This window comes from Symphalangus syndactylus, chromosome 1 (genome assembly GCF_028878055.3).
Source record: "Symphalangus syndactylus isolate Jambi chromosome 1, NHGRI_mSymSyn1-v2.1_pri, whole genome shotgun sequence".
Taxonomy (NCBI): domain Eukaryota; kingdom Metazoa; phylum Chordata; class Mammalia; order Primates; family Hylobatidae; genus Symphalangus; species Symphalangus syndactylus.
In genome coordinates this window covers 137329759-137906474 of record NC_072423.2, presented here as the reverse complement: position 1 = coordinate 137906474, position 576716 = coordinate 137329759, and the positions used below count along the sequence as shown (strand labels likewise).

The 576716-nt window shown below is 38.8% G+C and overlaps 1 protein-coding gene, 1 non-coding gene and 2 pseudogenes across 4 annotated transcripts; 2 read left to right on the top strand and 2 right to left on the bottom strand.

The window, feature by feature from the left end:
* Positions 1-15669: 15669 nt before the first annotated feature.
* On the top strand, positions 15670-32710 carry LOC129489239 (large ribosomal subunit protein eL24-like; annotated as a pseudogene).
* A 58902-nt stretch (positions 32711-91612) lies between these two features.
* On the top strand, positions 91613-492773 carry UBE2E2 (ubiquitin conjugating enzyme E2 E2). 3 transcript variants are annotated; one of them, XM_055285955.2, is made up of 6 exons: positions 91613-91869; positions 97265-97448; positions 105793-105843; positions 390220-390352; positions 430695-430842; positions 491932-492773. In XM_055285955.2, the coding sequence occupies exons 2-6, from the start codon at positions 97273-97275 to the stop codon at positions 492027-492029; spliced, it is 606 nt and encodes a 201-aa protein (XP_055141930.1). In that variant the 5' UTR covers positions 91613-91869; positions 97265-97272; the 3' UTR covers positions 492030-492773. The 3 variants fall into 3 exon arrangements, with proteins under 3 accessions (XP_055141930.1, XP_055141952.1, XP_055141940.1); XM_055285977.2 differs by lacking the exon at positions 491932-492773 and adding an exon at positions 432245-443601 and having other exon boundaries at positions 91619-91869; XM_055285965.2 differs by lacking the exon at positions 91613-91869 and adding an exon at positions 91933-92069.
* A 23013-nt stretch (positions 492774-515786) lies between these two features.
* Positions 515787-515885, bottom strand: LOC129461273 (uncharacterized; annotated as a pseudogene).
* A 28550-nt stretch (positions 515886-544435) lies between these two features.
* Positions 544436-544539, bottom strand: LOC129461335 (U6 spliceosomal RNA). Its single transcript, XR_008650491.2, has one exon. It is a non-coding gene; the product is annotated as a U6 spliceosomal RNA (small nuclear RNA).
* Between the last annotated feature and the right edge of the window lie 32177 nt (positions 544540-576716).

Below are 576716 nucleotides of genomic sequence, written 5' to 3'. Positions count from 1 at the left end.
ACATGTATCTTTGTTCCATTAGTCAATAGTCAACCATGACTATTTCCTCAGGTTATATTCTTAAAAGTAATATTGCTATATTTAACAATATGCAGATTTAAATCTTTTGCTATACATTGCCAAATTGCTTTCTAAAATGATTGTACCAGTTTATATTTACCCTCCCCACTTTTTTTTTTTTTTTTGCAGGTAATTCTTCAGATGACGTCCCTGTGTTACTCTTTTTTTTTGTTCTGTTTTGTTTTGTTTTTTTATTTTTAATTATACTTTAGGGTTTTAGGGTACATGTGCACAATGTGCAGGTTTGTTACATATGTATCCATGTGCCATGTTGATTTCCTGCACCCATTAACTCGTCATTTAGCATTAGGTGTATCTCCTAATGCTGTCCCTCCCCCCTCCCCCCACCCCACAACAGTCCCCAGAGCGTGATGTTCCCCTTCCTGTGTCCATGAGTTCTCATTGTTCAATTCCTACCTATGAGTGAGAACATGCGGTGTTTGGTTTTTTGTCCTTGTGATAGTTTACTGAGAATGATGTTTTCCAGTTTCATCCATGTCCCTACAAAGGACACGAACTCATCATTTTTTATGGCTGCATAGTATTCCATGGTGTATATGTGCCACATTTTCTTAATCCAGTCTATCGTTGTTGGACATTTGGGTTGGTTCCAACTCTTTGCTATTGTGAATAGTGCCGCAATAAACATACGTGTGCATGTGTCTTTATAGCAGCATGATTTATAGTCCTTTGGGTATATACCCAGTAATGGGATGGCTGGGTCAAATGGTATTTCTAGTTCTAGATCCCTGAGGAATCGCCACACTGACTTCCACAATGGTTGAACTAGTTTACAGTCCCACCAACAGTGTAAAATTGTTCCAAGAGAATGTTTACTTCTAGTATCGCTAATAACATTGGCTTCTAATTATCATCAGACTGATAAAGAAAATGGTATCCATTTGTGTTCGCATTTTCCAACTACCAGTCATGCTGTTTCTTTATGCTTATTAGCCGTGTAAATTTCTTGTTTTACAACAGTCTATTATATCCACTGTCCATTCTTCTACTGGGCTGCTCAATTTTTTCTTATCATGACAACATCCTAGATTATTAAGGCTTTTTAAGATAATATATTACAGATGTTTTATACAGTTTATCACATTTTAATCATCTTTCTGGTCCTTTTTACATACAGAAGATTTCTCTTTTCTAAATAGTTAAACCTATTTATTTTTCTTTTATACTATTTGTATGCTAGAAAGGCTTTTCCCACTCCCAAGATCATATAAATACTTACTTATATGCTCTTCTTTAAGTTCTTTAATGAGTTTCATTTTTTTACATTTAGTCTATAAACCATCTGGAATTTACACTAGCATTAGAAGAGTCTAAATTTACTCCTTTCCATATACCTAAACACTTGGTCATGTACCTTCTATTTCTGTGGTTTTTCAAATACCTTTTTAAAACACGGGCATGCTTTCTCCAAGCAAAATTATTTTACATGAGATGCCATTATATGTAATAAAAATATAAATGGAGCTGTGCTATGAACCAGAGGTAGGGAGAGGCGTACAGGATAGCGATTTTCTGCATTAGCCTGCAACACTTCACAGAGCACCATTTGCAAATTATTTATTCTTTCCCCACAGATTTGAAATATCATTGTCATATTGTAATACCTAACCTGGGTCTGCTCTGATCTTTCCGTTCTCTTCTGGTCATCTGGTCATCTATACTTTTAGCAGCAGCCTGTTGTTTCAAGCTATAACTTTAAAACACACTTTCAAATCTGGACTTATACACACACACACACACACATACACACTCACACTTACACCACATTATTTTTCAAATTTTCTTGATTAATTGTGTCCATTTGTTTTTCCAATATGAACTTTTTTTTTTTTTTTTGAGATGGAGTTTCACTCTTGCTGCCCAGGCTGGAGTGCAATGGCACAATCTCAGCTCGATCTCGGCTCACTGCAACATCCACCTCCCAGAGGTTCAAGCGATTCTCCAGCCTCAGCCTCCCAAGTAGCAGAGATTACAGGTTCTCCCCACCATGCTGGGCTAATTTTTCTATTTTAATAGAGATGAGGTTTCACCATGTTGGCCAGTCCATATGAACTTTTTAATTGCTCTTTTAGTCTTATTCACCCCCAAAGCTACCAATTATATTTCAAGAAGATTGCATCAAATTTACAAATTGTTGTGGGGTATGTAGACATCTTAAATTTGAGTCTTTTGATCTAAAACTGTAACACACTTTGCCATATTTCAACTCAGCTTTTCCTTTAAGAAAATTTACATGAATTTTACACATTTCTTATGATGATTCTAACTACATATTTTATATGTGTTGTATTATTGTTATTGGAATAATTATAATATATTTCACATCTGGTTATTATCAATTTATAAGGAAACTTTGTTTTTGTTATTCTCTTAATGATTTTTAAATTGTTTTTGTTGATTCTTTGAGGTCAGCAGTCAAATCACCATCAAAGAGTAATCTGTCTTAGGTTTCTGATTTCTTTTTCAAATCTAATTGCATAGGCTAAACATTCCAGAAGAATGTTAAATGATACAGATGCTAACGAGGACTCTTCTTTTGACCCTGATTTCGACATGGATGCTTATATCATATACAGTTTATATACTATTAAGTATCATATAAACCATTTAAAATAAACATTGCATAACATATTGATAAGGACTTACTTTTCTACCCTAAGTTTTGTAAAGATCTTTTTTTAAAATAGATGTTGATTTTTTCAAGTTCTTTTTCAGCATCTGGCTCTTTCTCTCCTTTCAATTATTAATATGATTAACTACATTCATATATTTTCTTATATCAAGTCATCTCTGAATTTCTGGAAGTTATTAGTTAATCACACATTGTTCTTTTAATATAATGCTGGATTTGATTTGATAGTATTTTATTTAAGAATTCTGCATCTGTGTTTGTAGGAGAAATTAGCTGACAGTATTAGAGTTTTGATACTTTGTTAGGTTTTGGTATTAATGTTACATTAGCTTCATAAAATGATTTAGGAAGCTAAATCTAATATCATGATTTTAATAAAGTATATGCTTCCAGGGTAAATTGCAAACATGGCTCATTATCAGTAAATGATGAACTATTTCATTTACATCAATAAATTCCATAAGACAAAATTTCCCCAGCAAGGTTATGCAATAAATTGTCATAGAGATGATGGTAAAGACTTTGAGTATAGCCAACATAGGGATTTACAGGTGGATTCTACCATTTAAAAATGAATACTGGGAGTGGAGCCAAGATGGTCAAATAGGAACAGCTCCAGTCTACAGCTCCCAGTGTGAGCGACACAGAAGACGGGTGATATCTGCATTTCCAACTGAGGTACTGGGTTCATCTCACTGGGGAGTAACGGACGGTGGGTGCAGGACAGTGGGTGCAGTGCACCTTGCCTGAGCTGGAGCAAGGCGAGGGATTGTCTCACCCGGGAAGCACAAGCGGTTAAGGAATTCCCTTTCCTAGTCAAAGAAAGGGGTGACAGACGGCACCTGGAAAATCGGGTCACTCCTACCCTAATACTGCGCTTTTCCAATGTGCTTAACAAACAGCCCACCAGGAGATTATATCCCACACCTGATTCAGAGAGTCCTATGCCCATGGAGCCCCGCTCATTCCTAGCACAGCAGCCTGAGGTCAAACCGCAAGGCAGCAGTGAGGCTGGGGGAGGGGCGCCTGCCATTGCTCAGGCTTGAGTAAGTAAACAAGGCAGCCAGGAAGTTCGAACTGGGTGGAATCCACCACAGCTCAAGGAGGCCTGCCTGTCCCTGTAGGCTCCACCTCTGGGAGCACGGCACAGACAAACAAAAGGCAGCAGTAACCTCTGCAGACTTAAATGTCCCTCTATGACAGCTTTGAAGAGACTAGTGGTTCTCCTAGCACACAGCTGGAGATCTCAGAACGGGCAGACTGCCTCCTCAAGTGGGTCCCTGACGCCTGAGTAGCCTAACTGGGAGGAATTACCCAGGAGGGGCAGACTGACACCTCACACGGCCGGGTACTCCTCTGAGACAAAACTTCCAGAGGAACAATCAGGCAGCAGCATTTGCGGTTCACAAATATCTGCTGTTCTGCAGCCACCGCTGCTGATACCCAGGAAAACAGGGTCTGGAGTGGACCTCCAGTGAACTCCAACAGACCTGCCACTGAGGATCCTGACTGTTAGAAGGAAAACTAACAAACAGAAAGGACATCCACACCAAAAACCCATCTGTACATCACCATTCATCAGAGACCAAAGGTAGATAAAACCACAAAGACGGGGAAAAAACAGAGCAGAAAAACTGGAAACTCTAAAAATCAGAGTGCCTCTCCTCCTCCAAAGGAACACAGCTCCTCACCAGCAATGGAACAAAGCTGGATGGAGAATGACTTTGACAAGTTTAGAGAGGAAGGCTTCAGAAGATCAAACTACTCTGAGCTAAAGGAGGAAGTTTGAACCAACGGCAAAGAAGCTAAAAGCCTTGAAAAAAAAATAGACAAACGGCTAACTACAATAACCAATGCAGAGAAGTGCTTAAAGGAGCCAATGGAACTGAAAACCATGGCACGAGAACTACGTGACGAATGCGCAAGCCTCAGTACCTGATTTGATCAACTGGAAGAAAGGGTATCAGTGATTGAAGATCAAATGAATGAAATGAAGCAAGAAGAGAAGTTTAGAGAAAAAAGAATAAAAAGAAATGAACAAACCCTCCAAGAAATATGGGACTATGTGACAAGACCAAATCTACATCTGATTGGTGTACCTGAAAAGGACGGGGAGAACAGAACCAAGTTGGAAAACACTCTGCAGGATATTATCCAGCAGAACTTCCCCAATCTAGCAAGGCAGGCCAACATTCAAACTCAGGAAATACAGAGAATGCCACAAAGATACTCTTCAAGAAGAGGAACTCCAAGACACATAATTGTCAGATTCAACAAAGTTGAAGTGAAGGAAAAAATGTTAAGGACAGCCAGAGAGAAAGGTCGGTTTACCTACAAAGGGAAGCCCATCAGATTAACAGCTGATCTCTCAGCATAAACTCTACAAGCCAAAAGAGAGTGGGGGCCAAAATTCAACATTCTTAAAGAAAAGAATTTTCAACCCAGAATTTCATATGCAGCCAAACTAAGCTTCATAAGAGAAGGAGAAATAAAATACTTTACAGACAAGCAAATGCTGAGAGATTTTGTCAACACCATGCCTGCCCTAAAAGAGTTCCTGAAGGAAGCACTAAACATGGAAAGGAACAACTGGTACCAGCCACTGCAAAAACATGCCAAATTGTAAAGACCATCGAGGCTAGGAAGAAACTGCATCAACTAATGAGCAAAACAACCAGCTAGCATCATAATGCAGGATCAAATTCACACATAACTATATTAACCTTAAATATAAATGGGCTACATGCTCCAATTAAAAGACACAGACTGGCAAATTGGATAAAGAGTCAAGACCCATCAGTATGCCATATTCAGGAAACCCATCTCACGTGCAGAGACACACATAGACTCAAAATAAAGGGATGGAGGAAGATCTACCAAGCAAATGGAAAACAAAAAAAGGCAGGGGTTGCAATCCTAATCTCTGATAAAACAGACTTTAAACCAACAAAGATCAAAAGAGACAAAGAAGGCCATTACATAATGGTAAAGGGATCAATTCAACAAGAAGAACTAACTATCCTAAATATATATACACCCAATGCAGGAGCACCCAGATTCATAAAGCAAGTCCTGAGTGACCTACAAAGAGACTTAGACTCCCATACAATGATAATGGGAGACTTTAACACCCCCCTGTCAACATTAGACAGATCAATGAGACAGAAAGTTAACAATGATATCCAGGAATTGAACTCAGCTCTGGACCAAGCAGACCTAATAGACATCTACAGAACTCTCCACCCCAAATCAACAGAATATACATTCTTTTCAGCACCACACCACACCTATTCCAAAATTGACCACATAGTTGGAAGTAAAGCACTCCTCAGCAAATGTAAAAGAACAGAAATTATAACAAACTGTCTCTCAGACCACAGTGCAATCAAACTAGAACTCAGGATCAGGAAACTCACTCAAAACTGCTCAACTACGTGGAAACTGAACAACCTGCTCCTGAATGACTACTGGGTACATAACGAAATGAAGGCAGAAATAAAGATGTTCTTTGAAACCAATGAGAACAAAGACACAACATACCAGAATCTCTGGGACACACTGAAAGCAGTGTGTAGAGGGAAATTTATAGCACTAAATGCCCACAAGAGAAAGCAGAAAAGATCTAAAATTGACACGCTAACATCACAATTAAAAGAACTAGAGAAGCAAGAGCAAACACATTCAAAAGCTAGCAGAAGGAAAGGAATAACTAAGATCAGAGAAGAACTAAAGGAGATAGAGACACAAAAAACCCTTCAAAAAATCAATGAATCCAGGAGCTGGTTTTTCGAAAAGATCAACAAAACTGATAGACCACTAGCAAGACTAATAAAGAAGAAAAGAGAGAAAAATCAAACAGATGCAATAAAAAATGACAAAGGGCATTATCACCACAGTCCCACAGAAATACAATCTACCATCAGAGAATACTACAAACACCTCTACGCAAATAAACTAGAAAATCTAGAAGAAATAAATTCCTGGACACATACACCCTCCCAAGACTAAACCAGGAAGAAGTTGAATCCCTGAATAGACCAATAACAGGCTCTGAAATTGAGGCAATAATTAATAGCTTACCAACCAAGAAAAGTCCAGGACCACATGGATTCACAGCCGAATTCTACCAGAGGTACAAGGAGGGGCTGGTACCATTCCTTCTGAAACTATTCCAATCAATAGAAAAAGAGAGAATCCTCCCTAATTCATTTGATGAGGCCAGCATCATCCTGATACCAAAGCCTGGCAGAGACACAACCAAAAAAGAGAATTTTAGACCAATATCCTTAATGAACATTGATGCAAAAATCCTCAATAAAATACTGGCAAACCGAATCCAGCAACACATCAAAAAGCTTATCCACCATGATCAAGTGGCCTTCACCCCTGGGATGCAAGGCTGGTTCAACATATGAAAATCAGTAAACATAATCCAGCATATAAACAGAACCAAAGACAAAAACCACATGATTATCTCAACAGATACAGAAAAGGCATTTGACAAAATTCAACAACACTTCATGCTAAAAACTCTCAATAAATTAGGTATCAGTGGGACACATCTCAAAATAATAAGAGCTATCTATGGTAAACCCACAGTCAATATCATACTGAATAGAGAAAAACTGGAAGCATTCCCTTTGAAAACTGGCACAAGACAGGGATGCCCTCTCTCACCACTCCTATTCAACATAGTGTTGGAAGTTCTGGCCAGGACAATCAGGCAGGAAAAGGAAATAAAGGGCATTCAATTAGGAAAAGAGGAAGTCAAATTGTCCCTGTTTGCAGATGACATGATTGTGTATCTAGAAAACCCCATCGTCTCAGCCCAAAATCTCCTTAAGCTGATAAGCAACTTCAGCAAAGTCTCAGGATACAAAATCATTATGCAAAAATCACAAGCATTCTTATACACCAATCACAGACAAACGGAGAGCCAAATCATGATTGAACTCCCATTCACAATTGCTTCAAAGAGAATAAAATACCTAGGAATCCAACTTACAAGGGATGTGAAGGACCTCTTCAAGGAGAACTACAAACCACTGCTCAGTGAATAAAAGAGGATACAAACAAATGGAAGAACATTCCATGCTCATGGGTAGGAAGAATAAATATCGTGAAAATGGCCACACTGCTTAAGGTAATCTACAGATTCAATGCCATCCCCATCAAGCTACCAATGACTTTCTTCACAGAATTGGAAAAAACTACTTTAAAGTTCATATAGAACCAAAAAAGAGCCCACATCACCAAGTCAATCCTAAGCCAAAAGAACAAAGCTGGAGGCATCACGCTACCCGACTTCAAACTATACTACAAGGCTATAGTAACCAAAACAGTATGGTACTGGTGCCAAAACAGAGATATAGACCACTGGAACAGAACAGAGCCCTCAGAAATAATGATACACATCTACAATTATCTGATCTTTGACAAACCTGACAAAAACAAGCAATAGGGAAAGGATTCCCTATTTAATAAATGGTGCTGGGAAAACTGGCTAGCCATATGTAGAAAGCTGAAACTGGATCCCTTCCTTACACCTTATACAAAAATTAATTCAAGATGGATTAAAGACTTACATATTAGACCTAAAACCAAAAAACCCGAGAAGAAAACCTAGGCAATACCATTCAGGGCATAGGCATGGGCAAGGACTTCATGTCTAAAATGCCAAAAGCAATGGCAACAAAAGCCAAAATTGACAAATGGGATCTAATTAAACTAAAGAGCTTCTGCACAGCAAAAGAAACTACCATCAGAGTGAACAGGCAAGTTATAGAATGGGAGAAAATTTTTGTAACCTACTCATCTGACAAAGGGCTAATATCCAGATCTACAATGAACTCAAACAAATTTACAAGAAAAAAACAAACAACCCCATCAAAAAGTGGGCAAAGGATATGAACAGACACTTCTCAAAAGAAGACATTTATGCAGCCAAAAAACACATGAAAAAATGCTCATCATCACTGGCCATCAGAGAAATGCAAATCAAAACCACAATGAGATACCATCTCACACCAGTTAGAATGGCAATCATTAAAAAGTCAGGAAACAACAGGTGCTGGAGAGGATGTAGAGAAATAGGAACACTTTTACACTGTTGGTGGGACTGTAAACTAGTTCAACCACTGTGGAAGTCAGTGCGGCGATTCCTCAGGGATCTAGAACTAGAAATACCATTTGACCCAGCCATCCCATTACTGGGTATATATCCAAAGGACTATAAATCATGTTGCTATAAAGACACATGCACACATATGTTTACTGTGGCACTATTCACAATAGCAAAGAGTTGGAACCAACCCAAGTGTCCAACAACAATAGACTGGATTAAGAAAATGTGGCACATATACACCATGGAATACTATGCAGCCATAAAAAATGATGAGTTCACGTCCTTTGTAGGGACATGGATGAAGCTGGAAACAATCATTCTCAGCAAACTATCGCAAGGACCAAAAACCAAACACCACATGTTCTCACTCATAGGTGGGAATTGAACAATGAGAACACATGGACACAGGAAGGGGAACATCACACACTGGGGACTGTTGTGGGGTGGAGGGAGGAGGGAGGGACAGCATGAGGAGATATACCTAATGCTAAATGATTAGTTAATGGGTGCAGCAAAACAACATGGCACATGTATACATATGTAACAAACCTGCACATTGTGCACATGTACCCTAATACTTAAAGTATAATAATAATAAAAAATATTTAAAAAATAAAAATGAATACTGAATTCTAATACTCAAGTTGATAGAATTTGCAGGGATAGCATGCTTAGAAGGGTCATAGTGGTATGACTATTTAAAACAGACAAGGTTCACTAAAAGTATCAAAGTGGAAGTCACTATGAAGCAAAGTAGTATAATGTACATAAGCAAATTAAATTCCATTCAGCAAATATTTATTGAGTACAGTTATTTTACCAAATATTTATATATCTGGTATACCAGATACCAGATATTGTCCTAAATGCTGTAAGACATTCCCAAAATCCCACTTGGGATACTTGTTAAAAGCAGGATTCCTGAGACCTGGCCCAGGTTTACTGAATTTGAATTACAGGAGAGGTATCAAGCTTGTTTGTTTTTAATAAGCATCTAGATCATCCTTACCATCAGGAAAGTTTGGGAAACCCTGGGTATAGAAGATTCAGAAATCAGTGGGATATCTCTAGTGGCCTCATCAATTGCTGCACTAAGAAGCACTGGTCCCTGGGACATGCACTGGACATCCAAGATCTAGACTTGAAACTCTCAGCCTCCGAATGAGACTGAGGGGACATCCCTAAGCCACAGAAAGGTTTGTAGAAGCCCCTGAATTTCTCCCTAGAGGTGCTTAAGGGTGCAATCTGCTTATAAGTAGGGGCAAAGGAACTTGTTTTACAAGTTTATTGCATAGCAAAATAACTCTTTGTATTTGATTGCATGTTTAAGTGGGGTGGCTTTGGGAGACTGATGGAAATTATAGAGAGACTAAAGCCATTCCAAGCCAACATTTGGCACCCTCACTGCTACAGGAGTTGGGCCTTTCTCTCAAAATAGATTTTGACCAAAAAAAGCCTGAGTCTTTGTCTTTATTAAAGAAAAGAAAAAGATAAGCCTTCCCCAAGGACAGAAGTCTGAATGGAAACATGAAGACGCAAGTGAGAGCAATAGCTTGAGAGGTTCATGGAATTTGATTATTTAGGATGGGGAGAATTTAACATGTGCATGGGTAGAGAGAAAAAGAAAAGTCGGGAGAGCAAAATTTTGAAGCTGTGAAAATGAGGGAAGGAATTTGGAGTAGAGCAGAGGAACCAGACTCACTGCTAGGAGCCAGGTAGGAGAGAGTGAGCAAGAGGAAGGAATGTGGGCATATGAGTGTTGTCAAGCTGCCCCTGGCTCTTCTCAGCGTTGGAGCCTTTGCTGACTAGTCTGTTTTCTGCTCATCATCTGAACCAATCCTGACTAAGAGAAGAAAATTATTAACCTGAGCCTCCAATCAGGACACCTGGAGCTATTCTCCTGGGCATAGATCTGTTCTGAAATGTGCCCAGGGTAAATACTGGATATCCAAATGACCACCAAGCTACCACCTTCCCTTAATCAGACTGACTAGCCAACCTCGTGTTCATCTCAGCAACTGCAAATGAGTAAGCAGTTGTTCACATTTTGTCTGCCTTTCCTAGGAAACAATAGATCTGGCCAGGCAAGGGGCTAGAGTTGCAGCTCCATCAGATCAGTATTGGCAATTGTTTTCATGTATTCTGCACCTTAGGGCCAATGAGCTTATGAAGGAAGCAATCAACCTCCTCTTGTAGAGATTTCAACTGCTCTGTCATAGGGCCACATCCTTGAGAACACCCCTAGAATGGAACAGCGCTTCTCATAGTGCTGTCCTGGGATTAGTAGCATCAGTATTACCTGGGAACTTGTTAAACATGCAAATACTTCAGCCCTATCCCAGACCCACTGAATCAATAATTCTGCAGGTGGGTATTAACAAAGCCTCCAGGTGATTCTGATGTGTGCTAAATTTTGCAAACCACCAACCTAATAAAAAGTCCAGTTACTGCCAGGTTCTCCTCTCTCTGGCCCTTCTCAGTAGCATCCTGAGGTAACGGCTCCTGTGTGTAAGCTGGCTCATTTTCTCCTGCTCACTCAGTTTATTCTCACTGGCTCTGTTTTCTCCTCCACTGGCCTCATCCCTTTATCAGCAGGGTCCGATGGAAGCCCCTGAACTCTGTTTCTGGCCACATTCTGCCTCCTTCTAGAAATTCACAGCCTCAAACTATTATCTTGATGGTGACTATCAACACCACTTTTCTCATGCCTTTATTTCTTCATCCAAGGACTCTAGTCCCCATACAGTTCTATGTAACCCTGCCTTCCTCCTTTCCCCAACTCCTGACAATACATCTACTGGGCCCTCTGGAATTTATGAACCATCATCAGCAAAATCCCTAAAACCTCAATCTCATCTCTTAATATTTGCTTCACTTTACTGTTGCAATTGAAGGCTCTAGTTCGGAGTCCCTTAAATGGTGAGCCTCATACCACTGGGCATGAAGTTGGAGTAGGTATCCCTCATGCTCCTCATTGCTATTTCCAGCCCATTCTCTCCTCTCTTCTTCTGAAAACTCCCAGCTTTGAATCTCATCACCTTCTAACATCCATTTATTCTTCTTATAATAGTCATTTACCCACCTCCAAATCACTCTTACCCACTCTTTGAAGATATTATCTCTGGTTCACAATACTACTGTCCTAATTCTTCAGGATTTCCATATTTACACTGATGATCTTTTCAATAACCTGGTTTCTCAGCTCCTTGATCTCCTTTTCCCCAGTGATCTTATCATCCCGCCTGCCTCAGCACTTACTTCCATGGTCACATTCTGGATCTTGTCATTACCAATAACTCATCCCCTCCATTATGGCAATTCCAAGCATCTCACTCTCACAGCCACTTTCCATCTTTCCAGCTCACTTTTAGTCCAATTCCAACAGTGCTTCAACTCCATCAGAACCTCATCTACCTCATGTTGTCTTTTTTCTTTCCCAACTAGACTCAGATTTTTAGCTTCTATCATTTAAATCACTCCCTTGCACACACGCTCAATTCTCTTGTTCCTCTCTCACTTCAGACTCCAGTTGGGGAAAACTGAAAAACCATTGAAATCCTCCAGAAAGTGAAGGGTAAAAGTATGTCTTCTGCTGAGATTCTTAAGGAACAATAATGCAGCTAACCTTGAGTATTTTCTTTGAGCTACACATAGTTAAGAGTGTCTTCCATATATTGACTCAATTAATACTCATAATTCTATGAAGTAGTATTCTGTAATTATTCTATTATTATATCTTACTTTACAGATGATATATCTCTCAGAGATAAAGCAACTTGCCCAAGGCCAGACAGGTAGCAAGTGACAAATCCAAAGCTTGAAGCCAGGCAATCTACTTCTAGCACTGAGCTCTTAACCACTCCATGATACCGTCTATGAGAGGATAGATACAGGTAGATGGCATGTCAACATGAAAACTGGGGTAAGCCATCAGGGAACTCACTCTGGATCATTCCAATTTTTTTACTTAAAGGAAGAAGTGAGAAGGTCTTCGAAAGTGCTGTTCGATAGAAATACAACATGAGCCACGAATGTGAGGCATATATATAATTTTAAATTTTCTAACAGCCACATTTAAATCACAAAAAGAAACAGGTAAAATTATAATTAAGCCCATCCTGTCAAAAATATAATTTCAATATTATATCACGTATCAATTTTGACAAACTTTTACATGCCCTTTTTGTCTTAGAAATTCGTCATATATTTTAAACTTAATAGTATATCTCTATTTAGACTACCCATATTTCAAGTGCTCAGTGTCTGCCATATTGGACAGTGCAGTCACTGGTAGGATGAGTGAGAGTGAACTGATAATACGTATGGAGATTAAGTATTTAAGGAGAAACATAAATTACCTGTTGTTTGGTTTATCTTAGGTAGTTTGAAGGAACAAATAACAGGACTGACAAGTGGAAGCCAGATCTATATTGAAATAAGACAATATAAATCTCCATGAGTGTGTATTTATATATGTAATGTATGTATACACTCTCACAAATATGTTGGGTGCATGCAGATTCAGCATTCATGATTGGTAAGCCAGAAACTGGCATAATTTGATATCAGTAGGATTTAACATCTTCCCCCACGAAGTACTTAAGCTACTCAGAATAGAATATAGTCTTTGTTTGGGAATTAATCCCTGGTTGTCTTCTGTCTGTCCATCCCTTGTCTAATTTTCAATATTGCAGTCCTCATATCCAGTCTTCTTTCCAGTCTAGTACCTCAGACCCCTTTCAGACCTTCCCCTTTCTCTTCATTCTGTTGAATCTCTCCTCAGATTCAGACATCCATGGGTTAACACAGTCATCACAGACTCACTTTGGCCCCGCCCTTGACCTTTCCACACCCACACCTTTCCCTTAGCCAGTTTTATTACTAATACGAAACCATGTCCTACGGAATGACACCAGAGATTTTCCCATTAAGTACCTACACGCAACATGGCATCCTTGTCTTCATTTAATTCCACCCCCTTCATTGAAATTTTGTCATCTCTTTAGTAGTGAATATTCAGTAAGATCCAGGATCCAGAGGATTGTTTAACTGCCATTTAGGTTAAGAATCACAAAGCAATTTACCCAGTGGCCAGACTGAAGACAGGAGTTAGAAAGGGAAAGTAAAATGGCTGAAAAAGTTGTATAACTATAAATATATTTTTAAACTATGTAGCAATATAATAGCTATGAAATTAAATCTTCTTCCCTAGAGTAAGTAAGTAACAGAGTATCATAGACCTTGGCAGGCAGAATAACCCCCTTTTCCAAGCTGGAAGATATCATCCTTTGATCAAAAACATAAGATCCTTTCATTTTCCCCACTACAGTCAGGGCTTCAATTTCAAAGGCCACTCGCTGTTTCTGATCTGTTATCAGTCAGGCAGACTCAACACACATAGAGAAAGCCACTTTGGTAGAAGCTGCTGCCTCCTCTATCACAAATGCAGACTTAAGGATCTTATCCTGCTAAAACTGTATGACACAATGAAAAAAGGCAGAAGTGGGGGCAGAGGAAAGCCAACTTCATGATGGGAAGTTCCAGTTTATTGAGAGGAGCAGAGACGTCAAACATAGCTGAAATATGGAAAGTTGCCTAATGTGGCTGATAAATCCCTTTGTTTCTGAGCCAATGTCACTTCTAATACTGGGATTTCCAAAACCAAAATACCAGGATGCTGCTGGGCAGGTAAAAATATGACATTGCAACCAGGAAGGAAGATACGTTAATATGTTCCATGACCCTAATACATGTCAGGCACGGTGAGGTCTTTTTAAATACAGCAAACCTCACAATCCCTGCAGCATGAAGAAAAGGGGGCTTAGAGAAGTTACAGAGAAGTTACACATGGTATACTCTTAAGTGAACTGTCATTCAAATCCCTGCTTCTCCCACCCTGAAGCCGAGGCTTTTTCTTTCATTTTCATTGTTTGTTTTCATCTTTTTCTCCTATAGCACCCTGCCTCCATAGAAACAGGAGGCAGCTTGGGTGTGTGTTGGTCTGTGGACTGGTTTAGCCAGAAGGACAAGCCCAACCACACAAACATTTGTTTCCACTTTGTCCTTTCTGTGTACATCATAATTGTGCACCCCTCAAAAAAATATTAGGTTAAATAAACACAGGACACATAAAAACATCTCTGCCTCATCCCCACAACGTAAATCATATTTGCCAAATGTTAAATTTGCTAAATTGGTGGCTCACCGCTCCTAAACTACTAATTTACTCACATGCTTAACTTCAATGGAACCACAGTGTAATGTTCTTCAGGTGATTTTTTTTCAGGGGCACTGATATCACTCATCCATATTATTCATTTAACAATTTTATTCAACAAAGGGCAATTAGATAAAGGACAAAAAGGCAAAGGATGGTCAGAATGGAAACACTGGAATCAAGGCAAACAAACTATATACTCCAATAATAAATGTAGTTTCCCCAACTAGTTTTATTTCAGACTTCTATTACTTCCCCATGTTTCCTTGTATGATATTATGAAATGCATATTTGGTCTTCTTCCTCATTTCCTGACTTAAGCATTCAAAATCCTTAGAATTCCCAAGAGATAAGAGTATCTTTTGTTAGCCAGGTGTGGTGGCTGCTCACCTGCAGTCCCAGCTACTCGGGAGGCTGAGGCAGGAGGATCGCTTGATCAGGAGGTCGAGGCTGCAGTGAGCCGTGGTCATGCCACTGTGCTCCAGCCTGGGCAACAGAGTATCCTGTCTTGTAAAAAAAAGAAAAATAGTATCTTTTGTGTTCTAATGAGATGACTGGTGGCTGGGAGCCCCTAGATTACCTCAGGATGGAGGCTGGTTGCCAAGGGAACCAACCATGAGATTAGAGGATTGGAACCTTCAGTCCTACTGCCCTCAGGGGGTTTCCACATTGGCAAGCAAGCACTCATCCACAAGTGAGGAGGGAGGTGCACCCCAACTCCATAAGGACAGAAGTTTCTGTACTTAATTTGTATTTTTTACATTCAGAATATATCATGTACACCCCTCCAGATCAATACATTTAGGTTGACTTATCTTCTAAGTAGTTTTATCATTTTCCACTATAACTATATCGAAATATATTTATTTCTCTAGAGATGAACATTTTGGATATTTTCAAGTTTTTGGTGGATGCTTTACTATAATACATACTATTAAAGCAACTTTCTTGTACACATATTCTTATGTACAGGTAATTGGGGCTATAGCTTATTGTGATATAGCCCTCAAAACAGAGCAATTAACTCAGAGACTATGCACATTTCTTATTAACAATGTTGTTGTTATTATTATTATTATTATTTAGAGATTGCCTTACTTCATCACCCAGGCTGGAGGGCAGTGGTGTGATCATAGCTCACTATAGCCCTGAACTCCTGGGCTCAAGTGATCCTCCCACCTCAGCCTCCCAAGTAGCTAGGACTACAGACATGCACCAACATGCCCAGCTAATATTTGTTTTCTTTTTAGCAGAGACAGGGTCTCGCTACATTGCCCAGGCTTAACAACATTATTGAGACACAGACCTTAAGTGTACAATTTCATCAGTTTTAACGTATACCCACACAACTGACTGATACCCATATCAAGATATGGAACATTTCCACCATCCAGAAAGTTCTCTCATGCCTCTTTCTAGTCAAACAAGTCCCCATACTGTAGATCAGCCACAGATCTAATTTTGTGTGCTTTATGATTTCCTACAAACAAATTATAAAGTTTGCATCCTTTGGTGTTTGGCTTCTTTTATTCAGTATAATAGCGGTAGTTTATCCATTGTATTGTACAGATATACTACAATATTCATTTCTTTTTAACTGTATGAATATTCCACAATATATTCAAATATGCTTCTAGTGATGAACATTCAAATTGTTTCTAGTATGTTTTATTACAATAAAACTGTTATGAGAAACTTCCTTGCACTTATGTTCTTAGGTACTAGTACTTGTTTCATCACAGGATATAGTCCCTTAAACAGGATTTTTTAATTTTTAAAATTTTTAATTTTTTAAGATACTGCCAGTTGCCTTCTCATTAAGTGACAGCAATTCATACTTCCATCAGCCCATTTCCCCACACTTTAATCTATCTGAAGAAACTCTTTGGATATCAGTGGTATTAACCCCTAAATGTTAAACACTCATTCATGGGAACAGTCACCTATCAAAATATTTAAAGTACATATATTGAGCTGAAACTTTATGTGGAGTACTTTGCTGGGCAATGGTGATAAAAAGTTAAATAAGGCCTGATCCTCATCCTCAAGTGGCTTACAAATCAGATAAGAAAAGCAGTATGATTAGCAATGATGAAGGTTTTCATGTGATGCAACAGCAAAGGAAATTTAAGAAAATCATATTGCAAGGTCTGGCAAAGCATGTCTGGGCAAGTGGTTATAAGCGCTACTTTTGAAAAAGTAAGAACTTGACGAAGAAAGAAGAAAGTATCCTAGGCAGACAAGTGACTGGGAGAAGCCATCGAGGTATTAAAAAAACCCAAATGTCCAGATTATGAGAGACCACAGGGGCATGACAGTTACATAGAAGGGGTGATCCCTGAGTGATGTGTGTGTGTGCACATACACACACACACACACACACAAATCATAAGGTCTATAAAGTAGGTAATACTGTTTTAGCAATGTTACATTTCTTGATTTTGATAACTTACCTGTGTTTGTATAATATAACTGAATGCTTTTGTTCTTGGGAAATACACACTGAAGAATTTAGAAATACAGAGACATAATGTCTACAACTTACTCTCAAATGGTTCAGAAAACAAATACTAGAGAGATGATGATCGATTGATTAAATAGATAGATAGAATGATAAAAAAGATGTGGTAAAATGTTAACAATGGGTGAATCTAGGTGAAAAATATATGAGGGTTTTTAATAGTAATCTTGCAATTTTTATGTAACTTTAAAATTATTTCAAAATAAAGGTGTTTTGTATTAATACTCAAAATGTAATAATGCCTTCAGTGACCTTAGGTGGTTCTATCTGACTAAAGCGAATCATGTAAAATGGAAAGTGGTGAGCTCTGCAGACAGAGGCAAGCAAAGGCAAATCCCTGTAGGGCCTTGTTCTAAGCTGAGAAATGTGAAATTCATCCTGAAAGCCAAGTGGAGTGAAGGAATGAAATCCAATTTGCACTTTTAGAAAGACCCCTTTAGTAGCTTTGTGGGACCAAATGAGAGGCAAGAAGCCGGGTAGGAGGCTGCCATCATAATTCAGACAAGTGGTTCTCTTTGCCATCTTTGCTCCTCCCGTGGAGTCGCCACTTTTAAGTTAGAGCAGTTGAAGGTCAAGCCGTGCAGTTTCAGCGAGTACAAGATCTACCCCGGACACGGGAGGCGCTACACCAGGACAGACGAGAAGGTTTTTCAGTTTCTTAATGCATTTATTTCCAAGAAGAATCCTCAGGAAATAAACTGGACTATCCTCTACAGAAAGAAGCACAAAAAGGGACAGTAGGAAGAAATTCAAAAGAAAAGAACCCGCCGAGCAGTCAAATTCCAGATAGCCATTACGGGTGCGTCTCTTGCTGACATCATGGCCAAGAGGAATCAGAAAACTGAAGTTAGAATGGCTCAACGAGAACAAGCTATCAGGGCTGCTAAGGAAGCACAAAAGGCTAAGCACGCATCTAAAAAGACTGCAATGGCTGCTGCTAAGGCACCTACAAAGGCAGCGTCTGAACAAAAGATTGTGAAGCTTGTGAGAATTTCAGCTACCCTGAGTTGGTGGAAAATATTAAGCTGGCACATCAGATTTCTAAATAAAGATTGCACTATAACTCTAAAAACAATAATAATAATTCAGACAAGTGAAAGCCTCACCGAGGCAATGGCTGTGAGGATGGAGACAAGGGGATAATGTCCAAATATACTGAGATTCTGCATAACCCAGAAGTGAAGGATGTGGGATGATTCTGAGTTGGGAACGGGTTAAATGGCTGTGCAAGTTACCAAAATGAAAAATTGAGACAAAGAAGGGAGCTCAGGAAGAAAGATGATGGGTTCTGGGTTTACCACGCTGAGTTTGAAGGACACATAGAAAATTCAAGGGGAGGCCTCTAGAGCTTAGCAATGGAATCTGAATAAGAGATACTAACTCTAATGTCATCTGCAGGTAGGTAATTTGGACTGTGATAAAGGACCAGTTCTTGGGGCTTTTGGCATATTTCACCACTACCAAAGTAGCATTTTCTGAGGACACCTGACTTTTAAAAGGAGGCTAAGAATAAAAAGTTGTTATCTGACTGTCTTAGTCCATTTGTGATTCCATAACACATACCACCACCTGCATAATTTATAAAGAACAGAAATTTATTTCTCACAGTTCAAGAGGCCAGGAAGTCCAAGATCAAGGCACTGACAGGTTGAATGTCTGGTGAGGGCTGCTGTCTGCTTCCAAGATGGCAATTTATTGCTGCATCCTATAGAGGGAAGAAACACTGAATCCTCGTATGTCAGAAAAACGGAAGATCAAGGGAGCTGAATGAGACTTTTTTTTTTTTTTTAACTGGAGTGCAGCAGCGCGATCTCAGCTCACTGCAACCTCCGCTTCCGGGATTCAAGCAATTTTCCTCTGCCTCAGGCTCCCGAGTAGCTGGTACTACAGGCGTGCGCCACCTCATCTAGCTAATTTTTGTATTTTTAGTAGAGATGGGGTTTCACCATGTTGGCCAAGATGGTCTCGATCTCTTGACCTCGTGATCTGCCCGCCTCGGCCTTCCAAAGTGCTAGGATTACAGGTGTAAGCCACCACGCCCAGACTGCATGATCCTCTTTTAAAGGGGCTTTAGTCCTATTCATGAGGGGAAGACTCCTTATGACCTAATAACCTCTTAGAGGCCCTGCTTCCTAATATTACCACATTGGCAACCCTTGAATTTGGGGGCACACATTCAAACCATAGCACCTACAATACCTGGAATGTCTTCTTCCAAGTACCTGCGGAAATACACCCACCCCCTACCAACAAACTCCACCCTCCACACACACACACAACTGCTCTAGCTTGAAAGATTATGTTTCATAATATAGAGATATTTCCACTAAATGAAGCAGTAGTAGGCTGGAGTGCAAAATGCAGCCACAGCTCACTGCACCAGCTAATCCAGAAGAGCATGCTAGCTCCGAAGAAAAGAAAATTTCTAATTCATCTTTACCATTCCCCATTAGCTCAGCCAGGGGCATCATAGACCTAAGAATTATCCAGCCACACCCCTAACACCCATCACTATCACCACCTAGCAAAACTATTTCCTGAAACTGCCTGTGTTATACCCTATCTTCTAATGACAACAAGGAGGAAAAGGAGTAAGGGAGACAAGAGAGATGAAGAAAATAATTACCAGTAACCGGAAGTCAAGGGAAGAAAGCTACCCAATTCTAGATATTTCTAGAATTCTAAACAGACAATTCTAAAATATTTGTAGTTTATGGAACCAACAATGGAGACGAGAATTGAATATATAAAAACTTACGGGATTTAATTATGATTGTGGTAAGAATTAAAGCCATCGTTCTATAAATAATTTGTTTTAAAAAAAGAAAAAGCATTCAAATCAAGAAAATAAGGGAAAAAAAACCTACAGGAAAAAGAATTCCTAAGGAAGGCAAGAGGAAAAGAATATTGAACATAAAAATACATATAAAATAACTAAGGAAAAAGACAGAAAGATAACAGAACTTGCAAGTAAATCTAAGAGTTTTAGTTTTAAATATAAAAATCAATAAGATAGTCCAAACTCTGACAAGATAATTAAGCAAACCAACACAAAAGACAGCAAAATCAGACATACCATTTACAAGTAATGTAGGGAACGTAAAAACTGTAAGTGTTTTGTTTAAATCTAAGCAAATTTTATCCAATCCAAAGCTAATACAATTGAAAAGCTTAAGAAAATACATAATTTTCCAGAAGTATATGTAGTTGACTCAAAAAGGAGAAAATCTGAATGAACCAAATAAATAGAATAAATTAAATAAATTATGACAGATGCCTCTTAAAAAAAAAAAAGTCTCTAGACCTATTCTATTTTCCAGAGAGGATTTTTTAGACTTCATGTTTCTTTCCTTATTTTATCTTATGTATTTTTTCTTTGCATTTTTGACAAATTTTTAATTTAACTGAACAAAATTTATATCCTCCTTTTTGATATAATATTCTATTAGCTGTATCTTTCTATGGTATTGCATTCCCTTTGAAAACTGGCGCAAGACAGGGATGCCCTCTCTCACCACTCATATTCAACATAGTGCTGGAAGTTCTGGCCAGGGCAATCAGGCAGGAGAAGGAAATAAAGGGTATTCAATTAGGAAAAGAGCAAGTCAAATTGTCCCTGTTTGCAGATGACATGATTGTATATCTAGAAAACCTCATCATCTCAGCCCAAAATCTCCTTAAGCTGATAAGCAACTTCAGCAAAGTCTCAGGATACAAAATCAATGTACAAAAATCACAAACATTCTTGTACACCAATCACAGACAAACAGAGAGCCAAATCATGAGTGAACTCCCATTCACAATTGCTTCAAAGAGAATAAAATACCTAGGAATCCAACTTACAAGGGATGTGAAGGACCTCTTCAAGGAGAACTACAAACCACTGCTCAGTGAAATAAAAGAAGATACAAACAAATGGAAGAACATTCCATGCTCATGGGTTGGAAGAATCAATATCGTGAAAATGGCCATACTGCCCAAGGTAATTTATAGATTCAATGCCATCCCCATCAAGCTGCCAATGACTTTCTTCACAGAATTGGAAAAACTACTTTAAAGTTCATATGGAACCAAAAAAGAGCCCGCATCGCCAAGTCAATCCTAAGCCAAAAGAACAAAGCTGGAGGCATCACGCTACCTGACTTCAAACTATACTACAAGGCTACAGTAACCAAAACAGCATGGTACTGCTACCACAACAGAGACGTAGATCAATGGAACAGAACAGAGCCCTCATAAATAATGCCACGTATCTACAACTATCTGATCTTTGACAAACCTGACAAAAACAAGAAATGGGGAAAGGATTCCCTATTTAACAAATGGTGCTGGGAAAACTGGCTAGCCATATGTAGAAAGCTGAAACTGGATCCCTTCCTTACAGCTTATACAAAAATTAATTCAAGATAGATTAATGGCTTAAATGTTAGACCTAAAACCATTAAAATCCTACAAGAAAACCTAGGCAATACCATTCAGGACATAGGCGTGGGCAAGGACTTCCTGTCTAAAACACCAAAAGCAATGGCAACAAAAGCCAAAATTGACAAATGGGATCTAATTAAACTAAAGAGCTTCTGCACAGTAAAAATGCTTTATAATATTAATAGCTGTAAAACATTGAATCTTATTAATGTGCTAACTCTGAACATATATATGTTTACCACATTTTGCTATTAAAATCACTACTCAGGTGAACTTCTTTGTCCCTAAATCATTTTATATTTTTTCAGCTTTTTTTCCTTATTTAGTCACAATGTATGAACATTTTAAGGCCCTTGACATAGTGCCATATTGCTTTCCAAAGAGCTTATACCACCTACACTTAAAGCAATAATATGTGAGTTTCCCTCTCAAACTGCACTCTCACCAACATTTGAGAAATATCCTTTTTTAAAATCTTGGGCGGATTTCTTAGATGAACATAACAACTCAACTTAATTTAAATGTCTATAATGCTGGTAACAACTTTCCAAATATGTATTAGTGCTTTCCATTTCTTTTGCTTTAGATTGTCTTTTCTGTTAATTAGCTTATTTATATACCAAGATGGTTTTGGACCTTTCCCATTTAAAGAGCTCCTACTGGGTAAGAATTGGTGTTTCTTGCTATTTTTGTTTGTTACATGCATATTTTCACAGTTTTTATTATATCTTAACACACAGTTTTTATATGTAATAAAATGCTTTAAGATTTTCTCCATGTTCTTCAATTTTATCAAATTTTTCCACGCTCAGATCAGATACTTAACACTATTTTTCTATAGCTTTATCATTTTTAAACATAAAATATAAATCATATGTTTCTTATTTAAATAATATATACTAACTACAAATATTTGATAAATACAAAAGGTATTTAAGATAACCAATATTCTCTTTCCTTTTATGTCACAATAATCTAGTAGAAATTCAGGAATACATTAATTAATATTAGGAAATCTATTAATAAATTTATACTAATAGACCAGTAAGATAAATCATAGGACCTACATAGATGCCCCCAAATAGTATTTAATAAAAATCAACACTAGTACCTAATTTTAGAAAACTTAATAAACGAGGTATAGAAAAGCAAAACAGAGGAAGTAAGAAAGATTAGAACAGACATAAATAAAATAGAGACTAGAGAAACAATACAAGAAATAAAACCAAAGTTACTTCCTTGATAAAAAAAACTGACAAGCTTTTACATAGATTGACCATGAATAACAGAGAGAAGACTCAAATTAATAAATTCCAGAATGAAAGAAAGTACATTACTACTGACTTTGCAGAAATAAAAAGAATTTTAAGGGAATTCTATGAGCAATTTTATGCCAACAAATTAGATAAGCTAGATAAAATGAATAAATTTCTAGGAAGACAGAAACAACAAAACCGACTCAAGAAGAAATAGAAAATGCAAATGAAACTATAACAACTAAAAAGATTAGATTAGTAATCAATAATGTTCCTACAAGGAAAACTCAGGACAAGACAGCTTCAGTAGTAAATTCTACCAGTTAAAGAAGAACTAACATGGGTGGACGAGGGAGCTCACGCCTGTAATCCCAGCACTTTGGGAGGCTGAAGCGGGCGGATTACAAGGTCAGGAGGTCAAGACTATCCTGGCTAACACAGTGAAACCCCATCTCTACTAAAAATACAAAAAATTAGCTGGGCGTGGTGGCCGGTGCCTGTAGTCCCAGCTACTCAGAAGGATGACGCAGGAGAATGGCCTGAACCCGGGAGGTGGAGCTTGCAGTGAGCCGAGATCACGCCACTGCACTCCAGCCTGGGCAACAGAGAGAGACTCTGTCTCAAAAAAAAAAAAAAAAAAAAAAAAAAAAACCATGAATTCTTCACAGACTTTTCTGAAAAATAAGAGTAGAAAGCAAGGCTGGGTGTGGTGGCTGACGCCTGTAATCCCAGCACTTTGGGAGGCCGAAGCGGGCAGATCACGAGGTCAGGAGATCCAGACCATCCTGGCTAACACGGTGAAACCTTGTCTTCACTAAAATACAAAAAAATTAGCCAGGCGTGGTGGCAGGTGCCTGTAGTCCCAGCTACTTGGGAGGCTGAGGCAGGAGAATGGCATGAACCCGAGAGGCAGTGCTTGCAGTAAGCCGACACTGCACTCCAGCCTGGGCAACAGTGAAACTCAGTCTCAAAAAAAAAAAAAAAAAAAAAAAAAAAAGATAGGGAACACTTCCAAACATATTCTATGAGGTCATTAATACGCTGATACCAAAACCAAAGACATCACACGAAAACTTTGGCCAGGTGCAGTGGCCCACACCTGTAATCCCAGTGCTTTGGGAGGCCAAGGTGGGCAGATCACAAGGTCAGGAGTTCGAGACCAGCCTGGCCAACAGGGTGAAACCCCATCTCTACTACAAATACAAAAAATTAGCCAGGCGTGGTGGCGAGTGCCTGTAATCCCAGCTACTCAGGAGGCTGAGGCAGGAGAACCACTTGAACCCAGGAGGCGGAGGCTGCAGTGAGCTGAGACCGTACCACTGCACTCCAGCCTGGCAACAGAGGGAGACTCCATCTCAAAAAAAAAAAAAAGAAAAAGGAAGAAAACTACAGTCAATGTACCTTATTAATACAGACACAAATATTCTCAATAAAATACTACCAAACTGAATCTAGCTACATACAAAAAGGATTATATGCCATGACCAAGTAAGATTTACCCCCAGGAATATAAGTATGTTTCAGGATAAAAAAATAGTCAATAAAATATATCATTTTAATGAAATAATTGATCAAAACTTGATGATCATCAATGCATAAAAAGTATTTGACACTCTAGGGGTGGACGTGAGCATCAGTATTTTCTAAAAGCTCCTCAGCCAGTTCTAATGTGGAACCAAGTTTAAAGTCCTGTCTTCTATGTCAGTTCTACTTTTCGGAAGGAGCTCTTCCCTAATGATAAACTTGTAAACTTAATTGGGAATGCTCAGAACTATTGCCATGAAAACATTTCAAATTATAATGTGAAATATTTAGGCTCTGAACCTGGTAGTTTTTGTGTTAGAAAAACATACTTTACCTACTTCTTTAGGCTAATCAAATTGTAGTTAATTGCACGGGAATCTCAGGTTTTTCAGTGTTTTGACTGGGTTTAAAGAAGTGTTCTGTTTGAAGGATTCAATACATGCACAATCTGTCAGTATAAGTTAGCAGTCCATAAAGAATTGCTTTCATGGAGAGATTAAGAAGATGGCTGCCCAGTTAGAATGGCAATCATTAAAAAGTTGGGAAACAATAGATGCTGGTGAGGATGTGGACAAACAGGAATGCTTTTACATTGTTGGTGGGAGTGTAAATTAGTTCAACCATTGTGGAAGACTGTGGCGATTCCTCAAGGATCTACAATTAGAAATACCATTTGACCCAGCAATCCCATTACTGGGTATATACACAAAAGATTATAAATCATGCTACTGTAAAGACACATGCACACGTATGTTTATTGCAGCACTGCTCACAATAGTGAAGTCTTGGAACCAACCCAAATGCCCATCAATGATAGACTGGATAAAGAAAATATGGCACATATACACCATAGAATACTATGCTGCCATAAAAAGGATGAGTTCATGTCCTTTGCAGGGACATGGATCAAACTGGAAACCATCATTCTCAGCAAAGTAACACAAGAAGAGGAAACAAAACACCTCATGTTCTCACTCATAAGTGGGAATTGAACAATGAGAACACATGGACACAGGGAGGGGAACATCATACACCAGGGCCTGTCAGGGAGGTGGGGGCTGGGGGGGGATAGCATTAGGAGATATACCTAATGTAAATGACGAGTTGATGAGTACAGCAAACCAACATGGCACATGTATACCTATGTAACAAATCCGCACGTTGTACACATGTACCCCAGAACTTAAAGTATAATAATTTAAAAAAGATGGCTGTCATATATTTTGTCATATTATGCAGACCACCCACAAGCATACCTAGGACTCATTTAAATCCAAGTGGGGACCAGAGATACATTTGGAGTATCTTGAATTGAACCTGATATTAAAAACTGTAAAATAATGTATCACAATTCAGGTTACCAACATAACAACAAGGACCCCATAGGAAGTAAGAGTATGGGATAGGCATGGTGGCTCACACCTGTAATCCCAGTACTTTGGGAGGCCAAAGGGGACAGATCACCTGAGGTCAGGAGTTTGAGACCACCTGGCCAACATGGTGCAACCCTGTCTCTACTAAAAATACAAAAATCAGCTGGGCGTGGTGACACGCACCTGTAATCCCAGCTAGTCAGGAAGCTGGGGCAAAAGAATCACTTTAACCCAGGAGGTGGAGGTTGCAGTGAGCTGAGATAGGGCCACTGCACTCCAGCCTGGGCAACAGAGATTCTGAGAAAGAAAATGAGAGTATGCTCATTCTAGCTTGCTGTTCTATCAGTCTATTCTGATTTTGCAGAATATTAATATTAATAAGAATTCTAGAGGACTATTATAGCAGAGGAACTTCTTATTCACAGGAACTTAAGGGGGCTCAAAGTACTCCCCATTTTCATTTCAAACTTTGGTACCTGCAGCCATAAAAAAAAGAAAAAAAATCGTGGCCTTTGCAGCAACATAGATGCAACTGGAGGCCATCATCCTAAGCAAATTATTGCAGGAACATAAAACCAAATACCAGCCAGCTATGGTGGCTCACGCTTGTAATCCCAGCACTTTGGGAGGCCAAGATGGGTGAATCACTTGAGGTCAAGAGTTCGAGACCAGCCTGGCCAACATAATGAAACCCCGTCTCTACTAAAAATACAAAAATTAGCCGGGCGTGGTGGCATACGCCTTTAACCCCAGCTACTTGGGAGGCTGAGGCAGGAGAATTGCTTGAACCCAGGAGGCAGAGGTTGCAGTGGGCCAAGATGGAGCCACTGCACTCCAGCTTGGTTGACAGAGAGAGACTCTGTCTTGGGGAGAAAAAAAAAGAAAACCAAGTACTGCATGTTGTCACTTATAAGTGATAGATAAACACTGAGTACTCGTGGACATAAAGATGGCAACGATAGACACTAGGGACTACTAGACAAGGATGGGAGGGAAGGGAGGCAAGGGGTGAAAAACTATTAGGTACCATGCTCACTACTTGGGTGACAGGATTAATTGTACCCCAAACCCCAGCACCACATAATATACCCATGTAACAAACCTGTACATGTACCCCAAATCTAAAATAAAAATTGAAATGATTTTTTTTTTTAAGGAGAGAAAAAGAAACACAGAAGAAGCAACATTAAATGTTTTTCAAGGGTTCTGGCTAATCTAAAACACGTGGATTTCATAATGACAGTGTTGAACCAAAGAAAATAACCTCAGAAGCGTGACATAGGTAAGCTCAGGGGTAGGTCAACTTTCCAAAGTAAAATAAATTCAGTGACACAGAGCTGAAAATATCCTGGCTATTAGGCCACTGTCTTTGACACATCAAAAAAGGCAATTTCAAGGAGTAACACAGCTTTTCTTTTCTATTAAAAAAAAAAAAAAAGTCCGTTACCTTGATTGTGGTGATAGTTTCCCAGGGGTATGCAAATGTCCAAAGTCATCAAATTGTATATATTATATACGTGCAGTTTTGTATATCAATTACGCCTTAATAAACCTGTTTTTTTAAAGGAAAAAAATGCTTTGGTGCAAAAATCATAGCTCTAAAATACAAGGATGCCAACATCGTTCCCAACAATAAATTGACCATAACACCAGCTAAAGAATTTGTGAAAAGATATAAAAAGAAAAAGAAACAAACAAAACTTTTTTAAAGAATTTGTGTCCATCTGTTCTCATTGTTCAATTCCCACCTATGAGTGAGAACATGCAGTGTTTGGTGTTTTGTCCTTGCGATAAAACTTAAAGTATAATAATAATAATAATAAAGAATTTGTGAAAAGAAAACTTATCCTGGCTGTCATTGCCCTGTTCAATCTTCAAACAAAGAATCTGGTTTAAAGGTTATGCCAGACGTGGTGGCTCGCACCTTTAATCCCAGCACTTTGGGAGGCCAAGGTGGGTAGACTGCTTGAGCTCAGGAGTTCGAGACCAGCCTGGGCAACGTGGTGAAACCCCATCTCTACAAAAAATAGAGAAATTAGCAAGGTGTGGTGGTGCACGCCTGTAGTCCCAGCTATTCAGGTGGCTGAAGTGGGAGATTCACATGAGTCTGGGATTTCGAGGCTGCAGTGAGCACAGTTCATGCCACTGTACTGCAGCCTGGGTGACAGAGAAATACTCTGTCTCAATTTTTTTAAAAAGTGTTACAAGATTCTGATTGTTGAAGGTGATTGCCCAAAAATATTTGTAAGGTCCTTATGACTCGTATGCTCTTCCATAACTCAAGTTCATCCTCTGGAATTACTAATGGATCACATATCAGTAATTGCTTTGACAGTTTATGCTTATTTAAAGAAAACTTATAGGACAAACAGAAATATCTGCAGAGGTTATTCAGCCCCTACTTGTATTTATTTTTACTACAGGAGTTAGTCACCATCAAAATCTGTAATAATGAATCAAGGTGGGTTGCAGCAAATATGCTTGAAGTCAGGGAAACTTTCATTTCCTAAAAGGCTTCAGGATAGTTCCCAGTTCATGGAATCCCAACCCATAAAAATTCCTGTGCTACATCTACAACCATCCGTTCTTTGACAAACCTGACAAAAACAAGAAATGGGGAAAAGATTCCCTATTTAATAAATGGTGCTGGGAAAACTGGTTGGCCATATGTAGAAAGCTGAAACTGGATCCCTTCCTTACACCTTATACAAAAATTTATTCGAGATGGATTAAAGACTTTCATGTTAGTCTTAAAACCATAAAAACCCTAGAAGAAAACCTAGGCAATACCATTCAGGACATAGGCATGGGCAAGGACTTCATGACTAAAACACCATAAGCAATGGCAAGAAAAGCCAAAATTGACAAAAGGGATCTAATTAAACTAAAGAGCTTCTGCACCACATCTGTTCATCAGAGTGAACAGGCAACATACAGAATGGGAGAAAATTTTTGCAATCTACCCATCTGACAAAGGGCTAATATCCACAATCCACAAAGAACTTAAACAAATTTACAAGAAAAAAACAAACCACATCAAAAAGTGGGCAAAGGATATGAACAGACACTTCTCAAAAGAAGACACTTATGCAGCCGACAGACACACGAAAAAATGCTTATCATCACTAGTCATCAGAGAAATGCAAATCAAAACCACAATGAGATACCATCTCACACCAGTTAGAATGGCGATCATTAAAAAGTCAGAAAACAACAGATGCTAGAGAGGATGTGGAGAAATAGGAACGCTTTTACACTGTTGGTGGGAGGGTAAGTTAGTTCAACCATTGTGGCAGACAGTGTGGCGATTCCTCAAGGATCTAGAACTGGAAATATAATTTGACCCAGTGATCCCATTACTGGGTTTATACCCAAAGGATTATAAATCATACTACTATAAAGACACATGTACATGTGTGTTTATTGCAGCACTATTCACAATAGCAAAGACTTGGAACCAACCCAAATGTCCATCAATGATAGACTGGATGAAGAAAATGTGGCACATATACACCATGGAATACTATGCAGCCATAAAAAGGATGAATTCATGTCCTTTGCAGGGACATGGATGAAACTGGAAACCATCACTGTCAGCAAACTATCACAAGGACAGAAAACCAAACACCGCATGTTCTCACTCATAGGTGGGAATTGAACAATGAGAACACTTGCACAAAGGGTGGGAATCATCACACGCCAGGGTGATGCGGGGAGGCTGGGGGAGGGATAGCATTAGGAGAAATACTTGATGTAAATGGCGAGTTGATGGGTGCAGCAAACCAATATGGCACATGTATATCTATATAATAAACCTGCTCATTGTGCACATGTACCCCAGAACTTAAAGTATAATTTAAAAAAAAAAAAATCCTGTACTACCTCCTTTCTCAGGTGTAGTGGTTCAAATATGACATTGAAGTGACTGGTGCCACTGTCAATACAATATTGTGTGATAAATTGTAACTCCAAAAGCATTCATATACTTATTCTTACATTTATTCATTCTTTTACTCATAAATATTCACATAATTAAATAAAAGAGGCAAAGTCCCTGACCTCATAGAACTTAAATTTTACTGGGGGAGACAGACTATAGGTGAATAACAAATACCTTTGTGATATAATATGAGGTATTGGTAAGGGCTGTGAAGAAAAATAAAGCAAGATAAGAGAGAGGGTGATGATGTTCTATTATGTCAAGCAATGGTCTCTCTGAAAAGGTCACATTTGAACAGAGACATAATGGAAAGGACGGGAAGAAAAATGAGTGAGAATGGGTTATGAACCTGCACTTTGATTTTTACCCTGAACCTCTCAAACAGCAGAGGTGGACATACCTAAACACGACCTCTTATCCCCCATTTGAATTATTCATTTGAATTTAGCACTGTTGTAATAAAATAGTTTTTAAATAGTTTTAATAAGGTGTCATTGACATACGATAAACTGTGTATACTTAAATCACACTGTTTCAGTGTTTTGACATATCTGTATACCCATAAAACCACCACAACAATCAAGATAATGAACACATTCATCACCGCTAAGTTTCCTTGTACCCTTTTTTTTATCATTCCCACCTGCCCTGCCCTGACCTCATCATCCCCACATAACCATTAATATAAATTGTCACTAACATTAGTTTATACTTTCTAGAATGTTTTTAATCAATTGAATCATATAGTATATACTCTTTTGTCAGGCCTCTATTATTTAGCACAGTTATTTTGAGACTCATTCATGCTGCACTATGTATCAGGTGTTCATTCCTTTTTATTGCAGAGAGGTATTCCTCTGGATTCATATGGATTCTATATTCATATGGATATGAGTGCTTATCTATTCTTCTGTATATGAGAATTTGGGTCATTTCCAGTTTAGGGCTGTTACAAATAGTCAATATAAACATTCAGGTGCAAGTCTTTATATGGACATATACTTCCTTTTCTCTTGAGAAAATACCTTGCAGTAGAATGGCTAGATTGCAAAGCAGATGTATGTGTCTATCTGTTTAAGAAACTGCCAATCTCTTTTCCAGAAGAGTTGTACTATTTATACTCTTATCAGCAGTGTATGACAATTACAATTGTTCCACATTTTAGGCAACGCTTGGTATGGTCAGTATATTTATTATAATTTTAGACATTCTAATTTCCATACAGTGATATCTTGTTGTAGTTTATGATGAGCCTGCACCTTTTGATGATGAATGATGTTCATCATCTTTTTATGTGCTTATTTTCCATCTGTATATCTTCTTTGGTGAAGGGTTTGTTCAAATATTTTGACCACTTTTTAATTGAGTTGTTTGTTTTCTTATCATTCAATTTTGAAAATTCTTCATGCATTCTGGATGCATGTCCTTTATCAGACACGTGCTCCACAAATATTTTTTCCCAGTCTGTGGCTTATCTTTTTAGCAAAGTCTCCTACCAATGACATTCAAGATCAAAAGGCTTTTTGTTGTCTTTTGAGACAGTCTCATTCTGTTGCCCAGGCTGGAGTGCAGTGCTACGATCTCAGCTGACTGTAACCTCCGCCTCCCAGGCTCAAGCGATCCTCACACCTCAGCCTCCCAAGTGGCCTGTACTACAGGCACATGTAACCACGCTCGTCTAATTTTTGTATTTTTTTGTAGAGGCGAGGTCTCACCATGTTGCCCAGGCTGGTCTCAAACTCCTGGGCTCAAGCAATCCTCCCGCCTTGGCCTCCCAAAATTCTAGGATTACAAGCATGAGCCACCGTGCCCAGCCTGAAGATTAAGTTTTTAATTTTGACAAAATCTAATCTATCATTTTTTCTTTTTATAGACTGTGCTCTTGGTAGCATATCTAAGAAATCTTTAAGATCACAAAGATTTTCTCCTATTATCTAGAAGTTTTAAGTTTTACAGTTAGGGTTATGATCCGTTTTCAGTTAATGATGCAAGGTACAAATCAAAGTGGTTTTTAAAATTTTTTTCCTTGCATATGAATCTAACTCTTCTAATACTGTCTGTTGATGGATCCTTTCTCCACTGAATTGCCTGTGCACCTTTGTCAAAATCAGTTGTCATTGTATGTGTGAATCTATTTCTGGATTCTCTATTCTGTTCTACTGATATGTTGTTTATCTTGATGTCAGTATTATACTGACTTGATTCTCTTCATTTTATAAGGAGTCTTAAAATCAAGTAGTTAGCCTTTAACTTTACTATTCTTTTTCAAAGTTATTATTTTGAACTAGTTTTCAGCTGATTCCTAATAAATCATCTCAAAAAACTCAGCTTCTCACAAAGCACAGCCATGTAAAGGACTGGTACTCTAGTATTTTTGTATATTTCTCAGCAACAAATCCAACCCACCACCCTTTGAGCTGAGGTGTTGCAAACCATATTTCTTTTTGGCCACCTGCTTCCATTCTTAGGTTCTGCAAAATACGGGGCAATAGAGGAAGCTGCACTGGTGAAGGAAGAAGGGATTTGCTCCTTCTTTTTGCTTTCTGCTCTTGTGATAATCACTCAAGCACTGCATCTCCACCCCAACAGCTGCAGTACCTCCCGTAGCAGCAGATAAATTCACTTTGCAGTTTTTCCAATACTTGCAGAACAAGCTTCATCACACTCCTACCCCAAGGGATACCAGAACAGCACTCTCTCCTCAGAGATCTCAGTTTCAGCTTCTCGAAGTTTCTGAAGTTTTAATAATCCAGGCATTTTCCTTTTTATTTTTCCTATCAGTGCTAGGAGGTGGTAGGTGTTTCCCACAACTGCTACCCTCATGGATATTTAAAGCTCATTTACTTTCAGGTTAATAACTTTATACCTAGTTTAAAATTCCTTGTACTATATTCTCTCTGTTCAAATAACTAATATGGCTTCTGTCTTCTGACTAAGAAAAATGGCTAGCATCCTAATAGATCTCTGGTTCTCAAGGCATGATCCAGGGACCAGCAGCGTAAGCATCACCTGGGAACTTGCCAGAAATACAAATTCTCAAGCCCTACATCAGACCTACTCAGTCAGAAATTGGAGGTGGGTCCAGCAATCTGAGCTTTATTTTTTTTTCTGTTAAGCCCATCATTTGGTAAAATCTGACTTTTAACAAGACCTCCAGGTGATTTGGATGCACACTAAAGTGTGAGAACCACTGTAATAGACTAAGTGAGGACAATGAGCCATCGTAGTACCCATCCAATGAAATGGTCCAATCCATTTCATTTGAAATTATGAGCTTCTCAAGGGTGCAAACCCTCTCTTTTCATTTAAGCCCCTGTAAACCCAAAGTCTAATGTATTAATTCAAGAAACATTTTGAGTACTAAATGAGCTTGGCTTTCAATGATGGAAGGAAAGGAAGAAAAAAAGGAAAGGAAAGAAGGAAAGGAAAGAAAGGAAAGGAAGGAAGGAAAGGAAAGAAAGGAAAGGAAAGGAAGGGAAGGGAAGGGAAGGGAAGGGAAGGGAAGGGAAGGGAAGGGAAGGGAAGGGAAGGGAAGGGAAGGGAAGGAAGGAGGGAGGAAGGAAGGAAGGAAGGAAAGAAGGGAGGGAGGGAGGGAAATAAGTAAGGGAGAGAGGGAATGAAGGAAGAGAGGGAGAGAGGGAAAAAGGGAGAGAAGGAAGGAAGGAAGGAAGGAAGGAAGGAAGGAAGGAAGGAAGGAAGGAAGGAAGGAAGGAAGGAGGGAGGGAGGGAGGGAGGGAGGGAGGGAGGGAGGGAGGGAGGGAAGGAAGGTAGGTAGGTTAGTTTAGTTACACCGGTCTGTGGTTTCAAAACTATCCCAGACTTTTGAAAGTCCATATTTTCCTCATTTCTTCCAACAGTGGCCAAGAAACAATATGCACATGGGAGTGCACAAAAACAAGCCAAGTTTCCATGGGTGGCAAAGGGAGGAAGAAAGTGGGAGAACAAAAAATGAATGTCTCTTTTGTTCTCGGTTACTTTTCTTTCTTCACTTTCTTAGTTCCTTGCAATTTCCCCTCTTGTGATCTTCTTTTTCCTGACACATAATCACACTTAAACAGGCACACACACAACTCCCAACACCCAAAGTGACTTCTCTTCCCACACTTTTCCCATCAGCCTTCTGACCCAAGAGAGCAGTGGGCCTCACGCTATAGTCAGCCATCCCTCTCTGCAGCTTCTTTTTCCTAGTGGATCCTTTCTATTGCTTACCACTTACAAAGTCAAGGTTCTGTTAAGACAATGCAGATTGGCTTCAGGTATATTACAGGTCAGATAAAATCCTATGTTTTACCCTCTGATTTGGAATTCACTCTCTTTCCTTCCAAAATCTACATACCAAGGAGAAAAAGGTGATTAGAAAGAAAATAGCTACCATTTATTGAGCAGTTACTATATGCAGGGCTATATATATATATATATATATTTTTTTTTTTTTTTTGAGACGGAGTCTCGCTCTGTCGCCCAGGCTGGAGTGCAGTGGCGCAAATGCAGGGCTATATATTAAAAGCTTTATAAGATTACCATATCTTTGGTTAAGTTTACTCTTAGGAATTTTTTTGTGAGTACTATAAATGAGATTGTATTCTTGATTTCTTTTTCAGATCGATTGTTGTTAGTGTATAGAAGTGCTACTGATTTTTGTATTTTTTTTAAGAGACAGAAGTCTTGCTGTGCTACCCAGGCTGCTATGAAACTCCTGGGTTCAAGCGATCCTCCCACCTCAGCTTCCCTAGTAGCTGGGACTACAGGCACATGCCACCATGCCCAGCTTTTATGTTGACTTTATATTCTTCAACTTTACTAACTTAATCTAGCAGTTATAAGAGTTTTCTGGTAGAGTCTTTAGGTTTTTCTTAATACAATCCAACAATAACACTCCTTGGAAATTACCTAAGCAAATTGAAAACTTATCTCTACACAAAAACCTGAACAAAGATACTTATAGCAGATTTATTCATAATTACCAAAGCTTGGAAGCAACCAAGACGTCCTTCAGAAGATGAAAGGATAAATAAACTGTGGTATATCCAAACAATGGAATATTATTCAGTTCTGAGAAAGAGATTGCCTTTTGAGCCTTGAAATGACATGGAAGAAACTTAAATGTATATTAAGTGAAAGAAGTCAATCTGAGAGGGCTACATATTGTTTGATTCCAACTATATGACATTCTGAAAAAGATGCAAGTATGGACACAGTAAAATGGTTGCCATACTTGGGAGTAAGACGGATGAATAGGCAGAGAGCAGAGAATGTTTAGGGTAGTGAAACTACTCTGTATGATACTATAATGTTGGACACATGACACTACACATTTGTCAAAACCCATAGAATGTACAATACCAAGAGTGAACTCTAATGTAAACTATGGACTTTGGGCAATGGTGATGTTTCAATGCAGGTTTATCAATTGTACCAAATGGTGCAGAACATCAATAGTGGGAGAGGCTGTGTGTGTGTGTGTGTGTGTGCAGTGGGACAGTGCATATATAGAAAGTATGTGCATTCCACTTGTCTTTGCTGTGAACCAAAAACCCTAAAAATAAAGATTTTTAATTTTAAAAAATTTAACTCTATGAAGTAAGCAAAATTGTATCAATTATCAAATATGAAGAAATAAAGAATGAAAGAGATTGAGTAATTTACCTAAGATACAACTGTTGTAAGGAAAAAGGATTAAAACTTCAGCAGTCATTTCCAGAATTTGCACTCTTAACTACTACAGAACAAGAAATCTCAGAATTATAGAGTATTGAAGGTATAATCATAGCATATTGAAGTGTAAGACACCTTCATAAGATTGACGGTATCTTAAACATTATCTAGACCAGTGGCTCTCAACCTTGGGTGCTCATTAGCATTGACGGTAGTATTTTTAAGATCTGGAAGACCAGGTCACAACATGGACCAATTAAATAATAATCTCGGGAGGTGTGACCCACATGTGTGTATTTGCTGAAGCTTCATGGTGATTCCGATGTAGAGGCAATGTTGAGATTCACAGATTCAAAGAACAACGAAAGGCTTCCACCCACCGTGGGGCAAAAGTGCAACGCATTTTGCTTCTACTTCAAATAATTAGTTTTTAAATCATACATGTCCAAGATTGATAGGAAGAGGTATAATTGTTTTCCTTTGACTTCTTTTTATTTTTTTTAGAGATGGGGCCTCACTATGTTGCCCAGGCTGGTCTTGAACTCCTGGGCTCAAGCAAAGCTCCTGCCTCAGTCTCCCAAAGTGCTAAGATTACACCACACACAACCTCCTTTGAATTTTTAAGGTTTGGTGTGGTACCCAGAAAAGAGCAGGGTTAGTGGTCATATAATCTACAGTCACCCCTGACACTTATTAACCATAATCTTGGAACACTTAACCTCTCTAGAGCCTCAATTTCCTTATCAGCAAAACTAGCCTACAAATAGTCCATGCACGCCTTATAGACTTCCCAGTAGTTCTAAAAATCACATAAGACAGTGTATACTTTCAAATTTTCTTTTTCACCAGAGGAATAACACTGTGTTGGTTTTTAGTAGGTAGTGAACTTAAAGGGCACAGGGTACAGAGTCTGAATCGCATTCTCGATATTCATTGACTGTTCTCAGAGAAGTTACAGAAACTTCGTGAAAGAGCACACCCATCGACAATACACACAAAGCAAAATCAATAACTTCTCGATTCTTTGGGAATTAAACACTTTGCACAGTAAATGGCACCTAAAAGTTATTCAAAAGTGCGTTGTTCCCTTCCCACAGCCACTTGAATTTCTTATTTATTCCATCAGATAGTTTAAATTAAAGCACACCAGGAAAAGTTAATTATTACCTAACATTATTATTCACTTTGATTAAGAGTAGGCTGTCCAAAAACTGTCTTGAACAAATAGAAAGGCATCCCTTGTTCTTGGTTAGGACATCAGTATGTCAGTTCTAAATGAACTTATCAATTTAATGAGAGGTCAATAAAATGCCGGGAAGGTATTTTATTGAGCTAAACAAATTGATCCTAAAATTCACATGAGGGTTAAAAAAAAAAATGTAAAAATAGGCAGAGGACATTGAAAAGAAAAAGCTATGAAGAGGCACTGCTTTACCTGCCATTAAAGCATTCTACAAAACCTAGATAATTAAAACAGTATAGTACTAGTATATAAGTAGATTGGCATACCAGTAAACAGTAAATCCAGACATATGCCCAAGTAAATGTACAAATCTAGCATATGATCAAAGTGTTATATGTGAGAAAAAATTAGTCTTTTTCATGAATTGTGTTGTGATAATTGGATGACCATTTAGGGAAAAAAATAAACAAAAATAGATTAATTCCTCACACCATAAACAAGCGTAAACTCTAAATGGATTTGAGATTTCAATGTAAAAATAAATATAAATACTAGAGAAATATTTAAGCAAATTCCTCTTTAACTCAGGCATAGGGAAAGGCTTTTACAATTAAAAACCTAGATGCAATATAAGAGGAATCTGATAAATTTGACTATATAAAAACAGAGAATGTTTGCATGGTGAAAACAAAAACCACACACCACCAAAAGACAAATGACAAACTGACAGAAAACATTTGCAACATATATCATAGACAAGGAGCTAAATAAACTAATATACAAAAAAATACTTTAAAATTGAGGCAGAAGGCCGGGCGCAGTGGCTCATGCCTGTAATCCCAGCACTTTGGGAGGCCGAGGCAGGCAGATCACGAGGTCAGGAGATCAAGATCATCCTGGCTAACATGGTGAAACCCCGTCTCTATTAAAAATACAAAAAATTATTGAGGAGTGGTAGCATACGCCTGTAATCCCAGCTACTTGGGAGGCACAAGAATGGCTTGAACCCATAAGGTGGAGGTTGCAGTGAGCCGAGATTGTGCCACTGCACTCCAGCCTGGGAAAGAGGGTGAGACTCTGTCTCAAAAAAAAAAAAAAATTTGAGGCAGAAAAGACCCAAAATCTTAAAAACAGAGAAAAATACAAACAGAAAAAATTTAGAATATAAAAATGGCCCTTATGCAATAGTATACTATTACTGTTCCAGTCTATTCAGGCTGCTATAACAAACTATATAGACTGAGTGCCTTATAAACAACAGAAACTTATTTCTCACAATTCTGGAGTGGGGAAGTCCAAGATCAAAGCACTAGCACTAGCAGATTGGATGTCTGGTGATGGCCTTCTTTTGGTTCATAGCTGTCTTCTTTGTGTCCTCACATGGTGGAAGGGATGAGGGAGCTCTCTCCAGCCTCTTTTATAAAAGTACTAATCCCAGTCATGAGAGCTCTACTCATTCATAACCGAACGACCTAATCACCTCTCAAAGGCCCCACCTTCTAACACTATCACATTGAGGGTTAGGATTTCAACAGATGAATGTTGAGAGTGGAAGGCAGGACACAAACATTCAGTCTCAGTCTATAGCAATTACTCACAATAAAAGATGCGCAAATTAAAACTATAGTGAGATATCATTTCTCATCAATTAGACAAGCAAACATTAGAGAGCTTACTGTTAGTGAAGCTGTGAAGAAACAGTCATTTCAAACATTGCTGGTGGGAATGCAAAATGAAGAATTCCCACAGGGAGGCAAATTTGGCAATGTTTAACAAAAATACATATTAAATCCCACTTCTAGAAATTTATCCTGAAGACACATCTCCAATACTATAAAAATACATATGCAGAAGGTTACTCATTGCAGCATTATTTGTAATTGCAAAATATTGGAAACTACATAAATGCCCAAGCATAGAAGATTGGTTGAATAAACTGTGACATATTATCACAATGGAGTACTATGAAGCTACTAAAAGAATGAGGACAACCTCTATGAACTGATGATATAAATTTATTCCCAGGAGATAGTTTGAAGCAAAAATAATGTTTACAATTAAAATGCAATACAGAATGCTCTAAGAAAAAACAAGGGAAAATAAGATAACATATATATGTTATATATATGATATATATAAAAGCAAAAATAAACAGGATTATAGCAAACTAAAAAGCTTCTGCACAACAGACAACCCCATATATGTTATATATGATATATATCATACGTATGTTATATATGATATATATCATGCGTGTATGATATATATGATATATATCATACGTATGTTATATACATGATATATGTGATATATAGCATACATACGTTATATATAGATATATATCATATGTATGTTATATATAGATATATATCATGTATGTTATATATAGATATATATCATGTATGTTATATATGATATATATCGTACATGTTACATATGTTATATATGATATGTATCATACATGTGTTATATATGGCATACATCATACATATGTTATATATGTTATATATGGTATATATCATACATATGTTATATATATGATATATATGACATATATGATATATACGACATATATATGATTATATATGATATATATATATGCCTCACAACCTAATCATCCTTTATGAGGCCCCACTTCCCAAAACTGCTGCATTGAAGATTACATATCCAACACATGAACTTTGGAGAACATATTCAAACAATACATCAGCTATATTTTCTTTCAATGAGCTGAGGTTGTTTTGACTCAATTGATTCCAATGATTGGTTTTCATAAAACAACTTCAGGCCTTGTTTTTCAGTATTTATATTGTTTCATTTTAAAGGAAATAAATTTGTTATCGATTTGAGATATTGCTACTTTAAAAGCTTCCTGGCCAGGTGCAGGGGTTCACACCTATAATCCCAGCACTTTGGCAGGCCACGGCAGGCAGGTCTCTTGAGCCCAGGAGTTTGAGACCAGCCTGGGCAACATGGTGAAATCCTGTCTCTACAAAGAGTACAAAAATTAGCCAGGCGTGGTGGTGCACATCTGTAGTCTCAGCTACTCAGGTTGAAGTGGAGGATTGCTTGAGCCCAGGAGGTGGAGACTGCAGTGAGCCATGACGATATTACTGCACTCCACCCTGGGGAACAGAGTGAGACTCTGTCTCCAAAAAAAAAAAATAAATAAAAAAGTAGCATTTCTATGCACAAAAAACAAACTATCTGAAAATGAAATCAAGACAGCAATTTCATTCTTAAGATACCTAGGAATACATTTAACCAAGGAGGTAAAAACCTCTACAAGGGAAACTACAAAATACTGATGAAAGAAACTGAAGAGTCTAAAAGTCAAATGGAAAGACATCAGATGCTCATGAATTGGAAGAATAAATATTGTCAAAATGACAATACTACACAAAGCAATTGAATGCAATTCCTATCAAAATACCAGTGACATCTTCACAGAAACAGAAAAAAATCCTAAAATTTATGTCAACCCACAAAAGACGCAGAATAGCCAAAGTAATCCAAAAAAATAAAGCCGGCAGTGTCACACTACCAGACTTCAAAGTATACTACAAAGCTGTAGTAACCAAAACAGCAAGGTACTGGCATAAAACAAGACACATAGAGTAACGGGACAGAATAGAGAACAAGGAAATTAATCCACATATCTACAGCCAACTGATTTTTTTACAAAGGTGAAATGGTGCTTGGAAAATTGGGTATCTGTATGCAGAAGAATGAAACTAGACCTGCCCTTCCCCTATACAAAAACCAACTCAAAATGGATCAACCACCTAAGGATAAGACCCAAAATGATAAAACTACTAGAAGAAAACATAGAAGAAATGTTTTAGGATCTTGGTCTGGGAAAAGATTTTATGAATAAGACCTCAAAAGCATAGACAACAAAAGCAAAAATAAACAAATAAGATTATAGCAAACTAAAATGCTTCTGCACAGCAAAGACAACCCAGAGAACTGGAGAAAATATTTGCAAACTACTCATCCTATAGGGAATTAATATCCAGAATATATAAGGAACTCAAACATCAACAGCAAAAACAAACAATCCAACTAAAAATAATGGGCAAAAGATCTGAACAAACACTTCTCAGAAGACATACAAATAGTCAACAAATACATGAAAAAATTATCAACATCATTAATCGTCAGGGAAATCAAAACCACAGTGAGGTATCATCTCATCCCAGTTAGGATGGCTATTTATCAAAAAGACAAAAAATAACTAGTGCTGGCAAGGATGCAAAGAAAAGGGAACTCTTACACACCGTTAGTAGGAATGTAAACTACCACAGCTGCTATGGAAAACAGTATGGAAGTTCCTCAAAAAACTACAAATAGAACTACTATATGATTCAGCAATCCCACTACTGGGAATTTATCCAAAGGAAAGGAAATAATTATACCAAAGAAACATTTGTACCCCCGTGTTTATTGCAGCACTATTCACAATAGCCAAGATATAGGATCAACCTAGGTGTCCAACAATAGACGAATGGATAAAGAAAATGTAGTATATATACACAGTGGCTATTCCACCATAACAAAGAAGGAAATTCTGTCATTCTCAGCAACTTGGATGGAACAGGAAGATATTACATTATGTGAAATAAACCAGGGACAGAAAGTTAAACCCTGCATGTTCTCATTCCCATGTGGATGCTAAAATAAGGTGATCTCGTAGAAGTAAAAGAGTAGAACAGGCTGGGCACAGTGGCTCACGCCTGTAATCCCAGTACTTTGGGAGGCCGAGGCGGGAGGATCACGAGGTCAGGAGATCGAGACCATCCTGGCTAACACGGTGAAACCCTGTCTCCACTAAAAAATACAAAAAAATTAGCTGGGCGAGGTGGCGGGCGCCTGTAGTCCCAGCTACGCGGGAGGCTGAGGCAGGAGAATGGCGTGAACCCCGGGGGACGGAGCCTGCAGTGAGCCGAGATCCCACCACTGCACTCCAGCCTGGGTGAAAGAGCGAGACTCCTTCTCAAAAAAAAAAAAAAGAGTAGAACATAAGATACCAAAGGTTGGGAAGGATGGGGGAAGGAGTGAATAGGGAGAGATTTGTTAAAGGTTATAAAATTACAGCTAGAGAGGAGAAATAAGTTCTAGTACTCTATACCATTGCAGGATGACTATGGTTAATGATATGCAGTTTCACACAGCTAGGAGGAACATACTGAATGTTCCCAAAACAAATAAACGATAAACATTGGAGATAATGGACATGCTAATTACCCTGGTCTGATCACTGTATATGTATCGAGACATCATTATGTACCCTTTGAATAATTATTGTCAATTAAAAATAAAATAATATAAAATCATCCTGTTAATATTCCACAGCAAGAAAGTATAATTTACTTATTCATGAATTATCTGCTACTTATACTTCAAACAAATAAGCTAATTGTTTGCTCGTTTACCTAATAGGCTGAGTCTAAAGAGCCATTAGTAGCTACTAGTAACTGAAATGAAATAGTTTTTTTTAATGTAATTGCGCTCTGCATTTTATATGTAGTGGTTTTATGTAAAAACACCTCTGATTAAGGATTGACTTCAAAGTTAACATTTAATTTCTTCTAATTGCCTGTATAAACAAAAGGAAAATTCATAATTTAAACATTTTCTGCTGTAGACATCAGGTCATGTCCTTGCAGTTGCAATTTATTTAGCTCTATGAGCATGTAATGATTTTGACATTGGCAGGGTGATAAAAGGGAGAACTGAGATTATGGAGGGAAGAAAATAAACGCAAGGAGGGAGAAAAAAGAGGAAATAACAAAGGAAGGAGAAATAGAACATCATGGGAAAGAAAATAGAATACATGGTAAGAAAGGAGAAATGAGAATGAAGGAGAAAAGGAGAAACAGGAGATTAAAAGTTCTCTCTCGCCTGGAGGGGTGTTGAAAAGACCCTGAGCTGGAACCCTTATTCACACTTTGGTAAAAGGGAGTACTAAGTTCTTAATCGGATATGGAATTTCTTATATTTCACATTGCTTCTGTTTGTTTAATGTCAAGTTATGTAAGATAATTTATGTAAGATAAAACTTGGCTTGCATGAAAGTATTTTTTTTTTTTAATACTTGTACAAGCTTTAAGCACTTGTTTTAGAGACGGATGTTAACTATAATCGATGGCTCGGTTGAGCAGAGTCTGTGCAACATGCCTGGAATTTGTAAAAATTGCCAACTATTAATAAAGCAGTTTCTTCCAGTTGTCACTGTGTGCCATTCTTTGAAGCATTCCCTAAGGAATATTTTTAAACAAGCTTGGATAGAGCTTGTCATGGTATCATATAACTGCTATTGAACTGTTCTGAGCTTTGAATCAGCCATGTATCCTTTGTGTGAAAGGATGAAAAACAATCTGTCATAAAAGTGCATGAAAGTTGACAAGACTTTCTTTAATAGCTATATTCTAGGAATACATATTTATGAGTGTTTTTAAACACTAGCTTGCTAAATACTTACCACATTTTCAGATTGTTTAAAATATGAACCATTGACCTTAACAATTACTACAACTTACTTTGCAGATAAACCTGTGGTTTTCTGACCATCAAGTAGCCTATAATGTTCTACATTAAAGAATGAACCAGTGTCTATATTTCCTTTCAGTATTTTATGATTCAGTGTAGACATAATTCAAAATAACTGTCTCAACTTTGTCTTAATGCTTATAATTTCCTTTCAGCATTTTATAGTTAGATACAGAAATTATTCAAAACAACTGTCTCAACTTGTGTTAATGTTCATATAATTGTCCAAACCATATCAATTATTTTCTAATATTGTATAATTATACAATGAAATCAGAAGAGTTATTTAATAAAGGCAACAATTGGGCAAGAAGAAAGTAAAGAGCTCATTTTCCTTCTCATCTAAAAGTTATTTTTCTCTTTCAAATCTTACAATTATCGATACAATTTTTTAAGTAGAAACTTGTCACAGTTTCGAAGTACTGACTGACTCGAGGGTTGAATGGCAATGATGCCATGGTGATGTATGAATATTGTTAGCACACATGAAGTTTCAAATAGGAATAAGTGATGACTATATTTGAGCTTGCAGAAGCCCCTAGAATAAATGCTATCCTCACTTTATGATGGAGTTGACTTCAGTATTGCCAGCATTAAACACACTCAAGACTTCTAGTAAAACTCACCACGACACTCTAACCTTAACAAGAGGCACTGCAATGCCAAGAGTATTTTTTATATAAGTCAGTCATAAATGTTGCCACTGTCCTTGCACTTACATGTATAGCATTCATAATTATATCCCCAGTATTCCTTCTTTGACCCCAAATCATCTGAAGCACAATGATATAAAGGTAACTTCTCTGCCAATTAATTCAAGGTTCATTGAGATTTATGAGCTTCTAATTTCTCTACTTAAGACACCAAGATGCCATTTCCTGCCCTCTCTGCTTGTGACATTTATCTCAAATGAAGGCTAAATAAAAGATTAGCTTAAGAATTAAGACCAGAGTCAAATACGTTAGAACACAGCAGCATAGATAAGGAACTATAGAATTTCAGAGCTGATAAAGATTTTAAAGATAAGGTACCCAACATTACAAAGTAAACTGAAGCCCAAGAATGTAAAAAGACCTTCCAAATCTTGCATAGCTAGTTAGAGACATGAAGCTGATGTGAGAATAAGTAGAAAGGAGGCTAAGCATGTTTGATAAGTACATAAGAAAGGGTAAGAAAACAAAGTCTTGGCAATATAGGTATCTATACAGTATTCCCATGAGGGCGGAATGGTTTATAGTAGCGGTCCCCAATCTTTTTGGCGCAGCAGTCTCATGGAAGACAATTTTTCCATGGATGGGGGGCTGGGGTGTGGGGCATAGTTTCAGGATGAAACTCTCCCATCTCAGATCATCAGAAATTAGTTCAATTCTCATAAGGAGCACATAACCTAGATCCCTCAAATGCACAGTTCACAATGCGGTTTGTGCTGCTATGAGAATCTAATGCCACTGCTGATCTGACAGGAGGCAAAGTTCAGGTGGTAATGCTTGCTTGCCTGCCACTCACCTCCTGCTGTGTGGCCCACTTCCTAACTGACCACGGACCAGTACTGGTACATGTTCCGGGGGTTGGGGACCCCTGGTTTATAAAACACTGCTCAGAACATACCCTCTAGGCTGGACGCCTTGGCTCAAGCCTGTAATCCCAGCACTTTGGAAAGCTGAGATGGGTAGATCACTTGAGGTCAGGAGTTTGAGACCAGCCTGGCCAACATGGTGAAATCCCATCTCTACTAAAAATACAAAAATTAGCCAGGCATGGTGGCAGGCACCTGTAATGCAAGCTCCTCAGCAGGCTGAGGCAAGAGAATTGCTTGAACCCAGAAGGTGGAGGTTGCAGTGAGCTGAGATCGACCCATTGCACTCCAGCCTGGGTAACAGAGAGACTGTCAAAAAGAAAAGAAAAGAGAAAATACACTCTAATATAGCTATAAGGTGTGAAGCTGTCATCTGCTGAGGTTGTTCTTCCACCACAATCAATAGCCAGCAGGGTTCTCACCATTCCTTTTAATATAAGGATCTGTCCCTAGATTTACCCCATAAGCAGTGTCTATGTTGGACTACTACAGTCCTAAATTATTTTATCAACAGAAAATATCAGCTTTTAATCAAATGCACAGAGAAAATGTTTTAGATAATGAGGATATTCCCTGGTGTGTTTTAAATCTAAGGAAGAGGAATGGGAGGGAAGAAATGATGTATCAGAGACAGCATAACCTCTATGACTAAGGATAAAGAGGGAAAACCTTCTTGCCCTCAAAGTGAAATCCCCTTCTATTTTAGGAAACACTCTTTTACTTTAAAGAATCCCTCAAATGAGTCACTAGAGTTACATCATATTCTTCTGGGACATTTACTTTCCAAAGGGTAAAGTTTTCATGCATCGGTAAGAAAGGAAAAAATATAATCTGGCAAATAAGAGGGAGAACAATCCCTTTCCAAATACTCTGTCTGTTCTGTTCTCTTAAGTCCACAGAGCACAAATAAATATGGCAGACAATAAAGATCTCAGTTTTGTGAAGATAAAAAGATTCAAACCTGGTCAGGTGCAGTGGCTCACGCCAGTAATCCCCACACTTTGGGAGGCCGAGGCAAGAGGATCACCTGAGGTCAGGGGTTTGAGACCAGCCTGGCCAACATGGTGAACCCCCGTCTCTACTAAAAATATAATAATTAGCCGGGTGTGGTGGCACGCACCTGTAATCCCAGCTACTCCAGCCTGCAAGCCCACTGCACTCCCACTGCAATCCCACCTGCAATCCCACTGCACTCCAGCCTGGGCAAAGAGCGAGACTCCATCTAAAAAAATAAATAAATAAATAAATAAAAGATTCAAACCCGAGTGTTTAGTCCCAGGGTTTCATGTAGCAGCTTTTTTGTAGCTACTGGTCCCACAAAGCCCCTACTTTGCCTGAGCATGATGTGTTTCAGGGTGGAGAAGTGGACTGTTATGGTGCTTTGAAGTCTTTTTCAGCTTTCTAGGTGAAATCATAAATGTGTACTTTAAGTCAAGCTAGATAGAGACATATGAATAGATGCTGTTTTATTGCTCACCCATTTAAAATGCAAATGATAGTACCAAAAATTACCAAAGTCTACACTCCAGATGTTCCTGTTATTCACAATGGCTTTTTATTTTTTTGGCTACACTTATCCTCTCCTACACATCTCTGAATTTATTCTACCACGTAACCCTCCTTATGAAAACACCTACTTATTTCTTAAATAATTTTGTTGTATATATTTAAAGAGTTGGAATCAAAAAATAAACTCATTTTCTCAAGTAATAAAAAAGCCAGATCTTCATTTCCACATCCCAAAAGTCAATTATGTAGAAATAAACAACATAAAGTGACAGACAACCTATTTATGAAGCTACATTGATTGCTCTGTGAAAACAAAAGTGGCTCAGTTTTCCTCAAGAGCATGTGAGGAGAGGTCTACAGAAGGACCTTAAAGAGAGGCACTAAAGTTCTTTGATAGGTATCCAACCCCCCATGTGAGATTGCTTAATTCAGTCTTGAACATAAAGGAAAACACACACACACACATGCACACACATACGCATGCACACACACAGGAAAACTCAGTCTCTTTCTGAATGAAGGCAAAGCCCTATTGCTGGCCATAAATGATAGGATGTGGTTTCAAGCATAGCAAAAATAGTCTCATTGCTCATTCATTCAATTACTCAGCAACTGTCTATTAGCAATTTCTACGTGCCAGCATCATGCTCAAATGAGAAAGACATTTTCCCTACCTTCAGAAGCTTCAAATCCAGTGGAGGGAGGAATACACTATTAACTCTTTTTATTGACTAGGATTCTTAGCATTACAAATGACAGAAGTTACTTAAGAACTTATGTGTGGGGAAGTTATTGGAGGTAACTGAATGTTCTAGTTGTAGATGTCAGGTATGACCGAGTCAAACAAAGTCAACAGGCAATCTGTCTCATTCCACATTGGGGCTTTCCTTTTCTCTGATTAATTTCACACTCAAGGCAGTTCTCACCTTATGGTGGTAAGAAGGTCACCAATAGTTCTAGGCATACACATCACCAGCTTAGGAACTAGTGTGGAAATAGAGTCCTTGCCCATTTTTTCCAACAAAAGTCCCAGAACTGACGCTAATTTAACCTAACTGGGGTCACATTCTCACCCCTGAATCATTCTCAATGACTACAGTGATAGAATATCTTACTTGGCCAGGCCAGTAGACTGAAAGTATGGGAGAGATGTTTTCACTAAGAAAAGAGGATGTCATTCAACAAGGGGAATGGGTCCATGTAAAAAACAGATGTCCACTGCAACAACATTACGAGGCTGAGCTTGAAACAAGGGTAACAGAGAGTGCTAAAGGAATATAGAAATAGAACATTTAATTGCAATGAAAGGAGGGGACTTAGGAGGCAGGCAGGTAGTTGTCAAATTCATAAAAAAGTGGCATTTTCAAAGCGGCAACTCTGGAAAAAGATCTGGGAATTCCCCACATATTTAAACATAGCTTTATCTTATGACTCAGCAATTCCACTCCTAGGTGTATACCCAAGAGAAATGAAAGCAAATGCGCATACAAACACCTGTACACAAAGGTTAAGCAGTGTTATTCACAATAGCCAAGAGGTATAAATAGTCCAAACCACCCAACGACTGACAAATTTAGATAAGCAAATGTGGTGTGGACATATAGCGAAATATTATCTGACCATAAAAAGGAGTGAAGTGCTGATACACACTACAACATGGATAGACCTTGAAAACATTACGGTAAATGAAAGAAGCCAGATCCAAAAGACCACTTACTATATGATTCTGATATGAAATGTCCAGAATGGGGAAACAGAGACAGAAAGATTTGTGGTTGCTTAGAGCAGAAGGGAAAGGGGGACCTACAGGGTATGGGTTTTGTTTTGAGGGGATGAAAATGTTCCAAAGTTTACTGTGGTGATGGTTGCACATATTTGTGAATATACTAAAAATCACTGAATTATACGCTGTAAATGGGTGAACTGTACAGTATGTAAACTGTATTTCAATAATGCCATTTTGACAAAATAATATTTAAAAGACCGGTTGGATTTCAACAAGTGTAATCTCAGGCTAGTACATATGAGGCTGGGGAGTTAATGCGATTATAGACATACTGAGTTGCCTCACTTGTTTTACAAGTACGGCAGAGTCATGTGAGTCTCTAGAGGATGCTGTGGTGTGCAGCCCAGATTTCCCTTTCAGAACTAAACAATCTAGTTCCACAGCTACTGGGAGCACACCTGACAACAGCCCTCCACAGGAATTGCCCTCAGCAGCACAGAGCTTCTCACCCAAGACCATGTCCCTCCCCAGCAAGAGCCTCCATCTGGTGACTGGTTGCTGTGAGTGTATATAGAGGCTCTGGACAGCTTTTTTTTTTTTTTTTTTTTTTTTTAAAGACAGAGTCTCGCTCTGTCACCCAGGCTGTAGTGCAGTGGTGCAATCACAGCCTCCAACTCCTAAGTTCAAGCTATCATCCTGTCTCAGCTTCCCATATAGCTGGACTACAGGTGAGTGCCACCACATCTAGCCAACTTTTTTGGACTTTTTTGTAGAGATGAGGTCTCATCCACTCCGGTCTCAAATTTCTGGCCTCCAGGGATCCTCCCACCTCAGTCTCCCAAAACTCCCACAGGTGTGAGCCATCCTGCCCAGGTTCAGAACAGCTATGAAAGGCCACTTATGCTTCAAAGCTCACTGTGGGTTGTCTGAGGACTTTGCTATGATCACACTTCAGGTTCACATCTCATCCTACCCCCTCCTGGTTCCTTCTCCCCCCTTCTTCCTAGAGTCTGCTTTCCGTAGAACCCAATCTGCAAAGTGGTGCATAGAAGATGGTGCATAAAAGGAACGTAACTTTTAAACAGACTAGAAAATTAGATTTGGATTAAACTCTAGAGTACCTTGAATGCCATGTTAACGAATGTGATCTTCAGTAGAATATAGGAAAGTAATCATTAGAATTATGTTTGGGTTAAGCAACCCAAGCAACCAGGTTAAAGAATTACCTAGAATGAGACATGATAAAGGACAGAAATACAAGTTAAAAAATCAATCCAAGAGTACAGGCAAAAGGACAAGTTAGTGGAGACCACAGATAGGACTGTGGCAATGAGAATGAAGAGGAAGAAATAAATTGGGAGACATCATAAGAGAATGAACTGGGTTTGATGAATGATGAGGTGAGAGATATTTTGATAGTAAGAAAGAAAATGAAAAAGACTACAAGTTTTCTAGTCTCAGAGTTGGTTAACAATAAGAAGAGTAGCACAGTGATAAGATGTATCAGTCAGGGGCCAGTAAGAAAACAAAAACCACACCAGTTATTTTAATTGCCAAAAAAGAATATAATATAACCATATTTAGAGAACCACAAGGCAAAAAGGGAACAATAAGGTACCATGGGCTGGGTACAATGGCTCACACCTGTAATCCCAGGACTTTGGGAAGCTGAGGTGGGAGGATCATTTGAGGACAGGAGTTTGAGACCAGCCTGGGCAACATAATGAGACTCTTTTCTAGAAAAAAAATTAAAAATCTAATAGGACATGATGGCATGCACCTGTAATCCTAGTTATTTGGAAGCCGAGGCAGCAGAATCACTTGAGCCCAGGAGGTCAAGGCCACAGTGAGCCATGATCACGACACTGTAAGACAAAGCAAGACGCTGTCTCTAATTAATACATAAATAAATAGAGTATCATGAAGTTAGCAATAGCAGGAGGCAGCTGCCATCCCTAGGACTGGGGGAACAAAAGGAAGAAACTATAATTATTAAAATATAGAAGTTTAGAGGGACCAAGTGTGGTAGCTCATGCCTGTAATCCCAGCACTTTGGGAGGCCAAGGCAGGAGAATTACTTGAGGCCAGGAGTATGTGAACAGCCTGGGCAACATAGTGAGACCTCCTGTCTCCAAAATTTTTAAAAATTAGCTGAGCTTGGTAGCATATGCCTATAGTCTAAGTTACTTGGGAGGTTGAGGCAGGAGCATCACTTGAGCCCAGGAGGTCGAGGCTTCAGTGAGCCGTGATCCCATGACTACACTCCAGCCTGGGTGACTAAATGAGAACCAGCCTCTCAAAAAAAAAAAAAAAAGAAGAAGAAGAAAAAGTAGTAGTAGTTTGGCGGAGGGACCCCATAGATCTGGGGACTAGACCTTGAGAAATAGGTATTTTCAACTGCTGTTACTGTTCCTGAGTTTGGTGGTGTCCCACGGGGCTGGAATCCAAGCCTTTGAGGAGGGCACATCAGCCAGTGATACTGGTATTTGAAGGATGGGGATGGGAAGTACAATAAAGATAGCTTTGCAAGTGTTGGAAAAATTGCAAAACAGGAATTTGCCTTTGCAACTAGAACAAAGTGCCTCTGCTGGAGTGAAGGAGCACTGCAAGGGTGATGCAGGCAACAAGGACGAAAAAGCAAGTCCCTTCTCTCTGCTCCAGCTTTATGGTCTCCCTCTGATGTCCCCATTGGCACAATCTCTGTTCCCTTGAGTTAGCTATTTAATGTACTTAATTCTCAATTTCCTCATCTAGTAAGTGGAAATTCACATTAGTCCTACCTTATATATCATTTCATTGATACATGTAATGTGGCACATAAAGTGACCTTTCAGTGAACACATTTTTCTAATTATTATTAAAATGGGAAGGAGAGAAGGAAGTCAGTTACCTTACAGTTCGTTTTTACTCTTTGAAGGGGATGGGGGGCAGGGAAGAGTGAGTTGTCGGGGTCATGTTGAGTTTGAGTATCTTCTAGAATAGCTTTATTTTATGTGGAAAGAGTTAAAGTGTAATTCTAGACTCAACCAAGAGGTTGATATAACTTTTTCTGAAAATAGTCAGCTATGCAGAAACATGAGAAGGGAAATAGGTATGCTCAGGGGTCAGGCGGAAGTTTATGAATCAGAAGACACTAAAGCTGCAGTCCTCAAATTCTAGTATGTATCAGAAGCACCTGGAGAGCTTGTTCAAATACAGATTTCAGGGTCCCACCCCTAGAATTTCTGATTCAGTAGGATGGTGTGGCTTGAAAAGTTGCGTTTCCAACAAGCTCCCAGGTGATGCTGATTGCTACTAGTTCAAGCACCACTGGTCTAGAAAGCTAAGGCCAGAGCTACAGTCACTGGTTAGTCTCTAGACTACATTTAAAAAGGAAGGGGAAGAAAATAATTGTTAAGAATCTACAATGCACCAACAGTTTTGCATTCTTTAATTTAATGAGCTCAACAACCCTAGGAAGTAGGTGTTGTCACCCAATTTTTCAGATAAGTAAATTGCAACTCAGCAAGGTAAGAAAGTTGCCCAGAGCCACGTGATTAGCAGGGTAGTAATACTGGGACTCGGATCCAGATCTGTCCAACTCAAAAGCCTCTATTTTCTCCACTGTGTCATGTTGTCACCTTCTCTCAGTAAAGTCAGGAGGGTAATAGGAGGCTTACTGGCTAAGAAAGACCTACAGTTTACAATCAGATTTTAACTACCATCTAGATGGCAACAACTCCGAAATTTATTTTTCCAGTCCAGACCTATCTCCTGAAACCTACTGCTCATCTGCCAGCTCAGCATTTCCAACTTCCTCATCAGCTTGTCCTAGGTTGAACTGTTAATATTCCTCTCAGAGGTGCTTTACCCTCAGTCTTCCCCCTTCTCGGGTGATGGCAGCTCTATCCTTACAAATGCTTCCCCCACACTCCACGTCTAATCTGTCAGCAAGTCCTCATGGCTGGGTCTTTAAAAGAGAGCCAGATTTCCAGCCACTTACCAATACCTGCACAGCCTCTACCCTGATCCAAGCCATCAGCGTCTCGGGCGTTGATTCCTGCAATACCCATACTGTCTGCTTCCACCTTCGCTCCTCTGGAGTTTATTTTCACTCTGCAGCCAGAGTGGTCCTTGGAAAATCTGAGTCAGATCATGTCCTTTTCTCCCTGAAACCTTCCAAAGATTCCCCATTTTACTCAGAAAAAAATCAAAGTCCTGCATGATACTGACCCCTATTACCTCTCCCGTACCACTCACCTCCTCCTCTGACCTCCTGCTAGTCCTGCTTTCCCTCTCTTCACCCCAGGCACACTGACCTCTTTGCTGTTCCATAAACACTGCCAGGTACAGTGTTGCATTAGGGACTGTGTATTGGCTGTTCCCTTTGCCTGAGACACTCTTCCCCCAGATTTCTAATGGTGAGTCCCTTCCTCCTTCCAGCCTTTGCTCATATTTCTCTTTCTCAATGCAGACTATTTAAAATTGCAACCACTTTTACTCCCAGGAATCCTGACCGCCTCCTCTTCTCTATTTTTTTTTTTTTCATTTTTTCATAGCCTTTCTAAGACACTACGTAATGTACTTGTTTGTTGTGTTTATTATATATTGTCTGACTCCCACAGCCCCCACTAGAATGTAAGCTCTATGAAATCAGGGATCTTTGAATTTTGTTCACTGATGTATCTGAAGTGCCTAAAACTGTGCTTGCCACATAGTAGTACCCAATAAATACTTGTGAAATGAATGAGGACAGAACTGAGTTCAACAGAAACAAGGAAGTAGAAGGGATGCAGAGGGTGAGTAGTGATATCAGAGAGAACTATTTCAGAACTGGAGCTTTTGGAGAAGGCTTGCCCCACAGTGATGTGGCAGCCAAGGCAGCACTGTGAGTGTGGCCTCTGGGAGGGGAGAAGGAAAGGGCAATGGGCTGGGAGGAAGGACAAACAGAGAAAACCCAAGATCCAAAGTAGAAGAGCATTTCTTACCTCTTTCCTCAGGAAAGAAATAGAGATTAAAGGAAAACTGAAAAATTATTTTCCCTTTTGAAAGTGTTCAAAGTTTCATAGTAACCTTAGAAAGATATGTCATCTCTCAAATCAATGTTAGTTTCTTTACTTTACATGTCTGTATATAAAGAAGGGTAAACAGAACCAGCTTCTTTCCTAAGAACCTCTGCCATTTTCCATAGTTTGGGCTCCTGTATCGTTTCTGCATGAACCGGAAGGGCATAAATAGGAAATACTTCCTAGATGGCCACAGAAACAGCGGCTCCATCCACCCCAGGCAGAGTCCCAGGGCCTAGGCTGTCAGTACTCTCTGAGGGGGCAGTAACAGGAAACCCAGCTAAGACTGCCTTAAACAAGCAGGGTAAGAGGGTGGGGAGGAGAAAAATTATTGGCTTTTGGAATGTAAAGGTCCAGAGTTTTGTCAGTTTCAGGGCTGGCTTGATCTAGGCACAGACACTGTGTCATCAGGAATCTGATTTTCTCCATCAGCAGGCTTTCCTTTCCTCTGACTTGGCATTATTTCCAGGAAGTCTTGCCCCAGATATGGCCTCCAGCATCTCTAGGCTTACATTTTCTCACAGTAGTCATCCCATCAGAAAAAAAAAAAAAAATCTTTGACAAGCATTCCAAGACAAGTTCTATGCCTGTCTCTCCTTGGCCTGACTGGTGTTCTCTCCCCTAAACAAATCACCATGGCCAGGGGATATACTTCTCTTATTGTCCAGTCCTGACCCTTACACTTGCCCACTCCTGGAGCCAAAAGATGATCGGACCCCAGATGGACTGAATGTGGAGAAGGATGAATTACCCAAAAGAAAAATTGGGACTCTTTTATCTGAAAAGAAGAAATGGCTGCCTAACTGGCTGCAAAAGTATACTGGTGTTTTTTCAAAGTTTTATAGGAGAGAATCTTACTGCTTATATAACCATGATCTTAGGAATATGCAAGAAGCAAGGGCCAGAATTATTTCTCTTAATTTAGAAAGTCCATACTTTTGCAAGAGTAAGATATTTTCAGTGACTCCCATTGAGGACAAATTTGGTTGTTTTTTTTTTTTAAATAATTCTAGCCACTGCCGAGTCCTGTGTCACTTTCCCCCTTAGCAGATGTCTAATATTTCCCAGAGTCAATGCTAGACATTAGGTAAATACAGACATAGGCAAAATGTGCCAACAGAGTCTTTCTCTATATGCCCCAGCCCTCTACTTTGGGGCCTCATCAAATGGCATCACCTTGAACATTCTGTTTCCAGGTCCTCCCTCCATCTTGGTCCTGGGTTCTCCTGGCTGCCCATCATGCTGGCTCAGTCCTACTCTCCAAAAACCTCATCCCTTCCTGTTGGTTGTGGTTGTGAAAAGTTTGCAAAAATACTCTGGAAAAACTAGGACCTTCAGACCCTACCTCAGGAATCTAGAAGCATCTCAAAAGTGCCCTTCTAGGACTACTCACAAGTCTGACCCTGACACCCACATGTCTGGAATCCAACAAGAAAGCCCACAAGAACCAGCTCAGGTTTTCTGTTTCTTGAATTGGGCAAGTCATCATCATCCTCTGGGGCAGGAATTGCAGTGCTAAAAGTAAATGTAGTGATTACCTACTCTGGCCCTGTCTTTTCTTAAGTAGGGGAAAAAAAAAAGATTTGCAGACAAATGGTGGGAGTACAGATGGCACTCCCGGTTGCTGTTGAGAAAGCCCACTTGGTGGTGATTCAGAAGAGCAGCAGCAATAACAGCAAGGAAAGGAAGAGAGGAATCAACACTCCCAGCCTGGTTTCTTGCCCTTTGTTATCTTGAAGTCTTATTTTATTCTTTATTAATTTATTCCTTTAGTAAATATTCATTTAGTGCCTTTTATGTGCCAGGCACGCGGCGGGTCTTAGAAGAAAAAGATCCTGTCCTTCCTCTTAGACACTCAGTCTAATGGGCAGAAGAACACATCGGTACTACAATGCGCACAGTAAACCCAGAAATGGAACAGGCAGTGACAGGGGAGACTAAGGAGCATGGAAGAGACACTCCTATCCAGCTCAGGGGCTGTGGGGGCACAGGCAGGGGTGGGGCTCGTGGAAAACCCCCTTGATGTGATGAAAGTAAGCTGAGTCTTAATGAATGAGTTGGCGGGGGATGGAGGCGGGTGAAGGAAGAACAGCATAGTGGGTGGAAAACATTTCCGACAGAAGGAGGACAGCAAAAATCAAAGCAGCCAAGATGTAGCTTGGCATGCACACGTGGTGACAAGAGAACTCAACAAGAACAAGATCATGTAGAAGTTTCTAGGGCAAGTTAAGAAACTTGGCAATGCCAACTGAGGAACTATCAACACATTTTATGCAGGGTAGTAATGTGATCCAATTTTCATTTTTGATAAATCATTCTGGCAGCCATGTCAAGGATAGATTTTAAGGGGACAAGATAAGTCAGGGAGGAAAATAGATGAAAGACTAAACCAACAAAATGGTGGCAAGGAAAGGAAGAAAGATATTTGAGAAATGCTTAGGAATTAAAAGCAGAATGATTTGGGGCTTGATTGGATGTGGGAATGAAAGAACAGTGAAACAGAGACTAGGGTCTGCTTACCAGCTGGTGACTACAAAAAGCAGGAGGTGGGCTGAAGTAATTTGCTACAGAAGGCAAGGAGAGCAGAAATCAGAACAATCTGTACTTTAGGGGTGGTAAGGATGCAAGAGTTTCCCATGAACTACATGGGTACAATGGAAAGTAAGGATGTTCAAGCCGTCTTGATGGGATCTACCCAAGAAAGCCACCCAGGGGCAGAGGGAAGCTTAGGAGTTAGAGGCTGTGGGATAGACTGCCAAATGCAAGAGCTGAGGTCACTGTAGAATGCATGACTCACATCACTCTGGAAATCCCCACAGGAGGAATTTCAAAGAACACACACATGTCCCATGAAAGAACCAGACAGTGTTAACCAGGATGGACAATAGCAGCAAAAGTGACAAAAGAAAAAAAAAACACTTGCTTCTTGCCTTAGTTCATTTGCATGCTGCTGATAAAGACATACCTGAGACTGGGTAATTTATAAAGAAAAAGAGGTTTAATGGGCAGTTACACATGGCTGGAGAGGCCTCACAATCATGGCAGAAGATGAATGGCACATCTTACATGGCAGCAGGCAAGAAAGAGTGAGAGCCAAGTGAAACGGGAAACCTTTTATAAAACCATCAGATCTTGTGAGACTTATTCACTACCACAAGAATAGTATAGGGAAAACTGCCCCCATGATTCAATTATCTCCCATCAGGTCCCTCCCTCTCAACACATGGGAATTATGGGAGCTACAATTCAAGGTGAGATAGGGGTGAAGACACAGCCAAACCATATCAATTGTCTTCATCTGACCGAGAAAGGCTGAGAAAGAAGGAAAGACTCTTCAGACTTGGATGTGACATTGATGTTTTCATATTAGACTGACCTGAACCTTCCAACACATGAAAATGAGTTAGAATTACCTAAATAAGAACCTTTATTTACATAGCTGAAAATGACTAGAGTAGAATGTACTCAAGATCTTGTTAAACAATGAAAGGAGACAGGTATGTCACTATTGAGAACACTGTTTGAGGAAAAATAACATCAATTCCTTACTGTCTTGTTTCTTCCAAAATTTGTTCCATCAAGTTCATTTCATTCTCTAAAATAGTTAACTAATATCTTGGCGCTCCCTCTTTACATAAGGTAAGGCCATTATTAATGAAACTAGAGATGTACATTTATTTCATATAGCTATCCTGATAATGAAAATTTATTTTAGCTGATCTTGTCAGATCATTATGTCATCACCATTTTTTACCTTGACTGATAACATAAAAGCATTATCAACTCTGTTGCTTCTTGTTGTTTGTGCTTGCCTTTAGTATAGTCTTCAAACACTTTCTTTGTACGAATCTGCTTAATCCACTTATTCTTTTTGTAATAGTTTAGTTAAAACTAGATGTAAGTTATAAATGCTCTTCAAGTGGTACAAATAAAAGCTGCAACACATCAATCACAATACTCTGAAAGCAAATGAGTGAGGTTGCCAAGGTCAACCCTTCACACACACACACACACACACACACACACACACACACAAAGTAGAGCTCTCATTGTTGCCTTGAAATGCCTCAAAGACTGTGTATAACATGTAACCATCTAATATACACTAAAGGCACCAGTGTCAATACATATTCATTATTAGTAAAGCTTAACTTTAGATGGAAAAAAAAATGAGAGCTCTCACATTTCTGCCCACCTCTTGGGGAAAGTGGAGGAGTCATTGCTCACACTGCCTTGGAAAGCGTGTCCTCCATCTGGAGATCACCAGTGAGGTTCACCTGTTCTGCAGACTCAGCTGGCTCAAGTGATCTGCCAACATTCTGGCTGGTTGCTCTTGGCTCTCTTCTGCCCTTTTGAGGTCATACTACCTCCCCTTAGGCTTTTAGAAACCCCTAGTCTCAGGGAGCCCACATTACATAGCAGCTTCTACTTTTTTGACCCCGAAATACAAAATTCTGATTACTTTACCTGAGCAATGGGAATAAGGAGTGAGGAGAGGGATTTGTCTGTGATTCACCTGTGAGTCATCTTTTCAAAGGGCACCAGGTGTCTCTCACTGAAAGAGACCAAAGAGCAAGCTTAACCTCTGGGCAGGCATTCTACCACATGTGGAAGGAAGCAGCAGTCCTAGAAGGATAGGTCTTGAAGGCCCAGGTGACAGAACCCAGTGGAGGGTCCCGTTTTGGAAACGAGTTGTTGATTTATTTATTGGTTTTTTGTTTGTATGGTTGGTTGAGACGCAGTCTTGCTCTGTTGCGCAGGCTGGAGTGCAGTGGCACGATCTTGGCTCACGGCAACCTCCACCTCACAGGTTCAAGCAATTCTCCTGCCTCAGCCTCTTGAGTAGCTGGGATTACAGGCGCAAATTGGCTTATTTTTGTATTTTTAGTAGAGACGGGGTTTCATTATGCTAGCCAGGCTGGTCTCAAATTCCTGACCTCAGGTGATCCACCCGCCTCAGCTCCCCAAAGTGCTGTGATTACAGGGGTGAGCCACCACACCCGGCCATTATTTATTTATTTTTATTAAGTGAACAACAAGGATTCTGGTTAGATTATAAACTGCAGGAGGTTGTGCAATGGCAGCAAAAACTTTGTCTTCAACTCTGTTCCCTTGAAAGTTTCTGAACTCTTTTCCACCTACAGTCACCTTAATGCTTTCAGCTTCCTTATTCCATACTGATACTCCCTTTTCATCCCAGCACTTTACTAATTCCCTGAGGCTACCTCACATCATTCTGCTTACCCTGAAAAACCAGTACCTTTCTGATCTTTTCTAAGGTACCTATATGCTTGGACTCTTGGTAATATTTTAGATACTCCAGTTTGTCTTCAAAGTCTCCTAACTCTCCTATTCTCCTGTCCTTGAGGATATTTTCGCAGTTTTCATACGGAAGTTTATATTTTATTCTGGGTCCAGATCTATGTCTATTTTTCTTTATCTTTTCATGAGTATACAGTGTTTGGGATTGTATCACACATAAGATTTTTTTTTGTTTATACGTATAGCTCTTTCATGCCTTTTTTGTGCATACATATTAAAGAGAATTCTGAAATAATAAAAATAGTTGGAATAAAAAGTAAAAAAAAACTCCTTTAAAAGTAGTACAAATTGGGTTATTTTTACAAATTAAAAAGAGGTAAGAAGGACAGAGATAATGTGTAATTTTGGCAGATTTCATCACATTATCACATGCAAAATGTTGTATGAATTCTATTTTTTCCTTAGCCCCATTTAAGTAACAAATGCTATTTCCATTTTAGTGCTAGCAGTGAAATGGATATGAAATAACACTGAATGAGGATGCATATGTGTGTGTATGTGTATATTCTATTTAGTTATAGAAAAACCTACCAATCTATTCCATCATTGTTGCAGTCCTTTCCCGTGCTCACCAAAACTTCTGCTAATATTAAAATAAACATCACCAACTGTATTCAAGCGGAAGTTTCATGTAACACTCAATCCACACAGGCTGGTAGAGTTTCCTAGTTAGACACATGAGATAGTATTTGTCATACTGATGTTGGTAAACATTTTCTCTATATTCATCTTGTGAGCTGCTGCTACTTAAATTTGAAAGTTTATAGGAATCTGCTTAATCCACTTGATTCATGTTGTAAACCTACAAATGCAAGTTGCCAGATCTATCTATGTCTTGCAAGTGTTATTAGTTCTACAGGTTCATTCCAGAGTAATAATTTGAGCAATAATTAGTGTAGTCAGTTCTCCCACATTCATCAATGATACAGAGTCTCCCTCTGTCTCCCAGGCTGGAGTGCAGTGGTACAATCTCGGCTCACTGCAACATCTGCCTCACAGGTTCAAGAGATTCTTGTGCTCAGCATCCCAAGTAGTTGGGATTCCAGGCACACACCACCAAGCCCAGCTAATTTTTGTATTTTTAGTAGAGACGGGGTTTCCCCATGTTGGCCAGGCTGATCTTGAACTCCTGGCCTCAAGTGATCCACCCGCCTGGCCCTCCCAAAGTGCTGGGATTACAGGCATGAGCCACCATGCCAGGCCATCAATTTCTTTCTTTAAAAAAAACTAAATAAAAGGCTAAAAATACTATTTTAGGTTACTTTAACCAAAGAAAATGCATGAAGAACAGAAATTGTATTTTCAAAGGCAAGAAATACTGTCTTACCTGAGCTTCCAGAATTCTTTTCTCTTTCACTTATTCAGTGTTTCATTCAAAAATGTTGGTCAAGTAAAATGACTACAAAATGCACTGAGCTTTCAAGATTCCTTTTACCAGGTAAAAGGAGCCATGTAGCTCTTGGTGCCTCTCGAAGAGCTTTAGCTGCTCCGGCTGTCCAGCTGCAGAGTGTTGGCCTCTAATGGCTCACAGCTGCTCTCTCCTTGAGACCACTACCCTCAGCCAAACTGGAACAACCTGACCCAGAAGGCTGGGCTGTATCTCCCCACTCCATTCCCTACAGGGACAGACCCCAGCCAATGACCAGCATTTGGAGATCAAAAGCCAGCCCCCTTGCCTCAAGAGGATCTAACATTGAGGTGTAATTTGTGTTTCAGATCTTCCCCCGTGGGATCAGGCAGAAGGTAGTCTCTGGCTGAGACCACATCCTTGCTTAGCTCCTTCCCTTATCTTATCCTGCTTCTGCGTTTCCCTTCTTCTAGGAACACTACCCCAATAAATCATTCAAAGAAGAATCCTCATCCCAGTATCTGCTTCTAAGGAACTTAAGATAACTCCTAAACAAAACATTTCTCAAAAAGAATAATTATTGCCTGATCATCTGAGTTAAATCTCTGAAACTGATGCCATTCTACTCACTATTTTATATATCATATAAATTAATAGCTATAACATTAAATAACTAATATTGATATCTATAATATCATTTACTATCTATAACAGTATTTAATATGTAAGATATCAGAGGATCCTAGTAAGCAATGACCTCTAGAGAAACCTCTTACCCTTATTTAAAAAAAAAGAAAAACAGTTGACTGGTGTATTTCAAAGCAGGCAAGGTGGAAAGAATGCGCCAATTAAAGATATTCTGTTTGAGTAGCAATTAGATTATACAAGAGCAGGAATTCTGTCTCCAAAACAGGATTTGCAAATTCAACTCTGCAAAATTTTTAGACAATAATAGTGGTTTCCTAGGCTTCTCTTCAGCCTGTCAGTACCTTCTAGCTGTACACAAGCTGTACAGAACGCTTAAAAGTGGTTAGGGGATCTGGCCAAGCCAGAGAAAATAGAATGATAATTAATCACCTCAAATCTAGACTGAATTCTCAATGTTGTTTTAGTGGCTCAGTCCTCCTCTGAGCTATCAAGTCCTTTTACAGAATAAACCTGTGTAGCCAACTCTCAATTGTTTGAGCTTTAATAGGAAGACGATTCATTCCACAAATATCTATTGAGTTTTTGCTATGTGCATATTGCTTTCTTAGGTGCTAGGTAGAACTCAGAGGAGTAAATATGCCATTTGGACACCAGAGATATGCACAAAACCAAGGCTTTGGAATATTATGCTATGGAGGACCCAAACTCATGTCAATCTGGAAGTATGTCTACCTTCTCAATCTTCCTCACTCCTCCTTTCTCAGTTCTACTTTCCATCATGCATTACTTTTTTGTTTTACTTTCCCTCAGATGTATGTAACTGTCTGAACTCCTACTTCTCCTTTTATTCTATGGTTCCTCTCCATGATATCCCATCCAAACCCCTTCCTTTTATGCTTCCTAGGGAGAGGAGAATAAACAGGAATTGAGCTATTTGATTTAAAAAAGACATTATGGATTGTCTAGCCAAGGATGAAGAAGGTGCTATAGCCTAGATTCAATGAAAATCACCCAATTGCAAGAAAGCCAAATAGTTCTTTTAACATTTCTGAATTTGGCAACTGTCAAAGATAGATTCAGTTCATTGGCAGAATGAATGAGCCTAGTTAATGATCCTTTATATTTACCACACATTATGGAGTTTACAAATTTTTTAGACATACATATTCCATATGATCTTCACAGTAATCTTGTGAGGTCAACCTGCCACATCAGAGGAAACTGAGGTTCAGGGAAGTTGAATGGCTTGTCTAAAGTCACCTTGTAATAAGAGGAAAGTCAGGGCTTGAATCCAAGTCTTTTTGCTCCAAGCCTTTCAACTACTCCAGGATTACCTCCACAGCCCTGGATTCCTTAGAGTGTTTTTCCTGTCATTTCTCTCCCATTTCAAACACTACCTAAATTAGCAATATAATTGTCCTTAAGAAAAACTAATCTTTGGGATATTACAATTTACCTTCTGTACCTCCCAACTCTTTAGAAGAGTAGATAGATAATGTATGGACCATCACTGTAGGGACAGTAATTACATTAACTACCTTCCTTTCTCTTTTCATTTAGCAGGTAATGGTGCTGCAAGACCAATATTTTACTGACCAAAATGGTCAGTAGGAACTACCAGAATTGAAATAAAGAAAATTGATGCAAAGCGTATCTTGCTAGATTTATATACTACTATTTTTTTAAAAAACACTCTAGTACAATATAAAAGGAAAAGCAAGAACATTCATAATGAAACAAGTTTAGGTCTTTGAGTAAGTGCCTTATTTTGGTATCTGTTGTATGACTTAACTGCTTATTTTCTCATGTGAATAATAGGGATAGAGAATAATGTTCTCAACATGGGCCCATCATCAGAGTCATCTGGGCATCTTTATTTTAGGACAGTAGCTTAAAGTATTCATTCATACACAGTCTTGTATGTTGCATCAATATTCTTATGTTTTATTCATTGATGATCAATGCCTAGATCTATTGCTATTACCTAGATCCATTGACTCATTAAGAGTTACAGAATGACTAGGCGTGGTGCCTCATGCCTGTAATCCCAGCGCTTTGGGAGGCCAAGGCGGGCAGATCATTTGAGGTCAGGAGTTTGAAACCAGCATGACCAACATGGTGAAACCCCATCTCTACTAAAATACAAAAATCAGCTGGGCATGGTGGAAGGAACCTATAATCTCAGCTACTAGGAAGGCTGAGGCAGGAGAATCTCTTGAACCCAGGAGGTGGAGGTTGCAGTGAGCCAAGATCACGCCACTGCACTCCAGCCCGAGCAACAGAGCAAGACTCTCTCTCTCAAAAAAAATAATAATAATTTAGGACCAGTCTTGTTTGATCCACATCTATCTTCTTGTCCACCTCTCTTCCTCGCAATTATTTTAAAACACATCCTTTTATTTTATTAATAAATATTCATATTCATTTCATCCATAAATATTTCAGTATCTCTGAAAACATACTCACAATGCAATTGTCACACCTAACAAAATTAACAATATTTTTAAAAATTTATGTGATTAAATCAACAGCCTAATAAGCTCCAGCTTCAGTTGATGGCTATGTCTCTTAAGTCTTTTTTACTTGATAGATTCCCCTTCTATCTTTTCCCCCCTTGCAATGTATTAGATGAAGAAACTAGATGACTTGACCTATAGACTTTCTCACAGTCTGGATTTTGATGACCGATTTCCCTGGTGTCATTTAGCATGTTCCTCTGTCCTCTGTATCTTCTGCAAATTGAAAGTGAGATACAGAGACTTGATGAGATCCTAGTTTAATTTTTTGTAGAGAACATTTTATATGTTGTATTGTGTACTTCCATCAGGAGAGCCATTTTGTGTTATTCACAGCTATTGATGATCACTGCCCAGATTCACTGATTCATTAGGAGCTACAGAAAGGTGGTATTCTAGCATTCTTTCTTTACTTACTAGCTGCAATGCTACAATAAAAAGAAACTGTCCCTAAACAGTTATATAATTTTCCTGATAGAGTTGGTAAATGAAAAGCAGGGTGAATACATGATTTTCCTCTTTATTTGCCACATTTTAAAATAATAAATTATTTATCATCCTCCAAATATGACTAATGAATTTCTTTTCTTTTCTTTTTTTTTTTTTTTTTTTTTTTTGAGACCAAGTCTCACTCTGTCACCCAGGCTGGAGTGCAGTGGCATGATCTCGTCTCCCCTGGGTTCAAGTGATTCTCCCACCTCAGCCGCCGAGTAGCTGGGACTACAGGCATGCACCACCTTGCCTGGCTAATTTTTATATTTTTAGTAGAGACGGGGATTTCACCATGTTGGCCAGGCTGGTCTCGAACTCCTGACCTCAAGTGATCCACCTGCCTGGGCCTCCCAAAGTGCTGGGATTACAGGTGTGAGCCACTGCACCTGGCTGAATTTCTTTTTAATGAGTATCTCCTTAAAGTACAGATGCCCAGGCCCAACCACAGACCTACTGAGTCAGAGTTATCAGAGATAGAACCCGGCCTCTGCATGTTTAAAAGTCTTCCTGAATGATTCTGAAGCATGATTTATAGCCCAGCTATTAAGAATGTCTGGGCCAGGTGACTGCTAAAGTCCATCCCAGCACTAGCTTTCTGCAAGTCCATAATGTGCAATTAATTATAGATTGCATATATCACTACCCCCGTTCTGCTGTATGTAACATGGCTGGAGAAATAGTGTCAATAAGATATTCAAGGCCAGGTGCATTGGCTCACACCTATAATCCCAGCACTTTGGGAGGCCAAGGCAGGCAGATCACTTGAGGTCAAGAGTTCGAGGCCAACATGGCCAACATGGTGAAACTCTGTCTCTACTAAAAATACAAAAATTAGCTGGGCGTGGTAGCACACACCCATAGTCCCAGCTACTCAGGAGACTGAGGCAGGAGAATCACTTGAATCTAGGAGGTGGAGGTTGCAGTGAGAAAATAAAAGAAGATGTTCAGACAACAACTAGAAATTTTCAATAGCTTAGCACCTAATTCCTTAAGAGTGCTGCACAGATAGCTAAGAATACTTTTATTTTCCACCCAAAGGGTGGAGGTTGGTACTTTCAGTTACGAATAGTTCCGGATGCCCCTATCTTCCAAATCCACACTCCTAGAAGTCATGGGCACATGGATTAATGTTTGAAATTCACCTGCAGAGTCAACTCCTTTTTTTTTTTTTTTTTTTTTTGAGGCAGAGTTTCACTCTTGGCGTAATCTTGGCTCACCACAGCCTCTGTCTCCCAGGTTCAAGCGATTCTCCTGCCTCAGCCTCCCAAGTAGCTGGGATTACAGGCATGCACCACCACACCCGGCTAATTTTGTATTTTTAGTAGAGATGGGGTTTCTCCATGTTGGTCAGGTTGGTCTCGAACTCCCAACCTCTGGTGATCCACCTACCTCGGCCTCCCAAAGTGCTGGAATTACAGGTGTGAGCCACCATGCCTGGCTGAGTCAGCTCTTTTTGCCATGAAGTATCCATGAAGGCAGCACACATGGGTGGGATTCAGGGTCCAAGCCAACAAGACATAAATCACTATGATTATCTGCCTTTTGAAACATAAGAAAGACATTGATTGGAGTCTAGGGACAAATTCATTCAAATCCTGCCTCTCCACTTACTGTGTGAATAGTGGCAAGTTACCTAATCTCTCTGTACCTTGGATTCATTGTCTCTAAAATGGGGATAGCATTATCTCTTTGAGTTAATCTGAGAACTAAATAGGTTTAATACATATAGAATGCTTAAAACAGTATTTTGCTCTTAGATTGCTAACCACTGTTATATTTAGAGCCAGGAATGTCACCTGTGTGGTAACTTAAAATCAATAACAGGAGGGCTAGGTATATACAGACCACAAATTGTGGCTTTCAAAAAGACCCAGTGTCCCTATTTTAAGGACTCTGAGATCAAGACTAGAGTAGAAAATAGTTCTCCATTTCATATTATAGGAGTGGTTACATGAATTTTGTCAGGTGGAGTGGAGAGGGTCAGAGTGTCCAGAAATTTTCGTAAAAAAAAATGGTTCAAACCACTACCACTCCTCTAATTAATTCCATAGTTTATGGTAGTTCAAAGCCCCCCTTACACCTCAATAATACTTTTGGCTGCTTTATGTGACTACTTCAGATTCCAGCCTCTTGCTTTTGAGAGACCCCATATACCAAGTCATATTCACCTACGCGAGAAGTGCAGCCTTTTCTTCAATTTACACTCACTCCTACAGAGATTCATGAACTTAACGGGCTTTGCCGGCAATTTGGGGGAAAGATGAAAAAGAGGTTTGACTTAAATCCGTGAAAACCACCTCTTGGGTTCATGCAGATACAGCCATCCTTGAACTATCATTCGACTCAGAGCTGTCTGATAGAACTCTCTATGATGATGGAGATGTTCTGCACTGCTTAGTACAGTTGCCACTAGCCACATGTGGCTTTTGAGCACTTTAAATGTGGCCAGTGTGATTGAGAAATTAAATGTTAACTTTACTTAATTTTAACATATTTAAGTCTAAATAGCCATTCGTGGCTCGTGGCTACCTTATTTATAGCACAGCTCTAGTCCCTTCCCTGTAGCCTCATGGGCTTTTTACCCCATAGAGACCCAGTTCTCTCCATCTTTCTCACTCTTATCATCTTTTCAGATGTTCCCTTATTTTATGCCAGGCAGTTTATCCTTCTACAAGCATGCCTTTAGCACCTGATGACAGCCACATCTTTGGATCTCTACTTACCATATGATTCTTAGGCATTACTTAAATTATTTGTGCCTCAGACTCATTGCCTCTTAACTGGGTATAATAGTAACTCTCAATAAGTTAATCTGAGAATTAAATAAGTTAATACATGTAAAGTAGAATACATATCCCAATGGGCTTAGCACAGGTCATGCCAAAACAAGACATTTTTGCACGTAGAGGGACTTTTAATGAAAGATGTTAACAAATAAAATTTGTTAACAATAATTTTAGGCTGCACTGTCCATTGCAGTAGCCACTGGCCACATGCGGATATTTAAATTTAAATTTTAATTAAAGTTGGTTCGTCAGTGGCACTAGTCTCATTTTAAGTGCTCAATAGCCACATGTGTCTAGTGACAATTATATTGCACATGGTAGTCATAGGAAAGTTCTACTTGGCAGTGGCAGAATATTACTACTATCTTCTTGAACTCAAGTACAAAGAATTGCCACAGTAGGCCAAAAAACAATTAAATTAGGGAATACCAATCAACAGCAGGTTTGGCCCCTTATCAATCTCACTTTCTCATTCTGCATTCTATATCCTTCCATTTTTCCCTTTTACTACTTCCTCTCCCATCTTCACAATACTAATGAAATGTATTAATAAATACCAATAAAACATTATGGACTTAATTTTAAATGATATGAAGAATATTTTCCTTGGAAGTTATTTTCTTCTAAGGCTTCATAGCAGAGGAGATTATGTCTTTCTTTTTATTAACACTACATCATATCTGGCAAAACAGGCATAATCCTATTCACTTTCTGCAGCCATAGAACAGCTAGGAACAAAAGATAACTTAATGAAGGTTTTTAATTGAGTCCTATTTGCTCGTAGGTTGATAGAGCTTGACGTGAGTTAGTGAAGGGAAGATAGTTCAGCTCCATTCAGCTCACATCTTTGTGTATTTTTTTTTTATCATTAACTGTGGTCAACACGAACTTGTCTGGGTAGTTAACGAAAGTTCTCCGATTGAGATGCTATTCTTTTCGGCATTTGCTCCAAAGAAAAATGTTATCATTAATATATGATGGAGACTTTCTTCCAATGCCTAGAATCTTACCCTGAGAGCACACAGCATTACTGTGGATATTTATCTGAGTATTGGCTGCCAGAATGCTATTTTTTTTTTTTCTTTTTTGAGACTGAGTCTTGCTCTGTTGCCCAGGCTGGAGTACAACGGCACAATCTCAGCTCTCCGCAACCTCCGTCTCCTGGGTTCAAGTGATTCCCCTGCCTCAGCCTCCGGAGTAGCTGGGACTACAGGCACCTGCCACTATGCCCGACTAATTTTTAGTAAAGACGAGGTTTAACTATTTGGCAAGAACTTCTGACCTCAAGTGATCTGCCCGCCTCGGCCTCCCAAAGTGCTGGGATTACAAGTGTGAGCCACCACACCTGGCCCAGAATACTCTTGTTTCAATCTTAGTGAGGGCACAAATAAAGAGAAGTGTGCTTGGTAGAGAAAAGGTTAAAATGGTCCTTCATTCTGAAGAGAGTTTAGTTAGCGCTTATTTTCAATAGGGGAAAATAAAAACAAGTAAGTCCAATATTTTAAAATGCTATTAATGATAACAAAGATTTACCCAGCCAGGTGCAGTGGCTTACACCTGTAATCCCAGAACTTTGGCAGGCCGAAGCGGGCAGATTGCCTGAGGTGGGGAGTTGGAGACCAACCTGACCAACATGGAGAAACCCCATCTCTACTAAAAATACAAAATTAGCCAGGCGTGGTGGTGCATGCCTGTAATCCCAGCTACTTGGGAGGCTGAGGCAGGAGAATCGCTTGAACCCAGGAGGCAGAGGTTGTGGTGAGCTGAGATGGCACCATTGCACTCCAGCCTGGGCAACAAGAGTGAAACTCTGTCTCACAAAAAAAAAAAAAAAAAAAAATTTACCCAACACTTTTTCAAAATACATAATTTTCACTTCAAGTAGGTTTCTGAAATACAGCACTTTAAGAATCCATGCATAAATAAAGTAAAAATAACTCACTATCTTTGAAAATATAATTTAGCCATGTATTTTGGGTGATTTATGTGCAAATGGAAAGGGGGAGTGGTCTAGATTCAAACTCAGGTGGTTTGAGTCAGACTCTGTCAATCCTTATAAGTTGTGTGACCTTGGGCAAGCCACTTCACTTCTTTGAGGCTTTGTTTCCTAGAACTCAGAGTTTAGGTCTCTGGGTTCTCTCTTCAGGTTGGAGAATATTATAGATCTGTTTCCCCAGAAAAGAGACTCTAAGAAATTTCCTAACACGAGTTTTATGGAAGAGTGCCTCTGAGAACAACACTTGTGGGGGTGTTAAAAAAGAAAAAAAAAGGCAAAATTGGGCAGAGAGAGAAAATGGGTTGCAATGAATTGCAACAGAGTTCTCAGCTGATACTACAGGGAGCTCTCGAGTTAGGATAGCTCTTCAAAGCCATTCTAAATAAAAACATAGAGGCCTGGACCTGAACTCCCACATTGGCCAGCCATGCCATGAGGGCTGTCTCTGGCTAATGGCAATTGATACAAAAGAGTGTGAGTTGCCAGGGCTCCCAGCAGCTGGGAGAATGAGTGCCTACATTCTGAATGAGTGATCTGAGCAGCATACGCTATAAAGAGGAAAGCCATCTCATTTCCTGCTCTGGAGGCGATATTCATTTTATTCAGATGTGTGGTCTAACTTCCACAACCCAGCAAGACAATTGTGAGGGTCCACAGTGAACCACCTGTTTTAGGAGGGGTTCCTAGAAGTAGACCCTGAGATGAGGATTCATACTAAAGCAGTTTATTAGGAAATGTCCCAAAACAAACCAACAGGGAAAGTGAGATCAGGAAAGGAAGAAGGCCAAGCAAGCAAAAAGCAAAGTCCTACAGCAGGTAACATAGGCTCAGTTCTACAGGAGACCTTTGGAGAGAGCATGTGTACTGCCTCAGAGTTGTCCCCACCAGGGAGCAAGGTATCCTGCCCATTTATTACCCCCTACCCTACTCTGCACTCATCAGTCATTGGTTAGGGACTGCCTCTGAGAAAACTTAACTTTCCAGGTAATTTCAACTCCCCAAGTGTAGACAAAGTAGATTCCAACCGCTTGGGGGCAACCCTTCAACAAAGACACAGATGCTACCTTTCCTGGGAGTGAAACCATACAGGGAACCCATGTGCCTTAAAATGGGGGACTGGGGAGGTTATGGGTGGAGAATTCAAAACACGGAGTAGAGGTTCATCAGTTTTTAATAAACCCATGTCTCTTATTGCCCAGGTGGGCACTGAGCCCAATTATTCCAGTTCCCTGTCCTGTCTATGCTCAAGTTGAGAAGAAAGAAATCAAATGTAGTAATCCTTCTTTTTTTTTTTTAGCATGATAACACATTCTCCTGTAACTAAATGCATACCAACAACACACACACATTTATACTTCTCTCGAGGATAAGCAATAATTTTTAGGTCAGGGCAATCCTAATCTAGATTAACAAAATATAACATCATCATAACTAGAACTAATCATAGATTCACTCAACATTTTTCAAAATACATAAACTTCAAGTAAGTTTTTGAAACACAGCACTTTTTAAATCGATGCATGAAGTTGTTACTAGAGAATATATCTTAAATCACATGTGCCTATTTGCAGAATGCTAGGAAAATTTCCTTTTAGTGCATCCTGGAAGAGTGTATTAGTGATCTCCTCAATGCAATAACTTTCTGAATTGCTTTTGAAAGTGATTTGAAAGAGCTTTTAACAATGTTCTTCAATACAAGTATTTGTGAGGTCATACCCCCACTAAAAATTACAACATCTGTGTTAAATTTCTTTACCTCCTTTAAAAATTAGTGATTTCATTAGATGACATCTATCAGCATTGAACACTCATATTAAGGAGGGTCATTTCAGCTAATATCTCATTCCCAAATAGTACTTCACTGTTCAAAATTAAAAACTCAAGAGAGAGCCCCGTAATAAGACAAAGACTGTAACGACTTAGTTATTTGGCAACTCCCTCTTTTATGGAAACAATTTTGGGGAACAACACTTGCTTTACAATGACAAACAAAATGAAAGGAAGCCAACATTAACCACACTTAAGTGATGGTGCTTATTTGCAGGTGGGAAAGGAAGGCTATGAGGTGGGTGCACAAGCTTTATTAGATTGCTGTAAATAGACTTTCTTTTGCCACCTTAGAGTCTCCTATCAAATCTAATACCAAATGCATTTCTATACAAAGGCTAAGAAAAGGGCTTTATTCTCTTTCACTAAATGACCATTTTGAAGGAATGACTTAGGTATGTTACTAAGCAGTGACTTTGATATCATACCTAAATTTTTACAATCTACATTGTAAGGTATGTAGGATTACCTGTAATTTGGGGAGAATCAGATTTTTTGTTCAATTGCCTTAATTTCTATTGTTGTAATATTGGCTTTGTCTCTAAATATCTTATGATTAAGTTTATAAATGACTATGAAGCTCACAAAAGTGTCTAGTAACTAAAAAATTGCAGTGGGCTCCGACAGTTTGGTCCCTTTATAATTCAAATTTCTTATCTGCTAAAAGGAGAGACACAATATCTTATCACCTATGTTTTATCTGATTTTGATTGGGAATTTGGGCTACGTTTCCTATTCTGTTGAAGACACACCGAAACCAGACAAAGGATCTTAACGTAAAGAACAGGAAACAGGTATTGATTTCCTTTATCCACCCCAATCCCTTTGTATCTCTTTGTATTATACTATGATGGATTAGGTAGACAGACCAGCAAATGTTTCGTGTTTGCTACTGATTTGATGGGCTTTGGAAAAGAGAATTTGAGGCATACACTACTAAAGGGAAGAATCCTTAAAACCAGGTCTGGGTCAGGGTGATAAGTTGCAAGCCACTACATCAGAAGACCCCAAACCTCCTACCTAATACCTTATTTAGGTCTCTTAGCTCTCTCTTACTAAACACACACACACGTGCACACACACACACACCAAACAAATATCTTACTGAAATAAATATTGATGTTTCTCTTAATCTAAGATTTCTTTTGGTCACTTCTGTATTTCTTTTCTTGGTGTGAATATGGTCATCAAAATTATGCTTTCTCTTTCTCACCTGTGGTCTTCTAGGACGGTATTTCTCTGGATGTAGTCCGTGGGGATGGAGTGTACAAACCATGGAGGATAAAATGCAGATCGTAAACCCACTGAATCAGAGTCTAAGGAAGGGAGTCCACGAGTCTGCATTTCAACACAAGAGTCTTGTGCAAATTTAAGTTTCAAAATCATTGCTATAGGTTGTTACATAAAATTTACATGCTAAATTAAGTAAACTAAGGTACAGCCCTTCTAAGAGCTGCTTGACACCCATAAATAAAAAAAATTTAAAAAAAAGAGGCTGGGCATAGTGGCTCACACCTGGAATCCCAGCACTATGGGAGGCCAAGGTGGGAAGATCACCTGAGGTCAGGAGTTCAAGACCAGCCTGGCCAATATGGTGAAACCCCGTCTCTACTAAAAATTCAAAAATTAGCCAGGTGTGGTAGCAGAAACCTGTAATCCCAGCTACTCAGGAGGCTGAGTCTGGAAAATTGCTTGAACTGGGGAGGCAGAGGTTGCAATGAACCAAAATCATGCCATTGCACTCCAGCCTGTGCGACAGAATGAGACTCCATCCTCGACCCCCCCACCCCCCACCCCTCACCCCCAAAAAAAGAAAAAAACAAGATTAAGCCATGGAGGTACATCAGCTTCCCTGGCTTCAGGACCAGCCCAGCCTGTCCTTTCTACTCCTTTAAGGGCTTTTCCGTTCTTCTCTTTCTCAGCAGTAAATTGGTTACAGCATAATTAAGCAATCACTGTGTGAATGTTTTTGGCCCCTCATCCTATCCCACTGCGTATTTTTATTTTCTCCTGACATTCTTTCTCACTCCTTTTAGAAGAGTTAAGTCCAACAAATTGAAAAACTGAAGACAAAGTAATTACAGTGGAAATGTAACAATAGAATGGACTGCTCTCAGCCAGATACCATCGGGGCAACTGTATAACCGGGGGCCTGTCTTCACCGCCCTCCTTTCCCACCTCTCTCTGTCTCACCCATTCTTCAGCATCTGTTCCTCTCCTTCCAGCCATCTAGTCACCCAAAGGATGTCCCCAGAATGTGAGGTCACCCAAAGTTCCTTCTGGAGCAATGCATCTCAGGAACCACACCTTTTGTTTTTTTCTTTCTTCCCATACAAACGTTTCTGTTCTGCCTTTTGGGTGAACAGAACAAATGACAAATAACAACACACAAAAGCAAACAACAAATCACCAGGAAAATCTTTTTTGTATTTCTCTTGTATATAGTTTTTCTTGTTTTGTTTTGTTTTTTTGTAGAGACTGAGTCATACTATGTTGCCCAGGCTGGTCTCGAACTCCTGGCCTCAAGTGATCCTTTCACCTTGGTCTCCCGAAGTATTGGGATTATAGGCATGAGCCACTGCACCCAGAACTTTTTCTTTTTAAATCTTTTTCAAAGAATAATTTATATACAGTAAAATTTACCCATATTAAGTGTACAGTGCAAAGGCTTTTGACAACATACATCTGTGCAAATACCTCTGCAATCAAGACATATACAATTCCTCATTACCCCAGAAAGTTTCCTCTTGGTTCGTTGCAGTGAAACTCACCCCACATCTGACCTCCTAACCCCAAACAACCACTGATCTGTTTATGGTCACTTTCAGACAGGGATGGCTTCACAGGTAAATTTTCCCATTTCTAGAATTTCACATAAATGAAATCATATCATGGGTACTTTTTGTGTCCAGCTTTTCCCCCCTTAATATAAGGCTTTTGAAGTTCATTCATGATGTTGCATGTATGGATATACCACAGTTTGGCTAATCATTCTCCTGTAGATGGACATTTAGTTTGTGTCCAGTTTGCAACTATTATAAACAGAGCTATCATTGCCATTGTGTACAATTTTTCTTTGGCATATATTGTCATTTCTCTTTGGTAAAAACCTTTGAGTAGAATTAACTGGGTCACATGGTAAACTTATGTTTAACTTTATAAAAAAACTAACAATTATCCAAATTGTTAGTTATATATTCATTTTATATTTTATAAAACGAATGAAATCATTTTATATTCCCACCAACGATGTATGAGCTCCAGTTTTTCAACATTCTCCCCTATGCTTAGTATTGTCAACCTTTTCGATTTTATCCGTTTGAATAAGTGTGTCATAGTATCTCATTATGATTTTACTTTGCATTTCTCTGATAACTAATGATAAGCATCTTTTCACTTACTTTTTACTGCCATTCGTATAGCTTCTTTTCTGAAGTACCTGTTCAAATCCTTTGCTCATTTTAAATGAATCGCTTGCTTTATTACATACACACATACATGTGTGGTACTTAAGATGCTGAACTCAAAGGACTGATTTTAAGGGTAGGCATCAGACACAGTAGTCAAGGGTGAAGTCTAATTTTGTATATGAAAGGTGGAATTTTTACCCCTATGTAAGCTGCAAAGCACTGGAACTGACTATTAATATTGCCCCTGCTCTGATACAACAGAATGATTGGGCACACAGATTATGGAGTCACTCTGTCTTGGCTCACACACTGGCTCCACCACTTCCCAGATGTGTGTCATTGGACAAAGTGCCCAATGAATCTGTGCCTCAGTTTCTTCTTCTTTAAAATGGGGCAATGATAATACCTCAAAAATTGTTGTGATATCTAAGTGATAATACTCACCTCAAAAATTTAACATCCTTTGAACAGTTCAAATACATAGTGAGCACTCAGTAAATATTTGAAGTTATCAGGACAAAGAATCTGAGTTTTGTTTATTAAAGTGCTCTCCTAACCACATTATTTCTAGAATCCTTATCAATACCACATTATCTCTCTCCTCCAGTTCTCAATTATATTTCTACCACTAATTTCTAGATCAGCAATATCTGGAGACTAATGTTTCGCTGGCTCCCAGGTGATTCGCAAAAACAATGGCAAAAAAGAGGTGGTGGCCAGGTGTGGCAGCTCACACCTATAATCCCAGCACTATGGGAGGCCGAGGCGGGTGGCTCACGAGGTCAGGAGTGAGACCAGCCTGGCTAACACGATGATACCCTGTCTCTGCTAAAAATACAAAAAATAGCTGGGCACAGTGGTGGGTGCCTGTAATCCCAGCTACTCGGGAAGCTGAGGCAGGAGAAGCGTTTGAACCCAGGAGGCGGAGGTTGCAGTGAGCAGAGATTGCACCACTGCACTCCAGCCTGGGTGGCAGGACGAGACACTGTCTCAAAAACAAAAGAAAGAAAGAAAAAGAAAAAGAAAGAAGTGGTGTGAAGGTAGGTTTTACCTGATTGCTTAAATTTTATATCAATTTATATCAACTTTTTCCTTGGAAATCTAATTCTTTTTAGACTATTGCGACAAAGTCTTGAGATAAGTTAAAGCTCAAGAGAGGGAGAGCAACTAGACTCATTCCAGCAGGAGACTGGGAGTAACATATGACAATCCAATTATTTTATTTCAGAGCAGAAAATTAGTTTCCTCTAGGACAGAGGAAGTGAAACTTTAACAACTTTTGGCTTTGAACTTCAGGAAGCCCTAAAAGTTCCTGAAAGTACGTATAAAAAAAAAAGAAAGAATTAAGATGTATTAGATTAATATAATAAAGAACAAAAACCACACGGTCATTTCAATACATACAGAAAAAGCATTTGAAAAAATTCAACACCCATTCATAATAAAAACTCTCAAACTAACAATAGAACTTCCTCAACCTGATAAAGAGCATCTATAAAAAGCCACAGCTAACATCATTCTTAATGCTGAAAGGCTGGATCCTTTCTTTCTAAGATCAGGAACAAGGCAAAGATATCTGCTTTCACCACTTTTATTCTATCTTGTGCTGAAGTTCCTATAGCTAATGCTATAAAAATTTTGTTTTTAAATTAAGGACATTAGATTGGAAAGAAAGAAGTAAAACTGCCTCTTTATATAATGTAGTCCTATATGAAAATTCAAAGGAATTTTACTAAAACTATTAATAAAAGACTTTAGCACAGCTATAAGTTCAATAGACAAAAATTAATTGTATTTCTATGTAATAATGAACAATCAGAAATGGAAATTAAAAAAACATTTCCTTCACAATGACAGTGAAGAGAATGAAATATAGAAGAAATACGAGAGTTTACAACTGACAATTATAAAACATCACTGAAAAAAATTGAAGAAGACCTAAATGAAAAGACATTTCATACTCATGGATTGAAAGACTCAATATTGTCAAGATAGCTATTCTTTTCACATTGATCTATAAATTCAATGCAATCAGTCTCTATCAAAATTCCACCAGAAAGACTGGAAAAGTGAATATCTCTGTTAGTTTGCCCCCTAACTATTTTGGGGCCCAGGGGCAAAGGTACAAATAGAAATCCCAGCCACAAACGACTCTCTTCTCTTCCTACCCCCAACCCTATCTTACACCAGTAGCCTCATGTGCTAGTATGTATGTGTGTGTGTATGTGTGTGTGTGTGTGTGTGCGTGTGTGTGTGTGTACATCCTGGCCCACAGGCACAAGTTCCCAACCCTTCCTACCCTAGCCCCATCACAAACAGCTTCCTCTTGGCCACCCCTTCAACACAGAGCTGTGCACACCAATAAAACTATCTCCTTTCAAGAGAATAGAGAGAAGTCCAAGCAGTTGCTAGGAAGATCTCTCTCAGAGCCATCTGGAAAATTCCATAGTCCTGTTGACCTGAAGCATGCTCTAGAAGCAGTGGCTTGGGCTCCAGATGGGCACATAATCTAGGCCCCCCACTCCTCAGAGGAGAGCCAAAAGCAACATTTCTCAAACTTTAATAAGCAAATGAATCACTGAGGATCTTGTTAAAATGTAGGTTTGTAGGTCTGAGGTGAGGCCTGAGAGTCTGCATTTCTAACATGCTTCCAGCTAGTAATCTGTTACTGGTGTGTGTCTAGTCCGCAGCAAAGATGTAAAGCATCAGTCCTAGATTAGGGGCCTTACTAAGTTGGCTCTAAGGGCAGAACTCAGCCATAGAATGGAAGTGATATCTATGGGAGTGGAAGGTGGCCTTAGGACTGCCAGGAGATCACCACCTAGGATGGAGCACATTGGTAATGGCTAATGGAGGGCCAGCAAACAGTACTTGCAGTGCTGGCACTTGAAGAGCTAAAGGCTAATGGGCAAGTTAGACATTAATAAGTAATTGCAAGACATTGTGTAGTAGGGAATAATAGAGGTATATATGAAGCACATAGGTGACAGAGCAGAGGTGGTGATTAACTCTTTGTTGGAAAAATGTTTCACAAGAACGTAGTGTCTGAGCAGAGCACTGAGGGATAAACTGAGTTTCTTAGAGAGCAAAGACAGAAAGGGGATTCAAAGCTAAGGGAATAACTTATCTGTGGCAGGCTATATTTTCCAAAAATGGCTGCAACAATATCTCTACTCCCACAAAACTTTCTAGAAACTTTCCACTTCCCTATTAAGAAGTGAATTCCAATTCCCTTTTCCTTGTTAGGATACTTCCATGAGTACAATGTGGAGAAGTGACACCGTGTGACTTACGTGGCTAGATGAGAAAAGGCTATCTATCTTCTGTCTGGTTTTCTTGGGATGCTTGTTTTTGGAACCCAACCATTATGCTGTGTGGAAGCCAAGCAGCCCATGGAAAGTCCTGGTGGGGAAGAATCGAGGACCTCACCCACAATTCCTATTGAGATCCTAGCTGACAGCCAACACCAACTTGCCAGCCATGTGAATGAACCATCTTCAAAAAGGTCTTCCAGCCTCTGTCACACTGTTCCAGGTGACACTATGTGGAGCAGAGATAAGCCACTTCTGCTAAGCCCTGACCAAATTGTGGATTCATGGGCAAAATCAATGATTGTTGTTTAAACTAGCAACTTTTGGAGTGGTTTGTTATGCAGAAGAGATTCCCATAACAATATCCAAAGACAAAAAGGTGTAAAGCAGCCTGGTGTTAAAAAATATGACACAAATAAGGGCATGTTTACGTCTAACTCAGCAAGTAGAAAAAAAACATAATAAGATGGGACCTGTTGAGAATGTTTAATATGAGATGTGGAGTGGAGGGAAAAACTTTAGTAAAGAAACCATTAGTAGTGAAAATGTAATGAAGTTGTACTATATATTCAACCATGCTTGGATTAATTATTATTCATGACTCTGACAGTTTCTAGATACAATGTTAAGGCATTTATATAACAAAGTTTTCTTGCTGTAAAAAACTAAATTCTTATCTAAAAGAAAATACTGGCCAAGCATGGTGGTTCATGCCTATAATCCCAGTCCCTCCCATGTCTGTTTTGGGATGCTAAGGCCAGAGAAATGCTTGAGCCCAGGAATTCAACCAGTCTGGGAGACATAGCAAGATCCTGTCTCTACGAAAAATTTCAAAATTAGCCAGGTGTGGTAGCACACACCTGTGGTCCCAGCTACTTTGGAGGCTGAGGCAGGAGGATTGCGTGAGCCCAGAAGGTTGAGGCTGCAGTGAGCCATGTTCACCCCACTCCACTCCAGTCTGGACAAGAGACTTAGATCTTGTCTCATTAAAAAAAAAAAAAAGACTAATAATCTGCTATTGTGTGTATGCTGTAGATAAAGCCCTGGTAGACAATTTCCAAAAGAAATCAATTTATTGTTTTTACTACCAAAGTGGAAACATGATATAATTTCAGAAACAAATAAAAAACCCACCTGAATTCTGTGGTGGGATAAGCTCCCACATTCTTGGGACATCAAAGAACATAATTCTGACCTATCATCAATACCCTTGTTTTTCTCCCTAAACACACATTTCTAAGAGAACCAACCAGGAGTTTGTGAAAGATAAAAATTTATGAGTATTCTTTAAAGCTGACAATGTTATTTCCTACAAGCCTTAGGAGTGGTGGGTGCATGCTAATTTGAAAGATAAGGATTTAGAATGCAGTGAATTGATAAGTCAAGATTGTTTCCTGAACTTGTGGGTCTCTTGTATTTCTTTTTTTTTTTTTTTTTTTTAATTTTTGCATACAAAAACAATAAACATTTTCTAAAAATACATACAAACAAAAAGATGCGTATCAAACATATTAGGAAGGTTGCACATGGGAAGTCGGGGAATAGAAATGGGGGTGGGAGTTAAAATAAATGAGAGAGGGACTTTATATGGATCAGTGATAATAACTCAATCCTCTATTTGACAAAGAAGAGGGAGAAGGAAGAGGAAGAAAAAGAAAGTGGGATAAAGGATCAGAAAGGGAGGAAAATAGAAAAAATTAGAGTATGACTCCAGGGTAGACCTGTTTTGTTGTCATTGAGTTGGTTGGTTGGTTTGTCTGTTGTATTCTTCATGTTTCGCCAAGTTGGCCAGACTGGTCCCGAGCTCCTAGTCCGAAGTGATCAACCCGCCTCGCCCCCTAGAGTGCCGGGACCACAGGCGTGAGCCACCACGTCCAGCCCCCACATTGCTTCTGGCCTCCGTGGTAGACCTCCCAGACGGAGCGGCCAGGCAGAGGAGCTCCTCACTTCTACCCAGACACGGGGCGGCCAGGCAGAGACGCTCCTCACTTCTTCCCAGACGATAGGTGGCCAGGCAGAGGCGCTCCTCACTTCCCAGACGATGGGTGGCCGGGCAGAGGCGCTCCTCACTTCCCAGACGATGGGTGTCCGGGCAGAGGCACTCCTCACTTCCCAGATGGGGCAGCCGGGCAGAGGCGCTCCTCACTTTCCAGATGATGGGTGGCCGGGCAGAGGCACTCCTCACCTCCCAGACGATGGGTGGCCTGGCAGAGTCGCTCCTCACCTCCCAGACGATGGGTGGCCGGGCAGAGGCGCTCCTCACCTCCCAGACGATGGGTGGCCGGGCAGAGGCGCTCCTCACCTCCCAGACGGGGCGGCCGGGCAGAGGCGCTCCTCACTTCTTCCCGGACGGGGCGGCCGGGCAGAGGCGCTCCTCACTTCTTCCCGGACGGGGCGGCCGGGCAGAGGCGCTCCTCACTTCCCAGACGGTGGGTGGCCGGGCAGAGGCGCTCCTCACTTCCCAGACGATGGGTGGCTGTGCAGAGGCACTCCTCACTTCTTCCCGGATGGGGCGCCCGGGCAGAGGCGCTCCTCATTTCTTCCCGGACGGGGCGGCCGGGCAGAGGCGCTCCTCACTTCCCAGACGGGGCGGCCGGGCAGAGGCGCTCCTCACTTCTTCCCGGACGGGGCGCCCGGGCAGAGGCGCTCCTCACTTCTTCCCGGACGGGGCGGCCGGGCAGAGGCGCTCCTCACTTCCCAGACGGTGGGTGGCCGGGCAGAGGCGCTCCTCACTTCCCAGACGATGGGTGGCTGTGCAGAGGCACTCCTCACTTCTTCCCGGATGGGGCGCCCGGGCAGAGGCGCTCCTCATTTCTTCCCGGACGGGGCAGCCGGGCAGAGGCGCTCCTCACTTCCCAGACGGGGCGGCCGGGCAGAGGCGCTCCTTACTTCTTCCCGGACGGGGCGGCCGGGCAGAGGCGCTCCTCACTTCTTCCCGGTCGGGGCGCCCGGGCAGAGGCGCTCTTCACTTCTTCCCGGACGGGGCGGCCGGGCAGAGGCGCTCCTCACTTCTTCCCGGACGGGGCGCCCGGGCAGAGGCGCTCCTCACTTCTTCCCGGACGGGGCGGCCGGGCAGAGGCGCTCCTCACTTCTTCCCGGACGGGGCGGCCGGGCAGAGGCGCTGCTCACTTCCCAGACGGGGCGGCCGGGTAGGGGCACTCCTCACTTCCCAGACGGGGCGGCCGGGCAGAGGCGCTCCTCATTTCTTCCCGGACGGGGCGGCCGGGCAGAGGCGCTCCTCACTTCCCAGACAGGGCGGCCGGGCAGAGGCACTCCTCACTTCTTCCCGGACGGGGGCGGCCGGGCAGAGGCGCTCCTCACTTCTTCCCGGGCGGGGCGGCCGGGCAGAGGCGCTCCTCACTTCTTCCCGGGCGGGGCGGCCGGGCAGAGGCGCTCCTCACTTCTTCCCGGACGGGGCGGCCGGGCGGAGGCGCTCCTCACTTCCCTGACGATGGGTGGCCGGGCAGAGGCGCTCCTCACTTCCCAGACGGTGGGTGGCCGGGCAGAGGCACTCCTCACTTCCCAGACGGGGCGGCCGGGCAGAGGCGCTCCTCACTTCTTCCCGGGCGGGGCGGCCGGGCAGAGGCGCTCCTCACTTCTTCCCGGACGGGGCGGCCGGGCGGAGGCGCTCCTCACTTCCCTGACGATGGGTGGCCGGGCAGAGGCGCTCCTCACTTCCCAGACGGTGGGTGGCCGGGCAGAGGCACTCCTCACTTCCCAGACGGGGCGGCCGGGCAGAGGCGCTCCTCACTTCCCAGACGGGGCGGCCGGGCAGAGGCGCTCCTCACTTCCCAGACGGTGGGTGGCCGGGCAGAGGCGCTCCTCACTTCCCGGACGATGGGTGGCCGGGCAGAGGCGCTCCTCACTTCTTCCCGGACGGGGCGGCCGGGCAGAGGCGCTCCTCACTTCTTCCCGGACGGGGCGGCCGGGCAGAGGCGCTCCTCACTTCTTCCCGGACGGGGCGGCCGGGCAGAGGCGCTCCTCACTTCTTCCCGGGCGGGGCGGCCGGGCAGAGGCGCTCCTCACTTCTTCCCGGACGGGGCGGCCGGGCAGAGGCGCTCCTCACTTCCCAGACGATGGGTGGCCGGGCAGAGGCGTTCCTCACTTCCCAGACGGTGGGTGGCCGGGCAGAGGCGCTCCTCACTTCCCAGACGGGGCGGCCGGGCAGAGGCGCTCCTCACTTCCCAGACAGTGGGTGGCCGGGCAGAGGTGCTCCTCACCTTCCAGATGGGGCGGCGGCCGGGCAGGGGCTGCAATCCCAGCACCCTGGCAGGCCAAGGCAGGCGGCCGGGGGGTAGAGGCTGCCGCGAGGCCAGACCACGCCACCGCCCTTCAGCCCGGGCAACACCGAGCACTGGGTGAGCGAGACTCCGTCTGCAGTTCCAGTACCTCGGGAGGCTGAGGCGGGCAGAGCACTCGGCGCCAGGAGCTGGCGACCAGCGTGGCCAAGATGGCGAACGCGTGCCTGCATCCAAAGGCGAAAAGGCAGGCAGCGGTGGCGGGCGCCGGCAGTCCCAGGCAGTCCCTGGCGCGGGCAGCAGCAAGCCGAGTAGACTGTAGCCTGGGCCAGAGAGGGAAAGAAGAAAGAAAGAAAGAAAGAAAGAAAGAAAGAAAGAGAGAGAGAGAGAGAGAGAGAGAGAGAGAGAGAAAGAAAGAAAGAAAGAGAAAGGAAGGAAGGAAGGAAGGGGGTCTCTTGTATTTCTTTTTATTCTTTGACACTAACCTAATGTGTGGTTGAAAAGCAATATCCCCATGCAGCATGGGAATTTATATTACATTTAGCAGCTGGGAATGGGAGATTCCTGGGATGGGGATAGCTAGTGACAAGTAGCTTCCTTCTGATCTCAGCTGATCTGATTCCTCCTGGAATACTGTGTTCAGTTCCTGACACCATATTTTAGGAGAAACATAGACAAATTAGAGTACATTTGGAAGAGAGTGCCTTAAATGGCGAGGAAACACAAACCCATGTCACATGAGGGACAAATGAAGAAAAAGGAGATATTAATTCAGGGAGGAACCAACTAATGGTGCATATTCAACATTTTTAAATAATAAAAGCTTTCCCGAAAAAGGCTGTTGGCATTGTTCTGTGACCTCAAAAACATATCAAGGGAAGAATTGGGAGGCAATTTTGGGGTGAAGAAAGTCAAAGCTACCCAAAGATGGAATCGGCTATTAGGAGAGGTAGACAGTCCCTGTCAGTGGAGGTATTCAAGCAGTTTTTTAAAGAAGAAATTCTAAATTTGATGATGGTTGGATTTGACATCCTGCAAGGTTCTTTCCATACTGTCAGAGCTATGACATCCTTCAGATACCCCATATCATCACCCCTGGGAGTCACCAGGTATACTCTCATATGAGCTTATAAAACAGCCCCTTTCCTTTTTTCCACTTCTTGCTCCCAGAAGTGGCAGCATTTTCTGAAGCCTCCAAAGCCTATGAAATCCCCAGAAGTAATCTGTTCTCTACCACTGGCTAAAAGGGGCCTGTCTCACCCCCGACTGATTGGCCCCAAATAGTTCTGCACCAATGCCTCCAAGCTGCACCACCAGCCAAGCCACTGATAGTGCTGGGGCTACTTCCCACTCTCTGTCAGTTCCCTCAACATGGCAATGCCTGGCTTCTTCCCTTTTTTGTGTTACACTGTGCAATTGTCAAACAGATTTTGTGGGCATACTGCTGTTAGTCCTTAGTCACAGACCTTCTTCCCCTTGGACCATAAAAGTCTACAGGGGTTGAATTGGAATAATCAGAAAGCAACAGATTTTATGACTTGCCTAAAATTGCCTTTATCCAGTGATATGCTCATCATCCTTAAGCAATCTTCTATGCCTCCAACCTCTTTTTCCTTAGGGTCCTTCTTCTCAGGACAATGTTTGGCTCCTCATTTAAATATGCCACTCCACCCTAAGAGCTTGCTCTACCACCCTTAGTACGTACCTGACATTCTGAATCCTAGATTGAGCCAAATTAGACTCAAGCTGTAGCCTTTCCTTTTTCTTTTTCCCCTATCTGCCCTCCCTGCAATATGATTCTGTGACTGAGGGTTAAGAGCAGAGAAAGAGGAAAATAAAAATAACAGATTAAAAAATGGTTTATGGAGGCCAAGTGCAGTGGCTTATGTCTGTAATCCCAGAATTTTGGGAGGCCAAGGTGAGCAGAACACTTGAAGTCAGGAGTTTGAGACCAGCCTGGCCAAATACAGGGAAACCCTGTCTTTACCGAAAAATACAAAAATTACCTGGGAGTAGTGGTGCACACCTGTAGTCCGAGCAGGCTGAGGCAGAAGAATCGCTTGAACTCAGGAAGCAGAAGTTGCAATGAGCCAAGATAGTGCCACTGCACACCAACCTGGGTGACAGACTGAGACCCTGTCTCAAAAAAAAAGGTTCACGGAAGGGGAAGGGAAAAGACTTATGCAATGTGGATGGCTTAATTAAAAATTTTGAATGGAGTTTAATAATAATTCAGTATGATGTTTATACTCTAAATAGTATAACTGAAATAAATGTTCTTGGAACTTAGCAGTGACAATGTAATTGGTCATTTGTCATAAGTTTTTGCTGATGAAAATCTCATTCATAAATCAGGAACAAAATATTCAATAGCTTGCTGATAGTATTTGGAAAACAATGTTTCTTACTCATTCAATGTTAATTATAAACTTTGAGAGTCAAATTAAAAATATATCGTATATACACTGAATAAAGATATTTACACATACACAATGTGGGTCAACAGATACTCTCCAACTTATGAGGTAGAAGTAGCTTGTTACCAGTGTCCCTGGCAAAGTTATGCTGAGGAATGATGGAAAGGACGGTATATGTTTTTCCTCCACTCTGAACAAGAAGAGAGATCAAGGGGATTTAGCTCTTTCATCTGAACTTTCCCTAGAGGTGCACAACTCCTCAGGGATGTAGTTTTGGAACAGGCTGGGGGAAAAGAGGTCAACAGTTTGACTTCTTATATATTCTTCACAGCATATTGCAGTGGGCCTCTTTCTCTTGCCTGTACAACAGAGAGAAATGACAGGAATTAATAAGAAAGCTAATACTCTACTCACTCTAAGCCTCTGAAGAAGAATTCAGGTATTTATCTTGGCTCTCTGAGGCCAGTCTAATGAAAGCTGAGCCTGGTACAGGATTGAACATATCAACTATTAAGCAAATGGAAGAATTAGAGGCAGGATATTAGCTATAATCAGAAGCTCAAAACTCAGAAGCTAGGTTAAAGCAGAGATGTGAGCAACGGCATGAGTGAAACTCATCCCAGTTAGCAAGTCCAAGACAGATAGAAGTAAAGTGTGAAACTATGTTTGTGAACGTGCAGTTCTGATGATACAGGCGCAAGAGGAATGGAAATGCATGGCTTGGATCACACTTTAAGAAAAAATTTGCCTATCCACTGTGAGGAGTCCAAGTTAGCTGCTGCCAACTGGCAGCTCTTAGTGCCCTCAGGACCCATTTTAGCTTTTGAACCAAGGACATGCTCTCCCTAGGCATCCCAGCAAATGACAGAACATGATGGGAGCAGTAGAAACTGGCAATTTCTGCCCAGTGCTTACGGGCAATCTTTGCACTGGAACTCTGTTAGGCTGCACGAGACTTTCTCAGCACTGCACTTCAGCATGAGGCTTCTCCTACACACTTCTTCCTCCTCCTTTCTCTCTTTTCACAGATATCAAACCTGTATTCACAGATATCAAATCCTGAAGGATTTCCCTGCCTACTCTTGCTCCCTTTCCCCTTTACCATTTGTATATAAATACATATGTTTCTTGCACATCTAACTGCATCTTGGTGTCTACCTCCTGGAGGACTCAGCCAATACAAGGAGGAATGCTAATGTTCGGGTTTGGATCATAATCCAGAAAGACACAATCCCAAATGCCATAATCCCAAATGTTGAAGCCCTCAAAGATCAACATCCTTAGAAACTAGATGGGAAAAATGTAGTAAGAAGTGTTCGTGTTGGTGTATATCAAATAACAGAAGAATTTCAAAAGAGCAGGGCCACATAGAAAATGATTGCAAATGTATTTTTGGAGGAGAGCTATGTCAAAAAAAAAAAAAGCAGCTATTTGTTGTGATGCAAGACTTCAAACTATACTTAATGATTGTGAAAGTCAGCCAGGTCTTCTGGGACTATATCTGTGTAATTACCTATAATCTATCCTTGTAATATACTGTTTCATATGTTGAATTTTCTTTGACTTCCTGGACTCAAGCAATCCTCCCACCTCAGCCCCCTGAGTAGCTGGTACGGGTGAGCCACTACCTCTTTCTTCTTTTTTTAAGTTTTTTCCCCCACTATTTTAAATTGTCAACTTTTTTTTTTTTTTTTTTTAACAATTTGCTATGCTATGTATTTCATCTTGGCATCATTTCCAATACTGGAGGTATAAATTATGTAGAGACTTTTAGAGAGTTCTAATTTGTTTTATGCGTTTTTTGCAAATTTCACTCCATGAGAGTGAATTACCACAAAAATGATTTGTATGTACGCATTGTTCATGTATGTAAAAACATTGAAACTTCCTTAATAAATGAAGAGATGCCTTTTTTCGTACATTTGATTTGCAAAAAGTAAAACTGCCCAAGATCTCAGCTCTTTGGGCAACTGCATATGTGGTGGTGACCCACTGAGGTTTTTGACTGATTTCTTCAAAAGATTTAGGTATTTGTCATGGTATTTCAGTATGACCACAATAATAAAGCTGGGTGCACTCACTTACCAACCATAGTGATATGTTTATACATTCCCTTCTTTGGCCTATTTATTTATGAATATGGCTTGTCTGCTCACAACTGTGATACTCATGTGACTGTCATTAGTATACCTGAGTGTTGCAAAAATACATATTATTGCCTGCTTTATTGTGTAAACTGGCCTATGAAGTGCTTTGTTATATTTTTATGTTTCTCAAATAAATCCCCTTTTAAAATGTAAATAAATATGTTTTTTCAGAATTATATTCTTGAGATTTTGATCTTTCTGGGTTGTGATTTTCAGGATTTTGGACTTTAGAGGTTTTGGTCTTTTAAGATGTTGGGGATTATGGCATTTGGAATTGTGTATTTTGAGATTATGATCAACTCTCCCGGAATCTGAGGATGCAGTCTGACTGGAACTAGGCTAGGAAGATAAATCATCAACTGGGGGCCTTGACACTTGGCTTCTGTGATGGTGCTGGTTTTTCATTTGACCCTGGTTTGCATATTCATCCCAGAGACTTTAAACCAATGGCTTACCTACAGAGTCCTCATAGTAAGTCCTGGTCAAAAGAAAAACAGAATAGAAAGCAAAAGAGAAAAGAGTCTTTATTCTTCTCCATTCATATAAGTTATGCCTTCCTCTTAATATGTAGGTGTACTAAAAATCATTGAATTATATACTTTAAATTGGTGAAGTGTATGGTCTGTGAATTATATCTCAATAAAGCTGTTATTTAAAAATTCTGCACTTCCTAGTATAGAAGGTAGTACTAAGATGCATGTGAAAGAAAATAAAAGCAATAAGATAATGACAGCCAAAAAAAAAAAAGTTTTTTCAGACCGGGCGTAGTAGCTCCCACCTGTAATCCCAGCACTTTGGGAGGCTGAGGTGGGAGGATTACTTGAGGTCAGGAGTTTGAACTGGTGAAACCTAACATGGTGAAACTCCATCTCTGCTAAAAATGCTAAAGTTAGTTGGGCATGGTGGTGGGCACCTGTAGTCCCAGCTACTCAGGAGACTGAGGCAGGAAAATCACATGAACCCAGGAGGCGGAGGTTGCAGTGAGCTGGGATTTCACCACTGGACTTCAGCCTGGGCAACAGAGCAAGAAGAGTCCGTCTAAAAAATGAAAAAGAAAAATGTTTTCTCATTTGGTCATATTTAAAAAGATTCCACATTTTTTCTTTATAGAGCCTGCAGAGAAAGCCAGAGGGTTCATGAAATACTGGAAAATATTCATTAGTATATTTTCCGAATTCATAAAAAATAGTAAAGAGCTTATGTATTCTTTGAAATGGTTGTTGATACGAATGATGTGAAACAGTTACACCCATCTCTACAATTCTATAGTCTGGGGAAATGGCAGCTGAAAAAGCAGGTATATTTATTAATTCAACCAACCCTTCAGGGATGCTTTCTCTTTTTACTAATGTGTAGATGTGGAGATAAATAAGGCATGGTGTATGCCCTTCAGAAGTTCACAGCAAAGTAAAGAGTGTAGGCTTTTAAACAGTGTAAGGTACAGGGAGACATGCCGTGTGGCTGACCTAGAAGACTATTTGCAAGAGAAAGTGGCAAACTCAAGTGAGAGAATTACACCTAGACTTGAGGGTGAGATGATCTCCCACTTATCAAAGCACCAGGAAGACTAGTAGCTCACACTTCTGTTGTACTTACTTTGCTTCAAGTCTATTCAAGTTGCATACATACATTAACTCATTTAATCTTCCCTCTGACCCTATAAAAGAATTGGCCATTCAAATAAGCCCCATTTGTAGGGGAGAACTCTGAGGCAGTAAGAAGTTAAGCCACTTGCTCACGGTCACATAAGCAGCAGCAGAGCCAGGATCCAGAAACAAGATAGCGCAGTTCCAAAGCATCTCTGCAATGCCCAGGAAAGGTGCCAACCAGGGCAAAGCTTTTCCGTCTGTTTCTTTCTGAGGTTTCTCCATATTTTTATTTATTGTACTAATAGCATTATAATAACTACAATAAAGAAAATCTCAACTACAATCTCATTGCTCAACAAATCTCTGATTCTTTCCTTTCTGTTTGGTTAGTCCTCTCCAGAGCCAGTTCTTCCTTTCTTACTCCTGTGGTATCTAAAGACAGCACCTCAGAACCACTTTTCTTTTTTTTCCTGGCCTGTGCTGTCTCTTGAGATCCTTTACTTATGTCTCAGTACCTCCTTAAGCCTCTATGTTTGTAGTTACCGGGAAGTTAGATGCAATAGTCCATTTCGGGAATTAGTGAGACTCCTCGCCCTGGAAGAACTACCATGACAGCAACCTCCTTGATACATGGAGGACTTTAGGGGGAACTTCATCATTAGTGAGCAGAAAGCATGATGTAGTAATCATCTATTGATGCATAACAAATTACCCTTAAAACTTAGTGGCTGAAAACAACAAACATTATATCCAGATTCCAGAGTGGCTTAGCTGGGTGTTTCTGGCTGAAGGTCTTTCAAGAGTTTGCAGTTAAATGTTGATCAGGGCTTCATTATCTGAAGGCTTAGCTAAGGCTGAAGGATCTGCTTTAAAGCTTACGCATGTGGATGTTAGCAGGTCTTACTTTTTAGTCACATGGGCCTCTCCACAGGGCTGCTCACAATATGGCAGCTAGCTTTCCCCAGTCAATGACAGCAAAGAGAGGCAGAGAGAGCATCAGCTTGTGCGCAACCAAGATGGAAGCCCTAAACTAATCTTGGAAGTGACATACCCTCACTTCTCACGGCATTACACCAACCCTAGCATGACATAGGAGGGGATTACACAAGGGTGTGAATACAAAGAGGCAGGGATCAGTGGGACATCTTAGAGACTGATTACCATACTCAGGCAACATCTAGGGGTGAGAGGAGCAGTCACACTTCTATGTTTGCATCTTAATTTACATGAATGGCACCCCCTGATGTTTTGCAGTGTACAAAATATACGATCATACATAGTGGTCCAGGTAGCAGTTCCTGAACAAGTGGGGAAGTCAGGGGAATTTGTCCTCAGTATACTTCTATTCCCTGCTAGAATTTCATTTATTTATTTATGAAACAAACATTTTTTTAAAGCACCTGGTTGTAACTTTGCATTGGTACTGAACTAGGTAGGTAATGGGGTTGCAGTTCTAATGGAGTTTCAATTTTCCTACACCACTGTTGCCCTTAAGTACCTAAAACATTCGGGGTGACTACAGCCTCCCTCATACCAGACAGTATGCAACAGATCATTGTTTTCTATCCCATTCTTTGGAAAACCTGAGCTAATATGATGTTTCTTTCAAAGGGTATAATATAAATACGTAATAACCCCTGATAATTGGGTGTCTAACAAGAACAGAAGTTGCCTAAACAAGTAGCAGGGCTCTACCAGCATAACGCTTCTGCTAAAATTCAGCCCAGTTCCCCTGAGAGAGGTCTTTTCTATCACCCATCCAATCAAACTGGAAAACTAACTGTGGCTCTACTTACTCACAAAGTTGGCAGTAACAACGTTTTAAGAAGGACCCTTCAAAAAACATTCCCATTTGTCAGTTGCAGGGGGAAGAAATGTAGGCTGTAAATTAATGATCAGAAATAAGAAATGTAAGAAAGGAGTGAGTTCATGATGACAGACTGATGGACCAGAGCAGAAAATATAAGCAAGGTGAGCTATTTGTCTTGGAGACCAAGTTTGCGCGGCAGAAGAAATAGAGAAAATCAAATAAATATTTATGTTTGTAACACCAGACTCATGGTAGTGTCCTTAAGTTCACAGACGCCAGAGCCAAACTGCTGATTTCAAGTCCCAGCTCTGCTCCTCAGTAGCTATATGACTGTAGGTGAGTGACTTAATCCCTCCATACCTCAGTATTCTCATCTGTACAGTGGGGCTGATCGGATAAAACCAACCTATGTGGTGGTTGTGACCTAGTGTAACTAGCATACTGCCTAGCACAAATTAAGAACACGGTGAGTACTAATTATTGAAGAAATTAGAACAATACCTATTGTGTCATCAACTGAAAGAGACCAATTTCATTCACTCGATCATTATTTATTGAATATATACAGCACTGAACCCCAGAAGACGAAATCCTTTTTCTCAAGGTGCTTTCATGTTGGAGGGCCAGGAGAGGCAGGAAAAAGAAAGCAGAAGGGGGAAACTAATAAATAAGTAAAAAAATGTATTATGTGAGGTGGTGATCATGGAGAAAAAGCACAGGATGTGGATAGTAAGTTCTGGGGGAGAAGTGGGAGGAAAGAATGTTCTAGAGATAGGAAATAGTAAGTACACAGGTCTTGAGGCTGCGGAATGCTTGGTGTGTCCATAACTGCAAGGCCGGTGTGGCCGGAAGGAGACGAGGATGGAGTGAAATCGTACAGCTTGAGGTGAGGGGAATCCTGGCTGGGAATGGTGGGCACATCATGCAGGCCATGTATCCATATTTCGCACTTTGGCTGTTGCTCTATGATGGGAAGCCACTGGAATTTTTGAGAAGAAGAGAGACATAATCTAATCTTTGTTTTAAAGGACAGTCGGCTGTGTGTAGGTGTGGGGGAGGGAGGAGGACGAGAGTGGGAGGTAGAAAGATCAGGTAGGAGATAATTATTGAGAGATGATGGCTTAGACCAGGACATTAGCAGTGGGGAGGGGAGTGGGATGGAGTGGACATTTTCACCATATATTTGTGAAAGCAGAGTCAACAAAATTTGCTGACGACTATGATGCTGAATGTACAACAGAGAAGTTGCAGAGATAGGGAAGTTCTGAGGACAAGGATTTTTTTCTTTTATTCAATGTCATATACCTACCACCTAGACAGTGCCTGGTATCAATAAATATTCCTTGAATAAATTAAAAGGGTAACTGATTTGTATTAAACCCATTGTGAACTTAGTAAATAGCAGTTAAAACATCTACAGTCAAATGAAGTACTGTAGCAACCATAATTTCAGCAGTTAAGCCGTGAAAGGTCTTCTAATCCTTTCCTCCACAAAGATCGAAGTTAACTTTGCTGCATCCCTGGACACCCCGTTGCCAACGACCCAGCACTCCGTGGGTAAGTGAGGCTGGAGGTGAGGGTGGGAGAAATTTCGTGGAAGCTGAGTTTGCAAAGCAGGTACGTATTTTTTTAAAAAAAAAAAACAGTTATTTGGGATGAGGAGTACAACGGAACCTAATGTTCCCTCAGGCCACCTACAGCACTGCTACTGTTCCCATATCCTTCAGCTGGGCATGAAGGCAGCTTCCTACTCACTCTGACAGCGGTGCACCCTGTACCCCCACCCCTCTCTTCAATACCCCAGGGCTAAACGGCCCGAAGCTCCTCTCTACCGGCTGGTGTGCATTCTGGGCCAGGGCGAGCCAAAAGGCAGAAGGGCCTTCGTGCTGCAGTGTCTGGTGAAGAGTCAGGCTTAGCCTGGACGAACTTTCCAGGCCAACGTGAAGTTTTCCTGTCTTGGGTACATGCGGGCCCCACGCGTCTGCGAGTTTGGGTTAGTGTGTCAACAGGGTCAGTCCCCGTAGCTACTTTGCGAAAGCTTCGAGGCGAGCGTGAAGTCAAGGGCTGCGGTGGGTGGGGGTAAAAGGCCTCCTCGCCCCACTGCCTGCACCGTCTTGGGGTAACCCCTAACTCTCAGCCGGCGTTTCCCTTTAATGCGCGTGCCCGTCAAGGTCCTCGCGTCCCCTCCCCTCAAGCCACCCCGTCAGCCTCGGTTTCCCCCACTTCTCCCCGTCCTTGTCGTTCCTTCCCCTTGGGACGCCCCTCGCCCACCTCCGTCAGAGCCCGGTCTGCACGCGGGACGCAGCTGTCACTTTACTTTTCCGCGCCGCCTCCCCACCCCCTCTCCCGACCGGCGGGGCAGCCCGCCCGGGCGCGCGCCCGCCCCCGCCCCCTCGCGGCCGCGCGCCGGAGGAGGAGGGGCGGGGGGAGGAGGGAGGCGCGCGGCGCCGCACGGCCGACGTGGGGCTCGCGCTCTCGCGGTCTCTCCTGGGCGGGCGCGCAGGCACGCGCACTCGCGAGTGCGCGCGCGGACGGCCGGGCGGCGGCGGCGGCTCCCGGAGGTGGTGGCTTCACTTTCCAGGACTCAGGGGCAGCCACAGCGACAGCCGCGGGCAGCAGCCTCAGGAGCCGGAGCTGGAACGGCCGGGGGCGGCGGCAGCGGCGGCGCTGAGGGTGAGTCCGGGCGGGCGCGAGCGCGGCGGGGACAGGCGTGGTCGGGTGCGTGGTGCGTGGGTCCGGCTTTCGGTGATTAGACGGTCCGCAGGGGACATCCCGTCCCTGGGGCCTCCCCAGTCTCCGTCCCCCTCGCGCCGCGGCTGCTCTCTTCCCGGGCTTCGGCTCGAGCCTGCGACCTGCACGGACACCCCCCTCAGGTATTCGCTCGGGCCGCGCCGGTGCCTCCCCTCCTCGGGCGTCCTCCCTCTCGCTGGCGTCCTCCTCACTCCTCCGACCTCCCCTCCGCGTCTGAGGTCTCTGCTTACACCGCTTGTGCCCTAGTTCCCTCCTTCCTCGCTCCCCGTGCGCGGTTCCCTGCGCCCCCTCCCGCGAGCCTCCTGCCCCCGTTTCTCGCCCTTTCTACCCCTCCCCCTTCTTCCCATCCCCCCCTTCTGCCTCTTCTCTCCCTGTCCTCCTTCTACCCCCTTCCGTTCTCAGTTCCCCATCCTTCTCCACCCTCCCAGCGCCTTGCTTCTCCTAGCCGCATCCTGGAACTAAGTCTTTGCAAAAGTACAGGATAAATGTCACGGTGGAAAGTGCCCGGCTTGATCTTTTGCTGTTTTCCCTAATTGCATAATTGCTGCACATGGTGTGTCTCCTGGCGAGTGCCGGGTCTGGCTCCTTCGCCGCCGCACCCCGGTGGCCCGCCCGGAGAAGACCCTATGGGGCATATTTGTGTGTGTCCTCGTGAGGGGTGTGTGTTGTATTGGTCTTTTGTGATGCCTGGCGCTTGTCACAGTTTGGACCCGAAGCCCATTTTTCTCTGGTCTCTTCTCGGCAGCCCCCACTGGCCTGGTTTGAAACTGGATTCCGTCTGTCCTCTCCCCCTTCCCCCCCCACCCCACTTCTCCCCCTCTTTTCTCCCCTCTCTCTCATAATGTTTTGATCTTTTTGCCCTTTACCATTTCTAATGAAGATAAAGCGTGGCTTCTTGTGGCTTTTTTTTCCCCACGACCAACCAGAAATGTCCAATCCATCTTCCCTTAAGGAAATTAAGGCCGCTTTAGAAAGACATCATCCTGTGCTCGGTGGCTGTTAGACCCATTTGCATGTTTTCAAGATTCATCGTTTTGTATTGTGTATTCTTGAGAGTCTACTAAAATATTTTCATTTAAAAGTACGAAAGGAAGTGCTAGGGTTTACCCTCAAAGTATCTCACGATTCTAAAAGATTTTACGCTCCTCTTAGTTTTTAATCCCTGATTTGTTTAAAAAGTATGTTTCTAGATATGTAATAATTCAGGCTGGACTTTGTGAATCTAAATATTTGCTTTTACTACAGCAATTTGGATGCTCCTTGGCTCTTCGGAGTTCCTTATGTGGGCTGATGCTGAAATAGGCTGTTTTCATATAATGCCATACCCCATTCTCTTTCCCCTGCAGCACCTTTTACCCCCAAATCAGGTGTTCCACTGTTATTTTCTGCATAAATGTCTTTGCAGTTAAATTTAAAGCTGGATATTGCTGTGTGCGTATACTGTATTTTACATTTTAGAAAAGTTTAGAAACATGAGAAGACAGCAAGACATATATGACAATTAAATGCTTTCCTGTTATAAAAGCTTAAATGAACACTTGGTTTTGCAGTTTTATACTAGTAGATACTGTTACAAGGCTTACTTGGATAGTAGGCTGGATTTATGGAATGACTATAGTTGCCTTTATGTAGTCAGTAATATTTCAAGCCAAATCATTTCATTTTTATGGAACATGTGAGTTTCATTCGCTGTATGTTGCTAATTTCCAGGACTGTAATTACAACATAGGGTACATAGCTAATACAAGCTTAGACAGTTTGTGTTGAAGAAGTAACAATATGTAAGCCTCTTAATATAGTTTTAGGAAAGACTACCTATTTTATGTTTAAAAATTAAGTTTTACTTTGAGTTATGAAGTAAGCATATATCCTCAATATCTTTGAAAGTATCATTGGAGAGTAGCTCTTTGTTTATAACCCTGGGATTTAAGTTTATCTTCCCTGTAGATGAGATAATCGGATCAGATTAGCTATTTAGGAATTAATTTTAAAATGCTGATTTAGAAGATAATGTTTAAAGAATTTTAATTCAGGAATTTTTGTTTTGTACTTCAGACAGACAAGACATCAAGTTTACACTTATGACTGATTAAATTGATTTATAGACTACTTTTTCTTTATGAAAATTTGTTGCACCTGAGTGGTACAATAATTTTTTTCTAAACTTTTTCTGTAATCAAGCATTCAAAAAACAAACCCAGGAGAAATTCCTTTTATTATCGATATTTGAAAAGAGATGTGAAAACTTTATTTCTAAAAGTTCCTGTAGTGGTTATCAGTGGCCTCAGATGGATTTATTATTTGTAGGTTAACATTTGGATGAAATATGTCTTAAGTCAAAAGTGGGAATAATTCTTTTCCTTAATGTGAAACTAGAAATTACACCTCTATTGGGGAATTTCTAATAGTATTTTTATTAGTTCTCTAGTGAGACTAAGTTTTACTTTAATGTTCCTCTGATATTCGGCAGTAGAAATTTGGGTTTCAGATTATGGCTCAGATCACATCATTGAGTAATCTTTTTAAGTAGTATGGCATTCGATAGTATGTAAATGCACATAAATAAGAATATTGAGAAGAATGTGTGGCTTTATAACTAATGTGATACACAACTGAAACTCTCAGCATAGTTTATTAAATCATAGTTTATAAAACTGAAGCTGCAGCCTCAGTATAGAGAATATTATTTCATTGAGGTTCCCATATATTTGTCATGGAATGGATTGCTCCTGTTTTAAAGTGTATAAAATGATTTCTCACTCATTTCACATTTCTTAAGGTATTGCTGGCAGCATTTTGCTATATCTGAGCACCTTTCCCTGAGGATTGTTCTCTTTTTCACTCTCATGCATGCCGCCCTATCTGATATGCCTTTATGTACATACTTACAAGGTTTTAAACTTCTGATATATTTTAACTGAAATAAGTAAGGTGAAAAAAATATTAAATCCAAGAATGAGAATTTAGAGTAAAATAAAAATGAAAAAAAGCAAAAAATATGTTACGACTTTTAGAGCTAGATGTGAAACATACTGATATAAAATTTCAGTATTCTATTGACTTTAGTGCTCATAAAAGATGTCACAGCTGTGGAGACTGGTGCTCTTCATTTACAGAGTAGGTAGAAAAGTAGTCAGCTTTTCCGTTAGTATGTTTCAGAGCTGTTGGGGCAGATCTGTTTTTGTTTTGCATGGGGAGCTGTTGGGGTTGAAGGGGTGCTGGTGGTGGTGTGTGTGGTGTGTCAGTGAAAGGATTCACTATTTTCTATTGACTCTTTGTGGCTCTGTGCTTCCTGATGCTTCCATTCTTTTGCAGTGCTTTTTGGTTTGTCTTAAAAAATTTCAGTCCATTAAAGGTCGGTGTTACAACATTACCTTGGCTTAGAGCAAGCTACAAGTTAAATCTTTAGTAATGGTGAATTTTCATCAGTGTCAAATAGCTATCCATTTGGACTAAATTATAGTAATTAAAAAATTTTGCTTTATTTGAGGTATCTTTACCTATTCTTATTCTTGATCATATCAGAAACAGTTTTATTTGAAGTTGTAATTTGATTAAGAGTAATCAAAAGGATCCATTTCAAAAGGAATTTGTTCAGTGTACCTATAATTTTTAAAGGTATTTTTTTTCTGTTAATGGTCCTTGTTAAGTACAGGTATTTTGTTTTTAAAGAGGTGTCTGAGAAGACAGCTATACAGTGCTGAAAGTGATTATTAGGTGACAAAACCATGGTGAGTACTAGGCCTTTTAGAGTCTGGGCATGGGTTTTGTTGGTTCAGTTCTGGATTTGTCAGAACACTGTAAGCTAGTCAGCTCATAAGGGATGTATTCATAGTCATCAAACTCAGAAATTGATTATGATAGAATGACAGTTGAGAAGAGATACTCCTTTTCACCTACTGCAATTGTTTGTGTCTGCTGTCTAGATTATAACAGCTACCTAAATATCAAGGTATTGAGGAAATTGAGTTGGTAATCGGAGCTGCTTGGGGAGCCTGAACTCAGAGCAAAAGGAATTTGAAAGCCTTGAGGGATATTTTAGCCAGACTGTGGGGAAAAAAAAAAAAAATCTTCAGTGTCTCCGTCTCTTATGAAATATGGTTGCTTTAGAATATAGCTGAATGCTGTCATATGGTTCAATTTTTATTTAGAATCATGCAGTCATGCAGGCCTCTGTGTTCTTCTCTTATCACAAAGGTTACTTACAACAACTTACTAGTTTGGAGAATTTTAACTTTAGCCCAGCCCTGAGGATGTATTGATTGAATAGGGATTTGAAAGTGTCTTCCCATTTTTCTGTTGCCACAACTATTTGTACTAACCTTCGTTTTTGTACTTAGCAAGTTGGCTAGCCCAGGTTTTTCACAGTTGTGGGATCAAAGGGCTTAGCACAGCACCTGGTAGAGAGTAGACGCTTAATCATTTTTTTCTTATTTTCTGTAACAGCATTATTGATATGTAATTCACATACTATAAAATTTACCCTTTAAAAATGTACAACTCTGTAGTTCTTAGAATATTTATTATTAGAATTGTGCAACATTGTCATTATCTAATTTAAGAACATTTTTATCACCCCACAGGGAAGCCTCATACCCATTAGCAGTCACTCTTCATTACTCTCCCCTCACTCCCTGGCAACCACTTACCCATTTTCTTTTTTTATTAATTTTTTTTTTTTGAGACAGGGTCTTGCTCTGTCACTCAGGCTGGAATGCAGTGGTGTCAATCATATTTTTATTTTTTGTAGAGATCGAGTCCTGCTACATTGCGCAGGCTGCTGCTGCCTGGGCTTCCCAGAACATTGGGGATTACAGGCGTGAGGTTCACTACTGAATTTTATGTTTATGGATTTGCCTATTCTGGACATTTCATATAAATAGTCAAATAGTTTGTGGTCCTTTGTAGCTGGCTTCTTTCACTTATCAGAATGTTTCAAGGTTCATCCATTTTGTAGCACATAGACACAGTACTTCATTCCTTTTTATGGCTAACAGTACATTATGTGAATATACTACTGTATTTTGTTCATCCATTCATTCGTTAGTGGATATTTGAGTTGTTTCCAGTTTTGGTTATTATGAATAATGTTGCTATGAACATTTCATGTGTGAATTTTGTATGTTTTCATTTTACAATACATTTTGAATGAAGGAAAAGTTTTAGCAACTTCCAAAGCTGCATTGTTTTGTAAATGACCAATTTAATCCATTTTATATTGAGATTTACTTGTTTTACTTTGAGGCTCATTCTCTGTGTTCTGGAGGTAGCTTACTGTAGTACAGCTAAATAAATGATTTTTGATTCTTTAATCCAGGATCTAAAATGTCCACTGAGGCACAAAGAGTTGATGACAGTCCAAGCACTAGTGGAGGAAGTTCCGATGGAGATCAACGTGAAAGTGTTCAGCAAGAACCAGAAAGAGAACAAGTTCAGCCCAAGAAAAAGGAGGGAAAAATATCCAGCAAAACCGCTGCTAAATTGTCAACTAGTGCTAAAAGGTACCTCAGTTATTATAACCTTTTTATTTTTGGTATCAATTTATCATCTTAAGTTCTATTTTTCTCTTGCATTTAATCATTTTTTCTGGGATGTCGGCCGTGAACTTGATGGATTTTTCTTTTCCCTTCAAGATGATCTCTTTTACATGGTTTTAACCATAGGGAACTTCAGTATTTAAAGTCAGTTAAATGACAAGGCAAATTCATAAAATACATTTCCATAGTGTGTTTGTGTGTTTATGTATTATTAGGGAAACATATACAGGGTGTGCATGTAAAATTGCAGTGGTTTCATTTATGGTTACTTGACCATAAATATTTTTTTTCTGCTCAGTAACACAGAATAGAGATTAGGAATCTTTTGAAGTAGTTATTGAGTGAGTGATAGTTTATTTTCCACCACTCCGGGTTGGTAATGTCAGAAATGCTGACATTAGCAACAAGTGCATCTTGGTTTCATTACGTTAGTCAGTGGATCCATCTTGATACAGATTTTCTCTTTCTCTAGAGAATAGATGGATCTGGAAAGTAGGTATTTGAATGATTTTCTGTTGGTACTCAATCTCTTAAAATGATTGGCATGTCACTGGACTTAAAGGGAATCTGTTTGATATTGTTACGTTATAGAATATCTCTTGGAAAATAATTTGAAAGATAAATTAAATGTAATGTATTTCCTGATCCTGTGATTTTATGTTCTTGCTTTGTTTTCATATATTTTACATTGACCAAGTAGAAAGTATACATAAAAGCGATCTGTAACTTGTAGGCATAGTGGAATGCCTGATTGTTGCATTACAGCTTTATATGTTATTTTATGGTATGGGTTAAGGGGAACTCCTTTCTCAAAGATAAAAAAACCATTATTTTGTTCTAGTAGACCTTGTTTTCCTTTGGCTTAGTCAGTCTACAGGGTTGGAAAAAACCTTCTCAGGACCCTTGGTGAGAGATGTTAGAGGGATTGTGAGTGGTTATTCTAAGGTACTAGAGTATTCAGTTTCCCTTTCATGGGAGTGTATTGCTGATCTCTGTTGAAGGAGCTGTTTGAAAGTCAGAGAGCCCTGAACTTTAAACTTTGAGACCTGTATACTAGAACATGCTAGAGTGGGGAAGAGGGTTCAGTTTGTTTTGCCATCACAGCACAATTACCGGGGACTCAGCTGGCTGACCACAACACAAAGTGGGGGTGGGGTTAGGATGGATGAGAAAGGTGGGGAATGAGAAAATACGACATTTAGGGGAAAGAAGGAAGTTGATGTAGGTGGGAAGATGTTCAGGTACGGACTGTCGTTCATGTAGATAAGGAAAATCTAATTCAGTCCTCAGTGTCTTATTGGTTTTTTACAGGGCCTCTTCAGTTTGTCAGAAAAGGGGAAGGATTGGTTGGCCAGGTCTGTGGGGAATAGGGTTCTGCTGGGCCTGTGCTTTATTCTAGGATTGCTAGTTAGCAAAGTCACTTGTTGTGGTAAGGCTCTGCCTTTTCCCCTAACTGGGAGCACCACTATAAAATACCTTAAAATCATATTTCTTGGGTGATATGTCAAAGACCAAATTCTGCTTATGAAAGATGTACTGCTTTATGTGTGAACGTGAGTTTTTCAAGTACGTGGGTCATCTTTATTTTACTACAGTATATGTAGAAAGTACAGATTATTCAAACCTATTGATAGATTTAATGAGGGAAAAATATAGAAGATATTTTTCTGCACTGTACGGAGGAGATAAAACCTAGTTTAGAGATAATGTATGTGCAGCACACAGGGCAGTGCCTGATTGGCAGTAAATAGAAAGTGGTTGTATTGCGTTGGTGAAGGTAGGAAGTCTCTTTTGAGTTGCTTCCTGGCTGAAAGAATCCGTCCATTGGGAAATTCTTGTGAATCTGTGTTTTTCAAATTGTGGTTCATGATCTTCCTCTAGAAAGGTCTTCAGTTGGTTTTCGGGTGACAGTGCATGAAATGATGTAATTATGTACTATTTATTTTAAATATAAAAATGCATCGTCACTACTAATTTTTTAATTAAAAAAAACTTATTTTCCCCTCTCTCTTCCTCCAGTTCAGCTGATAGTGAAGTTGTTGGTTCTTTGCCATTTCTGCTTAACTTAGGAAAAAAATTGGGAATTATGAGGACAGAGGACCCCACATTTTTTAAGTTCACTGTCATATCCACAGTGCCTAGCAGAGTACAGTCACAATATTATTTGCTGGTTGCCGTGGAACCCTGAGCTTCTTGTAGGGATCGGATTTCCCATGGATATTAGGATCTTAGTAGTAGTGTGTTCAGAAGATTAAAAGTTAGAGGTAGTTTCAAAATAAATTTTATTTCACCCTTTTTTGTTGGTGATCATTTCTATTCAGATGAGAAGTCCTTCCCAAATAGTGTCATTTTTATGAGATAAAGAGTAGCATTGAAGAGCTTGAACTGTAGAGACAGCATCTACGTTTGAATCTAGGTGCTAGCATTTAGTAGCTGTAGCTCTGTGGTTTTTTTTTTTTTTTTTTTTTTTTTTTTTGAGGCAGTCTTGCTCTGTCACCCAGTCTGGAGTGCAGTGGTATGATCTCCAACTCCTGGCTCATTCAATCCTCCAGCCTCAGCCTCCCAAGTAGCTGGGATTACAGGGTTGTGTCACCACACCAGGTTAAAATTTTTAATGTATTTTTTGTAGGGACGGGAGTCTCACTGTGTTGCTCAGGCTGGCCTTGAACTCGTGGTTGCAAGCGATCCTCCTGCCTTGGTCTCTCAAAGTGTTGGAATTATAGGCATGAGCCACTGTGCCTAGCCTCTGTGATCCTGATCTATCATATAACAGCTCAAAGCCTCAGTTTCTTCTTTTGTAGAAGGAAGATGATAATGGTACGCTGTACACAAGGTTCTTGTGAGGACTAAATGTGATAAAGCATTTATTTGGCACATAGTAAGCTCTCAAAACTGATGCTGTCACTAATAGACTTTATGTCAGTTAAAGTCTACAGTGATATTTTTCAAGTCTATTTGGTACAAACTTTGGAAAAATGAGGTATATGTTGACCTTGGAGGCCTTAATGCTATTGTTAAACTAGAAATACTCAGGTGCCGTACTTAAATACATTTTGTAGTGACTTAGGAAAAGTGCTTGCACGTAGGTGCTCAGTTATTATATGAAATGTACTATAATTGTAGAATTAATAATTGTAATGCAGTAATTATAGAATTAATAAGCTGGTATAGAAATATGATTTGAAACATCTCATTTGTGATATTATAGAATAGTGGTATATAATACAGAAAACATTTAAGTAGGTATTTAAACAGCAGTAGAAATTAATTTCTGTCTCAGAGTTAGGAGGAAAGATTACAGTTACATCTTAGATGCATTTTTGCTTTTCTTTGGCAAGCGTTTGTTTCTTAAAAAATTGTCATGCTCTTATCACAGCCTGTTCTCTTGATATGTCTATATCACTCTTGTTATATTTGCGAGTCTGTTGTTGGACTATATCTGCAGTGACAGATTTAGATTATTTTGATTAAATTGACTAGTCAGTTCAATAAAACATCTATTTTGAGATCTTCATTGAATTTATTCTGCTGCTTTTACGGGTTGATACATCTGTAAATGTGAATTTTAAATCATATTTATTCTAAATTAACCGTTTAGAGTAGACATGGTGATTTTATTTTTGGACATTCAATATGATACTGTTCGAGGTATAGTTTTTGGTTTCAGACTCTAAATTTTTGTTAGGTTGAATGATTGATTCCACTGTATTCCAGTTTGAACTTTTATCATATGGGCTCATCTAAGTTTGTTTTCCACATGAGAATGAAATGGTACTTTTATAGATAATCTTTTGTAATTACTGTATTTTCTTCATTCTAAATGTACATTTTAAAACTTTTTACTGTTTCTGAAATTGGGACACATCTTAAAATTTATGTGCACAATTATTGATGGTGTGTCTTAAAAATCAATGATCTTTCAGAATCATAGATAGATAGTATATACCACCATTCAGAGTGAAACTCTAGACTTCTTATTTGCAATGGCAATGTGTTTTCTAAAGATTGCTTCGACATTTAAAAAATTTTAATAATTAGTTGCATGATGCTTTCTTGAGAATAAGTTCATTTTGGAAGGTTTTTGCTAGGTGATTCAATTGATTAGAATAGGGGTTTTTAGGTTGACTGAGGAATGTAGTCTGTAAGGGAATATAGAAAGTTATCTAGATGAGATGAAGGGTTTTTAAAAAGAATTCCTGCTAAGAAATTACTTTGCGAATCTGCATATCCACACATTCATGTTCTACTTGGCTCTGAGTAAATTTTTGAATTTTCTTTAACTCAAGAAATGTATGTGTGTGTTTTAAACATGTTAGTACATATACACTGCTTCATTTTTCTGAACCCTTAGCCCAATATATTGATGTAAAAATGAGTGTTTCATATCTTCTCTGTTCTGTATAATTTTGGTACCATATTCTTCATTTAAGTCTGAATGAATCATGATTGTTATGATTCCCCTCCCCTGCTATTTTTTTTAAAGCAAATAACAGTCCCACACAATACTCTTATTGTAGTCTTATCATTCATTCCTGGAATAGTTAAGGTATAAGGTGGAGTAATATACATTGAAATTTAATTATGTATTGCTCCTGACTTGTCTCAGTAACAATGGGCAGTTGCTGACTTCTGTATCATACTAACCTAAGAGGTGGCACTGTCTATGAAAATTGGAAATTTAGGCAATTGTCCAGGTGATTTTTGTGTAAAATTATTTTGTCTTAAAAGTTCTGATGAGGGAAGTCTTTTTGTTTGACTTAGCAAGATAATAGTTCTCCATCTTTCACCTTACCAGTGTAAAATAATTAGCCTTAGTTTTGCTTGCCTTTTAAATGGGGACTGATAAAACAGATACTTAGAGAATTCCGTGAGATTTACCTAATCACTTTTAATGGTAAAAGATCATCATGGGAAAGGTATACTGTAAGTGTGAATTATTGATACTTTTCGTTTTTCCTAACCCTAAGAGACAGTGCCTGAAATAGGTACCTTCCTTATCCCACTTGTCAAGGCTGAGAAACTTAATACATACCATGATCACAACTTTTGAGATAGAATTGAATTGCTGTCATCGAAAACAGCAGGACGTCTTACAACCGTTTAAATAGCAATTCTTAGTATAATCTTTTCTGTCAAGAGAAATACAACCATTTTAGGTAACAGTGGCTCAAAATATATTATAATATTATTGACTCACTGCTCAGACTTGTTGAATTCATCAGTAAATTGCTTTTTGTATTGAATAATATATACCTAGAATTGTAGGGATCTAGAGTTCAAATTTTGTATAGAATTATATGACAGAAAATTATGGTTTATCAGTTTTTTTTTCCCTTAGAGATAGGGTCTTACTCTTGCACAGGCTGGAGTATGTGGTATGATAATAGATCACTGTGGCATCAAATTCCTGGGCTCAAGTGATCCTCCTGCCTTGGCCTCCTGAGTAACTGGGATTATAATCACACATCACTATTACCAACAGTTTCCTGAATTTTTTGTAGAGGAGTCTCACTGTGTTGTGCAGGTTGGTCTCGAATTTCTGGCCTCAAGTGATCCTCCTGCGTCTGCCTCCCAAAGCTCAGGGATTACAGGCATAGCCACCAATACTGAGCCTGGCCCAGGATTTATGGGTTTTTTTTTTTTTTTTTTTAAACCTAAAGGGCAGTATAAATATAAAGCAAGATGTGTTGTTTGAAAATTGCAAAGAAGTTTTTTTATGTTAAAAATAGTTTCCTTTGACAATTTAAGCATGCTTTTTAGAATGCCTATTCTTTTGGTTCTCTTAGTTTAAAAACAATTTTTAAAAGTTGTCATGTTTCTGATAACAAAGTAAATGGTACATAGATTTTTTTAAGTGGAAAGTAACAGTTTTTTTTATCCACCCCCTGCCCCTAGTTCTCCCAATTCCATTCCCTTAAAGCAGACTGTTTAGCTGTCTTTGGTCTTACTCCTTCTTTTTCTGTACAACTCTAAATAATACACTTATTTCTCATTGAATTGTTAATTGAAGTAATATCTTTTGATTCCCTGCTCTGAAATATGAGGATTTAGTTTCCTTACCTATTCTTCCTTTCTTTTCCTTCCTCCCAGTTAATGATAGTTAAAATCTTTTTAAAGAGATTATTGGTTGCCTTTATAGTCTAAAAATATATATTTAAACTTTATTTCTTATTTCTATGAATAACATGTTTTTTATTCTCTACTTTGTAAATTGGGGATAATATCTTCTCCATCCATTTTTAGCTGGTTTATATTAGCTACACTTAATTTTTACATCTTCAAGGTTAATAACATTTACTTTGTACAGTGCAACTAACAACCACTCTTCTATGCTTTGTCTTTAAGTAAAAGACCAATAAGTTGTACATTTATTATGACTGTAAATATTCAATGCCAGACCAAACAGCATATTACGATTAGATTAACTACACGGCCAGTGTCGTGATCTCTGGGCTTCTCAATGAGTCATAGCATTTAGGCACAATAGATCAAATCTTTCTCTCCCCACCTCACCCCCAATGTCTGATACTTAAAGTTATTTTACGTTTTAGTTTGCTTCATATTTCATCTGTGATTTTCTTATGCAGCTTTTTTTCCTTCTGAGATTTCTGATTGCTTCCCCCAAAGCCCCCTTTAGTAGTCTGTTTTATCAGTATACACTCTGCAGCCCCCTCTTGCCTTTGTCAACCTGTTTGATTTACACTCATTTGTTTTGTCTTGCGGAAATATATTGAAATTTCTCACTCATTGGTGACCACCACCCTTCTCTTTGCTGTTTATTCCTTTTTGCATTTTCTGTATGTCCCCTACCCACCCAGTGGGGTCCTGAGTGAGTGAGAAGTGAAAGTGTGTGTGCCTAGTTTGCCATCTTTAACGTGGACTTAGCCATTGAGTTTTGAAGTGTCTGTTGTATACTTCTGTGTGAAATCCATAAAATATGTTCTCCTATATCAAATCTTTGAGACTTCTGTTATTTAAATATGGGCAATATGTACTTTGTATACATATAAATACTTCACAGAATCCATATTAGAAGGAAGTTACAGTGTGTTAAAAGAGATCACGGAGTTTGTTCTAGTTAACCTCTATTTTACAGGACGGAAAACTGAGGCACAGGGAGAGAGAGCAAGCATGTGTGAGCAGTATTCTTGCCCAGGGACTCAATTTAATGGCCTAGCAGAATTACAGTGACATTTTTTTGACTTTGAATTTCTTTGCCGGCCTTGCCAACCTTGAATCACGTGGTTTAGAGAAGTGAAAATTATATTAGTAGCATGCAGTTCCTTTGGGAAGTTGATATCAATTCTATTGGAGGGATCCCATTTGTTCTAGTAGTTTGTTGTCTTGAAAAAGAAGTAGAATGAAATTGTTTGAGTTTAAATATTTTTGCTCAAATTCTTGTTTTTTAAAGATACTGTAATCAGTTATTATCCATATACTGTCACAGTAATTACCAGACAACAGGCATCCAGCTATTAATAACCCCATATTTAAGAACCAAGGCAAAGGAGAAGAAACGGTTTTGAGAATTTTTTGGTATTTGATTTAACAAAGCCTACATTTAATAAGGTATGAATGATAGTTAAGGGATTGCTAAGTATAGTCTTAGAAAACAGTGGCGCACTTTCAGCCTTTTTATAGGTACATAGGATGTTAGATGCCGTTAAAAGTAAAAGAATGTAACACATGAGGATAGAGCAGGCTTAAATTTTTTTTTTTTTTTTTGCATGAAGCTCATGCAATGAATGACATTAATTGCTCATGTAATATTAGGGTAGTTCTAGCAGATGAAATAGTGTTAAACTTCAAAGTCCCAACCTGCTCCAAATTAGAGGCTCCAGGAAGGAATACCATATGCATCTTGATGGCAGTTTCAGGTGTTGGAATGAGATCCTGAATCTTTTCTTCACCATTTGATTCTATCAGTCAGGATGCTTGGATTTAACTTAATATCAGCTTTCCATCCTTTATGGGAATGCTCTAATACAAAACAGAAGTTAGAATGACCCATGAATGGTGTGGCAGAAATTTCCAGCTTTAGAAATTTTAATTAGTGCTGTCAGTGGTTCAGTGAAGTCATAGTGTTCCTTCCACAGGTTGCATGTACTGGTAGTCTCATCCTTTAGATGCATCCTCAAAACCCCAGCAGAAATTGCTACTTTATTGTTGGATGTGATGCTTTATACAGTATTAGTATTTCAAACTAATATACCAAAGGGAAATATTATTAAAACGTAATGTTTTAATGAAATAAATTGTTAAGAATGAAGATATTTTTAACATAATGTTCTTTGTCTTTATTTTAAAGAATTCAGAAAGAGCTTGCTGAAATTACCTTGGACCCTCCTCCCAACTGTAGGTAAGTACTTATGGTTTTTTATTTACTTGTATCTTTTGCAGAAGGTGCATTTGAACTGTTGGTTTTATATGCAGCTGTTGTTGTAGTCTGATTAATTAGTAAAAACATTGTTGTTTGAACTTAAGTGACTGTGGAAGACAATGGTTTTTGTCGTCTCTGTGCAGAAATGGAATGTTCAGCAAGTATGTTTGTAGTGGTTGAACAGAGTTGCCAAAAGTAGTGAAATTATAGGGTAACAAATACAATTACCTTTTAGTGGAAGAGGTGTTAGGGCTTTAAGTGGTTTTTTTAATGATAGAATAATAGCATGGCTAAAATATTTGCTATTTTGTAATTGTTATCTTGTCGCAATTTGATTTTTTAAAATGCAGACACATTAAACGGTGTTTCTTCATGATTTACATTATTTCTTATGGTCATTGGTTGTGACTAGGTAAGAATGGGTTATTTGAGGCAATAATGTTAAATGTAAAACTCTCTCTCCCTTTATGATCATGACCTCGAATTTTCTGGTCAGTGTTAACTTTTAGGAAAGAAAAGTGCTTACCTGGAAATGGTTAATGTTATACAGATACATGGACAAAGAGGAGAAAAATAACCTCTTACCTTATGCTGCTGCTTTGGGTCTGGTGCAGTAGTTAGAAGATGGCTGTTTGGTTATTTTTAAGACACTTATTTCTGTTTTGAGATGAGGTCAGCATTGGAACCAGGCCAACCTGAAGTTTTTCTGGTTTAAAATGATAATCTTATGCATTGAAGGTGAGAGGGCCGATTAAATAAAAATTTTCCCAACATTGAATGCAGGTAGAATTTATTGCTTGGTGTGATTTCTGACTTTAGTGATCTTACTTTTATGTAAAAACAAAGATAACAATTTTTGTGTAGGAAAAATTCTAACAGGACTTACTTTGTGGTGAATCTAATATGGTTCTTTAAATGAATCATGTACAGTTTATAAACTTACAGTAATAATATTCAAAGAATGTTTCACTCAAATAGACCAAATATTTCTTTGTTAGGTAAAACTGTTTAACATAAGACTTTTTGTCACTTTTAGGACGGTATTACATCAAAGCTGTTTCAGATGGCAGATCATTGTTTAGCTTTTGGTGGTCAATGGTTATAAGTGGATGGATTTGTGGAAAAACTCCAGTTTGAATTAAACCTAACATCCTTTGTTGCTTAGGATAATATTGGTTTTAATGGTCTGAATCTTTAAAAAAAAACCCATATTATTAATACATTACATATATTATTTTTGTAACCTTTTTTATGAACAGTTGAACTGATAAATAAGTGAGCTTTATACACTTCTTTGCTTAAATTTTGACAACCCCAATCATTGGCAAAATAAACAACTTTGTTTTAATAAGTTTGTTTAAGGCTCATTTTTAATAGATGAAATCCACATACAGTATCATGTGATGTAGACTGCAATTTTGCTATTAGATAACTGAGGAAAGGAACTATATAAAGGTTATTGTTTAAATAAACTAAAATAATTGAACCATAGTTCTATTAAAAGTAAAAGAAACGTTTAACTATAGTGTCATCTGAAATTTGGAGGTTTACTTTGTCTTTGAGCCTTAATGATATCGTTACTAGTTCATATGTAAGCTCTTCATAAATAGAGCAAAATGTATATTACAGGTTTTAATTTTTAAATGTAGAAGTCACACATGATAAGCCCTTCAAACAGTTTCAGGGAAGATATCTACTTTAGTTAATTTTCTGACTTGGGAATTTGCAAGGAAATTCTCACTTGTGGGCTGAGGATTAGATAGCTGATAAGTTTGCTTTAGAAGCTAAGTCTGCAGTGCAGTGGCTTTGGCTCCTTTTATTGATTCTAAAACGGTTGCTTGGACTGGGTCAGGCAGAGAGAAAGGTTATTTACCTTCGTATGGCATTCCCTTTGGCAAGCAAAGGATCCTCTGTGCTGTAGCTGATTGATAAGTGTTGGTTAACTAGTTTTACATTTTCTGTGTGCTTGTGTTTCTTAATATGGATGTTTGGTGTGCTTATTAAGTGCATCACTGTGGTCTTTGGATTGTTTGGTGTCAGATATTTGGTTGTGGTTTGTAGTTAATCTGCCCATCTGTATTTCGGTGAAAATGTGGTTACCATCTTCAGAAAGAGGTTAGATCGTAGTGTTAGTTTGGCTTATTTTTGGTCAAAGTTAACAGTGCTTTTGTGGTTGATTTTTACAAGTTCTGCACTGCCTGCATTGGCCTAATGATTGTAATGGATTAATTTATCAAAATAGAGCAAATTAAAATTATCTGCCTAATAGAAGTCAGAGTCCTTTACTTAATCAGTTAAGTCATATCTCATTTCAGAAGAAAGCATCCCCTTACTCTACTCTCTTTGTGGATTACCTCTCCTATCACACATGCCTCTCAAAACCCTGCCTTTTGGTTCCTTGGGTAGTTGTTAGTCTGCTATCACGTGTAAAGATTATATATGAGGGAACATCTGTGGGTTTTACCTGTTTAGTCAGAGGGGAGAACGATTTTTTCTGTTGGTTGTCTGGGTAGGGGTGGGTGTGTGTCACATTCCATTTACAGTGTGGTTTATCCCATTTTCGGGAACCTTAACAGACTGGTACAACCCAATACTGTGTGTATGTCAGGTTAGATGGAACCTCTGAATTTTGGTGCATCTCTTATGTGGTATCTAGTTAAGCTTCTTTGGGAATCATATTGAAGGAACTGTATGTGTTTAAGCATTGTGCAAATCTGTTATTTAAAGAAGTTGAGACTATCAAGTCACCCTAAATCACAGCATTCAGTGTAGATAAAGTTTTATGTAAGGCATTTTTAGAGGAAGTTATTCTAATATAGTATTGGTTAATTTTTTTTCAGGTTTTGAATAAACAAATATTATTTTAAAGAACACCCACAAATTATTTAATAGATTGAATTATTTCATGTAGGAAATATTTGCCTCTACATATTTCAGTTTTTTCTCACTTTATTGTTGTCTTTGAAGTAAAAATGCAGTAAGATTTATTTTTGAAGTTGGGTTAAATATGTCATCCTTTTTAAAAACATTACTCACAGTTTAGTGGGTAAATATTTTAAAACAAAACTTTATAGCTAAGAAAAAATTTCTGCTCATAAAATCATAGTCTGTAGGGTCATAGGCATAAAAAATTACACTTCATTTGAGTGAAATTTGGTATATGCTTAGAGTATTTCCTATAAGTAGTGGAATATGTTTTTCTTGGCCTTGACTTTCGTGTTGGCTAACATAACTGACTCATGACATTTGCAAGGGTTCTGTCCTGAGGCCTTCACAGATCCACTGATCAATAAATGTTTTCATACTACTGCTGAGTTAGAGGTGCTGGGCAGTTGGTTAGAATTGCTTGTTACGTTGGTGCCTTGCACAGCAGGTTAGATGGATAGAGTGGGTCAAATTGATGCTCTATCCTTACAGACCTCTAACAGGTAGATTCACTGCCCCTTATAAATGACTACAGGTTGTAACTTTCACAGTTCTTCACAAATTGTTAAAAGCAAGATCTTAGATCTGTGCATGTCAGTGTGTTCATTTATACTTCCTCGGTGCTAGTGGAGAACTGGCAGCTAGTGGGCCAGAAAATCTCCAGATTAAAATTAAAATTAAAATTAAAATCGTCATCATCCAAAGGATAACTTGTTCCTCTGTATCACAGAGAAGCTAACTTGTTCAAATGCTACTATGATCTGCTACTGCTAAAGTTTGTATTAGGTTTACGAGCAGGGGAGTGACAGAGAATCCTTATTACTTTTTGGAAGAAAAGATTAAGGTAAAATGATTTATTTGGATTTTGATTTTTGGTCTAGTAATTGAACAAGTAAAAGGAGGAAGTAAACCAAAAAAGAGGATGTAGTTATACTAGCAGTTTACACTTCTATTTCTATGTGTTTCAAGGATCTGCTCATGGAACACTGGCGCTGCTTTTTAATTTTGTCTTTTATTTGATAACAGCTTTATAGAGACATAAAGTGTAAAATTCACTTATACTTTTAGGTTTTTAGTATACTCACAGAGTTTTGTAATCATCACAGTCTATTTTGCAATATTTTGATACCTCCCAAAAAATAATCTATGCCTTTTAGCAGTCACTCCTTCCCCATTTTCCCCCAGCTCTTTCACCACCAGCCCTCGGCAGCAATTAGTCTACTTTCTGTTTCTATAGATTTGCCTTATCTGGACATTTTGTATAAAGGAAATCTTGTGTGCTTTTTGTGTCTGGCTTTTTAAATTTTTTTTTACAAAGTGTAATATTTTCAAGGTTCATCCATGTTGCTGCATGCATTAGTACTTCTTTTTTTTTTCTGAGATGGAGTTTCGCTCTTGTCGCTCAAACTAGAGTGCAGTGGCATGATCTCGGCTCACTGCAACCTCCACCTCCTGGATTCAAGCGATTCTCCTGCCTCAGCTTCCCGAGCAGCTGGGATTACAGGCGTGCGCCACCACGCCTGGCTAATTTTTGTATTTTTAGTAGAGACGGGGTTTCACCATGTTGGCCAGGCTGGTCTCGAACTTGATTATCCAAGTATTTCTTTTTTTAAAATATTTTTAATTGAGGTAGAATATACATACATGATTTACCATCTTTACCATTTTTAGTGTAAAGTTCAGTGAATATACATTTATATATTTATATTCTTTTTTTCCTGTTGATCCCCCCACTTCCCTTCCTGGCCCCTGGTAACTGCCAGTCTACTCTCTGTTTTTGAGATCTACATTTTTAGCTCTCATGTAAGAGTGAGAACATGTGACATTTGTCATTCTCTGCTGGGCTTATTTCACTTAACCTTCTCCTGTGGTTCCATCCATGTTGCTGCACGTGACAGGATTTCATTCTTTTTTATGGTTCAATTAAATATTCCATTGTGTGTATATACCACATTTTCTCTATTCATTCATTTGTTAATGGGCACTTAGATTGGTTCCATATTTTGGCTATTGTGAATGGTACTTGGGTAAACATGGAGGTACAGATATCTCTTTGATACATTAATCTCCATTCTTTTTGATATATACTGATATGGTTTGGCAGTGTCCCCACCCAAATCTCATCTTGAATTGTAGTTCCCATAATTGCCACGTGTTGTGGGAGGGACTGGCGGGAGATAATTGAATCATGGGGGCGGTATCCCCCATACTGTTCTCGTGGTAATGAATAAGTCTCATGAGATCTGATGGTTTTATAAGGGGAAACCCCTTTTACTTGGCTCTCATTCTTCTCTTGTCTTCCACCATGTGATGCATACCTTTCACCTTCACCATAATTGTGAGGCCCCTCAAGCCAGGTGGAACTGTGAGTCCATTAAACATCTTTCTTTTGTAAATTGCCCAGTCTCAGGTATGTCTTTATCGGCAGCGTGAAAACGGACTAATATATATACCCAGTATGGGAATTGCTGGATCATGTGGAAGTTCTGTTTTTAGTTTCGTAAGTAACCTTTGTACTGTTCTCCATAGTGGCTGTACTAATTTACATCCCAACAACAGGGTACGAGCCTTCCCCTTTCTGCACATCCTTGCCAGCTTCCGCTATTGCTTGTCTGTTTGGTCTAAGCCTTTTTAACCACAGTGAGATAGTATTGCATTGTAGCAATGTTTAGCATTTTTTAGTGTACCCTTTGGCCATTTGCATGTCTTCTTTTGAGAAATGTCTGTTTACATCTTTTGCTCCCTTGTTTTTTTTTTTTTTTTTTTGAGTTGTCTCTCTCTGTTGCTTAGGCTGGAGTGCAGTGGCGTGATCTCAGCTCACCGTAACCTCTGCCTCCTGGGTTCAAGTGATTCTCCTGCTTCAGCCTCCTGAGTAGCTGGGACTACAGACATGTGCCACCATGCTCAGCTGATTTTTGTATTTTTTTTTTTTTTTTTTTTTTGAGATGGAATCTCAACTGCATCACCCAGGCTGGAGTGCAATGGCATGATATCTTGGCTCACTGCAACCACTGCCTCCCAGGTTCAAGTGATTCTCCTGCCTCAGCCTCCTGAGTAACTGGGATTACAGGCGCGCACCACCACACTTGGCTAATTTTTGTATTTTGAGTAGAGATTGGGTTTCACTGTGTTGGCCAGGCTGGTCTCGAACTCCTGACCTCAGGTGATCCTCCTGCCTTGGCCTCCCGAAGTGCTGGTATTACAGGTGTGAACTGCTCTTGGCCCTTTTGCCTGTTTTAAATTGGATTATATATATATATTTGCCGTCAAGTTGTTTCAACTGTTTACATATTCTGGTTACTAATCCCTTGTCCCTTGTCAGATAGATAGTTTGCAAATATTTTCTCCCATTCTGTGTGTTGTCTCTTCACTTTGTTGATTGTTTCCTTTACTGTGCAGAAGCTTTTTAGGTTGATGTAATCCTAATTGTATATTTTTGCTTTGGTTGCCTGTGCTTTTGAGATTTTACACAAGAAATCTTTGCCCAGACCATTGTGCTGTGGTGTTTCAGGTCTTAGATTCAAGTCTTTAATCCATTTTGGTTTGATTTTTTGTGTGTGTCGTGAGAGATAGGGGTTTAGTTTCATTCTTCATATATAGTTATGCAGTTTTCCCAGCACCATTTATTGAAAAGACTCTCCTTTTCCCATTGCGTGTTCTTGATGCCTTTGTCAAAGATAAGGTGGCTGTAAATGTGTGGATTTATACCTGGGTTCTCTCATCTGTTTCACTGATCCATGTGTCTGTTTTTATGCTGTACCATGCTGTTTTGATTACTATAGCTTTGTAATAAATTTTGAAATCAGGTAATGTGATGCCTCCACCTTCATTCTTTTTGCTCAGGATTGCTTTGGCTATTCATGGTCTGGTGGTTCCATGTAAATTTTAGGATTTTTTTTTTTTTTTTTTTACTATTTTTGTGAAGAATGTTATTGGTATTTTGATAAGGATTGTATTGAATCTGTAAATTGCTTTGGGTAGTCTTGTCATTTAAAAATATTATTATAGTTTTTCCAATCCATGAATGTGGAATACCTTTCAATTTTTTTGGTGTCCTATTTATTTCATCAGTTTTATAGTTTTCTTTGTATGAATCTTTCACTTCTTTTGTTAGATTGATTCCTAGGCATTTTATGATGTTTGTAGCTGTTGTAAATAGGATTGCTTTATTTTTTTTCAGGTTATTTGCTGTTGACATGTATAAATGCCACTGATTTTTGTGTGTTGATTTTGCATTCTACGACTTTGCTGAATTTCTTGACAGTTCTAACAGTTTTTTTTTGGTAGAGTGTTTAGGTTTTAACATCATGTAATCTGGAAACAAGGTGGATTTGACTTTTTCCTTTACAATTTGGATACCCTTTATTTCTTTTCTCTTGCCTAATTGCTCTGGCCTTTATTCCTACTTGTTACCAAATAAACTTCCATTTTTATGGATATACCACATTTTATTTTTTTCTCATCAATTGATGGATATTTATATTGTTTGCACTTTTTTGCTACTATGAATAATGCTGTTATGAACATTTATGTACAGGTTTTTGGGTAGACATTTGTTTTCATTTCTCTTAGGTATGTACTTAGCAGTGGAATTACTGGGTTATATAGTAAGTCTGTGTTTCCTGCCAGCAGTGTATGAGGGCCCAATTTTCCTCCACAACCTTGGCAGCACTTGTTGTTGTCCTTTTTTTTTTTTTTTTTTTTTTAATGATAGCTATCCTACTAGATATGAAGTGGTATTTTGTTGTGGTATTGATTTGCATTATTCTGATGGATGATGGATGAGCATCTTTTAATGTGCTTATTGTCCATTTGTGTATCTTCTTTGGAGAAATGTTAGTTCAAATCCTGCTCCATTTTTTAATGACTTGTCTTTTTATTGTCAAATTGTTAGAGTTTTTTAAAAATATATTTTGGATATAAGTCCTGTACATCAGATATATAATTTGCAACTGTCTTTCTCCATTCTGTGGATTTTTTTTTTTTTACTTTATTGATAGTGACCTTTGAAACATAGAAGTTTTTGCTTTTTGTGAAGTCTGAATATCTGTTTTTTCTTTCATTGTTTGTGCATTTGGTGTCATATCTTAGAAACCATTGCCTAATCCAAGGCCACGAAGATTTACATCTATATTTTTTCCTAAGAATTTTATAGTTTTAGCTTTTACATTTTGGTTTCTGATCCTTTTTCAGTTAATTTTTGTATGTGGTATGAGATTAGGGTCCAGTTTCATTCCTTTTGGGTTGTGTAGACCCAGTGTCCCAGCACCATTCGTTGAAAAGACTATTTTTTATGCTGAAATATCTTGATACCCTTGTTGGAAATCAGTGAATCATAAATGTGAAGATTTATTGCTGAATTCTCAATTTGGTTCCGTTGGTCTGTATGTCTGTTCTTATGCCAGTAACATACTGTCTTGATTACTATACCTTTACTGAGTTTTGAATCAGAAAGTATAAGTATTCTAACTGGTTTACTTTTTTCATTGTCTTAACTCATTAGGTAAGGCATTCCCAGTGGAAATGGGAAGAGGCTGTGACTGGACATAAACCTAACTACTGTGTCATTTTAGTAATCATGGGAGCCATTTTATAGAAGAAAGTGTTTTTTTTTGTTGTTTTTTTGAGACAGAGTCTTGCTCTTTTGCCCAGACTGCAGTGCAGTGGCACCATACCAGCCCACTGGAACCTCCGCCTCCCAGGTTCAAGCAGTTCTCCTGCCTGAGCGTCCTGAGTAGCTGGAACTACAGGTGCACACCACCGTGCATGGCTAATTTTTGTATTTTTAGTAGAGACGGGTTTCACCATGTTGGCCAGACTGGTCTCGAACTCCTGATCCCAAGTGATTCGCCCTCCTTGGCCTCATAAAGTGCTGGGTTTACAGGTGTGAGCCACTGTGCCCGGCCGAAAAGTGTATTTTCCATATCATAGTAACTAAAATGGTATGTAGGGAAAGTGTGTGGGGGGGTTATTTTTTGAAATTATAGAATAGGAAGGTATTGAGACAGAAATCGGGAACAATGTCTGTATGTGTGATCTCTACAAAGAACAACCAATGCAAAATCTAATTATTATCACTATTTTTCTTCTCTGCTTATTGTAATATTTGCACAGCAGTTTTTAACTTTTGAAGGATTTCTGTATATGATGTCATTTAGTCTTTTCAACCACTTTCTGAAACTCCTGACGTTAAGCAACTTGTTCAAGGTTGCCTCAGCCTCCCAAAGTGTTGGAATTACAGGTGTGAGCCGCTGCGCCCGGCCAGGAAAACATCTTTAAGGAGGGATGTGAACTTGGCTTTGAAGAATGGGTGGGATTTGGAAAGGTAAAAGGAAATAGGGATGGCTTTAGGTAAGAGAATGAATGGGAGCAGAAACATAAAAGGGGAGAATTTAGTGTAGTTACTCTTGGGACAGTGAGTTTTAACAGGTTGGCCCTCCTTCCCATGTGGGAGGTAAGATTCGTTAGGACTTTCTAGGAACGGTGTTAAAATTACCAGTCGCTGTAGTTTGAGGTTTAAATACTGAGTAAAAGAGAATGAAATTGAAGTTTTTATTTAAAAAAATTGTGTCATAGAAATTAATTTGTAATATGGAGTGGAGAAAGATATAAAGAGTTTGGGAATCCAGTAAGAAAAGCGTTGCATGAATACAGGTTCAAGGTATATAAGACTTGGTGATGTGATACTAGGAAGACCAAAAAAAAAAAAAAAAAAAAAAGGCAGTGGAAATGGGAGACGTTTTTGCACTGGCCCACCTTGTTGTTGGTGTGGTTTTGAGAGACAAAGTTAATGATGTCAAGGATGACTTCAAAGAATGTTATATTTGTAGACTAGAATGGTGATACTATTGGCAGAAATGGATTTGTCTCTATGGCCTCTACAGGTCTTAAAATTGATAATACATCCATCCCTCTTTATTTAGTTTGGCTGCCTGGAAACTCATAGCCTTATTTGCTCCTCAGTGTTAGTAATTAATTGCATTTTGTGTAGAAACCTCAACACTTTGGTTGTATTTTATTTTTCTACCCTTTTCCCTCTTTTATATCCATATTTTCATTTGTACTTTCATACTACGTACATTTTTGTAAGCCAGCTCAGAGTCTTTTGGAGGGAGGCATATTATTGGTAAACGTACAATATGAATAACTGAAAGCTTATGTGAATGTGTATTGGTTAGCAAAATGCTGGCATAGTTTTTAAGAGGAGTCATTAACATGATAAAATTTAAATATACATTGAGGACCTATGTTATTTATTTAGGGTACTGAATTATTTGTATCCATCTTTTTTTCCTTTATCTAAAACAGGTAATTGAGGAATATTTTTAATTCAATCCTGTGAGTTCTTGACTCAGTTGCTACAGTGTTGAGTGGTTTTGGATAGACTTTTTGAAGACAAAAAACTTTAAATAACATTGCAAATGCGTGTACTAAGTGACTAGAACAGTTAACAAGAATAGAGTAGCACCTGCAGATGGGATAGCTGCAGAGTTGGGGTATGTGTACTGTGTGAGAGAGAGTGAGAGAGCATGGTCTTGCCTTATGTTCCATTGGCAGTTCAAAATTTCAGGAGTTTCAAGCTTGTTTATATTCTCATTTCTGTACTTTCTTTTATAATTTTTAAGATGAGCTCCTTCATTACTGCCAAGAGTATGTTTTCTTTTTGCCTTTACCTTGAGGGTGACTTTTCACCTGAGGTACAACCAATATAGAGCTTTAAAAGGCTGGCTGCTTGTTATTTCAAATGGGGAACTTTATGTATAATAGTTTGCTGTCATGTACCTGTACTTCAAAACTGTATTAAGGGAAGACAGCTGTCTCAATAAAATCACCATCAGAAAAATTCTTTGCTTTGTTATTTCAAAATGTTATTGTTTTAAGTCTGCCTTTAATCATAGCTTTAAAAATATTTATTTGCTAATAAAATGTTGAATAGTAAAGTGAGTTTAGTGCCCATTATTTCTGGTCTTTTAATTTTTTTTTTAATTCTTTACTGCTTTAAGAACAATAAAATAATGTGTCTGAAAAATATGTATTAAATGGTCACACTGGGACTGTATTTTATGATAGCAACAGAACATTTTATTATTTAGTTTGCCCAGCTTTATAACTACTTATTATTTCAGATTTATTACCTAAGCACTTTAGAGATAGGAAGTGTCATGTTACTCTCCAACATGTAATATTTGAATTCCCATACCCCTTTTATCTTTTAAGATACCCTGAAACTGTATTCTTTCATGTATCCAAATTTCTTTATGGTAATTATTATGCTCATTGATTTAAAATTAATCAACTAAGCTTTATTGCAAACAAATAAAACTTTTTAGTATATTTTAAGACAGTGTAAAATTTGATTTCTGCATTTTTGTTGTCATTTTGCTTTTTGGGCTATGTTTCTAAATAAATGTTCATTTAGAACTGTCAAACAGAATGTCTACATACTTTAGGGACCTAATGAGATGCCTTTAAAGGTATATCTCAATCCATATCAGTGGTGATTTGTGAGATTTTGCTGCACCCATCTCCCGAACAGTATACACTGAACCTAGTTTGAAGCCTTTTATCCCTCACCCCCTTCCCACCCTTTACCCCTGAGTCCCCAAAATCTGTTGTGTCATTCTTATGCTTTTGCATTGAGGTGGATAGTAGTTTTGTACAGCATTTTATAGATGGGAAGACAGGCTTAGAAGGGTTAAGCAACTAACTTGCTGAAGGTCACATAGCAAGTAAATGGCAGAACTAGGATTTCAACCTTGTTTCTGACTTCAGAGCTCAGGTGTTTTGAGGTCTTGCTTTTCTGTTTCCATTTGCAAAACAGATTTAGGTGAACTGCTCTAGAACAGCACTGTCCCAGTAGGACTTTCTGTTATGATAGACCTGTTCCTTGTCTGCCCTGTCCAGTACATTAGCCACTAGCCATATGTGGACGTCGAGTATTTGAAAGGTGACTAGTGCAACTAAATAACTGATTTTTAATTTTAATTGAGATACCAATATGTGACTTGAGGCTACTGTATTGGGCATCATGGATCTAGAAAAATAGCTTCTTAAGCTTAAACTTATAAGTATATGCTTAAACTTATGCTTATATTGTGTAAGAGTAAACTACGAGGTCATTTTGATGGTGCTTGTAGTTAGGTATTTATGTTGTGTATTTGTATAAATACATACATACATAACTACATACTACATAACTACTTGTAGTATATATTTATCTCCCCTCTGCTATCCACCATGATATTCTAAGGACTCTTAAATATTGTGGGAGACAATTTAAGTAAAATACCTTTGTCGTTCTATTAATTGGTTAGATATTTATTTTAAATTTCTTATCAAAATGAAAGCAATATTGCAAATGACTGTTTTTTTTTTTTATTAGTTTTTTTTTTTTTTTAATTATACTTTAGGGTTTTAGGGTACATGTGAACAATGTGCAGGTTTGTTACATATGTATCCATGTGCCATGTTGATTTCCTGCACCCATTAACTCGTCATTTAGCATTAGGTGTATCTCCTAATGCTGTCCCTCCCCCCTCCCCCCACCCCACAACAGTCCCCGGAGCGTGATGTTCCCCTTCCTGTGTCCATGAGTTCTCATTGTTCAATTCCCACCTATGAGTGAGAACATGCGGTGTTTGGTTTTTTGTCCTTGCAATAGTTTACTGAGAATGATGTTTTCCAGTTTCATCCATGTCCCTACAAAGGACACGAACTCATCATTTTTTATGGCTGCATAGTATTCCATGGTGTATATGTGCCACATTTTCTTAATCCAGTCTATCGTTGTTGGACATTTGGGTTGGTTCCAACTCTTTGCTATTGTGAATAGTGCCGCAATAAACATACGTGTGCATGTGTCTTTATAGCAGCATGATTTATAGTCCTTTGGGTATATACCCAGTAATGGGATGGCTGGGTCAAATGGTATTTCTAGTTCGAGATCCCTGAGGAATCGCCACACTGACTTCCACAATGGTTGAACTAGTTTACCGTCCCACCAACAGTGTAAAAGTGTTCCTATTTCTCCACATCCTCTCCAGCACCTGTTGTTTCCTGATTTTTTAACGATGGCCATTCTAACTGGTGTGAGATGGTATCTCACTGTGGTTTTGATTTGCATTTCTCTGATGGCCAGAGATGAGGAGCATTTCTTCATGTGTTTTTTGGCTGCATAAATGTCTTCTTTTGAGAAGTGTCTGTTCATGACCTCTGCCCACTTTTTGATGGGGTTGTTTGTTTTTTTCTTGTAAATTTGTTTGAGTTCATTGTAGATTCTGGATATTAGCCCTTTGTCAGATGAGTAGGTTGCAAAAATTTTTTCCCATTGTGTAGGTTGCCTGTTCACTCTGATGATAGTTTCTTTTGCTGTGCAGAAGCTCTTTAGTTTAATGAGATCCCATTTGTCGATTTTGGCTTTTGTTGCCATTGCTTTTTGTGTTTTAGACATGAAGTCCTTGCCCACGCCTATGTCCTGAATGGTATTGCCTAGGTTTTCTTGTAGGATTTTAATGGTTTTAGGTCTAACATATAAGTCTTTAATCCATCTTGAATTAATTTTTGTATAAGGTGTAAGGAAGGGATCCAGTTGCAGCTTTCTCCATATGGCTAGCCAGTTTTCCCAGCACCATTTATTAAATAGGGAATCCTTTCCCCATTTCTTGTTTTTGTCAGGTTTGTCAAAGATCAGATAGTTGTAGCTATGCGGCATCATTTCTGAGGGCTCTGTTCTGTTCCATTGATCTATGTCTCTGTTATGGTACCAGTACCATGCTGTTTTGGTTACTGTAGCCTTGTAGTATAGTTTAAAGTCAGGTAGCGTGATGCCTCCAGCTTTGTTCTTTTGGCTTAGGATTGACTTGGCGATGCGGGCTCTTTTTTGGTTCCATATGAACTTTAAAGTAGTTCTTTCCAATTCTGTGAAGAAAGTCATTGGTAGCTTGATGGGGATGGCATTGAATCTATAAATTACCTTGGGCAGTATGGCCATTTTCACGATATTGATTCTTCCAGCCCATGAGCATGGAATGTTCTTCCATTTGTTTGTATCCTCTTTTATTTCATTGAGCAGTGGTTTGTAGTTCTCCTTGAAGAGGTCCTTCACATCCCTTGTAAGTTGGATTCCTAGGTATTTTATTCTCTTTGAAGCAATTGTGAATGGGAGTTCACTCATGATTTGGCTCTCTGTTTGTCTTTTATTGGTGTACAAGAATGCTTGTGATTTTTGTACATTAATTTTGTATCCTGACACTTTGCTGAAGTTGCTAATCAGCTTAAGGAGATTTTGGGCTGAGACAATGGGGTTTTCTAGATATACAATCATGTGCAAATGACTGTTTTTAATATAGACTTTGAGGCTACTGAAACTAGAAAGTTTATGGTTCAGCAGTGTCTGCAGCCCAGAGAGAGAAATAGGACTTCCCCAAGGTTGTGGAGTTTAAAGGCAAAACCAGGACTAGTATTCAGTCCTGATAGTTCAATGTGTTACTTATTTCACTGATAGAATGTGGATGCATTTTATAAACTTACAGAATTTAGAAAACTCATAAATAAGGAAAATTGGGAGTTCTTATCTATGATCATGAGGTACATTGGAAAAGAGTTGGCTGAGCGCAGGGGCTCATGCCTGTAATCCCAGCACTTTGGGAGGCCGAGGTGGGTGGATCATTTGAGGTCAGCAGTTTGAGACCAGCCTGATGAACATGGTGAAACGCCGTCTCTACTAAAAATACAAAAAATTAGCCCGGTGTAGTGGTGGGTGCCTGTAATCCCAGCTACCCGGGAGGCTGAGGCAGGAGAATCGCTTGAACCTGGGAGGCAGATGTTGCAGTGAGCTGAGATTGCACCATTGCACTCTAGCCTGGGCAACAAGAGCGAAACTCCCTCTCAAAAAAAAAATGAAAGAGTTGGATTTATTTTTCCTGGAGAGGTGAAGGATCATGACAGCAGTGATGAACTGTTTTCAGAGCCTTAACATTCTTTAGTTAGCTTATTCTGTGTGATTTTGGGGAGTAGAACTAGCGCTGCTGTATTAAAGTTAGAGGGAAACCGTTTTTTTTTGCTTGATAAAAGACTTCATCTTCAGCCAGGGCTTTCTAGAGAAATAATGGGAGACATCAGTACATAATGAGAGCTCTACCTTTAGAGGAACCGAAAATGAATTTATTTGCTCATTTCAGAGAGATTTTCAGTTATTAGACGGGTGGTGGTAGTACTAGAATTATATTTCCCAGATGCTGGACCCTAAACAAATGAAGCAGAGTTTTATCAGCTTTTGTCCTCTTCACCCATAGATTGTGACTCATTTTTCCTCTCCTTGCCCTCTTGAAACCAGTGGTAGGTAATTTATATACTTCATTGGCCTACTTAAAGCAGCTTGTATACTTGCTATCAGTTCCACATCTTAGCTGGTTAGTGAGGCTTTTATTTGTTTCTTTCCTCAAGACATAGATTTTTAGGAAGAGGAGGCTATAGGAAGAACATGAATAAATGAGTCTGGTTTGAGGATAGGGATTGTGTGGGGCGTAAAAAAAAACACAAACTCAGGACGCCTTTAAAATTTTTCTCATTAAACAACAGTCAACACAGAAGACTTCTGTAACCAAATGTTTGGCGGTTTCTCTTCACACACCAAGCAAGCAATCAGTTCTTGAAATCATCAAGCAATTGAATCAGTGTCCACAAATTCAATTCTGACACTCTCTACCTGGAGGTAGAGTCAGAAACTACAGATTGAGGGCTTAGTCCCAAAAGATTGTATCCTCCTTCCTACCAGTCACAAGTCCACGCCTCTTGGAACGTCTCACTGACTTGCTTCAAATTAGGGTTCCCGCAAACCTCGTCTTTGGGTTTGTTTGATTTGCTAGAGTGCCTCACAGAACTCAGGGAACCATGTTTACCAGTATATTACAAAGGATATTTGAAAAGGATACAAGTAAACAGCCAGATGAAAAGATATATAGGGTGAGGTCTGGAAGGATCCTGAGCACAGGAGCTTCTCTCCCCATAGAAGTGGAGTATGCTACCCTCCTGGCACCTGGATGAGTTCTTGTTCACCTTTACGTCAGCCTCCATGTGTTCAGCTGTCTGGAAGCCCTGCTAACCCTGCCCTTGTTGGACCTCTTATGGAGACCTTATTACTTAGGCATGATTGATTAAATCACTGGCCAGTGGCTATGAACTTAAGCTTCAGTCCCCTCTCCACCCTGGAAGTTGAAGGGTAGGGCTAAACCTTACTCTGATCATGCTTTGGTCTTTCTTCTGGCAACCAGCCTCTATCCTGAAGCTGCCTAAGGGCTGCCAGCCAGCCATCAGTCTTGGCATACAAAAAGACATCACTTTGTACATTCCAAGGATTTTAGAAGTTGTATGCCAGGAAAACAGGGTTGAAGAACAAATACTATTTCAAAATATCCATCACTTTGCTGGGTCTCAGATTATTGCATGTTGTTTCATAAATACCTTTTACCTGACATAGTCAAGAAATAAAAATATTACCGTTAATGAAATGTTAACATACATTGAGTTCATCATCTAATGGAAGTCTTTTGATTATTCATTTGGTTAGTATATACCCCTTCAGATTTCTCAAACTGTGTAACAAACTGTTTAGAATCCTCCTGATTTCCCCCTCTTCCTTTTGTCCTCAAAAATTGAATAAATGTTAGTGAAGAAAAGTTATGGTTTATTTGGGATGTGTTTTCCTTCCTACATATAAATTTTGCATGAGCCAAGAAATCTTAGGATTAAAAGAGAAGTAAAAGTTTTTAAAAGGTTTTAAATGATAGAATACACTGAAGAAATCATTTTTGCTCTTTGCACATACATTGTTTCATTTATAATCGATTTAGAGACATTTATTTAAAAACTTTGTCCAATCCTACGAAAAGATGACCATCATGTCTATAGGCAAAGGCACAATTCTGTGGCACAGTTTATTAGAGCAGAATGATTTGAGACCAACATGCAAGTGGTGAACTGGAAGAACGTGACAGATTCAGCTGCAAGTGCTGAAGGGAAATCTTTGCCTGAAGGTAGGGCAGTTTCCTAAGAGTGGCACAGCTCATTGTTCTAAGCATGAACATTTTGGTGTCAGGTTCAAGTTAGCAGGCAAATGGAGCCCTGCATTTGCAGTCTTTGGATTCTAGGTGGCTGGTTAGTTGGTGAGTAAAGGAGACTGTAGGGGGTGCAGTGGAATGAGGCAGTTGGCAATAGCCTGAGCCTGTAGGGGCAAAGTGAGATGGTTTAGAAAATGTGAGAAAGTAGGACCGTAAGAGCTTGAGAATCAGGCTCCCTTGACTAAGGTGGGGCAGGATTGGACAGGAATAGTATCAGTCTTTTTAGTTTAATGTAAAATATTTGCATTCTTATCAAAGCCATTGTACATCACTTCAGTTAGTGCTCTGTAATAGCACGGTTCATAAATGATATTAAACAGTGTTATGGTCCTACTTTGCAAACCCCTGAGATTTGAAGTGGGTGGAATAGAATAGATAAATTTGCATTTTAAGAGGGAGTGAACAAAGGAATTCAGTTTACTGTTTTGTTGCATTAATGTAAAACCCTTTGGAAATTTTTAGAGTTTATATAATAGATACTTTGTTTTTTGGATGATATCCTAAACATTGGAACAAAACCTTATGCATTTTACTCTAAATTTGGTTATAAGGCACTTCTGGGACTACCCACATGGCTTGGATGATCTCCAAGTGGCTTTAGTTATTAATATTATAATAACAAAAGAACCTCATTATAAGCTTTGCCTAAAAGGTAAAATGGACCCCAAAGAGAACATTAGAAGTGGCCTCCAATGTTTCAGTAGCAAACTTACTCAGTTCTTGATTATCTGCATTAATGGGAAATTAATAGTTTACTATGTAGTATAAGGTGAAAATATGTAGTATTTAAAAAACTACATATTCATGGGATATGAATCACAGATGGTATTCTGAATATATTATAATGGACAGAGTGTTTTAAATACTAAATTCAGGGTTTAAATAGCTTCTGTCAAATGTGTAAATATAAGTGTTATAAAACGTTTAGTAAATATTTATCAAAATTATCAAATGTCAGTTATCCTAAATTGATTTTTTTTTCCTTCTTCAAATTATGTATTGGCCAGATGTATCTTAACTTTGAGGTCAGGGGGAAAAGCTGTTAAACAGGTCTTATGATTTTTGAGCTTACTTGGGTGTGGGTTGGTGAATTGGTTGCTGACAAAATCTCTGTACAGAGAAAGAGTGTTGCACATGGTTTCTATGTCATCATTCTCTGTGCCTTTTTTTTTTTTTCTTTCTTTCCTTCTTTTTTTATTCTCCATTTTGCCATCATTTTGAGAAGTGAGGTGTTTGGAGTGGGACATGACCAAACTGAGTGCAGCTTTGTAATCAGCCAGCTGAGGACTCCTGACTGGACTTGAGAGATTTTGGTAAATTTTGGTTCAGCAGATCTTTAGTCTTCTGTGTGGAAGGTAGTCAGAGATTGATGTTCAGTTGGACACATACATTCAAATTCACTCATTGACCTTCAGTTCCTCCATGGTCAGCCCCATCAGCTGGGAGTCCAGCCGGGGAGTTTTGATTAATTTAGAAAATAGAGCCTGCATTTTAGTAAGCACACTTTTCTAGGTAAGAGATTAGGTAGGCTTAAATAGATATTTACGTGTTGACAGCATTGACTTTATAAGTTAGATACAGCGAGGGGTGGTTGGGATTGATGCTCCATAGTCTTTTGGAGGCTTGGGAAGGTGGTAGGGAGCAGTCTCTTGCTGTACTAATCTCTAATGGCTTAGAATAAATGTCTCTTTCTAAGTGTTTATTAGAGTTAGGCTTGAATTAGGGTTGGATACATTTTATCATGTTGTTAAGCAGTAAGAGTTTGTCACAGGGTTAAGGATAGTCTCCATGTTTGATAAAGCAGCTAGTCAGAAATTCATAGAGAAATCTATGGGTAGGTTCAAAATGGTATTGGGGGCCTGGGAAATAGCAGATAAAATATTCTTCAAAGAATGTGAGATGCTGATGTGTTCAGAAAATATCTCCTACTAGGTTAAGTGAAATGAGATAAGCTAAGATACATTTTGAGGTTAACATTCATTTAACATTAAATATTTTCTAAGGGCCAATATGTGATCAGCACTGTACTGTATACTGCGGATGCAATTATGAACAAGATGGAAGGCATCTCCAGCCTTTGGAGAGCTTATGTTTTAGCTATGAAGACAGACTGGAACTTGTTTAAAAACAAAACAGAAAAATTGCCTTTATGATGAGCTGGGGAAGTAAACAGACATAATAATTGCTATGAAGAAAACAAGGTATGAGTTTTAGTGTGGGGTTCTAGTTTTATTTTGGGTTGAGAAAGCTTTTCTAAGGAGCTGACATCTTAATTGGGAACAAAAAGGTGTTAGGTACATAAAGTGTGGGGGACCATTAGTGTTACAAACTGCATGTGCTGAAGCTCTAAAGCAGATAGCTCTGATGTTCAGGGAGCTAGCTGGAAGAAGTCTGGTGTGGCTGGATTGAGGGGGAGTGGGGAGTGGGCAGGGGAATGCTGTTGTACAAGATGAGGTGGCAGAATGAGGTTGTGGCCAAATCAAGCACAGTTTGGCTTTTAAGATCAGTCTGGTTCCTAGATTGGAGGTGGATAAAAGAGTAGATGCCGACAGTCATCTGGTGAGAGAGGATGGTGTTCTAGATGATGGTAGTAGCAGTGGAGATGGAAAGAGGGTCATTTGAAGTATGTTTTTTGAAGGCCGGCGGACAAGATTTGCTGATGGGTAAATGGCAGAGTTAGGGGGAATGTTAGAACAGAGAAAGAAATCATGGAGTTGGGTTTGAGTCTGTTGGGGAAGTGGTGGTGCCTGTTTTGAGATGGGGAAGATTTCTGAGAGTTAAGTGGTTTGATGGACAGGATCAAGAGTTCTGTTTTGGATATGTTAATTCTGAAATGTCTGTGAGACATCCAAATGGAGATGTCAAGTAGGCAGTTGAACATGAGTTTGGAGCTCAGTGGAGAGCTGGAAATATCAATTTGAATTGTCATCAGAGAAATATTTAAATCCGTAGGAAATCATGAATTTGTGTTTGGAAAGAATATAGACAGATAGTAATACTCAAAACCAAGCCTTCATAACATTCAGAAATGGGTGAACTAGCAGCTAGCGGAGGAGTGCTAAGGAGTTTGTCATCTATGGGATAGGAGGAAAACCAGGAGAGAGGTTTCCATGAAGCTGAGAGAAAAAAAGAGTCCCCTGTTCTTAGTGAGTACATCTAAAATTAATCATTAATGAAATTTTCAAGTGAATACAAAAGTAGAATAAAATTGTAATTACTTTCTTCACCGGGAAATTAATAAGTAAATAAAGACTATTTAGTGGCATTGAGATTTCAAGAGTAATTTCTTTAGTAATTTTGCAAGATTATTCATATTACCTATTCAACCAGACTCCATAATTGGGTCAGGAGGGAAGGCTTTCCCTTAGAGAAGCAGAGTTCTGTTCGTCTGAATGTTGCCCAGTCAGGCTTTGGGACTTAAGAATGCTTTTGAGGACTCTTAGGTCCTTTTTTGTTTTTTTGGTTTTTTTTTCTGGCTTGTGGACTGAACACAGCTGGTTCAGTGTGTATTATTATTTATTGTCTTACTATAGATTATTTCTCACAGGAGAAGAAGTTATTGCTGGTAGCATGTCAGTTTACATGTGTCTAGCTCCCATCTCTTGGAACACACAATTAAGTGTGGTCAACATATATTCTTCATTTTTGCCGTTGAGAAAGCTGTCAGGAATGTTACATCTGGAGAATGGGAAAGACTGCCCTCAAAGCCAGCGTTGGCCTAAGTGTGCTCTTAAACATTTCCTATGGATGTGTGCACCACCTATCTCTCGATCTCTTCATGACTTCTGCCTGTGTCGTGTGTGTGCAGAGGCCAAATAGTAGTAGCAGAGATGGAAAACCTTCTCCTACACACGTGCAGCAGCATGGTCCTTTGTCTCTCTCTTTCGTTTGTTCTTCAAGGCTTCGCTCAAATACTGCTTCCATTCTGTAATTTTCTCTTCCCAGCGCACCCATGGGACCTGTTACGTTGAGTTAGAGGCAGCATTACACAATGGTTTCTTTTGGAGAGACTGGCTAGACTACATATACATAGCCTGTTGGTTAGTTACATACCTTCTCAGTGCCTCAGTTCCTTTATCTGTAAAACCACATGGGGTTGTGTGAAGATTATATGAGTTAATACATGTAAAGCACTCAGAGTAGTGCCTGGCATATAAGGGCTCAAAAATTGTTAGTTGTTGATGCTGTTGTTGCTATTTATAAGGCTTGCATGCATTTCTTTTCTTCATTTGTTTTGGGAATGGTGAAGGCATATAATGTATTATTCATTATCTTCTTAATATGTTTCATGTAATAGACAAATATTTTTATGTAGTTACTAAGGCAGATAACTTCTGCATGTCTTATTTTTCTCTAAAAAGGTAAGCATACATGTAAGTATCTTGTTACTTGTGTGTGACCCTAGATTGCTTGGTTGTCAGTATCTCTAAATAAAGATTTTCCCTTTTATCTGTTTGTAGAAGCCTCATCAGCTGGGCTGGTATTAGTGAAAGGAAGATGATTAGAAAATTCACTTGGAGATCACATGGACTCTTTTATTATTAAATTAAATCATTCATTTTTCATGTATACTCATTAATTGGGGTTGTGTTTATTGGTGAAAACTTTTTTTTCTTAAAATGAAATCTTTAATTGTTTTATATTAATTATACTCAGTATGAGGCACTTTTGCTTCATTCTTACAGGTAGGCGAATTGTAGAGGTCTTATGTCTTTGCTGCTGTGCCTGCCACCATCAGTAGTTTAGGAGAATAATAGCTTTTGAAATGTATAAGGCCTTATTTAAACCAAAAAATATTCTTTACAATGCAATTACTAACAGGGTCTTAATTCATTTGTTAATATTTCTTCAGAATGTGGGCTTAAATTTTGTTTTGAAGTCTTATACAAACTCTTGAGAGGAAATTTTTTTTTAGTGTTTTCCAGTTTAGTTTGTCTTTTTTGATGATACAGCTCAACAACCATAAGTACATTCGGGACTCACAGATTGACATTTTAATCATTCCATCCACAAGTACTCAGAACTGTGGGGACATGGAATAAATATGAGATATGGCCTGTTGACTTTAGTTTATAATCTTTATTGTTGAAAAAAGCCCGATTCCGCTAAAATAATTAGAGAAAAATATGGGAAAGCATATAGAAGGAAGTGTGGTATAGTAGTAAGATAATTCATCTAGTAGTCTTGTTCATTTATTCACTAAAAGCCTGCTGAGCACTTTTCATCTCCTTAGTGTCAAAACCTCTGAGCTTTATCACAAGATCCACCACTGTGAAATTGAGCAAGTACCTTTCCTTTACCAGATTTACTCCACCTACCTCGTAGGATCGTACATAATCATGTATATGAAAGCTTCTAGAACACTAAAGCATTGTGCAAATGTAAAGAGTTATGTAATGTTACATTGTTTGGGAGAGGCCATGCCTGTGGTAGCACTTAAAAGGATCAAAACTTTGAGAGCTGAACTAGTTAGGGTGGGTGGGATTTTCCCCTTAAGAAACCATCATCAGTAAAGACTATTTTTTTAAAAGCTAGTATATAGGATTTAGTACAGGTTGAGTGTCTTTTACCTGAGATGCTTGGGACCAAAAGCCTTTTGGATTTCAGAATTTGAATTTTGGAATATTTGCATATTCATAATGAGCGATCTTCAGGATGTGGCCTAAATCTAAACATGAAATGTATTTATTGTTTCTTACACACCTTATACACATAGCCTGAAGGTAGTTTTATTTCTACCATGGGGATGCTGAATAAACCGTGTATTGTGTGCCTGCTATTTGACTGGGACCTGCCACATGGGGTTAGGTGTGGAATTTCCCACTTGTGGCATCATGTCAGTGCTGAAAGTTTTTGATTTTGGAGCATTTCAGATTTCAGCTTTTCAGATTAGGAATGTTCAGCCTCTAGCCAGAGAAAGAAGATAGTTTTCCATAAGACGGAAAATTTATCCAATCATGCCTTTTTGGAAGATGCATGAATTTGTTGAGTAACTGAAATGTATACCTTCAGGTTCCCAAATTTAATTTATCTGAGATAAAATTTGTTTCTAAATAGTTTTATATTTCCCTCTTCTTTGAAACAGTAGGAGTTTAACATTTTCTTATTAGTTTAGGACCTCATTCTCAACCTCAGTTATGATACCGTGATATAGTGATCAATTATGGAACTACTAAGTTATTGAGGTAATAGGGCTCTTGTCTCATGCCCTAAGAAGGACTTCAGGCTGCCCATTAAAAAAAATTGAGATATAACTTAAATACCATACAATTCACTCTTTTAAAGTATGCAATTCAGTAGTTTCTAGTGTCCTCACAACGTTGTACAACTGTCACTGTCATTACTTCCAGAACATTTTCATCATACCAGAAAGGAACCCCACATCCATTAGCATTCTCCATTCTCCCCTCCCCCCAGCCTCTGGCAACCACGAATCGACTTTCTGTCTCTATGGATTTGTCTCTTCTGGGCATTTCATATAAATGGAATCATACAAGGTGTGGGCTTTTATGTCTGGTGTCTTTCACTTAACATAATTAAAGCATTTAGTTTTATAATAAAAAATGCTAGGCAAATAATTGGGTGGAGGTTGGGAGGTTTAAGAGATTCCATTAAAGAAGAAAGGTGAAATAAGGGGGAGAGATGAGATCAGATGAAGTTCAGATTTAGCAAACATTGAGTATTACATAAGCCAGGCACTGTGCCAAGTCTGTTGGGTGATAAAGCAGAAGAGGTTCTAAAAGATATGCTGTTTTTCCATCCTTTGCTTGATGATTTGGACTTTGAGTAGAAAGGACAGTTTTATCCTCTTGATGTATAGAATTACAGAACTAATTCTTTGAAAAGGAGTAGGAAAGCAGATCAGTCAGCTTTTGCCTAGTATGATTTATTCCTCTTTTAAAGTGTAATTTCTGTTTCTACCTAGTTTCAAATAATTTTTGAGGCACATAGGGCTCTGCCACATGGTGCCAGCCTTGTCCTGGTGTATTACTGTTTTATGGATCATAAAGGAGCCTGGTTAAAGTTTGGAACTATTATAGACTGGGAGAATAGGCATCTCAATAATTTCCCTTTATACCTTACTGCTTAATATTTAAGGTTAGGATAATTGGGTAACCATTCACCATTCACATTTTATTAGCTGGTAACTACACTTTCTCATTTATTCCAGAGAATAAGGACAGTCCTTCCCTTCGCCCAATTTTACTTGTTTTTCTAAATTTTATTTCTTTAGCTTAACATTGCTTACAGGGCTTAATTAAGTTTTGTTTCATACTGTTCTGGAACTATGCTAGTGGATCACCCAACGAAATTTTTTTTCCTATATGGTAAATTGCTTAAACACTTACCAAATAAAAAGCTAACTTGGGTAATACTCTATGACAATGTGTAGCTAGCTGCATGGCAGTGTGCTTACATTTACTATCAATACTCAGTTCTGGTTTTATCATATTATTCTTAATAAATAGTAATGACCAAGTTATTTGGTTTAGGGAGAAAATCTGCCATGAAGTATCTTTGTGTCTGTGGCACACAGCCGCACTATTTATGCCATTGTGAACCTGCAAAGCTCACTGTGTCTGCAGCGAAAGCTGCAGATGAAATCTGATAGGATCTCTTGGCATTTTCACTTCTACAATTATACATTGAATATAGGGATGAATTAAGCCCTTTGTATTGTTGAGCTGTGATTAAGATTACTGGATAGCTGAAGTATTTTCCCTTTTTGTCACATTCACTTTTAACTTGGGTCAAAATTATTAATCCATTAGAGTGTATACAGTAACTTTTTTTCTTTAGTAGTGTTGTGACCTTTAGTGATGGAGCCCTTCATAGATGTGCTAAATGAAGGTTAATAACAGTGAAAATTTATTGTATTGATTAGCTACTTATATATTAACACGTAAGGTTTAATTTTATTATTTAAATTTTATTTTTCTTTAGCTGTCTGTAAAATCTTCTCATTTAAAATTTAGCTTCTATGGATAACTGTTTACTCATTGCCCCATATGAATATTTAATAGGCACTTCACCAAGTCCAAAACAACTTCTGCTTTCCCTCCCAAATCTGCTTCACCCACAGTCTTTTTCATTTCAGTTAATAGCAAATCTGTCTTTCCATTTAGGAGTCATTGATTCCTTTTTCTCTCTCACTCTACATTCATTCTGTCATCAAATCCTTTTTGTCCTACCTTCAAAATACATCTAGAGTCTAATCACTTCTCACTTTCTCCATTGTTACTATTAGGGTCCAAGCCGTCTTCATACCTTGCTTGAGTTATTGCCACACCCTTTCAACAGGTCTCCCTTCTTCCATCCTTCCTTCTATATAGTCTATTCTTAATATGACAGCCAGAATGATCTTTTAAACATGAAAGTGAGATCATATTACTCCTTGTGTTCCCATTACAATGGCCTTTGAAAGTGATCAGGGCCCCCTTTATCTCTCTGACCTTATTGCTTATTCTCTTGATCACTCTGCTGTCACACTTGCTTCTTCCCTGTCCCTCAAATGTGCCAGACATTCTTCCACCTTAGGGTCTCTGCACTGGCTATTTCCTCAAATGCCATCTCGGTGAGGCTAACCCTGATCACCCTACGTCAATACACCCAATTATTTTTACTCCACTTTTTCTTTCCATAGGAGTTAACACCTCCTAACATTTACTTCTATCAATTTCTTATGATTAACTGTGTTGTGTATTCTGTCCCATTAGGATGTGAATATCTGAAAGACACTGATAGTTTGAAAAGTGCCTGGAACATAGTAAATGTTCAATAAATTGCACTTCATTGATATTTATTGGCAACATAACATTATTACCACTCCTCAGAAGCCTGCTGCATCTTCCGTATCATTTATACCTCTCCCCAAGCCTGATGTTTTTGTTTTTTGTATTAATATAGAGACAAGGTCTTACTTTCACCCAGGCTGGAGCTCAGTGACATGATTATAGCTCACTGCAGCCTGTGTTTTATGGGCTCAAGCTATGCTGCTGCCTCAGCCTCTCAAGTAGCTGAGACTACAGGATTGGGCTAACACACCTAGCTAAATTTTTATTTTTATTTTTTTGTAGAGATGGAGTCTTGCTGTGTTGCCCAGGCTGGTCTTGAAACTCATGGCCTCCTGCGTTGACCTCCCAAATGATCCTCCTGCCTTGACCTCCCAAAGCACTGGGATTATAGGCATGAGCCATCAAGCCTGGCCAAGTCTGATGGTTTTTAAAGTTGTTTTTAGTATGATTGGATATGATTCTCATACAAAGAAAGGTCTGCTGTATAGTAGTAGTCTGTTGCATAGAACTTTGTTCTTCAGGTGAGGTGTGGGTCACATCCTTTTATCTTGCTTTTTTTTCCCTCACCCCCGGCCCCCCAGTATAGTCATGAGCAGTCCACAAAGCCAAAATATACATTGAAACAGAAAGACTATTTGTTAAATTTGTGGAAAAATGTTTTAAATTGTTTCTACAATCTTCTTTGCTTCTAAGAATACAAATGTCACAGGAATAAAAGCTTTCACCATTTTACCAGAAACTTTATGATTTAGATGATGATCGTTTTATTCTATTGACAGTATGGAGCACTTTGCAGATGGATATCAGGTTAATTATTATATTGAAAAGTGAAGCAGTACATTCTACTAACAGTCTTTCTGCTGAGAAAAATCTAATTATTGCCATTAAGGTGGCATTAAGTTAGTAAATTGGGTAAATAAACAGTTAAAATCCCCAAATTTCTTATAACATGCCATAATTGCTTTGCTTGAAAATAGTTATTGGCCAGGTGCAGTGGCTCACGCCTGTAATCCCTGCAATTTGGGAGGCTGAGGCGGGAGGATCACCTGAGTTCAGGAGTTCGAGACCAGCCTGGCCAACATGGTGAAACCCCATCTCTACTAAAAACACAAAAATTAGATGGGTATGGTGGCTTATGCCTGTGATCCCAGCTACTTGGGAGGCTGAGGCAGGAGAATTGCTTGAACCTGGGAGGCGGAGGTTGCAGTGAGCCGAGATCATGCCACTGCACTCCAGCCTGGGCGAAAGAGCGAGATGCTGTCTCAAAAAAAAGAAAAGAAAAGAAAATAGTTATCACCGAACAGAAATATAAGGTGATCAGATAACTATTGAAGTTAAAGGAAACTACAGAGAAAATCTCCAAAGGACGCCATCCTAGTTTGTTTTTTTGTTGAGCACTATTCTTCACCTGCTGCACTAGAGCCAGCAATATGGACAAACAATACTACTACTAATACCATTATTTGTTGAGCACTTATTAGGTATCAGGTCTCATGCTTCATCTTTTATGCTCCCAGCAGTTCTGTAATGGCAGATAATACCATTTTGTTTTTCTAAATACATTCAATCTCTGAGCCTCAGTGTTGCCCTCAGACCTCTCAGATCCTGGGCCCTTTACCCTACATTTTATGGCCCACTTCCCTTTCTGCTTCTTCTTCATCATTTTATTTTGTATTTAATGTTCTGAGTTTTCTCTAAAGAACAACATATATTCGTTTTAGATTAATGGCTTTAAGAAAATCATTTATTGTTAAGAATAGTACAGTTTTATGGCTCAGCAAAAAATAATTCTACTGTTCAGCCATAATCATTTTGGCAAGTTTACAGCCTTTTTCGCAAGCATTGGTTAGGTTAATTGAACTTCTGAATACCTTTGTGGTATCTTAAAAATCTGAAATCACTTGTCTACAAATAGTATTTCTTTTTTTTTTGGCCTTAAAGTTTTAATAATGCAATTTTTCTATGTAGTCCTCTTTAAAACACTTAAGTGTAGTAAGAAGCAGCAGAATTTGTTCCACCTAATGTCAATTTAGAGAACATTTTACATTTTATATTAAAATTATGATGCCTTAGGATCTTTCTTTTACCTGTGTATTTATTCATTTTCACACTCGGTGTTTTAGTTGCCACTGTGTATTAGTGGCACAGCCATGAAGATTTTTCCCTCGTCGAATCATGAAGGCTTGAAAAAAACCTGTACAGTTTTTAGTCTCTTATTATGATATCAATTAAGGTGATTTTATAGGAAGAGTATCAATTAAGGGTGATTTTATAGGAAGAAAAATGTACCCTCCGTTTCATTTGAAAAAAAAAAAAAAAGAATCAACTATTAAATGAGGAAATTAAAAAAAAATTTAGGTTTAAAAAGAAACATACATAGGAGAAACTTTTAAGCTGAATATGCCTTATGTGAGAATTTTAACCAAGAAAGACTAAATGATCTTTTATAATTATGTTGTCACCGTATGTTTGCAGATTCATATTTACATACATTATTTGTATATAAAGATGGATTAGTGTCTAGCTTTATGTGCATTCCATTCTGTAATACACATTCTTTTAGCAGGTTATGTATGTCTTCATGCAGTTGACTTTTCTGTATTTGTGTTCTTTAGCCTCCTTAATGAAGATTTTTACAGTCAAAGTGGAAGAGGGCCAACTTTTTATTGTTAGTACATCAACATAATTAACTATACAAGGTTTGTTTATTATAGCTGAGTACTAGAACAATGCTTCAAAGAGGAAAACCTACAGAGAAGATTAGTAAATAACATAGCAATGTGTGAGGCTGGCCAATTGTAATAATGCCTTTATTGGGTGGTTCTTGAATTTGTAAGCACATGCTTACATTTTTCAGATAATAGGAATGAAAATGTGTAATTTTAATTGCTATTTCTGTTGCATTGGTATAAGAAAATAATGGAAACTTTGCTTGGATGAATGATTGTATTGGAGAAATGTTTTGTATACTTTGGTTCTGAAATACTTTGAGCTCTTTTATACACATGAATAGTGTTAGGTAAGACTCAACTTCAAGGTACAAATTTTAATACTGCTGAATCAGATCTGAAGAACAATGATAAATTGCAATGTTTTTTTAGTTATAGAATAAAAATTTGCAATCGAGTTAATACCATTCAGCTGATTTAGAGCTTTGTTCATCCTACATTTTCTGGGAAGGTCTTGATTTCAGATACTCCTCATTTTCTTCTTATATAAATACATTTAGAAATGAGAATATCCTTTGGGCTTATTATGTCTAGTAAATGTCATTAACCAATATTTTAGGTACTGTGGAGATACAAAAAAGATGAGATAGTGGAAAGATGTTGAGATTGTAACCATTTACATAAAAATGGGAGGGTCATAGGGAAAAAACTCTATAGAGCACTAACCGTCTGATAAAAGAGGGTATATAATTGATAAGTTCTATAATGTTTGAAAGAAGATGCAAAGAAACTATTGAGTTCTCATATGTGGTAAACATTATGCTGAATATTGTCATATTCTCATTTATTTAAATTTCACGTCACCCTCATTTTATAGCTGGAGTGACCGAATCTCAGAGAGTTTACATTGTTGAAGCTCACACAAAACCAAAATTCAAATCCTAACTGTAAATCTTATTTTCTTTCTATTAAATCATTATAAATGAATGGAAACCCTTAAAGGATATAATTTTTTCACATTGACTGAATTGACAGGAAGTATTGGATATCTTTATTTAAATACTACAACTAAACTTAATAAAATATCACAGGCCTTATTTAATTCTTAAATTTATTCAGGTAGTAAGGGACCTTTGATATCCATAGTAATAGCATGAATAATTGAAGCCATCAGAGTAATAAGCCAATTTTGTTTAGTAATAATATATTAGAGTAGAATTTTACAGTTTTAAAGGGCACCTTCATATCTGTTATCTTAGCACCTTAAACCTTTTATGAGGTCTGCCAAATAATTGGTTTTGTTTCCTCTTCACCTTTGTAAAATGAAGAAAAACCATACCTCTTTGAGTTCATAAACTGTGTTTTGCATATTTACACACTTACATCTTTTATCCTCCCACCAATTACTTGACCTGAGGTTGAACACTTAATGGATAAGTAGGTGGATAAAATGATAAGTAAAATAACACATTTAAAAAGGAGAAGCAGGAGACTGCAGGTGAATAGCTACTCATAAGTTGTTGAAAATAATATTTATATTTATTGGCATCCAGCCAATAAATATATATGAGCTAGTCTTGTTCTGTCACCCAGGCTGGCGTGCAGTGGTGTGTTCATGGCTCACTGAGGCCTCCACATCCTGGGCTTAAGTGGGGCTCAAGTGATCCTTCCAATTCAGCCTCCCAAGTAGTTGGGACTATAGGTGTATGCCACCATGCCTGGCTTTTTTTTTTTTTTTTTTTGAGATGGAGTCTCGCTCTGTCACCCAGGCTGGAGTGCAGTGGCGCAGTCTCGGCTCACTGCAAGCTCCGCCTCCCAAGTTCACGCCATTCTCCTGCCTCAGCCTCCTGAGTAGCTGGGACTACAGGCGCCTGCCACCACGCCTGGCTAAATTTTTTTTTTTTTTTTTTGTATTTTTAGTAGAGACAGGGTTTCACTCTTTTGGCCAGGATGGTCTTGATCGCCTGACCTCATGATCCGCCCGCCTCGGCCTCCCAAAGTGCTGGGATTACAGGCATAAGCCACCGCGTCCGGCCATGCCTGGCTAATTTTTTAAAAATTTTTTGTAGAGATGAGGGCCTTTCCATGTCGACCAAGCTGTTGTTAAATTTCTGGGCTCAAACAGTCCTCCTGCCTCAGCCTCCGAGTGTGCTGGGCTTATAGCCACTGCACTTGACCAATAAATGTATTTTGAGCTTGGAGTACCACCTGGTTATTATCGGTTAAAAATGAAACATTTTATAAGTCTTTTGTTCTATTCAAAAACCACAGTGGCATATGTGTGTCTTCCCCAAGAATTATGACAAAGCATGTGGATCATTGCCTGGCATATAGTAGGTATTTGGTTATTTATTAAGTAAATTAAAAATCACAATGTAGACTTTCTGGACTTAAAAAAAAAAAATAGAGATGGAGTCATGCTGTGTGGCCAGGCTGGTCTCCTGAGCTCAAGGGTTCTTCTTGCCTCAGCCTCCCTAGTAGCTTGGGCTACACGTGTGTTAATATGCTCAGCTAATTTAAAAACCTTTTTTATTATAGAGACAGAGTCTTGTTATGTGGCCCACGCTGGTCTTGAACTCCTAGACCCAAGCAGTCCTCCTGCCTCAGCTCCCAAAGTGCCTTTCTGGGCTTTTTATTCTATTTTCATTTTTTTCAGAAAGCCAGTTCCTAAATAACAAAAAAAGTAAAATAATTTATTCTCTTTTTATTCTAATGTATTAATTAATAATCAAATACTAATATAAAACTAGGTTGGTTTCATATTGCTCTGGTACTATATTGTCTTATTTTTTATTATCTGATATCTGAATCAGAAAATAACCTAGTTACATATTATTTAGTCTCTGAGTGTATTTTTTTTGAGACAGAGTCTCGCTCTGTCACCAGGCTGGAGTGCAATGGCATGATCTTGGCTCACCACAACCTCTGCCTCCCACGTTCAAGGGATTCTCCTGCCTCAGCCTCCTGAATAGCTAGGATTACAGGTGCCTGCCACCACGCCTGGCTAATTTTTGTATTGTCAGTAGAGATGCGGTTTCTCCATATTGGTCAGGCGGGTCTCAAACTCCCAACCTCAGGTGATCTTTCCGCCTTGGCCTCCCAAAGTGCTGGGATTACAGGCTTGAGATATTATTTTTTAAGTAGGGGTATTTGGACCTAAACAGGCAGAATTCTTCAACAAAGTACAATAAAAGGCATTTCTTTGACAGTAGCCTGAATTTGGAGGCTCATTTGCAAAGGCACTTTCCACTGCCACTCTACCCTAGAAATTGCTTATAAAATAATTCTGGCATTTACTCCTTCTTCCTCCCCTTCCCCTTTTATTAAAGAGACTAGCTTGTACAAAGTCATTTGCAAATTCATTTGTGGTTTTCCATTTTGATTCAGATAGTAACTCTAAAGACTCTGAGTTATAAAAGTCTTTAGACTTTGCAGTTTAGAAGAACGATAATATTACCATGTAAAAATTCTGATTAGCATAAAGCTTTAGAAAGTCCATTGCGTATACCAAGCCAAGTGCATTTTTGTCTCCAATTCCTAATTCTAATAAATTTCGTCCTCATTTTTCACTATTGGAAAAGTATAGATCATGATGCCCATCTTTTTTGTAGTTGAGTACATTTTTTCTTCCATCAAAAAAAGCAGTTAGTGTCCTAATGTACTTCAGCTTCACACATTTCTGTAGATGATTTGATCAGGTGGTTGTCTTCACGACAGACACCTGATTGTTTTTGAATGTAGGAACACTCCTTAGACAACATGGCCAGAATTAACCCACATCCTCACTGGTGTTCCACTCCTTCTCATATGTAGGGAAGGAATTTCTCTGTCATTTCCCTGAGACTGCACCTTAATTCTCTACTATAATCCTTGACTGAAGGAAAAGTTAGGGGATCAGGTGAAATTTTAAAATTGCTCCACAAAAATCTGAGTTCTGCTACCTAAGTGTAATGCTGAGAATTTAGAACATTCAGCACAATAAAATATAAACATTAAATTTGTATGGCATTAGAACTACCTTTAGAATTTTTAGTGGAAACATTAGATCACATGCATTTCACTTTAGTTAATTTCTGTAAATTTAACTATGTATGGTCTTCTTTACAAAAAGGAGAGAACATACTTGAGAAATATAATTTAAGAGTGCAGGTGACAGTCATTCAGCCATTCCTTTTATTCTGATCAGTGAATGTGTGTCCCTGAGTGAGAGATGGAAGAAGTCCTTTTAGTTCTTGATTGCATTTCGTAGTGTGAATAGCTCCCCTCCCTGACAGTGACTTTTAGTCTTTCCTAAACTTAGTCAGCTACTTCATCTGCTATTCAGCCAAATGAACAGTGAGTGATCTGTTGCAGTGCTAGAGGAACACTGGTTGTTTTGGCCTTACTGAAGAATACTTGACCGACTGGTTTTAGAGCTATTCAAAGGTAATTTTGAGTATGCAATTTTTGCCTTTCCAGCTACCTTAGGACCTTATTCTGGCCGGGTGCAGTGGCTCATGCCTGTAGTTCTAGCACTCTGGGAGGCTGACATGGGAGGATTGCTTGAGCCCAGGAGTTTGAGACCAGCCTGGGCAACATGGCGAAACCTCGTCTCTCAAAAAAATACAAAAATTAGCTGGGCATGGTGGCACACACCTGTAGTCCCAGCTACTTGGGAGGTTGAGGTAGGAGGATTGCTTTGAGCCTGGGAGGTGGAAGTTTCAGTGAGCCGAGATTGTACCACCACACCCCAGCCTGGGCAACAGAGCAAAACCCTGTCTCAAAAAAAAAAAAAAAAAAAAAGAACTTAATTCTGGAGTAAGATATGACTTTACCATAGTAAGTGAATTAAAGATTAACAAGGTCAGCAGAGCTGAAGCCAAATGAAAGCATCTGAGAACAAATGACTGAAAAATACTGGATATATAGTAAGATATGTGTAGAAAAAGAACTCTTTAAGCAATTTTCATTAAAAGCTTCTTAGTATGTTTTCCAGATACTAAAAATTTTGGTCACTGGGAACAAGTGGGAAGCAAGAGATTGATTCAGGATAAACGTAGTTAAATTAGCCAAGATTAGGGATTCCAGTGACCTTGAAAATAAATGTGTAGATTAAAATTCAGGTTATTTTAATTTGATGGCTAAAATAAAATGTGTGTATTAACTCAGAATTTTTTTTTTTTTTTTTTTGAGACGGAGTCTTGCGCTGTCACTCAGACTGGAGTGCAGTGGCGTGATCTCGGCTCACTGCAAGCTCTGCCTCCTGGGTTCATGCCATTCTCCTGCCTCAGCCTCCCAAGTAGCTGGGACTACAGGCACCCGCCACCACGCCCGGCTAATTTTTTTGGATTTTTAGTAGAGATGGCGTTTCACCGTTTTAGCCAGGATGGTCTCGATCTCCTGACCTCATGATCCGTCCGCCTCGGCCTCCCAAAGTGCTGGGATTACAGGCGTGAGCCACCGTGCCCGGCCTAACTCAAAATTTTAGGAATACATATTCTTGAATGATTGCAGAGTAGCTGGTAAGTTATATGCCAGACGCTGATCTAAGTGGTTTGCCTGTCTTACCCCTTTAATCTAGGAGGGTAGATAGATGCTGTTCTGGGAGCTTTATAGATGCTAGTTCTCAGTAACTCTGAGTAAGGACTATTGTTACCACAACCTTGCAGGTGAGAAACTGCAATATAGTCACAATTAGAAACTTGCCAAAGTCACAGCCATTAAGTAGATAAGCCATGATTCAGATCAAACCACCTGGCTCCATTTCCTGTACTATTAACCTATCTTCTATGCTGGTCTTTAATTCTCTTTTACATTATTATTGTCTCATCTGTAAAGGTTCAAATGCCTACTCCAGTTCCTTGAAGTGGCTGCTTTGAGGATTCTGAGACCAGGTCTATACTCAGCAAAATTTTTCTGATTTTGTATTAGAGGTTGTTTTATGAACGTGAGATTGGAAAAATGGTGGCATGAACTCACTTCTAACTTCATATCAAACTAGATCACCAGAAAACGATTTAGTCCTATATTTTAGTATTGTTTCCTCATATTCTGTCAGTTTTTGTTAGATGCATTTGTATGAAGAATATTTCTGCATCTCCTATGAAACTATTGAATGCATTGTCTCTTATGATATTCTGTTCCCTTTATAAGAATTAATGTGATAAATTATTCAAGAATTTAGTTTCAGTGAAAAGTTTCTTTCCTTATGATATGGCATACTTTCTTCTATCGGTCATTGAGAATTATATATCCTGTTGAGTTTTTCTGTTTGCTTTGGCTGCAAGAAAGCTTGGAGTTATATGTCACTTCAGTTATAGTAACTTTATTAGCCTAAGCTTCTGATATGGGTAATTTCTTCTCAGTCCTCTGTGGCAGGAGTATTTATTTATTAGAGACAGAGTCGTACTCTGTCGACCAGGCTGGCATGCACTAGCACGATTATAGCTCACTGCAACCTTGAATTCCTGGGCTCAAGTGATCCTCCTGCCTCAGCCTCCCAGGTAGCTGGGACTACAGGTGCATGCCATCATGCTTCTAATTAAAAAAAGAGTATTTGTAAAGACAGGGTCTTGCTAAGTTGCCCAGGCTGGTCTCAAACTCCTGGGCTCAGTCCTCCCACCTCTGCCTCCCAAAGCACTGGGATTACTGTGCCTAGCCTGTAACAGGAGCTTTTAATTCATCATGTGTGTATCAGCTTCAGGGAGTTGATGAACCCTTCTGAAATGATAAGTAAACTTGCTTGTGTGCTAGCTTGTGTGAGAATCTGGGGGAGCATCCTTAGCTTCTCTCAGATTTTCAGTGACCTCCTCCCATCGCCTCCCTCAAAAAGATGAAGAACCGTTATTCTCTGGGTTGACTTTCATTTTATGTTACAATGGTCTAATTGTGTGTCTCTTATTGTAAGCCTCTGGTAGTCTCTTTGGTAATAGTTGGGCTATTAATCATACATTTACATTCGAATCATCATCCTATTTCTCAGTTGTCAGAAAGTTAAAGAGCAGCCTCTCTGTAATTTTAAAAACATGCAGTCTTGGAAACTTAAGAAAGTCGTGGACATATTCATGCAAACCATGTACCTACTATGTTTATTTTCTATGAAAGGAGCTTGTCTCTCTTAAATTACGTTAAATAAGTAATAGTAAATTATTTGTAAAGTGATTCATTTTTAATTTATATTTAGAATTAACATATTCAAACCATAAAGCATGTATGCAAACAATATTCCCATATCCTTTTTCTTTGTTTTTTAGGTAAGCAGAAAAAGTTATAAAATTTTGATAATCTCTCTGGACTGTTTATGTATTAGGAGATCCAACTCTTCCAAAAAACATGGCTAGGGTAAGGTTACCAGCAATGATTTGCTATACCCATACATTTATAGGCAAATGCTATACCATTAGAGGAAAATAAAGCCAGTGCTGTTAACCTCATCCCTCAGATTAATTTCCACAGCTGTCATTTTAACAGTGTTATTACAGGTCTTCAAATGAAAATTATATTAACAGGTACTCCACACAAATGTGCTGTAATCCACGGGGGCACATGTATTACATTTTTAATTGTAGTAAGCTTTTTGGCCTAATTGACTATTTCTCTGCAACAAAAAATTAGTTAAACTGGAAAAGCATAATAAAGCTATATGCTCTTTACTAGGTGATATCTTGGTGGTTTAAATTTACAAGTTGTATGTACATACATATTTTCCTGTTGAAGACCGGATGAGTGGCTGAAAATGTACCAGGGTATCATCACCATAAAAGTTGTTGCATCTATGAATTGTACAGCAGTGTATGTGATGGTGTGAGTTATAATGGTCATTAGTTTTTTGCTGCATAGTTTTAAGATGCTGTAACAGTGATCTTGAGGACTATGACTTAAAAAAATGAATAACATTATCATTCAGCCTGCTACACTGCAGACTATGTGTATGAAAAAGAATTTGTGTGATTTAACCTCAGACATTAAAATTGGTTTGCCAGTAAAACAAGATTTAAAAAAAATTTTTTTTTTTAAATTTTTTGAGACGGAGTCTAGCTCTGGCACCCAAGCTGGAGCGCTACAGTAGCACGATCTCGGCTCACTGCAACCTCTGCCTCCTCGGTTCAAGCGTTTCTCCTGCCTTAGCCTCTTCAGTACCTGGGATTACAGGCACGTGCCGCCGCATCCAGCTGATTTTTGTATTTTTAGTAGAGACGAAGTTTCATCATGTTGCCCAGTCTGGTCTTGAACTCCTGATCTCAGATGATCCACCCACCTTGGTCTCCCAGAGTGCTGGGATTACAGGCGTGAGCCACCACACCTGGCCACCGGATTTTCTTAAACCATATTATTTATATCCCCCCCAGTAGAAAGAACACATCAAATCTGCAGCATTGCCTTGTCATTCATTATGGAGTGTATTTTACTTTCATATCTAAATTGATTAATCAGCTTGTAAAGAGACTAGTAAGAATCCAATAATGGCTGCTGTTTTCTAAATTTTATCTTTTAATAAAGAATATGTAAGAAGCATTTATTGCATGCTTAGCATGTGAAAGGTACTGAAATAGGTTCGGTGGGGGCATGCAGAGATGACCTATTCCTTACCTGTGGTTTAAGGGTTAACTATAAAAGAAAATAAAACTAGGAGAAAACAGATTTGGAGGCTGACTTCTAGAAATGTTAGAAGAAATTATAAAGAAAATAATAATGGATTTGACTAGATAAAATTACAAACTAAAATGCTTTTAAAAAGTATGTGTTTGGTGAAGGGGGAGGAAAAGAAGATACTCCACAAAAAAATTTTTCCAGTGAGACAGGCAGAGAATGACAAACCAGTAAAAATACCCATGATGACTGTGATAGGTAAATGGGCATAGTACACAAACTGTTCACAAAGGAGGAAATATGGTTAGTAAACAGGCATGTGGGATATGTGTTCAGCCTTCTTGTAATGTAGGAAATGAGACTTAAAACAAGGAATTGTACATAGTGCTGCTGAAACTACTACCGTTGCTACTGGACTGTGAAATGTATAATTCTAAATTGAAAGCACGTTGGCACTGTGCTTCAATAGCAACAAAAATGTTAGCTCATAATCTTTAATTCAGTAATTTCGTATAAGGGGCTCTAACTTATGGAAAATGATAAAAAATATGGACTGTTACCTATAACAGTGAAAATGTGGAAGTGAACAATATTATGTGAAGAGAAATAGCTGAGTAAATTAGGGTTAGTCCATTCATTGGATGGTTATATCCAATAAAAATAAATGGGCAAAGTATATAGTAGTATGAAAAGATGCATATAAAAAGGACTAGATTATATGTAAATTGTGATTATAAGTTTATAAAGTATAAATATGAAAAATCCCTAGAAAAGAAGATAATTTGTAATCCCTGTGCTACAGTAATGAGTTACAGGTGATCTTTCTTCTGACCTCTCTCAAATAGGGTACATTAATTTTAAAATTTAAATTTAGATTTATGATTTTAAGAAAATTTAGTTCTAGCTCTCAAGGAACTACCAGTCTAGTAGGATAGAACTACACTAAAAAGAAATGTGCTATTGACACGAAAGAGACATAACCACATGTTCTGAGAATACCCTCAAATATAGTTTTGTATTATGGAGTGCTTATAAAGTCTCCAGGCACATATCTGGTGGTGGGAATGAATTAAGATGAATAACTGGGTCCTTGCTCCAAGAGACCTCTGCTTTAGTTGAAGAGACTCATTTTTGCGTCTAATTAGACCCTGATACCCGTCACACTTTATTAAATATGCCAACTGATGCTTACATCAAGAATGACTTGAAAGCATGGGGAAGAGGTAATTTTGACCAAGGGATGCTGGGTTAATCCTGGGTTTAGGGAACATCTGGTTGCCCAGTTTCTGGAAGTGTATGTAGGTATTTGTGGGGCAGTAATAGGAGAGTCCAGTAGCCAGTGTTTAAGAAGCTGGTCCAGGCTAGTTTGTGCAAGTCCCTAGGAATACAGAGATGAAAAAGCCTGTGTTCTCAAGGGACATGTTGACCAGTGTGGGAGCTAATAATTAACTAAAAATCTAGTATATTGGCTTAAATTTGTATGTTAAGGTATATCTGGCTTCTTTGAAATTCCTATTCACAAAATTCTCATTCAAGATATTGTGCTGTTCTAATGGAAATTACAGGATACTGTGGGATTATATGGAAAGGGATTGGGAGTGTTTGATCCTGGTTGGGGAGTAGTAGCCAAGAAGGACTTGCTGTAGGAGGCCACAGTGAGCTGGGTTTTCAAAGATAAGTAGAAATTAGAAGAGAGAATGGATGTGAGGGGAAGAGGAAGCTGGAAAGGCAGGGTGTGGCCAGATAATTCTTAAGGTCATTGTATAATCTTAAGGGGATTTAGGAACTCAGCTTCTTTAAGGCTTTTTTTTTCCCCTTATGTCTTATGATACATTAGTAAGCATATGGCCATGTTTAGAAGAAAGTAATGAAAAGGATAAGCCAGTGCTGCATAAATGGTTTCTGAAGGCATATAACCTGGCCATCTTGAGAACAGTTTGTTGAGAAATTGCTGAGATCAGTTTAAGGAGTAACTTTTTTTTTTTTTTTTTTTTTGAGACAGGGCCTCACTATGTTGCCCAGGCTGGAGTGCAGTGGTGTGATCACAGCTTACTGTAATCTCCTCCCATGCTCAAGCGACCCTCCCACATCAGCCTCCTAAGTGGATGAGACTACAGGCACACACCACTGTGCCCCGCTAATTTTTGTAGTTTTTTTTTTTTGGTAGAGATAGGGTTTTGCCATATTGCCCAGGCTGGTCTCGAACTCCTCAGCTCAAGCGATCCGTCTTCCTCAGCCTCCCAAAGTGCTGGGATTACAGGTATTAGCCACCATGCCAGGCCAAGGAGTAATATTTATTTGACTGTTTTATTAACATCAGGCACTTCAAATAACATAGTGTAGAAGAGAAGTAAAAGATACAGGTTTACTATTTATTAATGATTTGCTATGTCAACAGAGAGCAAACATTTAGGGATTCAGTGAGGCAGCTCAAAGGGGATTGAGAAGTAAAGTTGTAGAGTCAAAGTAGAGAGAAAAAGAGCATTTCCAGATAACTGACACTGATCTACGTGGGAAGTGATCAGTGTAAGCTCTTTTTTCTATTTTACAGAAGCATGAGCTTCTGAACATTTTACCTTTTATCACATATGGTACCTTGGTCTTGATTTGCAGCAGATTTAGCAAAAATCTATACTATTTTACTATTGGATACATATCACAGTGTCTGGGAATAATCATACTCTCCAGCAAAGCAGCTTCTAGCCATGCGCAGTGGTGCATACCTGTAGTTCCAGCTACCCTGGAGGCTGAGGCAGGAGGATTGCTTGAACCCAGGAGTTTGAGGCTGTGGTAAGCAGTGGTTTTGCCTGTGAATAGCCACTGCAGTTCAGCCTGGGCAACACAGCAAGACTCTGCCTCTAAAAATAAATAAAAGACAGCTTCTGAGAGTATTTATTAGTAAACTTGCTTTCCCAAATCAGCTTTTGAGGTTAGTTCTGGAGACAGCACTGTGCTGCCCATCATAGACCACTGTAAAGAGATCATTCTGTTTTCCTGCTCTTTAGAATAAAGCTAGCATATGAGTCACAACCACCTAATTTTTCTTTTGTTCTTAATTTCTGGTTACAGAGTTCTTTTTAGGATACACTGCTTTTTAGTGCATTATGGGAAAGACTTCACTGAAGTTAATAGGATTGTATTTATAGTCTCGTCATGATATTTCTAATTAAAATGATGATTGTTTATTTTAGCCATTTGTACATCTAAGTAAAATATTGTTACTGCCTTGTCATATTTGAATATTGGGAATTTATAGAACTGTTTTTATTAGCCTTTTAAAGGATAGTCCGTAACAAAGTATACGTGTGTGTATTTTCATTATATAAACTAAAACTTTTGCATTGTAATTTTTGACAAAAAAGCTATAGCTTCAAACAATATTCTTTGAGCAGTATGATTTTTAATTGAGAACGTTAAAGTTCTTATAAATTTTAAAAAGCAATGAAATCGTGATTTGTTGAGGTTATGGTTAATTTCTTTGAAAGCAATTAAAATCCCTTTGAAATTAGGATTTATATATTTTCATAATTCATAAGACTAAGGTCAGTAGCATGCTGTATTTTCTCTTCTGAATTCTTTCTACATTTGAACACAGTGCATTACATATTTGATTTTTAATCTTTCACATAGGAGCTTTGTCTACTCATCTGTAAGGCCTGCACGCGTCCTTGCTCTCACACACGCACATATAAAATCACTTTGTCCTTATTATTGTCCATTCCATTTTCTTCTCCCTGAGGTTGCCAGAAAGGGCTCTGGTCTAGCTTGAGTAATAGGCAGTCTGTTTCAGTTCTTCCTAACCTGCCTGCATGTTTTGATGGAACACTGGGCACTTACGTAAGAATAGAAACCTATTTATTTAGGTCGTGTCAACCACGAAGGAACTGGCACCAGCATATTCATTTCTCCCCTTTGCTACTTCAGGTCTTGGGAAGAGTGTGCTTTTATGGACCATGTATTCTTATCCTCTGGATGGATGTAGCTTGTGGGAGAAGCTATTGTAATAAGTTCTTCTCAACCACAGCTCTTCTGTGTGGGTCTTCATCTTTCAAGAGACTCCAAACCTGAACTGTAATGGTTTCATGTTATCATCTAAATGGAATGGATGTAATGACACCCAGAGCACATGGCTCAGGCCAAGATCTTTCTTGGTAATCTTTCCCTATCCAGCTCTTCATCAGAGCAGGACTAGCTCTTCACTGGTTCCTTGATTCCAGGACTGTGAAACCAGGAAATGAACTTTCCTTCTTACATTTCTGCTTCTGCCTAAGGGCCAGTTTCATAAGTGGAGGTCTGCAACAAAATAGATGTACTTAAGCAAGATAAAGCTCCATTGCTTTATCTTGCTTAAGAAAGACAGTTTTAATATATTAGGAATTTCTTCTGGCTGTTTCCCGCCGTCCCCCCCCCCCTTTTTTTTTTTTTGAAGACATTAGTGTCTCATTATGTGGCCCAGACTGGACTCTAATTCCTAGGCTCAAGTGGTCCTCCCACCTCAGCCTCCCTAGTAGCTGGGACTACAGGCGCAGGCTACCATGGCTGGTTTTACTTTTTTTTTTTGGTTCATGGTACATTTGAAACCAAAACATACCCGGTATCTAATCATATTAAAATTACTTTTATTTCTCTCTCAATTTGGAGAAAATAGTATTTTGTGTGAAAATTTATAGTATATAGGCTGGCATTTGCTTTACTCTCACAATCCTATAGGATTATAAAATCAGAATTTTATGGAATATCCTATACTTGATGTAATTCCTTATGTTCCGTATTTTTGCTTTTCTTTCATTTAGATTTCTTTCGTCTGTTCAACTACTGTCATTAAAAAATTATCTTCCTAAGAGAGGTGATTATTGGAAATGGATTAAAAAAAGGTTAATGAAAAGAGATGACAGTATATATGTAACTATGTGATTGACTCTGTAAAGCATAAATGAATTATACTAATAATGGCGGTTAAGCCTAGCATAGGAATGGGATTGGAATGCTAGCAGAATGGAATGGCAACTAAATATGCAAGATGAGACCATGTTATTGAGCACACCGAAGATAAGATCAAGAATTTACGTTGGATTAGAGAGGCAGAACAGTCGATTCCTCACAAGGGGAGCAAAGATGGTGACTAGTAGATATTTTCGGTAGGACAAAAAGGGAGAGAGATGTCACCAGAAGTTGAGAGTAGAATAAGAGAAAGGATGATTCATAGTATTGGAAATAGTTTTGATGGAAGTCATGTTAATAGTGATAGTAAAGAGAAGAAAACCAATTTAAACATATTCGTATCAACGGACTTTAGTATGGCCTGTTGAAAAAAGTAACCTAACCTACTGCTTTTGAATATATTGATTTTAAGTAGTTTGCCTTTGTATATCAGTTTTGTTAATAACAACAACGGTAAAATGAGCTGTCTACCCAAAATTTAGATTATTATGTTGATTATAACAAAAATCTTTCTTTTGGTAATGAGCTTATAAAAATGAATCTAGGCCGTGCACGGTGGCTCACACCTGTAATCCCACCACATTGGGAGGCCAAGGTGGGTGGATCACCAGGTCAGGAGATTGAGACCATCCTGGCTGACACGGTGAAACCTTGTCTCTACTAAAAATACAAAAAATTAGCCGGGCGTGGTGGCGGGCACCTGTAGTCCCAGCTACTCGGGAGGCTGAGGCAGGAGAATGGCGTGAACCCAGGAGGCGGAGCTTGCAGTGAGCCGAGATTGTGCCACTGCACTCCAGCCTGGGTGACAGAGCGAGACTCCGTCTCAAAAAAAAAAAAAAAAGAGAATCTAACCCCAGGAAAGGAGAAGGTATTTGTCATAATGTTTTGACTTGTACAAAATAAGACTTTTTCTGAAACACAGAAATCCTTGACAGTTTATTTCTTTAAGATAACCAATTTTATACAGGTGAAATCTTTTAAAAATGAACACTAGTGGAAAAGACATCACAAGTCACTTTAGGGTATGGAAAAGTGTGGAACAGGGGCATAAATATTACCAACGAGCACTTCTGTGGGCAGTCTTCCCACATCCAGTGAGGCCCCCTAAATCACTGTCTACTTCCTTGTGTATGTGTATGTGCGTTTGTGCACATACATGCATACATGTGTTCATGGCCATGAACTAGGAGTTATCCCAAGTGTAGCTGTGCTTGTTAAGTCTTATATTTAAGTTATCTTTTGGGCATGGTTTGGCAAGAGGTTAGGTTTTTTTCCCTTTTCTGTAAATATTTAGTGAAAGCACTGCATTGTTTGCTACTGAATTTTTTTCTTATTTTTAAAAAAGTATTGTTTGAAAACCTCACATGATGGCTTGCATATGTAATTCCATCTACTTAGGAGATTGAGGCAGGAGGATCACTATGGCACACATATACCTACGTAACAAACCTACATGCTCTGCACGTGTATCCTGGAACTTAAAAAAAAAAAAGTCTTGACTCAAATATTGTAATTTATCTTGGAGTAAAATTTAGGGGCCAAAGGCTGTATTACATGTGTGAATATAACATGTAGAAAAATTACCTTACATCATATATACCCTGCAGAAATTATTTGGATGATTCAGCATATTGGAAGAGGTTGATGGGGGCCCTAACCATGAAAAAGTTCAGTTTAAGATTTTAGGGTAAGAGGACCCTCGAGAGTTTTCCCAATTCTGAAACAAAAGTAAAATTCACCAGCTTTGCCTATTAACTTTTCTCTGCTTTATAGTGTCAATAAGTGGTGTGGATGGAAATACATGGAATTAGGTCAGTAGACTGCAAAATCCTGCTTAAGTTCATTAAATATACTTGTCTGGAATTCTCTTTTCTCACAAAAGTAAATTTTTAAAATTAAAATGTTATTCCTTTTATGTGATTTAAAATGGAGTTTAATCTGACATCCTTGGTTTGTCTTTTTGATCCATCATCCTATATGTGTATACAACATTGTTGGGTTAAAAATTACTGATTTATGTGTCTTTGAAAGCATCTGAAAAGGAAATTTCTAATAGTTCTTTTTTGTTTGATGACACATTATAAATAAGCCTAATGGATATATTATGCAATTTAAAAACAATATTGTCTAATTCATTTATTATATGTTTATAATGCTGTATATTTTTGAATTTAAAAACAGCTGTAAATTATCAGCCTGTGCCAAATTGTACTTGAATTATTTTCAGTCTGACAAGAATATTTCATTCTGTACTTTTAATTAAAAGACTGCATATGAAAACCCAGAAAATATAAAATGTAGGATATGGAAATGATACAGTTCTTTAAACCAATTATGTGTAAAAATTCACTTTTTTGAAAAAGCAAGATAGTATCTCATGTGATATTGTCCCTATAATCTAATTTCTATAATTTAATGGAACTTATGGCCTGTACATGGTTTACTCCTGTAATCCCACCACTTTGGGAGGTCGAGGTGGGAGGATTGCTTGAGTTCAGTAGTTCAAGACCAGCCTGGGCAACATAGTAAAACCCCATCTCTACAAAAAGAAAGAAGTTAGCAAGCATGGTGGTGCATGCTTGTGGTCCCAGCTACTTCGGAGACTGAGCCTGGGATGTCGAGGCTGTGGTAAACTGTGTTTGCACCTTGGCACTCCATTTGGGCAACAGAGTGAAACCCTGTCTCGGGTGGGGGTTGGAGGGAGACAGTAATGGGGCTGGGCGTGATGGTGGCTCATGTCTGTAATCCGAGCACTTGGAGAGGCTGAGGTGGGCGGATCACTTGCCAAGGAGTTTGAGATCAGCATGGGCAACACGGCAAAACCCTGTCTCTAAAAAAAATACAAAAATTAGCTGGGCATGGTGGCATGTGCCTGTAATCTCAGCTACCTGGGAAGCTGATGTGGGAGGATCTCTTGAGCCCAGGAGGCCAAGGTTGCAATGAGTAGAGATTGTGCCACTGCACTCCAGCCTGGGTGACAGAGCAAGAACCTGTCTCAAAAAAATTAAAAAGGAAAAAAAGAAAAAAGAAAAGTAATGGAATTCAGTATTTGGTAAGCAATGTAACAGTGTGGTAGAATTTTTTTTTTTTTTTAAAGCTTAGGAATTACATCTGAAAGCCTTTTAAAAAGTATAATATTCTACTTAGAAATTCAGGGTCATTTGGAATGCATTGGTACCAGGAAAAGTTTTTGTTTTCCTTTTCTCATTTCTCCCTCCAGCTTTATTGAGGTGTAATTGACAATAAAATTGTGTATATTTCAGGTGTATGACATGGTGATTTGATACATGTTTATATTGTGAAACTTACCATAACCAAGTTAGCTGACACGTGTTACCAATTTTTTTATGTTTGCGTGTGTGAGAGAGAACATTAGGATGTACTCTCTTAGCAAATTCCAGGTATACAGTATAGTATTACTAGCTATAGTTAATTATGCTGTACATTAGATTTCCAGAAATTATTCATCTTATACCTAAAGGTTGGTACCCTTTAACTGACATCCCTCCATTTCCCCCTACCTGTAGCTCTGGTAACCACCACTCTACTCTCTGCTTTTATGAGTTCAACTGTTTTAGATATCATTCATAAGTGAAATCATACAGCATTTTTCTCTTTCTCACTTCACTTAGCATAATGCCCTTCAGAATCATCCAATGTGTAGCAAACGGCAGGATTTCCTTCCTTTTTTAAATGGGTGAATAATATTCCATTTTATTTATATATACACACACTGAATTTTCTTTATTCATTTATAGGTCTATGGACCCTTAGGTTGTTTCTGTATCTTGGCTGTTGTGAATAATGCTGCAGTTAACATGGAGTGCAGTTATCTCTTTGATATTCTGATGTCCATTCCTTTGGATATAGACCCAGAAGTAGCATTGCTAAAACAATGTTCTAGTTTTAATTTTTTGAGGAGCCTCCATATTGGTTTCCTTAGTGGCTCTACCAGTTTACATTCCCCACAAGAATTACACAGGGCACCCTTTTCTCCACATCCTCACCAATACTCTTCTCTTTTCCTTTTCATAATAGCCATCCAGTATCTCGTTATGGTTTGGATTTGCAGTTCCCTGATGATAGTAATTTTGAACATCTTTTCATGTACCTGTTGGCCATTTGTATTTCTTTTTTTGAAAAACGTGTATTCAGGGCTCTTACCAATTTTTAAAATTTTAGAAACAGAGTCGTGGTCTTTTTTTCAGGCTGGAGTGAAGTAGCACGACCAGAGCCCATTGCAGCTAACTCCTGGGCTTAAGCAATCATCTCACCTCAGCCTCCCAAGTAGTTAGGACTACAGGTGCATGCCACCACACCCAGCTAATTTAAAAATGTTTTTTTGTGGAGATGCAGTCTCATTATGTTGCCCAGGCTGGTCTCAAACTTCTGGCTTCACGCAATCCTCTGCCTTGGTGTCCCAGAGCACTGAGATTGCAGGCATCAGCCACCATGTTCAGTGTAGGCCATTTTAAAATCAAATTATGTGGGGTTTTTTTGCTATTGAGTTATATAAGCTTCTTATATATTTTGGGTATGAACCCCTTATTAGATATATGGTTTGTAAATGTTTTCTCCCATTCCATAGATTGTCTTTTCATTTTGTTGATTGGTTCTTTTGTTATGCAGGTTTTTAGTTTTATGTAGTTTTATTTGTTTATTTTTGCTTTTGTTGCACATGCTTTTGGTGTCACATCCAAAAAATCATTGCCAAGAAAAATGTCAAGGAGATTTTTCCATATGTTTTCTTCTAGGAGTTTTATGGTTTCAGGGTACAATGTTTAAGCCTTACTGTGGTCTTGAATTTTTGTCTTTAGCTTCAGAAGGCAAAAAGCTCTTCTGGAATTTTGCCAGCTTGTTTTCTGAGTGTACAGAGGGAAATTGTTTCCTACTGATGAGGAAAAGCAGGCAGAAGTTGCTGTTAAAGAACAAGAGATGGAGAGAAGGAACTTTTAGGTGAGAGGTGGAAGAGGTGTGTTCTTAGCTGAGATGGAGAGCATGAGGTGATAAAGCAATGCATATTAACTCTGTACTTAATACACTGACTACTTGAGCCATTCTGACTGCTCAACGGAATTTGACACATACTTGAGTTAGGTAAGCAAAGAACCATAGGTTTCTTTTATTTATTTAAATCTTTTGTACAGATATTTGTAAAATCTGATGTTTATGTGTGAGAGCCATTTTTAAAGATACTGTATTTAACTTTACACAAAGATCTTTTGTGTGTTTGAGTTGAACTTTAAAAGTAATTAAATGAGTTAACTTGAATAGAATTTCTGAAGAGCATCTGCCTATAATACTGATTTTGGCTTTGACATCATTGATACTTACCTGTTCTGATGGTGATAGGCTAACAGATTCAGTCCCTTATTGCTTGAGTCACTTTTTGGAACATGATAACAGCATCTTGTCACCATAGTGGAAGATGCTCATCTTTTATTTATTTTTTTATAGTGGGTGAGGGCCTTTCATTTAAGAGCTACAATGATTTGATGTTTAAAAAAGAGAGTGGTTTGAACATAGCCCTGCTTCATTTTAAGGAGTGCATTTGCTTATCAAAAGATCATTTCAGTCATTTTGATTTTTATAGTATTTTGGCAAAGGCTTAAAAGGATCATTACAAGTCCTGACTTTATACTATTTTTATAGAGCTTGGTTCGTAGATGGTGTATATCTTAAAAAATCTTAGAATTCTTAGCCTGTTTATTATTTTAAAATTTTGGCGAAACTGCATAGGTCAGTTGTATCTTAGAATAGATAAAAGCCTCCCTATTTTTCTTACAAGTTCTAGATTAGACAACCCAGACTAAGGTTTTTGTACTTCATTTCATTCTACAGGGTATTCGTGGTGACTGATAATAATAACAGTTAACATTTATTGAGTGCTTACTATGAGTCGGGCACATGGTCTTACATAATTCTTACATTAATCATATGATGTAGATAGTACAGTTACCTATGTTTTGCTGTCGAGAAAATGATGGAAGAGTTAAGTAATTTACCAAAATTTAACATTCTGGGAGACGGAGGTAGACTGCAAACCTAGGAAGTCTTACCTTTGCTCCCTAATCTCTACGGAGGGAAATGCAAATTAGAATAAGTGTCCCAACCGGAAGAGAAAGAACATTTTTACTGTTCGTATCTTTAGGTTACACAGCTATTATAGCTGGACTGTGAGTTTGACCCTGAATTTTCTATAGCAAAAAAATTTAAAAAGGAAAAGAAAAAAAAGGGTGGGGAGGACAAAAGAGTTAGAATAGCACACATAAAACCTGTTTCTTAGGAATTCTCAAAATCCCTGTGCGAGCCGCAAAAGGAGTCTCTGGGAGATTTGGGATGATTTCTTCAACATCATTCCAATGTCATGTGACTTAGAGTTTTTAATAGGACTGCCTCTTTAGATCCCACAAAGAAATTTTAGAATATAATGCCAAAGCATCATTTGGTAAGAATTCTGTGAGAGATCATGATGATGTGGCCCAAGTGTGCATGGTTTGGTATGATTCATACATAAAATCCAGACAACTTAGGAGAATGAAATGGATGGCCTGTACATTTGCCAGTCAATCCTTGGTTTTGTATATACTTTAGAAATCAAATGAACAGATAATATATTTAAGATCTTTGCTTTTTAATTGAAAACAAGGAACATTGTAGTAATTGTATTTTTATTATTAAGCTTGCAAGTGAATGGGTAATTATTTCCAGGTTAAGGGATTGTCCTATAAGCCAGGAGAGTCAATTTTTCAGTTCTGTGAAATGCAGCATAGAGATGCCAGGTTAGATATAGACTGAAAAGTGTTCACTACATTTCCAGACAAGTCTTGTGTATTTTAATAGTGGTAGCATCAGTGGAGTATTGCAGAGTATTGCAGTGGAGTATTGCAGAGTATTGCAGTGGAGTATCGCAAGGTGAGAAAGCGGCAAACCTCTCTGTGTAGAAATGTCTTTGTAGAAGCAAACTGTAAAGGGAAGAAGGAAAGGACCAGAGGTGGGAGGAGGATTTTTGTTTAAGGAATTGAAGAGGCTTGAGACTGATTATATGCTATGAAGAAGGAACGAATGGGGAAGGAAGAATTGAAGATTAGAAAAGCAGTGATGATTGATGCTGCAAGGTGAGTATGGTTGGACTTGAAGGGGATGGAATTCCGATCATTGAGGGTGGCAAGTGGATCATCTCTACTGAAAAGTTAGGGTGTCTTTCTCACTTCAATTCCCTCACCCTCCCCACGTGGTAATGAGGTTTAGCTTAGAAAAGGTGACTGAAGTTAGGATGTGAATGAAGCATGCATAACCAGACTGGAGAGGTGACTGGGACCAGCAAGCAGCAGTTCTATCCTGAACTCTAAATAAGGCCTGCTGAAGGGGGACTAGGGGTAAAAGATGGAATAAGCTAAAGAACAACAGAAAAACCATGAATTTTAGTGAAAATAAAATGAATCCCCTTTTGCCATTTCTCTTCCAGTAGATAGGCTCACTGCCTCAGAGCTTCCTCATCTAAGAATGCATGTGGTTGAGGCCACAGGCAACCATTTGTAAGGATTTGTCTCTCTCACATAGGAAGCTTGTTTTAGGTGGGCAGTGCATTTAAACCCACTTGGAGTTGGCGTGTAGCGTTAAAAGCTAAAGTCCAAAGGCTTTTGGGGCTCTGTTGCTCTTGGGGACACATTGAAATAAAGAAATGTAGAGGGCACTCAGAGACTGGACTGTATTTGCTGGGAAGGATCACAGTCTGCCAGGAAATCAGTTCTCACTTTCCAAAGGGACAGGATTTGGGGGTGGGAGTTGGGGTAGGAGAAAGAGAGCAGAGAGGAAAAATTTGTAACTGTCATGCAAAAGGCCAGTTAAGAGAATCTCAACTTCTCTGGGCACCAAAGAGCAGCTTTTAGTAGATACTTGAGTTGGAGCCAGGAGCAGCAGCATCAGCAACAGCAACGCTGAAATAGCTTGTGCAGGACACTAGAGCTCTTCATGGGCAGAGTGCAGAAAGGCCATGACAATGGAAGCAGTAATAGAAATCATACAAGGAGGAAAATGATGTGCAGCTTAATACGGTGAGATGCCCAGTAGAAAAAGGGGAAAAATGTTTATTCTGTTTATAAGGGAGTAACATGTTTCTCAGCCGTAGCAGCCCCAGGGGCTAAGAATCAAGAAATAGGGATCAAAACAATACCAGGAACTTGAAATTCCTTGAAAATCTTGGTTTAGAGTCCCTTCTGTATAACTGTGCTGACCCCAGAAATGCCTTGTCCCGGTGCAGGCCCTGAGTAGCTCATGCATTTCCTGTCTGGCTACTACTCCAGCAGCAATGAGCTAGGCAGGTCCCTACCTCTAGGTCCTTGACTGCGGTCAAGACTCTTTCCCTTTTTTTTTTTTTTTTTTCCTCTCCAGTGGATGAATTTGCTCCTTTTGTATAGTGGGCTCTCCCTGTCACAAGGTGTTCCTCATCTAAGGTGAGGGTCAGGAATCCTTATTTCCTGATGCTACTCTTAGTCTACTGTTCTGTGGTAAATTGCCTTTGGGTGCCATGCATGTGCTGAGATGGTGTATTTTGTGCATAAAGGGCTTGGCTGATCGTCTTTTGCCGTTCTTGCACTCCTTTGTATGAGAGCCCCACGGGCCTGGGTTCTTCTATACCTCAAGGAAGGAACCTGGAACCAAGGCTTGGAGTTAGGAGAAACACTCATTCTGGCTCACAAATAAACCCTGGGACCCTGCAGGGCTGGTTCTGTTCTCCTTCTCCCCAAGTGGTTCTGGTATTCTGGCCCTGAGGAACTATAGAGTACATACAGAGACAGGGTAGGTTCTGATACAGGTACCAACTGAGTGTTTTGGTCTCTGAAGCTTTCTGTCTTTCAGCTTGCCAAAAAAGAAGGAAATGGTTTGACCGAATGGATTATTACTGGCATCTGATATTTCTAGCTTCCTGTGTGAGAAAGTGCTCTATCAGGTCTGATTTGTGTGGATTTTTGTTACTAGTTACAATGTTTGTTTCAGGAATTCATTTAACACACTCTCTTAGGTGTGCAATTGTTTCTCTCAGGCAAATCTAGTGTTTAATTACAAGTCTCAGATTAAGAACGATAATTGTCTAACATTTATGAAATCCTGCTGACAACTAAGTTTATACTCCATTTGTTAACAGGCTGTTCCTGATTGGATCTACTTGCATCTCTTCTAACTTGTGAGTGGCTTGGAAGGAACAGACTTCATCTTACTTCTATTCATTTCTCTATTTACCATGACTAACATACACTAGGCACCCAAAAAGTTAAGATGATAGCAGTAATGAAGAGAAATGGACCTTGAGTTTCAGAAACTTGTATTCTAATGGACCTTCAAAAGATGGCAAGTATTGTGTCCGGAATTGGTGGGTTCTTGGTCTTGCTGACTTCAAGAATGAAGCTGCGGACCCTTGCGGTGAGTGTTACAGTTCATAAAGATGGTGTGTCTGGAGTTTGTTCCTTCAGATGTTCAGATGTGTCCGGAGTTTCTTCCTTCTGGTGGGTTTGTGGTTTCGCTGGCTTCAGGAGTGAAACTGCAGACCTTCGCGGTGAGTGTTGCAGCTCATAAAGGTGACGCGGACCGAAACAGTGAGCAGCAGCAAGATTTATTGCAAAGAGCCAAAGAACAAAGCTTCCATAGTGTGGTAAGGGGACCCAAGCAGGTTGCCGCTGCTGGCTCAGGCAGCCTGCTCTTATTCCCTTATCTGACCCCACCCACATCCTGCTGATTGGCCCGTTTTACGGAGAGCTGATTGGTCCATTTTACAGAGAGCTGATTGGTCTGTTTTGACAGGGTGTTGATTGGTGCGTTTACAGTCCCTGAGCTAGACACAGAGTGCTGATTGGTGTATTTACAATCCACTAGCTAGACGTAAAAGTTCTCCAAGTCCCCACTAGATTAACTAGACACAGAGCACTGATTGGTGCATTTACAAACCTTGAGCTAGACACAGGGTGCTGATTGGTGTATTTACAATCTTTTAGCTAGACATAAAGGTTCTCCAAGTCCCCACTAGATTAGCTGGACACAGAGCACTGATTGGTGCGTTTACAAAGCTTGAGCTAGACACAGGGTGCTGATTGGTGTGTTTACAAACCTTGAGCTAGACATAAAGGTTCTCCAAGTCCCCACCAGATTAGCTAGATACAGAGTGCTGATTGGTGCATCCACGAACCCTGAGCTAGACACAGAGTGCTGATTGGTGCATATACAGTCCTCCAGATAGACATAAAAGTTATCCAAGTCGTCACCTGACTCAGGAGCCCAGCTGGCTTCGCCTAGTGGATCCCGCGCCAGGGCCATGGGTGGAGCTGCCCGCCAGTCCTGCGCGGTGCCTGCACTTCTCAGCCCTTGGGCGGTCGATGGGACCGGGTGCCCTGGAGCAGGGGGTGACACCCGTCTGGGAGGCTTGGGCCATGCTGGAGCCCGCCACGGGGGGGCTCGGGCATGGCGGGCTGCAGGTCCCGAGCCCTGCCCGGCGGGGAGGCAGCTGAGGCCTGGCGAGAGTTCAAGTGTGGCGCGGGCAGTCTGGCAGTGCTGGGGGACCTGGCGCCACCTCCACAGCTGCTGGCCCGGGTGCTAAGTCCCTCAGTGTCAGGGGCCGGTGGTGCCGGCCAGCCGCTCCCAGTGTGGAGCCCGCCGAGCCCACGCCCACCCAGAACTTGCGCTGGCCCAAGAGCGCTGCGCGGATTCCCAATTCCCACCCGTGCCTCTCCCTCCACACCTCCCTGCAAGCAGAGGGAGCTGGCTCCATCCTTGGCCAGCTCAGAGAGGGGCTCCCACAGTGCAGCGGCAGGCCGATGGGCTCCTCAAGGGTGGCCGGAGCAGATGCCGAGGCGGAGGAGGCGCTGAGAGTGAGCGAGGGCCGCCAGCACGTTGTGCCGCCAGCACGTTGTCACCTCTCAGTATGAGCGTGTTGTAGTGTGTATGTGTGAAAGGGAGTTTTGAAGTGGGAGTATGGGATGATGTATCAGTCATAGTTCTACAGAGAAACAGACTATCTATATCACAGAGAGAGAGAGAGAGAGAGAGATTGATTTTAAGGAATTGGCTCGTGCAATTATGGAGGCCAAGTCCCAAGATATGGAGACAGCAAGCTGGAGACTCAGGAGAGCTGTGGTGTAGTAGTTTCTGTCCAAGTCCAGAGGCCTGAGAACCAGGAGAGCCAGTAATATAAGTTCTAGTCTGAAAGTTGGCAGGCCCAAGACAAAGAAGAGCCCAAGTTTCAGTTTGAGTCCCAAAGCAGGAAAAGACTGATATTCCATCTCAAGCAGTCAGACAAGTCTTGTGGCAGGGTCAGCTTTTTAGTTCTCTTCAGGCCATCAACTGATTGGATAAGGGCCACTCACATTAGGGAGGGCAATTTGCTTTCAATTCAGCTGTTTATCTCATCAAAAAACACCCTCACAGACACACTTGGAATAATGTTTGACCAAATGTCCGGACACCTTGTGCCCCAGTCAAGTTGACACATAAAATTAATCATCACAGATGGTTTACACTTCTAAAACAATTTTATATAGTAAGAAGCAATATAGTAAATTCTCACATAAGTTGTTGATAGTTTCTTTGAAACTGCAACTTTAAGAGAAATGATGTACAACAGGTCCTTGAATGACATTGTTATAACACTGATGAGAAAAAAAAATTGGTTTCATTATATATGGTTTTGCTTAAAGTCACAGTTGCTAGGAACCTATCAATGACATTATTGTATAATACTTTTAAGGTCTCATGAAATAATTGAATAAGAACTTGCAAATTGCTGAATTATGAATCATTTTCCTGGTTTCCAGTATTATTTTTATTAGAAGTTGACATGGTACATGCTGTTTAACATATGACCCAGGCTGGTTCAAGTGCAATGTGGTGTTTACAACTAACTGATCACAGCCAGTTACAGATTTCTTTGTTCCTTCTCTAGTCCCACTGCTTCACTTGACTAGCCGTATATGTATGTATGTATGTATATATGTAATAAAGTATGATCCAAATGTTAACAAACTTGACTCTTCTTACTGACTGAATCATTATTGTGCAGAAACCCTTTGATACAATGGAAAAAAATGCTGTTGATATAAGAAGGGAGTCAAATATTATAGGACTGGACTGTTGATTAAAAAATTATTTTTAAAGCACAGTAGCTATGAATTACTGTGCTGTTGTATTTGTCTCTGTATGTGGTGCTGATTTCTGATCTTGGATCATGTTTAAAACCAGCGGCAGTCTATAAATACCAACAATTATTATCTTTTGATACCCTTTTAGGTTATGAAACTCATATTGTTGAAGAAATACCTGGATTCATTAAGAAAATGATTTTTTTCCCTCTTTCTTTCCCCTCTTCCTCTTCTCTTTTCCTTTCCCAACCCCCTTCCTTTCCTGAACAGTCTTTCTGTTATGTGAACAGAGTGACAAGTTCCTCTTTGTTGCCCACTGTGTTGCAGCAGACTGGAGTGCAGTGGCAAGGTCACGGTTCACTGCATCCTGGCTCAGTAGATCCTCCTAACTCCGTCTCCCAAGTACCTGGGACTATAGGCGCGCACCACCATGCCTGGCTAATTTTTTTTTTGTATTTTTTATAGAGATGGAGTTTCTCCATGTTTCCCAGGCTGGTCTTGAACTCCCGGGCTAAAGTGATCTTCCTGCCTCAGAGGCACCTCCCAAAGTGCTGGGATTACGGGTATAAGCCATCGTGCCCAGCCTAAGAAACTGATTTTCAGTGACTGTATTCCTTCATATGTGTGTTCCATAATTTAATCCTAGAATTCTTTGCGTTTTAAAGTAATGATACACTGGATATTATTTATAAATATTCTGGGTAGCTCTTATTATTTCTTTACAGCAAATGCTGTGTAGGTAATAAATTGAGCGATGTCAAATAGTATCCATTTTTTTGAAGAGTTTTGATAAATATTGCCTAATTGCCCTTATTTATTCACTCATATAAAATCAATAATAATTACAGCTAACTTGTTTTGAGTGCTGGTCAGGACCTGAGCTGTGTGTGGACTGTTCAATGTAATCCTCAAAATAAGTTTTTGAGGAAGTTGTTATTAATGTCCCTATCAGGAAATATCTGAGTGCCTACTGTGTGTAAAGCATTGTGTTAGGCGGGGGAACTGCAGTAATGAGCAACCAACCATTGTTGATGCCCACATTCTAGAGGATGTGCTTAACAATTACTGTCAATTAATTTAATTGCGTTGTGGGAAAGGCTATGAAAGAGAAATCTAGGCTGCTCTGAAAGTGTATCACACAGGGTGAGAGAAGCAGTGGTAGGAGAGAAATTACCTTTGTATAAACATCTCGGTAGCCTAGGTGGAGTAGCCAAGGTAAAAGGACGTGTTTTAGGCAGAGGCGGCAGCATGTTTGAAGGCACTGAGGTGGCTAAAAGGTGGGCATGTCCTGGAAGCTGAAATAGACCAATTGTGACTGGAATACTGAGGTGTTCCATTAGACTGACTCAAGATAAGGCTGGGCCTAGATCAAATCCTACATTGTGTTTCTGGCCACCTTAAGGATTTAGTTCTTCCTAAGAGCAATGGGAAGCCTTTGAAGTATTTTTAGGGAGGACCCGTAAGAGGATTTATATTTTAAAAAGAATGCCTTACCTGCTTTGTGGACAGTGGGTTTGTAAAGTATGAAATTTTCTATTGCTCTATAGTTTCAGCAGTCTTATTCTCAGTTTTATAGGTAGAGATGCTTAAAATTTTTAATTAAAAAGAAACAAAACTTAAAAAGAAATCCATAATCGTAGGCTGGGAGGGAGAGTTGAAGGAGATGGCTTTGGAGGAGAAGGAAAGAATGATTAAAACTTAGAAGTCAGAGAACACCTAACTTTTTTTTTTTTTTTTTGTCACAATGTTCGGAAAACTCAAGTTTATATTTGAAATAGAATATATGTTGCCCAGCAGATCCCGATTCATAAAAAATTTGAATTTGAGCTTCTCTCTGTTATGATAATGCTTGCCTCCATCTCATTTGATTTCCAGAGACTACGTATCTGAGAGGATGTCATTTAAGGGCTTTAACTGAATGATACCAGGGGCTTTGCAGATGGATAAGGCATGGTGTGGGGGAGAAAAGTAGAGATAAGCCTATTTAAAAAAAATTTCTGTGTCTTTTTATCTGGCTTGTGATGCCAGTGAAAGTAAGGTGGCTATCTGGCATGTACACAGGTTGGTTGTCAGAGAGCCTTCATGATTTTCCATTATCCATTTCCTTTAGGCAGCTCCTTTAGTAACTTAGGTACATCTACCTTCCCCCACCAAGACACAATCAGTAAACTACTTAGAATTATAGTTTAATGGAAAAAACGCACTTCATTTATTCTAATTTTTGATTTTAAATTTTAGTTTTAAGAAACAAACCTTTTAAAGTTGAATACTAGAAAACTAAAATTATGCTGCTCTTGATTAAGTTAAACATTTTTGACCGAAAAATTCTAATATATAAACTAAGGAGGGGTTAATTTACGTTAGCATAGAACTCTCTTTCATTTACCTTCTTTGAATCCTTCCATGTCTCCAGAAGGGAAAAAAGCTAGAAAGTTTCTAAAATGTTTATATGTTTTATAATGCTTTCTACCTGCTAAAATGTATGAATCTTAGAGTGAGATCCTGATGCAGACTTGTGTGTTCAAAGGATCATGCTATTTTTTCCTTTGTACTTAGAATTAAGCTTGAGTGCAGTAAATGTATAAAATCACAAGTAGAGTGTGGGTTGTGTTTTGAAGTCTTTAATAATTATTTTCTATTTTATAAAAAATAAAGTAGAAAATTACTCAAGATATCTCAGGATACTAGTTTACATTGTGAGCATTTGTACTTTTTGTGAGATTTTATTTTTTCTTCTAATGTTGATTGTGTTTTTGAGACTATTATATAAACAAGGATTGCAAAGACAAAGTTGCAATTTTTCGTAGTGTTAGTATTTTAACAGAACAATTTTTGTACTTAAGGAAGAGGAAAAACTTTATTTTTCTCTCATTCTTTAAAAACAAAAACAAAAAAATTTGAGCTAACGTAAGCAGTTTCAGTATTCTAGAAAAACAAAGGCTTTCGTGTACCTGCCTCTGATAGTAGACGGCGTGACCGTATCATGTATGCGTTCTTAATAATGTCTGATATTATCAGATTGATTAACTCAGCATGGGGCCTAATCAGATTTAACTATGGTTGGCAGCTGTACACTAGAAGAATAGTAATATAGTAGGAGAATAAAATCAGTTTTTTAAGAAGCTGCATTAAATACAAAACTAAAAAAAATCAAAAGTGTTCATTATTTCACAATGACATATAAAACTATTGTGTTCACACAGTGGCTTTCTTAAATCCATGCTGACTTATATTTTCAAAGATCGGCTACTGCCAGATGCTAGACATGCTGATAATAAGATTTTCATTTGATAATTTGATGGTGTAGGTTTCAGGCAGTTATGATTTCCTGCAGGCTTCAAGGGTCAACGTTTGTATCTCCATACTGTGTTTACTGTGTAAACCTCATAGAGTATCTAACTCTAAGAACTAGAGCCAAAACCATTGCTTACTTTTTCTGGGATCAACATAAGTGTTTCTCTAAGAAATAGATCATTGCAAAGTAATCATTTCTCCTTTGTTTTTTAGAAAACATAATCATGAAAGGTTAATAAATGATAAGAAAGAGTCCTAAATTAGGGGGCTATAAATTAATTTTAATTCTTCTATTAACTGTAACCTGGGCCTTCGGATTTAATTAGATTCAGTCACTAAATGTTTAGTGAATGCTTACTATGTGAAGGCTGTTCTGGGCTCTAAGGCTATGTTAGTGACCCAAACAGTGAAGATATTGGTGCCATTCAAAGCACTTTTTTGATGTGCTGAGAATCCCTATTGAGGATAACAGTCGATAATTAATTACATAAGCTTTGAGGACTAATTTCCAGACTAGTGAGAAATAGGCATGACAAAAACAGTCTCACTTGTGTTGTGTAAATTATTTGCACAATATTTTCTCTTCTTGGGTGTGATACCCATTTTAGTTAGTGTTGTAAAGCTATTAAACTAATAAAACTCAGGTGAATTGTCAAAAATACAGTGAGCTTTTATGATTTGGGATTAAAGTAACAAAAATAGCTGATAAATGAGTGGCAAAGGTATGCAAATAGTATGGATCAGTTGTCACCTTCTGAGAAAAGAATAACTGCTTTTCAGAGAGCAGTTTTCTAAATCAACACTCATCAAAGTATACTTAGATCCCTTGCATATTAACACATAATTAAGTTATGTATGTATGAAAAACAATATTTATTTTTTCCTGTTAAGATTTCTAATTTAATTAAGTACACCGTCATCTATGACTAGTTTACTTAATCCGGAAAATTAAGAAATATATTTAATTCAGGAAAATGGAACAATTGCTTCCATTTTGTGGTATATTAGCCCCTAACAGGTCTTCATTGTAAGACAATATAATTTCTAAAGGTTTGGTAAGTGCTTGAAGTTTTGAAATTAGATAACTTTCTTTAAACTCTAGTCTTGCATAAGAGTAAAAATATTACAGATTCCAGAAGAGTTACTTTGAGGAGTTTTAAATGCCAGCAAAGAGGCACTTATAATAAACATATCTATTTAACTATCATTGTAGCTTTATTTTAACGTATAATATATCTGGGATATGTTGTGGGTCCACAGAAGTATTTGTTGAATTGAATTAAATGTATGCTTCCTAAATGTAGCTTTCAAAAGGTATTGAGCAATCGTGTAACTACATTAAATTATAAAGTAATAAAATCATCAATATTAATGAAATTTGAAACCAATTTAGAATAATAAAAATAATTGATTTATGGTAGAATTCAGCAATACATTTTACATAAGCACATTATGAAAACCTAAATTGCCAAACCTCGGCAGTAAAAAACCAGTCATAGCAAATTATTAGATGTGATTTATGACTTATTGATAGTATTAGGATAGCAGTCACATGTTCATTTTCCAGTTTTTTTAATAATTTGATAATTTTAAAAGGATACTAAATTATCCCTTCTTTACTGTTCTTAGAATTTGTGTTCATTTTACTGATGAGATCTTGAGTCATCGTGTAAGGTTTTAAAGGTAAAAAGTTGGGTAGAATAATCTCACCATGTAACTTATTTTTTGTTGTTGTAATAAACATGGTTTTAAAACAGTTGTCACTGTTTATAATTGTACCATTCATTAATTTTCAGGTAATAAATGGACAGATTTGGCTTAGTAGTTGAGGTGTGATTTCAGGGAATGCTTACCCTGCGTTCTTCAGTATATTAAAAAATGAACGTGAGATCTACCGGAGGAAGGAGAAAGGAAAAAACCTTTATTTTCCAAGTTAACAGTCTGCAGTTTTGGGAAACTTAGCTTCTGGGGAAACTGAAAGCACACGCTTGGCTGAAGGGAGGGAAATAGCAGCATTTAAGCCTTCCAGGGTCTGTCTTACATATTCATCAGATTTGGGAAATGTCTGTGAATGTTTACAGGGAAAGTCAAGTGCATGTCCAGATACAACATTAATATAACATACATTCCATATTCACTTTGGGGTGGGGTTTTAACATTAAAATGAGGAGGAATTTGGCTGTTTACATCAAAAGGTGAACTATAAGGCGCAAAGATGTTTTATGTGCCATCTCTGTAAGCCAGCTGGAACCAGCTTAGGGTCTATAGCTGCTTGTCAGGAGAGAATATTTGTAAAGACACTGTCTTGTCTAATCAGTGCTGTTGGCTGGACCCCCAAGGTGGGGGTGTTACTGTTAGCTAGTGTCATGTGGTCTACCAGAGTCAGTTGGACAATGTTTTCCTAGAATGAGCTTCTTCTTAACTGCAGGAAGAAAACCTTATGGCAATGAACAAACCTTATAGTAGTTAGCAGTGTAGGTATACATGACCAAACTCTTTTCCCTGCTCTGGCCACTTAATTTTCTCTGAGGGTCTCTCTCATCTTAGCCACAGAGCCCATCTTGTCTGTCATCTGGGGGTACATTGTTGACAAGTACCTTTGTTACCATTCACCAATGCTTAAGATCAATTAATAGTAGACGTTGTCTCTCATTCACCTATTAGAAGGCCATAAATTCAAATAAGCATGGGAGAGAAAACACATTTGACTTATTACCACAGTAGGTTCAAATTACTGATACCACATTCTTTTTTGAGGAAGCTTTTATGGAGAAGAAACACTATGGGTTAGGATGGGACTTGTAGCAAAGATAGGCTGTGGGTACCAAAGATAAATAACCTATAATAACCTATTTTGGGGAAGTGTTTTTATTAACCCTTTTATTTGTGACTCTTTTTTGGTATTCAGAATTGCACCCCTTAGTGTAATTTTTAGTGGTGAGAGTTTTAAGAGTACTAATATTCTTTGGGAAATAAATGTTGTGCATATAGCATCATCTTTCTTCCTCCTACAGAGAAGAGTTGACATGGATCAGGATCACGCTGGTGCCACTTTAACTGGGAAGTTTTGAGGGATTGTGAATGGTACTAGAGGTGGCCACACAATCTTTTTGGTCCTTCTTTGTTCACATTTTGCCTTCTTTTTTCCCATCTGTGGCTGGCATTTGACAGTGTTGAGGTTGCCATTTACTTGGGAAGCCTGTTGACCCAACAGCAACCCTGATGACCCAGTTGTCTTATTCACTCAGAAATGGTGCCTTCTTTTGGTGGCATTTGCCATAATTGTCCTAATAACAGTGATTGTCACAAAACCCAATGCTTAGGCTCAGTAAATATTTATTGAATAAAGGAATGAGTACTGGAGACTAGCCTCTATGTTTCTTACTCACTTCTGTTTTTACTGATTCTGCTTTTTTCCATGAATGTTGCCTTCTCTCGTGTTTCACATTCAGAATTTTTTTAGAGAATATCTTAGTTTGGGCTGCTATAACAGAATAAGTCTGGGTGGCTTAAACAACATTTATTTCTCACAACTCTGGAGACTGGGAAGTCCAAGATCAAAGTGCTGGCAGACCTGGTGTCTGGTGAGGGCAGCTGTTCCTGGTTTGCAGACAGCGGTCTTCTCATTTTATCCTCACTTGCTGGAGAAAGAAAGACCTTGTGTCTCTTCTTCTTTTATAATGGCACTAATCCCATCATCTGGGACCCACCCTCATGACCTAATCTAACCTCAGTTACTTCCAAATGGCCTCACCTCCAAATTCTGTAACACTGGGGACTTGAGTTGCAATATATGAATTTTAGGGAGACAAATATTCAGTCAGTAGCAGAGGTTACACTTACGTTAGTGAGGAAGAATTTTTAAAGATTTCATGTTTGTTGTAGATGTAACTACTTAAAATACACGGGAATGTTTCTATAATATAAAAAAATTCAATTGTAGTTCCATATTCATAAAGCTAAACACTTTATAAAGAAATAACATGTCTGGGCACTGTGGCTTATGCCTGTAATACCAGCATTTTGAGAGGCTGAGAAGAAGGATTGCTTGAAGCCAGAAGTTCGAGACCAGCCTGGGCAGCAAAGCAAGAACTTGTCTCTACAAAAAATAAAATAAAATAAATTAGTTGGGCCCAGTGGCATGTGCCTGTAGTCCCAACTATTCTGGGAGGCTGAGGTGGGAGGATTGCCTGAGCCCAGGAGTTCTAGGCTGCAGTGAGCTATGATGGCGCCACTGCACTCCAGCATGGGTGACAGAGCAAGATCCTGTCTGTTTAAAAAGGAAGGAGAAGGAGGAGAGACATGTTTTTCTTAAACTTTCTTTAATTTGGTTTTATGTTAATGTTAAGAATAAATAACCAATAAATAATCTTGTAAATAGAAAATGCTATTTCTGAGAATTTCATTAGCAATAATATTAGAAATCTATTACATCTCTTAGAAATATGAAATACAAAATAGTTTGAATTATTGTTATTGAAGAGAAGGTATGCCAGATTTTCAAGAGTATGTTTATTGTTTTTTTATGAAATAAAACATCAACTGCCATTTATTAAATACTTTCTTTGTGCCACAAAGAGTTTTGAATGCAATTTCGGTCTACTCCTCAAAATCATCCTAAAAGATTGGAGGATTATGTAAATTTTGCCAATGAAACTTGGCTTTTGAAATTTGGTCACTTACTCTCAAAGCTTTATAACCAGCAAGGGGCAAGGGCTGAGACTTGAACTCATCTCCATCTTATTCCAAAGCCCAGCCCTTTCCTCTCTCCTATATTAAATTCCCATTCCTATATATGGATGGCCACATTGCAGTGAATACAATTGGAAAATAATATCAGTATTGGAGCCTCTGGGAAATTTTGTTTTGCTACATTGCATTTATGAGCTTTCATCCAGGTCCTTCTGTATTCCCTGTATAGTTGGCACTGGATGAATGTTTATTATTAATATAACGAATACATATAGCCATTCCTTTAATGACACAGTCTTACCCGCTAATAAAATTGTGTATCAGTTTCTTATTATGCATGATTTTCCTTGCTCTTTCTCAGCAGATTATGATTTTTAATAAAAGCAAAGCACACACGCAAAATTCTTGTGTTGGTAGCTGATAAATTTAATAGGACCTTTTAGGAGACGATACTCCAGCAAGTTTGTATTCACTTTATCTGAGTTGAAAATAAAATTGCTTTGTATGCTTTAGAGTAATATTACATTTGATTGTCCCGTGCCTTGTATTCTGCAGTTTGAAATTTAGAGCTTTTCGTCTTTCAGGATTCAAATTCTATTTTGATATGCCAACAAAATGATTTAAAAACTAAATCGAAGTTTAAAAAAATACTGTCAGTATATTGTCAAAACTGGAGAATATGAAGTAAACTTGGTTCAACTTTTTATACTAGATACATGTTACACAGAACATGTAACATTCTTTTATAGAATCCAGAGCAAAAATACCCAGAGTGAATTAATCTGGTAATGAACTAGGTTAATTTGTAGAGAAAAGGCATAGGTCAGGGTGAGATTTGGAGGTATAGGATATAATAGAAACATAAACCTATCAAAACATGCAGAACATGGAGAGCACTAAAATTCATTAAAAAAATCAGATTGAGTGATAATATAATGATAACTGTAGGAAATTGATAGAAACTAAACTTGAGCCCCAGTGACTCCAGAGATAGTCTTTAAACTGTTCAGGACAGCTAGAACAGGTTGGTTTTGTGATTAAAATTCTTATCAAAGGAGAAGTTGACAAATGCTACCTTCCTGCGCTTGCTCCTGTAAGTGCAGGTTAGTAGGTGATGTCCCAAAGTGCCCTGAAGGCAACCAGTAAAACACTTTTTTTTTTCCCTAGAAAATTTGGAACTTGGTGACTCTGCAGGTGAAATTCAGGCTCTGAAAAGTGCTCACTTGCTCTCAAAATTTATAACGAGCAAGGAAGGAAGACTTGAAGCGTGAACCCACTTACGTATTACTCTAAAACTCATGCTGTTTCCTCTGTATTGTGTGAGATCAAAACAAATGCCGTATCATACACGTATGCAAGCTTTTAGAAATTTAGCTCAGTGGTTCTCTGACCAAGCACAGTGGTTCACGCCTGTAATCCCAGCACTTTGGGAGGCCGAGGTGGGATCGCTTGAGCTCAGGAGTTCGAGCCTGGGCAACATAGTGAGGCCCTGTCTCTACAGAAAATTTAAAAATCAGCTGGGCATGGTGGCACATGCTTATAGTCTCAGCAGATGTGTGCCACCACACCCAGCTAATAATTTTTTATTAGCTGGTGGAGGATCGCTTGAGCCCGGGAAATCAAGGATGCAGTGAGCCATGATCACACCACTGCAATCCAGCCGGGGTGACAGAGCAAGACCCTGTCTCAAAACAAAACAAAACAAAACAAAACAAAAGCGTTCTCAAAAGTGTACTCTCCAGAGGTCACGTGGGAGTTTGTTACAAATGCAGATTACCAGGCTCCATTTCACACCCACTGACAAAGAGACTCTGGGGTGGGGCCAACAGTGTTTAAAAGGCCCTGTCCTTGATTCTGATACGTGCGTAAGTTTGAGAACCACTGCTTTAGATACTTTTGCAGTTTGAAAAAGAATATGGATAAGAGGGCCTCTGAACAATGTAGTTATTTTCCTACATAGAGCAATTTGGCCATGTTAGGAATAAACCCATTTTGTGAGTAATTGATTATAGCTTAGGTGCAGTGTAACTTAATATTTTTACTTCAATTCCAATCTCCGTTAGGGATTTTTTTTTATAACTACTAAATTTGGTCAGAATTTGACTTGTCTATACATTTTTAAAAAACCTGTAATCTATAATATTTCTATTCTAGATTAGCCATGTTGAGGGAAATAAAATTTGGGTAAATATTGCATAATATTTATATTATTAAAGAGATAATTTTTTACCTTAAAGAGAAGGCACGGTATTTAATTTTAATAAATTATATGTGATTTTTAAAAATGTAAACACTCTCTTTTTGGCCTTATTTGAGCTCATAAAATATTTGGACAGTTATCATGAGAGTTTGCTAAAATAATGTAAGGTGATCTTATTCTTGCCCAATGCTCCGAATAACTGTTGGTAAAGAATCTTTCTTTGGGGAGCACTCCCCAAGGCAACTTGGAAGTGTGTCCTGGGCTGCAGTTATCATTATTATTATGATTATTGTTATTTAAAAAAGAATCTTTGAACTGACTGGTTACTTGATGGTATTAAGGAATTAATATCACACATGTCTGTGTGAGAGGGAGGGGGGATGATAACTTTGGGGATGTTTAGTAGGGGGAGTATTTATTTGTCTTTTAAAGAAGATTCTCATTCATAAATTTTGTTTGTGTGGGTACATAGTAGGTGGTGATTATATATATATTTAGGCATACAACGTATAAGATATAGGTACACAAAGTATAATAATCACATCAGAGTAAATGTGGTATCCATCACTTGAAGCATTTAAATCCTTTGTGTTTCAAGTAATCCAGTTGTACTCCTTGATGTATTTTCTAAATTTACAATTATTACTGACTGTAGCCACCCTATTGTTCTATCAAATACTAGATCTTACTCATTTTTTTCATTTTTTTCATTTTTCTATAGCTTCTTGTTGGAAAAATCTTATTTTATCTATATTTATATTTATATGTTTATGTATTTACCTGTTAGCCATCTCCACTCCCCCCGCCCCATGCCTCCCACTACTCTTCCTAGTTTCTAGTAACCGTCTTTCTACACTCTGCCTCTATGAACTCAATTGTTTAATTTTTAGATCCTACAAATAAGTGAAAACAGACAAAAGTTTGTCTTTCTTTGCCTCATTTATTTCACTTAACATAATGACTTCTGAGTTCCATCCATGTTATTGCAAATGACTGGATCTCAATCTTTTTTTATGGCTGAATAGTATTCCATTGTGTATGTGTCCATTTTCTTTATCCACTTGTCTTTTGATGAACACTTAGGTTGCTTCCAAATCTTTGCTATTGTGAATAGTGCTGCAGTAAACATGGGAATGCAGGTATCTCTTTGATAAATTGATTCCTTTCTTTTGGGTGTATTTAGCAGTGGGATTGCTGGATCATATGGTAGCCCAATTTTTAATTTTTTGAGCAACCTCCAAACTGTTCTGCATAGTGGCTGTACTAATTTATGTTCCCACCAACAGTGTACGAACATTTTCTTTTCTCAGCATCCTCCTCAGCATTTGTTGTTGCCTGTCTTTGGATAAAAGTCATTTTAACTGGGGTGAGATGATACTTTATTGTCGTTTTGATTTGAATTTTGCTGATATTCAGTGATGTTGAGCACGCTTTCATATGGCTATTTGCCATTTGTGTGTCTTCTTTTGAGAGACATCTGTTCAGATCTTTTATCCCCCACCCTACTTTTCTTTTTGAGACATAGCTTTGTCATACAGGCAGGTGTGCAGTGGCTCTCACTGCAACCTCTGCCTTTTGGGTTCAAGCGATTCTGTTTCTCAGCCACTCGAATAGCTAGGAGGATTACAGGCACCCACCACCACATCTAGCTAATTTATGTATTTTTTAGTCAAGAGGGGTTTCACCGTGTAGGCCCAGCTGGTCTCAAATTCTTGACTTCAAGTGATCTGCCCACCTCGGCCCCCCATAGTGTTGGGATTACAGGAATGAGCCACTGTGCATGGCCCTTTTGCCCATTTTAAAATTAAATGATTAAGCTTTTTTTTATTTATAGAATTGTTTTAGTTCCTTATATGTTCTGATAATCCCTTGTAGAGTGGATAGTTTGCAGATATAATCTCCCATTCTGTGGGTTGTGTCTTCATTTGTTCACTGTTTCCTTTTTGGTGTAGAAACTTTATAATTTGATGTGATTCCATTTGCCCATTTTTGCTTTAGTTTCTTATGCTTTCTGGGTGTTACTCAGGAAATCTTTGCTCAGTCCAGTGTCCTGGATAATTTCCCCAGTGTTTTATTTTTCAGAGTATAATAGTTTCATTTTGATTTGAGTTTTATATATGATGAGAGATAGGGGTCTAGTTTCAGTCTTATGCATATGGATATCCAGTTTTCCTAGAAATGTTTATTGAAGAAACTGTCCTTTCTTCAGTGTATGTTCTTGGCACCTTTGTCAAAAATGAGTTCACTGTAGAAGTGCAATTTGTTTCTGGATTCTCTATTCTGTTTCATTGGTCTGTGTGTCTGTTTTTTATACCAGTTCCATGGTGTTTTGGTTACTAGAGCTCTGTACTATAATTTGAAGTCAGGTAATAGGATTTCTTCAGTTTTGTTGCTTTTGCTTCAGATCGCTTTGGCTATTCGGGGTCTTTTGTGGTTCCATACACGTTTTAGGATTACTTTTTCTATTTCTGTGGAGAATGTCATTGGTATTTTGATAGAGAATGCATTTAATCTGTAGATTGCCTTGGGTAGTATGGACATTTTAACAGTATTGATTCTTCCAATCCTTGAACATGGAGCATGTTTTTTTTTGTGTGTGTCCTTTTCAGTTTATTTCACTAGTGTTTTATAGTTTTTATTGTAGAGAGCTTTCACTTCTTAGATTAAGCTAATTCGTAGGTATTTAATTTTATCTGTTGCTATTGTAAATGGAATTATACTTTTAATTTCTTTTTCAGATTGTTTGCTGTTGGCATATGGAGATGCTTTTATAGTGGTGAAAGTGGGTATCCTTTTTGTGTTCCAGATCTTAGAGGAAAGTCTTTCAGTTTTTCCCCATTCAGTATGATACTGTGGGTCTGTCATATATAGCTTTTATTATGTTGAGGTGTATTCCTTCTATACCCAGTGTTTTGATGGTTTTTATCATGAAGGGATGTTGAATTTTATCAAATGCTTTTTCAGCAATGATCATATGGTTTTTGTCCTTCATTCTGTTGGTATTATGTATCACGCTGATTGATTTGCATATATGGAACCATCCTTGCATCCCTGGGATAAATTCCACTTGGCCATGATAAAATGATCTTTTAAAATGTGTTGTTGAATTTGGTTCACTAGTATTTTGTTGAAGATTTTTGTATTAGTGATCATTAAGGATACTGGCCTGTAGTTTGCATTTTTTGGTGTGCCTTTGTCTGGTTTTGACATCAGGGTGATAATGGCCTCATGGAATGAATTGGGAAGTATTCCCTTCTCTTTTTTGGAACAGTTTGAGTAGGATCGATAGTAATTCTTTAAATGTTTGATAAAATTCAGCATTGAAGCCATCAGGTTCTGAGGTTTTCTTTGGTAGGAGACTTTTTATTACGGATTTGATGTCATTACTTGTTACTGGTCTGTTCAGGTTTTGGATTTCTTCATGGTTCAATTTTGGTAGGTTGTATGTGTCTAGGAAATCATCTGTTTCTTCTAGGTTTTCAGATGGATTGGCATATCATTGCTCATAGTGCCTCTAGTGTCCTTTGGATTTCTGCGGTGTTGGTTGTAATGTCTCTCTCTCTTTTTTTTTTTTTTACATCTCTGATTTTATTTATTTGGGTGTTTTCTCTTTTTTTTCTTAGTTCACATGGCCAAAGACTTATCAGTTTTCTTTCTCTTTTCTAAAAATACACAGTTTTGTTACTCTCGTATTTTCTTTGTTTTGATTTCATTTATTTCTGCTCTGATCTGTATAATTTCTTTTCTTCTACTGACCTTGGGTTTGGTTTGCTCTTGCTTTTCTGGTTCTTTAAAATGCATCGTTAGGTTGTTTATTGGAAGTTTTTCTTTTTTGATGCAGGCACTTGGAAGTATAAGCATCTGTCTTAGTACTGCTTTTGCTATATCCTATAGGTTTTGCTATGTTGTTTTTCCATTATCATTTGTTCCAAGACATTTTTCAGTTTCCTTCTTAATTTCTTCATTGACCCACTGGTTATTCAAGAGCATATGTTTTAATGTGCATATATTTGTATAGTTTTGAAAATTCTTCTCGTTATTGAGCTGTAGTTTTATTCCATTCTGGCTAGAAAAGATACTTGACATTATTTCAGTTTTTTAAACTGTTTTAAGACTTGTTTTGTGGCCTAACATATAATCTGTCCTTGAGAATGATTCATGTGCTGAGGAGAAAAATGTGTATTCTGCAGCTGTGGGACAAAATGTTCTGTAAATATCTGTTAGGTCCATTTTGTCTACAGTGCAGATTAAGTCTGATTTTTCTTTGTTGACTTTCTGTCTAGATGATCTGTCCAGTGCTGAAACTGGGATGTTGAAGTCTCCAGCTATTATTGTATTGGGATCTATCTTTCTCTTTAGCTCAACAGTATTTGCTGTATATATCTGGGTGCTCCAGTTTTGGCTGCACATATATTTATGTTATATCCTCTTGCTGAATTGACCCTTTATCATTATATTATGACCTTCATTGTCTCTTTATAGGTTTTGTCTTGAAATCTATTTTGTCTGTATAGCTGCTCATGCTTTTTAGTTGGTATTCTTTGCACACATATCTTAGAATGTAAAAAAAACTTTTCTGAGCAAAAGCAATTTGACACTTCGTAACGTCTAGAAATATTTTTTTAAATGTGATATATGAATAGGAAGTAGCATACAAAAGCAAATTACTGTGCTATCCCTCCCCAAAGAATACATATTCTCTCTTCACACCACGTGGCCGCTGCTGGGGCATGGGGGAGGGGTGGCATTGGCAATTCAAGACTGTCCTACCCTCTTCAGTGTCTCTTTTAGCAATATGAAGTTAAAAACCAAGTACTGTTACCACTCACCTGATGTTTAATTCTCATGAAGATGCTTTTTTGTGTAGATAGTTGTCAAATGTGATGTTCCCGCAGGGAGGACAATTGGTGGAGCATTCTATTTGGCCAGGTTGCTCCTCCTCATTTGTAAATATTTCAGTGGGTACCTGTGATTTGCTTTGAAGTACAGTAATTGGAGAAAGAGTATTGAATTAACAGATAGGGCTAAAATGGAAACATGGTCAATCTTGAGTTGATTATTGTTGAAGCTGAATGAGGGATTTATAAAGGTCTGTTATGCTTTTCTTTCTAAGAGTATGCTTGAAATCTTTTATACCTTAAAGTTGAGGAAACCAACAATGATACCAGCTCAGTACAGTCCTCACACAGTGACGGTTTGTTACTTTAGCTGGCATTCTTTGCATACATACCTTATAATGTAAAAGGAAAACTTTTCTAGGCAAAAGCAATTTGACACTTTGCGACTTCTAGGTACAGTTTTTCAAATGTGATGGATGAATAGGAAGTAATAAACAAAAGCAAATGATGAGGAAATACCATTTAAGATGTCACTTTAAAATACTATACTGTGTTATCATAAGTAGAATGCATTTCTAGATCCTTACTACATTTAACACATCTTTTCTGATTATTTTTATGTTTCTTTTTATACTTTTAGGTATACACATTAGCTGAGTACTAGGAATTTTAAATGCATGCTACTTAATTTTAAACGTTCAAGTACTTAGTTGAACTTAAGTTATGAAATTGTGAAGGAATATCTACCAGTGACATTACATTAAAGCTTTTCATAATCGAGTTGTGGTAAGTTGTTTTATTTTAAATTTCTACTGTAGGAACAGAATGGTTCTGTAAAAGTTATTTTTCTTACTGTGATATAATTAAAAATATGACCATACTTTTGCATAAAGAATTGATAGACTATTTCTCTTACGGTGCATGTATGCATGCAAAATTGACTAAAGAGGACTCATTTAAAACATTTCGAAGGGGAAATTTGAGTTAACACAAGGGTGAATATATTTTAAGCCAGCTTATATTTTAAACCACTCAATAATGTGGTTTTGAAAAGTGACTTTTTAGAATATGTATGTATATGTCTACGCACACACGCACACATGCAAATTATGTGTTTACCCTGCTAAGCAGTTAGATTGGTGACTATGAGGTAGCAGCTGCTGTATCTTGTTACCTTGTTAGGTCAGTAAAGCAAGTGAGGGGGCACTTTGTTAGTTTGTGGGCCATTCTTGAAGCTAGTGACGCTTCAAAGGGTCCAAGGCTTGCCCTCTCTACTAGTCTAGATCACTGTTTCTGAGACTGTAATGTATGTATAAATCACCTGGAGGTCTTGTTGAAAGTGTAGACCTTGTTTTAGAGATCTGGGATGGGGCCTAAGATTCTAACAAGCTCCTAGGTGATGGCAATGTAGGTTTGAGGACCCCTCTTTTTTTTAATTTTTATTTTTTTGAACTAGGGGCTTGCTTTGTTTCCTAGGCTGGTCTCCAACTCTTGTGTTCAAGTGATCCTCCCACTTCAGCTTCCTGAGTAGCTGGGATTATAGGAGCACGTTCCCAGTTAAGGACCAGCTCTTTGAATAGCAAAGGACATGCTTATCATAGTTGTGATTTAGAATTTAAAACCTCAGATAAACTATGGTTATAGGTAATATATTATATTAACTTTAAAAAATATCAAATTTTATTATGATTTTTTTTTTTATTTAAAAAATATTTCTGGCCAGGTGTGGTGGCTCTCACCTATAATCCCAGCAGTTTTGGGGAGGCCAAGGTGGGAGGATTGCCTCAGTCCAGGAGTTCAAGATCAGCCTGGGCAACATAGCAGGACTGTGTGTCTAAAAAAAAAAAAAAAAAAATAGCCAGGCATGGTGGCATGTACCTGTAGTCTCAGCTACTTGGGAGGCTGAGGTGGGAAGGTTGCTTGAGCCTAGGAGTTCGAGGCTGCAGTCAGCTATGAACAATGCACTGCACTCCAGCCTGGGAGACAGAGCAAGACCCTGTCTTTAAAAAAAAAAAAAAAAAAAGTGAGCCTAGGGCTGCTTCTAGCCTATAGAATATCTTTTGCTGACTAGATGAAATGCAGAGACCATATACAAGCAACACACTGCTGACTATGTTAACTTAGAAAATAACCACCTTCACAGATTTAGCAGTCTAGGGCAGTGGTTCCCAAATTCATGGTATTGGGCAAAATGAGAAAAATAAAACAATGTAATCAGGTTTTTGTATTTATTAATTCATTATATTTAAGGGTTTTTTTTTTGTTGTTGTTGTTGTTGTTGTTGTTGTTTTTTTACAGGGTCACTCTGTTGCCCAGGCTGGAGTGCAGTGGCACGATCTTGGCTCACTGCAACCTCTGTCCCCTGGGTTCAAGCGATTCTCTCATCTCAGCCTTCTGAGTAGCTGGAATTACAGATGTGTGCCACCATGCCCAGCTAATTTTTTTTTTTTTTTTTTTTTTTTTGAGACGGAATCTCACTCTTTCGCCCAGGCCAGAGTGCAGTGGCGCGATCTCGGCTCACTGCAAGCTCCGCCTCCTGGGTTCACGCCATTCTCCTGCCTCAGCCTCCCGAGTAGCTGGGACTACAGACGCCCGCCACCGCGCCTGGCTAATTTTTTGTATTTTTAGTAGAGACGGGGTTTCACCATGTTAACCAGGATGGTGTCGATCTCCTGACCTCGTGATCCACCCGCCTTGGCCTCCCAAAGTGCTGGGTTTACAGGCCCAGCTAATTTTTGTATTTTTAGTAGGGATGGGGTTTTGCCATGTTGCCTAGGCTGCTCAAACTCCTTGGTTCAAGCAGTCTTCTTGTGTCAGTCTCCCAAAGTTCTGGGATTACAGGCGTGAGCCACCTTGTCCAGCTTAAGTGACAACTCTTTATTCATTATTTTTGGTGTTAAAATGTCGTCTTTAAAACAGTATTGATGGTATATGAGAGGTGTATTTGTTACGTACCTTTGTGCAGACATACATGCCCATGCTGCTTTTATTCCTGACCTTATTTTTTTTTTTTTTTTCAGAGGAAGAAGTTAAGAAATTAGTTTGTGGGCCATTCTTGAAGCCAGTGACACTAGTAGGGCCCAAGGCTTGCTCTCTCTACTAGCCTGGATCACTGTACCTCTCATAGCCCCACTCACTTGTCTCCTAGGTGCGTCATAAATAGTTATCAACAATTCTCAGTACTTCATTAAAATTCACCTCCTCCTGGGAGCCCTCCAGCCTTTGGAATAACCTCCTGCTAGCTAGAGTAGCCTAGTGGTGAAGAGCTTGAACTAGACAGCCTTGGCTCTGCCACAAATGCCTGTGTGGCCATTACATGTCTTTTACAAGGTTACATAATCTGTTTGTGCCTCTTTTTGTTCACAATTAAAGCCAAGATAATTGGCTGGGCACAGTGGCTCACTCCTGTAATCCCAGCACTTTGGGAGGCTGAGGTGGGTGGATCACCTGGGGTCAGGGGTTTGAGACCAGCCTGACCAACATGGTGAAACCCTGTCTCTACTAAAAATACAAAATTAGCCAGACATGGTGGCACATGCCTGTAATCCCAGCTACTTGAGAGGCTGAGGCAGGAGAATCGCTTGAACCTGGGAGGTGGAGATTGCAGTGAGCCAAGATTGCACCATTGCACTCCAGCCTGGGCAACAAGAGCGAAACTCAGTCTCAAAAAAAAAAAAAAAATCAGGATAATTATATATCCTTTTTGTGGTAGTTGTGATTATTAAATATTTGGCACAGTGCCAGTCACATAATAAGCACTCAGCTGCTTCATCAATATCATCCTAACTTTAGTCATTGTGTGGAAGGCAACAGATTAAACTAAGTAAAAAGTTATACCCCCACACCAGTTCTGTTTCAGTCTCTCTGTGTTTGGCAAACTTCCCAGGTGATTCTTACATTTAATACATTTAAAAACCGTTACCCTAAAGGTCCTTTCATAGTGAACTTCATCTAGGACTTGCCAAAGCCACTAACATGAAGGAGTTGAGATCGAATTCATTTTGTCCAACACTATATCTCAAATACCTAATATTGTGTCTGGCATATAGTAGGCATTCAGTAAATAGTTGTTTAGTGTGTGTAGCCCAACTTCATAGTTTTATGAGATAATATGGTCTTACCTTAAAAAAATGAGAGCAAACACTGGTTCTAGTTATGTTATGGAGACCTTAATGGGGAATTCCCTGAAGTATAAGAATTATCTATGATTATTCTCCGTACGGCTTATTAGAAAAAGACTGAGCTATTATTAAAAATCATAATATATATCTTTCCTCTAGAGTAAGACTAATAACTGTCATAGCAGGCTCTTCTCCATTTATTTTGGCTTTAGAACCATCTTTTTTTATTTTATTTAAAAGTAAGGTAGGAGATATACTTTCATTTTTCTTATTCTCTGGCATAAACTTTGTTTTTTAAATTCAGCTTTAGCCAGGTGCATTGGTGTGCACCAGTATTCCCAGCTTTTTGGGAGGCTGAGTCGAGAGGATTCCTTGAGCCCAGGAGTTTAAGTCCAACCTATGCAGCATAGCGAGCTCCTTGTCTCTTTAAAATAAATATAATACATTCAACTTTAAAAGTCATACAGTACTGTTTCTTTTGAATTCAGAAATAGTTCTTAGGCAATGAGGATGTTCCTAACTATAAAGAAGAAACATGTTTTGTTTACCTTGAATAATTTATTAGGACACTGAATAAAAATGCTAAGAAACTAATTCCACAAGAATAATTGTGTAATTATCTGATTTCTGAGTGAAGCATTTTCAACTAGATAATTCTAGAAGAAAATATTTAAATAACCTTGGCAGAACTTTAACATTATTCATAACAAAGATAGATAGCAGTTCTCACCTAGCCATAATAATAAATCAGTATCTGTGGTTAAACTAGGAAAAACACTAATATTTATTATATGCTTTTTCCTAATGTATCTTGTATATATGGTCAGTTAGTTTTATAAGAGGAGGTTATTTGACGTTAGTTTTTTTGCTGGGAAATCCTGATTTCCAATTGGTGTGATGTTTTACCTTCCTTGATTACAATCTTATTCTACCAGAAATGAAAAGATAATCAAGATGTGGCTCATCTATTTCCATTTATCTTGATCATCTGTGTAGTAAGTGCAGCGTTTAGATTATTTGTTGTATCTTTTTATTTTTTCATTATTTGCTCTAAAGATAGTCTGTTCAGATTTGTTATGACCAAAAATATAGTGAGGTAGGTAATTATTGTCTTCATCCATAAAACTACTTTCTAAAGCCAATCATTCTGCCTAATACAGGGTCTTCATTGATTTTTAGCTATCTGAAAGTGAGTCTAAAACCACTTCTGTCTACTTCCTCTTCTCTTTTTCATTTAAACATGTGTAAATTTTGCAGTTAAAAATCATAAACCTATTTACATTTAATGTTCTTCTCTTTTGTTGTTAATGCTATTTTCCATCTCTATGCTTTTCAAGAACACAGTGGAATGGATAGTATAGATCAGCTGAGACTGCTTTTTAAAAGGTTGGCAGTGACATCTTCATGCTAAATTCTAGTGTTCATTCTTGCCCTCTGAAACCATCTCCCTTGATTTTTGTAGCATTGCACTTTTCTCCACTGCTCTCTGATCCTTCCTTTTTTTATTTTTTTATTTTTGTTTTTGGCTGTCTTTGCTGGTTTCTTTTCATGCCTCGAAGTATTTCCAAAACTAAGGCCTTCATCCTATGTTTCTCTGTGTTTTAGGGTTGCAGATTCCTCTAAAGAGGGCTGCAAGTGACATAAGGGAATGAATGGTCCAGGTGGGTACACAATAAGAGAACAGATCTCTGTCCAACGGGGACAGCACCACTGTTTGAGTTCAACTTACTATCATGTGGGGAAGGAAATGTTTAATGTAATCAGATCTTCTTGTGAGCCAGGAGAAGTATGGGAAGTCCAGATTTTTATGTGAAATATCCCAGATTTCGAATATCAGTGGCTAGTGGAAGTTTGGGAATACCTACATGAGAGGGGGTTTGGAGCAGTATTCTGATTGGAACAGGGTTTATGTAGCTTGTACATTGCACAGCCTTTGGGTTTGTTGTCTACATTGTAGTATACACCACTTGCACTTCGATTAAGAGTCTAGGGATTGCCTTAAAGCTGGATTTTCATAGCAAGTGCACATTTGGTAATTTGTGTATATATTGTTGGGTAGTGCCCTGAAGGGGGAAAGGTTGATGGAGGAATTGGAGCAGATGCCCCCCAAGCCACTCTTTCCTGCCACAGTGGTTAGAAACTAGTTATTTTTTAAACATTGAAGTCTAAATAAACATGACTGTAGGCCTCTAATATGTGGCCTGTGCTCTGAATCTTGAAGAGCTTATAGCTCTCATAGCTTCAAACATTTCTAAATAGAAGATAGAGATCTAAATTCTGGTTCCCTTTCAGTAAGTTTTTAGCTGGTGACTTGGACAAAATCACAATTTTTTGACCCTTAGTAGGCTGATATTTGAATTGGAGACAGTTCTGTTTCCATTTCAGCTCGGGGAGCTTTCTAGCTCTAAAACTCATGATTTTATTGTTTTAAATCTCTGTTTCTTAACTGGCCTCACACTAGTTTGCATATTATATTTCCAGTCACAAAAAAATATTTCACTACTTTAGTGTTTCTTCGCTTAATTAATCCTTCTTCCCAGTGTAGTTCATTTCTTAGTTTCTTTGTCTTTAATAATTTTCCTGATAATTCAGACTTGTGAAAAATTGCTGACACATGTCCATTCATCCTCCTGGCCCTTTTATTTCTCCTTGTCAATGTAGCTCATATCTTTGTAATTTCCTCCATTCCAGGAGTTCTTGAGGCTTGGGCTCTCCATGACTACTTTAGGTTTCTCTGTCTCCCAGTCTGTGATGTCCCTTCCAGCCATATCCAGTCTATTTTAAACAAAATTCTGACCACTCTACTTCTATTTTCAAAAGCCCCAGTGGTTCTTATTTCCTGCCTGCAAAGTATGTTTCTTTTTCAGATTTTCAGAGACTATATAATATTTCCCTTACCCTATACAACCATATTTCCCACTATGAAATAGTTATTACTACAAGTTAGGAAGGTGTCTTATTACCGGTTATGCCTTTTGACTTTATTTATTGCAATTTCCCCACCACTAAAATAGCTTCATTTTTTTATTCCTTTGGCAAAAACACCATACATTCTTAACAGCTGAGTTCCATGCTTTCCAGGAATCTCCTCTGGTGACCTGAGCACACACCAGCCTCTCCTTTCTTTGAACTTCTGTTACATCTAATGAGTGCTGAATAGCTTATCATCTAAAATCCTAGATGCTTCTAGAGCTGGAAAGTAGTAGGCATCAGCTAATCATCTGTGCATTTTATTAATGATAGAACATTTGTGATTTGTCCTTGATCATATTAGTTAACAGCAGAGCCTGAATTAGATCTGTCAGTTAATTTCCTATGCACAGCTTGCCTGAGGTAGCATGAAAGCAGCCATAGAAAAATACTTAAACTAATGAATGTGGTTGTATTTTAATATAATGTTATCAAAAACAGACTGCAGTCCTGCTTTGGTTTGTGGGTTATAGACTGCTGATCCCTGTTCTGGAGTAGTAACTAACAACTGCCTCCGCTAATTTTTCTCCTTTGTGTTGGTTTTAAAACAATGAAACACATAAACCAGGGGTCCCCAGTCCCTATGACACATAACTGTGGAACCTGGTGGCACAGCAGGAGGTGAGTAGCAGGTGAGCCAGTGAAGCTTCATGTGTATTTACAGTTGCCCCCCATTGCTGGCATTACTGCCTGAGCTCTGCCTCCCGTCAGATCAGCGATGGCACTGGATTCTCATAGGAGAGCAAACTTTATTGTGAACTGTGCATATGAGGGATCTAGGTTGCTTGCTCCTTAGGAGAGTCTAATGCATGATGATCTGTCACTGTCTCCCATCACTCCCAGATGGGGACTATCTAGTTGCAGGAAAATGAACTCAGGGCTCCCACTGATTCTACATTATAGTGAGTTGTATAATTATTTCGTTATATTTTACAATGTAATAATAATAGAAATAAAGTGCACAATAAATATAATGAGCTTGAATTATCTGGAAACCACTCCCCACAACCCGGGTGTGTGGAAAAATTGTCTTCCACTAAACCAGTCCCTGGTGCCAAAAAGATTGGGGACCGCTGAAATAACAGAAATCCTCACTACTGCTTCTATTTAGAAGCATCGTCAGACAAGGAAGGAAGTATAATTTATTTTTTTTGTCAGGTATAAATTTTCCATGTTTAATTCAGCTTTAGAAGTCATATGATAATGTTTGAATTGAGAAACATTACTCTTAGGTAATAAGAATACGTTTAAATATAACCTATAAAATAGACACATGTTATGCATGAGTGACTGGTGCATTTTCAGTGACATAAGTATAACACTTGAAATCTGAAGAATTATTGTTCTTCCATACTCCGTACTTGGAATGAAACAAAGGTTTACAACAAGTTACTACAAGAGGTAGAAATAGAACTAGGGAACAGTTTGTTTCATCTACTCAAGTCTGTTGAAGTATAATAATTAACTTCTGACCATTCTTGGCCTTTCAAGTTCTCAGGGCTCTCCTCATAGGAATTATACTGTTAACCCTGCTCTCCTGGGCAAATTTCAACCAATGTAATTATATTCTTAGTCTTACCTGAATTCTCCCCATAGAGTGTAATTATCTGAGCTGGATTCTTCCCAGGGCACTGGGCTTTAGCACAGCTGCTACTCTCCCTATCTTTAGTCCAAGACTGTTAGATAATTTCATTTCTGCTCTTGAACAGTTAGCTACTATCCTGCCTGAAGAATTGGCATTTTATGTTGAGTAGTGTACATTTGATTTCACTGTTTACCTTGTATAAGATTAAAACTAACCTTGGCAGGCCACTTTTGACCGTGGGCAGGTCAAAGATATAAGTGTGGTGAAATTATAGCAGAAGGGGTAAATATTTTCAAATAAAGACATGGAATCAAAAACATAGAGACCTTTTAAGTTTTGATGTCAAAAACCATTGTTTTTTTCCACATTATTAAAATTAGCAGTTAAGTTTTTTTCATCTCCAGGCTTTATACTCTTAAAAATTACTGGATTATATCTGTGAATATTTGTTGTGTTAGAACTTAGAACAGATTTAGTATACTTTTAAAATTAATCTGTTTAAAATATTACTAAACTCATGTTAATGTAAATATATTATGAAAAATATATTTTGAAAAATCTTGAAAAGAGTGGCATTGTTTTACAGTTTTGACAATCTCTTTTAATGTCTGACTTAATAGACCACAGCTGTTTCTGGAATGTCTTGTGATACATTGTTTTACTTGAAGTATGTGAAGAATATCCTCACACATAATATGTAATTGGAAAAGGAATGTTTCAATAGCTTTTTTAGATAATTGTGGATATTTTTCTTTGATAATACACCAAAAGTTAACAAGTGGTAATTTCTGTAGATTAATTGCTATGTGGAATCTGAAATCATATCAGTGAACTTTTCGTTGTTTTCATTCTTTGTTACATTGAAATCTACCAGCCTGCCTTAATACCGGGTATGCATACATTTATTCACTTATTCATTGGAGTGTGTGTAAACTTCTATTTTTTTCCTTGCACTTTGAGTGAATCTTACCCATGCATGATTTTGTAATATCAAGTATTGGTCATTTGGAAATTATTGGCTCTCTGAAAGGTTATGCAGACTTTCCAGATGTTGATACATTTCATTATGTGATATCAAAAAGTATCATTTTTAAGTAACGACACTGATCTTAGAAAAATCTTCAAGTCTTTATTGGTGGCAGATACAAGTTTTCTAAAATTCTGGTTTTTGTTTGAAAGGTCAAATTTTATCATTGGTGACAAATGCTGTCATTTTTTCCCATGGGAAAGTCTTGTTCAGTCATTATTTTCAGAAAGTATCAGCCAAATAAGCATAGTTTGTCAATCATTGTTTCAATTAAAAATGGCATTCCATAACAGCTAATTCAGCTTGCAGCTTTAACAGGTATACAAATGCTTTCCTTCGAGACAGCCATCATATTTAGGTATGCAGTAGAAATGCTTTATGCATGCTCAAAGGATAGTATTTAATACAATTAATAATTTTTACTGCTTTATCAAGAACAAGTGAAGCTGAATTTTTATTTCTCTTTTAACTGCAGTTAGTACAGTTTAGATACATGGCGGTGATTCGAAATAAGGCACCAGGAGTTTCACCTGCTATTGTTTTTGCATCAGCAATATAAATGTCCACTCAGTGAAAATGGTGAATGAGGTCTTAGTTTTATTATGAAAATAGTTTTGACTTCGTTGACTCCCTGAAAAGGTCTCTGGGATGCTCAGAGGGAGGTCCGTGTGCCACATTTGAAAATTATGGTTATAAGCCTTGCAGAGGACAGTGTTTAATGTTCCCCTTTTGTTACAGTTATTAAAATGTAGTAACCATTCTTTTTATTTTTTATTTTTTACAGACAGGGTCTCACTCTGTCACCCAGGCTGGAGTATAGTGGTATAATCACAGCTTACCGCAGCCTGGAGCTCCTGGGCTCAAGCTCTCCTCTTGCCTTAGCTTCCCGAAGTGCTGAGATTACAGGCGTGAGCCACAGTGCCCAAACCCTAACAATTCTTTTATTTTATTTCATTTACTTTGGTATTCTCTGAGACTATTATTATGAAACTTTGCTCGTTTTTCTAGGCCTTTATTCTCAATTTTATTATTTTGTTCAAGGGCTGACATGACCATATTAATAATTATCCTTAGATGAACCTTTACAAGTTAAGTGGTAGATAAAAAAGGAAGAGACTGAAAAAGTGTTTAAGAAAACATATACTAGCAACCTATGTGGCCACTGAAATATTTAAAAGAAACTAATTGAAGTTGACTTTTCATTTTATAACAGTGCTTGAAAATCAACTGCTTTGTCTGCATTCTAAGTCTATTCTGTTATTTGAGGAAGTCATTTGACTGTCTATGTCTCAGTTCTCTGACTAGCTGACATTGCTGTAAATTTGGTTTGTGTGTCCAGAAATTGAAGTAGGCCTCCGTGGAAAGAAATACAATTCTTTACTTAAACTCTCTAACAGTAGTTTAGTTGTGGCTTGGATCTAAAGACAAATATTAGCCAATCCAGTCTATATCCCCTTCCCCATGCATTCATTGTGTTTGTAGAAATGGTATATGTCTAAGTATCAAACCAGTTGTATCTATCAAAGACAAAAATATTCTGGTTCAAATTATGGATAACAATAAGATTCCAATCAAAACAAAGAGGTAAATAAATACGTGGTCCTGATCCTTTTGTTTATACTGCAAATGTCGATATTGCTTAGTGGCACTGATTTATGATTTATGGTCACACATGTACCCATTGTCTCTACTTCACTGCTCCTGGTTGGCTTTCTTATAGTAACATTCTTCCATGAGGAATGGCAAGTAAATGAACCAGGTGATAACTACGGAGCAAGAACCACCATTGAACCATGGATGCTGATTTTAGAACCTTGCTCAACTGATGGGTACATGATGTGGAGAAGTTTTATTTGACTATTATTTCTAACAATCCATACAGACCTGTTACTCATTTTTAGATTTTCTTTAAACCAGATTCTATTATTAAACATTAATTCAGCAAGAGATTAAACAAATCTCAACTGATGACTTAAGGAAAATTGACACATTTTCTCAATATGTTCATAGGAATTCTCTTGTTTGATAATTTAAAGATGTTATAGACTTTATAATACAAAAAAGCAACAGACAAGCTGATATTTTTGGTACCATATTATTTATAATTCAAAGAAATGTAAAGAGTATGCTAACTTGGAGATGTTTTGGATGGAAATGGTGCCCACATTTGATGACTTTCTGCCTCCCTTTCCATTTTGTCTTTCCATGTGTCTTTTTAAAAAAATATACTGTTGCAGTTTCATAGCTGTGAATGTCTTCTCTTTCTGAGGATATTAATTAATAAACTTTTCCTCCCTCTGTATAGTCATTCTTCAAGTTGCTTTTTTCTGACTCTTTCAGGTCTAGTAATCTTTGGTTGGTTGAGTGTATTTAATTGTGGGCCAGGTTACTTGAATCTCCTAAGGCATTATTACTTATTTATATACTTTGCAGCTTCCAAAGTTTATTGCTTTTACCGCTTCTCCCTGTACCTCCATAATGATGTGTTTATGCCATTTTACAAATTTTGCTCTATCATTTAAATAGGACTTTGGAAGGTAGCAGATGTCAGTGTGTATTTTGTTCTCATCTTTACTTGAAATAATTTGCTTATTTAAATGAAAGCATCTAGATGGTAATTGAAACCATGAGTTGAGTTCAGCAAGTACTAAAGTCAATATGATAGCCTAAGAAAATGTTTTAGCAATTATATTTTTATATTGATATAGATCCCATTAGACAGTCATATGGGTTCAGGGGTATTAGTTATGAATTATCACATGTATATTTTAATTAAAATACTATAGGGTTTTAAAATTAAATTATGAATTATTTAAGAATAAGCCCATTTTTATTTACTTAATGAGTTAGGTAGTCGTAATTAGGTAAATGTAAATAGAAGTGACCATCTTAATACCCTACAATGTAAGCAGTAAGTCACAATTTGTAAAGATTTATAGTAGGACAAAATCAGTTTGATTTTTAATATGCTTAAATTTTGCACGCTTGTACATTTCTCCCAACTTACGAAGTGGCACCTTCTAGGGAAACAGGTTTCAAGAATCGTAGCCTTAAGTTTTTACCAACTCCCCCCAAATACTGTAGTAATAAGTGGCTTTGGCTTGAAGAGTGGGATTTCCACAAGTGTTAGAATCAGCTATACCTGGCTTTAGATCTTAGCTCCATTACCTTTTAACCATGTCTAAGAAGGACAAAATGCAAAATTTTACTAATACCCTTACTTTGGAATTATTGTCAGGATTAAGTGAGATGAAATATGTGTAGTAACTAGAGCAATGTCAGACATTCAGATATTAGTTTCCTTCTCTTATAAGCCCCTATGTAGTTTTTATTTCTTTAGGATGACAGACATGAGTTCTCCCATTATTTTCTCGTTGCCTGTGCTTTATTCATATTACCATCATTATCCTTCAGTGTGAAGAATCCGTTACATACTATAGTGAATTAACAATAAAATTCAAGATGAATTTACACAAAAAGGAGGATATTATTTTTACACAAATAAATATAAAGGTAATGAAAACAGTTTTACTATCATTGACAATCATTATAAAATTGTTTACCATGTCTTGTAATTTTAAAAGTTTAGTTTTTATCATTTAAAGACAGGTATTCTTATTAGACACTTGACATCTGTTAGTCTCAAAATTTGCTATGATTTGGATTGCTCACAAGATTAGCTGAGTGTATTAGTCAGGGTTCTCCAAAGGAACAGAACCAATAAGATATATATACAAAAGAGAATTTGTTAGGGAGAATTGGTTCATGCTATTACGTAGGTGAAGCCCCGCCATAGGCCATCTGCAAGCTGGAGAATGATAGAAGCCAGTAGCATGGCTCTGTCTAAGTCCAGAAGCCTCAAAACTGGGTAAGCTGATGGTGCAGCTCTCTCAGTCTAAGGCTAAAGACATGAAATCCCCCAAGAAGCTGCTGGTGCAAGTCCCACAGTCCAAAGGCTGAAGAACCTGGAGTCTGATGTCCAAGCACAGATGGAGGAAAAGATGTACTGTTCCAGAAGAGTGAGAGAGAAAGTAAAAAGAAGAGCGAGCAAACTGAATATCCTCCTTCTGTCTGCTTTGTTTTAGCTGTGCTCACAGCCAGTTGGCATGGGCAACTGTTCTAGTTCCTGGCCATTTTGTTCTAGACCCTGCCCACTTTGAGGGCAGATCTTCCTCTCTCAGCACACTGACTCACAGGGGTGCCTTGTTATATTTCCCAGGCAGGTCTCGAACTCCAGGCCTCAACTGGAGTTGTCATCTTCTCTGGAAACATCCTCACAGACACACCCAGAAACAATACTTCAGCAGCCATCTAAACATCCCTCAATCCAGTCAAGTTTACACCTAATATTAACCGTAACACTGAGGGTAGTGAACATAGTTCACATAACATAGTTATAATAGCTTAGGTGCTAGATATTTAAAATACCTCATTCATTCATTGGCAACTACATCATCAGCTGGTGCTGGGGCTATAATGGTGAAGAAATGTATCAGTTATTTATTGCAACATAACAAATTACTCCAAAGTATATTGACCTAAGCATTTATTATCTCATAGTTTTGTGGGGTAGGAATTGAGGCATCATGAGGTTGTTATCAAGATGTCTCCTGACGGCTTTCATATTGTATAGTGTATGTCAGAGCATCATGTGCATCTTGAGTATATATATATAATTTTTGTCAATATTACCTCAAAGCTGGGGGAAAAAGATGTCTGCTGAATAGCAGCCTTTGGTCATTTGAAGGCTTGACTGGGGCTGAAGGAACTACTTTCAAGTTAGCTCAGTCATGTTCCTGCCAGGTTGATGCTGATTGTTGGCAGGAGGTCTCATTTCTTCCCTGTATAGATCTCGCCACAGGTTACTTGGCTGCCTTCCTGACATGGTGGTTGGCTTCCGCCAGAGCAAACAGTCTAGAGGAAGGTGGAGGAAGATGGAGAGGAAGAGAAAAGGAAAGGAGAAGGGGGAGTCACAGAAGCTATCTAAAAAGAATACTCTCAAAAGTCACATAGTGTCAGTTCTGTCACATTCTTTTTATCAGAAGGAAATCACTAAGACAGGCCCACGTTCAACAGACCAAGATTAGACTCTGCTTTTTGAAGGGAGAGATATCAAAGAATTCATGGACGTATTTAAAAATCACCACAATATAACACCTTTCCTTTCCAGATACTAAGTTTCAGACGTAACTTGAGACTACAATTACGTTGGTAACTTTATTATTGTCTAACACTGAATTAGAGTTACCAATTAAGTACCAAAATGCAATGAGAAAGTGATGTAAAAGCATTATGTGCAAAAGACATGACTTTTTTTTTTTTTTACAAGAATTCTGCTAATTTGGGGTATTTTTGAGTTGGATATCTTACCGTCTTTTCAAATTCAGAAGATGTATAATCAGACTCACTAAACACATCCCTAAACCCTCTAATTTCTTGTTATTGTTACATGTTTAGACTGAAATAGAGAGGGAAAAGATATTACCAGGTTTACTGCAGTGTAGAAAAGCTGTTGGAGAAGAATGGGGAATGAAAAGGAAAGAGACAAGATTCTTTGGACGAGGCAGAAGGAAGAGGTTGAAGGATTCAAGTTAGAGGATAACCTTGAGCCGGGCATTATGGCTTATACCTGTAATCTCAAGGACTTAGGAGATTGAGGCAGGAGGATCAGTTGAGCCCTGGAGTTCAAGACCAGCCTGGGCAATATAACAAGGCACCCCTGTCTCTCTAAAAGTACATATATGCATGCATACTCATATACATAAAAGATAACGTCAGTTGATGGCATGAGTGTGAAAGCAGAGCTGTGTGAAATATCAGTAAGGATAAGATAATAAGGGTGTCATTATTCCTAGACTGTGTAGCATGACTCTCTTTTTTTTTTATACTTTAAGTTCTAGGATACATGTGTACAACGTGCAGGTTTGTTACATATGTATACATGTGCCATGTTGTTGTGCTGCACCCATTAACTTGTCATTTACATTAGGTGTATCTCCTAATGCTATCCCTCCCCCCTGCTCCCACCCCACAACGGGCCCTGGTGTGTGATGTTCCCCTTCCTGTGTCCAAGTGTTTTCATTGTTCAGTTCCCACCTATGAGTGAGAACATGGCGGTGTTTGGTTTTTTGTCCTTGCGATAGTTTGCTGAGAATGATGGTTTCCAGCTTCACCCATGTCCCTACAAAGGACATGAACTCATCATTTTTTATGGCTGCATGGTGTATATGTGCCACATTTTCTTAATCCAGTCTATCATTGATGGCCTTTTGGGTTGGTTCCAAGTCTTTGCTATTGTGAATAGTGCCGCAGTAAACATACGTGTGCATGTGTCTTTATAGCAGCATGATTTATAGTCCTTTGGGTATATACCCAGTAATGGGATGGCTGGGTCAAATGGTATTTCCAGTTCCAGATCCTTGAGGAACCGCCACACTGTCTTCCACAATGGTTGAATTAGGAGACAGTGTAGCGTTCTACTGTAGGTGGTTAATAAAATATGGAGAACCATTAGTGTAATCAGAGAGACTTGGGTTGCCAGTGGCTGCTTGTACAACCTTCTACATTTTCTGTACTTTAGTTTCTTAATCTGGAGAAAAAAAATGGATTGAACTAAATCATTTTCAGTGCTAACATGTTATACCTTTGGAAAGGAACTTAGATATAGTTGAAACAATTTGAATTTATCTAGTTTTTAGTTTTTATTTATTTAAATTTTTTTAAAATCATGGGTACATAGTAGGTATATATATTTATGGGATACAGGAGATATTTTGACACAGTCATACACTGTATAGTAATCGCATCAGGGTAAATGTGGTATCCATCCCCTCAAGCATTTATCCTTTGTGTTACAAACAATCCAGTTATACTCCTTGATATGGTTTGGTTCTGCGTCTCCACCAAATCTCATGTTGAATTGTGATCACCAGTGTTGGAGGTGGGGCCTGGTGGGAGGTGATTGGATCATGGGGAGTGGTTTCTCATGAGTGGTTTAATACCATCAACTTGGTACCATCTTCATGATAGTGAGTTGTTGCCAGATCTGGTTGTTTAAAAGTATGTAGCACCTCCCTCCTCTCTTGCTCCTGCTCCTACCATGTCAGATGCTTGCTCGCCCTTTGCCTTTTGCCATGATTGGAAGCTTCCTGAGGCCTCCCCAAAAGAAAAAACTGCTATGCTTCCTGTACAGCCTGCAGAACCGTGAGCTAATTAAACCTCTTTTCTTTATAAATTACCCAGACTCAGGTATTTCTTTATAGCAATGCGAGAATGGACTAATACATGAGATATTTTGATACAGGTATACAATGCATAATAATCATATCAGGTTAGATGTATTCCTTCGCACAAGCATTTAGATTTGTGTTACAAACAATCCAGTTATACTCCTTTGGTTATTTTTACATGTACAATTAAATTACTATTGACTATAACTCACCCTGATGTGCTATCAAATACTAGATTTTTTTTTTTAATCCATTAACCATCCCGCGTTTCCCCACTCATCCCCCTACCCTTCTCAGCCTCTGGTAACCATCCTTCTGCATTCCCTCTCCCTGAGTTCAGTTGTTTTGTTGATCTTTTGTATTATTTCTTTTGTTTTGATTTCATTTATTTCTGCTCTGACCTTTATAATTTCTTCTACTAAGTTTGGGTTTGGTTTGCTCTTGCTTTCCTAGTTAAGATGCATCCTTGGGTGGCTTATTTGAGTTTTTTGTTTTTTTCTTTTTTGATGTAGGCAAAAAAGTACTGCTCTTGCTGTATCCCATAGGTTTTGCTGTGTTCTGTTTTCATTATCATTTGTTTCAAGAAAGTTTTCAATTTTCTTCTTAATTTCTTCAGTGACCCACTGGTCATTCAGGAGCATATTGTTTAATTTCCATGTGTTTATATAGTTTTAAAAATTCCTCATTATTGATTTCCAGTTTTACTCCATTGTCATCGGAGAAGATACCTGATATTATTTCTTTTTTGGTGGAGAATGTTTTGAGAATTGTTTTGTGGCCTTACATATGTTCTATTCTTGAGAATGATTCATGTGCTGAGGAGTACACAGCGTATTCTGTAGCTGTTGGGTGAAATGTTCTGTAAATATCTGCTAGATCCATTTGGCCTACAGTGCAAATTAAGTCTGATACTTCTTTGTTGATTTTCTGTCTGGATGACCTGTTATATCATCTTGCTAATTGACCCTTTCATTGTTACATAGTGACCTTCTTTGTTTCTTCTTACAGTTTTTGTCTTGAAATCTATTTTGTCTGATTATAGCTACTCCTGCTGTTTTTTGGTTTCCATTTGCGTGGAATATTTTTTTCTGTCCTTTCATTTTCAGTCTCTGTGTGTCTTTATAGGTGAAGTGTGTTTCTTGTAGGCAACGGATCATTGGGTCTTGTTTTTTTTGTTGTTGTTGCTGTTTTTTTTTTTTTTGGAGGGCGTCTCACTCTGTCACCAGGCTGGAGTGCAGTGGCACAATCTCAGCTTACTGCAACCTCTGTCTCCCGGGTTCAAGTGATTCTCCTACCTCAGCCTCCTGAGTAGCTGGGATTACAGGCGCATACCACCACACCCGGCTAATTTTTGTATTTTTAGTAGAGTCGAGGTTCCACCATGTTGGCCAGGATGGTCTCCGTCTCTTGACCCTGTGATCCACCCACCTCGGCCTCCCAAAGTGCTGGGATTACAGGTGTGAGCCCCTGTGCCCAGCCTGTCTTGTTTTTTTAATCCTTGCATCCACTCTGTGTCTCTTGATTGGAGAGTTTAGTCCACTTACATTCAGTGTTGTTACTGATAAGTAAGGATTTGCTCCTGCCATTTTGTTACTTGTTTTCTGGTTGTTTTGTAGTCTTCTCTTCCTTCTTTCCTGCCTTCCTGCCTTCCTTTTAGTGAAGGTGATTTTCTCTGGTGGTATGTTTTAATTTCTGGCTTTTAATTTTTTGTGTATCTTTGGTATGTTTTTAGATTTGAGGTTACCATGAGGCTTGTAAATAATATAACCATTATTTTAAACTGATGACAGCATAACACTGATTGCATAAACAAGCAAAAAGAATACTAATAACTCTAACTTGGTCTCCCTGCTTTTTAACTTTTTGTTGTTTTTACTTATATCTTATTGTACTGTCTATGTCTTGAAAAGTTGCTGTAGTCACTCTTTTTTTTTTTTTTTTTTTTTGATACAGGGTATTATTTTGTCACCCAGGCTGGAGTGCAGTGGCACAATTACAGCTCACTGTGGCCTTGATTTCCCGGTTTCAAGTGATCCCCCCACCTCAGCCTCCTAAGTAGCTGGGACCAAAGGTACACACCACCATGCCTGGCTAATTTTTATATTTTTTGTAGATACGTGATTTCATCATGTTGTCCAGGCTGGTCTCATGCTTCTGGGCTCAAGTGATCCTCTTGCCTCTACCTCTTAAAGTGTTGGGATTACAGGTGTGAGCCACTGTGGCCAGCCATAGTTAACTATTTTTGTTGGGTTCATGTTTTTGTCTTTCTACTAAAGATATGAGTAGTTACATCACAGTTAGTGTTATAATATTGTTTTTCTGTGTACTTACTATTACCAGTGAGCTTTGTATCTTCAGATCATTTCTTCTTGCTCATTAATACCCTCTTCTTTCAGATTGAAGAATTCCTTTAGCATTTGTTGTAGGACAGGTCTGGTGTTGATGAAATCCCTCAGCTTTAGTTTGGGAAAGTCTTTATTTCTTCTTCATGTTTGAAGGATATTTTAACCAGACATGCTTTTCTGAGTAGAAGTTTTTTTCCTTCAGCACTTTAAATATTCATGCCACTTTATGCTCGTCTATGAAGTTTCCACTGAAAAGACTGCTGCCAGATGTATTGGAGCTCCACTGTATGTGACTTGTTTGTTTTCTCTCACTCTTTTTAGTATCCTTTCTTTATTCTTGACCTTTGGGAGTTTCATTATTACAAGCCTTGAGGTGGCCTTCTTTGGGTTAAATCTGGTTGGTTTTCTATAAACTTCTTGTACTTGAATATCGACAGTCTTTTTCTCTAGGCTTGGGAAGTTATTTGTTATTAGCCCTTTGAATAAACTTTCTACCTCTACCTCTCTCTCTTTTTACCTCCTCTTTAAGGGCAGTAACTCTTAGGTTTGCCCTTTTAAGGATATTTTCTAGATCTTGTGTTAGAAAATTTTGATGCAGCTGAGCTGGCATCAAAGCCACAAGACAGAGTTCTTCCCACTCTTTGCCTCCCCTTTCCTCAGGCAGAGGAGTTTGTCCCCATTCCATTACCAACACAGGCCCACGGGGAGTACTGCTAGGCTACCTTTGATGTTCATGCCGATTTTCTAGGTGTGCTTCATTTTTTTTTTTTTTTCATTTGTCTCCTCCGACTGAAAATTTTCAAATAGCCTGTCTTCAAGCTCACTAAATCTTGCTTTTGCTTGATGAATTCTATTATGAGACTGATACATTCTTCAGTATGTCAGTTGCATTTTTCAATTACAGAATTTCTGCTGGATGCTTTTTAATTATTTCAGTCTCTTTGATATATCTGATAGGATTCTGAATTCCTTCTGTATTATCTTGAGTTTATTCAAAACAGCAATTTTAAATTCTTTTGTATGAATCGTTCTGTAAACCTGCCTCTCCGAGATTGGTCTCTGGTGCCTTATTTAGTTCATTTGGTGAGGTCATGTTTTTGTGGATGGTCTTAGTGCTTGTGGATGCTCACTGGTTTCAGGGCATTGAAGAGTTAAGTATTTATTGTAGTCTTTGCAGTCTTTGGTTGTTTGTAACCATCATTTATGGGAAGGCTTTCCAGGTATTTGTTGGAACTTGAATGCTGTAATCTAAGTTTGTAGTCCCTGCAACTGTATTTCCATTAGAGGATACCCTAAGCTCAGTAATGGTGTGATTCTTGCAGACCTGTAGAGGTACCATCTTGGTGGTCTTTGTTAAGATCTGGAGGAATTCTCTGGATTACCTGGCAGAGACTCTTGTTTTCTTCCTTTACTTTATCTCAAAGAAATGGAGCACATTTTCTCTGTGCTGAGCTACCCTGGAGCTGGTGGAGAAGTGACACAAGCATCCCTGTGGCTGCCACCCCTGGAAATGCACTGGCTCAGACCTAAAGCCAGCGCAGCACTGAGTCTTATCCAGGGTCCCCTATAACCACTGACTGGCTACTTGCCTGTGTTTGCTCAAGGTCCTAGATCTTTACCGTCAGCAGTTGGCAAAACCAGCCAGGCTTCAGGGTGATGCCTTCCCTTAGGTCCTGTATGGGTCCAGAGATGCCATCCAAGAGCTAGGGCCTGGAGGTGGAAACCTTAGAAATTTACCTGGTTCTCTGTGCTACTGCACCTGAGCTGCCACCGAAACCACAAGACAAAGTCCTTCCCACTCTTCCCTCCCCTTAACCCCAGGCAGAGGAGTCTCTCCCCGGTCCACTGTCACCACAGACCCACAGGGAGTACTGCTAGGCTACCTCCAGTGCTCACCTAAGGCCAAGGGCTCTTCACTCAGCTTGTGGTGAATGCTGCCACACCTGCAATTCCCCCTGTAGGGCAGTGGTCTCCCCTCTGCCCCAGGACATGTCCAGAAATGCTGTCCAAGAGCCAAGGCCTAGAAGTGGGGACCTCAAAAGACCACTTGGTGCTCTTCCCCATTGTGGCCAGGCACAAGACAAAGTACCCTTACTCTGTCTTCTACCTTCCTCAATCAGAAGGAGTCTCTCCCATAGCCACCACAGCTGGGAATGTTCTGGGTCATACCTAATGCCGGCACGCCTCAGAGTCTCACTCAAGGCCTACGGCATGTACTACCTTGGCTCCTGATACTGATCATTTAGGGCCTAAGTGCTCTTAAGTCAGCAGGTGATGAATCCTGACAGGACTGGGTCCTTCTCTTCAAGGCAGTGGGTTCACTTCTGGCCCAGGATATGTCTAAAAATGTCGTCCAGGGAACTAGGGCCTGGAATGGGGACCTCAGGACTCTCTCTGGTGCCCTATCCTCCTGTGGCTGAGCTGGTATCCAAGTTATAAGTCAAAGTCCTCTTTACTGTTCCCTTTCCTCTCCTCAAGAAGAAGGAAAGGGCCACTTTTGTTGCTGTGAGCCGTGCTGCCTGGAGTTGGGTAAGCATGGTGCATACACTTCTTTAGCCTCCTCTGCTGGTGTGTCACTAGGTCATGTGTCCCCCCAAGTCTGCTGGCTCTGAGCCCAGCACGGCAATAGGACTTGCCTAGGAATTGTTGTCCTTGTGGCCTAGACAGCCTTTCAAGTTAATTTAGAACTGTGGGGGTGAAGCTTGTGAAAGTTCCAGGCTACTGGTATGGGCAGTTCCCCTGTGACTAGTGCTGGTCTCAATGCCTGCTTCAGGGGCATCACCTGAGTTCTGCCCAGCATTGCTTTCTGCTGTGACAGGGCATCAGTGAGTTCCAATGCAGAGCCCACAGTTGGTGTGCCGTCCGTCCCCCAAGTGCACAGATTGTCTCTCCGCACCATGCAGTCTCTGCTGGTGGATGGGGAGGTGTATTAGTCTGTTTTCACACTGCTGATAACAACATACCCGAGACCGGGTGATTTATACAGGATAAAGGGTTAATGGGACTTACAGTTCCACATGGCTGGGAAGCCTCACAATCAACGGTGGAAGGCAAGGAGGAGTAAGTCACATTTTAACATGGATGGCAGCAGACAGAGCTTGTGCAGGGAAACTCCTCATTGTAAAACCATCAGGTCTTATGAAACTTACTCACTATCATGCGAACAGCACAAGAAAGACCTGTCCCCATGACTCAATTACCTCCTACCAGGTCTCTCCCACGACATGTGGGAATTCAAGATGAGATTTGGGTGGGGACACAGCCAAACCGTATCAGGAGGGGTGATGACTGCAATTCAAGACCCTCTTTCCTACCCTTTTTAGTGCCTCTTTCAGCAATATGAAGTTAAAACCAGGTACTGTGATTGCTTACCTGATTTTTAGTTCTTATGAATGTGTTTTTTTCTGTAGATCGTTGTTAAATTTGGTGTTCCTGTAGGGAGGACAATTAGTGGAGGCTTCTGTTTGGCCATCTTGTTCTGACTCCCTCTCATCTAGATTTTAAAAAACAAGTTACCTCCCTACTTTTTGATTCTAATAGATAATTCCAAGCTTCTCTAGTGTGTTTAATGGTTTTTTTAAAGAGGTATTTATTTATGACAGGGTTTTAAAGAAATTTTATTTATTAATTAACGAATGACAGGGTCTTGCTCTGTCTCCCAGACTGGAGTGCAGTGGTGTGGTCACAGCTTACTGCAGCCTGAGCCTCCCAGGCTCAAGTGATTTTTCCACCTCAGCCTCCTGAGTAGCTGGGACTACCAGCAACACAGCTAACCTTTCATTAAATGGAAGCCAATAGCAAATCAGATTATACAATTAGCACTAAAGTTGCTATTTAATCAATATATATTTTAAGAAATATATTCATCAATAGGTTATAACTTGAAAGTGTGTGTTAGAGAAACAATGTATTGGTCCATTTTCATGCTGCTGATAAAGACATACCCGAGACCGGGTAATTTATAAAGAAAAAGAAATTTAATGGACTCACAGTTCCACGTGGCTGGGGAAGCCTCACAATCATGGCAGAAGGCAAAAGGCACGTCTTACATGGTGTCAGCAAGAGAGAAAATGAGAGCCAAGTGAAAGGGGAAACCCCTTATAAAAACATCAGATCTGGTGAGACTTATTCACTACCACGAGAGTAGTATGGGGGAAACTGCCCCCATGATTCAATTACCTCCCACCAGGTCCCTCCCACAACATGTGGGAATTATGGGAGTTAGCATTCAAGATGAAATTTGGGTGGGGACACAGCCAAACCATATCAAACACTTCCCAAAATTTACAAGCAAGAAAGAGTTAAAATTGGAAATATATCTGTGTAAATAACAATCTGCCTATACATTGTCTTATAAATTAATTTCTCTTTGCATAGCTTTGAGTATTATTTTAAGATTGTATCTTTTCCAATGTTCCTGTTAAAAAATGTTTTCATGAGAAAGGAGAATGTTTTGTGTTTAAGAAGCCAATGTACATTAAATTGAGAAAAATTGAGAGTCTTTTACCTTTACTTTATAGGCAGTAAAGTATTTACAAACCATGACTGCTTATTTAAAACCGTAAGCCAAATTTGTATTGTAATTAATCCAAATTGATCATGTTAAGTGAAACAGGAAGGAATTGTGTTTATTTATTAATTTATTCATTACTCTCTTGCTGATGATCTCTTTGGTCTGAAATGGACCTGGCTGTTCTTCTAAAACTTAAAATTCTTAGTGAGAACAGTTATAGGTGAACAAAATCTCCTTTAATGTTTTAACTTCTACCTCTGTGAAAATGTTGTGTGTGTTAGCTTCAGTAATACACTATGTTTTGTTTTCATTTTATAGTTTATATAGTGTTGATTGTGTGCCAGATACTATTCTGATTTATTTGTATTAACAAATTTAATTCTTACAACAATCCTGTGACCAAAAGCTATCCTTCTCAACCAGGCGTGGTGGCTCATGCCTGTAATCCCAGCACTTTGGGAGGCTGAGGCAGGCGGATCATTTGAGGTCAGGAGTTCGAGACCAGCTTGACCAACATTGTGAAATCCCGTCTCTACTAAAAATACAAAAAAATTAGCTGGATATGGTGGCGCGGGCCTATAGTCCTAGCTACTTGGGAGGCTGAGGCAGGAGAATTGCTTGAACCCGGGAGGCAGAGGTTGCAGTGAGTGGAGATTGCACCACTGCACTCCATCGTAGGCAACAGAGCAAGACTCTATGTCAAAAAAAAAAAAAAAAAAAAAAAAAAAAAAAGACAAAAAAACAACTGTCCTCTTGTTTACAGATTGTTCTTCTCTGGCATCAAGGCTGATAGCTGTGTCATGGAACATAGGTGAGGTCCCTAAGATCTGGCTAGCATTGGTAGTTTTTCCCCAGTGGTGGACTTAGAGAGTAGTTTTCTTTCAAGAAGGAGACTGGTCACACACCCACTGCAGCCACCATATGTGAAAGTCTCCTGCCCAGGGGAAAGCCAGGCTTTACTTGAGTGATTACAGTGCCTAGTGTAAAGGTACCCATGTAGAAAGCTGGGGGTTGTCATTGTCATCTTTCTCCTCTTAGTTTCTCACATTCAGTAGCAAGTACTACTGTTCTTTCAACAGTGTTTCACTTTATTAGTCCCTTCTTCCCTGTGTCCATTGAAGGAGTTCAAGTTATCTCCAAGTGAATGTGCTTAAACAGTAGCCCCTGTTCTTCTTTCCTCTTACATATTACTCCACTCTAATTCTTTGCAAGTTGTAGGCTTGAATAGCCGTTTTCTTTCTTAGTAATGACTTTATTAAGATACAATTCGTATGCCATACAATTCATTCAAATTGAACAATTCGGTTGGTACATGCACAGAGGTGTGTAACCATCATTCTAGAAAGAAATCCTGTATATTTTAATAGCAGTCACTCCCATTCCTCTATACTTCCAGCCCTAGGCATCTGCTAATCTACTTTGCCTCTATAGATTTGTCTGTTCTGGACATTTCATATAAAAATAGAATTGTCTTTTAGTTAACATAATGTTTTAAAGGTTCACTGTACAGAAAGGTTACGTATTCGGCCTGGGTTCAGCTAAGGGCTTGTAGCACAGAACATCCCTCTGGTTGTTCCTTGAAAGGTGCGACCTTGGACTTGTGTATAGTCTGGACTACTAGGGATTGTGGCTTTAGCTGGACTGTTTGATTAATCCACCCCCACATCCCCCATCTCCTGTTAAGCTTTTGACTAGTCTGTGTCTATTGGTATCATACTCAGCTGTTTGTCTGCACTAATTCCTGAAGTATTAGTTTCCTAGGGCTGCTGTAACAATTTACCATAATCTGGGTGGCTTAAAACAACAGAAGTTAGTGCCTCACAGTTCTGAGAACTGGAAGGCTAAAATCAAGTTGTCTGCAGGGCCATTCTCCTTCTGAAACCTTTAGGGAAGAATCTTACCTAACTGGTCTGGTGTTTGCCAGCAGCTGTTGGCCATTCCTTGGCTTGTATCTGCATCACTGCAATTTCTGCCTTTGTATTTACACAGCATTTTTTCTGATGTGTCTGTGTCTTTACATAGTGTTCGCCCTTATATGTGTGTGCCCAAATTTTCCTCCTCTTACAAGGATATCAGTCATACTGGATTAGGGTCCACTCTGATTAACTTACAGATTTGGGAAGGGGGTTAGGACTTCAACTTTTTTGGGAGGAACGGGCACAGTTCAGTCCATAAAGAGCTTGTTCTTTACCAGCTGTGCCACTTGGATCTACCCTGCAGAGCAGGACCTGCGTGTATACTTGTTTGTGAAGACGATAGAAACTAATGTTGCCATCAAACTCACTGGATCTAGTAGGGGGAGTCAGAAGTGGCAAAACAGGCATTGCCTGGCTGCCACTACTACCTGCTTGGTACAGGTCTTCTGTAGCATGGAGCTTTGGAAGCAGTATCTGCTGATGTTCACCAGCTGCTAAATCTGCCAGGAATAGCTCTTCTACTCCAGGGGTCTACAGGAGATGAGAGCTGCTACTCCACTGAGCCCGCTAGAATAGCTCTTCCATAACACAGAGTTGTGGGGGAATGGGGGTAGTCTTTTATCTCGAATGCCATGGCTTCCCACTATTATGACTGAATTTCAGTAGATTTTGTTGAATGAATGTTTTACAATTTGTTGTAAGCCCTCTGATCAGTCTCCAGAGACTGAATCATTGTCTTTGCTAATTTTTGCTAGTTTAATAAGTGTTGGAGAGGAGAAGAGATTTCTCCAAGCTCTTTATACTCCCATTCTAGAAGTCTAGCCCCTTGAATAGTTTTTTTTTTTTTTTTTTTTTTTTTGAGACGGAGTCTCGCTGTGTCGCCCAGGCTGGAGTGCAGTGGCGCAATCTCGGCTCACTGCAAGCTCCGCCTCCCGGGTTCACGCCATTCTCCTGCCTCAGCCTCTCCGAGTAGCTGAGACTACAGGCGCCCGCCACCACGCCCGGCTAATTTTTTTTTTTGTATTTTTAGTAGAGACGGGGTTTCACCGTGGTCTCGATCTCCTGACCTCGTGATCCGCCTGCCTCGGCCTCCCAAAGTGCTGGGATTACAAGCGTGAGCCACTGCTCTCGGCCTTGAATAGTTTTTAAAAGCACCACCTTCCAGTGTAGAGATTGGGATGACATATAATTCTTCAGGTAATTTATGCCATAAGAGAATGATTCACATTAGTGTCAGTGTTATTTTTCAACATATTCAATTGCTGTAAAGTTTTATAATCCTTTGTCATAAAGATAGAAATTATTTTAAAGTTTAATAGCCTGCTTTTTGTACCTATAAACAAAACATAGAAGAAAAACTTAAGTGGTTAGAGAAGAATGCTAATAACCTTTCATTCAATGAGTGACATTATTCTTGAAATATTTAGTAAGTTATATAACCAAAGTCTTCCTTTAGCTGGAAGCTGGAATTTTTCATAGTGAACTTAATAGTGCATCTCTTTCATGAGTATTTATTTGATGTAAATGTCACCATCTGGACTGCAGATTTTCTCTTATTCAGTTAGTTGAAAGGGTCAGTAGGATACCTTTAAAACTTTAAAAAACTCTAAATACATTTAGTGCCTGCACTTAATAATTTGTGTCTAAGCTGAGTTCAAGATGTCTAAAACTGGAAGCTATGAGAAATTTCTGTTTTTTCCTCCCAGTCTAACATACTGCTTTTTAGACAGAATCCCCATGTGACTTCATTAATGATGAGGAATAATCACAAAGTATTTTAAAAAGTGTTTCCTGTAAAGCTTCGTAGTCTGTATCTTAAGATGGTAACTATCTCTGCGTATATGTTCATTTATTTTAATAATGCTTTTATTATTTTAGAGATGGTTTGAACCTTGTATTTTGTTAGTCCAACCTTATCATTTTGATGAAGTAATTGAGTCCAGAGAGCATGTAACTTTGTAAGGTTTACAGTCTAAGGTTACATATATAACTCTAAAGGCAAGAACAAAAACCATAACACTTCCAAAAATCCCTGAAGCAGTGCGTAGTATTTTTTCAGAAAGCTTTCATAAATACAATGTATTTTCTTTATAATTTAATATTATCATTATTTTGTCTAGCATTAATTTGGTGTCTATAATAAATAATTGATTTTAGCCTTAACTTAGCTGTAGAGTCCTAAGGATTATATATTTATATTTATATTTTTTTCTATTAGACAGGCATTTTCTTCTCTCCTTTCACAATGTACGTGGTTCAGTAAAACATAAAATCACTTGTCAGTAGTTAGTATTAATATAAATATATAAAATCTTATATACATTTCACTTAATTTTTTGAATCCATGAATTAGGAATTATCTAGATTTATTAGGCTTAAACAAATAATTATTTGCTTTGTTTTGTGCTGTACTGTTGATAAAGAAGCTGTCTCTATGTTATTTTATTTGATCCTCACAACCACCTTATGAAGATAGGTTGGACAGCTTTTATTATTTGTTTTATTGATGAAGAATCAGATTTGGTGTTTAAGTAAATTGCTTACATTTTATGACTTTAATAATTTGCTCCTGTAGTTACCCATTTATTTTTATGTCACTGGTTAGTCATGGTAGTACTTACTGTCTTGTTTCTTTTAGGGAATACAAAAGTCTTGATTTTTATTCTAGACAATTTAAGAAGACCAATTTGGGTCATTTGGCATGACCCCAGGGCTAGCTCAGGTGTAAGTAATACAGAGTGAGCATCCCAAATTCGAAAATTCAAAACACTTTGTAATTCAAAACTTTTTCAGCACCAACGCTGAAAGGTAATGCTCATTCAGTTCTCAATTGGATTTTTGGATTTTGGATGCCCACTAGGTAGGTATAATGCACGTATTTCAAAATCTGAAAAAATAAAATATCCAAAACACTTCTGGGGTTAAGCATTTCAGATAAGGGCTATTCAACTTGTGTAAGTTAAACTTCTCTGAATGCCAGGATTCCTTTTTTTCCCTTTTAGCAAACTCCTGTCCTTATTTTAGTTTTAGTTCAATGTCACCTTCTCTGTGAAAGCTGCCGTTTTTCACAGGATGCAGAAATCTCTTATTCCCCTGTGCTTTCTCATAGCACTTTTGTACTTGCCTCCCTTGGTACAAGTATTATTTGTTCATGCCATGATTGATTATTGAGCTCCTTGAAGGCAAAAGTTGTGATATACCTCTTCACTTCTCTATGGCCTTGAATTAACCATAGTGGAGCTCAGTAAATGTTTTTAAAGTAAACGAATGAATAAATGGTACATGCTTGATATGTGTCTGTAAACTGTATAAGCCAAACACTGTGTACTCCCTGTTTCTGGAATAACTGTGCAATGCTAAAAATTTGTTTGACTACTTACTATATGATGTTTGCTGGTTTTTGCTGCATAAATATTCTGAAATCTTCAGTTGGTGCTTAGCCAGTTTATTCCTGTTCCACTGCATCACTTATGATTATTTGGGACCTGGATGAAGCAGTTTCATTGTAACGTTGTATTAGTTGAATCTGTGATTTTATAAAATACAAATTATTCAGGAAATTAAATTTCTTATAAAATGAAGTTTGTCACTTGAAGTCTGTCATATTTGTCTAAATTTGTTTAAAAATAGAAATCCTAGTTAAACTCTTGCCTATCCCAGAAATGAATTTAAGAATGACCATATTCCTTATGAATTATGAAGGGAATTTAAAAGGGAAGCATCCAGGAAGGTGTAATTAGTGTCTGGTAAACTGGCTCTTGTATTTTCTCTGCCTTTCTTCTCTTTCTTTTACCAGCTACCTGTAGACTATTTCCCTGTTTATTAGCTGCAGTACCAGAAGGTGGAATAGGAAACGAAGTTTACATCCTTCAGTTTTGTTATTTGTTAGCTGATTTCTTAAATTTTAGGTGTGAAGAACTATAAAAAAGTTAGGTTGTTTGTGCTGCATCCTTATTATTTTTTGTATCCTGTTATCACAGGCAGTGATGGCTTATGTATAATTGAGTAAAGCTGCAGGGAAGAAAAGCACTTAGGAAATGCCTCTTCAGATTTTCAAGATCTTTTCACACCTCTCTTGGAGAAAAGAATTTAAAAAAAAAAAAAAAAAACCTAAGTGGATTCTAATTATTTTCTTTATCTGTGGTATTTTGTTTTGTTAAATAGTGTGTTATATAATGAATAGTGGAATTGGGTTCAGTTGTGAATTACAGGAAGTGACACATATGATAAAGATTGTGGTTTTATGTCTGTTCAACAAACCACAGGGGAACTGAAATGAAACTATAAATATTTTAACTACACCAGTTGCTTTCTGCCGCCAAGCAGGACTAGTCCTAATGAAAACTAGATACGCTGATACAAAGTTATTGAGAAGCAGTACAGAATATAGGTCCTTATGTAGCATCAGGAAACTTTAGCAGTTTTGAATCTTCTAGGCATACATTAATTTTGATCAGTAAGAAACAATTATTAGGTTATTTTACTCTTTAAAGAATTGAAGTAGCCACAATAAAGCTATTGTGTGTTTTTTTTTTCCTGTGGGACAAGGATTTAGATTTAATATTAAAATGTGTTTTTTGTAGTAAATATTCATGAAACAATTGAAAAGCAAGTAAAAACGTTCAATTTGTGTACTCTTTTCACAATTTACTTACTAATCTGAGGCTGGGCTGGAGGAGAAATATATTCCCACATTATTCACTTACCAGGAGTATACCATACTTTCAGAAGCTTTTTCTTGACTAGTGATGACTCTTAAGATTTTACTGTTAGGATTTGAACACTTGTAGGTCCTTTAGTATACAGAAAACATTAGATATATTTAATGGGATAGCGTAAGTAATTTCCATTCTCATTCGTTTCTTGAGTTTTAAAGTCTAAACCCATAGACGTACACACCTAGTCTGTCCACTAGTCAGAATGTTTACACTTTGCTAAGTAGTTATGAAAGTCCTCTCCAGTGTATTTGTTTCATTTTTCACCATGTGAGGCTTGACTGCTTAGTTTGTGTAAGAGAATGTGCTGCCGTGAGAAATATAATAGTGAATATCTAACCCCTCCATATCACTGACCTTCAGTCTAGTAGAGGAGAGACCATTATAAAAATAACTAGGGAGGCCTTATATCCTAACCTCTCTTATCCTGTCATAATTATTAATATCACCCTTTTTCACTTTCGAGTGTTCTGGTTTGGATGATGAGTGATATAGTCACACTGTGAGTAATGAGGGGAAAGAACAAATATTTTAAACCTGATACTTTTTCTGAATTCATGTTTAGGTGGTAGAGGATACCTTTTGATTCTTGGAGACTCCCCCATATAATTTTCTGTCCCATTCTGACTTCTTGTAGATACATGCTTTGTAATCTTTTATTTTTATTTATTTATTTTTGAGATGGAGTCTCGCTTTCCCGCCGAGGCTGGAGTGCAGTGGCGCGATCTTGGCTCACTGCAACCTCCACCTCTGGAGTTCAAGTGATTCTCTTGCCCTCAGCCTCCTGAGTAGCTGGGATTACAGGCGCCCGCCACCAAGCCTGGCTAATTTTGTATTTTTAGTGGAAACGGTGTTTCACCATTTTGGCCAGGCTGTTCTTGAACTACTGACCTCAGGTGATCTGCCTGCCTCGACCTCCCAAAGTGCTGGGATTGTAGGCGTGAGCCTGGCCAACTGTAATCTTTTAAAAAGGAAGAGAAGGGTATCAATTATCTGGCTTTTCAAGATTTTTCAAAACATTTTTTGAAAAATTTCTGAGTTTCTGGATTAACCCTTTGAGCAGCTGCTGAGATTTTTATGTTCTTAAATTGGTTAGATTAAGAGAAACATTTAAGATGTGTCTGTCCCTTGCCTTTTTCTAAATAATTTATGATTAATGTCACATATCCTATACAAAAAAAAGTATGAGGTTGTATGTAGTTTTGACTTGAGATTTTCCAGAAGTCTTTTAATGGCACATAAAGGTTTTTTTTGTTTTTTGTTTGTTTGTTTTTGTTTTTGTTTTATACTTTGAAGTTCTTGGGTACATGTGCACAACGTGCAGGTTTGTTATATATGTGTACATGTCCCATGTTGGTGCGCTGCACCCATTAACTCGTCATTTACATTAGGTGTATCTCCTAATGCTATCCCTCCCCACTCCCGCCACCCCACCACAGGCCCCAGCGTGTGATGTTCCCCACCCTATGTCCAAGTGTTCTTATTGCTCAGTTCCCACCTATGAGTAAGAACATGAAGTGTTTGGTTTTCTGTCCTTGTGATAGTTTACTGAGAATGATGGTTTCCAGCTTCATCCATGTCCCTACAAAGGACATGAACTCATCATTTTTTATGGCTGCATAGTATTCCATGGTGTATATGTGCCACATTTTCTTAATCCAGTCTATCATTGTTGGACATTTGGGTTGGTTCCAAGTCTTTGCTATTGTGAATAGTGCCGCAGTAAACATACGTGTGCATGTGTCTTTATAGCAGCATGATTTATAGTCCTTTGGGTATATACCCAGTAATGGGATGGCTGGGTCAAATAGTATTTCTAGTTCTAGGTCCCTGAGGAATCGCCACACTGTGTTCCACAATGGTTGAACTAGTTTACAGTCCCACCAACAGTGTAAAAGTGTTCCTATTTCTCCACATCCTCTCCAGCACCTGTTGTTTCCTGACTTTTTAATGATGGCCATTCTAACTGGTGTGAGATGGTATCTCATTGTGGTTTTGATTTGCATTTCTCTGATGGTAATGGCACATAAAATTTAATCTGCAATACGGAATCTGATATACCACCCCTTTCCTCTCATCATCATCTACTCTATTTTACTAACGTGAAACTCCTTAAGCAGCCTTTTAACTAGGAGAAATACTTGTATAAGGCAATACAGAAAGATTATTTATTGTTCTTATAGGCAGGTTTGTTTGTGGCTGCAGTTAGTATTAGACTGTCGCTTGGGATGTTATTCTAGAATTGCTTTTTCTAATTCTTTCAGTGAAGGTATGTGTCTCGTTCTCTTTTTTCGTTTTGCAAAGCAAAGGCTCGACAAAATTTTATAGACTGGTGAAACTTTGCAGGTCTGAAAAAAGTGTTGTAAACCTGCTCATGAGGTTCAGACAAAACTTCTGTGCATAAATTAGGAATTGGTGCTCTCTAGAAGTTTGTGAATATTAAGTTTTTCAGGGTTCTGTTTCATGAAATGTCATTCTAGATTTCTGTCAATCTCAATTATAGGATGATAGAAGTATGCTGATTTCTCGCTTAATAATTATGTAGTATTGCAATAAGTAGTATACAATAAGAACTTATGTACTTATTGTACATATTATATGTAGTATACAATAAGTATACTTATGTTGTCTTATTACCATAAACATAGAGCAGTGGTCATGATATATAAATACTGAGGAAATTAAATGTTTTCTTTTTCTGTGGTCTAATATGAAAATCAATGCAACATTTCTGGATAATTTGAGACAATAAAAAAGAAAAGAAATATGAGGCATGCAGTAATCTTGGCAAGCAAATTTCCTAATTTGCAAAATAAAAAATTACATTAGATAATCTCTAAAAAGAACCTTTTATCTCCATGTCATCTTTGAATCTATAAAATACAGTTGGTCCCTGACTTACAATGGTTAGATTTAAATTTTTTTGACTTTATGATGGTGCAAAAGTGATAAACATTCAGTAGAAAATGTACTTCAATGTGGTATCCAGTGAGTTACAGGAAATGTTCAACATTTTATTTACAATAAGCTTTGTGTTAGATTATGCCATATTTTGCCCAACTGTAGGCTAATGTAAGTGTTCAAGCATGTTTAAGATAGGCTAGGGTAAAGCTATGATGTTTCAGTAGGTTAGGTATATAAATGCATTTTTGACTTTGGATATTTTCAGTTTATGATGGCTTTATTGGGATGTAACACCATTGTTAAGTTGAGTCGCATCTGTAGATTCATTTAGTTAAAATGCCATAATCTCTCTTTCTCTTTTTTTTTTCTTTTTGAGACGGAGTGTCGCTCTTTTGCCCACGCTAAGTGCAGTGGCGTGATATTGGCTCGTTGCAACCTCTGCCTCCTGGATTCAAGCGATTCTCCTGCCTCAGCCTCTTGAGTAGCTGGGATTACAGGTGCCCGCCACCATGCCCGGCTGATTTTTATATTTTTTGTAGAGATGGGGTTTCACCGTGTTGGCCAAGCTGGTCTCGAACGCCTGACCTCAAATGATCCGCCCGCTTCGTTCTCCCGAAGTGCTGGGATTACAGGCATGAGCCATCACGCCTGGCCTAAAATGCCTTAATCTCGATAGTCTTTTTGCATATGCACTATTTAAATTGAGTACAGTACTCATACTTACGCCCTTGCGTCCTTCTCCCTGGATCTTACTTGCTAAAGTAGACATTGATTTCTTTTGAAAATGTAACAAAATTTTTGATGAACATTTTAGCGTTTAGTGAAAAGATGAGAATTCTCAGACATGAATTTTTATATTTGATAATAGGAAACTCTAGTTATAGGGGAAAGTCAGTATTTTGAATAGGCAAACCAAATAGGCAAATATTTATGGAGTTTCTAACACAAGCAAGGCTCCCTCTGTCAGAATGGGCATCGGGAAATGTCCATTGAGTGAACATTCAATAAATTTTATCAGTTGCTGTGGGGGATAAAATTATATATAATTTTTGCTTTATAGTTTGTTTTGAATGTTCTGGAAACAGTTAAAAGTAAATGCGTGTTTATATTTTGCCAAAGTATCAAGACAGAATAGTAGGCAGACAGTTGGTATTTAGGCAGGCAAAAGGGCAGATTCTCTGCCAAATGGTTGTAAATGAATTGACGCAAGGAATTTAAATATTAAGCTTTGATGAGAGATTGTTAAATTTTCTCAATATTATTGTTTCCGTTGGTATGCAAGCTAATTAGATACAACAACTAATTGGAGCTGGTGGCTCAGACTGGCTTGCCACCATTGGCATACACACTGGAGGGTGGCACAGTTGTTCTCATTGTTGGCTAGGAAGTCTTCCATCAAGGCTTAGCTGTAGTCTTATCTACAGATTCCTCCTGGTCTTCTCTGGAGAACATTGCCTTACATGGGTCTTTGGAAACAAGGAATTTCCCAGGAAATCCCCACCATCTTTACTGTCTGTGATATTAATACAATTTGTACTCTGCCCTTTTAAAATATTTTAGTGATCTTAAAACTTGACCACTCTGGAAGAATGGAGAAGTTCCATATTTGGCAAGAATAAAAAGTATTACAAAGCATCCTGCTTCTGCATTAAGTGGTAGTTTACAACAAAGCTGCTGATCTTAATCTTAATTGTGCATTAAAAAAAACAGGAATCGTGTTAAAAATTTATATTTCTGTGATGCTACCCCATACATTTTTTAATACAGTAGGCACTCGAGAAGCTAGCCTTTCCTCAGCTTTCCTAGAATGGAGACTGCCTCCTAAAATATTCAGAAGTCAGAAATTATTTTAAAACTAAAGTGTTTATGAGCAAATTTAAATAAATTTGGTCTGTAAATGTGTACTTCAGAGCTGAACTTAGTACCCTCTTTTCACAGCTCTAAATGTGATGCTTTCAATTACATGCACTCATTAGTCTCTATTAGCATACTTCCAGGCTTTAGAAATAAGACTTTGAAAGAGCTCTTCTGTTATTTTATTGTATGAAGTAAACATTGAAAAATAAGGAATCCTTACAAAAGTAAACAGTCTACGTTGCTGGCAGGATACATTTATTCTATAGGAGGTAGGTGACAGCTGTTTTTAAAACTTTGACACATAAGTACAAGAAAGATTAGAATCCTGTGGTCCACATTATATATTGAATAGAATTACAAGGAGGAATGATTTGGGCGTCCCCTAATTGAGTCACTTGAATTTGGATAAGGCAGAGTGCTTTCCCTGGAGGGGTATGGAGAGAATTCAAATGACCCCTTCATTGTCCAGCAGCTTTATGCATCAAGATTGGACTAGAAAAAATGTGGGATGAATGAATTTAGGATTCTAAAATGCTCCAGACTTTTCAGTTCTTTTTGTTTGCATAGTTGCATTCTAAGAACAGATCGAATTACTATCCTAGGCTCAGAAAACACATTTGAGGTTAGTTTTGTCCAAAGAGTGTATTTAATCTTCCTTAATAAAAGTATATAAGAAAGGATTTGTTGTTATTAAAAAAGATTAGAATGAAACTGTTAAGCTACTTAATTTTTTCTAATTAACTTTTATGATTCTGTAATACCTAGGTAGTTTATGCATATAATTAATAGTTTACTACTCTTGCTTTTTTCATTTTTTAAAAAATTAATGTTTGCATGGAATGTCTTTTTCTGTTCATTTTCTTTCAACCTATTTATGTATTACTTTGGATTTTAAAAGTAAATCAAAGCCAAGTTCACATCTTAAATGTTCTCATGAAGTTCTTTTGAATTTTTTCCATTAGTGTCAGAATTCATGTTTTGATAAGTGGTACAAACACTTTTAAGATGTAGGAAATGGAATATTGGTACAAAGCAGAGTAGAAACAGAGCTTTATTCAATAAGTCAGTCTTTAAGTCATTAAGCAGATATTTGTTCAATACCTGATAGGTGCCAGGTTTAGGTGCATTGTTTAGGTGCCAGAGACATAGTAATGAACTAAACAAAGAAAACAAAGTACTGCCGACCTGGAGTTTACACTGTAGTGGAGGAAGAAGAAAATGAACAAATAAACTATATCATATGTCAAAATGTAGTAAATACTTTGGAACAAAGTCAAGCTGGGAAGAGAGCAGAGAGATAGCTATCAATGGATGGGGGCAGGGAGGGGGTAAGATGGTGATTTCAGATAGGATGATCAGAGAAGACCTCTCTGATAAAGTGACACAAAGACCATAAGATGGTGAGGGGGGACAAGTTGTGCTAATTTGTCTGGTAGCAGAGTGTCTGAGGTAGAAAAGGGCATGGTGACATGTTAGAGGGACCAATGGGAGATTAGTGTGACTGGAGAGGAGTGAGCCATGGAAAGAGTGGGAGGAGATGAGGGAGAGGAAACAGGGGATTGAGCCATGATGAATCCTGTAGGATATGGTAAAGAGTTTGGTTTATGTGAGATGAGAAATCACTAAGGGTTTTGAACAGAGTAGTCATATGATTTAGCTTACATTTCAAAAGGAACATTTGGTCATTTGTGTATACTTGTCTAGTTGCTTAGTAAATGACAGCAGGAAGACAAGAATTTAATGCAACTAATTTTAAAATTTTTTTTAAAAGATGAAGTTGGACTGGATAATTTTGCATGGCCTTTTTACTTCTAAAGCCCTATGCTTCTTTACCTTAATATGGATCTGAAATAATTGATTTAAAAATTTTAAAGTATGTAAAGGAATATTGTGGAATAATTATTTGTATTAATGCTATTGCTGTATGTTTGGTATATTCAATGCTTTATTGTGTATATCTTTTCTTTTTTTTTTTTTTTGAGGTGGAGTTTTGGTCACCCAGGCAAGAGTACACAGTGGCGTGATCTCAGGTCACTGCAGCCTCGACTTCCTGGGCATCGATCCTCCTACCTCATCCTCCTGAGTAGCTGGGACTACAAGTGCCATGCCATTATGCCTGGCTAGTTTTTGTATTTTTAGTAGAGATGGGGCTTCATGATGTTGCCCAGGGTGGTCTTGAACTCCTGGGCTGAAGCAGTCCACCGGCCTCAACCCCCACAAGCATGAGCCATTGCACCTGGGCATCTTGTCACTTCTGAAAAACAAATGCATACATGGCAGTTGTTAAAATAAAGATAAATCACTGGAGAAAAAACATTTAAAAGCATGTGACTTTAAAATTTAAAAACTGTAATAAGATTTTGAAGAAAGAAAAGTTAATAAGATTTATGTAATGAAAGAAAATAATTGTGACAGAAAACTGCGCTAAGGAAATTGGTGCATTTCAACACAAATTTTAGCTTTGAGCTTCCTGGCAGCCAGTGGGGTGTGTGTGTGTGTGTGTGTGTGTGTGTGTTTGTTTTTGCAGCTATGGATATATCTCTAGGAAATTTATCAGGTGATGTTTTTGTTTGAGAAAAGAAGTAGTATTTAGTTATCTAGGAAATCACTTCTAGGTGCCAACCAAATGTATTTCACTAAGGCTTCAAATCATTTTGATAATTTAAAAGAAACCCAGCACTTTATAAGACTCCCTTGACACTTTTAAAAAGTGATGACAGGTGTGCATGGCTGTTAGCCCTGGAAAATACAGCTATACATTTCATTTTACAGGTGATAAAAGCCTCTATTTTGAAGCAGAGATTTGTGAAAATTACTAGGAAAAGTATGACATGGGTGATGTATTACTCTCCCTCATCTGCAGGTCTCACTGGTACCTCTATATTGGTTCTGTTCTTTAATAAATCATAATTTCAGCCTTAATCTGAAATACCTAACAACCTGCAAGGCTCTCTGAGACTAGTGGTTTTCATACTATGTTCCAGGGGATCATGGAGGCATATCAAATGCAGAGAGTCCTGAGCTTCTAGAGCTTTGAAGAAAGGGTTCTTTTTCAATTTAAATGTTTCTTAAATTTCATACCCAGTGTTCATCAAATAGGATATTTATCTATGTCTGTTTGGAAGGCTATAAAAGACTGAGAGAATAAGTTATAGGACATTTGCGTGACTAGCCTTGGTTATTTTTTTCTTTAAGAGAAACATGAGCGTTATTAGGACTAAAAGAGATTTTGATGTTCCATATCAGCAATGGGGAGGGAGAACCTCAGAGATAAGTTTTCCTCCCCAACTCCCCCTAAAGCTTTTGTACTCCTAAGAGACAGGTTTTCTGCCACAAAATTGCCTGCCATGCCTATTTGACTCAGTTTTTTTCACCTGCAAGAGAAAAAAATTAAGACCCTACAAAGCTTCCCTAGCCTTCATTTGTTTCGATTAGAAGAGAATGATGAATGACAGTGTTAAAATAATTTGACAGTAGTTATAATCTTGTGTATTATTATTGTTAGTAGTAATAGGAGCAGTAGTATCTCATAGTAGTTTGCAGTGTAGAAAATATTTGCTTCTGAGTATTAAATGACATGTATATATCTGAGAGATATATCTGATATATGTCTGAATGTATTTATGAGAGATACATTAGTCATCACCTCCACATAACATGAATAAATCAAGCTTTGTAAAGGTTAGGTAACTAGCCTAAGATAACAGACTAGTAAATACTAGAATCTGAGACTCAAGTTCACATCATAGAACTTAAGATCTCATGTTGTTTCAATTGTATTATTGTTAAATTAAAAGTTTCAGTTGTTGATGCATTTTGTCCTCACAGAAAGATCAACATTAATTTGATTCTTTGTATTATTTAGAAAAGAAAATTTCTATCCTTACCCAAAACTTATCTTAAGTTGAAATATGCACTCTCATATCTAGTAACAAGACATATTTTATTAGGTTGGTGCAAAAGTAATTGTGGTTTTTGCCATTAAAAGTAATGGCAAAACCTAGTAGTAATAAAATAGTATGTACTGATTTTTCTTTTAAAAAGAGGTTTAAAGGTTTCCTCATCTACTTTATTCTAGTAAAACTAACTAGTAATTTGGGGGTGATTTATTTTATTTGTTTTTTTTGAGATTATGAGAAGACTTTCAAGAAATCTCTTTGTCTTCTAAGCCCTCGAGATCTCTTTCTCCATCACTATTGGTGGGGCACAGCCATTGGTGTGTAAACGTCCTGCAACTGCGTATCGGTGGTACCTACTCATAGGAAAAGATTTTAATGTACAAAAAAGAGGCTAGTATATTTATATTTCACCATTTTTTAATGACCAGAAATTCCAAAATAAAGCATAGTAAGTGAGGAAATTATAACTATAATTTCCAAGTTTCTTTTAAATAATCTAGCATAACTTTTGGATAAAAAGGTATGTTTTGAATAAGAATGCAAACAAGAAAATAATAGCAAACATTCAGTAAGCTGTACTAGCATATTTTGGTACTGATGAAAGATCAAATGTATTATGTTTTTCTTTTTTCTAAAGTGATACTTTTCATGCCTCCAGGGCAGACCTTCTAATGTATTTTTCTGGGCAGGAGCACATTCGGCCACAGGCTTTGGGAAAAGGCAATTAGCTATATGATTCAGATTGATCTTACATTGATCAGCTATTGTTATGTGAATTATCCAGAATAGCTGTCTGTTCTTTTTGAAATTCAGCTATTTTTTTCTTGGTCTGTAAAGATCTTTGCATTTATGATGTAATTGGAATTTCCATTTTGTGAAAATTTGAGAGAAAAGAAACTTTGGGGCCCTAAAAGCTCTGGCAGATATCACATTAAATATGCACATAAATGAGTACCATTCCTAAATAAACTGATTTATTTTCCAGTTGTATAGATTACCAGGCATCTTAATTCTTCTTTTGCTGTGCTTTCAAATGGGTTATTTTGTGGCTCTTAAATATATTTCCTTAAATATTTGGTGAATCCTTGGAGTTAGAAGAGAAAGGAATATTATCATCATTTTATTAGTGCTGGTCAATTCTGATGGGGGTAAAAATTGTAGAAGCTGATATGGTAAAGATGAAGAAAAAATAAAAATTTGGGGAGGCTGACCCTGGCTTTCATTGGCGTAGTTCATTTCTGCCCTTCCTTTCTATAGATTTAAATAAAGACAAATATTTATTTTGACCAAATCACACACATATTAGGCATTTTTGGGAGTAGATTGCTGAAGTAGTAAAATAAACTATAGTATTTCTTGGATTTGCTTATTTCTTGTAGCAGTGTCTATATTAATGCATCTTGAATTTTATGCACTGCAATTACTGTTTAGTGAAATTTAAAAAAGGTTTTTTAAGAGACATGGTCTTACTCTGTCACTCAAGCTTTTGTGCAGTGGCACGATCATGGCTCACTCACTGCAGCTAGGGACTCCTGGGCTCAAGTGATCCTCCCACCTCAGCCTGCTGAGTAGCTGGGACTACAGGCATATGCCACTTCACCTGGCTAATTTTAAAATTTTTGTAGAGATGGGGTCTCGCTGTGTTGTTCGGGCTGGTCTTGAACTCCTGGGCTCAAGAGATTCTCCCCCTTTGGCCTCCCAAAGTGCTGGGATTACAGGTGTGAGCCAGCACGTCCAGCCTTAATGGATAATTTTTTAAAATTGAAAAGTCACAAAAATTATTATGAACAAGGTAAAAGGTGTACAGTTTGACTTAGCTCTTTGCTCAAAAAACTGATAACATAATACGTAGTGTAAGCCTCCCCAGTGCCTCAAAATACCAGATACTGTGTTCATCATTCTCTCAGACATGAGTGATTAAAGTAAGATTATTTCATTTTCTTATGATACCTGCTGTGCTCTTGAAGACTGTCTTATTTTCACTTACTAGTAAGAGTGAAAGAGGAACATTGTTGTAACATTTTAAAAATAAGAATTAATGTTTAATTATTGTTGATTTGAAATAACCAGTTTCCTAATATATTGGTTCAGGTTTCCTGAGATGCAAAGAAGTCATAATTATACCAGAATGGGGGGAAAAGGAGGGAAGAAAAGGGTAAGAGAGGAGAAACCAGTTGCAATGAATTATAGTCCTTATTGTGTTACTTGAGAAATAAAATGGGCTTCTGATTCTAAAAAATATACTGTATCTGCAAGAGTAAAAGTCGTAATCTTTCTCAGATTTCCTATAGGCAAATTAAGTTATTTTAGTGGGAAAGTACATTTAAAGGCCCATTTATTTCTTCAATCACATGATAGTAAAAGTTTTGTCAGAAGGTCTGCTGTACTGAGAATACAGAATCAATGACAGTGACAGAACATCTAAAAATTTCCTATCACCATCTCCTTTAGACATACTGGTCCTTGCATTAGTCCTTAAGCCAACATAAATGATCTTTAATGTAAAATTGCAACAAGTACATAAAGCAGGCTAACCTAGATATTGCGTATCTCCAAGCAAGTTGGATTTAAAATAAGTGATAGTTAACAAAATCCAATACTGTAATGAACTTTTGAGAAAAAAAATAGTTGATTATGCTTTTTAATTGTGTGTTTGGGGTTTTGGCTTTTATTATTATTATTATTTTGGCCATAAGCTCATTATGTTAATCAGTTTTAACAGTGTTTCTCCATTTGCTGGATAAGAATTTGGCTGATTGGCCAGGTGCGGTGGCACATGCCTGTAATCCCAGCACTTTGGGAGACTGAGGCGGGTGGATTAGTTGAGCTCAGGAGTTTGAGACCAATCTGGGCAACGTGATGAAACCCCATCTCTACAAAAAATACAAAAATTAGCCAGCGTGTTGGCACATGCCTGTAGTCCCAGCTACTTGGGAGTCTGAGATGAGAGGATCACTTGAGCCTGGGAAGCAGAGATTGCAGTGAGCCGAGATCATGCCACTGCACTCCAGCCTGGGTAACAGAGTGAGAGTCTGTCTCAAAAAAAAAAAAAAAAAAAAAATTCAGCTGATTACTACTTTATAGTTACATTTCCAGCATTTGCTAGGCAACGTAATGCAGCAGAAAGGATCCAGAAGTCTTCACATCCATAAAAATTATAGAAAGTGTAGTTTCTATGTATTGCTGGTAGTTGTCAGTCACTATATCTAGCTAATTTTCGATAATATCTTTTGGTTCATTTATTCATTTAGGCTTTCATTCAGTACTAATTCAGCCCTCTTTGTGTGCTGTACCCTGTGTCGAGCACTGGGAATGTAACAGTGTGCAATACGAAGTCCTTGTCCTTAAGGAATTTATAATCTAGCTGGGAAGGCCTACTTGATGAATTACAGATGAGTTTAGCACAGGTTGTCATTGAGAGATGCTGCGTGCTTTAGGACGATTTCACATAGGAGTCTAACCCAGACTGGGAGTTCAGGGACAACTTTACTGAGGAATAATATTTAAGTGAAGACTTGAATGATGTATAGGAGTTAGCAGGACTAAGGCAGGGATGTAGGGAGAAGGAGTACCTATAGTTTAGTGGCAACAGTATGTTCAAGAACTGGAGTATGAAAGAAGAGTTCAAAAAGGTTAATATAGGTGGAACATAGAGAATATTGAGTGACTTGAAATTAGAAAGATTGGTAGGAGTTAGATCATGCAGTATATTTTAGGCTACACTGAGGGTTTTAGACTTTATCTGACATGTGGAGAAAGCCATCAAAATGAGTGAAAGTAGAGTGATTAGTTTGTCTATTTAAAGGCTAAGCCCCTGGAGATTGGAGGGAAGCAAAATTGGATGTGGGGAGATGACCAAAGGCTATGGCGGCAACTTGATTGAAAGATGTGGTACCTTGAGGGAGAAAAGTGGGCAGTCTGAGAGCTACCTGGGAAGTATAATAAACAAGAGTTGCAAACCATGAGAAAAGATTACTTAAGATTTCTTCCTGGTGTTGCTATCACCAAGATGGGTAAAACTGGAAGTATTTGTTGGTACACTTCCAGTGGTTGTATTTGTGTGAGTGGGCATGTCATTTGTGCATTTTACGATCAAAATGTGCAGTCTAATTGGCTCATTAAAAACCTGACAAAATTTAGGTGAGTTAGCAATTGTGAAACAACTTTATGTGTAGTTTAAGATTAAGCAACGAAATATGTGGTGGATATTAAGAGTTAATTTTTTTAACATCAGAAAAAAAGAGCTAGAAATAAGGTAAAGGGGAATCTATAATAAACCTTGGATTGGAATTTGAGATATCAGTATGAATGAATGGAGATAAAGAGAAGGTTGCATATATGTCTATGTATACGTGTATACATTATGTATTTCTTACTTCTGTTCATGAGAGGGCCTAGAAGCAGTGACATCATAGCTCCAGTCAATACACCTAGTACCAGATCTTGGGTTTAAGTGCCAGGCACCAATAAAATGAACCAGGGCTCCTTGGAAAAACTGAATTGGGGACTGGGACTGGGACTGGGGAAGTACAGGATGAAAGTAGCAAAATGTTCAAACAATGATGGTTGCATGTCAAAAGAATGTATGAGCCAACTCTAAGGAGCTCTCGGTGGCCAAATTAGGGACACTTTGAGCACTATAATAATGGGCCATAACCCATAAAATAGAAAGAAGTATCCAGATATAATTAAGTAAATACAAAGGGGAGAAAGGAACACACTTTCTTGCCATGGAATTCCATTTAATAAATGAAGAGTCATTATATTGATATAGGAAATCACCATTTGAAAAGAAGCACTACAATAATAATTGTTTTAGGTGAGAACAGTTAGTGGACAATATAAGATGGTTATAAACAGGATATTTACAGTCACAAAAAGAGATCTCACTAAAAGATATTTACTATAATTATAAAGGAATCATAGTAACCTTACAGTAGAGAAAATGGACATCTTCTTAACCAAGTAATCAAAGTAGACATATCAATAATGAGACATGGATATCATGTATTTTCTGATACGATGTACTGAGAAGGACACAACATTTTTTTTTGGTATTCTTGACAAAAATGCATATCCTGAATTTAATCATAGAAAACATCAAACCCAAATTGGGGGCCATGCTACAAATTATGGACTAGATTTTTACAAAGTGTCAAGATTATGAAATATGAACTAAGCAACTGTGCCAGATTAAAGGAAACCAAAGAGATCTGATAACTAAATGCAGTGTGGTATTTAGATCAAACACTGGACTAGAAGGAAGATATTAGTAGGACAGTTAACAAAATTTGAATAAGGTTTATTGATCAGTTAATAGAATAATATCAGTATTAGTTTACTGATTTAGATAATTGTACTGTGGTTATATGTTAACATTTGGGGAAGCTGGGTGAAAGGGATATGGGAATTCTTTGTGAAATGCTTTGTAAAGTCTGAAATTATTTCAAGATTAAGAATTTAAAAATTACAAAAACCTAGAGACCCTAAATGTTTTCTTTAATTTAATGAAGGGAAGAGGAGATGATATGGTGGGGTTGGTTTTATTAAATTTGACTTTATGTTATGTTTAAATTATGATTTCTGAATATTTACCTCACTTGAGGATTTTTTTTTCAATCTTCCCATTCTCTTCTTAAACATTGTCTTGGGAACAGATGTATTTTTATTGTGTTAGCAAGATGTGTCTTTAAAATATTTTCTTAAAATACAGTAATTGCACTCCTAGAAATGGATTCATTTTAGCCTGATTTAAAATAATCAAAGTAGTCAGAGTGATTAGTTTTATGTTTGTTTTAGTTTATTTTTAATTGTCAGGAATAACTGGAAATACTGAAATATTTAGAGAAAAAGAGGATGAAAAGAGGGAAAACATTTAAAGTCTTTAAATATTTGGATAATACTGTGAATTTTCAGTTGTTAACTCCTGTTTAATACACGGATAAACTGAAGCCTAGAAGCTTAACTGTTTTGCCAGGACTACGTAGTTAACCTATATTGGAGGTGACTTTTTAACTTGTGTCTGTATGTCGGGCTCCAAATCTTCCCACGATACTGTAATGAATCAAAGATGTATATATTCTAGTAAATTTTAAAGAGCCATTACTCTTTAAAATTTTTTCTTTTTGCCTGTTTGATAATCATGTTTTCAGAATGCACAGTTTTTAACATTGATTTACATTAAATTTTTAGCTAAATACAGAGTATTTATAAATTGGTTATGGAAAAGTGAGGAAAAATAATTTGCATCTACTATGCACTATATTTTTTTCTTTTTGTGAAGCAAGTGCCTGTCATGCTCTAGAAAATATAAATATGAAATCTGAACAGTTGATGATTATAAAAATAATTACAGGTGACCATTATGAGGCACACAATCACACCTAATCCTTTAAATAAATGTGTTTAACTACACTAAAATACATGTTTTAAAATGTTAAACAGAGACATTCTAAAAAGACACGTGAAAACCATTTAATTTTTTTAAAGAAAAAGATGCTGAGTGGGTCCATAGTGGGAATTATTTTAAAACAAGAAAAAAGAAATCTTTAGCCCTGGAAACCCTTCTTGGACTGCATTAGAAATGAATTTCCTGATGTAGCCTGTAAGTAAGTCAAAATAGGGAAGACTGAATGCTGGGAGCAATAGGTGTGTTTGTTAACTCTGAAATACTGAAAGTCAGAAACATGTGAAAAGGATGGTCATGTTAAGTAGGATCTTTAAAGTGGATATATAAACCATTTCTTTGCCTTCTATTCAAGCAATGTACTTTCACCCTTCTATTGTGTTTCCTCATTTCCTACACTTTCTTTTCCTACTCCCCCCACCAGGAGTGAGGCACCAACACCAGTGGGAGAGTTTTAGATTCCTTAGAAATTCTGCTCATATAAGTGAGTACATCAAATGATCTTTGCCACAAAAATGATGAATGTTTCTTTTGAAATGCAGACCATGGTTCCAAGAAGTTTGTGCTCACAGAATCAGGAGCCTTGCATTGAAAAGGTGTAAGTCTTGCTAATAGCCTAAAATTATATTTTTTTCACCCAACTGCAGCAGTAAATATTGGAGGTAAGACTACAGACCTAAAGATCAGACTGGGAAGCAACAAATTATCTTATTGGTGGTGATGTTCCTTATAGTAACAATGATGAACTTTTATAGAGCACTTTCTGTGTGGCAGATAGGAACCCATTAACTCATTTAATCTTTACAGTCGTTTAAGTACTCATCCACATTGTGTAGATGAAGAAACTGAAGTATAATTAGATAAATTTACCCAAAGCCACACTATTGAGATTCTACTTGAGGGAATTGTAGGTCTCATTTTTGACGTATGAACTCTGGTGGTTATAAATACAGTATATGTTTTTCTAGTTGTGTCTTCACCTAGAATCTTCAAGACCACAAGCTAAAGGTTTGAGTGTAGGTAAGCTTAGGTTTAGGGTCTGCATTTAAGCATCTTATCTAGCTGACAGCTGCGAACAGAAATTAAAGGTAGCATTTTAAAACTATGTCTCCCACAGCTACTCTTATCTACATAAACTGTATTCTAAAGCATAATCATTTCCCCTCTTTTCTTTCACTTCCTTTTCTCGTTCTTTTTTTTTTCTAAAAATACTTTTGTAATTTTAATAGTGTAGTAATTGATCAAACTATTTGCTTGCAAAAGTATCTGGCCAATTTTTTCTTTGTGAGAAGTAAACAGCAGTCAGCTAGCTGTATATCAGTTTATCTTAGTTCTCAAAAGTAATCAATGAGAAGATGTAAACAATTATGACAAAACCAAGACCCAAACCACAAAAGACTTTAAAGACTAAGTAATTATGTATGTATAGTTCCATATAACAAAGCTAATAATTGATAGTAGGGAAGTAAAAGGAACAAACATTTGTTGATTTCTTGCCCAAGCATTAGGTGTTTACAAAATGTATTGTTTACAATGGAGACTTTGAAATTTCAAATTCGTTTAGGTTAGTTGGAGGAGGGAGGAAAGGTATTGACAGAAGCACTGTTTCTGTCTAGCTAAAAAGAGGATTTAAGCATTATGGCAGGTACTTTGATTTAGTTTAGTTTTTTTCTTTTTTTTTTTTTGAGGCAGGGTCTTGTTTTGTTGCCCAGGCTGGAGTGCAGTGGCACAGTCATGGCTCACTGCAGCCTCAACCCCCTGGGCCCAAGTGATCCTCCCACCTCAGCCTGCCAAGTAGCTGGGACTCTAGGCACACATTACCATCCCTCAAATTTTTTGTGGAGATGGGGTTTCTCCATGTTGCCCAGGACCTTAGCTTATTTGATTGCATAGTTTATTTAGCACAGGAGGGGATATGATAGGAGAGCTCTTGCTTCCACAGATAAAAATGTTCTCTTCCTTGCTTATAAACATTTCACTTTAGTCTGTATGAGATTGTGTGAATTTTTCTGTGGTCGTAGGCTACATTTTCACACTACATAAACTATGCCTCTGGTTATAGAATGCACATGCATTCTGCAGTACACCAATGTATTTGTTTATAGTTGGCTTTATTATTTATTCATATGTGTATATTTAAACATTCCTGACTTGGTTCGTGACACCAAGAATACATACATGTATATTTTCTTGGAAATACTATGGAATATAAATGAATATTAGCATCACCCTGCGTTGATCAGGTGAATTTGATAGAAATAGTAGGGGAAACTTTTCTTAATAAGTCCTAAAGCCAAGAATAAACTGTTATATATTTTTTTCTGCTTCATAGCTGTGGAAAATTATTGCAACCAAACTATTGAAACCATTCTTAAAGTTAAAAGAATTGTTATTTTAGGACAAATTTTGAAGAGAATACTTTTTTGGGGGTGGGGAACTTTTGCTGTTATTGTTGCTGTGCTGGAGGAATGGTGCTTATTCTTTTGGTAGCATAACTAGTGATCTGACCTGAAAAACTCTTAAAACTTACCCTATATTGGGTCTTTAACTGCTATTTTATGTTAAAACTTTACATATTAGTGTATATATATATATGTGAATACATACATATACAAACTACATTTTCTTATTTTTAAAATATCTTAAGATACATGAAGGAGTTAACATGTTCATGAAACATTGTGACATGGAAATGTACTTAGGACTTAGTCTAAAATGGAAAAAAAAAAAAAGCAAGATGCAAGACCGAGTATGTAATATATTGAATTTAAAAAATTTCTGGCCAGGCGCAGTGGCTCACGTCTGTAATCCCAGTACTTTGGGAGGCCGAGGCAGGTGGATCACCTGAGGTGAGGAGTTCAAGACCAGCCTGGCCAACATGGTGAAGCCTCATCTCTATTAAAAATACAAAAATTAGCTGGGTGTCGTGGTGCTCACCTGTAGTCCCATCTACTCAGGAGGCTGACGCAGGAGAACCGCTTGAACCTGAGAAACAGAGGTTGCAGTGAGCTGAGATGGCACCACTGCGCTCCAGCATGGGCGACAGAGACTCCATCTAAAAAAAGAAAAAAAGTTCTGAAGTGAATGTGTATTACTTTTAAAGTAAACTTTTGTGAAGTATGTGGCATGCTCCTCAAGTGAACACATCTGTGTAACCAGTGCCAGATTTAAAAAAAGAACATTGCCAGCGCTCCTTTCCAAGGAGACCTCCTGCCTCCTTCACTTAGCCACTGTCTGGACTTCTCACACCTTTGATAAGTTTTGACTGTTTTGGGACTGTGCATAAGTGGAATTATACAGTACTACTTTCCTATGTCTGGTTTCTTCTGCACAATATTGTTTGAGATTTGTACATATTTTATGTAGTTGTAGTTTATTATTGCTGTGTAATATTCAATTGTGTGATTATATCATAATGCATTCTATGTTTATGGGTAGTTCTCAGTTTGGACTTAAATCATTTGTTACTTTTATCGTTAAAAATGGATTTGAAAAACCAGAAATATCACCTAAATCTAGTTTTCAAGTGAACTCTCTTTAAATTTGCAGACGTACTATGGTAATTATTCTGCAAATTTGCTACTTTGATTTTTTTTCAGTCCTGATTTATCAGGAGTCTACAGATTTGGGGCTGTCTAATCATGTTATTGATTATGTTCAACCCGGTTTTCTTCAAGCATAAGTACTTTGATTTATCTAGTTAAGAGATTTTCATTACTTCATACTGGGGTCTTAGTCATTTTACAATAGAGACAGCCAGTTTACTCCCCACTTTCCAGCCTCCGACTCTTGAAACCTTCCAAGAAACACATCCAGAGGTTACATGTTGGGCAACCAAAGGCTCATGTGAAAAAGCCATAGAGCCACAAAACTCTTGCACCTCAGTCATTAATGTAATTTGGGGCAGATTTTATGAAGCAAACTAATGCCTTCGAATTTTTTTTTCAGTTTTAACGTAAGTGAATATAATTGCTTCCACTCCTTTTCCCACTTCCCAGTCTCTCTGAGTTACGTCCTTAAAGGATCCTGCTGCAAGAAATGAGTGAATGAATGAAGATATTGAGAATTAAAGTACTGATGTTAATGAGAGCATGGGTGATGTGGTTTGGATTGCTTGAACCCAGGAGATTGAAACTAGCCTGGGCAACATAGTGAGACAAACCTTCTTTCAAAAAAAACATATATATACACACACACATACACACTAAGTGAGGTGGTGTGTGCTTGTAGTCCTAGCTGCTTGGAAGGCTGAGATGGGAGGATTGTGCCCAGGTGACAGAGCGAGACCCAGTCTGTATTAAAAAGAAAAAAACTAAATGTTGTGTACATAGCACATAAGTGATCATTAAATGTTTGATGAATGAATTAATGAGAAAAGATTTTTTTTTTTGAAAAAAAGTTGTATGAGGAGAGAAAACATTGCATATGTAAGGCATTATCCTCAATTCCACTGTGGACTCTCCCCCAAATGTGCAGCCTTGAATGACGGAAATATCCTCATGAGATTCTGAAAGAGGAGGAAATGAATTTTGCCCTTAAGTAGTTGTCAGGACAGCTGCACTGATTGGCACATTTCTAGTTCTGCCTCTGACTAGAGATCAATTGTGATGACTTTGAATTTGTAGACCATCTGCCTGACAGTGCACTTAAAATTGCAACTGATCTTTATAAGCTGAGTATAACTATTATTGTAGCAAACAGCAAATTAAGTGAGTATACACTGGAAAGAGTTAGGTTCATACCTCCTTGAAGACTGTGAGTTGTTCTTTATTTGGACACCTGGTATTAAACTCTTATTGGTTATTAATATTTGGGACAGATTAATGAAGACAATATTTTACAGAATTTAGCAGTTTTCAATATAATAGATTCAATACAACAACTTTTTGTGTGTTTATAATTTTGTTACTTATTATTTACCATAAGTGGTTTAAAATATACATGGCAAAACATTCTTTAGAGCTTTGATTGCAATAATTATCATATAACCAACACATCTTAAGTATTACGTACTTAAGAAGGAACTTGAATTTTATCTTAACACAATAGCATTGACAAATTACTCACAAAATTAGTAGTTGTGGAAGAAAATAGGTATAGGAAGAGTAAGTCACTGATATTGAGAAAATTAAAATTATAGACATTAAATTACAGACAATAAAATTATAGAAGCACTAAATAGATAAATTGATTTTTTAATGTCATGTTAAGCATTTAAATTGCCTTTACAAAATATTCTTCACAGTCCCTGGAGAAATTGCTGCTGTATGTTTGATTAATATGTGAACAACATTTTTATTGTTAAAATATTTTTTTCATTCCTTTCAAATTTGTATTTAAGGTTAGCAGAGCCTCAAGCACTGCCTGAGTAGGAAAGTGATAAACTGACACCACACTGTAGAGGAGGAAGAAAAACATCTCACCAACTGCAGACAGCAAGAACTAATGGTTTTCAACTGTTGCTGATCTAATCGATCATGGTGCTATAATATAATCAGTTCTGTATGATTCGTTTGTTGTTCTATTGGAATGCGTTGTATTCCCTTCTTATTTTTAAGCCCCACTACTTCTAGTTTTCACGTTTCTTAAAAGGCAATTTCTAACATTGTGTTTCTTTTAAAACCAATAAGTAATTGTGAAAGACAAACTCAGAGCCTGTTGAATTTCAACAAAAGTTAAGTATTTTGTAAAACGTACGACAATAGTGTACTTTAATTAAAATACTGAGCCATATGAAAATTTGTCCAACATTTGGTAAGTGCCCTTAGTTGAATCGTTAATATCCTAGAATAGTAAAAGATTAGTACCTTTTATCTCTAGTCTACTGGGTACAGATTTTGCTTTCAGATACTATCATCACGTCATCACACACAGGTTGAAGATGACATTTTCTCACCTGTCAAGGCATGACTTTCAGTAAAATGTATTTAGCTGTCAGAGGTCTGCAAGCAATCCGTCGGTTGAGACATGATGCTGTTTTGACTGATATTGGTGACATTTTAAAAGCTACACAAAAATTCATAATTATAAAGGTGTTCACTATTTCACTAAAGACTGTAATGCATTGCATATTAATTAATAAGATGTTCTCTTATAAATACTATCCCTAAAATATACTTAGTGTTACTTTCCATTAACATGCATAAAGTTTTAACCATTTATTCGTGCCATTAGAAAAATATAGACTTTTCCTTTCTTTTCGGTATGTTCCTTTTACTTTTTTACTCTTTATAGAGTCATGAACAACTACGGAAAAACATACTTTGTTGATTCTTTGTGATGTTTTTGAAAACGTCGTTCATATATGAAAACTTCTAATTCACCTTGCTTTCTGAAGGAGAAGACTAAGTTACATATGAGCCCTGTTTTGAGTAAAGTATTACTATTAGTATTACAGTACAAAAGATTTATAATCAGAAGCTCCTTTCCCTTGAAGTGGAATTATTCTCTATGGCCATTAGTACTTAGGGTGATACACTATCTTAAATGCTATCCTGTGCCTTTCCATTTTTGTCATGCTACTTCCCTCTCTTTACATCCCTGCCCACCTCCACTTTCTGCTGTTAAAAATAGTCCATAGGGACTGTAAACTAGTTCAACCATTGTGGAAGACCGTGTAACGATTCCTCAAGGATCTAGAACTAGAAATACCGTTTGACCCAGCCATCCCATTACTGGGTATATACCCAAAGGATTATAAATCATGCTGCTATAAAGACACATGCACACGTATGTTTATTGCGGCACTGTTCACAATAGCAAAGACTTGGAACCAGCCCAAATGTCCATCAATAATAGACTGAATTAAGAAAAGGTGGCACATACACACCACGGAATACTATGCAGCCGTAAAAAAGGATGTGTTCATGTCCTTTGCAGGGACATGGATGAAGCTGGAAACCCTCATTCTAAGCAAACTATCACAAGGAGAGAAAACCAAATACCACATGTTCTCACTCATAAGTGGGAGTTGAACAATGAGAACACATGGACACAGGGAGGGGAATATCACACACTGGGGCCTGTTGTGGGGTGGGGGCCTGGGGGAGGAATAGCATTAGGAGAAAGACCTGATGTAAATGACGAGTTGATGGGTGCAGCAAACCAACATGGCACATGTATACCTATGTAACAAACCTGCACATTGTGCACATGTACCCTAAAACTTAAAGTATAATCATAAATTACATTTCTTCCAACGTATTTATCAGCTACAAAAGGGGGGCCTTTTGATCTCCCTCTCACCAACTACTACTTCTATGTCTCAATTTGTCATTAAATCAAGTAAGGAATATTTATTCTTAGGGCCATCCTTAAAAAAAAAAAAAATATCTTGCACTTATCTTTGGTTGATGACCTAATATCTGGAATACTGTTTCTTATTAATAAGTTTGTGGTAGGCTGTAATAAACTCCATATAAAGCCATGCCAGTTGTGCACATGTACCGTAGAACTTAAAGTATGATAAAAAAAAAAAAAGAAGGGATTCATAAGCACCCTGTAAACAGTGAAGCCTATTCAAAAGGAGAAGGGTAGGACACATCTCACCATCAATCATCACAAGATGGCAATGGTATGAATAACCAATGTTTACTTCATACAGGGGGCTACTTAAGGAGGTCACTGTATCTCAGTGTGAAAACTCCAATGAACCAGTCACTGTGTTCAACTGAAATCAAACTAGAGAACCTTATCTCTCTGCGTAAATGCTCCTGCTGCATGGTTTTTCATGGCCACTGGTGGAATTCTGTGATGGGGGAACAGGAAATCTGGACACAGAAGGGTGGGAATAAAATGAGCCTGTGCCGCTTTCAAAAAAAAAAGAATAGTCCATAGGCTAAAGCCTATTGCTAGGGTTACCGCCTAGAACAGGGAAGCTTAATTGTTTTCAAAGTTCAAAGATAGACAATAGCCAGACATTCAAGTGGTTAAAGGATTTTCTGAGAACTTCCAAAGCTGGGTTTTTACCTAACAAAAACCATATTTGGAGGATTATTTTATGTCATAATAATAGTAAGAAGAGTAATTCTAGACACCATGGACTGGTCAGTCCATCCCTTTTAGGTATGAGGGATTGAGGTACATAGATTCAGAGTGGGTGAGGCTAGGGTAAGAATGATACCTGGGCCCTGTGGAGGGAATAAGTTCCCTTTACCTTAGAGGTGCAACAAAATAGAACTTTCAGACAGGCCAAAGAGTAATCCCTAAAACTGCAGGCTGTTGCTAGGGTTTCTCTGGGTATAGCCTGCAAAACCCACAGACCTTTTGGAAAGTCTTGTTTGGAGCAAAGTGCCATCTCTGTCATAGCGCAGTAGTAATAGATAAAGGATGAAGGACAAAGCCAAAGGGCAGTTTTTATAGGGTTCTGCACACTCTAGGGTAATGCAGAGAAAGCAACCAAGAGTTTTGACTATCCCCTGACCACCCCCCTACCACCTCCCTGCAAGAGTTGATAGTACTGAGTGGGCTGCAAGACTGAAATTGGCTTGGTTTCAAGAGGGAGGAGGAGGCAGCTGTATGCAGATTTCTTGTGAACAGAGAGATTGGACATCTCTCTGCAACTACTGGCACAGCTTGCCTACTGATCAAGTGGATGAAGTGAAAACAAAACCTGATGCCAAGAAGTGAAGCTCATGAAAAAGCCATCCTGGAAGGACAGTAAAAGAAGTCATGCTTCCTCTTATACCCAAATGCCAACTGGGTAAGAAGGGAGGAGATAACTGTAGGGAGGGGTAGAAATTTTTATGGATTAAACAGCCAAAGCAAAGTGTTTTAAATGAGCAGATACTGAGATACCTTTTTAAATGGCAAGGTTGATTTTTTTCCTGGGATGATTTGAATTAGCAGCTTGTAACTAGAAACAAATCGGTTTAGAAAATACAGTTACTTTTTTTGTTTGTTTTGTGCCCTGGATTGTGGCTGACCAGTTTATACCTACTGTGCTGGAAAAGTTTAAATTATAAATTACCATCACAGTCTCCATAGACACTAAAATCTCTGATCTATAAAACCGGTGTTGCATGAGCAATACTGTCATTCCTCCTTTTTCTATAGCAGTTATTAAAGGAGAAAAAATATGCTACGATTCATGTGTATTTACTGACCATATAAAGCAGTGTATGCAGTTTGTACATACCTCTCTCTAAATGCATTGAGGAAAATTATATCTCTTAACGTAAATCATCTAAGACTTTCTGAATTTTGTTAGATCCTGCCATTTTATTTTATTTTACATAGGAGGCTGCCAGCTATCAACTGATTGAATTGATTACTTCATGAAAGCTAGAAATACAGATGTGATGAGTTTTGCAATTAATTGTATAGAAAGCTGGGCTTGGAGCAAGAAGGGGATGCACTAAGTAACAGAGAAGACCTGATGCTCAGTTAAACCTAAACTGCTACTGGTGCAGCAAGTCAGACAAGTAGTCTGGACCTTACTCAGGATCCGGGGAAAGAGGCAAATCAGAAACCAGGAAGAGAGTCAGGGAACATTGTGGTATATACCCGTTGAATTTAGATGATCAAGAGTTTAAGCCAGACAGTAAGCTACAAGGCTACAGGGCAAGAAAGAGTCACAGGGAACAAATCTTTGTTGTGAAATAGACAGAAATGTTTCATGCTATTTCAGAAACTATTCCCAGAGTTGAGCAGAGTAAATCTGCAGTTAGGCAGTGTTAGGTAAGTGAAAGAATCATGTGAGGTTAGGACTAAGGCTTTATCCTGATGTCAGCCTCTGTGGTGGTACATTCTGACACTAACTGTAGACAACTTTCTCACCTTCATATGTTTCCTGAAAACTTCTTCCGAATTTATTTTTGTTAATTATCTCATCTCCTCTTATACCCAAGTGCATTCCTTGACTCAACTTCTCATCTTTGTTTTATGTATCCCAAAAAAGTTTACTCCTCATCAGGGTCCTTTACACAGTAAAATTTTTGCCTGAGAGTATTCTTTTAGAAAATCTTCTCGTATCAATTCCAAGTAGTTTTAGGTGGAAGCACAGAAACACTAAATCTCTGTTGTCAATCAGGATATGCTAAATTATGCTGTATAACAAACAACATCAAAATTTCAATTATTTAACACAGGTCTCCAACCCCTGGTGCCAGTACATGGACAAACTGTCTTCTGAAAAACTGGTCGCTGGTGCCAAAAAGGTTGAGGACCTCTGATTTAACCCATCAAAAGTTTATTTCTCCTCACACAGATACACTGTGTAACTGGGTGATTCTCTGGGGTGACTGACTTTGTCTTGGTAGTTTAGCAGTCCAGACTGCTTTGATCTTGTGGCACCATGATTGTTATGGCAGGGAGGGAGATTCTGTAGAAAGTCTCACACTGGCAATTAAATGCTTTGACCTGGCTCAAATATCATTGGCCAGAATAGTTTCATGGTCTTACTTAACTGCAAGGAGTGGGGAAATACAACCCTTGCATGGGCCGGAAGGAATGGGATATCAGAATGGATAAATACAAAGTCACTAGTACACCTTATTTGGGCAGTGTAAGGTTTTTGTGGTGATTATTGATTTCTGAGAAGCAAGAAATTATAGTGGTGTTTGTTACCCTAAGTGCCTTTTTTAATCTACCCATTGTCTAATAACCTTTAAAATACTTCCTAAAGAGCAGGTTATTTACTGAATCTTGAGGATGCCAGTGCTGGGAGATATGTGTGTATGTGCGTGTGAGTGTGTATATGTGTATATGCATACACATAAATGAGATTATAAGCACATCCATAGAAAATATTTGATTCTTTTTCAGTTCTTAATATCTAGCATAACAGGCAGATGTAGCATTTTTTTAAATAATCCTACTGTCTTAAAATGGTAGGTGGAATTATATTCCCAAGAGGATTTGAAGAGTATGGGGGCATAGCCTTCCCATTAAATCCTTTAATTCTCTATGAGAGCTCCATATCAGCAACTACTGTTTCCAGAAAACAGTAAATATATTGAATGGAGAGACCACTAAAAGAAATACAGAAAGCTTAGATGTATGTCTGAGGGGCGGTTTGACCCCAGCAACAGTATCTGACTCTTAATGATTTATAAACATAACGGTGTCTACATTTAGGAAAAAATTCTTCTGAAATTGGTAAAGCTTCGAAGACGGAAGGAAATCTATTTTATTTTTTTTTGACACAAGGTCTCACGCTATCACCCAGGCTGGCGTGCACTGGCACAATCACAGCTCACTGCAGCCTCAACCTCGTCGAGCGTGATCCTTGTACCTCAGCCTTCCGGGTAGCTGGGACTGCGGGTGTGCACCACCATGCCTGGCTAATTTTTTTATTTGTTATAGAGATGGAATTTCACCATTTTGCCTGGGCTGGTCTCGAGCTCTTGGGCTTGAGTGATCAGCCTGCCTTGGCCTCCCAAAATGCTGGGATTACAGGCACGAGCTACTGTGCCTGGCCCAGAAATCTATTTTAAAAGGAAGAAGAAAACTGATAGGAGGACCACTTGAAAAAATATTTATATGTACTCTAGTAGCCCTTTGTTTTTCTGTCAGGGTTTTGAATTAGCTGTGTTGAATGAGAGCTCTCAATCAGCAACTACTGATTTCATTTCAACAGAGCAAAAACAAACATGCTGAACTTAGATTTTGGAAAAATGATTTTGTGCATGGTGGTTCACAGAACCAATGGTGATGGTTCACAATGATGCTTAAAGGTTCATCAAGCCCTGCCAATAAAATTAGTCTAGGTACATTTAATATATTTGTCACAATAAAATGTTCTATATAACAAACGTCTTTAAAGGAAGTGGTGGAAATTAGTTTCTAACAGCTGCATCAAATATCAATAAGTACCTTTGCAAAAAACTGAGCTGATAGTTGAGACTTATTTTAGGATTGAAAAAAAAATCTGTTGAGAATTAAATTCGTATACTTGTCTACAACTATAAATTACATGGTTAAAACAATCATGCTTTTTATTTTCCTTATACCTCTTTTACTCAAAAAGTAGCTGTAAGAATAACAGAACTGAAGTTAGGTGTTTAAATATCTAAATATTTCTTGCTATGGAAAGCAAAAAAGCTGATGTGCTTTAAGTTATTGTGCCATTGTGGCATGAACTAACATGGGCTGTTGAGTGCTTGCTTATGTCAAGGCATTGTTACCTATTTATTATGTGTAGTATCTCCTTTGGCCCTATTATTACCTTGTCAAAATTAAGATTCACATATATCCAGTAAATTGGCCAAGGGTGCCTAGCTACAAAGTGTTAGAAGCAAAATTTTAATCCACATGTATGTTCTTTTCATTATACTCTGCTGTTTTTGAGATTTGGAGTGGGAGTGGCAGAGACAAGGGGATGATCATGAAGCAGCCATGATCTGATCTCGTTGCCCTTTTTGACTAATCAACTATTCAACATCATGAACATTACCTTTTTTCAGTTTCTTTATTTGCTGCTTTTCATGGACACTGGACAAATGACTAGTTTTTTGTCTTTGCCTGTGTTTCTTGTACTCTTTCAGGATCGTTTCCCTACTCTAATGATGTTGCTAAGGGGAATGGCAGAGTGCTGGTCCTGTCATCTGTATTGCTAACATCTCCTTTGAGAAATATGGTTCTGGCAGGTTTTTAGAACGTAGATCAACAAGATAAGAGTTATACTAGGCCTTCATAAGTAGTGAGGACTGGAGAGATCACCTAGATTCCTCAGGCCAGATATGAATGGGCTAGTGTTAGCTCATAGTACAAATTTCTTTTCTAAACAAAAGACTATCTGCTTGTTCCTTCTTTTGGAATTAAAGAAAAGTTGCTTGTGAATCACTTTTTCATGATCTCTATAACTGGTATCTACAGATTTTGGAAACAGCTTTAATGGTAGCATATTTGAAATGGTCTTTGATCTATAAAAAAAACATTTGTAGCACATTTAGAAACCAACTTAAGATGCAGAACTTTTCTTTTTTTGCCTTTCTCTGGACATTTCTAATTATATGTCCTTATCTTTGTGTAATTCTTAGCTGAGCATGCAGGTGTTTTTATTTTTTATATAATTAACAATTTTATTACTTAGGAAATTACACTTGCACCTTTAGGACACCTTGAAAATTTGGAATTCCAGTGTACTCAGACAGGGGAGACTAATGAAACATAGATAATTGAATGAAATATGAACTAGCTTTCTAAACTGTGACTGTAGGATCATATCCCTGAATTGTTAGCGGTATGGAGAAAAATCTCTGAGCTGCCACCACAAAGCCAGTTCTCTCACTTGATGCCCCAGTAGTGATCTAGGACTCTCCCCAGTGTTCAGGTTAGTGGTTTTACCTGCTGGTTTAATTAGTTTTCCTTGGCAGTCTTCAGTTCTTCTTTCAGATCAGAAATAGTATCCCCAAATGGAAAGGCCCTGTAATAGATGAATTTTTATAAAGGGCCTAAGTATTTGAATATTACTATAAGGCATCATTATTATAGCACAGAGTGACACGATGTTCCAAAGTATTCCCATAGTCATCCAGAAAAGTTCAGCATGTTTATGCTGTACAGTAACAAAAAGAAGTGAGTGCTGTAACTTAGTTTGTTTAAAAAAAAGTCAGTGTTAAAAAAAAAAAGTGAGTCCTTTCTCCCTATTACCTTCCTTCCTTTGTGTAACAACGGTTAATTTTACTTCTACTGTGTGTCAGAACAGTACTGAATGCTGTGGATACAAAGATGAATAAAACATGTTCTTTGTCCTCAAAGAGCTTCCTATCTAATTGTTCAAATAGACATAAGAAAATAATTAGAAGATGATGTAGTATTTTGATGGTAGTGTTCAAAATATTTCTGGAGAGCATAGAAGAAGAAATAATAATGAAATCTTCCTGACGTGCTATGAGGGGGACCTATCAGGACTAGCTTCAGGTTCATGGTGAATTTTCCAGTTAATACTTCATTTTCCAGTGGTGTCAGATAAATGAGATACAGCTATATTTTTGAAAGATTACCTGTTTGGCATTTATCATCATTCCTCTGGGATTTTAGCCTGTTTTGAATGGAAGGTAGCCTTTGAGAAAGAAGGTGAGCCACTTTTGTAAATTTAGTATGAAACATTTTGAGCTCAAGAAATTTCTTTATAATTTCTAAATAAATGGGACCTAATTAAACTAAAAACTTCTGCATACCAAAAGAAACAATCAGCAGACTAAACAGACAACCCACAGAGAGAAAATATTCACAAATTTTGCATTTGATAAAGGACTAATATCCAGAATCCACAAGGAACGCAAACAAATCAGCAAGAAAAAAAAATCCCATCAAAAAATGGGCAAAGGACATGAATAGACATTTCTTAAAAGAAGATATACAAACAGCCAACAAAAATATGAAAAAATGCTCAACATCACTGATTATCAGAGAAAGGCAAATTAAAACCACAGTGAGATACCACCTTACTCCTGTAAGAATGGCCATAATTTAAAAATAAAAAATAATAGATGTTGGTGTGAATGTGGTGAAAAGGGAATCCTTTTATACTGCTTCTGGGAATGTAAACTAGTATGACCACTGTGGAAAACAGTGTAGAGATTCCTTAAAGATCTGAAAGTAGAACTACTATTTGATCCAGCAATTCCATTACTGGGTATCTACCCAAAGGAAAAGAAGTCATTATGTGAAAAAGACAACATGCACACACATGTTTATAGTAGCACAGTTTATAATTGCAAAGTTATGGAACCAAGCTAAGTGCCCATTGACCAATGAGTGGATAAAGAAAATGTGGTATGTAGACACCATGTAATACTACTCAGCCATTAAAAGGAATGAAGTATGTTTTTTGCAGCAACATAGATGGAGCTGGTGGACATTATTCTAAGTGAAGTAACTCAGAAATGGAAAACCAAATATTCTGTGTTCTCATTTATAAGTGGAAGCTAAGCTATGAGGATGCAAAGGCATAAGAGTGATATGGACGTTGGGTACTCAAGGAAAGGTTGGTAGCAGGGTGAGGGATGAGTTGGGTACAGTGTACATTACTCAGATGGTGGGTGCATTGAAATCTTAGAAATCACCACTAAGGAACTTATCCGTGTAACCAAAAACTACTTGCATCCCCAAAAACTATTCATATAAAAATAATAAATACAATAAAATTCAGGGTATTATTGGATATTCTTTAGCCATAGAATCATTTTATAGAAAATCATATATTTGAATGTTGAGTGTAGTATAAGACCACTATCTATATAATCTTATGTAATTTAAAAGTTTTAATTTTATACAAACTTAATCTCATAAATAGTGGGTACACATCTGAGAATAATTTCATAAAAAAGCTGCTTAAAACAAATTCACTTTAAATCGGATTCACGGGGAAGGGGCCAAAATGGCGAACTAGTAGCACCTAATGTGCATCACTCTCATGGAGATAAAACAAAAGGGCTAGTTAACACTGACCCTCTAGGCTGATGATCTGAGAAACCACACTGGGATCCATCAAGGCAGCAGGGGGACACAGAGAGCAGTGAGGAACAAAGAAGGGCATCAACCTATCTGGGCTCAGCGTGGAGCCAGGAGAACCTCCCAAACATGGGAAAGAATGAGTGAGTGTGAGCTTCCTGGGGGAGCACATCCCCCTGCGCTTATAGGCTGAAGCAGAGAGCCCATTTTGTGTGGGGCAACTCTCGAGTCCAAGGAGACCGCTCTAAGACTTGGGCCCTGGAGCAGACCAACACTGGCACCATAGCACCAATAGAGCCTGCAGTCATGGGGCCTGGGAGCAGTCAGATTACACCACTTGTGCCCTCCTGCTTCCATCCCCTGCTGGATGAGGCTTGGTGCCAGCTTCTGGCCTAGTGATCCTGCTTCTGTCTGAACTCAGACAGAGGTCCTGCCTTCCTATTGTCCCAGGAAGGACCCAGATGGCATGGTGGGCCACCCTACCCACCCCTGCCACAGGTAGCCAGGCAAGCAATGCCTGCTAGAGTTTCTGGCTCAGTAGTCCAGCTTCTGTGTGAACTTACCTAGAGGGTGTAACCTCCCTTTGTCCTGGGAAACACGTGGACAAAAGGGAGAGTGACCTCACCCCAACCCTGTCACAGGTAGCCAGGTAACAATGTCTGCTAGAACTTCTGGCAAACAGTCCCACATCTGTGAGAACTCAGCAAGAGGGTGCAGCTTAATGTTGCTTGTAAAGTGTCTAGAGAGAAGGGGTAGGTCACCTACAAAGGGAACCCCGTCAGGCTAACAGTGAAACTTTCAGCAAAAGCCCTACAAGTCAGAAGAGATTGGGGGTCTGTATTCAGCATTCTTAAAGAAAAGAAATTCCAACCAAGAATTTCATATTTGGCAAAACTAAGCTTCGTAAGAGAGAGAAATAAGATCCTTTTAAGACAAGCAAATGCTAAGAGTATTTGTTGCCACCAGACTTGCTTTACAAGATGTCTTGAAGGGAGTGCTAAATATAGAAAGGAAAGACTGTGTTACCACCCATCACAAAAACACATTTAAGAATATAGACCAGTGATGCTATAAAGCAGCAACACAATCAAGTCTGTGTGATAACCAGCTAACAACATGATGATGAAACCAGACTTGCATATACCAATATTAACCTTGAATGCAAACAAGCTAAAAGCCCTAATTAAAAGGCACAGAATGACAACTTGGATAAAGAAGCAATATCGAACTGTATCCTCTCTACAGGACTCATCTCACATGCAGTGACACTCATAGGCTATAAGTGAAGGGATGGAGAAAAATTGCCCAAGCAAACGGAAAACGGAAAAGAGCAGGGGTCGGCATTCTACTTTCAGACAAAATAGGCGTTAAACCACCAATGATCAGAAAACACAAAGAAAGGCATTACATAATGGCAAAGGGCTAAATTCAACAAGAAGACTTAACTATTCTAAATATATATGTACTCACCCCTGGAGCACTCAGACTCACAAACAAGTTCTTACAGACCTATGAAGAGACTTGGATAGCCACACAATAGTAGTGAGAGACTTCAACACCCCACTGACACTATTAGAAAATCACGGGGCAGAAAACTAACAAAGATATTCAGAACAAGAGCTCAACATTTGACCAAATGGGCCTAGTAGGACATCTACAGAACTCTACCCAAAACAACAAAATGTACATTCTTCTCATCTGCACATGGCATGTACTCTAAAATTGACCACACAATTGGCCGTAAGACAATTCTCAGCAACTTAAAAAAAAAAAAATCTTACTAAACACACTCTCAGACCAAAGCACAATAAAAATAGAATTCAATACTAAGAAAATTGCTCAAAAGCATACAATTACATGGAAATTATATAACCTACTCCTGAATGACATTTGGGTAAACGGTGAAATTAAGGCAGAAACCAAGTACAACATACCAGAATCTCTGGGGCACAACTAAAGCAGTGTTAAGAGGGAAGTATATAGCACTAACACCCAGAGAAACGGACTAAAAAGTTAAAAGGATCTCAGGTTAACAACCTAACATCACACCCAGAGGAACCAGAGAAACGAGCAAACCAACCCCAGAGCTAGCAGAAGACAACAGATAACCAAAATCAGAGCTGAAACGAAGGAAATTGAGATGTGAAAAAACATACAAAAGATCAACAAGTACAGGAATTGATTCTTTGAAAGAATAAGATTGATATGCCACTAGCGAGACTAATAAAAGGGAGAGACAGAAGATCCAAATGAACAGAATCAGAAATGACAAAGGGGACATTACCACCAACCCAACAGAAATACAAAAAACCCCCAGAGACTACTATGAACACCTCTATGCACACAAACTAGAAAATCTAAAAGAAATGGATAAATGCCTGGAAACATACGCCCTCCCAAGATTGAACCAGGAAGAAGTTGAATCCATGAACAGACAAATAATGAGTTATAAAATTGAATCAGTAATAAAAAGCCTACCAATCACAAAAATCCCAGGACCAGACAGATTCACAGCCAAACTACTAAATGTGTAAGGAAAAGCTGGTACTATTCCTACTGAAACTGTTCCTACAAATTGAGGTGGAGGGAATCCTCTCTAATTCATTCCATGAGGCTGGCATCATTATGATACCAAAACCTGGCAGAGACACAACAAAAAAAGAAAATCTTAGGCCAATATCCCTGATGACCATAGAAGCAAAAGTCCCCAACAAAATACTAGCATACCAAATTCAGCAGCACATCAAAAAGTTAATCCACCATAATCAAATAGGCTTTGTTCCTGGGATTCAAAGTTAGTTCAGCATACACAGATCACTAAATGTGATTTGCCAGAAAAACAGAATTATAAACAAAATCACATGATCCTCTAAATAGACGCAGAAAAAAAGCTTTTGATAAAATTCAATATCCCTTCATGTTGAAAACCCTCAACAAACTAGGCATTGAAGTAACGTACTTCAAAATAATAAGAGCCACCTATGACAAACCCACAGCAAACATCATACTGAATGGGCAAAAGCTGGAAGCATTCCCCTTGAGAACCAGAACAAGGCAAGGATGCCAACTCTAACCACTCATACTTACCATAATACTAGAAGTCCTAGCCAGAGCAATCAGGCAAGAGAAAAGGAATGCCAAGAGGAAGAGAGGAAGTCAAACTATTTGTTTGCAGATGATATGGTTCTATAACTAGAAAACCCCATAGCCACTGCCTAAAAGTTCCTAGATCTGATAAACACTTCAGTAAAGTCTCAGAAGACAAAACCAGTGCACAAAAACCAGTAGCATTTCTATACACCAACATGATCAAAGCTGAGAGCCAAATCAAGAACACAATCCCATTCACAATAGTCACAAAAATAATAAAATACTTAGGATTACAGCTAATCTGGGAGGTGAAAGATCTCTACAATGAGAATTACAAAACACTTCCCAAAGACATCATAGGTGACACAAATGGAAAAACATTCCATGCTCATAGATAGGAAGAAGCAAGATTATTTAAAATGGCCATACCACCCAGAGCAGTCTACAGATTCAATGCCATTCCTATCAAACTACTGATGACATTCTCCATAGAATTAGAAAAATTATTTTTAAATTCATATGGAACCAAAAAAGGGCCTGAATAGCCAAAGCAGTCCTAAGTAAAAAGAACAAGGTTGGAGGCGTCACATTACCCAACTTCAAGCTATACTACAGGGCTACGATAACCAAAAAAGCACGATAGTGGTACAAAAAGAGACACACAGACCAGAATAGAGAGCCCAGAAATAATGCCAGACATCTGCGATCATCTGATCTTTGACAAAGTTGACAAAAACAAGCAATGGGGAAAGGACTTTCTATACAATAAGCGGTGCTGTGATAACTGGCTAGCAATTTGCAGTAGATTGAAACGAACCATTAGAGAAATGCAAATCAAAACCACAGTGAGATACCATCTCACACCAGTCAGAATGGCCATTATTAAAAAGTAAAAAATAACAGATGCTGTTGAGGTTATGGAGAAAAGGGAACACGTATACGCTGCTGGTGTGTGTAAATTAGTTTAGCCATTGTGGAAAGTAGTGTGGCAATTTCTCAAAGAAGTTAAAAACAGAAATACCATTCAACCCAGCAATCCCTTTATTGGGTATATACCTGAAAGAATATAAATCATTCTCCACAAAGATGCATGTGTATGCTTATCACAGCACTATTCATGATAGCAAAGTCTTGGAATCAACCTAAATACCCATCAATGGTAGACTAGATAATGTAGCATGTATATACCATGGAATACTATGCAGCCATTAAAAAAGAATGAGATCCTTCCCTTTGCAACAACATTGATGGAGCTGAAAGTCATGATACCCCATGTTCTCGCTTACAAGTCAGAGGTAAACATTGAGTACACGTGCACACAAATAAGGGTACAACAGACACCAGGGCCTCCTAGGGTGGAGGGTGGGAGGAGGGAGGGGATTGAAAAACTGCCTATTGGTACTATGCTTATTACCTGGGTGACAAAATGATCTGTATACCAAACCCCTGTGACATGCAATTTACCTGTGTAACAAACCTGCACGTGTACCTCTGAACCTAAAAGTTAAAAAAAAAAAATACCCTGGGATCAGACATTTAGAGTAAGTTGTGAAAAATTACACTAAAACTTAGACATATAAGTTGATTTTAGTTCAATTAAGAAAATTTGTGTAATAACAGAAACTATGTTCTAATTATAGAAGAACAATGAAAATTAGTGTTTATTGGTATATTTTGTATGTACAATAGCACGTAATTTTTACAAAAAAATAGTAAATTGCTTCTACAGTTTTTCTAAGGGCCTCTCTTAGTCCTTGGCAGACAAGTCATTCTGAAGAATTTATCCTGTCGTTATCCTTTTTGATTTTCTCATCAGGGCCTTTGAATGTGATCCTGCAGTTCTCCATCATCCCTTTAATTGATTTCATGAAATCTTTTCAGCGATTTTCAGTTTCATTGTAAAATTTAATTAATTTGCCCTGTGTTTGTTGACAAACCAATCTTTATGATAGAATGGCTGTGATATATTTGGTTTACAGTCCAGTTTCTTGCTATTAGAAACTCTGAAGTGATGTCTTTTTGTTTGCTTATGAGTTGACTGATGGCTGGCAGCACCTAGGTAGCTTCATGATGGAGGCTGGTCACTGGAAAAACCAAGGCAGGATTAGAGGGGTGGGGCTGAAAGTCACATCAACCTCTGTGCTGAAAGTTAATTTGATCACCAATGGCCAGTGGTTTAATCACTCATGCTTATGTTATGAAACCTCCATAGTAACTCAAAGGGAAGGGTTTGGAGAACTGCTTGATGACTGATCATGCAGAGGGTGGTGTGCCCAGGGAAGGCATGGAAGCTCTGTGCCCCTTGCCCCCATACCTTGCCCTATGTATGTCTTCATCTATATCCCTTGCAATATTTATGTGTAAGTAAGCTTAAGTATTTGTCTGAGTTCCGTGATTTCGTTTCGGCAAATTAATTGAACCCAAAGACAGGGTTGCGGAAACTGTAACCGGAAGCCAGTGGGTAGACGTTCTGGAGACCCAGACTTGTGACTGTTGTGCAAAGGCAGAGGGGTGGGAGGGCAGTCTTGTGGACTGAGCCCTCACTTTGTGGGATCTGAAACTACCTCCAGGTAGGTAGTGTCAGAGTTGAATTGGAGGACACCCAGTTGGTGTCCACTGCAGAATTGATTGCTTGCTTCTTGTGTGGGGAAAACTCTTCACACATTTGGTCACAGAAATCTTCTGTGTCGATTTTTTGTTGTGGTGTGAGAGCAGAGGAACTGTGGTTTTCCGTACACAGAATGGGCATATATATATATATATTTACAAAATTAGACCAAAGCCAAATGTTATATACACATTTGGCTTTGGTCTAATTTTGTAAGTGGTCATTTAATTAGCATTTTCACTTTGTGATGGCATTTGATTTCCTGTGTACTGTGTTTTTTTTCAAACTAGTATACATCAGTATTTTTTAACACAACATTTCATTTACTCTTGTTTATATTATGTATAGTTCTCACTTCATAAAAATTACAATCCTAATTTAGAAACCACGTAGATTACGAAATGGGAAAGTTGATGATGATGGCTCCTCCAATGACAGTGATAAGAGCTGCCATTTGTAAAGCGTCTACTCTGTGCCAGCTGCTGTACTAGGTAGTTTAATAATCCTTCCCAAAACCTCAAAAGATTGATGTTAATCACCTGACTTCATGGATAAAGAAATTCAGGGAATTCATAGAAGTAATAAGTGTCTTATGAGTTAAAAACAAGCCATTATAATGATCAAGTTTGTGTTTTTTCCAATACACTGTCTTTCTTTGGTTTATAGAAGCATTTACTTCAGGGTTTTCTCTATAAATTAATTATATTTTTGGTACATATAATATAAAGTTGATAAAAATTGTAATAGCCCACAGTTGTAGGAATACTTTTCTATGTTATTATTATTTCTATCTATATTATTAATGCAGTGGGTGTTAATCTTATAAAAATTATTTTTTCCTTTTGCTTTTGTTGTTGAGAGGTATTTCACAAATACTCCTTCAGCAGATTTGAATCAAAATGGAATGGAAGATGAGGAATTTATGAAATTGGATTTTCACAACAAAGAAGTCATAAAATATACTGTAATGCTTTAAAAATGGCTTGACTGTACATCCAGTTCTAATAGCTTATTTTCAAAGAGAGAATGGTGCACCATTTCCCAATGACTTCTCAATGGAAACCAGTGATTGCCATTGGAATTGTAGTTATTTTACAGTGTGTATTTTTATATAAACCATTACTCTAAAATATCAGGTTGCAGCTTTGGTATATGAATGAATCGAAATGAAAGAAATTTAGATATTTTACTGTTTGTAGCTGCAGAAACTGGAATTGCAGATACTAGTCTTGATTTAGCCTATGGTGAATTTTCAGTTATTTGAGAGTTTTATTTCTCATTCAAAGAGTAGCTTTTATCATGGCCTTTGGTCAGAGATGCTGTTTGTATTGTTAAAATAAAAATCTCTTCAATATCAAATTGTATTTAAGGAAGGAATCCAGAAATAGCCTATTAGGCATACACAGCTTTGTGGTCCCAGGAATAATGGCGTTCTTGAATAGTAACTCCTGAGATCAGTGAAACTTCAGAAGTTATTGCTTTATTGTCAGTTTTTTACTGTTTGTCCTCTAACATGTGTGATTAATAATACATTTCTCATGTATAGCCATAATGTGCCATTGAGTTTTGGATCTTTTGATTGCTTGTATTCTCTCCTAAGAAAAATAATGGGATTGCATTCTTAAAGCTATCAGTTTCTTGCAAGTTATTATTTGACATGCATATTACATTTTTGGTACGGCTCATTTCCAGGGACTTGCTCTATTGCTATTTCTCACTCAGCATGTTTCAGAACTGCCAAACCTGCTGAGGCATTAAGCATACTCTTTATATATGCTCTTAGGAATATGGGAATTGCCCATATCAAAGCCAGTCATCCAGCCATCATGTTTGGTTTTCTGCTTTCAAAACTTTTTTGTCTTGTGTTAGTAGGCATTAAGGTCCTATGAGTCTCCTACTTCAGCAATCATATACAGAAGATAGAAACTTAATTTTTATTGCATCCAGTGATCTTTTTATATACCCTGAAAGCATGATGTTTATAATGCTGGCCTAGTGTGTTTGCAGTTTTGTTTTTATTTATATGTATCTCTAAACCTAAGGCAAGTTTTTATAGAGGAAATTTTAGGTAAATTTTGTATAATTTTTTAAAAGTTGTCAGAAATCTTTATTTTACATGTGTTCCCCCTTTAGATACTAATATCCCCATGTGGGAAATGGAAAATGTAAGTTCTCCATGCTGTTGTAAGGGCTATAAACATTTCTCAAAAGCTGTATCAACACAGTCACCAGAACATGTTTCTGCTCTATTGCATGTTTGTTTCCCCATCCTTTTACCATTGTTTCATTTTGTTTTTAGTGGCCCTAAGAAGCCTGCTTCTTTAATTTTTTTCTTTAATCCTGTCTACATTCTTTGTTAAACTTTTGGTCTTTCTCACTTCTAGATTACTTTACTACCATAGATTTCCCTTTCTGTCTTTAAGTTTGTTGTTTTGAATCACTTTCAACTTTTTCTGTGACACTCTAGTGAGGAACTGTTCAGAGTGAATTCAATAGGTAGCTAGCATCTTAGAGTCAAAACATAAAATGTTGACATTGATTAACTAGAGATAGTAAGGTCAATTTTTAGGTAATTAAACATTGTCTATTTTAGAACAAAGTAAACCCCATTATAGAAGTGGGAATTTAGGAAGAGGGAATGCCCTGTTGTTATATAGCCTTTCTATATAAAATATTATAGGAAATACAGAATCAGATTTATGGTAGTTAAGAACTTTGTAAATGAATTTTAGTATATTTTCATAGGAATGATGTGAAAAGAAGAATGGATGAATGTTATCTGTGAAATGGTGAGAAAAGAAGGAACTGTGAGAATTGTGTTTTATTATTTAAGGTCCTGTGATGGAGATGGAGGAGATCGTAAGTTCCACCAGTGGTGGAGCTAGATCTCCTGGATTCATTTGAATAGAAAAAGAGGATATGTTGTGTTCTGTAGATGAAGGCTATCAAAGGATACCTCAATGGAAGATTCCAGGAGGAAGGTGATAAGCAAATGGAAGGTAGACTTGAGTGTAGCTTTCTTCTAAAATGGGAAGAGAGTAGAAGTAAAAGCAGAAAAGAAAAATGAGGCTGTTGCTTATAAAATTTGAAAATGTTTAAAAGATTGGGTAATAGAGTCTGAGTAACTAGCATTTTAATACATAATAGAATCTACAACCAATTGTCTACTTTTTTTATTTAAAAAAAATTTTTTTAATAGAAATGGAGTTTTGCTCCATTGCCTAGGCTTGAGTGCAGTGACACAATCATGGCTTACTGCAGCCTAAACCTCCTGGGCTCAAGTGATCCCCCCATTTCAGCTTCCCAAGTAGCTAGGACTACAGGTGCATGCCACCACACCTGGCTAATTTTTAAATTTTTTGTAGAGATGGCAGTCTCACTGTGTTGCCCAGGCCGGTCTTGAACTCCAGTCCTCAAGTAATCTTCCCACCTCAGGTTCCCAAAATGCTGAGATTACAGGTGTGAGCCACCCTGTCCAGCCTGTTAACATATTTTTAATAGATGTTTTTGAGTTATTAAATACCCATACCCTGCAGCATTGTGGATATTTTATGTTTTCTCACTCACTGTCACTGATTGGTTCTTTATATTCTCTAAATTAAATATATTTTCAAAGTAGCACATTTTCTACCAAGCGAGGTATTTTATTGTTATTTAATTATTGACATCCTTGAAATAAGAGCTGCTTTATATTTAAGAGGTATATGAGGGAACACAGCTGAAAAACAGAAGAGCATTTTTGTTAGAAATATATTGGGGATAGGTGCTGGGGTGGGAGGGAGGCTCACTAAGCCGGCAATTTTCAAACAGTCAGTAGTATATATAAAATTTGAAGTTAATTGAGAATAACTAGAGAATGAAACCTTCTGAATAATAATAGAGATAGTTTTGTGAGGCAGGAAGGGAATGTCTTTGGTTGTGATAATGTTTAGTGCTTTGATCTAAGTGCTGATTACATGAGTGTATTTCTGTCTTAAAAGTCGTTTAGACTGGGCACTGTGGCTTATGTCTGTAATCCCAGCACTTTGGGAGGCCAAGGCGGGTGGATCATTTGAGGTCAGGAGTTCAAGACCAGCGTGCCCAACATGGTGAAATCCCATCTCTACTAAAAATATAAAAATTAGCCAGGTGTGGTGGACACCTGTAATCCCAGCTACTCAGGAGGCTGAAGCAGGAGAATCGCTTGAACCCTGGAAGTGGAGGTTGCAGTGAGCCGAGATCACGCCACTGCATTCCAGCCTGGGTTACGAGTGAGACACCGCCTCAAAAAAACAAAAAAGAAAAAAGTCATTGAGCTGTATAAAATATAAATAAAACTTAATGTTTAAAAATTTTGCTGTATGTAAATTATATCTCAATTCTTAATGCAGGAAAAAGCACACTTTTAATGGGTACTTTAGACTGGGATTTTTAAAAAATTTCTATTTTGTTTACTGTTCGTACTGTATATATATCTAGTATCATCTTTGATGTTACTTTAAAAATATTCTTTAAAGTGATACCACTGGAAGAAAAACTAGCCAATTTATTTCACTTATAACTGTCATGAGCTGAAATTTCCCAACACTGACCTCTGTTTCAAATTCCTGCTGTTGCCTGTGCACTATTAGTTGGTGTCAGCAGGGGGTTAGCAGCACTCAGTTTAACCTTGCTATTTGTATTCTGTTTTGAATTTTTTTCCTTTTCTCATTTAACTTCCTTACATGGATTCTCCATTTTAAAGATTGTGCATGCACCATGGGGTCTATAACAGTGAAAGACTGTAGTACAGATAAGCATACAATAGACGCACATTTAAAGATAATGTGAAGCTACTTTTCTTTTTTTTCTTGAATAGAGGCATTGCTGTGAAAATCATTAAACAAGAGAAAAATTAAGCCTACTCGTGCTGTTATTTTTCCGTGAAGATTATAGACCAGTTTAAAATATATAAGAACTATATAGATATGGATTAATTATACATTGTATGTCCATTTAGAGGGGTATCTGTGTGACTGTTGTGCTCGTAGCTAGCCATGGACAGAGACTTATTGGACCAGAAGTACTTCTTCTGTCTCTCCCATATTAAAATTTTAGAATCTGTTATGACTGAGACCACATCCACTGTTCTTATTTCAGTGTCCCTCCTCTCATTGATCTCTCTACTCCCTTCTTGGACCTTTTATCTTATAAGTGCTGGGACCTTCCTATTCAAAACAGTCTTCTGCAGCAGGATAGGAAGTCATGGGTAATTAAAGAGGGGCCCCTAAACTCTAGACCCCTCCCCCTCAACTCCCCATGGAAACTATCTCCCCTGAACAGTGTTTCATAGAATCCTAATGAACTTAAAGACTCACTACTCATATGAGTGGTCTTTGTCTTTCTCTGAGTGGGTTCTAAGTAAAACACCAGGTTGGTGGAAATGGAAAGGAAGGACGGCTGGCTCAAATTCTGGAGATCCTGTATGAAAAGGAATAATGAGACACTCACTGTCCTGTGGGGTAAACAGGAAGGAGAGCCTGGCTTCCCATTCCACAGCCTCCATTTCCATTCATTTCCAGCCACTGCTTTGTACAACTCCAGCACACTCCTCTCCTGGTCTGTAGTTCAAGATTCCACTAGTTTCATCTTCAGGTGCCGAAGACACTCTACTTGGTGCCTAAGACACCAAAGTGAAAACAACAGCCATAGAAAACACTTCCAGTGAAGTTGAGGGAGACCAAGATTTCACTATGTATAGCAGGGAGACTTGCATTCCTGTTAGCTCAAACAGATTCTGAAGGCATTTCTCCAGAGATGCCTTGCTTAGGTGAATAGGGAGTGTAAATAACCCAGGTATTGTATTTTAATATTATAATAGTCTGCTCTTATGCTAGGGTGCCATACATCCTGGCTTGTACTGGACGTATGTCACCATCCTGGCATAATTGTTCTTAGTAATTGCATCCCCTTTTATTCCCCAGAAGTTTGGATGGTAAATTATATGGTCACTATACACATAACAAAAATGGACTTCTCAGTCCGTGGGAATTGTGTAACAAAAGCCCCAAATGTAAACATATGTCATTAAGTAAAGTTAAAATGATGGTGATGATGTTTAAAAATATCGTAAATGCAAATGTTTACTAAATGTTCTAAAAATCGAAACAAAAAAACTCTTTTGTCAAGGATTCTTGTTACTATGATATAATTCCTACAGGATGCTTAATAGCACTGCCCATACAATGGATGTGAAATAACCACCTAATATTTTAAAATATTAAGTCAAAATATAATGGTATAAAATCTTTATAATAGAATAAACATTTCAACTAGGAATTTCAGCTTAATAAAATTACATGTTTAAATTTGTCTTATTCCCAGCTCTTTTAAATTAAAGAACCAATCATGGGCCTTCATTTTGAACATTGCTTTAAAATCATGTTAAATGTAGAAAACAAATAATGATTAAAAACAGAGATATTGGTTTCAGGAGATAAGTGTTTCACATTTATTATTTACCTTTTTTAAAAGACAGATTATGTAAATTATTCTTCAAATTTAAATACATAGGTATAAAATTGAATAAATAAAACAAGTTTTAGTAAGAAAACTATTTTCAGACTTAATACTAACCAACTATTGCTAATATGCTATAAAATGCTGTTTAGGAAGGTTATAGACACCAGTTATTATAGTTAATGGCCTCAGTGGCCTCACCTTGCCTTAATCTAGGACATAAAGCATGCAGAACTCGTAATTTAATTATCACCTATTAATATTGGCTCTAAATTCATTTCTCCTCTTTCAGGATGAAACTGCAGTGATGAGCCAATTAAAAATCATTATCTTCCTACTGAAAACACCAGCCTACTAACTACACCCACAGTATACAAATCTGCTGGGACTTTCAAGAAGAAACTTACTGCCTCTTACCTTTAGGGAGTGCTGAATTAAATTATTTTTGGCCACTTATAATTCTAATATTTAGTTTTAATTATTTATTTTTTTGAGATAGGGCCTGTGTTGCCCATGCTAGTCTCAAACTCCTGATCTCATGCAATCCTTCTGTCTCAGGGTCCCAAGTAGCTGGGATTACAGGTGCTCACAAATCTAATTTTTCACATCTCTAGATTATATGAAGGTTGTATTTTTTAATTATTACATACCTTAAAAGCCATGAGAGAAGTGGAGAGTTAATGTTATTCTATAGTAATAAATGGCAGAAATGAAATCTGTGCTTTTATTTGTATTTACGTGTCATGAGATGTAAAAAAACAGAGAATGTGGTGCTATAAAAGGGTTGTTAGCTTATAAAATCCCATTGATATGTACTAGAGAAATGTGCAGTTGATTTACAGGAATTTATTAGAAACTTTGTTCTTTGTGTACTCTCCTGACATTGTGTACTATTGTACTGAAATCTAATTTTATAATTGACCCATGGGAATCAAACTCTGGAAAATTGATTTGTGCTAACCAAACTCACAAGAGATTGATTTATAAACTAGTAAATCACTTTTTAATTTACTATGAGAATTCTACCTGGTCCAAAAACCTGAAAAATTGATGGTGTGTTTTTGAGTTTTCACTACTCTCAGTTCAGGCACTATAGTGAATAAAGAGGTGAAAAACACTTAGTCCTCATCCTCAATGAATTTATGATCTGGTGAGAAGACTTGGACAGCAATACATAGAATACAGTTCAGACTACAATAAATGCATGAGTGATATGTTGTGGTTAAATGTGTAGTAGAGGTTTTTTGTTTCTGCTAGGCATACTCTTGTAGTTAGGAAACCAAATTATACTTCAGTGGATATGTTTTAAGAGATATTTCTTTCAAGCCATTATTGGATAATAAATTAACTTCCCCTTTTCTCTTCATGTTTCTGTGTGAAGAATCAGGACCAACAGCCCATAATTAGGACACCTTTGCTCTTGAATATGCTCTAGACACTACAAAATTTTTTAAACTCTTAACAAGTGCAGATACATGAAAAGTTCACTCTTGTTGCAGTTATTACACCAGAATCTTTCCTTCTGTACTGTAGATTGATTCTAAAGTTAGTGCATAAGGCAAAAATTAAATTATATATAGCCAAAGCGCCATAAAAATTTCATAAATGGCTTATAGAATACATACTGGTTTTGTAAAACTGTTCAATAATATACAAGTATAATGTTTAGTAAATCATGATATATAATAAAGCATACATAATCCAAACAATTTTAAAGTATTTTCATTGCAGTATTTTCAAGGAGTTGTTTATACAAAGGAATATTAATAAATTAAATATATGTGCCATGTATATCCTCTGTCATCATACTCAAGTTTGTAGTTTTCTTCCATTGAGTAGATTTCAGGTGGGCCACTATCCAACAGTATATATTGGGTTACTTATCTGTTAAAATACAACATAGATTGTGTTGCTTTTGAGGAGCTTTTCTATAGCCAGCCTATTTTAGACTTTTTGTGTGGATTTGTTTTGTGTGGTAGAAGTAAGGAGATGATCAAAGTATGATTTCGTGAATCACATAGTTCATTGCCATACAAAAAGAATTTTTTCTTAGGTTCCTAGTGCGTAAAGAAGGGGAGAATAACGTGAACAGATTTCACAGGGAATATACTCGATAGGTGAGATACGTGAACCACAAAGGGAGTAAGTTCTAAAATTATTAAAGGCGTTGCCCAATTAGGATGGAAGCCGACTTCTGTGGAAAATAGTCTAATTAAAGATTGAGGTGTACCTTTTTACGAGCGGTTCCTCTAGAGAAACTGGCTTGACAAATACAGTGGAGATCTGTTACCACAGGTAAGGTCCCTCAAGGCTGAGGGTGGTGCCAGTAGTGGCAGGCAAGGCTTCAGAGGTTAGCTGGAATGATGACACTGCCCTGTGGCAGTGTCACAGCATGTCCTCTTGGTCTTTGGAGAACATGTAGCTTGCCAGTCTGAATTCTCAAAGTGTCTGTCAAACTCTTAGTTTTATATGTATTTTGAAGTCCAATAGTTGAGGTTAGGAATTCACATATGGGTTCTGATAAGGTGTGATGTGACATTCACAAAGGGAGGGGTACCACTGTCACATTCTCTAGGGGATGGAGGAGAAAACACTCCAGCTTCTTATTATAGCAGAACATATATCATTCACGTAGCAAACTATGTAAGTGTTTGGAATCATTTCACAGCAACATAACGTGATTCTTACTAGTCTCAGGCATCCTTCCTATATTTGGATGTTAGTCATACTTTTCTCTAATTACTATATTTACCCAAACATACATGCAACTGACTGGCATTGGGTCCGTGTTCTGTTTCAGACCATAGATAGCTTACCAACCTACAAGGAAATCAAGCCCCTGACTGTTATTTGTACTGTATTCCATCGGCTGAGCCTCGGAACTCATCTACCTGAAAAAGTGATAAAATTGTCTCATTTAGCAAGCACACTGAAGCAAGACTAGCTATGTTCAGCCTGCATCTAAAAGTGTGTTACTTTGTGACTTGGCTCACTATAATAGTAATTTTGAGGTAATTATTAATGATGGTGTTTATGGTACTAACTGGTGCCTGATCATTTTCAGAATGAGGCTGGTATTATTTCCATTTTTAGGAGATCAGAGTTTGCAGGATTTGCAAAAGCCTTGATTTGAAAGCCAGTGGCAGAGCCAGGCCAGAATGATGGTTTTCCCCATCTAAAGTCAGTCAGTGATCTCCTTATCTATGAGATCATGGCCGTTATACCAAATATTGGGAGGACCTGGTGAAAGATGCTTTTTAGGATCTGGCATCGAAAATGTAGAGCTCATGCTCTGGAATCCAAGAGTTGTAAGAATTTCCCTGTTCTACTTAAGGGCTGGGTGACTTTCAGCAAGTTACTTTAAACTTTTCAAGCCTCAGTTTATCCCCCTTAGGGATTTTGTGATAGTTAAATGAAATAATAGGTAAAGTGCTTAGCACAGAACCTGGTATATGATAAGAGCTTAGTAAATATTATTTGTTTTTTAATCTTGATATTTAGAATTTCAAGTTTTCAACAGCTTTTATGTACATCTCTTATGTACATGTGTATTGCCAAATGAAAGCCTGTTTTTCTTCCTAAAAATGACTAGATATTATATAACTCTATAGATAATGTTCTTATGAGGGCACACATAATCACCACCACTCACAATACCTGTTTTTGGAATCTTAATTATTCCTTCCATAACATTTTCTTAATCTGCTATAATGTGAGATACATGACTACAGCTGAGAGGTATTAAAAGCAGAACAGGAAACCACAGAAGTTTCTTAAAATAAAAATACAAACTGAGCTCAGAAACATGATGTTTATATACATATCTGAAAAGGAAATGTAGCCAGTGAGCAGAATATACTCAAAGCCAACCACAAATAAGCAGTAAAAAAAAAAAAAAAACAGAAACAAAAACTGCAGTTTATTTTAAAATTGCACACATCTTGCTTTCATTAGAGTATATGGGAATTTCATTATAAAATACTTTTTAAAAAATTTAAAGGTACATGTGTGCTTTGACTGAATAATTCTGTGATGTTGATTATACTCTAAAGTATACATGTGAAGCTAGAGTTGAATATAAGCTGCTGCCTTGTTCTTCCAAACTGTAATAGCTTGTATGCTATGTGGCCAAACCCTGTCTTCTGCAGAGACTAGCAAGTCAAACCCATGTTTCTCAGAGCTTGGTTACATGAGCTCTTGGTAGCACATGTACATATATGTAAAATATTTATAGATAGCTCTCAATTTTTAAAAAGTAATGTACAATAAATTTTATGATCACCTTCTAATTGCAAGTGAACTGGCTTTTGTTTTTGAATTGACAGTTTCCCTTTGAAATTCATTTACGTGTGCTTTTTTAAAAAGTGTGTTGATTTTAAAAATCAGCATGAAAACTAGTATGAGGATAGAGACAAAGTACAAATGTTACACTCAGCTGACTGAAGTTTTGGGGACTCTGAACTAAACAGAAGTGGATGGTTGATATTTTAACTTAAAATATTACCTGTTTGAGGCCGGGCGCGGTGGCTCACGCTTGTAATCCCAGCACTTTGGGAGGCCAAGGCGGGCGGATCACGAGGTCAGGAGATCGAGACCACGGTGAAATCCCGTCTCTACTAAAAATACAAAAAATTAGCCGGGCGTGGTGGCGGGCGCCTGTAGTCCCAGCTACTCGGAGAGGCTGAGGCAGGAGAATGGCGTGAACCCGGGAGGCGGAGCTTGCAGCGAGCCGAGATCGCGCCACTGCACTCCAGCCTGGGCGACAGAGCCAGACTCCGTCTCAAAACAAAAAAAACAAAACAAAACAAAACAAAATTACCTGTTTGGCATACCTGATTTTTACTTGAGAGAAAAATAACATTAATACCTATTTTCTTTGTGAAATCTCTATAACACCCTTTAATTACATTTTTAGTAGCAGTGATTTGCTGACATTTGTGCATCCCCTGTGTTGTGATCCTATACTTCTCAGTGACTGAAGTATTTTCTTTAAAATTAGTCCTGTTATATGTTTATGTAAATCTTTGGGAGAGGGGTTTCTTTTCAAAATGCTGTTTGACTGTCTTGTGAGATTGAATGTCTGTGATCAAAGTACTGAAAAATTTAAAATACATAATTGTGAAGTAACTCCTCACATCTGAAGAAATGTTCCACAGAGATTCCACCATGTTTCTTCAAGATTATGTATATTGAGCTCTAATTTTATCTCAGACATGGTACTAAGACATGGTGATGGGAGAGATAGATGTTAGAAAGACACCTCTCTGAGGAGGTGACCTTTACGTTGAAATTCTGAAGAAAGTAGGGCAGGTAAGCTCTAAGTACAAGGAAAATATGCAAAGACCTAGGGCGGAAAGGAGTTTGGTCTGTTAGACAAACTCAGAGTAATCCTGTGCAGTGGGAGCTTAGTGAATGAAGGGAAGAGAAGCGAGAGATAAGTTTGGAAAGGTGAGAAGGAATCAGTGGGGCAGTGTTTCTCCCAGATACTGTCACTTTATCATAAATTAACTTAGTGAAACTACACTAGAGCTAAAACTGTTACTTTACCTTGAATATAAAGGGAGAAAATGCTAAGAACATTTGGTTACTGTTAGAAAAAAACAAAAGAAAACATGAAATTGCTAAACTTCTCTGTTGGAAATTTAAAAAAATCATTTTGTTGAAATTGGTGTACTCTTGTGGTAGTGACTAAGTCTCAGGAGATCCGGTGGTTTTATAAGGGGTTTCCCTTTTTTGCTTGGCCATCATTCTCTTTTTGCCTGCCGCCACGTAAGATGTGCCCTTCGCCTTTCACCATGATTGTGAGGCCTCCTCAGCAACATGGAACTGTGAGTCCACTAAACCTCTTTTCTTTACTGGTAATTTATAGAGGGAATTTCATTAGCAGCATGAAAACTAATACACCCCCTTCCCTCTTATGTTCAGCCCTTTCCCATTTCTTCTTTATTAAAAAAAAATTATTTTTCTAGAGATAGGGTCTTGCTCTGTCACTCAGGCAGGAGGGCAGTGGTGCAGTCCTATCTCACTGCAGCCTGGAGCTCTAGGGCTCAAGTGATTTTTCTGAGCAGCTAGGACTACAGGCACATGACATGACTACAGGCGCATGCCACTATGCCCAGCTGATTTTTAAATTTTTTGTAGAGACTGGGTTTTGCTATGTTGCTCAGGCTGGTCTTGAACTCTTTGCCTCAAGTGATCCTCCCGCCTCCACTTCCCATTGCTGGGATTATAGGCATGAGCCATGCATGCCCAGCCTCAATTTCTTCTTTAGCAGGCCTCCCTGCCCTATGCCTTCTGCTCATATTTAATGCATAGGCCCTACAGTCAGATGAAATCTTCCTGGGAATTGGTTTCCCTGACCTTAATTTTCTATAGTCCTGTTTTTACCTTTCGTGTTCTGTGCCCAGCTCTGTTGGAATGCTTATGCACCTACTATCAGTGACTTTGATCTGGCGGGAGGGGTTCTAAGTCCATATGCTCCCCCTTGACTTAGAATTGGATTCTCTAGTACTCTGTATTTCAGATACAGTATAGGTTAAGTGATTTTTTTGTGAGCTGCCATGAGATTTAAGCACTTTATGTAAAACAATGTAATTAGGTAAGTGAATTCCAAGCTGTAAGCACTGAGGTAGGTAGACCAAGTTTTGAAACATAACTAGTTTAGAATTTGGGAACTGTTTGAGTTAAACTGTATTTTCATCTTCAGTAGTCTTGTCCTGTGACTCATTGTGAGGGTCCACAGTATTGCCATTGATAGTGTTGTTAATGAATAGAATCTTCATGCCTCCTGTTCTCCTGACTCAAAGGGCACTTTATTTAATTCTTCTTTTCTAATGAAGACTTTTAGATAATCTTCTTATAAATCTTCATGTTGATTTTTTTTTTTTTCCCACAGTATACGCAATCTGAAATCATATTTTCATCTGTCTTGTATAGGCTTGGAATAAAGTTAAGGTGATAGATTAGCTCTGGATTCAAATCAGATGGTCAGGTAAGATCTCTTTCTGGGAAACTGTGCTAAGAATGTATAGAAAAATATTCCTGGCAACAAAGTTAGAAAAACTATCCAAAATTCCAATAAATCTATAATTTTCACTATCCATGGAAAAGAAAAAAATGTCATTTGATCATATGGCATTAGTTTATGCAAGTGTCTCAGAAGAAGGTAAGTTATGGGTATTTTTTCAAGTACATATAGTATTGAATTTGTTTAGGAAAAAGCACTCTAAGGTAATGGGTGTGTGTTAGTTATTCTGTAAGAGCTCCGCATTATTACTCTGCTGGACCTGCCTGCCAGTACCCCGGCTAGCTGAAATTCAGGCACATGGAGCATCACTTATCCTCCTGAATTATGTTAATATTAGGAAGGGACAAATTAATAAAAGATACTGTATAACATTTTATGAATATCATTTAGAAGTAACTGCTGATAACTTTTTCCGTCAATGAGAATTACTATTTTTTATAATTATGAGTCTCAAATTTTATCTGTGTTGACTTAGATGAAAATAAAGGAGTTTTCTTGTTTGGGCATGGTGTTGATTATGTTAACAATATATTGTTAGATGCTGTTTCCCAGTGTTTGAGGCTGCTTTGCCCCGGAGAGTGGAGAAGGATGTAGACTGAGAAGGTGGGAGGCGGAATGGCTGCTTACTGTGGGGTCTCACAAAATTCTGTTAGTTGGTCTTCTTGATCTAAAGATTCTTCTCCATTCCCCCACTTCTTTCCCATCCAGGGAATTATTCTCACAACCCATTTTTTAAAACAGCTGTTTCAATTTGAGAAGTTGTTAATTTTACTTATGATTGTCAGTTTCTGATTATTTTATTAGGTATATTTTATGAAATATCAACAAACTAAGGTGATTTACACTACTCTTCATAATTACTAATGCTTTAATTTTTTTTTTTTCTTTTTGAGACGAAGTCTTGCTCTGTAGCCCAGGCTGGAGTGCAGGGGCGCGATCTCGGCTCACCGCAACCACCACCTATCGGGTTCAAGCGATTCTCCTGCCTCAGCCTCCAGAGTAGCTGGGATTACGGGCGTGTGCCACTGCACCTGGCTAATTTTTGTATTTTTAGTAGAGAGGGGGTTTTACCATGCTGGCCAGGCTGGTCTTGAACTCCCAACCTCAGGTAATCCGCCCGCCTCAGCCTCCCAAAGTGCTAGGATTATGGGGATGAGCCACCATGCCTAGCCTTACTTTAAAATCTTAAACACTGGTTTTACTATATGAGCATATTAATGGCATATTTGGGAGAGAAGTTGATATTCATATTTTAAAATGACTCCAAATTTTTATCTTGAGTGAAATAGTATTCACTATACATAATTTACTATTTTACATTTTCTATTCCTAACCAAATTAGACATTTTAAAAAACTGAAAAATCACAGCCTTGCTTGTGGACTCCATTGTGTGTAGATAATTAAGATCCATGCTTTGAATACCATTTAGGCTTATCAATACAAGGAAATATTACTCCTTTAACAAATAACTGTTGTAAGATTGTGTCTTTTTCTATAGTTTCTTAATACATTTAAAAACATGTGCAAAGGACCAGACATGAAGGGAATGACAGTTTTTAAAAATCAAATTGTGAAAAGGTTAGTTTTTTTTTGTACCAAGGAGTTAAGAGTCAGGAGGAATTAACAGGTGTAAACTGTAAAGAGCATTGTAATGTATGTTAATGAGCTTTGACTTTAACTGAAGTCTAAGAAGAGTAGTTGAACACTTTTAATTAAATAAGAGTAACATTTTCCAGTTGAGTTTTAGGAAGTACTGGCAGAAATTGAATAATGAGTTTAAAGGAAGAAAAGTAAAAGTAGGAAGAACAGTTAGAATGTTACTGTATTAATGTGGGTGATAATTGATTGGATGTTGTTGTAGGGGTCAGGGACTCAGGGTTTTAATTTAGGCCATGTGTGGATAACACAGTTTTTTTTTCTTTTTTGAAGTATTGCAATATAAATTCAGCTGTGGACATACTGGGTTAAAGTTGTCTTAAGACATTGATGTAGAAATGTTCAGTGAGCAGTTGAACACATACATTAGCAAACCTTGAGGAAAATCTGGCTTGGGAATATAGATTTGGAATCTAGCAAATGATGATTAAATTTAGAGAAGTAGATGAAATCAGCAACTATATAGAATGAAATAGAAGCCGATTGACTTTTAAGAGATGAGGATTTTATCCACTTGATTTTTTTTTTTTTCTGTTTAACTGGTAGGCATTGCAGTGGCACTGCATACCTTTTTCAGTGCAGATGTATATTATTTTAGGCACATTATGGATTAAATTGGCATCTGTGGGCCACTCTGTGAACCTAATTATTATTTATTTGGAAAAGATACTGAGGTTTTTTTTGTTTTGTTTTGTTTTACGAGTGTTGGGGTGTAACTTGCTTGTAAATTTGGACCCTGGCAATATCTGAAAATATATTTTCTTCTAGAGTCCTGCTTAGCTCAGTTTTTCCCTTTCTCTGAAGCTTGATGATATATACTTAATGCTGTAGAACTTTTAAACCAAATTATTCTGTGTTATTATACCAATATGATTTTTTTATGGGCAGCTGAATAGGGAAATAGTGTATCCATCAATGAAATGCATTATTTCTTTAAAAAAAAAAAGGAAAAAAGATTTCAGTTTCATGCCATATAAAACTATTAATAAATTAACCTCACAATTTATCTAAACCCTTAACATGCTCAAAGTGATGCTTTGTGTTTTGTTTTGTATTTTTGGAGATTGCTCTGTGTCCTGGGCTGGGGTACAGTGATGCAACCATAGCTCACTGTAACCTTAAACTCCTGGGCTCAAGCAGTCCTTCCACCTTAGCCACCAAAGTGGCTAGAACTACAGGCATGCACCACCACACCCAGCTAAGTTTTTTGTTTGTTTGCTTTTGGAGACAGGGTCTCACTGTGTCACCCAGACTGGATTATAGTGTCATGAGCATGGCTCATTACAGCCTTGACCTCCTGGGCTCAACCAGTCCTCCTGCCTCAGCCTCCCAAGTAGCTGGGACTACAAGGCATGTTCTGCCACACCCAGCTAATTTTTGTATTTTCTGTAGAGTTGGGGTTTCTCCATGTTTCCCAGGCTGGTCTCCAACTCCTGGTCTCAAACATTCTTGCCACCCCAGCCTTCAAAAGTGCTGGGATTATAGGTGTGAGCCACTGAGCCTGACCTTGATGTCTTACACTAAAAAAGGGAGCAACATTTCTACCCTGGAAAATTTGCTCTTTGGACATTCGATATAATTTTTATTCTTATTTTTGAGATGGAGTCTCACTCTGTCACCCAGGCTGGAGTGCAGTGGCGTGATCTCGGCTCACTGCAACCTCCGCCTCTGGGGTTCAAGCAATTCTCTTGCCTCAGCCTCCCGAGTAGCTGAGACTACAGGCACACACCACCATGCCCGGCTAATTTTTGTATTTTTATTAGAGACGGGGTTTCACCATATTGGCCAGGCTAGTCTTGAACTCCTGACCTCGTGATCTGCCCGCCTCGGCCTCCAAAAGTGCTGGCATTACAGGCGTGAGCCACTGCACTTGGCCTCTGGATGTAATTTTTAAAACCAGACTCATTTCAAATTCTGTCTTAGTGTAATTTAGATTTTTGTGTCTTGACAATAATGAAAAATATTTCTTCTTTTTTTTTCTTTTTGAGATAGAGTCTCACTTTGTTGCCCAGTCTGAGTGCAGTGGCATGATCTCAGCTCATTGCAACCTCCATCCCCCAGGTTCAAGTGATTCTCCTGCCTCAGCCTCCCGAGTAGCTGGGACCACAGGTGTGCACTACCACACCTGGCCAATGAAAAGTACTTCTAATGTTGGTTGTTAACTGCTTTAAAGAAATAATGCTTTTTATGTTGTTTGTATTACATTGTCCTTTGATTTGAGTTGCAACTGTTATTTACACATTCTTTCCCTGTTTGCAAGCGATTGTTTTAGGATCATGTTCTTTTCAGTGGCTTTGCTGTAAAGGAATCACTTCATTTCTGATTATTGCATTTACAAAAATGATTTTTTCTTGGCTTCCTTGAACTGTGTTTTATCATTTGCTGCTGTGATTCAGTGTGCTCCTAAAACATTTCCGTCTGCCTGGTTTGTGATCTTTCTATTTTAGATCACCATGCCACAGCTGCTTGGATAGCCTTCTGTCATCTATTTTCAATAGTGTCATATAGCATCCCGCATGGTTTCAAGGATGGTAAATTGGCTAGACTCCAGGACTTGCTCTGTAATCCTGCCTTGTCTGTTAATGTCAGGTGTATCTCACAGCTGATGCTGATGAAACTGCTTAAAGAAATCAGACATGATCTTTAGCAGAGCCAAATCTCATTTCCATATGTGGGTTTAAATTCTGTTTTGATCAACTTCTTGAGGGCAAAGTCCTCAAAGTCCTACATCATGGAATGCAAGATTGTTTGGTAGAGACAAAAGTCATAGTAATTTAGAAAAACCATCAGCTTCTCGTACTGGTTTCTCGCAGATTGTTGCACTTGAGCACATTACATCTGTATGCTGGATAAATAGGAAGTTTTTCAATAAAGGAGGACATTCCAAAAACAGGTAACAGCTTAGCCTGATACGTAAGTGCTAGCTGCTATTATTGTCATCATTTTGTTTTTATTATTATGATAGCGAGAATTGGATAAATTGAGAAGGAAAGCAAAACAAACTAAATTTTTTCAACTTATTTGATGCAAAGCTAGTTCTAAAATCAAATAGAATTACAAACATTTATTAGTGTGGATCATGTCTGAATGCTCAGGCTATTTATCTCTCTAACACTATTTCTTATAAGTAGTTGTTTTTAATAATTGTAGAATGTCTTAGCCTGTTTGGAAGGCCGTAACAAAATACCATAAACTGGGTGGCTTATAAACAACAGAAATTTCTTTCTCATTTTTCTGGAGGCTGGGAAGTCCAAGATTGAGGCACTGGCAGATTTGGTGTCTAGTGAGGGTCCCCTTCCTTGTTTATAGAACAGCACCATCTCCGTGGCTCCTCACAGGGTGGAAGGGGTAACCAAGCTGCCTCAGGCTTCTTTTCTAAGGGATCCTGACCTAATGACCTCCCAAAGGCCACATGTCCGAATGCAATCAGCTTGGGGGTTAAGATCTCAACATATGAATTTAGCGGGGACACGAACATTCAGACCATAGCAGAAAGTATCCGTAAAGGAATAAGAATGATTACAGGTAGTTCAGTTCTTAAAAGGCATGAGTTTATTCTGTAGATGAATAATAAAACTGTTTGTCTAACTGGTATTACAAAACCAGAACAATTCAGCTATTATATTTATTTTCATGGATTTATTTAAATGTATAATGAGTTTTTAATATGAGACAACATATTGAAGTGAATTTTTACATATTAAGAGCCATCGTCACATTATTGTTTGACAGATACTACTTTTGAAAGTAAGCTAATCAGTTCATTTTAGTCAAGTATTTTATATACTCAGAGTAGGGAGTAGAATTTTGAATTTGAAGTAAAATGACTGTTTTCCCCTGTCAATACATATGGCTTATATTTTAGATTTTCTGGCCATTCAATTTTCATACACTGTGACCTGTTGTCAGAACCCGTATCTTCATACTTGTATCAGAAAATACAATTCCTGTTAATGGTGATCCCTGTTGCCTGACCTTCTGATCAGTTACAGTTTACCCAGGTTGCTGAAGTAGAAAGCATTTTAAAGTACTTGCTGTTTGAAAAGCACCTATAAAGGATTATGAAAAAGAACTCTATTTGAGGCTAATATCTACAAAGACTTTCTGATTTCAGAGTAGCAGTAGAGTTCAAAATGAAGCAAAGTTTAAGACGCACATATGCAGATGCTATTAGCAGTACTTGTTTCTGGGGAGACTGAAAGTAGTATTCCTATTGCTGATGGTTTAAATAGACTGGTTATAGATTTCTGTGGGTACAGGGCAGACGTTGTAATAGAGGCTATGAGATTTTCTTCACATAAAGCACTAAGTACTATTTCTTTCTTTGTATTTATTCTTTAGTTCTTTTCAAAAGGTTAATTGGGTTAGATTTTGCTTCTATCTCAGGTAAATCCCCTACTTTCAACCTCTGCAAATTTGCTACTCTTTTATTGTGTCTGTAAAAACCAACCTTGCATGAATTGTGTCCCTTAAGTGCTGTGATTGTGTTTCCCTTTTTTATCTATAGGACACAATTTTCTCATGTTTGTCTTTGCTTGTCATGGCCTTTTTTAAGTGAAATGACGTACCAGAAAAGATCATGATGAGCCCCCAAAATACTCTGGCAATTTTGTATAAAATTAGTCCCTGTTATCATTGGCTCATGTTTCTCTCTCTTTACCCTCTTTAATTATTTGTGTGTGTGTTTTTGCTGTTAGGTATTGTTTTAAGCACTCAACTGTTGAAGTGTAGGTATGAAGTGCCTGACAGGCCATTGAAAATAAACAAAGATAAATTACAGTTGTAGCAGAGGTTCCAGTCCTTGTTATTCTTGATATGATACCCTCATTTTCTCTGGTGAATTCCTGTAGACCTTTAAAGTGGCTTGTCAAATTGCTTAACAGAATTAGACTTTTTCTCTAATGCTGCTAGTGGGGTCACATCTAGAATTGTCTTTCAGTGTGATCTAAAAATAACATACTACAAAATTATAAAAAGAGACATTTGGACAAAAACAAGCAAATGACTGAGAGGAATAGCCATTAAAGAGGACAAAAACACATTCCTGAAAAACTGAAACTTAGCTTCAAACAAATGGAATTGGGCCTTATGCCGCTTTTTCCAAAACACCTGATAATTCTCAGCTACCTAAGAAAAATTACCAAACCTTTTTCAAAGAAATTAAGGTCTGTGCTGCAATACTGTTCTTTGCGGTATTGTCTCATAATCACTTTATGGAGTAAATATTCTAAGACTATTAGTAAATAAGGACTGCTTAAGCAATATTTGCCTTCTTCTATAATTATATTGTAATTACATTTTATCATAGACAGTGAAACATGTAGCACCTTTTGCAGGTGGAATTCTCACTGCTGGTTTGCCTTCAAATATTAGCATTTGGGGATATTCTCTCTGCTAATTAATATTGTTTGTTCTCTTACATCTCTGTTCATAATGAGACAGCTCCCTGTTAGACATAGAGAAGTTATCTCACTTGAGAACCTTATGGTATCTATTTACAAGTGCATTTTTGTGGAAATATAAGATAATTTTAAAGAATGTCCAAGAGGTTTTAAAGCTTTTATTAGTACCTTAAAATATATGTAGCATTTTTTTCATTTTATTGCAAAGCTACATGTTAATACTCTAATGCTAATGAAATATCTCAGATTATTTTATGCATTAGAAAACAATTTCTTTGACATCAGCTTCCATTCCATTTATTTAAATAGTATTTTTAAAAAAAATTTGGTCTTTGTTTTATTAAAAACATAATTCACGCCGGGCGCAGTGGCTCATGCCTGTAATCCCAGCACTTTAGGAGGCCCAGGTGGGCGGATCGTGAGGTCAGGAGTTAAAGATCAGCCTGACCAACATGGTGAAACCCCGTCTCTACTAAAAATACAAAAATTAGCTGAGTGGGGCGCATGCCTGTAATCCCAGCTACTCAGGAGGCTGAGGCAGGAGAATCACTTGAACCTGGGAGGTGGAGGTTGCAGTGAGCCAAGATCGCCACTGCACTCCAGCCTGGGCGACAGAGCAAGACTCCATTTCCAAAAAAAAAAAAAGAAAAAAACATAATTCAGCAAAAGAAGCAATACACAAGAGGTAAAATTACTTGCCTACCCTGGTCCCACAGGGGCAGTGGCAGGACTGGTATCAAGACGCTCACCTCCTCTGCCATCCCTACAATAATCTATTTTTTTTTGTCACAAATAAAAAGTTAGAGTATCACTTACTAGGGAGACAGATGAGATCACAGCCTCAAGCAATCCTGCGGAGCACTATCTGGCAGAGGCTGGCTTCAAGCAAGCTTTGTGAGTCGTGCTTCCTTATTGTCATGGATCTCTTTTCATGGTGCATCCCCATTCCTACATTTAATCACACACATCTCAGTCAGAGCTCTAGGGCTTTATTACGAATGGAGTTGACTGCTAGAGAGGCCCCTCTCTAAACTTTTTTCTGTACCCTCTTCCCCCGCAAGACATCTCTCCAGGGAAGGACATTAGGGAAAAGGAAATCTGGAGAGAGTGAAAGGGGCAATGCTTTCTCCAAAGTTCTCTGAAGCAACCCCTGAGTCTTTGAAAATCTTCTGATGAAAGAGGTAAGAACTTTAGCTCTCATCTTCAAGTCCCTTCATCTCTACATCCTGGGGGGCTTTTGTCTTCTTTTGCCCTTTGAGCTGTGGTTCACTAATCATGGCTGGCTTTGAGGGGGATTTGACTTCCATAGCTGCCTTCTCTTTCTGGGCAAGTCAAATCCACTAGAGGGGTTTCCTGTGCTTCTTCCCCGATAGAGTAATGGTAGGTGCACTGGATGCCCTCTTCTTGAGGTGATGTGGTGAAATCAACCCTTGGTATGTCACAGTCCCGACCACCCAGTGCCTCAGTTGCAGCTCCCAGTTCAACACCTGCAGGTGCCTGAACAGCTGCTTCTTCTATTCCAGCTGGAGAAAAAGATGCAAATGAAATGGAGGCAGTTCATTGCAACCTGGAACTGCTGCACCAGGCAACCCCAGTTCCTCATTGATCTCATCTCAGGCAAGACAAGAGGGCTCCTGGATGCTTGAGGAAACAAAGTCGTGGTCCCCACTCAGCCACCATTCTGGGCTGGTTGATCTTTCTTCCAGGAGCCTGAACTATTATTGATGCGGATAAGAGGAAGGGAAATACTGGGTAGAAGTGGGCAGTTCCCCAGCAAAGGCCCCACCCCTAAGCCTGGAAACCACGGCCCTGAATGAGAACAGTTATCCCTGTTTTCCCTCCCAAATGTTACATTTTTGGTCTGCCCTGCCCCCCTCCCCACTTATCCTGTACCCATATTAACCCCAAACCTCAGCTGGTAGAGACGCAAAGCAGCTGAACATCAAGAGGAGTCACAGCACTGATTGTCGGAGACTACAGATAGATGTGGCTTAAGTTCAGACAACATGGCTTCGGGGAAGGATCACCTTCTTCCTGCACCATCCCCTTTCCAGCTCCCCTTTTGCTGAGAGCCGCTTCCACTGCTTAATAAAATCCTCTGCATTCATCACTTTTCAAACCTTCATGTGACCTGATTCTTCCTAGATGCTGAACAAGAACCCAGGTACCAAGAGGGCAGAGTGTAAAAGGCTGTCTTCCTGACTCTCCACTGAGCTGGTTAACAGCTGTCTGCAGATGGCAACTGCTAAAAGAGCATTAATTGTAACAAACCCCTAGACAGTGCTGTGGGGCCGGAGCCCAGAAGCACTTCTGCACCTGCTTGCCTGTGTGCTCCCTCTCCCACAAGGGGTTTGAGCTCAGTGGTGGCCAGGTAAGCAAGCCATACCCCTGTTGCAAGTCCCACGAAGGGGTCAAGGGAACTCTCCCGTCTTGGTATCTTTGAAAGAAAATGAAAATATGCTAAGAAGGCAAATACCAGAGTTGCTGGGTTATTTTTGTCATTAGTTTTGATGTCTGTCTTTATTGCCCACTATTAAATTGACTTGTAAACCTACAATTTTTGAGATTGTGTAATATTTCCTTATACAGTCATTTTATTCATTTCTTAATGCCATTTCTTAACACTAAACAGAACTATCTTTATTAACCCCCAAAAAAACCAACTCACTTTTTTAGTAAACACTTGACAGACACCCATTGAAATTACCTCAGACGTTTATACAAGTATTCATTTTAGTCAGCTTACTTTGAAAGCTCTTTTATATTTTAAACTGTGTTCTTGGGTAAACCAAAGGAAATTTTCCTTCTTTGAGACACTTGAATATTTCTTATCTGAACTTTGATTTTTAAAAATGGAAAACAATACATACATTTTTAGTATTACAGAACTGAAAATTTGGTATGAAATAAGTAAAACTATACTTTGTAACTGAACTAGATGTCTGATTCATGCTTCTCAGTTTCAAGTACTCTGAAGATATTAAGATTTTTTTCTTTTGAAATTTTTACACCTAAATTCAACGTTCTTAGCATGTTTCTTTGCCAGAGGATGAACTGATAAATGATAGAATGAACAGCTGAAAGAAAGGAAACAAACCCTTGGAGGCTTTTGTATTCAAAAATATTTCCACTGTTCCCCAAATTTAACTAATTAGAGTTTCATTTGATTTATCACGTATCTATTAAAATTCAGTTGCTCCTAGGCAGACAGAAGAATGGATCAAAATATAATAGAATAGTAGAAAGTCTAAGAATAGACCCAAGAACAAATGGAAATTTAATATGTGAAAATGTTGAGAGACCCTACATTTTAAGGACATAAACTGCAAAGAATCTTGAACATTCTTCAGTGGTTTTATTGTTAGTAGTAATAATAGTATAATTTTAAAATTTTAAGGTGTTTATGTATAAAAGCAGTTTTATAAAGTATGTTATTAGAAGCCAAGATATTCAGTGTAAGACAGATTACTAATATAAAATCAAAGAAATTGAAGAATAAACCCTGTAATGTCATGAACCACACCCATATAAGACAGCAAATCTAATAGATAATCTAATAGATAAATATTGTGTGTTCTGGCTTTTCCACCAACCAGCTGTTCCCACATCTCTCTCCTTCTTCTTGGCATTCCCTATACGCTGAGACACAATATTGAAATTAGGCCAGTTAATAACCCTACAGTGGCCTTTAAGTGTTCAAATGGAATGAATAGCCAGAAGCTTCTCACTTTAAATCAAAAACTAGCAATGATGAAGCTTAGCGAGGAAGCTATGCTGAGCCAAGATGGGCCAAAAGCTCGGTCATTTTCAACAATAAGCAAGTTGTGAATGCAAAGGAGAAGTTCTTGAAGTAAATAAAACATGCCATTCCAGTGAACACAGAAATAATAAGAAAGTAAAACAGCCTGATTGCTGATACAGAGGAAGTTCTAGTGGTCTAGTTAGAAGATCGAAGCAGCCACAACATTCCCTTAAGCGAAAGCCTAATCCAAAATAAGGCCAGGACTCTCTTCAATTCTTTGAAGGCTGAGAGAGGTGAGGAAGCTGCAGAAAAAAAATGGGAAGCCAACAGAGGTTGGTTCATGAGGTTTAAGGAAAAAATCAGTCTCCCTAACATAAAAATGCAAGGTAAAGCAACAAGTGCTGATGGAAAAGCTGCAGCAAATTATGCAGCTCTGGTTAAAAATCATTAATGAAGTTGGCTATTCTAAAGGCAAGATTTTCAGTGCACATGAAACAGCCTTCTATTGGAAAAAGATGCCATCTAGGACTTCCCTAGCTAGAGAGGAGAAGTCAGTGCCTGACTTCAAAGCTTCAAAGGACAGGCTTACTCTCTTGTTAGGAACTAATACAGATGGTGACTTTTAAGGTGAAGCCAGTGCCCATTTACTGTTCCAAAAATCCTAGGGGCTTCAAGAATTATACTAAATCAACTCTACCTATGCTGTGTAAAGCTAGGATGACAGCACATCTATTTACAGCATGGTTTACTGAATATTTTAAAGCCTCTATTGAGACCTACTGTTCAAAAACAAAATTCTGTTGAAAACATTACTGCTCATTGACAATACATCTGGTCACCCAGGAGCTCTGGTGATGTATAAGGAGATGAGTGTTGTTTTCATGCCTGCTAATACAGCATGCATTCTGCAGCCCATGGATGAAGAAGTAATTTTTACTTTCAAGTCACGTTATTGAAAATACAAGCTTTTATAAGGTGATAGCTACCATAGGCAGTGATTCCTCTGATGGATCTGGGCAAAGTCAGTTGACCCTGTGGAAAGGATTTACCATTCTGGATACCATTAAGGACATTAAGAATATTTGTGATTCACGGGACAAGGTCAAAATATGAACATTAATAGGTGCTTGGAATAAATTGATACCATAGTCATCTGTGCTTCCCCTCATATAGATGACTTTCAAGACTTCAGTGGAGGAAGTGACTGCACCTAAGGTGGAAGTAGCAAGAGGACTAGAATTAGAAGTGGAGCCTGAAGATATGACTGAATTGATGCAGTCTCATGGTCAAACTTGAACATATGAATTGCTTCTTATGAATAAGCAAAGAAAGTGGTCTCTTGAGATGGAATCTACTCCTGATGAAGATGCTGTAAACATTACTGAAATGACAACAAAGGATTCAAAGTATTACATATCAACATAGTTGATGAAGCAGTGTTAGGGTTTGAGAGATTGACTCCAATTTGGAAAGTTCTACTGTGGGTAAAATCTTTTGTGAAAGAGTCAATCGATGCAACAAACTTCATTGTTGTCTTATTGTAAGAAATTACCACAGCTACCTCAGCCTTCAGCAACCACCACCCTGATCAGTGAGCAGCCATCCACATCAAGGGAAGACCATCCACCAGCAAAAGATTACAACTCACTGAAAGCTCAGATGATCATTAGCATTTTTAGCCATAAACTTTTTTAACTAAGGTATATACATTTTTTTAGACATAATGCTATTGCATGCTTAATAGACTACAGTATAGCATAAACATAACTTTTGTATGTGCTAGGAAAGAAAAAAATTCATACATCACAGTGGTCTGGAACAGAACAGCAATATCTCTGAGGTATGCCTATATTTCTCTACTTTGAATATCCAATGACAGTTTATCAAATAACTTACAGAAGTCTTGGTAAATCATGTCTTTGGCATTTCTTCAACTCAGCCTGATAACCCTTCCAAAAGCAGAAAATTAAGATCTTTTAGTGTGACTTGTTAAAAAAGTAGGCTTGGATGATAGTTATCATTGCTTTTTTTAAGGGTAGGCAAAACCCATTCCTCTCTCTCTTTTTTTTTTAGTTCTCTAATTTTATTTAACTTTTCTGTACCTGCTGACAGCAGAAAAACCCGTGCTTTTAACAACTAAGGCATTTGTTTTATTTGCTTTCTGTTGGCACCCTGTTTTTTTTTTAAGTATCTTTTTTTCTTTTTTTCTTTCTATTTTTTTAAATTATACTTTAAGTTCTAGGGTACATGTGCACAACGTGCAGGTTTGTTACATATGTATACATGTGCCATGTTGGTGTGCTGCACCCATTAACTCGTCATTTACATTAGGTGTATCTCCTAATGGTGTCCCTCCCCCCTTCCCCAACCCCATGGCAAGCCCCGGTGTGTGATGTTCCCCTTCCTGTGGCACCATTTTTTCCCACAGTTCTTTAAATAATACATTGATCCCAGTGTAAATTCTTTCAGTCTAGTGTGCTTCCTCAACTATCATGCAGAGTCAACTCTCTGAGAACTAGACATCTCTGTGAACATAAAGAAGTAGTTGTCAAGCCAGAGGCACTTGAATGGGGGTGGCTATCTTTTTAGTGATCTATGGTGGGTGTCATGGGGTCACCATGAGATTAGAGCAAGTCGAATAGCAGGAGGTTTTTGGACATGAAGTTTACCTGCTTCTAATTTTGATAGGAATGGCATAGGGTATGTGGAAGTGTTTGCAGTTTAAATGTTAGACATCTAGGCATCTTACCCAGTAGTTCCTTTAAGTAGAGGTAGGTTAGGCTGGACAGAGCCTTAGAATCTTGAAGGCACAGAGGCAAAGGTGAGCAACTTACCAAAAGCATCATGGAGTATGTGTCATGCATGAGAAATTATCCTGTTCTGAAATATACCAAATACTGTATCTGGCATAACAGTTTATGGAAGTCCACTAGGTTTTTGACTGTAGGAGAATGAATGTTACGGTTGAAATGATAATCTAGTAACCTATTTCTATCAGGTGATATAACCAGGTAAAATCAACATGGGTTGTGAGTGCTCATATAAGAGTAAATAAAACTGAAAACAGTCTTAAGAGTAAATAAAAGAGCCAGGCACAGTGGCTCACATCTGTAATCTCAGGACTTTGGGAGGCCGAGGTAGATGGATCACTTGAGGTCAGGAATTTGAGACCAGCCTGGCCAACATGGTGAAACCCCGTTTCTACTAAAACTACAAAAATTATCTGGGCGTGGTGGTGCATGTCTGTAATCTCAGCTACTCAGGAGGCTGAGGCAGGAGAATCACTTGAACCTGGGAGGCAGAAGTTGCAGTGAGCCGAGATTGCGCAGTTGCACTCCAGCCTGGGCGACAAAAGCAAAACTCCATCTCTCTCTCACACACACACAAATAAAGTATAAAGAGGTTACCAAGTGTAGGGGGTAGAGGTGAATGGAGAGTTATTGGTTAATGGGTACAGAGTTTCTGTTTGGGATGATGAAAAAGTTGCAAATAGATGATCATGATGGTTTTACAGCATTGTCGCTGTACTTGATAACATGGAAGTATACACTTTTAAATGGTTAGAATGGGAAGTGTTACATTATATATATTTTACAACAACAAAAAACATGATCATTTACTCTCAATTAAAACAACAACAAACTGAAAGTAAATAGAATGCTTAGGAGACCATAGGCAAGATGCCGAAACCTAGGCCAAAGTTAGAGTGAAACCACTGTGGGCCAGAACCATATGGCAGAGCTACGCAGCCTTACAGCAGCAAATGCCCAACCAGCACAAGGTATGATCCAAGCAAGCAAGCTGTCCAAGTCACCAGTATTAATACTTAATTCTGGGCATACCTAGACTGGCCTTACAGTTGAGGCATCCAAACTTGGTGTCCAGGAGTGCCTGTTTATTGAAGCCAGGTTATGAAACCCAATTAATGAAGTGTTTGCACTATTATGCATTTGGATTTTTAATTGACTCATTAAAGTCAACTTTTCTAAAAATTTAAAATTATTTCGTAGAACTTCAGGTTTTGTTTTAATATTACCAACTATTGTCAGTTTCTAGAAGTTCTAGAAGTTCGCTAAAATAACTCTTAGGGAATAGGCTTTGCTCTTTGTAATCATTTTTGGAAAAATAGTTATTAGGGAAACAATTCATTATAGTTAATTTTTTACATAATATATTTCCTGAGGCTATGGAAGTTTTGTTCTCTAGCTAACATAATTGTTTTTTCAGAGTGTGTGAGCAGATACCAACAAGGTTCTTTTCAAACATCTCTTTCAAAAAACACTTTCTCATTTATCTCCGTAGATATTTTTCCACTTTGAACAGCCTACCTATTGAAAGGGTATGTAATACTCTGATTTACTATTATTATGATTTTCCAGTTGTTGTATATGAACATGACAAGAAACATCATTATGTCTTTGTTTTTGGCGTTCATGCTTACCCATATATGTAGACCACAATTGTAATCACTCAATTTGAATAAATAAGTAATAATGCAGATATACAAGTTTATATCTGTGTATATATAATGGTTACATAACAACTAGTACTTCTTCGATGCTTATTGTTTATGAAATGCTACTCGTTTTACATACATTGGAAACATTTAATCCTTAAAATAATTCTATGTGGTTAGGTATATTATCACTATTTTGCAGATGATAAATCTGAATCCTTGGTTTCAGGATGGTTGTTTACTTATCCAAAGTCATACAGCCAGCCAGTAGCATTTTATCCCATTTCGTAGTTGGAGTTCTTATCTACGTTATAAGTTAATGATTAGGTAATTCCTAGAAGTCAGCCTAAGTTGCCAGTTATATTAACTGCTACTTAAACTATACATTTTTAAATCTTAGTTCTGTAATAATAGTAGGTTTGCAATAGACTTAGAATGTGTATACAAACCATAGTTCAGGAATGTGGCCACAGTATGCCTGTGTATTAGCACATTCACCTGTCATCAAAATTTTTATTGGGCATCTACTATATGCTAGATACAGGCATGATGCAAACATTTAAAAATATGGCCACTGTCACAGGAGGCTTAAAAATCTTGTTATGAAACCCAATTAATGAAGTGTTTGCACTATTATGCATTTGGATTTTTAGTTGACTCATTAAAACTAAATTAATTAATTAAATTCAGGTATTTCTTACCATCTGATTTTCTTTTGTTTCCTAAGCTTATATACTGAGAGATACTTCATTAACCAAATATTTTTGGCTTCTGAAATTTGAAGAGCCAGTAGCAGTGAAATCTTAAAGAGCCAGAGAAAACAGCCTCATCTCAAAGAGTTTATTCTTGAGTTTGGGTAGTGTGAGTTCAGTTAGGGAGAGTTTGGTTTGTGAGGGATGTGTGTATCATGTCTTAAAACAGTATATCAATAATAAATAGAATGAAAGGGTGATTTAAGACGTTATTACCCCTCCACCATTGTTCTATTATGTACCCATTGAATATAAAGATATTCCTCAGGAATATCTATTCCTCTCCAAAAATAATTGTCACAGTAATTTAATAACTGAATTTTGTATACATGTTAATGTTCTGTTTATGCTGGCTTACATATATGTAAGTGAAATGGTTTATCATGTTTTAATACCTAAGTACTGGGTATTAGAAGAATTGAAAGATTACCTACATAACAAGAGTGTATAGTTTTTAAAAAGTAGAGTCTGTTATGCGTTATGCTTAGACAGATGGCAAAATGGAAAGCCCTCTTTTAAAATCAGCTTTTATAGTATGGCCTAGCGAATAATATATAACATTATGCTAGCACACTCAACCAGTTTGTTTACTCATTCATTCAACAAATTGAGTGCATGATATGCATGAGACTGTGTAAACTGTATCTGCTTGGTGCCTGGCCCCTGGAGATTAAAATCCAATTGAGTTTTCTACTATTCAAGAGATAGCATTTGTAGTCTAGAAATAAATAGCTTGGGTTTGCATTCTGGCTTTTCCACTTACTAGCTGCTTAGCCTTGGGTGAACTGTTGAACCTCTTTATTTCTCAGTTTCCTCTTACAGTTAAAAAAAAAAAAAAAAAAAAAGGAAGAAGAGGAGGGAGGGGGATGATATTAAGAGCATCTACCTTATGGGGTTTTATGATGTTAATTAAATAAACAAATGTATGAAGAGTTTTAGAACAGAATATTGCATAGTCTAATTAGAGCAGAGTATTACCTAGTTAAATAAATGTATGAAGAAGTTTTAGAGCAGAATATTGCCTAGTAAAATGTTAGCTATTTTTATTATTTTAATGTGGAGACAGATGCTTAGAAAAACTGCACGTTAAGAGGTTCTGGGCTTAGTCTAGAAGGGTCAGGAATGACTTTCCTTGAAATGTGATATGGGTCTGAGAAGTGAAAGATGAATAATATTGACAGATTGAGAAGAGAGAGGAGTAGAGTAAGAAAATCCCAGGCTGAGAACAGCAAGTTTGAAGGCCAGGAAGGGGCAAGTCAGAGTGGCTGAGGACAAGTATAGGCCACAAATGCTAAGCGAGGATGCGGCATAAGTGGTGATGGAGGCCAAATCTTGCAGAGCCTTGGGAAGCCTGTGAAGGATGGTTATCTTAAAACCAAGAAAGTGACACAATCAGATTCTCTTCTTACAGAGATCCCTCTACATGCATTCTGCAAAACGTATGTGGGGAGCACAACCAGATGGCCGTTGAAAGGTAAAAGATGATAGCTTGGACTAAGGTAGGAAACAGATAGAAGTGGATAAATCAAATTATATTTAGGGGATAAAATAGGCATGACTTAATGATTTATTGGATATGAAGTATGAGTGGGAGGAACTGTCTGTGAAGACTCCCAAAAGTATCAAGTAGATGACAAATAGATTGCAGATAAGTCAGGAAAGTGGAAGCAATGTCCTAAGAAGATGCTCAGGATATATGAGAGTTTGCTGATAAGAAGCTTAGAGCAGTGATTCTCAAGATGTGGTCCCTGGATCAGCAGCATCGGTATCAGCTGGGTACTTGTTAGACATGTAAATTATCAGGTCCTGCCCTGGATTTATTGAGTCAGAAACCCTGGGTGTGATGTCTCCCTAATCTGTGTTTTAACAAGTTTGCATGTGATTTGAATGCACAATAAAGTTTGAGAACCACTGTTTTAGAGGCACAGTGGAAAAGTTGAGGAAGAGGGACAAATGAATGTTAGAGTCAAGCCAAGGACTTAATTTTATGAGACGATAATGCTTTCACATAGGGGTCAGCAAACTATAGCCAGTGGGCCACATCTGGCTGACCATCTGTTTTTGGACAGTCCACAAGCTAAAAATGGTTTTTACAGTCTTTTTAATGGTTAAAAAAATCAAATGACTATTTTATGACAAATTAAAATGATATGAAATTCACATTTTAATATTCATGAAGTTGTATCGGGACGCATTTGCACTTACTCACTTACATATTGCCTACGTCTACTTTTGTACTACAATGCAAGAGTTGAATAGTTCTGACAGAAAGTACACAAGGCTGAAAATTCTATCTAGCGCTTTATAGAAAGAATTTGCTAACACTTGCCTTAGAGCATTACTGTATTTGTTGACTGATGAAAACAGAAAAAAGCAGCATGGGGAGTTTAATACTCTGGTCTGTAGGCAGAGGATGGACTGTGTGCATAACGGACAGATGTCTAAGCTTGCTTGGTTTGGAAAGATGAGTGCAAAAAACGTGGTCCTTGTTTTCTGACATATGGGGGCCTGCAGTCCCAGAACATGCAATTTTGCCTAAGATAGTAATTTACCTGGTTCTTTTTGTAACAAGTTTTGGAGAGATAGTTTTTATGAAAATGGTTCAATATTATACAGTGATGTTTTATCAACAGTGTTGAAAGTATGTTGTATAAAAATATTCTATATTTTTACGAAATTGTGTAAATGGTCTGCTGAGGTCCTCAAGCATGTTCACCATGAGTATGTCTTTACAGTTTGCTGGGTAACATTCAGCCCTATCATGGGAAAAAAGTGGACTTTGGAAATTCTTGCTTTTGGTAATGGTGGATGAGCCTGTTAGAGACCATGCTTCCTTCCAAGAACAACTAGAAAAACTGAACAAGACGAAATCTGTTTGATGGCAGTGAGGAGTTGAGGTATCAGGATTCTAGAGAAGGAAGTACAGAGGGAGAGACTCAACTCTGTCTCTACCCTTAGTCCTCAGTCATTCGCTAATTCTTAGCAGTAGCTAAGAATCTGAGCAGAACTCTGGTACTGTTCTGGGGCCAGAGGTTAAAAATTGGAATCTAGAGATTGCTAAGAAGGAGTGGTCCAGGTAAACACCCACGTTTTCATTTGGATCCCCAAAAGGTAGAACAGCACTCAGAAGGTGTTCTACCTTTGAATAGCCAGCTTTCAGTCCACTCAATTCTTGGTTGGAATAAGGTGATCTGCCAGAGTATTGCTTTGATTTTGCTATTGTTACACCAGCCTCTAAATCAGCAAAGCTATTGAGCCCAATAATTAAGTCCTCTGTGTGGACCCTAGGAGTAATAATCAATCCAGTGGGGAGGAAAAGCCCTCCTCTTCTGAAATAGCAGAACAGGAAGAGAAGTATCATTTTCTACTTCTTGTGTCATGGAGGTTAAAGGTGGGAAGCCCATAAGAAGCCTGAGACTTGGTCAGAAGGAGGAGCAGCTCTTTGTTTAGATGAACATGTTGAGAACCACCTTTATCCCTCACAGCTTCCATCTTGAAATGTATTTAGAACTACCTTCATCCCTCACAGCTTTCCTCTTAAAAAGCAGCCAAACAAGAGAAAATCCATCCAGGTATGGATTCTAGTAAAGTCATTTCCTGACACCAACTAGGTCGCTTTGAGGTGGAGTTTCAGCACCTAAAAATCCCCTGCTTTGCAGTGAAGGGTAAGATGAGAGAGACAGGCAATTGGAGTCATTGTGTTTTTTCCTTTTTGTTCCAGGGTAGTTACATGTACTTAATTTGTTTGAAACATGCAAGTAGATTATAGAACATTAATATAAGCTGTCTAGAAGTTATCTAACCTATCCGAGAAGCATTCAACAGTAGTCACTGTGTATTTGGGTGAATTAGAGTATAATTGACTTCTCTAGTAGACTTTTGAGCTGAGTTCATCCTTCTGGTTTGTTGACTCCTCACCCTGGTTCTCTATCTAATTCGTATTTTGGAAGTCATACCTCTTTTTTTATTGTTAGTTTTTAAGGGTGAATTCAGAATCATCTTTAATTTCTAATGCTAACAAGGGCATAGTCTTAAGTTTTCTGTTTACTTTATTCTGAACCACAAAACTAGGAAGGAGAATCTGGGTATAAGTGCTCTCTGTTCTGTCAGCTCACATGCTTCGTAGCATAAGCAGGTGTGTGGTGATTATTTCAGAGCAAAAGGAAAGACTTAGTAAAATTTGTGTATATGTATTCAATTTGATTATAGCTTCACTAAATATACAAGTGAATATAATGAAATGGAATTTCATACAACTCAGTTAGCTTCTTTACCACCATATTAATTATCCTAATTTTATTAATAAATTTGAAATATTTTCTTACATTGTTACTTTAACAACAAATGTGTCTTCAAATTAATCATCACTTCTGTGTTTTGAAGAAGAGTTCTTTTGATGTGCTCTTTAAGACTTTTTAATGCATTTTCTATATTTAGTCATTTCACAAATTAGTATAATGGCTATAATTATAATAATTTCTTCTAGTATATGGCAGAACTTAATTTTGCCTATGAATTTGTAAACATTTCCAGAAGCTAGAATGTCTTAAGAATGAATTTAAAATTTGGGATTTGGGCCAGGATCAAACTTCTCGACCTCATAGTTTCAAGCATTTATTTTATATATATGTATAGCATTTTATTTTATATATATGTATAGCATTTTATTCTATCTATATAAAATAAAAATTATGCATGTATGTATATGTGTGTATAGTATATATACATGTATATACACTATATACATACATGTATATATACATGTATATACACATACATACATATACGTATACAGACACACACATATATATACAATTTCCAAACAGGCTTTACTAAGCCCCCTGAGGTCTCATGACACAGTAGAAAAATCATGATTTAGTAGAAAGAGCATGGTCGTAGGAATCCAGTAGATCAGTAGACCTGAGTTAAAGTCCCAAATCTGCCACTTTCCATCTGTATGGCCTCAGGCAAGTTACTTAACCTTTCTGTGTCTCTGTTTCTTTATAAAATGGAGATAATAGTAGTAACTTCTTCATAGGAGTAAATAACATAATACAGGGATAAATAACATAAAATACAACAATGTTTGACTCATAGTGAGCACTCAATAAATGTTATTACTCTTCTTCAGAACAATAAAAATATGATTTTTATTACTTCATCCCTGCTGTAGCCAACCATTATGCAGGATAGGGGGGATGTGGTCACACACCAATGTGGGTGGACAAGCGGGAGCTAGAAAGGTGAACAATAGAGTGTGATACCTGCTTTAAGTAGAGACTTGTGCAACGTGCTGGCTCTTGTGAGAAGTGGCTAACTCCCTTTACATCATTTCCTCTTTCTGACACTTTTCCAGTGTATGATTATGCCCATTTACAGATCCAGAGAGGGTTATGATTGAAACATCAGTCCTCAGACCCCTAATCTTGTCATATATGATCGATCGTGCTACAGTTCTATAGTGAATGAATGCCAGGTAAAAATAAACAGCTTTTTGAGCACTTAATAAGCATTTAAAGCATTTTCTCACTTTTTGTGGGAGAATACAGAGGAATTGGAAGACCTAGTTGTCATCAAGAAGCTTACAGATATGGAATGGCTAAATAAAAAAGTCAGTTCAGATTGTATGACAAGATAGTGACTACAGATAACTACTAATAAGTAATTACTGGTAAACTTTTGAAAAAATTGTGAACAATAACACTTAGAAAAATGGAGATGAATAAATGTACTGCATAATGAGTTATTATAAAGTGAACGTCCATTAACTGCCACCCAGGCTGTAAAATAGGACATTGCCAGCTCCCCCCCCCAGAAATCTTCCCCATTCCCTTTCCCAATCATAACCACTTCTTTTCTCCCAAAGGTAACCACTGTTTGTTATAATCACTTCCTGGCTTTTCTTTATAGTTTTACCATCTCAATACATGGGATCATATACCATCTACATTTTGGTGTCTGGCTTCTTTGTTGGACATTAAGTTTTTAAGATTTATCCATGTTATGGGGAACTGTAATTTGTTCATTTTCTTTGAAGTAGTATCCCATTTGTAAGTATAGCACATTTATCTATTTCACTTCTTGATGAACATTTTAATATAATGGTTTTTTTAAGCCCCTGACTCTAGGAGATGCCTGTTTCTTTTTTCATTCTCAGACATTGTTACTTTCATTCATTTGAAGATATCACACATACCTATTCCCTTGTGTAGAGTGAAAACTAATTTCTCCCTAATTCTTTCTAGAATGATAAATACTGTCATTTTTCTCCTCAGTCTGTTATACAGCCACTTCTTACATTGTCGATTTCTATTGTTCAGTTGAACTCTAAAGAAACTTGGGGCCAGGCGCGGTGGCTCACGCCTGTAATCCCAGCACTTCGGGAGGCCAAGGCTGGTGGATCAGCTGAGGTCAGGAGTTCGAGACCGGCCTGGCCAACGTGGTGAAACCCTGTCTCTACTAAAAATACAAAAATTAGCCGGGTTTGGTGGCGGGCGCCTGCAATCCCAGCTACTCAGGAGGGTGAGGCAGGAGAATCACTTGAACCTGGGAGGCAGAGGCTTCAGTGAGCTGAGATGGCACCACTGCACTCCATCCTGGACAGCAGAGCAAGACTCCATCTCGAAAAAAAAAACAAAAACAAAAACTTGGAAAGTGGGATTCCTTAACACCTTTGGATTTTTCCAAAGTAATCACTATGTTTTGGAATGTCTGATCTCATCATCTTGGTCTTTTTGCTCTGCCCAGCTTTGGGAATGGCTGGCTTATCATGAAGAGCCTAAGAATTCTGATTTTAAGGGAAGTATCATAGTGATAACTTGTGGTGGGAAAAGTTAGAAGACAGATGTTTTCCATGAATACTTGTGGAGAACTAAGTATACATTATAGGTATGTATATTAAAGGAATGTGTGTCTAAGTGAACATTTCATCTTACCTCCATGTTGATGTCAAAATGATGCTTTACTTAGGTAGTTTTTACTTTGTTACCAGTAGTGTAAGTATTCTGAAATGTTAGAAATTGTTTCTCTGCCTGGACATTTCAAGAAATTTGGAAGACAGGGTTTTATAGCAGTGCCTTCACATAGGGAATGCATCTTATTTCTTTATAATGATCTGAGTTTAAACCTTGAAATCAAGTCCCAGAAACACAAACTTTATGAATCAAATACTTTATTATAAATATTAATGTAACTGTCAGAAAACTGGTAGAATAAGAACTTTTTCTTAGATAAAAATAAAAACTGTGTGTGTTGAATTTGAAAGTAGTCGCCCTTTATACGTGGGGATATGTTCCAACACCCCACTGGATGCCTGAAACCTCAGATAGTACCAAACTTCGTTGCTGTCAATTGGAACACATTTCTCATGTCTTCCACTCATATATTTAATGCCTTTTCCATCTCAACTAATAGGCACTTACCACATTTCTTTTTCCTTCTTTATAATTTCATAGATGGAACATCATTTCTTACCATAGTAACCTCAGCGTAGGATTTTTCCTTTCCTGTTTAAGAACGTTCATCTTTTCACTTAAAGAAAGCACTTTATGCCTTCTCTTTGGCATATTTAAATTGCCAGCATCATTTGCACTTTGGGGCTGTTATTAAATAAAATAAGAGTTACTTGAACACAACACTGAGATATCCTGATAACTGAGATCTGATAACTGAGATGGCTACCTAAGTGACTAAAGGGCAGATAGTGTACACAATGTAGATGCACTGGGCAAGGGGATGATTTACGTCCTGTGTGGGCTGGAGTAGGGTGGTAGGAGGTTTCATCATGCTACTCAAAATGGTGTGCAGTTAGGTTGGTACAAAAGTAATCATGGTTTTGCCATTTTAATGACAAAAATCATGATTACTTTTGCACCAAATTAATATATGAACTGTTTATTTCTGGAATTTTTCATTTAATATTTTTGGGTTACAGTTGACCTCAGGCATCTAAAACCTCAGAAAGGGAAATTGTGGATAAGAGAGGGACTACTATAAAATGAAATTTAAACATTTAGCATGTAACCAATTTAAATATTTACAAAATCGTATGTACAACTCAGTTTTCTTTTCCTGCTAAACAATATCTTACATTATAATTTACTGTTTATGATTCGCATCATGAAACATTTGTATTCACATTAATATATTGCTAGTGTGGAAATGGAAGAACAAAACATATAGTTGATGTCAGACTGTTCCTCACTTTCGCTGAAGGGATTGCATCTTTATTTGGCATTTGAGTTGAGAATTGTGCTCCTTACTACTACACAGGAGGCCACTTTTAACTGCTCCCTTCTCTAGAACATTACAATACTTTAGAGCATGAAAAAAGCAAACTATCTCTGTGTGAACTTTTACTACTCCACTGATAAAATGCTGAAAAAAATATTACCATCGTATGCAAGTCTAAAAAAAATTGCTGCAGATAAAAGTCTTATGAAACTCCATTAATGTAGTTTCACAGGAATTCTTAGCTTATAGCTTACAAAATAAGAAGGGTTGTCAAAATACCAAGCTTGGAAAATCATGTTCCTGTTATAGAAAACATAAACATTCCTACAGATTAGAATTCTTACCAATTTCTTTGTCTAATTAACCACATTCTGTCATAACAGAAAACAGATAGAAAGGAATGAAGCTAGCTTTTTATTTTATTTCCTGTTTTGAGATGGGGTCTTTCTGTGTTGGTCAGGCTGGTCTTGAACTCCTGGGCTCAACTGATCCTCTTGCCTCAGCCTCCTGAGTAGCTGGGACTACAGGTGCATGCCACTGTGCCCAGCTCTGACCATTTAATTTATTGATGAGGAAAAATTGTAGTGGATGACTTTGTGCATTCTGTGAATAGGAGGATATGGTCAGCAGTTACTTCTCAGAGTTCATCCTAAGATCTACAAGTGGACAGAGAGGAGAATAAATGGAACACACACACACAAACACACACACACATACACATCTCAGGCCTTTCATTACTATAATTAAGTACAGGAATTCATTTATTATCCACTTAAATAGAAAGCCAGATTCCCTATCAAATTACCGTAGCCTTTAAAGCTTCAAATTCACTTTTTAATAGGCCAGACTTCCTTCCCTCCTTTTTTTCATCCCCTTCTCCTTTTCTCCTTCCTTCCCTCCTTCTTTCCTTCTTCTACCAGTATTTATTGGGTACTTAAGACTGTTGTGGGTACTAGGGATACAGCTGTGAACAAGTTAGTTTTCAATGAGTTAATGTTCAAGTTTGAAGAGACAGGCTGTAATCAAACAAATAAATAAGAAAATAATCAGATGTGAAGATATGCTCTGTAGATAATTAAAATGGAATTCTGCTAAAGAATGACTGGTATGTTCCTTTAGAATGGTTGACTAGGGAAGGCCTTTCTCAGATGGTTATATTTAAGCTATGGGCTTGAGTGTCTTCGAAGGAATCATCATGTTACTATCTCTGGGTAGAACATTCTAGGCTAAGGAACCAGCTAGTGCAGAAGGCAGGAACCCACTTTGCCCACCAGGTAACCGGAGAAAGATCAAGAAGCTAGTAGAGTATGGTGAAAAGATAAGTCTAGAGAAATGAGCAGGAGTTAGAACACAAAACACTTTGTAGGCTAAGAATTACGGATGAAAATAAAACAAGAATAATGTAGCAGCTACTGGTTATTGACTCACTTTATGCCAAATACTATAAGCACATTACCTTACAATCTTCAATTTTCACATTTGCTTAGGTTAGTGTTGTCACCCCCACTATTCAGGTGAGAAAACCAAAACTCAGAATCCATTTGCTCAAGATCACGTTGTATGTGAAAGGGTAAAAACGTGGAATTTTATTTGCACTCTTGTCTGATAGCCTTCAAAACCTGTGCTCCCAACTTACTATGCTGTAAAGAAGCTGTATCGTTCTAACTTTCTCCTCCTGTCCCCTTCTTCCCTTAATTAATATCTTCTTCAATTATATTGGTCCTGGGACATAGCCAGAGAACGTCGATGTATATATACATCGAGAACGTCGATGTATGGACTTCCAACCATATATATATATAATATATATATATAATATATATATATATGTATAAATATATTTTTAGACGGAGTCTTGCTCTGTCGCCTAGGCTGGAGCCCAGTGCCCTATTTTGGCTCACTGCAACCTCTGCCTCCTGGGTTCAAGCAGTTCTCCTATCTCAGCCTCCCGAGTAGCTTGGGACTACAGGCATGCACCACCACGCCTGGCTAATTTTTTTTTTTTTTTTTTTTTTTTTTTTTTTTTTTTGTGAGATGGAGTCTCGCTCTGTCACCCAGGCTGGAGTACAGTGGGGTCATCTCAGCTCTCTGCAACCTCTACCTCCTGGGTTCAAGCAATTATCCTGTCTCAGCCTCCCGAATAGCTGGGATTACAGGCGTGCACTACCACACCCGGCTAATTTGTGTATTTTTAGTAGAGACGAGGTTTCATCATGTTGGCCAGGCTGGTCTAGAACTGCTGACAGGTGATCCACCCGCCTCAGCCTCCCAAAGTGCTGGGATTACAGGCGTGAGCCACCGCGCCCAACCCCAATCTTATATTTGGTTTTATTTCTCCCACTTGTCTCTCTAAATCCCTTAGTTGATAAGTTAATTACACTATCTTTGTTTGAAAAGAATATAAACTTAGAACAAGACTAGAACATTATGAAACAACTTCCACATAATGTCACACCAGGACAAGTTATTATCAAGTGATCTTACTTGATAGTCACTAGTACTTCAGGATAGGTTTGCCAGAGGAAGTATGTCAACAGTTTACTAAAAAACCGTTTGGCCTGAATGGTTTCAAAATTTTTAGTTCCATTAAAAACTAGTGGACGTTTCCCAAAAACTAGTACTAGATGAGTGTCAGGATTGATTAAAGTTTAGCAATTGTTTTAAGAACTTTAATTCAGAAGCTGATATTTAGTTGCTAGCCCATATGTCCTGAAGATTTTCAACCATCTTTGGTTTGGAAATTATTTGCAAATAACATATGATCACCTTTTATTAGGTATTTAGAAAATATAACTTCATCTGACGTTTGTCTCTAGGTATATGGTTGTGATGTCATCAGGGTTACAATACAATAAATACTCTAGTTGTATGTTTTAAATAGGAATATATAACATAGTACAAAGTCTCATTTTTATTTCAGTAACTTTTCAGAATTTTGCCATCTGATCTAGCTCAAGACACTTGCTTAGGAAAAGTCTATGGCTTTGATCTGATGCCTGTTTGGACATCAAACCAGAGATGTGGTTGAGGCCAACCAGAGTATAAAAGCTCAACCACCCTTGACATCCCTTGACATACCTCAAGCTTTATGGGCCAAAGGCTGCTTGAGGAGGGGAGTGCATGGCAACCGCAGGGGCAGATTGAGCGCTTCTTTTAGAAACTGAGGGATAGGCTGATTTGCCTAGAATATATTGGATCTCGCTGTGTAAATGGTTTGTATACATTCCGAATCAAATTAACAAAAGACAAAAAGACTAGTGAAATTGGAATTATTTGACTTCTTGAACAAATATAATTATTTTTGCACAGTTACCACTGGTAGTTTGCAATACGTGATCTAAGCATTCAAACACCACCCCTGTGGGCAGAATTTTATGGACCCTGCAGTGACTGTCAAAAACATGAAAATTTCACATCTTCCCAACATTTACAGTTTCACTTCTCCATTAATAGCCAATACCTTATTTTTAAAATCAGACCCTGTGTTGTGTTTAGCTGTTTGTAAATTGCCTACGTCAAATGATACAACACTCTGTTGGAAAGTTCTTTGTTGGTTCTGAATATACATACTTGGCTTTTCGTGGAATAACCCTGCAGCCACATAACAACTCTGTCGTCAGTGTTTTAAATCCTGAGTGATTATATGCATTAAATGTCATTGTAGGGACTGGGCGCAGTGACTCATGCCTGTAATCCCAGCACTTTGGGAGGCCAAGGCAGGTGGATCACCCAAGGTCAGGAGTTCAAGACCAGCCTGGTCAACATGGTGAAACCCGGTCTCTATTTTCAAAAATGCAAAAATTAGCTGGATGTGATGGTGCACCCCTGTAGTTCCAGCTACTCGGGAGGCTCAGGCATGAGAATTGCTTGAACCCGGGAAATGGAGGTTGCAGTGAGCTGAGATTGCCTGGGCGACAGAGTGAGATTCCGTCTCAAAAAAAAAAAAAAAAAAAAAAAAAAGCCATTGCAGGATAGTAGTAATTTTAAAAACATAGAGGACAAACAAAAAGTACTTTCTACTTCAATCCAAGATGAAGAATTAACCATGTCAGTAACCAAAAGGTGGACCATTGCAGCATCTGTCGTTATTGCCTCTCTTGTTGCCTTCTTCCTGTCTTCTCCCCATTGCCATCTCATTTTCTCTGCAGCCATGAGCAGAAACTGTATGCAAAGTACAAAAGACTGTATTCCTGAAACAGAACCTGTTGACCCCATTTTCTTGACTCTTATTTGACATTGCTTTCTAAGAGAAGGGTTTTCGATTACACACACACACACACACACACACACACACACGTACACATTCATAGTAATACATGTATTTAACAACTCAGTTGCAATGAGATTCTGCTTGTTGGAATATCATATAATAAATAGCTATATTGGTATTTATTGAACATTGGCTTTTTATATGAGTGCAATAAGATTTGATGCTAGTATTTTTAACTGTTGCTCCCTCTCTGCCTCCATACTTAGCTCTTTAACATGACATTCATTCATCAAAAATAAATGTCCAAGTCAATGGAGTGTTTTTGTAACAGATATTAGTCACCTTAGACTTGTTACTCATAGCCCATAAACTCTTACCATTCTTTCTCAGATAACCCAGTTGACCCTATATTAGTAGAAATTGAGAGCTCTGAGTTCATTTTGAACTCATGCTGTTATTTGATGAATATATCACTTGGCTGACTATTAGGAATGTAGCATTTGGAATTGTATAAGTAACAGGTTAAGACTGTGTACTGATTTCCTTTTTTAAAATTCTGTTTTATGAGTTTGTTTATAGCAACACAAAGTACCTTCTTTTGCATAGATTTTTGTTCATCAGCATTTTTTGCAATTTTAAAAAGCATGATTTTTATGCTTCATATTTAAAATAATCACTAACTGTAGCGTTTAAATATTTGCCAGTGTATGTCTGTCTGTACTTAATACTCCTATGGCAACAGGCAGAGAGAATTTGCCTAGAAATTTCCATCACTTTTCTGCACTGCCAAATTATATTATGCAGTTACAAGTATATTGAATACAGGGAAATCTGAGATATAAGTAGTTACCACATTCCATTTCCCACTACTCTGTTCAGTTCAGCCACTTCGTTAGCATTCTGAAATTTGGCTTTATATACTTTGACTCACATGCGAAGGTGTTTTTCTGATGCTGAAACAGTGTGGAACAAAGCTGGAATTTAATTGACAGTTGCTGCTCCTGTAATCAGTGAATTTTTGAAAAATACAGCAACAGTTTGCTGTACAATATTTTTGGGTTTGCTTTCATTTTAAGATTTTTACAGATGGGAAGTCATGCGAAACAGTATAATGTGGTAGACCAATGTAGGTTTGAATTCCAAATATGTCTCTTAGCTTTTTACACTTGGTCAAAGCATTTATGCCTCTGAGCCTTTGTATCATTTTTTAAAAAATGCCAGTGGTACACCTGCCTCACTGATTGTAAGAATGAAATGAGGTTATGTAAAACAACTAACACAACGCCTAATGCTTTCATTTAGTCTTGAAGTCCCAGAGCTTGTTAGTAGCAGAGCCTGAAAAGCCAGCTCTTCTGACACACAGAAGTACTTTCTCAACCATGGCACATTGTCTATTATTTTTGGTTAGTAGGGAGTATTGGTACTGGCAGATAGTTATGCAGAGCTATGATTTTTTTCAGGTAATTTTTCCCCATAAATTTTTGTTAGGGATTTTCCTCAAGAATTCTAAAAAGTCGCTCAAAGTCAGGTGAAAAGTGAGGGGAGGAGTATAGAGGTGTCCAGGCTTTTGACTGGGTGATTGAAGATAATGGGGCCATCCACTGAAATCGAAGCACAGGAGGAAGAGAAGCAGTTCTGAGTGAGACAGCAAGTTCATTTATCACACTCTTTAACATTTTGTTTAGTTTTAACCTTTATTTATGGATAATAAAGTTTAATATTAATAATGATTTATTTTAGGGCATTCCCAAATTTGCATAATTTTCCTTTTGGAGATACCCTTTTATCTCCAGTGCAAGTCTGGATCAAAATGACAGAAATTCCATGCAGTGCTATCTCTGATGCCATGAGTTAGTTGGTCGCTAAAAATAATTGACTTTTCCATTGAGTTTCCCGTAACTAGGGCCAAGTTAAAATCTCAGCCTTTTCTTTTTTTTTTTTTTTTTTATTATTATTATACTTTAGGTTTTAGGGTACATGTGCACAATGTGCAGGTTTGTTACATATGTATCCATGTGCCATGTTGTTTTGCTGCACCCATTAACTCGTCATTTAGCATTAGGTATATCTCCTAACGCTGTCCCTCCCCCCTCCCCCTCCCCCCACCCCACAACAGTCCCCGGCGTGTGACGTTCCCCTTCCTGTGTCCATGAGTTCTCATTGTTCAATTCCCACCTATGAGTGAGAACATGTGGTGTTTGGTTTTTGGTCCTTGCGATAGTTTGCTGAGAATGATTGTTTCCAGCTTCACCCATGTCCCTACAAAGGACATGAACTCATCATTTTTTATGGCTGCATAGTATTCCATGGTGTATATGTGCCACATTTTCTTAATCCAGTCTATTGTTGTTGGACATTTGGGTTGGTTCCAAGTCTTTGCTATTGTGAATAGTGCCGCAATAAACATATGTGTGCATGTGTCTTTATAGCAGCATGATTTATAGTCCTTTGGGTATATACCCAGTAATGGGATGGCCGGGTCAAATGGTATTTCTAGTTCTAGATCCCTGAGGAATCGCCACACTGACTTCCACAATGGTTGAACTAGTTGACAGTCCCACCAACAGTGTAAAAGTGTTCCTATTTCTCCACATCCTCTCCAGCACCTGTTGTTTCCTGACTTTTTAATGATGGCCATTCTAACTGGTGTGAGATGGTATCTCACTGTGGTTTTGACTTGCATTTCTCTGATGGCCAGTGATGATGAGCATTTTTCATGTGTTTTTTGGCTGCATAAATGTCTTCTTTTGAGAAGTGTCTGTTCATGTCCTTCGCCCACTTTTTGATGGGGTTGTTTGTTTTTTTCTTGTAAATTTGTTTGAGTTCATTGTAGATTCTGGATATTAGCCCTTTGTCAGATGAGTAGGTTGCGAAAATTTTCTCCCATTGTGTAGGTTGCCTGTTCACTCTGATGGTAGTTTCTTTTGCTGTGCAGAAGCTCTTTAGTTTAATGAGATCCCATTTGTCAATTTTGGCTTTTGTTGCTATTGCTTTTGGCATTTTAAACAGGAAGTCCTTGCCCACGCCTATGTCCTGAATGGTATTGCCTAGGTTTTCTTGTAGGATTTTAATGGTTTTAGGTCTAACATTTAAGTCTTTAATCCATCTTGAATTAATTTTTGTATAAGGTGTAAGGAAGGGATCCAGTTTCAGCTTTCTACATATGGCTAGCCAGTTTTCCCAGCACCATTTATTAAATAGGGAATCCTTTCCCCATTTCTTGTTTTTGTCAGGTTTGTCAAAGATCAGATAGTTGTAGATATGCGGCATCATTTCTGAGGGCTCTGTTCTGTTCCATTGATCTATGTCTCTGTTGTGGTACCAGTACCATGGTGTTTTGGTTACTGTAGCCTTGTAGTATAGTTTGAAGTCAGGTAGCGTGATGCCTCCAGCTTTGTTCTTTTGGCTTAGGATTGACTTGGCGATGCGGGCTCTTTTTTGGTTCCATATGAACTTTAAAGTAGTTTTTTCCAATTCTGTGAAGAAAGTCATTGGTAGCTTGATGGGGATGGCATTGAGTCTATAAATTACCTTGGGCAGTATGGCCTTTTCTAATGACATTTTTCTCCATGAAGATCTTCTCAGTTGTGAAGAATGTGTGTTTGTTAAAAAGTAAATGAAAAATTAAAACAATAACCTGAGTATAAAACTGGGTTACTTAAAAGTACTTGTAGTTTTACACTGACTGCCTGGAAGGCAGAATTATAAAGTAAAAAATAGTGTTAGACAATCTTTCCAAGGCTCTCCAGTTTGTAAAGATTTGTTAATGGATCCCCCAGTTCCCTTCCTGTTTCTTTCTCTTGCTGCCTTCCTTTTCTGATTCTCTTTTTCTGTTTCTTTTTTGTTTCCGCAAATAATGCAGCATACTGGAAAGGGCAGGTCAGGACAGCCTAGATTCAGAATCTGGCTGTCACATACTACTTGTGTGACCTCGAACTGATATGTTTAACTCTCTGACCAAACCTCCATTTGCCAATCTGTAAAATCGCAAGAATAATACCTACCCTAGTGAGGTTATTGGGAGAAATGAGAAAACAGATTGAAAGAACTCATCTTGTTAGTAAGTAGTAGTTTTTAATATTGTTGTTATGTATCCGCTTGAAACTGTAGAGAGAAATAACACATAATAAAACTTAAATAAGTAAATGTAGTGATTTATGGGTTCCTAGGTGGAAAGATTTTGGTTAAAGAGAAGATTGAAACTAATAGTTAAAATGGGTTTTCTAAAAGATTATCTTTGAGGTTATCCCTCTTAACCTTGTCTGCTGTGACCATGACAATTGACTGTAAGGAAGATGGAATGAGGAAACAATTCTCCTGCCAACATAAAGAAAATCTGTATGCCCAGAGGCATGCATATCCAGCTGTGTTGGAGAAAGTGCTTTAAAATTCAGCCAGCAGCACTTGATACCTCTCTATTGATGAATTGCTTGCTAAACTGTGCCACAGAGTATTCAACTTAATTCACTCAGCTCTCTTGGCACAGCTTCTTTATAAAGTCAGTGTCCCCCATGAGGAAGGCAGGGGCTGGGGTATGGAAGGGTCCACAGGAAAGCCCATTCGAAATTGTAAAGCAATCATATTTGGTGATACTTTTAATTCACTGGATTATTCCATTCCCCAGTTCCCCAACTATTTTGGAGACAAATTTTTCTTCAGCTTCACGTGTTGAAGATATTCTCCAAAGATGTCATCAAGAAGGTATAGTCTCCCTTTTTCTCTTGAGAACCCTGACTTTCAGAATGGCCTGAAAAAAAAAAAAAAGAAGTCTTGACCACTGTGCAGGTGAGCATCAAGCTTTACACATTTTTTTTCACATTTTTTTTCTGGAAAGAATAAAAAGATTCAGATGAAATCTGAGACAACCTGGTATAAACAGCCCTAGTCTAGCTGCTGCGCAGCTGCTTAGTTCTGGTTCTGTGACCTTAGCTAAGATTCCAGTGTCCACAAATGTAAATAATATATTGACATCTTGATTAATTGGAGGATTTTTTCTGAAATATTTTAAACTTTTAATTCTGAAAATGTTCAAACATGCACAAATGTAAAGAATTGATCCCCTGCCCCCGTACTCATCCCTCTTCTTTCATGACCATCAACATTTGCTACATCCTTTATCTCCTCTGCGCCCCTCCCTCTACTTTTTATGGTTTGTGTGTTTGTTTTGGGGGGAGTGCATGTGTGTGTGTTTGTGTGTGTGCGTGTGTGTGTAGTATTTTAGAGAAAATCCCAGGCTTTATGCCGTTTTCCTCCTAAACCTCTGTACATCTCATATAAAACCTAAAACTTTGAGGTCTTTTACCTCTGCCTCTCCTCACCCTTCTGGGAAATAGTTACCAATAATATAAGAAATATAAAATATTCTGTTTCCCAAAGATTTCTGATTCTGTAATAGTCCTGTTTCAGTAATTCTTAATTTGAAGTTTATAGAAACTAGTGGGTATTGGAACCTTCTGAAATGAAATACAGATACTTGCCTGTATGTGTAATTGTGCTTCTGGTGGGGGCGGGGAAGATGGGCTTTTATTAAAAAATACAACATCACTGAAGTAAATAAAACTTTTAATGAAGAATTTATAAAAAAATACACTAGCACATCATGATAGTGTTTTTGTAGAAGAAAAGTGAGCTGTGTCTAATTCTGTATTTAGTAAGCCAAAGCCATTTAGATATTAAATACATGCTTTACACAGGTTTTAGAAAAGAATAAGTTCACTTATTTAGAGTTAGGTATATTTATGGCCTCAAGATAAAGTCTTTAGTCTCTTACAGTGTCTGTAAAGAAATGACTTTTCTCCCTTTTTTTGTGCTAATGAAATGTTTCCAAAGAACAGTCATTTAGTATTGACTTGGATTTGATACTTTATTTGTTTAAAATTTGATATAATTTATCTAGAAAATCTTTAAATCTGGATCACACTGGGCATCTAAACCTTTAAATTAAAATACATGCTGCAACTTGGTCCTGCAGCAGTTTTTCCCAGTAGAGAATGAGAAATTAGCTTAAAACTGGTAAGTGTGCCAACTCTGGGTTAAAGCTTTACATCTATTGACGTATATGACTCTGATGACTGGCTCCTGGAGGTCATAAATCTTCTTGCTAAGATATATAGGACCTGAATTTGAAGTGAACTTTTGGCAGTTTGACACCGGAGTTGGAAATTAGACTTTTGAAGATGGTAAAAGCTGCTGCTCCCTGGAGCAGCTCTGAGCTGGCCCTCATCGGCTATCCATAAGTGTCACGATTCACAAAAAACTAGCAGAGTTTTTCCAGTACTGTAATTTAATTTTTGTTTCTTTTGGGAGTATACTTGTTACTTAGAGTATTGGTTTATCATTTGTCAGTTTTTGTTCTTGTGCCTTACTTTGATTTAGTATCAAACATGAGCAAATGCACAGGGTTGTATTAGCCTTTGATTTTTATGTGACTCAAAGAAGAGCTCTTGTATTTGAATAATGCTTAATTTCTACTTCTCTAGGATATTATTAAATATGAGTACCCACAGTATCCAAAGCAGATTATTAATGATTATTACACCATGACAAGGGTGGTTCTCATCATACTTCATAATTAAAGAGGGTGATTCTGATGGCATTGTTGGGCTACATTCCTGACCATTGGCATTATTTTCTCAGGAATAATAGAATGTGGATTGTGTTGCCATTCCTTTCTGCCATGTGCCTTGGGATGAATGTAGATAGACGACTGTGAAAAGATCAGTTTTTAAAAATTCAACACAACATCACTAAAGCAGAAAAAGCAGTGTTACACAGTTAGCTCTTAGAAAACAGGTATTTGGGTCACAGAAAGAAAACGTTCCTTGGCTGTGATGTAATGCCAAGCCAAAATCAGTGTATTTTCAGTCACACACAAAATAATCACGTATTAGTATGATGTACATAGAACATAGGAACCCTTTGGGTAGAAACTTCTAGATGTAGCCTTATGACTACTGCCTGATTATCATGCTCTTACTGAGTAGGAGAAGACAATGTGTGGTTTCTCCTTCCAGTGAAATGTATACCCCATATATTTCCCCTGTAATTATAAAAGGCAACTGAGAAAATGGATGCTGTAATTACTTCTGTATCTTGCATTCTTTGTACTATTACTGATGTGTGTTCTTCCTTAAGAATCTGTATTAATTTCCCAGGCCTGCTGTAATAAATTACACAAAATAGGTGGCTTAAAACAAAAGAAATTTATTCTCTTGCAGTTTCAGAGGCTAGAAGTCTGAAATCAAGGTATCAACAGGGCCATCAATAATGGGTCCCTCAGAAAGCTCTGCGGAAAAATCCTTTCTTGCCTCTTCCTGTGGCTGGCTGCTAGAAGTCCTTAGAGTTTTTTAGCTTGTATGAGTGTCACTCCAATCTCTGTCTCTGTCATCAGACAGCCTTTTTCCCTGTGTTATGTGTCTCTGATTCCAAATACTGTCATCTTTTCTCTTATACAGTCACCAGTTACTGGATGTAGAGCCCACTGTGATTTACTGTGAAGTCATCTTAATTGTATCTTAATTACCTGTTTTCAAATAAGATCCCGTTTGTGAGTTCTGGGGGTTAAGACTTGAACGTATCTTTTTGAGGGACACAGTTCAACCCAGTATAGAGGCCATGGTCATGGGTAAGCAGGAGGATGAGTTTTCAGGGTAGATTTGGAGTTATGGTTTTAGTATAATATTATTAACCTGTTAATCACAGAACTTAAAAGTGTCTATCAATTATCTGAAAATATAATGGGAACTCTTAAGTGAGGTATGATTCCACTTTGTGTAGAATATTTTATTTGCCTAGTTTCTCTTTCTCTGCAGCATTTAAACAGCAGTTTTAACCTTTAGGCTATCTTTTCTTGATTTTCCTTTTTTAAATTTTTCGTTGCTCGCATACTTGACATAGATTTCAAGCATCAGAGCACATACTCTCGTGTGTTGAGAGTAAAGATGGAGTGAGAGAGAACTTAGCTGTAAACCCTATTGAGCATACATATAAAGTAACGAGGCATGTTTTTATGAATGTTCTAATAAGCCTTGCACTTTATTATGAGGATTAGGGTTGAATAATGTTATTATAAAGTGTATGTAGTACTTTCATCTTTTCTACTAATTTTATTCCTGAAATAACCCTATGAAATTAGAATATGTATTATCTGCTCTTAAAAGATGGAAAAACAAGTGTATGTAGAAGTAGTATGAATCCTGTCCAGTGTACAAAGTGGAGATATATGTAAATAAGATAAAAGCAGAAAACATCAAATGTCCCCTACTCTCAAGACATTTATAACTGAATGCAGGGTGCAGACAAGTTAACAAGCAATTCTGTCTGATGTAATATAACAGCAGAGGTGTCTGTAAGGTGTTTTGATAGCAAATGGGGATGGGAGGAGATGACAGAAAAAGAAGCAAAATGCTTGAAAAACACTTAAGCGACAGACTTTCTTCTTACTTTTTCCCTTTTTTTCTCTTCCCACCCTCTCCTCCCCAAACTAGGGTATAGTTTGTAAATTTTTTAAAGTTCATTGAACAAATTAAAAAAGAGTAACAGCAGAGTACTATAATGTGCTCTGGAAGATCAGGTGCAAATATTTCACATCACAGAACAAAAACATTAGGAAAGGGCAAGGCAATGTCTGTTCTAGGCCTAAGGAAAACCAGGATTCAGGCAGCATGCTGTTTCGCCTCAGTTGAGGCTGTGGGTTGAGCCCTCTCTGCTCCTGAAGTATTGATAAAAGTCAAGGTCAGCAAAGTCAGAAGCAGTCTGGCTGATGATTGGGAGTCACCTGCAGTTGGGAAGATTGGACCCTGTAGGGGTGTAGAGACCTGTGCTCTAGATGATGCCTTCACATCTGCTGGTCTTTGTTTCAGGCTTCTAGACTTTGGGGAGAAAGGCAAGCCTTCTTCTTTACTCTGATGGTCTTTTGCCTCTTGCCTGATGACAAGTAAAATGAAACTCCACTCCTCTTCTTTTCCTTAGAGATCTCAGGATAATTCGAGACCTCGCCTGTCTATCTTGGGTTATTGAGGACCTCCTGAGAGGAGCCAGGTGGTTTTGGGAGTTGAGGTCCAATTTATATGTGCTAAATTAAACATTTTAAATTTCTCAATATTACACCTTTAAAATACTCCGGTAATTTCTTCTTCTGTAACTGTATCTCAAAAGCATGGTAAAAATGCCCTAGTTGTCTAGTGGATAGCAATATCATCTTTGGCAAGCTACCTAAATTCTCATTGGCTCATTTCCTTCAACTAGAACGTTGAGATTGAGAGTGTGTGAAAATTAAGTTCTTAGTGTGGTACATAACTACCTTCTAAGGGTTCAGTGATTGTTAGCTATTGTTATAATTATGTGTGATGATTTGGTCAGTTTATGAAGATCTTTGATACATGTTTATTAACCATGAGTTATTAAAATTAATAGTTGTAATTGGAGTACAAACGAAATTACAGTTGCTTGTCTACAATGTATGTATGTGTAGAGAGAAGTAGAGTTAATTGCATACTGACTGGTCATAAAATTAGCTGCTCTGATAATTAAGATTCTTGTGCAAGCAACACTTAGATGACGGTATGGACCCCATATCTAGCCAACTGAGTACAAGGAAAAGTAGAAAGCTCCCCCCGAGATGGTGCAGAATTAGTTACCAGTTATTATAATTGCATATTTAAATAGGATGTAATAATTAATGTATGTAAATGTAGACCATAGTTGATGAAATGCATTGTAATTATTTGTAATTTTCGTTTTCACTGTCTTAAAACGTATTTGTGTTTTTAAAGAAAAGATGGTTGTCCTTATTAAAAATTATTTTGCCTTATGAAGGACCTTGTTTGTATACTAGATCATTTTGGAAAGGTAAAGTTAAATTTTGTAGTAGTGACAGCAGCAAGATTAAATTGGTTTCAGAGCACTTTCAAAGGTGCAGCGCTCTTTGCTGTTGATGTTTCCCGCTAAGCATTTTTGAAGAGCTAAAACTATTGAACCACTCTTTGTGAAGTTAGAGGTAGGCCGCTAGTAGAATTCCTACTGGTTAATAGAACAGTAAATTCAAACAGGAAGATTGGAATGCCAGTTCTTCAAGATGTTTGGAAAATGTAGTTCAACTCAGACACAGGACTTGAATTAAATTTGGTCACCTGATTATTATTACCTTAGTTAAGAGTTCAGAAACAACTCTCCTTTCCTCATGCGTTTATTCAAGTACACTGACAACATACTTTAGTGCAGTGGTTCCCAAGGTATGGTCTAAGGACCCCAGCATCACCATTACCTGGGAACTTGTTAGAAATGCAAATACTCAGGCCTCACCCCACATTTACAAAATTAACGACTTTGAGTGGGGAGCCAGAACCTTGTGTTTAACAAGCCTTCCTGGTGAATCTGATGCAGCTAAAGCGTATCATTCCTTTTTATAATTGTTGGCCCTTACCCAATTTAAGGCAAATTTCAAGAAAAAACTGATAACCTAGAGAAGTATTGCGTCATAGATGGGGAACCAAGATGCTTATTAAAAAGTTAATTTAAACTTTAGCACATCGTATGGTTAACACTAGGTAAAATTTCCCTTTTCAAGTCACTAATATGAAATATATACCACATTTGTTTTCTGCAGCAATAGAGCTAATACACTTTGACCTTTTTTTCCCAAATCATACTTTGTAAGTCTTCAGGGGAGAGATTGAAAGTATTAAATTTCAAATTACAACCATCATCATTAAGATCAGTTCAGCCTTAATCTTTTGGCCTTGTCCCTGCCTTTCCCTGCAATGCCCCAGCCAGTCTGTACTTTATTTCCTTCTGCTTCTACTATTTTTTCTTCACTTTTTGGTATAAAAGATTCTCCTCCCTCTGCCTGGAACCACTCCTTGGCCCCACTCTTCCCCTTGGCAAGCTCATTCTTTAGGTTTTAGCTTAGCCATCACTTTCTTGAGGTAAACTTCCCTTCCCTTCTCTGTGTTCCCACAGACCCTTATGCTTCCTCTTTCCTAACGTCATACCACTAGACAGTAATTGCCTGTGTTTTGTTCTCTAGGCCCTAATACACGGTAAGCTCTATAAGGTCAGGGATTCTCCCAAGCTACCAGCACAGCACCTGGTACATGTCAGGCATCCAGTGCATACCTGATGAATTGAACAAATGAGGAATCATTCCACTGCGTAACTGGCAACTAAGCATTCAAGAAATCAGTATGAATGCATATATGTATCGTTATCACTATATATCTGTATATCTTGGTTTTTACATTTGTTCCTTCTTTTATATGTTTGGAGAGTAAAATCCTTTATAACTCGCTGCATCCCTTCCTTAGGAACTCTTAATACATCTGCCTCATCCCATTTATCTATGTCTTGAAAGGGAATAAACAGGACCCAAATGGCAGATTATCCCAATGTACAACAATTCAGCATGTGAAATTCCATGTTAATGACATTGTTACAGTATGAAATAACCTTTTAAATCTGAGACTTGGTTTTATAAATCCTGTAATTAACCTTACAGAGAACCATATTGGTCCATTTTTTCCAGTTGTCAGGAGAGACCCCGCTGGCTGGAGACATTCAATCTACCTTACTCTGTTTCCAGTGAGTGAAAATATCTTCATCTGTCTATGTAAGCTGGTGCACACTTATTAAAGGTCCTGACATAGTGCTTGGTTTACTGTAAGTGGTAAATAAATAAGAATTACTTCCCTTCCCTCATTTGAGCTTTCAGAAACAGGTAGCATACCATTTCTATGAAGAAGAGGCCATGGAAACATTTGAAAATAATATCAGTACATTAACTGTCAAGGAAAGTATGCAAGCATAGTCTAATCCTCAGCTTCTAGAGATTATTAGTTAGATGTTATTGTATACTTTCCAAGTTAAATTTCCTAGTTGTAGATTCTGTGTTATCATGTTTGCCAAAACAAAGTTAAGGATTTAATGAATATCAATAGTTCAAGAAACAGTAAACAACAACAACAAAAAACCTCACCTCCCAAATCGACAGGTTAATTTAATCATCCACTTCATTATGTTATGATTAAAGCTGATCTAAAAGTATGTGTTTTTACAAATGATGAATGTTTGATGAGTTTTTAAAAAATAGTCTCATAGAAATTTGGCATTCAGTCTTGGAAGGAAAAGAACTAATCTCAACTGCAGTTATACCAGAAATTTGGTTTTATTTATGTTTTCAACCTGAAATCTTTTTAATTAACAAATTAAAGCAACAGAACCAGAAACCCAAATACCTGTATTTGACCAAGCAAGCAGCTTGGCAAAGATTGAGAAGATAAAACCCAATTTGTCAAGGATGTGAGCATATAGGCAGCATTACACACTGTTGGTGATACTGCACACTGGTGCAGTCTTTCTAGCTGGCACTTGATGAATAAGTATCCCATGTATCCCCTGACTCTGAAATTACAAAGGAAATAATTGGACAACTACCCAAAGATATTTGTCCATGGCTAATCATGCAACATCTTGTGCAATAGTAGCCTAAATTTCTAGCAGTGAGGGTTTAGTAAGGTAAATTATGGTATATCTATTCAACAGACTGAAGAAATAGCCATTAAAATGTTGACATACATGTGAACATGGAAAGATTTGCATAATGTTAAGCGGAGGGAGGGAGGAAGGTGGTTATACAACTATATGTTACTTAAGCAAAAAAAAAAAAGAAAAAGAAAAACACCAAACAGGTTATTTCAAGGCAACTTCCCTCTCCCTCCTCTTTATCTGTATTTTCTAAAGTTTCCTTTTTGGACATGTATTATTGATACTACATTCCCTCCCTGCCCCCAACAAAAAGGGAACCATATTAAAATCAGGTTCTGTCCTAATCCACTAGGCAAGGAGAACAGCATTTAAGAAAGGGCTTCCCAGGGAAAATTTATTTTAGCAATATCTACAGAAAATTTGGGGGTATCTGGTTCAGCCTTCCTGCTAATTAAACTTTATAGTTTTGCTATATAATCCTAAACTTTCCAGGAGGGTAAAGAATTTGCCTCAAGCCAAGGCTACCTTAATGAATGTATGAAATAGGAAACCACCCACCAGGTGTAATTTAAGGGAACCTCGGAGTCTCCCTGCCCTCCAAATCCTCACCCCTGAGACAGGGCTTAAGATGGAGCCATTAAAAGTATATTCTTTAAGTATTTTTTTTTTTTTTTTTTTTTGAGACAGGGTCTTCATCTGTCACCTAGGCTGAACCGCAGTGGCATGATCACCACTTACTGCAACCTCTACTTCCCCAGCTTAAGTAATCTTCCCACTTCAGTCTCTCAGGTAGCTAGGACTATAGGTACATGCCACCACACCTGGCTAATTTTTTAATTTTTTGTTGAGACAGGGTTTCACCATGTTTCCCCGGCTGGTCTTGAACTCCTGGGCTCAAGCAATCTACCTGCCTCAGCCAAGTTAAATATTTTCCTTCTGTTTTTTTTCTGTTTCTTTTCTTTTTAATGAAAGGCTGGAGAGTGGTGATATGTCAAATCACTTTTTTTTTTTTTTTTTTTTTTTTTGGTGTATTAGTTCATTTGCTTAATGTACTCCACAGGATAGGGGTTTTAAAGTGGAGAACAACTCATGTAAAAGACCTGAGGGAATAGAAGTAATACTGATATCTGTCCATTTTGGTTTGCTCCATTTTGGTTTGCTCTGTGTTATGTAAAAACTATTTACCAAATAATTAAAAGGAAGAAATACATAATTATGATAGCAGGTTTCCATCTGTCCATTTTGGTTTGCTCCATTTTGGTTTGCTCTGTGTTACGTAAAAACTATTTACCAAATAATTAAAAGGAAGAAATACATAATTATGACAGCAGGCTTCCAAATGGTAGAGAAAGCACCATATACAGGTTTTACTGTTATTTATGTCTGTCTAGTATCTGTTGCCAACTGATTTAGATTAAGTTTAAGCAAATCTGGAAACCAGATATCTGAGATGACATCTGTCACCTGCCTCAGCATCTCAAATCTTTCCCTCTCATCTGGTGTTTAATAAATACATCTTGGGGGGAAAAAAAAAACACGTGTGATCATGCCGCAGGTGACATTGTCAAAGCTGTTACTCTACTTTGCTCTTTCTGTGAATTTTGCACCATGGGGTGGGGGGGTGCTCATTCTTTCTTAAACTTACTTCTTTCCCTGGCTTCCATGATGCATGCAGTTCTTTTGTTCTTCTCCTTATCCAACCACTTCCTCTTTGACTTATGAGTTGATTACTCTCTAGTTCCCAAATTGGGCATTTACCAAAGCTTAGCTATTGGCCTTTTGTTCTTCATTTCATACATTCTTCACTTTAATCACGGGGCTTTCTACAACTTAAATAATTACTTCTCAACTTTGGCTCAAATCTTTACCTCCATTTTTGTCTCTCTCACAGGAACTTCCTTCTTGGGAATGTCTATATCACTGTTGGACTTGGCACTCTCAAAATTGAAATCTTTTTCCTTATTTTCTTCATTATCTCTCATGACTGTCTCTCGTCTCAGACCTTAAGATTTTTTTTAACACGTCACTCATCTCTTATATTTTCTGCATTAAGTCACACACAACGTCTTATGAATTCTTCCTTCAAAATGTATATTCAGTCATCCCTTTCTCTCCATCCTCATTGACATTAGCCTCGTTCAGGCATTTAGCATCACATAGCCAGATGTTTACTTCTTAATTGATGCTTCCAGTTAATCTTTTAAAAAATTTGCTGAGTCAGCCTTTCTGAAACACCCTCCTGCCACCCCTAACCCCCAGTCATTTCCAGCCTTCTCTCCTTTACAAAACCAAGTTTTTTTTACTAACTCCTTCTCACTTAATGTCTCCTTGGTACTGCTTCTGTAGCAGTGATAGTATAATATATTTTATAGTTTTAAGTACTTAATTCTACCCTACCTTCTACTTAACTATGTCAGGGATTTGCTATAATTTGAGTAACATGCAAAGGTGTTATTTTCATAGAGTCTGTTACTTCCCTCTAACATCTATATATGATACAACTAGAAAATTTATTTTAATAGCACTGTGGCTACATATGGTTGTGGGTGTGTATAATTTTTAAAATTTTATGCTTGTATAAGCTGTAGCAGTGATTATCAAGCCAAGCTTCAGAGAGTGCTAGGACTCCCTGCATGCCTTAGGAATACCCCAGTAAACTATTTTTGGCCAAACAGATTTAAACTTGCTAGGAACTCAATCGTAATGTTTATCTATTTCACCTATGAATCAGGGTAGCAGGGAATATTCCTTTGAATCAGGACTTTGCAGTCAAAAACAAAAACAAGTTTGAAAACAACAGAGTAATAAAAAATAGTAATAGGAAATGTACATTCTGTTTAATTACATGAGAAAGTAAAACATTTAAAAAGTAACATTTAACTTTAATAATCCACAGTTTTATGTTACAAAGGATGTACCTGTTCCATGTTATAAAACTAATTTAACTTCCATCTTGACAAATTGGAATCTATTTAGGAGTCAAGCTTATTATTTTTCCGATGGAATTAGAATTTTTATCCTTGGAGAGAATGAAGTTTTTTGACCTATTTCAGTATAGGTTATTTTTCTTCCTTGTGTCAGCTTTCAAGTTCAACAGTGCATCTGACCTTTGCAGTTTGGAAAACAAAATGTGTACAGAATTGTATCAGAATATAGTAAAATCATTCATTGACAAGAAACTGAGATAGTAGTTATTGCAGGACCTAAAAAATTACTTGCTTCAGGATCCTGCATATGTTAAAACACATTTCAAAGAAATTAAGTTTTTGCTGAAATACTGTTGATTTGTGTATTATATGAGAATTACACTGAGAGCAAATAAAATAGAAAGACCTTTCTATTGTTGCCAATTTATCTAAGCCAACTCGGTCTTTGGTATTTTTCAGTTTCCTTTGGTAACTGTCACAGCCTTACTACAGATGAACTGAAGTCTCAAACCAAATTCTGCCTCACCTACAAACCTTTATTGGCATACAGACACAAAAATAATTATGGAACCTTGTTTCATAGGCCAGTAGATTCCCTGCTTTGTCCTTTTAAACATACTCTGACAAGCTCCAAGGCAAGAAGATAACATCTTGTATTAGTCTGTTCTCACGTTGCTATAAATACCTGAGACTGGGTAATTTATAAGGAAAAAACATCTAATTGGCTCATGGTCCCACAGGCTGTACAGGAAGAATGACACTGGCATCTGCTTGGCTTCTGGGGAGCCCTCAGGAAACTTACAGTCATGGTGGAAGGTGAAGGGGAAGCAGGCTCTTCTTACATGGCCACAGCAGGAGGAAGAGAGAGGTGGGGAGAGGTGCCACACTTTTAAACAAGCAAATCTCATGAGAACTCAGTCAGGAGAACAGCACCAAAGGGATGGTAGTAAACTGTTCATGAAGGATCCACCTCCACGATCGAGTCACCGCCTACCAGGCCCCACCTCCAACATCTGGGATTACAGTTGAACATGAGATTTGTGTGGGGACACAGATTCAAACTATATCACATTCCAATGGTAGGATCAGCTAACTTTCTAGTGTGATCAGTCATCAGGATCTTCTGCTAATTTGGAGGAGGATGCTCTGGTCTGTGTCTCCTCAAAATTCTTATGTTGGAATCTCATCCCCAGTGCAATAATATTAAGAGGTGAGGCCTTTATGAAGTGATTAGGTCATGAAAGTGGAGCTCTCTTAAGTGGAATTAGTGCCCTTATAAAAGAGACTGAGGAAGCTTGTTTGTCTCTTCCACCATATGAGAACACATAAGGTGCCATCTGTGAGGAACAGGCCTCACAACATACAGAATCTGCTCATGTCTTGATCTTGGACTACCTAACCTCCAGAACTGTGAAAAATAAATTTCCGTTGTTTATAAAGTACCCAGTCTAAGGTGTAGCAGCCCAAATGGACTTAGCGTGTTTGGTGTGAGAACAAGACATGAAGATTTTCATGATTTTGTGTGCAACTCAAGAGGTGTTAAGCTACCGGACTTGCTAGATAATTCTCCTTCCATACAAGGGTGGGGAGCTTGTAAGATATTTCTGGGTGTCACGCATTTTGAATGTCCTTTCCTTCCACTGATAAAATTTATTTCTAACTTTTTTTATGCTTATAGATGAACTCTTCCTTGGTAATGCAGGTAAAGATATTAGATACAGGTAAAAACACTGGATTCCTCTGGAGTTAAAAATCCTGATTAAAGTCCTTCACATACTAACTAGCCATTCCTAGAGTGATAAATCCTAACTAGGTCCTTCAAGTGGTACCTTGCACACAGAGATACATCATATGTCTGTATCAGTATTTTTCTTCAGATTGCAACTCTGATCCATCAGTGGGTTGTAAAATCAAATTAGCGAGACCAACATCCTTTGCTACCATAGTATAGGATGGGAAGGGTATGGAATGAGGCTGGAGTACATTACATGTAATAAATAGTTTTTTGAACCTTTCCTTCCTGTTATATGTGTACACATCATTGTGTAGTGCTATAAAATGCATTTCTTACTGTGGGTCATGGAGAAAAATGTTTGAAATCAGCAGTTAGTTTTTAAAGTAGATTACAGGTGATGTACAACTAAAAATTTAGCCAATTCTAGGATTATAATGGTTTGGAATTTACTGACTTTTTGAAGGTCATATCAGTAAATAAAACCCTTTTCCATATTTCTGAAATTATATTCTTCTTTTTTATTATTATTATGCTTTAAGTTCCAGTATACATGTGCAGAACGTGCAGGTTTGTTACATAGGTATACACGTGCCATGGTGGTTTGCTGCATCCATCAACCCATCATCTACATTAGGTATTTCTCCTAATGCTATCCCTCCCCTAGCCTCCCAGCCTCTGAGAGGCCCCAATGTGTAATGTTCCCCTCCCTGTGTCCATGTGTTCTCATTGTTCAACTCCCACTTATGAGTGACAGCCTGTGGTGTTTGGTTTTCTGTCCCCATGTTACTTTGCTGAGAATGATGGTTTCCAGCTTCATCCATGTCCCTGCAAAGGACGTGAACTCATCATTTTTTATGGTACATGTGCCACATTTTCTTTATCCAGTCTATCATTGATGGGCATTTGGGTTAGTTCCAAGTCTTTGCTATTGTGAACAGTGCTGCAGTAAACATACGTGTGCATGTGTCTTATAGTAGAATGATTCATAATCCTGGTGGTGACAGAATCTCTCAGCATTTGCTTGTCTGTAAAGGATTTTATTTCTCCTTCGCTTATGAATGTTAGTTTGGCTGGATATGAAATTCTGGGTTGAAAATTCCTTTCTTTAAGAATGTTGAATACTGGCGCTCACTCTCTTCTGGCTTGTAGGGTTTCTGCCGAGAGATCTGCTGTTAGTCTGATGAGCTTCCCTTTGTGGATAACCTGACGTTTCTCTCTGGCTGCCCTTAACATTTTTTCCTTCATTTCAACCTTGGTGAATCTGACGATTATGTATCTTGGGGTTGCTCTTCTCGAGGAGTATCTTTGTGGTGTTCTCTGTATTTCTTGAATTTGAATGTTAGCCTGCCTTGCTAGTTTGGGGAAGTTCTCCTGGATAATATCCTGCAGAGTGTTTTCCAACTTGGTTCCATTCTCCCCGTCACTTTCAGGTACACCAACCAAGCATTGGTTTGGTCTTTTCACATAGTCCCATATTTCTTGGAGGCTTTGTTCCTTCCTTTTTATTCTTTTTCTCTCATCTTGTCTTCACGCTTTATTTCATTGAGTTGATCGGCAGTCTCTGATATCTTTTCTTCTGCTTGATCGATTCGGCTATTGATACTTGTGTATGCTCCATAAAGTTCTCGTGCTGTGTTTTTCAGCTCCATCAGGTCATTTATGTTCTTCTCTAAACTGGTTATTCTAGTTAGCAATTCCTCTAACCTTTTTTCAAGGTTCTTAGCTTCCTTGCATTGGGTTAGAACATGCTCCTTTAGCTCGGAGGAGTTTGTTATTACCCACCTTCTGAAGCCTACTTCTGTCAATTCATCTAACTCATTCTCCATCCAGTTTTGTTCCCTTGCTGGCGAGAAGTTGTGATCTTTTAGAGGAGACAGGCATTCTGGTTTTTGGAATTCTCAGCCTTTTTGTGCTGGTTTTTCCTCATTTTCGTGGATTTACCTACCTTTATTCTTTGATGTTGGTGACCTTCAGATGGGGTTTCTGTGTGGATGTCCTGTTCGTTGATGTTGATGCTATTCCTTTCTGTTTGTTAGTTTTCCTTCTAACAGTCAGGCCTCTCTGCTGCAGGTCTGCTGGAGTTTGCTGGAGGTCCACTCCAGACCCTGTTTGCCTGGGTATCATCAGCAGAGGCTGCAGAACAGCAAAGATTGCTGCCTGTTCCTTCCTCTGGAAGCTTCATCCCAGAGGGGCACCCACCAGATGCCAGCCAGAGCTCTTCTGTATGAGGTGTCTGTCAACCACTGCTGGGAGGTGTTTCCCAGTCAGGAGGCACAGGGGTCGGGTCAGGGACCCACCTGAGGAGGCAGTCCGTCCCTTAGCAGAACTTGAGGGCTGTGCTGGGAGATCCACTGCTCTCTGCAGAGTTGGCAGGCAGGAACATTTAAGTCTGCTGAAGCTGCACCCACAGCCTCCCCTTCCCCCTAGTGCTCTGTCCCAGGGAGATGGGGGTTTTATCTATAAGCCCCTGACTGGGGCTGCTGCCTTTCTTTCAGAGATGCCCTGCCCCAGAAAGGAGGAATCTTGAGAGACAGTCTGGCTACAGGGGCTTTGTGTGAACTGTGATGGGCCCTACCCAGTTCGAACTTCTGTCGGTTTTATTTACACTGTGAGGGGAAAAACCACCTATTTGGGCGGATGCCCCTCCCCCGCCCAAGGTCCAGCATCTCAGGTCGACTTCAGACTGCTGTGCTGGCAGTGAGAATTTCAAGCCAGTGGATCTTAGCTTGCTGGGCTCCGTGGGGGTGGGATCCACTGAGCTAGACCACTTGGCTCCCTTGCTTCAGCCCTCTTTCCAGGGGAGTGAATGGTTCTGTCTTGCTGGCGTTCCAGGCGCCACTGGGGTATGAAAAAAATCCTGCAGCTAGCTCGATGTCTGCCCAAATGGCTGTCCAGTTTTGTGCTTGAAACCCAGGGCCCTGGTGGCGTAGGCATTCGAGGGAATCTCCTGGTCTGCAGGTTGCAGAGACCGTGGGAAAAGCGTAGTATCAGGGCCGGAGTGCACCGTTCCTCATGGCACAGTTCCTCACAGCTTACCTTGGCTAGGGGAGCGAGTTCCTGGACTCCTTTCACTTCCTGGGTGACGCAACGCCCCACCCTCTGTGGGCTGGACCTGCTGTCTAACCAGTCCCAGTAAGATGAGTAGGGTACCTTAGTTGGAAATGCAGAAATCACCTGCCTTCCTTGTTGATCTTGCTGGGACCTGCACCCCGGAGCTGTTCTATTTGGCCATCTTCAAGCCAGGCTCTAATTTTTGTATTTTTAGTAAAGACGGGGTTTCACCATGTTGGCCAGGCTGTTCTCGAACTCCTGACCTCCAGTTACATTATTCTTATATAGAGTTGTCAGCCAAGATAGTAACCAGAGATGTTTTGTTTGTCGAAAAGTACATCTTATGGGCATTCCATCAATAATAGACTATTTTCTGGAGATGTTAAAAATCACTGTTATGATAGATCTGTCATGTTAATATTTAGACTCTGTGAATCTTCAGAACAACAGTGAAGAAAGAAGATGTGATGTGATGATTACAGCAGTAATGACTCTGAGCGCCAGATTTAGCAGTATTTAAGTAATGCTGTTACTTTGCAAGTGATACTTAAACATGGTTAAAATGCCCTTGGCAGTAAGGATGTTAGATTAAATCCCTTCCCACCTGTTCTACTCTTCCTGATTTTTCTTTCACAAATGTTACTTTTTTTTTTTTTTTTTGAGTCAGGGTCTTGCTCTGTTGGCCAGCCTTGACTGCTGTGGCATGATCATGGCTCCCTGCAGCCTCAACCTCCTCAACCCCTGCTGGGCCCAAGGGAACCTCCTGCCTCAGCTTCCTGAGTAGCTAGGACTGTAGGTGTGTACTACCACATCTGGCTAATTTTATTTTTTATTTTTTATTTTGTAGATGTGAGGTTTTGCTGTGTTGCCCAGGCTGGTCTTAAGCTTCCTCCTGGCCTCAAGCAGTTCTCCTGCCTTGACATCCCAAAATGCTGAGATTACAGGTGTGAGCCACCATATCTAGCCCACAAACATTAGTTTTCTAATTAACTTGTAATAACCCCCTAAGCTTTGCTGTCTCTGACTATGCTGATGATTCTAATATGGAAAGAAGTTACCACCCCCACACCCTCAATGTGTACTCTTTTGTATTGTTCTACCTATACAGTGATGAGGTGTCAACATGTGGTACACCTTCTTTACCAGATCTCCCTAAGATCCAACACAACAGTGCCTAGCCTGGAAGCCACAAAGGACTTCAAATAACACGGAGAAGTGAGGGTACCCGGGAAGCTTTTAATAAGTTGTGGATGTTGCTTGAGAATCTGTGCTTTGTTATGCAGTGGTCTTGCAGAGATTATTTCCACTTGCCTGCTGTGCATAGTTTTGAAAAAAGCCAAACTAGATTGTGAGCTCCGTGAGAGCAGGGACATACTCCTTTCCCTCAAAATTGTGGCCTTTGTGTGTGGTATACCTTCTGACAGATATTAGGCACTGAATAAATTTTTGTTAAATGAATGAATGAGTCTTTGATTTCAATGACATTTGCTTCTCTTGAGGAATCTGGTTAGCTGACTTGAATTGCATGATACCACATAGAATGGGGAAGCTCTCCCTTTCCTCTCTCTCTTGCTCAGGTCTGCAGAAGTCCAAGGGCCTTCTGCCTCTCCTTTCAATTAAATTTCAAAACCAACAGTTACACTTGGATGGGTGTGGGACAACATGCCTACTACTGGTGGGCTGCTAAGACTAGGCATGTACATACAAGAATAAACACAGTATATTTTAGGCATTTGAATGGATACAGATGCGTAAGAGAGAGAGTCTATGATGAAAAATTTGAACAAGTAGCCCTCATCTACTATAAAACCTACAGTTTTCTAACCTGAATTATTATTGTTTCAATTATCTGCTAAATGTAAGCTCTTTGACGGCAGTATCTATGTCTATTCATACTTATAGCCATCATAGCATCTGACACAGTGCATTGCATATTGTAAGAGCCCAGTAAATGCTTAACGAGGGTATATGTGGATCAGATTGCCCAGAAGGAACTCTGTAAATGATTGAGTATCTTCTTTAATAAAATGAGGGAACTGGATCAGAGTTTCTAAAAGAAGTTCCCTCTATTGCTCAATTTTTATGATCCTGTGATTTAGAAAAATAATTTTAATGGACAATTTCATAGTTTGAATGACATATTATTGAGGCTTTTTAAATGTAGATGTTAGAAATGAAGCTTAAAGCAGTTGGAAGCAATAGAGAATAAGGCAGGAAATAAGTACTTCTAATTAACAATGCTAGATAATGTCCGTGACTGTTTCTTGTATCTGTACTGTAAGGACAAATGCTGTTCATAGTTGTAACTTCTAAGACAAGGCTTTGATTTCTTTACGGTGTTCTTCACCTACACCAGAACCACTTGTAAAGAGGCAAGAATATTTACTAAGAGTTGAATCATGATATGTTTTTTGCAATATATACTTTAAGGTTTCTTTTAAGTCCTGCCTCTTTCAGGAAGCCTTTACCTAACAGTTCAGTTCTCTCCAGGCAAGGACTGATCTTTACATGTATATCTTTCTGTTACTGTATTTAGGCCCACAAAACCCCTAACTAGATATTGCCTATGGGTTAAGAACAGAGTAAAGATATGAAGAACTGTTTTCAGACATGTAAAAGAAGGGAACGTGAATGATGTAGAAGGGACAATATCTTTATTCCTTTTACTCTCAAATCATAAAAATGAAAGTTATAAGAAGGAAGATTTGACTTTAGTAATAGGGAGAATGTTTCTGAAAGGTAGAACTCTTTGGAAGGGGCATGATCTTTCTACTGTGTGCCCTAGTAGTGCTTAGGCATCTTGTAAGGATTGTTACGCAAAGAGTTTCTCTTTTAGCTTGAAGGTCAGCTAAATGTATGATCTGAGAATCTGTAATTGAATGTAACAAATATTTTAGTGCATCTTTGCAGTAGGCATTAAACTCTACATAATTAGGTGATGGCTGGTATCTGTTACAGTCTAGCACAACTGGCTTAGGAGGCAAGTCTTATTATTGCAGCACTATTCACAATCACAAAAATATGGAATTAACCTAGGTGTCCATCAATGAATGTTTAGATAAAGAAAATGTGTGTATATGTCACATGGAATACTACTCAGCCATAAAAAAGAATGAAATCATATCTTTTGCAGCAACATGGATAGAACTGGATCTCAGCTCACTGCAACCTCCGCCTCCTGGGTGCAAACAATTATCCTGTCCCAGCCTCCCGAGTAGCTGAGATTACAGGTGTCTACCCGGCTAATTTTTTGTATTTTTAGTAGAGATGGGGTTTCACTATGTTGGCCAGGCTGGTCTCGAACTCCTGACCTCGTGACCCACCCACCTCGGCCTCTCAAAGTGCTGGGATTACAGTCGTGAGCCACCATACCTGGCCTGGAGGCCATTATCTTAAGTGAAATAACTTAGAAAGTCAAACACCACATGTTCTCAATTCTAAGTGGGAGCTAAATAATATGTACACATGGCCAGAGAGCATGGAATAAGAGTCATTAGAGACTCAGGTGTGAGGGAGGTGAGAGATGAGAAATTATCTAATGGATATAGTCTTCACTATTCAGGTGATGGTTATGCAAAACACCATGTTTAGCTTTCCTAAATAATAGCACACTTATTGAATGAGGGAAATGTGGTATAATGGTAGCAGATTTGTTTACCAGTATTGGCCAGAGACCAGGAAATTAGTTGGTCAGTGAGTCACAACATTAATGGGGCTGCCAAAATATCCTCTAATGAGCTGTTTTGTTGTATTGAATGAAGTAATTAATAATTTTTTAATTATAAATATACTCCAAATAGAAGTGGAAGTTGGTACTTAATATTGAACAGACTATACCAAAGAAGTAGGTTAAGAGATAATCTTTTAAGAGAGACAATTTTCTTAGATACTTTAAAGGAGCATTAATAAAAAATACAGGGGAAGAGAGTAGGAGGTAAGTTGGCTATTTTAGATAACATGGGCAGGTTAAGTTCTTCCTGAGAGACGACCCTTGAATGGTAGAGAAAGTGGTCAACTGGAGCAGAATGCCCCATCTGAAGGAAGAATCTACTCTCCCGCTCCCCAGTTGCAGCTTACTGTCACCAGTCCAGTGTTGCCAGGACTACTATTTTTCAAGAGAAACCAAGATTCCATGTTTCTTTATGAAAATTTTTAAACTGAGCAGGTAAACAAGCATGTCTGAAGAATAGATGATCTTTTCTGTCAGTTTGTGACCTGGGTGATGCTGTCTTCTGAGTCCTCAGCCCTATGTTGGAACAAAGAAAAAGCCTTTGAAGAAACCAGAGAGCTGCTTTAAATACTTGTGGGTTATCAGGTGGAAGACAGATTTGACTTGTTCTATTTCCAGAAGGCAGAACAGAGACAGGCAGATTTTCACTCAAGGAAACACTTAACAATTAGAGCAGACTAGAAATAGAATAGGATGTTTGCTTGGAAATTCTTCTGTTCCTAGAAAGTGGTGTTCAAGCTAATAGTGGATGATAAGTTGTCAAAAGTGTCTAGGGAAGGGTCTAGGCAAGATGACATTTCAAGTTCCTTTTTATCTTGAAATTCTTGAATCACCAAGATCTAGATCGCTGTTCAGCTCTTCTCCATATCTTCACCTTCATGTTCACAGCTGAGTTATCACCTTCTCATACTGGGAAAGTCAGTACGTAAAGTCAGTTTCTTAAAGGCTTGGTTTTTCTGTGTGTCTACTTACATAATGAAGGTTCATTGGTTTACAGTTCTTGTTTAAAATGTCCTTTGCATGTTAGGTTCATTGGTTTGCAGTTCTTGATTAAAATGCCCTTTGCATGTTAAGCAATCACAAAACTTGAAATTAAAGCTTTTAGAGTCTCTGAAGCTATAATTGTTTTATTCTCCCAACTGTGCATTAAACGGTCTGAAAGCTAGTGCTTTAACTAAAGCTAGTTGCGTTCGAGTTCTAACCTTGCAGCTGTCTTGGAGATCTAATACATTAGCAAAGTGAAGTGAAGTAAAGATACATTTTTCAAAAGTCCTTGAGTGGGATTATCTTACACTTTGTTGTTTATCTTGATAGTAAAGATAAGAAATAGATCTCTATTTCATTTTTCTTTACTCAGTATACATAACTTTTTGTCAAGAGTTAATATAGAGGTATGTCTGTTTCTCTCATAACCCTTGTTTTAATGGTTAACAATTGTTTATTTCTTATCAGGATGAGAGTTAATATATTGCCAGCCTTGATAAGAACTCTTGGTCTAATTTTACTTATAACTGCTTTAATTACTTTATAACACACTAATGCCATAATCTGTATAATGCTTGCATGCCCAGTGCATGTATTTATTTCTAGATCAGTGACTGTAATAGGTACTAGGTGCTTTAAAACACCTATACTGGAATATAAGCAATTACATTTTTTCGAAATGTATGGAGTCTTTATTATGATACTCGTGAATATTTTTAATGATAATATGATAATAAACCCTACATCTTTTCCTAAATCTCTGATCAGTAGTAGTGTGACCTGGTGCTACCTATCAGAAGAGTGAGGGCCCTGCCTTAGCAGTGGAGTACTGAAAACTGTATCTCTGCCTCTCCTCCTTCACACCCTCCTTCGATTCATGATCCTCAGGGAGACTCATTTTGCCTGGTTTAGTTACTGAGTCTGGTGGTTAACCTCTTGAGTAACAAAAGGACATTACTGAGAATTTTGAGAGTGCTGAGAGTGAGTGGATACTTTTAAGGTTTTCTCTTCAAGCTTTTGTTCCCTAATTTGGAAAGGTAAGTAATGTTTGATAATCTTACTAAATTCCACAGTTATTTATTCTCTCAGACTCTTCAGAAAATACCCAATTGAATAAGACATAAATGTTTAAGGAACTTTTTTTCTATATTCAACCAGATAAATCTAAGAAATAAAATAAAAACTACATAATCTGTAGTGTAATATTAATGAAAATATAGCAGAGACTTGCAGTTACCATGTTAAGGTACAGATGATTTCCTAAATGAATTCGTTTGTCTATGATCAGTAACTAAAGAAGCAGCTAGCTGGGATATCTACTTTTGTAGGGGAGCAGGTAGCCTTTCTGGGAGGAGAGCACATATTAACTGACTTAAACACCTCTTTTTTTTTTTCTGTATTTGCTTTAAGTGATACTGAATTTGATGGCTTTTTCTTTGGCTTGGTAAGGATTGTAGAAAATTTAATTCTGCTTGGATTAATGAACATATTTTTAGAATCTTGTACAAATTGTAGCACTAATTAAAGGGCCTCTGCTCCGGGCATAATGTTTCATTTAAGAATGAAAAAGCAAATTGAGCTAATGTATTGTGTAAGAGGTTTGTAGTTAAATACATAAAATGATGTCAGTTTGATTTCAGCTGGAGCTAAGGTACTCTGATAGCTATGAGATGTTAAAATAATGGAAACATTTAAAGAAGTATGATAGCTGAATTTCGTATAAATAAAGTAGTTTGATTTTTTATAATTGGTAACATTTATTTTACTTCAGTGATTTGGTAGAGGTACTAAGCCAAATAATTTTTAAATTGGTTTTATCTTTCAATGTGTGTTTATTTAACAGCCTTTCTTGTAATAGCATCGGTTCTTTTGGTGGTAACATTTATGGATAATCAGAGTCAAAATAAGCAATTGTTTCATCCTTTTCTACTTTACCATATTTTAAACATTTGTGTTTGGAAAACTTAAATTATATACAAAGTAGAAAATTAGTATAATAAAGACTTTAAATCACATTTATCAATGCATGGGCAATCATGTTTTAACTATACCCCCATCAAACATATCTTGCCTCAGATTTTAAAGCAAATTCCAAGTGTCAATCCTTTCCTTATAAATATTTCAGTATGTATCCCTGAGTAAGTCCATAAGGACTAATTTCTTTTAGCATAACTATAATACCATTAAAACAGCTACTTTTTAGTTGCAGATAAGAAGTAGGGTAGGAATTGCTGGGGTCTAACTCAGTTCTGATGACATTAAATAGATCCTAGATAGTTGGACAAATCATTTAACTTTCTTCTTTTCCTGCTCTCTTGTCTTTTAAAGGGGGAAGCTCAACTAAATTTTCATTAAAATCCCATCTGTCTCCGAAATTTATAATTTAAAAAATGAGACTTCTAGTTTCCAGACTAGCATGTAAGGAGCTTAGAAGTCATTACATCAAAAAATAAACAGGTTAAAAAGCTGAACAAACAGAAAAATTAACAGTTCTTCTTAGATCTGTCATAGCAGCAAGGTTACAGGGTAAACCAGTCCCACCACCCCCAAATTGAAGAGACAGGCAAATACAGAGAACAGGAGCAGAAACCTCTGCAGGAATCGGCACCACAGTAGGAAAACCTGAACTGCAATTGATAAATTGCTGGAGCTCAGGATATACAAGCTTGAGAGTGAAAAACTTTAGGGGTGATTAGTCATGAGACCTAATCATAGGACTATAGAATGCTCTACCCTCCCCCACTTCCTTACCCCCACTTTCTTAGGCCTATTTTCTGCAGTTCCTTTTACCCAACTCATCATGTCCAGCTCTCAAGAAAAAAATTACAAGTATAGTAAAAGGCAAACAATACACTTAAAAGAGACAGAACAAGCAACAGAACCAAATTCAGATATGGCAGGGCTCTTGAAATTATCATATCAGGAATTTAAAACAACTATCATTAAAATATTAAGGGCTCTAGGGATAAAGTAGATGCCATGGAAGAGCAGATGGGCAATGTAAGCAGAGAGGTGGAATTCTAAGAAAGAATCAAAAAGAAATGCCAAAGGTGAAAAACAGTGAAATAAAAATGAAGAATGTTTTAAATAAGTTCATTAGTAGACTTGACACAGCTGAGGAAGGAATCTAAAACCTTGAGTATATGTCAGTAGAAACTTTCAAGATAGAAAAGTAAAGAGAAAAAAGACTGAAATAAACTGAACAGAATATCCAAGAACTGTGGAACAACAATAGGTGTATCATATGCATGATGAGAATACCAAACGAAGTAAAAAAGGAAAGGAACAGATTAAATATTTGAAGCAGGAACAACAGAAATCTTTCAGCAAAGTAATGTCCCACGCTAAACCACAGATTCAGGAAGCTCAGAAAGCATTAGGATAAATGCAAAACAAAAACAAAAACAAAAAAAAGCTACACATAGTCATATCATATTCAAATTACAGAAAATCAATGATTAAAAATCTGGAATGAAGCCTGATGGAGTGTGCAGGGAGACCTGACTTAGAGAATTATATCCAGCATTTCCTCAGAAACCATGCACACAATAAGAGAGTGAAGTGAAATAATTAGTGTTGAGAGAAAAAAACTTAACAGCCAAAAATTCCATACACTGCAAAGTTATTCTTCAAAAGTGAAGAAGAGATAAGACTTTCTAGATAAACAAAAATTGAGGGAATTTGTTACCAGCAGATCTGCTTTGCAATACATGTTAAAAGAAGTTCTTCAGAGAGAAGGAAAATGACATAGGTCAAAAACTGGGATCTCCATTAAAAAAGGAAGAACATCACAGAAGGAATAAGTACAGGTAAAATTTTAAATTTTTTATTTTTCTTATTTTTAATTGACAGATCAATGTGTACAAAATAATAGCAACAATATATTGTGTGCGTATACACACACACATATATATACTTATCTAAAAGTAGAAAGAAATAACAACAATGGTACCAGGGATGAGATGGAAGAATTAGTATTATTTTGTTATTAAGTACTTGTGTTACCTGTGAACTGGTATATATTTGTTTGAAATATATTTATTTGAAAGTAGGCTTCGATTAGTTTTAAAGATATTTTGCAAACCCTAGGAGAATCATTTTTTAAAAAAGTTAAAAAAAGAAGTATGGCCAGGCATGGTGGCTCATGCCTGTAATTCCAGCACTTTGGGGAGGCTGACGTGGGCAGATTGCTTGAGCCCAGGGGTTCAAGAGCAGCCTGGGCAACATGGCGAAACCCCATCTCTACCAAAAAAACGAAAAACAAACAAACAACAAAAAAAAAATTAGCCAGGTGTCATGGTATGTGCCTGTAGTTCCAGCTGTTTGGGAGGCTGAGGCAGGGAGGTGATTTGCGCCCAGGAGGCATAGGTTGCAGTCAGGCAAGATCATGCCACTGCTCTCCAACCTAAAAAAAAGTATAACTGATAATCTACGAGAGAAAATGGAATTATATAAAATGCTCAAAACCACAAAAGGCAGAAAAGGAGTGAAAGTAAAAAATAGGAACAAAGAACAAGGGCAACAAATGGAAAATTGTAACAAATCAATAGATAATAATTAAACTATATTTGAATGATCAGTTTGAATAGCAGTGGCCTAAATATACAAATTAAATGCCAAGAGATTATCAGCATGGATGAGAAGCAAGACTCAACTATATGTTGTCTATAAGAATCCTACTTTAAATATTAAAACACATGTAGAGTAAAGGTAAGTTAGTGGGGAAAGATATACTATGCTAACGCTAATCCAAAGAAAGTGGAAGTACCTATATTAATTTCACAAATAGAAGACTTCACAGCAAGGAAAGTTATCAGAGATGAAGAGGGGCAGTACATAATGATAAAAGGGTCAATACTTCAAGAAGACACAGCAATCCTTAATGTGTATGTGCATAACAATAGCATATCAAAATATGTAGGACAAAAACTTACAGAACTGTAAAGAGAAATAGATGATTTGGCTATTAAATAGTTAGAGACTTCAGGTTCCCGTCTATCAGAAAGTGATCCAGCAGGCAGAAAATTAGTGAGGACATAGTTGACCTCAACAGAATCATCAGCCAGTTGAATATAATTGAAATCTGTTTACTACTTTATACACCACCACCACAAAACACATTCTTCTTAAGCTCACATGAAACATTCACCAAGGTAAACTGCATTCTGGATCATAAAACACACCTTAACTAATTTTAAAAATGCTGTGTGACCACAGTGGAGTTAAACTAGAAATTAGTAACAGAAAGATAGCTGAAAATCTCAAAATACTTGGAGATTAGACAACATTATTATAAACACATGGGTCAAAGAAGAAATACCAAGAGAGATTTTAAAATATTTTGAACTGAATGAAAACAGAAACACAACTTATCAGAATTTGTGGGATACAACGAAAACAGTGTTTAGAAGGAAATTTATAGCATGGAATGCAGAGGTTACAGAAGAAGAAAGATCTAAAATCAGTAATCTAAGCTTCTACCTTAGAAAACAAGAAAAAGACGAGCAAATTAAATTCAAAGTAAGCAGAAGTAAAGAAATTTAAGAATTAGGGTATAAATGAAATATGAAACAGGAAATCAGAGAAAATCAATGATCTCAAAAGCTGGTTCTTTGAAAAGATCAATAAAATCAATAAGCCTTTAAAAAAAGAGAGAGAAGACACAGATTACTAACATCAGAAATGAAAGAGAGGGCCAAGTATGGTGGCTCACCCTGTAATCCCAGCAATTTGAGAGGCAGAAGCAGGAGGATTGTTTGAATCCAGACTGGACAACATAGTAAGACCCCATTTCTACAAAAAAATAATCTGGTGCCACCACATCACAGTTAGGAGGATGACTTGAGCCTGGGAAGTCAAGGTTGCAGTGAGCTGTCATCCTACCATTGCAGTCCAGCCTTGGCAATAAAGTGAGACTCTATCTCTAAAAAAAAAAAAAGAAAGAATTGAAATGAAAGAGAGGATGTCACTACAAATATTTTGAACATTAAAAGGATAATAAAGAAATATTATAAACAACTTCATGTCCTAGATGAAATGAACCAATTTCTTGAAAGGTACAACCTGCCAAAATTCACACAGGAAAAAAATACACAAACTAAGTAGGCTTATGTATATTAAAGCAGTTGAATCAGTAATAACTTTCCAAAACAGAAAGCACCAGGCCCAGATTGAATTCTGTACATTTAAAGAAGAAATTATACCAATTTTCTCTACAGTCTTTTCTAGAAGATAGAGGCAGAGAGAATCCATTTTAATTCATTCTATGAGGCCACCATCCTAATACCAAAACCAGACAAAGACATTGCAAGAAAACTACACACCAAAAAATTTCATGAAAATAGGCATAAACAATTTTAACAAAATACTAGCAAATGGATTCCAACAATGTGTAGAAACCACTGTACACCGTGACCAAATGGGATTTATCCTGGATGTGCAAGGATGGTTCAGCATTCAAAAATTAATTAATGTAATTCATCCCATCAACAGGCTAAAGAAAATTCTCAGGATCATATCAATAAAGAAAGGTCACTTGACAAAATTCAACACCTATTCATGATAAAGACTGGACAAACTAGGAATAGAAGAGAACTTCCTCAACAACATTCCTCTCTTACAACATTGTACTAGAAGTCCTAGCTAATATAGTAAGATAAGAAAAGGGGCAGGGAGAAGGTATACTAATTGGAAAGGAAGAAATTAGACTTTCTTCACAAATCATATGACCATTTATGTAGAAAACCTAAAAGAATCAACAAAAAACTTCTGGAACTAATAAGCAATTATAGCAAAGTTGCAGTATACAAGATTTATATACAAATGTTAATTGCTTTCTATATACCAGCAACAAAAAAGCAGAATTTATTTATTTGAGATGGAGTCTCGCCCTGTTGCCCAGGCTGGAATACAGTGGCACGATCTTGGCTCACTGCAGCCTCTGCCTCCCAGGTTCAAGCAATCCTCCCACCTCAGCCTCCTATGCAGCTGGGATTACAGGTACATACCACCATGCCCGCCTGAAGGAACATATTAATCATGGATATAGTAGTAGGAGTTAATTCTGGAAAGGTTAGGTTTTGAGATTCAGACCCCTTGAATGATGGACTGAAGCAGTCTGTCTAGTGCTTAAGAACATAAACTCAATGCAAACTATTTGAGCTTGGATCTTATCTCTACCACCTTCTATAATAGCACAGCTTATTGTATAATGGACATAAATGGTTATATGATTTGTGAAGAAAGTCTCATTTCTTCCTTTCCAATTAGTATACCTTATCTCCCATCTTCTATAATATAGCACTTAAATATAGGTTATTTAACCTCTCTTTGCCTTGTTCCTTATGTATCAGGTAGTGATAGTAAAACTACCTACCTCATAGGGCTGTTACAAGATTAAGAGTTCATCCATTAAAGTTTTTAGAATAGTACCTGGCCCACATTAAGTGCTTAATATGTTGGCTATTATTCTTGGTGGTTTTTGTTTATGTGTTTCTTTCTTTGAGACAGGCTCTCACTCTGTCACACAGACTGAAGTGCAGTGGCATAATCATGGCCTCAACCCCCTGGGCTCAAGCAGTCTTCCTGTCTTATCCTCCTGAGTAGCTAGGACTACAGGCATGTGCCACTGCCCCTGGCTTATTTACTTATTTCTTTTGTAGAGATGGGATCTCCCTATCTTGCCCAGGTTGGTCTTGAACTCCTTGCCTCAGGGAATCCTCCTACCTCAGCCTTTGAAAGGGCTAAGATTACTGGTGTGAGCCACTACACCTGGCCTGTTTACTTCATTTTATAGGCAGTAGTTCACAAGTTTCTGTGTATGTGAGAATCAAATACAAAGTTTATGAAATGCGGATCTTATTGCCAGAGCTTTTGATTGAGTGGGAGCTTTCAGTTGGGTATAGATTTGGCCAGTGAATCATAACAAATATGGGGGTAATTTTGCTGCAGTAGCCTACAGCCTTTACTTTGAGAAACTGCAGAATGTTCTAGAGATTCAGTGCTGACTTTACAACAGTGGAGTGGGATGGGACAAGTGGTCTGTCGGGAAAATTAATCTATTTGGTATCTTCACTGGGAATTGGAAGTTGGTGAATAGAAATAAAAGGGTTTTGAGATGAGTGCCTGAGATACGACAAAGGAAATTTTCACAGGCTTTGGTGTGAAAAACCACTTTGCTATTTTGAGCCTTTGTGACTCAAAGAAGATGGTACACTGAAAGAAAAAAAAAGTCAGAAAGATGAATCTGTTTGCTAAGGATTTATTTTGTGTAATGTGATTGAGGTCCACTGGGCTCATGCTTAGTGAGCTGTTCAAAGATGCGTACCTGAATGTTTCTCCAGCGGGAAAGCGACAGAAGTAGTAGGCTGTCTAAAAGAATAGTTGCCACCAGCCAGCTTTCCAGTTTTTCAGGAAAATGCTATGAGTACAGTATATTAATATGGATAGATTTAAATCATTAAAACTTCTCTGATGCCTGTGAGCTGTGGTATGTATCAGCTGTTAATTTTCTTGTCATTTTCTTAGATAACATTTTATTTATTAGAGCTGTCTTATAAGTTGTAAAGTGAGGTTTATAGATTTACCATCACTTATGACATCTTCAGATCTCCTCTTTAAAAGTACAAAATAGAGCTTTGCAGTAAAAATAAAATAGTATAAACAGATTTTTTTTAGCCTCTGAAAACCACTATATATTAGTTTGCACTAACCACTATATGTAGAAATATCTTCCTGTTCAAATGTAGTTATGTGATACTTTGTGAAAATAGGGCCTTAATAATTTAGGGATTAAAATTAATTCAAAATATTTTCAGTAAGAATGGGCCAACTTGGCCCACATACTGTAGTACAAGCTGATAAGTAGTCATTAGAAGATGATGATGTAAGACTACTAAATAAGCTCTCACAGACAAGTCATATGAAACCACGTTTATATCTAATGATTTAAGTGTAAAGCATGTAGGCAAATGCTACTAGTCACCACATTGTAATGTACAGCTTTCAATACAGAAAATTTGGATAAATGTTCTGCAGCTATATCCAGAAATCAGCTTTTCATAATTTCTGTTTTCTATGTTTTGTCGAATACAGTAATTATATCACAAGCAGTCAAATTCTAAAAAGGTATATGTAGAGAAAAGAAGCAACAGAGTTCTTGCCATTCCTAATTCTGATTACCCTAATTTGGGATAAATATTTCCTTCTTAATTAATTGGTTAATGCATTAAGATTGTGAGCTGAAAGGTATCATAAGTGCAATTATTATTTGTATGAGCATTCTTCGTTCATAATTGGCAAAAAGTGAAACAAAAGGAATAACCAAAAATCATAACAAATAGCATCAGCATTTAAAACCAAATTTCTAGAAATGATTACTATAGGACTTTAAACAAAGTTTTTACATCAGTGATATGATTTTTAATATTTTTAATATTCAGAAGGCTTTTTATGTAAGTGCATATATCAACATTATCAGTTATACCTTCTTACTGATAAATTCCTGCTGTCAGTCTCTCCACAGCTCTACCATGTTCTTTTTTCTCCTTACTTTCTTGTGTCAAGTTTATTAGTTGAGAAGGATGCTTACTATTACTCTGTCCAAATTTGGTAGTAGTTTTCTCAATTTTGGGCATTTCATGATCAGTTAAAATTTATTTAATTGAACTTTTGAAAGAACTTTCCCAGCCATATAGAGATGTATTTACATTATAGATTCGTTTCCGGATAACAGTCACACAGAGACTTCTTTTCTGTTACTTTTTTCTTGCCTTTGATAATGACATTAATAATTTAATAATAAACTAATACTATTAACATATTAACATATATGGTAGATGTTAATATTAATATAATATTTATGTGTGGTTCTATAAGAATAGACACTTCGATATCATGATAGAAAGATTCTTGATTATGATGCAACTTGAATATATTAAACACTAAACTTTCAGCTTATGATGCCATTAACAGAACTTTTAGCTTATGATGCCTCTATTACTTTATTCCTGTGATAAGATGTGAATGGAAGGAAAAAATAAATATTACTTTTTGGTGGAAAAGTGTACCCAGGTGTTTATTCATACAGAAAATAATTATTGAATGTCAGTTTCTATGTGCCAGGCACTGTTTCAGGCACCTAGGATACTGTAGTGGACCAAAATCTTGTACTCATATCTTTTCTCCCAACTGAATTTTGCTATATCATTAATGCGCTCCTCTATAAAGAATTAGAATAACTTCATAATAATAAAAAATTATGTTGACTCCATAAAAAAACTGAAAAACAGCTGATTAAATCCTATTCTATGTAAAACTGAATTTTATTTTATGTGTGCTTCTAGATAAATAGTGATAGAGTTCTTAAGTGTTTTAATGAAAGTGTTTTAATGCAGGTGAATGCTTTGGACCAGTGTCAACAGTGAATGTTAATGATTTTTGAGCATGGTTGGCACTATGAATTGGTTGTTTTTAGTTTTTTGAAACTAAGTACATTGACGCAGATTTATATGATCCGATGGTATCTTATTGGCTATAATTAACCAGAATATGTGATATTTAAATGTTGAAAATGCATTAAAGGATCAAGAAAACAGCTTGTCTTTATGGCTTTTTTTTTTTAAGTTTTAAAAACACTGAGCCAAATTTTGGATTTAATACTCCCAAGCTACGGCCTAAGAGAAAGACAAATTTAACAGAATGAGAGTAAATGAAGGGCTGGCCCATCAGTGATCTCCTTTTATAAATTTACAACTTCTGAGAAAAGCTAACTAATAGAAGTATATCATGTCTTGCTTTTTCACAAGATGTAAAATATGGGACTACATATAGACTAAGAATGGTAAATTTTTAAGCTACCTCGTTTTTAAGGGAAAAAATATTTCCCTTTTTTTCTCATTTACATTTAAAATAAATCCTCAATATTTTATGGAACTATTTATAGTATAGTGAAACCCATTTTATTTGAACATAGAAACATAAAGTTTTCTAGTAGTCTGTGGCTAATATGCACTGTCTGAAGCTAATAGGTTGTGCAAAATACTGCTGCTATTTGAGTACAAGTTAATGCTTTTGAGACCAGCTAATACCCTTAACTATAGTGTATGAGCTGTGGGTGTTCCGCTTATTTTTATTACAGGCTTTATTACTGTGCAATTTTCTTGTATGTTAACAATCATCCGCTTTAAACTAGTGCTTAAATACTTATTGAATGTGGTAGCCAAAGAGCAAAAAAAAAAAGATCTCAATATAACATCCAATTGCTTACTGAGTAACATAACCTGGATTGTGATTTATCTCTAATTTTATGATAGTAATATTTCAGTATCAAACTAGAATTCTGAAGAGAATAAAGTTTGCATCCCCCAAATGACACAATTGTGTATTAGCTCTACTTAGACAAAATTTAAAGTCAAAAAATTCTTGGTACGAAACAGATAACTCCCAAAATGATCACCCTACGTGTGTCCAAAGGAGTTCTTACTGTATTGTATAAGTCGTCTTCCCTCCATTATTTAAATAGTTATAAATTTTCATTTTATTATGTGTATATTAGACTATATATTTTATAATTTTCCTCCCTGTAAATGTATAAATATGCAAACTTATATAAATTAGGTAATTGCATAAAAATTGAAAGGCATAAAGATGTACTACTGAGTTCAGGAAACATAGTTGGATTGGGGGTGTGTTTAATAAGTAGCACAATTAAGATGTGAGAAGAAGGAAAAACTGAAGAAAGGGAAATTCTCTCAGAGTAATGCTTTATTAGCTCAATTTTTCCCCTAGTCTCTTATCTGAAGCAAGTGATTTTTTTCCACTTGCTTAAAAATAAAGCATTTGCACACAGAATGTTAGCTTATTAAAAAGCCCTTTATTGCCATAAATCACAGCATCATTTGCATATCCAGATTCACAGAATCAAATTACAGCTCAACCAAGTATTTAGTATCTGGAAAGCAGTCTTGGTTTCATGTCTACTTATTTTCCCAAAACTCTTGTTAATTCTCCTTATAGTTGTTTTCTTAGTGGCTGAAATTAAGTCATGTCGAGTAAATAAGCCAGATTGCTTTTTAAATAAAATCTGGCCTGTTATTTATATCCCCACCTATTGTTTCAAACTCTATAATTTAAACTTATACACCTGAAATGAATAGTGATAGTTATGGTGATAGGGACAGGTGATGGGATAAAGATTTTATTAGTAGAATCAGTCATGAGTCTAAAACTGCACTGCTAGATACAACATACAATAATAGCTGCTAGAGATAATACCATAACGTGCAGAGTAAATATTCTTAATCCTAGTTTACAGAATAAAAAGCTTGGAGATAAAAGTTAAGTTACTTGGTGTGAGGTCTGATTTACACAGCCAGTAAGTGGTGGTTTTGGTCACTTCCTCCTCACCCCTTTGACAAGGGAAGGATTCCTGCCATAGGGTTATGAGGATGGCTGAACACGTCAGATGGGCTCAGCAGCAGTTTGTTAGTTACCTATGTTCACAGCTAAGGCAAAGAGGACCCTGTGCCTCAAATGGGGTCACGTGGAGTTGCACTTGGGAACAGAGTAAACAACTAGGAGCTATGGGGGGCAGGCTTTGTAGTATCAAGAGAGTGGGGGTATCCCCTGGTTCCCATGGAAGGATGTGATTGGCTTGTTTGAATAATTCCTCAAGCTGACAAGAAACTGAAACCTATTATTCAAGGATAAGCAAGAACTGCATCTGGCCCCTTTGGTAAGGAGGATGGTTTCCCGAGGGGCCTTTATTCATGAGAGCAGAGTGGAGAGGGGAACTTACGGGTTAGATCAGTGGTCCCCAACCTTTTTGGCACCAAGGTCTGGTTTTGTGGAAGACAGTTATTCCACAGCAGGGGCGGGGCAGGCTGGTTTGGGGATGAAACTCTTCTGCCTCAGATCATCAAGCATTAGTTAGATTCTCATAAGGAGCGCACAGTCTAGATACCTTGGATGCACAGTTCACAATAGGATCCCCACTCCTATGAGGATCTAATGCCACTGCTGATCTGGCAGAGGTGGAGCTCAGGCAGCAATGCTTGCTCCCCAGCCGCTCACATCCTGCTGTGCAGCCCGGTTCCTAACAGGCTACAGACTGTTAGCAGTCTGTGGCCCAGGGTTTGGGGATCCCTGGGTTAAATCATTCAAGGCCTTCCCGATTTTACAAGGTGTCAAAGTGGCACATGATATTGAACCTTAATTTTAGGTGTTATACCACAGTGGCTAAACTAGAGTTCTGATTGTGAACTTTTATGACTCCAGTGCCCAGGTTCATTCTGCTGTTCCATGATATTTTTCTTCTTGCCAGAATCACATGTTAACATTTCGTTAGTAATTGAGTACTTTGCTTTCACTGGGCATTTCTTAGTCCTGTGTTCTTAAGAATTCATACACTGTAGCATCTGTTGTATTCTCATAGAAAACTAGAGCACTCTCATTTAGAAGACATTTGAAGATTTGTTTTCCTTTAAAGGAAAATCTAAGTATAAGTTCTACAGTTTTACAGAAGATTCTTTTTTTCCTATTCTCAAGGCTGCAGTGAGCTGCGATTGAGCCACTACACTCCAACCTTAGTGACAGGGCAAGACGCTGTCCCAAAAAACAAAAACAAAAACTATACTCCCTCCCCAAAACAAAATCTTATTTTTCCATATTCCATCTTATTTTTATTAGAATGTCTTAAGTTCCCCTCTGCAGCCATGAAACTGGCATACCACAGGCCTGGAATGCCTCTCTGTCTCTCCATTTGTATCTCTGACATTAGACCATTTCAGCCACTCCTGCATGCAGTTACACCCACCCCATTTTTATCAAAGTTAGGGAATGTTTCACAGAGTATTTTGCATAATACTGTGGGCTCGGTGCTACAAGACATTTAAAAAATAATAGCTGGTTTCTGCCATTGACACTCTCACTGTGGAGAACAAGACATAAGAGTTGTGTAGTATAAAGGTAAATCACTACACATAGAACCCAGACTCCTAACCCAGGCCCACAGGCCATACGTGAGCTGGCCCCTGCCTACTTCTGGAGGCTCATCTGTTGTTCTTTCTCCCTTTCACTTGACTGTGGCCACATTGGCCTTCCTTCTACTTCTCACACATACCAGGTTTTTCTCATCCCAGGGCCTTTCTCCTCATAGTTTCCTTGGCCTGAAAAACTCATCCTTACATGTCTGACTCTCTTTTTTCAGGTCTCATTCCAACTACTATTTATAGGGATAGTTCTTCCTTGACCATGCCACCTAAAACTGGTCCTTTTGACTTTTCCATGCATAGTAGGTCCTATGCCACCCTCTTAACACCTGTGTAATTTTTCCAAGGTATTTAATTTCTCTGTGCCACAGTTTGCTAATCTGTAAATCCAGGAATATTTTAATATTTTAATAGATTAGGTTTTTGTGAGAGTTAAATGTATTCATATCATGTAAAGTGCTAATTATAAGAATCTCTGGCATATAGTGATTGCTCAGCAAGTGCAATCAGTTTCTGACCTTCATCTTCATCATTAAGGGTAAAAGAAGTAGTGTAAACCATAAGTACTATAGGAGCTCAGAAAGGAGAGGAATGCCTGAGGCCCTGAATCACCATGAACACTTTCCTTGTGACAGTAGAATCGAACCTCACTGCTTCGTATAGTGTCTGGCATGTTTCCGTCAGACAGGCACTCCCTCCTCCTTTGGATTTCTACGCCCTATTGGTCCTTTGTGTGATACTTATATCGTAGATTGTGTATATGTTCTCATAGAAAAGGTGATCCTGCATCTCTGCATCCTCAGAGCATTGTGTGCCGCACACAGGACAGGTGGCCACTTATTTGATTAACATGAGAAAAACTCAGAGATTCCATGAAATCAGCAAGTTTTAAACACCCTCAGTGTGGGCAGTAAATGCAGTATGAGCACAGTGACTACAAAGATGAGTTACTGGAAATGACCAAGTTGGAACAGTGAGGGGCAAACTATTGCATGGTCTTAAATTGGCTTTAGAGTCAGATTAATTTAGCAGATTTGAAGAGCATCATTTCATGCCAGTGTCTAAGTTAAGATTGTAGGATCACAAACATGAACCAGTACAGATTTCTGTAAAGCATTTTAACTTGATTCAGGTGAGACTTCAGTGAGTAAAGCAAGAAAGGTGTTCCAGACAAGCTTCAGAAAGAGCAAAAGTAAAGGCACGGTGTTGAAAAGGTTCAGGATTTCAGGTTCTCTAGAGAAAAGATTTCCTCATGCTGGAGCAAGAGGAAATAAGGCTGAAGTGAGGGGGTCCAAATTATGGAGGATTTAGAGTACCAGAACCAGAACATCAGCTTTATTCCATAGGAGCCTGTGGAAGGTTTGAGCAAAGGATTGGCAGAAATAGTACTCAAAATTAGATAATATATTTCTGTATTTTCTGTAGTGATATAAGTTCCTTGAACTTAAGTTTGAAAAGGTTTGAATTAAAAGGGACAGATGTTCTCAAGTTATATACTAGACATTTTCAGTAGTTGTACGGTTTTTGAGCTTTTATTAGTTGGTCCTAAGTAAGTTTTATAGCATTATGATAGGCAGTTGGTGACAGCTTAGTCATGTATTCTTTCTTGAGTAATAATTAAAGTATTAATATTTTTCCTTTTCATTATGTTTTATGCATCATGGTTTGATATATGCTTGAAATATTTACTAAATTAGATATTGCTGCATGTGCTCCATCCCACATATAAATGGAAAAGAGAAACTTAACATAGTTCATAAATTAAAATATTTGGTTTCAGCTGTATTCCGATTGAAACCATAAAAGAATCAGAATTACTGTAGGTTTATGATTGTCAGGTTACCACCATCACTACAAATTTTCTGATAACAACATATTAGTATTCTGATAAGGTTTGTGGCTTCTTTGCAAGTATATTTGAATACTACTCAATACACTACATAATGGTTAACTATTGTTGTCTTTATTTTAAGGAAGGCATGAATATTGTTAGATTTGCCCCTAAGTAATTGAGTGATCATTTTTATATACAAGAAAATCAGAGTAGAATGCAAAATTTGGAACAGGAACTCAATAATACTTATAAATAAGTTGATTCGAAGAAATGTTTTCAATTTCTTGACATGGAATTCATGATGTTTTGCTTTTAACATGTGATTTTTTAAAAAAATACTGTTGTATGTATAGAGGAAGGCTAACCTGAGACTTTCCCTTCATGCATATTCTTCCTGTGCACTGCAAAAGGAAACCATGTGACTGTTTTCCTTCCTGACTGGCCATCACGTAGGGTTACTGGCAGATGCCAGGAATCCAAGGACTAAAGGAATAAAGGGTATGTGTTATAGTACCTGTGCTAAGAGATACTGTCAAACTCAGAGGCACCCCTCCTCCTCCATCTCTTAACCCTAGAATTGTTTTAGAACTTCTTATGGATAAATGTTTGGATTAAGGTAGATCTGGGAAATGGGATTTGAATTTTAAGCAAGTGAGCCCTGGGGATGGCTAGCTGCCCAAAGTCTCTATGACCCCCAAGAGATTATGAGAGAGAACCTTGAGAGATCTGGAATGAATTATACATACTTTTTTTTTTTTTTTTTTTTTTTTATTTTTTTTTTTTTTATTATACTTTAGGGTTTTAGGGTACATGTGCACAATGTGCAGGTTTGTTACATATGTATCCATGTGCCATGTTGATTTCCTGCACCCATTAACTCGTCATTTAGCATTAGGTGTATCTCGTAATGCTGTCCCTCCCCCCTCCCCCCACCCCACAACAGTCCCCGGAGCGTGATGTTCCCCTTCCTGTGTCCATGAGTTCTCATTGTTCAATTCCCACCTATGAGTGAGAACATGCGGTGTTTGGTTTTTTGTCCTTGCGATAGTTTACTGAGAATGATGTTTTCCAGTTTCATCCATGTCCCTACAAAGGACACGAACTCATCATTTTTTATGGCTGCATAGTATTCCATGGTGTATATGTGCCACATTTTCTTAATCCAGTCTATCGTTGTTGGACATTTGGGTTGGTTCCAACTCTTTGCTATTGTGAATAGTGCCGCAGTAAACATACGTGTGCATGTGTCTTTATAGCAGCAAGGGACTCTTACAATGAACTTTCTCCAACTTGTCCTTGAGCAGCTGTCTCCATCCCATCCCTCAAGTGCTTTGGAACCCACATCGTATAACAATGGAAAGATAGATAACCTTTTATTTTAACGTGTTTTTTTATTTTAATGTATTTAAGTAGTTTAAACACTTTCAGCCAAAACGCATTGTATTTCCCACTCCATTCCTCAATCCAGATGTATAACTAAAGTACCATAGTGCTGTCCATTATTAGCCCATTTTGTGTTTTAACCTATACAGTTTGAGGACCAAGAAACCTACCTGACATCCAGATTATACTATCAATGAAGCCAGAGAAGCTATACTTACTCATTGTAGACATTCTTATCTTCTTAAATTTTTTATATTAAAAAAAAAGAGGCTGGGCGCGGTGTATCACGCCTGTAATCGCAGCCCTTCGGGAGGCCGAGGTAGGTGGATCACGAGGTCAGGAGTTCAAGACCAGCCTGGCCAAGATGGTGAAACCCCGTCTCTACTAAAAATACAAAAATTAGCCAGGTACGCTACTCGGAGGGCTGACGCAGGAGAATTGCTTGAACCCAGGATCGGAGGTTGCCGTGAGCCAAGATCACGCCACTGCACTCTAGCCTGAGTGACAGAGTGAGACTCTATCTCAAAAAAAAAAAAGGAAAAAAAATGGGGTCTCACTATGTTGCCCAGGCTGGTCTCAAACTCCTGGACTCAAGCAATCCTTGCATCTCGTCCGCCCAAAGTGCTGAGATTACAGGCATGGGCCACTGTACCCGGCCATCTTATCTTCTTTATATAGATACCTAATAAGATGTAAAATACTGACCTGCATTATCTCCATTTTAGCATTTCCAACTCAAAATCTGTAAACGGACCCACGTTCATACTGCGTGAACAGAAATCTTTCAGCAACAAAAGAGAAAATTATATTTCTTGATAGAAAGGAAGTGGTCAGATCATGCCACCCAAACAAGTCTGTCAGGCTTTGAAATATAGAACTATTAGGTAAGATACTGAGATAAAGGATAAAGTAAGATCAGCCTAAATGTTTCAGTCTAGTTAAGTAGATGTGTATATTACTTAGAAATTTCATTTTCGGGGAAATAGTTTTTGGATTTAAATAACTATAAAGAGCTGAGTTATTCTTTGACTTGGATTTTTAAAAAAGTGTCCCGAAGTCATTTCCTGCCAATTTGTCCCCCCAACTTTTTTTCCTGCTCTTCCTGTAACTGGCTCTTGTTACGGCAATGTAGCTGTATATTTAAATCCTAAGAGACTTGCTTATTGTGAGTAGGCAGGGTCAGTAGTCTGCTGAAACAAGTACAGGAAACTTGAAACACCTAGAGGCTATTTTAAAAATCCCTTACCACTGACATTTTAGTTAGAATTCTAAAGAGAGAATGGGCTGTTTGGATACTGAGCTCCAGTACAAAAGAGCTGGGGTTTTTAGACTGACTTGCAAACCACTAAAATAATTTGACCTGGTGTTGTGTCAGTTGGGTATTCTGAAGCATCAGATGAAAACTAATATCCACTCTGCGGTTGGCAGGCAGCAATTTTACCTGTCAAGTGAGCGTCTATCAAAGAATTGGGGAAGGAAGGCCGAGCGCGGTGGCTCACACCTGTAATCTCAGCACTTTGGGAGGCCAAGGCGGGCGGATCACGAGGTCATGAGATGGAGACCGTCCTGGCTAACACGGTGAAACCCCATCTCTACTAAAAATACAAAAAAAAAAAAAAGCCGGGTGTGGTGGCGGGCACCTGTAGTCCCAGCTACTCTGGAGACTGAGGCCAGGGAATGGTGTGAACCCAGGAGGTGGAGCTTGCAGTTAGCCGAGATTGCGCCACTGCACTCCAGCCTGGGTGACAAAGTGAGACTCCGTCTCAAAAAAAAAAAAAAAAAAAAAAGAATTGGGGAAGGAAACTTAATGTGTGGAGGAGATGCCACCATCTCTGAGTAGGGAGACAAATAGTTGCGTTACTGTGAAGAAGCACAGACTTTGTTAGAGGAGTTCACTGACTTGTTCCTAATGGTCATGTGGTTGGGGCAGGCCCCCAGCACTGCTGACAGGTAGCATTGATTCTATCTTATCTTTAAGTTATAGCGTATTCAGTATTGCTTTGTGCTATTATTTTTGAAAGGAAGTTGTTAACTGTACAACACTTTAGGTGATATTATGAGCTAAATATTTTAAATATATCATTTTTTTTAATTACCAAAAGCAGTGTCAGAAAATGAAACTCATTTGGGTCCTTTAAAACACTTACATTTGCTTTTGGTGTACCACTTATATTAAAAGACGCTTCATATTTATTTAAGTACTTTAAGAATGTTATTACAGAGCCTTGCTTTGTGATTTAAATTGAAGTTCCCCAATGTTCATACTGTTAGTTAGAAATTTAGATTTTAGTTCTGTGACTTTTATATTGTTAATTGTAACTTTGGACTTATGTGACCTGTGTAATACATGCTGCAGAAATAAAATCTGGGAGTAAAAGAACATATGTATATTTTAATAAAGACCTCATTAAACATTAGTAACAATAGGATAAGGAATATTAACTGAAACAGACAGGAAATCAGGGTGAAAATCAGGCAGAACTGATCGTTTTATTTACACCAAACTAAATGCACTAAAGAGAAGTTTTAATGAACTTAAGGAGAATACCAAAACATTTCTAAATTTAAAAAAAATGAATCCTGCAGCTGATGGATATATAGCATTAATCTCCCACCCAACCCCCCAAAAAGGACTTGTCTGGCTTCTTGTAAGAGAGGACGATATTATTTCATACCTTCATCTTGTGAATTCCAAGTATTAAGATCTGTCTTCTGATCCTAAGTGTTCGTAAAGACATATAAAGCATTTTTATGAACTCTTATGCCCTCCTGTGTGTAAGGAAGAAAGTCTTACTATGAAGTATAGTTTTAAGTATACTAAATTAAAATGCCTTACATAAGGCACTGAGCTTTCTGTGTTGTTTTCTATAAGATCTTATAAAAGCCTGTTTTATGAGCTTTTATTTTTTGATGTCAGAGCGTTTTTTAAAATCCAAAGGAAATTTTCAAAAGGTAGAATTTTGTAAGTGAATAACTTAGCCAGCCAGATCATCCTTTCCTCACTCTGTATCCACTACCAGTTTGCCTTCCAGAGATGCATAGATAAGGGGGCCTGGTTACTGATTCTTCTGCTTTCCTATAGCTCTGCCTGGGGTTTCCCCTCAGAGGAATGTGGTTTGAAAAACTTCCTCCATCACTACTTTGTTTGCAGCATGTATTATTTAATTTTCTTTGATAATATAGCAAATATCTATATTCATAATTGAACCAAATTTAGTAATTTAAAATTAACAGCTTGTATATTAGATGTATGTTACCTGTGTCCCCTACTAAACTGCCTCACAATAACAACAGTACTTTCCAGTTTTCTACTCACCTCTCTGGCCACACGGCATTCTTCTTTTCTGGCCATTATCCCTCTCATGGCCATTAATGGACCAAGTGTTAGGTCTTCTTGTCTTTTCTCTTCCTACTCTGTCTTTCCCTCTGAGTGATCTCATCTCTGCCTGTGGTTTCACTTACCACCTCTGAACTCCGGAGGAATGACCTCAGATATCATAAAGGCACCACAGACTATTAGATCTGTCTTAGCTCAGCTTCCCCACTAAGAAGAGCCAGAAGCAGAACAGCTTGTGCTGTTTATTAGGGAACATAATCCCAAGAAGTAGAGTGAGAAACAAGAAGAATATGGCTTGGTAGGGGTGGAGAGCCAATACATGGATAAGCTATTGTGTTACCTGCCACCACTCAGTCCTATAGGTTCGTTCCTGAAAACTCTCATAAACTGTGCCTTAAGACTGTACATTGTGAGAGAAGAAAGGAGGAAGAATTTTTTCATTAGTTTCTGTCTCCCATTGGCCAAAGATTCGTCTTTCGGTATATTAATTCCTCCATGGGGGTATGCAAGTGGGGAATCCAAAGCAGCATCAACGCAGATGCCATAGAGTACAAGGCAAGAACTGCCCCCTCCAGGCGTGAGGCAGGGAACTGTCAGATGTACCTATGTGAAATTGGTGCTGGTGAGACAGCTGGAATAAGATACAAGTAAGGTTGAGAAGATCCAAAAGATGCATAAAAGATGCCCAGTATAATACACCCCTTTAACCACTGAGATCCATTCAGGCTCTACATTATACGTAGCTTCCATACTACAATATGAGGCCTCCATTTTTGTGAGAATAAGATGCCCTCACTTCATCCCTGAGATCAGAGGTTATGTGCAATCAGTAACTGAATCCCCTTCAAGGTGGAGCCCTGCCACACTGTCCGAAAGACTTTAGACGGGAGAGTTAGAGGAACAAATTACAGTCCCTTCTACTGCAGCTGGCCGCGAGGCAGTAATTGATACACATCTTCTATCACTCATTTTAGGTTTTCTTCACCAGTTTTTTTTTTTTTTTTTTTTTTGCCAGTTTGTATTGCTTGCTTGCTGAAATAAAATATGACTTATGTCCCTCAAATGTCTGAGCCCTTAGTTGCCTTGTTGTTGTTGATGCATAGTTGTTGAAATTTCCCATTTATTGTAACCGCTGGCTATGGAAGCACCAAGAGATACCCCAGTGAATCTTTCAAGTTCTGGACATATTTCTTCCTCCCCCATTGTGTAGCTGCAGTCTTTGCTTCTTGTGGTGGTCCAGATTGAATATTCCTAGCAGTAACCTGACTCCCTTTTTTCTACTGATGTACTGGCTTGAGGAGTTCAAAGTATCCCAGCAGTATAGTCAGATCTTCAAGTTTATTGGAACTCTTACATGTCCACTGGTGGAAACAGTCACACCGTAACCCCATTTGGAAGTCAGAACCTCTACCTCAGTAGAGATGAAAGTAGGATGGGTAGAGAACACAAGCTTCACAAAGTCAACCCTACTGTCATCCTTCAGTTCCCAGACCTAAGTATTGAAGCTGTTTGTAACACAGCACCCTGTAATGGCCATTGCTTCAATGCACATGCATATACCATACCCTGGAGGGCAGTGCTCCAACACTGCAGGAAGTCATCTTCAAGTTGTCTCTTCAGCTGATATTTTTTAATAGGCTATTCTGCCTACCTATTGGGCCAACTGTTTATTTGTGGATGGAGTATACGGTAAGGCAAATGGATTCTAAGGGGATGTGCTCATTGTCGTACTTCTTTAGTTATAAGATGGGTACTTGGGCCTAAGACATTGTTTGGTGGGATGCCATGTTGATAGATCAGTTATTTTGTAAGCCCTGGAATGGTGGTGGTAGCAGAGGTATTGGGAGCTGGAACTAAATCCATGTTCAGATTAGGTATTAATTCTGTAAAGACAAATCATTGCCACCCTGCCACCAACTCTTTTACTCCCTCTACCTCCCCACTCCCATGTAATCTTATGCCAAGTGATCGGTTTCCTTGAGTAATGATATCATATAGAGTGGTTGACATCAGTCTCTTTCATTGGCAGGTTACGCATTTAGCAATAGCTTTTCAACATTGGTGATAGGAAGCACCTTGGCCACTCTATTATGGGCTCACAATGTCAACTCTATGGTGGCCCAAGTGGAAGGCTGGCTGACAGCCATAGAATAAAGTATCCTATTCACCTCATTGTTGATATTAGACAACACACATGTTGACATGCTCCATTTTGGTAGATACCTCCTGGTAGTTATTGTGAGACAAAGAAATGCCCCTGATTTGTGCCCAATTCATTTTTCCAGACCTCCTTATCACATCATCTTTCACTGTTGTTTTCTAGGCCCCTGATCGAACAGCCAGAAACCATCTACCACTGCCAGTGAATCAGAGTATATCTATAGCTCAGGTCATTTCTCCCTCCATTTGAAATGGATGACTACCACATACACTGCTCCAGTTGTTCTCATCTGCCAAACTTCCTTTACCACAGTTCTTTAGGTCTACTCCTGAATAAGGCTGCAGTGCAACAGCAGTTCATATTTGGCTAGATCTGCAATCCTTTTTTCCCTGACAATTGGTCATGAAGGAGAAAGGCGTTAGTGATGTGGGAGTCTGAGTTACCTGTGAATGTAATTTTTTCATGGTTCCTGAATGTGCCTGTGCCTAATCCCAAATATACCATTTCCATCATACAACGGGTTCTCTGCCCATCTCACCTTGCTACTCAGTGGGTACTTTAAGTCACAGACTTAGTTGTTGGCACATAGTGAGGCATGCAAATTCTCTTAGGGCCCTGTAACATACTAGGATTTGTTTTTCTAGCACTAAGTTGTTCTCTGCCACTGAACCCCAAGGATCAGCATTGTGACTTCTCTTTTGGTGCTTGCCAGAGACTCTACAGCATTTTTATCCGTCAATGATAGCTCTTCAGCCTGGGGCAACAGAGAGATACCCCATTTCTTACACAGAGAAAAAAAATAGGTCTTGTACCATGAGATCCATTGGTCACAGATGCACCATAGCTGGGACCTGCTACAGAGTCATCTTTATCACACTGGGTCACTCTTGAAACTGGCATCCTTCGGGGTCTCTGATAAATGCATCAAAACGGTGTTAAAAGTACTGCGTATACATAGCCGGGCGCGGTGGCTCACGCTTGTAATCCCAGCACTTTGGGAGGCCGAGGCGGGCGGATCACGAGGTCAGGAGATCGAGACCACGGTGAAACCCCGTCTCTACTAAAAATACAAAAAATTAGCCGGGCGTCGTGGCGGGCGCCTGTAGTCCCAGCTACTCAGAGAGGCTGAGGCAGGAGAATGGCGTGAACCCAGGAGGCGGAGCTTGCAGTGAGCCGAGATTACGCCACTGCACTCCAGCCTGGGCGACAGAGCGAGACTCCGTCTCAAAAAAAAAAAAAAAAAAAAAAAAGTACTGCGTATAAATATACAGCCTCCAGGATCAAAGAAGGTCCACCTTTTTCTTAACAGTAGATTTGAGAGATGCAAAAACTTGTTTACCTTAAAGAGGATGTTCTCAGCATGGCCTGGAGCCCTGAACTCCTTAAAAAGTTTGGCAGTGTGTGCCATACCCCTTAATTTTTCTGAAATGTCTGCTATGTGTATTTTACTTAAGTTGGCTAGGGTACTTTCCATTTTGTGCTAACCAGATGCAATTAGTATGCTATCATGAATATAATGGAATGTGAAGATATCTAGGCTGACTGAATTTTGAGTGAGATCAGAAGAGTTAACATTACCCTGGGAAAAGATATTATGGTCTCTTTGCCATTGTGAAAGTTATCTGCATTTCATCTTCCCTACTGATAGGGACTGAGAAGAAAGCAGTCACCATATCAGTAGCTGAATATCAAATTGATACCATATCTGGCATGCCAGTTACTGTTGGGGATTCTACCAGGTTAAGGTTACAGTTATTCATTATCCATCTGTTTGTTGTTTTTTTTTATCTGTAGGGTCATAAAAGGTATAGAAAGAGAATATGATAAGGACCACCACCCCTGCATCTTTAAGTCTTTGATAGTGCTCTTCTCTGTAGTTCCCGAGACTTGGGCCAAAACTTTATTAATTAATTGGCCTCCATAAACCCCCACTCTAACCAGAAGAGCGTGCTGGCATTTCAGGTCCCCCAGTATTGGTGGAGTTTGGAACTCAGTTGTAATAGGCCTCAAAAAGTTTGGGATTTCCCTTTCCCCAGTGCAGTTATCCATGCAAAACAGTTCTTTGCTCTTTCTCCTTACATGCTGTTTCCTCTGCCTGACACATTTCATTCTCCCTGCTTTCCCTAGGTATTACCTGATTTTCCTGACTAGGTCAGATCAGCCATATGTTACTGCATGATGTGCATCTTTTTTTCAGTACTTATAACAGTAGTAGTTTTATGTTTTCTGTGTTTATTTAATTAATGCCAGTGTCTATGTAAGTTCCCTGAGAGTAGTGTCATTACCTGTTTGTGCACTGCCCTGTCCCTTGGTGCCTGTGTCACGTATTAGGTGATTAATAACTATTTGAGGAATGAATAGTTAGATGGATGAAAGGAAGTGAAAGAAAAGCATTTTGTCCCAACATCAGGAGCCCTGTTATTGTATCTCATCAGTTCTAAGAAGCCTATTTTTACATATTTTAACCTTTCTGATATCTGTTACTTTGGGACAAGTAGTTATTGTGAGTTAGTTGTAGTTATGCATTCTTTAAAAACCTTGCAAAAAGAATGTCAGCAGTTTGGAAGAAAATTCCAGGGGCAGTTGTGGAGAGAAATTTCAAGAAAGACTAACTCAACAATGCTCTTGATGGCACAAAGGACTACATTTTGTGGAAAAACAATTACCTCTGAGCTGAAAAATGATTCAGAAGAATTAAACTCCAAGTGTGAAGAAGTTTTAGTAATCTTTTTTTTTGTTCATGTAATCCTTCCTTTGTGCTTAAGTGTGATATATAGCAAACATGACTGTTAAACTTATCAAGAGACCCCTTTCAAGAAGAATAGTATAATTTTTGTGTGATAAGAAATCACTATATTACAGCCTAATTTAATGAGTTTTTCTCAGTGGTTCGTAAAGTGATGGTGCACCTTATTTTATAGTCAATGAAATATGGTATTACATGGTTGTCTTCAGAGCCGTTATTAACATTCATGGCATTTTGTGTGAATTAGAAAAATGTATTCCTTTCTGCAGGCCAAAACAGCCTTGCAGCTGGATGTGAGGAAAAAAGGTTATTAGGAAACTTTGACAGTATAGCAAAGTAAATATCAAATCAATGTTCAGAGGAGTTTCTGTTTTTAAAAATTATCTCTTTAATTAAAGGCAGTATTTTTTTTTCTAATGGATAAGCCAATTGTGAAGAAGTTTTTATCTGTGGATATCAGGGTCTTTTAGGGTAGACAGGAAGTCTAACAGAGTTTAATTTTGACTGAGTCTGTCGAGGTTAGTGACCCTGTAATCTTTTCAGAATGAAGCTCTTGCCACGAGGCATTTCAGTTCCACCCCTAGGAACTTCGGTCAACTCCTGAAAGGCATTTCTCTCTTTGATGTTTGATGTAAATCTTTATTCTTACATCTTTGGCAATGTTTTTGTTTGACCATATACTCTGGAACTACTTTTCACACTGATAGTGTCAAAAATTTGGTTTTCCCAACTAGCAGCAGTTAAGCCTAACTTATCCGTGTTACAGAGATTTGGGATACTGTTAGGAATAGTCTACTAAGTTAATATTTTTTAATACATGACCTAATATGAGGATTCTAATTGGAAGCTAATTGGGAATGATATTAGTTCCTGTCATGAAAGTATTTAAACTTTTACAGTAACATTAAATACTTGGGTTCTAGATATTTTCTATTTAAAATAAATTTCTCTCACCAATTGGAGGGTGATAATTTATAATTCAAATGTGTTAACTGATTTTGTATAAAATACCTTTTCCGGGTTATGTTTCCTTTCTCTATCCTCACCTTCCTTGTAATATAGACAGAGAAGTGCAGTTCGTAGTAAGCTGACCTCTGAATTGCTCTTTGGGAGCGTAGTTACAAGGGATTCAAGGGGAAAGCTGCAACTCCAGAGGTTAGGAGATTAAGTCAGGCAGATCCAGGATCTCTGGTACCTGGTGGGAAAAATAATGTCACAAATTTTAGTGCACAGTTCCATCTGTTTACTTCTTCTTCTGTCTCCTCTCTTGGAGTTCACCACGAACTTACATTTTCTGGTTTTTCAATGGCTTTTAGAAATGTAATATCTATCATCCATAGAGTTCTATTGAATTGGCCTCTTACCTAACAGCCCAAAGTGTACTATGGCATGCCATTGTAAGTATACTAGCAGAGAGAGTTTAAACTGGAAGAATTTAGGGTAACTCTTAATGGAGTTACAGAACGTCAGTAGGAATACACCTATCACTTTCCATTGAACTGTGTGTGCTGCAGCCCAAACAATGAAAATGCTCATTTTATAGAAGTGAAAACATTTGATAAGTGTAAGGGGGATTTTTATTGTTAGCCACATTTTTAGATATCAACAGACTGCTTACATGGATTTCTTAAAAATTTTTTGGAGAATAAAACAACAGATCTTTGTTTCCATTGACCATTGCATCATCATTATTTTAGTACCAAATCTCAGAATGTTCACAAGAAGTAACTGGATGGAATTTAAATATTTGCTTCTTATTTTCAACTCTGATTTTAAAAATTCGGATGGGGTAAGAATGAGAAGCCGTGGAACTTGGTGAAGTTTTTGTTATATCTGATTACATTTGCTCTTTTCACCACTGTCCATTACTGATAATTAAAAGACAATCATCCTTATTTTTTATCCTGATTGGAAAAACCATTATCTGGTTCAATCTAATCTTTTCAGCATTTAATAAGATTGAAAATTCTTATGACAGTTCTGGTAATACTGCAGGTTATTTTTTCCTAGGGGACTCAAGGGCAGACAGAATCAATCACACATCATAATTCATCAGTTCTAAAAACTTATCTCATATAATTCTGTTTTGAATTAACTAAATAATCCAGTAAGCAGTGTTTTTAATGTCTCAACAGGGAAAAGTTTTAAAGCTGGCTAACAATGAAATTTCCCATTTTTCACTGGCAGAAACCCCAGCCCCATAATGGGGAAGGTCCCACCAGTGCGGAGGCCCCACATGGGGACCCCTCCCCCTAGTGAGGAAATGTACCCCTGAAGAGGCATCCTCCTGGCCACTGGGCCCACTGCTACCCTGCCACGTGAGTACAGCAATGGCTTTGAGGACCTCAGCAATTTTTTCATTTATTGGTGGCCATTTGTCTGTTGTGGGAATTGGCCAGGCCCTCTTCCTTTTCATCCTCTGAAACATTTCAGAAAAGGAGATAAAAGCCTGCTTTTATCCCCTTGCTTCTTTTTTGCAAGTTTAATAAAAAGAATTTGTTTGGATAAGAGGTTAGAACTATTGGGTAGAACTCAGTTAAGTGTGATTAGTGAAACAATCTGTTCATATCTAGAGCAGTACTTTTCAGTACAACTTTCTACACTGGTGGAAATGTTCTCTGTCTGTGCTTCCAACATTGTAACACTAACCTCATGTGGCTACTGAGTCCTTGACATGTGGCTCTAGTACAACTAAAGAATTTAATTTTAATTAATTTTAATTAATTTTGCTACATGTGGCTAGTGGCTACTAAATGGGGCAGTTCATGTCTACATTTAAAGCTGTGTGCCTCTTTTAACATTGCTATAGATACACTTCTTTATCTCTTTCATTATCATCTCAGCAAAATTTGCCTTGTATTATATTATTAGAAATATGATTCTTTAAAAGTGAGGAAATAAATTAAGAATTCTGATTTCAAAATGTATTCACCAACATAGTTTTAATTACTTTATGATATTAAGAAAATTTATTTAATTTTAAAATTATGAAGTATCTATTTAAATATCTTGGCTTTATTTTCTACTTTACATTTTAATTTGCAACTGTAATATGTATATAGAAGTAATTACACACGTTAAAATAACTTCATTTTATTTCTTTTTAATGAGACTATAAAATATCTTACATTAGTATAGTATGTGCAGTGCTATTACTAAAACATTAAATTTAGCACTTACTAATTATAATATGGTACTTACAAGTTTCAAAGTTTTATTCCAGTAGGTAGGTTACTGAAATTACAGATTAATTAAATTTGTAGTTTTACTGGCTGAGAATAAATGACTTTCCACTACTGAGCTATCACTAAAAGTTGCGTACATCATAAAATGTTAATAAGAGAAAGTTCTTGGAAGATTTGGGAACTTTTTGTACTATCTTAGCAATTTTTCTGTAAATCTGCAACTATTCGAAAACTTTTTAATGTTTATTTAAAAAACTAACTGTGCACAGTGGTGCACACTTGTATTCTCAGCTTCTTTGGAGGCTGAGGTGAGAGGATCACTTGAGCCCAGGAGTTTGAGTTCAGCCTAAGCAACATAGTGAGCCTCTTCTCTTAAAAGCAAATAAATAATTTTTTTTGAAAAATTGCTCATGTCAAATTTGTCCTGCTGTCCATTTAGGTTCATTAATTTAGCTGTATATGCATCTAAAATAAGAATTCTTAGATCAGTATCAGGTAGTACTTACCTAAGTCTCATTACATGGCATCCTCGAAACATCCTTGAACAATACTTATAATTTTACAGATGAGGAGGCTGAGGCATGGAATAAAGAGTAATTTGAGCAGGGTTGCTGAGCTGATCGGTGTGGCAGGTCTGCAATTGATAGCCGGGAAATTTTAGGTCTTCAGTGAGCGCTTCTGATGACTATACCATGTTATCTGTTAAGGAGTCTTGATTATATAATGTAAGATTTTGTCTCTCTGCTATCAGTGTAGTAAGACATACTTTTTGCTATAAGAAATCCAAAGTAAGCTAATACCCTGGTAATAAAGTACTTTTACAACATGAAAAGTACAGAGGTATGCTTTATCTCTATTTCAGTAATTCAAACTTGGTTCTCATACAATGGTTAGTTATTTTTATGAGTGAGGAATATGTTCACAGTCTCTCAACAAGAAATCTTTATGTTGGTGGAGTTTTAAAAAATATATTTTTGCTTCCCTGAGATAGTGGCCAAGTTTGAAAAAAACAAACAGAGCAGTACCTAAAGGGTAAGAGGAATGGATGTTGTTGCATATCTCATAAAGATAAATTTTTATCATTTTTATTGAATCATTACAGGGTTGTTTTATCATCAACCTGTTAATGTTATTCTTTTTTTTTTTTTTTTGAGATGGAGTCTCGCTGTGTCGCCCAGGCTGGACTGCAGTGGCACAATCTTGGTTCACTGCAAGCTCCACCTCCCGGCTTCACGCCATTCTCCTGCCTCAGCCTCTCCGAGTAGCTGGGACTACAGGCGCCCGCCACCACGCCCAGCTAATTTTTTGTATTTTTAGTAGAGACAGGGTTTCACCGTGGTCTCGATCTCCTGACCTCGTGATCCACCCGCCTCGGCCCCCCAAAGTGCTGGAATTACAAGCGTGAGCCACCGTGCCCGGCCCTTGTTAATGTTATTCTTACTGGAAATTAAATTATAGAGATTTAATTGTTAAAATCTAAATATGGAAAAGGTTGGTAGTGAGTTTTCAACAATTCTTTGAGATGTTTTTCTGGGCTTTGGAGGGTATTTCTTTGGCTGAAAGTGGGGAAGAAAAAGGATGGAGTTACTTGCATAGTTCAAAAATTCTTGCAGCTGGAATATGTTAGTTCATATCCTCATTTAATGAATGTTCTATATCCACTGGTGAATTCACACTTTCAACAGCATGATATATCTAGCTGCTGCATGCATTTAAGGTCCTACATTTACTTGTCAGCAAGAGACACAGTAGGAAGTTCTTTATAATATCACAATTAAAAGAACTAGAAAAGCAAGAGCAAACACATTCAAAAGCTAGCAGAAGGCTAGAAATAACTAAAATCAGAGCAGAACTGAAGGAAATAGAGACACCAAAAACCCTTCAAAAAATTAATGAATCCAGGAGCTGGTTTTTTGAAAAGATCAACAAAATTGATAGACCGCTAGCAAGACTAATAAAGAAGAAAAGAGAGAAGAATCAAATAGATGCAAAAAAAAATGAAAAAGGGGATATCACCACCGATCCCACAGAAATACAATCTACCATCAGAGAATACTACAAACACCTCTACACAAATAAACTAGAAAATCTAGAAGAAATGGATAAATTCCTCGACAAATACACCCTCCCAAGCCTAAATCAGGAAGAAGTTGAATCTCTGAATAGACCAACAACAGGTTCTGAAATTGAGGCAATAATCAATAGCTTACCAACCAAAAAGAGTCCAGGACCTGATGGATTCACAGCCGAATTCTACCAGAGGTACAAGGAGGAACTGGTACCATTCCTTCTGAAACTATTCCAATAGATAGAAAAAGAGGGCATCCTCCCTAACACATTTTATGAGGCCAGCAGCATCCTGATACCAAAGCCTGGCAGAGACATAACCAAAAAAGAGAATTTCAGACCAATATCCTTGATGAACATTGATGCAAAAATCCTCAATAAAATACTGGCAAACCGAATCCAGCAGCACGTCAAAAAGCTTATCCACCATAATCAAGTGGGCTTCATCCCTGGGATGCAAGGCTGGTTCAACATACGCAAATCAATAAATGTAATCCAGCATATAAACAGAACCAAAGACAAAAACCACATGATTATCTCAATAGATGCAGAAAAGGCCTTTGACAAAATTCAACAACCCTTCATGCTAAAAACTCTCAATAAATTAGGTATTGATGGGACGTGTCTCAAAATAATAAGAACTATCTACGACAAACCCACAGCCAATATCATACTGAATGGGCAAAAACTGGAAGCATTCCCTCTGAAAACTGGCACAAGACAGGGATGCCCTCTCTCACCACTCCTATTCAACATAGTGCTGGAAGTTCTGGCCAGAGCAATCAGGCAGGAGAAGGAAATAAAGGGTATTCAATTAGGAAAAGAGGAAGTCAAATTGTCCCTGTTTGCAGATAACATGATTGTATATCTAGAAAACCCCATTGTCTCAGCCCAAAATCTCCTTAAGCTGATTAGCAACTTCAGCAAAGTCTCAGGATACAAAATCAATGTACAAAAATCACAAGCATTCTTGTACACCAATCACAGACAAACAGAGAGCCAAATCATGAGTGAACTCCCATTCACAATTGCTTCAAAGAGAATAAAATACCTAGGAATCCAACTTACAAGGGATGTGAAGGACCTCTTCAAGGAGAACTACAAACCACTGCTCAATGAAATAAAAGAGGATACAAACAAATGGAAGAACATTCCATGCTCATGGGTAGGAAGAATCAATATCGTGAAAATGGCCATACTGCCCAAGGTAATTTATAGATTCAATGCCATCCCCATCAAGCTACCAATGGCTTTCTTCACAGAATTGGAAAAAACTACTTTAAAGTTCATATGGAACCAAAAAAGAGCCTGCATCGCCAAGTCAATCCTAAGCCAAAAGAACAAGGCTGGAGGCATCACGCTACCTGACTTCAAACTATACTACAAGGCTACAGTAACCAAAACAACATGGTACTGGTACCACAACAGAGACATAGATCAATGGAACAGAACAGAGCCCTCAGAAATGATGCCGCATATCTACAACTATCTGATCTTTGACACACCTGACAAAAACAAGAAATGGGGAAAGGATTCCCTATTTAATAAATGGTGCTGGGAAAACTGGCTAGCCATATGTAGAAAGCTGAAACTGGATCCCTTCCTTACACCTTATACAAAAATTAATTCAAGATGGATTAAAGACTTAAATGTTAGACCTAAAACCATTAAAATCCTACAAGAAAACCTCGGCAATACCATTCAGGACATAGGCGTGGGCAAGGACTTCATGTCTAAAACACCAAAAGCAATGGCAACAAAAGCCAAAATTGACAAATGGGATCTCATTAAACTAAAGAGCTTCTGCACAGCAAAAGAAACTACCATCAGAGTGAACAGGCAACCTACAGAATGGGAGAAAATTTTTGCAACCTACTCATCTGACAAAGGGCTAATATCCAGAATCTACAATGAACTCAAACAAATTTATAAGAAAAAAACAAACAACCCCATCAAAAAGTGGGCAAAGGACATGAACAGACACTTCTCAAAAGAAGACGTTTATGCAGCCAAAAAACACATGAAGAAATGCTCATCATCACTGGCCATCAGAGAAATGCAAATCAAAACCACAGTGAGATACCATCTCACACCAGTTAGAATGGCCATCATTAAAAAATCAGGAAACAACAGGTGCTGGAGAGGATGTGGAGAAATAGGAACACTTTTACACTGTTGGTGGGACTGTAAACTAGTTCAACCATTGTGGAAGTCAGTGTGGCGATTCCTCAGGGATCTCGAACTAGAAATACCATTTGACCCAGCCATCCCATTACTGGGTATATACCCAAAGGACTATAAATCATGCTGCTATAAAGACACATGCACACGTATGTTTATTGCGGCACTATTCACAATAGCAAAGAGTTGGAACCAACCCAAATGTCCAACAACGATAGACTGGATTAAGAAAATGTGGCACATATACACCATGGAATACTATGCAGCCATAAAAAATGATGAGTTCATGTCCTTTGTAGGGACATGGATGAAACTGGAAAACATCATTCTCAGTAAACTATCGCAAGGACGAAAAACCAAACACTGCATGTTCTCACTCATAGGTGGGAATTGAACAATGAGAACTCATGGACACAGGAAGGGGAACATCACACTCCGGGGACTGTTGTGGGGATGGGGGAGGGGGGAGGGACAGCATTAGGAGATATACCTAATGCTAAATGACGAGTTAGTGGGTGCAGGAAATCCACATGGCACATGGATACATATGTAACAAACCTGCACATTGTGCACATGTACCCTAAAACCTAAAGTATAATAAAAAAAAAAAAGAAAATTTCTCCCCCAAAAAAAAAAAAGAAAATGTGAATCATAACCAAGTGCAATTTTTATACAGAATCTTTTTTTTTTCTGTTAGTGAGTAGACTTTTGAACCAGCTGACAGTCCTCCATTGACTCTTCCAAAGTATTTCAATTTGGACGATGGTGTTTTCTTGATAAGAATGTATATTTTGAATCTATATTAAAGTTTTTGAGAGACTGTAGAAAGTTTAGGGTAAAAGTCGTGTTTATAAAATATGGGAATTTTAGTGCACACTGACCAGTTAAAATTTATATTCAGATTGTTGATTTAGAATAACACTGTAACTTGATCCTAGTTATAATGTTTATTAGGCTAGCTGATACCTGTTACTCAAATGATTGAGTTGCTACTGCAGAATTCTGTGTTTGGCAAAGATGAGAACAACTTTGTCCCTGATGGGAGAAAGACATTTTAATGTTATCATTGTGTGAAGAGGAGGATATGTCAAGAGGTCTGGTGAGGGCAGTAGGGAGGAAAAAGACTTGAAGGACCATAATTTACTTCAAAATGCCTATGATCTAACAGGATGGACAAGTTCTTTTTATGCCGTCTCTTGAGTTCTATTCTCCACAGCACACTGGCACACCCGTTTACTCAAATAGCAACTGTGTATTCTGGATTTACTGGAATAGGCCAACTTTTTGGTATTTCATCCTGTTTTTCCCATAAGTGCACTCATACTGCTTAGACTGTATGTCCCATTTTTAATAGTATCCCTAGAAAAATAACTGCTTTTCAAAGTAAATGATAGGTAAAATATCTTGGAGCATTTGGCACTGGGGAAATAATAAATATTCGTAAGGCTTAGGCACCGAAGTTTGAATGTGCCTTCCTATAACTGGCAAGTGCCACTTCTGGTAGAGTATCCTAATGGTTTAATATATACCATTTTAAATACGTCAGTTAAATCAACCTGGTTGTGGTATTTTCAACATATTTAAAATATTGAATTTTTTGTTAAAATAAGCTACTATTTTTTAATTCATCCATTTCCATTGGAAACAATATGTTCAGAGGCTCTCCATTTGTTTCTGTTTTTTTGTGGTGAGGAAAGAAAAAAATACTTTATATCTTTAACCTGTTTTTTAAAAAGAAAGTTGGCATGAATGTGTTTAAGGGAAGTTAAACAGAATGTATACCCAAAGTATTAACAAATGAAAAACAAAGACTACAGTTTTAGCCTACTTTCTTTTTCCACATATTTCACTTCTCATTTAAAAATTGTATACATCTTTGAAGACTAGAACTGAGGTGCATACAACGGTGGTTTGAGGATATTTTAAAATCCCTTTTTATATATTTCTGAATCTGGAAAGAGAATCATTGGTGATCTTAATAAAATATAAATCAAGACATTGCATATTAACGACTTTATAAAACAAACTGAATACATTCGTTGTTATAGATTTTCCCAATCCTCTGCAACCAACAGAACTTTTTTGTAGAGCGGTGTATTACAGCTTTCCTTTCAAGATGTATTTGTACATTGGCCAAGGAAGCATCTCTTCATTGTGAAGATGTTACAAATATCTGGATAGGGGAGGAAACTTTTTCTGAGCTTATTATAGTGGGGCTGGTTACCTTCTAAAGAAGATACACATCTAGTAGTAAACACCTGGAATGTCTGCTATAAAATAACTTAAAGGTAGAGTTTTCTATACTCTTCAATTTTACAGAAGGGAGGCAGCATTCTGAGATATTTGCATATTGTATAAGATTATGTTGCTAAATGTAGGTATTTAATTTATTAGAATCATAGGCTCCTAGAACTTGAGGAATAGGAGGAGACATGTTTTACCTTTGTCAGTTTTGTTCTGTTTGAATTTTTAAGAAGCTAATGAATTTTTAGATCCCCATTAGTTGCTCTTTAAATTATTTTAATACTTTGTAAACTGATTTTTAAAATTTTAACAGTACTTAAATGTAATAACTTTATACCACGTGTTTATTAGTTATTAACTTACAGTAGAAAATCTACTTGAAACAGCTTATTATTTTAAAAGAACAAAACGCTTTGAAAAAGAATAGTTTATTTTAAAAGGTGCCACCCATGAATGCAGTCTATATTTTAAAAGCTGAGAGTTGGGTAAGACCTTTAAGGGAGGTCTCATGTCTGAGTGCTTTCCATCTACCTGCTGAAGTCTGATTTAAGTCTCATCTTCTACCTTGTATCTTTAGTCTCATAAAGAACTTTAAGACAAAAATTATGGAATAAATTGCCAGAAAAGCTGAGAGAAGTTTCGCTTACAGTACAAGAAATACCTCAGATAACACAGACTGTGTTTCATCCTGCTAATGGGATAGCCCAACAGCTTTCTTCCATCTGTGTGTGATGTCTGGGTATGCCTATATGAGAAGTAATACGTGAATATGCACCTAGAATCACAGCTCTTTTAAAGTTTTGTTTGAACTAAGTGCAAGTTTGGCAAGATGCCATACTATTTTTTGATAGCATACAAATTCAAGCACTAAAATAAAAGACTACCTCCTGGTAAAGTGTTGTACAGTGTACTTCCTAATTTAGCTGAAGCTAAACTCAAAATTTGAACTTTGCCTAGAAAATGTTAGGAATTTTTTTTGTCTGTTTACCTTACGTTTTGCAGTATTTTGTTTCTTTATGGGTGTATCAGAGATTATGAAAAGTCATTGAAGCCAAGTGTGGGGACTTGATCCCTAAGCTGAATTCACTGGATTATCATATCTTCCTGCCTAACCCAGGTCTCTGCATGACAAAAATAGCTTTAATGCAGATTTTGCTCTCTTCTCTTTCTGAGAGACCTGAAAAGTTTAGCTTTCCAAAGGCTTCCGTGCATGCGATGTAAATAGTTGGAGCAGAACTATCAACAATCTGTAATTAAGCAGCTTGACTACCTGTCAGTAGGAAATGACCTATGTGTCTACCAAACAAGTGAATTACAGGCACCTTAGAGATACTGCAGGTTCGCCTCGAGACCACAGCAGTAAAGCAAATGTTGCAACACAGTGAGTCACACAAATTTTTTGGTTTCCCAGTGCATCCAAAAATTATGTTTATACTGTATTGTAGCCAATTAAGTGTGCAATGACTTTATGTCTAAAGAGGACAATGCATATACCTTAATAACAAGTATATTATTGGGTTAAGCACATTGGCTCATTCCTGTAATCCCAGCACTTTGGGAGGCAAATGCAGGAGGATCACTTAAGGCTAGGAGTTCAAGACCAGCCTGGTCAACATAATGAGACCCTCATTTCTGCAAAAAATTAGCTGGGCTAATTTTTTAAGTTTTCAGCTAAGGCAGAGGATCACTTGAGCCCAGGAGTTCAAGGCTGCAATGAGCTGGGATCACGCCACTGCACTCCAGTGTAAGCAACAGAGCGAGACCCTGTCTCTTAAAAAGAAAAATAAGAAAACTTTATAACGATCATCTGAGCCTTTAGGGAGTCATAATCTTTTTGCTGGTGAAGGGTCTTTCCTTGTGGATGGCTGCTCACTGATCAAGGTGGTGATTGCTGAAGGCTGGAGTAGCTGTGGTAATTTCTTACAATAAAACAACCATGAAACTTCTTGCATCAGTTGATTCATCCTTTCACAAAAGATTTCTCTGTAGCATGAACAGTTGTTTGGCAGTATTTTACCCACAATATAACTTCTTTCAAAATTGGAGTCAGTCCTCTCAAACTCTGCCACCACTTTATCAACTGATGTTATGTAATATTCTGAATCCTTTGTTGACATTGCAACAGTGTTCATAGCATCTTTACCAGGAGTAGATTCCGTCTTAAGTAATCAGTTTCTTTGCTTATTCCTAAGAAGCAACTCTTCATTTGTTCAAGTTTGATCATAAGATTGCAGCAATTCAATATCTTTAGGCTCCACTTATAATTCTAGTTCTCTTGCCATTTCTACCATATTTGCAGTTACTTCCTCCATTGAAATCAAACCCCTCAAATCATCCATGAGAGTTGGAATCAACTTCTATCAAGCTCCTATTAACTGATATTTTGACCTCATCTTGTGATCACAAATGTTCTTAATGGCATCTAGAATGGTGAATCCATTCCACAAGATTTTCAGTTGACTTTGCCCAGATCTATCAGAGGAATCACTGTGAATGGGAGCTATTGCCTTACAAAATGTATTTCTTCAATAATAACACTTGAAAGTCGAAATTACTCTTTGGTTTATGGGCTACGGAATGGTTGTTGAGTTAGCAGGTATGAAACCAACATTCTTCTCCTTATACATCTACACCAGAGCTCTTGGCTGACGAGGTGCATTGTCAATGAGCAGTAGTGTTTTGAAAAGAATCTTGTTTTTGAACAGTAGGTCTCAACAGTGGACTTTAAAAATATTCAGTAAACTGTGCAGTAAACAGGTGTGCTGTCGTCGCAGCTCTATATAGCATAGGTAAAGTTGATTTAGCATAATTATTTAAGGCCCTAGGATTTTTGGATTAGTAAGTGAGCATTGGCTTCAACTTAAACGTCACCATCTGCATTAGCCCCTAACAAGAGGGTCAGCCTGTCCTTTGAAGCTTTTAAGCCAGGACCTGACTTCTCTCTAGCTAGGAAAGTCCTAGATGGCCTCTTCTTCCAAAAGAAGGCTGTTTGTTACCCACACAATGGGTGGGTTTGATTGCTTGGTGGATGACAATCCGTTTACCATAACCAAGGAGGATTCAACAAGGAGATTTTATTACTTGTAATAAGTAAGAAGAATGCTGAGGATAGTTCCCAAAGCAAAACCTTCCTGAACAGTGGTGAAAACAAGCTTTTATTGGGCTGGTTAATTGAGTCATTGTATGTAGAGGTGAAGTAAAGGGAGCACCTGAGCAGTCCCTGTTCATGCTTCCATATATGCTGCGTGTATAGAAAATGGGGGCTAAGCTTCTCTCTGGGCAGGGATTTTAGTATGCATTGAAGGGAGTTTGCCAGAGTTCATCTGCAACTGACGCATCTCTAGATCCAACTGGTTTTTCTGGGGCTAAGCTTCTTCCTGGAAGTTTTTTGAAATAACAAAAGCTCAAGGTATAACACTTATAAGTGAGTGCTTTTTCACAGTGGATACCCAAAAACCCAGGGACCCTAAGCTACATTTTGTCTACATTGAAAATCTGGTCTTAAATAGCCACCTTCATCAGCGATCTTAGCTAGATATTCTGGGTAACTTGCTGCAGCTTCTCCATCAGCTGCTGCTGCCTCATCTTGCACTTTTTTTTTTTTTTTTTGGAGATAGGGTCTTGCTCTGTCACCAAGGCTGGAGTACAGTGGCGTGATCCCAGCTCACTGCAGCCTCAATCTCCCAGGCTCAAGCTCCTCAGCCTCTCAAGTAGCTGGGACTACAGGCATGCACCACCATATCCAGCTACTTCTTCTATTTTATGTAGAGATGGAGTCTCCCTGTGTTGCCCAGGCTGGTCTTAAGCTCCCACATTCCACTTTTATGTTAGGGAGACTGCTTTTTCCTTTGTGTCTCATGAGCCAATCTCTGTAGCTTCCAGCTTTCCAGCTTTTCTTCTGCAGTTTTCTTACCTCTCTCAGCCTTCACAGAATTGAAGTTAGTTACAGCCTTGCGCTGGATTAGGTTTTGGCATAAAGGAGTGATGTGGCTGGTTTGATCTATTCAGACCACTAAAACTTTCTTCATATCAGCAAAAAAGCTCTTTCACTTTCTTATCATTCATGTGTTCACTGAAGTAGCACTTTTAATTTCATGCAAGAACTTCTCTTTTGCATTCACAACTTGGCTAACTGTTTTGCACAAGAGGTCTAGTTTTCTGCTTGTCTGGGCTGTCAACATGGTTTCTTCATAGGCTTCATCATTGCTAGCTTTTGATTTAAAATGAGAGAGATGTGATTCTTCCTTTCATTTGAACACTTAGAGGCTATTGTGGACCTAATTTCAGTATTGTTGCATCGCAGGGAACAGGAAGGCCCAAGGAGAAGGGGAGAGAGTAGAAGAAGGCCAGTCAGTGGAGCAGTCACACAACATTTATCGAGAGTTTGCCATCTTCTATGGGTGTGGTTCATGGTGCCCCAAAACAATTAAGATTCCAACATCAACGATCACTGATCAGAGAGATCACTGTTTGTTGTTGTTGTGGTTGTTGTTGTTTTTTTGAGACGGAGTCTCTATCGCCCAGGCTGAAGTGCAGCGGTGCCATCTCAGCTCACTGCAAGCCTCGCCTCCCTGGTTCACGCCATTCTCCTGCCTGAGTCTCCCGAGTAGCTGGGACTACAGACGCCCGCCACCACACTGGGCTAATTTTTTGTATTTTTAGTAGAGACGGGGTTTTACTGTGTTAGCCAGGATGGTCTCGATCTCCTGACCTCATGATCCGCCCTTCTCAGCCTCCCAAAGTGCTGGGATTACAGGTGTGAGCCACCATGCCTGGCCAGAGATCACTGTTAACAGATATCATACTAATGAAAAAGTTTGAATTAGTGCAGTAATTACCAAAATGAGACACAGAGACATAAAGTGAGCATGTGCTGCTGGAAAATATGCAGATGGACTTTCTTGACATCTGATTGTCACAAATCTTCAATTTGAAAAACAAAAAAATGCAATATCTAAGAGGCACCGTAAAACAAAGGGCAATAAAACACGGCATGCCTGTAAATGTCAGTAAATCAGAAAGTAAGGTCATCATGAGGTGCCTGTATCATATGTGCATTCTGATTTGATAATTCTGACTCCATCTCATTTTTTACAAATGGGTTTGAACTAGATCTCCATTTGTATTCAATTTTCTGCCTTAATTATGTGCCCATACAAATTTAAACTAAACACAGATCTTCTGTGGTCACAAATTATTGACCTGTGTTATGTTTTCAAAGCCTGCCAAATACTTTTTTTAAATAAGCAAATCTATCCATGGAAAATTCTATAAGAGCTACCCTTTGGCTCCTAAGAGATAGTTTTTGGAATTTTTTTATGGTTCAGATATTTTTGTAGCTGATTGAACAAAATGAACTTTTTAATTTCATAAACATTCTTCTCATTGACAAGGCAGATGTGACTAAAAGAGATGAGAAATAATAAGAACAAAACTTGTTACTGATACATAGAGTTGAATGACACCCAAAAATAGTTCCACAGTTATTTAGAAGTGCTTTTTTGATAACTTTTAGCTCTTCTCCAACTTGTAATAATGAGAAAATAAGTGAGTAGTAACAGGTACATAACGTTTTTACAAATCTAGACACCTTTATGAAACATTTAAACTATCCAGAATATAAAAAGGAGAAGAAACAAAGGCTGTTGTACAGTAGGAGGGCTATATAAACACCTCCAGGACCTCTGTAATAACGTTTCTGTTGCTCTGAGGTCTGCCATACAAACTCAGCATGTGAGCAAATTATTCATGCCTCGGGACATATTAAGCTGTTATGGAAGTTTCTGGAGAAGGTCCACCAGCTGGTGTAGGGAGCTATTTTGCCTGTCTTAATTGCATATTCCTTAGAATTTCTGTGATCTGTGAAATCGCAGGCCAAAACGAAGCCCCTTTTTCTTAGCATACTTTCTGTGTAATGAATTCAAATATTTGTGTTAGTTTTAAATGTTGAAAGGGGAATGAAAAAAAAATTACAAAATGTACTTATGCCAACAGTTCTCTTATGGTTAACTAAAAGTATTTTTCCCCATTCCTTAATTTGAAATCCTCTGAGTTTGGGTAGGGGTCGACTGCTTGTTTCTGTTTACCATATGAAGAATTCCTGGCAAGAAGGTTAAGTGACTAAGCCGGCTGTGTACATGGCAGTGCTGGGCAGCAGCAACACAGTAGATGACACTTTCGAGTTATTTTTATTATTTGGACCAGATGCATCTGGTTGGCACCTTGAGCCAATGAGCTGCTTCCCAGAGGTCCTCTGGCACAGAATTGGAGTTAGTATGAACACCAGAGATATAAGATAAAGCATTTCAGAGAACACTGAAGTTGAATTCGGTAGACCTCATTCACATCTCTGCCGAATCACAACTACCTTAAGTGACCTTGTGAAAATGCGCTTTTTGCCTACCATACAGAATGCTTATCACAGAAGTGTTATTGCTTAGTACTCAGGCTCAGATCCTGGCTGTGCAACCTCTGTTCTGTTTCCTCATATGTAAAATGGAAATGGCACCTACATTATGGGTTACATGCGAGGCTCTTAGCATGATTTTCGGTGTGTAATAAGCCTTCCATTGATAGGAACAGCAGTAGCAGGTAGACTCTGTATTGACATATAATCAGAGGAGTTACAGTATGTATATAAATACCTGTAATATAAAGTGGAAAGTTATGGATTCAATTAGCATAATTTAAAGCTCTTTGGTAATTACAGAAAGGAGAGATTATTTCCTTTTGGGTTGTCATGGGAGTGTTCCTGAAGGAGGTGGTTTTTGAGCTTGGCCTTAAAGGATGAAGATTTGGGCATGCCAAGGCAGGAGGAATTGAAAGTGGTGAAGGACATTGCAAGAAGAAGCAAAAGCATGAACAAAATTAAATGTTTTATCATTGTTATTTTATTGATTTTTTTTTTTTTTTTTTTTTTTTTTTGAGATGGAGTCTTGCTCTGTCCCCCAGGCTGGAGTGCAGTGGCGCAATCTCAGCTCACTGCAAGCTCTGCCTCCTGGGTTCATGCCATTCTCCTGCCTCAGCCTCCCGAGTAGCTGGGACTACAGGCGCCCACCACCACGCCCGGGTAATTTTTTGTATTTTTAGTAGAGACAGGGTTTCATCGTGTTAGCCAGGATGGTCTCGATCTCCCGACCTCATGATCCACCCGCCTCAGCCTCCCAAAGTGCTGGGATTACAGGCTTGTGCCACTGCGCCCGGCTTATTTTATTGATTTTTAAGAAATTATATTTAATTCACTATTTGGCCATGTATGTATGTTTATATGAACATAGCCTGCTGTTTTAGGTTCTGAGAATCCTTACAATACTGTTTTAAATCAAGATATTTTTGATTTCTGCAGAAAACCAGTAAGGTTTTCTTATTTCCATTTTATAGATAAGGAAACAGACTTCACACTAGTGATTGGTAGAATGGGAGAACCCCAGTGTATAAGCACTAAATTTCATGTATTTCCACAGCACTGCACTGCCTCTGTTAGACTAAGTAGAAATAATTTACACACCATCCGCCATATTCTCCAAAGTTGCTTTCTTAAAATGTGTGGCATATTTAGAAAAGATGGAGAAAGTCTTGGCAACCTCATATAAATCCAGCACCACTACTGTAAATGTAACCCCAAACCCACAAATAACTAGTCATAGTACTTAAAAGGCAGCCACAAATCATGTGTTTTATTAACACCGTGTGTGGTGTTCCATCTTACAGTTAGCCAAGCTCTTGCCTCAAGTTTGCTTGGTAGCTTATCTTTGTCTTTAATTTATTAAATTAAAACTGACCAGTAAATGAGTATCAGGTCTTAGAGCTGTTCAGCAGTGTGGTAGAAGAATCCTATTCTTGACTCTTGACTCATACATATTTGAAAAAAAATAAGGATTTTTATTTATTGATATTAGGAAATTATGTTAATAAATTCATAATAGTCAAATCATTTAGATACCTACTCATAGACCATTGTACTCCCAGCAATTTTCTATTTACCATTAGTATGATTTCCTTCATGAAGGTTTTTTTTAATGTAGATAAAATATCCTGAGTTGCATTTATAATACATTTTAGTTGAAGCAATAAGACACAGAAGCTTATGTTTTTTCATAAGGTCTCTAAGACAGATATCTCTGGTGTTAGATGAATACAGTCTATTTCCCAGGATTATGCTACTGCATATTTGTTACATTTTGAATATGAAGTTAACATATTCTGCTTGAAATGTCTTGATTACATTGCATGTTCTGAAAACTCAAACTATTCCAATAAAACTGTTACTTCAAGAGCAATATGACTATATGATGTGACATTTATATTAAATGTGATTTTCATGTACTGTATAGGGTTTTTTGTATAACAAACTAATTTCATCCAGTTCTGGTTGCATTGTAAACTTGGGGGTGAGCTAAAGTGATTTGACATAAATATCCCACTATGGAATTTATTCTGAATGAATTGTAGCGTCTTTTTCGTTTTTAATAATACGAGGTTAATATCATTCAGTATGAAATATATTTTCAAAAGTGTCTCCCCAATGCTGTCACTATTGTATAAATTTTAACTTGATGTCTGCATTGTCTAACACTTTCTGTACTTTATCTGCTGTTCTTAATATTGCTAAGATTCTTACAGGAATATATGCCTTTGTTGCCCAGTGTATAGCTAGTATCAAGAACACTTGTTACCATTTTGGAAATGAAGTAGTATTTTCAAGCTACCAAGACAATTGAGGAGTTTTAAAATGTTAGTAATTCTCATTATGTGGTAACAGATTTTAGAAATTACGGAATTTACTTTAAAAGCCCAATGCATCTCTACTTAGTCCTTTATTGATAGTGTTTATCAGTCTTCACAGGTGTATGATAATGTGTAATGAAAAGCACAGCTTTTCACATCTTTGCTATTCACGACCAACCCTGAATCTTCATGTTTCTCCACCCCAGCACAGTCATTTCCCTACTCCTCTTTGTTAGGCACCAGTCTAGGCAGACAGAGGAGGTAAGTGAGATTAGGAACAGGACAAGATTAAGTGACCCTGGGTGCTAGAAGGTTAAAGAAAGGACCAGACAAATTCTACGTCAAATTTCAATGTGAAAAAAAAAATACTTTTGATGCCTTCCTGTCTCATCTTTTGCATCCCTCGTTATCTCTTATTCTCCTGATGATCCTCCACATCTGATAGAAGAGTTATAGTTCTTTTACGTCAGGGGGTAACTGTAACCATCAGGGGCTCTGGAACCCCACTTATCAGCATTGTGACTTTGGGCAAGTTACTTAACCACTCTGTGCCTCAGTTTCCTTGTCTGTAAAATTCGAATGGTTTGTGATGGTGCCCCATCCCAACTGGGATGTAAAATGCATTAAACAGTGCCTACCATATAGTAGACACTGTAGAAATGTTGGCAGAAATGGTATTATGACAGTAGGTTCATATTACAAATTAGATGGTTAAGGCCTTATGGGTGAGACTTTATATCCACGCTAAAAGGAGATCAATAAATGTTGCATTAATGAAAAACTTGCCTTTACTTGTAAGCGCCCCTTACTTAAAATGATCTCTTTTTCCCCCTTAAAACATTAATTCTTTTGGCGTATACTCTAGTAAGGGTGTTAAAAGAAAAAAAGATGATAATTAAACCAAACATCAATAAGGTGGGAATGATTAGTGGCTGCACCGTAGCAATGTTTTTTATTTAAATCATATTAATTTGCAAAATTCCAGGCAGCTTGGAATTAGGAAGAGGAATCTGGGCCTGTAACCTGAATATCCAGGTCAGTTTAACTTCTCACATCAAAGAAAATACTGCTTTACTATAAGCAATGAGAGGTCCAAGATTCAGTTTCTACCATATATTGACTCCTAGTAACTAGGAGTAGTCATAACCATTACCCCAGGTCCCACAGAACATTTAGGCTGTGGGACCCTCTTTGACTTGAGATGACCTGACTTCTTGGGTTCCCAGATGCTGGAAATCTTACAAAGAGGGTCTCAAAATAGCTTCTTGATCTGATAAGTTGTTCTCTCCCCTCACCATTGTTTCTCTAAAATGTTTGGCTGGCTTTTTAAAAACAATACATAAACTGTATTATTTCTCCTTAATTACCACACAGTGTAATGTGGTAACCATTGGATGCCTTATTAAATATGTTTGAGATTGAACCCATTTAAAATTTATTCCAATACAGTTCTAAACTCCATTCATGCCTAAGGATTGTCATTTACTGTAATATAGCATGGTCCTCAGTCTTCCACTCAAAGGAATTAGAGGAATTAATGCCAGTCATTTTCATTAAGCCAGTTTAATGTTAAAGATCATAATGTTCTTAAATGTTCAAAATGTACATAACATATGAACTGTGACATTGGGCTTCATTTCAAAATAGCATGTTTGCATATCCCTGTTGTGGCTGTTTTGCACTTCTAATAGTCATAAAACCCTGGCTTGTATTTAGCAGAAAATCAACAACTTTGACAGAGGAGCTTAGCCTGGTAACAGCACAAATTAATAACCATCTTTAATAGTAACGAGAACGGTCTTTGAAGGGGTAAGCCAAAACCTGACCCCCGAAATCAACAGTATTGTCAAAGTATTTTGTGGTAGATTGGCTGTTTAAACTATTATTTAAATGTACTTACTAGTTTTATCTAAGGAGACAAAACCAGTAACTTACCTTTATAGGAAATACTTTAGTTAAACTGTAGTGTAATTGCAGTACTCCAGATTAACTACCCTCAAGCAGTAAACTATATTGGTTGCAGTATAGAAAGGATGTCTGTTTAGCATCTGCATAACATCAACCACTGACATAATTTTTTAGATTTATTTTTAGGACCGTCCAAATATAGGATACTATTCTAAAACCTAGTAAGAATAGGGGAGATACATATATGTAAAGCTATGCTTTAAGAATTCATTTAGAAACTTTATTCTACTCTGCTGGAAAATACTGTGTCAAGTTATACTTAAATTCAAAGACAAAATGAATTAACTGTGACCTTAAATCAAAATTTAATTATGTAGTACCTATTTCTTTATCTTAAAATGTGAAACAAATAGTTATGAGGGCACAGTTGGTGTAGTGAGAAAATACTTCTCTAGTTACTGTAATTATAGGATAATTAAATAACCTTTCTGAACTTCAGTTTCCTCATCTACAAAATGTGAACAGTTCTTGTACTACTTACTTCTTAGTGTTTGCACTGAGAATCAAATGAGATGATAATGTGAGAAAATGCTTCTTTAATTACTAAGTGTTTTTCAAATGTCTGTGAAGTCCTAAATACAAATAATAAAATTAGCAATGTAGAAGACTCTAGGCTGCAGCTACACATCTGTATCTTCGAAGAGTATTTACCTAACATCCTTTGAAAAGCAAAGATGTAACCTGAGCTTTCATTGACCCACAAATTTTCATCTTAATTTTTGTGTCAGAGATGTTGCTTCATGTAGCTGATAAGGTAGCATTTATTGACTTCTTATTGTTATTTTAGATATTATTTCTACTAATCAACCCTTATTTCTACATGTCATATCGTTTAATCTTCACAACAATCCTTTGAGGTAGGTAATGTTAGTAGCTTCATTGACGGAACTGAAATAGAATTGCTTCAAGGATTATCTAAAACCACACAGCTAATAAGTGGCCAAATGAAGACTGAACTCAGAGCTGTGTTATTCCAAAGCCCAGGCAGCTCTCCTGGTCCCCACAGTAGGCAATTGGAATCACACTGGGTATAATACAGCTTATACCATATTAAAGCACCCCCTCACCCAAATCATAACTTCTAAAAGACCTATTGTCATAAAATAGTTTTAAAACTGTTGTTAGCATAACTTTTAGCCATGTAAGGGACCATTAGCCTTTGCTAATTAAGAGTACTGACAGATTCATTACTTGACTTGAATGCAGGTGAATGACTGGCCTCTCAGAGACCACCAGTGGTTACAGTGGCCAAACTGGAAATTCTTTAGCCGGAACAAGAAGTAGTGGAAGAAGCAGCTGCTAACTTCTACCTTCTCTTTTGCCGCTTCCCTGATCAGATCTACAGAACCCTGTATCTGTAAATCCCACTCATCCTTCAGCTTTCCAGCTTGAGCATAACTGACTTTTTTCCTTAACTAATGATAAGTATCACCACACGTTTAAAGAATTAAGCCATTTTAATTGAATTCCTACAGAAGTCCTGCTGAACAGTAGATAGCAAAGGAAAAATGTATTTGTTTAACTATAACTCAGAGTTATATAGTATGCCTCACATTTTCACAAAAATATTTTTTGACTAAGTTTCTAGCCTGAGAGCAATAGTCTGCATTTATGGGCCTAGGTACACATTCTTTAGAATGTAGCTTCTAAAGAATGCGTAGCTTCCCCTAATAATTAACACAGTTATTGAGGAATGCTTTTTAACCATTCTTGTATTAGGATGCCACCTATGAAGATACCGTCCAAAATGTGGCACATTGTCATGAGAAGTACGCAGAATGATTACTGGTAGTACAATATAAACTTTTTTTAAATTATTATTATAAATGTTAATTTTCTGTTAGGAGAAGTATACAGCCAGCACACCAAAGCCATGACTTCATGATTTTTTAAAGTTGAGGTTAAACTAGGTATTTTATTTTTTAAAAAGTTAAAAGAAATGTCAAATGAAGAACTATTCAGTTAGTACCTGAATAGGCAGGTACACATATAAGTGAGATGTGGAAAACAATGGCCTGAAATAGGCATGATGATCTCAGCACTAGTTGTCTACAATGCAGTGTCCTGTATGACAGAGTCTTGATCATCCTGCCTTTGTGGCATTCTGTAATGAAAACTTTGGATTGGTTATTGCTTTTGTTATAGTGAGCTTATTAGGGAATATTTTGTCCCTTGCAGAATATTTTGTCCATCTTCAAAGCAGCCTTATTCCTTCAAAATAAGGAACAGTCCCAAAGTCTGTTTGTTTTTGTTTTTATTTTTTTTTGTTTTTGTTTTTGAGACAGAGTCTCACTCTGTCACCCAGGCTGGAGTGCAATGGTGCAGTCTCAGCTCACTGCATCCTCCACCTCCTGGTCCAAGCTATTCTCCTGCCTCAGCCTCCTGAGTAACTTGGACTACAGGCACCCACCACCACCCCCAGCTAATTTTTGTATTTTTAGTAGAGACAGGGTTTCACCATATTGGCCAGGCTGGTCTCGAACCCCTGACCTTGTAATCCACCCACCTCAGCCTCCCACAGTGCTGGGATTACAGGTGTGAGCCACTGCACCCGGCAGTCCCAGAGTCTTATTTCCTTATTTTTCTTATAATGACATATTCATTATTTGCCAGCTCCTTCACAATGGGAGAGGCTCTACAGAATTTACTGTGATGAGTTTGCAAGGTGAAAGCAAAAGAACAATTATTTTTCTTGGTAGTTTAAATGAGACTTGCTATGGAAAAGTCTGAGATAAAACCCCAAAGCTGTTTCTCCCCCAAAAAAGTAGGTATTTATTTAGGAAGTAAAGTTGGCAACAAGGAATATGTAAACCTCTCTTAAATTTGACATGTATGTTTCATTAGGATTTCAAAGTAACTATTTATCAGGTAATATACGGTACTACCTGTGTTTATAACTTCTGACTTTGACTGCATGAGAAACCTAAACTTGAAGGTTTTCTTGACTTTTGATCTTTTAAGTGTGTTTTTTACTTTGTGGTTGTGTTTGAAAACAGTTTAACTTGAATGGCTAAGATTTGTGCTTTGGGAAAGTTTTTTGTTGTTTAATCTGTTGGTTTTCATTGAAAAACCGCTGCTAGAAACAGTGTGAATTTTGGAATCCAACTCGGTTGGTTTAGAATACTGGGTCTCCACTTCTCACTTCTCTATGACTTTGAGCAAATTGGCACCTGACTGAGCCTCAGTTACACAAACTGAACATGGGCCTAACAATCCTTACTTCATGGGGTTGCAATCAAGATTAATGTAGGATACTATAAAAGAGTTCCTGCAGTGTTGGACAGAATAAATGGATGGTAGCTCTTAGTTTTGTTTTATTCTGTCTATAGCTGCACTGTGATCTATGGTTATGTAACCCCACCATTTATAGCCTCACTATACTTCTAAATAGCTGTATTAGTACGTTCTCACACTGTTATAAAGAACTACCTGAGACTGGGTAATTTATAAGAAAAAGAGTTTTAATTATACTCACAGTTTTGTGAGCTGTACAGGCTTCTGCTTCTGGGGAGGCCTCAGGAAACTTACAATCATGGCAGAAGGTGAAGGGGAAGCAGGCACATCTTCACATGGCCTGCAGGAGAGAGACAGTGAAGCGGGAGGTGCTACATACTTTCAAACAACCATATCGTATTAGAACTCTATCACGAGGACAGGAAGGGGGAAGTCTGCCCCCATGATTCAATCACCTCCCACCAGGTCCCTCCTCCAACACTGAGGATTACAGTTCAACATGAGATTTGAGTAGGGACACAACCAAACCATATCAGTAGCCTTCTTTCCTTGAACTTGCCCTAGAGAGCCTCCTTATTCTTGCTCCACATGGACCATTCAGGATTTTGCTATTCACTGTGTATTTTTAAGTCATTTCTCCTGCCCACCTCCTTTCCTGCCAGTTCTGCATCCTATTTCCCCCTTTATTTCAGTCTTTACTGTTGTTTTCTCTGGACTTTCAATTGTTAGCACACACTTTAGCAGTTGTTTTTCTCTACTTCCTTGATTCAAATCTTATTTGTCCAATAAAATCTATGTATACAAGAGCAAAGAAGACTGTACCTATACTTTTCCCATATTATCCACAATTGCCTGGCATAGTGCCAGAAACAAAACAAAAAAGATGTTAAATCAGATGCATTGAAAAAAATGGGAAAGCAGTTATCTTAAAATAAAAGCCCAAAACATTCTGATACATTTAGTTTGGGTATAGTTATACTATATTGAGTACTAACTACCCAGTAATGGAAATGTAATAGAGAAAAGAAGAGGAAATACACTAAATCCCCTATGTGAGACCTAGATTCAAATTCTGTTTCTCTACTTGCATGACATTAGGCAAGTCACCTAACATTAAATGTAAAATTGCAGGGTGCAGGAGATGGGGAGAACAAACCAAACAACTAATAAGTAAAACAGACTTGGACTCTGAAGATTGAAATCTTGGCTCTGGAACTAAATAACTGCATGCATGTTCTTGAACAAGTCATGCATCTCTTGATTTCCCTCATCTGTAAATTTAGCATGACAAAATCCATCTCACAAGGCTGTTAGGATTAATTAAAACTTGTGTGTGTCGATGCCTGGTATATTGTGGGCATATACTAAATGTTATATTTATTTGTCCATAAAACTCTGTGGATCTTATGTGTCCTCATCGTAGAAATGAGGGACTTTAGTTAGCCAATCACTGAAATCTCCTTGAGCTCTTAGTTTTGGGCAAGTATAACAAAGTACCGTGGACTGAGTGGATTGTAAACAATAGAAAGTTATCTCTCACAGTTTTGGAGGCTGGATGTACAAGATCAGGGAATTGGCATGGTTGGGTTCTGGTGGGTTTTCTGTTCTGGGTTACAGGCTACCAGCTTATCATTGGATCCTCTCATGGCAAGAAGAGAATAAGAAAGCTCTCCAAGTTTCCTTTCATCGTATTGTTGTTAGGATTTAAACATATGAATTTGTGGGGGACACAAACATTAAATCCATAACAAGTTCCAACATTCTACGTCAGTCATCTCAGAGACAAGATAATAGATAAAGAATGGATATTGTTCTTTTTAAGCTTACTAGGGATTCCTAACTTATCTACAGGAAACAGTTGTAACAAATAGAGAAAAATTGGTGCCTCTAAATTAAATATGGTACTAGTAAAATATATATTATTCATACTATGGCTTTACCTTCATAGTAATACCAGTGGACATCTGTGGCATCTTCCTTCTGGGTTTTGATGTTTCATTTTGCCCAGTAAGAACCTCCATATACTGCATGCTTAAATGATCAAGTATCTCAGTAATAAATAAAGCAGAGTTGAACCTGCCAAGTTGACCAACAGTTCACTGGTAGAAGAGCAGCTATATTTTATAATGCATACATCATGTTTGACTTCTCCTTAATATTATACATGGTTAAACAAGTTCAAAGAGAATATAACATTGATTCACTACATTTTTCAGTGAAGGATTCTGCCTTTTGAAGAGAAGAATGTAATCTATTGCCAGTTGGGATTTTGTATTTGAAGTCCTCTGATTTCTAAAATAAACACAAATTGTTTTCTTGTCTTTCATCTTCACAGCCTTTCCATGCATAGAAATCTTGAATATGGTCTTTTGCTGGCAAGTGTCTGAACAAGGGTTTACAATGCCTTGTTTATCTGACAAGCAATCATGTTGGCAAATATTTCAAGGCTCCAGTAATACTAATGTGAGTCTTTAGGTGAAGGAAGCTGGTTATCTGTCTGGGACATGGGAAGACTGAAGAGCATTATAGTAATGAACTATTTCTTAGAATGCCGTGTTTACTAGCAATCAGATATGGAGGCCGCAATTAATAGATTAGCATCCACCAGGAGGTCCTAAAATTGCGTCTTGTAGAGTTTCAAAAGAGATACTGTTACAGTGTCCCTCCTTTTCCCAGTCTGTTGGCCAAAGTTCTGAGTATGGTACTGCCCTCCTTGCTTCCTTGAGATCTCAGCATTTAGGGAAGGGAAAAGTTCTCTGCTCACAAGAAAGATCCTCCCTCCAATCCGGAGTTTGACAGACAGGTCTATATGGTGTGATTCCATGGATATGTGGTGTACAATATGCCAGAATGTTTGACCTACCAGGTAGGAATCTAACCATATCTTCCTCCACAAGCACTAACATTTAGGGTTTTGGTTTTTGTTTTTCCTCAAGTTGTTCTTTTGAACATCTTATTTGTAAGTTCTCTGAGGGAAATTGAAATTTAAAATATCTAAGACAGAGGAAAAATCTAATTGAGTTGATCATTTCTAAGATTAAGTCTTTGTAACGTTAGTTTAAATTTTCACATTTGTTCTAGGTAAATACTTACAAAACTTAAGAACTGCATTTGATGCCACAGTTGATCTTCTGGCAGCAGATAGTAAATGGGAGACAAGTAAAACCAGTAAAAATAGTTCTTAATAGAAATGTAAAGGAATTTAATAAGTATGTATTCTGTTCTTAAGCCTTTGAAAACCATGAGAGATTACTTTTATAAAAATATATATTTTTTTGGGTGAACTCCACTTCTTGGAGCTCAATTTCTTGGCCCAAATTGTCTCTGCAAATCTGTATTATGAAAGTCTATTCTTAGGTATGGTTTTTAAAGGATGACCCCTGGACAGTTATGTTCTGACACTTTTAACCATGTAATGCTTTCTTCACACGAAAGTATTTCATTGAAGTGCAATATCTACAGTGAGCCCCCTCTATTCGAAGTGGGGTAAAGAAAGAAAAACAAGTCCACATATACACACAGACATGCAACATGTATGCATAAATCTGTGGTTTCAAAGGTCACAGTTTGAAAATCCTGAGTATTTTACTATGTTTTCATTAGAAGGACAGCCCCAGTTTTTCAAATTCTGAACTAGACCTTGAGCAATAATTATTTTAAATTTAAAAGTACAAACTACAGGAAGAAGATTCCTGAAAGATGGTAGCAGTAGTGACATTGTTCTTTAATCTCATCATAAAACAGAGCAAGTAGGATATCAAAACCAAAAACCTACAGATAGCAACAACCTCAAAGCTAAGTAACCTTATAAACCCCCAAATACTAACAGGTAAGGACAGACTGCCAACAACTACAAAATCAGTATGCGATCAGTAAATGTGTGGAAGGAAGCAAACGTAAGGAAACAAGGTGGTTGATGGGTCCTGAGAAGAGGAAAGCCCTTGAAGTGCCAGCAAATACTCATTGGAAAGCACAGCAAGCCAATTACATAGCAACCACTGAGATTGTGTGGCGTTTTTGTAATATTTAATTCATAGGTGAATAAAGGCGACTGGAAAGTGATTCAGTTTGATAGTGCTAAAGCAGCCTGGGCCTTAAAAACTCCTGAATCAGGCAAACCAAAGTTGTCTTCCAAAACAAATGCTGTCACTGAAGGAAGCTACTTGAAGTAGAATCCAAATTAAGCAATGCAGCACAAAAGGGGAGAAGAAACAGAAAGTCCACATAAAAAGTGGGCAAGGACAACAGAGGAGGCAGTCCCACACAGTGGGAGACCACATTTCGTAAAATCACTTTGTGAAAACAATTGAAAAGACAGCTTTAGAATCATTAAGTTGGGAAGAACTAGGCTGGACTGTCCCTTTCAAAGTACAGGAAAACATCTTTAAAAAAAAAAAGTAAAACAAAAATTGTTAAAGCCTTTATAAGATAAAAGAATACAGGGCAAAATAACATTCCTACAATGAAAACATGCCCCAAAAAATCCACAAAATAGATTAAAACTATAAACTGTTACTTCAAAACAAGCTAAAAGAAGTTTTTTACATGACATCCAAAAGGAAAGACAAATCCAAATTAGAAAAGACTCAGAAATTAGGTGATTGGAGAAAAATCAATGGAGTATATAAGATATTTTAGAAAGGAAAACATGAGCCAGTTACTTTCTTCTGCCAGACTTACCTTCAGTTACAGCTCCCCCAGACAATCAAATATTGCTCACATGAGCCCTTGCTGAGAAATCTACTAGAGAATGAGTTTCAGACAACCATAATGAAAAACAAATTGTAGAGACATCAGAATAAGGACTGGTGAAATTTTGTTTCTTAGCACTTAGATACAGGACCATGTGACTGAGTCCTGGCCACTGACAAGGGGTAGCAGAAATACAAGGTACTTCAAGCACCATCCTCCATACTTTTTCACTAATTTGTCAGCTAGGTACAAAGGATCCAGCAAAGTATTGTCACCAATAGAAATCACTTTACAGTTATTCCAGATATCTTTAAATAATGCTTCATTACCTCATTACAATTTTTAGACCTAGCAGATTAAATTGGATTTTGTCATTTATTATTAAATCTGTAACACTATTTTTTTTTTTTTTTTTTTGAGACAGGATTGCTCTGTCACCCAAGCTAGAGTGCAGTGGCATGATCACAGCTCACTGCAACCTCAACCTCCTGGACTCAATGCTCCCACCTCAGCCTCCTGAGGAGTTGGGACCACAGGCGCACATGCTACCAAGCCCAGCTGATTTTTTTATTGTTATTTTTTGTAGAGACAGGGTTTTGCTGTATTGCCTATGCTGGTCTCAAACTCCTGGGCTCAAGCGATCCTCTCACCTTGGCCTCCGAGAGTGCTGGGATTACAGGCATGAGCCACTGTGTCTGGCCCTGTAACACAAAAGTTTTTAATCCTTTGATAACGTTATTTCAATATAATCTATTTTCTTTGTGATAATGTGCATTTTCTGTTATGATTTAAAAACATTATCCTGAGAAAAGGTCCATATGCTTCACTAGACTACCAGATGGGTCCATGGCACCTGATTTAAATGGAAGAAGACAGGGTCTTTAAATTAAATGGGAGCAGAGTGCCTTTCCCCCACTCTATCAATACACATTGAAAATGACTTGAGCCAGAAATAATTTTTGTCATGATTAAATGGAAAGAAAACAGCACGAAGGAAAGTTTTTTTATTTTATTCAAATACTTTTTTAGAAAGAGCATTAATATTTTCTTAATGTTTTAGTAGTTTTCCATTATTCAAAGTCAGTTTACGTGGTCTTTACTGATTATCCCCAGGGGTCAAAAAAAGCACCAATCTACCTTTAATTTTTGTGGTTGGGAAAACTAGACCAAAGTGAAATTTTTTTTTTTTTGTATTATTTCCATAGGTTTTTGGGGAACAGGTAGTATTTGGTTACATGAGTAAGTTCTTTAGTGGTGATTTGTGAGACTGTGGTGCACCCATCCCTTGAGCAGTATACATTGAACCCAATTTGTAGTCTCTTACCTCTCACCCCCTTCCCACCCTTTCCCCACTGAGTCCCCAAAGTCCATTGTGTCATTCTGATGCCTTTGCATCCTCATAGCTTAGCTCCCACTTAAGGGTGAGAACATACGATGTTTGGTTTTCCATTCCTGAGTTACTTCACTTAGAATAATGTGCCATTAATTAATTCCTTTTTATGGCTAAGTAGTATTCTATCATATATGTGTACCAAAGTTTCTTTATCCACGCATTGATTGTGGACATTTGGGCTGGTTCCACATTTTTGCAATTCCAAATTGTGCCGCTATAAACATGCACGTACAAGTACCTTTTTCGTATAATGACTTCTTTTCCTCTGGGTAAATACCCAGTAGCGGGATTGCTGGATCAAATGATAGTTTTATTTTTAGTTCTTTAAGGAACCCCCACACATTTCCATACTGGTTGTACCGGTTTACATTCCCACCAGCAGTGTAGAAGTATTCCCTTTTCACCGCATCTATACCAACATATATTTTTTTTTATTTTTTTGCGGGAGTAAGGTGGTATTGCATTGTGGTTTTGATTTGCATTTCCCTGATCATTAGTGAGTGATGTTGAGCATTTTTTTATATGTTTGTTGGCCATTTTTGTATCTTCTTTTGAGAATTGTCTATTCGTGTCCTTAACCCACTTTTTGATGGGATTGTTGTTTTTTTCTTGTTAATTTGTTTAAGTTCCTTGTAGATTCTGGATATTAGTCCTTTGTCAGATGTATAGATTGTGAAGATTTTTCTCACTCTGTGGTTGTCTGTTTACTGACTAAAGTGAAGATTTATTTCTTACAGTCATTCTAGGCCTCACTTTAAAATGCAAATTTGGTACAAAGTGCTCTTTTCCGAAGGGAACGTGCAGATTTCAGACACAAATACACATTGTTGTACATTTCTAATTATCACAAAAAAATCATAGAATTATAATGTATAACTTTGGAATTTATTGTTGAAGGGGGCTTTGAGGATATCTAATCCACCATCCTCATCTTCATAAATTAGGGACCTGAAAAGTTTAAATTTACATATGGTCAGATTTACCCATGATCACACAGCTGGAATGGCAGTCTAGAATAAAACTATGCTGTTTTCACTTATGTGGTAATAATGTGTTAGACCAATTACAGTCTTACACAGTCTTCATCTTCCTTCCCTTTCCTCCTTCCTTCCTGTCACAGCAGAAAAGGTGTCAGTGCTTCTGTCTGTGGTTTAATCCTCCCTCCTGTTTGGACACTTTGTATTCCCCACCCTTCTTATCCCCCATTCACATTCCTCTCTAGCTTTTCACATCCAGACTTCTAGAAACAGAAACACATTGTCTCTCCTTTAATTTTTTTATTTCTTAACCCACAACCAATGACAAGTATTTCACTCAAATTGCTCTTCTCAAAGTCACCAACTGCATTTTGCTGAAAGTGATAGAACTTTCTCCATGTGTTCCTTCACCACTCTGCAATACACAACACTGTTGACCACATTCTTCTCCTCGAAGTGCTCTCTTCTCTCAGCTTCTGTGATACCATATGCCCCTGAGTTTCCTCTTGTCTGGTTGCTCTTTCTCACCCTCCTCGTCTGTTGCCAATACCTTTAAATGTCAGTAAGTGTTTCTCAGATCTCCCTCCTAACTCCCCTCCTTTTGCAATGCTGGTTCTCTCATAACCTAATCCACTCATAAGGGTTATAAAGACCAACAGTTGTGAGCACTGTTGACTCACAAATCTCTGCAATACAGCCCTTTTTACCTGAATTTCACACCTGGCTGGGATCTGCAGATGGACATGCTACAAGTCCTGCAAACTCAGTATGATCCCTTTCTCTCTCAACTCTGAGATGTATTACTTCTTTCCATGCTCCTATCATTACCACCATCATGTTATACCTTAGTCACTATAAAGCCCTCTAACTGGTCTCATGTCCTCAATCTCAGCTGCATCCTCACTGCTGTCAGGGTGATCTTTTTCATATGAAAATCTATTGTTCTATGAAAGGGTCGTATATGGAAAGTGACTCCTAAAGTCAGAAGGAGCCAAGAAACCTAAGGATAAGGCTCGCAAACCCAGTTTGTCAGGAAATGGTAATGTATTTGGGAACTTACAGATGGAAGCATACTCTTGGGTGGCAGCAAGACAGGTAGATCTGCACACCACTACTGCCCAGACCGGGGCTTTTATACCATAGGGAAAGGGTTTACAGGCTCTATAGAGACAATTTAAGACAACCCACCAGAACAGGCAAGAATGCTAGGTACATCATGCCTGTGCAGTAATTTGTGCTGTACCATCAAGGTTGCTTTGATCTAAAAGCAGGATTTACAGTGAGTACATGTTCTTACACTAAAGACAGTAAGTAAAATAAGAATCAGGAGGCCATCACGGGACTGGAGTTAATCAGGAGTCAGCATTGTGGATTAGTATTCAAGATGGAGTCACTTTTGTCTAAGCATCTGTCCATGTTCACTTATCTTTTCCAAACCTCTCCTCTTCCTTCCCTTTCCATATTGTGTTCTGCATTGTCTAAGTGACCCACCAAGCAAATTTTTTGTAAAGTGGATTTTCGTTCCCTTACATAACATACTTTCATCAATATTGGGTTGCCTTTCTATCTACCAAACAGTAGGATTCATACCTGTCTCTGAGTTTTTGTGGCTGTTGTTTTTGAAACTTAAGAAATAGAATTGGCGTTTTGAAAACTTGGATATTGTCTTAACACTCATAGTGATTCTGTGGGCGTACACATTGAATATAATTATTATGCTAGATACCCTAAGACTTACGAAATTGGCACTAAAGCACCACTAAGAGATACTGACCTACAGTTCACATTTACTCAGGCCGGGTACGTTGGTTCATGCCTGTGATCTCAGCACTTTGGGAGACCAAGGGAGGAGGCTTGCTTGAGGCCAGGAGTTTGAGGCCATCCTAGGCAGCATAGTGAGACTTTGTTTCTACAAAACATTTAAAAATTAATGGGGCCTGGTGGCATGTGCCTGCAGTCCCAGCTATTCAAGAGGCTGAGGTGGGATGATTGTTTGAGCCCAGATCAAGGCTGCAGTGAGCTGTGATCACGCCCTTGCACTCCAGCCTGGACAACAGAGCAAGACCCTGTCTCAAAAAAGAAAAATAAATTTTAAAAAATTAATTTACTCAATCTAAATGGTTTGATTTTTAATTTTACCATGTTTGGTGTTTAATAAACTATTCTTTGTTGTTTCCATTCTTTCTATTATAAAAGCTGTCACGAGTTACTGCTTCCAACATTATGCATAAAACAGAAATAATCAAATTGGATTGTGCCAACATTTTAACTGATGAGTCCCGAAGTATTTCCATTCGTAGTGTTGATTTAATTCTGGAAGTTTGTGTTAAATTCCTTATTGTTTCTTTTGTTGAAAATATTCTCTATCTTTATTTTAACATTATTTGATGAACTAAAGAGATGTAATTATTAACAAAATTATCATTTTGAAATTTTACATTGTGAATACTTAGCATGCTGTGGTCATAAACAGTGTAATTGTGTTTGCAGTGAATAAATTGTTAGCCTAAAATAGAAAGAAGTCTTACATGAATTAGGACAAAATTTATCTTGATGTTTTGCGAATCCTTAGCCAGCTGTGAATATACAACTAAATAATACTACACTTCACAGAGAAAGCAATTTCTCATGTGTGAATACATTTTTAGGAGCTTTTGTATGATTAGTTTTGGAATGGAAAAATGCAACTTGTGTAAGTAGAGAAATTTCACAAAGTAATAGCTAAATGTGTACCACATTTAGCTGTGTTTTAGGGAGGTTGTTTTTAAAAATAATTTGGAATCACTACTTTAAGCCTTGCTTTATTATTTACCATTATTTCTCACAGTCAGTATATTACATGTATACTTGTTTGTTTGCTTACTGTTACCTTCACTTCACTAGGATGTAAGTTCCATGAAATGAAGAACTTTGGACTTGTCCACTGCCAAATCTGCAGCACATAGAACAGTGCCAACATATAGAGGGATCTTAGGATATATTTGTTGAATATATGAATAAATGAATAAGTAAATTTCATTTCGCATCTTTTTTCTTTTTACTTATCATGTTTTGAGGATTTCTCCATGTTACTGAAGAGTAAAATACCTTTTTAAGGAAGAAATCATGGTGTACCTACTGAAGTACTTTGGCAGTGTCCCCACTCAAGTCTCATCTCAAATTGTAATCTCCATAATTGACACATGTCATGGGAGGAACCCAATGGGAGGTGATTAGATCATGGGGGCAGTTTCCCTCATGCTGTTCTTGTGACAGTGAGTTCTCACAAGATCTAATGGTTTTATAAGGCGCTCTTCCCCCTTTGCTCCTCACCCTTCTCTCTCCTGTCACTTTGTGAGGAAGGAGGTGTTTTCTTCCACTTCTGCCATGATTGTCAGTTGAGGCCTCCCCAGTCATGTGGAACTGTGAGTCAATTAAACCTCTCCTTCATAAATTACCCAATCTTGGATATTTCTTCATAGCAGTGTGAAAACAAACTAATACACCTATTCTGTCCTCAGCACTTTTTGTGAATGTTACAAGTCTCAGTTCTTTATGAATTCATAAATCCAATAAAAAGTGTTGTTCTAGTATTTATTATGTTGCAGACATCATCACAGCTGCCTAGTATGCAAAGATAAGTAAGACACAGTGCCTGCCCTCAAGGGACTCCTAGGCTGTAAAAGACAGGCAACAACATAACCAGGGGTAAGGATAATTTATTTTGCTGGTTAGGAGTGAAACCAGGTTTTACAAAGTGGCTAACTCTGAGAAAGTGGCAACAGACTGATCACCAAAGGAAATTTAAACAAATATATGACAATTAGAGAGTGATAGAAAAGGATAGTGATATTCGAAAGAAATAAGACTAAGTACAAATAGAACACACAGATTTCCAGGTCCCATCAGGGAACAAGTTCAATATAAGTCAGTAGTTTTCATACATCAAGAACTGATGTGAAACAAAAATATTAAGAATAGAGTCTCCAAAACCAAAAAAGTAATATTTCTGTTCCCATAGACGAGAAGCTGGTCTTTACTAAAATAGCAAATTCAAATCTGGTCTTTACTAAAATAGCAAATTCAAATCTGTTCTCATTTGATCATCCTTTTACCTATTATGTGCAGAGAGTCATCTTAAAGTTAGATTACAAAAAATTAGAGGTGAGGCATGATGGCTCATGCGTATAATCCCAACACTTTGAGTGGCTGAGGCAGAAGGATCACTTGAGCCCAAGAGATCAGAACCAGCCTGGACAAAATAGGGAAAGCGCATCTTTACAAAAATATATATATACATATTTAATTAGCTGAGCATGGTGACACATGCCTGTGGTTACAGCTACTCAAGAGGTTGAGGTGGGAGGATTGCTTGAGCCCAGGAGATGGAGGCTGCAGTGAGCTGTGATCATACCACAGGATCCTTTGTAATAGTGTCACAGGATCCTTCAGGTGTTGCTTTTCTAGCCAGAAACCTCTGTGGTAGGTGGTGCCTTTGCTTGGGTTTTGCTTGGGCCCACTGGGCTCATTCCACCCACTTGGCCTGGAATCAGCTGTGCTTGACTCACGCTACCAGCCTGGATCCCACATCTGCCAAGGGCAAGCCAGGCACGGAGCAGTGAGAGGTGTGTGAGCAAACAATCATGGAGTCCAGTCACTGTGCATAGTCAGGCATGCCAGCTGTTGTGGTGGGGCAGGCAGCTCCATGCAAGACTGTGGCTAGATCAGATGTACCACAAGTGGCTTCTGCTACAGGCACCTGCATCTGAACGATGCATCTGAATGCAGTGGCAACTAGAAACTTGGAGTCCCCAGGAACAGCAGAGCCTCAAAGAGGATGTCACAGTCCTAGCTCAGGGAGCCCCTAGGCCTGGGCTCCCCAGAGGGCCGTGACTCTTCTCTCCTTCTCTTCACCCACAAGATGGTCAGTGGGGGGGTGGGGGGGCATGTTTCAGCACTGTTTGTGTTACAGCTCTTGCATTCTCACCATTTGGTGGATCCCAAGTTCTTGTTCCACATCCAGGAAAAATGAGATACGGACAGCTGGAGGGTGAGCAAGGTGGAAAGGAGCTTCACTGAGTGACAGAATGGCTCTCAGGAGACCTGAAGTGCATAGCTCCTTTTTGCAGGCAGGTTGTCCCAATGAATGTCCAGCTCTCAGCAGAGAGGAGACCTGTAGTGGCTAGCTCCTTTCTGCCAGCAGGTCGTCTAGAGGAGTGTGTAAGTCTGGCTGAGTCTGGGGTTTTTATGTGCTCAGAATGGAGGAAGTACATGCTGATTGGTCCATGGGCCATCATGGGTGGGCCTGGAGAAATCACCATCTGGTTGGCCAGGTGGTCATCAATGAAGTTCTCACTACAGGCTGCAGACTTTGCTCAGAACTGGCAGCCCGGCCCACAGGCTTCAGGCCATCCCCAGCCTGAAGGTGGGGTTTCACTGGGGACCGGCCCCTTCCCGCCTAGGAACCTATCTGCTTTTAATACCATCCATGGCACCCAGGCTGTCTGTGCCAAGAGGTGCTCACGGGTCCATGCCAAGCTGCCCACAGTGCCCCCGGCCCCCCTCCTGCACTCGTGTCTAAAGTCCGGAGGGAGCCAGTGCAGCAGGGGGCTGGTGTGTCAGTGCTGCCCTGAGCATGTTCATAACCCAGCCAGGTTGTGATAGCACCCAGGCCCACCCACAACTTTGCTCCACCCCAGGGTGGATGCCCAGAGCTGGGAGAGGCCAGAGAGTGGGAACAGGTACTTTCAGGCCTATGGGGGCAGGGAGCTTCCCAGGCCCCCAAGAGTTCAGGAATGCCTTGGTCTGGAGCCATGGCTGGGTGGCTGCAGCTGTGCCTAGCAGCACAGGGCTCCTGCCCCGCCAACTTAGTAGAGGGTGGGGCTTCTGCCTGATCCCAGCCCCCACCAGTTCCATGGAGGGTGCAGCCCTCCCTGCGCCTCCCCCACTACAGCTGGCATCCCTACAGCAGCTGCTGCAGAGAGGCCACTGCCACCATGAACAGAGCAAGACCTTGTATCAGAAAAAAAAAAAAATAAGAAGGTTCAGAGCTCCAAGAAAGGCATAAAGGTGGAAAATAAAAGCCATTTTAAATGCTATAAAATTGCTTAGTACAGAAAAAGGATTTCTACCTTCCTAACTTTCCAGTAACTGAAGGGCATTGACAAAATGGTTTTTTGAACAGAAATAGAGGAAAGGGCCTTATACGTAGCAAAATAAAAATGAAACTAAGCATTAGAGAAACCTTTCTAGTATAAGAAATATTAACCAAATACTTGAAAGTAATTGACAAAACTCCCTTCTTTGATTTAGGGGGACATCCTGCTTTTTGTTGGAGGTCTAGAAACAAAGATTTATTGTTTCCAATGATTTGGATAAATAGGGTGTTCTTTGATTCGAAATTATTTAGCAAATATATGAAGTATCAATGGCTTTTTTAATCTTAACATATAAATAATGACAGTTAGATTTGGATTTGGGTTTTGATCTTTCCAAAGGAAAATTAAATTCATCAAAGCAAAGAAGCCCAGCTGGCATAAGCACTTGACAGATTCAAAAAAAGATAGGACTGTTGGTTGTCTATAATATATTCTATTCTCAACCTTTTGTTTCAGCTTTAACATTTCTATCCTTTCAAATGCTACTTTATCCCGTCCACCTGCATCAAATGAGTAATAGCATTTTACAAGTCGTAGCAATTTTTCTGAATGTAAGACAATGAGTGGCCATCTTTAGAAGGAAATTGCTTTTTAAGAATCAGGCTATCGTTTTTCATTTGAACTAATTAGTTGGTGCCTTCAGAGCTTTGCTTTCATATACTATGTATATCGTAGTCGTACTACGTCCTTTGCATTTGTTTCCATTTATAAAGAGTACAATTAGCCTTTTTAATGCTTAGTTCAGTCACAATTAAAGCTCCCCTAATGGTTAGGGATTGGTCTTTCCAAGGCTGAGAAGGTGTTTTTAATTATTCATTCCTCTGTTTGTTTCTTACAGCAGCCTCAGCTGTGCTTTATTATTCAAAGGTTAATGCAAACTGAGAAGTGGATAAATTAAATCTGCCTGGCAGCCAACAACCCAACATGTTAGCAGACACTGTAAGATGGGGATGGGCAGTGTAAGTTATTTCCATTATTGCGGCACTGCCAAAAGCAAAAACCACTAAATCCTTCAAAGATAGCCCACGTTGACAGGAATTATTAAGGGATACTACAAGTTGATGGTTCTTAAATAGCAGATCTTCTGTAAAATCTGTGTTTGTTTTGCTTACAAAAAGAAGGTAGTGGCTGAAATCTGAAAGGCAATAATAGCTACTGTAGAAAATTGATGTAGATACCATGACTAATGAACTCTGTATAATATTAAATCACCAACTTGAGTGCTAGAAGTTACTTCTGTAACTGTTTTACAACAGCCAACTGCAAAATCTCACATGAAAGCTAGGGCATAATAGACCATCCTTAGACAACTAAGCAATTGAGTAGTGAACTATGACATAATGTGAAAGTGCTGTCATAACTTCACTGTTTTGAGCAACAAGATATTTCTAGAGCCATTCATTTGCTTCCTTTTGAAAATGTGTATTTATAGAACTCAGAATTTTATAGACCCTTAAGAGGGCGCTCTCTAGAAATACTGACCACAAATGATGTGGAAGGAAAATAACTCATTTTATCAAGGGAAGTAGAGTTTATGAATATACCAAAAGCCAAAAAATAAACTTGAGTCTTCAGTTTGGTTGCTCATCATCTCTTTCCACCAGGGTATTCTGTGTGGCTGATCTCTTAAAAACTTGTTTCTGGCTGGGGCTGCACTTCCACCAAGAGCCTTCAGAGCTCAATTAATTACCTTCCATCACTTTTCTGTGGAACAGAAAAGAAAGATAAACCTATGTCATGCTGCCCACGCTGTTCTTGACTCCCTTTGACCGAAAACCCATCTGTCTTCCTAACCTTTGCTGAGGGACTAAAGGAAAGAAGGAAGGATAGGTGATGAAATCTGAAATCTGTGCCTGTCATTGACAGCCTGGATTCTTTTTTTTTTTTTTTTTTTAACACAAAGCCTAATTCTTTTATGAAAGCCACTGCAAAGTATTAGGAAATCCAGGTTTATGAGATTAAATAGGGATTTAAGGAGGAAAAAAGTAAGTAGAGCAACCTGATTTGAGAATAATAATCCTATCTCGCTTAGTTGTCACTAAGGTTAACAAAGATGATGAATGTGAAGATGCTTTGTCAACTTGATAAGCCTATCCAGAAATTAAATATTGTTAAATAAATTGCCAAATAACTAACTGTTATTATATAAATATTGTTAGTTTAATTGCTAAGTGTTTAGGAGATATTAGGACATACCTATAATTTCTTCAGACTATAATAACTCTAATCTGTACTTTTATTGGCATTTGTTTGTAATTCTAGTCAATTCTGGTCTCTTAAACAGAAAGGTAGTGAACTAATGTTGACACCATTTAGTTTATCATTGCTGCTCTGGTCTTATGTATCTCCTGCTTTCAGTCCACACTAAGCCTTGCTGTCAGAGTGTTGTATGGAAAAGAAGATGAGCTTTTCAGTGCTCGTCTAGGTTTGAAATGCAGTTTCATCATTTACTGTGTAACTATTGCCAAGCCACTGAATTTCTTTGATCTTTAGTTTTAGATAACATTTAAGTTTGCAGAGTGACAATAATTTGAAAAATATATGTGAATGATAATACTTAGATTTTTAAAGAACCTACTCTTTGCCAGACACTACATTTGACACTGAATGTGTGTAAATATAGAATGTCTTAATTCTTATTATACCTTCACATGGTAAAAAGTGTTACCTTTTTTACAGATAAGAGAGCTGAGGCTCAGTGGTATGAAAGGTGTCTGGCTCAATGTCTGGCACACAGAAGATGCTCAGTAAATGGTGAATATTCTTATGTGGATTTCATTATGTGTTTCCTATTTAGAAATTTCCACTAGTGCCTATCAAACTTTTAATGTATACACCAATCATCCGAGGACCTTGTCAAAAATGTAGTTTCTCGTTCAGTAAGTTTGCCCAATGCTGCTTCTTGCTGGACCACACTTTGAGGCCTTCAGTGACTCCATAGTCTGTAGTAGTAGTTCTATCATGGTTATTCTAGTTGTTCATTAGATTCTGATTCTAGTCGGGTTTGGGATCCAGGCTTTTTTGTTGTTGGGGCAGAGTGAGAGTTCCAGAAGCTGTTCAAGCTCTTTTTAAAGCAGTGGACTCCTTTTATTCAAAGAGTATTTAAAGAAATTATGTACTGACAGTGTACACAAACACAGTGGAGTTTGTCTTGTTGAATCTCAGCTGCGGAGGGAGCAGCGAACTTAATAACCCCGAAAGACCTCAGTGGAGCCCTGCAGCTCTTAGGAGCAACAAATTTGAATATCACAGTTCTCCAGAGTACTTTTCCAATTCCTTATTATGTCATTTAAGGCCCTACACTATCTAACCTCAGCCATCCTGGTATATTTGCTGTTCTTCCAAAAGGCAACCCACTTTCTTCTCCCTGCCTTTTTCCATGAAGTGCCTTTAGCCTGTTATGTTTTATCTCCCTGTACCAGTTAAAATCCACTTCACCTTTCCAGCCCAGCTTAATTGCTTAATTGCCACCCTTTTTATGAAGCCTTTCCCTGGAGGAGATGCAGTTCATGTCAGAACCTCCTGTGGGACTTGTTCAAACCATATACTCATCCTGAGAGAACCTAATGTTTCTTTTTCTCAGGTCACTGCTGAAATGAAACATGGTACTACTGTGGTATAAGACAGGGTGAAGAAGCTCACCTACTAGGAAATGAAAACTTTTTTTTTTACAGGGTTCCCATAGCATCTTGATTATGAATCCTGTGGAACAAATATGTCTTACCTTCTCTCTTGTTGCCCAGACAGGAAGCCCTTTGGGAATCAAGAATGTTCTTTATCTTGCGTAGATCACAGTACAGTGATGAGCACTGACACAAGATGTGTGTATTACTCCATTTTCATACTGCTGTGAAGAAATACCCAAGACTGGGTAATTTATAAAGAAAAAGAGGTATAATGAACTCACAGTTTCATCTGGCTGGGAAGGCCTCACAATCATGGCGGAGGTGAAGTGGGAGCAAAGGCAGGTCTTACATGGTGGCAGGCAAGAGAGCTTATGCAGGGGAACTGCCCTTTATAAAACCATCAGATCTCATGAGACTTATTCACTGTCAGAAGAACAGCATGGGAAAGACCCACCCCCATGATTCAGTTACCTCCCACTGGGTCCCTCCATGACACATGGGGATTATGGGAGCTACAGTTGAAGAAGAAATTTGGGTGGGAACACAGTCAAGCCATATCAGTGGGTAACTACTGAAAATAAGTCTCAACACAGTATAGCTAGTATTTTAGTCCTGTGGGAGTCTTGATTTCCTGAAGTAATCATAGAAAAGTTTTTAAGTGAGTCCACTTAACACTACCTTTTTTTTTTTTTTTTTTTTTTTTTTTTGAGATGGAGTCTCGCTCTGTGACCCAGGCTGGAGTGCAGTGGCATGATCTTGGCTCACTGCAACCTCCACCTCCAGGGTTCAAGCCTCCCAAGTACTCTCAGCCTCCCAAGTAGCTGGGAGTACAGGTGCCTGCAACCACACCCAGCTAATTTTTGTGTTTTTAATAGAGACAAGGTTTCACTATGTTGGCCAGGCTGGTCTCAAACTCCTAACCTCAAGTGATCCACCCACCTCATCCTCCCAAAGTGCCAGGATTACAGGCATGAGCCACCACGCCTGGCCTCAACACTACTTCTTGTTGGCAATCAATCAATATCTTTTATTGTTGGATTATTATTTACAGAGCCTATTTTAGCCATCTAGCACTTTTCTTCCTGAACAGGTCTGACATTTAGCCTTTCTTCCCCTAAACTTAAAACAAAAACAAAATCAAAAAAACCTCTCTTGTTTTTGTTGAAGGAGTAATGTGTGTATATCATGGAGGTGAGAGGATTAATTGTAAAGCCACTGTTTCGGAGTATGTGGGAACTTTGGCCTGGCGCTGCCTTCAGATGCTATAGGATGGATGATGCAAAACTGAAGGTATTCTTCGCTGAATTATAAACAAAGAATGGGTGGGACTTATCAGGTCATTTGTGTATTTCTTTCATGATCTCAGAATTTAATGGGGAGAAGTATGGGGGACAGAGAGAGACATTAGCATGCAAGATGTCATACAGCTGGTATAGAAAATGGAAATTAGACCCTTTAAAGAGAAACTCTTACTATTTCCATGGTATAAGTGCAGAGGTCAAGGAGGAGGTGAGCCCTACTAGTTTCTTGCTTTGCCTGGTAACAACAGTAGTGACATGGGATCCTTCAGGTGTCTCTTCACCAGCTGGAAATGTCTATGACTGACAGTGCCTCCACTTGAATTTTGCTCATGCCCGCTGGGTTTGTTCCACCCACTCGGCCCAGCAGGCTGCATTCAGCTTGCACTACTGGCCTGGATCCCACACCTGCCAAGGGTGAGCCAGGCACAAAGTGGCGAGGGGTGTGTGAGTGAGCAATCATGAGATCTGCCTGCTGTGCACAGCCAGGTACACCGGCTTCAGTGGCAGGGCAGGCAGCTACAGGTGCCAGCTCCGTCCAAGGCTGTAGCTGTACCAGATACACCACAAGAGGCTTCCACTGCAGGCACCCACATCCAGACAAGGGGAACACAGTGGCACCTGAAAGCTCAGAGATGCCAGGAACTTCAGAGCCCCATGAAAGATATTACAGTGTGTCATGGCTCTGGCTCAGGAAGCCCTGAGATCTAGGTTCCCAGGAGGGCTGCAGCTCTCTTTTCTCTTTGCCCGCAGCATGGCAAATGGAGGACAGCATGTTTTCTCGGGGGCTTGTTTCAGCTAGTTTGTGCTACAGCTCTTTCAGTCCCACCGTCCTGCTCCGGCCCATGGCTCCTGAGCTGACCTGACCCCACCACTGCAGGTTCCAAGTTCTTGTCCCACGTGTGGGAAGAATGAAGTTATGCAGACAGCTGGAGGGTGAGCAAGAGAGAGAGAAGCTTTATTGAGTGACAGAACAGCTCTCAGCAGACTCAAAGTGGATAACTCCTTTCAGCAAGCAGGTTGTACCAATAAGTATCTGAGTCTGGCTGAGTCTGGGGTTTTTATTTGCTGAGAATGGAGGAAGTAGGTGCTGATTGGTCCATGGTTGGGCCTGGAAAAAGCACCATTCGATTGGCCAAAAGGCGTCAATGAAGTTCTCACTCTGGGTTGCAGACTCCACCTTGTATTGGCAGCCCAGTCCCCAGACTTCAGGCTGTTCCTGGCTTGAAGGTGGGATTTCACTGGGGACCCACCACCTCCCACATAGGCACCTGTCTGCCTCCCACCACCATCAACATGCTATCTGTGGTTTCCAGGCTGTCTATGCTGAGGGGTGCCTGCAGGCCCATGCTGAGCTTCCCTCAATACCCCCGGCCTCCCTCCCTGAGCTCATCAGCACCCAAAGCTTCAGAGGCGGCCAAGGTGGTGGGGGCAGGGGGCTGGCATGTGAGCACCACCCCAAGTGTGTGCACACCCAGCTCGGTTGCAACAGTGCCCAGGTTCAGCTACAGCTTTGCTCTGCACTGGAGCAGGTCCTGGGATTGGGAAGAGGCCAGGGAGTGGGAGCAGGCACTTCCAAGCCTGCAGGGGCAGGGGGCTTTCCAGGTCCTGAGAGCACAGGGATGCCCGAGTCAGAACGACTGCTGGGCAGCTGCAGCTGCGCCTAGAAGTGCAGGTTCCCACCCTAACCAACTCGGTAGGGTCCGGGGCTCCCACTGGGATCACCTGTTCCCTGCCCCTGCCAGCTTCACAGAGCATGCAGCCCCAGATGTGCCTCCCCCACTGTGGCCAGTGTCCCTGCAGCGGCCAATGCGGATGCACTACCACCTCCATCAATAGTATAAACTTACATAGCCATTACTATGAGCCAGGCACTGTTCTAGGCACTTTACATATATTAATTCATTTGATGCTCACATCAACTTTCTGAAGTAGCTACTTTTTCAGAGATGGACAACTGTAACATTAAGAAGTTAAGTAACTTGCTCTGAGTTACAAGGTAAGTGGGACTGCCAGGATTTGGACCCTTCATCTCTGGATCTGAAGCATACTTTCTTTACCACTATGTTAGGGTAATAGATTCGTGTTTTACAAAAGATATTTCTTTATTATTCGTCAACAAGCATTTATTAAGTGTCTGTGTGCAGGTCACTTTTGCTGTTATTCTTCTGGTTGAATTGTCTTCCACTTCCTCTGCTTTGATAACATTGGCTTCCAGACAGTGTGGTAGAAGAGACAGTGATGATGGGTCTTGGAGCTAGATGATTGTGTAAGGAATATTTTTAAAAAATGCAGGTAGTAGGATATCACAGCCAACCTTTTTAGGAATAAACTAGACAACTGTATGAAGAAATTGTTTATTATTTTCCTAGCCAAGAGACAAAAGATGTTCTCAGCCAAAGAAAAGTATATTGAGTGTCTTGTAGGTATTTAACGTACATTGGAAGCAACTGGTCTTGATAATAACTCTTTATACAGATTACATTTCTTTTTTTTTTTAATTAGACTAAGTTCTGGGGTACATGTGCAGAACGTGCAGTTTTTTGTTACATGAGTATACAAGTGCCGTGGTGGTTTGCTGCACCCATCAACCCATCACCTACGTTAGGTGTTTCTCCAAATGTTATTCCACTGCTAGCCCCCCTACCCCCCGACAGGCCCCGATGTGTGATGTTCCCCTCTCTATGTCCATGTGTTCTCATTGTTCAACTCCCACTTATGAGTGGGAACACAAATTACATAGCTTAACTAGTTTGTCTAAGATAGTTAACTGTCCCTCAGATCTGCCCCATCTTAACTTCTAAATGGAATTTTTACTGTGATTCCTTTTGTAAATATTAGAAAGTAATAATTATGCAATTAGAATGATACCGGGGAGCTTTACATTCCACCATGTATGAGTGGTAACATTTTTGAGAATTGAAAATTTTTGAGAAGGGATTTGGCTTCCTGAAAACTATGTAGGGGAAGCAATGGTTTACACTCTTGTCAAAAGCTTGTTTATACTGCAGATAAGATCTGTAGATACATTAAAACTCCACAGCTTCCCTGCCTAAGAAATATTCTTTGCTACATTGGCTAGCTCACAGGCCCAAGTGTTCTTACAGTACAGATAAGAGAGGCTATTTCTGGAAGCCCTGAGTACCTTGAGGCCTTTCATTACATATTTGAAACTTGCCCAGGATGAAAAGGTTGAAAAATATACTCAGATGCTCATCTTAATCTCTGGTGTCTGTCAAGCAGGGTAGTTTATCATAATGGTTACCTTTCTGGTTTTTTTACTTCAGTCTTCGTATCTAATTGGCAGATGTAGTGACAGGATAAGAGTCTTCACTTTAGAATTAGAGCAGTGGTCCCCCACCTTTTTGGCACTAGGGACCAGTTTCATAGAAGACAATTTTGCAACGGATGGTGTGGGTCAGGGAGATGGTTTTGGGATGATTCAAGCATGTTACATTTATTATGCACTTTATTTATATTATTACATTGTAATATCTAATGAAATAATTATATAACTCACCATCATGTAGAATCAGTGGGAGCCCTGAGCTTGTTTTTCAGCATCTAGATGGTCCCATCTGTGGGTGATGGGAGACAGTGACAGGTCATTAGGTACTAGATTCTCATAAGGAATACACAGCCTAGATCCTTCGCATGCGCACTTCACAGTAGGGTTTGCGTTCCTATGAGAATCTAATGCCACCGCTGATGTGACAGGAAGAGGACATTAGCATGCAAGATGTCATACAGCTGGTATAGGAAAGGGAAATTATAGCCCATAAAGTGAAACTCTTATTATTTCCATGGTATAAGTGCAGAGGTCAAGGAAGAGGTGAGCCCTACTAGTTTCTTGCTTTGCCTGGTAACAATATTGTCATGGGATAATGCGAGTAATGCAAACAGTGGGGAGAGCCTATAAATACACATGAAGCTTTGCTCACTCACCTGCTGCTTACCTCCCGCTGTGTGGCCTCCTTCCTAACAGGCCACGGACTGGTAGTGGGAGTTGGGGACCCCTGGATTAGAGGGTTCAGGTTTTCTTCTCTGGGTGTGACCTTGAGCAAAGCACTTCACTTTTCTGACCCTTAATATTGTCGCCTTTGAAATGAAGGCTTTCAATGGAAGTGTGCAGCAGGGAAGGAGCCTTTTCATTTTTCCTAAGTATTCCTTTCTTTCCCCTTTCCCCCATATGCATGCTGAGAATCACTGCCGAAGTGAGTCATTTTTACTGCAAGGAAAGGAATGTATAGTGGAAAAGGGGAAAAAAAAGTTGAGAACCACACAGCTCATTTCTGGAGTCCTTTCTGCTAATTAAAGGATTGCAGATATTGTAATTCAGTATTTTAATTCTGATTGATTTTATGCCTAATTGTCCAACTGAATGGATTTCTAGTCCAGTTCTAATGCTTGCTTGCTTCTGTGTTATAAAAAAATTGAACTCTAGATGGTTTCCAAAGTCTTTATAATCATAACCTATTTCTAACAACCCATGTATATACACGTTGAACATCTGAAATTTGAAAATTTTAAATCTGAAAAACTTCTTGTCCCAAGCATTTCAGATAAGAGATACTCAACCTGTAAAAAGTAAGACTTAGTTCTTGTTGATTCCGTGGTTGGTCTTTATGTTTACAAGTAAATGCGTATTATAAAAATGTAGCTTAAAAAGAAAAGGAAGAATATACAGTTTTTCCCTCTAGTCTTTCTTCCTGCTTCCCAGTTTCTCTACTTATCCCTGCTCACTACTTTATACAGTTATGTCTCTTAAAATTTTAAGTCTGTTGGCATAGTTGTGTACTCATTGCAATGTATCCACACATTGGGAAAATTAAATATATACACAGGTAACACAAAAAGAGGTAGGGAAGTCAAGGAGTGTCATGAACTTACTGAGGAAGTCTGCCTTTCTCAGTGACTCATAGAAGGCTAGTTTACTCTCTAAGCTTTCTGGCTACTACTTTCCCTGGGAAAAGGAAGTATTATGATGATTAAGTAGTAGTTATTTTTTCATTTAAAATATTCTTTTTCTTCTATTTCTTACTCTCTGCTAAGTTGTTGACAGTGATAACAAAGGGTACAGAGTAGGTAACAATAGTGACTTTAAAATGATATTTGGTGAAAGATAGCCAAAATCATTTTTTTCATCTTTACATCTCAAATCTGTAAAGTGTGATTGAGGGTAAATATCATTTCCATTTATTGAGCACTCACTGACCACAAAGTACAAAATAATTATTTTTCTTGGAATATTTCAGGAGAATTAGAACCAGATATTTAAGGACTAGAAAGAAGCATAATGGAGGATAAAATTAACAATCCAGTTCTGCATGGAGTTTAGCGTATGAAATGGATCTTTTCTATCAGCGCTATTGTATCCTAACTTCCTAAGATGTTTTGGTAGACTTTGGCAGTATTGGTTTAAAAAAAAATCAATGAATACAAATACAGGGAATCTCAGGAGTTTATGGAATACTAGTCTTCATTTGTCCTCCTCTCAGACACTACAGAACTGGCCTGTTTTTGAACACCCTCTGGTGCATAGGGAATGCCTTTTCACTGTCTTTTTTTTCCCTATGATCCAGTTAATGCTGTTTCTTAATATGTCTTCTTCTCCCAAAATTTGAGGTCGTATGTATATGTTTTTATAACGTTTATATTTGCACAGAATGTTACCACTTCCAAAGGAGAACCTAGTACAGCCTTTAGGGGATCGGAAAGGTTGCAGCCAAGTTAAGAACTAGGGGTCAAATAGAATGGTCAGACCTACAGAACATCTTATGCAAAAGCCAGGAGACAAGAAAGAGCCCAGCTGTCTTGAAAGCTCTGCAAGTAATTCCAGTATGATTGTAGTAATAGAGTTGAAGGGGAGCTTTCGGATGGCAAGGGATGGGACCAGAAGTGTAAGCAGGAGCCAATTCTTTATGAAAGACTTTGTATGCTACAAAGAACTTTGGGCTTGATCGTGAAGAACCTAGAGAAAGCAAGGAAGCAAAAGATCCTACTTAAAGGAGTTTCTGGAAATTGCCCTAGCTGCAGTTTGGTGAACAGATTGGACGGAAGCAAAACTGGAGGCAGGGAAACCTTGCAAGATGCTGGTGCCATAATCTAAATGAGAGCTGATGCGGCCAATAATCAGAATACAGAGATAACAATGAAGTAAGATTCAACAGGATTTGGGGGACTTAGAGCAGAGGAGAAAAAAGAGGCATGGTCAAGGATGACTCTCAGATTTATGACCAGATTAGAGATGCTAACAGTTTGGTAGGTGATTGTCAAAGGAAGGTAATGAGATACCCAGAATGAAGGTGAAAAGACTAGGTAGCTGAGGGCAGAACCCCTAAGTAGGCAGACATTGAAGAGGACAAACAAAATGGAGTAGAACCCTAAATTAGAGGGAGACTGTCACTAGAGAAACACCTTCATTATTGTGTTGTATGCCAAAAGCTCAATATGCCTGCAGCTAGCTTCCAAAGGGACTTTGGACATAGGTGCAGTATATAGTTTGAATGTGAACAATGTACTTTCCCACAGGAAGGATGAATTCAGTTACATGGACTCTGCTTATAAGCAAGGATTGCTAAAGCTTTTGAAAAATCCCCTCATCTTCTTCTCACTACTCCATCCCTGGTAATTTCAGGTCAGTTCCCTGGACTTGCAGGGACTGAACACCTATTCTTCAGACAAGATACTCCCTTCCTGATCAATCACACACATACTTTAAGAGAATTTCACTGGGTTGTAGGATTAACAGACAGCAATTCTCACTTGCTGTGTAGTATGATTAGATTTTTTAAGCACACAGTTTAGGTATCCATTACCATTAAAACTTTATTTTCAGCTAGCTTATTCTATGAATACTAATTTTAAAAAGCCCATTCCCCTTTGATTTCTTCTAGTTATGCCATCAATTATAATCCCTTCAATCAAGATTTAGACTTACAATATACATAGCTGATGTTTTTTCAGCATTTGGTATGTTCAAACAAGGTTCTAACCACTTTTTTTGTAATACCATTAAACCTCCCAATAACTTCTCAACTTCTTTGATTCATGATGTAGAAATATAATGTGAGCTATGTGTGTAATTTTAAATATTCTAGTAGCCACATTAAAAAGAAGAAAAAAGAAATAGGTGAATTTTAGTTTAATACATTTTTAGCCCACCATTTCAACCTGTAATTATTATTAAATAATTATTAAGTAGATAAATAGTAATTATTAAAATTACTAATGAGATATTTTACTCTCTTTTGAGGTACCATTATCTCATTTTACTTAAGAAGGGATTGAGGCACAGAAAGATTAAGTGAAAAGTGGTGGCAAGTCAGACACATTCTTTCTGTGGAGCCAGAATCCCAACATTGCCGAGGCATCCTTCCTCTTTAGCTGTCCCAAAGTCAGTGTTAAGTGAAAAAGCAGTAGACACAGCCAAAAACTCTTGGTCTTAGAATCGCAGGTGTGGCACAGCAGATTGAAAGTATTCAGTATATTTAAAGCATCTTATGATCTTAAGTAAAGACAGTGAGAGCCTAGTTATTTTCATGATTTTTATTGCATGTAATATTTCAGCTGTACATAGGGGCTCATCCACTGCAGGCTGCAGCATGGGAAGCTGAACACGGTTTGATTCTGTTGCAGAATTTCTCCCGAAGCAGCAACCTTGGGCATTCCGCCAAATCGTAATTTGCTGGTATTTTTCATTCTAAAAGATTTACTTCATTGTGTTTTTATTTTGAAATTTAACTATGAAAGCTTTAGGTTTTTTTCTTATTTAAAAAATAAAATCTGAAAATAAAACAGTAAGGGAATTGATCATTTTCAGAATGTTGCAAGTGGGAAAACATTACTTAATAACCTAATACCTGAAAATCCTGATGTTAAATAAACATTCTATTCATTGATAATTTGGATTTCCTAAGAGTGGCAGCAGTGGATATACATGATTTCTAAAGTTCTGCTATATCTAAATACACATCATAAGATTAGGTTACAGAATCATTATTTTTTTTTTTATGTACACGTCTTTGTAGCCTTGTTTTTCAGTCCTGAAACCATTTACAAAGCAGTCAACCTCTTTGAGTGTATTTTTGATCATCTGCAACATGTAACAGCAAGTAAAACAGCAACTGACATTTGGAGGGTTAGTATTTTCCAAGTTCTGTGAGTACAGTTCTACTAAAAATTTACAAGATTGATGCTATAATTATCTCATTTTGCAGTCAAAGAAACTAAGACATAGAAAAATCACACATTTACCCAGGTCCTAACAGGCTTTAAATGCCAAGGCTAGGATTCAGACAACTTAGTCTGACTCCACAGCCTGTTTATGTTCTTCATCATTGCTCTGTACTGCAAGTGTCCTCTGGCACCAAATTTTATTTGATCAGCTTGAGAGATAAGTGATCATTAAAAGATTAAAAGATTTCTTTCTCACTTCTTGATTCATGATACAGAAATATGACATGAGCCATGTATGTAATTTTAAATTTCCTGACAGCCAGACTAAAGGAAAAAGATACAGGTGAAGCATATTTTCATACGTTTTTACGCCAGTACATTCCAAGTATTACCATTTCAACATGTAGTTATTCATTAATAATTATTAAATTAATAGGTAAATAGTAATTATTAAAATTATTAATGAGCTATTTTACTTTCTTTTGCATTAAGTCTTCAAACTTTGGTATATATTTTACACATACAGCGCATTTCAATTTCCCTAGCCACATTTCAAGTGCTTAGTAGCCACATGGCTACCATATTATACAGCAAAGTTTTGGATGTTGGGTTCTCAACTGGTACATATCCAAATAGGAGTGGGGCAGAGGGCTGTGCAGTTCAAGAACCACTGCTGTAAGCCTTGGGATTTCAAGTGATACATTTCTAAAATGTTAGAAGAGTCCAGGTTGCTAAAACCCAATTTTTATATGAGGGAAATAGTATTAGTTTTATATGCTTTTTTTTTTTTTTTTTTTTTTTTTTTTTTGAGAGTCTCACTCTGCCACCCAGGCTGGAGTGCAGTGGCGCAATCTTGGCTCACTGCAACCTCCACCTCCTGGGTTCAAGCAATTCTCCTGCCTCAGATAATATCCCATCTCCTATCTCCTGGGATAGGAGTATTCCAGATACTCCTCCCAAGTAGCTGTGATTACAGGCGCCCACCCCCACACCTGGCAAATATTTGTATTTTTTTAGTAAAGATAGGGTTTCACCAAGTTGGCCAGGCTGGTCTCAAACTCCTGGCCTCAAATGATCTGCCCGCCTCGCCCTCCGAAAGTGCTGTGATTACAGGCTAGTTTTATATGCATTTTAAAATACCAGTCTGTTTTCAAGATAATTTGTTGCTACTGGCTAAGATTTCTTAAAGAGGCACACTTTGACAGCATAAACCAATTCAGAGTGATAATATTAGCTGTGTTATTTTAGTCCGCTGTTAATAACTATGTAGACAGCTGACTGACTTCAAAGAACTAATAAAACTTGGAGTTCTGACTGAGAGCCAAATAAAACTTGGAATGGGCAAAAATTGAGTTTATGTTATCTGCAGACATTGCCCTTGTTGGTGAGATACTGCTATCTTCTACTTCAGAGTCCCTTCCTCAGCCACACTATTTGGTAGTGACTCCTTATTTAGCCTATATCTTGTAATTTACTGTGGTTACCATTCTTGGGAGGCCATTTTAAGATTTCTTAAAGTGACTCAGAGAAATTGTAGCTTGGTATTTGCTAAATGTGTTTGTGTATGTTATTTCATAGCTGTATGCACTCACCTGTGTGTACTTTTTAACTGAATTTATTCATCTACCTTGAAGTAATGTTGTAACTATAAACCTGTAATTCTCTACTTTTAAGCTCTTCCTTCTGATAAGCTTATCTATTCATATTGGGTTTAATTATAGCTTAGGGCATAACCATGTGTATTATTCATCTGAGTGAGTGAGCTTGTCTGGCAACAAGAGGCTGTTGTTGCCAAAGCTTTATTGTCATCTGGGCTGAATTACTGCCTATGCCTTACTGCCAGCCTCAGGAGAAGGAGGTAACGGGGCGATGGGGGAGGAATGCTGTACTCTAGTCCCTTACACCACTGCTTCTCAATATATTCCAACCTTTGCAATAAGCTAGGATAACTGTGATTTTATTTACTTCATCTTTTTTTAAACAAGAGAAATCAAACACTAGAAATAAAATTTAACTCTGCTTCATTTCACATCTCTACATGTTTCCTCCCATCTCCCCACTCCACCTCATCCCTTGTTGTTCTCATAACCACTATCATGAATTTAGGTTTATCTTTCCTGTTAATTTCTTAGAAGACTTTGACATAGATATGTATCCATAAGTAATATAAAATATTCATACAGTAGGACCTGTAAATTCATACAGTTGGATCTTATAAATTAAAAAGAGTAGGATCTGTTTTTTTATTTATACAGTAGGATCACACTGTACATATGCAGGAAGTTGCTTTTCTCACCATATTGGTAGACCTTTGACATAATTTTTCTTAATATAAGAATTTGGTACCTATGTAATAACGTATCTAACACATGGTAGGTGAGAAAACCTAGTAATAAAACAGAAAGCCCGTGAATCCACTGCACACACTGAGAAGTAAAACATACCCAGAACCGTTGAAGCTCCAGTGTGCTGCTTCTCCAACCTCTGCTCCCACCCAGGAAACCACTCTTCTGAACTTTTTTCTTGCTGGTTTTCTTTTCTTACCTCATATTTATGTGTCCCTCAGTAGTATATGTCCTTGTTTGCTTGTTTTTAACCTTTGTAGAAATAGTGTCATACTATATATATTCTTTTTAGTCTTAATTTTTTATTAAATGCATTTTTAAGATTCATTCATGTTAATCTGTAAATTTTCAGTGCTGTATAGTATTCTTTTGGGTGGATTTACCTATTTTTCTGTCAGTAGCCATTTGTGTTGTCTCCAATTTTGCTATTATAAACAGTGCTTCTATAAACATTCTTCTCAATGTCTTCGGGTGGTACACACATGTAAAAGTTTCTCTGTAGTGTATACCTGGGAGTATAATTGCTATGTTGTAAAATAGGTGTACAGTTGGCCCTTGAACAACTCAGGGTTTAGAGGTACCAACCCCCTGTGCCATCAAAAATTCACGTATAATGTTTGACTTTCTCCAAATTTAACTACTAATAATACCCTACTGTTGACAAGAAGCCTTACTCATAACATAAACATTTCAGTTAACACATATTTTGCATGTTATATGTATATATGCTGTATTCTTACAATAAATTAAGCTAGAAAAAAGAAAATATTAAGAAAGTCATAAGGAAGAGAAAATACATTTATAGTATTGTACCGTGTTTATTGTTACCCTAAGTTTACATCATCTGTTTACAAGATGAAATGGCAGCTAACCACAACTACAGACCTCAATCTACAGTGTATATCAAGTAATTCAACTTTTTCTTGTAATGGCATGACTTTTCTCTGCTTCTTGGGAGCACTTCCAGAATCACTAGTGGCCCGTCGTATGGATCCCATGGTGTTATTTAAGGTTTACGGTATTGCATAAACACAATGAAAAATATGCGAGAACTGAGAGAGAGCACTTTTTATGGCAATACGCAATTTGCTGGAGAGATGAAGTGCTCATGCAGAGATAATTTTTGTCACGTGGCATTTTAGACATTTTAAGCAGCTATTGGCAATAGCTGAGTTCATTGCAATAGCAACAGGAGGTGGCTACAAAATTATTACAGTAGTACAGTACATACTACAGTTACTTTTATGCAGTTATGATTTAATACTCTGTGTTTGCTTATATTTCTTTTAAATGCGCATGGCATCATGTATGGTTTGTGTGTATGATTTTAACTTCATAAGAGATTGGTATATATTTTCTGGTAGTAAATAAGAAAAACTATTATCTGTGTATATTTTGTGCACTCATGACATTCCTTTTTCTTAATTTTTCAATATTCCTAGGCTAGTGCTTTGTCAGCGAGTTTTTTCAAATTGTCACAAGTCTGAAATTTTTCTAATATATTTTCTTGACATTTACTTCATCCAAGTTGACCCACGCAATGCAGACCTGTTGTTCAGGGGTCAGCTGTATATTCAACTTAACTAGATGAACCTATATTCTTATTCAAAGTAATTACTCATATTCATCAGCAGTACATAGGAGTTCTAGTTTTTCCACATCCTCATCAACATGGGGTTTTGTCAGGCATTTATTTTTGCGCTTGCATTTTGTAAAATAATGTTACGGAATTGTGATTCTCAGTTTCATTTCCCCGATTTTGATGATATTGAGTATTTTTCATATGATTATTGGCCATTTGTGTTTCTCTTTTTTTGGAAATGTCTATGTCTTTTTCATAGAGTCTTTTTTTTAGTTGAGTCTTAGGAATTTGTGTATTCTCAACACTAGTATTTGGTCACTTTCATATGATCCAAATATCTTTTCTCAGTTTGTGGCTTGCCTTGTCACTCTCTTCGGTCAAACTCTAATATTTTGACTTTTCTATTTTAATATTTAATCCATCTGCAACAGCATTTGTTTATTTACCGAGGGTAAAAATCCAGTTTGTCTGTTTTTCAAATACAAAAACTTTTCCTAGTTCCATCAGTTGACATAAATCAGGTTTTCATATATGTGTGGAAAAGTTTGAGGAATTTCTTTGAGCTTCCAAAAAAATTTTAAAATCAACTTGTTAAGTTTTGGTTTTAAAAAGCAGTTGGACTTTTTCAATGGAATTGTGATGAATCAATTTGGAGAAACTGACATTTGATATCAGGTTTCCCTACCCATAAACTTGGTATCTCCCTCCATTTATTTAACTCTTATGAGTATTTTTCAACAAGTTTTATGTAATTTTCTCCATAAAGATCTTACACATCTTTTATGACTTTATTCATAGCTTCCTTACAAGACCTATTGCAACTCATTTAAAAATACATTTTCTAGGAGCCAAGTGTGGTCCAGTGATGCATGCCTGTAAACCCAGCTACTTGAGAGGGTGAGACCCAAGAATGGCTTGAGCCCAGGAGTTCAAGACTAGTCTGGGCAACCTAGTAAGACCCTGTCTCAAAAAAAAAAAAAAAAAAAATACATTTTTTAGTGGTGTATTGAAATGAAGTTGATATTTGGATATTGATCTTATATCTAGCAATTTTGCTAAACTCTTTTTAGTAAGTTTAATACATTGTGTGTGTGTGTGTTTGTGTGTGTATATATATATATATATATATATATATATATATTTATATTTGGGCTTTTTTTCTGTGAACCTAAATACTACAAATACTATTTTATTTCTTCTGTCTCAATCCATATACCTTTTATTTTTCCTTCTGATTTTCGTACTTTGATAAATATGATCTCTAATCCAGTACTGATTAGAAGTGGAGATAACAGCCATTCTTGTCATGTTCATCAATTTAAAGGGAGTGCTTTTAATATTTTACCATTGAATATAGTAGTTGATGTGAGGTTTTTGATAGATGTCTTTTATCAGGTTGAAGAAGTTTCCTTCTGTTCCACTTTTGCTGAGTTTATGGAGTTTTTGTAATTACGAATGGCTGTTTGTGATAAAATGGCTGCTCAGTAATGAATTTTCTGTAGATATAAACTCATTTCAAAATAAGAGGGAAAAGAAGCTGAATCTTTATTGCCAATAAAATCTTTCCCAAGACTCTTAATAGGGTTGCCTACTTTGTTACAGGGTGTGAGGAGAACTTCTAGTATTCTATTATTATTACATGTAGTTAATAGCTTGATGAAACAAAAAGAACACTGGAAAGCTAAATCCTAATCTCATTTTGCCCTTCTTTTCGCCTGAGAGAACTATTACAATTCACTTGACTCATGTGGGCCATATTGTTTTCAGCAAAATTCTCTGAAACTCAGAGACATGTGTACTGCTAGTAGCCATGTGGCTTCTTCACTTGCTTTGTTATTAATTCATCGTCATCCAGCATATTGACTTCCTCAAGCACCTTCTAGGGAGGGTAGAAAGAAGCATTAGTTACGCAACACAGTTATAAAACAAAATGATACATCTTATCATCTACAGACCTCATTGGTCATGATGTATGGGGTCAGGAAGTCCTTTGGGTGGGGAGAAAGAAAGGAAGATTCAGACAGGATATTATATTTGAGCAGAGACTTTGGATGATGAACACTGAACCTCCTTTGTGTTCTCAGTTGTTAGCAAAGGGATCAGACTAGTCATTCCTCAGAGGTCCTTCTAACTTTGAAATTTTGTCTGTGACATCACAAATAATTTCATGCTTTTATTAAACATTTGTGTTTCTACCTCTGGCCTATGGTCCTTGGACTCTTGTTCCATAGGCTTAGGGTTATGAATGGCAAAAGAGGATCTTGGTGTTCTTTTATTAAGTAATACCAGCGTATTTCACTTCTAGGATAATGACAATATTGACAATATGAATCTTGAGAGTTAACTGATTAACTTTTTGTGTTTTTATGGAATTGCTCAATTGTATCATAAATAGATTTTGTTAAATTCCAGCCTTTATGTAATTTCTAAGCACATTTCATTTGTATATCTTATTTCAGTGCTGGACCCAAAGGAGACAACATTTATGAATGGAGGTCAACTATATTGGGACCCCCAGGATCTGTCTATGAAGGAGGAGTGTTCTTTCTTGACATTACCTTTTCACCAGACTATCCGTTTAAACCCCCTAAGGTCAGTATGAAGTTTTCATTGACTTTTAGCAATATGGATTATATTTCTAGATACATATTCTTAAATATACATTTCTAGGGATGCATGTCTATTCTGTTGTCACAGACAGCTTCCCAGGATTGATAGTGTATAAAATGAAATAATGTAAAAAATTGTAGGTTATTCCTCCACTCCAGCTTTTTACTGATTTCATTGTTTTTTCTCCTCCTTTTTCTCCTCATTATCTCCTTTCTTTGTTACACGTTTTAATGTAACATAAAACACCATGTTTTATGGGTGAAAGTGGGGTCATAAGGTTGGGCCAGGGTGAGTACCAGAGCCCAGAAAATCAGACGTAGCCTGGAGCCAGAGCCCAAGCAAGCTAAGCGCAAGAATCGGGCTAAAGGCAGAGGAAGCTTTGCCAAGGCAAGGTTTATAGCACCAGCTATGGAGGTTTGAGTTTTGGTGCCTCTAGAGTTCAGCTGCTCACATGCAGTACACATGGACTAGTATGGAAAGTATGACCCACAGAGACTTAAAAGTCGTGTTAAAAAAAATTTAGTAAAGAAGTATTTATAATAGTTCATTAATGAAACTGATTAATCAATGAAAAGTCATTTATGTTCCTGTCTGATGTGCAAGAGTGCAGTGAAATCAGAGCATGAAAGAACTCTCACTTATTTAAGCCAAGGTTATATACTTCAGAAAGTCTTCACATTCTTTTCTACTGCCTACAAGTCAGATATTTGACTATTTTAAATATTATGTCATCTCCATTAGCATTTGTTCTCCACTATAGTAAAGGAAATGACCCTGAGGACACTATGTTTTGGCTACCAAGAAAGAATTCTCGTCTGGCCCTGACTTAACGTCACAATGCACAGGGATAGAAAACTTGTTTGCATTGTGGATCGGAGTAAACAATATAAAAAAACAAGAATAAGACTAGACCTTCACCATGACTTTCTATAATTCCCCTCCCTCCTCTTTTTTGCTCCTGCTCTTCCTTTCTTCCTTTCTTTCCATCAATGCTTAGATAGTGTTACCAAAGCAAAAAGTAGTAACTATAATTATATAGTAACTCAATGAGGAAACCAGGGACAGAGGAACTAAGTAACTTATCCAGCATTATGCATCAAGCAAATTGTGGTGTAAGGATTTGAATCTGGAAAGCCTGGCTCCAAAGCCCATACTTCTTCCTACATTACACAATACATTTTATTCAAGCTGTCAGGGCTGGTGGCACTGGTGACCACCAAGAGCTTGCATTTGGTAGGTTTTCAATGACAAAGCCATAGTAAATCTAATACTTATCTTCTCCCTTTACTGGATGGGACCCTTATACCTTCCTTTTCTACTTTAGACCAGCCCTTATTTCACCTGGAGTATCTTTTGTACTATGAGGAATGTAAGGACCTTTGTTTCTCAGCCTCTATGGTAAAGGATGCACAGAGTGAGGAAGGAGGAGGAAAACTCAGACCAGGCTATTGTGTTGCTTGTAAATCTGATGTGATCTGTTCCTTGAGATTAGTAGTTTCAGAAAATGTGTGGGCTTATCCTAGTTCTGAATGACAGAAATGTGTAGATTAAACAAAGCTAGAATAAGCTGGGGGGGAGAGAGTCAAATCGCATTCTTGACTTTCTTCACCGAGTCGAGCAGTCTACTGGGCATCAGCTCTGCCAACTCATTTCTTCTCCAGAACACTCCAGTAAGACTAGGATGTTCCCCTGTCACAGAGGAGGAAATATAGATGAGACTTAGAGAGGTTTTCCAAGAATGTACAACCAGGAATCTACTGAAGTCTGACTCCAGGGACCATGTACTTTCCACTGAATTATACACACTTGCCTTGGAGAAGTTGACTGGTAAAAATAGGGCATGGGAGGAATGCTTTATCTGTCCTCAAATGTTTCAGGGACTATGGTGTGGGTAGGGGTTGGACTTTATCCAGGATGGTTGGATGGGACAAAAATAGAAGCGGGAGGGTGTCAGTTACCGGGAAGTAGATTTCAGTTTTTTCTGAGGGAAATCTGACCCACAGTTGGACAGTCAACTTGTGTGTAGCTCTACCCCTGAGACAGCACACTTCCCTTTACTAGGAGTGTTCAAGAAAAAACTGAGTTACTACCTGTCAGGAATTTTACCAGAAAAAATGATATCCCTCCACGTAATGAATTGGACCAGACAATCTCTAAGGAGAAAAAGAAAAGCAAACTTTGATACCTAGAACCACAATTCAAATGCACATTTGATAGGTATCTGTGGAAAGTATTTTAAAGCAAATTATCACCTCCTAATATATCCGTTTTAGAAATCAGATTTTGTAGATAGGTTTGTTACTCAAGGGAGAAAAACTTGGAGTGTAGTGAAGGCTATTAAGTAAAACAAATACTTTATTATTAATAGTTTTGATGTAACAACTCCATGCCTTCCTAGTGTCCTGTTACTGTAAATAGTACATGTTTCAAGTTGCCTTGAGTTTCTTTTATCTGTTGCTTGGTATTTTTCTCTCTTTTGCTCTTTTTTTTTTCACGTTAGCCGTGCATTTTGATTCCTGCAACATTTCCCAACACACTGAAGAATGGACCAGGGAAGCAGTGGGTGTCGGGGGAATTACTTATAAGAGCAGATGCTTATAAATACATCTGATGGGCTATCTGATGGTTATTTGTGTGGATATACATACCATAAAATTAGTCCGTAGCATGATTGGGTTCATGAGATAATTTTTTCCAACTTATCATGAATAGAACCTTTCATGAGGACTTCTAAACACTGTAGAGCCCAAATGTAGCTTTTAAAGGTCAGAGGAATGATTTGAGATGCCCCTTCTTGTTGCAGGAACTTTTTCACAGTAGGGCTTGATCAGGTTGAACACCCTATATTCCGATGCCCAGTTTTTTAAATCAGAGATGAGCTATTCTAGTAATTTCTTCCAGAATTTGCCTAAATTCTAATAAGGCAAGCAAAACAATTACTACCTGAGTACATAATGTTAATTAAACTTAGTATTCTAGTTTTAAACAGGTTGAGTATTAGTACTTTTCAAATGCTATATTTCAGTATAATTTTTAGTACATCGAATTTCTTATCTGTTTATGCCTTTTACTTAACCTGTAGCACAATTTTACTATTTCAAAGTAGGTAAGGCATTTTACGTGGTATCTTTTCTTGCATGACATTGTCAATTGCATTTGATGTCAGGTCTTCAGTTGAGTACTTAACCACCAATGATAATATTATTTCTCTGGGAAAATACCTGTTTAATAGAACTCCATCTAGGAATACTACATTATGGCCAAAAAGAAAAGTGTAATGAACTGCTAGTGTGTATAAAAACTTTTTACACCTATTTATTTTTCAGTGTAGACATATGTTTTAATGTTTTAATTCAGTATCTGTTTTTAAGGTAGAAGTTGCTTTGTTTTTTGGGGGGTTTTTTGTTATTGTTTGGTTGGTTGGTTTTTGTTTTTGTTTTTTGTTTTGAGATAGAGTTCGCTCTTTTGCCCAAGCTGGAGTGAAGTGGCACAATCTCGGCTCACTGCAACCTCTGCCCCCTGGATTCAAGCAATTTTCCTGCCTCAGCCTCCCAAGTAGCTGGGATTACCGGCACCTGCCACCACGCTCGGCCTATTTTTTGTATTTTTAGTAGAGATAGGGTTTTGCCATGTTGGCCAGGCTGGTCTCGAACTCCTGACCTCAGGTGATCCACCTGCTTCAGCCTCCCAAGGTGCTGGATTACAACCGTGAGCCACAACGCCCAGCCAGAAGTTGCTTTGTATTTTGTTGGGGATTAGCTTTTAGATTCATAGATAATTAGTTTTTAAATTTATAGGTAATTACTCCTCAGCCAGGTGCAGTTGCTCACACTGGTAATCCCAGCACTTTGGGAGGCTGAGACAGGAGGATTATTTGAGATCAGGAGTTCGAGACCAGCCTGGCCAACATGGCAAAATCCCATCTCTACTAAATACAAATATTATCTGGGCGTGGTGACTCACACCTGTAATTCCAGGTTCTCGGGAGGCTGAGGCATGAGAATTACTTGAACCCAGGAGGCAGAGGCTGCAGTGAGCTGAGATCGCACCACTGCACTTCAGCCTGGGTGACGGAGCAAGACTCCATCTCTAAATAAATAAATAAATAAATAAATAAAATTACTCCTCAAAGTGCTCAAAATCTGTACTTTATTTTAAAAGTTTAATATGTAAGTATTTTAATGTTATTCATTTTGCAGCCCACATATTTGTTATATAATTAAAAAACTATTGCAGATAAGCAAAAGGGAAAAAATTTGCCTGTAATCTCCCCCAAACTGATTATTCATGCCATTTAGGTACATCTGTTTTAAGACTTTTGTTTCCTTCATTTGTATCATATACATATAAATATGTACACATACATGCCTGTACATATACATACATAAACACACCTACACCTTTTTACAAAAATTGGGCCATACTCCCCATGGCTTCATGATTACTTTTTAATCTAATGTTATATTTTCATCCAGTGCCATATATATTTCCAGTAAACATTTAATTGTGTTACAGTTATAAAGGCTGCCTAGTATTCCGTTGTATAAATATACCAAAATTTAATCACTTTCATGTGCCTGAACAATTAGGTTCTTCTCATTGCTTCTGTTATAATCAGTGATGTGATGTACATTCTTGTAATTACACATTTTTATACTTTTATGATTTTCTCAGGTTGAATTTGTTGATGTGGAATTTCTGGGTAAAGAGTTTGTACATATTTATAGAGTTTTTGGTAACGACTGACAAATCGTGCTCTAGAAAAATTGTATCAGTTTACGTCGTGACCGTCAACGTGACAGTGTAGAACTTCCCTACACTCCCCTCAGCTTTTAGGATTTTAAGTCTTTTTTACTGGCAGTAGATAAAAAGTCATATCTTGTGGTTGCATTAATTTACATTTATTTGACTACCTGTGAAATGTATGACAGTTTTCATGTATACTGTTTTCCTATCTCATTATTTCTTTTCGTGAATAATAAAAAAAACATTTTATCTTAAAAGTCTTACATCAAATAAAATTAACAAAGATGCTTGAAGAATTCAGAAACTAATGGAATATATTATGTTGGGGTTTTTTTCTACCAAAAACACTTTGAAAATATTGTGACACTCTGTGTCTAATGTTTCTGTTTCAGACATTCTTTCTTTTTTTTTTTTTTGAGACAGGGTCTCACTCTGGGGCCCAGGCTGGAGTGCATTGACGTGATCATGGCTTACTGCAACCTCCACCCAGTCTCAAGCTATCCTTTCACGTCAGCCTCCCAAGAGGCTGGCACTACAGGCACACACCACCACACCTGGCTAATTTTTGTTTTTTTGGTTTTTTTTGTAGAGAGAGGGTTTTGCCATGTTGCTCAGGCTGGTCTTGAACTCCAGGGCTCAAGCAATCTGCCCACTTTGGCCTCCCAAAGTGCTGGGATTACAGGCATGAGCCACCGCCGCTGGCCTGTCTTAGAAATTCTAATGACTTACATCCTCACTAAGGACTCATGTTAGGTAACAGGTCAGATGTTTGTCTTTTCAGTAGAAATGCATAGGGGTAACGCATTTTTAATTTAGCTTTGTCTGTCTCCCTGTGGATCTGTACATGACATAAAAAATAAGTGTTCATTCTAAATAGATTTGAAATTAGGTAGGTGAGAGAGTCACTCATGTTTGTTTTTTATTTTCAGTATTTCAGGCAACTTATGCACAGGTTAGACATGCTGTGTCCATGTTCCTGGAAAACACTGTTTTCTTTGGTAATGGCAAGAAGATAGTATCTCCTGGTGATAAAATTTGTGCCTCAGGTGTTTTATAAAACAAGACAAAAAATTACACACATCAATAAAGTGTCTGTAAGTGAAATTAAGAATGATATTCAAAATCTTTTTAAATATAATTTGTTCTTTCAGTACAAATTTTAGCAAGTACATTTTAAAATCCTAGAGATCAATTCAGAGCATATCAGTTTATGGGTTTGTTTGTTGTTATTTTATATAAAGTCTAACTATGGGCTGCTTACTAATGTCAGCTAATGCTGAAGGCCTTAACTGCTTTTGAAAAGTGAAATAGATGGGGTCTTCAGGTTTTCAAAATCTTTATTTTTCTCATTAGATTTTAACCTTAAATTGACAGGTCATGGCTACTCATAAATAAGGTAGCTAATTAGTTACAATAAGAAGCAGTGATATTCAGCATCTGAAAGCCAGAGAGAGATCTGTAACTGAAGTTCAACAATGAGTTCCACAACTGCACCCTTACTAGATTATTATTATGTACTTGTTTTTATTGTTAATGCTGCTACTCAAAGAAGAAAGATGAATGTGTTTCCCAGAATTTTCAGTAAGAGCAGTGATTTATGTGTGTAAACCCAGCTGCCCATTCATTTACTCCAGCCTTGGTTAGAGAACATGCAGTTGTCATGGAGTAACATGAATTGACTTGTTTTTAACCTGAGTTCGTGCATTCATATAAAGCTTGGCCATGGAGCAAGTTCTTTCTTACATTTTGAATTAGCTATTTGACATCTCTAGTTGAACATCCAGTAGTCATCTCAAACTTAACAAATCCAGAACCAAATGATTGATTACCCCATTCCACATCAGCCATACCAGCTCCTCTAGTTTTCCCCATATCAATGAATGTCAGGTCTATTTTTCCAGTTGCTAAAACTAAAAACCTTACATTCATTCTTGACTCCTTTCACACATCTAGCCAGACCCAGTCCCACTGGCTCAATCTTGAAAATAAATCTAGAATCCAAATATTTCTCACCACCTTTCCCTAGAAACTCTTTGGTACAAACCACCGTCAACTGTTCTCCCTCAGATTATTGTGGAAATCTCCTATGTGGTCTTCCTGGTTCCACCCTTGTCCCTTCAACAGTACACCCCATACCCTGAAAGATTCCTTTTTTATTTTTTTGCCTGGAATGGAGTAGTGTGATCTCAGCTCACTGCAACCTCCGCCTCCCAGGCTCAAGCAGTCTTCCCACGTCAGCCTCCCAAATGGCTGGGACCACAGGCATTTGCCACCATGCCCGGCTAATTTTGTATTTTTGATAGAGATGGGGTTTCGCCATGTTGCCCAGGCTGGTCTCGAACTCCTGAGCTCAAGCAATCCATCCGCCTCAGCATTCCAAAAGTGCTGGGATTACAGGCGTGAGCTACCACGCCCAGTCTAAAGCTTCCTTCTATAGTGTGTCAGATTATGTAAATTATTTGCTTAAACCCTTCAGTGATTCCCAGCTCCTGAATAAAAGCCTGTAAAACCATATAGAACCACCCCATCCACAGAATAGTTTTCAAAGTTGCCAGCCATCATTTTTTACTCAAATACTCAAAGCATGCTTCTTCACAAGCCTTTCCGTTTATTCTTCCTTCTGCTTGCATTTGTATGCCACCCAGAAATTCACATGACTCACTTCATTTCTCCCTTGATGTCTCTGCTCAAATGTCACCTTTTCAGAGAGGTTCGTGGATGACAAATTCCAACCTCCTTAGGTTCCCTATAAACTTCCTCAAACTTCCTCACAACGACTAGTATACTTGATTTTTTGCTATAGCACCTCTCCGTCTTGGTGTTATATATTTCTTTGTTTATTTATTATGTTTCCCTTTCCTCAATTAGCATGTAAGCTCAATGAGCACAGAAACTTTGTCTATTTTGATGACACTCCTTTAATCTCATCCATATAGAACAATACCTGGTGATTCAGTAGGCAGTCAATAAAAATTTGTTGAATTAGTTAAATGCATGTAACTGTGCCATAAGCAAAATGTTTATTACCCCCCACTTCATGGATCAGAAAACTGAGTTCCATGGACGTTAAGTTGCGCACAGGCCACAAAGGAAATAGGTAGCAGAACCAGAATCTAAACCCAATTCTAAACTGAGCCTTTTATCTCCAATTATAGAGAAGGTTTAGATTGCTTATATCCCTGGAAGAAGGAATACTTACTTGTTCCTGGATCATACACTCTGGTATAAATTAATTGTATCACATTATTCTCCAACCCAAGTATTTTTGAGGGGAGAGGAAAGACAGTATGAGGAGGAAAGAATGTTAGAAGAGATTTTGTGTGCCTTTCTGTTTTGCCAGGAATCCTCTTTCCAAAGACACTGGGGGCTTTTCTCCAATATGTTTCTAATTCACAGACTGAGGTGTCATATCTACGTTAAATAATAAATATTGATTTCTGGATTTTGCCAGCTTTAAAGAAGTTACTTCACATTTCACAGATCATTTTCACATTTAACTAGTGTCAGAACGGCCTTGTATCCTCAATATCATGACTGGGCTGTCATAGGATTGCTTACATCACATGAGTCAGTTTTTCTTTTTGGTCCATGCTCCTTTTGATAAACTTTTAATAATGGCATGCTATCCTTAAATGTTGTGTGGAATTCCAAAATGAATGTGATGATTAAAAATTGATCAAAATGGTGTCATTGTCTTTGTGCTTTTAAAACAATGCACATTATATCTGTGTGTCCAGCCACCACCTACAACTACCACCAATTTAGTAATTACTAAGAAGTAGGATTGGGTTTTGTTTTCAGGGCAAAGAATACCAACTTTATTGTAAGCCAAATTAAATATGCCTATAAGCTAATAGGAAATCAGCCTTTTGGCTGACAGGAAGTTTAATTTAGCCATATTTTGGGATGAGATACCTTTGTTCCTAGCTTTCTATAGTCAAATGCAGTTCACTAATTTTAAAGAAGGACCTTTAGTTTATTATTGTCTCCTGAGATGCTTATTGCTCAAGCCAGCTTAATTTTTCCGGTTGAATCAACTCAACCAACTGTATGTTCGCACAGGCCTTGAGGAGGTGGTGGTGAATCAGCCACTCTGATATCTACTGACACACCCCTATAAGAGCCCTGCCATAAAGGTGGAGGTTTCAAACAAGTATTTTACTGTGCTTCTCCGTGCCTTGGAGTTCCTACCTCTGTGAATGTGACCGCACTCTAAATGGAAGTTTGTGTTGGTTGATATTACTATCAGCATAACTGGAAGGGGTAGATAGGCCTAAATTCCTTCACAATGGATGTTCTTCTGCGGAGAAGTTATGAACAGGGGAGACTGAAGTGAGACATTCAGAAGCTTGGAAAATGAGGATCTTCTTTGCCTTCAGGGCTCAGAAAAGGTTCAACTCACTTACCAAAGAGGAGTGACTTTTCTAAGGAAAGATTCACAGATGACACAAGTGATACCCTCCCCTCACGTGAGTTTTTTGAAGAGAGAAGGGTAGGGTAACTCCTCCAGGTACAGTCTTCAGTATCCCAAACATCAAAGGGTATTGAGTGATCCACTCACTGGTCCCATAAAACAGTGAACACTGGAAACTCTGAGAGAAACACTCTAAACACATAAAATTTAAGGACAATAAAGTGATACTGGAAGAAATATTCTTGTAAAGAGGAAAACCTTCTGTAGTACTAAGCCAGATGAAGCTTCAGTTTTGGCATTTTCTGAACCTTGTAGGAAAGGCCTTTTATGGAACCAGATCAAGACATGGAACAGACACACTGTGTTGATTGTCTGTAAATTTGAAAACAAATTATATTTCATTGTCCACTTGAGAGATGGAATGGGGAAATAATATTCTACATGTAATGAAAAAAGGTATAATATTCTCCACTTTATTTAAATACGTTACTTGCTTAGATAGTTATTTGTGACGTTATTTTGTTCAAGCTGGGATACAGTAGGCAGGTCTGAGTTCATTTCTAAGACTGCCTGCGAAATATCAATCCCTTTATGGCAAGTGATCAAATTTCCTTGATTTTTTCTTTTTTTAATATATATTTTTTTATTATACTTTCAGTTCTAGGGTACATGTGCACAACGTGTAGGTTTGTTACATATGTATACGTGTGCCATGTTGGTGTGCTGCACCCATTAACTCGTCCTTTACATTAGGTATATCTCCGAATGCTTTCCCTCCCCCCTCCCCCTGGTGTGTGATGCTCCCCTTCCTGTGTCCATGTGTTCTCATTGTTCAGTTCCCACGTACGAGTGAGAACATGAGGTGTTTGGTTTTTTTGTCCTTGCGATAGTTTACTGAGAATGATGGTTTCCACCTTCATGCATGTCCCTACAAAGGACAGGAACTCATCATTTTTTATGGCTTCATAGTATTCCATGGTGTATATGTGCCACATTTTCTTAATCCAGTCTATCATTGTTGGACATTTGGGTTGGTTCCAAGTCTTTGCTATTGTGAATAGTGCCGCAATAAACATACGATTTTTTCTTTTCATTAGAGTTGGAGCAGGATCTCTCAGTAAGGTAGCAGCGTCTTAGAGATTTGTTCAAGGAGGTCTAAAGAAAAGGAGACAGAGAGAAATGAATGTTCCTAGTTTCCAGCTGTCCAAGAGAAGAGTCAGTACATGATCATGGCTTATTGATGAATTAGAGAAGATAGGACCACCTGTCCTTTCACAGGTGTGGTGCAGGTCTTGTCCTGCCAAAAATAAGGAGAAACAAAGTCAGACAGTCAACAAAAATTATAAATAAAATGCATCTAGGGAGCTGGGCATGGTGGCTGATGCCTGTAATCCCAGCACTTTGGGAGGCCAAGGTGGGCGGATCACTTGAGGTTAGGAGTTTGAGACCAGCCTGACCAACATGGTGAAACCCTGTCTCTACAAAAAATACAAAAATTAGCCAGGCTTGGTGGCACACGCCTGTAATCCCAGCTGCTTGGGAGGCTGAGGCATGAGAATTGCTTGAACGCAGGAGGTGGAGGCTGCAGTAAATCGAGATCACGCCGCTGCACTCCAGCCTGGGTGACAAAGTGAGACTGTCTCAAAAAAAAAAAAAAAAAAAAGATAAAATAAAATGGATCTCGGATCAGACTAAGTTATTCATACTGATTCATATAAGCATAGCTATTCTAACCCATCAGGTGAATTTTTCTTATGGTATCAGTATGTTAGCTGTTAACAGAGACCTGCCAAAAATTCTTGTAGGTTGGTTGCTCTTTTAAATACCTACTTTAAGGCTCATTTATAAAGCAGAGGTTTATTGAGCCCCTACTACTTTCCAGGCTCTTGATATATAAAGATGAGTAAGATACAGCCCTGGAAGCATGGAGACAGAACAATTAGGGGCTGACACAATAGTTCAGCCCAGAAAAGAATTAAGGCTCAGCTGTGAAGATAAAAACAAGGAGAATAATGTATAAATTATTTTATCATTCCATTATTCAGTAGTCATATATGTACCATGCAGTGGTCTAGATACTGAACATAGAGAAGTGAGCAATGGCATGCCCCATCTTGCATAGAATTTACACTCAAGATATGATAGAATAGGATTTTTTCAACTTTAACCCCGCTGACATTTTGAGCAAGATAATACTTTGTAGTAAAGGGCTACCCTTTGTATTGTAGAATACATAGCAGCATCCCTGATCTCTAACCACTAAATGCCAATAGCAATCTCCCCTATCCCTCACTGTGACAACAAAAATTTCTCCAGACGTTGCCAAGTATACCCTGAAGGAGAGGATCACCCTGTTGAGAACTACTGTGTTCGCACTGACATCCATATCTACTGGTGACTAGTTTGAAACATCAGGAAGAGGACTCTCTGGTTTCTGATCTAAATGACCAGTAGGGATATGTTGCCTGTGAGGAACTTATGGGACACCTGAGTGGGAAGTGCAGAAATGTTCAGCCGACAGCTTAATAGATCTGGAGTTCAGGTGAGTCATATGAGCTAGAGGTACTGATTTGGGAGTTAGCAGACACAGATTTGGGTGTTAAAACCCTAGATAGAATAAAGGATCTCACCTAGAGAAATGGGCAATTTTCAACCCAAACTTAATTTTTGAACCTATAAATTTCCAGAATGGGTTTTCCAAAGGAAAAGAATGATAACTGAATAAACTAACAAAGCTGATGTTCTCTTTTTCTTTAAGTTCTCACTGTTTAGGGATTGGAAAGTTATTTTCCATATAGAGTATTGTTGCTGGAAAACTTATACAATAATACCTCATAAAATATCATGCTTTTATTACAAGGAAAAAACCTCATTTGTTGTTAATAAATTATATAAATTAATTTTTTCACAAGTGCCTAGATCAGGCCTAAAGTAAGTCAAAATAATTACCTGTAGTTGCAGTGGCCTTCTGCAGGGCAATGGACTAAATAACTTTTTTTAAGCTCCCCTTGAGCCTTTGGTTTCAGTTTTAATGGAACTAAAACTTAGAATAAGTAATGTGATTAGGATTACATAGCTAATAAGGCCAGGGTCAGGATTAGAACTCCTGGCCTCCCAATTTCCAGTCCTGCAGCCCCTACTCTTCACACCTGAACTAACTGAGCTATGAAGTGATCTTGGTAAGCGCACAGTAATTCAGTTTTTTGCCTACAGCCTTTCTTTTCTTTCCTGCCTGCCTTCCTTTTTTTAAAAATTTTTTTATTTATTTTCTTATTTTTGTCTTTTTGAGACAGTCTCACCCTGTCACCCAGGCTGGAGTGCAGTGGCACGATCTCAGCTCACTGCAGCCTCAACCTCCAGGGCTCAAGTGATTCTCCCACCTCAGCCTCCCAAGTAGCCAGGACTACAGGCATGTGCCACCGCGCCTAGCAAATTTTTTTGATTTCTGAAAGAGATTAGGTCTCACTGTGTTGTCACAGGCTGATCTCAAACTCCTGAGCTCAACCAATCCTCCTGCCTTGGCCCCCCAAAGTGCTAGTATTACAGGCATGAGCCACTGCACCCAACCAGCCATACTTTAGGTCATTCTTGTGTTCTTTTCTGTAGTCCCTTTTGCCTCTTTTTGTGGAGAATTAAGGTTAAATACGGTTTTTTTGGGGGCACTTACCAAGTTGTATATCTGCGTATAGACTGCGCTCGGTGGCTCAGGTCTGTAATCCCAGCACTTTAGGAGGCCAAGACGGCCAGATCACCTGAAGTCAGGAGTTCAAGACCAGCCTGCCTAACATGGTGAAACCCCATCTCTACTAAAAATACAAAAATTAGCCAGGCGTGGTGGCGCACGCCTGTAATTCTAGCTACTGAGGAGGCCAAGACACGAGAATTGCTTGAACCCAGGAGGCAGAGGTTGCAGTGAGCCAAGATCGTGGCAGAGCAGGACCCTGACCATACATACATACATGCATACATACATACATAAAAACTTAAAATATCTGTATATGTACATTGTACCATATATACTATATATTTATGTTTCCCCCATGCTTGGCCACTAATGCATTTTAAACACTATCTCTGTGGATAAAACGTTACAGTAGTTTGTTCAACAAGAAAATAATATATAAAGCAATGTGTTTATTTCAGGTTATTTCCAGTTTATTTTCTTCATTTCTTTTTTCTTTTCTCTCTTCCAGACATCACTACTTCTTGTAGTGATTTGCTTTTAAAACCAAACTATTTTTAAATTAGTTTTAAATAGGTAATATATATACACAGTAAAAAGTTCAAACAGCACAAAAGGTTTGCAGTCCTCCTCATTGCCCAGCATTCCCATTACCTTCCCAAAGATATCTTTTATTCTGCATTTACTTTTTGCATTTACCATCTTGAAGACTATCCCATATTTGTATGTGTAGATCTTTGTTAGAATCACATAATATTATATTGAACAAGTGTACCCTAAGTTTTCCTGTGATTGACATACAGGGTTTTTTTTTTAATCTTTTGTCATCACAAATAATGTTTCACTGAATATCTTTGTACATACTGTCTTTGTGGACTTGTGCAAATATATCCGTGGGGTAAATTCCTAGAAGTGGAATTACTGGGACTAATGATGTATGCATGTTCAATTTTAATGGATTCTGCCCAGATTGCCCTCCAAAGAAGCTATACAAAGTTACACTCCCAACTTAGGCACACCTGCCTCTTTTCCTACATCCTTATCAATGCTGTGTGACATCAAATATTTGATCTTTATGAATCTGATATAAATAAAAGAATATTTATAATTGCTTTCTCTCATTATAAGTAAAATAATACCTTTTCATGTGTCCAGAATTTGGACTTTTTCTTATTGAAAATAAGTGTACACTTTTTCTTATTGAAAGAGTGTGAAGAGTTTCTATATAGAAGCCTATGGATGTAGTATTTTCATCTGTAGAAAGAGGCTTAACAGTCTCTAAGTTTCCTTTCACATCTTTAACTGTCAGTGATTTGTCACTGCCCTGCTTAAAACTCTTCAGTGGCTTCCCGTTGCACTTAGAAGAAAATCCAAACTTCTTAGTCTTACAAGGCCCTACGTGATCTCTCTGCCTGCCTCACCACATGCAGGCCCTCCTAGGCCTCCTTTTTGACCTTATGATTTGCCAGTACATTTGACTGAAACATGTTTGATCCAGTTCTTCATGTGGTCAATACCTTCTCATTGTTCAGGACTGTTCAGAGTTAGATCCTGAGAGGTACATTTTCTGACCACCTTCTATAAACAGTGCCACAGTAGTTGCTTCTGTCACATCAACCTGATGATTTCTTTCTCACATTACCCTCTAAGATCCAAAGACCTTATGTGTCTTACAGTACCTGGCAGATATGATTGATGAAGCAAATGAATATTCATTTTGCCTGTGTGTCCTTAACACTTCTGAAATCTGTTTTGCCCTGTTGGTTTGTAGTACTGAAATATTGTGCAGTGTGTATGTGTTTTCATTCTCATTCTCCCATATCTAATCATATCTAATTCTCATACCTGGAAGGTAGGGCCTTGCTTTTCTCTGAAGATGCCTGCCATAAAGGCATCTAGTAGACCCAGTAGAAAGTAATATTTTATTATTATTATTTATTTATTTTTGAGATGGTGTGTCAGTGCCTGACTGCATGAGAAATGACAAATGGAAGGAGGCTGAGCAGACAATTTCGAGAAAGCACAAAAAAGTGGTTAAAGAATTTCATTAAGCTGAGACAAGGAGAAATTTCTTAGGAGTCTGGTCAAATAGAGGGGTTTCATTCAAACAAAAAGCCAAGGGGATTAAGAATTGAGGCCGCAATACTGAATTGGTGAACTCCAAGAATGTAATAAAAGTATACTAATGAAAAATAAGACTTAATGATTACACAATAGATAAGGAGTAGGAATAAACTGCAATTTGTCTTCAGTTTCAGTGTTGGGTCAAAATCTGCTGTTAGGTTTGATTTTGATCTTGGCCTTTGGAAGACCAAATAGCTGAATTTCTGATTAATCATTTCCATCATCTCTGAACCTGGCATGATCAATGATTGTATGATTTGTACTAAAAAACTGACCTTCATGTTTTCTGAAGCTTACTCTCAAGTAGTTGTAGGGACAAAATAAACTTGGGGTGGGTGTGTGTGTGTGTGTACGTATGTATATATAGAGAGATACATATATATATATATATATATATAGAGAGAGAGAGAGAGAGATAAAGCAGATTTGGCAAGCTGTTAACAGTTGGTGAGTCTGTTTACTATAGGTTCGAATTTTTTTAATAAGTTGAAAAACAATGAAAAGCAAAGTGAAGTAGGAGATATTTCCTCCTGCAGGTGTACACACACATGTAAATACCTAACATTTGGAGCACTGTTGTTGAACAAACAGAGTGGCAAGGAAGGCTTTCTTAAGGAAGTATTATTTAGCTGGTGCATGATGGATGATAGGATTTCAATAGGAAGGAGAGACAAGATAGGTTTATCAAGCTACAGAATGACAATGTTTTTAAATATGAAAAATGCAAGCCCTCCCTCCTCCTTGGACATGGATACCATCTCCTCCTGGCAATTCGATTAGTATGGGTGTATAACCAGCATATACTCCCTGTAAAAATTAGAGAGACACTTGAAATTTTAATACATTCTCAGTAATTAAAAACATATAAAAGTGGTATAAAAATTTAAAGGGCAAGATGCAGTGGCTAACGCCTATAATCCCAGCACTTTGAGAGGCTGAGGTGGGAGGATCGCTTGAGGCCAGAAGTTCAAGACAGATCTGGACAACATAGTGAGATTGTATCTCTACAAAAAGAAAAAACTAGCCAAGCATGGAAGCTCACACCTGTAGTCTCAGCTACTCAGGTGGCTAAGGCAGCACTTGAGCCCAGGAGTTGGAGATAGCAGTGAGCTATAATCATGCCACTATACTCCAGCCTGGGCAACGGAGGGAGACCCTGTGTCTAAAAAACAAAACAAAAATTAAAAAGAAGCAACCAGATTAATGTTTCTTAAGAGAACATTTCTTACGTCATTCCACACCAAAAAAGACGTTGAAGTACATGTGCATGCTTTGAAAGGTAACCTGCAGGTGGAAATTCAGAAACAGTTGTGTCTTGGATACCAGTTACACTGTTCTGTTACTGTATTTCTAGATACATAGTTTAAGAACAACTTTTTTCCCTCAAAAGGTTGTGTGAGCAACAAATACAAGCAAAAATATTAGGGGTAGAAACAATACATATCAGAGCAATAGCATTGTTTGTTATAAAAATATTCAAAGCACCTTCTTAGAGCAGTGCATAAAACTTGAGTTTGTGAGATTGCTTCAGTGAAATTGCATTATAACTGTAAACCAAATCTGCGAAACAGATTGTTGAAAGAGATAATGTTTTTACCTTACTCAGTTGGCATTACAGAAGAAAAGCCTAATAATACTATGGCAACAGGCTCTGATACCAGCAGTATCTATAACAAAAAATATCTTGTTCCTCCACTAGGCTCAGTATAAAGTAAGCAGATGTATATTACAGCAGTCAACAGTGTTTAGAAAATACTATTCCAGCAGTGTAATATCAAAGTGAAGATGTAATTCTTAAATATTTTTAATAGTGAAAGTGTAATAATTAGAAATTTGGATAAAAAAATTTATTCTTGTATCCTCTATTCTTAACCTTTTTAATAGATTTATTTTTATGGCCAGTAAAGGATGTTACTTCCAACCAGGCTAAAAGTATTTTACTACGTGACTGTATAAACTAATTATACAGGTTTTTAGTACATACCTGAGAAATGAGTCATATTAATTTAGAGTTTACAACATCTAACTAAAGCCATCCATCTAATTGTGGGACCTCTAGATATGTGTCCTTTAACACCTTAGAACATACCAGCTTCATGATGAACATGACCACTTTACTATGATGATATATTAGTTTTTACTTCAAACAAAACTGATTATTTCTGTCCTTTAATACCACTAGATAATTTTGACTAAAATAGGAGGAAATAAATGAAACACTGACCAATACAGGCCTTTGGAGAAAGTACATTCTTCTAATATTGTCAGAACAAAAGTCCATGAATCTTCTTTTAAAGGAAAAAAGCATAGTTAGTCTTTTCTACCCAGACATCCCAGCTTTTTAAATTATTTGAACTGTTTATTTGAAGTAGACACAATGTAGTGATACGTGCCATGCTTGTGGAATTTCTATGAGTTTTATTTTCTAATATGAAGAATTAATGAAATATTTAAAATCTCAACTCTGCAATTAATGTTTAAGACTTATAATCTCTATCGACTAAAATACTAATCACAAGACTTTTTAAATTGCCCTAAATCAAAATTTGAATGACAAAGCACATTTCCCTTTATAAGCTTTACACATTTCTCCACTGACACTTCCCATGTCAGACTCCCAAAAAGAAGGCACTGTAAACCTAACTGTTGAAACATCAGAAGCTCTCAATCACTTGTCATTTTTAATTATGGTATGTGTGTCCTCCTTTCAAATGTAAATATTCTGTGTTTTTCCAGTTAATTTGTTTATTGAACAATTACGTGTCAATATCCTCTTTCCTGGAGGGGATAAAAATCAGTATCAGAGATAATCCCTGTCCTTATATAAATTTGTTCCCTTTGTAAATAAACATTTTTGCTCGCCTGTCTACAGAAAACGTATTTCTGAAATCTTTATTTAGCTGTACATACAACTATCAGTTTTGTAAAATGAAGTTGGCAGTATTTATTTAAAAAGCCACATGTGGTGCAATTGTTTGCTTTTAAAAGGTGGTATTGTTATACCACAGCAGACAATTTTCTACTAGATAGAAAATTTCAAAGATAAATGTTGCAAATTATAGGGAAAGGAAAACAGCGGCCTAGAGTGTTTATTTAAGATAGTACTTCAGATTTCTTTTAGGGACAGGAGATTCAGGAAACAGGAATAAAACATTAGAAAATGGGAATTTTTTTTTTTCACACAATTCTGAATCATTCTTATTCTCCCTACTCCCCACTCTTCCTTTTTTCTTTTTCCTTGTTTTTATCAGATACATTTCCACACAGCTTTAAGGAAAATTAACCCATTTTTTTTTAGAGCAGTAGTCTTACCGAGAATATTGGAGGGGAAGAGATAAACCCGAAAGAACAGGCTTTGGAAGCCTTGGAATGTGAATGAACAAGATAACCTAGAAGGTGGAAGTGGAGACTGAAAAAATCATGTCAGAAATCATAGAGTGGTAGCAGAGATTAGATATGGACAAGTGGGGAATAGAGAAGAACAGAAGAGGAGAGAGATTGCCTGGGATAAAAGAAAATTAGGCATGGAAATTTAAGTGGAAAACAAACTCAGGTAGTTACCATTAGATAAAAATAAAATTTAAGATATTCCTCATAATACTACATATTCCTTCAGTAGGACTAAAAAGTAATTATTGAATGCTTGCCACGAAGGCAAAAAGAGGTATGTTTGTGATAGTCCTGGAGTTCTTGAAATGAGCTGTGAGCTAGTTTACGTTTACAGTGAGGAGGGAAACTTAGATCCATCCTTATAAGGATGCCTTGACCTGAAGAGTCAGAAGGCTTACCTTAGGCTCTTCTCATATATTTGCTGCCTTCCTTTTCTACTCTCTGATCTTCTCCACAGTGGGTTCCAGGAAGTGGTGCAGGCTTGATGGGAACTGGTTTTTAGTAAGTTCTGGTTGCTCTGTGCCTGCAGTGCCTTGTCCCTTTTTCCCTCTGTCCCTGCTTCAGATTGTGGATTGTGTTGCCCATGTTTTCTCCATCTCCCCCTCCCTTATTTCTGTTTCACATATATTCATTTCTTTCTTGGTTTGATCAGCTGTTAAGACAATATTCAAAGAAAATGGTATTAATCATATAAAAGCCATTTTGTGAATTTAGGAGTAAGTTAGTGTCATCTACCACAAAGCATTTGTTCCACAAAAGGCTAGTTTGAGAATGAACATCATACAGCAATCCTATTCCAAATCCCTAAAACACCTCTTGCATCATGGCATTCTCCTAAACTGCAGGATAAAAGACCAGCTCCTCAGTTTGTCATTCAACATCCACTCCTTCACTCCTTCCCTAAGACTCCAGTCTTATTTTCTAACCATTTTTAAGTAAACCAATATTTGTATGTCAGGTTGGTTGCAAGGGGGTCATATAGCAAGCAAGAATTAGCACATTCTCAAATAGAAATAACTAGCTCGGAAAATTAAATGCAGTTCTACTTTACCAAGGTTTTTTTTTTGCTACTTTATTCCTTTATAATAAATGCTTATACATTATCATTATTTCTATTTTAGAATCTAATTCACATCATCACATAGTATTAGTCATGCCTGTTATAAAACCAACTAAAACATCCAGATATTTAATAAAAGTACCCTTTTTTATTTTTCAAGTATGCTTCCTGATTAGCTGTTACTTTCAGTGTACAATATTATGAGTATCAGGTTAGTTAACTACATCTGTTCTGCATAAATGTTTAAGGAATATTCACTAGAATATTCTGTATGCTGAGATTTAAGTTATTCAAAGATTATACATGTTAAGTGAGAGTTTTCAAGTCATGTTGAAACATTTGTTTACTTTTTTAACTTACTTGGGTTTTTTTGCCTTTAGTAATCTCACAATAGTAATAGTGAATATATATATATATATGTGAGGTTTTGTTTTGTTTTGTTTTTGAGACAGGGTCTGACTCTATTGCCCATACTGGAGTGCAGTGGCACAATCATGGCTCACTGCACCCTCAACCTCTTGGGCTCAAGTGATCTTCGCTCCTCAACCTTCTGACTAACTAGGGCTACAGACACACGCCACCATGCCCAGCTAATTGTTTCTAAATTATTTTGTAGAGTCGGAGTTTTACCATGTTGCCCACGCAGGTCTCTTAACTCCCAGGCTGAGCCTGAGCCACCACACCCAGCCATGAATATCATTAAACATTTCTTCTCTTCGCTATTCGCTTTACATGCATGATCATTTTATCAGAACTTGATCTGAGAAACCTGTTGAATCCCTGTGTCATTAGCTTTGCTGTCTAAAGTCAAACTGTTGAGATCTGGAATTTACATGATTTTCTTTATTTTTTTTCTGTCATTTTCTTTAATTAAAAAAAAACTTTGGTGGTGTGGGGTTTTCACTTGTCTTTGATTATTTTTGTATTTTCCTTATAAGCTTTTTGCTTAGTATTGGAATTGACTTTACTGTGAGGATTTTGAATTCCTCTCAACCTGTGTCTGTTTCTTAATAATAATAGTACCCACCTTACAGGATGAGTGTGAAGATTAAATTATGTAATAAATGCAAGTCACCTAGGACAGTGCGTGGCACATAAACATGGCATTATTGGTAGCTATTTTAATTATTACTATTATTTTTGGTTACAACTTACTGTTTATACATGTGGTATTTTTTTTTTTTTTTTTTTTTTTTTTTTTTTTTTTTTTTTTTTTTTTTTTTTTTTTTTGAGACGGAGTCTTGCTCTGTCACCCAGGCTGGAGTGCAGTGGCGCAATCTCGGCTCACTGCAAGCTCTGCCTCCCGGGTTCACGCCATTCTCCTGCCTCAGCCTCTCCGAGTAGCTGGGACTACAGGCGCCCGCCACCACGCCCGGCTAATTTTTTGTATTTTTAGTAGAGACGGGGTTTCACCGTGGTCTCGATCTCCTGACCTCGTGATCCGCCCGCCTCGGCCTCCCAAAGTGCTGGGATTACAAGCGTGAGCCACCGCGCCCGGCCTACATGTGGTATTTTTTTAACTTTTTGGTAAGAACATAGGGAAAAAATATCATTACCCTCAAGTACGCATACAAAGTTTGGAAATTTTTATAGTATTTGTGAATACTCTGCTACTTTCAAAGAATGTCTTTTTCGTGTGTTATACACATAGCATTCAACCAAAAGAGTGAGGATTTGGCCAACTCTATAATAGCTGTAAATTTACTTATCATTAGACAGAATCAGTCCTTGTTTTACTATATTTTTATTAGTTTTAGAGACACAGAGTCTCTGTCATTCAGGCTAGAGTATATGGTGTAATCATAGCTCACTACAGTCTCATATTCCTGGGCACAAGCTGCCCTCCTACCTCAGCCTCCCAAGTAGCTAGTAATACAGTCACACACAACCATGCCTGGATAGTTTTCTATTTCTTTGTAGGGACAGAGTCTTGCTGTGTTGCCCAGGCTGGTCTCAGATTTCTGGCCTCAAGTGATCCCCACTCCTCAGCCTCCCAAAGTGTTAGAATTACAGGTGTTAGCCACCAAGCCCAGCCCATGTTTTATTTTATATCATGTTTAAATATAGTTTACTTCTACACTTTTGTAGGCTGTATGAAAAGCTAAATCATCATTTCTAGCTAGTTTGACAAATACTTTGTATTGTGTTATATATGAACTGGATTATTGATCTCTTAAAATAAATAACTGACACTTCATATATCTATAAACATAAAATGTATTACTCCTTTCCTGAAGGATGAAGTAATCCTGTACATTATATTCATTTTACATTTATCAAATCTGTAAATATGCTACATCTTACTGAATTGCCTTGGGGAGTGTGAGACTTATAAAAAATGTAAATAAAAGAAAGGAAAAGGAGGACATTCTCCTTCTGTTTGTGTTTATGTAACTGTCTTTAGTTAAACAGCAAGTGTTATATGGTTGGTCATTTATTACATGCTTTACGTGGAATCCATTAACTATCTCAGCTGTTGTGCTTCCTAATTAATTGTTGTTATGTATGAGACACTTTTGCAGTTCTAAAGCCAGAAATGAATCATCTTGTCTAAGAGATGTTGGTCCTTTGGACATCTGTTAAATTATCTTCTGTGGACAGTACTAATTGATAAATAAGTGCTGTTGGCTCAACATAGCCCCACATAATGGTTGTTAAGTTTGTTATTCAAGAGCACTTGTTCTGGTACCTGATTGGGGGAGACTGATGCCTCTAGGACAAGCTCATCCAGTCCGGGCCCAGGATGGCTTTGAATGCAGCCAACACAAATTCGTAAACCTCCTTAAAACATGAGGGTTTGTTTGTTTGTTTGTTTGTTTGTTTTAGCTCAAGCTATCATTAGTATATTTTATATGTAGCTCAAGACGATTCTTCTTCTTCCATTGTGGCCCAGGAAAGCCAAAAGATTGGACACCCCTGCTCTAGAAGGAAGATTAAACCAAGAAAGCTTTGGGTTCTGGTTTTGATGGATCCCCGTGTACCCCCCATCCCCCAGCATTGATTGAGCACCTACTGTGTATGTGCTTAATGAATTAAAGGAGTGGGAATGTTTAAATGATTATTTGTATACCTGTTTAAGTTTAGATACCAGGTTATCTTTATTTCCACCACAGTTGTTTGGTGGAACAGCCGTTTTTAAATCCGTATGTGATTATGTTATTGGATAACTTGTCCTAAGGCACAAAAACTCATTTGTAGAAAACTCATATAACCAGCTAATTTTTTTTTTTTTTGAGACAGAGTCTCGCTCTGTCGCCCAGGCTGGAGTGCAGTGGCGCGATCTTGGCTCACTGCAAGCTCTGCCTCCCGGGTTCGCGCCATTCTCCTGCCTTAGCCTCCGGAGTAGCTGGGACTACAGGCGCCCGCCACCACGCCCAGCTAATTTTTTGCATTTTTAGTAGAGACGGGGTTTCACCATGTTAACAAGGATGGTCTCGATATCCTGACCTCAGATGATCTGCCCGCCTCGGCCTTCCAAAGTGCTGGGATTTAAGGCGTGAGCCACCGCGCCCGGCCATAACCAGCTTATTTTTAAAATTCCTTGTTTTAAATTTCTGTTTTCCTTTTTTAAGTGATTTTTTAAAGATTTGTTAAAATCTAAGCCTTCAGATAGCGAGTTGTACTCTTAGAGTTTTGTTTAATTTCTGAACCCCTCCACTTTTTTTTAACCCATTGAGGAAGGAAACCTCTATATGCATGCCAAAGAAGCATTGATTGAGCTGGTTTCAGGCAACTATGTCTTTGCCAGATAGTATCTTGTTCAAAAGAAAGTAATTGAGATGTCATCTATAGGAGACTTCTATGAAGATTTGAATCTAAATCAGCTCTTCTTTTCCTAAGGGATTATTTTATTGCCTTATGTTTTGGCATATATGGTACAGTCTAGTCTCAAACTAGTGTTACCTGAGGCCCATGAAGATGCAAATACAAAACATTCCACAATCCAAAGCACGTGGGACTTCTATAGAAAGAAAAAAAACATGCCCACTGAGAATGAACTCACACTCAAAGATTTCTATCTGTACCATGATACAATCTACCAGTAAGGAGAATCTGCTGGAATACCATTTCTGAAACTTAAAAATACAGAACAAGTCAAGAGACAAGATAATTGTGTAAAGATAAAAAAATGAAATATAATCAAAAAAGTCACTAATTTTATAAAAACACAAATTTGGAAAAGAACCAGTGAGCTTTATTCATTATAGGTATGTTCCAGAAACATTCTATATAAACTGAATTTTTATAAATTGCAAAAGAAGTAATCTGTTGGTCCCTCATCAAGTCATACCAAGCATCCTGCCTTGTAGGAGTTGAGAGTAATTTGCTGTATTGTAGGAAAGAGCATTGAGAATTGAATAAGATGCTCCCAATCTTCTAAGAGATTTGCTACTCAAGACGGGGAAAATTTTCTAGTTGCATGTTTTTCTACATTTATACATAAAAGGAAACTGAGAAAGACTTTTTTCAATTTAAATGTCTGTGGCATAAAGGTCTTTTGTTTTAAATCATTTGAATTGTACTTGAAAGCTAAAAGATAGTAGTCTTATGTAGCATGCTCTAGCATGTAGTTAGTATTCACAGCTGGATAGGTGTCATCTTTATGCATTATGGTTTTCAGGTGATGTTTAATTTCATTTCCTTCACTGCCAGTTATTCAAGGGCCAAATAATATTCCTATGGGGTGGGGGGCTGGGGGAAGGTGGTGTTCTGTTTTGCTAATGTGTATTTCTTAGATATACATATTTTTCAGGATTTATTCCCTCACTATAATGAGTTTTTCCATTTTTATTGTGTCAGTAATAAAAAATTAATTTTAGGGTGTATGTTAGTTATTGGTGCAGTGCTCTTAAATTGGTTTTAAGAAAAGGGCACTTGAAATCTCAGAGAGGGGATTTTTTTTTTTTATGTATACTAACAACCTGTTTAAATAAACTGTAGTTTCATAGTGAGCCTAATGATGTTAACCATACCATTTTGGAGCTTTGTTACATGATTTACTGATTCATGGCATGGGGACTTCAAATATTTGTGGGGTTGGGGGGTTCTCCATGGAAAAGTATTTTAAAAAAGAATGTTCTCACTGATTGCATATTTTCTCAGTAAAAGCAAGGCACCATTTATCTCCTTATCAAAATTTTTTGAAAAATTGATGAAAAACATTATCATTGAAAAATTATTTGAAATTATCATTTTGAATGTTATTATCAGAATTAGTTTTTCATCTTGGAGGTGTTTACTTTTAAACATCTTTCTAAATTATGTTTAGAATCAGTTTGTCAGTAATACTGTATTAAAATTTTTTTATATTTATGCCTTTCATGATCTCTCTCCTCTTACAAAATCACTTTTAATTTATATATGGAGTCTTGCCTATACCTTAAAGTGATGCATTCTCAGTTAATCTTATAACTAGTAACTAGGGGATGTAAGAGAGGGGAAGAAGAACTAATACTCATTTGGATTCCTGCTGAGTGCCAAGCAGGCTATTAGAACCATTTGTGTACTTCAGTCTTCACAGCTACTATGGGTATAGCTGTTATTTTCCCCATTTTACAGATGAAGAAACTGAATCTCAGAGATGTTAAGTGATTCATCCAAAATGAGAATTCCAGCCCAAGTCCAGCTAACTCCCAAACACATGTATTCTTTCCACAATACAACTCGTGGATCATGGAACTAGAATAAGCCTTAGAAATGATCTAAGCCTCTTGTTTTGTTAGGAAATAGAGGCCTAGAGTAGCAAAGTTACGTATCCTATTGTGTTCTTTTATGCTTTAGTCCACATAAAGAATGTTAACTCTTTCTGGAATTATTTTTAAGGAGAGATGATTCTGTGAAGTACAGAAATAGCATAGCTTCATTTTTAAGTACCTTTTAAGAGAAAGTAATGAGACAGCTAGGAGATATAGATACACACAGACACACAGACACACACACACAGACACACACACACACACTATATTAGTTTCCTGTTGCTACTGTTACCAACTTAGTGGCTTGAAACAGTATGAATTTATTATCTTATAGTCTCACAGTTACGTGGGTCAGAAGACTCAAATCAAGTTACTAGCATGGCTGAGTTCATTCTCAAGGCTTTAGGGGAAAAATCCATTTCCTTGCCTTTTTCAGCTTCTAGAGGCGAACTACATTCCTTAGCTCCTGGCTCCATCCTCACATCACTCATCACATCCCCTACTACTGACACTGATCCTCATGCCTCTCTCTTAAAGTACCCTTGAAATTATATTGGGCCCACCTAAATAATCCAGGATAATCACCCCCATCTCAAGATTCTCCGCCTAATCACAAGGCTGTTTTTATCATGTGAGGTAACGTTCACAGGTTCCAGGAATTAGGATGTGGACATCTTTGGGGCAAGAGGGCATTATTCCATCTATTGCACATGTGTACCCACACATGCAGGTGTTGGGTGTGTGTTTACCACACATAAATTAAAACCTTTCTTATCCAGGGTCATCTGGGAATTAGCCATTCTAAATAAATATTTTCTATATCGCTATATCCAAGTCGTATTTTTAAAATTTCCTTTGTATGGAAAATGTTCCAAAAGGTGCTCTCCTCCCTGCCTTTGAAAACTGTTATTCTCAGTATAATTTTACCTATCATTGAGAAATGGTGGCTATCATTGTAAACATCAGTTATTGAGCTATGCTTCAAATACAGCTATAAATGCTAATGTAGGCCTAACTAGTTTGATACACAGAACTCAGCGGGTATTAACCCCTGCAATGGAAGTGCAGTTTGCTTTATGGTCATTTTTTATCATTTGCTTGTTTGTCAAGAACGTGACATGAAGGATGTATAGCTGCCCAGCCCCCTGATCAAAATAATGTGATGGGCTTTCTGGAAAATTGAGTCAGAGATCGGAGTAGTCTTGTAGGTTAAGGGTGGGAAGACTTGCTTTCTCCGCCTCTAAACTTCTCCTTCTGGCAGTTGCAAATTCTTTGCTATTTGTCACTATTCAAAACATTATTTCCTATTTCTGAATCACTAATATCTAAGGACTGCAGACAATTCCTTATCAGTTTGCAAGTATTCTTTCTCATTTCCCCTAGTTTGTTGATAAGGTCTAGAAGAGAATGCTGGCTGCTTCAACAGCTTTTATTAGCGAGTTTTTGCCTTGATTGTAGACGTGTTTGCTGGTGTGACCAGACCACTCATTTCTTAGGTTCTTTTTAGCATTTAAGTAGGAAGTAGCAGCAATACAAATGTTTATATTGGAGTGCCCGGCACATATTGAATGCTTACTAAATTTATTATTTCTATTATTAGTTTAGCCTATATGAAGCCCCTTGTGAAATAATATCATAACCTGTAGGAAAATTTAGTAAAGGAACATGGGACAGAAAAATGTTGAAGAGATCTTCTCCTTCCTCAGGATATTCTCTAGTCTTCCAGCTTTTACTCTTAAGTTATGGTTCTAAAATGCTCTTTTACCTAAAAAACAGTAAGAGGTTATAACCCCTCAGAGACCACGAGACTGTGATGTGTTAGCATTTGTTCAACAAACAGTGGGCTCTTTCTGTATGCCAGGCAGTGCTTTGGGCATCAGTTGAAAGACAATACTTTCATGAGTAATTCACGGTTTCATGAGGAGGTCCTACTGCAAGTATAGTATTGAAGTAGGAATATGATGGCGGGACCCCCAAAGAGGAGATTGCTTACATTTCAATAGATAAACACATAACACTTCTTAAAACTTAGGGATCAAGATTTTGTTTCCTGCTTCAAGAGGTGGTAGTTGTGGGAGTCTCTGACATTAGAACATGTTGGAACAGTCAGTCTGTCTGTTTAATTCAGTGTGGTTTAATTCATGAACACCTATCAGAATAGAAGTTGACAAACATCATCATCAAAGTAGATCCTTTTATTATCATTATAAAATATTCAAGTGTAAAACTCTGTCCAGAAATGCACAGGATTCTTTGCAAACTCAAACTTTATTATTTTTCATCCAATTATACTTTGGTTTTAATGAAATGTCTCCATTTAAAACACCATAAAGTCAACAAAATTTATTAAAATTTTTAATAAAAAATGAGCAAAAGATGTCACAGACTGTAGGGGATATCCAGATAACACATAAACAAATGAAAAAGTGTTCAACATTATTAGCATTTAAGGAAATGCAAATTAAAACCACACTGAGGTATCATTACACCCTATCAAAATGGCTATAATGAAACATAGTGATAACACCAAATGCTAGCAGGGATGCAGAGAAACTAGATCACATTGCTAGTGAGAATATAAAATGGTACAACCACTCTGGGAAGGAGTATGGCAGTTTATTATAAAACTAAATATGAGCTTAACATATGACCCAGCAATTACACTCTTGGGCATTTATCCGAGAGATATAAAAACTTATGTTCACACAAAACACATACACAGATGTTCATAGCAGCTTTATTTGTAATAGCTTAAAACTGGAAACAACCCTGCGATATTGTGATTTCTAATAAGAAATATATACTATTTGGTCCTGATTTTTGGCACAAAGCTTCTAAAACCCTTGCAATCTCAGAAATGTTAAGTGTCTTTTGTATGCTAATGAGGTGACTGGTGGCTGGGGTCTCCTGGAAGGCCTCAGGATGGAAGCTGGTTGCCATCATGTCACAATCGTGTGATTAGAGGGTTGGAACTTTCAGCCCGTTTCCCCTATAACCCTCAAGGAGATGAGAGGGTCTGAAAGTTGAGTTGATCACCAATGACCAATGATTTAAATAAATCATGCCTACATAATGAAGCCTCCATAAAACCCCTAAAAGTAAGGTTCAGAGAGGTTCTGGGTTGCTGAACTCATGAAGGTTGTTGTACCCCAAGAGGGCCTGGCAACTCTGTACCACCCCCACCACCCCACCCCACCCCTTATGGCTCGTACCTTACCTTATGCTTATCTTCTTAACTGTTCAGCTGTATCCTTTGTAATATATTTTATAATAAACCAGTAAAGGTAAGTAAAACGTATTTATGGATTGTGTGAAATGCTTTAGCAAATGATTGAACCTGAGGAGGGGGTTGTGGGAGCCCCCAATTTATAACAGTCAGAACTTGGATTGGCATCTCAAGTGAGAAGCAGTCTTGTGGGACTGAGACCTAAACCTGTAGGTTCTGACTCTAAATCCAGGTGGATAGTATCAGAATTGAACTGTGGGACACCCAGCTAGCATCAGAAAATTAGTTGTCAGGAGAAACTCCTCACCCCACATTTGGTCACAGAAGTGTTCTGTGTTGAGAGAGTAGAAAAAACATTTTGATTCTTCCAATCTCATAGAAACCCAGATGCCCTTCAGTGGGTAAATGGGTAAACAAATTGGTACATCTATTACTGTTTGGTTCTTAGTCTTATTTGGAGAAAGAATTCTGCCAAGCTACTGATTTAGCCAGAGAAAGAGAATTCATTGAAGGGAAAATACAGAGCAGGGAGTTTGTCTAGAGAGACAGTACACTCTGAAACGATGAGGCAGGGTGAGCTGCTGAAAGAGAGTGAGCCAGCAGCACCCCGAGAGTGGTGGGTTTTTATGATTTCAGATTTTTTCTTGAAGTTCCTGCCTCTTTCTTAAGTCTCCACCTTTTTACTTTGTTTAGTTTTCTGCAACTGCCTTAAGTCCCTGCCTTTTCCCTCACCTAGTTCCCACCCCAAGGTTGTGGGACCCTCCCTTACTATTGGTGTGTACCCGTGAACCCGATGTTGGACACAAATTGCTTCTGCGTATCTCTTAGGAATTTTCTGCTTTGCCCTTTTCCCTTTAGCATGCATCTAGCTACATTCTGGCAGGTTAACTGGCAGAGTGAGCAATCACTGGGGTCTTAAGGGGGATTGCTTTCTGCCTAGGTATTTCCCCTCCCATCTGTTCATATCTAGCACGCCTGTTTAGGGTGATCCCTGGGGCGTGAGATTTTCCAGACTCCTTTTCTCAGGGTGTCCCTTCTCCTCCTCATGTCTGGTTATCTGCCTATTCTACCACATCTATGCCATGGAATACTACTCATCAGTAAGAAAGGAGCAAATAATTATTGACACGTGCAACAGCTTAGATGGATCTTAACGGAATTATGCAGAGTGAAAACCAATTTCAAATGGTTACATACTATACGATTCCATTTATATAGCATTCTTGAAATGACAAAGTTGTGGAGATGAGGACAGAGTTGTAGTTGCCAGGAATTGAAGTAAAGGGAGAAGGCAACTATGGCTATCACAGGGTACCATGAAGAATGTTTGTGATAGAGTTGTTTGTATGTTGACTGGTGGTATTCACACAAATCTATACATGTGATAAAATTACACATAACTAAATATACTTAATATGCATGACTGCACATGAAAATGAAATCTGGAAAAGGTCAGTGGACTATATTAATGTCAATTTCCTGCAATATACTGTAATTATACAAGATGTTTTCATTGGGGAAAATTGAGTGAAAAATACATGGGATCTCTTTATTTCTTACAACTGTACATGAATCTACAATTATCCCAGAATTATAAATTTTTAACAAAAGAACAGAGGCATAGATGCTGAGAGATAGACCATAGACTTTTTTTTTTTTTTTTAGTTTTTTAAAAATATTTTTATTATACTTTAAGTTATAGGGTACATGTACACAACGTGCAGGTTTGTTACATATGTATACATATGCCATGTTGGTGTGCTGCACCCATTAACTCATCATTTACATTAGGTATATATATATATATATATATCTCCTAATGCTATCCGTCCCCCCTCCCCCACCCCACAACAGGCCCCGGTGTGTGATGTTCCCCTTCCTGTGTCCAAGTGTTCTCATTGTTCAATTCCCACCTGTGAGCGAGAACATGCAGTGTTTGGTCTTTTGTCCTTGCGATGGTTTGCTCAGAATGATGGTTTCCAGCTTCATCCATCTCCCTACAAAGGACGTGAACTCATCATTTTTTATGGCTGCATAGTATTCCATGGTGTATATGTGCCACATTTTCTTTTTTTTTTCTTTTTTTTTTTTTTTTATTATACTTTAGGTTTTAGGGTACATGTGCACAATGTGCAGGTTTGTTACATATGTATCCATGTGCCACGTTGATTTCCTGCACCCATTAACTTGTCATTTAGCATTAGGTATATCTCCTAATGCTGTCCCTCCCCCCTCCCCCAACCCCACAACAGTCCCCGGAGTGTGATGTTCCCCTTCCTGTGTCCATGAGTTCTCATTGTTCAATTCCCACCTATGAGTGAGAACCTGCGGTGTTTGGTTTTTTGTCCTTGCAATAGTTTACTGAGAATGATGTTTTCCAGTTTCATCCATGTCCCTACAAAGGATATGAACTCATCCTTTTTTAATGGCTGCATAGTATTCCATGGTGTATATGTGCCACATTTTTTATTTTATTTTATTTATTTATTTATTTATTTTTGTTTTTTTTTATTTTATTTTATTATACTTTAGGGTTTTAGGGTACATGTGCACAATGTGCAGGTCTGTTGCATATGTATCCATGTGCCATGTTCATTTCCTGCACCCATTAACTTGTCATTTAGCATTAGGTATATCTCCTAATGCTGTCCCTCCCCCCTCCCCCAACCCCACAACAGTCCCCGGAGTGTGATGTTCCCCTTCCTGTGTCCATGAGTTCTCATTGTTCAATTCCCACCTATGAATGAGAACCTGGGGTGTTTGGTTTTTTGTCCTTGCAATAGTTTACTGAGAATGATGTTTTCCAGTTTGATCCATGTCCCTACAAAGGATATGAACTCATCCTTTTTTATGGCTGCATAGTATTCCATGGTGTATATGTGCCACATTTTTTATTTTATTTTATTTATTTATTTATTTATTTTTGTTTTTTTTTATTTTATTTTATTATACTTTAGGGTTTTAGGGTACATGTGCACAATGTGCAGGTTTGTTGCATATGTATCCATGTGCCATGTTCATTTCCTGCACCCATTAACTCGTCATTTAGCATTAGGTATATCTCCTAATGCTGTCCCTCCCCCCTCCCCCAACCCCACAACAGTCCCCGGAGTGTGATGTTCCCCTTCCTGTGTCCATGAGTTCTCATTGTTCAATTCCCACCTATGAGTGAGAACATGCGGTGTTTGGTTTTTTGTCCTTGCGATAGTTTACTGAGAATGATGTTTTCCAGTTTCATCCATGTCCCTACAAAGGATATGAACTCATCCTTTTTTATGGCTGCATAGTATTCCATGGTGTATATGTGCCACATTTTCTTAATCCAGTCTATCGTTGTTGGACATTTGGGTTGGTTCCAACTCTTTGCTATTGTGAATAGTGCCGCAATAAACATACGTGTGCATGCGTCTTTATAGCAGCATGATTTATAGTCCTTTGGGTATATACCCAGTAATGGGATGGCTGGGTCAAATGGTATTTCTAGTTCTAGATCCCTGAGGAATCGCCACACTGACATCCACAATGGTTGGACTAGTTTACAGTCCCACCAACAGTGTAAAAGTGTTCCTATTTCTCCACATCCTCTCCAGCACCTGTTGTTTCCTGACTTCTTAATGATGGCCATTCTAACTGGTGTGAGATGGTATCTCACTGTGGTTTTGATTTGCATTTCTCTGATGGCCAGTGATGATGAGCATTTATTCATGTGTTTTTTGGCTGCATAAATGTCTTCTTTTCAGAAGTGTCTGTTCATGTCCTTTGCCCACTTTTTGATGGGGTTGTTTGTTTTTTTCTTGTAAATATGTTTGAGTTCATTGTAGATTCTGGATATTAGCCCTTTGTCAGATGAGTAGGTTGCAAAAATTTTCTCCCATTCTGTAGGTTGCCTGTTCACTCTGATTGTAGTTTCTTTTGCTGTGGAGAAGCTCTTTAGTTTAATTAGATCCCATTTGTCAATTTTGGCTTTTGTTGCCATTGCTTTTGGTGTTTTAGACATGAAGTCCTTGCCCACGCCTATGTCCTGAATGGTATTGCCTAGGTTTTCTTGTAGGATTTTAATGGTTTTAGGTCTAACATTTAAGTCTTTAATCCATCTTGAATTAATTTTTGTATAAGGTGTAAGGAAGGGATCCAGTTTCAGCTTTCTACATATGGCTAGCCAGTTTTCCCAGCACCATTTATTAAATAGGGAATCCTTCCCCCATTTCTTGTTTTTGTCAGGTTTGTCAAAGATCAGATAGTTGTAGATATGCGGCATCATTTCTGAGGGCTCTGTTCTGTTCCACTGATCTATGTCTCTGTTGTGGTACCAGTACCATGCTGTTTTGGTTACTGTAGCCTTGTAGTATAGTTTGAAGTCAGGTAGGGTGATGCCTCCAGCTTTGTTCTTTTGGCTTAGGATTGACTTGGCGATACGGGCTCTTTTTTGGTTCCATATGAACTTTAAAGTAGTTTTTTCCAATTCTGTGAAGAAAGCCATTGGTAGCTTGATGGGGATGGCATTGAATCTATAAATTACCTTGGGCAGTATGGCCATTTTCACGATATTGATTCTTCCTACCCATGAGCATGGAATGTTCTTCCATTTGTTTGTATCCTCTTTTATTTCATTGAGCAGTGGTTTGTAGTTCTCCTTGAAGAGGTCCTTTACATCCCTTGTAAGTTGGATTCCTAGGTATTTTATTCTCTTTGAAGCAATTGTGAATGGGAGTTCACTCATGATTTGGCTCTCTGTTTGTCTGTTATTGGTGTACAGGAATGCTTGTGATTTTTGTACATTGATTTTGTATCCTGAGACTTTGCTGAAGTTGCTAATCAGCTTAAGGAGATTTTGGGCTGAGACCATGGGGTTTTCTAGATACACAATCATGTCATCTGCAAACAGGGACAATTTGACTTCCTCTTTTCCTAATTGCATACCCTTTATTTCCTTCTTCTGCCTGTTTGCTCTGGCTAGAACTTCCAGCACTATGTTGAATAGGAGCGGTGAGAGAGGGCATCCCTGTCTTGTGCCAGTTTTCAGAGGGAATGCTTCCAGTTTTTGCCCATTCAGTATGTTATTGGCTGTGGGTTTGTCGTAGATAGCTCTTATTATTTTGAAATACGTCCCATCAATACCTAATTTATTGAGAGTTTTTAGCATGAAGGGTTGTTGAATTTTGTCAAAGGCCTTTTCTGCATCTATTGAGATAATCATGTGGTTTTTGTCTTTGGTTCTGTTTATATGCTGGATTACATTTATTGATTTGCGTATGTTGAACCAGCCTTGCATCCCAGGGATGAAGCCCACTTGATCATGGTGGACAAGCTTTTTGATGTGCTGCTGGAATCGGTTTGCCAGTATTTATTTTTTTTTTTTTGAGACGGAGTCTTGCTGTGTCACCCAGGCTGGAGTGCAGTGGTGCGATCTCGGCTCACTGCAAGCTCTGCCTCCCAGGTTCAGGCCATTCTCCTGCCTCAGCCTCCCGAGGAGCTGGGACTACAGGCGCCCGCCAACACGCCCGGCTAATTTTTTGTATTTTTAGTAGAGACAGGGTTTCACCGTGTTAGCCAGGATGGTCTCGATCTCCTGACCTCGTGATCCGCCCGCCTCGGCCTCCCAAAGTGCTGGGATTACAGGCTTGAGCCACCGCGCCCGGCCGGTTTGCCAGTATTTTATTGAGGATTTTTGCATCAATGTTCATCAAGGATATTGGTCTGAAATTCTCTTTTTTGGTTATGTCTCTGCCAGGCTTTGGTATCAGGACGATGCTGGCTTCATAAAATGTGTTAGGGAGGAATCCCTCTTTTTCTATTGATTGGAATAGTTTCAGAAGGAATGGTACCAGTTCCTCCTTGTACCTCTGGTAGAATTCGTCTGTGAATCCATCAGGTCCTGGACTCTTTTTGGTTGGTAAGCTATTGATTATTGCCACAATTTCAGAACCTGTTATTGGTCTATTCAGAGATTCAAATTCTTCCTGATTTAGTCTTGGGAGGGTGTATTTGTCGAGGAATTTATCCATTTTTTCTAGATTTTCTAGTTTATTTGCGTAGAGGTGTTTGTAGTATTCTCTGGTGGTAGATTGTATTTCTGTGGGATCAGTGGTGATATCCCCTTTTTCATTTTTTATTGCGTCTATTTGATTCTTCTCTCTTTTCTTCTTTATTAGTCTTGCTAATCAATTTTGTTGATCTTTTCAAAAAACCATCTCCTGGATTCATTAATTTTTTGAAGGGTTTTTTGTGTCTCTTTTTCCTTCAGTTCTGCTCTGATTTTAGTTATTTCTAGCCTTCTGCTAGCTTTTGAATGTGTTTGCTCTTGCTTTTCTAGTTCTTTTAATTGTGATGTTAGGGTGTCAATTTTGGATCTTTCCTGCTTTCTCTTGTGGGCATTTAGTGCTATAAATTTCCCTCTACACACTGCTTTGAACGTGTCCCAGAGATTCTGGTATGTTGTGTCTTTGTTCTCGTTGGTTTCAAAGAACATCTTTATTTCTGCCTTCATTTCATTATGTACCCAATAGTCATTCAGGAGCAGGTTGTTCAGTTTCCATGTAGTTGAGCGGTTTTGAGTGAGTTTCTTAATCCTGAGTTCTGCTTTGATTGCACTGTGGTCTGAGAGACAGTTTGTTATAATTTCTGTTCTTTTACATTTGCTGAGGAGAGCTTTACTTCCAACTATGTGGTCAATTTTGGAATAGGTGTGGTGTGGTGCTGAAAAAAATGTATATTCTGTTGATTTGGGGTGGAGAGTTCTGTAGATGTCTATTAGGTCCACTTTATGTAGAGCTGAGTTCAATTCCTGGATATCCTTGTTAACTTTCTGTCTCGTTGATCTCTCTAGTGTTGACAGTGGGGTGTTAAAATCTCCCATTATTATTGTGTGGGAGTTTAAGTCCCTTTGTAGGTCACTCAGGACTTGCTTTATGAATCTGGGTGCTCCTGTGTTGGGTGCATATATATTTAGGATAGTTAGCTCTTCTTGTTGAATTGATCCCTTTACCATTATGTAATGGCCTTCTTTGTCTCTTTTGATCTTTGTTGGTTTAAAGTCTATTTTATCAGAGACTAGGATTGCAACCCCTGCCTTTTTTTGTTTTCCATTTGCTTGATAGATCTTCCTCCATCCCTTTATTTTGAGTCTATGTGTGTCTCTGCACGTGAGGTGGGTTTCCTGAATACAGCACACTGATGGGTCCTGACTCCTTATCCAGTTTGCCAGTCTGTGTCTTTTAATTGGAGCATTTAGCCCATTTACATTTAACGTTAATATTGTTATGTGTGAATCTGATCCTGTCATTATGATGTTAGTTGGTTATTTTGCTCGTTAGTTGATGCAGTTTCTTCCTAGCCTCAATGGTCTTTACAATTTAGCATGTTTTTGCAGGGGCTGGTACCGGTTGTTCCTTTCCATGTTTAGTGCTTCCTTCAGGAGCTCTTTTAGGGCAGGCCTGGTGGTGACAAAATCACTCAGCGTTTGCTTGTCTGTAAAGTATTTTATTTCTCCTTCACTTATGAAGCTTAGTTTGGCTGGATATGAAATTCTGGGTTGAAAATTCTTTTCTTTAAGACTGTTGAATATCGGCCCCCACTCTCTTCTGGCTTGTAGAGTTTCTGCCGAGAGATCAGCTGTTAGTCTGATGGGCTTCCCTTTGTGGGTAACCCGACCTTTCTCTCTGGCTGCCCTTAACATTTTTTCCTTCATTTCAACTTTGGTAAATCTGACAATTATGTGTCTTGGAGTTGCTCTTCTCGAGGAGTATCTTTGTGGCATTCTCTGTATTTCCTGAATCTGAATGTTGGCCTGCCTTGCTAGATTGGGGAAGTTCTCCTGGATAATATCTTGCAGAGTGTTTTCCAACTTGGTTCCATTCTCTCCGTCATTTTCAGGTACACCAATCAGACGTAGGTTTGGTCTTTTCACATAGTCCCAAATTTCTTGGAGGCTTTGTTCATTTCTTTTTATTCTTTTTTCTCTAAACTTCCCTTCTCGCTTCATTTCATTCATTTCATCTTCCATCAGCAATACCCTTTCTTCCAGTTGATCGCATCTGCTACGGAGGCTTCTGCAATCTTCGCGTAGTTCTCGAAACTTGGCTTTCAGCTCCATCAGCTCCTTTAAGCCCTTCTCTCCATTGGTTATTCTAGTTATCCATTCGTCTAATTTTTTTTCAAAGTTTTTAACTTCTTTGCTATTGTTTTGAATTTCCTCCCGTAGCTCAGAGTAGTTTGATCATCTGAAGCCTCCCTCTCTCAACTCGTCAAAGTCATCCTCTATCCAGCTTTGTTCCGTTGCTGGTGAGGAACTGCGTTCCTTTGGAGGAGGAGAGGTGCTCTGCTTTTTAGAGTTTCCAGCTTTTCTACTCTGTTTTTTCCCCATCTTTGTGGTTTTATCTGCTTTTGGTCTTTGATGATGGTGATGCACACATGGGTTTTTGGTGTGAATGTCCTTTCTGTTTGTTAGTTTTCCTTCTACCAGACAGGACCCTCAGCTTCAGGTCTGTTGGAGTTTACTAGAGGTCAACCCCAGACCCTGTTTGGCTGGGTGTCAGCAGCAGTGGCTGCAGAACAGCGGATTTTCGTGAGACCACAAATTCAGCTGTCTGATAGTTCCTCTGGAAGTTTTGTCTCAGAGGAGTACCCGGCCGAGTGAGGTGTCAGTCTGTCCCTACTGGGGGGGTGCCTCCCAGTTAGGCTGCTCAGGGGTGAGGGACCCACTTTAGCAGGCATTCTGTCCGTTCTCAGATCTCCAGCTACATGCTGGGAGAACCACTACTCTCTTCAAAGCTGTCAGTCAGACAGGGACATTTAATTCTGAGGAGGTTCCTGCTGAATTTTTGTTTGTCTGTGCTCTGCCCCCAAAGGTGGAGCCTACAGAGGCAGGCAGGCCTCCTTGAGCTGTGGTGTGCTCCACCCAGTTGGAGCTTCCTGGCTGCTTTGTTTACCTAAGCAAGCCTAGGCAATGGCGGGCGCCCCTCTCCCAGCCTCGCTGGATAGACCATAGGCTTTTGGATCAGCACAATTGTGTTCAAATTCTGGCTTCCACTTACCACTTGTGGGATCTTGAGCCAGTTCTCTAACCTCCCTTTGCCTTAGTTTCATCATTTTTCAAGTGGTTGCAATAATATTATTTTCCCTATTGAGTTGTTTTGAGGGTTAATTATCAATATTATGTAAGCCACTCATCAGTTAAATTGGGATCATAAAAATATTTTATCTTTTCATTTAGCACTTAGAGGGATAGGCACTCTGCCTTCTCCACTGAAATTTTAATATCATGAGATAGTCTCTTTCATTAACTTAGGCTAGTGTCTTTATTTCTTCTTTCATGGAGTTTACTCTGTTGTTTTTTTACTGCCTTTCTGAGTTGGACACTTAACTCATTAAATATCTTTCTTCTTTCCTAATGTATGTGTTTGAAACTGTAGATTTCTCTTTTAAACTGTTTTAGCTGAGTCACAAAATTTTGATATTGGCAACCCAATATTTTCATTGTCATTCAGCAATAATAGTAACTGATTTTTTTCTTTGATCTGAGAATTATTTGAAAATGAGTTTTTCAGTTACCAAGCATATGATAGGGGGATCTTTTATATGTAGATTCTGACTTTACATTATGGTCTTAATAATGTCAGTTCTTTGAAATATGTAAAGCTTCTTTTGTGGCTTAGCATGTGAACAGTTTTTATAAATGTTTCTTAAGTGTTCCTTAATCATTAAGTGTAGGATTTTATCTTCATTCACTCCCTTGATTTTGTTTATCCAGTTGTTCAGATCTCCAGTATCCTTACTAATCTTTAGTCTGGTTGACCTGTCAGTTACTGTGGTGAAAATGTCCCTCTTTGATTATAGTTATGTCATTTTCTCCTTATAGTTTTGCACATTTTTACTTTGTATACTTTTGGCTATATTGTTAGATACAGCAAATTCAGAATTGTTACTGTTTTCTTGATGAGTTGTTTATTTTATCAGTAACGTTCTTAGTTTCTAACAATGCTTTGTGCCTTAAACATATTTTGATCTGATAACATAGTCATTTAAGCTCTTTTTGTTAGCTAGTGTTTACACAGTATATGTGTCTAGGATTTAGAATTCTCAGGAAAAACATTTCTCTTCTCAGTCTAGAGCCCATGCTTTCTTTGGTTAAGTTTCTTTGCTATCTCTGTCATAAGGCATATCTTTTCAAGTCCATTCATTTACTGAAAGACAAGCCATTCGAGTTTCCTAATTTATATAAGGGCTCTCAATTCTAAACTCTTGCAACATACAGGCCTAAGATTTCATCTTCCTTTTCCATGAGGGCATCAAAACCCAAACCTCCACTTTATTAAGATTGAATACCATCTTTTACTCCCTTCCCTCTTCCCAAAACCCCACCCATGGCAGGTGCAGTCTCAGCTTGTTGCGCTTACTATAATTTTTGGTTTCTAATTCTGGGCTCTGGGAATTCCCCTTACAGGTTCTGCTATGCATTTTAAAGAATGTTGGTTATATTTTCTTCAACATTTCTAGGCATTTAAGATGTGTGTGTAGGTGTCATGGATTATCTGGTATGGCATGATGCTAGAAGGGCAATTCTCATTAGAAGTACTAATTTAACCTGAGAACGGTGTCTTTTGTTTGACAACCACATAAGTCTCTAGATTTGCTCTTTCTGAGACTTCGCATCCTGTAAATTACATAAATCTAGTGTTTGACTGGATGCTGGATGTGCTGGTGGAGTGGCAGCACCTGCAGAGATCTGCATGTGTGTTTATCTTGGTTCAGAGCTATTTTGAACATAGGGTACCAAAAGACTGTCTTTAGAACCCTGAGATTTTTGTATATTTCAACTTAAAATTTAAGAACATTTATGAATATAATATTAATAAATAATATTCACATCTTATTGCCACTTACATAACACTTTTATTAAACAGAGTTTTAGTCATTATAAAACTGATTTTCCCTTAATTTTTTTCAGTTGAAGTGTTTTAAAAATGTTATGGTCATGTTTCACAATTATATGTATGCAGCATGCAGTGGTGATCTAGCTATCACAGGGCATAGGTAGGATGCACTAATAATTACATTTTAAAAATAAAATTTAAGAAGGAAGAGGTTTCTAAATTACAACTAATTGTAACTAGTAATATAACTAATATAGTAAATTGTAACTACTATAATTATACTAATATAGTTCTATGAACTAGGCATGTTATTTATATAAATGCCTTAGTTTATGTTTTAAAACTGTGTTATAGGCCAGGCATGTTGGCTTACACCTGTAATCCTAGCACTTTGGGAGGCCAAGGCAGGCGGATGACTTGAGGTCAGGAGATCAAGACCAGCCTGGCCAACATGGCAAAACCCTGTCTCTACTAAAAATACAAAAATCAGCTTGGCATGGTGGCGGGCACCTGTAATCCCAGCTACTTGGGAGGCTGAGGCAGGACAATCGCCTGAACCCGGGAGGTGGAGGTTGCAGTGAGCGAAGATCACACCACTGCACTTCAGCCTGGGCAACAGGGCGAAACTTTATCTCAAAAAAAAAAAGAACTGTTATAGAATAATATTTATTTTCTTTGTATTAGTACTCTCATGCTTTTTGGTGTTTGAATATTATAAATATACGAAATCCTTAAAATAACTGGAATCTAACAAAAGTTTTCTTTGAAACTTTTTAGAAGTCAGAGTCAATTTCTCCTCGTGAACATTCCTGTAATTGTATCAAAAGTAAATTCAGTCCCTAAAACATTTGTTAAATAACAAGACTCTTTATAAGAAGCAGAATGTCTTGGTTTGCTGTTGATGTTTATTTCTCTGTGCCCAAAATGACAAATTCTAAAATGATGATCTCTATTGATTAATCTCATGTGCCCAAGAAAAAAATCAAGTGTATGTTAACCAATAGCCTGGACTATTTTGTCTGATAAAATAGGCAATTTTATTAGACAAAAATTGTCTATAGATAGTTAATAAACGTATTTTATCTAACAAAATATAACTTTACATTTTCTTGTAGGTTACCTTCCGAACAAGAATCTATCACTGTAATATTAACAGCCAAGGTGTGATCTGTCTGGACATCTTAAAGGACAACTGGAGTCCGGCTTTAACTATTTCTAAAGTTCTCCTCTCCATCTGCTCACTTCTTACAGATTGCAACCCTGGTAAGAGAATTTAAATCTAGTATGAATTGGAGCTTCTCAAGATTTAAATGTCAGACCCTTAGTAACTTGTTTACTGCTACTACTACCACTATCACCACTGCTTCTACTACTATTATTCTTAAATTTTCATAGTATGTAACTATTTTCTTTTTAAGTTGGGTCTTCTCATTAGTGTTTTTAAGACCTATCATTTGCCAAAAAGGAAAAAGTATAGTGTGGTAAAAAAAATAATGAAAAATCATTTTAGATGGGAAAGTACATTTAAAGAATGAATCAAGTTATCCTGCCAAATAATAATAAAAATTCAAGTTGAATAGCTTAATCTTTAATTAGATGCCTACTAGAAGATGTTAATTTGAGGAATGAGGGCTATTAAAATCTGATAACAACCAGGCAGCACCATGCAGACGTGACCTTTTTGGCATCCTAATAACTGTGCATCCTGACAAGCTATTATAACGGTCCTGAATGGTCTGTTCTAGGAAATACCCCAAAAGTAAACAAGGAAATACACCTCCCAAGGCCTTTATGGCTTGCGGGTGTACTTACCACTGAAAATTCTTAATTGCTTTACAAATTGGGTCTATTTTAGAAAATACAAAAATCCAAAGATAGCTATAGGGTTTTCATTGATGTTCTCAGTGGGAGAATTATTTTTTGAGTAATTAATAGCTTAAATATTGCATGAGATTCCCTATTCTACAATCAAGAGTAAACTCTGTTCACTAGATGCATGAAATTTTACACAAATGGAAATGACGAGTATCAGTGGGGTTGCTTATGATCCTGGCTGTTTTATAAAACATCAAGAAATAACAGTCTTTCTACTTTTATATTTCTTTATTTTTCAGCAATAAAATCTTTTTTGAAGTGGCAAATTAGTATTTTTTTTTTTTTTTTGAAACGGAGTCTCACTGTGTCACCCAGGCTAGAGTGCAGTGGCACAACCTCCACTCCCGCAACCTCCGCCTCCTGGATTCCAGCGATTCTCCTGTCTCAGCCCCCCAAGTAGTGGGGATTACAGCAGTGTGCTGCCACGCCCAGCTTATTTTTGTACTTTTAGTAGAGGCGGGGTTTCACTGTGTTGGCCAGGCAGGTCTCGAACTCCTGACCTTGTGATCCGCCCGCCTTGGCCCCCCAAAGTGCTGGGATTACAGACGTGAGCCACTGTATCCAGCCTGCCCAAAAAATAAAATTGTGCAGGATCATTATAAAATATTTTTTGAATTAATTCATACTTTACTACAGATAGTAAAGTCCAATAATGTTACACTAATTTAAAGTTAATTTTGTTCTTTCAGTCCTCTTGTTCCCATTTTAATCCCATTTGTCTGTGACTGTGTATAACCTTGTATAACCTCATCTGGAGGTAATGTTGCAAGAAGGCTTTGTTTTTTTTGAGGTGATTTCGAAGCCTGGCCTGCTTTGCCTCCAAGTCATCTGAAATAAGCCTGAATAAGCCTGTATATGACAGCCTGTTCTCTCTACAGATATTCCTGCTTAAAGGAATAGATGCATTCCACCAAAGCCTTCTCTCAGCAATCAAAAAGACTTCTGTTCAGTGAACTAGTTTTTTTTTTTTTTTTTTGCTGCGTTTCAGAAAATTACAAATGCATTCTGCAAAAACTTAAAAATCACTCCTAACTAAAGCAGAATCACATAAGTAAAAGAAATAGATTTTGAAAATAATGCTATTGTTAGTAAGAACAAGCCTAAAAATAATGTTCCATAAAACCAGAGACAGCCTGCCTCATATGAGACTAGAAGAGAATTTGTAAAATACGTGCTAACATTTAGTTTAGCACACTTCAACACACAAAAAAAGTTTCCTAATTGGTACCTCGTTTTTGTGAATGTTGACACTTCTAGAATCTTAAATAGAGTTGTTTATTTTAAAGTAGTCAAATGTCCATTCTTTTGCTTAATGGACTTATTTCACAGTTATCTGGTACACTTTCAATCTCTGTAGGTTTTTTTACCTACAGAAGTAGGAAAGATTAGGTTAGACTGAAGTTTATCTTAAATCTATCTTCAAATTATCACAAAAACAAGTTTGATAAAATAGGAATAAATAAGATTTTCCTACAGTGAATCTGTGGAGCTATTTTAACCCGGAAATGCTGTCAGCTCAAAAGTAGGCCTTGTATGATACAAATTTAACTCACTTAAAAAATACTTTCTCACTCTTATCCATACATAAACTTATTTTTTAAATCTTTTTCATCCTTTTTTTGTAATTCACACTTGTCTCTTTAAAGAATTTTTGGTCCATTCCAACACAAATGTTCTTTAGGGTATGACTACCCATCCTTATCGGCATGATATTTGTAGACAGCAGATGTAGATTTGAAAACCAGCTTAATTGTTTATTAGTCATATCACATTGGATGGGTCACTTAACTTTCCACAGGCTTACTTTTTGACATAAAATTGGGATTAGTACCAGCCCTGCCTACATCACTGGATTCCTCTGAGGTTAAAATGAGATGGTATATGTGAAAGCCATTTGTAAATGGTAATGTGTTGTTGATATTGTTTCCCAGAGTATTTGGGACACCAAATGGGCCCACAATAGATGACCAATAAACACCTACTCAGTTGAATTTAATTGCGGAGATAGTATCGAATAGTATCTAACACCGTCACCTCAACATTGACACTTGGATTTTACAATCTGAAAAAAGCTGAACCTTGATTTAGTAGGATTATCGCACAGGTGGCAAATGTCCAAACACTATCAGCCAGTTGATGGGTGCACCAGCAATAATCATTCTGTTTTCAATGCAATTGTCTAGGTAGATCTAACTGCTGGTCTTATTAGGCCACCACTTCATGATGGTGTTTATTGAGCCTGATAGAGCATTCTTTTTTTTTTTTTTTTTTTTTTTATTTTTGAGATGGAGTCTCGCTCTGTCGCCCAGGCTGGAGTGCAATGGCATGATCTCAGCTCACTGCAACCTCCCCTCCCGGGTTCAAGTGATTCTCCTGCCTCAGCCTCCCGAGTAGCTGAGTCTACAGGCCCCACCACCATGCCTGGCTAATTTTTTGTATTTTTAGTAGAGACAAGGTTTCACTGTGTTAGCCAGGATGGTCTCAATCTCCTGACCTCGTGATCCACCCGCCTCAGCCTCCCAAAGTGCTGGGATGACAGGCATGAACCACCCGACCAGCCAAGCATTCTTATTTGTTAGACGTTACCTGGCTTTTTCTGAGTTTAGTCTTGCTCACTAAACATTATTTAATTTGTGAATTGCCAAAGTTGAGAATACCATTGGGGAATCAAATTTCTGTGCTTATTTGTAAGTACTTTCTTCTCGAGTCATTATTTAACACATAAAATTTAAGTTCTATTTGGTTTCATCTTTTGAAGTTTGTTTTTGCTATTTTGTGGGCTTTTTAAAAACTCTTAGATGTTTGGTAATATTCTTTATATGAAATCTGTTTCTTTAACAATTATTTAAAATGTGCTTATATTATGGTCTTCAGACCTATTTAAAAAATGGGTATTTTACCTCATACAAAATTAATCATTCTGAGAACACTGACAATTAGGACATCAATAGTTTTCCTTTACCTGATGCTTGGTTTACAGAGTTATGGCTATAAATATTTCTAACCTTTTTTCCTTCTTGAAAAGTGCATAAGTCTGTATATCATCTAGCTTTATTTTATTAATCTCATTTCTATTTGTCTGCTCTACTACTATTACTCTCTGAAGTGTTTTTCAGCTTGTTTTGTTCTAAACTCAGTTATGATATTCTATCATTTAAAAATTTTCCCCAAATATATATGACTGTTATGAAACAGTCAGAAAGTTGACAATGAAACATTTGATATTGAGAAATTATTGCCAGAAATTTTTGAGCATGATAATGGAATTGTACCTGTCCTTACCTTTTAGACATCTATACTGGACTGTTTGCAAATAAAATTCTTTGATTTATGGAATTTAGTTGAAAATAATCCAGAAAGATTGTAGATAGGGAGGAGTATGGAAGATATCGAGATTGACCATTATAACTGTTGAATCTGAGTGATGAGTGTACACATGGGTGCTTATTATACTCTTCTATGTTTGGATATGTTTGAAATTCTTCGTAACATTTTTTAGTTGGTAAAAATCAGACATACTAACAGTGTGACGTAAGTCCTCGTTTAATGTCATCAGTAGGTTCTTAGAAACTGCAACTTTAAGTGAAATGAGGTAATGTAGAATGAAACCAATTTTACCATAGGCTAATTGATCTAAACAAGGGTTAAGTTCCTGTGGTATACAGTACGTCGTTTTGCTTGAAGTTGCAGTTTCCAAGAACCTATCAGCCACATTAAGTGAGGACTTAAGGTAATCTGTAAACGGTACGTGATTTGGCTCTCTTTTGCTCTTGGAGGGAATCATCTGGGCTCTGACCCTGACTTGTATGTTTGATTCCCCTGTCATCTGCCTTCAGACCATAAGCTGCCTTGTGGTGCAGCCTGGACCAGCAGGGGCTTGCATTCGTAAGCAACCGTGAAGTCTTTGTCTCTCTTCAAACAGGCAAAACTATACAGGTCATGTCAAATGAAAATGCTCTTCGCGTACCCACAAACATCAACACTCAGGATGGATGAGCTGCTCCCTCTCCCCGCATCACCTTTCAAATAAAAATCAAGTATCAGTTACTCCAGTCTTAGATGTGTGCAGATCTGTATTAGAACAACAAATAGAGCTAAGAATGGCCGCTAATTAACCCTCAGCCTTGTACAGTGATTAAGCTGAGGGTGAGCACAGCTGCAGCTTCATTGGTAAAAGCATTATTCTTCTCAAATGGACTGAGCAGAAGAAAAGAGGAATTTGCTCCCAGTGGCTCTTTTACAGTGATCTATAAAAGCTTGGGAGAATGTTTCATTCTTCATTCTCCAACATCACAATTTTTTGTTTCACGTCACTTAAGGCCCATTTTTTAAGCAATGAATACAATTCTTATTCATAAATTGTCTCTGATACCTTTGCTTTGATTGTTATTAATTGCTTGTCTTTGGACTAGTTATGATTAGGTAGTAAACCGTGTTAGTAAATATTAAAATTTTACAATTGATAGTGACTGCTGGTGGGTGGGAGCCATTAAGTCAGATTAATTATTTCAGCACATTTATATTTGTGTAGATTATTTATACCAAGTTTGGGAGCCGCTAGACTGATGAAAGGTACATGTAACACCTCAGTAGGATTCTAGTGCTTACACAATAATGTGAACCTTGCTTCTGCATGTCTCATTCTACCATATGTGAGAACTGGAAAAGAACAATTTCTTTAACTGAAATTCAGGTAAATCTGTAAAATGGTAAGTCTACCTGTTTTCAAAGCAGACTGTTTTAACAGGACTACAAAAAAAAAAAGAATTTTTTTCCTAGAACAATAACTATAGTTGGCTACCTAGATACCAGATGTCTTCTGATGCCTATGGCTTTTTTAAAGTGAAAAATATTAAGTAGAAATACGTGGCACAACGTGTAGCTAACTTCAGACTGTTTTCTTGTGAAAAGTTGGCTTGTCTTCTGTATTATTACCTGCTAAGTTCTAAAAGCCACTCTAATCAATACTTCCAAATATGAATGTAGAGAGACGCCATGTTATTGTCATTTAACTTCTCTGGCACCTCATACAAAGAAAAGGAAAGCTGTGGTTATAGAGTTCATACTTTGTTCCTGTTGTTTAAGTAAACATTAAATAAGTGCTATTAACCAATCTACCTGGTATTTTTAATAGCAAGAGAGTAAACAAAGTTCAAAACGTTTATTAAAGCCTTTGGGTTCCAATTCAGTGTTATCTGTAGAATCCTGGGACACCGCCCCCTTCCCTCCCCTAAGTTTCCCATAGGCTTACTCAGATGCATTTGAAAATAATGCTATTCATAATGTTGAGGTTCTAGAAAAATTGAAGGCTTATTAAGATGGATGAATAGAATCAGGGAATATACATTCCCTGTTTTATGAATTAAAGAAGATATACAGAAGTGATTGTGTACCATCATAAATTTGGTTTAAAAAAAAACAGAAAATAGCAATTCTGAGATGCTTGCCTTGACCCCTACATATTTGTAAATGCAAATTTTAAATGATATTAAAAGGATTATTTCCCTATTTTGTCAATTCTGTAAAAATAAACCATTTCTTTAGTTGTCTTATAGGAGATACTGGTGTGTAATAATGCAAACAAAAAGATCCATTTGTTTGGTAACACTTTTATCAAAGAATGATTTTCTAGGAAATACCGAATGAGAAAGGAAAGCCAAAATTACCCCATTGTAGGCGTAGATCTTGGATTCCGTAGTTGTGAAATGAGTCAAAAGGATTCATCCTCTTTGACTCAAAGAGTTACCAAGAAAGGATTGGTAGCTTCAGGTGAGGGATGACTTCATGACAAAGCAAGGATTTCCTGTGTAGCCCATGGTATTTCTGCTTTGTGTGGGCAAGTCTTTATTTATAACCAACAATTTGATATCCTCCTCAAACATCCAATTTGCCTTGGTGAAAAGGTGCATTAACTGTTTATTCTTTTTTGATAGATTCTTATCTAGAAATGCTGACCTGCTAAAACTTTGTTACTTTCGTAACTTAAATATACATCCTTTGATAGGTTTGATTCTTTTAAAGATGGTTAAAACTAGACTTTACCATATTTGCTGATATATGGGATACCTTAAAAAGTGCTTTTAAAGTTTAAAGTTTCACCCTTATCTCTTATCTAACAAAAAGGGTCTTTGGAGAAATTACTTCCATTTGGTAAATAAGAAAATACAGTGTTGTGTTTATCATCTTCATGTATCTTTTTCTTACTTCTGTTTCCTTACTTCTAACGCAGGGAATATATCAACTTTACTTGATCTATAAAGTGCTACCAGCATTTTTAAAGTAGGAAGGTAAATCCCTTAGAGTGATAATCTGTGGTTCCTTTTCTGTTTCTTTTTGACTGTTACAGAGTTGTTCATGCATGCATTTCAGGTTTCTGATTGGTGTGTTCTGTTATAGCAGGTACAGTAAAATCTTACTAGTTCAGTATAATTGAGAAAAGATCAGACTGATTTTTTTAATGAATTCGAAATTTTAACTAAGTGAAGACGTAATAATTTCAAGTACATATAGGAAATATTAGGTAAAATGTGTGAACTAGATGGGCTCTAGACTCTCCTTTACGAAGGTAAAAGGCTGAAGTGGGTTTTTCACACATTCACAAAAAATAGAGAAAATGGTTATTATAAGTCCCAGTGTGTCCGTCACCCAGCTTCAGAACTCACCTATGTTTAGTACGGTTTAGGAATTAGGGTTTTTTTATTATTTATTTATTTATTTTTAGAGATGGGGTCTTGCCCTTTCTCCCAGTCTGGAGGGCAGTGGTGTCGTCATAGCTCTCTGCAGCTTCGAACTCCTGCCCTCAAGCAACCCTCCTGCTTCAGCCTCCTGAGTAGCTAAATATTCTCAGATAATATTGTTTTAATACCATTAATTTTCATGAAAACCATTTTTAAACAAAACCTAGTAAATGTCAGAATAGGTTGCTGCATCAGAATTACTATTAAGTTAGCAATGGTCAACTGAAGGATATGTCACTGAAAGATACAGTATGTGCCCTGTGGAAGATAAGCCACTGAGTAAAGTTTGATGCCCTTTTTTGTTTGTTTGTTTTTGTTTTTGTTTTTGTTTTGAGACAGACTCTCACTCTGTCTCCCAGGCTGCAGTGCAGTGGTGCGATCTCAGCTCACTGCAACTTCCACTTCCTGGGTTCAAGCAATTCTCCTGCCTTAGCCTCCTGAGTAGCTGAGATTACAGGCATGCGCCACCATGCCCAGCTAATTTTTGTATTTTTAGTAGAGACAGGGTTTCCCCATGTTGATCGGGCTGGTCTCAAACTCCTTACCTCGTGATCCTCCTGCCTTGGCCTCCCAAAGTGCTGGGATTACAGGCGTGAGCCACCGTGCCTGGCAGACTGACACCTTTTAAAAAAAAATAGAGAGAGAGATGAAACCTCATTCTGTTGCCCATGCTGGACTGTAGTGGCATGATCAGAACTCACTGCAACCCCCTACCCGAACTCCTGGGCTCAAGTGGTCTCAAGTGATCCTCCTGCCTCAACCTCCCAAGTAGCTGGGACTACAGGCACGTGCCACCATACCCAGCTAGTTTAAATGTGAAATCAGGCTTTTTAAATGTGAAATGAAGAGAAATTATTTTAAAACATGAAATTAAGAGAAATTATTTAAGCAGCATGCTTAAACAATACATATTTGAAATTAAAATAATGCATTGTTAGTGTTATGGAAATTCCAATCTGAAACAGCATAATAAAACAACTCTAATTCTTCAGAAATTGACTTCTGTGGACAAAACATCCAGATGATTGAATAACATTTTCTCTTTTTACTGTGAATATTTAAGATTGTACAGTATCTTGGGAGATATGTTGTAATTATGAAAATTTGAAGAATTAATGTAACACTACCAATGTCTGAGTCAGATCGCATAACAAATGAGCAGTTGTCTTTATTTTACTTATTTTCTGACTCAGCTGTTCAATCAGTATCTAGCCTGGGCAAGGTGCTATCAGTAACAACACTCACAGTGCCTCTTCCTCAGAAAAGAAAGCGCTTCCAAAATGTCAGACTAATTATTCCCATACAACTGTAATAACTACTTTCTCTTTTTCTTCTCTTCATATTTGTTCTTTAATAGATCCTGGAGCTTAATGTTTATTATGGCTGTTGAATTTTTCATGTCATATTGGTGAATAATTCACACAATAAGCAGTACAAGAGTTTGCCTAAACTACTAGCATATTTCTTTCTGGAACAGGTCTGTTCCTGGAAAAAAATTACAAATCAGAATATTTTACATGTATTGGAAGAACTTTCTGCTTAAGAGTATCCTACAGGGAAACCTGTTGCCACATGAAGCTTTTATAAAGTTGAATTTTTGGAAAATGCAATGGTTCTTCCCCACCACTGCCCCAGTTCAGCACTGCCTTCCCTCTGAAAGCGTTTTCCCAAATAAGACATATCGTTTGTGCTACTCAAGTGCCTAGGCCAACCAACAAATGCCTGTCTGACTATGTGCCTATAGGCTGATGTAGTTAGTACCTTTTGACGTGACTTTTTACACCACTGAGGTAAACCACCTTCCTTGCATACATTGTGACCATATGTGTACTCCAGTGACTTTCTTGTCCAGACTGGCTGGCTCCTGTGATGGAAAAAATGCTCATACACAGTCTAATTTAAATACGTAAGGGAAACTAGGAAGATTGCAGGCATAGAGAAGATGTCTTCATAGTTTATCTAGCTTTGGTTGCCAGCATTATATTTTTATAAGAAAAACTCTAGAAAAGAGTTCAGCAAACAATGCATGAATAACCCCGCATCATGGGGCAAAGGCATATTAGAGTGCCAGCCACCCGTGGTCATCGTAGCAGGGTACATTTATCTGAGGGATGTGTATTTTTTAATCTTGGTAATAGCCTACTATGGATGGTATATTTTAACTTCAGCGTTACTAAAAATGGTTCTGTATCTGCAGGTAATGCATCTTTTCTGTAGATTCATAATCAAAATAATGTGGTTAGCTTAGAGTTGGGATTAATCATATATGAGTTCAAAAAGTTAATAGTCCATGTCCAATTTGGTAAAAGTTTGTAAGTGAAAAATTATTGTTTGGGGGAGGTTTTTGTTTGTTTGATTTGCTGGAAAAATGATTTAAAGTTGCAGTATTGTAACTAGGCAAAGAAGCCTTTGATTTAGACACATGTGGGAGTTGCATTTGGGGAACTTAGGCCATGTGTATCTTCATAGTATTAATGGTGGAGAGAGAGTGTTTTAAGGTGAAAAAGAAAGTTTTAGATTCGTTCCTTGATAAAACGTATTTTCTGTATTGGCTTTTTCTTTTTTTCAAAATTGATGTATCTTTATTATTTTTTCTCATACAAATAATACCTGCTTATTAATTTTTTAAAATCAGTCGTCTTTTCAAGATAAGTATTTAATTTTTATTTGAGGCTCTTCGCTCTGGGAACTCAAATTTGATGGGACCCAGCAAAGTATATTTGTCAGTTAAGTTTGTCTGGTTATAATCTTGGTGTAAATTTAGACACATTGACCTCAACTTTTAGCCTTGGCTTTAACCTGCTTTTGCTTAGCATTTCCCTATGCATATTTTATTGTATCTTAATTAATATAAATGTAGACATGGATTAGCTGTTGATACAAATTTTCTTTTATAAAGTCCATTGCTCTCCCTGCAGTAATAACCTCTAATTGGTTGGTTTAGAAGTTGATCTTGGCTGGGTGGCTCATGCCTGTAATCCCAGCACTTTTGGGAGGCCAAGGCAGGAAGATCACTTGAAGCCAGGAGTTCAAGACTAGCCTAGGCAACAAAGTGAGACCCTGTCGCTACAAAACATAACAAACACTTTTACCACTTCTATTCAACATAGTACCAGAAGTCCTAGCCAGAACAATCATTCAAGAGAAAGAAATAAAGGGCATCCACACAGGGAAAGAGGAAGTCAAATTATCTCTGTTTGCCAGTGATATGATCGTATACCTAGAAAACCCTAAAGACTCCTCCAGAATACTCCTAGATTTGATAAATGAATTCAGTAAAGTCTCAGGTTACAAAATCAGTGTACACAAATCAGTAGCATTGCTGTATATTAACAACAGCCAAGCTGAGAATCAAATCATGAACTCATTTCCTCTTACAATAGCTGCAAAAGTAAAATAAAATACCTGGGAATATAGTTAACCAAGGAGGTGAAGGATGTCTATGAGGAATACTACAAAACACTGCTGAAAAAAAAATAATAGATGACAAACAAATGGAAATACATTTCATGTTCATGGATTGGAAGAGTCAATATTGTGAAAATGACCGTACTGCCAAAGCGATTTACAGATTCAGTGCAATTCCTATCAAAACACCAAAATCCTTTTTCACAGAATTAGAGAAGACAATCCTAAAAGTCATATGGAACAAAAAAAGAGCCCGAATATCCAAAGCAATCCTAAGCAAAAAGAACAAAGCTAGAGGCATTATGTTACTTGATTTCAAATTATACTACAAGTCTGTGGTAACCAACCGCATGGTATTGATATAAAAGTAGATACATAAACCAATGGAACAGAATATTGAACCCAGAAATAAAGCCAAATACAGCCAACTGATCTTCAGCAAGGCAAACAAAAACATAAAGTGGGGAAAGGACACCCTATTCAACAAATGGTGCTGGGATAATTGGCAAGCCACATGTAAAAGAATGAAACTTGATTCCTATCTCTTACCATATACAAAAATCAACTTAAGATGGATTAAAGACTTAAATTGAAGACCAAACCGTAAAAATTCTGGAAGAAAACCTAGGAAAAACTCTTTTGGGCATTGGTCTAAGCAAAGAATTTATGACTAAGACCCCAAAAGCAAATGCAGCAAAAACAAAAATAAATGAGACCCAATTAAACTAAAAAACTTCTCCACAGTGAAAGAAATAATCATCAGAGTAAACAGACAACCCACAGAATGGGAAGAAATATTTGCATACTATGCATCTGACAGAGGACTGATATCCAGAATCTACAAGGAACTCAAATCAGCAAGAAAAAAACAGTCCCATCAAAAAGTGGACAAATGACATGAATAGACATTTCTCAAAAGAAGATATACAAATGGCCAAGAAACACATGTAAAACTGCTCAACGTTACTAATAACCAGGGAAATGCAAATTCAAACTACAATGAAATTCACCTCAGCCCTGCCAGAATAGCCATTACTTAAAAGTTAAAAACAATAGATGTTGGTGTGGATGTGGTGCGAAGGGAAAGCTTGTACACTGCTGGTGGGAATGTAAATTAGTACAACCTGTATGGACTATGGAGATTTCTCAAAGAACTACAAGTAGATCTACCATCCAATCCAGCAATCCTACTACTGGGTATCTACCCAAAGGAAAATAAATCATTTATATCAAAAAGACACCTGCACATATATGTTTATCACAGCGCAATTGACAATCACAAAGATATGGAACCAATCTAAGTGCCCATCAACCGATGAGTGGTTAAAGAAAATGTGATATGTATACACCATGGAATACTACTCAGCCATAAAAAAAGATGAAATAACATCTACAGCAACTTAGATGGAGCTGGAAGCCTTTATTGTAAGTGGAGTAACTCAGGAATTGAAAACCAGATACCTTAAGTTCTCACTTATAAAGCTAAGCTGTGGGCACACAAAGGCATACAAAGTGATATGGATAATTGGAGCCTCAGAAGAGGGGAGGTGGGGCAGTTGGTGAGGGATAAAAAACTATATATTGGGTAAAGTGTGCACTACTCATGTGTAGGTATACTAAAATCTCAGACTTTACCACTATACAATTTATCCATGAAACCACTTATATCCCTAACACTATTGAAATAAAATTAAACATTTTTAAAATTTTTTCAAAGAACTTGAAAAGCCTTCTGGTTGAAAAGCCACTGTATCTTATGAAAATTCTCTTCAGTTTATGTTTAGAAGACTTCGTTTTGGAGTTTCCTTAAAAATTACCAGTGACCTATTTTTGTTGTTGTTGTTCTTGTTGTTTAGAGAAACAAATATTTCGCTTAAACAAACATCATTCTTTACTCACATGTCTTTTACTCAGAACTATTTGCCCAAGATATGATTCAGAGTTTCTTTGTTTCCCTTACCTGAGGAATTTCTGAAGTCAAGAACATGTATATATATATATATATATTTTTTTTTTTTTTTTTTGAGACGGAGTTTTGCTCTTGTTGCCCAGGCTGGAGTGCAATGGTGCGATCTCGGCTCACCACAACCCCTGCCTCCCAGGTTCAAGCAATTCTGCCTCAGCCTCCCCAGTAGCTGAGATTACAGGCATGCACCACCACGCCCGGCTAATTTTGTATTTTTAGTAGAGATGGGGTTTCTCAGTGTTGGTCAGGCTGGTCTCAAACTCCCGACCTCAGGTGATCTGCCCACCTCAGCCTCCCAAATTGCTGGGATTACAGGCATGAGCCACCGCGCCCAGCAAGAACGTTTAGATTTTAATTAATTTTAAAAAATTATCTTTTAATGAAGATAATGAAAAGATAACAGATTATAGAGGTGAAAACAGATGATTAATTCTCTCCACTTTAGAGTAAAAAGTACTTTTCTCTAATGACAGGGAGAGAATTATGTATTCGTATATATGCCAGTTATACATGCTCTTTTCCTATAGTTTTATCCATGCTTTTTTGATGACTTGGATTATTCTGTTTCTGTTATAGTTACTTTATTGTGCATACATATTTTATTGCAAATTGTTTGACTCTTGTTTGGCAAAGTGAGGTGTATAAATAAGAGATTAAGCTTTTCTGCTTATGGTAGGCTCAAGGAGCACATTTTATAACTACCTTGCTCACTATTTGGGTTTATTTACAGCTTCTCTCAAGAGAGGAATAAGTGTGTCAGGCTTTGCTAAGCAGTTTCGTTCCAACAGTAAGACGTTTTTTCTGTGTCTGTTGTCCAGCTGTTTAGTAGGTTCTTGGTCTCCACACTAACAGAAAGGTTTCAGGTGTTACTCCCAGGCAGGGATTTACCACATGTGTGTGTCTTTTCCACCATTTAAAATACCCAGAAATGATGAGATTATTAAGTAGCTGACTATGGTCTGTATACTTCTCTTAGTTCTTCACCAGTTGCTGCTTTTGAAATTCTTAAGTGCTATTTCTTTCTTGGTTAATTTGTTTTGCTATTTAGATTTATTTTCCCATTCAGTCTACATTTATAATGTGGTAGTCTGTTAATACAGTAAGCTTGTTATTGGTAAATGGAATCATTCTAATGAAATTTATTGTCAGAAACACCTGTACCTGATTTATAAATAATGCAGCCTGGATTTTACTTTATGTAAATTAAACAAATATATTTTAAAATTTGATTAACAGCATAAAATACCCTCGAGGATGTTGATTCCTCACCCTAACTCGAAAGGCTTTCAAACCTGATACTTCTCTTCCTAAATAGGAAACATTCTTTTCTCAGTAGAGATCCCCGTGTGTCTATCACATTCTTCTTTCAGGTCATCTTTCAGAGTGTACTACCTTCCGAGACCATTGATACTACCCACCCAGCCCTGAGGAGGCCCAAGTGAGGTGATCACATTGACTTTTAAAAAACCTTTATGCCCAGAGGATTTGTTAAGGAAGCTATTCCCATACTTTGAAGTAGCTAATGTCCTCAGGGACCTGGTGTGAATACCAGAGGGAAGACTGGAGGGAAGAGTGATACTCTTAAGGTTAGCGTTAGACCCTCTCCTGCCTGCCTGCAGAGAAATAGCCAAATCAGAGGGGTGGAGCCAAGATGGCCAAATAGGAACAGCTCCAGTCTACAGCTCCCAGCATGAGCGACGCAGAAGACTGGTGATTTCTGCATTTCCATCTGAGGTAACAGGTTCATCTCACTAGGGAGTGCCAGACAGTGGGTGCAGGACAGTGGGTGCAGCGCACCATGTGTGAGCCGAAGCAGGGCGAGGCATTGCCTCACTCGGGAAGCGCAAGGGGTCAGGGAGTTCCCTTTCCTAGTCAAAGAAAGGGGTGACAGACGGCACCTGGAAAATTGGGTCACTCCCACCCTAATACTGCACTTTTCCAACGGGCTTAAAAACGGGCACACCAGGAGATTTTATCCTCCACCTGGCTTGGAGGGTCCTATGCCCACGGAGTCTTGCTGATTTGCTAGCACAGCAGTCTGAGATCAAACTAGGGGAGGGGCGCCTGCCATTGCCCAGGCTTGCTTAGGTAAACAAAGCAGCCAGGAAGCTCTAACTGGGTGGAGCCCACCACAGCTCAAGGAGGCCTGCCTGCCTCTGTAGGCTCCACCTCTGGGGGCAGGGCACAGACAAACAAAAAGACAGCAGTAACCTCTGCAGACTTAAATGTCCCTGTCTGACAGCTTTGAAGAGAATAGTGGTTCTCCCAGCACGCAGCTGGAGATCTGAGAACAGGCAGACTGCCTCCTCAAGTGGGTCCCTGACCCCGGAGCAGCCTAACTGGGAGGCATCCCCCAGTAGGGACAGACTGACACCTCACACGGCCGGGTACTGCTCTGAGAGAAAACTTCCAGAGGAATGATCAGGCAGCAGCATTTGTGGTTCACGAAAATCCGTTGTTCTGCAGCCACCGCTGCTGATACCCAGGCAAACAGGGTCTGGAGTGGACCTCTAACAAACTCCAACAGACCTGCAGCTTAGGGTCCTGTCTGTTAGAAGGAAAACTAACAAACAAAAAGGACATGCACACCAAAAACCCATCTGTACGTCACCATCATCAAAGACCAAAAGTAGATAAAACCACAAAGATGGGGAAAAAACAGAGCAGAAAAACTGGAAACTCTAAAAAGCAGAGCACCCCTCCTCCTCCAAAGGAATGCAGTTCCCCACCAGCAACAGAACAAAGCTGGATGGAGAATGACTTTGACGAGTTGAGAGAAGAAGGCTTCAGATGATCAAACTACTCCAAGCTACAGGAGGAAATTCAAACTAATGGCAAAGAAGTTAAAAACTTTGAAAAAAATTAAACGAATGTATAACTAGAATAACCAATGCAGAAAAGTGCTTAAAGGAGCTGATGGAGCTGAAAGCCAAGGTTCAAGAACTACGTGAAGAATGCAGAAGCCTCAGGAGTCTATGCGATCAACTGGAAGAAAGGGTATCAGTGATGGAAGATGAAATGAAGCAAGAAGGGAAGATTAGAGAAAAAAGAATAAAAAGAAACGAACACAGCCTCCAAGAAATATGGGACTATGTGAAAAGACCAAATCACGTCTGATTGGTGTACCTGAAAGTGACAGGGAGAATGGAACCAAGTTGGAAAACACTCTGCAGGATATTTTCCAAGAGAACTTCCCCAATCTAGCAAGGCAGGCCAACAGTCAGATTCAGGAAATAGAGAGAATGCCACAAAGATACTCCTTAAGAACAGCAACTCCAAGACACATAATTGTCAGATTCACTAAAGTTGAAATGAAGGAAAAAATGTTAAGGGCAGCCAGAGAGAAAGGTCGGGTTACCCACAAAGGGGAGCCCATCAGACTAACAGCTGATCTCTCAGCAGAAACTCTACAAGCCAGAAGAGAGTGGGGGCTGATACTCAACATTCTTAAAGAAAAGAATTTTCAACCCAGAATTTCATATCCAGCCAAACTAAGCTTCATAAATGAAGGAGAAATAAAATACTTTACAGACAAGCAAATGCTGAGAGATTTTGTCATCACCAGGCCTGCCCTAAAAGAGCTCCTGAAGGAAGCACTAAACATGGAAAGGAACCACTGGTACCAGCCCCTGCAAAAACATGCCAAATTGTAAAGACCATCGAGGCTAGGAAGAAACTGCATCAACTAACGAGCAAAATAACCAGCTAACATCATAATGACAAGATCAAATTAACACATAACAATATTAACTTTAAATGTAAATGGGCTAAATGCTCCAGTTAAAAGACACAGACTGGCAAATTGGATAAAGGGTCAAGACCCATCAGTGTGCTGTATTCAGGAAACCCATCTCACGTGCAGAGACACACAAAGGCTCAAAATAAAGGGATGGAGGAAGATCTACCAAGCAAATGGAAAACAAAAAAAGGCAGGGGTTGCAATCCTAGTCTCTGATAAAACAGACTTTAAACCAACAAAGATCAAAAGAGACAAAGAAGGCCATTACATAATGGTAAAGGGATCAATTCAACAAGAAGAGCTAACTGTCCTAAATATATATGCACCCAGTACAGGAGCACCCAGATTCGTAAAGCAAGTCCTCAGTGACCTACAAAGAGACTTAGACTCCCACACAATAATGGAGACTTTAACACCCCACTGTCAACATTAGACAGATCAACGAGACAGAAAGTTAAAAAGGATACCCAGGAATTAAACTCAGCTCTGGAACAAGCGGACCTAATAGACATCTACAGAACTCTCCACCCCAAATCAACAGAATATACATTTTTTTGAGCACCACCACACCTATTCCAAAATTGACCACATAGTCGGAAGTAAAGCTCTCCTCAGCAAATGTAAAAGAACAGAAATTATAACAAACTGTCTCTCAGACCACATTGCAATCAAACTAGAACTCAGGATCAGGAAACTCAGTCAAAACTGCTCAACTACATGGAAACTGAACAACCTGCTCCTGAATCACTACTGGGTACATAACAAAATGAAGGCAGAAATAAAGATGGTCTTTGAAACCAACGAGAACAAAGACACAACATACCAGAATCTCTGGGACACATGCAAAGCAGTGTGCAGAGGGAAATTTATAGCATTAAATGCCCACAAGAGAAAGTAGGAAAGATCCAAAATTGACACCCTAACATCACAATTAAAAGAACTAGAAAAGCAAGAGCAGACACATTCAAAAGCTACCAGAAGGCAAGAAATAACTAAAATCAGAGCAGAACTGAAGGAAATAGAGACATAAAAAACTCTTCAAAAAATTAATGAATCCAGAGCTGGTTTTTTGAAAAGATCAACAAAATTGATAGACTGCTAGCAAGACTAATAAACAAGAAAAGAGAGAAGAATCAAATAGATGCAATAAAAAATGATAAAGGGGATATCACCACCGATCCCACAGAAATACAAACTACCATCAGAGAATACTACAAACACCTCTATGCAAATAAACTAGAAAATCTAGAAGAAATGGATAAATTCCTGGACACATACACCCTCCCAAGACTAAACCAGGAAGAAGTTGAATCTCTGAATAGACCAATAACAGGCTCTGAAATTGTGGCAATAATCAATAGCTTACCAACTAAAAAGAGTCCAGGACCAAATGGATTCACAGCCGAATTCTACCAGAGGTACAAGGAGGAGCTGGTACCATTCCTTCTGAAACTATTCCAATCAATAGAAAAAGAGGGAATCCTCCCTAACTCATTTTACGAGGCCAGCATCATCCTGATACCAAAGCCTGGCAGAGACACAACCAAAAAAGAGAATTTTAGACCAGTATCCTTGATGAACATTGATGCAAAAATCCTCAATAAAATACTGGCAAACCGAATCCAGCAGCACATCAAAAAGCTCATCCACCATGATCAAGTGGGCTTCATCCCTGGGATGCAAGGCTGGTTCAACATATGCAAATCAATAAATGTAATCCAGCATATAAACGGAACCAAAGAAAAAAAACCACATGATTATCTCAATAGATGCAGAAAAGGCCTTTGACAAAATTCAACAACGCTTCATGCTAAAAACTCTCAATAAATTAGGTATTGATGGGATGTATCTCAAAATAATAAGAGCTATCTATGACAAACCCACAGCCAATATCATACTGAATGGGCAAAAACTGCAAGCATTCCCTTTGAAAACTGGCACAAGACAGGGATGCCCTCTCTCACCACTCCTATTCAACGTAGTGTTGGAAGTTCTGACCAGGGCAATCAGGCAGGAGAAGGAAATAAAAGGTATTCAATTAGGAAAAGATGAAGTCAAATTGTCCCTGTTTGCAGATGACATGATTGTATATCTAGAAAACCCCATCGTCTCAGCCCAAAATCTCCTTAAGCTGATAAGCAACTTCAGCAAAGCCTCAGGATACAAAATCAGTGTGCAAAAATCACAAGCATTCTTATACACCAAAAACAGACAAACAGCGAGCCAAATCATGAGTGAACTCCAATTCACAATTGCTTCAAAGAGAATAAAATACCTAGGAATCCAACTTACAAGGGATGTGAAGGACCTCTTCAAGGAGAACTACAAACCACTGCTCAATGAAATAAAAGAGGATACAAACAAATGGAAGAACATTCCATGCTCATGGGTAGGAAGAATCAATATCGTGAAAATGGCCATACTGCCCAATGTAATTTATAGATTCAATGCCATCCCCATCAAGCTACCAATGACTTTCTTCACAGAATTGGAAAAAACTACTTTAAAGTTGGTATGGAACCAAAAAAGAGCCCGCATCGCCAAGTCAATCCTAAGCCAAAAGAAAAAGCTGGAGGCATCACGCTACCTGACTTCAAACTATACTACAAGACTACAGTAACCAAAGCAGCATGGTACTGGTACCAAAACAGAGATATTGATCAATGGAACAGAACAGAGACCTCAGAAATAATACCACACATCTACAACCATCTGATCTTTGACAAATTTGACAAAAAACAAGCAATGGGGAAAGGATTCCCTATTTAATAAATGGTGCTGGGAAAACTGGCTAGCCATATGTAGAAAGCTGAAACTGGATCCCTTCCTTACACCTTATACAAAAATTAATTCAAGATGGATTAAAGACTTATATGTTAGACCTAAAACCATAAAAACCCTAGAAGAAAACCTAGGCAATACCATTCAGGACATAGGCATGGGCAAGGACTTCATGTCTAAAACACCAAAAGCAATGGCAATAAAAGCCAAAATTGACAAATGGATCTAATTAAACGAAAGAGCTTCTGCACAGCAAAAGAATCTACCATCAGAGTCAACATTCAACCTGCAAAATGGGAGAAAATTTTCACAACCTACTCATCTGACAAAGGGCTAATATCCAGAATCTACAGTGAACTCAAATTTACAAGAAAAAAACAACCCTATCAAAAAGTGGGCAAAGGATATGAACAGACACTTCTCAAAAGAAGACATTTATGCAGCCAAAAAACACATGAAAAAATGCTCATCATCACTGGCCATCAGAGAAATGCAAATCAAAACCACAGTGAGATACCATCTCACACCAGTTAGAATGGCCATCATTAAAAAGGTGCTGGAGAGGATGTGGAGAAATAGGAACACTTTTACACTGTTGGTGGGACTGTAAACTAGTTCAACCACTGTGGTAGTCAGTGTGGCGATTCCTCAGGGATCTAGAACTAGATATACCATTTGACTCAGCCATCCCATTACTGGGTATATACCCAAAGGACTATAAATCATGCTGCTATAAAGACACATGCACACGTATGTTTATTGTGGCACTATTCACAATAGCAAAGACTTGGAACCAACCCAGATGTCCAACAACGATAGAATGGATTAAGAAAATGTGGCACATATACACCATGGAATACTATGCAGACATAAAAAATGACAAGTTCCTGTCGTTTGTAGGGACATGGATGAAACTGGAAATCATTATTCTCAGTAAACTATCACAAGGACAAAAACCAAACACTGCATGTTCTCACTCATAGGTGTGAATTGAACAATGAGAACACATGGACACAGGAAGGGGAACATCACACTCCAGGGACTGTTGTGGGGTGGGGGGAGGGGGGAGGGATAGCATTAGGAGATATACCTAATGCTGAATGACGAATTAATGTTTGCAGTACACCAACATGGCACATGTATACATATGTAACAAACCTGCACATTGTGCACATGTACCCTAAAACTTAAAGTATAATAATAATAAAAAGAAATAGCCAAATCAGTGTGAACTACTAGCTTTTGTATACATATGTTCTCACATCAGCTTACTCATGACTGCCTTCTAAAGACTGCCTCTTTCAGGAATCCTAATAGAAAAAGCAACTAAGAGAAAGAAAATAAACCACGTCAGAGGTTACAGAAATTATAACCTACACCATCTTTCACAACTAGAGCATCATATAATGCTGTTTCATTATTTTTCTTACTCCTCTTACACGTTTTTCTTACTCCTCTTTGTCTTGTTCCTATCAGCCCAGGGACTCTGTTGCATTTTGTTTTACTTTGTAGTGTTTGTAATATAAAAACAATTTATCTATTGTACATGTTTTCTATTTCCAGTACATACACATGCACAAACCCCACCTTCACCTCAGGCTTTGATTTGACTCCACCTTCAAGCTGGAAGCCTAACCCTCTATAGGAGTCACTGAGATGGAGCCAGTGGCAAACTGAAGTGGACCAGCACTTACTTACTTCTTTAAGACAGAACTTTGTGGTGTATTCTTGGTTATTCCTTCTCTCTAATCCCTTTTCCCATTAGCTTGTCTCTTCTCTCTGCATTTCCAGCCTCCTGATTTTTCTGCTGCTGTTTCTCTTCTCTTTTCTTATCCTTATGGTTCACCTGCTGCTCTCCTTCTTAACTTCATTTAACGTTGCTTGCGCTCAGTAAAATATTTAAAAACAAACAGAAGGACTTCCAAGCTATCTTTTTTGTTTATTTTTTAAAAGTAGCTTTGTTTATTATTATCTCTATAACCATATGACTTAGCCTGTACCATCTGTTAGACCAGTATATAGTCTTGGAATATCCCATTTCACTTCATGTGCCAAGCTGGTAGCTCCTGTTCTTCTGGTGTGCCAGGGCAAGAATGGCCCCATCACCTCTCAAAAGAGGTACATAGTAGCAACTCTGAAAATGTGGCTGAACACTGTGAGTAATGTTGTAGTTCTTGCCAGTCTCAGGCAGTACCTACCTTCTTAATAACATGGCCTCTTTCCGCAGCTAAACTGTTTCTTTTTTTTAGCCTACTTGGGAAAATATATTAAAGTCCTATGCTTTGTAAGCAGCACTGCCAAAGCAGTATCATGCACATAGCATAATAATCTCATTTTGATGTTCTAAAGTTCTTTCTTTGTCCTTTGTAATGGATGGCAAGGTTTTAAATGAAAACGCTGGAGTTGCTCCATAGCATGAGATGTTTTTTTTTTGTTTTGCTCTAAGCTATTGCCCTCATCTCTACTACATTTATGCCTGACTTCTCTAAGTCATAGTGACATGCCCTTGCATGCATCTTTTCAGCAAACCTTATGATGCCTAGTGCTAGACTTATCAGTGTCAGATCATGAGAACAATGCAGGTTATACCTTGCCATGTTAAAGAAAATTAAGTCAAAGGACCTAAATTATACTGAGTTTTGAAGCTGTCAAGAAAGCTGGAGCCTTGGCCCAGCTCTCTCACTAACTAGCTAGTGACCTTGGATAAATCGGTGCCCTCATTTGTGAATTAAAGATTGTACTTCCGACCATATCTTACAGCATTATTATGAGGAAAAAATGGTGTGTGTGGACCTCTGTAAACACTTTGAAGGCTTTGAGTGTCATTACATGGAATGTTATTGAACTGAAAGTCCATATTAGCTGTGTTAGGTGTGAAGACCACGCCTTTGAGATGTCTAAAAAAGCAATTTCAACCAGGCGCGGTGGCTCACACCTGTAATCCCAGCAGTTTGGAAGGCTCAGGTGGGTGGATCACCTGAGGTCAGGAGTTCGAGACCAGCCAACATGGTGAAACCCTGTGTCTTCTAAAAATACATGAATTAGCTGGACATGGTGGGAGGCACCGATAATCCCAGCTACTCAGGAGGCTAAGGCAGGAGAATTGCTTGAACCCAGGAGGCGCAGGCTGTAGTAAGACGAGATCGCACCATTGCACTGCAGCCTGGGTGACAGAGAGAGACTCCATCTCAAAAAAAAAAAAAAAGGCAATTTCATTCTCAGCATAAAATCTTTAGATAACTTCGTTATAGTTTGTTAAGTTTGGAGTTTCACATGTGATGGAATTTACTTTCTATAAGAAAACTAGTAGGAAGAATGAATTATAACTCAAACTTGATTTAATGATTTTAATTTGCTTTAGGCTCCTATTTTTATAATCTAGATAACTACTGAGGATTATCATCTGTCATCTATAAAATGAATTATGAGTCTGCCTCTTTATTCCCAGCACCTATAATGTACAAACTGTATTCCCCTATGCAACTCCATGTGGTCAAAGGGCTCCCCGTGAAATTGCCTTATTTCAAGCCCAAGCCTCTTTTAACCTTGACTGCTATCCCTACTGTTCCTTTGCTTTTACCCTGTATAAATCTCAGGCATAAGAGACAACTTAAAATATGTCAGGATATTATATTAGATAACAAAACTCCTAGAGGTCAAAGACTATGTTATCCGAAGAGTTTTGTTATCACAAACTCCTGGAGGTCAAAGACTGTTTTATCCAAAGAGTTTTGTTATCACAAACTCCTGGAGGTCAAAGACTCTGTCTAGTTAAGATGGGAATGAAACTTAACTTTTTCACTTCTGCTTCTGGCCATGAAGAAATAACAGGAGCCAGATTTATACTCCTACCTTAAACTACCTTTCTAGTTAGAAAACTAGACATTCCCTGAGAGGAGAAACAGATGAAGTAAGCCCTACAGTTGTCCCCAGCTTACTGCCTAGAAGCAGTTTCCAGGATACTGTACAAAGAGAAAGAAACCAAAGAGAGAGGCCAGCAGTGTCACTGAGTTGAGGAGACAGAGATAGGAGTTTGGGAAGATCAAGATGGCTAGCATTTGTGGGGCAGAAACCCAGAGAAGAGGGATTGTACAGAGAGAATGCCCTAGAAATCTGAAGAGAGATCCCCTTGAGCATTTGGTTAAGTTTGTTAGTAATCATCAAAAGATCCTGCCTTATTAGTAGGGATGAATTACTCTAAAGACTACATTGAATCTGCTGTAACAGTTTAAAAGCAAGTTTTGAAAGTATCATACTGTTCCTAAATAACTTAACTCCCTGTTAGAATAAAATGCAACATTCTTTAGAATAAGGTACGACATTCTTTATGGGAATACAACAAATTCCAACACTCAACAACATAAAAATCACAGTGTTCAACATTCCATAAAATATTGCCACAGACTTAAAAGGCGAGAAAAGAGAATTCATAACCAGTTGAAAAATAAATAAAAATTGAAAAGACTAAAACATTTTTGTTTATAAAAAGGCAACCTTGTAAGTTAATTACTAAAGCATTATGATAACTTTTGATAAGTATTCTCAAATTGATTTAGTTCTTAACTTCATGAAATGTGAATGCTTTAAGAATTGACCAGCATGTCTTTTGCTTAGCTAAAATCACAATATTAAACTGAAGAGAAACTTATGTTGGCTCTTTATTAGTAGAAATATGCATACAGCTATACTATTCAAACTTGCTAGTAACTTGGGGCTACTATCATTACTGTTACTGTAGGACTTACGTGTCTAGCCATTTACAATCTAAAGAAGAGTGAATGGGAAGTAAGAGAATCACAGAAACAGTATGTTGCCTCATTGGAGCTTTGAGAAGGTGTGGTTAGAAAGAATGGGGGCAGCTGGAAGAGGATTATCCTGGAGTAGAGGACAAAGAAATGTGGGGATGAGAGAGTAAAGGATGACTGACTAGAGGGCCTCGCGTGGTGGGAGATGATGATAGGGATGTAAAGTGTGGTTTGCTGTAGCTGGTCCCAGGCTCAGGTAGGGCCTCCTGTAAGGGTGTGTGCTACGGACTGAACTGTGTTCTCCCCAGAGTTAATATGTTGAAGCCCTAACTCCTAATGTGACTATATTTGGAGATAGGGCTTATAAAGAAGTAATCAAAGTTAAACTAGGTCATAAGGGTGGAACCCTGATCCAATGGGATTCATGTCCTTTTAAGGAGAGACACCAGAGAATTCTGTCGTTCTGCCTTGTGAGGACACATCCAGAAGGCAGCCATCTATAAGCCACCAAGAGTCCTCATCAGAAACCACATCAGCCAGCACCATGATCTTGGAGTTCCCAGCCTCCAGAACTGAGAGAAATAAATTTCTGCTTTTTAAGCCACCCAGTCTATGGTTTGTTGTATGGCCACCAGGGCAGACTAATACAGGTGTATTAAAGTTTTAGTCAGCAGCCAGGCTTGGTGGCACCCAGCTGCAGTCCTAGCTACCCGGAGGCCAAGGTAGAAAGATCACTGGAGTCCAGGGGTTCGAGGTTGCACTGGGCCGAGATCAGGGCACTGCACTCCAGCCTAAGCAGCAGAGAGAGACTCCTTCTCTAAAAAATAAAGTTTCAGTCGGAATGTCAATAAAAATATTCTGTATCATATACCAATTCCCAGGGCACTGAGGGTGTTGAGTAGACCTGGATTTCATGATAAGCACCTGTTTAACTAAACTAATAGATTGCTTTTCATCTAGGCACAAGGTAAAGAAAACATAAACAAGGACAGTCACCAAGGAGAAGTTTGGGGTTTTAACATTTCCACAATTCCAAGAAATAAATAGGAGTTAGCACAAAGGAGGTGTACGTTTGTTTGTGCATTCCCACCCTACAGTTGATTGTCTTTATACAATCAGCTTCTGTACAAATTGTACTTTGGAACTTTTAAGAATGTAAGGTTTTGTGGCATTTCTGTTACCTGACCTCAGTTCTCCATCAGTTCTTGCCACGTGAATGCAAGTACATTCTGAAATGCTGTTCAACTACCATTCAAGGCTTTGAACAGGCAGCTATTGCCATAACTCATTCAGAAAAACACCTCAAGATTAACTAAAATTGTCTTTATTCCATGCTGTTTTCAAGCCAGTCTAATAACTACCAACATGTGTATAGCAAAATTAATTTTGCAAAATGTATTAATAGTATTTTCTATGTAAATTTTTTTATGTTAAGAAAAAAGTATTTTACTTTCTAAATTTTGATAAACACTTTCTTATTGATTTTTAATCTCCTTGATTATATCCACCCTGGAGTTTTATAGATAAAAGTTGAAGATGATTGTAGGAGAAAAATGAGAGGGTAATTTTCTCTTTTTTATTAATGATAAAGTTTGCCTACTTACATAAAGATAAAATTAATAAATTACTTGACAGATTTTAATTGTTAATATAGCCCAAAATGCTCTATATTTCCCTTTTTTATAGTATGATAGAAACCTTTGGTTACACTTTAGTAAAACAAAATGCTATATTAAGAATCATTGATATTACATTATAAACTTTATGACCTCTAAAAAAAAGTTAATTTTGAAGAAGCATAACTTGTGAGCATGTGGTGAAGCGGCATCCCATTGAAGATCAGTGTTACTGCTTTTAATCTCTTTTAAGTTAATACTTCAGTATACTGGTAGCTATAACTATAGGGCCTTTGTTTTGGTCAATGATATTTAACCTACAATTTATGTTAATAAACTGGCATTGCTCTTAAAGTAGGTTGTACATTAACTACCCAAAATTGGACATTTGTTGCTGAAGGAAGTGGTTTCATTTTCTGAATGCCTCTGTTCCCTTTATAGTCATTTTTTCAATTATTGACAATAGTTATTTGCATTTTTGTAGACATGAGGAGGCTTTCTCAAAAGCCGTATCCATCTAATAAATAAATTCAGTAAAGTTACAGGATATAAAATTTAAAATCTAGATAGAAAAATCCATGGCATTTCTGTACACAAATAACAACCTAGCCAAGAAAAGAAATCAAAACAATCCCATTTATGATATCATTAAAAAATTAAAATAATTAGGAATAAATTTAACCAAGGAGATAAAAGACCTGTACACTCGAAAACGATAAAACATTCTTGAAAGAAATTGAAGAAGACACAAATGGAAAGATATTTCATGCTCATGGATTGGAAGAATTAATATTGTTAAAATGCCCATACTACCCAAAGCAATATGCAGTTCCAACACAATCACTGTCAAAATCCCAAGGGCATTGTTCACATAAATTAAAAAAAAGTCCTAAAACTTACCAAAGACCCTAAATAGCCAGAGAATCCTGAGGTGGGGTTGCGGGGGGAAGAGACATCACACTTCCTAATTTTAAATTTTATTTCAAAGCTATAGTATTTAGCTATAGTAATCAAAACAGTACACTACTGGCACAAAACAGACACATAGACCATTGGTACAGAATAAAGATTTCAGATATAAATCCAAACATATATGGGCAACTAATTTTCAACAAGAGTACCAAGAAGACACAATGGGGAGAGGATAGTCTCTTCAAATAAATGATTCCAGGGAAACTGGATTGCCACATGTAAAAGAATGAAATTGAGCCAGGCACAGTGGTTCAGGCCTGTAGCCTAAGCTACTTGGGTGGCTAAGGCAGCTTCTTGAGCCCAGGAGTTAGAGGTCACAGTGAGCTATGATCACACTGCATTCCAGACTGGGTGACAGAGCAAGACCCTCTCTCTTTAAAAAAATAAAATAAGAATGAAATTGGAACTTTATCTTACACTATACACTAAAATCAACTCAAGATTGATGAAAGACCTGAACATAACACCTGAAACCATAAAACTCCTCGAAGAAAACATGGGTAAAAGCTCCTTGATATTAGCCTTGGCAATGATTTCTTGAACATCACACCAAAAGCTCAGGCTACAAAAGCAAAAATAAATACATGTAACTACATCAAACTGCAAAACTTCTCCACAGCAAAAGAAACACCAAAATGCAAAAGGGCAACTACAGACTGGGAAAAAAATATTTGCAAGCCATATGCCATGGGGGATTGGGGGGGAAATGGGTAAAAGTGTTAGGTGATGGGTATGTTCATTTGTTACACTTTAGTAACCATTTTTCTATATATTGTGTCTTTTAACATCATGTTGTTTACCTTAAATATACAAACCTTTTTTTTTTTTTTGTGATGCAGTCTTGCTCTTTTGCCAGACTGGAGTGCAGTGGTGCGATCTCAGCTCACTGCAACCTCCACCTCCCAGGTTCAAGCGATTCTCCTGCCTCAAGCTCCTGAGTAGCTGGGACTATAGGCATGCACCACTATGCCCAGCTAATTTTTGTATTTTTAGTAGAGATGGTTTCACCGTGTTGGCCAGGATGGTCTCAATCTCTTGATCTCATGATCCGCCCGCCTTGACCTCCCAAAGTGCTGGGATTACAGGCGTGAGCCACCACGCCCAGCCAATAAAATTTATTTAAAAAAAAAAAAGCTATACTCGACAATATAGGGCTACCTCAAAAGTAAATGTGAAAAGAAAGATTAGAATCATTGATAAGGCGTTGGTATTAAAAACCAGCCTATCCTAGATTTAAGATGAAAGTGGTATTGTGGACATTTGTTAAGTCCTCCAAAACCACTAATAGCTTATTTGAGGTTAAAGAGTCCTCCCTTAAAATATGTAATACAAACTTATGGTTTAGAATTTCACTGTTTTGCCTCACACATGACTTTACAATGTGTAAATCAGGAATCCAGCATTTCTTCCTGTATACCAACAAAATTTATATTTTAAATTAACTCATAAAAATCCTATATAATTTTAAAGCAAATGATGACATTCTGTGACCCATAAATAGCACACATGGAATTGGTATGTCCTGTAGAAGTACTGCTTTCTTTACCTATCCATAGTATATGGTAAGTCCTCATTTAACATTGTCAGTAGGTTCTTATAATGAGACCAGTTTTACCATAGGCTAATTAATCTGAACAATTGCCAAGTCCCTTCGGCACATTTCTCATCACAGACACATCACCAAACTCCTAGAGGAAAACCTAAAACACTCCTAATACTAAACATTGAAATAGATGTGAGCTATCCATACATTTAAGAAAGACTAAATAAAGACAAGTAAGATAATTATTTATCCAATTTTAGGGAAATCAGTGAATGACGGTGTTTGTGTTGGTGGTGGACTAAATCAAAGAATAAATTTTTGCAAAACAAAAATTGTGAGGAGCATCTCCTACTACCATGCAGTTCAGATGCTAACCAATATGGCAGGCTCATTGAACGCTTTCATACTACATCATTTACTGTTGTGCATTTTGTATGATTATCATAGACTAAGCACTTCTATTTTACAATCCTTTGTATTTATTCATTCATTTTCCAACTTGTTTATTCCAGTTTAGGATCTCAGTCAGATCCCATCCTGGCAGCCCAGGGTACAAGATGGGAACCAACCCTGGACAGGATGGCATTCCATCGCAGGACACACTCACACACAGACCCATGCTTCCTCACACTGGGGCAGGTTAGATACGCCAGTTCACCTAAACACACCTTTGGGGTGTAAGAGGAAACTGGAGTACCCAGAGAAAACCCACACCAGACACAGTGAGAACATGCAAACTCTACACAAACAGTGGCTGTCAGGAATATTATTTTTTCTCATCAACCAACATTGAACAAAATGACATTATTGGAGACCCTGCTGTAGTTAATGCAATTGATGAGATTCAACTTCCCCATCATAAACTTATTTTTTCAAATATAAGGAGCATAGCAGCCTCATCTCTAACTTTTTCCAAAGGTAACTTCCCACTTCTTTATCCGCAAGTCACTCTGTCACTGTATTTTAATATCCTCTTGTCCACACACCAGGCTTACATAGTCTTCCTTGGGATTTATAGGGATCTGACAAATTCTTTTAGAAAGTCAGCATAGCTTTTTGTCTATATTGACATCAACACACTAGGTCAGCCTATGCGTCTAAGAGAAACATGTCAACATGGCTGTCTTACTGCATTTCTCATTGTTATTCTCTAGAGTGATATCCCTTGAAAGTCATATTATAGATCGTTTTATCAAAGGCATGTCAACAATAGTAACTGGGCAATGGTTGGTTCCACCTAATGAGATAAGTCGTCCAAAACCACTAATAGCTTGATGCCCTAACAAAACCCAGTTGTCTAAATATTTCACCATGACTTCAAACTACTCTCAAACTTAAGACAATTGATCTGCACATTTCATTCTCAGTCCTCAAAAGTACATTGCTTAAGATGTTTCTTCTGTAAGTATAGGGTGAAAGTGCAGATAAATCCAAGTGTGCAAACGGTATTTCATTTCGTAATTCCTCCTTCTGCCCCTCAGTTTATACACCTGGGCAAACATATATGTACAGACATATCTTTATGTAGTTATGTATATCTTTACAGCTTGATGCCCGAGTCTCAGACTCATGTAAAAGCAAGTCTGGTACATGAGTTCAGATTATGATGTTTGTACCGTCCTGAAATCAGTCTCCAAGAAAAGGTTCAAGATACCAACTTATCAGCAGATTTTTTTCTGAAATAGACTCTCTTCATGGTTAATTTATAGAATCTTATTCTTCCTGTAACTTTTAAATTGGAGGAGATTGGGAGGCATGACATATACCAACTTTTTGAATATGGCATTGTTTCCTAGCGTTGGTCAATGGGATATTGCCCATCCAGGATGAGGATATTAATGTGACTATTTCAACTCTTCCCTTCTCTGAAATCTGTTCATCTCAGTATTATTTATTGCCAGGCACAGTGGCGTATGCCTGTAGTCCCAGCTACTTGGGAGCTGAGGCAAGAGGATCCCTTGAGCCCAGGAGGTCAGAGACCAGCCTGGGCAACACAGCAAGACCCCATTTCTTTTTATAATTGTATTTATATTAACTGATCTGACTGCTAAAAATAAATTGTATAGACACCTTTATTCCCATAATTAGTTATTATCATTCCTAAGAAATTCTAATGAGGTCAGTCAGATAAGTCACTGGAAAACTAAAGTCTCCAGGATAATATAATGATTTGCTTATGGGTACAGGCTGAACATATTGGAACTCCGTGAACTTTAGTTTTGACAGATTAAAAATAACCAGCTAATGAAATTAAGCACTAAAGCTTTATTCTTAGGTTATCCCTAGAGAAATAATTCCTCATTTTTATTTTGGCTTGAAACTTGATTACAAATTGAGAGTTGGCTTTTTTGTACCTTTTACGGAATTCAAGTGCATTTGATTAAGCATTTAACATCACTCCCAGAGGGAAGCAATCTCCAAGTGTCATCGGGCATGGTAGGTATTAAACATCCTAGTTTTTCTGACCTGTAATCAACCTTAACCATGACCTATCACCTCCCCACCACACACTGGATTACCTGGAGGCCATTCTATGTCAGAAAGACTATACTAGAGGCTTGAACTTCGTACAAATGAGAATTAGATTTAAATTACTAAGCTGATTTTCATTTCCGATTTTAATCAAAACTTAAACACTTGTCTCCAGAAATAAAAGATAGTCATGTTTGACTAATACCAGCAGCCCTGTGGCTGTCCTGCCGTGAGCAGCTTATCCTCCCTCCCCCACTCCTTTCCTTTCTTTCTTTCTTTTTGTACAGTGTTGAATTAAGGTCACCAACGTCTACTCGTTACTCTAATAAGAATTTTAAGTCTGATTAAAATATTAAACATGAATTGACACCACAGTGGTTTGGTGTCATGCATGTTAGAAATAACCGCTTAAGTTAAATGCTGATGTTTAATTCTTTTGTTATCTTTATAGGAATAGTTCTCCAGTATTATTTTGATTTATTACTGATTTTTTTAATGATTATCCTAGAATGGGTAATTTAAATATGTAAAGCTCTGTAAGTACTTACTGGACCTAATTTGCAAGTAAAAATATAGTTCATGCAAATAGTGGGTGTGCTCTTTAGAGGCCAAGAGGCTGTTCAATATCTGTCTTAAGATGTGCCTCCCGCTCTGTATCTGTTTATTAATATGGGGCTAGAAGTATCTTTCTTTATATATATTTTTTTTTTATTTTTATTTTTATATATATATATATTTTATATATATATATTTTTTTTTAATTATCCTTTAAGTTCTAGGGTACATGTGCACAACGTGCAGGTTTGTTACATATATATACATGTGCCATCTTGGTGTGCTGTACCCATTAACTCATCATTTACATCAGGTATATCTCTGAATGCTATCCCTCCCCACTCCCCCCACCCCACAACAGGCCCCGGTGTGTGTTGTTCCCCTTCCTGTGTCCATGTGTTCTCATTATTCAGTTCCCACCTATGAGTGAGAACATTCAGTGTTTGGTTTTTTGTCCTTGCGACAGTTTACTGAGAATGATGATTTCCAGTTTCATCCATGTCCCTACAAAGGACATGAACTCATCCTTTTTTATGGATGCATAGTATTCCATTTTCTTAATCCAGTCTATCATTGTTGGACATTTGGGTGGATTCTAAGTCCTTGCTGTTGTGAGTAGTGCCGCAGTAAACATACGTGTGCATATGTCTTTATAGCAGCATGATTTATATTCCTTTGGGTATATACCCAGTAATGGGATGGCTGGGTCAAATGATATTTCTAGTTCTAGATCCATGAGGAGTCGCCACACTGTCTTCCACAATGGTTGAGCTAGTTTACAGTCCCACCAACAGTGTAAAAGTGTTCCTATTTCTCCACATCCTCTCCAGCACCTATTGTTTCCTGACTTTTTAATGATCACCATTCTAACTGGTGTGAGGTGATACCTCACTGTGGTTTTGATTTGCATTTCTCTGATGGCCAGCCATGATGAGCATTTTTTCATGTGTCTGTTGACTGCATAAATGTCTTCTTTTGAGAAGTGTCTGTTCATCCTTTGCCCACTTTTTGATGGGATTGTTTTTTTCTTGTAAATCTGTTTCACTTCTTTGTAGATTCTGGATATTAGCCCTTTGTCAGATGAGTAGATTGCAAAAATTTTCTCCCATTCAGTAGGTTGCCTGTTCACTCTGATGGTAGTTTGTTTTGCTGTGCAGAAGCTCTTTAGTTTAATGAGATTCCATTTGTCAATTTTGGCTTTTGTTGCCATTGCTTTTGGTGTTTTAGACATGAAGTCCTTGCCCCCCATGCCTGTGTCCTGAATGGTATTGCCTAGGTTTTCTTCTAGGGTTTTTATGGTTTTAGGTCCAACATTTAAGTCTTTAATCCATCTTGAATTAGTTGTTGTATAAGGTGTAAGGAAGGGATCCAGTTTCAGCTTTCTACATATGGCTAGCCAGTTTTCCCAGCACCATTTGTTAAATAGGGAATCCTTTCCCCATTTCTTGTTTTTGTCAACTTTGTCAAAGATCAGATGGTTGTAGATGTGTGGTATTATTTCTGAGGGCTCTGTTCAGTTCCATTGATCTATATCTCTGTTTTAGTACCAGTACCATGATGTTTTGCTTACTATAGCCTGGTAGTATAGTTTGAAGTCAGGTAGCGTGATTCCTCCAGCTTTGTTCTTTTGGCTTAGGATTGTCTTGGTAATGTGGGCTCTTTTTTGGTTCCATATGAACTTTAAAGTAGTTTTTTCCAATTCTGTGAAGAAAGTCATTGGTAGGTTGATGGAGATGGCATTGAATCTGTAAATTACATTGGGCAGTATGGCCATTTTCATGACATTGATTCTTCCTGCCCATGAGCATGGAATGTTCTTCCATTTGTTTGTGTCCTCTTTTATTTCGTTGAGCAGTGGTTTGTAGTTCTCCTTGAAGAGGTCCTTCACATCTCTTTTAAGTTGGATTCCTAGGTATTTTATTCTCTTTGAAGCAATTGTGAATGGGAGTTCACTCATGATTTGGCTCTCTGTTTGTCTATTATTGGTGTATAAGAATGCTTGTGATTTTTGCACATTGATTTTGTATCCTGAGACTTTGCTGAAGTTGCTTATCAGCTTAAGGAGATTTGGGGCTGAGACGATGGGGTTTTCTAGATGCACAATCATGTCATCTGCAAACAGGAACAATTTGACTTCCTCTTTTCCTAATTGAATGCTCTTTATTTCTTTCTCCTGCCTGATTGCCCTGATCAGAACTTCCAACACTATGTTGAATAGGAGTGGTGACAGAGGGCATCCCTGTCCTGTGCCAGTTTTCAAAGGGAATGCTTGCAGTTTTTGCCCATTCAGTATGATATTGGCTGTGGGTTTGTCATAGACAGCTCTTATTATTTTGAGATACGTCCCATCAATACCTAATTTATTGAGAGTTTTTAGCATGAAGGGCTGTTGAATTTTGTCAAGGCCTTTTCTGCGTCTGTTGAGATAATCGTGTGGCTTTTGTCTTTGGTTCTGTTTATATGCTGGATTACATTTATTGATTTGCATGTGTTGAACCAGCCTTGCATCCCAGGGATGAAGCCCACTTGATCATGGTGGATAAGCTTTTTGATGTGCTGCTGGATTCGGTTTGCCAGTATTTTATTGAGGATTTTTGCGTCGATGTTCATCAGGGATATTGGTCTAAAATTCTTTTTTTTGTGTGTGTCTCTGCCAGGCTTTGGTATCAGGATGATGCTGATGCTGGCCTCATAAAATGAGTTAGGGAGGATTCCCTCTTTTTCTATTGATTGGAATAGTTTCAGAAGGAATGGTACCAGCTCCTCCTTGTACCTCTGGTAGAATTCGGCTGTGAATCCATTTGGTCCTGGACTTTTTTTGGTTGGTAAGCTATTAATTATTGCCTCAATTTCAGAGCCTGTTACTGGTCTGTTAAGAGATTCAACTTCTTCCTCGTTTAGTCTTGGGAGGGTGTATGTGTCCAGGAATTTATCCATTTCTTCTAGATTTTCTAGTTTATTTGCGTAGAGGTGTTTATAGTATTCTCTGATGGTAGTTTGTATTTCTGTTGGATCGGTGGTGATAACGCTTTATTTTTATTGCATCTATTTGATTCCTCTCTCTTTTCTTCTTTGTAAGTCTTGCTAGCAGTCTATCAATTTTGTTGATCTTTTCAAAAAACCAGCTCCTGGATTCACTGATTTTTTGAAGGGTTTTTTATGTCTCTATCTCCTTCAGTTCTGCTCTAATCTTAGTTATTTCTTGCCTTCTGGTAGCTTCTGAATGTGTTTGCTCTTGCTTTTCTAGTTCTTTTAATTGTGATGTTAGGGTGTCAATTTTAGATCTTTCCTGCTTTCTCTTGTGGGCATTTAGTGCTATAAATTTCCCTCTACACAATGCTTTAAATATGTCCCAGAGATTCTGGTATGTTGTGATTTTGTTCTCGTTGGTTTCAAAGAACACCTTTATTTCTGCCTTCATTTCGTTATGTACCCAGTAGTCATTCAGGAGCAGGTTGTTCAGTTTCCATGTAGTTGAGCGGTTTTGAGTGAGTTTCTTAATTCTGAGTTCTAGTTTGATTGCACTGTGGTCTGAGAGACCGTTTGTTATAATTTCTGTTCTTTTACATTTGCTGAGGAGTGCTTTACTTCCTACTATGTGGTCAGTTTTGGAATAGGTGTGATGTGGTGCTGAAAAGAATGTATATTTTGTTGATTTGGGGTGGAGAGTTCTGTAGATGTCAAAGAAGTATCTTTTAGTGTGCTCAGCAAGTCATATGATTTTCTTTGATGTATTTCTTCTTTGAAGCTTTTAACCTCTTTGTTTATCTGTATTGCATCCTTTAAAGAATTCAATAAATTTCAAATTGACCATTTAAGGTTATAAGCAAGAATACTCACTAAAAGTAGCTATAAGTGAAATATTGGTGAATAAAATTAGAAGGATCATTTATTCTATTAATATTATTTGCCCCAAACAGTTAATGAGGTGTATATTTTCCATCAGGCTGCATTGTTTGTTTTTTTCTAGGCCTAAGACAGTATAGCATGTGTGAGGGCCAAAAGTTTTCTCCTATTACCTCTGACAAGATGGAGCAAAACTTACAGGTCTAGAGGGTTGATTTAAGCTTCCAAAAACGAAAGAAAGAAAGAGAGAAAGAAAAAGAGAGAGAGAGAGAGAGGAAGAAAGAAAGAAAGATTTTTTTTTTTTTTTTTTTTTTTTTTTTTTACCATTCCTAAGAACAACTATGTGTTTGTGTATGAAGAATGGTTATTTAAGCAAGGAAATCATTATAGGTACATGTACAAATGATAACTGATTTGCAAGTAAAAATATAATTGTTCATGTAAATGTGAGTGCATTCTCATTTAGGGGCAATAGGTCTGTTCATTGCCTCTCCCACTTCCCACCCCAAAATACAGCTCTAGACATATACCTAATCTATATGCAAATCTACACAGCATATTTACATTGGAAACAAATGTAGCCCGTTATAGAAAAATAAGTGGAGCTGTTTTAAGCATTCATTAAATCTCTCAGGGCAAGGGGATGAATTAAACTTTATAAGGCTGCTATAAAAATAACTATTTTAGAATTTAAATATGGCTGTACAATTTAGTGCTTGTTACCATGTTCAGTTTTAACACCCAAATCCAATCTCCAAAAAATACTCCAAATGAGATACTGCATTAGGGAACCTGTGACTGTGCCCACCACACAAACATTTTAAAATTGGGACCTCAGCATGTCTCATTTTATACAGAATTAAAAGGAAATTCGTTGAATTTCCAAAAAGAATTCTGTGGTTTGACCAGTCTTAAGTAAATATGATGTTGAGTTAGGGTCCTGGTAGGTAGGATTCTGTCAGCACATCCACGGGGTAGAAAGCCTGGCCCTTTCCACCTGTTAGTGGTCTGCGTGGTCACAACCAAGAAGCCAGGTTTCCACAACTCATGTTCTTATCGTTAATGATGTATCTTGGAGAACGAATTAAAGTAGTGTAATATAAATGTTGAAATGTAAGTTTAAAAATTAAAACACCAATGAGGGTCACATTTCCGTGAAGAATGACTGGCACTGCTGCTTACAAGTTAAGTAATAATCAAAACCAGGCATATGAGAAGGGGAAGGAAAAAGTGCAGTTACATTGTGCTAGGTACTTTACAGTGGGAGAGTGGATGGTGGCTTTCAGCTGTGTAACTTGAAGAACCGAAAATTTCTCCTTGTCAAAAAAACTAAACAATATACACACACACACGCTTTTGTTCCCAGTATTTTGTGTCAGTTTCATTTATTTTTGTTAAATGTAGCTTCTCTTTATGGTTCTCTTTGAAAATATGCATCCCTCTGGAAGAGATGACACATTAGGTGACAGTCACATTATGATGTGAATCAAGGTATATGAACGTTGTCAGGAAGGGGAAATAGGTCCCAGAATTAGCCAAATAGGAGGGGAGGGAGGCAGCCAGATGCAAGCCGGATTTCCACTGCTTTACAAAGTTGCTGTGCAGTCATTTAGAGAGAGGCCCAACTCTAATTATTACACTCTCATATGCAGTGAGAAACTTGGAGATTTCTTTTGTATGTCCTTATCCCAAAAATAGGCATGGCTTTTTTTTTTTTTTTTTTTTTCCAGTGAAAGAGGTTGGCAGCTGGACTGGGAGTGTTAAGGTGAGAAAGGTCAACAGGTTACAGAGGCCAGTGCAACAGGGCTTGTTAGACATAATCAAAGACCTAGTTAGGGAAGCTGCAGGAAGCAGAGGGTTGGGATTTCCAACTAGGGAGGTTATAGGGGCCCTCTGGCTAAAGGGAAGTTAGCTCAACTCTGAAAAGGTTTAAAATCCAGTTTAAAATTCTGATTAGGAAAATCCCACAATAAGCAGTTGGTCTTTTTAAATGTTTCCCCTCTCACAGGTTAAGATGCTTCTGCCTAATAGTTCAGCATCATTGTAAAGGACTTAGTGTGTTCGCAGATCACTTTGATAAGTGCTTCTGCCACCTCTTTTCTTTCCCCCTTTTTGTGCTTTAAGAACCTCCCTCATGAGATCATTTTCTTCTTTCTGAGATTGGTCTCGCTAGGGAAGACTAGAATGACAGTGTAGACTAATTAAATTGTTGTCCAGAGTTGTCATTCATTTGTTGCTTTTGAACTAAGAGAGATGGAAGCCACTTCATATTAATGCATTGTTTTAATGTATAAGCCAACACCTCACACTTACTGAGCATAAAGTTTTTTGCCATGTATTTTCCTTTTTTTGCAGTATTCTTAGCCCTCTGTCAAATTAACATGTTTGCCTCTTTTGAAAACTCCTATTTCCTCCTGAAACAGTAAGAACTAAGGAGAAGAGCAAAGCATTGGAACAGTCCCTGCTGAAGACAATAGTATGATAAGAACATTGAAAAATACAGGCTGGGTGCGGTGGCTCACGCTTGTAATCCCGGCACTTTGGGAGGCCGAGGCGGGCGGATCACGAGGTCAGGAGATCGAGACCACGGTGAAACCCCGTCTCTACTAAAAATACAAAAAAATTAGCCGGGCGTGGTGGCAGGCGCCTGTAGTAGTCGCAGCTACTCAGAGAGGCTGAGGCAGGAGAATGGCGTGAACCTGGGAGGTGGAGCTTGCAGTGAGCCGAGATTGCACCACTGCACTCCAGCCTAGGTGACAGAGCAAGACTCCATCTCAAAAAAAAAAAAAAAAAAAAAAAAAAAAAAAAAAAAAAAAAAAAAAAAATTTAATAGGCTAAAATGCATTTGGGACATCAAGTTATTGGCCAGAATGCATCTTTATGCATAGTGAGCCTTGCTACTGGGGATCTCATGGGGAGTAATGGTGATTAAAAGGTTTTTGAAGAGCGAAGTTGTGTGACCAAGCTTGTATAAGAGACTGAAACTTGGTTCATCTGGTAGTAGACAGCCTGAAGACAGACACTCCAGACATGTGTTAGTCCATTTGCATTGCTATGGAATAACTGAGGCTGGGCAATTTATAAAGAAAAAGTTTTATTTGGCTCACAGTTCTGCAGGGTGTACAAGAAGTATAGAGCCAGCATCTGCTTCTGGAAGGGCCTCAGGAAGCTTCCAATCAATGGCGGAGAGTGAAGGCAAGTCACATGGTGAGAGAAGGAGCAAAAAAGAAAGCGAGAAGGTGCCACACTCTTTTGAACAACCAGATCTCATTAGCACTCATTACTGAGGGAAGAGCACTGGGCCATTCATGAGGGGCCCACCCCCCTGACCCCAACAGCTGCCACTAGGCCCTAGCTCCAACATTGAGAGTCACATGTCAACAGATTTGGAGGGGACAAATATCCAAACCATATCAAGAAAGGATTTTGGTGGCCCAGTTAAGAGGTGAAAAAGGCTTTGAAGAGGAAGGGCCAAGAGATATTTGGGAATCAGAATCCTCAGGACTTAATTTCTTTACCACTATGGCAGTATCAGTAGTGACTGTGTCCCAACCTCAAGAAAGTGAACTTGACTGTGCCTGGTCTCTCATAAATTTCCAGACCAGTCTCAGTGAGGTAAAAAGATGCATTCCAGGATCAGTGAATATTATGTAGTCATTTCATAGTACCCAGGGGGTTAACGCTTCTATAACTAAAACAAGCCGTTCCCCCTTTTCTGCCAGCAGAAAGATGGAAAACAAGATTCACAATATGCTTCCTGTGATGTGTTAGGATTTGTTTGGTCATGATTTTTTATCCGTAACAGAGGGATATAGTAAAAGTTTGAATCCCAGAAATAGAACTGCCCACTTACTTGGCTGAGGTAGGGGTAGGGGAGAAGCAGTGTGTATGGACAGAATTTCGTCAGGTGGTAGAATATGTTGCCTAAGGGGTTTAAACAACAGTATGTTCAAGTTCAGGCAAGATGTCAGTAAAACAGGAAATTACTGAATACAGACTAAATGTAAGAATCTTTATACATTATAAGAATTGAAACCTTCAGGGACTGAAAGAAGGTCATGGGGAATCTGGAAGACAAAGCAAAAGGTCATTTATAGGAAATGGATCATGTCTGCTTTAGATTCAAAGCCAAGATAGCTATATATTCAACCCCAAAAAGTGACGCCAGACCTGCCAGAATGCTCACCATGCAAAGTCAGTGACTTAAAGAGTCAGTGATCCTATGGGTATAAATATCAGGCCCAAGAATGGAAATGAAGAAGGATGTCTAGTCTGGAAGAACCTGCCACCACCCACAAACTAAGTCATCTTGACCAATAGGTTGAACTGTATGTGAATCCGTATATTAAACAAATACTTACTGCATGGTCATCTCTAGTATCCTAGACACTTTGTTGGTTTTGTGATATAAAACTGAAAGAGACACTGCGTCCCTCAAGGAGAGGGGGAGGTTGGCAGGCACAGAGCAGTAAGTTTCTTCCTTTTTAGAGGTAGTGGTTGGTCCACCTTTAGCAGAATATTCAAATAACACCATCTCACAGGAGAGAACAAGAGCAAGGCCTCAGCCCAAATCAAAGCCCACGCTTTCAGTGGACAGTCACTCCTCAGCACAGACAGCACCCATGTGACTCACCAGACTCCCTTGACCACAGTTTTTCCACAGTCAGAGGCAGGCAGAATGGTCTATAAACTGAAACCACTGGGTTATTTTTATTTGTTGGCTCAAGTTCAGATTCCCACATGTGGTGGAGACCGTGGACACATGACAATGTCTAGGGCATGACTGCTGTATTCACACCCACTGTCACAATTCCCTTGTCCTACTCTTACCCACTGAAGAGGAATGTGAACAGAAAAGACTTTGGGGGGGTGGAATTGATATATTTTACAGTACTAGTTACTAATGGGTGGACTACATGTGAGGATTGTGGAATAAAAATTTTTTTGAACAAAAGGTGTGCATTATAAACAAGTCTTGTTATGTTATTATTGTCATTTTTTCTTTCAAGGTGGAAGTAGACGGAAGAGAGAATCAGGATAATCTTGTCTGTCATAGCCAGAGACCGTCAGAAAAATACTCCAATTAAAGAGAATTTATTTTCTCTGTCTGGCAGGAACAAACACTTGTATATCATATATATATATATATATATATATATATATATATATATATATATATGTATGTATATATAAAATACTTCATAAAATACCTGGATACCTGGTGGGTATAGACTAATGGAGAATAAGCTGTTCTTTAAAATCTAGTATCTACAGAGAATAACAAGTATTGTTGAGGAAGTGGAGAATTGGGCATTGCTAGTGGGAATATAAAATGGTGCATCTGCTTTGGACAGCACTTTAGCAGTTCCTCACATGGTTAAACATAGAGTTATAAGACCAAGCAATCCTACAAGTAAATATATACCCAGAAAAAATGAAAACATATGTCCAGATAAAAAGGTGTACACAAATGTTCCTTGCAGCATTATTTATAATAGCCAAAAAGTAAACACAGCCTACATGTCCGTCAGTTGATAAATGGATAAATATAATTGATATATTCATACAATGGAAAATAATTTGATAATAAAAAGGAATGAAGTATTGATGCTACAACACGGATGAACCTTGAGAACATGCTTTGTAAAAGAAACCAATCACAAGAGACTACCTATTATTCCATTTAGGAAAAGTTTTCAGATTAGGGAACTACCTAGACACCAAAGTAGATTGATTAGTAGATACCCAGACCTAGGACTGGCGGATTTGGCAGCGGGGAGTAACTGCTGATGGGTACAGGGTTTCTCTTTGGAATGGTAAAAACATTCTAAAAAAAATAGATTGTGGTAATGGTTGCCCAATCTGTGAATATACTAAAAACCATTAAAGTGTGCACTTTAAATGGGTGTATTGTATGGTACGTGAATTACATCTCAATAAAGCTGTTTTTAAAAACCTAGCTTCCAATATCTTGGCATCTTGGCCTGTTTCCTCCACTACTTGCTGCAGCCAGAGCTTTTTGCAGTGGTATTTGGGAAAAGTAATGTGTGGATCTCTGGTGTCTTAAGGCCTCTACTGTAAGGATATTTTCTGAGATTTCATTAGAAATTATTACTTAATTAAGCCTGGAATTGCAACCCAGTAGTTTCTCAGTAGGAGTACACCATCTGTGCTGTTCTTTAGATGAGTTTATTCTAAAAGGACATTTTATATTTCAAAGTGTTCATTGATTTAATGTATGTAGCACTGCTGTATAGACTTACAGGCTGAGTTTTTAAGTTTTTAAAAATATTTTATCAAGTATATACTTTACAGCCATTGTATTTTTACTGTTTTATGAGCAGTATTGACTCAAGGGGCATTAATTTGGAATGGTTTTAATTTTATCCAGTCACTGCCTTAGGCCATGTTTTGTGGAATCTTGCTTTTCTATCCCTTAACAATATCTAGCAGATGTTTTAGCACTCGTTACTGCGGGTCACTTTCTCATTATTAGAAGGTCAGTCTGGTCCATTTTTAAATTCCCATCTTATACCTGATTTAAATCTAATATCCTCTTTCTACTCCATCAAAATGGGAGGAACATGGTCTGGTACCTCCTTTTTCCCCCCTAATCAAGCTCTAACTCCTTGCGGGTAAGGGATAGGTAATAAGTGAGAACAGTGTCCCTTTACCTAGTTTCCCATGGTTGTCATCTTCCTGCATCTTTGGCAAATACAGCCTTGCCATCCATGCCTTCTGGGTAACAGGTGTCAAAATGCTTCTTCACATTGGGTAACTGGGAGAGTTCACTGCCCAGTTCCCTGATGTTGAAGACCTAGCCTAGACTCAACCTCCTTGCCCAGCCCAGCCCATTTCCCAGTAATGTACTGGTAAATGTTTAACAAAAGGCTGGGCAGGGGTGGTATGTGTATATGTACATACCTAAGTTTATTATACATTTTACTGATGTAAACAATGTATAGTAAATAATTTACATCAGTAAACAATGTATAATAAATAATTTATAAATTATAAAATATACAGTACTCTTAAATGTAAATTTCATATAGCCAGCTGATTCTTCCAGAAATGCATTGATGTTTGCCAAACTCTTTCCTCTGTATTCATCCTATGATTGCACCTGACAAATGAGTATATTTCTAACATGACTGTTGGGTGATATTTTCATTTAAGAAATAAGACAAAGTGAAACAAAGATGTCAGAGCTTGTTTTTAGTAATGTCATGAGCAACTTCTTTGCTAAATCAAATAATAGTTTTCAAATACTGGAAGAATGTGTCCTCCAATTTTTGTACTGTTCACAGTGTGAGGACTCTAGAGATGATAGACTTTTAAGTTTAATCTGCATTATTAGCATCTTCTTTATCACTTCCTGAAGTCTAGACAGTCAATAAATCAAGTCCTGATTTTGTAGCGTTTTTGCATTTCAAGCTACCAACATAACCCTTAATAAATGCATAATTGGGACAAGATGCATGCTAGCACAATTTTTCCCACCATGCACATAGACAATAAAAAAGTAAGAGCATAGAGGATAATAGTAAAATGATTAAGAAGTGATGAGTTTTTAAGTATTTTCTACATTTGTTTTTAATATTATCTATTTAATTGTAAGTTTGTATAATGTTTTAATAATGGCTCCAGAGCACCACTGCCCCTCACACACAGCATTCTTCTAAGAATCTCTTTGCTATCGGAGTCCCCTCATCTGTGTGCGCCCTTCTTTTCTTTTTTTTTTTTTTTGCGACAGAGTCTCACTCCGACAGGCTAGAATGCAGTGGCACAATCTCAGCTCACTGCAACCTCCATTTCCCAGGCTCAAGTGATTCTCCTGCCTCAGCCTCCCGTGTAGCTGGGCTTACAGGCCTGTGCCACCACGCCCGGCTAATTTTTGTATTTTTACTAGGGACAGGGTTTCACCATGTTGGTCAGGCTGGTCTCAAACTCCTGACCTCATGATCCACCCACCTTGGCCTCCCAAAGTGCTGGGATTACAGGCGTGAGCCACCACGGCCGGCCTATGCTCCCTTCTTGATAGGACACTGACATGATAGCAAGGATCGTACAGACCACTTTTTTGCCACTTCCTCTCTCTAGTCAGCTAGTCTAGGAGCAGGTCAGCAGGTAAGCTACCTAAGCAACTCATATCTGATTTGAATTTCCAGACAGGGATAACACTCAAGAGCCTCCTTGAAGACGCTCTGAATCTTTACTAATGAATCTCTTGGTACCCTCCCGAAGTGGCTTTGAGAAAGGAAAGCCATCTTTTGGAGGGGAGGGTGTGGAGAACAGGACACCTCCACTGCCACACAAACTACACTCCCAAGGTGGTAGCTCAGTATTCCCACAAAGGTCCTTTCTCTTCTTTTTCATGTTTTATGGTGGACTCCTGGAGCTGGCAGAGCCAGCTTATCTTAATAAGTCCTGAGGGAGATATTAATGTCTCCTTGGAATTTGGGATAGTTAATACCTCTTTTAGTATCCCTGGTTATTAATTCTGAAGCAGTAGCACATGTTGCTAGATTTAGGCAGTTTTATTTAGCATTCCCAATTCTAGACCTAGTTTGATAATGTCCATTATTTGATTTAAATCATGGAAATGATTGTTTTTCTCCCTTAATCACTACAAGTCACACACTGTTATGTCTTTTGAGGATGCTTAATCTTTCTGGTTTGGGTTAGGCCTATAATTAGTAGTCAGGTTTTTCTACCTTCCAAACTACAAAAACCCGACTTTGTCCTAGTCACTTCATTTTAGACCCAGAGGAATTCCAATATTTCTAAATCCTGATAACATTATATATGTATGTATAATTTTTATTTTTATTGTAGATTCAGGGAGTGCATATGCAAGTTACAAAGGTATACTGCATGATGTTAAAGTTTGGGGTTCTGTTGATCGTGTCACCCAGATAGTGAACATAATACCCAATAGGAAGTTTCTCAGCCCTTGGCCCTTCCCCAACTCTCACTCTCCTTTTGAAGTCCTTAGTGCCTTTTGTTCCCATCTTTACATCTGTGTGTGCCCAGGCTTAACTCCCACTTATAAGTGAGAAAATGCAGTATTTGGTTTTCCTTTTCTATGTTAATTCGCTTAGGATAATGGCCTTCAGCTGCATCCATGTTGCTGCAAAGGACATGATTTTGCTCCTTTTGATTGCTGCATACTATCCCATGGTGTATATGTACCACATTTTCTTTATCCAGTCCACTGTTGATGGGCACCTAGGTTGATTTCATCCCTCTGCTTTTGTGAATAGCGCTGCAGTGAATGTACGAGTGTAAGTGTCTTTTTGGTAGAACAATCTATTTTCCTTTGGGTTTATACCCAGTGATGAGACTGTTGTATCAAATGGTAGTTTTGTTTTGTGTTTTCTTTTGATGACATTATTTAGAGGGACATGAGAGTCTTATACACTGGGGTAAAATGCTTTAATTGCTCCAAGTATTAATCTCATCAAGATTAGGGTTCTCAAAAAAAAAAAAATTACAGAAGGAAAGGAATGAGATACGATGAGGACTTAATTTACTAGATATCAAACCCTACTATAAAGCTATAGTGATAAAAATCACTATATATAGTGATAAAAATCAGGAATGAGTAAAGCAAAAGACAAGAATAACAAGTACAGAATCAGGTCCAGATATACATAGGAAGCTTGTGTATGATAAAGTTAACATTTCACATAAAAGTTACTATGAATATAGGAGAAAGTAAATATGCGAGGGTATTTCTAAACTACTGCAGTGAAGATAGAGGGCCTTTATAAACATACATCAAACCAGAAAATATTAAAGAAAGATGGACTGCTTTGACTTCTTAAATTTTTTAAATTTATATTTGGCCAGAGACATCATAAGCTAGGTTAAAGGACAAATCATATACTGGGAGAAAATATTTTTTCCACACATAATAGATGAATCATGTTATCTTTGGAAGTGCACTAAATTTATTTTGGCTGAGTACTAAACAGCCATTATTAAAATCAATGAACAGCCTAAGGCAAAGCTGAATGTTCCCATCATAAAATGATCTTCTGAGATATAAGAATAAATATGAAATTTTATTTTCAAGAACTTAATGTTACCGTTTTATTATTAAAGTATCAGTCTGTTTTTAAGGTTTGTCATTATGATGTACCAATATCATTTCTCAGTACTGCCAGCTGCTAGGTGGTTCCTCCACACTTGTGATAACTAAATAGTTGCTTGTTGTCACCTAATTAAAAGCATGGATTTTGTGGGCAATGTATGCCAATATGGGTTACTATTCATGGAGGTTGTGCTATTAGGTCAATAAGCTCTCCTTTTTCTTGAATAGTAACAAAAAGGTAAAGTCTTCTCTCCTCAACTCCTAGACTTAAAAACTTAGCTGATGATGACACACTGTCATTGAAACAATTTCACAAACTAAAGCTGTGTGCAATGCTTAAACAAAACACTTTGACTGAATAAAAAAAAAATGTGGTACATATATACAATGGAGTACTGTTCAACAGTAAAAAAGAATGGGATCCTATGATTTGGAACGACATGGATGGAGCTGGAGGTCGTTATGTTAAGTGAAGTAAGCCAGGCACAGAACGACAAGCTTCACATGTTCTCACTTATTTGTGAGCGCTAAAAATTAAAACCATTGAACTCATGAAGATAGAGAGTAGAAGAATGGTTACCAAGGGCTGGAAAGGGTAGTTGGTGTTGGAGGGAGGGAAGTGAGCACAGCTAATGGGTACAAACAGTTAGAAAGAATGAAAAAGACCTAGTGTTTGCTAGCACAACAGGGTGAGTATAATCAAAAATAATTTAATTGTACATTTTAAAATAACTAAAAGAGTATAACTGGATTGTCCATAACACAGAGGATACATGTTTGAGGGGATGAATACTCCATTTGCCATGATGTGATTGTTATACATTGCATTCCCATGCCTGTATCAGAGTATCTCATGTACCCCATCAATATATACACCTACTATGTACCCACAAACATTAAAAATTATAAATTTTTATAAAGAAAGCACTTTGCAAGCTGATCTGAGTGGCACACACCTGTAGCCCCAGCTACTTAGAAGCCTGAAGCAAAAAAGGATTGCTTGAGCCCAGGAGTTTGAGGCCATAGTACACTATAAGCATGCCTGTGAATAGGCACTGCACTCCATCCTGGACAACATGATGAGACCTTGTCCCTAAGAAAGAAAACACTTTCTCAATATTTAAGAAGCAGACATAAGACTTCTGCCATTACATTTTTATTTCTAATAGTCTTACATTCACTTGCTGCTTCACACAATCGCCAGATGTGCTACACTTTATGCCAGCAGCTGTTGCTTGTTACCAAGTCATTTTCTTTTGGTACAGGTTGAGTGTCCCTAATCTAAATTGAAAATACTCCAAAATCTGAAACTTTTTGAGCACCTAGATGACTCTCAAAGGAAATGCACATTGGAGCAATTCAGAATTTGGATCTTCAGATTAGGGCTACTCAGCCTGTATTAGCACCTGCAGTGGATAACATTAAAATCATGTTTGTTCCAGCAGCCTTTTAACATGTGGTGGCTGCTCTTCTCTCTCACTTTGAACATTCGTATGAATACATGTGTAGACAATGCCAAATCTTTCCTTCGTATATTATGTAGTTTGTCTTCGGCTAAGAGATTTTTAGTCCCAAATTACATTCAGAATGTTTACCAATATTTAAAAATCAGTATTCAGATACTGACAGTAAGTCCAAGTGATGATGTTATGCTTACTATATGTGATAATAACCTATATGATCTTTGATCTCTACAAGTTCAGTAAACCTGGAAATGACATTGAATGAGGCATTTGGCTATTCAGTCTTCCAAAGGCTAAAGCAAATTTTGACCAAGTACTGAGGCCAAAGCTTACTTATAGTGTGTTTTCAATATTTATAGTGTATAAAGTGTTCCTTCATATTAGAAAAAATGGACTAAGGACATGAACAAAATACTCACAGGAGAAATACAAATGGTGAACAAACATGAAAAAATGTTAAACCTCAGTAGGCATAAAGTTAAATACAGGTACAGCAATGACAGATTATTTTTCTATTAGTTTGGGGAAAAAAAATGAAAAAGCTGATAATGAGTTGGTGAGAATGCCCAGAAAGAGAGTAAATTGTACATACTTTTATTGAAGGGCAGTTTGGAAGCATTTACCAAACATTTAAAAATGTATACAGTGGTCCAGGAATCTACACTCCAGAAGTACTCAAATATGTCCTCAAAGATTTATACGAGACTGTAATATAGTTCTAACAGCAAAAAATCAAAATCTAAATGTGATCATAAGGAGAATGGAGAAATGAATGCTGACTCACTATGCAAAGGAATGCCTTATAGTTACTAAAACTAATGCGCTAAGTCAGTATGTACTGTCTCAGAAACATAGCTACGGTATATTGCTACAGAAGAAAATGCAAGTTGCAGAATGTCTGTGTGATTTCTATTTAAATAAATAAAATATGGAAGGATGAGAGTCAAACCGTTAACAGTAGTTGCCTCAAGGTGGAAGGGGGTATTGAGTTGAAGAGAAGGTAGTATTTTTTTACTTCATACATACTTCTTTATTATTTGAATTTATTATAATGCACATCTGTTACGTTTTAATTTTATAAAAGATTTAAATAAAACTAGGCTAGACCAAACTGTGGAATAAAAGTATTATGAAAGAAACAAAAATTAATTATTTCTCTCATTTTAAGACAACCCACAGATAGCCTCTAGTGACTTGGGGAGCGAAAAAAATAACATTAATCAAAGATACAATGGAACTGCTGGAGGACAGTGGATCATAGCCTTGAAGAATCCAAGAAATGGCAAAGTGCAGGCTGCAAATTCTGATAATAAAATAATTATGTTTAAACAAGAAACAACCAGGAGAAAAGTGAAAGAATGCTGTCAAAATCACTACCATGTCTCTATCTCTGACTTCCTAGTAATCCTTGAGTAGCGACAGGACAAACGTCTATGATGCAGTCTATTTATAATGCTAGTGCTGCAAAGGAACACCTGCCTTGTGGAATGACTGTGCTATATATATGGCTGTTACTGTGTGTATACCTTATTTACTTATATTCTTCTCATCATCCATCCATCCATGCAGTAAACATATAGGGTAAGAGGGATACAGAGATGACAGACAATCCTGTGACGGGAGAAACTTGTTTAGCACTGGTTCTCCAGTACCTGGAACAGAGTAGGGGCTCGATAAATATTTGTGGAATGAATGCATGGGCTCCCATCCAGTGAGAAAACAGAAAAGTAAACAGACAACTAAAAGGCAGTACTGGCACACCTCGTTTGACAGTGCTTTTGTGTTTCACATATACTGTTGTTGTTGTTGTTTTTTAACAAATTGAAGGTTTGTAGCAAGACTGTGTCTGTCAGCCGCATTTTTCCAACAGCGTGTGCTCTTTCATGTCTCTATGTCACATTTTGGTAATTCTCACAATATTTCAAACGTTATTATTATATCCTTTATGATGGTCTGTGATCAGTGATCTTTGATGCTACAATTGTAATTGATTTGTAATGGCCTATAAATGTTCAAGTGAAAGGAAGAGTCAAATGTCTCTCACTTTAAATTGAAAGATGGAGATAATTAAGCTTATTGAGGAAAGCATGTCAAAAGCCAAAACAGGCCAAAAGTTAGGCCTTTGTGTCAAGCATTAGCCAGTTGTGAATGCAAAGGAAAAGTTCTTGAGGAAAATACAAAGTGCTACTTTGATGAACACAGGACTGATTAAAAAAAAAAAAAAAAAAAAAAAAAAAGCAACACAGCCTTATTGCTGATAGGGATTTAGTGGTCTGGATAGACAGACCAGCTACAACACTCCCTTAAGCCAAAGTCTAATCCAGCATAAGGCCCTAACTCTCTGCAATCCTGTGAAGGCTGAGAGGTGAGGAAGCTGCAGAAGAAAAGTTGGAAGCTAGCAGAGGTAGGCTTATAAGGTTTAAAAAAAGAAGCCATCTTCCTAACATAAAATTGCAAGGTTGAGGGTGACCAAGGAACAAGGTGGGTGCAAGATGTAAAAGCAATTGCTGATATAGAAGCTACAGCAAGTTGCCCAGAAGATATAGCTAAGATAATTGATGAAGGTGGCTACACTAAACAGATTTTCATTGTAGATGAAACAGGCTTCTGTTGAAAGACACCAATCTAGGACTTTCATAGCTAGAAAGAAATCAATGCCTGGCTTCACAGCTTTTAAGGACAGGCTGACTCTCTTAGTAGGGGTCTAATGTATCTGGCGACTTCAAGTTGAAGCCAATGCTCATTTACCATTTCAAAAATCCTAGGACCCTTAAAAACTAGGCTATGCCTTCTCTGCCTGTGTGCTGTGAGTGGAAGAACAAAGCCTGGATGACAGCACATCCTTTTTAGTATGATGTACTGAATATTTTAAGCCCATGGTTGAGACCTACCTCTCAGAAAAAAAAAAAAAAAGATTCTTTTCAAAATACTAGTACTCAAAGATCTAATATCCAGAGTCTACAAGGAACTTAAACAAATTTACAAGAAAAAAAAAAACATTAAAAAGTGGGCAAAGGACATGAACAGACACTTCTCAAAAGAAGACATATGTGTGGCCAATAAAAATATGAAAAAATGCTCAACATCACTCATTAGAGAAATGCAAATTAAAACCACAATGAGATATCATCTCATGCCAGTCAGAATGTCTTTTATTAACAAGTCAAAAAACAACAAATGCTGTCAAGGTTGCAGAGAAAAAGGAATGCATTTACACTGTTGATGGGAGTGTAAATTAGTTCAACCTTTGTGGAAGACAGTGTGATTCTTCAGTGACCTAGAGGCAGAAATACCATTTGACCTACCAATCCCATTACTGGGTATATTCCCGAAGGAAAATAAATTATTTTGTTAAGATACGTGCACACATACACTCATTGCAGCACTACTCACAATAGCAAAGACATGGAATCAACCCAAATGCTCATCAATTATAGACTGTATGAAGAAAATATGATACATATACACCATAGAATACTGTGCAGCCATAAAAAGGAACAAGATCATGTCCTTTGCATGGACATGGTTGGAGTTGAAAGCCATTATCCTCAGCAAACTAGCACAGAAACAAAAAAACAAACACCACATGTTCTCACTTGTAAGTGGGAGCTGAATGATGAGAATACATGGAAATATGGTGAGGAACAGCACACACTGGGGCCTGTCCGAGGGGGCAGACAGGGAGGGAGAGCTTCAGGAAGAATAGCTCATGGATGCTGGGATTAATACCTAGGTGATGGGATGATCTGTGCAGCAAACCACCATGGCACATGTTTACCTGTGTAACAAACATGCACATCCTGCACATGTACCCCTGAACTTAAAAGTTAAAAATTTTAAATACTACTACTGGTTGATAATACACCTGGTCACCCAAGAGCTCTGATAGAGATATATAAAGAGTTGATTGTTGTTTCCATGCCTGCTAACACAGCATCCATTCTGAAGCCCATGTATCAAGGATTAATTTCAGCTTTCAAGTCTTATTATTTAAGAAAAACAGGCAGGGCACAGCGGCTCATGCCTATAATCCCAGCACTTTGGGAGGCCAAGGTGGGTGGATCATGAGGTGAGGAGATCGAGACCATACTGGCTAACACAGTGAAACCCCGTAAAAATACAAAAACTTAGCCGGGCATGGTGGCGGGTGCCTGTAGTCCCAGCTACTCAGGAGGCTGAGGCAGGAGAATGGCGTGAACCCAGGAGGCGGAGCTTGCAGTGAGCCAAGATCACGCCACTGCACTCCAGCCTGGGCAACAGAGCAAGACTCCATCTCAAAAAAAAAAAAAAAAGCCTAAAAGCCTGGGTGTGGTGACTCATACCTGTGATCCCAGTGCTTTGGGAGGCTAGGTGGGAGGATCACTTGAGGCTAGGAGTTTGAGACCAGCCTAGGCAACATAGCAAGACCCTGTCTTAACAACAAAAAAAAAAAAAATTAAAAAGCCAGCCATGATGATTTGTGTCTGTAGTCCTAACTACTTAGGAGGCTGATACAGGAGGATCACTTGAGCCCAGGATCGTGAAGTTAAAGTGACTACGATCATGCCACTGCACTCCAGCCTGGGCAACAGAGCAAGACCCTGTCTCTTAAAAAAAAAAAAAAAAGAATAAAGAATACTATTTCATAAGGCTATAGTTTACATACATGGTGATTCTCTGATGGATCTGACCAAGGTAAATTGAAAACCTTGTGTAAAGGATTCAACATTCTGTATGCCATTAAGAACATCTGTGATTCATGTGAGGAGGTCAAAATATCCACATTAACCAGAGTTTTGAACAAGTTGATTCCAACTCTCGCGGATGATTTGAGGGTTTCACAACTTTTATTGGAGGAAATAACTGCAGATGTAATGGAAATAGCAAGAGAACTATAATTAGAGTAGAACCTGCAAATGTGACTGAACTGCTGTAATCTCATGAACAAACTTGACCAGATGAAGAGTTGTATGGATGAGCAAAGAAAGTGGTTTCTTAAGATGAAATCTACTGGTGAAGATTCTTTGAACACTGAAGTGACAACAAAGTTTTTAGAATATTACATATAAACTTAGCTGATAAGGCAGTGGCAGGATTTAAGAGGATTGATTCCAATATTGAAAGAACTTCTGTAAGTGAAATACTATCAAACAGCAACATTCACACGCACAGAGAAATCTTTCCTGAAAGGGAGAATCGATCAACGCAGCAAACTGTATTGTAGTCTTATTGTAAGAAATTGCCAGCCACCCCAGCCTTCAGTAACCTGATCAGTCAGCAGCCATCCACATTGAGGCAAGACCCTCCATCAGTAAAAAGATTATGACTTACTGAAGGCTCAGATGATTGTTAGCATTTTTTTAGCAATATTTTTAAAGTACGTACTTTTTTAAGGCATAATGCTATTGCACACATAATAGACTACAGTATAAACACGCACTGGGAAACCAAAAAATACGTGTGACTCACTTTATTGTGACATTCACTTTATTGTGGCGGTCTGTAACCAGACCTGTAATATTTCCAAGGTATGCCTGTATTTGCAGTACAATGATAGAGATATGAACAGACAAATCAGAGATGGGACACATAAGACTGCTAGGAAGCCCCTGGAAGACATCCTCAGGGAGGCTGTGCTTGAAGTAAATGTTGAGAAATGAGTAGAAGCCTGCCAGGTAAAAAAGTAGAAAAGGTTATCCCAGGCAAAGGAACCGACATAAGCAAATGAACATAGTCATAAAAGAGCAGGGCTTATTTTTTTATTGCATATTTTAATAACTTGATTCAGGTAATCAGATGTCCCAGAAAATACCCCAAATTTTAAAAAATATCTTAAGTTTTAAAAATCCTTATGGTAATATCACGTAACTTCCTGTCTAACGTCAGATCTGATCATGTTAAACACGTTTTGCATATGGCAAAGGGCTTTTATTTCAGGTAAATGGTGAAATTGTTGGTCCTTTCATTATTTTTTAATTTTTATTTATTTATTTTTGAGGTGGGGTCTCACTCTGACACCCAGGCTGGAGTGCAGTGGCACAACCATAGCTCCCCACAATCTTGAACTCCTGGACTCAAGGGATCCTCCATAGTAGCTGGGACTATAGGCATGCACCACCACACCCAGCAAATTTTAAAAAATTTATTTAGAGGTGGGGTCTTGCTATATTGATCCGGTTCATCTTAAACTCCTGGCATCCTCGAGCAGGGCTTATTTAAAAAGCTGAAAGTCATTTATTATGGTTAAAGCATGACAGGAGGAGGCTAGAAAGATAAAGTCTGGATCACGGAAGACCTTGGGAGCCATGCTGAGTTTGGATTTTATCTGAAGAGAATGTCTTTAAGAAGACAATCAGATTTGTATTCTTAAAAGATGCACACAAATACATATTTGTCTTCAATTTGTATATGCTTTACAAGGATTAATTCACTTAAATTCTCATAACAAACTATGAAGTAGGTACCATTATTCTCCCCATTTTGCAGTTGAGAAACTGAGGCACAATAATTTCCCAAGGTGACCTGACTCCATGGTGGAACTGAGTTAAAAACCCAGACATTCTGGATCCAATGCCCATGCCCTTTTCTACTATGCTATACTATCTTTGTGTTTCTTCAAGATGTATATGTTTTCTTATGAAAGGGGAATAAAAAAATTTTTCGTGTAATTTCTTCCATACCACCTACCAACCAAGATAGAATGTTCTTTTGTCTTGCAAATAGAGTCATTCCGCAGTTCAGCAGTCTGCCTGTCTTTTCTCAATTTCCTCAGGATTCACTTTCCTCTTACCACTTAGCTGCTTCTTATCCCTTTTAGTCTGGATTTTTTATTTTAGTTTCAGTGGTACATGTGCAGATTTGTTATATAGGTCAATTGCATGTCACAGGGGTTTGATGTGCAGTTTGTTTTGTCACCCAGGTAATAAGCATAGGTAGTTTTTCTATCCTCACCCTTCTCCCACCCTCCACCCTCAAGTAGGCCATGGTATCTGTTGTTTGCTTCTTTGTATCCATAGATACTGAATGTTTAGCTCCCACTTATAAGTGAGAACATGCAGTATTTTGTTTTCTGTTCCTGTGTTTGCTTAAGATGATGGCCTCCAGCTCTATCCATGTTGATGCAAAGGATGTGATCTCATTCTTTTTTATGGCTGCATAGCATTCTATTGTGTATATATACCACGGTTTTTTTTCTTTATCTAGTCTACCATTGATGGGCATTTAGGTTGAGTCCATGTCTTTGCTGATGTGAACAGGGCCATGATGAACATACACATACATGTTTCTTTATGATAGAAATATTCCTTCGGTTATACCCAGTAATGGGATTCCTGGGTCAAATGGTAATTCTGCTTTGAGTTCTTTGAGAAATCACCACACTGCTTTCCACAGTGGTATATGGAAATGCTTTACACTCCCACCAGCAGTATATAAGCGTTCACCTTTCTTCATAACCTTTCCATCATCTGTTATTTTTTGACGTTTTAATAATGGTCATTCTGACTGGTATGCGATGATACCTCATTTTGGTTTTGATTTGCATTTCTTTAATGATCAGTGATCATTTTTTCATATGCTTGTTGGCCACATATATGTCTTCTTTTGAGAAATGTTTATTCATATCCTTTGCCCACCTTTTAATGGGGTTCGTTTTTTGCTTGTAAATTTAAGTTCCATGTAGACTCTGGATATTAGACCTTTGTCAGATGCATAGTTTGCAGATATTTTCTCCCATGCTGTGGAGTGTCTGTTTATTCTGTTGATAGTTTGTGTGTGTGTGTGTGTGTGTGTGTGTGTGTGTGTGTGTGTGTGTGTGTGTGTGTTTGTTTGCTGTGCAGACTCTTTCATTTAATTAGATCCCATTTGTCAATTTTTGTTTTTGTCGTAGTTGCTTTTGGAGTCTTCATCATGGAATTTTTGCCAGGGCCTGTGTCCAGAATGGTATTTCCTAAGTTGTCTTCCAGTGTTTTCATAGTTTTAGGTTTTACATTTAAGTCTTTAATACATCTTGAGTTGATTTTTGTATGTGGTGTAAGGAAGGGGTCCAATTTCAATCTTCTGCATATGGCTAGCCAGTTAGCCCAGCACCATTTATTGAATAGGGAGTCCTTTCCCCATTGCTTATTTTTGTCAGCTTTGTCAAAGATCAAATGGTCGTAAATATGTGGCATTATTTCTGGGCTCTTTATTTTGTTCCACTAGTCTATGTGTCTGTTTTTGTACCAGTATCATGCTTTTTTGGTTACTATAGCCTTGTAGTATGCTTTGAAGTCAGTTCATGTGATGCTTCCACCTTTGTTCTTTTTGCTTAGCATTGCTTTGGCTATTCAGGCTCTTTTTTGGTTCCATATGAATTTTAAAATAGTTTTTTCTAGTTCTGTGAAGAATGTCATTGGTAGTTTGATAGAAATAGGATTGAATCTGTAAATTGCTTTGGGCAATATGGCCATTTTAACAATCTTCTTCCTATCCATGAGCTTGGAATGTTTTTCCGTTTGTTTGTGTCACCTCTGATTTCTTTGAGCAGTGATTTGTAATTCTCATTGTAAAGATCTTTCACCTCCCTGGTTAGCTGTATTTTATTCTCTTTGTGGCTATTGTGAATGGGATTGTGTTCTTGTTTTGGCTCTCAGCCTGTATGGTGTTGGTGCATAGAAATGCTACTGATTTTTGTGCATTGATTTTGTATCCTGAGACTTTGCTGAAGTTGTTTATCAGATCAGGGAGCTTTAGGGCAGAGACAGTGGGGTTTTCTAGGTATAGAATCATATCGTCTACAAACAGGGATGATTTGACTTCCTCTCTTCCTATTCGAGTGCATTTTATTTCTTTCTCTTGCCTGATTGCTCTGGCTAAGAATTCCAGTGTAATATTGACTAGGAGTAGTGAGAGAGGGCATCCTTGTTTTGTTCTGGATTTCAAAGGGGTATGCTTCTAACATTTGCTCATTTAGTATGATGTTGGCTGTGGGTTTTTCATAGAGGGCTCTTATTATTTTGAAGTATGTTCCTTCAGTGCCTAGTTTGTTGAGGGTTTTTAACACGATGATATGTTGAATTTTAAAAGCCTTTTCTGCATCTGTTGAGATGATCATGTGGTTTTTTGTTTGCATTGTTTATGTGATGAATCACATTTGTTGATTTGCATGTGTTGAACCAACCTTGCATCCCAAGGTTAAAGTCTACTTGATCATGGTGGATTTGCTTTTTTGTATGCTGCTGGATTTGGTTTGCTAGTATTTTGTTGAGGATTTTTGCATCTACATTCATCAATCCCTTGTAGTCTTCTTCCCTGTCTCTGTCCTCCCTTTTCTAGGTGGGACTATAAACTCTTTGGCTTCCAAGGTACCCAATGTAGCTCCAGCCATTAAAGAGGCAAGGTGGGAGTTGTCTGAGCCTTTTTCTTCTAGAATCAAAGGTGCACATACCACAAATCTCAAAAAATGCTGAGGTGGATTATGCAATATGACAATCTTTTTTTTTTTTTTTTTTTTGGAAAGACGGTCTCGTTCTGTCGCCCAGCTGGAGTGCAGTGGCGCAATCATGGCTCACTGTAATCATGACCCCCTGGGCTCCAGTGAACCTCCTACCTCAGCCTCCCAAGAAGCTGGGACCACAGGTACATGCCACCACACCCAGCTACTTTTTGTATTTTTTTTTTTGTGGAGATGGGTTCTCACTATGTTGCCCAGGCTTGGTCTCAAACTCCTTGGCTCAGGCCATCCTCCTGCCTCAACCTCCCAAAGTGCTGAGATTACAGGCATGAGCCACTGTGCCCAGTTGCTATGACAGTCTTTCACTCACTTGCAAATAGTAGTGATTGTTAGTTCACAGGTATGTACTCTTTGCTTCTAAATTGTGTAGGGAGACAGAGGTGAGATGGAGGAAGTAGAGGTGAGTAAGAGGAAGGCATGTTCCCCTTCATCAGTGATCTTGCAGTCTTATGCTTTCATTCAGGTTATTATTTTATGACTGGCATTTTGTCAACAAAAATGCCGTGATGCTGGCTTGGAGCAGTGGCTCATCCTGTAATCCCACCACTTTTGGAGGCCAAAGTGGGAGGACACTTGAAGCCAGGAATTTAAGACCAGCCTGGGCAACATCTAACGTCTCTACCAAAAAAAATAAATAAATAAATTGGACATGCTACTGTGTGCCTGTAGTCCCAGCTACTCAGGAAGTTGAGGCAGGAGGATTTCGTGAGCCCAGGGGTCAAGGCTGCAGTGAGCTATGATCCCACCACTGCATTCCAGCCAGGGCAACAGAGTGAGACTCTGTCTCAAAAAAAAAAAAAAAGACATGATTTTTATTAAAGAGATGAGGAAATGTGATTTAGAGGAAAGCTTTGTATACCCAACTTCCATCTCTATTATATTCTGTTAACCACACTGTAGATCCTATACTTCTGCCTCAGGAAACCTCTAATACATGCCGTACTGGTGTCAGGGAGAATTAAGTACTGAAAGTCATCTAACTCTGTTCCTCATAAGTCTGAACATGCTCCTCTTTTCAAAAGTGTAAATAATCATTGAACAAAAACAGAAAATGTAGGAGGCTTTGATTTCAATTTACTTATCTACGGATAAATTTTGTGGCTTTTCTTTAGTAAAGATGAGGAAAACTGACAGATGATAATCTCAAATATTAATAAAGATTTGGGAAAATAGTAACAATCTGGAAACCAAAAATGATGGGAAATATTTTCTTCCTGTTAGAGAAATAAGGTACAGTAATTTATGTTTGGAGCCTGGCTTGGACGGCAGAGTGAAACCCTGTCTCAAAAAAAAAAAAATTATTTGGTTGATAACATGGTTTTTTTTTTTATTAGCTTTTAGTGTTGCTAGATTCGTTACTTTTATTTACCATTTATTAAGTTTAACATTCTGCTAAGAAACAGTATTTTCAGACTTTCACATTGAAAAGTCCTCCCTTAATTAAGCATATACAATTTACCATTTTCAGCAGAGATCCATTTTCACAACTAGCTCTTCGGGATTATTCCACTGTGCTGAATCTTTATGTGCAGCATATGAAAAAGTAGTTTGTAGCCTTTTTCTCCTTTGATGAAATATTAGCTTAAACATCAGCACTGCTACTGGGGGTAATATTCAGAAAGTCATAGGGACATGTAAATTGATATGAGAAAATAGTTACTATGTTGAATAGAATTTTAAATGAGCATCAAATACTAATTGTTAGTGGTCTTTTTTATTTTTTTAGAAAGAGAGCCTTGCTCTGTCACCCAGGCTGGAGTGTGGTGGTGTGATCACAGCTCACTGCAGTCTTAAACTTCTGGGCTCAAGAGATCCTCCCACCTCAGCCTCTCAAGTAGGCTGGACTACAGGGCCACACCACCACACCTGGCTAATGTTTGTTATTTTTTGTGGAGATGGGGGGGTCTCACTGTGTTGCCCAGGCTGGTCATGAACTCCTGGCCTCAAGCTATCCTCCACCCTCAGACTCCCAAAGTGCTGGGATTACAGACGTGAGCCATCACACTCAGCCAATAACATGATTTTTTTTAATTCCTTCATTGTATATTTTTACTTTATCCCTTCATTTTATACTTTAAACAAATTTAAGATTTGTATAACTTCCAAGGATGCATGCATGGTAATGGTCCTCACATCGTTGTTTTTAAAACAAAAGTTGGAGAGTACCCAAACATATAAAAACAGGAAATTGGTCCTTAATTCAGGTATTAGAAATGATGAAGTAGATCTACAATTATCTATGTAGAAAGTTATTTACCATATCGGTATAAAAATCATAGTTATTTTTTAAAAGATTACAAAAGCAGACTGTAAATTAATCCCTTTTTTTTTCCATCATATGTTTAGAAGTGTAGGAAGAAAACATACCGCGATGTTAACAGTAGTTTTCTTTGCGTGGATTTATACAGGAGATGGTCTTTGCTTTCAACTTTCTGTCTTGCATATTGTCTGAGGTGGTTTTCTAAATTATTATTAATTACTGTTTTATAGTTAGTGTGCATAATTTTACAGGTGGAAAAAAAATTTTTTAATCAAATTTGAAAACATAAAAGAACCTTGAAAGCAATTAAATGTAAAGCATGCAAAAAAAAGTTTGCACAACACAGGCTAATTGTTACCAGCACTCTAACTTGTTTTTCATTGTTTCTCCTTTTGCCTGTACTGAAATACTATTAACAGTTGATATGACACATTTTCCCACCCCACAGCTTCTTGTTCCCTTTATTCTTCCTTTGCTACCCTCCACCCCCTTTGAGCTGAAGTGGCAGACCTGTCTTATTCCCAGCGTGTACACTCTGGATGTGGGTACAATTTGAGGTGGAACATACAAGTCACTGTCATTCTTCTGACATTGAGCCTTACCTTGATCAGTAAGTTAGAATGGATCTTCAGTGTGTTTCACTAATATAAGTTCTATTTAATTAAACACCTATCTTGAGTGATACAGACTTAAGCTATTAAGGATGCCCACGTTTCACCCTACTCTTTGCATTCTAGAATGCCAGGAATCAGAACAAGATTTTTTTTTTTGGAAGGTAGAGAAATGTAACTCAGATTTCACTTTGGCCCCTAATACTCTAATGTCATTACTTAAGCTCAACTGAAAGGCTACATTTTTAAAAAAGTATCCTGGCCAATTGCCAGATATTTTGTGTCTGCATTTGGTATTGCTGGTTTAAATCTTGTCTGGACTGGTTGAAATGGTAGAGTTTTCTATTCAACATCTGAGAAAATGAAGAATCACAAAGAGTAGGCAGAGAGGCAAACGTTTTGAACAAACCCACATATTAAGTCTACTAACTGTGGTATAAGTGAATGTAGGAAACTGGCATCTCCCTGGAATTATTACAAGATTTACACAATTCCAGGAAAACTTAAGCAATGCTTGTTGAGCAGGCTTTCAAAGGCTTTGTTATCAGCTTCAGCAGATAGGTTAAAAAGTGGTGTTTCTATTATACCTTACATATTGAGAACGTATGACCATGAGTGCCTTACAAGGTTAGTCTCAGGATCTTCCCAAGTCGCCGGTGGTGTTGGGCCACAGACATAGTTCCATATTCTCTGCTATTTTTTTCCTACTAAACATTAGCTTTTGATGATTTTTCTCATTTTCCCTATTGGTTCCTCCTTACCTGACTGCTCTAATATACCCAAGTTCCCAATACCAAAAATAGGGGAAATATAAATCGAGGACAGAGTGAAATTAGAGAATTGGAGGGAAAAGAGTAGAATCTGGGATCTTTAGGAACCTAAGTTACTTTTTTTTTAATTGCTTTGATTTTTTTTTTTTTTTTTTTGTCTTTTTTTTAAAGAGGGTCTCACTCTGTCACCCAGGCTGGTATGTGGTGGCACGATCATAGCTCACTACAGACTCAAACTCCTGGACTCAAGCGATCCTGCTGCCTCAGCCTCTTAAAGTGCTGGTATTACAAGCATGAGCCACAGTGCCCCAATTTTTTTAATTAAGCGTTGACCCAATCAATATTGTGGCTAGAGAGCTATCTCCCAGCACTTTGTGGTTAAGAGGGTGAACTCTGGCTCCAAGCCCTGCTCCACCCCTTTCTCCACGTTGGGCAAGAGACTCAGCCTCCTTATGCTCCAATTTCCTCCTGTGTCAACTCCTTAGAAATCCATGTCATTAACATATGAGAGTTTTAGGACATGGTAAGTCATGGTAAGTATTAGCTATTAACATCTATTAGTATTTTTGTAATAATGAGTTATGTAGGTTGAATGTTACCAAATTTTGAGGAAGAAGTGGACCATCTCTGCCCTCTTTTGACTGTGTCCAGCTCAGACCCTCACATCTCCTCAGATAACGTAATCTGGCAGGAGAATGCCACCTGCCTGTGGAGCTAGCCTAGGGTAAGGAGTTGTCCAGACCGCCAGACTTCTTCCCCAGAGAGCTCATCAAGAGCCCCGGAGTCCCCTGCCCACAGCCCACCTGCATTTTCTCCGTGAAATATCTACTTGAAGACATGCAGCTCACACCTGTAATCCCAGCACTTTGGGAGGCTGAGGCAGGAGGATAAGTTGAGCCCAGGAGTTTGAGACTAGCCTGGACAATATAGTGAGACCCCCATCTCTACAAAAAAATTTGAAAATTAGCCAGGCATTGTTGCACACACCTGTGGTCCCAGCTACTCAGGAGGCTGAGGCGGGAGGAGGATTGCTTGATCCCAGGAGGTCAAGGCTAGAGTGAGCTGTGATCATGCCACTGCACTCTAGCCTGGGTGACAGAGCAACACCCTGTCTCAAAAGAAAAAGAAAAAACCAATACAAGGGGAGCAAGGCGAGAAGTATGTGGTGGGTACAGGGAAAGAGAATAAGACTTGTCAAGAAATATGACAAGAGCTATCAGTAAAATACAGATAGGTGACTCTTCGGGCAGCTGGTGTGAAATGTAGTCTGTCAGCAGCAGGTGACTGGCTCAGCCACAGCAGTGGTGGTCCAGGTTAGAACAGCAGCTTCTCATCTCCTCCCCTCCTGCTCTTTGCCAGCTTTCTGAACACTCCTTCCCCCACGGTGCTGGTATTTACTGACTCCCAACTCTGCTTTCCTTGCAGCTGACCCTCTGGTGGGCAGCATCGCCACACAGTACATGACCAACAGAGCAGAGCACGACCGGATGGCCAGACAGTGGACCAAGCGGTACGCCACATAGGGGCCTGCTGCCTGCCGCCCCGCGGGACCTGTGCAAGCACATTCACCAAGTGCATCAGTAGCCCTGCCCACCCCTCCAGACCTCGGTTCTTATTTTCCTATTTTTATTAAATTTGGAACCATTTTGTGATGGTATGTTGTCCATCTTCCCATCCCAGTTCTTCCTGTCCCCCTTTCTCTCTCCCACGCTCTCTTTTTTCTCTTATTTTATTCCCTTGTTGATTTCTGTTAACTTGAAAGATTTGGGATTTTTTCCCACCTCATCATAGATGGGAACTTTTGTTTTCAGTGCAAACAATGTTGGAGCTGTAATAGTAAAAGCTTTCTTACAAAGCTTTGTATTACTGTGTGGTTTTGTTTTTTGTTGTTGTTGTTTTTTTGATTTTGATTATTTTTTCTTTTATGTGATCTTTGGGAAAACATTCAGAATTATATCTCGTTTCTACTTAAATGTAGTGCTTAGGGTTAATTTTTTGTACTGAAGTCTTTATTGGTGGGTGCATGCTACTGGGAACAAGTTTTTGTACAAAAGCTTCAATCAGAATCACTGTGCATTACTGAGACTCTGTTTATCACTAGCCTTCTGTCCCTCACGCAGAAGACTGTTGGATTGAACAAAATAATATGTATTTTGATTTACTTAAAGTGCTTGTAAATTTCTTAGGGACCTGCCACTTTTGACTGTGGATCAGTTGATGTACACTTGTATTATTAAAGCACTCAATAAATCACTGTGGCTGATAAATGCGCTTCTGGTAACCCGACATTTGCTTTGTGTCCTGGTGACCGCTGTAGCCCTACGTGCAGTGAGGCTTGTCTAATTCAATTACAGGTTCAAATGTATTTTTCATCTCAGACCTCTAATATTTCTTTGGAGTTGAGTTGCTTAGCATGTGGAATTTCTCCAGCTGTCAGTAGCCTGATGATTTTATGGTTGTTATAGTAAATTGCTATCATTTTACGTATTTACTGGGCATTCTTTGTGTTGCAACCTTCTTTATCAACAATTAAAATATGTAACTCCAAAAATATCCTTCTTGTGAAAGTGAAGTCTGAGCTAATCATTGTGTTCAGCCACTTTCAACTTTATTTCTCTCAAAATTGTTACAGTGATTGCCCTTAAGCTTTGTTTTGTTCATTTTGTTGTTGTTGTTGTTGTTGTTTCTCCATGGTTTTAGCAAAAGAAGTAAACTCAACTGTATTGGTCACGGTCAACCCATTCAATGACAAGGGTGTCTGTCTGGCTTCACCTTCAGGCCATTTTAGTGTGCAGCTATAAGAGGCAGAGGAAACACATGGGTGGTGTAGTTTCTAAAACACGCTGACTTGCCGATTGATAATTCAGGGTTCTTTGTGTAACAAAGCGTAGTGGAAACTCCTACTCCTGCTGCACCATACAGTTACAGACCCTACCATATGCCTGGTCTCATTTAAGGAACCATTAACACCTTCACTGCTGAAAAGTAGGATTTATAAACATAAGTCATCCACCTCTAAATATTTTAACATGTAAAATGCCTGATTCAAAAGGTACAGTTTTTGTTGTTTTTAGCTAGTTAAAAATAAATCCTAAGAAAATATATTTAAATATTGCAAATGCCACTTCTAAACCAAAATACTTGAGAATATTTTTTGTCTTTTTAATAACGATTTTACCATTCATTGTATTTAAAAACATTTCTCAGCATAGCAGGACACTGTATGGTCTCTGATGCACTACTCAACCCTCTAGTTGTAGCAGAAGGAGCCACAGACAGTACATAAATGCATTGGGCAGAGCTATATTCCAGTGAAACTTTATTTACCATCATGGGCATGGGATTTGGCCCATAGGTTGTAGTTTGCCAATCCCTGACACAGACCAACATAGACTGGGGGTTGGATGAAAAACAAATAACTATGTGTCATTTCTTTCTTTAACATAAAATAAATTCAATATGATACAACACTGATTTTTGGAAAGTTGCCCAGAATGTTTAATTGCCTGCAGTCTCTCACCACAAAGTTTTTTATTTTCACTTCAGATTTAAAAATTCAGCACTAAAAGCATTGAACCATTGAAAATAAAATTTTATTAAACTGCTTTTTTCCCCTACTTTTGGCTGATTAAACCAGACCCATACTACTAATACTTTAAAGACAATCTTTATAGGCAGTTTTTAAATTAATTTTTTTTTTTTTTGTCTGTAGCAACAAGGTCTCACTATGTTGCCCAGGCTGGTCTCAAACTCCTGGCCTCAAGTGATCCTCTCACCACAGCCTCCAAAACTGCTAGGATTATATAGGCTTGAGCCACTATAGCCAGCCAACACACATTTTAAATAATATATTACATTCCACATTTCACATCTACTTGTACAACAGACCATTTAAAAATGTGTTATTAGGCCAGGCTTGGTGGCTCACACCTGTAATCCTAGCACTTTGGGACGCCGAGGTGGAGATTGCTTGAGCCCAGGAGTTTGAGACCAGCCTAAGCAACGTGGCAAAACCCAATCTCTACAAAAAAATACAAAAATGAGCTGGGCATGGTGGTGCACGCCTGTAGTCCCCGCCACTCGGGAGGCTTAGGTCAGAGGATCACCTGAACCCAGGAAGTCGAGGCTGCAGTGAGCCATAATTGTGCCAGTGCACCCCAGCCGGGGCAACAGAGCAAGACCCTGTCTCAAAAACAAAACAAAGTTTGTGGTATTTAGGAACCAAAGATTACAACAACTCTAGTAGGAATTCTAGTCACGGACTTGTTTGTTTTCCTGTGGCCCATTTTTAGGTTTAATGCCCATCTGTGATATGAAGAGGCTGTAAAAGTTCTCTCCCCAACTTTATAAATTATTAATACTTCATGACAAATGTACACAGCCCTCAAAATGTAAAAACTAGAGACACTCCAGAGAAACCAACAAACTTAGTAGAGCTTAAGTCTGGATTTCAAATAACATGGTAATTTTACTTGAAATCTGTAATCACAGCCGGCAATACAATTCCAATAAATTTTTTAAAATGCATGTAAAATAAGATTTAAGAGTAATTTGACACTCAGTAAACAAAGTTGTTTAGCTTAAAAATAGAGGGATAACATTTGTAAAATTTAGGAATTATTTTGTACCATAATAATGCTGAACTTTTCACACTGATTACTGCTAGGTGTAGTATTTGTCGCTATGTTAGATAAAATGTTGGCAGATCCTTGACTGAGGCAAGACCACTGGTTATTGAGGAAATGGTTTGAGATTATATTTGTTGATCTTAAATCATTCAAAAAGTTGTGTCCTTAATTTGTCATCAAGCTGCAAGTAAGTGGAATATTTTTATCTGTTCTGCAGAGATCCACTGATGATAGCAATTGCAGAAGGCGTCAGTCTTCTTATTCCAAGATTAGGAAGTAAACATAGAAGTTCATCATGTAAACTTATTTAGGAATTAAAAAGAAAGGAAATAATGTGTATTCAGGATGTACTATACCAGGCTATAATAAGTCATCTAATAAAAGCTCAGCCTACCTTTTAAGGGTGTAGGTGGCCCTCAGTCACAAAAAGCTAACCAGGTGCCAAAGCAAGATTCCCATTCAAGCTTGTGACACCAGAGCCCTTGCCGTCAACTACAAAACCACATACACCTTTCCTTTGACTATGAAGGCATACTTTGAAAATGAATTGGCATAATTCAGTCTTAGAGTCAAGGAGGAGCACAATTCCTAGGTGGTGGGGTTTTGCCATCTTCAAAAAATGGGAAAAAAAATGTTGAAGAAAATGCGGACTTGGTATTAGATGGGAGACCAAACAGGAAGGACCAGCATTCTAATCTTAGAGGTACTGCATGCAGATTTGATCAGCCGTGGGGAAACAGGTCAGTTGGAAAACCCCTGAACTTCTCTGCATCTCAGTACTACAATAAAAGGGGTGTTAATTATTGTCAGGCATGGCAACTTTTTGATGTCAGTATCTTTAAAAAGAGAGGTCTTCATACTTAATACTGAAAACCGTTGAAATTGCACCCAAAAAGCCCTACGAGAGTATCCTGACCACCTGCATTTTATTTCAAGGTGGCTTTGTAACTGTGAAAATGTCCTTAATGTACATAACACTTTCATATGTGGACCAGGACTGCGAGCCGAATGAGCACACCCTATACCTCAGCTAGTCCTAGAATTGTCCTCAGAGGCAGTGAAGAGCTGACCTAGTTATATTCTGAACCCTAACATTTTAAGCTACATCAGATCTGGAATCTTTGGGAGTTGGGACTGTCAAGGAGCTTAGAGTAGCTTGGCCTCTGAGGACCTTCCATGGTAGCCATGCATTTCCCCACATCCGTGCCGCCACCTTGGGAGCCAACTGGAACATTCGTTCTCTGCTAAGTAGAAGGAATGTTCACATTTCCTTTCACTCTCACGTTCCACCATGAGCACTGGTAATGTGGGCTAAGGTTATCTTAAAACAGAACGTCTTGTGTCTCAGGAACCCCTTGGTCCTGGACAAACCAAGACTGTTGGTCACATGAGCTTTTGTGCTTAGAGTACCAAGGTTAAGATCTTAGGCAAGGCCTAGGACCAGTTTTTCCCATAGAAATATTTAACTTAAGGACAGTGTTTTCCTTGATGCACAATGATGCGTTTAGAAGGGATCTTCTATCTGAAAAACCCTGCCCCTCTCTCTGGCTTCCACACCTAGGCATCTTCATTCATTTCCTACTTCTGAAGGCCTCTGAGGGATTTAAACCAACTGCAGCCTTTCTTTACATCTCTGAACATGGCTTAAGGTATGTATGACTTTCCATGAAGGAACAGGGGTAGTCTGAAGACTAATAAGCTTTTTGAGAGGATTTCTCAAAAGGAACGTGTGAATTTTTAAACATGGGACCCACACAGGAAAATGGAGGAGATGTGGTAATCACTGATCTCTCTTATCTGTTTATAAATCCATACAGTCAAAGTGGGGGCCAACCCCAATTACTCCAGAATGCCCAGTGTCAGAGTTTCCACTTCTGGTTACAGAAGGAAACCTTACCCACTAACCTTGGCAACCTTTAGAGCTGTGTGACTCCCAGTCCCCATCTCACAGAATCCCCTCCTTTTCCCTCAACATGACCCTCATCCATCTTTTTAAAAATTAGATAGGAGGTTAGAGTTCAGGATGACAATCACATCCTGGTTTACAGGAAATTGAGACCTCCTGAGAAATCATGTCAAGCTATGCAACAGAAAAGTAACAGATGCTTTACAATTGGTGCCTCTGAGCACATTGAGAAACACCAACCAAGGTTCTTTTACTTAATCCATAGTTGTACAAAGGAGCAGTGAGAGGTCACACTCTGCTGGTGAGCCTGCTGCTGTGCTAAAATTGCCTAGAAGTAAGATGATCACATTCTTCATTGTCTCTTCGGTCTCCAACTTGAAACTACTGACAAACAGGTAAATACATGACGACGATGGCCACCACCATGAACTTTGACAATTTTAGTCTCTGTCCTTTAGACCAACAGCTGACTTTATGCTCACCACCAAACAGCTCTCAAGTACTGTGATTTGAAAATCAAAAACAGTGTATGGTCAGTTGTTAGAAACCTGTGATGAGAAACTCCAGAAGCCATTATTAATTCCCCAGAGAGCCCATTCACTTTAAGCAATCTATGAGGAAATTATGTTAAATTCAAGCATGACTGTGCATTTTTACTTAAATGTAAAACATATGCCTGTATTAAAGAATCCCCAAATTCCCATGTGTTCTTAATGGGTGTAGTAAAATACTAGGCTGTACTTGTCAGTCCAGATTTGGGCTACTGGATTTGGGGGCAATGGTAATGTTTAGTTATTGCTTGGAATTTTTTTTATAGATTTATGGGGTTACAAGTTAGTTTCTGTTGCATGGATAGCTTACAAATTTTTAATGGGAGAGAGAAAAAATAGGTTTATATAAAAATTGTTTTTTAATATAGCAATAAAATTTTTATAAAGTGGATATTTTTAAAGTACATTTACTTAAAGATGCTACCTTGCTAGGTACTACAAAATAATCTAAAGACTGTATGTATTAAACCGCCAATATGTTTGTAAGCAATTTGCACTTAATTTGTTTTGTAGATTAAGAGGTCACAGGGTAAGTTGCTGGGTCAGCACAGTCAAGGGAGAATCAGAAATCGGCTCTAGTTAAGAAGAATAGAAATTTTGTCAGAGTGGTATTATTATTATTTATGGCAAGAGATTGAGAGTGTATCCTCTATTTAGGGAAGGTGAATGGGGAACTATGATTCCTTCTGAGGCAGATTCTATAAATTATCCCTAATATCCATTGTCCTTTTCTTCCTTTTATTATAAATAGAACTATTGGAGTTTCAGCAGGGCATGTGGCCACCCCACTAGAAACTAAATTCCCCAACCTCCATGTGATAGGTTGATTACAAAAAATGGTCGCAATCCTTCCCAGTATCTACATCCTTTGCAGCTTCTTTCATGAAAAGGTGGAGTCTTTGTTCCCCACCACTTGGCTGGCCTTGTGACTTGCTTTGACCAGGAGACTCTGGAAGTTATCTTGTGCCAGTTTCCAGCCTTGGCCTCCAGAAGCCTTACACGCTTCCCCACTTTCTTGGATTCCTTCCATGCCTTGAGAGTAAGCCCCACGCTAGCCTACCAGAAGGTAAGAGATCATGTGGAGAAGAACTGAGACAATCCTATACCAAGCAATCCTCCAGTACATGCAGGAACCCAGCCAAGGTCAGAGCCACCTACCCAATGTGTGGCTGATAGCAGATGGCTGCATCAGCCCAACCAAGACCATATAAACTGTCCACCTGATCCTTAACATTTGTGAACAATAATAGAAGGTAATGATTTAAGCCAGTAAGCCAGTGGTTTGTTACGCAGCAATAACTAACTAATACACTTCATCAAGCTAGGCATAGCCATGGAACAAAATTCTGGTCAAAAGAAGTGAACTGAAGTGACGGGAGCAAATTTGCAGACCTCATCCATCCACTCCCTCTTTATTCTTTCCTGTGGTCTGGAATGTAGGTGTGGTACTGGTGAGCCCATCGAGACCTTGTCAACAAGGGCTAGAATATGGAGCAGCAAGACCAAAGTTATTCAGTTTTGAACCTGTTGAGATTTAAGTACCTTGAACACATCCAAGTAGAAGTGTTGGGTCACTGGATATACTAGCCTCATATTCAGGAGAGCACAGGGTCTAGCATGGTAGCTATGAAGCCAGGAATCATCAGAGTATAAAGGGGAATACAATTATGAGAGACGATGAGATTACTTGGGGAGATTAAGGGTAGAATGAGAAGACAAAGAAGACCAGAACCAAGCCTTGCAGGTGAATCACATGGCTCGCCATCTGTCCTGCCCAAAATGTCCTGAGATGACATGTTAAAACATTTTTAAGTGTGTTTATTTTAAAAATAATATCACGCCTATAATCCCAGCACTTTGGGAGGCTGAGGCGGGCGGGTCACGAGGTCAGGAGATCAAGACCATCCTGGCTAACACGGTGAAACTCCGTCTCTACTAAAAATGCAAAAAAAATTAGCCAGGCGTGGTGGAGGGCACCTGTAGTCCCAGCTACTCAGGAGGCTGAGGCAGGAGAATGGCGTGAACCCAGGAAGCGGAGCTTGTAGTGAGCCGAGATTGCGCCACTGCACTCTAGCCTGGGCGACAGAGCGAGACTCCATCTCAAAAATAATAATAATAATAATAATATGCCTGCACATTGGAATGCTGAGGCAAGTGGATAACCTGAGGTCAGGAGTTCAAGACCAGCCTGGGCAATATGGCGAAACCCCGTCTCTACTAAAAATACAAAAATTAGCCAGGAGTGGTGGCATGCACCTCTAATCCCAGCTACTCGGGAGGCTGAGGCAGGAGAATCACTTGAATCCGGGAGGCGGAGGTTGCAGTGAGCCAAGATCATACCACTGCACTCCAGCCTGGGCAACACAGTGAGACTCTGTCTCAAATAAAATAATGATAAACCTATACTATTAATGAAAAAAAAAATACCATCAATAGTTGAAGTATTCTGAGGAATTATGGGAAGATAAAGCAACTGGAATTATTGATGAAGTCAATAGCAGAAGTGTATGCAAAGTAAAATTCATGAGGAAGAACTGCAGAGGTAAGAGCCATGCCAGAGTTAAACTTCCCACCTGCTGCTGAAATGCAGGACCTGGAGCTGCTGCCCTGGCCTACAAGATGTTGGAGCTGCGAGGTAGCTGGAGCCTGGACCCCTGAGACCAGAGCGCCGAAGCACCCTGTTCATCCTACCCAGACCCCAGACCTTCCTGTGAAAGAGAAGTCTGTTTTTATCTTCTTTAACCTACTGCTGTGTTGGAGTTTCTGATGTGTGCAACTCATCTGAGCCTAACAAATGCACACGCCAACTTCACGATGGTGGCCTTGGGGGAGAGGAGGAAACAGCACTAGATAGACACATAGAAAATATTTCAATTTTATCTCTGATTTTTTATAAAGGTACCCAGCCAATAAATATGACAAATACACCGATGTTTGTTATAGTATCATCTTTACTTCTCTGTGTGTAAATTTTTTTCCAAATTAAAATGTTTAAGGTGGAAAAAAATAACTAAGCCTTACCTAAGGGAGGATAGAGTTTCATTTCTGTATGATACATTTTGGTAAGTTTAGATTTTTAAAAGTGAACGTGCATTACTTTTGTAATCAGAAGAAAAATAAAGACATAGCAAAAAGGTAAAATTTGGAATGGTGGAAGCAGCCTGGGTAGAAAATTGTTTCAGTAAGAATTGTTTTAACAGGAGATGGACTGGGCTGGGCATGGTGGCTCACGCCTATAATCCCAGCACTTTAGGAGGCCAAGGCGGTGGATCACGAGGTCAGGAGTTTGAGACCAGCCTGACCAACTTGGTGAAACCCTGTCTGTACTAAAAGTACAAAAATTAGCCGGGCGTGGTTGCAGGTGCCTGTAATCCCAGCTATTCAGGAAGCTGAGGCAGGAGACTCACTTGAACCCTGGAGGCAGAGGTTGCAGAGAGCCAAGATCACTGCACTCCACCCTGGGCGACAGAGCAAGACTCTGTCTCAAAAAAATAAATAAATAAAATAAAAAGAGATGGACTAGGGTGGTAGTTTGAGAGAGATGTTTGATCAAGGGAGGAGCTTTAAAAATGGAAGCTACTAGAGCCTGCTTACAATGATGAAAATGACCTAAAAGAGAAAGAAGGGAAGGGAATGCATGCTTGCTGCTCAGATCATTGACATCACCTGGGAGCTGGTTAGAAATGCAGAATCTTGGGCCCCTGGCCCAGACCTGCTGAATCAGACTCTGCATTTTAACAACTCCCCAGGCAATTCACACACACATTACAGTTGGAAAGGCACTAAGGGGGGACACACTGGGGGCACAAGCCTTTTGGTAGGAAAGGCAACCTCTCTGTCATCGCAGGAAGGAAGATCCTGTGGGCTGGTGTAGATGCAGGGAGATTTGTTTGTTTGGAAATGGAAAGATGAGAGAGTCACCCTAACCGTTTCTATTTTCTGACTAAAGAATAAAGCAAGATTACCTTCTAGGAGGCAGGAAGGGAATGTGGGAGGTTGAGAAGAAAGTAGGAAATAGTCATCTCAGAAAGAGAAGAGTGACCTTATAGAAACATGGTAGGATTGCCAACCAAGGTTTAGTGTCCACGAGGAGTGTGGGCTCATGAGCTAAAAGAAGTTAAATCTAGTCAGCCAAGTTGTGTGGCTTTGTCCAGCAACGTTCAGCTCATTCAGCACACAAACAAGAGAAGGCAGACAGCCAGATAAGAGAATTGAGGGACTGAATTAATGAAGGAACTTGCAAGGAACTGATTAAGTGATGGATCCTGAAATCCGTCCCGGTCATGGGGGTCCAAAGGCAAGAGGAGGATGGAAGGTAGTAATTACAGATGAAATCGTGGGCTGTCTGGTATTAATACATTTCACTGTGTGATTAGTCTTAAAATTCCGTTATTGACAACATAGTCAAGTTACTGTAACTGGAACAGATCTCCTGCCATTCTGAATAGAAGAGTTACTCTCCACATGACTCAGGTTTTGAAAACTACTGAGTTTATGCAATTTGGATATATGTGCCACTGTATTTCACCACGAGTATTGAAAATTGAGGAAGTTCTGTAGTCTGAATTACCAGTAAAGGCAATACGGGGTGTCCTGAGAAGGGGAAGAGAAGAATCACTAGCATGCTGGCCCGTGCCAGGGTCTTTACATTCATTTCCTTCTCTAATCCCCAGGATAAGCCCTGAAAGAGAGACGTAATCACCCTACAGTTTACAAATGAGGAAACTGCCACAGAAAGGTTAAATAACTTGCCACAGGTTACCCAGCTAGGAAGAGTGACCGTGCCAGGATTTCGGCCCCCTGGGTTCCAGACCCTTCCTTACACCTTCCCATCACTCTGTAAAAAGATCCCTTTAGTTCTGATCACATGTACAAACAGCTGCACGTGGGCCAGCACACACATTCCACAGTTCTGGCCACATTTTATTTGGGTAACAAAGTAATGAGACACCCTGGACAGTACATTCTTGGCGGTGATGTGACTTGCGGAAGACAGGGGTTCTCAAGCCTATGGTAGCATTTCTTATCTGTAGATTTAAAAATGTTGCCCTTCTGATTGGGGAAAAATTCTTTTAGTACTACTAATGTAGAAGGCTTGAGATTTTAGAAAGCTGTGAAAATTGTGTGCCTTTGGGCAATGGAAATAGATCTCTGTGGCAGAATAAAAAAGGGTAATGTACTGGGACAAGATTCTCTGTGTGTATTGTTATTATCACCACCATCATCCCAATTACTACCCCTGCTGAATATGTACCCAGTAAATATTCAGTATAAAGCATCGAACACATGGTGTGTATGTATACAAACACAAGTGTGTGTGTGTGTGTATACAAACACGTAATTTCATTTAATGCTTCCTGTAATCCCCTGAGGTGTATCTTATCCCTATCACATAAATGTGGAAACTAAAACCCAGAGATTTTAATAGAGCCAAGCTTGTGTAGCTGCTAAGTGGCAGAGGGTCTCAAACCCAGGTCTGTGTGGCTGTGAAGCCCCATGTGCAAAAGCACAGTGCTGTACCACCTCCCAGTCCGAGTAAACTTGATATATATAATTGTGGATTTACTAACTGATGAAGTAGGAAATTACTGAGTTTATGCAGCCAAAACCCTTGAACCTAAGGAACGTTCAGCATTGTGTCAAATGGACCCCAGGCAAAGCAAAATACTGCATGCCAGCTCCACTGGATATAATAGCCTCTATTTCCCTATTAAGGGAAAAACAAAGCAGGAGGAAGTTAGAGCAGTCCTTACAGATCAGGGTATTTGGAAGAAGGCAACACAAATCGGTCCCAGAAAAGCACAGAGTCACCTCTGCCCTGCAGGAGCTGGCCGTGGTCAGCTCTGTGTCTTCTCTTCCTTCTGGCAGTGGGTTTGTTTCTCTGTTTTTCTTTTCTTTTTTTTTTCCCCAATCCCCATGGAAAGATTTCCAGTCGTTTTATAGCTGAATTCAGTGGAAAAATAATGTTTATTCACTTCACAGCCAATTTGGACAGAGCACATTTCTATTCCATAAAGTAAGGCATTGATACATTTATGATTCAGAATCACAGGCACATTCCTTGCGTACAGTTATGTTTCAGGCTGGATAAAATTAAAATGTCACTTTCCTTTTTCTTTCCTGTGGATTCACTTGAGTTGCTCTCATTAGGCAGAACTGGCACTCTTGGGAGAAATGCCAGGCTTCAGAATGAAGGCCTGGTAAATGTAACCTCATCAAGTTGCAGTAGCCTGAAAACAAGACATGAGGTGAACATCGGCATTAAGTGCACTTCTCTCTCTGTGTCTCTCACATACACGCACACACACACACGCACACAATCTGCCTTCCTTCCTGCCACTTTACTGAATCCACTCACAGATCGCCAATCATCAGCACCAACAGCATCTTCTAGAAGCTGATCTTCAGACCTCCATAGCAGCCCGTGCTGTTAACCCTCCTTCCTCAACTACCTTTTCTTCCTGGGCTCTGGTTCGAATCTCACGTGCGCCAAAGGTGACCTTCCACACTTCTGAATGTTTCTCATTCCTGGTTTTCTATCCTGTGTCTTCTCTCTTTCTCTCTTCCTTGGTGATCTCAGGCACTCAATATGCATTTGTTGCATCACTAGACCACGTAGAGTTGCAGAAGAACCGCAAAGATAAAGATGAAGCTTACCCTGTAAGGAACCAAATCTGCCTGATACTATGAATTGTTCCCTTAAGTGGAAGTAATACCAGCAGACTTTCCATCCCCAAAAGGATGCACAGACAAGAGAGCACGGGCTTTGGAATCGGACGAGCGGGGATTGAGGCCAGTTCCATAACCTCTCACCCCTGGGTTCCTTTCTACAAACTGGAAATGAAAACACCCACTTTATGAGGTTATATTTTAAAGTTTCTGTCAAATAGTAGGTGCTGAATAAATGTTATCATCTACCTCTCTCCTTTCCCAAATTCTTATTCTGACAAGATTTACTGATCTCCTCATATGGGCAGCCAGACTCTCCTTCATGAGCCAGTGGGTGTGGCTGCAGCTGCCTGTCCTATTCCTATCCAGTATTCTTCACCTGGAATACTTTAAAAAGGCTAAAATTTAATTAAAAGAGGATGAGAAAGAAAATGAGTTAAGTAGGGGGTAGGGTAGAAGCCCTGGATCCGTGGAGACTGAGAGGTTGTTCCCAGAGGTGATATAATTCTGGTGAAATTTGTTTCAGATATTTCATTGGTGCCTGTGTTAAAGCTGCTACTCCACCTTCACAGCTCTAGAAGGATACGCAAAACAGAGGAATTGTGTGCCTACAGAGGGGGGCTTTCGGGTATTGTGAGTTAGAACTGGGAAGAAAACTTGTTACCACATACCTTTTAGCATGATGTGAATTTTAACCACGTGCAACTCGTATATTTTCAAAAAATAAAAGTAACCAACCAGAAAACAACATAATTCTCTTTAGCAAACAGTTTGAGGACAATTGGAAGCACTATCTTGATGCTAAACATGCCTTTCTCTTTTGATAAGAATAAACCAAAATTAGCTCAGAAAGATGCCTGATCACCAAGAGTTTGCCGACACCCAGGTGTGTCATGACCCACAAGACAGAACCCAGGTGCGGTGCTAACCTCATCTTTAATCTGCTGCAGGAAGCTCTATCCAGCTGCCACACCGCAGGGTTCGCTTCACTGACGTGAGAGTGGGAATCAGGGATCAGGTTCCAGCCTGGGCCCTGGTGCTGTCTGGCCTTCAGCTCTCTGGGCCTCACTTTTTTCTTTTATGAAATGTGATTTGTAAGGTCACTCGCTGATCCTCTGATCTGTGCACTGTGTCGGTAGAGTAATTAGACCTCATCCTCCCCTCCCAAGCCCTAGTGGGCCACAGCCTTTCTCTGTTTCCACCCTATGAGGGCCTGAGATTCTCATGCTGAGAGTGCCTTCTTGGCTTTTGATGTAATTTCTAGAAATGCCCCTCAGACCCCATCAAGATTAAATATAGTACGTGTTTTCCAAAGGCGGTTTTCAGCTACAGGAGATAAGAAAAAGATTTGGAGTAATACATTGACAAACAGTTATTTATTTCTGTTTTGTTTGGTTTGGTTTTTTGAAACAGGGTCTCACTCTGTTGCCCAGGCTGGAGTACAGTGGTACTCACTGTAGCCTTGACATCCCAGGCTCGGGTGATCCTCCCACCTCTGCCGACCAAGTAGCTGGGACCACAGGCGTGCACCACTGTCCCGGGCTACTTTTTGTATTTTTTGCAGAGGTGAGGTTTTGCCATGTTGCCCAGGCTGGTCTCAAACTCCAGGGCTCAAGGAATCCACCCACCTCAGCTTCTCAAAGTACTGGGATTACAGGTGTGAGCCCCCATGGCTGGCCAAAACAGTTTAATAGTCATGTTTTTATATTTATTACATTATGTTATTTATGTTTGTAATGTATTTTATGTATTATGTTTATCATCAACTTCTTTATGCCATGTCATACTGGTTTTCTGTTCATGGTATACAGTATTATGGTATTAGGTAAAAAAAAAAAAAAAAGAGCTAATGGCAAATTAATAGTATAGGTCTCATATTATTCAAGAGAACAATTATAAAGGTGATCTAAAAAATGACTGAGGTTTGAGAAACATTGACTGCTATGGGTTGAGCTGTGTCCCCCAAAGTCCATATGTTGAGTCCTGACTCCTCATACCTCAGTAGGTGAGCTTATTTGGAAACAGGGTTGTTTGCAGATGTCATTAGTTAAGATGAGGTCACACTGGAGTAGGTACCTACTGGGCAGGGCTCCTAATCAATTATGACTGATGTCCTTATAAAAGGGAAAATTGGACACAGACGTGCACACAGGGAGAATGCCATGTGAAGACTGGAGTTGTGCTGTCACAGCCTAGGAGCTCCCAGAGCCAGAGAGAGGCCTGCAACAGATCCATCCCTAGCACCCACAGAGTGAATGTGGCACTGTTGACACCTTGATCTCAGACTTCTAGCCTCCAGAACTGGGAAGCAATATATTTAATACATTTAAGCCTCCCAGGTTGTGGCCTTTTTTATGGCAGCCCTAGAAAATGAATACGTTAATGTAGAAGGTTTGCGTTGCCCTGGGAAAATGGAAGAAGAGAAAGAAGCACAGATGAAATAACTTTGGGAAGAAGTTTGGGAATATCTCCAAACCACCAAGCATTGTCTCAACCTTTGACACACGAGACCCCAAGAGAGGGTGTTTCTATCCTTGGCTGGAGGAAGCAGGTGACTCAGGGCCTGTCAGGATGCTGCTCCACTCTGGGTTTGTCTGATTGGAGGACTGTGCACCTCCAGGGCTGGACTCACTACCTCGACCTAAGGAAGCTTTCTCGGAGTCTCCTTTCCAATAAGTAGGGTGTTAGGCTTAGGCTGGAGTTCTTCAGAATCTTTTTTACCTCATCCCTAACTTTGCCAGGACCCTGCACCAAGAATTAAACATTTCTTTAAAATCATTTAAATATCAGTGTGCAGGAAGGAGCAGAAAGAAAAGAAAATCATTTAAGTAAGCTAACCACTGCCATCAATCTCTGTGCAATTTGGTAACTGCTATGGTTTAAATGTGTCCCCTCAAAAATTTAGGTGTTGCCGGCCAGGCATGGTGGCTCATGCCTGTAATCCCAGCACTTTGGGAGGCCGAGGCGGGCAGATCCTGAGGTCAGGAGATCGAGACCATCCTGGCTAACACAGTGAAACCCTGTCTCTACTAAAAAAATACAAAAAAATTAGCCAGGTGTGGTGGCGGGCACGTGTAATCCCAGCTATCAGGAGGCTGAGGCAAGAGAATGGCGTGAACCTGGGAGGCAGAGCTTGCAGTGAGCCAAGATCGCACCACTGCACTCCAGCCTGGGTGACAGGGTGAGACTCCATGTCAAAAAAAAAAAAAGAAAATGTAGGTGTTGCCAATGTGATAGTATTAAGAGGTGGGGCCTTTAACAGATGAATAGTCCATGCGGGCGGCTCCCTTATTAATGGGATGATGGCCCTTTTGTCTTCTGCCATGTGAGGACACAGCAAGAAAGGCCTTGCCAGACCAAATCCTGCGGTCTTGATCTTGGACTTCCCAGCCACCAGAACTGTGAGAAATAAATTTCTGTTCCTTATAAGTCACCCAGTCTGTGGTGTTCTGTTAAAGCAGCACAGACGAAGTAACATGGTCTTTTTTGACAGTGGTAACTGTTAGATGCCGTTAACCTCAGTGCTGTCTTCCTCACTCTGCAATACCACTGGACACCAGAGCAATGTCTTGACTTAAAGGGTGATATGGAGAAGTTAGGAAGTTAGAAAGCCTGACCTGGGTTCATGCTAGGTGTGTGGCTCTGTATACCCTGCCCGCTGCCTGCACTTGGCTTCCTCATTGGTCACAAGCAGATGACAATATCTGCATATCTGCCCTTAGCTCTGCAAAGTGTTGCTGTGGTGTGAACATTGCTAACATGTAAGCGCTTTGAAACTGTAAAGACAATAAGAGCCATTCAGCAAATATCTGCTGAGGACTTCCTAGGTACATGACAATGAGGGGAATACAAAAGTGTATAAAAGCCTTTCATTCTTGGAACACTTACTTTACTATATGAAGATAACACTGTCAAAAACAACTACCAAACAAAGATGTACATGTGCTGAACAAAGTAGTGTTGAATTGCATAAAAAGCTACAGCGTGCAGACGGGAAAGAGATGCTGCTGCAGGCTGGAGTGGGGTCAGGGAAGCCTTCCTGGGTCCTTGAGACATGGAAGCAATGGAAGAGTCTATTTCAGGTAAAAAGGCTACTGTGAACAAAGACGCAGGGCTGGACAAGGCCAGGCATGTGCTGGAGGCACGAGAATTCCCTGTTAGTGTGAATGGAAGGAAACCAGGTGAAGCCTGGATACCAGGAGGAAGGCTCTGTATGCAACAGTTTTGCAGGAGACTGGATGGCAGGCAACAGAACCTGCTGGCAGAGGAACCCGCTGGGAAAGCACGAAAGATGTTTGGCAAGAGGGGAGATAAAGAGACTAGAAGGGCACTCTGTGCCAGGGCTGATGGAACTGAGGGCCAGGGGATCAGAGGGCAGGGAAAGCCTCTGAGAAAGATGGGACAGACTGGAGGGGAGGCCATGGGAAAGTGTGAATAGTGACAACAGGAGGTGGATGTGGGGACTTCAACAAGTACCCTTGAAAGTACTCAGGGGAGGTGAGGAACATGTACTTTTTTGTCACTTATTAAGGGCTCTGTGGGCATTAGCCTATTTAATGTGCACAGCCCCTTATGAGCTACTTACAGTTTTCACCACTGGTTTATTGATAAGAAAACTGAGGCTGCCGGGTGCAGTGGCTCACGTCTGTAATCCCAGCACTTTGGGAGACCGAGGAGGGCAAATCACGAGGTCAGGAGATCAAGACCATCCTGGTTAACACGGTGAAACTCCATCTCTACTAAAAATACAAAAAATTAGCCAGGCGTGGCACGTACTTGTAGTCCCAGCTACTCGGGAGTTTGAGGTAGGAGAATCACTTGAACCCGGGTGGTGGAGGTTGCAGTGAGCCGAGATCATGCCACTGCACTCCAGCCTGGGCGACAGAGCAAGACTCCATCTCAAAAAAAAGAAAAAGAAAAAAGAAAGAAAGAAAACTGAGGCTAAGAAAAGTCAATTAGCTTGCCCAAGATCCTACAGCAGGGAGTCACGGAACTGTAATTCACACCTGAGCCTTCCCACCTCAAAGCCTATAAAGTTTATTCAGGCACACATTCAATAACCATGTTAAAAGTCTCTTGAATTCTTTTTTTAATTTGTTTTAAACTTCTTAAACATAGTAGGTTGGTGCAAAAGTAATTGCCGTTTTCACTATTAAAATTAATTAGGTCGATGCGGAAGTAGTTGTGGGTTTTGCCATTACTTTTAACGGCATCAAAAGTTTACTTTTTGCCATTCCTTTCAGTGGCAAAAACCGCAATTACTTTTGCACCAACTTACAATAAAATGCGTGGGTTTTAGATGTTGAGATTGGTGAATTTTGACAGTTACAGACACCTGTGTAACCACCACCCAAAGCAAGGTGAAGAACATTTCTTTCATCCCAGAAAATTCCTTTATTCTTCTTTCTTATCAGTCCCCCGCTCCAACCCACAAGGAGCACGTTCTGGTTTATGTTTCCTTGGACTGACTTGGCTACTCCAGATTTCAGACAAGTGTAGTGTGTGTTCTGCTGTCTGGCTTCTTTCACGCTGCTTGTTTTTGGAACTCATCCATGTTGTTGCATGCATCAGTGATTTGAAGAACTACGAACTTAGGGGTAAGAAGCAGATAAGGATGATGTTGGTAATGTAAGTATCAAGGGGCCGTTCTCATTTGGCTTTCTAAGAACCTGACCTTTATACTAGTCTACCTGAAGCACGTATTTACCTGAGAGAAAATCAGGACTCACAGCAGAAGAAAAGCTCAGGGAAAGACCAAAGCACACAGGTTTTCCTCACATAATGACTGTGGCATTAACTCTTCAACGTATAACGGCTCCAGAATCACATTTTGGACAATGGCTTTTTTTTTTTTAGTACAGTATCATTTTATCCAGAAAGCACACTAAATAAATATGCTACAAGCAATGATATTTTGACATCCAAGGCAGGCAAAACCACACTGAGAATTTAGTTGACATAACAGTGTTTGGCGGAAGAATAACATATGGAACAGATCTGAACTGTGCCCCTGTGCACCGTGCTTGCACGGACTCAGTGTGCCTGCAAATGTGAACCTGGCGAGAGAGAGGAGGAGCCAGCACCTTCTATAGCTCTCAGTTTCTTGCACATTTGTGCTATTCCCACACTGCCAAGCACTCTTGTGCTCAGCCTTTATTTTTCTCTAGCAATGTTAATCTGTATATAGCTTAAAGCATCATTTGCAGCAAAATAGTTGTGAGCCCAAAGGTTGAAAAATGGGTGAATTAAACATGAAGGAAGAATGAGCCTTGCAAAGAATGATGCACTCCCTCAACTACTCTTGCTCCTTTGGTGAGTTCCAAAAACCTTTATTACCTTGCATTTTATGTACAAACTAGATTCCTCTACCTTTGTGTTGTTGTTTATTACTTGCATTACTTACTTTTATTGTTCAATGGGTAGAGTTTCCTACCTGTGAAAATTATCTGAGTATCTTGGTTTGGAGGACAATGCCTCATAATTTTTTTCCATTAAAATTAATGGGAAAAATTTCTTTCATTAAATGACTTTGTCCTTAGCAGCAAGAATTTCAGGAATGAATTGGGTGGTTAAACAGGGATAGGTGGTATCAGACTTCTGACTCTGAAAAATGGGATTTTGCACCATGGTAGTTCTCTTGAATTGTTTTAAGTCCTTTTATCACTCCTGTGGCACATAAATTGGGTATTTACTCAAGTAAATGCAATGCAGATGGAAAGGAGACCCACACAGAGATAAGAAGGAAAGGGGCAGGAAAGTCTAAGATGCTCAGAAACGGCAATTTCCTCTCACAGGCTTTGGCTTAGAGGAGGGGCGGATCTGGAACTCCGCCTGCCCTGTGGCAACCTGGGGATCGGCTACACTGAGGAAGTCCACGCAAGGCCAGAATCCGGGTAGTCCAGGCACTTAACTTCCGCTCAGATTCCACATGGAATCGGCTCCTGGCTGGAGCTCAGGGGCCTGACAAGGGTCTGTCTTGGCAGAGGCTGAAGAGTTTCTGCCCCAATTTGTGGGAGTTTAGGTGTGGGCCCCAGGCAGGGACACTTCTGGACTCTGAAGGTTCAGGATCCTAAGTCACACCTGCCACAGACTTCAGAGGACATTTCCTGAGGGACCCAGGGGGAAGGACCTCGCCTCAAGAACCCTGCCTCCTAGGCAAGTCCCCGGAGGCTCCCCAGTGACTCCAAGGGCTCCAGATGCCAAAGCAGAGGGACCATCAAAGGGAAACGCTAGGACTCCCTCAGGAAAGTCCAGACTCTGGGGGCTCTGCAGGACAAGGACCATGGATCTTCAACAGTGAAATTAGGGAGAGGCAAGTGGGGCGCCATAAATTCAAAGCAGCTTAAGAAACCAATCCATCATTTGCCATGCATAGACCTTACTTGGATTCTCATTTAAACAAACTATTAAAAAAAAATTCTTAGACAGTTGGGGAAATGTAATGATGTTAAGGAATTGTTGTATTTGATATGATAGTTGCATTGTGTTAAATTTTTTTTAAAGAATTCTTAGAAATACATTCTGAAACACTTGTGGATGAAATGATGAAATTTGGAACTTGCTTCAAAATGATCCAGTGTGAACAGGTGAAACCTCGCTGGGCATGCATTCATATTGTTGAACCTGGGCAAGAGGAACACAAAATTTCATTATATTATTTTGTCTACTTTTGAATATGTTTGAGGTTTCCCATAATAAACTATTAAGGAAGAAGGGAAGGAGGAAGGGAGAAAGGGAAGCAGAAGAGTTTTCGTTATGGCTGCGGAAAAGTAAAGAAGCCCGTGAGGGAAGCTATCTTTCAGCCTGGAAAGCTGCTTAGGATTCTGGCCACGTCAGGAAGGAAGGGCTTTTAGGAAGAAGAGAGAGCTCAGCAAAGGCCTGGAGACACATCCGAGGGCACAGCAGGTGGAGGTGGAGGATGTGGGTGGCAAGGGTGGGAAGTAACTTAGCCCTGTTATGAAGAGCTCTGGGCCAGGTGGATTCCACGAGCCATCTTAAGACTATGTGGAGGTTTGGAGCTGGGGATTATCCCACAAGAGCTGGATGGGCACAAGCCTCCCTGGGTGTCCTGGGTGGCCAGCAGGCCAGCTGAGGCACCGTCCCTGTTCTGTGCCTCTACGAGAATCTATGCAGCACCTTGGTCTGAATTATCCACATTATTACCTGCGCCTGCTTGCCCCACTAGAGTAAAACAGGTGTCACCAAAGAAATAAAATAAAGAGTTACAAGGCCTGAAGGAAAATTAGGTACAACTACAAAGGATTCTTTGCATGGAGAGACTTGGGGGACAGGGCTGGAATGGGGGAAGAGGAAAGGACAGGCCATTGATTTTGCACCTTGACTAAGCAACAGAGCCAAGGGGATTGTGGCTGACTGCAGGGGTGCACTTGGCCTAGAAGCCAGGGTGTGCTGCTAAAACACCCAAGTGGAAACCTTCTATCTGGATTACATTTAAAATAAACTCTGATAGGTTGTCTTGTTTTCGTTTCTATTCTTTATATATTTAGGATTTATTTAGTACCTGTTTCTAAAAACAATTTATAGACTCTGCTAATACTAATTTGCAGGTTTTCTTGGGAAATGTTTAGGTTCTGAAACTCCAATAAATGTTCCAGCCCTGGAAAAATATGCTAATTTGTGGTTCACATTGCTATGATATGTTCAAAAATAGCTTAATCGGCTGGGTGTGGTGGCTCACGCCTGTAACCCCAGCACTTTGGGAGGTCGAGGCAGGTGGATCACGAGTTCAGGAGATAGAGACCATCCTGGCTAACGTGGTGAAACTCCATCTCTACTAAAAATAACAAAAAAAATTAGCCGGGCTTGGTGGCATGTGCCTGTAATCCCAGCTACTTGGGAGGCTGAGGCAGGAGAATCACTTGAACCCGGGATGAGCCAAGATTGCGCCACTGCACTCCAGCCTGGTCGACACAGCGAGACTTCATCTTAAAAAAGAAAAAAAAAATTAATCAACGAATATTTTAAATATCAGGATAATAGAGAAAAAGAAATTAAGGGAGAAATTGTGTTTCCACCTACATTTTACATGGCCTGAAAATCCATGGCTCAAGAACTCAAGACGTCACAAAGATAATAAGCTTGGGCAATACCTCCCCTACACAGACATCAAAAGGGTCTACTAAGCACAAAAGAGGTAAGTCTAGGAGAAAAAAAATTAGAGGGTGCTACTTCACAGAATGATTTTGAGTGTCTACTATATGAAAGGCAAATTTTGCTTTACTCTGATATTCACCAATTTTATAATTTTCCTTCTAATATTTGAGAGTGTGACATTTCCCTTAGCCTTTGACTTAAAGAGGTGGGCACATTGCTTGGCAATCTCTCTGTGGATAGGACCTTCCTAAAAATGACAGCCCCCTGGTGACCTCCCAGCCTCCAAGGCCTGGGGGGGTAACAGCCTTTTAAAAGTTCCGTCCTCTGGGGATTTGAAAATGCAGCCCAGGCCATATATAGAAGAGCAGAGTCCTCAATGGGCTTTGGATTCAGACAGAATTTCATGGCTGACTTGGGTTTAGGGAGGTCATTAAACCTCTACGAGTTTGTAAGGATTAAATTAGAAAATTTAGGTTAAATATTTAGCTGAGCATCAGGCACATGGTGAGTGCTGAGTAAATGGGATCTGCTGTTGTTATTATTATTCATTGTTGTTATTGCTGGCATTATTATTTTATGAGCATAACGAATGAGCTGGCAACATCAGTACAAACTCAAGCCAGAATTTGACACGGCCAAAATAAAACCAGAGCCGGCAACCCAGCAAAGGAGCTGGTGCTCAACAGGCCTTTAGAGTCCTCTCTCCAGCTGTGGCTGGCCGGCTGCCCGCTCTCCCTGCTCCTCTCAGCTCCAGAGAAAAATGGCTTTTAGATAAAGCTCCTTTGAAGCTGGGAACTCACTGTCGTGCCTAAGCCTAGGGACAGCCCCTAAAGGTGGTTTTTTTCCACTCCTGTTGACGGACAGTCTGCAATGTACGTATCAGCCACATTAATCATTTTTCTTTTGGGGGCCTGCTCAAGGAGGGCCTGATTAGTCTGTGAAGGAATTCCAGAGCGAGTAGGTGGCCTTGCATCTGAGAAGGAGGAAGCTTGTTTCAGGGCCAGACAAGCAAGTGTGAAACTTCCTGCCGAGGCCAAAGGGGGTGGGAGAGGTGCAGACTTCTGGTGGGGGGTCTACGTGAAAGGACCCCAGGTGAAAGGACCCCAGCAAAAGGTCTCACCCCTCCTCTGGTCAAGGTAGACTTCCATGACCTGCAGAGAATGAGCATCTCTGGGGATTCTGATAACTCAGCCCCAGGGGACTCCATTGGCAGAGCCCACTTCAGGCTGGTTATTGCTCCGAAAAAAATTCCAGGGCCCTAAACCCTGAACAGGCTGCCTTTCCTCAGAGCCAGAGGGAACAGCAAAGAGGACATGCCTTTCTGTTTTTGATTGTTTTAAGAGAGCCATGTGTCCAATAATTAGGTTCTGTGAAAAACGAGAGAGGGGGAGAAGAAAAGAAGACTAGAACGCAACGTGCTCCCCTTAGTTTGCGTGAAATTGTATAAATAGTCTTCTCAAGCGCAGTTTAGAATAAAAAAAAGAAAAAGGAGTTGTTTGCTCCAGAGTGTGGTGTGGTGAGGCGGGGTAGGAACGCGTGGATGTGACTATCAACTTTCATCGTCAGACAATCCTTCTCCCATGATTTGACAGCGAATCACCTCCTTACTGGGAAGTGAGTTTCATTTCAAGCTCGCATAAATAAAAAAAAATAGGGCTATAACCCTTTTATGTAGTGAGTGAAAAATGTTTTGTGTCGGTAATTAGAGCATAAACTAGAATTCACCAGGTGCTTTTATATCATTTCCATAAAGTTTTATTGAATTAAGATAACAATGTTTTGGATTTATATGCCACATTTCTTCAGAGGGAGCAAAGCACGTTCATATATATTTCCTTGATTTTTAAAAATCCCAGTGAAGTAAGACCCAGAAGGCACCATCATTCCTATAAAATAAAGTCTACATGTAAAATGTTTCCGTTTCTCTTTAGTATACTAAGATATGTTTGAACACTGTAAGAAATGCTTTTAGTCACAAAAGAATGCCCTTATAATTGGTAGGAACACTTTAATTTTATTATGTGATACTGCTTTATACACTCTCTATGGCTCTATGAATTCCAGCTTTGAAGCTGCACCTTCTTAAATCCTACTTTCTCCATTTAAACAGCAGTTTCAAAAATAATCTTTTTGAATATTTAAAAGATCAGAGGAACTGTTTAAATCCCTCTTTAAGACAGGAACATGATCGTGTAACAATCCCCCTCTTCAACAGATGCCCTAAATGTAAAATAATTATTGCATTTTCATTATAAAAAAAGAATTTATTAGACACCATTCTAGTCACTCTAGTGAGCAATTTAGAAAAGGGGAGTATTTTTCCTCTTGGGGGTTTTACCAGAGGGGGAAAAAATTAATAGAATCAAAGATGATCAGGGGATGTGTAAGTTGGGGTGCAAATGTGTTCTTTTTATGAACATGGACTGCTGCACGAATTGTGTGTCATCTTTGTGCAGGGGCCATGCTAATCTCTGTATCATTCCAATTTTAGTATATGTGCTACAGGAGCAAGCTCTTGTGTTCTTAATGAAGAGGCTTTCAAAATTGAGATGTAATTTACATGCCATAAAATTCACCTTAGTGAAGTGTACATTTCAATGCTTTTTAGTACATACATGAAGCCACACAACCATCATCATTGTCTTCTCCCAGAGCATTTCATAACCCCCAAAAGAAGCTCCGTGCCCATTAGCTCTCACTTCCCATCTCCTGGCCTCAGCCCCTGGCAACCACTAATCTATTTTCTGCCTCTATGCGTTTGCCTATTCTGGAAATTTCATACAAATGGAATCATACAATTTTTTTGGTCTGGTTTATTTCACTTAGCATGTTTTTAAGGTCCATTCATGTTGTAGCACGTATTGATACTTCATTCCTTTTTATCCTGAGTAATATTCCATTGTAGGATATGCCACATTTTATTTATTCATTCATCAATTGATGGATATTTGAGTTGCTTCTACTTTAGTGCTAATATGAATAATACTACTATGAATATTCATGTACAAGTTTTGTGTGGACATATGTTTTCAATTCTCTTAGGTATATACCCTAGGAGTCGACTTGCTGGTCCTGTGGTAACTCTGTTTAACTGAGGAACTTCCGAACTGTTTCCCATAGTGGCTACGCCATTTTACATTTCCACCAGCAATGACTTAGGAAGTTTCCAGCTTCTCCACATCCTTGCCAACCATTGTGATTTTGATTGTAGCCATGCTAGTGAGTGTGAAGTGGTATCTCATGGTATCAAGACAGCGACCACTCAGATCATCAACAAAGGTTTGCAAATAGGTTGTAATATTTTTCCCCAGAAGACCAAATACCTACTACTTAATTGTTGCATATTCTGCAGTTTCCTTCTTCCTTTTTTTTAATAAATGTTTTCAGCTTTTTTTTTTCTTTGAGATGGAGTCTCGCTCTGTCACCCAGGCTGGAGTACAGTGGCACAATCTTGGCTCACTGAAACCTCTGCCTCCTGGGTTCAAGTGATTCTCTTGCCTCAGCCTCCCGAGTAGCTGGGACTACAGGCACCCCCCACCACACCTAATTTTTTTTTTCTTTTTGAAACGAAGTCTTGCACTGTCACCTGGACTGGTGTGCAGTGGCACGATCTCGGCTGGCTGCAACCTCCACCTCCCAGGTTCAAGCGATTCTCCTGCCTCAGCCTCGTGTGAAGCTGGGATTACAGGTGCCCACCACCACGCCCAACTAACTTTTTGTATTTTTAGTAGAGACGGGGTTTCACTATGTTGGTCAGGCTGGTCTCGAACTCCTGGCCTTGTGATCCACCTGCCTCGGCCTCCCAAAGTGCTGGGATCACAGGCATGAGCCACCACCCCTGGCTAGCTTTTGTTTTCTTTCTTGATTTCTTGGAAAGCAAGCTGTCAGGAGAAAATAGAAGAAGCATAATCCAAATAGACCTATGCTTCGACATGCAACATATGCTTTGCAGATTTGCCCTAAGTGGCTGTGTGCAAGAGTAGGAAGGCCACCCTCCTAAGTCCACAGGGAGGAGCTGTGGGGGCATCACTCATGCTACCTGGCCCGGTAGGAGCAGACAGGCTCTTGGCAACATATGCAGCACCAGAGTGCGAACCCTGCACCAGTGTCGGTCTCCTCCGTAAGAGGCATGTTAAGACTCTCCAATGTGCAGCAAGCATTGCTACCCCCCTCCAACCAAGGTAAGTAATGGCCCCAACTCAAGTGGCCTTTAGCTCAGGGGAAGATTCCTGAGATAGGTTTTTAGTCCCAAATCTTTCAGAGCTCAATGGCCTTTTCAGGAAGCAGGAATTTCAAAGAAGAGTTGAAAACTGGGCTCCCTTCTGAATCCAGCCCTATCATTGCATATAACTGATATTTATGGGGTTTTTTTTGTTTTTTGTCTTGTTTTGTTTTTGAGACTGGGTCTCGCTCCATCGCCCAGGCTGGAGTACAGTGGTGCAATCTCAGCTCACTGCAACCTCCACCTCCCGGGTTCAAGCAATTCTCATGCCTCAGCCACCCAAGCAGCTGGCATTACAGGCACCCACCACCATACCTGGCTAATGTTTGTGTTTTCAGTAGAGGCAGGATTTCATCATGTTGGCCTAACTGGTCTCAAACTCCTGGCCTCATATGATCCACCTGCCTCAGCTTCCCAAAGTGCTGGAATTACAGGCATGAGCCACTGTGCCTGGCCTGTTTTTTGTTTTTAATGAACCTGTTGCCCAGGCTGGGGTTCAGTGGCATGATCATGGCTCACCGCAGCCTCAACTTCCTGGGCTCAAGTGATCCTCCTACCAGTATAAACATTTTTTCTAGATCATGTTCAAGATGCAACAGGATCTTTATTTTCCTATACAAGTCAAATATGATATGCGTGGAAATTAAATTTGTAAATTATATTTTTTGTTTTTTAAGACAGGTTCTCACTGTTTCCCAGGCTGAAGTGTGATCACAGCTCCCTGCAGCCTCAACCTCCCCAGGCTCAGGTGATCCTCTGACCTTAGCCTCTCGAGTAGCTAGGACCACACATGTGGTGGCATGCACCACCACACTTGGCTAATTTTTGTATTTTTTGTAAAGATGAGGTTTCACCATGTTGCCCAGGCTGGCCTCAAATTCCTGACCTCAAGCAATCCACCTGGGCAATGAAATAATCTGTACACCAAACCCCATGACAGACAATTTACTTGCATAACAAACCTGCATGTGTACCCTAAAATAAAAGTAAAAAAAAAAATGTAAATACGTAAATATCCCCCACCAAAAAAAAAACCAAAAAACAAAATTCAGATGTTGATACTTAATGGCCAATGTAATGGTATGAAGAGGTGAGGTCTTTAAGAGCTGATTAGGGCCGGGCGCGGTGGCTCACACTTGTAATCCCAGCACTTTGATAGGCCGAGGCGGGCGGATCACGAGGTCAGGAGATCGAGACCACGGTGAAACCCCGTCTCTACTAAAAATACAAAAAAAAAAAAAATTAGCCGGGCGTGGTGGTGGGCGCCTGTAGTCCCAGCTACTCGGAGAGGCTGAGGCAGGAGAATGGCGTGAACCCGGGAGGCGGAGCTTGCAGTGAGCTGAGATTGCGCCACTGCACTCCAGCCTGGGCGACAGAGCGAGACTCCGCCTCAAGAAAAAAAAAAAAAAAAAAAAAAGAGCTGATTAGGCCTGAGGGCTCCTCTCTTGTGAATGGGATTAAGGCCCTTATGAAAGAGGCTTCTCACAGCATTCGGCTTTCCTGCACTTTGGCCTCCTGCCGTGGGAGGACACGTGAGAAGACATCCTCTCCTCTGGAGGATGCGGTACCAGGGCACTGTACTGGAAGCAGGGAGCAGCCCGCACCAGACACTGCACATGCTGGCACCTTGACCTTAGGCTTCTCCACCTTCAGAAGCCTGAGAAAATAAATTTCTGTTCCTTACAAATTACGCAGTCTCAGGTATTTCGATACAGCAGCATAAATGGACTAAAATCTCATCTTAGGTGGGGTCCCCAGTAGCAGCCCAAGATGAAAATCGTGAACAAGGGATTGATTATGGAAGTGCTCCCAGGAGATGCCTGGAAGGAATTGGAGAAAGCAGGACTAGGAGGGGAAGAAGCCAAGCAAGGGTGTGATCTCAGTGACATCCCAGCCTCAGCCTGATCCTGCAAGGAAGACATGCGGTGCATGTTAATCTGAATTTATCTCAGCCCAAGGCAAGGGAGCCAAGCTGCCTCTCTCCCACACCTTTATGTCCCAGGCCACCCAGGGGACGTAAGCTGCCATGAAATTTAAGTATGGAGACTATGTTAATTCATCCTTCTTATTTCTGCTGTGTGGCATATCCTTTTAGGAATAGAAAACAGGAAACTTTAGCTCTCTGTGTGCATATATGGTAAGGGGGCTCTAGTAGCCCTAGGGCAGTCCCCTCACTGTGGGCCAGCCCTGTTCCAAGTGCTTCCGAGCATTGGCCATGTAGGCCACAAGCCAACCCAAGAAGTCGGCACTGGTAATATCCTTCCTGTTTTACAGAAGAGGAAATTGGAGCACAGATAAGTTAAATCACTTGTCCAAAGCTGCTCAGGGAGTGTCAGAGGAGGGTTTCCAACCAGACACTCTGATCCACACTGTTGACTCCTGACAACTCAGTAAGTCTCAGGACGGTGTGCAAGGCATGCTGCTCCTGATAAAAAGAAAGTGAACAGAAGTCTGTGTGGGTATGTGGGGGTGTATAGGGAGAAGGCAGCCAAAAACTGCTATCCTATACAAAAGAGTACATTTATGTGTGTATAGCTATATAATATTCCATTTACATGAAGCTCTAGCACAGGAAAAAATAATCTACGGTAGAAAATTATCAGGAAAATGGTTGCCTGGAAAGGGAGTAGGCGCTTTCTAGGGTGATGTGTATGTTTATTTCTTGCATTTGTCAAACCAGTTAATGTACATTTAAGATGCATGTATTTTATTGGATATAAATTTTGTCTTAAAAGACAAAAACATAAAAAATATTAAACTTTAGTTCATGCTATGCATACTGAAGTATTGGGGGAATGTTGGGAGCACATTGCGGATGTCTGCAATTTACTTTGAAATACATATTTAAAACGATGGATTGATGGGTGAATAGATACATGGATAGATGGGCAGATATGTGATAAATTATATGAAATGACAATTGTAGAATCTAGATTTGGAGTATACAGGTACTCACCACCAAATCATTATTTCTGTGTATTTGAAAATATTCATAATGTGTTGGGGGAAATGTGGTTACTCTGCAGAGGCCAGCGAGGAGATGTGGATGGGTGAAAGGAGACCTTTCCTTTTTTTTTTTTTTTTTTTTTTTCTTGAGAGAGAGTCTCGCTCTGTCTCTCAGGCTGGAGTGCAGTGACGTGATCTCGGCTTACTGCAACCTCTGCCTTCCGGGATCAAGCAATTCTCCTGCCTCAGCCTCTAGAGTAGCTGGGATTACAAGCATGTGCCACCACGCCTGGCAAATTTGTTTGTATTTTTAGTAGAGATGGAGTTTCACCATATTGGCCAGATTGGTCTCGAATGCCTGACCTCAAGTGATCCACCCACCTCGGCCTCCCAAAGTGCTAGGATTACAGGCATCAGCCACCACCCGTGCTGAGATCTTCCCTTTTTCCTCTGTATGTTTCCAAATTGTTTCATTAATTTTTAAAAGCATGTACTATTTTTATAAAAAGTTATTTTCATTTGAGAACTTAATAAAATGTAACATAAGATACAATTTTGCCCTTATGGAGTTTATGATGTGATGAGAAATTTAAGATGCATACACATCTTTCATTATATTGTTGTTGCCAGTAGAGTGGCATTGCTTAACAGTGCTTGCGACTCCATGATCCACAATGGACTGCCAAATGTGCTTTGTCCCTGCTCTGTCACCAACTGCTGTTGTGGCCTGAGCCTCAGTTCCACAGACAGTATAACAACGGGATTGATTTGGGTGTCCTGGAGTCACTTCTAACACTGCCCTGAGATATTGCAAGAAGATGTTTTTATGAGTGCTGTCAGTAATGTTTGAAGAGGTCAGCAGAGGAAAATCACTGAGCACAGGAGATATTTGACATTTACATTTACATTTACGTTTAAAAAATAAATATAATTGTTTGGAAGTCAAAACCAAGGTAGGATTGTGCTTTGGGATTGCTGTGGAAAGAAATTCTTTGTTCTCTGCCAGCAGAGAAAATTTGTACGTCACTCTGTTCTCCCCATGTGAGTGACTGAGGGCAACACTCGAAACACAGTTTGCAAATAGGACCCGGCACCTGCACGTGTGAATAAAGTTTTATTGGAGCACAACCATGCTAATTTGTTTGTGTATTTTCTGTGTCTGCTTTTGGCAGACGGTGGCAGAACAAAATTGTTATGACAGGGACTCTCTGGCCCATGATGACTGACATATTTACACTCTGGCCTTTTACAGAAAAGGTTTGTCGACTGCCGCTCTCATCAGTATTTTCTTGTTTTGAGTTTACTTTGCCGAATGTCCCTGTAATTGACAGTGCTGACCTCAGCCCATCACTAGCATGAAGGATGAGGAGGGTTTGGGGAAGCTGAGTGGCCGTGAGCCTGGGCGCCTTCAACCCTCCCTGATTCTTACCATACACAGTTTCTTAAATCTCCAAGCAGAAGCTTGAAGTTCATATTATCTCACGTGCCTGTAGTGGCTGCAGTCATCTCCAGGCAGCTCCGTAAATGAACTGAACACACATCTGAACCAGCTCCTCATGTTTACTTGGATGTGGCCAAACTAGGACACCTTCGCGGGTGAATGTGTCTTCTGGAGACTGACTCCACAGGGGACCAGCATTTTACAGAAAACATCAAGACAGAAGCAGAATGCAGCTGACGGCCTCTTCCTCAGGCAGACAGAAGCGGTCTGCTGGTTCATTCTCACCTGTTCCCTCCTTCTTTTATCCCCCATTTTAAGAGCTTTCTCCAATTTGCTGCTTTTGTGATGACTGGGGCTTTGAAAAGCATGGAAATTGTCCCTGTGGCTTGCAGTTCCACCAGAGATCTGTGACCTGGTGTGCCAACAGAGGGTGTGAAGTACAGAGAACAGGCTGCCGGAGCACTGTGGGCTGTGCAAATTTGGGCAGCTGCACAGCAACCAAGGAACTGCCTGGCCCACAAGACCCCTGCCCAAGGTGCAGAGAGCGCTGTAACAACTGTTGCCCATCCCTGAATTGTTCGCCACTAAGACGGTGGCGCAGGACTGTGTCCTTGGAGAATAGATGTTAGGGAAGACTAATGGCCCATTTTCCAAATTAGTCCGTTTAAAATAAGAATAAAACTTAGCTGTTGGTCCTGTGTGCTGCTCGGAAAATGAGGGTTATTACTGCTGCAGAGCCTTGGGGCAGACCTTCTTCATTTTGTTTCCATTTTTATGGTCCTGTTTCCCTTGAAGCTCTTTCAGAGCTTCAGTTCAGTCCGCAAAGTCAGCAGGGAAGCCATAAAGAGGTATTTGGATAAAAGTACAACTTTTGATGGAAGTGGAGCTTGCAGGGGAGTGGTTGCCTCCTCAGTTCGTAAGCTTGGAAGTGCTTCCTGGGTGTTGTCAGCAACTTCTGTCGAGGGTAATAAACAGAGGAGGTTATCAACTGGGGAAAACACAAACTCCAATAAATAAAAGGTGCTCTCTATTGGATGCTTTCTTTTTCTTTACACTGATGAGTGTATGATTTCGATTGCTGATAAGAAATCGAGCAATGATTTCTTATCAGAGCCTGCAAAGGCAGAGTTGTGAAATAAATTAAATTTGACTTTGGTTCAACAAAGATTCACTGAGTAGAGTGCAAGGCAGTAGACACCATAGGACATGAAGATGACAAAGATGTAACTCCTGTCCACGGGCAGGATATGCCAAATAAGGGGTGTGGAGCAGACACCAGAGGAGTGACAAGAGCTGCAAGAGAGCATGCCTGGGGCATGCTAAGGGGTTCAAAGAAGAGAGGATGCTCAGTCAAGGTGGGGGGAGGGGGCGGAGAGAGTGGAATGGACCAGCGGGGATGGACTTCAGGGGAAGATTTGTTAGTTAGCTATTGTCACAATAATGCTGCACTGCACACCACCCCCAACCTCATTCATGTGTCTGTGGGTTGGCCTGGGGCTGGTTGATCTAGGCTGGCTTGGCTGGGCAGCTCTGCTTCACTCCAAGGGCCCTGCTGGGCTTGGCTCCTCACTATGTGGGGCCCAAGTCTGTTCCACATCTGTTCATCTGGGCCATTTTTCTCCTGGCGATGTAGAGGCAAACTCAACAACTGCAAAGCACGTCCCGAACCTCGGCTGTGTCATTTCTGCTGACTAAGTCACATGACCAAGTCCGAAGTCAGGGATGGGGAAGCAGACTCCACCTCTAGTGGGAGGAACTGCAAAATCACATGGCAAAGCAAAGAGAGGTGAGGAACTGGGGCCAGTAGTTCCATCTGCCATGAAAGGGTCTGCCAGACAACAGGAGCCACCAGCCCAACAGCACGGAAGCTGGAAGATATGAGTCACATTAGGAAAACAGTGAGTAGCTCTGTCTGACAACAGCATTACAGGAGTGCTAACATGCTAGTCCCACAAGATGCTCACACAGAAAAATAAGGGGGTGGGGGGTATAGTTTTTTTAATTTGGGGAAATGCTATATGTGAGGATCTCTTGGAATTTTCCAACATGCATTGGCTTAGAAAAGGCTCTGACAAGTCCTTCAGGAAATAAACCAGTTTTGCTTTCTTTAACTCAGTGTTTCCTGAGCTCATTTGGCCTCGAATCCTGTAATGCTCACTGAAATCGGACAGAACTCTCTTTGAGAAGTGCTGGACCAGACAATAGGATACACATATGGAGACAGGAAAAGGAAATGAGCTTGGACCCTTCCATATGGTTCTGTGAAACAAGGTAAAGAGATTACACTTAATTGCTTTCTTTCTTTTTTTTTTTTTTGAGGCAGGATCTTGCTTTGTCACCCAGGCTGGAGTGCAGTGGCACAATCTCGGCTCACTGCAGCCTCGACCTCCCAGGATCAAGTGATCCTCCCACCTCATCATCTTGAGTATCTGGGACCATAACCACACGCCACTATACCTGGCTAATTTTTAAATTTTTTTCTAGAGACCAGGTCTCATCATGTTGCCCAGACTAGTCTCAAAGTTCTGGGCTCAAGCAGTCTTCCCACCTCAGCCCCTCTAAGTGTTAGAATTACAGATGTGAGCCCCTGCATCCAGCCCCTAATTTCTTAGGCAGTGAGAAACCCAGAGAGGTTTAAGAAAAGTGATGTAATGGAAAGAACTTTTTATCTACTCCAGCCCTTGGCTTACAAAAATTTTCTGCAAACATTAAATAAGGGTTTGTGAGAACAAAAATCTTATTTATTTGTTAATAAGTCATGGCCTAAAACTGTTTTCCCAAACTTTAGTCGTTTGTATATTATGGTCTTGATTCTGTATATCACCTGTACTATTAATTTTTTAAATTGGCTAACTTTTACTTTAAATATATTTTAAAGGAGAACTTTGGTTTTTAAATATATTTTAAAGGGGAACTTTGGTTTAAAACCACTACTGTCCACAGATTGATGCTCTTCCCTTCAGGGTGTGAAGCCAAATTCTCCTCTTGTGTGTGGGCTAGACTTAATAGTAGTGACTCACTGCTAGAGAATTGAATGAAGAAAAAGTAGTGACCTTGTGAGATTTCAGAAACTAGATCATAGAAGGTACGATCACTTCTCTCTTGCTCTCTTGCTCTCTTGAATCACTCCCTCTGGGAGAAGCCAGTTGCTACATTATGAACAGCCCTATAGAGGGGCCCATGTGATGAAGAACTGAGACCTCCAGACAATAGCCATGTGAATCAGCCATCTTGGAGGACAATCCCCCAACCTCAGACAAATCTTCAAATAACTGTGGTTCTAGTTGCAACTTAACTACAACCTTAGGAGAGACTCAAAGCCAGAACCACCCAGCTAAGTCACTCCCAGATTTCTGACCCTCAGAGACTGATTGATACAATGTCTTAGTCTGCCTGAGCTGCTGTAACAAAAATACCGTAAACTGGGTGGCTTACAAACAACAGAAATTGATTTCTCACAGTTCTGGAGGCTGGGAAGTCCAAGACCAAGGTGCTGGCAGATCCAGCAAATGTGAGGGCCTGATTTCTAGACCACTGTTTTTTTGCTTTTGTTTTTGTTTTTTTGCTATAAGCTCCTATCACAGAAGGGGCAAGGGATCTCTCTAGGGTACCCTTTATAAGGGCACTAGTCTCTGTCATGAGGGCTCTGCCTTCATGACCTAATCACCTCTCAATGTCTCACCTAATATTATCACCTTGGGGTTCATATTTCAACATGTGACTTTTGGGGCAAAATAAACATTCAGTACATGGTAAGTAACAAATGCTTATTATTTTAAGCTCCTAAGTTTTGGAGTTATTTGTTATGCAGCACTAAATAACTAATACACAACCATTTATGGAAAACCAGTACCACATGCAATAAGTAGAAAATACCCTGAAAATAAATATGATAAATCCTAAACAATGTCATTGAATTTTGGCTAGATACTCTTAATTACCAATACTCTGAACCCAGAACAACCCTCTCTTAAAAACAAAGATGGTTATGTGTTTAAAACAATGGACAACTGCTCGGCAATGAAAAGATACAAACTACTGATATATGCAACAATGTGGGTGAATCTCAAAAATGAACCAAAAGAAACCAAACTCAAAAAGACCACATATTTTAGGATTCAATTTACATGAAAATTGAGGGCAAATATATACAGATAGAAAGTAGATCCGTGGTTGCCTGGGGATAGAGTAGAACTCTAGATTGACTGTATGTGTGTACAAGAGAAATTGAGAACACTTTTTGGGATAATTGAAGTATTCTAAAACTGGATGGTAGTGATGGTTGTGCAACTGTATATATTTACTAAAACTCAGCAAATTATATATTTAAATTGGGTAAATATTATGGCATGTAAATTATACCTCAGTAAAGTTGTCAAAAATTTAAAAGAGCCAGACATGGTGGCTCGTGCCAATGAACCCAGCACTTTGGGAGGCCAAGGCAGGAGGATCACTTGAGCACAAGAGTTCGAGACCAGCCTGGGCTACGTAGGAGTCTCGGTCTGTAAAACAAATAAAAAAATTAGCCAGTCATGGTTCCTGCTACTAGGGAGGCTGAGGTAGAAGTGTCACTTGAGCCCAGGAGGTCAAGTTTGCAGTAAGCCGTGATTGCTCCACTGCACTCCAGCATGGGCAACAGGGCAAGACCCTGTCAAAAAAAAAAAAAAGTAGAAAGTAAAATTTTTTTTAAATGACATTAATTTTGACTACATGGGTCTAAGCTAACACATGCCTAAAATCGACATCTCGTATACTGCCAGTGACAGGCTTATTAGGCTTTGGGAATCCCTGGCCCAGAATGTCTACTCCTGCTGGTATGCTCTGTGCCTGAGCCAGACCTCAAAGCCAGAAGGCAAGGAGGTTTGTGGTGATGTAAGACTTCTAGAGCCAGCCATTGACTGCCATTGTGTTTCCGACACATACGCCCCAGAAAATACCCTATTTCCAGCTCTGCTGAGGACTCTATTGGCAAATAGCCGTTCTTCTTGGTAGTTTCTCAAAAAGCCCTTTTGAAGTCAGAGTAGATGCTATGTTAAGTGTCTGTGGACTATTTCGAACAACAGACTTCTCCTCAGCAAAAAAAAAAAAAATTCACTTTAGTGCTTATGATAGATTTTATTAATGTCCCAATGCTGTTTGCCCGTGCTGTTTGCCATGTGACTTTGTAGTTCTTTTCACTAAAGAAGTGAGTCTATTTCCCTGCTCTTTGACTTTGGGCTGAGTCCCATGACTTGTTTTAGAGAGTGGAATGTAAGCAAGACATGACAAAGGCTTCAAAAGCATGAATGGAGTTGGGTTTGCCCTCATGTTCTTGGTGGACCAACAGGATGTGCTGAGGGAGTGAATGTGTGCATGGAAACTAACAATGAGTCTCAGGTTTCAGGATCGAGCATCTAGGTGGATAGCGATGCCACTTACTCAGATGGGAATGACTTGGGGAGCAGTGTGATTTGTGTGTGGAGACATGAGAAGGTTAAGGGAGAGTCCAGATTATGGTTGGAACAGGGAATCATCAAAATGTGAGATTTTACCCCTATTTGCAAATTAGTCTGCCACAGTTTTCTGTGTGCTGACAGAAGGCATAAAATCCTGAGTGAGAGACAAAGGTCAGTTTATTACTTCCAGAAGTAACAGTAGCCAGGATAGCTGCATTTGTCCTCAGGACCATTTTACATCTTAGAGGAAGCAAGTTCACTGACTTCTCTCTAAGTCCACTGCTGTCACCCGCTGGTAGCTTCCTGCTTTTCTGTCGGTCCACTTCCACAAAACAGATCAGATCACATCTCACCCCAGTTTTTGCTTCTCCCAGGTAAGTCCTCTAGCTTTCTCTTTTTTCCAGTACACACCAAGGGAAGTCCTCTCTTCTCAGAGTTCTTTCCCTATCCCTTTCTGAGAAATGCCATTCTTGACCAATCTACCACAGTGTCAGCTTTTTTCCTTTGTGGCACCTGCTGCATATTCTAATTCGTTTGTTATTTTCTCAGTTGCTTGTTTATTATCTTACCCTCACCTTAGTCCATTTTCTGATGCTATAACAGAATACCATAAACAGAGTAATTTATAAAGAAAATAAACATATTTATCACAGTTCTAGAGGCTGGGAAGTCCAAGAGCATGGTGCCAGCATCTGGTGAGCTGGTGAGGACCTTCTTGTTGTGTCATAACATGGTGGAGGGCATCATATGACAAGAAGACAACAGCATGCATGCCAGCTCAGACCTCTTCTCCTCTTCTTATAAAGCCATCAGTTTTGTCCTGGGGACTCCACCCTGGTGACCTTACCTTGTCCTAATAAGTTCCCCTAGGCCCCACCTCCAATCAACATATGGATATGGGGATTAAGTTTCAAACACATGAAATTTAGGGGACACATGCAAACCATAGCATAACACCCCTGGCTTCCAAAATTTATGCACTTCTCACACACAAAATACATTAACTGCATCCCAATAGCCCCAAAGTTTTAATTTGTTCCAGCACCAACTCAAAATTTCAAAGTCTGGCGTCTCATGTGAATCATATATGGGTGAGACTTAAAGCATAATTCTTCTCGAGATAAAATCCCCTCTAGCTGTGGACATGTAAAAGTAAACAAGTTATCTACTTTCAGAATAGAATGGTGAGACAAGCATAAGATAGACATTTCTATTCTAAAATGGGGAAAGAGGTAAGAAAAGGGGGTAACCAATGCCAAGGAAGCCCAAAACACAGAAGGGAAAACAACATTAAGTTTTAAAGCTGGAAAATATTCTCTCTTGATTCCATGTCCTGCATTTTGGGCACACTTGTGTGGGTGTTGAGTCCCCAAAGCCTTGGGCAACAGAGCTATCCTCACAGCATTCCTGGGCTCTGCTCACACTTCAGTCCCTGAGGGTTGCAGTTGGGTGCCTGTGGCTTTATCAGGCTGGAACTGCACACTGTTCGTTCTAAGGATCTGGTCTTGGCAGCAGTCCCACTCCCATGGCTCCATTAGATATTACCCCAGTGGGACTCTGTGGTGATCATGCTTCCACTACTCCAGTAGGCATTGCCCTAGTGGGGACTCTCTGTAGCATCTCTGACCTCACAGTTCTGCTTGGCATTGCCTAAGCAGGGATTCTGTGGTGGTCCTGGCCTGTAACAAGTCTGCCTGGGCAGCCATGATGTTCATGACATCCTTTGAAATCTACACGGAGGAAGCTATGCCCCACAGCTCTTGCTTTCTGTGTGTCTGCAGAATTAGCACCATGTGGATATTACCAAAGTTTCTGGCTTGTGCCTTCTGGAATTGTGGGTCTAGTCACACCTGGACCTGCTTGAGCCATGGCTGGGGTGGTCAAGGAGCACCAGAATGTGCTCACACTTCAGTCCTTGGGGGTTGGATTTGGGTGCCTGTGGTTTTCTCAGGCTGGAACTGCATGCTTTTGGTTCTATGGATCTGAAGCACAGATCTGAGGCAGCCCTAGGCAGGAAGCCCATGGAGGGTACCCGGGTCAGTCCCCTGAAACCATTCTCATCTCCTAGAGCTCTGGGCCTGTGATGAGAGGAGCAGACTCAAAGGTCTCTGAAATGCCTTTGGAGTCATTCTTTTCCTATCTTGATGAATAGCCTATGGTTCCTTTCTATTTGCACTGATCTCTACTCTTCATGTGGCCAGACTACACATTTTCCAAATTTTTCTCCTTCTGTTTCCTTTCATATCTTACAATAAGTATTAAAAGTAGCCATGCAGTATCCTGAGTGCTTTGCTGCTTAGATGTTTCTCCTACCAGATAGCCTAGTTCGTTGTTCTTAAGTTCCATCTTCTCTAAGGCCCTTGGGTATGGACATAGTTCAGCCAGCTTCTTTGCCACAATGTCATAAGGATGACATTTACTCCAGTTCCAATATCTTATTCCTCCATTCTGCCTGAGACTTCATCAGAGTGGCCTTTACTGCCCATATTTCCACCAATGTTCTGGTCACACCACTTCACTCTAAGAAGTTGCAGACTTTCCCTGGTCTTCTTTTCTTTTGAACCCTCACCAGAATCACCCTTAATGTTCCGTTTATGGCAATACAGCCTTTTTCCAGCATTTACTTCAAAATTGTTCCAGCCTCTTCCCAGTTCCAAAGTTGCTTCTACGTTTTCAAATATTCATTATTACCAAGATTCCCACGCCAAAACTTCTCCATGCCAGTTTTCTGTCTTAGTCTGTTTTATGTTGCTATAACCATACATGAAACTGGGTAATTTAGAAAGGAAGAAATTTATTTCTCACAGTTTCAGAGACTGGGAAGTCCAAGAGTATTTGGCGAGGGCCTTTGTGCTGCAAGATTACATGGTGGAGGGGATCACGTGGCAGGAGTGCAAGCGTATGTCCGTCAGCTCACTCAGCTCTCTTCTCCTTTTCTTAGGAAGTCACCAGTTCCATCACAGCGTCTCCACACTGATGACCTTATCCAAATGTAATTAGCTCCCAAAAGCCCTGCCTCCAGTCAACATATGGATTTGGGGATTGAGTTTCCAACATACAAAATTTAGGGGACATATCAAATCATAGCAACCCCACTGGAAGATGGTTCCCTGAAGATGGAGAACTCTGAGTGATTCATTCAAATCTTAGTCCAGCACCTGGCATGTGGAAGTTTCTAAATAAATATTTGTGGAATCCAAAATTATATTTTCCAAAGAGCAGCTTGTGTTTTAAAGGCCTATACTAGCTGGCATTTTGGTAGGATAAATTCTACCAATTACAAATTTCTTGGGAAAGATACATTTTAATCATTTCCTGTGATCTTAGTATTTTTTAGGGCTTATTCAAGAAAGCATTGTATACAGGTCAGATGGCTTTTTGATGGTTTTCTTGGTTTCTTACACAAAATGATAAATGCTCTAATGAAGCTTTAAAAGTTACAAAATTAAATACAGGGATTTTTTCCAGGAGCTGTTGAAATACACAGTTACTCTTAAATTTCCTCAGCCCTCTGAGCCAACAGCTATATGGTAAAGGCTTTATTAGTGTCATTAGTGTTAGGAAAATCATTTGGGGTTTGAGTGTTCATAAAAACATTTCATTTTTAAACATTACTGAATATTCCCCCAAATACACACATTCTGGCAGAGCTCTTGCACACTGCAGACAAGAATGAATACAGGAGATGTTGTATTATCACACAAAATACTCTTTTGGAGGCAATTTCTTTCAGTGTGTGATGTAACTCAGAAGTAACTCTTACATGTGTTGACCTGTTTCTTCAATGCCTCATGTGACAGTTAAGATGCTCAAGAAAGGACGGTCCAATTAACTTCATCGGATGTTAGGATATGAGTCTGTGGAGGCTACTGTGAAAGCTTTTGCTTTTCTGATCAAAGAGATGGATGTAATTGGTACAGCTTGTTTTTTCGGTTGGTTGTTTGTTTTTTTGGTTTTGGTTTTGGGGTTTTTTTTTGTTTTTTTTTTTGAGAGAGAGTCTAGCTCTCTTGCCTAGGTTGGAGTGCAATGGCACGATCTTGGCTTACTGCAACTTCCACCTCCTAGGTTCAAGCAATTCTCCTGCCTTAGCCTCCTGAGTAGCTGGGATTACAGGTGCCTGCCACCATGCCTGGCTGATTTTTGTGTTTTTAGTAGAGACAAGTTTTCACCATGTTGGCCAGGCTGGTCTCAAACTCTTGACTTCAAGTGATCTACCCACCTCAGCCTCCAAAAATGCTGAGATTACAGATGTGAGCCAGCATGCCCAGCTCGGGTACAGTTTTTTTTCTTCATTCCTTCTTCTGCTTTTGAAGATGGATGTAATGGTACAAACTCTGGTGGCCTTTTTGCAACCATGGGGGAAAGCCCAGAGAAATCTCAGTGTTACCAATGGTGTTAGTTTAAGTCCTTCAGGAAGCAAATGTCTAGATAAGAGTAAATGGGCAAAGATCTTATTAGGGAATATGCCTGTATAAGGGAAAATAGGGAGGGAGCCAAATAAGACTAGGGGAGCCACCAGATTTTGATGGTGTCTTACTCTATCCAACTCAAGAAGAGAGGCAGAGAAGATTGGGTGAAGGCATCTTGGACTGCTCTATAGTCTAAGGCAAGTTCAGCAAAGCCATCCAGGAGTCTTCAAGCCAAACGTGGCTGTCAGAGCAGTCCCAGGTATTCCAGGAGTGGATTGGCCTTGGTATCCCTGCCGCAAAAACTATTGGTTGGGAGCCACCCATGGAATGCACGGCTTTTGCACAAACATTGCAATAGATTTTAAAGTGCAATGGCTGATGCCCTTGGTCAGTTATGCTCCCTGTACCTGGAAGTCTGTGAGGCCACAACACCATTACTGAACCACAGCCAAAAACCAACTTCCTCTGGACTACTTGCTATCAGAGAAAAACAAGCTCCTAATTGTCTGTACCCTTGTCCCATTTTCTGCACTTGCTGCTGAACACATTCCTAACAGAAACAGCCTTCACCCTGGGTAAGCCTAGCCTCCCAACAATTCAGGTCTCCCTTTCTCTTATCCTCTCTCTTGTCTCTATTCTTCGCTTTCCTCCCTCCAATTTCTCATGCAGAGCAGCGTAATTCTGTCTCTTTGATACTTGAAATCCTGCCGACGCTCAGCCCTCAAGGTCCCACCTTCAACCCCAAGTTGAAGTGGTTTATCAAGTTGTTTTTCCAAAACAAACACTATTCTCTCCTTAAAAGGAATTCTGGTGCCAGGTGGTAAGATAAAAATTTCAGGGCCAGGCACAGTGACTCATGCCTGTAATCCCAGCACTTTGGAATTCTGAGTCAAGAGTATTGTTTGAGGCCGGGAATTCGAGACCCCATCTCTCCAAAAAAAAAAAAAAATGAAAGAATTAGCCAGGCATTGTGGTGCATGCCTGTGTTCCCAGCTACTCGGGAGACTGAGGCAGGAGAATAACTTGAGCCCAGGAGGTCAAGGCTGCAGTGACCTGTCTTGGCCCACTGTACTCCAGCGTAAGTGACAGATTAAGACACTGTGCTAAAAATAAGAGACAATGATAGGTAGAGGAAGGAAGGAAGGAAGGAAGGAAGGAAGGAAGGAAGGAGGGAAGGAAGGAAGAAAGAAAGAGAAAGAAGAAAGAAAGAAAGAAAAAAGAAAGAAGAAGGAAAGAAAGAAAGAAAGAAAGAAAGAAAGAAAGAAAGAAAGAAAGAAAGAAAGAAAGAAGAAAGGAAGGAAGGAAGGAAGGAAGGAAGGAAGGAAAAGAAAGAAGAAAGAAAGAAAGAGAAAGAAAAGAAAGAAAGAAAGAAAGAAAGAAAGAAAAAAGAAAGAAAGAAAAAGAAAGGAAGGAAGAAAGAAGAAGAAAGAAGGAAGGAAGAAAGGAAGGAAGGAAGCAAGGAAGGGAGGGAGGGAGGAAGAGAGGGAGGGAGGGAGGGAAGAAGGGGAAGGGAGGGGATGGGAGGGGATGGGAGAGGAGGAGAGGAGAAAGGAAGCCGGGCACGGTGGCTCACGCCTGTAATCCCAGCACTTTGGAAGGAGGATGAGGGTGGATCACCTGAGGTCAGCAGTTCGAGACCAGCCTCGCCAACGTCGTGAAACCCCGTCTCTACTAAAAATACAAAAACTAGCTAGGCATGATGGTGGGTGCCTGTAATCCCAGCTACTTAGGACGATGAAGCAGGAGAATTGCTTGAACCAGGAGGCAGAGGTTGCAGTGAGCTGAGATCAAGCCATTTTACCCAAGCCTGGGCAACAAGAAATAAATTTCATCTCAAAAAAAAAAAAAAAGAAAAGAAAGAGAAAGAGAAAAAAAGAAAGAGAAAGAAAGAATTTGACCTCATTGTGCACATGCACACACATACCAGGCACACTACAATTGTTCTCTGGGGTAGGTTACTTATCTACCTCCCTAACGTGTGAACTACCTTAGAACTGAGACCACGCCTCTTTTTGTGTAATAGAATTTTATTATTAATTATTTCAAACATACAGCAAATTATCAATAATGAAATAATACTCAAAAAAACACCACAGGGATTTAACAATGTTGGCGTTTTACCATATTTGCTTTGAGTTTTATTTTAAGGAACAGTTTATAACAGAGGATAATAACTATAATAATGCTAACATAGAGTATTGAACACTTGCCAACTGCTCTTCTAAATGCTTCATATGTATTAACCCCTTTTAAACCTCACAAAAATCTGTGAAATAGATATTAACGTTGGCTCCATTGACAGGCAAGGAGCCTGGAGCACAGAGATGTTAAGTAACCTGCCCAAAATCACATAGCTAATGAGTTTTGGGGGTTTTCTTGCGGGGGTCGGGACAGAGTTTTACTCTGTCACACCGTCTGAAGTGTGGTGGTGCAATCACAGCTCACTGCAGCCTCGACCTCTGGGGCTCAAGCAATCCTCCTGCCTTAGCCTCTCAAGTAGCTGGGACTGCAGATGCACACCACCACACTTGGCTAATTTATAAATTTTTTGTGGAGATGGGTCTCACTATATCGCCCAACTGGTCTCAAACTCCTGGGCTCAAGCAGCCCTCCTGTCTCAGTTCCCCAAAGTGCTGGGATTACAGGCATGACCCACTGTGCCCGGCCTAAAATATCTTTAATTTCCCTTGTCTTGCGGCTTTTTACCAAGAAGAGGCCTAGATCTTTCTTTTATTAGTTTTCTATCACTGCATAACAACTTATCCCAACACAAAATGGCTTAAACCAATAGGGATTCAGGGAGCTGGCGCTGTCAGGAGGTCCACTGACTTTGGTGTCTGGCAGTTGATGCTGGCTATGGCCTGGGTCCCCAGCCTGGGCTTCCCTCTGGACACGGTGGCTGGGTGCCAAGGACAAGTGACCCAGAGAGACAGAGTCAAGCAGAAGCCAGGTTGCTTTCATGACCTCAGAAGTCACAAATCGTATCACTTCCACTGCATCTGATGGGTCAAGGCAGTTACAAAAGTCTGCCTGTGTTCAAGGGGAGGGAGCATAAGCACTACCTCTCGATGGAGAGGCATCAGTTAACATGCTGAGGAAAGTGGGTGGGATGGGATATGCACTCAGTCTATCACAGATCCTGAAAAACAGGCAGCCTAATAGGTCCTCTTTCCTGGAGGAGAGTTGATTCTTTCTAACCAATTGGATTCTTCTAGAATGTATGAGAATGGCCTTAACCAATGTGTCCACTATGAAAACAGAGCAGGAGCAAAAGTTACTGTACTTTTCAACTTTTGTATAGCTAGTACCATGCTTTTTTCTTTATTTGTTCAAATATTATCAGCCCTTAAAACATGGAATATACAAGCAGTCTTAATCTAGCCAAGTGGCTGGGGGCGGTGGCTCACACCTGTAATCCCAGCCCTTTGGGAGGCTGAGGGAAGTGGATCATTTGAGGGAGGAGTTCGAGACCTGCCTGGCCAACATGGTGAAGCCCTGTCTCTACTAAAAATACAAAAAATAAGGCGGGCGTGGTGGCATGTGCCTGTAATCCCAGCTACTCAGGAGGCTGAGGCAAGAGAGTTGCTTGAACCGGGGAGGCAGAGGTTGCAGTGAGCCAAGATCAGGCCACTGCACTCCAGCCTGGGCGATGGTGTGAGACTCCGTCTCAGTAGGAAAAAAAAATCTAGCCACGTCTCTTTTTCTAAACGTCTAGCCTGTGTTTCCCTCCAGTGGCATGGGTCAGGGCCTTCCCTGCTTCACTTTGTCTCATGAACCCATAACCTACAGGCTAGTCGGGGCCCTGAGGTGTCTTGGCACCAGCTTCATCCACAGTTTCATCAATAAAATCCTGTAACTCAGAGCAGATTTGACAAAGGTCAGGGGTGCTACATTATCCTGCTTATGTGTGGACTGGCCTATTGTCTGGCTAGTTTATATTCCTGGGATGAAGCACAAGTAACTCACACCGTGAAGAAATACAGGCAATATCTTCTTTGACAGTTCAAAAGACTCATTCTCCTTGTCCTGATAGAAAATATCTACTTCCCAGAACTGAGCAAGAAAACGTAATAAAGTGGAAAAGCCTCTTGAAGAAGAGGTTATGGCATTTTTGCTTTGAAAGAGAAGGGCAGGTCGCTTTTAATGGTCACATCACACACGTGGTGTTCTGAGAAAGTGGCGGTAAATCGAGGAAACCCTTCATGTTTTCTTCCGTGTAACCAGAGAAAGTGCTGAGCGCACCGAGTTGCAGATTATCACCTGCTAAGGTTTTCAATCTCGTGTGTGTGCCCAGAGCACCAAGGCTCACGGCAATTTCCATCCTATCTGGAGCTGTGCATAGAGTGAGGGGGAGATGGCGCTGTCTATTACAGAGAGCCTCCTTGTTTCTTTGTTAACAGAGAAAATAAGCCTTCTCCCCATTCCCTGTGACCACTTGTTTCCCATTGTCACTACATAAGTAGCTCTGTGGTTTCAGCCATCATTTTCCTAAGGAGTGAGTTATTTAAGTTCTCTAATTTAATCATCCTAAGATTATCTTCCTACCTCAATTTAATAAAGGAAATTAAAATATGTTTTCTTTTTGTTAGTATCCTTAACTGCCATCTGCTTAAAAATGTGGATATAATCAGCCACTGGAAAGTATGAGAAACAGATCATGTTTACAAAGAAGTTTCTCTCTTTTTAAAAAGCATGTGAATAAAATTTTAAAATCCCCATGAGGAAAAAAAAAATCTGCCAGAATTTTGAGTTGAAAGAGATTTCATTTCATAGCAAAAACTGGTAATGTAAAATGGTCTTTCCAAATATAAACCCACAGCTTCCTGGTAATTGTGTTACTTTTAAGACAAATAAGGTATTTTTTCTAATTTAGTGTTTTCCAAAAACCCTTTTTGCAGTCTGTCTGGGAGCAATCAATGGAATTAAATTCGTGCCACCTGTTCCCATTGGTTTTCAATCCTATGTATCTGGAAAATTGCTCTAGTCTTCTTTCCCCAGGATGGATGATTCTGAAACCATAAATACTCTTTTTATTTTTGAGTAACAGACATTAAGATTTTTAAACTACTTGGAAGATTGACAATTAATTTCTTTTTTCATCAAGGAAAACATACACTGATGTTTTTAAACAGTCTCATTGAGATATGATTAACAGAGTATGCAATTTATTAATTTAATGTATATAATTCACATTTTTTATATATTCACAGGGTTGTGCAACCCCCACGACCACCCACTTTCAGAACATTTTTGTCTCTCAAAAAAAAAAGCAACAACATCAACAAAAAACCAGCCCTATACCCATTAGCAATCATTCCCATGCCAACAGTAACTCCCAGGCCTGAGCACACATTAATCTACTTTGTGTCTCTGTTGATTTGTCTTTTATGGACATTTCATATAAAATGACTTATACAACATGTGATATTTTGGGACTGGCTTATTTTACTTAGCATAATGTTTTTGAGGCTCATCCAAGTTACAGTCACTATCAGTACTTCTACTTCATTGCTTTTTATTGACAAATAATATTCTATTATTCAGATATACTACATTTTCTTTATTCATCTATTGATAAATGTCTAGATTGGTTCCACTTTTTAATTATTATCAATAATGCTGCTACAGGCATTCATGTTCAAGCTCGTGTGTGGACATATGTTTTCAGTTCACTTGGGTTTACACCTATGAGTGGAATTGCTGGGTCATATGGTAATTCTATATTTAACTTTTTTGAGGAACTGCCAGACTGCTTTTCATAAGGCTACAGGCTTTTACATTTCCACTAGCAGTGCATGAGTGTTCCAATTTCTCCATATACTCACCAATACTTGTTAGAGTCTGTATTTTTTACTATAGTCATCCTAGTGGGTATAAAGTGGTACCTTGTACTTTTGATTTGCATTTCCCTAATGAATAATGATATTTAGCATATTTTCATGGGCTTATTGACATTTTATATATCTTATTTAGAAAGATGTCTACTCAAATACTTTGCCCAATTTTTTAATTGGGTGTTTTTTTTGTTTTTTGTTTTTGAGACGGGGTCTCACTCTGACACCCAGGCTGGAGTGCCGTGGCATGATCTCGGCTCACTGCATACTCCGCCTCCTGAACTCAAGTGATTTTCCTGCCTCAACCTCCCAAGTAGCTGGGACTAAATGCGCCCGCCACGACGCCCAGTTAATTTTTTTTGTATTTTGTTGTAGAGACGGAATTTCACTGTGTTAGCCAGGATGGTCTCGATCTCCTGACCTCATGATCTGCCTGCCTCGGCCTCCCAGAGTGCTGGGATTACAGCATGAGCCACTGTGCCTGGCTAATTGGGTGGTTTTTTTAATTCTCAAGAGTTTTTTGTGTAACATGGAAGCACATCCTTTATCAGATATATGATTTGCCAATATTTTCTTTCATTCTGTAGGTTGGCATTTCACTTTCTTGATAAAGTCCTTCCATGCATAAAAGTGTTTAATTTTGATGTAGTCCAATTTTATCCATACTTTCTTTTGTTTCTTATAATTTGGGTATTTAAGAAATCTCTTCTAAGAGTTTTATAGTTTTTCTGTTTGTTTGTTTGTTTTTTCAGACAGAGTCTCACTCTGTCATCCTGGCTGGGGTGCAGTGGCAGGATCCCGGGTCACTGCAATCTCTGCCTCCAGGGTTCAAATTATTCTCCTCCCTCAGCCTCCCGAGTAGGTGGCATTACAGGTGTCTGACACCATGCCCAGCTAATTTTTGTGTTTTTAGTAGAGATGGGGTTTCACCATGTTGGTCAAGCTCATCTTGAACTCCTGACCTCAAATGATCCGCCCTCCACCGCTTCCAAAAGTGCTGGGATTACAGGCATGAGCCACCGCACCCAGTGAGTTTTATGGTTTTAACTCTTGCATTTAGCTCTCCAATACATTTGGAGTAAATGTTTCCATATGATAAGCAATGCATTCTTTTGCATAAGGATATCCAGTTGTTCCAGCACCATTTGTTGAAAAGATTATTCTTTTTCCACTGAATTGTTGTGGCACCCTTGTAGAAAACCAGCTGATGATAAATGTAAAGCTTTATTTCTGGATTCTCAATTCTATTCCATTGACCTATGTGACTATATCTATGTCAGTACCACACTGTATTGATTACTATAACTTTTTTAAATTTATTTTTTATTTATTTTTTTGAGACAAAGTCTTGCTGTGTCACCCAGGCTGGAGTGCAATTGGCATGGTCACAGCTCACTGCAGCCTCTGTCTTCCTGGTTCATGCAATCCTCCCACGTCAGCTTCCTGAGTACCTGGAACCACAGATGTGTGCCACCACACCTGGCTAATTTTTGAATTTTTTTGTTGTTGTTGTTTTGTTTTTTTTTTGTAGAGACGAGGGCCACCCTATGTTGCCTGGTATGGTCTGGAACTCCTGGACTCAAACAATCCTCCCACCTTGGCCTCCCAAAGTGCTGGGGTTACAGGCATGAGCCACAGCAACTGACCTGATCACTGTAACTTTGGTAGCAAGTTTTGAAATCAGGAAATGTGAGTCCTCCAACTTTGATCTTCTTTTCCAAGGTTGTTTTGTCTATTCTGGGTCCCTTGCATTTTCATGAGAATTTTAGGATAAGTATATCAATTTCTACCACAGACCAGCTGGGATTATGATAGAGACTGCATTGAATCTATAAATCCATTTGGGGAATGTTGCCATTTTAGTGATATTGAATCTCCCAAGCAATGATTTACACCATTCTAATGCATTTATTGAGGACTTTTAAATTTATTTCAGCAATATTTTATAGTTTTAAGTGTATAAATTGTGTATTTTTGTTAAATTTATGCCTATTTTATTCTTTTTGATGCTATTATCAATTGAATTATTTTAATTTCATCTTTGCAATATTTATTTTTAGTGAGTAGAAATAAAATTGACTTTTGAATATTCATCTAATATCCTGTTACCTTGATGAGCTTGTTTACTAGTTCTAATAGTTTTTTAGTAGATTCCTTGGGATTTTTTTATATACAAGATCATGTTATCTGTAAAAAGAGGTTGTTTTAATTCTTCCTTTCTACTATGGATGCTTTATTCTATTAACAGTGCGTATTACATTAATTGATTTCTGACTGTAAACTCACCTTGTATTCCTGGTATAAATCCCACTTGCTCATGGTGTATAAACCTCCTTATATGTTGCTGTATTCTGTTTGACAGTATTTTATGTTTGTATTTTTGAGAATTTTTGTATTCCTAAGGGATGTTGGTCCGTTTTTCTTTTCTTGTAATGTCTTTGATTTTGGTATCAGGGTAAATACTAGCCTCAAAGAATGAGTTGGGAAGTGTATCAGTGAAGCCACCTGGACTTGAGTTTTCTTTTACAGGAAGTTTTTTAATTACTACTTTGATCTCTTTACCGGATATAGGTCGATTCAGATTTTCTACTTCTCTAACCAGTTTCAATGTCTCTACGAATTTTCCATCTCATCTAAATTATCTGCTTTTTTCTGGCATGCAGCCCATGGTATGCCCTTATAATCCCTTGTATTTCTGTAAAGTCAGTAGTAGTGTCTCCTCTTTCATTTCTGATTCTAGCAATTTGAGCCTTCTCTCTTTTTCTCTTGGTCTATCTAGCTAAAGCTTTGTCATTTTTGTCCGTCTTTTCAATAATCAACTGTGGTTTTACTGATTGTCTCTATTGTTTTCCTACTTTTTATTTTATTTTATTAATTTCTACTCTAATTTTTATTCTTTTCTTCCTTCTACTTGCTTCAGTTTAGTTTGCTCTTCTTTTGCCAGAGTCTTAAGGTAGAAGTTTAGGTTACTGATTGGAGATTTTTCCTCTTTGTTAATATAGGCATTTATAGCTATAAGATTCCCTCTCAGCACTACTTTAGCTGTATCCCATAAGTTTTGATATGCCGTGTCTTTATTTTCATTTAGCTCAAAGTACTTTCTGACTTCCTTTGGATTTCTCTGCCAGCTCAAATTTACTGTTGAACCCCTTTGTAAATTTTTCATTGCTGTTTGTACTTTCTATTTCCAGAATTTCTATTTGGTTCTATTTAATAGTTTCTCTTTATTGATATTTTCTTTGTTGTTGTTTGTTCGTTTTGTTTTGTTTTGTTTTGTTTTTTTGAGACAGGATCTCACTCTGTCGCCCAGGCTGGAGTGTGGTGACGTGATCTCGGCTCACTGCAACCTCTGCCTCCCAGGTTCAAGTGATTCTTCTGCCTCAGCCTACCAAGTAGCTAGGATTACAGGTGCCCACTACCACGCCTGACTAATTTTTATATTTTTAGTAGAGACAGGGTTTCACCATGTTGGCCAGGCTGGTCTTGAATTCCTGACCTCAAGTGATCCGCCTGCCTTGGCCTCCCAAACTACTGGAATTACAGGCGTGAGCCACTGTGCCTGGCCTTTTCTTGCTTTTGTTTTTTAACTGGCACCTGTGAACATTTCTAGCTATTTTCTTCTGATAAGACATTGCTATCATCTTTCTTTAGTTTTCTGAGAAGGGTTTTCTTTAGTTCTTTGAGCATACTTAGAATAGCTGTTTTATTTTTATATTTTATTTTATTTTATTTTATTTTATTTTATTTTATTTGTTTATTTATTTGACAGAGTCTTGCTCTGTCACCCAGGCTGGAGTACAGTGGCACAATCTCTGCTCACTGCAACCTCCACCTCCCGGGTTCACGCCATTCTCCTGCCTCAGCCTCCCAAGTAGTTGGGACTACAGGTGCCTGCCACCACGCCTGGCTAATTTTTTGATTTTTAGTAGAGACAGGGTTGCACCATGTTAGCCAGGATGGTCTCGATCAGAATAGCTGTTTTGAAGCTTTGTCTACTAGGTCTGCTATCTGGACTCCTTCAAAGGCAGTTTCTATTGCTGGCTTTTTTTTTCTTGTGTATGGGTCACACTTTCTTATTTTTTAATTTGGTTTTGTTTTTGCATGCCTGGCAATTTTTTGTTGAAAACTGAATATTTTAGGTAATATTTTGTAGCAACTGTGGACACTGACGCCACTGCTAGTGGTGATGGTTATTGTTTGCTGAGGTTTATTTATTTGCTTAGCGACTTGACTGAAGTAATCCTGCAAAGTCTGTGTCCCATGCAGTGTGCAGCCTCTGACATTCAACCTCAGATTTCTCTGACCTTGTTATTCTCTTTTAGCCTAGCCACTTAGGCTTGGAATCACTTCTGGCCGGTCACATTCTTATTGTTCAAATGTTGTACTTAAGCCTGCTTAGCAGTTAGATGTTTATTGTTGAAATGTGTGTGGCTTGAAGGTTGCTAGCCCAGTTGTAGGGGAAGGGGTTACCGTTTTCTCTCATGTTCTATTATCTTAGAGCTCTTTGGTCACTCCTCTGATCACACTCTGGAAGCGTACAGCCTTGGACATGTACACAGTCTTCCAGACTGCCAGGGAAGACTGCAATATTATTATTTACTTTATTTTTGTTTATTTTTTGAGACAGGATCTCATTCTGTCACCCAGGCTGAGTGAATAACTCATTACAGCCTCAACCTCAAGGCTCAAGTGATCCTCCCACCTTAGCCTCCCTAGTACCTGGGACTACAGATGTGCGCCACCAGGCTCAGCTAATTTTTAAATTTTTATTTTTAGAGATGGGGTCTTGCTTTGTTGTCCAGGCTGGTCTCCAACTCCTTGCTTCAAGTAATCGTCCTGCCTCAGCCTCCCAAAGTGCTGGGATTACAGGCGCCAGCCATCATGCCTGGCCTCTTTGTCATCTTGGCTTGCCTCTCGTCTGGGACAGAACCTGTGCAAGACTGCAAGGAGCTGGGATCAGGGACCCACTTTTCCCAGAGTGATGATTGCCCAGATCTGCAAGTAGGTACAAAGCGTGGCGGCTGCGGCAGCTGTGGATAAGCCTGTTCTTCTTGGCTTGTCCATTGCAGCATGGAACCTCCCTACTACTAGTGAGTGAGCTGGGTGGGGGTGACAGGGGCCCCAGTATTCTCAGCCTGCTTCACCTGGAGTAGAACTTCTACCCTACAAGCAAGGGAGGCAAGATAGGGAAAGGGAGGTTGGTACTGCCAAAATAGAGCTTCTGCAACACAGGGCTGGGGCAGGAGGGGTGAAACCACACCCTCAGATTGGCAGGTGGAAAGGGGGGGATGAAAAGAGAGCCCCCATCATCTTGGCCACACCTGCCCAAAGTGGAGGATGCAAAATGGGTAGCATTTCCATTAACACTGAGCTGGGGGTGCAGAGGGTAAGGAAGCAGGAGGTGGCTCAACCGCCACAGACTCTCCCTACAAAGGTTTAATATATTTTTTTGAGGGACTTTTTCTTTGCTTCCTATACAACCTTTGAACAATTTCCAGGGGCTTTAAATTATTGCCTTTTTATTATTTTCACCACTTGAGTTGTTTTGCTGGAGAGAGGGTCTGCTGAGCTTGCTTCACCATTCTGAATGCCCTGTCCTACACAGACGGTTTTTTTAACCTCCATATTTGATTGGATTGATGGTCTTTTGACTGCTCCATTTGGGAGGAATGAAAGCTAAGAAAGTCATTCAGGGCCAAAGGATGGGAAGTAATGACTTGTGGAAGTTGCCTGCAAATAGCAGTTGCTTAATGCAAACTCCGGTTGCCTCTTAAAATTTTAAATGATGTCATATTTTCTCCACTCCACCCTCAAAAGTTATCAAAACAGAATGCTGGTAGCTCACTTTCATTTCATATCACAAATAAGTGACACACAGTATTTTCAAGTTGGAGGGGACATCAAACAAATGAGGAAATAATCCCAAGAGGACAGGACTTGCTATTCTAGTTTTCCAATTTTTGTAGGAAATAGGAAGTGGTAGTCAAACAACAAATGATGTATTTAAAACGGTATTTTCAAATCGAGTACTGTTTCTGGATAGCACAAACTATTTATAACTCAGCAGGGTCACAGCAGGCTTTATATTCTCCAAAGAATGCATTTTCTTTCCTGAGACAGAGGGCCCTAGACAAAGAGCTGAATCAAGACATTCCTTCACATCAGCAACAATTTGAAAGTTCAGTTCAAATACAATTTGAAATCTGAAGAACTCAGATGTAACATTTTAAAATAGAAAGATAATTCTCTACTTAAAAAGTTATCATATCAGTTGTGTTTTTATTTTAAAAAAATCATATTAAGAAATATTTCTTTTTTCTTTTTTTTTTTTTAAGATGAAGTTTCACTCTTGTTTCCCAGGCTGGAGTGCAATGGTGGGATCTTGGCTCACTGCAACCTCCGCCTCCCAGGTTCAAGTGATTCTCCTGCCTCAGCCTCCCAAGTAGCTGGGATTACAGGCACGCGCCACCACTCCTGGCTAATTTTGTATTTTTTAGTAGAGACGGGGTCTCACCATGTTGGCCAGGCTGGTCTCGAACTCCTGACCTCCAGTGATCTGCCGGCCTCAGCCTCCCAAAGTGCTGGGATTACAGGCGTGAGCCACCACGCCCAGCTATTTTTTTTATTTTTAGTAGAGACGGGGTTTCTCCATGTTGGCCAGGCTGATCTCAAACTCCTGACCTCAAGTGTTCTGCCTGCCTTGGCCTCCCAAAGTGCTGGGATTATAGGCATGAGCCACTGAGCCCAACCAATATTTTAATTTAAAAAATTGTTTTAAATTTAAATCGCTTCATGAATTTGCATGTTATCCTTGCACAGGGGCCATGCTAATCTTTCATTTATTCCAATTTTAGTGTATGTGCTGCAGAAGCAAGCACTCTAAATTTTGTCTTACCACAATCCTTTGAAGTAGAAAGTAGTAATAGTATTAGTACTATAGTGGAAGTTGGGAGACGTGGGTTTTAGTTTTACCTCTGTCAGTTATTGAGATATATTTAGATAACTCCCAAGTTATCTAAACTTTGGGGAAAAATTATTTAATCTTCTTGTGCCTCAGTTTCCCCAGAAGCTACACCCTTAGCAACCTGTGGTATTCTAGAACGCTATTACTTCTAAATGTTTTGCAGAATGCTATTAAGCATTAGGAGTGGTAGAGTATTCACACCTTCATTTTGGAGGTGAGGAAACCAGACCATCTGCATATTTACTGATTTGGCCAGTATCAGACAGCCAGGGAGCAGGAGACCCAGGGCTTGAACCTAGGTTTCTCCAGGCAAATCCGTGCACTAGACACAGAGTGAAAGTCAATGGGCTCTAACACACACAGATTGCCAAGGCATTCCAGGAGCTACAAGATGAACAAAACAAGGCCTCAACATCAGGCCTTTTCCATGCCGCCTCCTGGCCCTTCCCAATCCTTCCTATTGTACGTAGCATCTACTCCACCACGAGACTTGTCTCAACATTGACGTCAAGAATATAACAGCCTCTCTTGATGTCTACCAATGCTTTGCCTCCGCGTAAGTCATCAAGTTTCTCTGTGCATTGGTTTTCACTTGAAAAAAACAAAACAAAACAAAACAAAAAAACCTTCCAACTGCAATATGATGCAGCAAAGCCCAGCTGACTGCATGACGAATGTGAAACCTTAAAGCACAGGAATGGAGTATGGTACCTGTTTCTAGTGACACCGTTTCTCCAATGCATCTCTATGTAACAATGGTTTTCATGTCCTCATAAATATACTACGACATAGCACACTGGGAGTATAGTTACAACAAAAATTTCCCATATAATAAAGGTTGTCTTGGCGGGGCATGGTGGCTCATGCCTGTAATCCCAGCACTTTGGGAGGCCAAGGCAGATGGATCATGAGGTCAGCAGGTCAAGACTATCCTGGCCAATACAGTGAAACACGGTCTCTACTAAAAATACAAAAATTAGCTGGGTGTGGTGGCATGCACCTGTAATCCCAGTTACTCAGGAGGCTGAGGCAAGAGAATCGCTTGAACTCAAGAGGCTGAGCTTGCAGTGAGTCAAGAAAATGCCATTGGACTCCAACCTGAGCGGCACAGCAAGACTCCATCTCAATAAATAAAAAAATAAATAAATAAAGGTTGTCTCCAGTCTTTGTCTATGTAGCTTGCACCTCCTGTATGAAGAAGAACTCTCTTCTATAGAAATTTCACATAATAACATGTAAATTAACAATGAAGCCAGTAGGACAAGAGAAGAAGTGAACTGTAAGAGATCTCCCATGCAGCTTTGTTCTACAGTGCCATTTGTGTCTCTTTTCCATGAAGGCAAGCATTTCATTCCCTAACACTGAGCTGAGCACAGCGATTGAAACCTTGGTATAATGCATAGGAAGCTCAGGGGAGAGTTTAACTGGGAAGAGGTGTTTCAGTGATCTAACGCTATGTAACAAATCACCCCAAAACTTAGTGGCTTAAGCAATGATGATTAGTTCTCATTATTCTCTGGTCCCAACTGGGTCACTCTTGTGACTCTAAGCAGCTGCTGGCTGGGCTGAGCTGTTGGCTGGGACGTCTTTGTTATCCTCCACAGGGCCTCCCCACAAGGCAGCTTGGGCTCCTCCACAGCATGGTGGTCTCAGCGTTTCAATAGGGCAAAAGTGGAAGCTGTCCGGCCTCCTAAGGGCTAACCTGGCACAGCATCACTCCCACTATGTTCTATTGGTCAAAGCAAGTCACAAAAAGCTGGGCACAATGGTGTGCACCTGAGGTCCCAGCTACTCAGGAGGTTGAGGCAGGAGGATCAGGAGTTCAAGCTCAACTTGGGCAGCATAGTGAGACCCTGTCTCTAAAAACTCAAAAAAAAAAAAAAAAAAAACAGGCCTCAAAAGTCAACTCAGATTTGAGAGGAAGTAAGGGTAAATAGGCCCCACCTGTGGATGGGAAAAGTGATGTACTCATTCAAAAATGGATGGATTGGGGTAGCCATCTTTTTTTTTTTTCTTTGAGACAAAGCCTCCCTTTGTCAACCAGGCTGGAGTGCAGTGGTGCGATCATGACTCTCTTCATCTTTGGCAGCAACCTATCACAGAGAGGGTTGCAGAAAAGGAGACTTGTAACTTCTATGTGGTCACTTCAGACCTGCAGAGCAGGCAGGTGAGGTGAAAGAGGCTTTTTGAGAGTCCGAGCCTGTTGTAGAGAGATCAGTCCAGTGGTCCAGGTTCAGTGAAGGAATGATCTGGTAGCAGTTCTTCCGGAAGCACCCTTCTTTGGAAATTCTACAGGTAAGGCATGTCCATATTCCCACTTCTCGCACCTCTGGGGAGGAATGGGGAGTTGAGTAGGGCTGATGGAGCTTGTAGAAGGTGTTAGGGACTGAATCCTCTTCCTCCCCAAATTCATATGTTGAAGTCTTAATCCACAATACCTCAGAATGTGACTATATTTGGAGATAGGGTCTTCAAAGAGGTAATTAATTTAAAACGATGCTGTTAGTGTGGGCCCTGGTCCAATCTGACTAGTGTCCTTCTAAGAAGAGGCGATTAAGACACACAGAGATGTTGGGGGAGTAAGACAAGCATGGGAAGATACAGCAAGAGGACCGCCATCTGCAGGCCAAGGACAGGGGCCTCAGCGGAAACCCAACCTGCCGGCACCGTCATCTTGGGCTTCCAGCCTCCAGAACCGTGAAAAATAAACTTCTGTTGTTGAAGCTACCCAGTCTGTAGTATTTCACTGTGGCAGCCCAAGCCAATGGATACAAAGGAGAAAGGCCTCAGCCTGAAGGGTCCGGTAGAACCAAAGCCCATGTGGAAGTGGGAAGGCCTGAAACAACAGGAGGATAGTCCAAGCCTCTGCAAATCCAAGGTGCCTGGTAGTGGGTTTGGACATAGTGACATGTCCCCAGGGTTCTGAAGCCAGGACAGCAAGAGAATCCTCCAGAGATCACAAGCCACAGACTCAGCCCCAGGCATGTCTTGTTGACCCCACTGTGTTTTTAAAGAAATTGTAATTCATCTCCACTATTTAAGCATCAGAAGTTTTTATTCTTTTAAAAACATTAGGATTTCCAGCTTCTCTTGAACAATTAGGAGACCTCGCTACCCTGGCGTCGCCTGCCTCTGTGGGTACAGGACTGGGGCTGGTTTTTTTTCTTTTTTTTTTTTTCATTTGAATATCCATCGTCAAATGAGTGTTTCCCAGACAGGAGTTTAGTGAATAACAAGTGGGAAGGAGACAAGCACATTCTATCAAATTGCGTCACTTTGGGGATTGAAGGTCTTTATGGTAATTTATGTCTTGTCATTACAGTGAAAAGAGTGTGATTCACCAGCTCTACTTGGTTCATTGTGATTTACAGTGGAGGAAGTTATGTAATTAGCCATATCCAGAAGAGGTAGAAGCCTCCAATATCCCAGGTAGGGCCTTTAAAGGGTTTTTGTGATCTTAAACTGAGTTTTTATAGGTGTTTCTATTCCCGGAAGGCATTGGAAAGAGCTGTAAGTGTACACCTGTGTTCCAATTGCTTCTCACTTGACACTCTTCGATATGCATTGGCGGCCTGTGTGTTCCTACTTCAGAGTAATGAAAAATCTGGTTATAATTTGCACGTCAAAGAAGAGGGGACTGGTTACTCTCGCTGGGGGAGCCTTGACTGAATTTCTAGGCTTTTGAGAAACTCATAAACACGCTCAGTTGTTAATGTTCTTTGTACATAATATTTCAGACAGAATTAGCAACAGAATTACTGCTCTGATCTGTTTGCCTTTCTTTATTCCAAGATATTTTGCATATTTTAAAGAGGATTCTCTCCCTGTTCTCAGGTTAAATTAGTTGCTCAGAGAAGCTGCAGTCTCTTTCCTGGCACTCGGTATTTGAGCTCCACTTGGGGCAGCTGATTCTGGAAGATTATTCTCACCTGCACCTCATCAGGGCACCATGGCAAGACCTCTCAACTAGGCTGCATGGAACACTCCAGGGTCTTTGTTCCCCTCTCCTCCACCTCACCTCACCCCCAAATCCTTCTCTTTTAGTGACCCCTTCTCGCAGCCATGCAACCTCCACAGATACCCTCCCTACCACCACCCTCCAACTGTCCCCAGGGAAATACACACTCTCCTGCCCTTCCTGGAAAATAACCTTGATCCGCTTTTCCTGCAGTCTCTCGCTCAAGACTGGCTTTTCTCCTCTGGTGTGTCCGGTCCAACATCCATCAATGATGTGACAAAAATTGTCGTCCATGTGCCATCTCCTGGAAGTTCTCCCTCGATCCCCTGCAGGCAGGAATCCGTGGGGGTGGGGATAGATACCAGAGTGTGCCTGCGATAACAGGAACCCAAACCAGCATTTGTAGAGGCTTCACTGTGTGCTAGGCACTGTGCAAAGCAAGGCACTGCACGGGCTAACTCACTGAAGACCCACTTCTGTACATTGGGGTAAATCTTTGTACTATGCCCACTTTACAGATGAGAAAACGCAGGCTCAGACTTGCCCAAGATCACATAGTGGGAAATACTAAAGCAGCCTGACCCTAAAGACCTGAAGTCACGCATGTATTTCGTGAATTGCTTATATATGTAGTTATACAATCCTACACTTTGTTCCAGGAAGGATTTATAATGATTCACAGAAACACATAAAGATAAGATAAAATTTTAAATTAACAGGAGGATAAACCAGGACAACAGGAAAATGAGCACAGGAACGACCGAGTGGAGCCAGTGGCGATCTCTGTACACAACATAAAAGCCAGGGGCATTTTGTCTGTATCACAGCTATAAAGTTATGACTGCGTCTGGTATCAAAGTCATTTCTCAGCACGTCTTATCTGCACCACTGTTGGCTGCTTTAGGGCAGGGTGAGCCATCAGCATTTTCTCTCCCACATTTTATCCAACAACTATTTAATGCACATAAATAATTATGAAGGAGGATGCATCCTCTCCCTCTCTCTGTCCCCTCCTCAATCTTGCTTGCTCCTGAAACAGGAATTTCTACTTGTCTAAGGCCCTGGAGAAGTTTCTACTTTCTCTGCACCTCCCACTGGATCCACCCTGGGGGAAAAAGAGTGATTCAGTTGATTAGGGCAGTGGCAAAAGGTGCCCCATTGGCCCACATTTCTCTGAGGGGTGGGGTTAACTCTTTAAAAGATCCCCACTCCCCTGGGCATTGTTTTCTCTCTCCTTGGGCTGTTTCTCTTGGAGGTGACTTTCTGCAAGTCTCTCCTCCCTGACAGGGAGCAGGATCGGGGACAGTGTGTAGGAGCCTGCAGTCTCCAGCTGCTCTAAGTGAGCTTAGGTGGGAAAAATCAATTCAGTGGAAAGTCATGGGACAGACATTTTGGCTTCAGATCCAGGTTTGCGGTAGTAAATTTGACGTTTTGATCCCTAAACTGACTTGTAGATCTGTTTCATATTTAGTTCAGAATCTGAAAGGAAAGTGTATGAATTTTTTTTGACACTTTAAAATCTCTACTAATGATTTACTTTCTCACAAATATTTCTATTCTTAAAATAGGGGGCCTTCTGGAGCCATCTCAGTTAGGAAAACTTGTGATCGCAAGTAACCAGAAAAAAAAAAAAGCCATAATGGCTGCATTAATTTGGGTCCTATGAGAGGAAAATGCCAAGACAGGATTAGATGTGCAAGCAATTTGTTGGAGCAGTGGGGGTGAAGCATAAAAAGGAAAAGGCCAGAGAAGGCAGAGAGAGCCTTCAGGGCGTGGTGCTGGTCTGACCCTTATGAAGAAAAGAGGGGTGGAAGGTGGATGGAGTAGAATGTCTTAGATTGCAGTGCACGTCTGAGAAAGTTGTGGCCAAGGCTGATGGGAATCCTTGATGCAGTGTTGCCCATTGGTGTATCCCTGTGTCCCACAGGAATAATAAACCTGCATTGGCTGTGCTTAGTCACTGATTCAGGAGCAGCCCGTGGAAAGCGTGGCCTCAGCATCAATGTGGTGGTGAACCCAGAGAAGTGGAAACAAGGCCATCTATTATGCTCCCTGCAGCAGGAGACCTGAGTGATGCATTGTCCTGGCCATCACAGTGGCTTAATCCAGTAAGGGTTTGGTTTCTCCCATAATAACAGTTTGAATTAAGTAGGCATCTGCTGGCTTCAGGCCAGTGTTCCTGCTATACCTTGGGCATGCCATTGTGGCCTCGCAATCACTGCAGCCACTGGAATCATCGCATCTGCAGTCAGCAAGGGGAAAGGTGGAGCAGCAGCATCTCAAGCAAGAAAACCAAAACACTCTGGGAGCCTCACAGCAGCCTTCTCTCGGGTCTCATTGACCACAGCTGGAGCATGTAGAGCACGTGGCATCCCTGGACGGGAGCTTAGAGTGAAAAAAGTTGGGGAAGAATATTGGGTCAGCCACCATGATCATGTGCCTGCCACAGAGGCCCAACATAGGCCCCAGAGGAAGACCCTGATATTGGCATTTCAGGCCCCCGCAGATGCTATGTTGGGTAGTTAAACCTGGCCCTGTTGTGCCTCCAACAGAAGCTTCCCAGTGCTTCTGGGTGATCAAGTCTCGCTGTACTCCATTGAAGTCTCCCAGGATGCTTTCTAATAGCTCAGCCTGGTGCTACATAGCATACAAATTACACAGTTCATTTCTCAGAAAAGTATTTGTATTTTCTTTGGAGGGCTGAAACTACGTATTTGGAGAGGAAATGGCTTGTTGTTTGCCTGCCGTATCAGGTGCTTTTACTTGTGTCCTCCTGTTTAAGCTTCCCAGTGACCTTCCCAGTGACCTTAACCTTCCCAGTGACCTTGCATGTGTGGTGGATGTTCTCACAGGCAGTGGGGTTGGTCTCCCTCTGTCTACTCTACTCTCCTCTGTTGTGGCAGCCATGGGATTTGGGATGTGGACACCAGGCCCACAGGGTGGGCCCGATTAATCTAAGCCAATCAGAGTAATCTCATTACCTTGGCAGTCATTGCTGCAGAAATGAGCATGTAACCAATCTGGCTCAATGAGATTCAGGGGAAGGTTGCTGGGGCTTCTGGGAACCTGTTTGCTTGGGCTAGAGAAAAAGCCACAGGAAGAGCCGTTTCTATCTTCCGCTAGATGTGAACGGGAAAACCAGGAGCCCTGATTGCTGTGGCTATATCCTGTGACCCTGAGAGGAGCCTTGTTTAGAATAAAGCCAACACTGGATGGCAGTCTTGGAGTCAGAAAGAGCCTGGGTCCTTGAGGACATCACTGAGAAGCTGGACCAATCATCCTGATGACCTCACAATCTGTAGACGCCCAGATAGGTGAGCCCATCTGTTTCTTTATGTGAAAGCTAATGTGGTTGGATTTTCTGTTACATTGAAAGCATCTAACTGCTCCAGGTGTTATGCCCGTTTTCATTTGAGGAAGCTGATATCCAGAGAGATGGAGTAACTTGCCCAAGGTCGCACAGCTTGTGTGGCAGAGCTGGGCTTGGGACCAAGGTCTGACTGTTGGCTCCACACCCTGCAATTAATCTGCTGTTCACTGGGAGAGCTGATTCATGTATTTCAAGATTATAAGAACAGCTCAGACATGCTTAACTTACTAAGAAACTGGTATTGGACTTTTCACACTTTCTTTGAGTTCAGAGCTGTGCCATTTCCCGTGTAACAGGGATCTCCAGAATATCAAAAGACTTCACAAATCACAGTGGTGCCAAAGAAGACAGATTTAATACCGGTTTTCAGGGTGATATCAGTTCTTTTTCTCCCTTTTTAAAAGTAGGCAGTAATGATGACAGCATATAAAACAAATATATACCAGGTCATAGCTTCCAATTTCCTCTTATCAGAATTGACAAATGTCCCACACCGTGCAGAAAGAGTGCAGTTCAGAAGGGGCACAGAGTTATCTGTGAGTTTTCATTACTTTTGTTCATTATACTGCTGCATTCCCAATCTTTTCACCCCCAATCCTGCATGTTAACGGACTGCAAATGCAGCAGTGTAATGAACAAAAGTCGAAGAACTTTTTCTGGAACAACTTAAAGTCTCAGAATTGGACAGAATTTGGAGGACAGCTGGTTTAGTCCCTCCCCCGTGGCAGGCAGGAGTCCCTCCCAGAGCACCCCCTGCTAGGCAGCCATCTAGCTTTCCCTAGAAAACGCTCTGGAGAGGAGTCACTCTTTTCTACTCTCCTTGCTAGGGAGCTCCTCGTATTGCACTGACTTTGTGCTTATGTGTTGTTATAAACAAAGTCACCGTTCTTCAGGGCAGAACGGATACCAGCTCATTAAAAGACAAATGGCGGCAAATTATCTTTGTGACTGTGTTCTCTTCCCAAGGTGATCTGATAAGCCATCAGTAATAGATACCCCCCAATAGGGTGACCAAGCCTACTTACCCCTTTACCCCTTAACTCACTCTAGATAGAAATGGGATACACATCCTGTCTGTGAATTTGATGTAACCCAAGAGACAGACGAGGGGTAACTTCAAGGTTTTATGTAGCTGAAAGGTGACCTTCAAGTGGGGGATGACTTTGTTTTTTGCCTTATTTTATTTTATTTCAAAATCACACGTTTGTTTAGCTCTAAGAGTTAAATAGCTCTGCAAAACTAATAGTGAAAAACAGCATTCTCTACCTATTGTCTCCCTGTCTTTACATCTTCCTCTCCAGAGGCAACCCCTTGCAAGTCTTCTGGCCATTTCTTCTGGTGTTTATACTTAAATTTCTCAATAATGTATTGATACTGTTATTTCTTGATTTATCAGTTTTCGATATCATCCAATTTCTTCCTATCACAGAAAATGAGGATTGAGCATGGCTTCACCTCTCCTTCCTCTCCCTGGTGCCGCTCCTGACCCCCAACCCCCACCACTCACATGCAAACTTCCTCTCCTATCTTCCCAATATAGTTGCATCATAGTTTTTGGTTGAGTCAACATGTATTATTTAGATGTATATGATGATGTAGATCTTGCTCACAGCTGAGCCATGCAATGAAATCCAGAAAGAATAAAGAGTTATGATTGACCTACTTAACAGAGAAAACTCACATGTGACCTGAGGTGCCAAAGTCCTCCCTGGAGTGTTCCGAACACCGACTAATTCAGACTGTGGGGAAAGGATTGCTGAAGTTTACTTGTTCTGTGCCTGCCAGGTTGAAGCAAGACCAACTGCTGAAGGGGTGGCTGAGGTTTGCCTCCCTTCCTAAGGAGGTGGAAGCGTGAAGATTTTGCACACTGGACAAATAAAGAGATGAAAACAAGGGTGAGCTCAAAGCAGCAGAACAAAGCCATAAACCAGCCTCACCCGTGTGGGAACCTTGCTGAAGAGTTTGATGTTTTTCCTTTTTCCTTCGCACTCTGGGAACAGTCATATGAAGCATCCTGTTTAAATACTTTCCTCCTTTGAAGCAATTCCCTCCAGTTACTCATAACCCTTCAGTGATTCACAAACCATCTTGTGCTTCCTATGAGTTGATGTAGGGTGGGCTGGGGACCAGGCAGTAAGAGAAGCCTGGCGTCTCCACATTACCACTCTGCAAGCTTCCGTTTTCTCCAGAGTATTCTGAGTCTGTCCTTCCCAACCCCTCCCTGTCAGCCTGGGCCATTTTGCCTGCTGTCCCTCCACCGGCATTGAGAAGCCCTAGGGGCACCACTGCTTAGGGGAAGGGCAGCCTCTGCGTGTGGCCCTCTCCTGGAGAAAAAACATGCTGATTTTGTTTTTAAAATAGATGTTAGCTGGTGCAGTGGCTCACACCTGTAATCCCAGGACTTTGGAGGCCAGCAGGATCACTTGAGCCCAGAACTTCAAGACTAGCCTGGGCAACATAGTGAGACCTCATCTCTGAAAAAAAAAAAAAAAAAAAAAAAAAAAAAAAAATCTCCTTAAGCTGATAAGCAACTTCAGCAAAGTCTCAGGATACAAAATCAATGTGCAAAAATCACAAGCCTTCCTATACACCAACAACAGACAAACAGAGAGCCAAATCATGAGTGAACTCCCATTCACAATTGCTTCAAAGAGAATAAAATACCTAGGAATCCAACTTACAAGGGATGTGAAGGACCTCTTCAAGGAGAACTACAAACCACTGCTCAACAAAATAAAAGAGGACACAAACAAATGGAAGAACATTCCATACTCATGGATAGGAAGAATCAATATCATGAAAATGGTCATACTGCCCAATGTAATTTATAGATTCAATACCATCCCCATCAAGCTACCAATGACTTTCTTCACAGAATTGGAAAAACTACTTTAAAGTTCATATGGAACCAAAAAAGAGCCCACATTACTAAGACAATCCTAAGCCAAAAGAACAAAGCTGGAGGCATCACGCTACCTGACTTCAAACTATACTACAAGGCTACAGTAACCAAAACAGCATGGTACTGGTACCAGAACAGAGATACAGACCAATGGAACAGAATGGAGCCCTCAGCAATAATACCACACATCTACAACTATCTGATCTTTGACAAACCTGACAAAAACAAGCAATGGGGAAAGGATTCCCTATTTAATAAATGGTGCTGGGAAAAATGGCTAGCCATATGTAGGAAGCTGAAACTGGATCCCTTCCTTACACCTTATACGAAAATTAATTCAAGATGGATTAAAGACTTACATGTTAGACCTAAAACCATAAAAACCCTAGAAGAAAACCTAGGCAATACCATTGAGGACATAGGCATGGGCAAGGACTTCATGTCTAAAACACCAAAAGCAATGGCAACAAAAGCCAAAATTGACAAATGGGATCTAATTAAACTAAAGAGCTTTTGCACAGCAAAAGAAACTACCATCAGAATCAACAGGCAACCTACAGAATGGGAGAAAATTTTTGCAATCTACCCATCTGAGAAAGGTCTAATATCCAGATTCTACAAAGAACTGAAACAAATTTACAAGAAAAATATCAAACAACCCCACCAAAAAGTGGGCGAAGGATATGAACAGACATTTCTCAAAAGGAGACATTTATACAGCCAACAGACACATGAAAAAATGCTCATCATCACTGGCCATCAGAGAAATGCAAATCAAAACCACAATGAGATACCATCTCACACCAGTTAGAATGGTGATCATTAAAAAGCCAGGAAACAACAGAGGATGTGAAGAAATAGGAACGCTTTTACACTGTTGGTGGGACTGTAAACTAGTTCAACCATTGTGGAAGACAGTGTGGTGATTCCTCAGGGATCTAGAACTAGAAATACCATTTGACCCAGCAATCCCATTACTGGGCATATACCCAAAGGATTATAAATCATGCTGCTATAAAGACACATGCACACGTATGTTTATTGCGGCACTATTCATAATAGCAAAGACTTGGAACCAACCCAAATGTCCATCAATGATAGACTGGATTAAGAAAACGTTGCACATATACACCACGGAATATTATGCAGTCATAAAAAGGATGAGTTCATGTCCTTTGTAGGGACATGGATGAAGGTGGAAATCATCATTCTGAGCAAACTATCTCAAAGACAGAAAACCAAACACCGCATGTTCTCACTCATAGGTGGGAATTGAACAATGAGAACACTTGGACACGGGGTGGGGAACATCACACACTGGGGCCTGTCATAGGGTGGGGAGAGGGAGGACGGATAGCACTAGGAGATATACCTAATGTAAATGATGAGTTAATGGGTGCAGCACACAAACATGGCACATGTATACATATGTAACAAACCTGCACATTGTGCACATGTACCCTAGAACTTAAAGTATAATTTAAAAAAATCTAAGTGTTAAAATTAAAATTAAATTTTGCAACTTTTCCAGAGATTAGGAATTAAAACCCAAACTTAAGTATATTAAAATTTCTATCTAATACAATAGAACCAATCTTTAAGATACTCTCATTTATTACATTTCTCCATCTGTGTTTGTATGATACTGCTTGTGTGTCCAGAATTTTTACTTCTGCCCAAAGAAATTTTGCTTATTGTTGCTAAGTTTTTTAGAACACAGTCCCTTGATGGGGAAAAATAAATGTATAGGGATTTAACTAGAAGTCCTATCTACTTCAGAGGTTACTTTTCAAGATGTGTAGAAAGAAGAGGGCCAAGGAAAACCTCACTGACCTTTTCCCCAGCAATGAAAATGTTCAAGTTTCTTAAAAAAAAAAAAAAAAAAAAAAAGCAAGCACCTGAGTGTTATTTACAATTTCAAACGTTCAATTTCAGTTTCTAATCTACCAAGTCCTCCACCTCCAAAGCTCACAGTGACTTTCCTAAGCAGCTTCATTTCACAGGGTTCCCTATTGTCTGCTTTCTTTTATGGGTCTGTAAACGCTAGAAGATTCAGTTATGCAAAGGAGGTTACAAATGCTGTCCTTAAGGGAGGGGAGAAGCAGAAAGGAAAGTGGAAAAAGCCAATTGAGCCACCAGGGCTGCTTCCTGAGAAAGCTGACCTCCCTCTTGTCTTCACTGGAGGGTAAGTCCTCAGTTAACACTGTCAATAGGTCTTTGGAAACTACAACTTTAAGCGGAACGACATAGGACAGATCAAATTTTACCGAAGGCTAATTGATACAAACAAGAGTTAAGTTCCCTTGGCACATTTCTGATCACAAAAACATTAAACTTCTAAACAAAGACAAAAACACTTCTAATTTTAAACCTTAAACTAAATGTGAGCTAAGGTACATTTAAGAAAGAATAGGCCCAGCATGGTGGCTCATGTCTGTAATCTTAGCACTTTGGGAGGCCGAAGCATAAGGATCGCTGGAGGCCAGGAGTTCAAGACCAGCCTGGGCAACATAGGAAGACCACATCTCTGCAAAAATAAAAAATAGCCACGTGGCAACATGCGCCTGTTCTACATGTGTTATATCTTACGAATTTCAACTAATTCTTTGAGAGCAAGGCATGAAGGAATTGGAATCAATAGGAATTGGCAGAATTGGGGGAAGGGTTTGAAAAGGAATTTGGGACAGGACTAAGTCTACCTTTATTAAATGTCTGTTATCTTGTTCATTGTGGGATTTTTAAATATCAATTTTGATTGGATTAAGGTGCTATTTTTTTAATTACTGAGTTTTTTTGTTTGTTTGTTTGTTTTTTGGCAAGCCCTTAATTTTGTTTGCATTTAATACAAGGCCTGGAAATCAGAGAAGATGACCAGTTTCAAAACCAGAGAAGCAACCCTAATATGAAGTTTCAAATGGTGTGGCAGGAAGGTAGCAAGACACCTGGGGCAGATAACAAAGGTTTGAGCACCTGCTCTGTGGCAAGCTGCCTGAAGGGACTTGACACACACTTGCAGACAGTTCTCAGAAAAGTTCACTAAATTGCCCAAGGCCAAAGAGCTAGTAAGTTGTGAGCTTGGATTTGAAGCTGATTTGTCTCTTCATTGCAAAGCCCTGGGCAACAGCCTTTTTGCCATGAATCGGGAATAAAGAGGAGAGAGCATGGAGATGGCAACAGACTCAATTTATGAGTGAAATCTGATTTTATTACTTTTAAATACAGATAAGGCCAGGCATGATGGCTTACGCTTGTAATCCTAGAACTTTGGGAGGCTGAGGCAAGAGAATTGCTTGAGGTTAGGAGTTCAAGATCACCTTGGACAACATGGGGGGGTTGGGGAGGGGGAAGAAAGAAAGTGAAAGAAAAATAAATACAGATAAATACCAAAAGAGACAAGTACACTCTCCAGCGGTAAATAATGAATAAAATTTCAAATCAGTATCTTATTTTTTTCAACTTTATTGAGCTATTATTGAAGTAGAGAAGCTGCACATATTTACATGTAAAAGTTGGTCGGTTTTGGCATGTGTATACCCCTATGAAATCACTCCCACATCAAGATAGCATTTTCTTTTTTTTTTTTTTTTTTTTTTTGAGATGGAGTTTTGCTATTGTTGCCCAGGCTGGAGTGCAATGATGCAATCTTGGCTCATTGCAAATTCCACCTCCCAGGTTCAAGCAATTCTCCTGCCTCAGCCTCCCAAGTAGCTGGAATTACAAGTGCCTGCCACCACACCCGGCTAATTTTTTGTATTTAGTAGAGATGGAGTTTCACCATGTTGGTCAGGCTGGTCTCAAGCTCCTGACCTCAGGTGATCCACCCGCCTCGGCCTCCCAAAGTGCTGGGATTACAGGTGTGAGCCACCGCGGTTGGCAGGATAGCATTTTCATTACCCCCAAAAGTTTCCTGGTGCCCTTTTGTAATCCATCCCTTCTTCCATCCCTGTTTCTAGGAAACCATTGATCTACTTTTGTCACTATGGATTCGTTTGCATTTTCTAGTATTTTACACAAATGGAATCATTCAGTATGACTGCTTTTCATTTGGCTTCTTTTACTCAGCATATTTACCCTGAGATTCGCCCTTGCTGTTGCATATATCAGCAGTTCATTCCTTCTTATCACCAAGCAATATTCCATTGTATGGACATACCACAATCTGTTTATCAAGTCATTCACCTGCTGATGGTTGTTTTCAGTATCTTAAAATTCCCATGAACACAAATAGCACATTTTTAGACCACTTGAACGTGATTTGAAATTATGTGTTCTCCCTAAACTCATGATTACCCTTATATAGCAGGGGCAATGCTATGCGTTCACCTAACCCTGCGTCCCATTTCTCCTTCCTGGGAACATGGAAAATACACGTCTCAGCCCCTTTGCACATAGGCAGGGCCATGTGCAAATTTCTTCTCCTTAGGTGGGGGAGTGTGGGCCATGACTGAGCTGGTAGAAGCCCTGGGTAGAAACAGGTAGGGCCGCTGAGACACCAGATGGAAGCAGCCACCTTGGAAAGCACTGGCCTGCCGCAGACGTCATGCCCACGAGAAGTAACCTTTTCTATGATTTGGGGTTGGTTGTTACTGCAGCACAAGCCTAGCCTTTTCTGAATAACACACCTTAGCTCAGCAAACCCTATCTTTATGAACACTACAAGAAGGCGTTCCTGGCTGAATTTCTACCAAAGCTGAATGGAATGCAAATTAATGAAGCTTTTACTATTTAGAATTGTCTAAAAATGTAACTAATATTGTACAGCTACAGACGTCCCTTTGGTGCATGGAAAAGCAATATAAGTATTCAGAAGAGATGAATGGAGAAAAAACATTTATTACTCTTCATCATGTACCAGCAACTCACCTCCAGTCGCTTATTTAATCGTCACAACAACTCTAAGGAGATGTTATAGCTTCATTTGTACTAAGGAAAAAACTGAGACACGAAGAGGTTCCCAAGGATACACAGCTGGTAGGTAGCAGATTTGGAATTAAAATCTAGGTCTGCCTAACTGCCAACTGCCTGTTTATCCCATCAGATGGGGAAATGCAGAAAGAGGTGAGCAAAAGAGCCCCTATGTAACAGCTATCCACTCTTCTCTACATGCTAAGGCCATTAGCAAAAGGAGAAAGGGGAGGTTCAGGCAGGGACGGTCTGAAAAGCAGGTGGACAGCCCCAGCTATGGACAGGTGGTCACGGCACACAGCCAGAGTCCACCCATTTGTGGCCAAGCTGACTCAGTGAGGTGGAGGGTGGGCTGGTGGAAAGAGGAGGGCTCGCAGCCAGAGTTTGGGGCTCAAGAACTGTCCCTCAGGTGTCTGTGGCCTCAGGCAAAGCCAGTTAACCTCTTCACGTCTCAGTTCCCCAAGCCGAAAGTAGGAATAATAAATAGAAAACAGACAGAAAACTCTAATGCTATGTAAGTTCAGGCCTGTCCCAGTCTCCTCTGCCGTGGCACACACCCTAGGTGACATTTGCAAGATTCGTGTAGATAAGATAGATGTGAGAAATGATCTCCTGGCTCCTCTCAAAAAGGCATATTGGCACAATGTTCTCTGTTCCAATTACTTTTCAAGTACAGCTTGTACCAATCTCAGGTCTTCACCTGTGATTAACAAGAAGACACTTGTGCTGGTTGCAGTGGCTCATGCCTAGCATTTTGGGAGATCGAGGCAGGTGAATCGCTTGAGCCCAGGAGTTTGCAAACAGCCTGGGCAATGTGGCGAACCCCATCTCTACGAAAAATAGAAAAAAAAAAAATAGCTGGATGTGGTGGTACATACAGGTCTGTGGTCCCAGCTACTTGGGAGGCTGAGGTTGGAGGATTACCTGAGCCCAGGAGTTCGAGGCTGCAGTGAGCCATGATGTCTCCACCACACCCCAGTATGGGTGACAGAGTGAGACTCAGAAAAAAGAAAAAGAAGAAGAAGAAAGAAAGAGAGAGAGGAAGGGAGAGAGGGAAGGAGAGAGGAAGGGAGAGAGGGAAGGAGAGAGGAAGGAAGGAAGGAAGGAAGGAAGGAAGGAAGGAAGGAAGAAAGGAAGGAAGGAAGGAAGGAGGACATGTGAGAAACCTACTGGCTCAAGACTTTCTGAGACTGAGAACCACTTGATTCTAACTCTCGTCTCCTTGTCAAACTTCTCTCCCTAAGAATAAAGGAAGGGTAATTGGGTCAGTTATGAAGTCGCTCACATACTCTAAGAATTTGCCCATTTCTGCAGAGGAGGCACCCCAGAGAGTGCTGGGAGGGAACATTCTTTTTGTCAGCCGCAAAGAAGCCCAACTCATCTGCCCTGTGAGGTTCCCCAGCCCAGGATTTAGGAACTGAGCTAAACATATTACAATTAGCAATTCAACGTCTTGCATTTACAGAAATCAAGCCATAGCTATATGATGAAATATTAAATATATGAAATGGCCACCTGTGCAGGTTCAAAATAGTTCATTCTAATATATTTTATCACTTGACAGATTCCAGAAAGGAACATTTTCTCTTAGTAACTTAATATTTCTTTCCTTATTCTTCCCTGTTTTTTTTCTTTAAAAACATCAGATCTGAGCAAAAAGATGGAAGATGAAATATATCTGTTAAGTAAAATTAAAACTCAACCTTTAAAGTTTCATCTTCTTAAACAATAAATAAAATGTAATTTTTTGCATACTAGAAATATGGAACTCTGCTAAGTATTGAGACTAGGAGACGGTCTATACAACCATAGCAGTTATTTTGTCAGTGAGAAAATATATTTTTAAAAGGACCGTTCAATTGCTCGCATGAAATAATCTGAAAAAATTATGAGAAACCAAAATGAAGCATCACCCCCCCACACACAATAAACCCCACTCTGAACTATCTATAATAGAACTAAAGATATTTAATTATGTGATAAAGGTCCTAGTCTTTGGGTTTTATTATTGGGTATTATGCCCCGTAGAAACAAATCATTGGTCAATTACAAATGTATTGAAGCATAAAATACTTTATTAAGGCTGTGATTACTCAAATGTGGTTTCTGAAGATGCCTGCACCTTGCTGGGTTCATTTTCACTGGCTTTGACTTCATCCTCCATGGCGCTTCTAATCTATGCAAATGGTTAGCATATCCACATACTTAATAACAAATTATTGGATCTATTATATACTTAAGTCTTTGGCTATGACCATGTAATTAGATCCCTGGGTGCTTTAAAGGAGAGGAGCTTCATATAAATAGAGACAAAACAATAAACACGCATGAGTTGGCCTGCCCATATGTTTTACATTTATAACCTCCAGCGCCGGTGCCCAGCAGGCACTCAAGGAACACGGGTGTTGGTGAGGGGGGTTTTATTTTGGGGACATTATTGAATTCACCAAGCCTGGCTGTAAGTCAGCATAAAAAGGTTTTAAGTATAAGTTGATGACATTAAAGAAAAAAAAAACTCTAAGGTAAAAGAAATAACAGAATAATTTTATATAAGGTATTATAAAAACCTGATCACAAACTTCTAGATGTAAGAAAAACAAGTTTAGGCCTATATGCAATTACCAAATGGAAAAGAAGGAAGGAAGAGAAATGAAACGACACTGTTAGCTGGTGACAGACTAGAGGAAGTGAAGCTCTCGGGTACCTGATATAAATAAACGTTCATTGAACACAAGAGGTTGTGGATGATGCCACCCCTGTTAGGCATCGAAGCAGAGGTGCCCCTTGGGGTCAAGTCCCCAGCTGTGGTGTCACTCCTCGTGTTCAGCAACCGTCCCAGAGCAAATCTCCACCTCGTACCACTTCAGATTTTCTCCTCCCTTTGTTTTATCTTCTTCTTCCCTTTCCTTTCTTTTTCTCCTAAGCAATCTTTAAAATAATTTTAAAATCCTATAAACATTCTAAATTGAATTCCTCAGGCAAGCCTCAAACTTGATCTTCATTGTTCCTTTTCAAAGTTCCAGAGTTTAATACTTTCTATTGGTTTGAAAAAAAATTTAAAACACAGCAGACTATAAACGCAGCATGCCCACCACCCAGAATGAACAAAGATTGACATTTCGTTATTAAAAAAAAATTAGAAGGCAAGAGAATATTACAGATACAACGAAAGGCCCTTTTGTCCCTGACTTAATCTCATTCTCTTCTCTCCCTAAGACGTGCATGGTCACTAAGCTAGTGTGTCCCTCCCATTCTTGTTCTGTGCTTCTACTAAATGCACATGTGTCATAAACTGCACAGTGTGGCTGGGTTATTACTTTACAGTTACAGGAATGTATAACCATCTGTAAGTTGCTGTTTTCACTCAGCACTGAGCTTGGGCCATGTGTGTGCATAGAGATAGCATTCACTCCCATGTTTCACCCTATGAACATTCCTCTGCATATTTATTCCCATCTTGATGGCAGTTCAGGTTGTTTCCAATGTGCTGACATTTCAAACGATGCTGTGATTTTGTAGAGTGCACGTGGATTCCACTTTTGTATGTGTAGCCAAATTGCTCTGCAAAGTGATGGCAACCAGCTGACCCTCCCGCTAGCAGCTCCTGTATAAGAGCTTCTGTTTCCCCGCATCCTCTCAGGCAGTCAATTTTGTCAGACTTTTTGATTTCTGATAATCCGATGGGAGCTCTTTGGGGTTCTAACCTTCATTTCCCTGATGACTAGGGAGGTTGAGCCCACGCTCTACGGGGGATGTTGGCCGTACTTATTCCGACGTGCCCTCTTTGTCCCTGTCCGTTTTTATTTTTCTAATGGAGTTAAAAAAATAATTTATAGTTCTTTGTATATTTTGAATATAATCTTTCATCTGTTTTATTTGTTGCAAACATCTCCTAGCCTGTCATCACTCTTTTAACACTTTTATGATGTCTGCTACATGTATTTCCAGGTGGTTTTCATTTTGAACTCAGATGTATCCACTTTTTGAGTTCAGCTTTCTTTTGCATCCTGTCTAAGAAATCCTTGCCTGTCCCTAAGGTTAAATATTGTAAAGTTTTATACAGGTCTTTAGTCTCGTGAGGAACTTATTTCTCTATGGTGGGCAAGGTGGAGACCTAATTTTATTGTATTTTTTCCATTTCAATAGCCAGCTGTCCTAATATCCTGATTTGTAGGGCCACTGCTATCACATCCCAAGTCCCACATATAGCTAGGATGGTTTCTATGATCTTTATTCAGTCCTATTTATTGTATCTTTTTTCTACCTTTCTACCCGGTTTATCTACACAGCTGCCAGGATATAGTAAGTCTATGAAGTGGTTATTTGATTTAATCCAAATATGCATGGAAAGCTGTAAGTAACTTTTTGGTTTCATGAAAGAGCGCTGAGGAAGGTGAAGACTGCCCTTCTCTTTGGATGGGGTTTAGTAAATGTTGAATGAAACCAAGAACCAGGTTAGGAAGGGTTGGGGGTGTGGAAGAAAAGAACTCAAGTTTGTCGAGCACCTAAAACTGTGCCAAGCATAATCTCGGCTTGTTGTGTTAACCATTTCATCTTCTGTGCTTTGAAATCAGTTTTATTTGTTCCCATTTTACAGATGAGAAAACAGGAGACCCAGAGGAATTGAATAACTTGCTCAAAGTCACATAGTGAGTGGGTAGGAGGGTTGGGTATGACACTTAAGTCTGTCTATACCCCAAAGACCTTGACCTCTCTGCCACAAAAACTAATGTTTGGCTGGACCAAACATCTCATCTGGGATACTGATGCTTCTCATCTAAGAGAAGTCACTTCACCCTAACTCATTTGAGTTTAGGGCTGGGACTAGACGGTGGCCCTCAGCAGAGCTCAGGTTTGCTGACATCTGTTACAGTGCACCAGGCAGTTTACATATATCATCTAATTACCTTAACAACAGTCCCGCAAAGGAGAAATGATTAGCATACAATTTCAGACAAGGAGACTGGGCTACAGAGACAATAAGCATTTTCCCAAAGTCACAGTGCTATGAAGGTATATTTTCAGGGCCACAGCTGGTCTATACACCTTCATGTACATTAGATTACAAAGTCAGCTCCTACTCCTTCCCCCTTACTCCCAGGGAAGTAAATGTTGAATGAAACCAAGCTCTACAGAGGCTTGACTAGCAGAGTGCAGGCTGGATTTCAACCTGCCGACTGAAATCGGTGCATGGAGGCTTGACCCTAGGTTGGTCTGACTCCAAAAACTTGTTCTATTTCTCGTACATCCCATTGTTTTAGACTAGTCCTCACAAACTTTTATGGTTCCACACCATTCAGTTGAGACAAAAGACTGTGATGGTCCACCCATTTCAACCTTCCATGGAAGAGCAACTAGATAGTAACAAGGAGAGGTTGTTTACATGTAGATGTTTTATTTAGCTGTAGCTGTGGTTAACCACGTTGCATACTAGGTCATGAAATCTGTTTATTAGGAAAAAAAAAAAAAAATAAGTCAAAGTCGTGATGCCAAGTGTTTTCACAGCCGGACCTCTTAGGAGAGGACAAAATAGAGTTCTGTGCATGCTCAAGTATGGTGCTAATTTTAAGTTTATAAATTCCTAGTAAGAAGACCTGAGTGGTACATAAAAATGGAAGTCGGTGAAGGAGTTGCATTTTTTAATTAACTCACAGCCACCAGAGACCTCACTTTGAAAACCACTTCCTTAAACAAAAACAAAAGTCAGACCACATTGGCTTTCTTTGAATTCCCAGTAGAAATCCTAGTATGGGAATATTCGGGAGCGTTTATTACCGAGTACATAGACGAGCCGTTCCCATTCTTTCCAGATGTAGACACTTTTCTGAGCTGTGTCCACATGACAATGGCTTGTCGAGGCACACAAACCACAGGCACAAGTCTGAAATGATGGCAGCCCACTTGCTTATAGAGAAAGAGATAACCCGAATGTAGAACCGGAAGGAGCTGTGAGAACTAGAATCGGATTATCCCATAAGAAATGATAAAACGGTCGTTATAGCTGTGGCAGAAATATGATCAGCTAGAAAGAGTGGAGACAAATGACTTGATGGAAGTTTTAGGGGAAAAAAAAAATAGATTCCACGTGTCTTAAATCCAGATATTGTTCTCAAAAGACCATGTTTAATAGCTGAGTGAAGCAAAGAACAAAATAATGCCCTTCAGGGAAAAATAGAGAACATGAAACCAATAACTGCCTCCTCTACATTTATGGCTTTTCCTGACTGAGTAGCTATTGGCTCAAACTTAATCGAGTTAAGGCATTTATTACCACATTTTCTTTTTACCTGGATTCTTGTTGGCCTCCTTGGCTAATTTTTTTAGTTCAGTACCTGTCCTTCAGGCTATCTTTCCATAAAAAAGGCAGCAAAATGATGAACTTTTCTGCATTGTTCTGGGCAAAGAAATGACCACTTCATTTGCTTTTTGGAGAGGGGATCCTGTTTTCTTTTTGTACAGTCCTCACTCTGACCAAGAGCGTGCAGCACCTGGATCTGGTGATTCAGATGTTCTGTGACCCCAATTTCAGTCCTCGAGGATTCCTTTCTATTTGGACTGAGGGCCGTGGGTGTCTTTTCAGTGATAAATAGCCCCTTCTCTCCTTCTCAGTTTGCTGCTCTTGGTTTTCCTCTGGTTGCATTTTCCAACTCCGTCTGTGACCCAGCTGTGTTCTCAACAATACCTCAACTTGATGGGGCTTGGCACTTGTTTCTTTTAGTCAATGGTGTGTTATGAATAAAGCTTGTAAAAGCTGCTTCCTTGGAAACTGTTAACATGGTCTCATTCCACAAGCCAAGTTTTGCAGCGCTTTGCTATCCTTATCTATAGTAGACCAACCCAAAGTTCCTAACTGCCTTTTATAAAAGAGCATGGAACTCCATGGTTCCTGGCAATGAGTGCAAAAATTCAACATTTCTATTAGCAAGAAAAGATGAGAAAATATTTCTTGTTTTACCTTGCCCGTTCCCCTGAATTCCTGTCTTACCAAAGGAAAAAAAAAAAAAAGAGTTAAAATCTAATGCATCTCAACTAATGTGGGCAACTAGCAGTTTTGCTTTTTTAGCCAAAGAACTCTACCCCCCCTGCTGCCCATTAAGTAGTAAACAGGCCATATAAGGAAATGATTAATCTTGCCAAGTTCACTCACCATAATTTTGTTGGCAAGCTTTAGCGAACATGGTATAATAGAATTTCAACACTGGAAGAGCTTTGAAAAGTCATATAGTCCAAGCATCCAAAGGATGCTTAAATGTCCTCTATGCAGCAGTGGCTCCGAAACCTGGCTGCACATCACAATAACTGCAAGCACTTGTTCAAAATAAAAGTCACTCGGCCTCACTTCCATGAGATTCTGATATAGTAGGCCTGGGATGGACCTGCTTATTTTGAATAACACCCAGGTGAACTGATGTGGCCACTCCACAGAACAGTGCTGCAGCGTTTGGGGAACCTGCCAAGTATCAAAAGCCTTTGCTTGGTCTTCTGCAGCACCTGGTCCTCACTATCTTCCAAAGTATCCGAATTTGGGCAGCTCTGACTGTTAACAAAATGTGTCCTCAGTCTCCATGGAAATATTTCTCCTTACAACTTCGACCTACTGATTCTACTGCTACCCCTTGGAATGACACAGAGCCAGTGTAACCACCGGTGAGCCTTCAGGTATTGGAAGATGGCACTCATGGGTCTCTTCTGAGATCTCCTCTCCAAACCCAACACCTTCCTACCCTTGTAAGAGCTCCCTCATGGCTGGTTCTGACCTTTTTCCCCAGTGGATTTCCTCTCCTGAGGATGGATTTGACTTTGGGATTTTAAATTCAATAAATTTAAATTCTAATGCAAGTTCTTCCTCTTACTAGCTGTATGGTTTGGGGCATGATGGTTAGCTTTTGTGACCCTCCACTTAGTCATCTGTAAAGTGGAGATGATGCTACTGATTGCAGGGTTGGTTGTGGGGCCAGCACAGAGCCTGTCACACAGCAGGTCCCCAGGTCAGTCTCCTTCCACAAAGTAGATATGTGAAAATATTATGTATGTGGCTCACATTACATTTCTATTCAACAGTGCTAATCAAAACATTACATTCCAAGAGAAAGTTGCTGTCCAAGACAGAGTCAGAGCAGAAGTCTCATGAAAGTCTTTGGAATTTCTGACAAAATTTCAGGGAGTGTGAAACAAGGGTTGAGCTGGTCATACCTAAGCCAGTGGTTCTTTTTTTTGTTTTTGTTTTTGTTTTTTGTTTGAGACAGAGTCTAGCTCTGTCACCCAGGCTGGAGTGTAGTGGCACTATCTTGGCTCACTGCAACCTCTGCCTCCTGCATTCAAACGATTCTCCTGCCTTAGCCTCCTAAGTAGCTGGGATTACAGGCACCCGGCTACTTTTTGTATTGTTAGTAGAGATGGGGTTTCACCATGTCGGCCAGGCTGGTCTTGAACTCCTGACCTCAAGTGATCCGCCTGCCTCGGCCTCCCAAAGTGCAGGGATTACAGGCATGAGCCACCTCGCCTGGCCTCCAGTGGTTCTTAAACCCTGTTGTATGTTAAAATCACTTGGGAAATTTATAGAAATCCTAATGTGGTGCTCCATTTCAATCAGAATCTCTAGGGGTGGGACCCAGAAGTTTTAAAACTTCCAAGGGGACTCTGATGCAGGTAGGGTTGAAAACCAGTGATCTTGACAGTGCTTCTCCTATGAGCCTTCCATGCTGGTTGTCCTGCATTCAAACATCCTGAGCACACAGCCCACAGCCCAGGGTCCTCCACGCTCCCTCCTGAAGTTATATGGTAGGTGTTAAGTCTTCCATAAAGCCACCTTGACACATGTAGCTTGCCTCCTATCCTCTGCCCTGAAGTTCTTGATGCTTGATTTATGGACTACCTTGTGTTGTTTATTGTGGGGGATACATTCTAATAAATACATTGTTAGGTGATTTTGTCATTGTGCAAACATCAGAGTGTACTTATACAAACCTTGGTGGCATAGCCTACTACACACCTAGGCTGTATATAGCCTATTACTCCTGGGCGACAAATCTGTACAGCATGTTACTATACTGAGTACTATAGGCAGTTATAACACAATGGTATTTGTGCATCTTGACATAGAAAAAGTACAGTAAAACTACAATATAAAAGATTAAAAATGGTAGACTTGTATAGGGCACTTACTGTGATAGAGCTTGAAGGACTCAAAGTTACTCTGGATGAGTCAGTGAGTGAGTGGTGAGTGAATATGAAGGCCTAGAACATTACACTATTGTAGACTTTGCAAACACTGTACACTTAGGCCACATTAAATTTATTTTAAAATTTTTTCTTTCTTATACAATAAATTAACCTTAGTTTATTTTTTTAATATGTATATATATATATATATATATATATATATATATATATATATATTTTTTTTTTTTTTTTTTTTTTGAGACAGAGTCTTGCTCTGTCACCCAGGCTGGAGTGCAATGGCACTATCTCAGCTCACTGCAACTGCCGCCTCCTGGGTTCAAGTGATTCTCCTGCCCCGACCTCCTGAGTGGCTGGGATTACAGGCACGTGCCCCAGGCTATTTTTTTTTTTTTTTTTTTTTTTTAGTAGAGATGGGGTTTCACCATGTTGGCCACGCTGGTCTCAAACTCCTGACCTCAAGTGAACCATCCCTCTCAGCCTCCCAAAGTGCTGGGATTACAGGCGTGAGCCACTGCACCCAGCCAGCTTAATATAATTTTTTAACTATATAAACTTTAAAAAAAATTCAACTTTTTGACTCTTTTGTAATAACAGCCTAAAACACAAACACATTCTACAGCATACAAAAAATATTTTTATATCTGTATTCTATAAGCTTTTTTCTATTAAATTTTTTTTTAACTTTTAAAACTTCTTTGTTAAAAATCAAGACACAAGAACACACACTATCCTAGGCCTGCACGGTCAGGATGATCAATATCACTGTCTCCCACCTCCATATCTTGTCCGACTGGAAGGTTTTCAGGGGCAGTAATATGCATGGAGCTGAAAACGCCTATGATAACAATGCCTTCTTCTGGAATACCTCCTGAAGGACCTGCCTGAGGTTGCTTTACAGTTAACATACTTCTAAGTAGAAGGAGTACACTCTAAAATAATGATAAAAAGTATAGTATAGTAAATACATAAACCAGTAACATAGTCATTTATTATCAAGTACTATGTGTTATTCATAATTGTATGAGCTAGACTTTTAGTTGACTGGCAGCCCAGTAGGTCTGTTTACAGCAGCATCACCACAAACACATGAGTAATGTGTTGTGCTATGATGTTACAATGACTATAGCATTATAACAGCTTTGCGTCACTAGATGATAGGAACTTTTCAGCTCCATGATAATCTTATATATGGAGACCACTGTCATACATGCGGTCCATTGTTGACCAAAGCATTATGTGGCACTTGATTGTAATAGTTTATAGTCAGCATCCCTTCTGAATGGGTGGTCTGTGCCATTTTTGAGCATTGCCTCTTGGAACCAGGTATAAGAATGACAGAGCCCAGCTATAACCTTAGGAATGTCCATACCCTCAGGAATATCTGTATCCTTAAGAAGGGCAATAGGGTTGCTGAGTACAGGCTAAAATAAAGATAAAAAGTATAGTATAGTAAATATGTAAAAAAAAAACAAGTATCTATTGTCTTCTTTTTTGTTATTTTTGTGTGTATTGTGCGTAATTGTATTATAATGCTTTTATATGACTGGCAGTGAAGTAGGTTTGTTTCCACCAGCATTATCACAAACATGTAACACACGTAACTATAACACAGTTAGGTCACCTGCAACGTCACTAGGCAATAGCCATTCTCCGGCTCCATTACATTCGTATGGGACCACTGTTATATTTGTTCTCCCTCACTGACTGAAATGTCGTTATGTGGCACATGACTGTGCAACATAAACTCTTAATTGTTTACTTTGTGGCTTCTTTGCATGGCGGTCATCTGAACCTTGTTCCTAAATTCGGGGACTTCCCCGCTGTTATGGTCTGAAGATTTGTGTCCCTCCAAAATTCATGTGTTTAAACCTAACCCCCAAGGTGATGGTGTTAAGAGATGGGGACTTTGTCACTGCTGTATGTGGAAACAAAATAAAAAGCAGATGGGGATTTGGGGAGATGATTAGGTCATGAGGGCTCCACCCTCGTGGATGGTTTAAGGGCTTGAGGGAGGCTTTTTGCCTGTTCTGCCATGTGAGGATGCAGTCATTCATTGCTGTCTGTGAAAAACAGGCCCTCACCAGACACAGAGTCTGCTAGCCCCTTGATCTTGGACTTGCCAAGCTCCAGAACTGTGAATGATAAATTCCTATTGTTTATAAATTACCCAGTTGAAGGTATTTTGTTACAGTAGCCTGAATGGACTAAGACACCCACTGTATATGTTTGGAGATGGATAGGGTCTATCACTCGTCACAGAAGTAAAAAAGAAGGCAGATTCTTGCTTCATTCCTGCCCCAAACATGAGTTTGTGGTGGACATGTGTCTCAGTATGGCAAATCAGATGCCCCTGCCCAGGGCTTTGACGCTCACAGTGGGAGGCAAAGAAGCAGAGAGAAAACTATCCCTTCAATAAATCCTTTTCCTGCTTAAGTCTGATTTAGAGCTGGTTTCCACTGCTTTCAAGGTTAAGATGTTAAAGGCTGTGCTGGGAAGGCAGGTTGCCACGCAGTCCCAAAGTGTGTGTGCTCGTTAAATCTACACCTCCTCTGAGAGCCCAGGGTAGGTCACCAGCCATCTCATTCTTCCTGGGACTGAGGGGATTTCCTGGAATGTGGGGCTTTCCAAGGTAAAGCTAGACATACTGGGCAAACCCAGGTAGTTGGTCAACCTAGTTTGAGCTCCATGGACTTAAAAGAGCTTTGGTGTTCCAAGTCAAGGCTGACTTGGCTCCAAGTCAATTCATTAATATGTCCTGGAGAAAAGGAAAGATCCCAGGAATGTCTTTTCCAGAGAGAGCTTCTGAAATCAAAGGCCCTCTGAGGAAATGCTTAGTAGGAGTCACTGATTTTATAAGAGTGACTCATTCAAAACATTTCGATGTAAGCAGAGGTGGATTTACCAGCAAGCTACTGAAACTTGAGCTTCAGAGGCCCTTGTTTGCCCTTGGAAGCCATGGAAAGGGCCCAATGAATAGTCACAGGATCGTATGTTTTTGTCAATTTTGCAAAAGTAAGATTTTTTTTTTTCTGCAGTTGGTTAAGATCCCTGTCTCTTTCTTTTCTGACTTCCCCTCCTACCAAGTGGTGGGTGTTGGCATGTCCAAGGGCATTTTTGAAAATTCTGCTAAGGGGTCATTAAGCTTGGAATACATTTAGTTTGGATTTAATGGGATGTGTGCCTGAAGTCACTGTCACTTCTTTGTACAGTTGTACAGTTTAAGCTATTGCTCACAGGGGAAATGAACATATCCTACCTTGAGTATTTTATTTGATGCCAAAATGCTTCTTTAAATTTTATTTTATTTTATTTTATTTTACAGACACAAGGTCTCTAAAAAATACGTTACCTGGGCTGGAGTGCACTGGCTATTCACGGACATGATCATAGCTCACTGCAGCCTTGAACTCCTGGGTTCAAGCTATCCTCCTGAGGTGCTAAGGCTACAGACACGCACCACCATGCCCGATTCAAAGTGCCTCTCATATCCACAGGGAAGAAATGCTGAGTTGTCCATAAACTTCAAAGCCTGAGTGTGGCTGTGGGAGGCAGCTAATAGACAACTCTGCAAAGAAAGGGAATCATTTTGAAAAGAAGCGTGGAGCTTTAACAGAAGAGAGCTAGAGCAATAAACAATTTCTATCTACACAAAGAGCAGATACGTTCCTGTCTTGGACCCTTTATTTTGGACTCCCGTTGGTGTGAATTGAAACTGCTTTTTAGTTGGGAGCTACAGGAAGGCTGGGACCTTGAAAGTACAATGGATGCTTGTTACACGTGAGATGAAAGTTTGAGGAGTGTACATCAAAAGAGGCTGGATTGATGACATCAGAAATTATATGCTGAGAGACCCTGTTGCAGTGAAGAAGGTGGGGTTTGACTCCCGCAGGTGAGTTCCTGCTCCAGCCCCGTGCCCAATATTACCATGGCACTCACAAAAACACCATTTATCCTATTCTTTGGTTTTTGCTGCGTGGGAACTCCTCGAAGGCAGGATCTTGTTGATGATGTTTGTATCAGCAGCACCTGGCAGAGTGCCTGGGCCCAAAAGTAGACTCCCAAAAAATGTTTGCTGAATTTAATGACAACATCTTGCAGGTTCTGTGACCACCATGACATCCGGTGCCCTGCTGCTTAATAAAGGTGAGTAAGAATGAGGTGCTCTCATAATAAGAGACTTACATAGAAAACTAGCTCAGGGTATTCCAGGACCACAGCTCCTTTCTCCTCCACACCCAGTGCCAGAAAGTGTGGACAGACAGCTCTATGTGTCTGAAGCCAGGGATCTGTGGGGATTGCAATAAAGGTGAAAGTGGCAGGATTTGTGCCCTCTTGTAGAAGCCAAGGAAAGAGAGAAAAGTTTTGTGGGGGAACAAGCAAAACAAACAAAACTCCACTGAAAGTAAACCCATGTCTATTATCCCAGTCACACCTTTAAGTAAAATTATACATAAGGATGTAAGCACAAACCAGTTTTAAAAATTCTTAGAGCAGTAATCCTTAGATGGGTAGGTTCAGGCATCCCAGTACCAAGAACGCCCCTCTGGTGCACCACCCAGTTTTACTCAATGCATGAAAACTATTTCAGCTGCAGCTGGGAACACATATACTGCTGTGACGATTCTCTTCCAGGTGAAACACTGATCACTGAAGTGCAGGGGATGGGGTCTAGAGCTGGGTCTTGAAAACAAAGAATGGAGTGTCCTGGAATTTGGGAAGCTTTGCCGTGCGAGTATGTAAGAAGGCACCATGAGGGCAGTGAGAATTCCAAAGGGCCACCAGGGGTATGGGTGGGGATAATTATGTGGGAAATTAAGCCCATGGAAATATGCTGTCAGACGAGAAGTCCCTACCCAGAGTGAGGGCTGCCACCTGGGACACATTCTTAGTGTTTCATTAACGTCAACTCTTTAACTTAGCTTCTCTGGAGTTTTTGTTTCTTCATTTTTCCTTTTTTAATCCTCATATTCGCAATAATTTTAAATTTACAGAAAAGTTGCAAGAATAGCACCCAGACTCGCCAGTGTTACTAATTTGCCACATTTGCTTTATCATTCTATGTATCTACATTTTTTTTCTGAAGTATTTGAAACTAAGTTGCAGACATCATGTCCCATTTACCCCTAAATATTTCCACGTGTAACAAAGACATTATTTTATGTAACTACAGGACAGGGATCAAAATTAGGCAATATGGCTGGGTGTTGGCTCACGTCTGTAATGCAGCATTTTAGGAGGCCAAGGCTGGAGGATCACTCGAGCCCAGACGTTTGAGAACAGCCTGGGCAAAATAGCAAGATCTGTCTCTACAAAAAAAAAAAAAAAAAAAAATGAAAAAATTAGCCGGGCATGGTGGAGCAGTGCCTGTGATCCCAGCTACTTTGGAGGCTGAGGAGGGAGGGTCGCTTGAAGCCAGGAGGTCAAGGCTTCAGTGAGTGTCGCCACTGCACTCCAACCTGCCTGACAGAGCAAGAGCCCTGTCTCAAAAAAAAAAAAAAAAAAAAAAAAAAAAAGGAAAAAACATGGATACAATGGTTTCAATCTATAAACATATACAGGCTTTGCATTCAGATTTCGCCAATTGTCGCAATATCTCCTTGTACTTAGCAGTGCTGCCCAGTGAAACTTTCCACAGTGATGGCAAGGGCTACTGAGCGCTTAAAATGTGCCCAGTGCGACTGAGCAAGCCCATTTTAAATTGTATTTAATTTTTATTAATTCCAATTTAAAGAGCCACATGTCCCGCGAGGCTAATGTGTTCACATAGTGGACAGCGCAGCTCACTGTCCAATTCCCAACCCCTTCGCCTCCTTTTCCTGGGTTTTAAATGAATAGCCTTGGCCCCGGGAGCCCTGGCAGCGCCTCCTCCTCAGCAGTCTCGGCCGGCAGGCGGGTTTCTTTCCTTTAGCCAGCGCAGACTTTTCTTAAACAAATGGACTGAGTGGTCCCCATGTATTAACAGAAGCTGCGCGACTGCACCTGCAGTGTGGCGGGCCTGGCTTCTCTTGTGAAAGCCGGAGCCTGGCGGCAGCGCGGCCCGCAAGCGCAGAGCTTCTGCCGGTGGAGGTCCGAGCTCGCAGCGCTCACCCGGGAGGCCGCGCCCGCCCCGCAAGGCGGCAGGATAGCCAAGCCGGGGCACCACACCTGCGGCATCGGAACGAGAATCCTTCCTCTAAGTCTCCTCCACTCCCTCAGGCGAATTATGGCAATTCCTTGCTGTGTGGCCTTGCCCTTGGGAGTGGAAGTGAGTGAGAGTCACGTTTGGCACCGGGCGGGTGGGAACCGCACCTCTCAGCAGTGCCCGGAGCGAAGGGTGGCGAACTCTGCTCCAGAGATCTGCTGGGGATCCTGGCCATCCGCGTTTGCCTGAGGCTTGCGAGGGCGCCTCTGAGCACTAGCCCAGAGCGTGGAGGTGTGGGTGTGGTTTCCTAAATAAATATTTATGTATGTATGTATGTATGTATGTATGTATGTATGTATTTATTTATATTTTTAATTTTTTAGGGAGAATGTGTATTTTTTTGTTTGTTTTTGAGACAAGTTCTCACTCTGTCACTCAGGCGGGAGTGCAGTGGCACAATCAGGGCTCACTGTAGCCTCCACCTCCTGGGCTCAAGTGATCCTCCTGCCTCAGCCTCTGAAGTAGCTGGGACTACAGGCTGCAGCACCACTCTCGGCTAATTTTTGTATTTTTGTTACAGACGGGGTTTCACGATAGGCTGGTCTTGAACTCCTGACTCAAAGTCATCCACAGGTCTCGGCCTCCCAAAATGTTGGGATTACAGGTATGAGCCACCACACCTGGCTTTTCTTTTCTTTTCTTGCTTTCTTTTTCTTTTTCGCTCTTTCTTTTCTCTCTCTCTCTGTCTCTTTCTCCTTTGAGAGGGTCTCACTCTGTCACCCAGGCTGGAGTGCAGTGGTGCAATTATGGCTCACTGCAGCCTTAGCCTCCTGGGCTTAAGCAATCCTCCCACCTCAGACTCCAGAGTAACTGGTTTTGTTTTTAATTTTTTGTAGAGATGGGGGGTCTCGCTATGTTGCTCAGGCTAGTCTCAAACTACTGGGCTCACGCCATCCTTCCACCTCAGCCTCCCAAACTGCTGGGATTACAGGTGTGAGTCACTGCACCAAGTAAACTTTCTACTTTAGAACAGTTTTAGATTTATAAAAGTTTTGTGATGATAAACAGAGTTCCCATATACCCAGCACCAGTATTCTCTCTTAACATCTCATATAAGAAAGGTATTATTTGTCAGGCCGGGCACGGTGGCTCACGCTTGTAATCCCAGCACTTTGGGAGGCCGAGGCGGGCGGATCACGAGGTCAGGAGATCGAGACCACGGTGAAACCCCGTCTCTACTAAAAATACAAAAAAATTAGCTGGGCGTGGTGGCGGGCGCCTGTAGTCCCAGCTACTCGGAGAGGCTGAGGCAGGAGAATGGCGTGAACCCGGGAGGCGGAGCTTGCAGTGAGCCGAGATTGCGCCACTGTACTCCAGCCTGGGTGACAGAGCGAGACTCCGTCTCAAAAAAAATAAAATAAAATAAAATAAAGGTATATTTGTCACTATTAATGAATCAATATGGATACATTATTATTAAGTAAAGTTCGTATTTTATTTCTGATTTCTTTCATTTTTACAAAATGTCTTTTTTTCTGTCGCGGGATCTCATCCAGGATACCACATTACTTACATTTAACGGGTTTATCTCTTTAGGCTCCTCTTGGCTGTGACAGTTTCCCAGACTTCCCTTGTTTTTGATAACATTGACA

Bases quoted from the DNA above. Each gene is read 5' to 3' on its own strand.
- UBE2E2 (XM_055285955.2), top strand. From the start codon at position 97,273: ATGTCCACTGAGGCACAAAGAGTTGATGACAGTCCAAGCACTAGTGGA. The intron at 390,353-430,694 runs GTCAGTATGAAG...ATTTTCTTGTAG, and splicing joins ATCCGTTTAAACCCCCTAAG to GTTACCTTCCGAACAAGAAT. The intron at 430,843-491,931 runs GTAAGAGAATTT...CTTTCCTTGCAG, and splicing joins TCTTACAGATTGCAACCCTG to CTGACCCTCTGGTGGGCAGC.